General features: G+C 43.4%; 5 protein-coding genes and 2 pseudogenes across 11 annotated transcripts; 4 read left to right on the top strand and 3 right to left on the bottom strand.

Moving 5' to 3' along the window:
- The first annotated feature begins 7,474 nt into the window (after positions 1 to 7,474).
- Positions 7,475 to 7,929, top strand: LOC311610095 (coiled-coil-helix-coiled-coil-helix domain-containing protein 2-like; annotated as a pseudogene). The gene has a single exon. The product of its transcript is annotated as a coiled-coil-helix-coiled-coil-helix domain-containing protein 2-like (transcript).
- A 36,940-nt stretch (positions 7,930 to 44,869) lies between these two features.
- Positions 44,870 to 344,644, top strand: SYNE2 (spectrin repeat containing nuclear envelope protein 2). Of its 4 annotated transcripts, XM_084866236.1 has the most exons (117): positions 44,870 to 45,077; positions 58,751 to 58,898; positions 90,479 to 90,608; positions 114,348 to 114,409; positions 116,016 to 116,111; positions 116,199 to 116,276; positions 116,365 to 116,457; positions 118,812 to 118,993; positions 123,334 to 123,530; positions 127,118 to 127,218; positions 131,002 to 131,103; positions 134,648 to 134,785; positions 139,332 to 139,496; positions 140,116 to 140,228; positions 141,284 to 141,446; positions 143,279 to 143,357; positions 144,382 to 144,569; positions 146,888 to 147,052; positions 148,102 to 148,251; positions 149,595 to 149,768; positions 151,543 to 151,701; positions 152,233 to 152,406; positions 153,292 to 153,426; positions 155,606 to 155,764; positions 158,515 to 158,726; positions 158,898 to 158,988; positions 160,016 to 160,113; positions 160,337 to 160,463; positions 162,314 to 162,471; positions 163,269 to 163,419; positions 164,045 to 164,655; positions 168,676 to 168,855; positions 170,187 to 170,337; positions 176,586 to 176,744; positions 177,731 to 177,892; positions 178,458 to 178,559; positions 179,933 to 180,133; positions 180,481 to 180,652; positions 180,864 to 180,976; positions 182,610 to 182,812; positions 183,267 to 183,386; positions 183,485 to 183,767; positions 185,685 to 185,836; positions 186,748 to 187,057; positions 188,969 to 189,133; positions 190,417 to 190,758; positions 198,099 to 198,254; positions 199,095 to 199,360; positions 200,683 to 202,798; positions 206,149 to 206,471; positions 208,482 to 208,626; positions 209,419 to 209,637; positions 211,140 to 211,411; positions 213,504 to 213,672; positions 217,211 to 217,366; positions 219,761 to 219,901; positions 222,131 to 222,313; positions 223,197 to 223,334; positions 230,182 to 230,367; positions 232,350 to 232,472; positions 233,679 to 233,861; positions 236,804 to 236,935; positions 238,487 to 238,690; positions 239,500 to 239,574; positions 240,959 to 241,066; positions 243,793 to 243,909; positions 247,419 to 247,649; positions 251,112 to 251,294; positions 252,784 to 252,912; positions 254,208 to 254,329; positions 254,471 to 254,612; positions 257,432 to 257,563; positions 259,834 to 260,022; positions 260,146 to 260,355; positions 261,473 to 261,574; positions 262,733 to 262,852; positions 263,017 to 263,217; positions 265,035 to 265,208; positions 266,486 to 266,617; positions 270,074 to 270,270; positions 271,199 to 271,331; positions 272,950 to 273,132; positions 273,545 to 273,691; positions 275,821 to 275,997; positions 277,388 to 277,543; positions 279,365 to 279,517; positions 281,234 to 281,404; positions 281,882 to 282,012; positions 283,020 to 283,224; positions 284,319 to 284,498; positions 285,482 to 285,610; positions 287,203 to 287,357; positions 287,473 to 287,617; positions 289,531 to 289,625; positions 290,845 to 291,079; positions 292,976 to 293,170; positions 296,132 to 296,257; positions 303,379 to 303,534; positions 305,594 to 305,752; positions 307,077 to 307,243; positions 320,917 to 321,079; positions 324,374 to 324,561; positions 325,461 to 325,611; positions 326,181 to 326,363; positions 330,305 to 330,442; positions 331,701 to 331,895; positions 333,484 to 333,766; positions 334,290 to 334,358; positions 335,192 to 335,331; positions 337,473 to 337,581; positions 338,289 to 338,491; positions 339,399 to 339,581; positions 340,716 to 340,844; positions 341,870 to 342,061; positions 342,810 to 342,896; positions 343,342 to 343,391; positions 343,639 to 344,644. In XM_084866236.1, exons 3-117 carry the CDS (start codon positions 90,530 to 90,532, stop codon positions 343,859 to 343,861), a joined length of 20,775 nt encoding a protein of 6,924 aa, XP_084722362.1. In that variant the 5' UTR covers positions 44,870 to 45,077; positions 58,751 to 58,898; positions 90,479 to 90,529; the 3' UTR covers positions 343,862 to 344,644. The 4 variants fall into 4 exon arrangements, with proteins under 4 accessions (XP_084722362.1, XP_084722361.1, XP_084722364.1 ...); XM_084866235.1 differs by lacking the exon at positions 58,751 to 58,898; XM_084866238.1 differs by lacking the exons at positions 58,751 to 58,898; positions 243,793 to 243,909.
- On the bottom strand, positions 344,500 to 390,365 carry ESR2 (estrogen receptor 2). The gene is made up of 12 exons (XM_084866785.1): positions 390,326 to 390,365; positions 390,061 to 390,212; positions 386,722 to 386,805; positions 385,926 to 386,237; positions 374,932 to 375,385; positions 374,318 to 374,490; positions 371,231 to 371,347; positions 367,636 to 367,932; positions 364,102 to 364,240; positions 361,164 to 361,297; positions 353,380 to 353,560; positions 344,500 to 351,995 (listed from the first exon to the last, which is right to left on the bottom strand). Exons 5-12 carry the CDS (start codon positions 375,348 to 375,350, stop codon positions 351,812 to 351,814), a joined length of 1,644 nt encoding a protein of 547 aa, XP_084722911.1. The 5' UTR covers positions 375,351 to 375,385; positions 385,926 to 386,237; positions 386,722 to 386,805; positions 390,061 to 390,212; positions 390,326 to 390,365; the 3' UTR covers positions 344,500 to 351,811.
- Positions 390,366 to 396,772: 6,407 nt separating this feature from the next.
- Positions 396,773 to 421,686, bottom strand: LOC311613279 (uncharacterized protein). The gene is made up of 8 exons (XM_084866979.1): positions 421,615 to 421,686; positions 419,624 to 419,752; positions 414,944 to 415,200; positions 408,066 to 408,201; positions 404,472 to 404,660; positions 400,661 to 400,888; positions 399,145 to 399,363; positions 396,773 to 397,079 (listed from the first exon to the last, which is right to left on the bottom strand). The coding sequence occupies exons 2-8, from the start codon at positions 419,714 to 419,716 to the stop codon at positions 396,918 to 396,920; spliced, it is 1,284 nt and encodes a 427-aa protein (XP_084723105.1). The 5' UTR covers positions 419,717 to 419,752; positions 421,615 to 421,686; the 3' UTR covers positions 396,773 to 396,917.
- A 4,118-nt stretch (positions 421,687 to 425,804) lies between these two features.
- MTHFD1 (methylenetetrahydrofolate dehydrogenase, cyclohydrolase and formyltetrahydrofolate synthetase 1) lies at positions 425,805 to 478,922 on the top strand. Its single transcript, XM_084866436.1, has 28 exons — positions 425,805 to 425,964; positions 434,847 to 434,931; positions 442,635 to 442,694; positions 443,110 to 443,163; positions 444,245 to 444,381; positions 444,502 to 444,602; positions 446,238 to 446,374; positions 447,211 to 447,322; positions 451,908 to 452,035; positions 452,492 to 452,589; positions 452,767 to 452,940; positions 453,577 to 453,713; positions 455,247 to 455,293; positions 455,906 to 456,013; positions 456,150 to 456,224; positions 459,351 to 459,453; positions 461,768 to 461,844; positions 462,430 to 462,570; positions 464,079 to 464,147; positions 464,405 to 464,516; positions 464,632 to 464,771; positions 467,360 to 467,401; positions 469,691 to 469,791; positions 470,617 to 470,794; positions 473,402 to 473,509; positions 474,052 to 474,204; positions 477,288 to 477,381; positions 478,639 to 478,922. Exons 1-27 carry the CDS (start codon positions 425,924 to 425,926, stop codon positions 477,375 to 477,377), a joined length of 2,808 nt encoding a protein of 935 aa, XP_084722562.1. The 5' UTR covers positions 425,805 to 425,923; the 3' UTR covers positions 477,378 to 477,381; positions 478,639 to 478,922.
- Positions 478,923 to 484,464: 5,542 nt separating this feature from the next.
- AKAP5 (A-kinase anchoring protein 5) lies at positions 484,465 to 494,854 on the top strand. Of its 2 annotated transcripts, XM_084889283.1 has the most exons (3): positions 484,510 to 484,588; positions 487,655 to 487,743; positions 488,933 to 494,854. In XM_084889283.1, the coding sequence occupies exon 3, from the start codon at positions 489,189 to 489,191 to the stop codon at positions 490,461 to 490,463; it is 1,275 nt and encodes a 424-aa protein (XP_084745409.1). In that variant the 5' UTR covers positions 484,510 to 484,588; positions 487,655 to 487,743; positions 488,933 to 489,188; the 3' UTR covers positions 490,464 to 494,854. The 2 variants fall into 2 exon arrangements, with proteins under 2 accessions (XP_084745408.1, XP_084745409.1); XM_084889282.1 differs by lacking the exon at positions 487,655 to 487,743 and having other exon boundaries at positions 484,465 to 484,588.
- Positions 487,602 to 488,396, bottom strand: LOC311611764 (AN1-type zinc finger protein 5-like; annotated as a pseudogene). The gene has a single exon. The product of its transcript is annotated as an AN1-type zinc finger protein 5-like (transcript).
- Positions 494,855 to 500,203: the final 5,349 nt, after the last annotated feature.

The raw sequence follows: 500,203 nt of genomic DNA, 5'->3' as shown, positions 1-500,203 counted from the left end.
ATTTCTTTTTTATATATATATATTTTATTGATTTTTTTTTTTTTTTTTTTTTTTTTTTTACAGAGAGGAAGGGAGAAGGATAGAGAGTTAGAAACATCGATGAGAGAGAAACATCGATCAGCTACCTCCTGCACACCTCCTACTGGGGATGTGCCCGCAACCAAGGTACATGCCCTTGACTGGAATCGAACCTGGGAACTTTCAGTCTGCAGGCCGACGCTCTATCCACTGAGCCAAACCGGTTAGGGCTATTTTTTTTTTTTTTTAACAAATCTTTATTGTTCAGATTATTATAATTGTTTCTCTTCCCTCCCCCCCATTGGGCCTCTCTGCCTGGATCCCACCCCACCCTCTGCCCTTACCTGCCCCCCAATGTCCTCATCCACAGGTGTACGGTTTTTGTCTAGTCTCTTCCTGAACCTCCACACCCTTTTCCCCCTGAGAATTGTCAGTCCACTCCCTTTCTTTCTTTCTTTCTTTTTTTTTTTTTTAAATATATTTTATTGATTTTTTACAGAGAGGAAGGGAAAGAGATAGAGAGCTAGAAACATCCATGAGAGGGAAACATCGACCAGCTGCCTCTTGCACACCCCCTACTGGGGATGTGCCCGCAACCAATGTACATGCCCTTGACCAGAATCGAACCTGGGACCTTTCAGTCCGCAGACCAACGCTCTACCACTGAGCCAAACCGGTTTCGGCAGTCCACTCCCTTTCTATGCTCCTGATTCTGTTATATTCACCAGTTTATTCTGTTCATCAGATTTTTTTATTCACTTGATTTTTAGATTCACTTGATAGATATGTATTTGTTGTTCATAATTTTTACCTTTACATTTTTCTTCTTCCTCTTCTTAAAGAATACCTTTCAGCATTTCATATAATACTGGTTTGGCAGTGATGAACTCCTTTAGCTTTTTTTTTATCTGTGAAGCTCTTTATCTGACCTTCAATTCTGAATGATAGCTTTGCTGGGTAAAGTAATCTTGGTTGTTGGTTCTTGCTATTCATCACTCTGAATATTTTTTGCCACTCGCTTCTGGTCTGCATAGTTTCTGTTGAGAAATCAGTTGACAGTCGATGGATACTTCCACTCAACCAGCCTTCCTGTGGTTTTGGATGATGTCTTTTAGTTTTAGTTTTGAAGTGGTTGTGTAAGGCAGCCAGTTCAGGTGTTTACCTATGCCGCCATCTTGGTTTCTCCCTCCACTGATTTTTTTTACCCTGTAATCTTTCTTAAATTCCCTCCTTCATTTCAAATGCATAAAATAAGCTGCAAAACTGTTATCCTCTGGAGTATTTGAGGTCTTGCTCCCTGGCATTGTCATCAGTTTGGCTAAAATAAGCTCTTATAAACATTCTCTATATTTATGTTTGAATGGTCCACAGATTATCTTTAAATCTAGGTTAAATGAATAATCAACTGCACTTCATTTTTTAGACTTTTAGTCAAAATTATTTAGGAGAAATAAAATAAGCTGCGTTAACTTTTAATCTGTCTGTCCACTGGTATGTAATGAAATAAGCAAGATCTTACTAAATCCCACATTTGTTGATCATCCACTTGGCTGCATTAACATAGTTCCCCTTTTATTTTTTATTTTTTTATTATTATTTTTTTTAATATGTATTTTATTGATTTTTCACAGAGAGGAAGAGAGAGGGACAGAGAGCCAGAAACATCATTGAGAGAGAATCATCTATCAGCTGCCTCCCGCACACCCTCCACCGGGGATGTGCCCGCAACCAAGGCACATGCCCTTGACCGGAATCAAACCTGGGACCCTTCAGTCTGCAGGCCGACGCTCTATCCACTGAGCCAAACCGGTCTCGGCTGTAGTTCCCCTTTTAAAGATTTATTGAGGAGACTCAAGCTCAGGCTCGGTGTTACCTGCCCTGATGGCTGAGTCACAGCTTCTTTCCCACTGTGATCTGCAGAGGAAGGACTCACCCCTCCCTCACTACAGCCAATCGCCAACCCCAACCTCACTCACTTCCTTCTAATACCTCAACATGACCTGGCTGAGAAAGGAAGTAGATCAAAGGGCATTGTCCCTGTCTTCCCAGAGAAGTTTTCTTTACAGAGGAAAAGGTTTTACAGACTAAAAAGCTTAAAGAACGTTGTCCCTCCAATGTCTTTCCTTTCTAGAGAATAGTACATCTAGAAGAGAATAATTAAAAGAGCTTATCATTCATCTGTGGGATATAAAACTGAAACGCATGAACTCAAACAGCAGCATGGTAAGGGGGAATGAGAGGAATGAAAGGGGTCCTAATATAAGGTGTCAGGAGAAGATTGGACTTTGGGAGGTGGGCACATGGGTGCAATATACAGATCTTGTAACATAGAGACCCACACCTGAAACCTGTATGTTCATGTTGACCAATGTTACCCCAGTCAATTTAATAAATAAATATTTTAAAAGTAAGAATAATAAAAATAACTTGACTTAAAAAAAGAAAGTCATAATGAAATGCAGAGTCTAATTTACAGATCGAAAAAAGGCAGAGACATTCTATTCAGCTTGCACAATTGTTTTTAAAAATTTTAAGTTGAGCCGAAACCAGTTTGGCTCAGTGGTAGAGCATCAGTCTGCGGACTGAAAGGTCCCAGGTTCGATTCCGGTCAAGGGCATGCACATTGGTTGCGGGCACATCCCAGGTAGGGGGTGTGCAAGAGGCAGCTGGTCAATGTTTCTCTCTCATCAACATTTCTAGCTCTCTATCCCTCTCTCCTCCTCTCTGTGAAAAATCAATAAAATATATTTTAAAAAATTTTAAGTTGACATTAAACATGGAGCATTTCATTAAAGAAATCTAAATTCTAGCTTATAAATTGGGATGCTCTGGCCACCCTGGGCCATTGTTCCTGCATGGCAACCTTTTGCTGGAGCAGGCCCTTTCCAGGTCTCTTCGTCCAGCTTTACCAAGTTCAAATGCTCCAGCCAGAGCCATAGATGCCACTTGCTGGCCTCTTCTTTCTTCTCTCATTGGAGACTGCCTAAGGATTTGCACTGGCTCTTACCCCCGTATTCTCTCCTTTCCTGTTGAATCAGCTTCTGTATCACTTGGAGTTTTCTTGTTAAGTCAGTAGTTGCATCAGTGAAACCCCAGCTCAGAAATTCTAGTACACATTCCCATGATACATCACCTCAAATTCTTTGTGAAAGAAGGGATATTTGAAAGTAATTGGTGATTACATGCACAAACGCACCTTTGCCTACAACTACGTAAGCAAATTCTATAAGTGAATCTGCATTGACTTGAAATAAAATTAGACTGTAAAGCCAAAACAATTTTAAAAACTAGAGTAAAAGACAAATACCTAGTAATAAATGTTAACTAGTTGAGGTTAATTCCTCATGTGGTAAGCTTACTTTCAGTCCTTATAGCACTTACCTAGTTACAACTTGCTTGATGCCTTGTACTCCTGCTAGACCTCAAGCTCTTGATGGCAGGGATTCAGTCCATCTTTTATATTGCTGTATTCCAAAGCGGATTTGATAAATCGATGAAAAAATGTCAAGAAATGTTTAAGCAAAGCTGTAGTCATCAAACCTAAAATAATGTTTCAGATTCCTAGCAACAGGACTGAGGGAGAAGCAGCCAACCGACTTGGCTTGTGGCCTGTGCATATTCCAGGATTTTCCCTGTTCCAGAGTCAGTGTGGGAAAACAAACAAGTAGACACTGTACCTTCACTAGGCTTCTCTACGTTCCTAGTTGTCAGGGCCTGTGGGGGAGAGTCCAGAGTTCATGCCCCTGCCCTCGGTTTCAGCACAGGACCGGTCTCTTCAGGAACACAGTCATGGAAGTGCTGGTGTTCAGATGGGAACCTGGTTGAGGAAAAACAAAACACATATCTCGTTACTTGCAATGAGGGCTTAGGAGGCGGCAGAATCTCCTTACTAGTCCAGGCCAACAAGATGAGAACAGGACACACTTAATTTGTAGGAAGTGACTAGGCTAATGCACTGAACTTTCCACGTTCAGAATTAGTCCCGCAGTCTAGGGAAGAGCAAGACTGTGAAGGCTGGAGAACACTCTAGGAATAGAGCAGCGACTTTCAACATTTTTCATTTCGTGGCACACAAACTAATTACTAAAATTCTGTGGCACCTCAAAAAAAAAGTATTATTTTTTTTCTGATCTGACAAAGAATAGGAATAAATTTGATTGAGTTACAAATAATAATAACAGTAGTAGTAATTACCTACCCTTTTTGCTCCAAAGTGACTTAAAAAAAAATTTGGTGCCTAGACTTGTATATAAGGATTTCTGGTACCAAGAATTAACCAATCAGCCAGGCCAGCATAGCTCAGTGGTTGAGCCTCAACCCATGAACCTGGAGGTCACGGTTTGATTCCTGATCAGGGCACATGCCTGTGTTGTGATGGATCGCCAGTAGGGGGCATGCAGGAGGCAGCCGATCAATGATTCTCTCTCATCATTGATGTTTCCCTCCCCCTCCCCCTCCCCCTCTCCCTCCCCCTCCCTCTCCGAAATCAATAAAAATATATTTTTAAAAAGAATTAACCAATCAGATGTAACCTTATTATACAAAGTGACCAATAAGATGCCACTCTATTATATGACCTATTTCAAAGTGGATTTATGATTCAGAGAGGACATTCACACCAGACAGCTGTTGATCTGTTGAAAATTGCCAGAGTAGATTCAGGAGGGCCATTAAAAATCCTACTGGGCTGAAACCAGATTGGCTCAGTGGATAGAGCGTCCCCCTGCAGACTGAAGGGTCCCAGGTTCGACTCTGGTCAAGGGCATGTACCTTGGTTGTGGGCACATCCATGTTTCTAGCTTTCTATCTCCCTCCCTTCCTCTCTGTAAAAAAATCAATAAAATATATATTTTTTAAAATCCTATTGGGCAATCTTCTCTGAGTTTTAAGCTTATGAAACCAGACCATCAGTGGGTCAGGGCTGTCTGTCACTTCTTAAGCCCATTAAGCAGATGCAGGGTTGAGTCATATATGAGTGTTTATTGCAATAATGCTGATAGAATGGGAGAGCAGCAGGTCATCACAAAAATCTGTTCTACCCTTCCCCATAAGTCAGCTGTTTATATTGGGTAAAAGGACAAAGATTACGTGGAAAAGTAGGAATTACAGACATGGGGAAGTAGGCAAGATGCAATGGGGTATGGCTGCTGGGTATGTATGGCAGGCTGGCAGGCTGGGGGTATGTATGGCAAAGGTGAGTGCTTCTGGGACAAGACTGTTTCAGCTACAAGGTTGTTAAACTTTCTGTGATGATAAGCAGTTCTTGGAAAAGGAGGATGGACTACATTCCAATGTTAACCCCCATGTCCTGGGGCATACAACGCTCAGCCAGGTTAGAATGTGCTTTTTCTGGAGAGAATCCAAGATGGCTGCCCAGGTAAACACCTAGCCGCAGCTGCACACAACAATTTCAATAAAATACAACTAAAATATAAAATGGACACTACCCAGAACTACAGGAAAGTCGACTGACTGGAAATTCTACAACGAGAAGCAAGGAGAAAACCAGAAGGAAGAGCGGAGGAGCTGTAAAAGCCAAAGGTATGGAGCCACGTGGCGTGCGGAGAGGGCGGAGCCGGAGAGGAGGGAGGCCGAGTGCCTGGCTGGCGTTCCCTAGCGGGAAGGAAATAAACGCTCTGACTGTGCTGGGCCCCAGTTCCGACTGCTCTGAACCCCAGTTCTAGGCCAGACCCCAGGTACCCAGGCTCACACAGAGGGAGCTGGGCTGTAAGGCGGAACCCTGGGGGAGCGGCGAAAGGAGGTCCTGGAGGCGCGCACACTGCGCGTAGAGAAGGGACGGTTGACTGTGCCGCGGGATTGCCCTGGTGGGAATGAGACAGGGGCTCCGGACTGCTTTGAACGTCACCTCCAACTCCACTTCCAACTGAACTGAACCCCAGTTCCGGGCTCATTGGGGGAGAGCCTACTCTTTGGTAGCAGGCAAAAATCGAGGGCACCTTTCTCTCAGAGGCGCTGGCAGCGAGTACTAAAGGACCCTGGGGATTACTGAGACCGCATAGGGCAAGGCTGTAGGCTCCACCCTGAAACCCCGCCCCATCTGTAGCTGCAAAATGCGACAACGAAATAGATCACAAACGAAAGAAATGGAGGACAAAAAGCGACTGGATATAGAGTTCAAATCTACGCTTATAAGGTTTTTCAAGAATTTCCTAGAAAAGATCGATAAGACCTATGAAGATATGAAAAGAGATCTACTAGAATTAATAAGGAATCAACAAGAAATGATAAGGGATCAACAAGAAATGATAAGGTATCAACAAGAAATAAAAATACATTGTCCGAAATAAAAAATATTATACAGAGTCCTAAAAACAGAATGGAAGATCGCAAGAATCAAGTCAAAGAGTTGGAACATAAAGAGCCAGAAGACACTCCTCCGCAGAAGCTAGAAGGCAAGAGAATCCAGAAAATTGAAGATAATGTAATAGAAACCTCTGGGACAACTTCAAGCGAACCAACATCAGAATTATGGGGGTCCCAGAAGATGAGAGAGAGCAAGATATCGAAAACATACTGAAAGAAATAGTGACAGAAAACTTCCCCCACCTGGTGAAAGAATTAGACTTACAAGTCCAGGAAGCACACAGAACTCCAAACAAAAGGAATACAAAGAGGACCACACCAAGACAAATCATAATTAAAATTCCAAGAGCAAAAGACAAAGAGAGAATATTAAAAGCAGCAAGAGCAAAGAAGGTAGTTACCTATAAAGGAGCACCTATACGATTGTCAGCTGACTTCTCAACAGAAACCATGCAGGCCAGACGGGAATGACAAGAAATATTCAAGGTGATGAATAGTAAGAACCTACAGCCAAAGATAATCTATCCAGCAAAGCTATCACTCAGAATCGAAGGTCAGATAAAAAGCTTCACTAATAAAAAAAAGCTAAAGGAGTTCATCACCACCAAACCAGAATTATATGAATTGCTGAAGGGGGTTCTTTCAGAAGAGAAAGTAAACAAAGATAAAAATTATGAACAACATACATAACTATCAAGTGAATCTAAAAACCAAGGAAATTTTTTTAAAAAATCTGATGAACAATATTAACTGTTGAATATAATAGAATCAGAAGCATGGAAGGGGAGTGAACTGACGATTCTTGGGGAAAAGGGGAGAGGGGGATGTGGGAAGAGACTGAACATAAACTGTGCACCTATGGATGAGGACAATGGGGGGTGGGGAAAGGGCAGAGGGTGGGGTGGGAACCTGGTGGAGGAGAGCAATGGAGGGGGGGGGGGGGAAGGAACATTTGTAATAATATGAACAATAAAAATTTATTAAAAAAAAAAAAGAATGTGCTTTTTCTAACCAGAACAGAACAATCACGGTGAACGGGAGCACGGTTAATATTTCTTATCATTACAGTTAGTCTCCACCTTTCTATTTCTGCCCCTCACACTTGTAGATGCCAAACTGCCACCCTGTGGTGATGCCTTCTGGAACTCGAAGCTGCACCTTCCGCATGGCCCCGCTGGCCTGCCAGGCACCCCAGATGAGAGCTGCGCCCCGGCCAGCACCAGCCACTCAGATATCCCCAGCAGCTCCACCACCCGCTGCTGCCTCACCTGCTGCTGCACCCTCACCTGCTGCTGCATCCTGGCAACAGGTCTGACGGCCCAGCTGGTGTGGCTGTGGGCTCTGCTGTCAGCCACACCCGAGATCAGGCCATCTCTGGGGCTTCAGTGGAGGAAGTACTGGGAAGCCCTCAAGGCCTGACATCACGTATCAGGAGCATGAGGGAACCCAGCGGCATCAGCAGTCTGACCGGTGTCACTGTGACATGAAGCGGTTTGGGAGTGTGCCCAGGACCAGGGTGACCTTAAACTTGGTGAGGGTGTCAGTGAGGTGCTGAAACAGGGCAGGTTTGCCCGTGGATTAGCCTGACCTAAGACATGGAAAATCATCTCGTGGTGGGAGGCTGCAGACTGTCCATCCTAAAACCAAGGCCCGATTTGTCTGTACGCTCACAGAGAAGGTCTCCGTGCTGGTAAACACGGCCGTGACATAGTCAAAGCCTTGACTGGCCGCATTTTGGCACTAGGCCACAGTGGAGCTGGTTCCTCCGACCCCGTTTATATCTCTACAGCTATTCAGAGCTTAAAAACAAAAAGTCAGTAATGCTCAAACTGGTAGCTTCAAACAGCTTACCGTTACGGAAGTTCTGCTGAATGGTTTTGTGGCTACGGGGTTGTGGATGTGGTTTTAGGTCAGAGAGATCATAGGCAAGTGTGGACTCACTGGCTGTAACATTTGAAGACCAATCTTTAACATCTGTTTGGGTTGGCTTCGTTTTGTTTGTTTATTATTTGGGTGTTCTTGGACCATGAGTGACCAGAATGGAATTTGAATAAAAAAAAAGGATATATAAGAAAGAAAAAATCATCTCTCATGACCAAGTTAATTTAGTGTAAAAATATAATTGGTAGCTGAAACCAGTTTGGCTCAGTGAATAGAGCGTCGGCCTGCAGACTGAAGAGTCCCAGGTTTGATTTCCGGTCCAGGGGTATGTGCCTTGGTTGCGGTGCATCCCCAGTGGGGGGTGTGCAGGAGGCAGCTGATAGATGTATATCTCTCATTGATGTTTCTGACTCTCTCTCTTTCCCTCTTCCTCTCTGTAAAAAGATCAATAAAATATATTTAAATATATATATATGATAGTGAAAGTATAAAAGTAGCAATTAACCTTTCTCCTATCATTAATAGTTTTTGCCTCAGGATTGCAATGGAAGAGGGTATTCTTACTGTATGGAAGTTCATTGAGATGGTATTGTGTTTGAGGCAGGGCAAAAGTTTGTATGGCCTCCTTAAACCAGCTTTTGTGATGTTATTGTTTATGAATCAATTAGGATAACATGATTTTCTCCCCCCCCCCCAAAAAAAAAAATCCTGTGGGCAATAGTTATTTCATGATGTGTCTTACTGTGCCATGGTAATATGGGAAAATGAAATAAAAGTAGGGAAAGATGAGACATACTGCAAAAGTGCTTTAAAACCCTGAGATGTTGATGTGGGTAACAGAGGAAAATGCTCATAAAGTGCTGGGTACAGCTAGGCTCCCCTGCCCTTCGCCTGCTTCTGTGTGTGCTGCACCTTCGTGGACCCCCTCGGGCTCCCTCTGGTGGCACGGAATCCTCAGTGATTACTGACTGATTTCAAGAAGTTCTTATATATTCCTTCACTGAAGCTTTCAATGAAAATGGATTCTTAGCTGATCCATTTTATTTATTTATTTATTTATTTATTTATTTTTAAAATATATTTTATTAAATATATTTTATAGAGGAAGGGAGAGGGATAGAGAGCTAGAAACGTTGATGAGGGAGAAACATCGACCAGTTGCCAAGGTACATGCCCTTGACCGGAATCAAACCTGGGACTTTTCAGTTCACAGACTGACGTTCTACCACTGAGCCAAACCGGTTTCGGCAGCTGATCCATTTTAAATAATAAAATACAATGAATTAACAAAAAACAAAAAACAAAAAAAACCCGCTAAAAATAGATTCATAGAAATAGGAAATCTGATATATGGCCTGGGAAATCAATAAAGAAATACAAACTACCGATATGGCTCAGTGGTTGAGCATTGGCCCATGAATCATGAGATCCCCAATCGATTCCTGGTCAGGGCACATGCCTGGGTTGCGGGCTCAGTCCCCAGGAGGGGGCATGCAGGAGACAGCTGATCAGGGATTCTCTCTCATCATTGATGTTTCTATCTCTCCCTCTCTTTCCCTCTTTCTGAAATCAATCTGTGTGTGTGTGTGTGTGTGTGTGTGTGTGTGTGTGTGTCTATGATTTTTTTTTTTTTTTTAAGGAAGGAGAAATGCAAAGCAACCAGAAAGTGGGCAAATGATTTGGTTAGGTATTATACAGACGGGGGAGCATTATGGCCAATAAACATATGGAAATATTCCTAACTTCAGTAGTGATCAGAGAAATACAAGTTAAAACCAGTGAGTTACCATTTTATACCTACTAGACTGGCCGAAACTTAAGATTTGATCGATTTTTTTATGTTTGGTGAGAAAGTGGAGTTGCTTACTTTATAGAAAACTCTCATGTACATTTTATTTGTTTGCTTTTTTCCATCACCATTTATCCCCTCTTCTGCCTCCACCAACCCCCTACCCTCTCATACACTTAAAAAAAATTTTTTTTTTTTTAGTGGAAGGGAGGGGGACAGAGAGAAACATTGATGTGAGAGAGACACATCAATTGGTTGACTCCCACATGCACCCTAACTGGGGCCAGGGATTGAGCCTGCAACTGAGCTTGCTTGACCGAAATCAAATCTCCACAGGCAGAGGCTACAATTACTGAGCAAAACCAGCTAGGGTGCCTCATACACTCTTGATGGCACTGCAAATTTGATAATGACTTTGGGTAACAGTTTAGTATTGCCTTAAAAGTTGAAAATGCTATTTCTAATGATCTAGCAATTCCGCTCTTTGATAGTATTTACTCTTGAGAGACATTGGTGCATATACCAGTAGGCATATGCAGGAGTTTCTTCACTGCACTGTTCATAATATAAAACAAAAACAAAAACAAAACAACAAAAAACAAACACCTGGAAACATCATCAAAGGATAAAATTGTGGTATATTCAAACAGTAGACTACTATACAGTGGCGAAAAAGGAAAACTACAGCTATGAACTAGGCATGAATATGGATAAGAATCTCACAAATGCTGTTTGGGAGAAAATACTATCATAGAAAAATGCTTAGAGTCTGATTCCATTATAAAAAGGTCAAGCACAGACAATTAAAATATATCAGAAATAGATGCATAGGTAGCCAAAATATATAAAAAGCTAAAAAGCTTATTATTCCTTAAAACTGTATATACTTACTGTATTTTACTCTTTTAAAATATATTTTATTGACTTTTTTACAGAGAGGAAGGGAGAGGGATAGAGAGTTAGAAACCTCGATCAGCTGCCTCCTGCACACCCCCCACTGGGGATGTGCCCACAACCAAGGTTCATGCCCTTGACCGGAATTGAACCCGGGACCCTTCAGTCTGCAAGCCAACGCTCTATCCACTGAGCCAAACCAGCTAGGGCTGTATTTACTCTTGCATTTATTATATATTTTCACATTAATAAAGTAGAAAGAGATCATTAAAATCTATACTCTGGCACTAGTTGGTTTGGTTAAGTGGATTGAGTATCAGCCTCCAGACTGAAGGGTCCTGGATTCAATTCCTGTCAAGGGCATGTGATCAGGTTTCAGCTAGATCCCCAGTAGGGATCGTGCAGGAGATAGCTAATCAATGATTCTCTCTCATCATTGATGTTTCTATCTCTTTCTCCCTCTTTCTTCCTCTCTGAAAATCAATAAAAATATATATTTTTAAAACTACCACTACTTTAGGACAAAACTAGTGGGCTTTTTTTGTGTGTGTGTTTGTTTTTTAAAAATCTGTACTCTGTGAGAGCAGGGATTATCCCCTTGCTCTTGGTCTCTGCTTTATTTCATTATGAGACCAGCCTTCCAAACATGGCTTATATAACAGCCAGATATCTGCTCACACAGCATCAAGACTTCCTGTTCACCTCAGCATGAAGTACAATTGCTCCAGGTTATAGAGGATTCTAGGCCCTCCCCAGTCTGACCCCAGCTCACCTTTCTTGTCTCGTGTTCTACCCTCAGCATCTGCTATTGCCACACTAATATCAACACACACTCTGAGTTTTCTCACTTCTTGGTCTTTGTTTCTGCCATTGTACTAAAGTAGTTTCAATTCTAAAAACTTCTTTTTATCTCCACCAAGATACCTATCGGCAATAGCTATTTTGCATTTTAATAAGTATCTATTTTTAATATGTAGTAGAGAGCAAGATTCGTACTTAAAGTTACAGACATCAGTTTTAGATGGAAAGGGCAGACACCAACACATTGGCCTGTGATTATCTGTGGTTATACTTCTGACAGAAGAATCTTTTGTTTGAGCTGAGTGCATCTTGTTTTTGCAATATGATTATAGAACTAGAGATCCTGACCACTCATGAGGATCTTACAACTGTAGTAAGAGTATTAGTGCTTTGTATTTGCATGACACGCTGTGGGCAGCACAGCCATTCAGTTGATTATCAAGTCCTGTTAGAAAATGTCTCCCTCATTTTATAAAATTGCACCATTGGTAGGTAAGTTTAAATTATTGCATCTGTAGTAGAAATAAGACTGGCAACAATAATAATCTCCTGAACATGGAAGACTATCAAGTCCTGAGTTTTTCCTGTTACCTGAATGACTTGACTTATGGAAAAGCTTACTAATTAAAGATGGATTTACTCAACAAACAATCGCTGAACGGCTTGTCAAAATACAAGACAACATGCTCAGCACTGACAAAATGATCAATGGCGAGGGCCTAGAATCCTCTATAACCTGGAGCAATTGTACTTCATGCTGAGGTGAACAGGAAGTCTTGATGCTGTGTGAGCAGATATCTGGCGGTTATGTAAGCCATGTTTGGAAGGCTTGTCTCATAATGAAATAAAGCAGAGACCAAGAGCCAGGGGATAATCCCTGCTCTCACAGATGATGTGATGATACAGTGCTTCCAAGAAACTTACAAGGTAGAAAGGGGAAGCTACAATATTGTTAAGTCAGGTACTCTAATAGCGTTTGCATGGGGACCGAAGACTAGACATCGTGCTCTCAGTTAACACACCAACAAGGGCACCTAGTACTTTTCCTTTGCCATTAAAAGCCTTCAGAGAGCATTCAGTGAATGAGCGAGCACACCCAAGGAGGAGGGAACATTCTGACCTATATCAGGGCATTGTTTTTCATAAATAGTATCTTAGTTCACTGGAGGCTTTAAGTGAGTGTTTATTACAATATTGATTCCTCTTGAGTAAGATGATAACAAATGATTAATGAATTCCATACCACAATTAAAGTGAAAAATTCCACCTTTCTGACAAACAGGAATGTCCAGAGGATAACAATGATGAACCAGAGAAATGATTGCATAAACCCTTAGGCAGTGACCATCGTTTGCAAGTGCGTCTGATTCTAAAAACTTAGCACAGTTACACTTCTAAACTATTCTGAAAGGCCTTAGTCTTAGTGCAAAGAACAGCTGCACACACGTCTGTGAGCTTAAGTAACATTATCTTTGAATAGCACACATTTATCAACACAAATCTTTTGTCTTGATTTCTATTATAATATGAAAATGTCCCATAGTACAGACTAGTAATATTGATGGCAACATATTTAGTAATAGAGTTTTGTGCCCAGCCAGTGTGCTTAGTGGTTGAGCATCAACCTATGAACCAGGAGTTCACAGTTCCATTCCCTCCCAGAGCACCTGCCCGGGCTGCGGGCTCAATCCCCAGCAGGGGGCACGCAGGAGGCAGTGGATCAATGATTCTCATCATTGATGTTTCTATTCCCCAACCCCCTTCGTCCCTGAAATCAATAAAACAAATATATACATATATATATTAAAGAGTTTTGCATTATGGATCCTTGGATGAGTTCAAACAGAAAGAAATCTAAGGAGTATTTTGTTGATAAGTGATTTCACTTGCTATAAATATAGGCAGCACTTTCCCTAGCTGATTTGGCTCAGTGGATAGAGTGTCAGCCTGTGGACTGACAAATCCCAGGTTTGATTCCAGGACTTTGAAGGAAGTCACCCAGGAGTAGGCATCCCTATGCTTAAGATTATTATTATGTACACTTATTACTCTTTCGTGGTTAAACAAACTATAATATATGAAGTTCCTGAATTGTAGAGACTATTAGAGATTTTCTAGACTAGATTTACAAACTTTTTTTTTTCTAAGAGAACATTTATTTGGTAAATCACAGATGTGGAAGAAGTAATTCCTAGAAGAAATGGGCTTAGGAAACAAGTTATAAAGGTAAAGGAAGGGTCCTTGGAGTTTGGGAGGGAGGAAACTAATGGTTACTGTGCAAGGGGCTGGGAGGGGGAGAAAGAGAGGGAGGGGAAAGAGAAGAGGAAGAGTGAGAGAAAAGGGAAAGGAAGGGAATCAGAGGGAAGGGGAAGGGATGGAAGGAAAGGGAAGAGAAGAAAAAGGAAGAGAAGGAAAAGGAAGGGGAGGGAAGGGAAGGGGAGAGAAAGGGGAAAAGAAGGGAGGGGAGAGAACAGAAGAGAAGGGGAAGTGACGGGAGGGAGGGATGGAAAATGCAGGGGCAGGCTCCCAGGAGGAAGTGTGCCCCAACTTTATTTTTTTCAGTAGTATACTTCCTTTAAACAAAATCATGTGCAGTAGCCCAACACTGAAAACTAATAAGATAGAGCTTTTGTGGAAGGGACTGGGAAATTTTCCGTCTTATAAATGGATAGAATGAGTAATGAGGCTTTTGATGAGAAGGATGATTCATAGCTGGAACAATTTGCACTTGACTGTTGAAGGAGTATTTTGTCAAAATAAAGGGCAGTCTTGCAATTCTGTACTAGAATTGTGGGAAATAATTCATATTAACTTCCCCAGAAAGTAAATTATCACTGATGGAAATATGTCCAAGTATGGTTATTATTTTCTTCTTATAGTACGCACACCAATTAGTATACATTGCCTCAGGACCTCAAGTTTGAAAGGCTCAAAGAAAATAATTATAGTTTTTAATTATCCCTATCACTGTTCTTGTATTGGTGGAGTAGTTCTCATTGAACCAACGCTCCCAGATAACAATTTAAAACCCTGGATAACATAATAACTATTTTTACCTGAAGGCACTGGAAAGTGACCAAAAGCTGCTAGAAACTAGAGGAAAGTCGATCCTTAACAGAAAAAGAACGTAGAGCTGACCTCATTTGGCACTGGGCATGCTCCGTGGTGTGTGGTAGCCGTTGGTGCTAGCTTTGTGTCTATGGCAGCCTTCGTCCCCACCCATCGGGGTGCCAGGTCCAGGAGAGCCCTGTGTTCTGGAACCCGAGTCCCCAAGTTCGGAGCTACCTTTAAGGGAAGCCATGCAAATGATGACTAGACAAGTTTTGTTAGAAATGGAGCAGGAGGAGGAAAAGGACAGGATGGAGGTATCGGTGATGTTCCTGTCTGCAAGCGGTCTCTTCTAAGAACGCAGACTCTCCCATCCAGTCTGGGAGAAAAGCTAAGTCATTGAGCTGAAGGTATGTGTATCATATTTTTATATTAAAATGGCTTTGAACATAAGACTGAAATTGTAAAACTTCTAGAAGAAAACAGGTGGCAAGCTCCTTGGTAAAGGTCTCGGAGATGATTTTTTTAGTCTGACAACAAAAGTAGAAGCAACAAAAGCAAAACTAAATTAAGTGGGACTGCATCATACTAAGAAGCTTCTGCACAGCAAGGGAAACCAACAAAATGAAAAGATAACCTACTGAATGGGAGAAAATATTCATAAATCATATATCTGATAAAGGAATGATCTCCAGGATGTATAAAGAACTCATACAACTCAATAGCAAAACCAAAAAAAATACCCAGTGTGATTAAAAATCTGAATGGACACTTGTGCCAAGAAGACATACAGGTGGCCAATAGGGACATGGAAAAATGCTCAGCATCATCAATTACCAGGGGCATGCAGATCAGAACCATAGTGAGCTATCACCTCTCACCTGAAAAAATGGCTATTACCAAAAAGACAAGCCTTGGACAGGTAGTTCAGTTGGTTAGAGCATTAAAAATGCTGAAGTTAGGGGTTCCATCCCTTGTCAGAGCACATAAAAGAAGCAACCAATGAGTGCATAAGTAAATGGAACAACAAATCAATGTTTCTCTTTAAAAGTCAATAAATAAAAACTAAAAAAGAAATTGCCAGAGAAATTAGAAAAGATTTTAATCAAATGATGTTAAAATATAACACAAAAATTATAGAGACAGCTAAAGCAGTGTTTAGAGAGAAATTTATAACTTTAAATATTTTTATTTGAAGAAAGTTCTAAATAATGACCTAAGGTCAAACCCTAAGAAGCTAACAAAAAGAAAGTAAAAGAGATAGAGCAAGATGGCAGCATAAGTAAACACCTGAACTTGCTGCCTCACACAACAACCTCAAAACTACAACTAAAAGGCAAAAGGGATATCAAACAGAACCACAGGAAGACTGGCTGAGTGGAAATTATACAATTAGAAGGAAATAGGAAAGCACACTAAGACTTGGAGGGAGTGCAGAGGTGCAGAAGTGAAGTGCTGAGGTATGGAGGCACTCCGCGGGCGCACAGGAAGGGGCTGGCAACTGAGTACTCGGTTGTCTTTTTCAATCGGGAGGGAGATACAAGCTCATGACTGCTCTGAATTCCACTTCTGGGTGAGACTCTTGGGAACCTGACCCATACGGGGAGAAACTAGACTATCTGGCATCGGGCCAGAACACTAGGGCGGCTTTCTTTCTTTTTTATCTTTTTTTTTTATATTTTATTGATTTTTTTTTTTTTTTTTTTTTTTTTTTTTTTTTTTTTTTTACAGAGAGGAAGGGGAGGGATAGAGAGCTAGAAACATCAATGAGAGAGAAACATTGACCAGCTGCCTCCTGCACATCCCCTACTGGGGATGTGCCCACAACCAATGTACATGCCCTTGACCGGAATCGAACCTGGGACCTTTCAGTCCACAGACTGACGCTCTATCCATTGAGCCAAACCGGTTTTGGCGAGGGCGGCTTTCTTTCAGAGGTGCTTGCAGCGAACACTGTTCCTGCACAGTGCCACGGGACACAGAGACATGGGCCCTCTTTCAGGCAGGGCTGACAGTCAGCCATTGCTGTTTACTCTGCCCTGGTGATTCCCTGAGACCCCGCTCCACCCAATTTACAACCCCACCTAAGCTGTGCACAGAGGCTTTTGCATATGAATGGCTTGGCCCTTTGCAATCTGAAACTATGGTAGCTGGGTCAGAAGGCCCCAGAGCCTCCAAAAAAAGAAGACCCAAGGCTGTACAGCAGCTTGCATTGCCTCCCAGCTGGCCTCATCTGGGCACCTCCAAACCCCACACAAAGAGGAGGAATCTGCAGATCTCTCCGTAGTTCCTTCTGGGTGACCTCAGGCAGTGGCTGACTTTGCATCTCCTTGGAGATCCAAGAGCCAGTGTATCCAGTGGTCAGAGTGAGACCATCCGGATTACAACTCTTCAGATCCCTATGGGACACACTCAGGGGGCAGACTCAGGGAGTGCCAAAGCCCCACTAAAGCAAGTCTTGCCCCATAACGATGTCTCCAGCACGGAAGTTCTCACATCATAAACACAACTAATCCTCACAGCTAATTGACCTGGAGGTCAATTCCTCCCAGTGATACCAACAACAATCAAAGCTTAACTACAGGCCGAAACCGGTTTGGCTCAGTGGTAGATCGTCGGTCTGCAGACTAGAAAGGTCCCAGATTCGATTCCGGTCAAGGGCATGTACATTGGTTGCGGGCACATCCCCGGTAGGGGGTGTACAAGAGGCAGCTGGTCGATGTTTCTCTCTCATCGACGTTTCTAGCTCTCTATCTCCCTTCCTCTCTGTAAAAAATCAATAAAATATGTTTAAAAAAAAAAAAAAAAGCTTACCTACAATAAGACTGTGCACACAACCCACAAAGGGGTGCACCATGAGTGTCCACCTCAGGTAATTAGGGAGGCTGAGCCACTGGGCCCTATAGGAAACCTAGCACACAAAGCCACTCTATCAACACAGGGAAGCAGCCAAAATGTGGAGACAAAGAAACAGATAACAAATGAAAGAAATGGAGGAAAACAAACTACTGGATATTGAGTTCAAAACCATGGTTATAAGATTATTCAAGAATCTTCTAGAAACCTCTGAGAAATTTAGTGAGACCCTCAAAGATATGAAAAAGGACCAACTATAAATTAAACATACACTGACTGAAATAAAGAATAATATACAGAGATCCAACAGTAGACTACAGGATCCCAAGAATCAAGTCAAAGATTTGAAATGCGAGGATGCAAAAAAAACGCCCAACTGGACAAGCAAAAAGAAAAAGAATCCAAAAATATGAAGATAGTGTAAGGAGGCTCTGGGACAACTTCAAACATGCCAACATCCAAATTATGGGGGTGCCAGAAGAGAGAAAAATATTGAAAACCTATTTGAAGAAATAATGACAGAAAACTTCCCCTACCTGGTGAAAGTAACAGACTTACACATCATAATTAAACAAAAGAAGCCAAAGAGGACCACTCCAAGACACATCATAATTAAAATGCCAAGAGCAAAAGACAAAGAGAGAATCTTAAAAGCAGCAAGAGAAAACAGTTACCTACAAGGGAATACCTATACTACTGTCAACTGATTTCTCAACAAAAACTATGCAGGCCAGAAGGAAGTGGCAAGAAATATACAAAGTAATGAAGAGCAAGAACCAACAACCAAGATTACTCTGCCCAGCAAAGCTATCATTCAGAATTGAAGGTCAGATAAAGAACTTCACAGACAAGAAACAACTAAAGGAGTTCATTACCACCAAACCAGTATTATATGAAATGCTGAAGGGTATTCTCTAAAAAGAGGAAGAAAGCCAAGACCGGTTTAGCTCAGTGAATAGAGTGTCAGCCTGCAGACTCAAGGGTCCTGGGTTTGATTCCGGTCAAGGGCATGTACCTTGGTTGCAGGCACATCCCCAGTAGGGGGTGTGCAGGAGGCAGCTAATCAATGTTTCTCTCACATCGATGTTTCTAACTCTCTCTCTCTCTCTCTTCCTCTCTGTAAAAAATCAATAAAATATATTTTTTAAAAATAATAATAATAAAAAAAAAATAAAAAGAGGAAGAAAAAGGTGAAGATAAAAATTATGAACAATGGCCAAAACCAGTTTGGCTCAGTGGTAGAGCGTCGGTCTGTGGACTGAAAGGTCCCAGGTTCGATTCTGGTCAAGGGCATGTACATTGGTTGCGGGCGCATCCCCAGTGGGGGGTGTGCAGGAGGCAGCTGGTCGATGATGTTTCTCTTTCATCGACATTTCTAGCTCTCTATCTCTCTCCCTTCCTCTCTGTAAAAAATCAATAAAATATATTTTTTTAAAAATTATGAACAATGAAGTGACAACAAATACATATCTTCAACAAGTGAATCTGAAAATTGAGTGAAAAAATATGATGAACACAATAAACTGGTGAATATAATAGAATCAGGGGCATAGAAAGGGAGCGGACTTACAATTCTCAGGGAGAAGGGAGTGTGGGGTGTGAGGAGAGACTGGACAAAAATCGAACAGCTATAGATGAGGACAATGGGGGGAGGAGTAAGGGCATAGGGTGGAGTGGGAACCGGGTGGAGGAGAGCTATGGGGAGAAAAAAGAGGAACAACTGTAATAATCTGAACAATAAAGATTTATTTTAAAAATAACAAATAAAAGCACATCTTTTGTATTCTCGGCTTGTGTAAATAAATCAATATTTTTAGGCTAATGGAATCCAGTTTTCTCACTATTGGAGAAGGAAGTTACAAATATGGTAAGGGGGAGGGCTAGCATGAACCCTGGAGGTATTGATGTGGGATTAGAGGTATCAATGTGATTTACCATTTTTAAGAAATAGAGATAATCAATTTTCTATATATTTTATGTATATTAATGTATGGTTACATTTTCCTAGCTTTGTCTACTGAAAGGACCTAGAAACAATGACATATTACTAGCAGTACATACACCTAGTACCCAGATTTGCTTCCTTTATTTTCCTCTTGAAGTAGGGAAAGAACAAAAAAATTAGAGAAGTGCTTAAAGAATGACTAGGATGTGTCAAAGGTACAAAGGATCTAACTTGAAGGTTCTCTCACTACCCACATTTAGGACAATTTGAGCACCAAAATAAATGGTAGAAATGGAATATAATCCATTGAATAAAATAAGATTCCACACTGATATGAATGATTGGTTGTATGAATGAATGAATGAGAATGAAGGAAAAACGTTACAATTTAATATTAACTAAAAAATGTAGAGGAAATGGTAAGTTAGACACCATAGTGGATGTTAAACTAGTGGGTGAATATAGGATAGAATATTTAATGGTAGCAAAGTACTTCCCTGTCAATTACTTAATATTTGCATAGGGGAAAAATATTAACTTTACAATGAAGAAATCTGGTGGCCACTGCCTTCACCTAGTTATTCAACTTAACTAACATTAGCAATTTCGAAACTGTTTGACATTGTGTCTCCTAAATCAATCCTCTAAAAAGGATATGATATAATTTCTGTTATTCCTGCCAAAAGTGAATGATTTGAATGTAATTATGATGAAACATCAGACAAATCCAAATTAAACAACAATTTACACAATATCTGACCTGTATTCTCAACACTGAGGAGCTGTTACAGATTACAAGAGATCAATGAATCATCACAACTAAATACAATAGGAAACCCTGGAATGGGCCCTACACAAGAAAAGAGAAACAGGTATGAAGAAAATTATTGGGGCAATTGAAATTTGAATATGGACTTCAAATTATATAACAGTAGAATTTCAATGTTAAACTTTCTGATTTAGACCATTGTCACAGTTATGTAAGAGAATGTCCTTGTTCTTAGGAAATACACACAGAAGTGTTTGGGGTAAAGGGCACAATTGCCCTCTCTATACCTGCTAACAGCTTAATTTTAAATGGTTCAGATAGAAAATACAGCCCAGCTGGGTGTGGCTCAGTGGTTGAGCATCGACTCAGGAATCAAAAGGTCACCAGTTCGATTCCAGATCAGGGCATATGCCCAGGTTGCAGGCTTAATCATCATTGATGTTTCTATCTCTCTCTCCCTCCCCCTTTCTCTATGAAATCAAGAAAAAATATATATTAAAAAAATAAAATGCATATATATATATATATATATATATATATAGTGTCCCCAAAAAATGTATACACACACTTTGCATAATTACAAAGGCAGTGTTTATTAAAATACGTTTCATTTTCAAACTTGAGCTACAGCTGTTAAAGTGTGTATACATATTTTGGGACACTCTGAATATACATGCATGCATACATTCAAACAAACAAACAAACAAACAAACAAACAAATAAATATGTGTCAGAGAGATAGAGAATGATAAAGAAAAATGGAGCAAAATTGTGGAAGCCCCTTTCACGTCTCACATGATTCAGGGTTCCGGTTCAGGGTTTGGGTCCTGGAGAAGGCCGTACACAAATGAAAAGAGGCTTTGAAAAGATTTAATTTGGGAAATGGGGGCCAGGCGGTAGTCCAACTCTAGTGGGAGAACTACTACTCGCTCTGGCTTTTTTGTCCCTTTTAGATTAAAATTATAGGATACACCCATATCCCTAGGCAGGTAACTCCAATAAAAGCCAATCGATTGGTGAATTTAGGACTAACAGGTGGGGGCTGCTTCAACTACCAATATCTAGTAATTAGCTCTGACCCTTTAGAGCAGTGTTTCCCAAACTTCTCTCATGATGAGAATCACCTGGTGGAGTTGTTAAAACACAGATTCCTGAATCCCAACTAAGAAGTGCTAAACTAGGATTTTTGAGAACATATAGGTAAAATTGCATACCTAACTTAGTGCTCTGTATATAACATCTGTCTTAGAGCACTAGTTAAGTATACAAATTTACCTATATGTTCCCAAAAATCCTAGTTTAGCACTTCTTAGTTGGGATTCAGGAATCTGTGTTTTAACAACTCCACCAGGTGATTCTCATCATGAGAGAAGTTTGGGAAACACTGCTTTAGAGGAATTAAGGTTGACCAGCCCTTTGAATTCCCTGTCCACAGCTCTCTATTATTAAAACAATGATTGGCTTCCAACACAAAATATAAATAATTTGTGAGTCTGGTGGATATATGGGAATTCCTTGGACTATTCTTGCAACTTTTTTGTAAGTTTGTGAATTATATGAAAACTAGAGGCTTGGCCTGCAGGGATCAGTGGCCCTCCGCATTGCCGCAGCCCAGCCTTACCCAGCCTTACCCACCAGCTTGTCGGCCTCCAGCCCACTGTCTGCATCAATCCTGCACAGCACAAAGCGGCAGGTGGCCAGGGAGGAGTCCAAGCCTGAGCTGGGCGCTGCTCCCGCTCATCCCGCCTGCTGCCGCTGGGCCTGCAGGGGGAGTATCTGCAGGAGAGGAGGCCTCTGGCTCCAGACTGTCAGCTGAGCAGCTTTCCCACTGTGGGAGTCCACTGACCACCAGGGGGCAGCTTCTGCATTGAGAGTCTGCCCCCTGGTGGTCAGTGAGCATCATAGCTACCAGCCGGTCATCCTGTCGTCTGGTCATCCAGTCATCTGGTCTCTTAGGCTTTTAGATGATAGATGATAGATAGATAGATAGATAGATAGATAGATAGATAGATAGATAGATAGATAGTAAATAGATAGATATAGATAGTTTAAAATTTTATTTACAGCCCTGACCAGTTTGGCTCAGTGGATAGAATATTGGCCTTCAGACTGAAGGGTCCCAGGTTCAAGTCTGGTCAAGGGCATGTACCTTGGTTGCGGCTTGATCACTAGTAGTGGGCTTGCAAGAGGCATCTGACAGATGTTTCTCTCTCATCAATGTTTCTAATTCTCTGTTCCTCTCCCTTCCTCTCTGTAAAATCAATAAAATATATTTTTTTAAATGTATTTACATTACCAGCATATGTATGTATAAGTGTACGTGTGTGTGTGTGTGTGTGTGTGCGCTTATCTGCTAAATTCAATGGCTGGCTGTTATATTTGTAAGTGTAGGAAAAACATGAGCTCTTAGTATTAAGTTTGAAATGGTGATCCTCACTTTTTAAAAAATATTTTTAAAAAGATATTATTATTATTATCATTATTATTATTATTTTGCTCTAACCGGTTTGGCTCATTGGATAGAGTGTCGACATGTGGACTCAAGGGTCCCAAGTTCAATTTTGGTCAAGGGCATGTACCTTGGTTGCAGGGCACATCCCCAGTAGGGGGTGTGCAGGAGGCAGCTGATTGATGTTTCTCTCTCATGGATGTTTCTAACTCTCCCTCTCCCTTCCTCTCTGTAAAAATAAATAAATAAATAAATAAATAAATAAATAAATAAATAAATAAATAATAAAAATATATTTTTAAATATATTTTTTAAAAAAGATTTTATTTTTTTTTTAAATATATATATTTTTTTATTTCAGAGAAGAAGGAAGAGGGAAAGATAGAATCATCATGATGACAGAGAATCATTGATTGGCTGCCTCCTGCATGCCCCTGCTGTGTATGGAGCCTGCAACCTTGACCAGGATCAAACCTGGGACCCTTCATTCTGAGGGCCCAGGCTCTATCCACAGAGCTAAATTGACTAGGGCATGATCCTTATTCTTAAGAACAAACCCTCTATTTTGATAATCCCCAACATTCTCTATTCTTCAAATATGGTTGCTGTTTTGTTTGGGAATTACTGAGAAGTTGGGAAAAGATACTCTACTTTATTTCCACCCTTCATTAAAACTAGCAAGCCTCATGTCCAAGATCTACTCAGGATTAACTCTGCCTGGCCATAACTTCAACTGTTCACACAGCAATTTTATCTCTGTTGGCCATGCTACTAAGGAATTCATGTAATCCGAAAAAGGACAATGTGTGTCTGGTGTGAAAAATCTGTCTACAAAAATTTGCAAGATTCAATAGGTGGAAATGCTTTATAAAACCGAATAAATCTGAAGCATTTTTGTTTTTACCATTATCAACATCATAGATGCACCTAGCCTAAAGAATCAAGAAATTCAACAAGTTTTGTTAAGAAAAAGCAAAGCCCAGGCCTCCTTACCCGCTCTTCAGAGACAACCACTTTCATTTTTTATAGCTGATCATTTTGAGGTTTACTGTCATGTCTCTAAACAATATGCTTAATTGTTATTTCTTGATTTTTGTTTTTGTTTTGTAAGCTAGATGGGGAACTACCTCTCTTTGTTCTTCCTTCACTCACCACACAAGTATTCACCCTTCCCTTCCTGCCCTCCTCCTCTGACCCCCATCTTCCAAAAATTGTCCTATCAAATTTTTCATCAGACCAATATGAAGGGTTTACATGATACGACTCTGTAAACACTATACACCCCTGAGACAGGTAGTATACCATGATTTTTTTTTTTAATCCTGAACATGTCTTCATTTTCTCTGAAGTTAATAATTTTCAAGTGGTTTGTTTTTTCATTGGTTCTCACTAACTCAGCCTGAAACTCTCTGACAGTAGTCTGAATCTCCTTTCAAGTCGTTCTGATGCATTAAATATTCCATTGTTTTTTGGAAAAGGCTCTCTCGGTCCCTGTGACCCACTGTCCGAGCTGGTTTGTCTTTGTGCCCGGTGACAACTGTCATCCTGAACTCCCCCTTCACCATCACCCTTCCCTCTCCTGTTTCTCATGCTGCAAGTCATTTTCATATTTGGTTATTCTTTTGTTTTAGCAGACCACATGTTTCAGTAAGATCCTAAGAAGCAGGCAAAGGAGTTTTGTTTGGGTTCTGTTTTTGAGTCTTTGCATGTCTGAAAATATCTGTATTCCCTTCTTATACTTGATTTGACAGTAAGGTAGGAGTATTTACCATGTACTCAACAGTCTGCTGTGCTTCACTGGATAATCTCCTTTTTTTTTTTTTTTTCAATAATCTCCGTTAATACATGTACAATTTTTAGTCCAGTGCCTGACACATGGCACACGTGCTATACAAGTAGCTATTAGTCTCATGTAAGTTACCTCATCCCAGCCAGGCTTTGCTCCCCCTGTGATATATCCCCCCCCCCCCCAACCACCACCACCATCACTCCACAAGCCTCTGTGCAGTCAGAATCTCAGCTCTGAGATCAGACTCCATGGATTCAAATCTGCCACTTTATAGTTGTCTGCCCTTGGACAGATTTATTCAACCCTTCCTGTGAAATGAGGATAATAGTGAAATGAGGTCATGGGTCTAAAATTCTATTTGGGGCTAAAATGAGTTAATTCATGTAAATCTCTTAGAATAATGCCAGAGACATTGTAAATCCTTAGAAAGTCATAACCATTATTTTTTGAAAAGATATTTTTTTATTTCAGAAAGAAAGGGAGAGGGAGGGAGAGAGAGATAGAAATACCAATGATGAAAGAGAATCATTGATCAGCTGCCTCCTGCATGTCCCGCAATGGGGATCGAGTCCAAAACCCATGCGTGTGCCCTGACCAGGAATCAAACTATGAACTCCTGGTTCATAAATCGACCCTCAACCACTGAGCCATTCTAGCCAGGAGCCATTATTAGAACAGTGGTCGGCAAACTGCGGCTCTCGAGCCACATGTGGCTCTTTGGCCCCTTGAGTGTGGCTCATGCACAAAATACCATGGCCTGGGCGAGTCTATTTTGAAGAAGTGGTGTTAGAAGAAGTTTAACTTTAAAAAATTTGGCTCTCAAAAGGAATTTCAATCGTTGTACTGCTGATATTTGGCTCTGTTGACTAATGAGTTTGCTGACCACTGCTTTAGGTTAGTATATTAAACATAGGATTAAGAAACTCCTCTTTCTGTTTTATATATCTTACCTAGAAATTTTACTCTAATCCTTTTCTCCCATTATGGAGTCTAACCAGACTCCATCCCTGGCCTCCAAGAGAGATTATCTCACTACTAGAGGCCCGGTGCACAAAATTTGTGCAGGGGGAGGCGGATCCCCTCAGCCCAGCCTGCACCCTCTCCAATCTGGGACCCCTTGGGGGATGTTCGACTGCTGGGTTAGGCCCCACAGGATTAGGCCTAAACCAGCAGTCAGACATCCCTCTCACAATCCTGGACCACTGGCTTCTAACCGTTCACCTGCCTGCAGCCTGATCGCCCCCAACTGCGCCCCCCCCAGCCATCCTGGCTGCCCCCAGCTGCCCCTTTACCCCCCACGAACCCCCTTGCCAGCCTGGTTGCCCTACACAGTCTGTTCAGTTGTCCATTCAGTTGTTTAAGTTGCGATGATCACTTAGGTTTCTATATAGATAGATTATCTCCAAGTAACTGTAAGGGGTCTGACCAGCGCCTCCTGAAAAGCATAGCTGCTGCAAGAACACCTCATTAGAGTTCCAGTGGAGGGAAGAGAGGTGGTTGGGAACAGGTCTGTCCCCTTGCCCAGCCGGGTTCTGTGGGTGCCGGGTATTAACTAGCATCCTGCTGAACAACCCTCTGCGGGAGCCACGATCCTGTCACACAGTCACCGGGAGCCTTTTCAATGTAAGTGTGGGAAACACCACTGACCTTCACTTAGGGGCAAGACACCACTGACCTTGATTAAGGGGCAAATTTTTAATAGCATCTATTTTGTCAATGACAAATAGAAAATGTTCAGTCATCTGTTTGGTAAATTGCTGAAGTGTTTTGTCCACTGGGTGGCACTGTTGCACTTGAAAAATAAACGTGGCCTTGCACTTTTGAGAAGGTTAAATTCTTTAGTCTTGGAATGGCATATTTCTTTCTCTCCCTCCAACAGAAGACATCATCATATGTTTAGCCTCAAGATAATCTTATCTCAAGGTAAATTCTTTCAAAGGGCAGAAGGGATCTGTGAACAGAATTCAGGACTTGGCCAGAAGATCTGGAGGCATCCAAAGCCTGCTGAGGAGTGAGACCTTTGAAAGCCCAGGCTAGCAGAGGACTTTTCATTGTTCTGTTAGCCTGTTCATTTGGGGACAGGAGGTCCTTCTGGCAAGTTCTTGAACTCTTTGCAGCCTGTGTCCTCACATTTCTTTCTTTTTTTAAATATATAATTTATTAAAGAGAGGAAGAGAGAGGGATAGAGAACTAGAAACATCAATAATCATCGATCAGCTGCCTCTTGCACGCCCCCTACTGGGGATGTGCCCTCAACCAATGTACATGCCCTTGACCGGAATCGAACCTGGGACCTTTCAGTCTGCAGGCCAGTGCTCTATCCACTGAGCCAAACCGGTTTCGGCAGTGTGTCCTCACATTTCAACCCCTTTTGTGACCCACGTCCTCAAAACATAAAGTATAATCATTATTTTAATTTCAAAATTATTACACTAGCCCTAGCTAATTTGGCTCAGTGGATAGAGCGTCAGCCCATGGACTGAAGGGTCCCAGGTTCGATTCTGGTCAAGGGCACATGCCTGGGTTGCGGGCTTGATCCCCGGTTGAGGGGTGTGCAGGAGGCAGTCAATCAATGATTCTCTCATCACTGATGTTTCTCTCTCTCTCTCTCTCTCTCTCTCTCTCTCTCTCTCTCTCTCCCTGTCCCTTCCTCTTTGAAATCAATAAAAATGTTTTAATAAAAAATAAAAATTATAACACTTGCCCTAACTGGTTTGGCTCAGTGGATAGAGGGTTCACCTGCGGACTTAAGGGTCCCGGGTTCAATTTCAGTCAAAGGGCATGTACCTTGGTTGGGAGCACACCCCCAGTAGGGGGTGTGCAGGAGGCCTCTAATTAATGTTTCTCTCTCATTGATGTTTCTAACTCTCTCTCCCTCTCCCTTCCTCTCTGTAAAAAATCAATAAAACATATTTTTAAAAATTATAACACTACACATTCCTCTATTCAAGGAATTGCAACTGTAAGTTGGAATTTTTTCTTTCTTTCTTTCTTTTCTTTTCTTTTTTTTTTTTTTTGGAAGTTTTTCTTTGTTTCTCTTTCCTTGTTGTGTTTATTAACAGAATAAAAACAAAAATCCCATCAGTATATTGCTTTTGAGCCCTTAAATGTTTCCCTATCCTTGAAGTTATATTGAAATAGAGCAGATGGAAGCACAGTAGGATATGACACATATGCTACACAGAGAGAACAGTCAAAAGGCTTAATAGTGCTTTCCAAACAAATGAGAGAGAAAGGAAGGGAGAGAGGAAGGAAGGAAAGAAGGAAATAGGGACAATTTTTTTTTGTTGTTGTTCTTAATCCTCACCTGAGGATATTTTTCCATTGATTTTTAGAGAGTGGAAGGGGTGGGGGGGTAGAGACACAGAGAGAGAAACATCTGTGTGAGAGAGGTGCATTGATTGATTGTCTCCCACACGCCTGGATCAGGGCCTGGGATTAGCGTCTAGTCACTGTACATGCCCTTGACCAAAATCAAACCTGGGACCCTTCAATCCACAAGCCAACACTCTATCCATGGACCCAAGCCAGCTATGGGAGTAGTGACAATTCTTGATATGTGTTGACACCAATCGGCTCATTAAACCGTTTTGAGGAGAAAGTTAAGCTCTTGGACAAGAAGCCACTCTATGTCCCTTTAACGGTCCTTTAGTTTAAGGATGCCTCTACCGCCCAGGTGAGGTTTCAGGTAAGTTAAGAGAAAAGGGAAAGCAACTTTAGAACTTCTATCAACATTACTTTCCAGCTGCAGAAGACTGAGGAAGTAAGAAAAAGTCTACAGGGGTTCTCCATAACTGCTCTTTCATTTGCCAATATCTTTCTACCCTAAGAGTGATTAAAATGAATGAATTAAGTTAGAATTTTCAAATATGTATTTATTGTTTTCAGAAAATAAAGGAGAAGGCAGATAGAATCATGAATGATGAGAGAGATGAAACATTGATCAGCTGCCTCCTGCATACCCCCTATTTGGGATCAAACCCGCAACCCAGGCACGTGCCCTGACCAGGAATCGAACCGTGACTGCCTGGTTTATGGGTTAGTGCTTAACCACTGAGCAACACAGGCTGGGCTAAGTCAGCATTATTGAAATAAGTTTTTGTTTTTCACTAGTTCTATAATTTTTACATAGTTTTAATTAAATAATATAACTTAAAGTCAGTATTCTTAGATGAGTACCACAAAGCACTATACTTGAATACTTTATGGTCAGACTTGAGCTAAGTCTCCGTTTCATCATTGACTAGCTGTGTTATCTTAGGCACATTATTTAACACAGCTTCAAAAAATACACGAAGCAAGAGCTGACAGAAGAATTATAAAGAGATACAGATAAATCTATTAAGATAATTGAAAATTTCAACCCACATCCCACAGTAACAAATAAAATGAAAGGACAAAAAAAATTACTATCTAGAAGATTTGTACATCATTGATCAACTTGACCTATTCATCCTTTATAGAGCACCATCCCCAAACTACTGCAAAATTCAGATTCTTCTCAAGTACATAGAACATTTATATTAAAAAAAAAAAAAAAAAAAAAGACTAGATGCAGGGCCATAACGCAAATATTCACAAATTGTAAAGTATTGACTTTGTAATCCAAAATATTTTTCTGGTTACAATGAAATTAAGCCAACAATAACAGAAAGATGATTTTTAAATTCCCAAAGTTTTGGAAATTGAGCAAAGTACTTTAAAAAAAATCACAGATGAAAGAATAAAACATAGCGGAAATCTGAAAATATTTTGAATTGAATATAACAAAAATATAACGAAATTTGTGGGTTACAGCTAAAACAGTGCTTTAAGAGAAAGTAGCTTCAAGTGGAATGTTAAAATAAAAAAGGTTGAAAGTCAATTATTCAAGTCTCCATATCACTATTTTATTTAGAAAACAGCAAATTGAACCCAAAAAATGTAAAAGAAAAGTAAAAAAGTTAAGAGCAGAAGCTAATGAATTGGAAAATGACACAAAATTGAAAAAATTAATACATGTTTTTATGTAAAGCTAAATAAAATTGACAAATTCCTAGCAAGACCAATAACCCAAATGAGAAAGGCAAAAATTACCAATAGCAAAAAGTGGGCATTGCTATAAATCACATTGTCACATTTTATAGACATGAAAAAGACAATAAAACATTAGGAATAATTGCATGTCAATAAAATGTGATGTTAGATCAAAATAACAAATTAAAAACTAAACTGACACAAAAAGAATTTAAAATATGAACAGTCTTAAATATGTAAGAAAAACCAAAATTCAAATGTTAACACTCTTCCCATGCTGCTCAGAGATAAGACTGTAGGTGAAGGTGCTGTTGAGACAGCTGTTTAGACAGGCAGGCAGTCAAAGTAAGACAGGTCTGATAACAGGGCATGGGGTTTCAGTCTTTTGAACTTTGGGGTTATCTTCATAGTAAGAATTCAGCAGAACAACCCAAATCCTGGGAGAACAGAGCAAAGCCAGGCTAGCAGCTACGCTAACACTCGAATGAGAGTTCCTTCAACGCCTGTAACAAAAGAGAGATAGGGCATGGCCCTGGGGTGGGACGAGGTTTTCCATGGGGGTAAATTAGCTCTCCCCATACGATGAAGTTAAAGTCAGATGGGATGAACCACAGTTTATGGTATGTGCAGGGAGTTTCAGAAACCTTTTCTGTTTCCTTTTTAGTAATTTCAGCGGACGTGTAGTGAAGTCTAGGAGCTTCATGCATCGCGGTGATCATAATGAATGTCCCTGCAGGGAGGCAGGATCCTTGCGAAAGGCTGTTACCCTTTGTATACTTTCCAGTCTGTATCCAGATCATAAGCCATTTGCTTAACTACTTTTGATGACCATTCCAGACTCATTCTTTCTTTCTGCCCTTGGATTTGACAGTTCCAGACTACTTTCGTTTCCTAGGCCTCGGTTCCTGGTTATTTCCACACCCATAAAATGCAGGTGACCCCTACCCCTACTTCTAACCGCATCTCACAAAACCCTAACCCAGTCTAAAGCTTCAAACCCAGTTTTTGTCTGAGAAAGAATTTTGGGAATTTCAATTCTGCTTAACTTTTCCTTTTAAAAGAGTTTCTGCATCTTGCTAGGTCAGTGGTCGGCAAACTTATCAGTCAACAGAGACAAATATCAACAGTACAACGATTGAAATTTCTTTTGAGAGCCAAATTTTTTAAAGTTAAACTTCTTCTAACACCACTTCTTCAAAATAGACTCACCCAGGCCATGGTATTTTGTGGATAAGCCACACTCAAGGGGTCAAAGAGCCGCATGTGGCTCTTGAGCAGCAGTTTGCCGACCATGGTGCTAGGTCATTTACTCTCTCCCCAGGTCTTGGTCTATAGTAAGCTATTTTTTTGTTTTCCTCCTAAAACTATTAAATAGCAGATTATGTAATGAAAAGAACACTTGTACTCTGGGTTGTCTTTCTCTTTTCCTTCACAGGTATGTGTATGACACGAAACTTTTTGGATCTCAGTTTTATAATCAGTCACTTAGAGAAAAAAAATAATATCTAATTCACACAGATGTTAACATTTAAATTGTGTGTTTCCTATTCTCTGAGTGGAGGGAATGTGGCTAACGTGCTTTTTGGGTGACTGTTGTAGAACAAGCATGTCAAACTCACAGCCCACAACGAATATTTTTACGACCCAGCCAACATAACGGTATGTAAGAAACATTTAAATAAAAATTTTGTAACTTAACTTTTACAATATCCTGTTATACATACTTATTAATAGTGAACTACAACTTTCACTAATGGCTGATTATTATAATCGTGTTGCATTCATTTCCCTCACACACCTCATGCAGGGGCACCATTCCTCTCCACTGATACCGTACCAGCAGCGAATATTTTAGCAGCTGATTGCCACGTCATTAGTCTTAGACTGACTTGTTTGGTGTGTGCAACAGGAAATATTTTGCTTTCTGAGAACAAGAAAAATAGGTTTATTTGCATTACGCTTATTGTTTGTGTAGTTATTTAGCTTAACTGTATAGTTATTCACTGTCTGGTAAGTTAATGTTCAAGAAAAAATACAAATTTTTGTTAAAATATTCTATTATTTTATGTTAATAATTACTTATTTATTTCAGCCCTTTGTATTCAGCATGTCTCTATCAAAATAAACCTAAGTTTCTATGAAAATTGAAAGTTTTTTTTTTTGTGGCCCACATAAACTTAAACCTTGTTTATTTGGTCCGTGTTAGCCTTTGGCTTTGACATTCTTTTTTTTTTTTTTTTTTTTTTTTTTAATATATTTTATTGATTTTTTACAGAGAGGAAGGGAGAGAGATAGAGAGCCAGGAACATTAATGAGAGAGAAATATCAATCAGCTGCCTCTTGCACAACCCCCACCGGGGATGTGCCCGCAACCAAGGTACATGTCCTTGACCGGAATCGAACCTGGGACCTTTCAGTCCGCAGGCCGACGCTGAGCCAAACCGGTTTCGGCTGGCTTTGACATTCTTGCTACAGAAAGTAGTGTAGTAAAGTAGCTGAGAACATAGAGAGCTGCCCTGCCTAATACAGGGGCCACAACCCACATGGGGATGTTGAGCTCTTGAAATGAAGCTACAGGTGGATACATCTGAAGTATAATTGGGATATCATTTAAGTTGGAATCAGTGTGATAAGCCAGTGTAATTCATCATGTTAACAGATTAAGAAACTAAAGTTGTGTGATAATCCCTCCATATGTAAAAAACGAAAAACAAAAAAAATAAAAATCCAGCATCCATTTCAGATTAAAACGGAACTCTCAGAAATTAGGAATAAAAGAAATACTTCTTAACCAGATAAAGAGCATCTACATAAAATATACAGCTAATATACTTCACGGTGAATGGCTGAATGTTTTTTCCCAAGTACAGGAACAAGGCAAGGATAGCTACTATCACCATTTTCTTTTTTCCAACATTGCACTGAGGTTCTAGCCAGTGCAGTAAAGCAAGAAAAAAAAAAAAAAAATCCAAAAAAACTACAAATCAATATTCTTTACGGTTTTCTCCAGCATACCTTGAAGTATTTGTCTATTTTCATTAACTTTTTTCTTAACACATACTTTCCATTGACTTCAGGAAGTATAGAATGTTAGAATATAATACTCATTTTAAAAAAGAATCTTAATGACTATTAAAGTCATTGAAATATTATACATTATTTTAAAATTAACTAGAAAATAGATTTTTTGAGAAAATTTCAATATTTAAGAAACAAAATTTTCATGGGAACCATGTTCATATTTTTTATTATTCTTGTATTTCACAATGAATATCATTATTTTGATTTGTAATAGTGTATGAACAGCAAAAAGATTTATGGATAATTGTTCCAAATAAGCAAAATGGGTTAAAAAAATAAAGCTGCCATTATGATTTTCAAATTAATCAGGTGTCCAATCATAAGTATCACAGGAAGAGGGTTAAGTTCAATAAATTTACCAAGTCTATTTTACAGTGTTCAACTATAGTCATAGAAGAGAAATGGCCAGAAAAACGTCATAATAAATTAGAGCTTAGCAATTTACTTAAAAATATATACCAAAAATATTATCGGTTAGTAATAATGCATACATAGACTCCTAATTGAACAAAAGGAAAGGGGATGCCCAGGAAAAATATAGGAAATAAAACCCATTGCTATTGGAATTCAAAGTGTTTAAAAGAAATAGAATTCTAAATAGCACTCTAGAGATAATACTCTAATGCTAATTTCCACCCCACCCCCATAGTCAGGGAGAAGAAAAAAATAGTGCAAGAAGTAAGCTCAGTTATTTCACATGTAGATTTTTTTTTTTAAATATATATTTTATTGATTTTTTCAGAGAGGAGGAGAGAGGGATAGAGAGCTAGAAACGTCGATGAGAGAGAAACATCGACCAGCTGCCTCCTGCACACCCCCCACCGGGGATGTGTCCGTAACCAATGTACATGCCCTTGACCAGAATCGAACCTGGGACCTTTCAGTCCGCAGACCAACGCTCTACCACTGAGCCAAACCGGTTTCGGCTCACATGTAGATTTAAAAAATTAAAAACCCAAGTTAAATTATTTCTCCCCTCCCCCCCCTCCCCTAGCTCAAATGCAGTCCCCACTACCACAAATTAGGCAGTTGAGTTTCCCACATTTGGGGAAATCACAGGGGGAGCACATCCGGAGTGCAATGAATAAGCCTCACACTGGGAAAACCACCTTTGAGACCCTGGTATCTCCCCTGCCAGGCAAGTATGATGAAGTTCTAAGATATGACGTGGCATGAAATAGTGATGAGTCGTCGTCAAGTGTACTGTTTCATTCAGGTGAAAGTGAACAAGCAAGTTTAGGCAATGCAGACAGTGTAAAAACAAAAGGTAAACGATGTTTTATAGTTTTGTTCCATTTGTGAAAATTCATGGAACTGTGTAGTTATGGCATGATCTATATTTTTTCTGTATCTATATTATTCTTCAAGAAAAAGTTGTTACTGAATTAATCATATATACTATCTGTTCTTTGGTTAATATTAGAAAACGTTTATTAAATATATGCTCCGCCAAATACTAAAGGAGGTAGGAGACCTGTAGTCCGGTCTTCTTGTACTTTTCTCTCTCAAATGGATAACGTATGTGAAGACAGACAAGTAACAGACTGAGGCACTCAATGAGCTGACCACTGATTGACACAAGTGCTCCTTGTCTTTGCATATTATAAAACCACAGCTCACTTCTAGCAACATTTTCTTATATCATCTGCTTATCCTTTGTCCTTGAATCATTGTCCATGTATCATTTAGAGGTAGCATCTAGATTCATAATTCCCTTTCCAGATCCATCAAATGAACAATGGCATACACTGTACTTTGTACCCTTCCTTATTTCTTTAAAGCTAATGTTTCTTTAAGCCAAAGACTTCAATCTTTCACTTACTGTCTTCACAACTTTTGTAATATCATCATCATACCAACTGTTTTAAAAATAAATGTAGGTTGACCCATATTCTTTTTTATTGTAATACCTACCTAACATAGACCTAAGCATTATTATCCATAGGATTGTAGGGTTTTTTGGTTTTTTTTTTGTTTTTTTTTTAAAGGTGTGTCTGTGTGTTCTCAATTGAAATAATTATGTGAACCCTGGGGGTATGCTAACTGCACTTGACTATCCACTGTGTTAATCGAGTTAGCTTTGCTATCACCAAGTAAGAATGATAAATGTACCAACATAGAATCCTGCTCTACAGAACATAAGCTGCTTTATCTTCTTTCTCAAAGGTAGTCTTATTTTTTTGTAATCTCTTATAAGTAGACACATTCCAAGATACTTATAACAAAGAGTATTTAAAGAAGTCTTCTGAATTTCTTAATTTAACCTACTCATGTTTCAGATTAAAATATCTCTTTTAGAAAATTTATCCCTGTATTTTTTTTTGTTTGTTTGTTTAAAGTTTTTCAGATTGGCTTAGTAATCGAAATTAACTTTGATAACAGTGATGCAAGTACATTACAGTTTCTTCATTTTTATCACGTGGAAAATTGGGTCAAACATAGCACTTGTGAAGTTTAAATAATAAGTAAAGGAAAGAGTTGGAGCTGGAGAATAAATAAGGTTCTCTTTGTTCATTTACTTAACAATTGTCTACGGGTATGTAGTAACAGTCTGCCCTTTTGCTAGGTGCTGAACATGCATCAATAATAATAATAACAACAACAACAACAACAACAACAATAATAAAAAGCCCTAGCTAGTTTGGTTCAGTGGACAGAGTGTCTGCTGTGGACTCAAAGATCTCCCTGGGTTCGATTCTGGTCAAGGGCACATGCCAGAGTCTCTGAAACCTAGATGTTTATCTTCATGTCTTTAGGTTAGGCATTGGTTTCTTTTTTTCTTAAATTTAATATATTTTATTGATTTCTCACAGAGAGGAAGAGAGAGGGATAGAGAGCTAAAAACATCAATGAGAGAGAAACATCGATTAGCTGCCTCTTGCACACCCCTTATTGGGGATGTGCCCACAACCAAGGTACATGCCTTTGACCAGAATTGAACCTGAGACCTTTCAGTCTGCAGGCCAACGCTCTATTCGCTGAGCCAAACCGGTTTCGGCTAAGCATTGGTTTCTTGATATAACCCCAGAACACAGCAACAAAAAGAAAATATCTAAATTGGACTTTATAAAAATGAAAAACTTTCGTGCTTTAAAGAAAATTATCCAGAAAATGAAAAGATAATATATAGAATTAGAGAGAAAATATCTGCAAACACCTATTAAATAAGGGACTTGTATTCAGAATGATTAAAGAACTCTTACCACTCAACAATAAAAACACTAGCAACTCATTTTTGAAACGAGTACAGTATCTGAATAGAAATTCTCCTAAGATATGCAAATGCCAATAAACATTTAAAAGATGTTCAATATACAAATCAAAACCACAATAAGATACCACTTCATACACTCGAATAACCTAAGTGAAAAAGACAGACAACTAACAAGTGTTGATGAAAATAGGGAGAAATTGGAGCCCACATACAGTGCTGATGGGATGGTAAAATGGTGTTGTCTCTTTAGGAAACAATTTGGCAGTTCCTCGAAATGATTTAAACATAGAGTTACCATATAACCTACATTTTAAGACTTATCCTAGTACCTGGCTGGTGTGGCTCAGTGGCTGAGCATCGACCCATGATCCAGGAGGTCATTGTTCAATTCTGGTCAGGGCCACAATGGGGGGGGGGGGGGGTGTGGGTTCAGTCCCTAGTGAGGGGATGCAGGAGGTAGCGGTCAATAATTCTCTCTCATCATTGATGTTACTCTCTCTCTCTCTCTCTCCCTCTCCCTTCCTCTCTGAAATCAATAAAAATATATCTTAAAAAAAAAGGACTACACTAATGAAAGGTCTTGTACAATGACCTATCATGAACATTGTTTTCTTCATTTATAAAGTAAAAATGGCACCTTTTTGTTGATAAGTTATCTGTTCAAATCCAAACAATACGAACAAAACCTAATTCTTTGGTTTTCCAAAAATATAAGAAAATAAAAAGTCAAGTCACGGAGTGAGAGAAAATATTTGTAAGATAGCACTAGTACATAAATCTGATAATGGACTGTATAAAGAGCTCTGATCACAGTACAAACAATCCAATTTAAAATGGACAAAATATTTGAACAGACACTTCAAAAAAGTAGATATCACACATATTTGTACATACATTAAAAAGACTAATCAGCAAGTAAAAAATGCTCAACATCACTAATCATCAAGGAAATGTATATGTAGTTGTTGTTGCTGTTGTGGATATTTTTCCCCCATTGATATTTTTAGAGAGAGTGGAAAGGAGGGGAAGAGACACAGAGAGAGAATCATTGAGCTTGATCTCCAGGGGATGAATGCCAGAGGCAGCCGAGCAGCGATGTTGGCATTTCTTTCTCACTGATGTTTCCTATCTCTCTCTCCCTCTCCTTTCCTCTCTCTATAAAAAAATCAGTAAAGTCCAGCTGACTTGGCTCAGTGGTTAAGCGTAGATCTATGAACTAGAAGGTTGAGGTTCAATTCCTGGCCCAGGCATATACCTAGGTTTCGGGCTCAATCCCTGGTGTGGGGATTGAGGCAGGAGGCAGGGTTCAATGATTCTCTCTCATTGATGTTTTTCTCTCTATCTCTTCCTCCCTTCCTCTCTGATATCAATAAAGGGATATATATTTTTAAAATCAGTAAAAACATTTAAAAAACAACAACAGAAATTGATGAGGGCTGGATGAAAAAGGTGAAGGGATTAATTACAAATCGATAGTTACAAAATAGTCAAGGGAATGTAAAACTATAGCTTAAGGCATTTAATCAGTAATTTATCCTATCTAATAAAAGAGAAACATGCAAATTGACTGTACCTACTCTGCTATGCCCATGAGCCACACCCAACAGCCAATCAGGAGTGAGTATGCAAATTTACCCAACCAAGATGGTGGTGGCCACAAAGCTGTAGTGAGCAGGAGGCTTGGGTTTCTCCTGGCTATGGAGGAAAACAAGCTTCCCGCCTGCCCTCGCCAGTCCTAGCCTTTGCTCAAGGCTACAAAGTTTCAATTTCAGAAGATAAATAAATCCCAGATACCTGCTTCCAGCTGGCCCTGGCCTCTGCTCAAGGAGGTGCTGGGGGAAAAAAAGCAAAAAAGGACGGGCTGAGAGCTTGGATCACCAGGGGGCGTGGCCAGCCTGAAAACAGCCCTCAGCTCCTCACCCAGGCTGGCCACATTCCCATGGGGTGAGGGTCCCCACTGGGGGGTTTGACCAGCCTGAAAATGGTCCTCAGCCTCTCACCATTGCTGCTCCACACCCCAAGAGAACCCCCACCCTGATCCGGGACAACCTTCAGGGCAAATTAGCTGGCCCCCACCAGTGCACCAGGCCTCTATCTATACTATTAAAAGGGTAATATACTAATTAGACTGGAAGACCTTCCAGGAGACCTTCCGGACATTATTCTGGTCAAAGCCATGGTGGTGGGGCTGAGGTAGAGGTGGTTAGAGGCCAAGAGAGGAGGGCAGTTGTGGGTGATCAGGCCAGGATGGGATGGCAGTTTTGAGTGATCAGGCTGGTGGGGGGCGGGGCCAATTGGGGGTAAGCAGACCAGCAGGGGGACCAGTTGGAGGTGATCAGGATAGCGAGGGGGGCAGTTTGGAGTGAGCAGGCCAGCAGGGGGCAGTTGGGGACAAGCAGGCCAGTGGGGAGGGAAGGTAGGGGTGAGCACATTGGCATGGGGGGGGGTAGTTGGGGGTGACAATGAAAGCAGGGGGGCAGTAAGGGTTGACCAGGCAGGCAGGCAGGTGTGTGCTTAGGAGCCAGTGGTCTAGGATTGTGGGATGGTGCAGGCTGGACTGAGACCCCGCCCCCCCATGCATGAATTAATCAGTAGTCTATCTATATATATAAAATACCACAGTATTTTAATCCACTCATCTGCTGACGGGCACCTAGGCTGTTTCCAAATCTTAGCTATGGTGAATTGTGTTGCTATGAACCTAGGGGTGCATATATCCTTTCTGATTGGCGTTTCTAGTTTCTTGGGATATATTCCTAGAAGTGGGATTACTGGGTCAAATGGGAGTTCCATTTTCAGTTTTTTGAGGAAACTCCATATTGTTTTCTATAGTGGCTGCACCAGTCGGTATTCCCACCAGCAGTGCATGAGGGTTCCTTTTTCTCCACAACCTCTCCAGCACTTGTCATTTGTTGATGATAGCCATTCTGACTGGTGTGAGATGGTACTGCATTGTCATTTTGATTTGCATTCTTTTCACTCTTTTAATGGTGCCTTTCAAAAATACATTTTTAATTGATTTTTAGAGAGAGAGGAAGGGAGAGGTAGAGAGAGAAACATTGATCAGTTGCCTCCCAAATACACACACATCCTGACTGGTGATCAAGCATGCAACCCGGGCATGTTCCCTTGGGGGAATTGAACCAGCAACCTTCTAGTGCACAGGAGGAAGCTCAACCAACTGACCCACTCTGGCCAGGGCTGATGGTATCTCTTGATGAACAGAAGTTCTTAATTTAAATGTGTTTTCTCCCCTCTATGGTTAATGCTTTTGGTGCCTTTCTTCTTTAAGAAACCATTCCAGCACCACTACTCCCGTAAGCATGAAGCACTCAGGATGATGAGGTTCTGATCCACATCAAATGATCTTAGAAGCAGAGTCTTGGGTCTGTTGATCACAGAGACAGTTTGGGTCCAAGAAGAGGTAACACCTAGGCCTCAGTTGTGTTTCAGCTCCAGGCCCAGAAGAGCAGGAAGGCCAGGCAGGGTGACAGCGGGACCAGCCTTGGTGACTAATGAGCCCCTGTCCTGGCGCAGAGCAATCCGTGGAGACCACGACCCTGAAGGGACCCTGAAAGCTGGTGACTATTCTATTGAGATCCTCCCCTGGGACCTCCCCTAAGGTCCTCCCTTAAGATCTGCCCCTGTAGCCCTAGCTGGTTTGGCTCATTGGATAGAGTGTCAGCCTGTGGATTGGAGCATCTGGGTTCGATTCAGGTCAAGGGCACATGTCCAGGTTGTGAGCTCAATCCCCAGTGGGGGGGCATGCAAGGAGGCAGCCAATAAATGATTCTCTCTCATCATTGATGTTTCTATCTCTTTCTCCCTCTCCCTTTCTCTCTGAAACACACACACACACACACACACACACATGCACATGCACACAGACACACTCTGAGTGGCCAGATTATTATGTGTTCAGAGATCATAATAATCTGGTCACTCAGTGCATATATGTATATATACATTAGAGGCCCGGTACGTGAGTTCCTGCATGGGTGGGGTCCGGCCAGCCTGGCCAGGGGGAGGAGACATGGGCAGTTGGCTGGCCTGCCTGCTGGTTGAACTCCTGGTGGAGGGGACAATTTGCATATCAGCCTTTTATTATATAGGATATACACTGAGTGGCCAGATTATTATGTGTTCAGAGATCATAATAATCTGGCTACTCACTGTGTATATATCCCGTCCCTTTAGAGAGGAGATAAAAAATACCTCAGGACTGAGGACCCAGTCTCTCTCTCTCTCTCTCTCTCTCTTTCTCTCTTCATCAGCACTAGTTTTATGCCATTAGGTATATATTTTTACCCTAAGACCTCAATCTTCTCCTGTGTAAAATGATGTGAGTTACAGAATTTTTAAGACTACAGTACTTTAATTCACCATTTCAATAAAAGTGCTTTTGAAAATTATTACTCAACAGATAAAAAAATCCGTTGAGTCCTTATTGTCCACTAGGCTCCATGCTTACCACTTTACATTGAATCATGACTTTTAACTTTTCTTCAAACTCTAGCATGTGGGACTCTGACTCAATTGGCAGAAACTTGTTCCGTTAGTTCAGTATTTTAGGAGACAGTCTACTGCCTACATTGGCAGTGCACAAATGGGACACAACTTTCTACTTGAACCAGGACAATGGTCAGAAAGATCACATTGGTCAAGGGAGCAATTAGCCATTTATTTGTGTTGGTTTTCAGGTTGGGCAGGAAACGAGACCAGAAAGAGATAAGGAGCTCAGGCCTTTGCAGGGCGTGACTGGACTGTTGGACAAAGGAACAGAGCTGCTGTTTTCCTGGCCAGCTATTTTCATCCTTGGCTTAAACAAGTGCTCCTAATGTGGTAAAAAAAATATTGTAGCAAAAGTTTGTTCCTTGAGGCCCTCAGAGTTAGCATGCTGACAAGGAGTGTTTAGCTTTAAGCCAATCTCCTTTTTTTTTTTTTTTTTTTTTTTAAAAATCAATCTTTATTATTCATATTATTACAAAGGTTCCTCATTTCTTCCCCCCTCCACCAGGTTCCCACCCCACCCTCCGCCCCCTCCCCATCCCCCATTGTCCTCATCCATAGGTGCAGTTTATGTTCAGTCTCTTCCTCCCTCCCTTTCCCCGATAGTAAATCCCTTTTCAGGTAGTAAATCAGTTACTTAGCATTTTCTCATATCAATAATACCTCCACATGCCCAATGATACACTTCACACAAAAGACATTTCCAAATAGGTCAACCAGCCTCATCGAGGACCCACCCAAGGCACTCACAGATCAACACCCCAGAGCTATACTAACTCAACACATCCAGATCTAAGCCTTCATCACTTGATTCAGCAGATCCTCAAGTTCCCGCAAAAGTTTCCAGCCATGTCTGAGAGGCAGCTGTGGGGCAGGGGCAGGCGAGGAGCGAGCTGTTCCGGGCCTGGCTGCTCCGGGCCTGGCCTCTGTTGCTCTGGTTCATTCCACAACCAGCTGCTCCGGATCTGGTCACTGCCGCTCCCGACCTAGTTGCTCTGGACTTGGCTGCTGTTGCTCCGGGCCTGGCCGCACCAGACCCGGCTGCTCTGGGCCTGGCTGGCAGCCGCTGCTCCGGGCCTGGCCGCTCCCAGCCTGGCAGCTGCTGCTCTGGGCCTGGCTGCTCCCAGCCTGGCAACCGCTGCTTCGGGCCTGGCCGCACCAGACCCGGCTGCTCCGGGCCTGGCCGCTCCCAGCCTGGCAGCTGCTTAAGCCAATCTCCTTCTGTCTTTAGCAATAACATAGCTAATGAAATAGAGGCAAGTAGTAAGACTAGTCTCAACCTTTTTCAAATTAATAATATATCTGCCTCTTTGGGTAAAGTCACTTTGTGTTGGTCTTACCTTCACTTATTCATCCAGCCAATCATTTATTGTCTCCTATTACCATCAGGGTTGATAAGAACTTGAGAGTAGTATTGATACCACCCTTGTGTGCCTATGGCAGAGACTCAGTTATTATTATTTTTACTCATTATCACATTTTTTGATAGAATAATAGCTTGATATCGGTATGAATTCCTAATTTTCTCTTTAATTAAATGGTTTACTTAAATCTATAATTAATTAATTTGATGTTCAAATTTTTCCTGAATTTTGCCAGTTGGACACTCTTCCAATTGGCTTCAATATATTTATTAAAATTTTTTTCAAAATAATTCTTTATTATTGAAAGTATTACACATGCCTCTTTTCCCCCCCATTCACCCTCTCCAGCCTGCATACCCCTCTGCCCCAGGCCTTCAGCATCCTTATTGTCTGTGTCCGTGGGTTATGTATATATGCATACAAGGAGACTCAATTATCAATCATCTTGTATTCTTTCTTGCCAAACCTTGATGTAATCCCACAATCCTTCTCCACATGGCAAACAAGCACAAGAGTAGAATTTGCTCCGAGGATGAAATCCATTGCCCGTCTTATTTAGGCTCTCCGGAGACGAAGACGAGGAACTCACATTCTAGTGCGGGGTCAGAAATGGAATAAACAGCCCCGGAGAAACCGTGCTGTGACAGAGGAGTTGCTCCTAGCTTGAAGAGTGATGCATTTAGTTCCTTTCATGGCATGAGGGTGTCCAACGCGCCTGAGTGCCTCAGATCACATTTTTTGTCCTACCCGGTACCACGTGGCAGTCGGCATTCATGCTTCAGTCATCGCCACATAGGCCACAGCACGCTTGTGTACCAAGTCCCAGATGTGCTTTCCCTTTTATCAGTTTGCAAAATTTGTGTGTACCGCAAATGGATCTGGCAAAGTCTCTCAGATAGGCTATCGATCTTTCTTTTCTTTTTTTTTTCTTTTTTTTTAAAAATATATTTTACTGATTTTGAACAGAGAAGAAGGGAGAGTTAGAAACATCAATAAGAGAGAGAGTCATCGATCAGCTGCCTCTTGCACACCCCTTACTGGGGATATGCCCACAACCAAGGTACATGCCCTTGACCGGAATCGAACCCGGGACCCTTCAGTCCCCAAGCTGACGCTCTATCCATTGAACCAAACCGGTCTCGGCAGCTATCGATCTTTCGCTGTAAACACAGAGGCCTGATGTCAATAATAGCAAAGAGGCAGAGCATGACATCACACTATGTTACTGTTCCATGCCTGTGTCTTGGTGCATGGGAGAATGTGGGCACAGCTGGGTTCATGGGAACCCTTACTCTGCCAGCCAGGTGTGTAAGCACATGAGCCATCCATTCATGTGCTCAGGGTTGTGTTTCAAAAGAAGCAGGTGTGTCTTTGTCTGGCTTAGCATTACATTTTATTTTCATTTCAAAGTGTGGCAGATCTGTTTCAGTACTACAGCCATTAGTCTACAATAATTTACTGATTTAGAAGTAGATGTTAATTTAGTATTCAAACTAGTTGACCCCCCCATGGGGGCATCTAAAAATATTTTGAGACAGTTTATTCTGGATTCTCTTAAGTGTACTAGATTCAAAATGGAGCAATAATCCTTTTGCTTTGAGAACTTATAATATTGATACCTAGAAGGGAACAATAATTAAGGAATTATTAACATTTTCTCCATTGTTGCCATGATGATTTTGCATTAAGGAAAGCAACTGATGTAAAATGGAAATGAACAGAATGAATAGAACAGAGAGGAAAATATCAGACAATGCTTTGTAGACAGCTCCAACTGGAGCCCAATTTCACCTCACAACTGGGTTTTTTATTTGCATGCATGACATCAGGCAAAGAGGACTTTCCTATGAAAAGACATCCCAGGACCGGAAGGATCTTCCTGCTTTATTCCTTTGCTGTGACCCAGGCCATTAATAATAAATAATGCAGATGTAGGCAGGTCAAGAAGTGATATTATCAGAGTGATATTATCTTAGAATACAAAGGATGACATGCAGGCTGGTAGTGTGCTGTTTTGATAAAAGTTGAGCTATTGATCAATAACATGTGTATTTGAAATAATTTACCTGAATCATCCCTCTGTGTTTCCCACAGAGGTACACGTTTTTGAAACAATTGCCCTACATTGTGGGTACAATTTACAAGTATTTTCCCCCATTTATGTGTATTAACTGAGTTCATTATCAAAGCTCTTGTCTCCTAACGATTTAGTTCGAGTCCTAAGCACCAAGTTTAATTAGGTTATTCAAGCAAGATTCTGTACCCATACAACCTATCTGAATTTGGACTTGTAAGAATCTGATGGTGGTACACACTCAGGTGAGAAATATTTCGAAGTCACCGCTTCTTTATGTAATAGTCGTGAGTTGATACCATATCTTTCATTTAGGACCTCTCCTGCCTTAGTAATACTGTGATAGCACAACAGGCGAGTGGAGACCCATGATGCCATCCTGAGCCCAAAGGCATTGAGTAATTTGCTGGAAAACCCAACTATGTCCCTGCAGGACATATTCCCAAGGATCCAGTTTCCACTGAACTTGAGACCTGGAATTCGTAGACCTTTTCCTAAGACTGAGGCTCTTCTTACTCCTCAGCGTCCAGCCGGAGGCAGCGACCCAATCACCTACGTCGCTAACAAGCGCCGCCCCTCCCTTCCAGGTGACCCCGAAGTCTGGACCACGCTCTCAGAGGGACCGATCCAGATCTTTCCAACCATCCAAACTCCTCATTTTACAGAAAGCTCCCCAGAGGTCAATGACTTGATTAGGGGGTCTGGTGGCTAATCTGAAGAACTGCTCTTACCGCCCCCCTCCGTCCTCCACCCACCACCTTCCACCCTCCACCCTCCTCCACCCAAGACAAGGAAACTCAGAAATGTTAGCAAAGGTTCTCGTTGAAGTGAACCAGAATAAAGCTTATTACAGTGCGATTGTGGCATTCCACCCATCTCCCCACCCCACCCCACCCCACGAGTCTCCCCGGGTCCTAAACCTGCATTGTGAGTTAGCTTCTCACCATCGATGATGTTTCCAAAACATGGGAAGAAAGTTGCCAGCCCAGGCTGCTCCGCCCCGGCGCTGGCGGGCGGGCTCCGCACTGGCCGGCGCGGCGGGCGCGGGACTCGGCGGCGGGCGGGGCGGGCGCGGGGCGTGGTCTGTGGCTTCCGAGCGCCGAGGAGCGGAGCGCGCTGTGCTCGCTGCGCCCCGAGCCCGCGGCCGGACCCGAAAAGCGAGCCGGAGACCGAGCAAAAGCGGCGACCGAGGGAGCCAGGCCGGCGGGGCGCCAACCCGGGCCGGCCCCAGCCCCGCGCCTCGCAGGGCAGCAGCGGTGAGCGCGGCCGCGGGGCCCCTGCACCCCGTGGCGCCGGGGAGGGAGCGGGCTGCGGCGGGGAGGGAGGGAGGAACCTCCGCCCGAGGGAGGGAGGGAGGGGAAGGGGCGGGGGCGAGGGAAGGAAGGTCCCGGAGCCGGGGGCGGGGGCGGATGCCGGGGTCCGAGCCCGGCCGCGGGAAACTTTGCGCGGGTGCGGGGAGAGCGGGGTGCGCGGAGGGCGCCGCAAACTTGCCCGCGGGCGGGGCGCCCCGGGAGCGGAGCGGGCGCCGGCGGTCTCCCGGGCTTCTTTGTGTGTCCCCTCCCGGCCCCGGCCCGCCGGTGCGGGGGTTTGGGAAGGGGGTGCAGGGGGCGGCGCAGGGGGGCTGCGCCGGGGGCTGGCCCCCGGGTCTCCCCGCCGCTCCCGCCGGGCCCAGGCCCCCGCGCTCGGAGTCCGCCGATTGTCTCCGTCCCTCGCGTCACGCTCGGGCGGGAAAGATTTTGAACGGCGCGTGAGAGGGAGCCGAGAGCCGAGGCGCAGATTTTTGCCAAATCGTGGGCGGCGGGAGGCGCGCCCCGGGGACCCGGGAGCGGCGGGCGGGGCGCGCGGCTAGATGGGGCGCGGGGGCGCGGGGACCCGCGGCGGCCGAGCGCTCGGACGGCCGGCCGGGGCGGCTCCGGTGCTAATTCCGTTTTGATGGCTCGGGGTCTTTGTTGTCTGAAATCGCCTGGAGGGTCTGACGGCAGCACCTTCTCCTCCTTGGGTTATTTTTCTTCTCTTGGAAAAAAAGAAAAGAAAAAAGCGGGCAGGACTGCCCCAAACCACAGCAGCCCCCTCGCTGGATGGAGGGTGCGAGGTCCGGGGTAGCATCTGCCTTTGTGCGCGCCTGTTATTTCCCAAAGTTGTGGCCCGCCCCTCCCCTAGCGGCGGGGAGCGCGCTGCCAGCGGGCTCGGCGGTGCACAGGCTCCGGCAGGTCCCGGCCACACCGAGCAGGTTCCTTCTGGCCGCTCAACACGTTTGCGTCATTCTCTTCTTTTTTTAAAAAAGTTTGTTTGATTTCAGGCAGCTCTCACACGCCTTTCTAAGCGTTTCCTGAGCTCCGGAGCCCCCCTTGCAGATGCTCAGTGGTTGTGCCGGGAAAGGCAGACTGGACAGCGTTCAGGGGCGGGGATTCCCGTTGGTTCCCTCCGAGGTCGCTGCCTTTGAGTTGGTGGAAACATCAGGGGAGATCGAGTTCACGTGGATGAGATGGAACATTCGATGTGTTTGTTTTTTTTAAAACTTGAATGCATAACTCCTTGAGTTTTCTTTCTGGAAAACTCTGCTGAGACTCCCAAGGGCCTTAGTCGCACCCGCCCACCCAATCACACTTACGGTGAAGGGAACAGGTGTAACTAATCTTGATTATTATTATTTTTTTTTCCTTATAGTGAAGACTGGATAAGCCAAAATAAGTTAAAAAAAAAAAAAAGAAAAAAGAAAAAGGAAATCCTTCGTTCTTTATCCACATGTTTGAATTAAGGACCCTTGATGGGATTCAACAGAAGTCAAAACCAAACCACTTTTGAGTCCACTTGGTCTTGTGCAGTTAAGATAGTTTTATTAAAAAGCCAGGTGGGTAAGTTTACCCAGTTAAACATTTTACAAGCGCGTCACTGCATTCGTATTAATTGTGTTTGGAGGATATTGCAGTCTGTTGGGAGAACTGAGTTACAAGTTTTCAGTAGCATGGGGTGAAAGTTTAATGCAGAGCTCAGAAGTGGATTCCGTTGTGTCTTAAGAAGTAAGGGACAGGGTGGAAGCAATTGATTCATTTGTCATTACTCATAAGTTTTAAAGACAGATTTCCAATAACTTCACCACATTATTTGTTCATTTACTCAAACAAGCTTTTACCATAGGCCTTCCACTGTGCTGGACTCTGGAGTGCCAAATAATAATAATACCATTTATGGAATGCTTATTTTGTACCAGTACACACGTTACATTCATCTAATAAATATTTGTTGAGTGCCTGCAATGTAATGTGCTAGCTGCTGGAGTTAGCAGGCACAGGAGGGCTGTGGTTCCTGTGCTTCTCTAGTGGGTAGCCGGGCAGGACATTCAAAAGCATTACCACGCTAATCACAGGTTTTGGAATGTAAATCAGATCTCAATGGCTTCCTGAGTGAAAGTGGCCCCAGTGTTTACCCCATCTGGTCCTCCTCATCCCCCATCCTGACACCTTTTTAATCTCATCTGCTGCTCTTCTTACTCATACTTCACAGCCAAACTAGCTTCTTTGCTGTTTGGGGACCTTTGTTTGTTTGTTTGTTTGTTTGTTTGTTTTAAACATATTTTATTGATTTTTCACAGAGAGGAAGAGAGAGAGATAGAGAGCTAGAAACATCGATGAAAGAGAATCATCGATCAGCTGCCTCTTGCACACCCCCTACTGGGGATGTGCCCGCAACCAAGGTACATGCCCTTGTCCGGAATCGAACCCGGGACCTTTCAGTCCGCAGGCCAATGCTCTATCCATTGAGCCAAACCGGTACCGGCTCTTTGGGGACCTTTGGACTGGCTGTTTCCTCTGCCTGTAGTACCCCCTGCAAGTCCTCATCTCTGTATAGTTCTCTCTGACCCCCTTCACTTCTTCACTCAAATTTTATTGTCAGTGAGGCTTCACTAAACCCAGGATTTAAAATCACCCCTCCCCCCACACTTTTGCAGCTCCCATCCCCTGTTTCACAAGGTTTTTTTTGTTTTTTCCCCTCAGCATTTATGACCATCTCACTAATGCACTCCGTAATTTACTCCTTTGTTTGTGGCCTGTGTTCCCCACTGGTGTGCCTACTCCAGCTCTGTGGGTGTATCCCTGCTGTATCCTCATTCTGGAACAGGGCCTGGTGTACAGTCCTGAAGAACTGTTGGTTGAATGAATTTTGTTTGGTGGAAAGAAGGGGGCAGTTTCTGGCAGAGTAACCAGAGGTCCCTAAGTTAGTAGTAAGAAGGCTACTCTGTGGAGGTGTGTGGCCTTCTTGGAACGGAGGAATGGTCCTTGTGGCTGAGTGTGACAGCTGGAAGGAGAGGACACGGTGAAGGCAGGATGAAGGCAGAGGGGTAATCAGGTGAAAGGTGCAGCGTCTCGTAGGTCTCGTAGGCTAGGGTTCGGATGAAGTCACGTTGAGTCCTCATACAGACCCTATTAGCGCTATGTTGTAGTTTACAAAGCTGGACATCAAGGAGATTAAGTAACTTTCTGAGGTTACACAGTAGGTGAATAGCAACAGCTTAAGCTAGGCTCTCAGACTTCAAAGCACTTACATTTGGCCACATTATGTAACATCAGCAGACACAGCCCCCGTTCTGATGGGGCTGTTTATGCTAAGCCATCGCAGAATACCTGTGGCACGCCAGAGAGATGTATTCTGGGGCAGCGGGTGGGGGAGTTATGGTATGTGGGAAGCATCTGATTCCACCTGGGAATGGGACAGGCCAAGTTGGAAAAACAAAATGATATTAATAATTGTTACTATGAGATACTTCAGATTGGCTGCATTTTCATTGAGAAGTCTTGTTAATGTTAAATGCCCAGTCTTCAAGTCTTCCCTGTGTTTATTTTTACCCCCTTGCTTGATTTCATACCTGTGTCATATGCCCCTTTTCCTCCTTTTACCAAATAAAGGATTGTGTCTGGGATGGTATAAAATCATGAATGCTTAAAGCCTGTAATCCTTCATAAATTGCAGGTTATATTCTCTCCCTCCCCCCATGATGAAAATGATCATCTTTTCTCTGACAGATAACTTAAATATCTGCATGTATTAGGTAGCGTACTATGTAACAAACAGTTTTGGGAAAGAAGTCACCGTGCAGCTCACACTTAAAGGAGTGGAGAATTATGCTCCATCCCCTTGAAGGGTGTTGCTTTTTCATCCAAGAGAGAGGAAGGGAGAGGGAAAGAGTGAGAGAAATATCCATGAGAGAGAATCATGGATAGGCTGCCTCCTGCACACCCCCTCCTGGGGATCAAGCCTGCATCCAGGACATGTGCCCTGACCAGGAATCGAACCTGGGTCCCTTAAGTCCATGGGTCGATGCTCAACCACCGAGCCACGCCGGCCGGGCTGTAATGATTATTTATATAGTCAGGTATAAATCCTGCTATTTGTATTCTGTCTTTCTCACTGTTCTCAGTTTCTTTTGCTCATATTTTTCTTTCTTCACTTGGATATATGGGATAATTTTGATCATTTAGTTTTATCTCTTTTTGGCTAATTTGGTATTCTTTATTTTGTTATTTGGTGGTTGCATTAGGGTTTTTAGCATACGTCATAGTTTACCTTCAAGTATGTTATTTCATGTACAGTATGAAAACCTTGCAATAGTATATTTTCATTTCTCTTCCTCTGACTTTTGTGCTATCGTTACACATTTTTTTTTTGTCTGTTACAAACCCCACGCTCCATTAATATTTTTTGTTTGAGCAATCATTTTTTAAGGGGAATCGAAGTAATATAATAGAGCCATATGTTTTTACCCATGCAGTTATACAGGTTGTATATAATTTAGTTTTACTGTTGTTAAATAAAAAGAACAAATAATCACATGCTGAGGTAATTGGATTCATATGTTACAAGTTAGAATACATTCTAAAGAAAAGGGAAATTCAGAAACCAGAGCCTCGTTCATCTTCTTAAATGAAATCCAGGGCGCTGTCCCTGAGGAGCTCATGGCTGTGTCAGGAAGATGGCTCAGGATCCTGGGGGGCTCGGCCGCACTCAGGCACCGGGGCGTGGGGAGCCCCGGGCAGGCGCTGCTGCTGCTTCCTGTCCTCCCTCTCAGCAGCGCGGGGAGGGGGAGGGGGAGGGGGAGGGGGAGGGGGAGGGGGAGGGGGAGGGGGAATCCTCTGCCCGCGCTGACAGTTTCCAGGCCCTGAGAAACTTTGAAAGATGACATTGAAAGCATTTCTTTCCTTTTGATAGTGTCTGAGATGAAAATCACTTGCCAAAACCGGTTTGGCTCAGTGGATAGAGCGTCGGCCTGCGGACTGAAAGGTCCCGGCTTCCATTCCAGTCAAGGGCATGTACCTTGGTTGCGGGCACATCCCCAGTAGGGGGTGTGCAAGAGGCAGCTGATCGATGATTCTCTCTCATCGATGTTTCTAACTCTATCCCTCTCCCTTCCTCTCTGTAAAAAAAATCAATAAAATATATTTAAAAAAAAATCACTCCGTGATGGCTCCGCAGGTCCAAGTAACACATTTGACAAGAGTGAGCCACAGGCTTCTGCTCGTCCCTGTTCATTGACTGAAAGCTGTGGTCTGCGATGCGGCTCTTGTCTCTCGAGAATCTGCCTTCTCCTTGTTACTCTGGTTCCTGCTGACTCTTCATCTTCCTCTAGGTACTGCCAGGGCTTGCTGCTGGTCATCAGTGAGTAGCTACTCTCCATCTGGGTGTGTAAATGTGCCTCTATCCTGAATGCTAACACAGAACATGGACCAATATTCAACTGTAAACGAGTAGAAAAACTCAGTGCACTCCACAAGTTAATTTACTTTATAGATGTTTGTGGAACCTGGGCACTTGCACATGGAAAACGTACGTCCCTTGCCTCTAGAAAGCCAGCTGTCTGGAAAGAGAAAGCCCACAAGCAGAGGATCGGGCACTCCGTATGGTAATTGGTGATCACGACAATGGAGACACGAACAGGGCGGGGAGAAAGCTTAGCGCGCTGGTTCTCAAAAAGTGCCCGCCGAGGCCCTGCAGCATCACACCGGAACCTGGAGGGTGGGGCCCAGCAGCCCGTGTTTAACAAGCTTCCCGAGTGATGCTGATGCTCACTCAAGCTGTGAAACCACCAGCACGGAGGATTAGGTCACCCCCAGCTCCTAAATGCTAAGAGTATCGGCAGGAAGTGTGCTCTGTCGTACTGTGGAACAAATTCAGAAAGAGTCTGGAGGCTTTGGCTAGAAATAAATGATAACCATTTATTCAAGGGCCTTAGGGTTTGCAAACCCTAGGAACACAACGAGGCAAAACCCCCCGATGTATTCTCAAGAAGAAAGAAAAGCTAAGCGTTCTCACAGTAAGAAAGACATCTGTGAGAAGAATCAGCTCTCTGTTCTCAGCCTCCGGATTGGTCCAGGACGGTAGCTCAGATCATCACAGGTGTGGAGCGTGATGTCAGAGGGTCCGGATACCTGGACACTCTTTCCTGAGTTTTTCCGGGGGGTAGTCAGAGGGTTATCTGGAGGTTTGGTATATATCCAGGTACTGAGGCAGGACTGGAGAGTTCAAAAGTTCAAGTTCCCAGGCTAGTTAAAGCAAGAATAGAATGCTTTCCTCACACCTCCACCTACCTGATTTTAATAATTTAGCAACTTGACTATAGTGACTCCATTTACTCCATCCCGCCGTGCTTTAAGAGCAGTGTTGGCACTAATGCAGTGTCATGTAAAACATGAATTACTATGTGGGTAAAACAGACATGGGTGAAGTTACACCTGACCCTGGAGAAATAGTAAGTTAGATTTAAAATTCTTTTATTATGAAAAATGTTAATATATTCAAAGGCAGATAGAATAGTGAAATGAACTTCTGTGTAAACATTACCTAGTATTAATAATGATCAAATCCTGCTGATTTGGTTTTACCTATACCCTCACCTATCCCTGCATGCTGGATTATTATTTTTTTAATTAAAAATATTTTTATTGATTTCAGAGAGGCAGAGAGAGCTAGAAACATCAGTGATGGGAGAGAATCATTGATTGGCTGCTTCCTGCACACCCCCCACTGGGGATCGAGCCTGCAACCTGGGCATGCACCCTTGACTGGAATCGAACCCCGGATCCTTCATTCTGCAGGCCTACGCTGTATCCATTTAGCCAAACCAGCTAGGGCTGCATGCTGGATTATTCTAAAGCAAATTTCATACATCATATAATTTCATTAATAATTAGATTTTAAATTGAGCTATTAAGGTGCTAAAGATGAATTTGAAACTGAATCACATAGCTTTTTTTATTGCTCATAACAAATTATAAAGCTTAGCTGGAGTTTGTTTACACAAAAAGATGAGTGAAACAAAACAGTAAAATTCATTAAAAATAAATATACTGGTTATAACAGTGAAAATACTTTATCAAAACATTTTATGTACCATCATCACGATAGCAATAGACACATTATACTTATAGATAATATTCTAGGCTAGAAAGAAAGAATATACACCCATACACTGCCAAAATTGGAATACTATGCCGGAAGGAGAAACTTAAATTAGAAAGGCAAGTTTTTGGGAAGGGAGATGTTATAAGAAGTTTGTGCAGTTTCTGGGCAAATTTTAATGCATTAAAAATGTACATTATAATAATACATTACCAATTCTCATTCATTTCAGCAATTATGTTGCCTCATTTGGAAAGGAAAGGTATTTAACATGTAGGGAGGAACAATACATCTTTAAAAAAAAAATCTCAGCATTCTGCACAGTCTTTTCATCAAGATTAGAGATGGCCTGTTTCATTAGGACTCCGGCTGTCGGAGAGTTCATCATGTTTGGAGGAAGGGGCAGAGCTAATTTACACAGACACGTCTTCTCCCATGCTGTCTTTGGAGAACACGTTAGGAGAGCCTGAGAAAAACTGGTGGTGGTACGACTAAAATGTTCACTTTCGGCTGTGACTGTCTGACCCATTAATTAATAGGTCATACCACAGGTGTTAGATAATTTCCATTTTAAAAACGCTGATTACTTAGAAGTAATTTTTACCTTAAGTGAAAATTGCAACAAGAGAAGTAAAGCTGAGCCCTGACTGGCTTGGCTCAACTGTTTGGAGAGTTGTCCTGTCTACCGAAAGGTCATAGGTTCAGTTCCTGGTCAAGGCAATTGCCAGGTTTTGGGTTTCCTCACCAGTCAGGGAGCGTATGGGAGCAAACTTGATGTTTCTCTCTCACATTGATGTTTCTCTCTCTCCTCCTCCCTCCCTCCTTCCTTCTCTCCTCCTCACTCTCTCCCTAAGAAAAATAGGTGTACATGAAGCTTCAAATGTTAACAAATATTTTTTTAAACTATATTTTTGTTTTTTTTTACGGAGAGGAAGAGAGAGGGATAGAGGGTTAGAGACATCAGTGAGAGAGAATCATCAATCAGCTGCCTCTTGCACACCCCCCACGGGGATGTGCCTGCAACCAAGGTACATGCCCTTGACCGGAATCGAACCTGGGACCTTTCAGTCCGCAGGCCGAGGCTCTATCCACTGAGCCAAACCGGTTTCGGCGTTAACAAATATTTTTAAAAATAAGTAAAGTGAAATAAGTTAGACAGAGAAAGATAAATACCCTATAATTTCACTTATATGTGGAATCTAAAAAACAAAATAAAGTAGAAGACACTCATAGATGGAGCTAACAAACTGATGGTGGCCAGATGGGAGGGGGGGAGGCTGGGTGAAAAGGTGATGGGATTAAGAAGTACAAATTGGCAGTTACTAAAACAGGCCCGGGGATGTGAAGTACAGCGTAGGGACTACAGTCAGTAATACTGTAATAACCATGTATGGTGCCAGGTGGGTACTAGACTTACGGGGGAGGGGCACGCCACTTCATAATTTATCTAAATGTCTAACCACTGTGCTGTATACCTGAAACTAATATAATATTGCATCTCAGCTGTAGTTGAAAATTAAAAATAAATAAAGCTGTTCAAGACTGTTCCACATGCCTCCAAAAGAAATAATTAAACAACCCCCAGCTCAAATGCATCTAAGCTCTTAGTACTGTGATAGTATATGATGAGATTGTTTGACAGGATAATGCATGCTAGAGCTTTTAGTTCTAAAATTGGAGCTAGCTATTCAGAATAAATTTTTTTTTTTTTTAAAAAGGAACGACTATCATAAATTCTGTTTATAAAAGAGTTAAGGGTGTGTTCACACTTGTATGTTAGCAGAAGGAGATTACTAGCATTCTCTTGCTTGAATAGCCTTTGTGGTCACTCATTGGATGACACTGAGTAAGAATTTTTTCTCTGTTAATGGACTTGTGTTTAAAAGAAAGCCTGTTACCTTTGTAGTCTTTGTAACTTTTTCATTATAACAAGCTGCAACTCAGTTGGGTAATGATTACTTTTATAAATAGTGTTTAGTCCATACCTGGCTTTATATCCTCCTGAGCCCAACGAAAGGAAACTCCCAAACGCTTGTAACCACAGGCTGATGATTTGATTACAAGCCTGTGTCCGTGATGGTTTCTGAGCCCCGGAAGGTGCATACGCTCCTGGCTGAGTCATCCTATTGTCTCGCAGTTGGCCATGTGTTTGCTTAGCAACCGCCGCTGATTTGAGGTTCGAGCTGGGGGAGTGTGTTTTAAAAACGATCCCACCTATTCTTTCAGGTTATGTGTGCCTGTGAAACCCTGTAAGTTTACTGCGAATGTCGTGTGTCCCACAAAAAGGGAAGATTGAATTGCAAATAGTTTTTCTTCTGATCTGTGTCTCAGTGGGCTGGGGGTGGGGTAAGGAGAAACAAAAGTGAGTCCGGGAGACTGTGAACTTGCTGGTTTATGCCCCTGGCCCAGAGCAGAGCCACATGGCCTCTCTGGCTGATGGGATAAGTATAATTTACTAGGGCCTTGGTCTTGAGTAATACTCCTGTGTGTATCACTATTAAAGGAACACGTGAATTTTGGAAATGTGTGTGTGTTGTGGAACGGTTAAGAATATAGCTTCTACTGAAACCGGTTTGGCTCGGTGGATAGGGCGTCATCCTGCGGACTGAAGATCCCGGGTTCGATTCCGATCAAGGGCATGTACCTTGGTTGCGGGCATATTCCCAGTAGGGGGTGTGCAAGAGGCAGCTGATTGATGACTCTCTCTCATCGATGTTTCTAACTCTCTATCTCTCTCCCCCTTTCTCTCTGTAAAAAATCAATAAAATATATTAAAAAAAGAAAAAATATAGCTTATTTTTTTTCTTTTAAAAAATATTTTTATTGATTTCAGAGAGGAAGGGAGAGGGAGTGAGAGAATCATTCATCGGCTGCCTCCTGCACACTCCCTACTGGGGATTGAGCCCTGCAGGTGCCCTGACCAGGACTCGAACAATGACCTCCTCCTGTCATGGGCCCGCTCTCAACCACTGACCCACTCCGGCTGGGTGCAAATAGTATTTTTATGGATGGAGAAATAGAGGCTCAGCAGGGGCCCTATATTATTTAAACATCTGCCTTAATCTCAGGGCACCTCTCCCTTTTATCTTTCTCTTCAAGCTCTTTGGAGCCAGAGGAGAGCCAGGCTAGGAAGAGGGAGTGAGCCCTGAAGGCCGAGGCCGCTCTCCGGCCGTTCCCATCAGGTGCCACACTCAGGAGGAGAGAGAATAACCTGGGACTGGGCCCTGTGAACCTGTTACCTGAGGAATGCCAGGGAGTGTCACACTGTTAATTCCCAAGTTCCAAGGTTACTTTCCGTTTAAAATACTTGAAAAGTCAAATCCTTCAAATTTTTTTTTCCCCCTCTTGCTTCTGATGAAATGGAAACATTTGGGTGGGAGTGGATTAAACCTTTCTAAGACGAGCCTTGTTTTAGTCGAACTGGAGGGGTTGAGGGAGGCAGAGTGGATAAAGCTTTTCTCCTCAATGTTACCCCTTCACTAGACGATGGGATGTGGGATCTGAGGTCAAGCTCGTGGATGCAGGTTAAAAATTAAATGTGGCAAGACTTTCAACCTTTTTAAAATTTTTTTTTATACAAGTTTATTTTTATTATTACACAGATCCAACAGCACACACATTTCAAAAGCAAAAGCCTTCTTCGTATTATTTTCACTTTCCATTTCTGCAGGCTCTGCCTGTCCCTAGAGATCATCTTTATGGAGGGCGGCATGTTTATCCTGTTTGAACACTCGGAACCCTGACAAAGCAATCATTACGCAACTGTAGTTACAATCTGTGCTTTTTCCTTTTTTACCCGGACCTTCGGTATTAGGGTACGTTATTGAGGTTTCCTAAATATGGGTTCTTCTTTTAGCCTGTGTCCCGAGTCCCGTCCACATGAAGTGGGACTTGAGTTCCCTGCTCTGGATCGCCTTTCCAATCAGTGACAGAGCTGGGGTTAGCGTTTGGATACCTGAGCTGCTTGCCTGTTGCTGAACCAGTTCTGGTGGTTAATTTATTACACAGGTTTGCCAGTTAACTGCCCCTGCAACACTGGGCAGGAAGCGCGTTTCATCTGATGTTCTATGGAGCGTTTACGTTAACATAGGCCCGTTTTGGTTTAGTCAGAATATTAATCTGTTAACCACTTCCTGTGTGGACTGATCATGTGATAATGTAAAATTTCTCTAGAGTCCTGGGCTGTGTGAGGAAATTAGATCGATCTTGCCTGTTAGGAAGTTTCTTTTAAGGATGTGGGATATGGAGCCCACATAACTTCTGTTCAAGCAGTTCTTTTATTTTTTTTAAAAAAAATATATATTTTATTGATTTTTTTTACAGAGAGGAAGGGAGATGGATAGAGAGTTAGAAACATTGATCAGCTGCCTCCTGCACACCCCCTACTGGAGATGTGCCCGCAGCCAAGGTACATGCCCTTGACCGGAATCGAATTTGGGACTCTTCAGTCCACAGGCTGATGCTCTGTCCACTGAGCCACACTGGTCAGGGCTGTTCAAGCACTTCTTGCCAGTAACTTACAGTTTGGCCTTGGGCATGTTACTTACCTTCTCTGTTTCCCTACGTGGGGTAGCGAGTGTCCGTCTTGTGGACTTGTGAGCATGAAAGAGATGGTGCATGCAAAATGCCTGGCACAAATGAGGTACTCAACAAACATTAACTCTTCTTGCTCCTGTCTTATCATTGTTATCAAACAGAGAACCAACAGATTTAGTCACCTATGGAAGGAGAACTTACCTGTTCTTACTGCCAAGCTAACGGAGGATATGTCAGGGATATTTCACTTTTATTGCACTGAAGGAATGTGCAAATATTGAGATAACGCTCTCTAATCAGGTACAAATCTCAGCACTGGACCGAGTCAGTCGGCTTCGTCACTAAGTAATTTGGAGGCCCTTCAGCGAAAGGATTACACAGAGATTTTGTTTGCCTCAGTGGTCCTGCTTCTTGAGACCCGTCCGTGGTTCTGGTTTTGCTTCTCCTCGGGAAAATGTTGTGGCCTCCGGAAGATGTTTCTCGGGGAATGTTGAATGTTCACGAATGGGGAGGAATCAGTTTAGGTGGTGTTTCTTTTTTGAGGGTTTTATGTTCATGTGTTTTGGGGACTGGGATATTTCCGGGGGGAAGGGCTTTGAGAGAAGCAAAAAATATTTCTTAGAAATCTCAAAGCTGTAGTCTGAAATCCCATGGAAAGAAAACTGGAGAATTTTGTATCCTGAGTTACTGGAGGTTGTGGGTCAGAAGGATTATCTGTGTTTTGGGAAGTTTATCTTTACAGGAAGGTACATAATTTCTAAGCATGTTAATGAACTAGAAAATATATTAAGGCAAAAGTAATTTCATAAGTAGATAAAAATAGTTTTAAAAAAACCGAAAACCCCAGACAGATTTCGAATGGAGTCACTGTACATGTTGCAACAGCAGAGATAGCTGAGTATACACAGAAGTGCGTTCTGTTCTTTGCCTGGGATGATGTTATCTCGTGTCAGACCTTAAAATGCTGCTCATGGAAATGGCAAATATGTATCTTTAGGGAGGACTCAGAAACCAATCATTCTGGTTGTCTCTCTTCAGGTGAGAAATGTCTGCCGCGTTTAGGAAGGAAATGGGAGCTGCTCTGCAAGCTCTCTAGCAAGCCACAGGGAAGCCCAGGGTGATTTCACAGAGCCCTGGTTTCAGAAATCAAATCTGTGTTTCAGAGACACCGCTCTTTCCACAGCCTGACTCGGCAACCTTTGAACAGCCGAGTGCCTGCTAGAGTCGGAGGGCTGGCTGGTTCCCTAAAAAAGAAAAAAACAGCTTCCTCATTGCATCACAGTTACTTTCTCTCCCTCTCATCTGCTTTCCCACTCACCAGCCAGCACGCTAAGATTGAATGATTAGGTAAGATTGGGCGTCAAGCATTCAGTTAGAACTCCCCATTTATCAGTACAGCTGTACACGGGTGGATGGCTCTTTGGAAGTCAAGAGTGAAAGAGAAACACAAACTCAAAAAGGACAGAAAAGCACTGTAATCTGGGAAGATTTGAATTTTGAAAGAATTCTTTTAGAGCAAATCCCTTAAAATTTCTACTATGAAAATAATAATCAGAAGTGATTAGAGGAAGTGTCATTTATTTTTTTATTTTACTTTAATTTGTGCTTTTGTTTTAATTTTTAAAGCTTAGTTTTCAAATACAATATTACCTATATTAGCATTAGCTTTAGGTGTACAACTTAGAGATTAGACATTTATATACCTTATCAGGTGATCACCATGAATGTAGCACCCATCTGACACCATACATAGTTATTGCAATGTTATTTTTTATTTTAAATCACTGCACTTTTAAAAACTAAATTTGTTTAGACCTCTATGGATTAAAGTCTACCATGACTTAGCGAGCGATCTAATGTTTTTTTTTGTTTGTTTGCTTTGTGCTCTGTGCAAGTAAGTCTTGGTCAATAATTAAATGAAGTTGGATTGTAGGGAATAGAGCAGCACACTTTTTTTTAGAAAATTTTATTTATTTATTTTTTATTTATTTTTTATTTTGAGAGAGTGAGGAAGGGAGAGGGATTTATTGGCTGCCTTCTGCACGCCCCTACTAAGGATCGAGCCCCCAGCCCAGGCCTAACCTCTTGGTTCGTGGGTGGACGCTCAGTCACTGAGGCCCACTGGCCAGGCTGGAGCAGCACTCTTTAAGGTGAGTTCTTGAGGGTGTAATCAATAATGGTCATTCACAGGAGGGATAAAAAATGGAACAAGTACAGTATCATAGGTAAGATCCCCGTTATAAACTCTAATTCTGGATGTATCCCAGGTGGTTTTATGCTCTTGAATAAATCACTAATGTTCATGGTCTCAGTTTCCCCACTGGAGGAATACCGTGATTAGATGAACTAACTTATAAGCACAACTGCATACAAGTATGCATTGTCTTGGGTCAGTTAAACTGCCCCCCTTTTACTGGTATCCATTGGTTCTCCTCTTAAACCTAGCCAGCTCACTCTCACTGGTCTGCCATCCTCACCAGGGACAGCAAACCTAGCCAGCCCACTCTCACAGATCTGCCATCCTCACCAAGGACAGCAAAGGGGAGAGAGTGGCAGGATCACTTAGAGTCGTGCTTGTGCTCTCCACAGTGAGTCGGTAAGCCTGGGCCCATGGATGCTTTATACCTTGGACAGTGACAGTGACAGTAGCGACGGGTTGCTATTCGAGTCCAGGGTTCAGCACCCATCCTGTTGAGTTCAGTTCAGAATTATAGGACTGAAGGATGCCCATTCCTCTTCCTTCACAGAAGAGGAATCAGGATCCAGGGGTGGCGAGGTCCCACAGCTAACTGGCAGAACCGGGAGTAAAACTGCCAACTCCAGATTGCTGGCTCAGCGCTCTTGGGGCTGTGTGTAAGCGAGATATGTAAATGGTTGAGAGTTATCTCAGACCTGTGGGAAAGTGTGTCATCATACAGTAAGCATTTATGTGTTTAGCATCTTGCTTAAGAAACAGAATATTTATAGCAAGGTGTGACCCTCTCTTCCGCCTCAGAGGTAGCTCAATCGGTGTTTATCATTCTCAGGCATTTCTTTACAATTTTGTGGAGTCTGAATTGGTTAAGGGCGGTTTTCAGAGTCTTGAACAACGGATAGTGCCTGGGCACTACCACACAGAATGGATGCTGACCATGACCAATGCATCCAGCCAGGCCATGGTGCGCTGGCAGGGGATCAGGCCCATCGGGGTCCCTAAGCACTATTTTTAAGATTGTGTATAATTCACATCATTCAGTATGCATTCTTCTGCAAGCTGCTACTCCCTTCAACTTTATATTTGTGAGATGCGTCCATATCGGTCACATATAACACTGATTATTCATTTGCTTTGTTTAATATTCTATTGTGTGACTATGCCACAGTTTATCCATTCACTTATTTTTGGATATTTAGTTTTAGTTTTTTTTAAAATACATATTTTTATTGATTGCAGAGAGGAAGGGAGAGAGAGAGACAGACACAACAATGATGAGAATCATTGATTGGCTGCCTCCTGCACGCCCCCTACTGGCGATTGAGCCCGCAACCTGGGCTTGTGCCCTTGACTGGAGTCAATTCGAGGACCCTACAGTCTGCAGGCCAATGCTCTATCCACTGAGCCAAACCAGCTAGGGCGGATATTTAGTTATTTTTTATGTCCTCTTCTAGGACTCGCCTGTTCATTTCTTTTGCTTATTTCCCTATCAGAATGTTAGTCTTTTCTTTATTGACTTTTACATATATTATTTCTGTATTTTCTTAGAAACTATCCTATCTAATAAAATAGTAATTTGCAAATTGACCATCACTCCAACACACAACATGGCTGCCTCCATGTGGTCAAAGATCCTGCCCCCATGTGGACACAAGATTGCTGTCACAAGATGACCAGTAGGGGAGGGCAGTTGGGAGGGACCAGGCCTGCAAGGGAGGGCAGTTGGGGGTGATCAAGCCTGCAGGAGAGGGCAGTTAGGGATGACCAGGGTGGCAGAGGAGGGAAGTTGGGGGTGACTGGGACTGCAGGGGAGGGTAGTTGTGGGGGACCAGGCCTGCAGGGGAAGGTAGTTAGGGTCAAAGAGGCTGGCAGGGGAGCAGTTAGACATCAATCAGGCTGGCAGAGGAATGGTTAGGAGGTGATCAGGCTGGCAGGCAGAAGTGGTTAGGGGCAATCAGGAAGGCAGGCAGGCGAGCAGTTGGGAGCCAGCAGTCCTGGATTGTGAGAGGGATCCCAGATTGGAGAGGGTACAGGCTGGACTGAGGGACACCCCCCCCCCCCCCCATGAATTTCATGCACCGGGCCTCTCGTTGTTTAATAAACAAATATTAATATTTGCACTTAAGAAGCCACATAAAACCTATTGTAGCCCAATCAGTGTGGTTCAGTGGTTGGGCATTGACCTATAAACAGGAGGTCACAGTTTGATTTCTAGTTAAGGTACATGCCCGGGTTTCAGGCTCAGTCCCCAAAAGGGAGTGTGTAGGAGGCAGCCGATCAATGATTTTCTCTCATCATTAATGTTTCCCTTTCTCTCTCCCTCTTCCTTCCTTGCTGAAATTAATAATATATATATATATATATACATATATATATATATATATATATATATATATATACATATATATATTTTTTTAAAAAATACTATCATAGCTTGACCTTTCCAATGTTATTGGAGCTACCTCCATCTATTCATATTTGAAAAGAGAATTTCAGCATCCTGTAATCAGATGGGTGTGAAGCACACCAGTGGGATTGTCTGAGTGTTAATAGGCCTGTCACTGTAGATATGGATGGATTTAAGATGCACATGGGTCTCTCCATTCTCCATTATAAAGATGGGTTTAATTTTCTTGTATTTCCATGATTACGCAGGTGAAGGGGGATTGACTTCATTGTGCTCTAAGATGTGGGAGGAAAGCCTGTATGGGAAATCATAACCTTCTCTTTCTCCCCCTCCCCTCCTCCCCCGTCACTAAATGAAGCTGGACGATGGGCGGCCCCTGGCTTCCTCAGGGAGCCACTGGGCCACGGGATGTCACAGAAACGACACAGTGAAGGGGAGGACTCGGGCCATGGCTCAGGAAGTCCCTCTCCAGAACTCTGTTTATTAAACTGTCTGTATCTGTGTGTGCACGGTTTGGCGCTCTCCCCCCTTTTCCTCCAGTGAGCAGTGACCTGACCGAGATAGTGCTGGGCTCTTTGTTCCTTTGTTGGCTACTTGTATCTCTTTCTGGCAGGTTATTGTTTCAGGGGCCTTAAGCACCAGGATTAGGACAGTTAAATCTTTCCTGGGCTGGGAAAGTGTAATCTTCCTATTCACTCTGCTTTCCTGGTTTACTTCCTTCCCTGCCGGCCTGGCTTCTTTTTACTTACAGATCGCTTGCACCTCTTGGATAGCCATCCTTCAGAGCATCCAGCGTTTTGTTCCGTGTAGTTGTTTAAACCCTTTTTGTTGTTGTAAAAATGCTTTAGCTCTAGGGGTGGCCTTTTCCTGAGCGTCTCTTCCAGCTCCCCCTCCCATCCCCCCATGAGTAGAACTGATCCCACAATGGCGGGTAGATCACCCCCAACCCTGCCCTCCACCCTTCCAGGCCTCACCCCCACCTCCCCGCGCGGTAGGCCCTTTTGCTGTTGTTAGCGAACAAAGTACTGTAAGTGGCTGGATATTGCGGGTGGAGGCCAGGCCAGGGGGCTCCTGGCAGAATGTTTGTAACCTGTCTGAGCTCTCCTCTCTTGCAAATTGCTGTTTACCTAGTCTGTTCTGTCTTGGGAATAATTAGAACTTTCAAGTTAAGATGGTTGTCCAAAAAGGAAAGATGTTTATTTTTAGAGGCAGAAAATATTTTGAGCCCGTCTGCCATAACTGCTTTTTCTTTTTTAAGAAACAAAAACGATGGACTTTAATCTCCAAGCGAAAACAAACATCGTCCTGGAAGAATTAGCAACATGTTAGCGTTTTGAAAACAAGCTGATTTTTTATTTTGGCTTTCTGTATTTGCTGAGTCACAATTCACATTACCACAGTGGTTCTGAAATTCTCCTTTTCCTTGCATGTCTTGGCGTGGGAAATTGATTTAGTGACATAGGAGATAAAAAATGCCAAAGGGGAAAAGTGTCTAAAGAAATTTTGTCAGTGCAAAGGGCATGAGTTAACACACTAGCAGACAGTCCTTAGAGATAGCTCATCCAAATGAAATTACTTCTTTATTGATGGAGTTTAGGGAGATCAAGGAGGGGGGGTGAGGGGTGAGAGAGGAGCAACAACTATTTGTGGTTCATTGGTTGATTTATGCATTCATTGGTTGATTCTTTTTTTTTTTTTTTTTTTTTTTTTTTCCTCCATTGATTGATTCTTGCATGGGCCCTGACCAGGGTTCCAACCAGCAACCTTGGTGTATCAGGACAACTCTAACCCAGTGGTCAGCAAACCGCGGCTTGTGAGCCACATGCAGCTCTTTGGCCCCTTAAGTACGGCTCTTCCACAAAACACCACGGCCTGGGCAAGTCTGTTTTGAAAAAGTGGCATTAAAAGAAGCTTAAGTTTAAAAAATTTGGCTCTCAAAATAAATTCCAATAGTTGTACTGTTGGTATTTGGCTCTGTTGACTGATAAGTTTGCTGACCACTGCTCAACCCACTGAGCGTAGCCAGGGCTCATCCAAACTATCTTTGATCTTCATAATCAATCACAGGAATGAAGAGAATCTTTTCAATTGGGGTGGTGAACACACAATGAAGAGTACAGGTGACATATCGTAGAACTGTGTGCCTGAAGCCTATGTGATTTTGTTAATCTGTGTTATCTCAATAAATTCAGTAGGAAGAAAAAAGGAATCCTTTAAAGTTTTTGGTTTTGAAAAAAATCCTCATTTCATTTTTTGGGGGGTAGAGTTTTCACTTTATGAGGACGCAGCTAGCTATCAGACAAGGGCCAGTGACACTGACCTTCCCACAGGCTCTCTGTGAGCAGGACCCCACGCCCTCCCCAGATGCAGAAGTCTATTTGAAGGCCCGCAGGAACCACCACAGCCACGGAGGGCCGCCTTCCAGCCCCGGCCTTCCTCCTGCTGGTGGGGAGCGGAGCGCGGGGCGGGGAGGAGCAGTGATGTCACTGGCCCGCCGCTCAAGCTGCCGCCTGCTTTTGTGGAGTCGCAGACCCTGAGGGACGTGGCACAATGGGGTTGGTGAAGTGAAAGTCCTCTGATTTAGATAAACGGAATAGAAAGAAAATGGGGTTAGGAAATGCACACAGCACCCAGAGCATGGGGAAAACCCTCATATCTGAATAACGAGTAAACCCCCCCCCTGCCCCTGGGTTTGTTTGTTTGTTTGTTTGCTTTTTGGCACGAATCTTTAAGCAGGTGCATTTGAGGAACTACCGGTGTGTTACGGGGTGATGCTTGGCTGCTGAGGTAGAAGTGCAGGCATGTGGCCCCTCCAGGACCCGAGACCTCAGGGCGAGGCCAGCGGGCCACTGGGAAAGTATTTCAGGGGACTCCTCTGCTGGCCTCGCCGGTGCCCCAGGAGGATCCTGGCACTTCCCTAAACGACGGTGGACTGGAGGGTCTGACCTTTCCCCCCCCCTCCTAAGCCAGTTCCACAGATTTGCTTTGGGTTGACCTTAGACATCGAAAACGCCTCATTTTTTTTGAGTGTTCCGTCTTTCTTTTCTCAAATAGGATTTCATAAGGGGGCTCACATGTAGGGGCCTGGATTCCCTAAATATTCCCAGTGCGGATGCCTCTTGGGTAGCTCCTGAGCCGGTAAGGCCTGATCTCATTGAAATCTCGGGGGTGTTTCCAGTGTTTCCTTGATGGGCTGGAGTCCACATGGGGCCCCGCAGGCCCTGATGCTCCTGTGGGGCACCGTCCAATGGGAGCTCTCCCCCCCCACCCCCACCCCGTGCTGCTGCAGGTGCCCAGTGGTGCAGCAGCCCCGGCTTGGGTACTGATTCCAGGGCGCCAGGAAGCTGTGTCTCCTTGTGAGCGCCACCGCAGCCTGCTGTTTTCTTGGTTCCTGTCCAGTGTGCGCTGGGCTGTGCTTCATGAAGCTACAGGTGTGGACTGGGTGGCCGTGGATGGAGCTGACCGCTGACAGCTTATATAACCGCAGTAGTGGATACCATTATATGTTCATTATTTCTTAATTTAAGAAACCCACAACATATATCCCTTTGATTGCTTTGGTAATAACGATCTCTGGTGGTCAGAGGAACGTAGATAATACGGTGAGCGGCCTGTTGAAGGCCTCCCAGGGAGGCCGTGAAAGCAAAGGGGATCAGACCCACGGCCCCTGGGTGCCCAGTCTGTTACTCAGCCCAGTGAACCTGTTACCGAGGATTAACTCCACTCAGAGCCAGAAATAGACCAGTGGAGACCTAAATCGGTTTTGATCGTTGGTCTCTGAGGAGGAGAGGATGAAGGCCACATTAATTTGCTGGGCTATTGATTTTCCCTCAGGGGAAGAGAAGACAAAACCAAAACCGTCAGCCACGGAAACAGCGCGGTAAATTATGTCTGAGTTTGGAAAACGTCCAGTCCTATAAATAGATTGTGGGAAGCCCTCGGGGGGGAGAGAAAAGGTGCCCGGTGGCTGTTTCGATATATAAAAGCAGAGGCCCCAAGCAACTTGAAGAGAAACATGGAAGGTTTAGAACTTTAGTCCAAATGGGGACTATGATTCATGACAGAATTATGGCCTTTTGTTGCCACTCACAGCCAAGGATTGGTAAGCCAGTAGGTCAGAAGTTCGGCAGGAGGATTTGGGAGAAGGATTTGGACAAGCTGGTTTCTGAGCGTTCCCTTTTTTTTTTTTTCTCCCGAGAGGTGGTTGGTTTGGTTACCCACCTTCGTACTTTGCCTTAATAGAGATTGAGGAAACCATGGAATTAGGAAGAACTCGCTCTGCATTTCGCTGTTGTGATCGGAGTAGAATTACAGAATGCTTCGGAAGATCTACACTGATATAAACTCACAGCTCTGATTTTCTGGGCTAATCATAATGGTATTATTAACAGCCAGTGTCTGGAGTTTGATCCTTACCAATGATGTTTGGGATTAAACATCATTGGTAAGTATTATTTTATTTTATTATTTATTTTATTTTATTATTATTATTTAAAAAATATTTTTATTGCTGAAACTAGTTTGATTCAATGGATAGAGTGCCAGCCTTTGGACTGAAAGGCCCCAGGTTCGATTCTGGTCAAGGGCATATACCTTGGTTGCGGGCACATCCCCAATAGGGGATGTGCAAGAGGCAGCTGATCGATGTTTCTCTCTCATCGATGTTTCTAACTCTCCCTCTTCCTTCCTCTCTGTAAAAAAAAAAAAAAAAAAAATCAATAAAATATATTAAAAAATATTCTTATTGATTTCAGAGAGGGAGGGAGAGGGAGAGAGAAATAGAAACATCAATGATGAGAGAGAATCATGGATCAGCTGCCTCCTACATGCCCCAGGCGGGAGATCAAGCCCGCAACCCAGCCATGTGCCCTGACCAGGAATCGGACCATGACCTCCTGGTTCATAGGTTGATGCTCAACTAGTAAGCCACTCTGCTAGGCTTATTTTTATTTTTTAAAATATATTTTTATTGATTTCAGAGGAGAAGGGAAGAGGGAGAGAGAGATAGAAACATCAGTGAGGAGAGAGAATCACGGATCGGCTGCCTCTTGCACACCCCTCACTGGGGGATCAATTCTGCAACTCAGGCATGTGCCCTTGATGGGGATCGAACCCAGGACCCTTCAGTCTGCAAGCCGACACTCATCCACTGAGCCAAACCGGTAAAGGCAAAGAGGCATATTTTACGTTTCACAATGAGTGTGCCTGTGTTTTCCTTTGTGTGTGTTCCTTTGCTTTCTTAGCCTCTGTGTCCGCCTCTTTCCCTGTGTTTCCCCAGCCATGCCACTTGGTGACTGTCTCGAGGCGTGGCATTCAGCGCTGTGCGGGATGGGCCATGGGATTGGCACCCACGGTCTTCCTTGGAGGAGGAGTGGGTGGGTGAATTTGAAATGGCACATGTGGGAACATGAATGTGACTCTACCCTGTGGGGCCTGCATGTCTAGAGCTCACTGGTCTGTACCTGGTGCACCCCCACACTACCCGAGGGCCTGAACCCCAGGACCAGCTCTGCCGTGGGGCAGTGCACAGCCGTGTGGTGAGAGTGGGAGGTAAGGGGTGGGAAGATTGGCTGGTCGTCTAGACAAGTCTGTTAACATCACCATGTTTAGAGCTACACTGGAAACAAGATAGTGATTGGCTGACACCGATTCCTCCTGGGTTTCTGGCCTTTCCGTTTCCGCTGTGGAAGACCCTTCTTAAAGCAGCAATCAAGAAAATGTATGGCCGAAACCGGTTTGGCTCAGTGGATAGAGCATCGGCCTGCGGACTGAAAGGTCCCAGGTTCAATTCTGGTCAAGGGCATGTGCATTGGTTGTGGGCACATCCCAAGTAGGGGGTGTGCAGGAGGCAGCTGATTGATGATTCTCTTTCATCTAGCTCTCTACCCCTCTCCCTTCCTCTCTGTAAAAAAAAATTAATAATAATAATAATAATATATATATATATATTCTTTTAAATTATTATTATTTTTTTTTTAAAAAGAAGAAAATGTAGGCACAGCCCTTAAGTATCTGACCCAACCTGTTGAAAAACGCAGTTGGCTTCCTCTTCTCACTTGGTTCTTTTCCCATGTGAAGGACCCCAAATCCTGGAGGAACCTCCTTTTACGTTAGGGACAGAGGAACCGAGGGATGTGAGAATCGCAATTGCAGGTGGTAAAGGAGCCCCTGCATTTTGGGGATAATAAACCAAGGGGGAAAAGCCTCTGGTCTGTAGCTCGGGTTGTGCGGCACGGAGGATTCCGTTGCATCAGGAGGAATGGCCGTCCCCGATTTCAGACCAGGGATCTAGAGAGCCTTCCCCCAGAACCTCTGTGCCTTGTGCTTACAGAGAAGCAGGGACATTAGAGAAACAATGACCTTGCCTTCCACCAGGGGAAGGAATGTATGTAGGAGAAGCCTGTTCTGTACCCAAATGGTGCTTAGGAGTGTAAGCCTCATAAATCAAGATTATACTGGGAAAAACTGAGTTAGATTAATTTGTCCCAATAACAAAAGATACGGAGAAGCCTCCCTTCATTCCGGTTTTATCAGAAGATTAATTTAAACATCTTTTGTTGCAACTGCGTCTCCCCTGTCGGGCAGGGAAAGGAGACCCCACACTTCAGAGTCCCAGAGATCCAGGCCACACATCTGGGTGAGGAGGCCGCAGAGGGGCCTCCACCCCTCGAATCCTGACGGTTCCCAGAGCCCGTGGGCTTTCCTTTCTTCCCAGAAAGACTCCCCAGGGGGGCTGGTGTGTTCTAGACAGGAAGCGGGGAAGGCGGAAAAGCCAATCTGACAGATGGTTGATTGTGCGCAGAGAGAAAAGGGAGAGTGATAATATATAACTCGACTAAGCAACGAGGGCGTCCAAAGTTCACCTCCCAAGGTCTGAGGCAGAGGAGGAAAGCTAAATGTATTCAGATAAATGAACAACAGAAGACCACAATGTTTCTGTGTTGTCCCTTTAGGACTCCACAGATAACTCGTTTTGCAGATATCGTAAGCTGAAGTTTATTATGCATAAAGAGCGCAGGGGGATTCGACAGGCTAGGGGAGGTGGTTGTGAGAATTCTTAGGGTCGGGAGTACCAATCAGTGGATGACATCCTGGGGTATTGGAAAGACTTAGGTTTGTTACTGGTATTTTTATTAATTACAAATCACATTCCTAAAGGAGTATTTTCTTTTCTGATTATTATATTTTTAGGTAACAGTTTCTACAGTGTATGTATTTTATTTCAGTTGATGGAAGGAATGTGGCAAAGGTTGACATTAAGTGGTTTTTAAAAAATAGTGTGGTTTACATATTGTTCATTTAGAAGATGAGGTAGTGATAATCCTTAAAGGTTTTGAATGAAAATTCCTTTAAGTTACACCACTCTAACACAGCCATTTTCAACTGGGGTGCCACAAAAATTTTTTTAAAACATGCCGCATCTGACTATTTAGTTAGGAGCTCTGACCTCATTATAAAAAAAAAAAAATGACAGTCAACACACTAATAGCCGTCTGGTATGAGTGAATCAAAATTTTATATATATATATATATATATATATATATATATATATATATTTTTTTTAATATATTTTATTGATTTTTTTAACAGAGAGGAAGGGAGAGAGATAGAGAGCTAGAAACACCGCCGATGAGAGAGAAACATCGGCCAGCTGCCTCCTGCACACCCCCTACTGGGGATGTGCCCGCAACCAATGTACATGCCCTTGACTGGAATCGAACCTGGGACCTTTCAGTCCTCAGACCGAGGCTCTACCACTGAGCCAAACTGGCTTTGGCAAAATTATATATTTTCTTCATCAGATCAGCAAAAACATATTTTTTTTGCATGCCGCAGTAATTAGTTGATGTGTGCCATGAGATGAAAAAGGTTGAAAATCGCTGCTCTAACACAATTTTTATTTTTGCACTTTACCCTTGAATCTTTGTGCGTATGTGTACGTATTGATGTGGTTACACTCCTATTCAACATAAACATTTGTATTCTGTTTATTTTAGTATTTTCTTATTTAAAACTTTTCATAAACTTTATGATGATTGGTTTCGTTTTGATTAAAAACTTTTTTTTTTTTACACTGTTGTACCAGATTTTGCAAAGCATTCCAGTATATGCAAAATGTATACTCACTTTAACAGTTGATAGCTCAACTTTGAAAATGAAATGTATTTTAATAAGCTCTGCCTTAATAGTTACTCAGAGTGTGTATATACATTTTTTGGGGGACACCCTGTATACCTTTTTGATTCTAGCAAAATACTTTTTGGGATAAATTCCCCGGAGGGAGATTACCAGAGCAAATTATATGTGCATTTTTATGATACAAGTTACATATCACCATACTGTTTCCAAAATGGTGATTGTCTAGATAGTGTAGAGGTATACCAGTTTCTTTCTTCCTTTTAAAAGTTTATTTTAAAGTACTGTACTCCTGTGACTACACAATTTTCATTTGGTACAAAGACGATGCCACTGGAAACTGTAGCAGACTTCTAACCTGCCCGCCAGACAAATTACTATTGAATTGTGGAGACCATTTAGCCATATGTGAATTTTATTTTCCTTTAAGAAAATACCTGAGAAGAAGAGATTAAAGTGTAAGCATTTCATTGGAGGCACATAATAAAGCCTGCTGTCCGGTTGCAGTTTATAGTTTATAGTTCCCTGATCATGTTTGTATTGATTATTTCATTTGAGGCTTTGGCAAGCGCTGTGAGCAGGGGGAGCAGAGGGAGTGGAGCTCAGGGAGTGGCAGGGCCTGCTCGTGCTCCTGGGATGGCCGTGGCAGAGCCAAGGCCAGAGGCGTTTCTTTGAGCATCCCGAGCAGCGTCAGCCTGAATGATGTACTCCTTCGGATGAACCGAGTGAGGCGCTAGATGAAGTTTTATACACGGTCTTAATTAGAGAGGAGTACATAATTAATATTAAAAATGATGACTTTAAGTCACCAAAGCACACAAATCCAGGTGTTTTGTGGGTCAACGTGTTTCCATCACTCCTGATTAAAAACAAAGGTTGATGCTATTAAAAGAGTAAATTATAGCATTCCTTGAAAAGTTTACTTATCCTGTTTTATTTGGGGATTATATGAAATGGGGGTTGAGACTGTGGATGCAGGCGTGAGACGGATGCAGCTCTGAGACCCAGCTCCCGGGCTGAACTGCTTGCATACAGTGCTCTCCTTACCCCGCCCCAGCCTTGGTTTCATCTGTAATCTGGTGAGAATAGTGTTCCTGTCAGAGATGTTTTCTGAGGCAAAGTGCTTAGTGCATAGTAAGCACTCTATTTTGTCCTGAGTTAGTTGTTACATATTGGTAAATATGCTTCAGTTTTTCTTTATTTACTTACTGTAGGCCCAGTGCATAAATTTGTGCACCAGTGGGGTCCCTCAGCCTGGCCTGCGGGATTGGGCCAAAACCAGCTCTCCGACATCCCCCCAGGAGTCCCTGATTGTGAGAGGGTGCAGGCCAGGCCGAGGGACCTCACCAGTGCACAATCGGGGCCGGGGAGTGATGCGGAAGGTTGGCCAGCCAGAGAGGGACTGCAGGAGGGTTCCATGGTGTAGCCCATCTCACTCAGTCCCACTGGGCTGGACCCTAGCAGCAAGCTAACCCACCAGTTGGAGCATCTGCCCCCTGGTGATCATTGCTTGTCATAGCGACTGGTTGACTGGTTGACAGTCTGCCCCCTGGTGGTCAGTGCATGTCATACCAAGCAGTTGCATATCATTAACATATTACGCTTTGATTGGTTGAATGACCAACCGGACGATTGAATGACGGGACAACCAGACACTTAGCATATTAGTCTTTTATTATATACTAGGGACCCAGTGCATGACATTTGTGCACTGGAGCGTTGGGGTCCCTCAGTTAGGCTGCATCCTCTCACAGTCTAGAACCCCTAGGCTTAGGCCTAAGCTGGCAGTCAGAGATCCCCTGAGGGATCCTTAGCTCTGCCATGGAGGCGGGAGAAGCTCCAGACCCAGTAACTCCTCTTGTCCTGAAGTGAAGCCACCTTTCTGTTTTGAATCCATGCGCTATGGGGTGTTGAGGTAGAGCTGTGTGTTATGCAGTTAGCTATGTGTCCATTCGAGATAGTCAGCTTATGTAGTTTGAACACTTATTGGAAGCTGAGGGATGAGTTCCCAGAATAAGCAAGTTGAATGGATGCTAATTTTCCTAGTTATGTTCTGACCATCCCCCACTTCTGTGCCTACCTGGGTCCCTGTTGGTTTATGGTTAAATGGCTGAGCCCCACAGCCACCTGTGTTGTGCTAGCATGGACATGTTTCACAGGACAAAACTAGCCTTAACACGCCCACTGCCTCTATCTTGAACAGGACTCCAAATGCACTGCTGGGCTCACCGCACTCAAAGGCATGTGAACAGGCAGACACACGAACTCATCACCTCTGTCTAATGCCCTTGGCTAAGGGAGGGGCTGTGACTAACTCACAGAAGGAATGTGTGTGCTTGGGTAATTGAGAGCTGGTGGTGTGTGTGTGTGTGTGTGTGTACTTTGGCTTCATGATGTTCAGATAAGGATTTATTTTTTATTTTCATAAGATTAATTCTGTGAGGCAGTGTGGAATGCATGCTTTCTTTCTTCCTTTTATAAAAAAGAAAATCATAGACTTTGATTTCAGGAGGTAGATAGGATAGAGGTGATTTTAAGAATTCCCAGTGCGTTGTGACATATGGGGCCAGATGCGTACTGGGAATATGGTAAAGAATGTGGTTGTCTAACTACTATGCTGTACACCTGGAACTAATCCAAAATAGTATTTAATGTAAACTATAATAAAAAATTAGTAAAAAAAATAATACATTGTATGATTATTAGATGTGAAGTCAATTATTAAGTGCATAGTTTCCCTATTGAGTGTATATCAATTTTACATTTTGTCAATAGGTATCTAAGTTGTTTGACAGAATATCTTGTACTTATTGAGGTAGTTTGTGTGTTGTGTTTTTTAAATGGTATGGGCTATTCTCTCATTATTAAAGAATTTACAAAGAAAATCCTGACTGCACGGAAATAATCATTTAGAAAAAAAAAATGAAAATAATGTTTCAATAATAAAGATACTTTATCCTCTAGTTTTCATATTGTCAGAGAATGTTGTATAACAAGAGTGTGACATACAGACATTTAAAGTCATACTTTGAGCTTTTCTGGTAGAAGGCAGATTCGATCTGGCCAGATAGCCTCCATGGAAGAGGACACAGCTGATTGTCCTCCTGGAGGGTTCCGAGGTCAACTCCCAGCCAGCCTGGTGATTGATCATAACTCAGAATAGCTCAGTAACTGGCCTGGGAGATACATAACTTCTAGAACAGCAAGGACCTGTTTTTTCTTCATTCCTGATGTTTGAAATAATGCTTAGAAAGTCATAAGAGGGTTGGGTTTGGCATTTTTGTGGACTGTGAGCCCTGTTTTTGATAGCAACATAAAACCACAGATTTATTTGGCCAGAAGGCTCTTAGAGAACGTCTAGCTCCATCCTTATGTTAGGGTTTAGATATGTGAAATGCATTCTCTATGCGTGGACCTGAACAAGGACAGGAACTCAGATCTACTAAACCACTAGACCAGGAGTGATCTGTGACATGACATTGCCTCCTCACAAGGCCATTCAGCTTCCCAGACTAGACTTAGTGCAGCTTGGGTAACCCAGGCCTGCGTGGGAGGCACTGGCGGTGCTTGATAGCCAGTGAGCAGCTGATGTGTGCTGGTCCTTGCTTCCCTCACCGTGGGCAGAGATGTTGAGGTGAGATTCGGTTATTTTCCAGCTCAGATGAGTCTTTTTTTCTTTTCTTTTTTTAAAAATTTATTTATTTTTATTGATTTTGAAGAGAGGAAGGGAGAGAGATGGAAAATCAGTGATGAGAGCAAATCATTGATTGGCTGCCTCCTGCATGCCCCCTACTGGGGTACGAGCCCAAAACCCGGGCATATGCCCTTGGCCAAAATTGAACCCAGGACTTTTTAGTCCATAGGCCGATGCTCTATCCTCTGAGCCAAGACTGGCTAGGGCTGGATTCTTTTTTTATATAAAAAATATTTTTATAGATTTCAGAGAGAAAGGAAGAGAGAGAGATAGAAACATGAATGATGAGAGAGACCTATTGATCAGCTGCCTCCTGCATACTCCACATTGGGGATGGAGCTCACAACCCAGGCATGTGCCCTGACCAGGAATTGAACCCTGATTTTCTGATTCATAGGTCAACGCTCAACCACTGAGCCATATCAGCCAGGCGAGCCTGGATTCTTGTTACTGCTGTTCATTCACTATTCCTGTTCTTCTAGAAATTAGTCTCATATAACTTTATTATTTGATTTAATCTACACAGAACAGACCTGAAGCACAGAGGTAACAATGGCCATCAATAAAATAAAGTGAGGGACTACTACTATGTCTCCTTCTTGTTTTGGAGACCATTATTTCCAGGATTGATTATCTTGCTGACCACCCTGCATGGCCCCTGAAGTAGACAAGCTGTATGTACATGAATATTCTTTGGATAAATTACTGACTAATGATACATGAACGAAGGCTAAACAATAACAGGACACCTTCCCCCCCTGTTTTTGAGGGGTTTCTTTTCTTTTTGGATAAATTTTGGGAGAGACCAATTCAAATTTTTATGATTATCAACCTATAGTACAGATATTAAAATGTAGTTTATGGAGACTAATAACAAGGAAATGCTGATGCTTAATATTTATCAGAATAAAAAATTATTTGTGGCATAATTACAACTCTACAAATAAAATAAAAAAACTATGTTAGAGGTAAACAATAGTCTAAAAATTCACCATAGTGGTAATATTAGGAATGATGATATTTGGATGGTGGGCCATTGGGTAGCTTTTATTAATTTTTTAAGATTTCTGTAACATTAAAAATTACTTTAATAAACATTATTTTAAAGTGCAAACGCCTCTTAAAGGAAAGTGAAATGTATATTCCTTCTATAGAAAAATACATTTGAACTATAGTTCAGTCTTTTATCTTTACAGGAAGGGAACTTTGATTTAAAGGATTTTTTTTTCTCCCTTTAAAAATACCTAGATCTGTTATGGGTGGAGGTCTGATGTGGTGGTGGCTTGGAGGAACAAACTTATTTTTGCATTTACTCATGGTTTACCATTTGACAAGATCTGCTTGTCCTGGGAAGCCTTCTCATTCATCAGTTTACGTTTGCTAGATTTTACCTGCTTTAGCAGGAAACCTTTGAGGATAGGAAATTAAAAATCAGTCCTTTCCATTTATGCCTGTTATGACAAGCTTTGCCTTCTCAGATTCCCCCGGTAGTTAGTGGTGTTGTTTAAGCTTCCCAAGCACTCTTCTGCCTCTGGAAAGCCTTTCCTACTTTCTCATCACTAGAGGCCCGGTGCACAAAATTCGTGCACATTAGGGTCCCTAGGCCTGGCCAACAGTCAGGGCTGATCAGGCTCCCTGCCTCCCTGCCTCCTCCTTCCCTTGCTCCTTCAGCGCCCCACCACAGCCGCTGGTCACCCGCCATGTTTCATGCTGCCCCCTGGTGGTCAGTGCATGTCACAGTGAGTGATTGAACTCCTGGTCTCCCGGTCGAAATCCTGAGGGGACACTTTGCATATCCCCAGTGCTGGTACATTGCCTGGCAAGTAGTAAACACTCAACCAATATTTGTTAAGTGAATGAATGAATATGGTGTCATCTAGGACTTTCAACTCTCTTTGAATTTGGTTCCTGTTTTACATTTAAGACTGAATATTCGAATAAAACGGGGGCAGAAAGCTTCATAATTAAGCAAGAAACTTAGCAATCACGTACATGTGATTGAGGACTATGGTCATTATAGGACAAAATGGACTCTTATCTGGAAAAGGTTGCTTTTGCAGTTTTCCTCTGTACGTGAGCACAGTTAAAGAGAAAGGGTGCCTGGCCAAGCAGCAGCTGGTGCCTCCGTTGATAAAGGCATGTGTAATTTGGGCCGATTATAGGAGTGCAGGCCAAATGAAAAAGCAGATCACGCTGCCTTTGCCCATTTTTAATGGTAAATTAAGTTGAGTGTGAAAGCATTTCTGCAGCTGCCATTGAAATTGGCAAATATTATTCCAAAAGAATAGCACATTTCAGAAATAAAGTTCTTATCTTAACAGCCAACATGTTTTTTTTGGCTGTTGTATTTGTTGGCAGACATTTCAAAATACAGAAATATTTCTTTTTAAATATCTTGGAGAAACCAGTGTTTGGAATTTTAACAAATCCTCCATCAATGGGGAAATGCTACCCAACAAGAAACATGTGTAGAAATGCTTGCACCGTTATGTTACTTGAAACACTTGACAGAATCGCTGTTATAATCACAGCGAGATTCTGCAAATATTTTCCAAACATTTCAGTCATTTCCATTCTAAGAATGTTGCCCATGTTCATGCAACTGTTTTGACCACAGCTTAGTATGTTCAGCTTTGTAAGTTTAACAGAATTTCTCCATCTCTTCAGTCCCCTTCCTGCTCACCCCCCAGAATAGTCTAGGACCAAAGTTTCTCTGAGACCTTGGAAACCCAAGAAAAAAAGCAGTACAAGTAGAAACAGGCATTTTTATCTTAAATATATACAGGAAGACAGTTTGAGGGCAACTTAGTCTCCTATGGCCAAGAATACTGGCCATTGGAGAGGAAGAAAATCTTACCAAAAATGGAAGAAAAGGGAACAATTCAAGTGGAGATATATAACGGAGATGCCCACTTTAAAAAAAAACAAACCCTGTGCTTGAGAAGGCCTGAATTTCAAAATTGTTTTTATTTGTGTGTGTATATAAAAAGGTCCTTAAAAAGTATACTTTCTGAGTTTTGGCTTGTTTGCTTGTTTATTCACTTAAGTGTTTAAACTTGTTCATTTCCTACTTTATTCACAAAAGATTTAATATGACCACAACAAATATGTATAAGGCCAGATATTATATGTCAACTAGTAGCCCTGCGCACGAATCTGTGCGCCAGTAGCTCTTTGCGGGGCCTGGCTGCCCCGTGCCTGCTGCCCAAAGGCTCTCCGCGGCCCAGAGGCCCATCGTGGTTGCCAGGCTGCTCACGCTTCCCACTCTCAGCGGCCGCCCCCCAGGGACTGGGGGGTTTTGGTGGGGCAGAGAGGACTGGCACCACCATCTTTGTGACGGAGTGATGGTTAATTTGCACATCACCCTTTTATTAGATAGAATAAGAAGTAAAAAAACAAAAACAAAACAAGACAAAAGCCAGGAAAAACAAACCTAACGAGGACCTAAATAACTGCTACAATTTGACCTCAAAGTTAGCTCTGTATTTCTACACAGGCAAAGCGAAAGATGAAAATTAATTATGTGGCTTTTATTTACAGAAAGAAAACAACAACAACAAAAATAATAGCAAAAACCCATTCCGTTTTCCCAAGGAAATGAACTATTTCCTAGCACTAAATTCTAAAAAAATAAAATAACAAAATAACCAGGGAGCTACCTTCAAGAGGGGAGCTGAGAGTTGTAGAATGTGTCCTCAACAACATTGCTTGTTTTTTCATATATTTATTCACTCTTTTCACCTTTCCTCAAGCATTTAGTATGTACTTACCATGTGCCATACACTCTGCTGGATGATAAGGATACCACGATAAGACATAGTCAGAGTTCTCTGTCTGGAATCTGAAGATCCAGAGCCAAGGGATCCGCTCCAAAGGGACAGGTGGCCTTCGTGGGGGGTGGAGGGGGTTCTAAGGGATGGCTTTCTCCATATTTGCTGGCATTTCAAGTTGGCATTCAGGACCTACAGCCTCTAAGTGGATTCCAGGATGTATTCCGTGTATTCCAGTGTGAACTTTCAGGAAGGAGCTGACAGGTTCCTGGGGGAGGTGAGTCAGGGCCCCTAGTCACCTTGGCTGGGGCACGGGGCTCAGGTTATATATGGAGTGGGGGCCAGAGGTAAGGGATCGGTTAGTCACATGGCTGCTACTTTGGGGAAGAAGGCCAATTTGCTGAATGGCAAGCTGACTTAGTTATTCTGTTTATTTCTGGGAAAGTTTAGCACTTTGTCTAAGATACAAGGATCATAACAGCTGTTGGAAGATGTGTGTGATTTTAGGGTGGCTTCTTTTCGCTTTAGTGTGCTGGCATTTTATGGACTATTCAATTTGTAGTTGCCTTGCTGTAATGGGAGGGGGGCCGGGCAGAGAGAGAGAAAAACACCCGCAGAGCCTGGACTGTGAATCTACAAGAGAGGAGTTTGAGGGGCGAGGGGTGGGGACACAGGGAAGAGGCAGAGGCAGAATATATTCACGAGTTGAGTAATCATTAAAATGTATAATCTTCTTAATTTTTCATTCTTAAATCTTTATTGTTGAAAGTATTTCAGATAGCCTCCTATCTCCCCATTGACTCCTTCTAGCCCCTGCCCCTCCCCCCTCCAAATTAATATTCTTGAGTGCAAAGAATTCTTAGGCATGTATTTTCTTTTTTTTAAAATCCTCACTCAAGGATATTTTCTCATTGGTTTTTACAGAGAGTGGAAGTGAGAGGGAAATATCAATGTGATAGAAACACATCGATTGGTTGCCTCCTGCACAAGCCCTGACCAGGGCCTGGGCCGGGGAGGAGCCTGCAACTGAGGTACCTGCCCTTGACCAGAATCGAACCTGGGACCCTTTGGTCCATAGGCCGATGCTTTATCTACTGAGCCAAACTGGCTAGGGCAAGAATGTATTTAAAAAATATATGTATATTTTTATTGATTTCAGAGAAGAAGGGAGAGGGGGTGAGAGAGGAGAATCATAGATTGATTGTCTCCTGCACATCCCACACTGTGGATCCAGCCTGCAGCCTGGGCATGTGCCCTGACCGGGAAACTAACCACGACCTTTTGGTTCATAGGCCCATGCTCAATCACTGAGCCATGCTGGCCGGGCAGGAATCTGTTTTTCTTATGAATAATAATTAGGAAATTTATTATGCTTGTCAGTACTTCCTCACTCTCCCTCTCACTGTTCCACACCCCACTAGAGGCATTGCTAATCCACTGCTTCATGGCAAGACTCCATGGATGCAAGTTCCTTCTGGGAATTAGGCTGCAGGTGACATGCATTTAGTACCAGAAGTTGGGACAAGGGCAAACAGAAGCTGGCAGAAGTGATAGAGTTGGTTGTAAAGTTATACTTTTTTAAAAATAACTTTTTTAAAAATACCTATTTTTATTGATTTCAGAAAGGAAGGGAGAGGGTGAGATAGAAACATCAATGATGAGAGAATCATTGACCTACTGTCTCCTGCACGCCCCCTACTGGGAATGGAACCCACAATCTGGGCATGTGCCCTTGACTGGAATCGAACCAGGAACCCTTCAGTCTGCAGGCCGACGCTCTATCCATTGATCCAAACCAGCTAGTACTAAACTTATTCTTCATGTTTTTGGGGAGCCTCCTCATGCCGTGTACAAATTGGGTCTCTTCCTGGAGCTTAGAACTGGAATCTAGATGTCTTCAGGTGACTTGGCACTGAGAACTATTTTTAAAAATCTCATTTACTGAAAGTACATCAACTTTCATTTTCCAATAGTAAGTTTTTCTTTCTCACCAATGAGCAATTTGCATTTGAATCTCATTTTGCAATTTTCAACATGTTACAATGTTATCTCATCTTGCTCATTCAGAATGTCTGAGTTAATTTAAGTCACTTATTTGCACTTTTTCATATTCCTGAGAAAGTTTGTAGTAGTTTACAGAGAAACATAAAATTTAATAGCATAAAAAAATAGATGAGGCCCGGCCAATGTGGCTCAGTGGTTGAGTGTTGACCCATGAACCAAGAAATTCTGGTTCGATTCCCAGTCAGGGCACATGCCCTGGTTGCTGGCTTGGTCCCTAGCAAGGGGCTTGCAGGATGCATCCGATCCATGATATTTCTCTCTCATTGAAGTTTCTGTCTCTCTACCCCCCTCCCTTCCTCTCTCTCTAAAAATCAATAAAAACATTAAAAAAAAAAACCACACAAAAAAACAGACAAGGACATTGCAGTGAAGGAAAAATAAAGCTCGATGAATACACCCACTAGGAAAGCAACTTGTTTCCCATAAAGTCATTTGTAGTTGCTAGAGCGGGTCTAAAGCCAAAAAAAGGAGAGGGAAAGTTGGTTTATAAAAATAACGTGGTCATTAGGTGAAAAGGAGAAAGCTCAGGTCACAGTGTTTCTTGGTGGTGAGACAGAATTGTCCACAGTGTGTGCTCTTCAGAGGAGCACCGTGGCTTGTGCTCTGTGCCCCTGAGCTCCCTGGAAGAAGTACCTGGGAGACCGCTTCCTAGAATAACCTGCTCGGTGAGGCCCACGGGATTATACCAGGATGCATTTGAATAAGAGCCGTTGCTGAGGGCATAGCGCAGTGCAGTGCAGGGTCACAGCTCCCCGCAGGCTGGACAGGACCCAAAGGCAACATCCAGGAACCGGTGGACTCAGCCTCAGGCGTTTCTCTGTGAATATCATTCCTTGCGATCCAGTGTTTTTAAGTGTGCAGAAGAGGTAGATGCTTTGCCAGGAACCTGAACGGCTACGAGTTGGCTGAGAGGAAATCATTATCCCCGTTTCACAGATGAAGAAATAAGACCTTGGCCAAGCTGATGATTATCCAAGGCGGGGGGGCCGCAGGGGGGGGCGGGGGTCTGTCAGTGGTGGAGCTGGGACCAAAGCCAGTTCTTCTGACTGAGCCATTTCATCTCTTTCCTCTAATTGAAGTAGAATTCTGTTGCAGTTTTAAAGTGTGAAAAACGAATATTTTAAACATCCGTAATGTACTTCCTACTTAGATGTTAAATTCTTAGAAGAAAGAAAACATTCACTATTGAGCTGAAGTCTCATTCCCTCTGGACTTGGTGGGTTCCATTCCCGAGTGCATTTCTGGTGTGTGTGTGTGTGTGTGTGTGTGTGTGTGTGTGTGTGTTTACCACATAGGCATGTTTGAGTTTAAAATTATCATAAAGCACATACATGATGTCATAGTATAGCAGTACTTTTGCACAACCTCCCACCACCCACCTTATAGTTCTGATATATAACCTTGCAGGTACTAGTTATTCATTCATTTTAGCTGTGGAATAGGCTTTCCTTGAATGAATCAACCACCCACAGTTTATCCTTTCTTCTGCCAAAGGGATTAGAATATTTCCACTTTTTTTTTATGTTATAAACAGTACTGGTGTGAACATTCTTGAACATGTCGCCTTGTGTTCATGTGCAATTTTAGGGCATTTTTTTTTAATTGGCAGAATTTTATCAACTCACCAACAGTTGCTGATCCTCCCTGAGTATCCTTCGGATGCCGAGCCTCCTGGGAGAACTTTGTATTACCCAGAATGCTGACAGGGCCCCTTTGTAGCTAGTGCTGCAGGGCCTCAGTATGCCTTTACTACCCCCCCCCCCCCCCCCCCCCCCCCCGTATGTCTTTCTAGTTAGTTGGTTCAGGTTCTTACCGTTCAAAGTACTGTTAATTTCTTCAGGGAGCTCCCCCTGCTCCCAAGAGATGACCTCACCTTTTATTTTCCTGAGAAAAATGAGGTTATCTAATGAGACCTCCCTAAATTCTCTCTCCCAAACTTCTCAGCATTTCCCACTCAGAAGAACTGTGTTTTGCAGACCACAGATTCTCTATGGAATGAATGGAGGTATACATTTTTTAAAAGTTTCTCAGGCCCCAGGTGGAACTGTGTTATCGGGCGCTGCAGCATCTTCAAAATCACGGATGGAAATACCCTTCTTCTAGCTTACTTCCTGTTCTCGTTGTCCTGCTGTGTGTTTTTAAGTATTTTTATTGACTTCAGAGAGGAAGGGAAACATCAATGATGAGAGAGAATCACCGATAGGCTGCCTCCTGCATGCCCCACCCTGGGGATTGAGCCTGCAACCCTGACTGGGAATTGAACCGTGACGTCCTGGGTTCATAGGTCGATGCTCAGCCACTGAGCTGTGCCAGCTGGGCGTTGTAATGGCTCACCAGACGTCAGTCTGTGTGTGCCATTCTTCTGTGTCTTCACCCCTTCCTGTCTCCACAGCCTCTCTTCCCACTTCATCCCGTCTCCAGTTCCCACTTCAGACGTCTCTCCCACAGCCCAATTTTTCCCTGCTCTGATCTGCTGCATGGCAGCCAACCCGGGAATTTTTAAACACTCTCCTGGGTTCAATATCCAGTCTCTGGTTTGTTTGTTTTTTCATATTTAATTTAGTTTTCTATTTTTTTTCTTTTAAAAAAATATTTATTGATTTCAGAGAGGAAGGAGGAAGGAGAGAGAGAGATACAAACATCAGTGACGGGAGGGAATCATTAATCGACTGCCTCCTGCACGCCCCACACCTGGGGTTGAGCCCGCAACTCAGGCATGTGCCCTGATTAGGAATTAACCTGTGACCTCCTGGTTCATAGGTCAACACTCAACCACCGAGCCACAATGGCTGGGCTAGTTTTCTATTTTCTTTCCTCTTCCTCATTTTGCTTCCTTATTTTATTGGGGTAACTCTTCCAGTAGTTTCCTGAGAGCGAGTGCATGGGACATAACTCTTTTGAAGCCTTGTATGTCAGGAAATGACTTTTATTCTACCCTAACACTTGGTTATTTACTTTAGCTAGGTATGGATGATAGGTTGAAAATAATTTTATATCTAATTTTAAAAAAATAGTAAAATATACATACCAAAATTTACCAATTTAACCATTTTTAAAGGTTCAGCTTGCTGTATCAAATCAGTCAGGAAACCTGTTGGCACCATCTTTAGAATATTTTCAGAATCTGACCAGTGTTCACTACTTCTGCTTATACAGCCCTAGTCCCTGTCATCATCATCTGGATTTCTGTAAGAACTTCTTCCTCCCAGCGTTTTACTATGAAAATTCTCAATTATTCAACAGAGTTGAAATAATGTTACACAAGTACTCATAGTCTTTTATTTTTTGAATATATTTTATTTTTTTATAGGGAGGAAGGGAGAAGGAGAGAGAGAGTTAGAAATATCGATGAGAAGCATCAATCAGCTGCCTTCCGCATACTCCCTACTGGGTATGTGCCCACAACCAAGGTACATGCCCTTGATCGGTATGGACCCTGGGACCCTTCAGTCCGCAGACCGACGCTCTGTCCACTGAGCCAAACCGGTTAGGGCAAGTACTCATATTCTTAACACCTAGATTCCAGCTTTAATATTTTACCGTACTTGCTTTCTCATTTATTTATTATCCAGCCCATGTCCATTATTCTGTAATTACCTCCTAACTAGTCTCCTTGCTTCATTCCTTGTCCCATCCATTCTTTGTTTTCAACACCTATTTTGAGGGTGATCATTTTTGAAACATAAGTCAAATTATATCTCCCTTCCCTGAAAACTCGGATAGGACTACTTGTTTCACTTCTACTAAGTCTGTAGTCTTTATGACCCTAAAAGGGAAAATTGCCTTGGTAACATTCGTATTCCTGTGGAATTGTGAATTCACACCGAGTTTCTGTGTTGTGGTATGTTGTTTGCATCATTGGGATGAATCTGACTTGTCTTTTGGAGGAAATAAACTGTACTGCTTGCTTAGGAGGTCTGTGGCTAAACTCTTGAAGCATTTGTTTCTGCTGAGGTAGTTCCTTGCATTTTGCTCTCCATTTGGGCTTGTGTATGGCCATGGGTATTTATAAATGACACTAAGTCTGATTTCATGAGGGCTTTCTAAAATTAATTCTGTCCACTAGAATATGAGTTTTTGCTTTGATATTATTAAAAATCAAATGAGTAAAGAAAAAGCTAGTGAAGTATGTTAGTAGCATGCAGAACAAAAACTTTAAAATATCTATATATATAAAAGTCGAAGTGACTGTTATGACCAACCGAAATGACCAGTCGACCAGTTGCTATGATGCACACGGACCACCAGGCCGCAGACGCTCAACACAGGAGCTGCCCTCTGGTGGTCATTGCGCTCCCACAGAGGGAGTGCTGCTCAGCCAGAAGCTGGGCTCATGGCTGATGAGTGCAGCTGCAGCGGTAGCAGTGGGAGCCTCTCCCGACTCCATAGCAGTGTTACTGAGAGGTGGTGGCATGCACAGCTGGCCAGGATGAGTGTGAGTGGTGCTGGCTCAGCTGCTTTGTGCACTGCTACATACTTCAGGGGATGTCCGACTGCTGGTTTAGGCCCAATCCTTGGGGTCCTGAGGCGTCCTGATTTGTGAGAGTATGAAGGCCAGGCTGAGGGAGTCCCCCCCACCCCCTCCCTGTGCACGAATCTATGCACTGGGCTTCTAATATCTCTATAAAACTACTCTCATTATACATTGTCATTGAAGGTATAAGTGGAAGAACTGTTGATTCTGTATGTAACTGATACTGTGAAACACTTTATGGGTTTAAAATCAAGGTCATTTTATGGTGTCACTTCTAAAAAAATCAGTTGTTATTAATTTTTCTTTTGCTTCCTACATTTGACAATTTCTCAAGGTTTCTCTTTTGTGTTTGTTCTGAGTTCTTTCTTTCATCTTTGGAGGCTCTCCATAGTGTCTAACAATCTTTGGCTGTCCACTCATATTTAAGAGTGAGGAATGGAAAAGCCTTAGTGGAATTTCACAGTAGGGTAGTATAATAGGGAACTAGCCTTGCTATTGAGGAACCTAGATATCAGTATTTGGAGGACTTTTCTAGGATGTCGTCTGCTTTCTCCTGAAGGAAAAAACAACAACTGATCCTCTGAAATCTGGCCTGTGGGCGGAGCTAGGGGAGGAGAGTAGGTCTGGTTGCCAGTGCTCTTGGAGTAGGTGGAGTAGGTGAGGGCTGGGGTCCTACTGTTGTTCCTGCGGAGACTTGTCTAAAATCTTGCTCTCAGCGCTTCATCTTCAGCACACTCTGTTCCATTTGTTTTTGGACCCATGTCTCATCCTCTGCTTCTGCAGTATCTCCTGCTTCCATGTCCCAACTATCTCAGGGTTTCTTCAAAGGAAGGAGTGGGGAGGCTGTAGTTAATTGAAATCTTTGGTAGCAATTTTGGAACAAAGTAATGGAGTCAGGGGGAGAGGTGATAACAAAAGAAATAAAGAGCTATATATGGGGGGAAATCCCCAAACCATTGTTCATAAACTTATCATGTAAAGGTGTCATTAAGCTTTTTAGAAGACTGGTGACATGGTGGTGACAAGGGCAGGGGACTTTTGCTGGGAGAATTGTGAACTGTAGAATATTTAAGTGCGGAGCAAGGGCAGAATTTCTAGGTTAAAATGTGCTGATGGAAATTAAAAAAATACAAGCTTTATAGACTTACACGGATTTGACACCCACTTTTGTAGCATTGGAAATTTTCATCTTTAAGTTTTTTTACTCTTCATTTTACAATTGTGGTGAGCTTTCAGTTTTACTGCTGATGAAGAAATAGGATAAATAATCCTGACAAGTTATTTCCTAGATGATAATAAATGCTACTTATATACTGTAACACATCTCTCCGAGAAAGTACTCAGCACATGTTAATTGTTACCACAGTGTTTTAGTTTCATGTGCTTTAAAAAAATATATATCTTTGTTGTTGAAAATATTAAAGATGACCCCCTTTTATCCCCATTGACCACTTCCTTGCCTGTCTTCCCCCACCCTAGGCCTTTCCATACAATTGTCTGTGTCCATGGGTTATGCATATATGCATATAAAATCTTTGGTTAATCTCTCTCTACTCACCCACCTCCCGCTTCATGCGCTTTTTTGTTGAATTTCAACCATCACCCTGTAAGTATTATCATTCCCATTCTACTGCAGTGGACACTGCAGCTCAGAACATTTAGGACTTGGTCAAGGCCAACAGAAGGCTCTTTTAGGGAAGTGGCTACATTCGCTCAGAAAGCCTTTATCAAGGTCGGAGTGGGCGGCTTAGCGGCACTGTTGGCATTGGCTGTGAGTGACACTGCCTCGTTGTGAGGGAGCAAGCACAGCGCGTCTGTATCCAGAGAATTGCTACATGTTTGTTTTCCAAAGTGCAGGGAGTAGATAGGATTGATGGTTCTGGCATTTGGTGGTGGTGGTCCTTAGAGAAATAAAACGCCTGAAAGGAGACAATGGAGTAGACTTTAAAAGCCACCCGGTCTGGGAATTTGTACCAATTGCTTCTGGTTAAATGATGATGAAAAAGGAGTAGTAACGGAGTTAGGAAAAGTTAATGGGAAAAAGATGAAGAAACTTACTGTGAACGTGGCACCGACTTGCTTCTGTGAGCTTGTGAGCAGATCAGTGTTAATAATCGTCCGTTGCTTGGAATAGCTTTATAACTCAACCGGCAGAAGGGAGGTCCTTCAGATTTCCTGGGAGGACCATAAATAACACAGTGCAGCGGAACTGTAGGGGGGAGGGGAGAATGAGGGAGGCCCCCAGGGGAAAAGCTACCATTGAAATTACTCTGTTCAAGAATAACCTGCCTGTACTCACTGTATCCCGCTGTGCTACACCTTCTGACCGGCCTTTGAAGATAAGATAGGTGGCCCTTTCTCTCTGTTGATTTTTTTTCTGTTATTGGACTGGTAGGGCTCACTAGCAAATTATTCAATAATGAGAAAAATAAGAGACTTGATGTGCTACCAATGACTTCTAGGAGTCTTTACCAGAAATTTTTGACAACCTCGGAATTTTCTAATATTTTATTTGGTCAAGAGAGAATTTTTCTTCTTATGAAGATACAGATAGAATGGGTTCCATAGCATATTGGTTAGAGAACTGACCTTGAACCCAAATAATACCTTAGTCCCCATTTTGTTGTCACTATATTAGATAAAGGCAAAAACATTTTTCTTATTACAGCAGAAATATGCATCCATCTGAAAAATTTTAAATGTAGATAAGCAAAATCATGAAAATGAAAACCACCCATAATTCCATTCTCTAGAGGTAATCTTATTTTGAGTTGAAAAATTCTAATCATAATAATTCAAAGTAAATGGCAAGATTTCTCTAAAAAAGGGGAAATTCTGTAATGTTTTGAGGTTTTAGAGATACCAGAGGCATATTAAGATGTATTGCATAAGCAAACCACTGTTCTTTCAAAATAGCTTATGCCATTTGTAAATATGTGTATGTTAGTTCCCAGGGATTTGGAAAAAGTGTAATTCCCCAGATTTCACTTGATCTTAGAATCTTTTTTTTTTTTTTTATAATATATTTTATTGACTTTTTACAGAGAGGAAGGGAGAGGGATAGAGAGTTAGAAACATCGATGAGAGAGAAACATCGACCAGCTACCTCCGGCACCCCCCCTACTGGGGATGTGCCCACAACCAAGGTACATGCCCTTGACCGGAATCGAACCTGGGATCCTTCAGTCCACAGGCCGACACTTTAGCCACTGAGCCAAACCAGTTTTGTCAGGTCTTAGAATCTTTAATGCCGCTTCATTCACTCTTTACCCAGTCTTTAGTTATATGCCTGAAGATGGTCTATTATTCAACTTTAAGCATAGTCTCACTTATTTCCGTTCTAAAAATAAATATCTTTTGTTACATAATTGTGTGTACCTTTTATTTGAAAAAGAAGAATAAAGCTGGGATGTAGGGCTCTTCTGTGCTGTGATTCCACCCGAGAAAGCAGCTCTTGTGCTCGGGATACAAATGGTAGGATGGCCTCAGAGATTTTGGTTGTTAAACCTTTTGGTTTTGGCCAAGCCCTCTTTCTGCCTTCTGTTTTCATACTCTTTCTAGCTTCTCAATTCAGATCCTGGGCAAATCTCTCAAATTCTTCTCTACTCTGTTTTAATTTTTCATGGGGCCCTACTTGGTAAGTAAATTCCTCTCTAGAGATTACTCCCCCAAAACAGTTGTGTTGGAAGTGTCGTCATAAGTTGCCTTCTCTAGTGTGTTTTGATAAATAATTGTACCGAGAAAGTATTTGGGTCAGTAATCTAACACTTCCAATTGTTCATTCAGTCTTCAAAGTTAGATTTGAAGAACATTTGGTGGACATTTTTTTAGAATCCCTAGGATATTCTTTCATATATATATATATATATATATATATATATATTTTTTTTTTTTTTTTTTTTTAATTGATTTTCCACAGAGAGAAAGGGAGAAGGATAGAGAGCTAGAAATTTCAATGAGAGAGAAACATTGACCAGCTGCCTCCTGCACACCCCCCACTGCCCGCAACCAATGTACATGCCCTTGACCGGAATTGAACCTGGGACCCTTCAGTCCGCAGACCGACGCTCTATCCACTGAGCCAAACTGGTTTCGGCTAGGACATTCTTTAGTAAATAAAAAGTTATTGTATTTGTTGACTTGTTCGCTAATAAATTTTCATTGTTAAAGACAGAAAACTCTCAAATAGTTTTAAGGTCTAAACTTTTTTTTTTCTGCTTTAATATATAATACTAGAGGCCCGTTGCACAAAGAGATTCATGCAATAGGCCTCCCTTCCCTTGGTTTCCCGAACTGGTTTTCCTCCAGCACCTGGGACCCAGGCCTTCCCTCTGGTCAGAGTCTGCCTTCTTCGTCTTTGCTGCAGACTCCAGCTGGAGCCTGCCATCTTTGTCTTCGTTGCAAACTCTGGAATCTGCAGTCTTATCTTCACTGCAGCACCTCTGCTCCTGTAGATCCCTTTCCCCCCTTCCCTCCCTCTCATAGTAGGTGCCCTATTCGGCCTGGCCACACAGCCTGGAGCAGCTGGGTGGCCAGCATCTTTGGCCTTCTAATTTGCATACTAACTCTGATTGGCTGTGGACATACCGGAGGTGTGGTCAATTTACATGTTTGTCTATTATTAGGTAAGATAGTGAATCTCACATACCATTCTTGCACAGGAATATATCTTGATTTTCTGGTTATCAATTTATTGTTTATTGTTCTGTTTTTAATAGAAATACATTTGTTGCCTTGTCTTTGATGAATACCGAATGGCAGTGAGTGGCTTTTAGGGATATGCTTATTAGATTAAAAATATCTGAATAATGCTAATGGGACTCTTTGGGGTGAAATGCTGATTTATAATAAATGCACTCCTGACAGTCACATCTATTTCCAGCATCAAGTGATGGGTACTCCTCCTTTGCTTCTATAGTAACTTCTATACACATTTCTGAGATGTTTTCACTCTTCATTCATTTGTCATTCGCAGACGATTGAATTCCTTGAAAGCAGGGTCTAGCACATGTAAAATGCTTGTTAAGTAAGTGAAGGACAAATGAGTAAATGAAATCTGACAGAGTTGTAGCTGGCTTTATGAGGTACCAACCTCTATTGGTCAAGAGCATGAAGTCTTGAACCAAAACCTCCTGGGTTCCAATATTAGCTCATCACTGATTAGCTCTGTGTCCTCAGACAACTGAGTGTGACATTTGTGCCTCTCCTTTTTGTGTTTTCGTTAAGGTGACCAGACGTCCCGCTTTTGGCGGACAGTCCTGATTTTTAAAATCGGGACTTTTTAAAGACGCTACGGGACAGATTGTTGAAAATCGGGACTGTCCCGCCAAAAGCAGGACGTCTGGTCACCTTAGTTTTCATACATGGGAATACTTACAGTCCTTAACTCGTAGAGTTATTATAAAGATTACATGAGATTCTGTTTGCAAAGTACTTAGAACAGTGACTGTACACAGTAAGTGCTATGAAAGTTTGCTACTTTTTTGTTCTTGGTGATTATCATCCTTTTTTGTTCTTGGTGATTAGCGCTGGTGTGGAGAAGGGGGTGCCCACAGGAAGTTCACGCTGGAATTCAGTTTTTCTGCCGGCGTGATGAAGACGTGCTTTGTCCTACTTTGCATTGGGAAGCCCGTGGTGTGGGAAGGGGGAGTGGAGGGCCTCCGTACATCAGCATTTGAGGACATTTGTGCCTTTATCAGTCTTCAGGCGGCACACAGGCTCACTGGAACGAACAAGCGGCTTTTATTTTGGATAGAATCTTATCAACTTAGCATCGTAACACTGTTACCTCAGGCGGGCCCTGACTCCTTTAAATCCAGGGGCTAAAACAATTAATTATTAATTCATAAACAGTTCATTTGGTAGGTAAAAATCTTTAACAAGAGTGATCTGTGGGAGAGATAATAAAAAGGTTTGGAATGCTAAACAGAGTGGGGCAGACAGAATTGAAAAGGCTTTTCAAGTCAGGGTACCATTAACTAATTGTTAAATGATTTTTATTCTTTGTGTTTTTAAAAAGTGGCCTATTGGATATTTAATATGATTGTATCTAGCTGTTGGCCTCAGCTTTATATATTTCTAGTCTCCCCCCTCCCAACATTTTATCATGAAGAATTTCCAATATATAACAAAGTAAAAAAAATTTACAATGAGCACCTATATACTCAACATGTGGATTCTACCATTAATGTTTTGCTCTATTTGCTTGACCACATATCTGTACATTTATCCAACCCTCCATTCTCTAACACATTTTATGCTTTTATATGTTTGGTTAGCTTTGTTTTGGTAGGAAAGTCTGGATGGGAGAAGTCAACATTTTATTCCTAGACCCCAGGACGCTAGTAGTGGCAAAAAGGTATATGAAGCAATACTATTAAAGGGTCCTTACTGGAAGGATTCTTTAAGAGTCAAAGTGGAGATACAGAAAGAAGACATGTGTAGGTGGGAAAATAATTCAATCTAATAGGTAACCTAACCAAAACATTCTTTTTGATACAGTCTTTTTTTTTTTAGTTTCACTTTGTAAGCTATGCAGGGTCAGCTCTCACTGTTTCCAGTAAATGGCAACATTTATGGAGAAGAGAAGAAATTAAAGTTTTCACGAACATTCTTGCAGGGCGAAGGCTGACAAAATACAACAAAAACTCCCAAGACACCCACGTGTGTCCCACTTCGCTTCCTCTAGACCAGATATGGGGTTGAGCTGCGTGGCTTTTCTTTCCACCACGAGTTCTGAATCCACAATGCTGGCTGGGCTCTCCTGGAGTTCTGCCAGCAGCTCCAGAAAAGCATGCATAGGTCACAGGGCAAAATCTTGATTATGATTCAGAAAAGAAGGCGTCGCCGCTGTGCCCCGCGTGAGCTGAGGAAGCGGTCGCCAGAAGGCGGCCTCTTGGGGAGGCAGTTTTTGGTTTCTGTTGTTCTCTGGTGTTTATGGGAAACGCAGAGCTGCAGCTGCTAATGAGCGCGCACCCCTTGTACTTTTAGTTCCCGTCTTCCCCTGAGATGGACATGGTCTAATCTCCGCCGGGTCGAAGGATGGCATCCGGTCCTGTGCCTCCCGCCGAGGATGAGCAGGTTTCCTGGGGCATCGATGATCTCCACATCTCACTGCAAGGTAATTAAGATTGTGTGTGTGTGTGTTTGTGTGTGTTTGTGTGTGTGTCCCGCCAGCTGTGGAAACCATGCCCTCACCATCTCTCCACAGATCACATCGCTTTCTGCCTCTCTTACACACTTTTCCAACTGTAGGACCTTTCCGTAGGCTGCCTAAATGGTTTACTGCTCGCTCAGCTCACTAGGAAGTAAGGAATACTTGGAAAGAATTTGGTATCTTAGTTCTTCACTCTGGGTGTATGAATATTCTTTCTGTTTTTCTGTTGTCTTTGCAGTAAAAATTAAATGGTTGCCACAGTTTGCTTGGCATTGTGCACACTTGTTTTTGCATCTTTGCACACAGCCTCTGTTATTTATTTGTCTATTTATTCACTCATTCATTATTTAAAACATTTTTTTTTTCAATTATAGTTTACATTCGCTGTTATTATATGAGTTTCAGGTGTACAGCATAGCAGTTAGACAACCATATACTTGACAAAGTGTTCCCCCACTACTTTCAGTACCCACCTGACACCACACATAATTATTACAATATTATTGACCATATTCCCTATGCTGTACTTTACATCCACTTGACTATCTTGTAAGTACCTATCTGTAGCTCTCAGTCCCTTTACCGTTTTCACCCAGTCCCCCCAACCCCTCTGTGCATAGCCTCTTTTAAATGTACATCCTGTTTTGCACCAACAGAAAGGAATAGTAGTAATACAAATGAATGATGATGTTTCAGTCAGGTGAACCTTAAGTGCTTCTCCTGGAGTCCGGCAATATTTGTTTTGTATTTTGAAAATTCATTAGCCGCTAGACTTTCCACCTTAGATGATAAAGCAAATCTTGGAGCTGAGTAGTTAGCTAGTGTAGAAGAAATAAGGCTTTGGCAAGTTTTTGCAAATATTTATGTAGCAATATCTTTTAACACAATTTTTAGGTTATGGCTAGTGCAGCACTCTTGGCATGTTACTTAGAAGCCACTCTGATTTATTTCTTACTGGTATTTATTTATTAATTTTTAATTGAGGCATACTTGACATACAATGTTGTATTAGTTTCAGGTGTATAATATAGTGATTTGATATTTGAATATATTATGAAATGATCACCACAGTAAGTCTAGTTAATATACACTGCCACACATAGTTGCAGAATTTTTTTTTCATGTGATGAGAACTTTTAAGATCTACTCTTTTATAGCAACTTTCAAATATGCAATACAGTTAACTACAGTTCCCATGCTGTACATTACATTTATTTGAGACATTTATGATAAGATCCCAAAATGACTTTCTGATATTTTATTTTTAATTACAGGTGTGTTTGAATGATTATATTCTTGACTTTGGGGTCAATAGCTATTACAATAGGCTATATCTATTTGTATCAGACTTTAAAAAATAATTATCATGTCATTTTTATAGACTAAGGAAAGTGTAATATGTGAAAGGTAGTGCTTCAGGTAAGAATTTAAAAAATTCTAAGTAAGTCCATTTATTATAGTGTCATAATATTTGTGAGTAGCTGTAATCAAATTTTCATTTAACGAGAAAAAAAAATCAATGTTCTTGTTTTTCTCTGAAGTTTTAGTAGCATGCAAGTAGTGAGCATAAACCTAAACTGTACCAGAAAGGCAATGCAACGGTAAATAGGTACATCTAATTTCTAATGCTGGCTCTGCCACTTGCTAGTTCTGTGAACTTGCATAAGCGATTTTATCTGTCTTGCTTCAGTTTCCTCATACTTGAAATGTGGGTGATAACAGCTATATGGCAGCTGTGTTTTGAAGATGAACAATAATGCATGCGAAGGGCCTGGGCAGTGCCTGGCACAGAGTAGGAGCTCAATACACCGCTGAGATTTTCGCTGCCTCCTCTGCTCTCCCATAGCCCCTATTTTAGGACTTACTGTGTTATAATTATTTAAATATATATTTACAGTCAAAATCTTTGCCTCTAAGGATTTCTTATCCAGGAGCACATAACCTAGAGTAGAAACTGCTTGGTTGAGAGGAAAAAGTTATAAAAGAGAAATCTGTTTTTTAAAAATATATATATTTTTATTGATTTCAGAGAGGAAGGGAGAGTGAGATAGAGATGGAAACATCAATTAAGAGAGAATCATCGATCCGCTACCTCGCGCACACCCCCCATTAGGGATTGAGCCCACACCAGGGCATGTGCCCTTGACTGGAATTGAAGCCGGGACTCTTCAGTCCACAGGCAGAAGCTCTGTCCTCTGAGCCAAACCCACCAGGGCAGAGAAATCTGTTTTTTATCGTTTTGTTTTGTTTTGCTTTGACATTTCTATTCAGTGGCTTCCCATCACATGGGGGGTAAAGTCTAGACTTCCTGGTGTAAAAAAGCTCCCAGCCTCTTTGATGGGGAAGGTGCTTGCCTTTCTCTCTGCCCTCATCTCCTCCTCACCCCTCATCACTGCTCCAGCCTCGCAGCTCCCTAAGGGGCCAGACTCCCCCTGCCCGTGTGCTTGGCTCAGGTTGTCCCACTGCAGCTCCTCTGCCTCCGCTTCCCACTGGACAAAGTGCAGCTCTTCTATTCCTCCTCTGCCCCTTACCCATCCCACAGTCAGCCAGACTCAGCTCCTCCTGGGCCTTAGGCTCCCTTCTGCTGAGCTCTGCGCCGCCTCCTCTCTTCTCCCATAGCACCTATTCTAGCACCTATAGTGTTATTGTATTTAGTGTTTCTTTCCCACTGCAGAGTGCCTTTCCAGACTTCTATGTACGTACTCTAGCCCTCTTACATACAGTATCTCACTTGATCCTCACAACCACATTATGAGGTGGGTATTTTAAAAAAACTAGGGGCCTGGTGCCCTCTCGCAATCTGGGACCCCTCGAGGGATGTCGGAGTGCCAGTTTAGGCCCAATCCCTGCAGGCCAGGCAGAGGGACCCCACCCGTGTGCACTGGGCCTCTAGTATGCATGTAAGATCTTTGGTTAATCTCTTCCTGCCCTTCTCCCTTCCTCCTCCCCCTTCCCTCTGAGATTCATTAGTTTGTTCCATGTTTCCATGCCTGTGCATTGAGCGTCTGCCCCCTGGTGGTCATAGCTACTAGTTGAATGGTTGGACAGTTGCTTAGGCTTTTATATATATAGCTTATAAATTGATGTTTAAAGAGGGAAGAAGGCAGAGGGGGAAAGAGAAGGAGAAACATCAATGAGAGAACAACATCTATCTACTGCTTCCTGCACACTCCCCACTGGGGATTGAGTCTGCATGGGCGCTTGACTGGGAATTGAACCAGTAATCTTTTGATACACTGGACAGTGCACAACCAACTTAGCCACACTGGCCAGAGCAGTAGGTGGATTTTTTTTTTAATCTTTAAGGCACAGTGAAAGAAGCCGTCGCTCAGGAAGATGGAATTACTTTCCCAGAGTCACAGCTAGAGAGAAACAGAGCTGGGTTTTCTTTCCACTGCACCACACCTCCTCTGACACATTTCAAGGAACAATTTGAAAGAGGGATTTTCCCTAACAACTTTCTCTGGAAAATTCACTCCAATAGCCTTACTCCAGTTAATTCATAGCAAATTTTCATAGTCAAAGTATAGATGGGCATTTTCAAGTAATATTAATGATCTCAGGTCCAAGTAGTTCAAAATAATTAGCAAACTGCTAAGGAATGAGGAGTTTCTCATACTGTGATTTGTATTACACAAAGTTATACAGTCTGCTTTGCAATAGGAGATGAGTTTGGGATGTTTGCAATGGAAAGGTGATGTACATTCACTGCCAATGGGAAGGGTTTTCCTTCAGGTTGTATTTATTTCAAGGACCGTGGTGCTGGGTGCATTGCTCTGTGGGGAGAGGTGGAGAACTAATGCTATGACGTGGTGAAGTTGACACTGGCAGGTACCCTTTGGGATATCAATCAAGAAGTTCTCAGGACTATACAATGAAATCTTAACTGGGAGACAAATAGACTTCCTTAAGTTCTATTATATATTATTGTCAGCAGATTTATAATGATTCCTTTCAACCCCCCAAAAGAAGGAAATCTTACCTTCTTGACAGCATGGATGGACCTGGGGAGCATTATGCTAAGTGAAATAAGGCAGTCAGAGAAAGATAGATCCTGTATGGCTGTATGATTTCACTCATATGTGAAATCTAATAATGAACAAAAATAACAAACAAGCCGAAACCGGTTTGGCTCAGTGGATAGAGCGTCAGTCTGCGAACTGAAGGGTCTCAGGTTCGATTCCGGTCAAGGGCATGTGCCTTGGTTGCGGGCACATCCCCAGTGGGGGGTGTGCAGGAAGCAGCTGATCGATGATTCTCTCTCATCGATGTTTCTGACTTTCTATCCTTCTCTCTTCTTCTCTGTAAAAAATCAATAAAAAATATAAAAAAATAACAAACAAATAAAATAGGAACACACTGATAGATACAGAGAACAGACAGCTGTTAAAAGAGAGGGGGGTTGGGGTTGTAGGTGAAAAAGGTGAAGGGATTAAGCAAAAAAAAGAAAACCACACCTTCTACTCATAGACTCAGACAACAGCATGGTGATTACCAGAGGGGGGAGAGGAGAAGGGGAGCCAGAAGAGGGTAAAGGGGAGATAAATAATGATGGAAGTAGACTTGGGGTGGTGAACATACAATATAATATACAAATGGTATATCATAGAATTGTGCACCTGAAACCTATATAATCTTATTAACAAATTTCACCCCAATAAATTCGATTTTAAAGGAGAAATAAAAAGCATTTGGCTTTGTTTACTGTGTAATCAGAGTTGCATTTAACAAAACTCGCCTATGCTTAATGATCCTTGGAGTAATATGAGAATAGAGATTTTAGGTAATATGAGAGGCCAAGGATCATTGCTCATAAGAAAGGTTTGCTTTCCCCCTCATTTTAGAATATATTTTTAGAGGCAGATACAGGCCTATTTAATTTATAATGCCTACTTTATTTTAGCCAAAACTTATCCAAGGTGAGATAATTATGGCCATACCCTGACTTGGAATAACATGCTCAAGAAAAGATTAAGATGATTGCATTGAAATGTGGTGATTCATTGCTGATATGCTGTGAAAACACATCCCATGGTGCTGGGCCTACTCAGGCCTAAGGAATCAGGAAGTGCTTTGCTGAAATTCATAGAGCGAGACAATAAACAAGTGACTTCACCTTTCTTTTTGCTCATCTTTTGTGTGATCTTGGGAGAATGTCTTCGTGAAGGGACTTATGAGGGCCCATTTTGTAGGAAGATATTTGTGTTCTCTCAGTCTTGTGAGGAGAACAGCCTTGAAATGGTTGGGTTGTTGGGAAAAGAAAGAAATGGCATTTGTGAATTTGAGCAGATAATGTAAAAATAGAATTTAGTATATTTTGTACTACTGTGGATGGTCCATCTATTATTTTTCTAAAATATGTGTGTTTTTTTTAAATTTTTTTATTGACTTTAGAGAGAGGGAGGGAGAGGAAGAGAGGGATAGACACATCAGTGATGCCAGAGAATCATTGATTAGGGGCCTCCTGCACACCCCCTCCTGGGGATTGAGCCCATCACCTGGGCATGTGCCCTGACCAGGAATTGAACCGTGACTTTCTGGTTCATGGGTGGATGCTTAACCACTGAGCTCCACCAGCTGGGCTGGCTGGTCCATATTTTCAATAAATTTGATATATGAAAGTTCAAGCTATTAAAATGATTGGTTGTCTTTAAAAGTTATTTGCTTTACCAAGATATCTATTACAGAATTTTAAAAAATCTTTCCATTGAATTTCTTACCTGGCATAATAATAATAGGTGCTTTCTTCTCTTTTATCCTAAGAAAAATAGTAAATGCATATTTCATCTGAAATAACATTTCTGCTAAGGTCTTCAGGTGGGGAAGGTATGTTCAGGGAACAATCCTTTGAAATATTGGGTTGATATGATTATGAAAATAGTAAGGGGACAAGATGGATAAGTATCACAGAATTTTCAAGTTGAAAGGGACTTTCTTTACCACCAGTTTAATGGGAGACCAGTATAGGAATCCTTCAGAACTATTTTTCAGATTAAAATCCTTAAGGGAATTGAAATCAAACACATGAAGTTAGGGGATTTTGCTTTTAGGTAGTAGGTAGCTATTGGGTCTTGAAGATGAGAGTATAATGCATGGTTAGAGGTCGGGGTTGTGTGTTAAGGAGATTAATCCAGTTTTAAGGTAAGATTTACCTTAAAGGAAGACTTGAAAAGGCTAAGATAACGGATTTGGAGAAACTAGTATGAAAGCTTTGCAGATATTTGTATGTGGGACCATATTATTCTGGATTAGAGTTAGAGCAGTGAGAAAGTATGGGACAGATAAGAAAACCTTAAGGTGAAAGACTCAATAGGACTTTGCAACTATTGAATATGGTAATAGGATAGAGCCGTGGTCGGCAAACTGCGGCTTGCGAGCCACATTCAGCTCTTTGGCCCCTTGAGTGTGGCTCTTCCACAAAACACCACGGCCTGGGTGGGTCTATTTTGAAAAAAGTGGTGTTAGAAGAAGTTGAAGTTTAAAAAATTTGGCTCTCAAAAGAAATTTCAATCGTTGTACTGTTGATATTTGGCTCTGTTGACTAATGAGTTTGCCAACCACTGGGGTAGAGCAGCTCTAAGATTTAGTAGTCAAAGTGCTTAGGATACTGGTGGTAGCATATATAATGTCCAAATTATTAGCTGTCTTTTTTTTTTTTAATATATTTTATTGATTTTGTACAGAGAGGAAGGGAGAGATAGAGAGTTAGAAACATCGATGAGAGAGAGTCATCGATCAGCTGCCTCTTGCACACCCCCCACTGGGGATATGCCCCCAACCAAGGTACATGCCCTTGACCGGAATCGAACCCGGGACCCTTCAGTCCCCAAGCTGACGCTCTATCCATTGAGCCAAACCGGTCTCGGCATTAGCTGCCTTTTTATTAAGTGTGTTTTCACTTAGCTTTTTACTAGCATCAAAGAATAATGCCAATTAAACTTGGCCAACAATCCAGACGGAACACCCACAGCTCTCAGTGCAATGCATAGGGCCACAGCTGCCTTTGTAGACCAGCCCTTAAACATCTCTCAGGAGTGACAAAGAACAATGTTTCTCTCTCTCTTTCTCTCCCTTCCTCTTTCTCTGAAATCAATAAAAGAATGTCCTTGGATGAGGATTAAAAAAAAAAAAGAAAAAAAAAAAGAGCCGGGCCCTTGCTCGTTGACCTTCACTGATATGTCTTGGAAGTGGAATAGTTTGCTCCACTCTGATCTTAGGCTTGTTGCTGAAGGCTCCTAGTTCCCTTGTTATAGCTGGTGACCTTCCAAAAAGGAGTGCACTCTCCTTGCCCTAGCCCAGTGGTCGACAAACCGTAGCTCGCGAGGCACATGCACCTTGCTAGCCGAGCCGCGGTTTGCTGCTCTGTTGACTAAAGAGTTAGCCAACTACTGCCCTGGCCGGTTTGACTCAGTGGATGGAGCGTCAGCCTGCAGACCCAAGGGTTTGATTCTGGTCAATGGCACATGCCTGGGTTGCGGGCTCGATTTCAGTGTGGAGCATGTAGAAGGCAGCCAACTAATGATTCTCTCTCATCATTGATGTTTCTCTCTCTCTCCCTCTCCCTTCCTCTCTGAAATCGATAAAAATATTTTTTTTTTTAAAAAAGGACTGCACTCTCCTTGAATAGTTTACCAAACTTAGACTCAACATTTTTTTTAGACTCAAAGTTACAGATGAATATACAAGTATAGTTCCAGCTTTCTTTGTCAGTAGGTCTTACTTTGTTCTAATGGTTTAAGCCCACATCCTATTTGTTATAATGGCTTGCCATAGAAATAGGATTTTATTTAACAAAAAGGCATTTCAACGCTTTCTATGAATCAGATACAATTACTGGTGCCATGAATACCAAGATGTAATGTGATTTTTACTGAGTGCCTACTAATTGCTAGGAAATGGGTATGCGTCAGTGCATAAGCAGACAGAGACTCCTTCCAAAGCTTACTGGGAGATGAGTAAGCAAGCAAATAAATAAAATAATTACTAACTGTGATAAAAAGGAAATAAATCAATTGTTGAGTTAAGAGAATGACGGAATGTTTTAGACAAGGTAGACTGGAAGACCTCTGATGGTATCCTCATCTTCTCTCACCTTGATAACTACAATTACTAAAACAGCCTTTGACTAAAGCTGGCTGCTTGCTTGTGCCAGTCATTGGCACTTGCTTTGAGAGTGTTCTTGCCTCAGCTAATCATATGATTAGCTCCCTCTTCTCCTTCATGGCGGTACTTAAACGTCACCCTCTCATAAAGGCCTCCAATAGCTATCCTAACTAAAACATCCTTTTTTTAAAAAACATATATTTTTATTGATTTTTTACAGATAGGAAGGGAGAGAGATAGAGAGCTAGAAACGTTGATGAGAGAGAAACACCTACCAGCTGCCTCCTGCACACCCCCTTCCAGGGATGTGTGTGCCCGCAACCAACGTACATGCCCCTGACTGGAATCGAACCTGGGACCCTTCAGTCCGCAGACCGACGCTCTACCACTGAGCCAAACCGGTTTCGGCTAAAACATCCTTTTTTTTCTGCACAATGGAGCTGCCCATAAGCTTTATCACATGTCATAACACAATGGATTGAATGTAGAAGCAGATGTGGGAATCCGGTTACCTTTTATTAAACCAGACATTAAAGAGATTGTACAATAATGTCACTCTCCTCATTAAGTTATTTTTAAAATTGTCTTTCATAAAAATATTATACATGTTAACATGAAATGAGATTATTCTCATTTTATAAATGAGAATAAATCCATATTTTTAATTTCTTGGTTTTAATTTCCAATGCAGTAAATATCTACAGATATAACCCATATAAACAAAAGCTCTTCATGTGCCTCAATAAATTTTAAGTGTATAAAGGTTTCTTGGAATAAAAAAAAGAAAAGAATAATGCCATTAAATATTAGTTTACATCGATGTGCTTAAGATAAATTGTTGTAGATAAAAGATACTATTTACCAAGAAAGTCGTAAGAATGTCCTACGTCATGGAAAGAATAAAGGCATGATACAGGTGGAGGGCCCACGTGAAAGTCACATTCATAATAATTGATCATCATAATAAGTTATATTCACTGATTGGTTGGCTCATCTTGTGATATTTTAAATAGTGCAACGGACATTTTGAACTTTTTTGGACATTTTATATATTTCAGATTTAAGTTATTTCCTTTTCACAGGTAAACATTTGGCTATAAATTTGTTGGCAACTAAAGGACACAATAAATTCACACAGCAGAGGCAAGTCAGTTTGTTTTAAAAACTGAGGTAGGCCAGTGCTTTAGAAAAACAGCGTCTAAGTATTGAATGTTACCATTCGTTAGGCACAGCCTAGGAAGGTGTGTGGATCCTGTTACCTCTGCCTCCACACGCGGGGTCCACTTTCACGCAGCCCTGCCAGGAGGCTGGCGAATGGGCTCCTGCCTGCACAGACCTGCACGGAGCTGTGCTCCGCCCAGCCACTGTGTCATCTCCAACAATGCTCGTATGTTTTATTTAGTGCTGTTGTCGTCTAGATGACATATTTTAAAAGATTAAAAAACCCTCCTCTGTCTCCTGGGTGGATGTCATTACTGAGAAGGGCTCTGTAGTGAAATGCGAGTCTCTGTGGTTAGGTTATTACACTATTTAAATTTATTCATTATTCATAGCCATCCCTCTGAAGGAAGGCTTTCAATTTATATATTATTTTTAGTTACATTAGCAATTGTTTGTGTTCAGTGGGTTAGATTACAAACATCATAACGCAATGCCGTGTTTAATTTTATTCAGTTATTCAGTATGTGCTGTGAGCTGGATGTTAAGGGCACAATAAGGAATAGGTTGAGCATCTTCAAGAAGCCTGTAGTCCAGCCGGAACTGGTTTGGCTCAATGGATAAAGCGTCGGACTGTGGACTGAAGGGTCCTGGGTTCGATTCCGATCAAGGGCACGTACCTCGGTTGCAGCCTCGATGCCTGCCTCTGGTCGGGGTGCATGTGGGAGGCAACTGATTGATATATCTCTCTCACATCGATGTTTCTCTCTATCCCTCCCTTCCACTCTCTCTAAAAATCAGTGGAAAAAAATATATTTGGGTGAGGAGTAACAACAACAAAAAGAGTTGTTGGCTGTACTTTGGATGTTGTGTGAAAGCAAGAAAACGACCTGGGATGCAAACGTAATAATTCTTGTGAAACACATTGATGTTTTTTTTTTTAACTATTCAGGGTCATCATATTCCTTATTTTTGGTATCCAATGTCCAAATCAAAATATGACTGAAATGTATTTTTTTTTTTTAATATATTTTATTGATTTTGTACAATGAAGAAGGGAGAGAGATAGAGAGTCAGAAACATCGATGAGAGAGAGTCATCGATCAGCTGCCTCTTGCACACCCCCTACTGGGGATATGCCCACAACCAAGGTACATGCCCTTGACCGGAATCGAACCCGGGACCTTTCAGTCCCCAAGCCGACGCTCTATCCATTGAGCCAAACCGGTCCTGGCTGAAATGTATTTTTATATTCCAATTTGAGGGGGATGAAGGATAATTATGTATCTATATAACACATTATTTGCAAGGCGAGTTATATATTCTTTTCAACGTAAAAATCCCAAACATTTTGGTAAGAACTTTCTGGAGTTCTTCTTCTTGCTGAACTCCCTGTAATTGTTCCTTAACCTTGAGTGTTTGCTCTTGTTTGGACATCATCTGCTTTAACAGGCACTCTGCGTTCCTCCCGGGGTCCCTGAGCAGGACACTCCTGTATCTTTATTGCCATTGAACTTTCAGACAGATGTTAGGCTTTCAGTAAACACCTGTATAATGAACAAATCAGTGGCCATTCCAATTTTAAAAGATATAGAAAGTGCCCAAATGCGAAGAACTGTTCGATGTTCAGGAAAATTAGTCAGAATGGAAGCAGATTTCTTTCAACTTAGGCCAGTGAGGTGTGCATGTGATGTTTGGGAGCTGAGTAGTGCATTAGTATCATGTTCCTGAGGAAATTCTGTTTGCCTTACTGCCAGAAGCTAATTCCAGCATGTCATAAATGCAAGAAGTTCCATCAACCTTTTGATGAAATTTCTTGCGTTTATGACATGCTGGAATTAGCTGGAACTTGGGGATTCAGCAGGGCTGAATACATATTACCTGCTGCTGGAATGGCTAAGGGCATTTTCCCACTCTTAAAGGTTTGTACATATTATTGCCTGTTGCCAGACAGCTGAGGGCATTTTAATCTACAATACATGTTACTGCCTCCTGCTGGCCAAACACCTGAACAGCAGAAGGCAGTTCCCCAAAAAACAATGCCTACTGTATACTAAACCTTAATCTTTGATATGTATATCTGCTTTGCCTTAGGACAATTTGTGTTAATAAAGAGCAAGAAGTCCAGAGATTCAGAGAACTTGGTTCCTATAGCTAAGCTCCTCTGGCTCCCCCATGGATTACAAATTTATATTATATTTCTAGTCTATTAATTTATGCCACAGCATCTTCTCCAGATTCCTGAACCCTTCCAGATGCCGAGAAACACCCACCAGCATTACCGTATGACAGTGAGTGAGCGAAACCATGTAAAGTCTGAGAAAGAGGATCAGGATTAATAAAAGGCTTCTGGGTGGAATTTCTACCCTTTTGCAGCCAATTCTTAGTTTGGAATTTTGACGGAAATGATGAATGAAGAGTAAGGAAAGGACTTGTTTTAGCAGGCAGTATTTTGGTTTCCTTAACCAATTTAGATTGCTTAGTTATCTATAATAATAAAAGCATAATATGCTAATTAGACTGGATGACCTGCCTGATGAAGTAGCAGTGACAGGGGCCGAGCCCCTTGCACAAATTTCATGCATCGGGCCTCTAGTTATGAATAACAGCAAATCATCTCTGGTTTTTTTTTTTTCTTTCTTTTTTTCCTTCTTTTCTTTTTGGCTAATTAGGAGATTATTTCACCCAGAGAAAAAAAGTTGTAGTCCTTCACTGGCTATCCATGCTGTCCTGTACCAACACAAAAGCTTTTAGGAAGTTCCTGATACCACAGTAGCAATTAATGTATTCGCTTGTGTTTTCTTGGAAGATTATTTGCCTTGATATTGTGAAGCTTTATAATGTCACAAATAAATAAAATCAGAGCTTGATTGATTGAAAAATAAAATCAGAGCTCTTTGAACAGTGGTGTGTGCACTGTATAGTTTTTTCAGGGAAATTTTTTTTTTCTTCTTAGGTTGTACATGTAGCTTTAGCTTCATGGGAATTCTCACTTCTGTATTTTTTTTTTTTCTTCTTTTTTCCCACAAGCAATGGGGATAAGCTTAGTTTATTCTGGGTCAGTTACATTTTGAAAACTAGGGCAAGATAAACCCAGGGTCATGTAGAGTCCTGGTAAAGTAGGTTAACAAAGATCTCATTCATTCCTTATAGAAATCAGAATCCTTTTTAATTAGTCCCTTGGGAGATAGGAGATTTTTCTCAGCTTTTGTGTATGCATGCGTGTTGAGAAGGGATGTAATTGTTCAAAGCTTGAAGTAGTATATTAGGAAAAATAAAACTCAAAATAACTTCCCCTTAAAAGGGGAAAAAAAGTCAGTATAATAGATTAACTTATACACATTTGGTGGGCTTAGTGTGTGATTTACTAGTACATTCTAAATATTGGAGGTCATTATAAATGCTTCTTCCAGAGATTACTTTCCTCATCTGATTTCAACATTAGGGGATTACAATTTCTCTGAATGGCTTCGGTTTTCTAAAGCATTCAGGGAAATTTTAGTAAAAGATAAACTGCACTTGTTCTTAATATGAGAACTGGAGTTTATCATCACCCGGTATTTTAAAGTCACTTAGAAGCAGTACGTAAAAGAACATGAATGATTTATCGGAGATGAAATGTTCCAAGCTCTAGATGTGTGTATCATTGTTGGAGAGACCTGGCATTCTGGGCGGTGATCTCTCCTGTCACTGTGGTCTGTGCAGGGATGCATGGTGACTGAGCACAGGCAGCAAACGGCAGGAGAGGAGCCACACACACTCCTCGTGGGCGGAGCTGCGCTCCCTGGTCACGCCTGGGTCTTCTCAGTCCTCACTGCAGAGGGGCCGCCAATGACAGCCGCAGCGAAAGGTTACGAGAGGAAGGGTACCTGGCTCAAACACAGAACAGAAAGTCCTCCTCCAGTACGAGTAACATTTAGGATCTTTCCAGAACATTGACACGGTTGGCTTTGTCTTCAGTTAAGTGGGAACCAGTTCTGTTGTGTGTCTCTGTCTGAATGTTCTTGGCACAACTTCCGAGGGGTCTGATATCTTCAAAACAAAACATTTCTAATTCATACTGCTTCATCACAGAGTTTGGTTTGCATGAGTACAGTTCATGGATTCATGCAGGCAACATGTGTTTCTGAGGCCCTACCCTGTATCGAGCATTATTTTAGATTAAGAGATACTGAGGCTAGCAACCCCAGTAAGCTTCTTATATCCATGGTGCTTGCATTTTAAAAAATATATATTTTATTGATTTTTTACAGAGAGGAAGGGAGAGAGATAGAGAGTTAGAAACGTCGATGAGAGAGAAACATCGACCAGCCGCCTCCTGCACATTCCCTACTGGGGATGTGCCCGCAACCAATGTACATGCCCTTAACCGGAATCGAACCTGGGAACTTTCAGTCCGCAGACCGACGCTCTACCACTGAGCCAAACCAGTTTTGGCCAATGTGCTTGCATTTAAGTTAAAGAGACAAAGAATAAATTATCAAAAAAAAAAAAAATCAGCGCATGGTAAACTATATAGAGGTTTAAAAATGGATTGTTGTGGTGGTGTCTGTAGATTGGGTGGTCAGAGATGGCCTCTCTGAGGAGCAACATTTAAGGAACCTTAGCAAAGGAGCTGCCTTGCAAAGACCAAGAGAAGAGCATTCCAGTCTGAGGTCATAGCTCAAGGCAGAGCTCAAAGACAGAAACAAACTTGGTGAATTCATGAAACAAAGGAAGCCTGGTGGCTGGATTGCAGTGGGCGAGGGGCGGCAGGGGCAGGGCATGATCTGGGCAAGGCAAGGCAGGGCTGGATCAGGCAGGGATTCGTTAGCTCGAAGCTAAGGCATGTGGATGGGAACCACTGGCAGATATCAATCAGAGGAATAACATGATTTGATTTATGTTTTCCAAAGATCACTCTGGTTGCTGGGTGGTGAGGGAATCATCTGGGAGCAAGAGTGAAGTCAGAAAGCCAGGAAAAATGCATTTATTATAGTCTAGGTTTGATATCTCATGGTGATTTGGACCATTATGGTAGCTATGGGATAAGAGCTACGGATTAAAAAAAAATTTTGTGAACACTGGGGATGTTCATAAATCAAGAATAATTTCTAAATTTTGCCTTGAGTAACTGAGTAGTTGAGCAAAGAAGTCTGATAGATAAAAAAAAGTTTGGGAAAAATCAGGAGTTTATATTGCCATGATTGAGGTGAAATGCTTATTTGTTAATCCAAATGGAGACGTCAGGTATACAGTTGGATGTCAGGATCCAGAGTTCTAGGAAGAGGTATAGATTGGGGATTCATCAGCATATGGCTGGTATGTTTAAATTTAAGGCCATAGGCTGGATGAGATCACCTATAGAGTGTGCACCTTTGGGGTCTTTCTGTGTTTAGAGGTCAAGCATAAAATGAGGAGCAAGCAGAGGACATTGAGGAGGAGCCAGGGACAAAGAAGGAAAACCAGATGAGCAGGATGGCATGGGAACCTCTTGATGAAAGTGTTTGAAGAAGGTGGTATGGTCAACTGTGTTGAATAGGGAGAAGTGCTCCATGGATTGGCTCATAGAGTTAGTTGGTGGCCCTGATACCGTTAGCCAGACTCCCGTAGTAGAGATAGTGGCCTATGTGGATGGGTTGAGGAGAGAATGGGAGGTGAGGAAGTGGAGGCACTGGCTCAATCAACGATTTTAAGAAACATACAGACTAATACAATATCATACGATGTGTGCTTCAGGAGAGAGGAGACATGGCACTATAAAAGATCAGAGTAGGGGTACCTCACCCAGACTTGGAGATCAAGGAAGGCTTCCCAGAGGAAGTGATTTCTAAGCTAAGACCTAAAGTTTGTTAGCAGATGAGCAAGGTGAGGCTGGAAGAGTGCTCTGGGTAGAGGTAATAGAATAGTTCAGATGAAGCCGAGGAAGTTGAACATGGCATATTCAAGGAAGTGGATGGCCAGTGGGACCGAGGATTAGAGTATGAAGAATGTTAAGAGATGAGGCTGTAAAGGCTCATGCAAATACAGCAGTAGGCTAAAATAGGTTTACACTAGTGATAGGGAATCAGTTTATTCTTGCATTACTATTTATTAAGTATTGAATTATGTATTTGTATTATACCTGTAAATCTACTTTTGCCCACACCTGCATATGGGGGCTTGAAATTTTTCCCAAGGCCGAGGAGAAGCAACGGAAGGATTCTGAAGAGAGCCATGTTCAGAACTGGTTTTAGAAGTCCCACAGGCTGCTGTGTGGGGTGTGGCCTTATGGGAGTGAGAGTGAAGACAGAAAGACTAAAGTCTGTTACAGTGGTTCATCTGAGAGATAATGGTGTCAGTGGGAATGGAGAGATATCTAAAAGGTACAATTCTCAGGACTTCAAACAATTATTGTTTTAGTTTATTTCCAGCTTTATTGAGGTAGTTATCAGGGCTGTTTGACCAACTGGGCTTGGCATAGTGAGGGAGAGGGAAGCATTCAGGGTGACTCACTCAGGTTTGCTCTTGAGCAAATGCATGGATGGTGGAACTATTCACTGAAAATAAATGCAAATGTAAGAGAACAACTTCGGTTGGGAAAGAGCTGGTTAGGGATGATGACTCAGTTCTGGAAATGTTGAATGTGAAGTGTGTGTGGAATAACTAAGTGAAGATACCCTGAAGGTATTGGGATATATGGACATGAAGCCCAGGAGAAACTATCACCTGGGCTGAAGGTAAAGATTTAAAATATAAATGGAATTCATTAAAATATAAATGGTAATTTATTCCCTTGGAATAGATGAAAATACCTGGAAAAAGAGAAGAGCCTTGATAGAACGCTGGAGAGACAGAAAAAAACAAAAAAAACAGGTCAGAGCAGAACCTGAGGAGGGGTGTGCAGACAGATAGGAAAAGGCCAGGGGAGTGTGGTGTCATGGAATTCAAAGAAGGAAAGCTCGGTGAGCAGTCTTAGAAGGTTTAAGATACCCAGTGAGTCCTGAGAAGTACCCATGGGGTTTACTATGGGAGTATTGTAGGTGACCTGGGTGATTAATTACTAAGTAGAGCGGCTTGGGTGGAAGTCAAGCTTTTAGTGGGTTGAGAAGTGAGGGGTAGGTAAGGAAGTAAGGACAGCCAGTGTAGACAATTGTTTCAAGAAGTTTGGGTTTGAAGGGGAGGAGAGAGATAGGGTGCCCGCTGGAGGGGCCATGGATCTGACATTTCAGCTGTTGTTATTGTTTTTTTTTAATATTTCAGAGAGGAAGGGAGTGGGAGGGAGAAATAGAAACATCCGTGATGAGAGAGAATCTTTGATTAGCTGCTTCCTGCACGCCCCCTACTGGGGATTGAGCCCGCAGCCAGGCTTGTGCCCTTGACTGGAATCGAACCTGGGACCCTTCAATCTGCAGGCTGGTGCTCTATCCACTGAGCCAAAGCAGCTCAGCTGTTTTTTGGTGTTCTTTTTTTAATTGAAATAAGAACAACATAGATTTTGATATTAGGTACATATGGATTTGAATTTCTCCTCTGCCAGATGGGAGATCTGGAGTACAGTGGTTGTGACATAGTAGGCTTTCAATAAATGTTTATTGAGAGAGTCAACAAAACTCATTCATCCTCAGGGAGCTACAACTTTGTCATTTATAAAATGCTCACCTGACTACTTCATTGAAAGGCATTAATGAAATAGAATCATTATTATTTTTTTTACCTCTGAGTTCCCATTTATTCCCGGACTAGTCTTGTTTCAATAAGCTTCTGAGCCCCTCTAAGTGTGTCTTAGGATACCCACATGTAATAGATATATATGAATATTTGAGTTCATTATTTCATTACTATTTTTGTCAGGCCTTTCCTTGTGTTGTCTCAAGAAGAAGTGATTGGGCTGTGATTACAAGTCTAGGACTCTTACTCTGCACGCCAGCAAAGTACTCAGGGGCATTCAATGCGGTGTTCTGGGTCCCAACTCCCAGAGATTCTGATTCGGGAGTTCACAAAGTTTAGTTTGAGAAATACCTCTTTAAAGTTATCGGGCTGATGTGTGTGTGTTAAAAGAAATGTAGTTGTTTTAGTTTACGCATTCCACAGCTACTTATTGAGCAACTCCGATGAGTCAGAAGAAGGTGAGAAAACGGAGAGACACATAGCACCCTATATTCCAGGCATTTTTATCTGTCTTGTGAGCTCATTTTCATGCGCTAGAAATACAAGATCTGCTTACTCAGAGAGCCAGGAGATATGCCGGCCAGTGAGGTGGAAACAAAAGCCTCAGTGTGAAAATCTCAGGTGTTCGCACAAGGGTGTGGTGCACTCGTGTGGCAACACGAAGAGGCTGGAGTCACCGGCTAAGGCCCAGAGTGGAAACCATTTGGTGTATGTTATGTATTTTCCTAACAAACCAAGCACTCAAAGCTCTACATTGATTAGGGGAAAATAGCAACCAAGTCCCACACCCTCCCCTCCCGGACGTTTAACCATTCATTCAACAGATATTGTCTGAACGTGTACAACACGAAATGCACAGTGGTAGTTGCTGCAGGCAGTATGAGAAACAACATCGGACTTGGCTCTTGTTCTCATGGAGCCTCTTGCTAATGGGGAGACAGGTTAAGCAGAGAATCTCACAGATAATAGTTAATTTTTTGGGGGGGGGTAGGGGGGTAAGTGCTTTGTTGATACAATTTGAGATGTAATTTATAAATCATACAATTCATCCATTTGAAGTGTATAGAATTCAGTAGTTTTTAGAATATTTATAGAGTTGTGCAACCATCACACTTAATTATGGGTCATTTTTATCACCCCCTAAAGAAAGCCCATGCACTTTATTTTTTATTTTATTTATTTACTTAAAATATATTTTATTGATTTTTTACCGAGAGGAAGGGAGAGGAATAGAGTTAGAAATATCGATCAGCTGCCTCCTGCACACCCCCTACTGGGGATGTGCCCACAACCAAGATACATGTCCTTGACCGGAATCGAACCTGGGTCCCTTCAGTCCACAGGCCAACGCTCTATCCACTGAGCCAAACTGGTGGTGGTGTGGAATCCTTGAGATGGAACCATCAGAGAGGATGGTTTAGGGAGTGGTAGGGAAGTAGAGTTTGATTTTAGCCCTGGAATGCTGAGTTTGGCAATATGGATTCTCTGGGGGAAATATGTAAAATAAAAGGATTTAGAGGTTACGTACTGAGTTTTTCAAATTATTGTAGCTAGGAGTTTCCTTCTAAAATCACTTTTCTGGTTCAGTAAACTGGATCTCAGTCTTGGTATAACAGTATTTATTTTTCTTTCTTGCTTGTTTGCTCAGGGTTGGTTGCAAAAAGTTGTATCATAAATTGTCCCCCCTGCTTTCTCAGTTAGTTAATAGTCTCCTGTAGTTAAATAACAGGCATTTTCCTGTTTATTCTTCAAATATTTTAGGCGTGTGTATGTGTGTGCGCGTGTGCATGATTTCATTCCCTTATTTTGTTTTTTCATTTATTTCTGATCATCTCCATGAGAAACAATAAAAGAGGTGACCTTTTTACTTTAGTTCCCTTTCTTCTTTAGCCTCTTTGGGATGGCTGTTAAGATTAACTTTTAATTTCTCTTACTGTTTGAAAGAATGTTTTATAAGCATTATGTATTATTTTCTAATAATAATAATCCTATATAATAAAGAGGTAATATGAAAATTGACCCTCACTCCGTCATGCCATCACAAGATGTCTGCACCCACAGCGGAGGCGGGGTTCCCGTAACAAGCCATAATGAGCGATCAGCAGGGACCTGAGGCTGCATGGCGCCAGGCTGGGGCTGGGGACCCGAGGCTGTGTCCTGTGCCCAGTTGGTCGTGACGGGGAACCTGAGGTTCCCCACCCCCACCCTGGGGCCGGCCTGGGGACCTCAGGCCACGCCCCCACCCTGACACCAGGCCAGGGGACCTGAGGCTGTGCCCTCCGCCCAGAGGGGCTTTACAGAGGATGGGGCTGGCCGGGTCTGGCTCTTGCAGGATTTTGAGGCGCATGCGGGTGGGCTGGGACTTGACCCTGGGTTCTGCGGCGTGCCCCAGACTCTGACAGGAGGAAGATTTTCATATACATTTTACTAGTTTTCTTTCATCTCTGACACTTCTATTATAGAGAAAGGGCAAAAAGCAATATTAAAATATTTTCTCTAATTAATTCCCTTTTAATGTGCACTAATTTTGTACACCGGCCCACTAGTCTATATATATATATAAAAGCCTAAGCGACTGTTAGGACCGGTCGCTATGACGACGCACTGACCAACATAGGGAAGATGCTCAATGCAGGAGCTGCCCTCTGGTGGTCAGTGCTCTCCCTCAGCCAACCTCCTGTGGCCAGCCAACCTCCTGTGGTCCCTTCCCCTGGCTGGCCGGCCCTGATTGGCCCCAGTCGGCCCTATCGCCAGCGGGGTCACGGGACCTCACCTGTGGGCCTCTAGTAATAGATAAAAATCCAGCAAAGTATTGTGGGAAGTCAGAGCCAGAAGAGATTATTTCTACTTCACTTGAAAGGGGCCATTTGAACAGGATATGTCTTATTTTGACAAAATTGATTGCCCACCAAGTGCACTCTGCTGGGGTGCATGTGGATGCAGAGGGAAATGGGAGGATTGGCCATTCCAGAGGCTTCGTAACACGGCAATGCAGAAAAAAGGGAAGCTTACTTGGGGCATTGTAGTGTTACTGATGGTAGGGTTCTTGGATTCCCCAAAAATAGAAATCAAGAAGAAACCCCAGAGACATTTCCAGATTGTATTCAGTTCGTGCTGGAGCACTAGGGAGGCGGCACAGAGGAAAGGAAGGTCCTGAACTGGCTGGGGCAGGCTCTGCTGGACTGCTTTTGTACGTTGGAGACAAAGCGCTTGCGTGAAAAGGCCAGTTTATTAAAAGGTGGGCTTGCAAGATTTTCCAACTTTAGGGTCTGGGTGACTTCCTGAGGACGAAAAGGGACCACATACTCAGCCTGACAAGCTCAAGGAGACCTATGTGGTGGCCTTACAAACCCAGAGACGTAAAATAACCACAAAGGAGAGTCCGAAATTAACGCTTTTAAACTAGTCATGTCCTAGGCCGGTATCTTCTCTGACAAAGATCAATCTTTATCTTAACTGGGCCTGTCTATTGCCTTTTTACATCTACGTTAACATATCTTTGGAATGTCAAAGTAATATTCTTTTTACTGGACCCCTCAAAGCGTAGACACCACTCTACAGAGACCACAAACCCTTAAGTATTACTGAAGCCTGGTATACAAAATTCATGCATGGGGGGAAGGAGGTATCCCTCAGCCCAGCCTGCACCCTCTCCAATCCGGGACCTCTCAGGGGGTGTCCAACTCCCTGGGACTGAGCCTAAACCAGCAGTCAGACATCCCTCTTATAATCTGTGACCACTGGCTCCTATCTGCTCACCTGACTGCCTGACTGATTGCCCCTAACCACTCTGCCTGCCTGCCTGATTGCCCTTAACCACTCTCCTTTGCCGGCCTGATCCCCCCTAACTGCTCTTCATGCTTGTCTGATTTCCCCTAACTGCCTCTGCCTGGGCCCCACCACCGTGGCTTTGTCTGGAAGACATCCAGTCTATCTGGTCTAATTAGCGTATTACCCTTTTATTAGTATAGATATTGATGTATATAAAAGAAGTATGTATGTCTGTCATTTTACTTTTTTATTCTACCCCAGAGGTTTCCACTTTCTCCTGCCTCCCTAACCTGTCACCATTGGATTTCATAAATCCCATTTACATCTCCTCTTTTGGTTGCAATGTTAAAGTAAGGTGCAAAACTGCCATTCCCGGAGCATTATCTCAGTCTGCTGAGATTTTGCTTCCCAGTGGTTGTTGACAGGTGGCTCAAATAAACTGACAAAAATTCTTCACAGGTTAGAATGTTTCTTAAGTTGACATTCCTTTCCCAGCTGTGTGGCCTGGAGACTATGTTCATGCCTGGCTGGGAGGGAGGGGGAGGGGCGGGAGAGAAGACGGCAGCCCTCACCCTGGGAAGGTCAGCAGCTTACGAAGGCAGTTAGAAGGGGGATAGACTCCGCTACCTCTGCGTTTCAAGCAGAGGGGTGGGGACATTTCTGTGGCCCAGTGTTGCTATGTTTATCTTGTGTCCTTGGGGCCTTGGGCCCAGGTCCCTGTGCTGCCTCAGGAGGCATTCTAGTTTGGCTAGAGAAATATGATATGGATAGGGGTAGAGAAGTCATGGGAGAGGAGTCATAAAAAAGTAGGTTGGAGTCAAATTACGAATGACCTAGAATGTGAGGCTAAGAAGTAATAACTTACTCAGTAAGAATTAGGAAGTGATCACAGACTTTAATGAGAGGGAAAGGTCAAAGGCGTAAACGTGGGCCAGGTGCAGTGCACCTGTTATCCATGACCCAAAAGTGGGAAGGGAAGAAGAGAAATTCCTGGGTGGAAGGAGGTTGGAAAGCTTCTTCGGGAACCCTATGCAGCAGAGAACGTTCTTGGAGAAGCCGCATCATAGTAACACATGGTTCCGTGTTTAAGTGTCAACGTGAACTAGTGAGTCTCATGCCTGGGGAACTGCCTGTGAAAGCTTGCTGCCAGGGAGGACGACTGGTGTCAACATTTCAGATGTGCTGCTGTGAACCTGGGCCTTTCTGAGACCCAGTAGCCATGGTAGTTTTATAATGAGCTTCCTAATGAATTTAAAGTTCACACTTTTTAATGACACTTAACTCCGCGTTTTCACTTAAGTTCCCTTCCAGCTAACACTAGGAGTTGCCAGCTCACAAAAGGCAGATTGAATAAGAACAGTCAGGGATTAACTATTTTTATGGTAATGGCACATAGAGAAAATCTTTGCCTTCCATGCCTCATTTCTCAAATTCAGCCAGCTATTTTCTAAGAATGATTATAAAGGATACTTAGATGGGCCCAAGTAAAATTTACTGAGTATATTTCCCTATATTATATGTATTTTACATTTGTCTAAAAATGAGAATATAGAATATCTCATTCTCTATTTCTTGGCATTTTAAGAGACTCATCCTTATAATAGATTTCCTTCCCTCCCCTCCTCCCTCCCTCCCTCCCTTCCTCCATCCCTTCCTTTCTTCCTTTTTCTGCCCCTAACAACTGCTGACTAAAAGGTTCTATACTTTGCACACCATTTTGAGAAGAGTTTTATTATTTTATTAGAAAGTAACCCTGGAAATTTAAAAATAAAATCCAACCCTCTCACTTAAATTAAGATGCTTTAAAGTCTGTGGCTCTCAACTAGTCCCCCCCCACATCCAATGGATCAGACTTTGAAAAAGAACAAAAGGTTACTTATCGTGCCATAGGGCGAGCTATTTGGCTGTGGTTCTTGCTGGATTAATGCTGTTTTTCGGGGATAAGCTAGTATGAAAACGAGAGAAGTGCGTCAAGGGCTAAATGAAGTGGCACATTCGGGGCCATTTAATTGAGCTGCTACAAAGGTGTTTAATTGTACCCAGGACATCTTTGTTTGCCATTCGCAAAGGGCCCTTGTTGCATTGGAAGGGTTCTCATTTCCAGGATGACGAGGTGTTAAGTTTGGACAATGAGTTAGTTAAAAGCCCCAGGTTTCCTTTCTAAATCCTTTCCTGAAGGTTTCCTTAGTGCTCTTTCCTTTGCTGACTGGAAAGCACTGGGAGCGGATCCGCTTAGTGTTTCCCCCCCTTGTTTCTATTAGATTTTAATCAAATTAGGGCAGGAACAACTTAAATTTCCATTGGAAAAGTTTTTATTTATTATTTAAAAAATGTTTTTATTGATTTCAGAGAGGATGGGAGAGGGAGAGAAAGATTGAAACATCAGGGATGAGAGGAAATCATTGATCAGCTATCTCCTGCACTCCTCGCATGGGAATCAAGCCCACAACCTGGGCATGTGCCCTTGAGTGGAATTGAACCCACAGGCTGACACTCTATACCCTGAGCCAAACCAGCTAGTGCTAACATTTTGAATTATAGGACAAAATTGTGGTATTTGTAATTCTTTTTGTTAAGTGAATTTTATATAGAACAGAAATAACTCTGAAAAGCTTAAACTTATCCAGTTGGGCTTGTCAGTACTGACTTCAGTCCAGCTAACCAGTATTGAGCAGCCTACAATGTGTAAGTCACTGGGCTGTAATCTAAACTGGTAATATAGAAACAATGAAATGGGTTTAGAAAGAAAAAAAAAGATCCGATGAGGCAAAGTACAGTTTTAATGTCTAATCAGTCACTATGCTTACTAAACTGCAGACACCCTACCATTCCATTTTACTCAGGTTCTCTTCTGTCCTCAACCTGAAGTCTCATCAGATTAAAAAATGATTGAGAATTCCAATTAGCATCCTACCAACGATCTCAGTCTGTGATTACCGTGTTGGTGTTAGATGGAGAGCGGTAAGGGAAAATGAAGCTCTGACATGTTCACATGGTTTCTGGGCTTCTTGTTGGATAACTGCTGTTGTCTTTTTGAAACAGCTGAGCAGGAAGACACTCAGAAGAGGACCTTCACCTGCTGGATAAACTCGCAGTTGGCAAAGGTGAGGGAAAAAAGAGCAATTCAGCTCTACATTTATGTAAGTTCCTTCCCCTACTCCGTCAGTTTGGGTCCCAAAAATGGCATTGGTGGCATGTAAAAGGCTGAAAGACGGTGTTGAATGTCACCTTGGTCTTGTTTTCACATATGTGTTATTCTTTCCTAACACCCAAAAGGGGGCCACTTTCGTTAAGAACATGGGAGAAGGTGCTATAAAAATATTTAAAGCAACAACCAATCTGTTATCAAATGAAATGAAAATAATTGTGATTCATATAAGTTGAGTGCTATAACTGTCCTACATTATTCAAATGTACTGATGCTCCTTGACTTAGGGGGTTTGGTCCCAACAAACCCATTATCATTTGAAAATATTGTGTCAAAAATTAATACACACCTACCCTACCAACCATCATAGCCTGCCTAGCCCACTTTATTATCTATCTATTTATTTCTCACATGAAGATATTGATTTTAGAGACAGGAAGTTGGGGGGAGGGAGAAAGGAACATTGATGTGAGAGAGAAATACTGGTTGGTTATCTCCCTTACATGACCCAGCCAGCAATCAAACCCACAACCTTGGTAATTGCCTTGACCGGGAATTGAACCCACCTCCTTTCAGGGTAAGGGATGATGCTCCAAGCAACTGAGCCACACTGGCCAGGGCGCCCAGCCCACTTTAAATGTGCTTAGAATACTTACATCCACCTTCAGTTGGGCAGAATCACCTAACACAAGGAATGCACTGTGGAGTGTCAGTTGTTTACCTTCCTGATCGCATAGCTGGCTGGGAGCTATGGCTCTCTGCCGCTGTCCAGCATATCACCGCGCATATGGCTAGTTGGGAAAAGATAAAAATTCTTAATGTGACATGTGGTTTCTACTGAACGTGTCTCACTTTTGCAGCACTGTAAAGTCGAAAATCGAACTTGCACCATCGTAAGTTGGGGACTATCTGTACTGACGACTCATCACACTTCAGTGATTTTTCGCAACGTCCCCAGGAGTTAGTGTTATTCCAGTTTGCAGAGCCAGGGAACGATGGTACAGAGAACGAAGGTCCCAGAGCTTCAAGTGATGGTGCTGGGAACACAAATGCCAGGCAGAGTGGGCCAGAGGCCTTGATCTTAATCGCTGGGCTATTCTGTCTCTCAGAGATGCCAAGCGCCTGGAATAGCCTACAAACAGAAACGCATGAGTCTCTTCTCACAGGCTGCCCGTCCCCACACAATGCTCCTCATTCTAAAAAGGGTGAATTCATACATAGGTTACTCTGGAAATGTAATCTGCTTCCCAAGTGAGTGAGTCACCATTGGCCTACCCTAAATGTCTTGAATGCCACCTCTACACACAGGTGTTAAGCACTCAGTGAAGGCTGAAAGAGTGTTTGTGACTGGTAATGTGTCACGAGATAAACTCGAGTTCCCTGCTTTTCTCATCATGTTTTGATAGGGAACTTCATGTGTTCCCTGTCATTCTGTTGATTAGGAAGAATATCACTACCCATCCCTAACGTTTGCAAAGACACGGTGCATATTTATGAGATGCTTACAGGTACTGTGCTTTTGGACCGATGTGTGAGATGATTTTTCTTATTACCTTTTGCAGCACAGTCCTCCCTCAGTTATATCAGACCTATTCACAGATATCCAAAGGGGGCATGTCCTCCTGGACCTCTTAGAAGTACTCTCAGGAGAGCAGTTGGTAAGTTCTTAAAGTGACATTAAGTAACTTTTGTTGACTTTTAAGATAAACCATTCCTAAGTAATATATTTTGCTTGAATTTCATAGCCTCGAGATAAAGGATCTAATACATTCCAGTGTAGACTCAATATAGAACATGCCTTGAAATTCCTAAAAAGCCGATCGGTGAGTATGAATTTCACTTGGAGAATCATTGGAGAGGTTAATGCTGTGGAACATTTTCTCCTTTCCATCTGCCTTTTTTCTTTTCCAGATTAAGCTCATCAATATTCACGTTGCCGATATCATAGAGGGAAACCCATCCATTATTCTTGGCCTGATTTGGATAATAATACTGCACTTTCATGTAAGTAGTTCGACGATACAAAAATTATTCCTGTTCTAATCAACACGGTATGAAATCCGTGTAATGCAATGAGTGTCGCCTGATGCCAGGTTCAGTCCTGAGCTTCCTCCAGAACTAGGACACCCTGGAAACCCTGCCAGGTGGGAAACAGATAGCAGCCCTGTTGCCATTTACGTTCTTTCTCAGTGGAAAATTGAAAGCTGCGTTATCGATGAGATCAGCACCAGTCTGAATAGAACCTGTCGTGGTAAATTATTGCTCATTATCCTTTATTTCCTTTCGTGGGAAAGAGAGTAGAAAGCTCCTGGAGCAAATGCTTGAAAACGAACCCAGTAACCTTTGTAAAATCTCCCTGATTTTGAAGACTCTTGTCCAGACTAATAATCCTGCGACATCCAGTGCGGTGGCAAGACGAACTCATCCATTTGTTTCATTCTACAAATGCTAGTATTTTTGAGGACCAACTATGTGCTAGTTTTTGTGTGGAAACACCAAGAAAATAACAGTGAATAAGACAGTGAGAGGCCTGGCTTTCTGACACTTCCTCTTTTAGGTTTGGGGCTCTGAATTAGTGCAGGTTTTCTGCAGCTATCTAGAAAGTTCCATGATTACTTTAACAATAACTTAACATTTTTGTTGTGGGCAGCAAATGCTTATTTTATAAGATAACATGACTTGTATAACATTTAAAACATGTAAAATGAGACTAGCATTTCTGGATACCTACTTTTGTAGTTATAGAATAATATGCATGAGGATGATGAAAAGTAAATTTAGGATTGTGGTTTTCTCCCTCTTGGAAATGAAATTGGAGAGGGAAAGTCAAAAGGCTTAAAGTGTAGCTGTGTTGTATTTCTTAAAAAAATGTGAGACAAATATGATAAAATGTTAAAATTTGATAATTCACAATTATATTATTTTTCATACTTTCCACCATACTTGAAATATAATTTTAAATGCCAGTATAGGTAATAAAAAGAAAATAAAGTATCTTTAATTCTACTACTCATAAATAACCTCTCTAAGTAATTTATTGTACAGTCTTCATGATATATGCAGCAATAATTAATATATATTCATATATGTATAGGGTATGCCAATAATGTATATATACTTTAACAGCTGATAGCTCAATTTTGAAAATGAAGTCTATCTTAAAAAACACTGCCTTTATAATTACTCAAAGTGTGTGTATACATTTTTTGGGACACCCAACAAATCTTTAAAAAATAGGATCACACTCTTCATATTTTCCAACCTGTTCTAATTAACATCCTTCTGAACTTACATATTTCTTAATGGAAGCATTGTATTCTATTTTAAAGTACTGCATGTCATTAATGGGCAGTCAGAATGCTCCTATTTTTGTGTGTGGTTGTAAGCAATTCCAAAAAGACAACCCTTACGATAAAACTTTTGCATACAATCTTATTAATGATTTCCATGGCCAAATCCCTAGAAGTGGAATTGCTGGGCAATCAGGTTTGCAAAACGAACGCAGCTTTAACTTCATATAAAGGGAAGTGTACTAACTGATTCCTCTTGCCTACACTAGATCCTCTTTTGTGTGCGACTTCTTTCACTTGACATCTTGGCCGTGAGATTCATGCTTTTGAAGCATGTACTGTTGATGGACATATCTTTTGTTGCCAGTTTTTAGCTGTTATGAATGAAGCTGTAGGGACACTCTTGCATATGCCCTTTAGTGGTACAGGCCCTCGTTTCTGTTGCATATGCTATTCCAGGAATGGAGCCCTGGACCCCAGGGCAAGTAATCTTTAGCTTTAGTAGATGCTGCCAAATCGTTTTTTCAAACTTCTTCTCATTTATACAGTCGCCATAATCCTAATACTTGGGATTAAATTTTTATTTTATCTGTGGTGTTGTGTGTAATGATTTAGAGAGTGTTAAAACATATCCTGGATACAAATCCTTGTTGTGTATATATAAGCTGCAAATCTATGACTCTGTGACTTGCCTTTTTAATCTTTCAATGAACATTCATAATTTCAATGTAGTTCAAATTTATCAACATTTTTTCTTTCTTTCTTTTTTTTTTTTGGTGATTGGTGTTTTTTTAAAAAAAAAAATATATATATATATATTTTTATTGATTTCAGAGAGGAAGGGAGAGGGAGAGACAGAAACATGTGAGTTCAATGATAAGAGACAGAAACTGGGGATCGAGCCCACAACCCAGGCATGTGCCCTGACTGGGAATTGAATCGTGACCTCCTGGTTCCTAGGTCTACACTCAACCACTGAGCCACACCAGCTGGGCGTGGCTGAAGGTTTGCCTCAGTGCTGCTAGCTTATGCTCCTGTGTATGTTAACTATCATGATGTCTTCCTTAGATTGCGGAACTTGCTCAGACTCTTTCTTGCAATCCCAATCAACCTTCCCTGGATGATGTGAGTGTGGCTGAGCCATCTCCTACCTCAAGTTCTCCTGCGAAGAAATGTTCCAAAGCCCAAAAAAGGTGGCAGATGTCTGCAAAGAAAGCCCTTCTCTTGTGGGCTCAGGAGCAGTGTGCCACGTAAGTAGTTTGCTGTGGCCTGAGGAGCCAGACAGGACAGCTGTACCCACCAACACAGAGTTGCTGACCTGTAGGTTTGAAATTCAGGCCAACTGGGTGTAGCACCACCGAACGCTTCCCTCTCATAACACCACCCCTTTCCTCTCATTGTGTCTACTCCAAATGTGGAAGTCCGGGAGCTCAGCCAGCCCTGGTTTTGAAGACCAGAAGGTGGTATCGTCTGTGTAACTTACCTCACTCCCATCCACACGCATAGGTGGCCTCATGGTGCAGTATCCTTGTCTTTGGGCACAAAATCCCCCTGTGCATTGGGAAGGTGAACTTAAAACTCAAAAAGTTTTGCCGCAGTAAGAGCTCTTTAAAAGTCAAGACTATGTCTTAATTGATTGTGCTTCCTTAGAACTTCACATAATGTGAGTACATGGTAATGCTCCATAAATGTGCACTGAGTGGAAGAACGAACAAATCCCATCTAATAAAGAGGTAATATGCAAATTGACCATCACTCCAACACACAAGATGGCCACCTCCATTTGGAGGGTCTCCTAACGGGACAGGGCCAATGAGGAAGGTGCTTCTCCTCCATGTCCCTGGCGTGTATGTTTTTAAAAAGTAGGGATGATGAAGGGAAGTTAGTGCTCATAATAATTTTGTTGTTGTTGTGTTTACATACGAAGAAAATTGTTGTTTTTTTTAAAATATATTTTATTGATTTTACACAGAGAGGAATTGAGAGGGATAGAGAGTTAGCAACATCGATGAGAGAGAAACATCGACCAGCTGCCTCCTGCACACCCCCCACTGGGGATGTGCCCGCAACCAATGTACATGCCCTTGACCAGAATCAAACCCGGGACCCTTCAGTCCCCAGGCTGACGCTCTTCCACTGAGTCAAACCGGCCTTGGCCGAAGAAAATTGTTTTTTGCTTCTGGGAGACATTTGCTTTTTCATTTTAACCAGCTGCTGGGATGGAGTCAGAGAGAAATGAGGAATTAGGATGCAGAACTCACCAGGAGAAGAGCTGGGAGTTCAAAGGTGTTCCTTGTCACATCGTAGCATTGTCTGCATAAAGAGAGGCACGGGTGTGTTGCTAATAAGCCCTTTCAGAGAATGCGGGCTTCTGAGCCACTCCTTCCTGCTGCAGACGAAGATGTTAATTTCTGCCTTCAGCTTTACCTCTGTTCTGTAAGGGGCCCAAGCATGCATATCTTATGGGTTATAAATATTAATCAAACTTCTTCTTGAACCTCCTAGAGACCAATTTACTTCCATTTTCTAAAAATTTTTAAATACAAAATATAGTATGTGGGGAAAGAAAGCATTACTGCATTATACTCAGCTTTGTTTCATTTATGGATAAATAAGCTTTAAGCCCTTTCAGAGTTCATGAATTTTACCACAGTTTATCTTTCCCCGTGCCCTCCCTTATTTTTCAACTATAGAATTCATGCTAAAGTTATTAAGATGTGGTAATTAATTCTTAAGTAATTCATCAGGAGTTTATCCTACTTTTGGCCATCCCTAGTGGTATTATTAGCTAACGTTTATTTCAGTGTTCTGGGATTCTGTAGGGCTTGCATGTATGACTGTGCTGCAAGAAACATGTATAATATCTGCCTACTTCCGAAGATCACTCGGGCCCCCATTGGAGACTTCTAAATGAACCCAATCATGTCCGTCACCGTGGAGCCTGATCCCTGCCCTCGCTAAGACCTCGCAGCAGTGTGTTCTTTGTGGCATTGGTTTCTGCTCCTCCGTGCAGAGCTTACCCCGTAGCCTGGTGCTTTATTAAGCACAGTGCCTGCCGGGCAGCACAGAGCTGGTTCTGGCACCTCATCTCCCTGAAGGTGGCCTGGGCCTGCCCTCAGCCCCGGCTCCTGTCTCTTTAGCTGTTAATTCAGTTCAGTCTCTAAGCACACACTCTGAAGCCGTATACCTGGGTTTGAGTGATGGCTCCCAGCACTTCTGACTGGTGGCCGGAGACACTTTGTGTTTGAGTTTCCTCCCTCATAAATGCGGGCAATACTAACTCACTTCATAGGGTTATTAAGTGTATTATAATAATTCTTTTTTTTAAAAGCATCTGGAACAATTTCTGGACGCAGCGGGGACCACATAGGCATTTGTTAAAGAAAATAATCACTGACTACTACCGTGTTTCCCCGAAAATAAGACATCCTCCGAAAATAAGACCTAGCGCATGAAAAGATAAGACATCCCCTGAAAATAAGACCTAGCGCAATTTTGGGAGAAAAAAATTAATATAAGACACTGTCTTATTTTCGGGGAAACAGGGTATGTAGTTTCATGTTCATAAGTTAGGCTTTGTTTTCTAAGGAAAGCCCAGGCCATCTGAAGCAGACTGTTTCTTGAGTAGCTTTTACGATTTGATTTATACCTTGAATTAGTCCATTGAATTTCCTTGTGTCTTTTTATAGGATATTAAAGGAAACTATAGTTGTTCTTGGAATTTTCTCTATACTTTGTAGGCAACTATACGCCTTTATAATGTCTTCATCTTTTGTCAAATACTGAATAACGGTTTCCTTGTCAGATACACATTAGTGACTGATAGAGTGATTTGAAAAAAAAAAAAAAATATATATATATATATATATATATATATATATATATATATATATATATTTAAAAAGTATCTTTCTGTACCAGCTACTGTTTGTGGGGTGACTCTATCATGATGGACATAAAAGACAAGCTCTTGCTCTCAAGGGGCTTGTACCCTAGTGGGGGGATCAGGTGAATAGATATAATTACAGCTGGCTCTAAGGTTGGGAAGGACTTACGATGACTGGGAGGGTCACGGGTAGGAAGAGGGTCGCAGGTATCTTAGGTGGGTGTAGAGCTTTTCTGAGGAGGAGACCTTTGACCCGGGCTTGCAGGAGAAGGCTGCCCAGCAGCAGGACTAGAAAAAGACATGATTGTGGCGATGTAAAGCACAGCATAGGAAGTGTAGTCAGTAACACGGTAATACCTGTGCATGGTGCCAGGTGGGTACTGGAAACATAGAGGGGAACACTTGGTGAAGTATCCGATGGTCTAAGCACTGTTCTGTGCCCATGAAAGTAATACAACATAATATTGAATGTAAACTGTAATTGAGGAAAATTTAAAAAAAATATTTATCAGGTGTCACCCCCCCTTCCTCTAAAAAAGTAGAAGAATGTGACTATAGAGAAGCAGGATGAGGCCAGTGTGACTGCAATATTGCAAGGGAGGAGAGATAAAGCGGAGAGAATTAAGCAGGGGCAAAGTCTTGTCTTTGTGGGCCAGAGTGAGAAATGTTATTTTAAATACACTAACAAGCTACAGAAGTTGTTTTCCCCCCAAAAAAAATGTGTTATTGTGATAAAGTGTATATAATATAGTCTTTACCATTTTAAGGACGTAGTTTAATGGCATTAAGTTCATTCATATTGTTGTGCAACTAAGACCACTATCCAGCTCCAAACTTCTTTCCTCTTGCTAGACTAAAGCTCTGTGGTCTTTGAACAACGTCCCCATTTTCCCTCCCCACAACCCCGGCAGCCAGTGGTCTTACTTTCCTCATCCATAATTTCACCATTCTAGATGCCTTAAATGAATAGAATCACAGAGTGTTTGACCTTTTGTGACTGGCTTATTTCACTCAGAAAAACATTTCCAAAGTCCGTTCATGCTGTAGCATGCGCCAGAAAGTCCTTCCTTGTTAGGGCTGAATAACATCCCATTGCATGTAGACTCCACATGGTGCTCAGCCCTTCTTCACCTGTGTTGACCAGTTTGACGTAGAGGAGTGACAAGGTCTCTGTGTCCGATGAGCTGCTGGCTAGTATTGGTCTGGCACAGTATTTCGTTTACTTTGTTACAATGAGAGACACAATTTTCCCCTAGTGAAAGGAACTTAACTGTATGCAGAGATTCTGAGTCAGTCTCGAGCCAGCAGATTGTTGAATGAGGAACATTTAACTGAGTGAGTTTCATTGTCGCGTGAAGGCTTTGGGAGACACACATTTCAGGCCCACCCAGAGCTGGTTCCGAGGTCTGGGGCGGGGCCTGAGAATTAGCATTTCTAGCACTGGCAGCCTGGGTGCTGCTGCTGCTGCTGCTGCTGGTCCAGGGGCCACACTTCGAGAACCAATGATCTGTAGTCATGAGCCTCATCACACTTGGCATTTTACGTTAATTTGACCACAAGATTAAAATAAAATATTTTTCCCAGGATGATTTATGATTAATTTGAGTCACTCAAATTTGTTTTTAATTACTGTTGAAGAGAGAGGGGTGCTTTGACATATTCTTTTCAATAGTATATGTCATGTTTCTTGTCCTTCTGTGGTAGGTCTGAGTCTGTCAGTGTGACGGACTTTAAGTCAAGCTGGAGAAACGGGATGGCGTTTTTGGCCGTCATTCATGCCTTGCGACCAGACCTCATTGACATGACGAGTGTGAAGCAGAGATCCAACAAGGACAATCTGAGAGAGGCCTTCAGAATTGCAGAACGAGAATTAAAAATCCCCCAGTTATTGGAACCAGAAGGTAAAGACGCTCCTTTCTTTTTAAAACCATGTCCAGTGTGACGTTGATTTGAAAGTGCTGATAGCTGTATATAAGCAAACAGAATAGCATTATCTTAAACTCTTCATTAAATTCCATGAAACTAACAATTTCTACCAGTTAGTTAACCTCAGTTACTCTTTGCTTCCTCTCTTCCTGTACGGTACTCTTTTTTTTTTTTTTTTTTAATATATTTTATTGACTTTCCACAGAGAGAGAGAAAGAGGGATAGAGAGTTAGAAACATTGATGAGAGAGAATCATCGATCAGCTGCCTCTTGCACACCCCCCACCGGGGATGTGCCTGCAACTAAGGTACATGCCCCTGACTGGAATCGGACCCGGGACCCTTCAGTCTGCAGGCCGACGCTCTATCCACTGAGCCAAACCGGTTTTGGCTGTCCGGCACTCCTTACAGGGAAGTCTCCGTGTGCAGCTCACGCTTGGGACAGTTATGTTCACCTTCCCTGAGGACAGGTTACCTGCTTGAGTTATTTGGAATTCTCCTGCACAGGAGGTGTGTCTCTTCTCCATTTGTTTACTTAAACAACCCTTTATTTATGTCAGTATGGACTCATAGATATTTTGGGGTTGTATTCAATACCACTTTATTGGTCAAATTAATTTTTTTTTTTTTTTTTTTTAAAGCTCAAAGTTTTGGCCAGTGAGAGCTCTTGCAGTTGGCTGCTGTACTCTTTTGACAAATCTCCATCAACGTGTCATTTGCTTGTTTGTTCTGGGGCACATCCTCACTTTTTGACAAAGTCCTGGGGCCATTTCTCCAATGAGCCCTGGTTCCTTTTACTGGAGAATGGTGCCATACGTGCTCATTGTTATGGGCACTTAGCCTGTTTGGACTGAATTTGTTTTCAGGAGTTGAATTAGGTGACAATGATTCCATTCTTCTTTTTATCAGGTTTGTCATTAGTCTGGTTCCATATTGCTTGTTATTAATTCTTTTTATGTTAACTTTTCTTCTCAATTCTTTTCTTTGCTTTCTTTTCCCCCCATTCTTTGTCTTTTCTCTTTCCTTTTTGGCTTTTCATTATCCTTTAATTTTTTCCATACTTTGTTCTATGCCCTATTTCTTATTACTGTATTTTTTAATGCTTCTTGCATATTTAAAATTTTTTATTGAATTTCCTGGGGTGACATCCTATATAATAAAAGCCTAATATGCTAAGTGTCTGACCATTCATTGGACCAGTCACTATGATGCACACTGACCACCAGGGAGCAGATGCTCCAACTGGTAAGTTAGCTTGATGCTGGGGTCTGGCCCATCAGGACTGGGCCAGACGGGCTGGACACACCCTGGAGTCCTCCCATGGCTCCTCCTCAGCCCTGATCGTGCATTGGTGGAGTCCCTCAGCCTGGCCTTACCCTCTCGCAATCCATAGGCTATGCCAAGGGACCCCACTGTGCACCAGGCCTCTAGTTGGCTAATAAAATAATGTTGGTTTCAGGTATACAATTCTATAATACATCATCTGTATATTCTTTTTTTTTTTTTTTTTAATATATTTTATTGATTTTTGTCAGAGAGGAAGGGAGAGAAATAGTTAGAAACATCGATGAGAGAGAGTCACAGATCAGCTGCCTCTTACACACTCCCCATTGGGGATATGCCCACAACCAAGGTACATGCCCTTGACCGGAATCGAACCCAGGGCCCTTCAGTCCCCAAGCCGACGCTCTATCCATTGAGCCAAACCGGTCCCGGCTAGGATGTATTTTTAACGGGGAAACCGTATTGGGTTTTGGAATATTCACGAAAGAAAGGTGCGTTCTCGGGGGAAATTTAGTCTATGCCTTCATGGAGTCGCAGAGCTCAAGGCCCCATCATCTGTATATTCTATTGCGTGTTCAATACCCAAAGTCGTGTACTTTGATTCTCCAGATATATATTATTAAGTATAAAATACTTTGTTGTTAAAATAACTAGACAACCAATGGAATAGATTATATAATAAAGGCAAATTTCCACTCTATGAATGATTGCCCATAATTCATTTTAAGTGTCTCAAATAATAGATCACAAATGTGAAATACATCATGATTATTTATGCAAACCAAATGCCATAGTCATATTTGGATAAGGGAATTATCTTTTGACATAATTTTTTAAAGTGTTTAATCATTATGCTTAGCTTTTTCCAATGAGAAGTTTAAAAAAAAAATCCTAGTTAAGCCAGTATCATTATTTTATGTATCTCTTTATTATATTTACATTTTTTTTCATTAAAAGATAGAATAGCTTAACTCGTAGGGACTCTTCCTTTTATTAAACCCCACCCACAGTGTTATTGATACCTTTATGTGCCTACTGCCTTGAATTTTATTATTTGTGTATAAATTAGATTTGCTTTCTGCTTTACTTGCTTAGAGCACTGGTCGGGTCCATGCATAGTATGTAGTGCTCCCAACCATAAGCTCCTTGAGGGGAAGATTTCTTAAGGCATCTAGAGCTACTCAGCTGTCTATCATCTGCTCGATGGATGATTAAAGGGATGAAACATGAGGTCCCTAAGCTGAACAGTAGTTCCTCTTTGTGACTTGCATTTGTTGGATATCTGTAAATATTTTTTGAATTAAGTTTAACTGCATTAATAAACAGAAGATTTCCTTTTCCATAATTTTCATTGGTTGTTTTGGGAACATCCCAAAATTACAATATTTTGTTTGACATATTGTAATCCCTTTTCTGTGATTTTGTGATCTACCTAATTTATTATATGTCTGGAAAACTTCTACAGTTAAGGAATTTATAGTATTTTTATAAACTTTGTTTAATTCAGCATTTTCTAAATTTATTTAATCATGAACTTTGTCAATGAAGCACAAAACTTGGCCATAGAAGGCTCTCAGTGAATATATTAATTCTGTGAATGAATGAATAATAACTTGTGGATATCTTTTTTAAAAATATGTCTTTATTGATTATAGAGAGTGGAAGGGAGAGGGAGTGAGGGATAGAAGCATCAATTATTAGAGAGAATCATTGATCAGCTGCATCCTTCACATTCCTTATTGGGGATTGAGCCTGCAACTCGGGCATGTGCCCTGACCGGGAATCGATCTGCAAGCTCCTGATTCACGGGTCAATGCTCAGTCAGTGAGCCACACCAGCCAGGCTCTTGGGGATGTTTTCAACACATCTTTCATACAACATGTACTTTTGGGAAATACGTGCTGAGACCAGTGTGCCAGGAAAGGATTCCAGTTGCTTTATGTTTCCACACTCCCAGTGGAGTTTCTGTACTGTGTCCCTGGGAAGTGGAAGGCTCTCTTTTCTCCTTCCCACCCTCCCTCACTACTTACGCTCTCATCCGTTCAACACGCATCGTAGTAATTGAGGCGGTGTGTGTACTGCTGCCAGGAGTCAGCTGAGCTCTGTTTGGCTCTAGACTAAGTCCATAGCCACCGCTGTCTTGGAGCAAGGGCGAGAGCTGACATGGCTGGTTGACTACGTTGGTCCATTTCAAGGCTGTTGATGGCATAGCCTGTTCTTGAGTATTAATAAGGGTGAACGACATCTATCGCTGAGTGACAGTGTGGCGTATCTTGCAGATGTGGATGTTGTCGATCCGGATGAAAAGTCAATCATGACCTATGTGGCGCAATTTCTCCAGTATTCAAAGGATGCACCTGGGACTGCAGAGAAAGCTCAGGTATGTCCTTATAAGTACAAATCAAGCTCATTTTTTGTCATTCCCTATTAATGGTTTAATTTTTAAAATTGAGGTAAAGTTTGCACATAGAACTTAAATGTGCAGTTTTGAGTTTTGACAAATCTATATACCTACGTAAACCATACTCCAACCATAATGTAACACATTTCTGCTACCCAGCATGCTCCATTGTGTCTCTTTCCTGTCTGTAGTCCACACCCCAGGCAGCCAGTATTCCAATTTCTTTCACGGTAGATGATTTTTGCCAGTTTCCCCCCCCACTCATATATGGAATTGAATGAACAAACTGTACAATAAGCTATGTAGAGACAGACTCAGACAGAGCATGAAGACAGATCTGAGGTAGGGTCGGGTAGAGGGATTGAGCAAAAAAGAGAGAACTCGCCGAAACCGGATTGGCTCAGTGGATAGAGTGTCTGCCTGCAGACTGAAAGGTCCCAGGTTCGATTCCGGTCAAGGGCATGTACCTTGGTTGCGGGCACATCCCGGTGGGAGTTGTGCAAGAGGCAGCTGATCAATGTTTCTCTCTCATCAGTATTTCTGGCTCTCTATCTCTCTCCCTTCCTCTCTGTAAAAAATCAATAAAATATATTAAAAAAAAAAAAAAAAGAGAGAGAGAGAGAACTCATGGACATGGACAACAGTGTGGTGATTTTGGGGGAGGAGGGTGTGGGTGGAGGTGGAAGAGGGCATAGAGGGGATAAATGGTGATAAAATAAAAGAGTTTATTTGAGCCAGACTAATGACATATATCAGGAAGTAAGTTCTCAAATGCTCTTACCTTTTTTTTAGTTAAAAGTAGTAATTTATTAAATGGTGATGAATTTCCTAAAATAGCTTTAGATCTAAAGTTAGCAGGCTTTTAAAAAATTCTAGCACTATCAAATTTTTGTCTGTTGTAATTTTTAAGTTTTATTGAGATACAATTTACATATCATAAAATTAAACCATGTAAAGTTTATAATTCAGTGATTTTTAGTTTATTGACATAGTTGTACAACCCTCATCATAGTCCAATTTTACAATATTTATTTATTTTTCTTTTTTAATCCTTACCTAAGGATATTTTTTTCATTGATTTCTCGAGAGAGGAAAGGGGAAGGGGAGGGAGAGAAACATCAATATGAGAGAGACACATTAATTGGTTGCCTCCCACATATGTCTCTACTAGGGCTTGGGAACCTGTAACCGAGGTACATGCCCTTGCCTGGGATAGAACCCGCGACCCTTCGGTCTGTGGGCCAACATTTTAAGGACTGAGCAGGGCCATGTTTCTATTGTACCTGTTTTTTATTTTTATAAAAATGGAATTATATAATTCATAAAAATGGAAGCATTGCATTCTACTCTTAATCCTTGCTTGCTGAGTTAGTGTTGAATTGCAGCTAGATTGCCATTCAATTATTCACTTTTTTCCTTTGACTTTTTAAACTAAATGTTGTGGGTGAGATTTCATAAAAATCACTGAGCTGAAAATATATTCTTATTCTGCGTCTATGAAGATAAACAAGTGTTGTGAATTTAGTAAATGTTTGAATATTATGCTATTTTAAAAAAACTACTTTCTCAGTAGTTTACAAGTCGTTTACAAGTAGTCACATTATTGCTTTTTATTTGACAAATTTAGGCCTACGTTTTTCCAACTGTTATGTTGAGGCACCAAGCCGGCTTGTTGCTGATTCTGGAAGAGAGACTCAAGCTGAGACTCGGGTTTATAATACAGTTCACTTATTTCTGGCCTGCTGAGAAGCTATCCTTTTCTAATTAATTTTCATATTAAAAAAATAAAATTAAAACTTCAATCACCCATGACATTTGATGCAAAAATATACAGAAAGTACTCTCTTTTTTTTTTTAACTTCATATAGAAAATACTCTTAATAGGAAACACAAGCAAATGGAAGTTAAAGGAGAGAATGGAAATAAGATGTAACCTCTTTTTTTTCCCCTTTTTTATTTTTTTATTTTTTATTAAGGTATTATATGTGTACATATGTTACCATTGCCTCCTCCCCCACTCCCATACATGCCCTCCCTCCCCAGAGTTTTTCGTCCATTGGTTTTGCTTATATGCATGCATACAAGTCCTTCTTTTGCTTTATCCCTCTTATAGTAAAATTTGCTTCCAAAGTAGACAAGTTTACCAGCTAAACAAGAATCTGAGGAAAAATAATTGTTTCTCACTTCCTTAGGACAGCAAATCCAAGTCCTTTAGCAGTGTTATTTTTAGGATCTTTAACATAGTCAAGGCATTTTTGATGTCCGTGTGTTTGATGGAGGTGGGCATCTCTGGAATTAACCCATATTTAGATGTATTGTGTCAGGGCACAAAAAATACTTTTCCTCCCACCTTCTAATTTCTTCTGGCTGGGCTCCTGCTCACATAGCCTGCTACAGATTAACAGGAGAAAATGTCCAACGTGTATTGCCGATGTGCATGTGGCGGTGCCATAAGACTATGAGGCCCAAAGCTGCCCTGGACAGCTGAGGATTTTTTTTCCATTCTGGACAAAGGAGAGGGAGGCAGGGGTCTGGGATTTTGAAGGCAACTTATGGGTTGATGTAAAAGAGCAAACATGTGGTAAACAAATTCTTGCTGGGCCACCCAGGAGCCATGGGATCCAGAGTGGATGGAGTCTAGCAAACAGGCTCTGCTAGATTTTTCCTGTCAGCAGCGGCGTTATATTATTGTTACCAGAGAATCGACCCCCTCCTCCCTGTTGTTCGTGGGAGCGAGGTGCTTGTGATGGCTTCAGAAAACGAGTTTTCTGAGATTCACATGGGAGATGAGATGTGGGAAAAGGCTTTGTTTGTTTGCAGTTACGTTTCTCGGCTTCCAAAGTCCCCCGCCCTTTAAGCCAGTGCAGCTGGGGTTCCCGTAAAGCCAAGAGCACGGCCAGTGTGCGAAGTGTCCACTCCGTGGTGCGGCCACGCATGGTTCACCCTTCACGCTAATTACAGCCCCTTAGCCCATTAGTGGAATGTCTCCTGGGGGCGCAGGGGAGCACGTTTCTGGGCAACACCGGTCAGGAGCCCAGGGCGTGAGAGAGAGAGTGCTCCTTGGTTTCAAAGTTTAAATATTTAGGTTTCACGTCCTGGCAGTGGCAATGGCTGTTCTGGCTGCCGTCACTTTCAGGTGTGACTGACAGGCACTCAGACCTCACTGGCAGGTGTCTGTCTGGTCTTCGCTCTCCTCCTTTCAACACGAAGGTAGTGCTTCCTTCCTTTAAACAATTATTTTTTTTCTATCTGTATTCCTTTAGGCAAGTAAGGGGGCAGTCGAAGGTTCTTTCTGAATCTTGTTCCCTAATAACCAGCTTAAAGTCGTTATGCCATAAGGCACAGTTTTGGGTGGGAAAACTGTGGTTTCCCTCAATTGGAAGCCAGTATTCTGAAATGCCTGCTTTAAGCAAGTAACTTAGAATTCTGTTCTCTAAACTCAAAGAACAATGGAAGTGGGTATGCAAAAAAAAAAAAAAAAAAAAAGTGGGCCGGCTTGCCCTGTGGTTTTTTTTGTTTTTTTGTGTGTGTGTGTGTGTGTGTGTTTGTTTGTTTTTAGCATATCGTCTTCAGATGCTAGTTTCAATCCCTTTTAAAATGTAAGGTGTTACGTTAACAAGCAACACTGCTCTTTGGCACAATGAGACACCGGTGTGTCATGACTACATTGTTCCACTCATATTTGAAGTTGTTAATTTTATTGTTAGAAAAATCAAGTGTATTTAGGATGGAGTTTTACATGCATGCATGTGTGAATTTCAGGGGACTGTGGAAGATGTGATGGCCTGGTTAACTCAACAAGAGAAAAAACTACAGAAGATGATAAAGGACTCAGAAAAGGAGACCTACTGTAAAAAGTATGAAGTAAGTATTATATGACTTCTTTTAAAAAAAAATTTGATTAATTCATTTTATTTTCATCAGAAGGTAGGACTATGACTAATGCTAAGCATGACTTTAAAGGGTAATTGATTTGCAGTTTACACTGTTGGAAGAGTGGAATATTTTCAGAAAAAGCCTTTTAGAATTAATTATTTAAATAAGTTAACAACTTAAAAAAAATTTTTTTTATTGTTTAAAGTATTACATATAGTAGTACTTATATCTCCTTCCCCCCCCATTGACCTTCCCTGTAAGTTAACAACTTTTAAGACTGAATTCTAAGACTTGCAAATTTTAATGTGCATATTAATCACCTGAGGGATCTTGTTAAAATGCAGATTCAATTTTAGTAGATCTTGCGCTGGGCCTGAGATTTGCATTTCCAAGGAGCTCCAAGGTCCAGCTGTTGCTGCTGTTGGTGGTTCTATCCTTTGAGTAGCAGGGTTTTAGAGCAAGCATGTCAAACTCACTGCCTGAGGGCCGCATGTGGCCCACAGTGAATATTTTTGCGGCACAGCCAATATAATGCTATGTAAGAAATGCTTTAATAAAAATTTCATAACTTAATTTTTACAATATCTTATTATACAGGCCATAATTTTTACAATATCTTGTTATACAGGCCATATATATGGCCTGTATAACAAGATTTTGTAAAAATTAAGTTATGAAATATATATATGGCTGTCAGTCCGACTGGTAGCTATAACACACACTGACCACCAGGGGGCAGACGCTCAATGCAGGAGCTGCCCTGATGTGCACTGGTCATTTAACAATAAATGGCATCATGGACCTGGTGCCGACAAACCAACCCTCGCTTCCTCCAAGTGGGACACAGGCCCCACTACCACAGAGCAATACCCCACCAAATCGCAGCCAATGCTGTCAGGACTCTAAGGTGCAAAATGAGGCCCACAGCCCAGCCCAATCCAGAAATGGTGGCTATGGCTATGAGCACCGGGTAATGACATCATGTAGCTACACCCAGTTTCCTCTTCCTAGCAACTAGCCTCCTTGGAGCTTCTTCAGTCCAGGAACCCAACTTGCTTTATAACCAGATGCAAACATTTTCCAGTTTAACCAAACGTTTGTGAGGTGTTTTCCCCTGTCTCATCCCATTTGATTCTCACAGAAGTCCTGGAGTAGGTAGATAGGAGACTCAGTAGAACCCTATTTTTTTCATTAGCAAGACACGAATAGTGTTATTAAAATATTTCTTCTAATTCCCTTTCAATGTGACACTGGCTATTAATAATGCACTATAGCAGTCGCTAATGACTGATTACTATAATCGTGTTGCATTCATTTCCCTTAAGCACCTTACGCACAGGCGCACCATTTCTCTCCACTAATACTAGCAGCAAGTATTTCAGCGGCCGATGGCCACGTCATTAGTCTTGGACTGACTTGTTAGGTGTGGGCAACAGGAAATATTTCGCTTTTGTGAGCATGCATATGGGCCTGGCCAGTGGCCATGGGCAACGGGGGGGGGGGGGGGGGGGTTTGAGGGCATATGTAGGGAGGGGTTTGGGATGGGATTGGGGGGATGAGGACAATTATGTGATACCATAATCAATAAAAAAAAAAAGGAAAAAAAATAGGTTTATTTGCGTTACGCTTATTAATTTGTGCAGTTATTCAGTGTCTGGTAAGTTAATGTTCAAGAAAATATATTAATCTTTATTAAAACATTCTATTATTTTATGTTAACGATTACTCATTTATTTCATCCCTTTGTATTCAGCATGTCTATCGAAGTATAAATCTGCATTTTTATGAAAATTGAAGCTTTTGTTCTTTTGAGGCCCACATAAACTTAAACTTTATGTGGCCCACGTTAGCCTTTGATTTGACATGCTTGCTTTAGAGCAAAGATGGGCAAACTGTGGTCTGCGGGTCCCACCGCCTGTTTCTGTAAATATAGTGTTTTTGGAATATCGCCATGCCCCACTGAAGGATTGTCTGTGGCTGCTTTCACACTACAACCCCAGAGTAGAATAGTAGCTTCTGAGACCATTAGTCCATAAAGCCCACAGTAAAAGTTTTATGATTCCTGGCCTAGAGTAGACCATAATTTCAGAGTGAGTATTGAATGAAAGAAAAATCAGGAAATTGGGAACGGGACCATCCCAGAATTACTAACTGGAGCCAAAGTCAAAGGTCCGCAGTCCTGTTTCTTAGAATCCACTGTCCATGTAACTCTGTCCCCCCTGACTCCCCATCCCCAATGAGGTGGAGATGCTCTCCTGTCCCTGCACCGCGCCTGGCAGCCCTGGGCTCCATGTCCCTGTCTGTCAGTGAGGAAGTTGGATGAACCCAGCCTTTCCCACAGTAACATTCAGTGGATTGTGTGGCTTGCCCACCACACAATCCTCTCTGGTTTGGAGCCATCGGGGAGGGAAGGGATCAGATATTCTCACTTTCCTTCCATCTCAACTGTGTAGACTTCTGTGCCTCTTCCTCTGGCCTGCTCCATTTTTCATTGACCAGATGCTCAGCGCGCATTGAAGTGCTTTGCTCTTACATATGTTTTTGATTTAGTAATGTGCCACCAATTCAGGTGGGTTTTTTTTTGTTTGTTTGTTGTTGTTTTTTTTTTAACTAAAAGACTTTATAAAGTTAATAATTATCAGAAAGAATTCAAATAGTTATCCGTCAGTTTGCTCGTCAAATTTCATTAAAAATGCAACCAATAATGATGGATAATGTTTTAAAATGAAATTCTATGGAATTGATGACTCTTGTACACCAGTATTTCATACAAGTATGAATCAAGAAAAATGTTATTTACTAACATTTTGAGATTAGAGACAACATATTTTCTAAAGTCTGTATAAAATGACTTGAGAAAAATTGACTCAAGCTTAGTTAATCAAAGACTCCTCAAAAACCATTTAAAGATATGTTTTTATTGATTTGAGAGAGAGAGAAAGAAAGGGAGAGGGAGAGAGAGAGGAAAACATTGATGAGAGAGAAACATCGATTGGCTGCTTCTTGCATGTCCCCGACTGGGGACTGAGCCTGCAATCTAGGCATGTGTCCTGACCAGGAGTGGAACCAGTGACCTCCTGGTGAATGGGATGATGTTCATCCAACTGAGCAACACCAACCAGGGCTTAAAACCCATTTATACATGATGACTGCTGTCTTATAATTCTCACTTTCTCTCATTGTTACTTTGTTGTGAACACATATTTGGGAAGGACAAACAAACCCACATTTCCTATGTGCCAGCCTGACTTGTCCTCTAGAACTGAGGGTCCTTGCTTCTCGGTTCTAGTACAAATCCAACAGCCCTGACTTGAGACCAGTCAGTGGCCTAGGTCACTCTGGCGCCACCTGCCTTATCCGGGGGTACTGAGGAAAGACACTGGACCAGCGAGAGGACCCTGAATGGAGGGAATTTTACCTTATCTAAGTAAAAACTTAAATATAACCTATAGCGATGGCCCTTTCAATTGCAGTTGATGTTTTGTAAACTGACTTAAACATTTCAGTCTTTAAAATATTCTTCTAATTGTAGAGTCTGCTGTCCTTTTTGGAGTCCTTCAGTGAAGGAAAAAAACCCGTTTTGGACATCCTGTCGATGAAGGGGAATCTGGATGAGCTGAATGAAGATCATAAACAGTTGAGAAAAGCCTGGGATGGCCTCAACTACCAGGTTGCTATCCTTTATAATAAAGGGCTAATAAGCAAATTGTCCTTTTGACCAGGAGTTCAACTGAGAGTTTGACCAGGGGGTGGGGCTGGCCTGCCAACTGCCCACAGCTCCCTTCCCCCGTCAGTCCCACCCCCTTTAGGCTCCCATCCCTGATAGGTGCGGGGCGGCTGGCCAACTGCTCATGACCCCTCCCCCGGGGCCAGCCTGGCCTGATGGGCCCAGATTGGGGCAGGCCACTGGTGCACGAATTTGTGCAACTGGGCCTCTAATGTTATGTCAATTAGAAGAACATTTTCATTGGGAAACTTTGTTGGAAGAGAGCTTCAGATTTCCATGAGGAATTCTATTAAATACGGGATAGATACTTCAGCAGAAAGTTGGGAAAGTGCTCTTAATGTTTTCTCCATGGTCTCATTTGGGTAGAGGTGATATTTAAATAGGAATTTATAATATTCCACTTAGAAAAAAAATCGCATGCTTATCAAGTTCTTATGTTTGCCATCAATTGTTGGCTTGCCAAGGTAGATTATTCATATTCTGATTCACTTGCAGCTTCCTCTCTACCATGGACCAGTGTCATGTGTCACTATCAATAGGAGCTCAGAAGGGGTTGGGACAAACCCAGAGAGAATGTGTAAGGATGAATGTGTGCATGTGTGGCTGAATATTTCTGTGTGATTTCAATCTGTATTATGGCCCAGGATATGGCGTATATTGGTGCACATATTATTTGCACTAGAAATGGTCATGCATTTTGTAAGTGATTAGATATAGTGTTCAATAAATATAAATTAAAGTGGTTGATAGTGTTTAGATTATCTGTGTCTTGACTGACATTTTGTCAGTTCTATCAGCTGAATCCTTCCTTTAATTCTGTTAAATTTTGCTTCATATATTTTACACTTTGTCATCAGGTGTATACATTTATAATTATTATATCTTCCTGATGAATTGACATTTTTACCATTATGAGATATTCCTTTTTATCTCTGGCAGTATTGTTTTTCTTGTTGTCTACTTAATCTAACATCAGTACAATCATTCCAGTCTTCTCTTGCTGATTGCTTCATTGATTTTCAACCTAGTTGAGTCTTTATATTCAAACTAGAGGCCTGGTGCATGAATTCATGCATGGGTTGGATCTAGTGGGCCCACCCCAATGGGGGCTGATCGGGGCTGGGCTGGTGGGGGGGAACGGGCTGCGGGAGGTTGGCTGGCCAGCCCCACCCCTCATGAGGACAGGGGCGGGCACGATTGGGGGCCAGGCCGGCCAGGGGGAGGAGTCACAGGAAGTTGGGTGGGTGGTCAGGGCCCACATGGGCCAATTGGCCACTGCAGTGTCATAGTGACCAGTCATTCCAGTCATTCAGTTGTTCCAGTCGTGTGGCTTTTATTTATATAGATTGCATCTCATATAGGCAACATATAGCCGGATCTTGCTTTCTATTCACTCTGACAATCTCTGCCTTTTAATTGAAATGTTTAGTCATGTAATTATTGATATGGTCCAATGTAGGTAACCATTTTACTCATTTTTTGTGTGTTTATTTCCTCTCTTATTTGCATTTCTATTCTTTTTCTTCCTGTCTCATTTTAGATTGCTGTCTCATTTTAGATTGTTAATATTTTTAGAATTCCATTTTAATTTGTTTATTGGCTTTTTGGCTCTTTATCTTTCTATTATATTTTTAGTGGCATTACAATATGCATTAAAAAATTTTACTGTCTATTTAAATAACTTGTAAGTTATTGTATAACTTTTTAAAACGTAGCAACTTGCAATTAAATTAATTCATTTATCTTTCATATTTTATGCTATAGTTGCTTTGTATATAAGTATGTATACATGATACAGACATAAGTTTTAAAGTCCCCAAGACCATGTTATATATTTTTGCTCAAAACAGTCATATATTAAAGAAAGTGAGAAATAAAATTAGTCTTTTATATTTATCTAGATATTTACTATTTGTCTAGATTTCTTCATTTCTTCCTAGAGATTTGAGTTTCCATCTGAACTTATTTTCTTTCAGCCTGAAAAACTTCCTTTAACTTATAATGCAGGCCTGTGGGCGACATTGCTCTTACTTTTCTTTGATATCTAAATATCTTTATGTGGCCTTCATTTTCTCTCTCTCTCTTTTTTTTTAATATCTTTATTACAGTATAATTAATGTACCATAGAACTCACTTAGTTTAAATGGAGAATTAAATGATTTTTAGTGAATCTGCAGAGTTGTAACACAGATAGCATGACCTGCAAGTCCAAACGCTCTTGAGCCCGGGAAAAGTTTACGGATCCCTCTCAGGGCTCTTGGCCATCAGCAGTGGCAGCCTGTTTTAGAGTGCGTTGTTCACACCGTTTATGAAGAGTGTCAGATATTGTTCTGGCGGCTTAAAAAGCCACCTTGTCCGAGCACCTACGTTCAGAGAGGCAGCGCAGCTCCTGAAATCTTCCCCCCAGCGGCTGTGCTCGTTGGTCCCTGGCTCTGACGGTGAGCCCTGTGAAGGGCAGGGATTCTCTGTTCCAAATCCTCGCAGAACAGACATTGTCCGTCCAGTTCAGGCTGCCCCAGGCCACAGAGACCCAGCCTGATTTTCTGAATTTGATTTGGAAAAATTGCCCAAAATAATGATAAAAAAACATAGAAAGAACTATTTTGCAAGGTTGGGTGCTGCAAATTAATGGTATGTAGAAAATTCATCCCTTCGGTAGAATGACGATCATTTTCTTGGTGTGGGAAAAGGAGGCGTATTAATTTTAATGTTGCCAGGTGTATCGAAGAAAATACCATCTAGTTTCTGGTTCAGCTGTTTGAGAACACAGATATCTCAAAGCTTCCTAGTAAATGGTTTCATTTTAAGCCCGCTGTGAAGAATAGCAACGCTATGTTATTTTGACCTGACACAAGATCTTATAGAAATTTTCAGCCAAATGCAAAATTCCCAACTGGGAGAAAGAAAGGGCGGAGCCATGTTATCTATGTCAAGTGAGAAAGGAGTGGGTTGAAAGGCAAACATCTTTCCTCTCCTGACTACTTCATGTAGAGCAGCCCTGAGTCAGAAAGCACACATGGGGTTTTATTCCAAAACATGCAGCCCTCTTTTCATTGTAAAAAGAATAACAGCTGGCTTAGAGGTATTATCTGTAGCCTCTCTTTAACTCAGTCATATATCAGTTTTCTACTTTATTTTTTTGGCTAATGTACAAAAATTCAGATATAATAAAAATACATCTAATTTGCTTATATTAAAAACTTGTCACAATGGAACTTCTTTTCATTGTTTTTCTAATCGAAGGCTTGGTGATATACCATTAGTGATTTAAGATTATGGACTTGTCTTTTGCCATACGCCCTTTGAGAAAATAAACTTGCAAGATAATTAAAGCAAAACAAAGTACTGCCTGGTATTACTTATATGTGGTATCTAAAAACAATGTCAACCTCAGAAACAGAGGAGAAAAGTGATTGCCAGGGACGGGGAGGGGGGAAATAGGGAGAGGCTGGTAAAAAAGTACAAACTTTCAGCTATAAAGTCTGATGGTTGTGTCTAGCTGCTGCCCGTACTCTTTGGTGTGTGATCACATGTCCCCTGTCCGCTTCAGAAGACTTCTGTATCTTTAGCCCCAATGCTTACACAATAGATTATTCCTGTTTGTTCTGTGAATGAATGAATGAATGAGTGAATGAGTGAATGTGTGAATGAGTGAGGATGTGAGTTTCCATGGTACTTAGAAGGGGGAAGGGGCAGCAAGAAACAGCGAGAGCTGGGAGTGCAGTCAGTGTTTGGGGAAATCCGTAGTTGGCAGCTGTGTGTGTGCACGTAGGGACTGGTGGGAAGGCTGAGGAAGAAGGTCGCCTGCATGGTGGGGGTTTCAGTGAAGGATGGATACTCAGGAGGTGTATGGAGATATTTGGAGTGAATATACAACTAGGGCACATGCGGAAAATGTAATCTATTAATCTGTTGGCGAGGTGTAGTTGTAATGTCAGAGAACACAGGGCATACAGCATTTGAATCTATGTACCCATGCTTGAGAGGTGCTTTAAATGTTGCTAATTTCCCTCTCACCACTGATTATGGATTTATCAAGACATTTGTTTTTATTCTTTTTTTTAAAAATATATTTTTATTGATTTTGTACAGAGAGGAAGGGAGAGAGATAGAGAGTTAGAAACATCGATGAGAGAGAGTCATCGATCAGCTGCCTCTTGCACACCCCCTACTGGGGATATGTCCGAAACCAAGGTACATGCCCTTGACCGGAATTGAACCCTGGACCCTTCAGTCCCCAAGCCGACGCTCAATCCATTGAGCCAAACCGGTCTCGGCTGTTTTTATTCTTGTGTCTCTTCTCCTGTAGTTGTTAAATTATCTCCTTGATCAGCAGTGATCTTAGAACTAGGAAGTATCTATTGATAAATATTTCCTTAACTAACGGAGAAAGGTTAAAGGATTAAACCTAATATGTGTGAAGAAATAAATAGAAGAATGTCTGCTGAAGAACATGTCCCCCCCCCCCCCCTTTTTTTTTCCCCTTCAGATTAACACGTGGAAAACAAAGCTGAATGACGACCTGCCTTCTCCCCTCCACCAAATCGAAGCCTGGCTCCGGGAGGTAGAGGGGCTCACAGAAGCTGAGCTGCCCACCTCCCACGATTACTATGAAGCCATCGCGCTAATGGAAGAGAAAATGGCTCTATTCAAGGTTGGAAAAGAAAAAAAAAAAAAAAGAAGCATTGAAACATCTATCCTTTGTTAAGACTTCTCTTGAGGGAGACTTTGTCCCATGAGAAGGGAAGGGAATGCAGTGGATATGTTAGGGTAGCTTAGGATTAGTCCCTCGGGGAGAGACGGGGTCTGAAAGGTTCCTTCGTGTCCTTCATGAACGTTGTGCCAGTTTAAGGTGGAAACAATGACAATAGAACCAGCACGTTCTAAACCTTCCGCACGTCCGACAGAAAAGGAGGAGAAGCTGGTTTAAAATGTGGGAGGTTGGGTTCTCACTAAGAAGTCATGAAGACTTTGGTAGATGAAATTAATAGCATTGCAGCGAGGGATGGAAAATATACCCGAAAACAGAAGATTTTAATAATGCTTTTGGCCAAAGAAACTACAGTCTGCCTCTCTTGTAAAACTCATCTAGTTTAAGACATTTTCTGAAAATATTTATTCAGAAAATTTTAGTATTAAAAAAAAAGAAAGCACTTGTAAGTTAAAAAAAAAAAAAAGATGAAATTCATGGGGAGAGCAAATGAGATGAGTGAGCCCTCAATTACAATGTCTGACAATAAACCTAGTTCCTCTCATGCTAAATGTCTTTGCAGAGTCTGATGGATAAATGCGACGGTCACTCCAACACTCTCCTGGCATTTGAAAATAGAGACGAGAAGCAAATGCCGTTGGTGCCAGCTTACACATTGGAGGAAATGAAAAGACGGTCTGTAGCACCTCTCAGCTGCCAAACCATCCATGTCTGAGCACTAGATTGTGCAATAGGGACCCGAAAAGATGTGTAGATAAATTCCTGACAAGTATTCTTTAAGTCTTGATAACAGTATCTTGCTGTTTGATGTAATAGTAACACACTATCAGGCTCACAAACGTTCTCTTTCTATCGGATGGTAGGATGTGGTGGTAGAAAAGTTCTGCGCTTGCAGTCAGAAACTGTGCTCTGTATCTTGCTTTTGGCCAAGTTGCTCTGTCTTTCTGAGTACGCGTGCACATTTGTAAATATAGGTTAATGTTGGGCACTGTGTTCCTGCCTCACAGGGTGTGAAATAAGAGGAGGTCCATCGGGTACTACAAATATAAAGATTATTTAACTGATGGTGCTCCACATCACCTTCTCTTTTCTCATTATTATTTATTTATTAATTTTTAAAATTGCTTTCAGAGAGGAAGAGAGCAAGAGAGAGAAACATCAATGATGAGAGAGAATCATTGATTGGCTGCCTCCTGCACGCCCCACACTGGGTTCGAGCCCGTACCCCAGGCATGAACCCTGACTGGGAATTGAAGTTGAACCAGGACCCCCTGGTTCCTAGGTCCATGCCCAGCTACTGAGCCATGGGCCGGGCTCGTTTCTCGTTATTTATAAGCAACCTGTTAGAATGATAATAAGAAGGTATTTGCCTTACTAATGAAAGCTGTTTCTCATATGTCAGTGTTGAAATCATAGTAGTTGCATTATGTTATGCAGAAGTTTTCAAAATTAGTAAAATATTCTGGATATTGACGTTTTATTATAGAATTTCTCAACAGAGTTATAATTTCTTGAGAAAATGTTCCGTTACATGTTTTCACCTTAAAAATAATTGCCATATATCTAGCCACAATGTTTGTTTTCCTTTGCTTAAAAAAGCTTTGAGGATACATCTGAGTACCATGTGTTTAAAAGAAAAAAGGGAGAGCCCCACTGTTTTTAAAATGCCACCTATCTCACATTTGGCCCATAATATTAAGTTGAATTCTAAAACCGGCACTGTTTTTCAGAATCAACAATATTTCGGGGAAAAAATTCATTCCACTTCTAGAATTTCATTACTATAAGTGCTCAGTCCTCGGTTTGCTGGATGAAGTGAAATCAAAATTGAAGGCTTGGAACATCAAGTATGGGAGCAGAGAGTCGGTGGAATTGCTGCTGGAAGACTGGCAGGTGAGCCGTTTGTTTCATGTCTTAGAAACTGTTCTCCGTATCTGGGTGCTGGGTTTGCATTTTTCTTTGGCACAATTTCCCTTCATCTTTTCAGGTTTCCAGATGGGTTTTTTGGTAACTTCCATTAGCTTACATGTTGCCTGGAGTAAAGAATTGCAGGTAGTTCAATAACAGACATCAGGAAAGAGAAAGAAAAAACAGTATTGTTTACTATAACGGGAGATTGAGTTAACCTGTTAACATAACAGAGAAAGTTTCAATGTTATTTCCATTAAAAAACTCTATTTTCACTTGACATCTTTTTTTCCCACCCAGATAAATGGTTTTGTCCAAAAATTAAATTTTTTCTTAGAACATTTTAATCTTAGCTTGTCATGTATTTTGTGTGTTTGTTTTTAGTTTTTTAGTTTTTATTTTTTCTGTTTTGCTCAATTTAGCCTTTTGGTTTTAAGGATGGGAAAAACAGCACATTTTGCACTGAGGCTTTTTGTGGGGAGAGGGCTTAGATCTTGAAATTGATAGGAAAAAGTATAGCAAACGACTTAAATATAAGTGTGGTCATTAGTAAATTACAACTAAAGCATCCTAGGAATGTCATTTCTACAGTTAGTTCAGTGGTTCTCAACCTTTCTAATGCTGTGACCCTTTAATACAGTTCCTCATGTTGTGGTGACCCTCAACCATAAAATTTTTTCCTTGCTACTTTATAACTATAATTTTGCTACTGTTATGAATCATAATGTAAATATCTTGTTTTCCGATGGTCTTAGGTGACCCTGCTAGTGGTTCTCAACCTGAGAACTGCTGCTGTAGAGCCTAAGACCCTCGGAAAACACAGAGATTTACATTACGATTCATAACAGTAGCAAAATTACAGTTATGAAGTAGCAATGAAAATAATTTTGTGGTTGGGGGTCACCCCAACATGAGGAACTGTATTAAAGGGTCACAGCATTAGAAAGGTTGATAACCACTGAGTTATTCCTTGTCATCATACTTGCTGTTTCTCTCTTTTTGGAATGAGGGGCAAAAGAATAATCCAAGATTGTAAATTTTAATTACAAAAACTGAAGAACATGAATATATATATATATATATATATATATATATATATATGTGTGTGTGTGTGTGTGTGTGTGTGTGTGTGTGTGTATGATTTAAACACTGTACATTCTCAAATAGAAAGTAGCATTCTAAATTAGACTAGACTTTGAATATTTTATTTCTTTCATTATTTTCCCATTTAAGTAATCATATAATCAATATATGGTAAGTGTACAAAGATACCAATTATTGATTGATGGCATTTTTCCATAGCATACTTTGCTTGTATAGGACACATAATAATTTAGTTAATTGTAATTTCTCAAATGTTTCTTCACGATGGATGGTATCTTTTTATAACATACTATAAATTTATCTAATAAAATTACTCAATATTAAAAAATACACGAAATAAGAGAAACCGATACAGATTATGCAATATTAGTAAATATGTCGGGTAGGAGGCTTTGAGATTGCTGTAAATACTTCACATGCCTTTTCCCACCAGAGTAGACCATTGTGGAACCATAGCACCACATTGAGATAAACTTTCTAGGTTTCATACCTACATAATGTTCATACCCATACTTATAGTTCCTAGACCATAGTTTTCTCTCTTTATGAACTGCTCTTCTTCTTTCCTACCCAAATATGTAGTTTAAAGCCTTAAAGAAATTTTGGTGCCTAAATGTTTCTTCAATGTTTATATGTTTATGTCTGGATTTCTTTGCACATTTAAAAAAGTTTAAACTGTTGATATGTTTTTTTTCCCATCTTCCTTCTCCTAGAAATTCATTGAAGAAAGAGGCTTCCTAGCTCAACTTGAATCTTCTTTTCAGAAATGTGAAGAAATTCATAAGAATTTGGGTAAAGTTATACAGTTACTTTTTGATGAAATAGTCACTTTAAAATAGCATTTTTTAAGCTCTTTAACTTTCTTTATACCTTAACTAGAGGTCCGGTGCACTGATTCGTACATTGGTGGGGTCCCTCGGCCTGGCCTGTGGGGATCAGGCGAAACTGGCTCTCCGACATCCCCTGAGGGGGTCCCAGATTGCGAAAGGGTTATTGTTGGATGACACACGCCGGAATTGGGTTCCTCCCCTGCTGTTCCCCGTTGTGTCACCCAAGAACCGCAGCTGCCAAGTCACCGCAGCTCGCCAGCTTCTGCGTTGAGTGTCTGCCCCTGGTGGTCAGTGCATGTCATAGCTACTGGCTGGCCAGTCAAACTGTTGGCCAATCGGCTGGTCGCTTAGGCTTTTATATATGTAGATTTCATTTTTTTATTAATTGATTTTTAGATAGAGAGGAAGGGAGAGAGAGAAACACCTATGTGAGAAACATTGATCAGTTGCCTCTTGTGCATGCCCCTGACCCAGGAGCGAACCCACAACCTGGGTATGTGTCCTGACTGGGAATCAAACCTAAAACCTTTTGGTGTAAGGAATGATACTCCAACCGAGTCACCTGGCCAGGGATACCTTAATGTTTTACATGCATGTTTCCTTTGGAAAATTCTGGCATTTACTTTTAATATTGTCAGAGTACATATTTATTTTGCCACTGTAAATATGCAAATATTTTTCTTTTATTCTTTTTTTAAAAAATATATATTTTATTGATTTTGTACAGAGAGAAAGGGAGAGAGAGAGTTAGAAACATCGATGAGAGAGAGTCATCGATCAGCTGCCTCTTGCACACCCCCTACTGGGGATATGCCCGCAACCAAGGTACATGCCCTTGACCGGAATCAAACCCGGGACCCTTCAGTCCCCAAGCTGACGCTCTATCCATTGAGCCAAACCGGTTTCGGCGCAAATATTTTTCTTCACAGTGTTTTCTTAATAAAAACTGCTCTCTAAAATAACTCTTTGTTTGGGTAACATTATAGGTGGAGAATACCAGAATGTTAGTGAACAATATACGATGATGGAACATAATATTTCTGTGTGTCAAAAAAGTATAGATAATGTGAAGTCCACTCTGCAGAAAGTTCTAGAATGCTGGACTACTTACACGGAAAAGCTCTGCTTCCTAAAGGCTTGTTTTGAGGAGACAAAGAAGGAACAAATTACAGAGGTATTTGCAGTCTAATGGCATCTGCTCAATTGTACTTTTTTGTTTTGTTTGGAGACCCTCCTTTTCAGTCCAAAAACTAGATGCCAAGGAAGAATAAGCACAACTGTTGGAAAATTCTCCAAGGTTCGGAAAGAGTTCAGTTTCTCCTAATGAAACCGCCAAAGACGTTTTTTCTCCTCATTATAGGTTTTACACACACACACACACACACACACACACACACACACACACCCAGAGCTTTATTGAGGCATAAGTTACATACACAGTATAGTTTTCAAAAGATTGGTTACTACTTTTTTCTCTTATTTAAAAAAAATATATATTTTACTGATTTTTCACACAGAGGAAGGGAGAGGGATAGAATGTTAGAAACATCGATGAAAGAGAAACATCAGCTGCCTCCTGCACACCCCCCACTGGGGATGTGCCCGCAACCAAGGTACATGCCCCTGACTGGAATCAAACCTGGGACCTTTCAGTCCACAGGCCGACACTATCCACTGAGCCAAACCAGTTAGGGCTTTTTTTTTTTTTTTCCTTCTTTTTAAAGAAAATGAAAGACTTAGAGTAGTGGATAGCAAATAGACATATTTAAAATAAATTGATGCTTTAAAAAGTTTAATTTTTCACTTGAAACAAAACAGTGTGCAAATAGAACACATGAAACATGAGAACATACCGGTTCTATTTAAATACGTATGTCGTACAGGGTTTGGCAAATAGAAGGCACAATAAATATTTGCTTAATGATTGACAAAAAAGTTTAATTTTTCAATTCAATACTTTTATTTTCTTTTTATTAAATGTATTGGGGTGTCACTGGTTCTCCAAATTAAACAGGTTTCAGGTGCACAAGTCCACAGCACATCTGTACACTGTACTGTGTGTTCACCCCAAGTCAAGTCTCTGTTCATCACCATTCAACCCCCGACACCCTTCTCCCCTTCCCCCTAGCAGTCACCACGGTTGTCCATGTCCATGAATTTTCTTCCTTTTTCTTTTTGGCTCAATTCCTTTAGCCCCTCCATTCAATTCTTGTGAGCTCTAAACCCTTTCTGAGTTTCTAGGGGAGGGAAATCAAAGTACCTTAGATTCTGTGGAGAGGTGTGGAAGACCTTTCAGTGTAATTGATTATTGTTTCATTTGCTATTGATGTAGTAATTAGTTTTATGATTCTTCTCTGAAGTAGTATTGGTTTTCCTCTGTTTCAAATGGATATAGCGAGCCTCTCAGACTAAACATTTTTGGTAGAAACTAAAATTACTCAACAGAAAAGAGGCTGTTACATGAAGGAAAATGTGTGTGTGTGTGTATATATATGTGTATGTGTGTGTGTATGTGTGTGTGTATGTGTAATGTGTATGTGTATGTGTGTATGTGTGTATATGTGTATGTGTGTGTATGTGTATGTGTGTGTATGTGTGTGTGAGTGTGTGTATGTGTGTGTATGTGCGTGTGAGTGTGTGTATGTGTATGTGTGTATGTGTGTGTATGTGTGTGTGTATGTGTGTGGGTGTGTGTGTGTGGGGGGGTGTGTGTATGTGTGTGTGTGGGTGTGTGTGTGGGTGTGTATGTGTGTGTATGTGTGTGTGTGTGTGTGTATGTGTGTGTATGTGTATGTATGTGTGTGTGTGTGTGTGTGTGAGCACAAAGAGTATTTGAGGGGGTTAGTGAGGCATTCCTTCTCCCTGCCTCCTCTATTGAGATTAGAAAAGCGTATCTTTGCCTTTCAACAGTTGTGTTTTTAAAGTTCTTTTATTAAAATTAGAAAAATAACACTAAGTCTTGCAGTTCCCAAACTCTGTACTAAGGTGCCCTGAGCTGCCAAAGAGATCTCATTAAATTAAAGGGAAATTTTTAAAATTTAAAGGTAATTTAAATTTTGAGGGAGATACAAAGACTTGTCTGTTACACAATGCAAATTACCACTAAGCTTTTTGGACCTGACTACTTAAAAAGGAGAGCTTTTAGATTATTTTTTGAGTTCTTGGAAATGTTACTGAGACATTACAGTGCCACAACTGAAAAAGTTTGAGAACCTTTGCTCTGAGCTCATCAGCCACTTAGAAAGGTGGGAGGTCAGATGCTTCCTGAGAGTCCAGGGCCAGGAGCGGTGTCAGGCAGCTGCCGCCTGCCGGTCAGCGCTCAGGGATGAGGAGCTAGATCAGCACGGACAGGAGCAGCCGCTAAAGGGAGGGTCCGAATCTCTGCAAAAGCCTCACGTTTGCTTGCAGTCAACCTGGGTAAAGACCCGTTCACAGATCATAGAAAGACTAATACTTTGCCGTTAAAATATCACGTTGCTTATGTTTACATAGGTTCCTTCTGAGACACTGTCCCAGTGGAATCTTGAACACACCACGTTAAACGAAGTGGGCAATTTCTTAATTCAAGTCAGCAATGATGCATTTGGATCATCTGTTTCTAAAGAACTGAGAAGGCTGAATAAGAGATGGAGAAAGTTTGTTTCAAAAACTCCGCTCGTAAGTTTTGGGGGATTTTTTTGGTAACAGCTTCCTTGAGAGAAACGTCACATACCATACAACCCATTCCTGTGCATAATCGTGGTTTTTAGTATGGTCAGAGCTGTGCAGCCATCAGCAGAATCAGAACGATTTCATCATCTCATGAAGGAACTCTGTACCCATTAGCAGTCACTCCCGCTTTCTCCCACCCTCAGCCTTAGGCAAGCGAGAAATCACTTTATGTCTGCATGGATTAGCCTATTTTGGATATTTCACATTAAGTGGGATCATATAATATATAGTCCTTTGTTTCTTTTCTTTTTTTAGTGTAATGTTTTCAAGGTTCAAACATGTTGTAGCATATATTAGTTCTTTATTCCTTTTTATTGACAAATAATAATAGTCTATGCAGTGTTTTCCACACTTTTGACATATGGGTACCCCTTCTATAATTTTGGTAACGCTGAGTACCCCTCGTACTCATGAGAACGTAGAATTAGGCTCAGCTAAGCACGGTGCAGTGCATATCCCCACCAAACTCCGGTGCAACGCGTACCCCCACCAAACTCTTCCTGTACCCCTGGGGGTATGTGTACCACACTTTGGGAAACACTGCTCTATAGTATGGCTAGATCACATTTTATTTACTCATTGGTTGGTTGATTTGGCTCCTTTCCACCCTTTTGACTATTATGAATAATGTTGCTGTGAGCATTCATGTACACGTTTTTGTGTGAATATATAACATACAACTCTCTAGTGAATTTCTTTCCCATTAAAGAATGATGTTTTTTGCCTGCTAGATTTCAAGCTCCTGAGAACATACACTGGGCTTTCTTTATCTCTGTATTTGGTATAGCGCTTAATAGAAGCAAACCTTATCTAATTTTCGAGTTTAAATTATTAAATTATTCTTTTTCTTATTAACAATTTGAGATTGAGGTGCTTTATGGGAAATGCTCCTATTTTAAAATGTATTGAATATATTATGTCCATTTATTATTGGTAATAATATACCTTAGCACAAAAATATAAGCATCAAGTGTTATGACATTCATTTTTCCTAGGAAATGAAACTGCCACTTATAAAAAAGCAGGAACAGCCTGTTCTTGGTAATTCCGAAAATATGCTGCCATCTAAAGAAGAAAAACCAGCTGTTGACTCTTCAACCGATACTCCATTAGGACTTCCTGAAAGTCACGATCAGAATATAAAGGTGAAGCAGTCCCACTTGATAACATTTGTATACAGAAATAATTTTGTTTCTGCACCATTTTTCTTTGGAAAAACCCATATTGTTGGAACAGTGGTATGATTTTGCGATAATATTTAAAATGTGATCATGTTCCAGTAAAATGCTTACGTGGCTCCTTTCCTGAAGTGTTCTCCGGAGTCAGTGCTGTGTCTCTCCCTCAGGAGGAGGAGCTTCCCAGACATGCCAGCAGCCAGACTGCTTGCTGAGTGCGGAGAGGGAGCTGGTATTTCCTCCCTTTACTTCTGACCGGTGCTGAGACACTGTCCAGCTTTAGGCCAGCCTCCAGCCTGTGTTTGCTTCCTTTCCGTAAAATGGGGAGAACTGTAGTCTTTGTTTGTAGCTTTGTTGGGTAATTAAGAGGATGCTTATAGATAAGAATATCTTATCTATAAAGGGACAAAAAATAAAAATCATACAGGTGTCATACCTGTGGTTTTGGAAATGTGCCTTCTGCAGAATGACTTACACAGTTTTACTTAAGAATGTAATAATGAACTGGCTTTGGGATGGACTGCTTATTAGACTAATCAGATAAAATCTTGAAAGATCTGAATTTGTGCAAGATGCTTTTAGACTAGAAGAATATAAAATAGTATATTCTTCTAATACATTTAAAATATGATCTGGTAAAAAGAACAACTTTAAGAATGAATATGTCATATAAAACTAGTAACATCAACCCATAGAATATTGAGAGATTATTCATGGAAAAAGCTTAATTTTGTTGAAATTTGATTCTGTCTCTTCTTGAGGGTGTTTTGAAACTACTGTTGCTAACAACCGTATTTAATTAAATTGTATACGAGGTTTAGAAATGTTTTTATAGAATCAGTACCCTAATTTTCTAAGATTTTTATCTTCTTATATGTAAAACGAAGACCGTAGTCGTTAGGTGATATGAATTATATTATCATTAGGAAAATATATGTGGCCCTGGCCAGGTAGTTCAGTTGCTCAGAGCATCATTCTGATATGCAAAAGTTGTGGGTTCAATCAGGGCACTTACAATAATCAACCAATGGATGCATAAATAAGTGAAATAACAAATTTAAGTTTCTCTCTCCTCTCTCTCTCTCTCTCTCTCTCTCTCAAATCAGTAAGGAAAAACTTTAAAAAAGAAAATATATGTGAGTAATATTTAAAGTGATATATATTATCATAAAATGTTGTTATTGTCCAAAACTAATAAATATGCTGAATTAGCACCCTTTGGGGGAAGAAAAAAGAGATAACTTTTTAAAATTGGAAATTATTTTATGATGTAAACATTGTCATTTTTTTAGTGATAATTTTGAATGTTGTAGGCTGGGGAAGAACATGAAAAAGAAAATGAAGAATTCACAGGGCAACTAAAAGTGGCTGAAGAGGTCGAAAAGCTCATTGGAGAAGTAGAAATCTGGGAGGCGAAAACCAAGTCTGTTTCGGATCTTCTGAGACATAAAGATGATGTAGATACTTCAATAGAAGAATCTTTGCAGGTATGAGGGTAAAAGCATTAAAAGGACAGCTTTCATGGTTGTAGACTGAAGTATTAAGATAACAAGTTTGAGAGTAAAGAGTAATATGACTGTTTGAATTTTCTTAGTTGGGAGTTTTTTAAATAGCATGGATTCTCATTCCTGAATCATTTGCTGTGATTTTGCTTGAAGACAGAGGATAGACTGGAAGGCCATTAATAATACCTTATGTGAGTCTAAGTTCCTGAGTTAATTTTCCCAGCTACATGCTGGAGGTTAAAATATTTTCTTCTATGAGAGGGCGATGAAGAAGATAAGTGAGTTCAGTCTCACATAGCTCAGTGCAGCGTGAACATAGAGATTATGACAGTCTGTGCTTTGAAAGCTCATTCATCGAGTAAGCCACTTACCCTCCTTGACACAGGGAGGGTGACGGATGTTGTTAAAACTCCGTTCTGTCTTCATTCTCAGGCAGTCGACTCATTGAAAAGCAATGAGGCAAGATTGCGTTTTAATACCATTCAGTTCTCTTGGGAATGAAGTTACAATTGTGGTTTTTACTGAGTTCCAAGCTCAGCTATAAAAATCTATGGAGCATGTCATAAATTGCAACAAGATGGAAAGTTCCCGGAATAAAGGAATACTTATGTGATTCTTTCAAATCTACATTTCTGAAATGGTGTATAGATAGCATTTTGTGTTTCCGTTGTGTATAAGAATGGTACTTTTTATTGCTTTGAAAATATTATTTAAAGTTACCCGTGCCATCTGCCAGTGCTTTCTACTTTTTTTTTTTTAACATATTTATTTGCTTCATCTGGAATTTAAGTAAAAGAAATGAGTAAGAAATGAGAAATTCAATATTTTAAAATATTAAAAAAAAAATAACAGTGAACATACAAACATGCTAGAATATAATTCTATAAGAAGGAATTAAGTAGATAGTTATTGGATCAAGATATATTGTAAAGTAGTTTTGATATCTATAATAATAAAAGCCTAAATGACCATCACAACCGCAGGGGGTCAGTGAGGGGTGGCCAAACGACTGAGCAGCAGGCTGTGTGGGTCGGCAGGGGGGGTAGTAAGGGGCAGTGAGGTCAGTGGGGAGGTAGTATTTAGGGGCAACCAGGCTGGCGGGGGGCCAATTGGGGGTGACTAGGCCGCGGTGGGGGGCAGTTGGGGGTGACCAGGCCAGCAAGAGGGTCAGTTAGGGACAATCAGGCAGGCAGGCAGGCAGGTGAGCAGTTAGGAGCCAGTGGTCCCGGATTGTGAGAGGGATGTCTGACTGCTGGTTTAGGCCTGATCCTGCAGTAGGACATCCCCTGAGGGGTCCTGGATTGGAGAGGGTGCAGGCTGGGCTGAGGGGATCCCTCCCCATGCACAAATTATGTGCACTGGGTCTCTAGTGTTATATAAAGCATGGTTCTAAAAAGATTATTTTCTAATAGTCACTTTCTCCAGTAACATTTATTGGATTCCCTTGTGACTGATTTGGCTTCGAGCAACTTAATTTTAAGGTTTATTACTACTCTCTCAACTTATTTTTCTCTTTACTGACATATTACTTGAAGTGCTTAGTATATAAAGACTCTATAAAAGACTATGTTGCTCAGAATTTGACTGTATAAATATAAAACTTAAAATGAAATTTTAAAATAGCATCCTTTAGAATATAAGTTTGTCTCATTTTGCATTAATAATTAACCTTTTATGATTTCTGATGAGATTTAATGTAATGTTTAATATGTAATCAGAATGTTTATTATGATCTCACTTTAATTTGTTTTAATAGCATCTTATTGCCAAAGGCTCTATGTATGAGGAGCTTGTGTCTAGAATGGAAGACACTTTACAAATGGATGTGCAAAGTATTTCAAGCCAGGAGTCCCTCGAACATGTTCTCACCGCTGGACTTCAGGCGAAGATTCAAGAAGCTAAAGAGAAAGTCCAGGTCTCTCTTCCATGTTCCTTATTCATGAATTTAGTCTTTAAACCAAGTGGTCAACGGGAGGATGGGGGAGTGGGGGCGGGGATTGCCCTGTAGTTTGGAAATGTTTTGTAAAATATAACTTTTGCTATTATTTATTTATTTATTTATTTTGGTTAATCCTCACCCGAGCATATTTTTCCATTGATTTTTAGAGAGAGTGGAAGTGAAGGGAAGAGACAGAGAAACATCGATGTGAGAGAGACACATTGATTGGTTGCCTCCTGAACAAGCCCTGACCAGGGCCAGGATCGAGCCTGCAACCAAGATATGGGCCCTTGACCAAGAATTGAACCTGGGACCCTTTAGTCTATCCACTGAACAAACTATCATTTCTTTGTAATTTAGAGCATATTAGAAAATATGATATAATAAATTAGATACTCTTATGTCTAACAGGAAAATCGGAGTGGCAACACAAAGAAATTACTTATTAATTTGTTAATTTTCTAAGAAGAAGCCAGGCTAAGTGTTGAGAATTTTTTTTCTTCACAGATCAACATGGTAAAATTAGGCGCGATGTTGAAGAACTCAGCTGATGCCTCACCAGACCTGAGTGCCAGGATGAAGGTGGAAGAATCCCTGAAGGAACTGGAATCATACATTACAAGGGCTGAGCAGTTACTTGGCCAAAGAGAGAGCCGGAGTGGACTGATTTCAAAATACAAGGTGGGACCCTTTCAACTGTCAAATGTTGGGAATCTATTATTAACCAACTATCTCATTTGAAATCAAGATGGTTCCATCATATGATTATACACAAAGTTATTGTACCTTTAAAATTTTTTCAAGTTTTATATAATAATTCTCTAGAGACTCTTAAAAATTTTAATGAAGATTTTTAAAAATTCAATATACTATTGTAGACCTGTCAAATATGTAATTATTTATTTATTTAAAGTATGTTTTTATTGCCTTAGCTGATTTGGCTCAGTGGATAAAGCATCAGCCTGGGGACTGAAGGGTCCCAGGTTCGATTCTGGTCAAGGGCACATGCCCAGGTTGTGGGCTCAATCCATTGTGGGGGGCATGCAGGTAGCAGCCGATCCATGATTCTCTCTCATCATTGATGTTTCTATCTCTCTCTTCCTGCCCCTTCCCCTCTGAAATCAATAAAAAAATATTTTTATTAAGAGAGAGAGAGAGAAAGGGAGGGAGAGGAAGCGAAGAAAAGATAGATTGGTTGCCCCCTGCATGTCCCTTAATGGGAATCCAGTCTGCAGTCTGGGCTTGTGCCTGACTGGGAATCTAACCGGTGACTTCTTGGTGTGTGGGAGGGCACTCCAACCAACTGAGCCACACCGGCCAGGCTCTAATTACATTTAAATAAGAAATATTTTGCAATTTATTTCAAAAGAATTCAAGAGATGCAAAAGGGCTATCAAGCCTCAAATTACTAAGAGAAGTCTCCTTTAAGTCTTTAAATAGTCTTCATAGAGTGCTTTTCTTAGCTCCACCTGTGAAAGATCTATCAAAATTAGCTTTGAGGACTTGGCAATGGGATGAGGCTTTCATATTCTTACTTGCATCTTTTTTTTTTTTTTTCTTTAATAGGAAGCACTATTAATTTTCAATACTAAAAGTCTGGCCAAGTATTTGAAAGCTGTGGAAGAACTGAAAAATAATGTCACTGAGGACCTAAAGCTGTCTTTGGAAGAAAAGAGTAGCGATGTCTGTGCCAAGTGGGAGGTAAGAACATGCTTATGTATCTAGGGCTTATGCAGGGGTCTTCAAACTACGGCCCGCGGGCCACATGCGGCCCGCAGAGGAGTCTGATCCGGCCCGCCAGGTTTTTTGGGCAGTGAGCGCAGCCGAGGTGTTACAGTAGGAATTAGTAGTTCATATAGTCCGGCCCTCCAGCTCTCTGAGGGACCGTGATCTGGCCCCCACTTTAAAAAGTTTGAGGACCCCTGTACTAATGCATCTGACCATGGACCTCTCTGTCATCAGAGTCATTCTTCGTATATGTATATGTATATGTATATGTATATGTATATGTATATGTATGTATATATGTATGTGTATATGTATGTGTGTGTGTGTGTGTGTGTGTGTGTGTGTGTGTGTGTGTGTAGACAGAGACTTCAGAGAGGAAGAGAGAGAGAGAGAAACATCAATGAGAGAGAATCATTCATTGGCTGCCTCCTGCACGCCACACTCACGGGATGAAACCTGCAGCCCAGGCATGTGCCCTGACTAAGAACCGAACCATGACCTCTAGGTTCATAAGTCGACACTCAACCCCTGAACTCTGCTGGCCAGGCTCAGAGTCATTCTTGATTATTTCCCCCGTTTACCCGAAATCACAGAGGGCTGATCCCTCAGGCTGCAGTCTCAGGTCGTGTAGCAGCTAACTCCTCTCTGTGTTCAGCCAATGATAGCACTGAGATAAAGAACATTATAACCCGATGATACAGAGCAGAGGAGCATAGAACAGACTGTCAAATTACAGCGAGAAGGCTAGGGAGAGGGGAGGGAGGTAAGAGATCAACCGAAGGAGTTGTCTGCATGCATATAAGCATAACCTATGGACACAAGACACTAGGGCGTGAGGGCATGTATAGGAGTGGGGTGGAGGGGCAATGGGGAGATATGGACACATGTAATACCTTAATCAATAAAAAATTAAAAAAAAAGAACATCTATGGTATGTATCCTCAGAATAAAAGAAAAGGATCCTGAAAAATAAAGGAGATTGGAGAGGGGAAGAAGCAGAGTCCAAAGGCCTTCATGTCCTTTCTTTCTTGCCAGTGTCTCTCGCCGTGTCTCCCCCTGGCCGTAGGTTCCATGGTGCTGGCCTCTGCGTGGGGACCTTCTCAGGCTTCCAGCCGGGTGGTGGTGGCAGCCTTCTGCTGCTGCTAATCTCTGGACTGCTTTCCTGTCCCCTCTTTGGCTTTCATCTCTTGTGTAATCAATCCCGAGCATGTAATTTCCTCTGAGTTTAATGTTTAGTGTTTTCTGGTTTCCTGGTTGGATCCTGGCTGAGACAGCATGTTGACACACATACCCAGAGTTTCAGTGAAACAGGTACGTGTGTCAGTCAATATGCTTTGGTGGCAGACAGTCTTGGACCAGCAGCTATGATCCCGGGAAGTTGCTCAACTTCTAGGAGCGGCACTGATAAAACGGGAACAGCCCCTCCCGCTTGGCGTGATTGCTGTGAGGATTTATGGGATGTACCTACCACAGAGATTGTGTTCAGTAAATGATCCTTAGTGTCAAATATGGTTTTTGTGTATGTGTGCATGTATGCATGAATATATGGAGAGAGGGAGAGAATCAAGTAATATAATTGAATGTCTACTGTTAAAGATCCTCTTAAAACATGTTAAAGTAAACCTTATTTTAGAACAATTTTATATTTACAGAATTATTGCAAAGATAATATAAAGAGTTTCGGTATACCCCAGGCACAGTTTTCCCTGTTATTCACACCTTATATTAATAGAGTACCGTTGTCACAATTAACTGGCTAATATTGGTACCTTATTATAACCAAGTTTGCATTTTAATTTTATTTCCACAGTTTTCCCTAATGTGCTTTTTAGTCTGTTCCAGAATCGCATTCAGGATGCCCATGATAGTACCTTGTTGTTTCTGCATAGGCTCTGATGTATGTTTCATGAATATTTTCTCCCAGTCAGCAGCTTGTCTTTTAATTCTCTCAACAGTGTCTTTCCCAAATAAAACACAGTTTTAGTTCTTAGAAAGGAAAAAGAATATGTTTATGGATCCTCCTCCAAGACACAAGGCCGAATGAGAGTTTCATAAGCTCTTTTTCTGTCATTGTTAATAAAAGTATTTTTTTTTAATAAAAACCTTTTCAATAGATTTGGTTCCCATGGTTAATATGTGTGTTTGTTTTCAGTCTCTTCATCATGAACTGTCCTTGTATATTCAACAACTAAAAATAGACCTTGAAAAAGGAAAAATTAGTGACACTATTTCCAGACTTGAAAAGCAAATAAATAAAGAAAAGAAACTGATTCGCCGAGGAAGGACCAAGGGGCTCATGAAGGAGCATGAGGTAAACCACCTGCTTTCCATTTCCATTTTGCCCTCCTTTTGAGGTTTTCCTTAAAGGGCTGTGGATGTCGTTGGCCTGGGATTAAATCTCCTCTCAGCATGACTTTGTCTGTCTCGCTCCCTGGGGATCATCCCTGCAGTTCAAGCTCTCACTGGAGCCGGTGGTTCTTGCTTTTTCGAAGTGAGAACAATTCAGTGTTGAGTTAATCGTTCCTGACTTCCCTCGCATGTTTCAGGGGCCCCGGTCCTTCAGAGTCTGGTTACAAACTGTTGCTGATGTACCCACAGTTGCTTTTGTGGGGACACGATATCCTCAAAGTGCAGCTTTAGAGAAAAATCTGAAATCAGGATGTAAACCAACTGGGGCAAATCTCATGGTCTCCCTTTGGTCCCCATCCTGTGTGGCTGCGTCCATGTATTTGACAGTACTGGCCCCTCTTTTCACTTTTTAAAAAAACTTTCTCCTGCTGTGGCTCTCTTAACGGCAATTCCTCTTGACTTTTCTTCTTTCTTTCTTTTTTTTCTTTTTCTTTTTTTTTTTTTCCCTGTGGGAGGGCTTCTTTTTAGTATACTTCACACATTTCCCTTTTTTGTTGTGCCGTCTTCATGTTTTAGCTTTGAGAGTCTCTGCTTTTGGCAAGTTTCACATGATTGTTCTAGGCCAGAGGTAGGGAGCGTCTGGCCCTTGGGTCGTATAAGGCCCTTGAAATCATTTGGCCTGACCCTGCCAAGGCATTAGGGGTGAGTTAATTAAATGTTTGACCCAATATAGCAGGCCAGTTTTTTAAAAAAATATATATTTTATTGATTTTTTACAGAGAGGAAGGGAGAGAGATAGAGAGCTAGAAACGTCGATGAGAGAGAAACATTGACCAGCTGCCTCTTGCACACCCCCACCGGGGATATGCCCGCAACCAACGTACATGCCCCTGACAGGAATCAAACCCGGGACCTTTTAGTCCGCAGACCGACGCTCTACCACTGAGCCAAACCGGTTTCGGCACAGGCCAGTTTTTAAGTTGATAATTGTGTGTGGCCTGTGAATGATGCCATAAATATCCAAACGGCCCTTGGCAGTAAAAAGGTTCCTCACTCTGCTCTGGGCAATTTCATGCACTGGGGGTTTTAGGTGCCTCTCTACAGTGATGGCGCCTGGATCATTACCTCCCACCGAGTCTTTCCCCTGAGCTCCGGGATCTGTTTTTAAGACAAACATCACCAGTGTTCGTCAGAGCCTCACCGTCAGCACGTCCAGCATGAACCAGTGACAGCTCCTCGGAGACGTTTCTGACTCGGATGGACCCTGGTTTGGGAGGGCTTTGCTGTCTCAGAGTCTCCTCCCTCTCCTTCCCCTCCCTGCCCACACAGCCTTGGCGCAGTCAGCTGCCAGGGCCCATCTGTTTCTCTGCAAAACAGCTGCGTTTCCATCCTTCCCGTCGGCGTTGCCTGGCTTTTTTCCTTGGCATGGTGCGGGATGCATCGTCTTCCATGCCCATCACCAAGAGACCCCTGGGAACCACAGGTCTTGGGTCACCGACTCACCATCACTCCCAGGACATCTCCAGCCTCCCTAGGAGGCCATTCAAGTCCTTCACCGTCTGGCCCCAGGACACACTTCAACCTCTCTCTTTCTGTGCTGTGCCCTCCACACACTGGACTGCTGTCCTTTCAGAACATCTGGAGCCTCTCTCCCTTGGCTGCTGCTGCTGGGCACGCCCCCTCTCCCCCTTGACCTGCTGGTCTCCTCAGTCTTTCTGCATGAAGCTTGGGCGGTTCCCTCACGTGACTCCTAAGGCAGGCGGTGGGTCTGTCCTGTCACTCGCCACATTATAGGCTCATTATTTGTGTGACTGCTACAGGGGAGGCACACGTTTCCCTCAGCCCCCTTGGGGTCCCTGGCTGGGTCTGAAAATTACACTGACAAAGATTCACAAGAGAAAGGGGCACACATTTTATTGATTTTTAACATGCACGTGGGAGCCTTTGACAAGAGGTTGAAGACTCCGTAAAAGTGAGCAGAGCAGGAAGTTAAGATAACAAAGCAACCCATTTGTGAAGAATTGACAAGGCAAAAGCGTGTGGGCTGGGGTGGTCCATGGCGAAGAGGTAACACAGGGAGGGAGGATCAAGGTTCGTTTAGCAAGGTTTGTTTGCAGGCTCCTCTGGTGCAGGTCCGGGCTGAGAAGTGTTTATCTCCAGTAAAAGGAGACTATTTCCTATCTTTAGGCAGAAAACAGGGAGCTTTTCCTGTGTTTACGGCTTCTTTTTTGTTTTTAAATATGTTTTTATTGATTTTTGAGTAAAGTCAATAAAGGGGAAGGGAAAGGGAGACGGAGAGAAAGACCTATCGGTTGCCTCTCGTATGCACCCAACAGGGGATCAGACACTCAATCTGGACATGTGCCTTGACCGGGAATCGAACCAGTGACCTTTCTCAGTGCACGGGACCATGCTCAACCAATTGAGCCATACCAGCCAGGGCTGCTTACTGCTTCTTCATTTCCATGTCAAAGGGGCATATTTGGGGGTGACATATTATGGTTTCCACATTACTGGGCCGCGGCAGGTCCCTGTAGGGCTGACTGCCTCATCGGTGTTTCTCCGTGCCCGTCACCACCCCAGGCACATGGCGGACAGGCTGACAAAAGATTGCTATTGTTGAAGTCACACACATCTGTTAGTGTCTAATCCTCACGGGCTAATTATGTAAACTCATCTGAAACGCATTTCCTGCTTCATTCCCTCCGTTAGGCCTGCTTTTCCGAGGAAGGCAGCCTGCACCAGCTTGATCGCCACATGCAGGCCGTGCGGGAGCTGTGTGAGGAGCTGACTTCCCAGAGGGGTCAACAGGACCTGAGGAGGGCGCTCCAAGAGTATGAGCAGAAGATAGAGAGACTTCGGAAGTGTGCTTCGGAGATCCACGCGACCCTGCAGCCCCCCGTGGGAGGCACGTCGAAAAACAAGTTAGTGCTTCACAATAGCTACGCGTGAGGGGGGGTGGGGGCGCGGAGAGGAGAGAAAGCCTCTTGCAAAATGGTCTAGCATTGAATATGATTAAGATGTTAAGTTTAGTCCTCTTTTCAGGCTTCATGACTCTCCCTCTATTTCAATATGCCATTTTGATTCCTTCCCAGGGGGACCGAGAACACATCTGAGAACGGAGGAAGGAATGACCACAGTGAGGTGCCATCTGCAAACTCAGACACTCAGCCATCAGCCGAGAAGGTGATACATGTGGATAATGTCTTTTACAAGTAAACTCAATGAAGAAGGCCAAGTGCATAATACTCCACTTCTCGTTAATGAAGTGATTGGTGTTAATGACCTGAGAGTCCCCTTCAGCTGAGAAGCCCCACTGAAGTCATGCAAGGAAGATTGCTTTTCAGAGAATTAGAATGGGCTTAATTCTCCGCTGAGGGAACAAACAGTTTTTTAAAAAGAGACTTTTAAAAAATATACTATATATTTTTTATTGATTTTTTTTTTACAGAGAGGAAGGGAGAAGGATAAAGTTAGAAACATTGATGAGAGAGAAACATTGATCAGCTGCCTCCTGCAAACCTTCCACTTGAGATGTGCCCGCAATCAGGGTACATTGCCTTGACCGGAATCAAACCTGGGACCCTTCAGTCTGCAGGCTGATGCTCCATCCACTGAGCCAAACTGGTCAGGGCAGAAAGAGACCATTTTGACCATTATTGACTGTGCACATGATCAGGGAGGGTAGAAGAGGTTAAGTTTAATCTGTACAGATGTCTCGGCATCATTAAGATGAGCTAGTTCATTTCTCATTTGTCTTTTTCTCATTATAATGTCTTTTACTTCCCTTGGGAACTGAATTTTCATTTAGAATCCTAAGTAAATGGGCATGCACTGTATCTCATAGCCCTGAAGGCCAGTGAGTGGTGTGGGACAGAGCAAAGTGTGTTAGTTTTCAGAGGTCAGCTCCTGCATGCGAGGCTTCTGTCTGCAGCTGACCATCCCTATGTGGTCACAGTCAGCCAGAGCATGTAGGGGCCAGGAGAGCTCCTTTATACCAAGTAGAAGGTGAGACTCGGTGCAATAAATCTCCTTTATCCCATGGGAGGGCCGTTCTCTGAGCTGAGAAAACTCAGATAAATTGTAGTATCTTCTGGTATGCTGTGTACTTTATACAGTCAATAATATGCCTTTGTGTCAAAAAGTGTTTCTCTCTTCTAGACAATTAAGTATCTTGAATATATTATGTTGACTATTTTGCATATTTATGTAGGCAGTGGGATCGATGAAGAATTTGAGCCTGGCATCAGAGTTGAAGGCTGAACAGGAAGAAAAGGATCACAATGCATCTATAAGTAGCTTACGAGACAGGTAAACTCTTTTAAACAACTGGAAAGTCCACCAAAAATATTTCATCAATGCAAACATAGTATGTTTTAATAATTCCTTATTATGCTTGGGTCAGAATTTTTGCATGTGGTCCAGTAACTTCAACAGAAATTCCTGGGATTTCCTCATGCATAATTGATAGTAATCGAAAAACTTTTTTGTCTTATTTTTATAATTAAGTTATGTCACCTTTAATTTTCCCCAGGTATGATACAGACACAGGAACCCTTGAACTACACCTGCAAAACAACAAAGTCAGGATTACTTCTGATTTCCCTAGCGACAGGGAATGGAGTAGTGCTTGTCTCCAGGATAAACTGGAAGATCTACAGGTGATTATTAAAAATATTATGAATTTATCTTTTGTTAGAAAATAATACCACCATGAACATAGATGTCACCATTTTTGTGGAGTTATTTCCATATGCCAGTTATTTCCAAGAACTTGCTTGGATTGCATGTCTAATGTCATCAGATTCCAGAAAGTGATTTGCATCCAAGTATCAAACCCAGGAAAGACTTTGGCTCAGGGTCCTAATTTATCGCCCTCATTTATTGGTACTCTTGATATTGTGGCTTGCAGAGTTTTTTTGTTGTGCTTGGGATGGGAATGAAGGCTTCAGATAAATTGGTCAAAACAATGTAGTCGGAGGCAATTTTAACCAAAACTGATTGCTTCAAGGTTGCTCTAAATTTTAGAGTCTAAAATGAACAATACATGGAAAACCAGTGACTCTAAATACTTCTCAGTTGTTCATTGTCTTACCCAAGCTGTCACAATGTCTGTCTGATGTTGGACAGTAAGGAAGGGACAGGCAGTGGAGGGAGTTTTCACTCCTAAGTGCTGGGTGGTCTTCCTGGAGACCATCAGAGGAAGTACCATGTTTCCCCGAAAATAAGACATCCTCCGAAAATAAGACCTAGCGCATGGAAAGATAAGACATCTCCTGAAAATAAGACCTAGCACAACTTTGGGAGAAAAAATTAATATAAGACACTGTCTTATTTTATTCCACAGCTCCAGAAACAGCTGGTGGTAGGCACATCAATTGTAAGCTCTACCAATAAATATCTTCCTTAATTTGAAGATGATCTGTGCATGGCAATGCGACACTTGTAAACTTGGAAATGCATTAGAGTAAACCCTTACAGAAAACCCATCAGGTAGAGAAAGGGCCATGTGTGGTACCATATTTTCTCATTTCTTCCTCCAACTGGCCCCTCTCTATTTTCCATCTGAATAAGCAAAATTCATATGGTAAAATCTCACTTGTTCACATGATGGATTTAGCATGTTTTCAACGCAATTAAGGAACTGTCTTGAGACCTTACTCCAGGGACTGAATAATGAGTTGGTTAGAATAGCAATACTAATTCTTGGGGAAAGTGAAGAGCAAATTATACTGGTGAGTAAGCAGTAAAATTTTGTAGTAATGCCTTTTTTTTAAAAAGAATCAATGGAAGGCACTGAAAGGGTATAGAATTTTTAGGTATTTAATTATAAATCAAATTAATTTCTTTATTCACTTCTCATTTGCTATAAATGGTTTTGGTTCACTCATATTTTCTTTTAGTTTAGGGAGAAAGAGATTTATTCTCTCTAGAGGAAATAGAAAGTCTGTTCTTACAACTCTGTCTTTCTGAATTGTTTTCTGTGTACCCAACTTAGGGGAAGAGGGTTTGGATCTGGGTGAAAGCCATATTGTTGACTCCCTTGACTTCATTGAAAGGGTCCTCTGATAGCATAGTTAATATCATTGTTCCCCGACAGATCCTTTACTTGTAGATGGTTGGAAAAAATATATTTTCTTAATCCTCACCCGAGGATATTTTTTTACACTGATTTTTAGAGAGAGTGGAAGGGCAGGAGGAAGGAGAGAGAGAAATCCACGTGACAGAGACACATCTATTGGTTGCCTCTGGCATTTGTTCCGACTGGGGCCAGGGATTGAACCTGCGACGAAGATACATGCCCTTGGCCAGGAATCAAACCCTCGACCCTTTGGTCCGTGAGTTGGTGCCCTAAACACTGAGAAAACTGGCCAGCGCAGAAAATATTGTTTTAATGTATTTTCATGGAAAACTTTGTGCCCACAGTTTGTGGCTGTCTCATTTTATAAGAACAGAATAATTGTGCCTGTTAACCCATAAGCTGATAAATAAGTTTATGTGTTTCATCCAGTTCTTAAAAAATGAAACTGATGCTTGCTGGAAAGAGTTTGAAATCACGTCATTGCAGTTAGAAGAGCTTGAGAGTGACACAAAGAAGCCTTTTATAATTAAAACAAGAGACAAATTAAAGAAGAAAGAAAGAGAGTTCCAGATGACTCTTACTACCAGGTATGATTCTGAGGTCTAATACTAATGAATTTAGTAAACTTGTAAATGCCATTTTAAGCTAGGCTAGTATTGCACTAGTATGTTATTTTACTTAGCTGTCACAACACCCTAAGAGAGGCTGCCTTTATGATTGCCATGTTACTGATGAGCAAACTGGTAGGGAGGTTAAATAGCCTAACCAACCCACTCTGCTGGCCAGAGCCTCCGGTGGAACTTAAAGTCTGTTGAGTTCTAACGATCATGCTCCTCCCACCCTCCGCCCTGCGCATGAGTTTGGCCATGCTGCATAACCTCTCTGGGCCTTGATTTCCTTATTTCTAAAACGAGAGTGCCGCCATTAGCCTTACACATAGGATGTGTTTCCCCATTACATATCCCTGTTTTACCTTGGAGGAAACTGAGGCCAAGAATCTACGTTAACTACCCAGTTTATTATTAGTAGAGCCTGTTCTTGGAACTCTAGTGTGTTTCCATGAGTAACATAATTATTATTCATAATGAGGTTTCTTTGTCATCAAGGCAGCGTTAAATGGCATTCAGTAATTTGTATTTTACAGTTTTTCGTTTAGCGTGGTGTGTCCATTAGCTGGTAAGAACACTTGTATAGGAAACGACTCATTCTTTGGCACTTTTGGATCGCTGGGTTTGTGTTTTGATGCGATGATCTGTGCCTATCATGGCATGTATTGTTATTGGACAGTTACTTCCTGTTCTTGGTTGAGACGTGGCATCAGTGTATTTCATACGGTATCTTTAGTCTCTGTCTCCCCCTCACACCTGGTTCCTTCTGCTCCCAGAATGGAGTCTCTGGAGACGGCGCTGCAGCTCGTGGTGCCCGTGGAGAAGGCATCGCTCCTTCTCTGTGGCTCAGACCTGCTCCTCCTGCATGACGTGGCCGTTGCAGACTTTCGCTTCACCGATGCCGGTGGCATTTATCAAAACCTGAAGGTACACACCGGTTCTCACAGGACAGTCATAGAATAATCGGTTCCTCGGAGATTTGCTTATGCATGTTTATGCATCAATAATATGTATTTAGAATATAAGCTATGACAGAAAAATCTTTAAAAACTTATACTTGTTATTTATTTTTCAACTCTTTAATTCCTTTCAAATTTGGAAGTACTATGGAGTAACAAGATATTTTCTTTGAATTCAAAACGAAGGATTCCTTATGAATGCCCTCTCCAGTGACTGAAACCTTAAGTATCATGCTAGACTCATATGCATATATCAGCATATCCCACAGTTTACTTATTCCAGATCCCATCATCAATACAAAATAGAGAGGTTTTGACTTCAGATTATAAATAGATGTCTCAACAGATTATTGTCATTGAAGCAATATATATATATATTGCTTTTGGGGATAGAAACATCAGGAAGGGTATCAGATGGTAAAGCCTCTGGGCCATTTGGTCATTTGTAAAAAATGTTGAAACTGTCAGCCATGGTTAAACTGAGAAGCAGTTTTCTAGATTAAACCTAGTTACGTAATTTGAGGTCGGTTTCTTCCCTGTAGCCGTTCTTTTTTCTGCCTCAGCCTTTTCACCTCTTCTTACCTTAATTCTAGGATATCCAAGATTCCATAGCAAAACAGATAGACATTTGTAACAATTTGGAGCAGTTGGGCAACACTGCATTAAAGGACTTACACCCGCTTGACTTACGTGCAACACAGACCATCATCCTGAAACACAGATCGCAGCTCGAGGAGACGAACCACAGGATCCAGAGGAGCAGAGATGCCCTCCGGGCCTTGGAGGACTTTTTGGCTTCTCTGAAAACAGCTGCGCTCCCCGGTGGGCTGGCCACAGACCCTTCGGCCTCAGGTGCACAGGCGGCACCAGAAGGTACTTCGACAGTAAAAAATAAAGAGGGAGACATTTATCTGATGAAAGAGAAGGCCAAGCATCTGGATAAACGTTTGAAGATGCTTGATATAAGCTTTAAAGATGCTGAACGGGGGGAAGACACGTCCTGTGAGAAACTGCTCAGTGCTCTGGCCATCCCCTTAGTTGAGACCTGTGGCTCTGACGGACAGGAGGAACTCACAGAAGAAAACAAGTTGCTAGACACTTGTATTTTCAAAAATAACGAACTCCTGAGAAGTATCCTTGAGGTGCAGAATCAAATCAGTAAAATTGGTCTTAAGGATCCGACAGTACCAGCTGTCAAACAACGGTAAGTGTTGTTGCCATCAGTTTCTCCCCAAGGTGACACTTTTCCATATTTTCAAATAACTATTAGGTGAAACGAATACTCCTTGCTCAGCATTCTTTTCTGTAGACCTTTCCAGGCAAACTTCCTGTTGACATTGTGTCCTTACAAAGTGTTCCGTAATTCTTTTCTTTGTGAAAATTTCATTCTCACGGACAGAGGAGTGGTGAACTAAGATGTGGATAAAGTACACATGTTGCTGCAGAGTCGCTCTAGTGCAGTGTATTCACTGTGTTCTCTCGATGGGGGAAGACTGGGACTCTACACATTTGGTCATAAAGAAAGAAGTAGTTGCCCTGACCAGTTTGGCTCAGTGGATAGAGTGTTCACCTGTGGACTCAAGGGACCCAGGTTCGATTCTGGTCAAGGGCATGTGCCTTGGTTGCAGGCACATACCCAGTGGGGAGTGTGCCAGCGGCGGCTGATCGATGTTTCTCTCCCATCGATGTTTCTGATGCTCTGTCTCTCTCCTTTCCTCTCTGTAAAAAATCAATAAAATAAATTAACCTTTGCACTCCGCTGTCCCCTCTCAGGGGACATCGGAATTCTAGCATATCACTCGGATGTCCCCTCTCAGGGGACATTGCAGTTTATTAGTGATTACGGGGAATTGAGTTATTTCAACGCACGTTTCCGCTGCAAAGTAGCGTCGAGTAGCTGGTAGCCAGTGTCCAGAATGGTTCGGAGTGCAAAGGGTTAAGAAAAAGAAAGAAGTAGTAGCCGATGCACATGCCACACCTTGTCCCTACTTCTTCCTTGATTATTTGGCTTCATGCTTCCTCCCACCAGGATTAGGGTGGGGACTGAGTGCGAGGGCATGGGGTTGAGGTAAGCTATGGTTAGTGTTGTTCTGGAGACTGAGCAGAATTGGGGTAAACGAGGTTGGCAGCTTTCAATATGAGAGCTATTTTAGTTCTGCCATTCAGATTCGGCCTCCCTGTACTGATACCAACAATGTTAGGAAGAGGCACTTTTGCGAAGCTCCCCTCCCCTTAGTAAATCTCTCCCACGTTCTGTCTCCTCAGTCCATCTCTAGTCCTGCAGGTTCAGTGCTCCCTGAGGTCTTTAGCTGACCAAGCTCTTTCCTCTGAATGTCCCTGTGACCGCAGTCTCAATGAATCTTCCGTTCCTATAGTGCCCCAGTTCCTAATGAGGTGTAAAACGAAATACTTAATTATTGATTCATTATTAATATATTTTTATTGTAAATTTAGAAAGAATATAAGTACATAAACATTAATTTTTAAATGAAAATTACACATTTATAAATAATAAATTGCTTTCATTTTATATAGCCCCTATAGAGCTCATTTATCTATTTTATTTTTAATCCTTGCCCTAAGACATGCCTTTATTGATTTTAGGGAAATAGGAAGCAAGTTGATGAGAGAGAGAGAGAGAGAGAGAGAGAGAGAGAGAGAGAGGAACATCGATTGGTTGCATCCTGCATATCTGACTGGGAATCAAACTCTCAACCTGGGTATGTGCCCTGACTGGGAACCAAACCGAGATCCACTGAGCCACACTGGCCAGGGTGCTCATAGAGCTTATTATCTAGAAGGAGGAGTGAGATATCAGTATATTGATGCTGAGATAAGCTGTGGAGAAAAATTAAGCAAAGAAGGACTAGAGGGTTGCAATTCAACTAACGTCATTAATGATGTTTTACTAGAAAGTGACCTTTGAGTAAGTAACATGGGATGAGAGCTAGCTAAGTGACTTACCTGAGGGAAGAACCTTCTAGAGGGAGGGAGCAGTGGGTACAAAGTCCAGATATGAGAGTAGGCCTGGCATGTCTGAGGAGAGGCTCGGAGGTGAGGTCAGCAGTGCAGTGCAGAGATTTGAAAGGGTGTCAGGGAGATACTTGATGGGATGTGGCTTAACTCATGAAAAGTCTGTGATTACTTTGCCTTTTTCTTTTAAAGTCTGTGTGTGTGTGTGTGTGTGTGTGTGTGTGTGTTTATTGATTTCAGAAAGAGGTAAGGGAGAGAGAGAAAGAGAAACATCAATGGCATGAGAAAATAATTGATTGGCTGCCTCCTACTGAGGATCGAGTCCACAACCAGGCATGTACCCTGACCAGGAGCAACCGTGACCTCCTACTCAATCACTGAGCCATACCAGCCGGGCTTGGCTTTTTCTTTGAGTCACACTGAGAAATCATTGGAGGGTGCTGAGCAGAGGGAAATGAATTGTTGTTGTTGTAACTGATTCTCTCTGGCTGGTGTGTTTAGTATAAACTAGAAGTTAAGGGAAGACACAGGAAGTCCAGTTTGATTTGGTTCAGTAATCCATCCAGGTGAGGTGGACCAGTGGTGAAATGATGAAAAGTTTTAAGATTTCTGGATATTTCTTGAAGGTAGAGTCTACACAGTTTGTTGACACACCGAACATGGGGTGTAAAAGAAAGATTGAGGGTACCATTAACTGAAGTGACCAAGATTGAAATTGTCAGGTAGTGAATGAAAGATCAGGTGTGCTCAGTTTTAGACATGATAGGTTCAAAATACTTGTTTGACTTTCACGTATGGATATCAGTAAGACTCTTGAAAATAGATGGCATCAGGAGTTGGGAGAGAGGTCAGGGTTACAGGTATGCAATTGAGAGTGACTAGCATTTTGGAATGCTATTTTTAAAGCCATGAGTAGCAGAGTGAGTTGTTAGGGGTGGGAAACCTTTTTCCTGCCAAGGGCCGTTTGGATATTTATAACATCATTTGTGGGCCATACAAATTTATCAACTTAAAAATTGAGTTATATTTGTTCAAGCATTTAATGAACTCACCCCTGATGCCTTGGCAGGGCCAGACCAAGTGATACCGAGGGCCTTCGATGGCCTGCGAGCTGGACACTTCCCACCCTTGATTTATTTTTTTTTAAATTTTTTTTAATATATTTTTTATTGATTTTATACAGAGAGGAAGGGAGAGAGATAGAGAGTTAGAAACATCGATGAGAGAGAGTCATCGATCAGCTGCCTCTTGCACACCCCCCACTGGGGATCTGCCTGCAACCAAGTTACATGCCCTTGACCGGAATCGAACCTGGGACCCTTCAGTCCCCAAGCCGACGCTCTATCCACTGAGCCAAACCGGTCCCGGCTGATTTAAATAGACAAGAGGAGAGGTCAGTGTTTTACATTGGGGGCGGGGGCCATGGGCAATGAGGAGGAACAAGGCAGAGATGCTGAGGCGTGGTCAGTGGCGTGGAAGGAAAAATCAAGAGAGGCCTGGGAGCCACGTGAGGACTTTCAGGGACGAGGATGTAAGCACCTGTGCCAGATGCTGCTGACGAGTGAGGGCCGGTGGGGATTTGAGGGGAGCATGAGTTCAGGTGGATCCTGGGGGTCTCGTCGTGCTGTTTTGGGAGGAGCTGTGGGGAGTGAAAGCCTTATGGGAGTGGACGCGAGAGAAACTGGAAAAGAGCAAGCAGAGACAGTGAATGTCTGATAAAAACCATTTAGACCCTGGTGAGTGGCATTAATTGCTCCAGGATCAGCTTGCAGCTTAATACCCTTAACTCAAATGACTCTTTTTTCTTGATAGGGGAGAGCTTGTTGTACACAGGGTGGACATACAAGTTTTCCCTTCCTCCTCGAACCCTCCACCCCCTTCCTTAGCAGCCTTGTAGTGCTTTACTGTTTATCGCTTCTCTCTTCACCAGGCTCTTTCCCACTCATTTTGCACATCTACTCTTTCTCTTTTTCCTCACATGCATATACACACCCTTTGTAAGTGTGTTCATCACAGAAAAATGTTCCTGTTTTTGGTTTTCTATATTTATTTTAATAAAACCCCATATTAGCATAGTGGGAATGCAGAGAGCCTCCTGAACTCTGCAATAGCAATTTTTAATGTGTCATTTTTGTCTTCATAAACCTCCGGAGGACAAATTAAAGGTGGTGTGCTCCCCCTATTACCCTCATTTGTATCCTGTCAAATGGGCTGATGATTGGCTATCAATCTCTTCTCTTTCATAATCAAGAAAAAAGGCGTTAATCAGACTGGATAAGGTCCTAGATGACTATGAAAAAGAGAAGAAACACTTGCAGGAAATGGCGAGTTCTCTCCCACCATTCAAAGACGGCAGAGAAAAAGCTCTGAAGCAGCAGTGCCGGAACACAGCGCTCCTGTGGGAGAGCACCAAAGGCTCCGTCACCGAGAGGTAAGGACAGCACCCTCCCGCCTCTGCGGGTGCTCTGCGGCACCGTTAAAACACGTCCCCGGCGCCCCGCGCAGGGCACACAGCGGAGGGCACACAGGCGTTCCGCGCTGGACGCTCACTGGGCCGATGTCTGGGCAGCTCTGGAATCACAGATTGTGGCTTGAATGAATTGAGCAGGCTATCTAAGGAAGGCTAACAAACACACAGTCTATTCATTACCCTCCCCTCCCCTGAATTTGTTTTCTGTTGCTGCTGTAACCGGTTATATCGGATTTAGTGGCTGAAGCATGTCACGAGCTTTTATTACATTCTGGAGGTCAGAAACCCCCAAATCAAGCTTTGTTTCTTTTGGAAACTTCAGGAGTGAATCCTTATAATGACTAATATGGTCATTATATTTTATTATTAAAATATTATTATTATTATTATTATTGTCTTTTGGAGGCTTCCTCCTATAATCCTTATTTCCATCTTTAAAGCCAGCAGCTTAGCATCTTCTAATCTTGGTCTCTCTCTCTCCTTCTCCCTCTCCTCGGCCCTCCCTCATCTCAGTGGAAAAGATATCCTTGGATGAGAATGGAAAAAAATAGCTATTGCTGCTGTCATTCCCTGGGTGGCTCGGCTCTCTGCTGACTCCCCTTAACTCTGCTCTCAGTGGTCCTTTCACCACCGGACTCCAGTCGAGTACACTTTCTATGCTTTCCTTCCGGGACTGAGTGTGTAGTAGTCAAGATGACGCCTCTCCGTGGTACTGGATCTCGTCTATCCTTCAGTTTTACAGAGGAAGGGATTGAGGTTCTGAGATCTAAAGTTACTTACTACCTAAGGTCATACATCTAATTAGTTCCCAGCATAACGAGAAACCAGGTGTCCTAACTGCTGCGTTATCTGTACCACACTTTTTAAAATGGGCTAAATCTGGAACGAGTTAAGTAGACATAAACAACCTGTGCCTTGCTGAATCAGTATTGAAATCTCCAAGAATAATTCTAGGGAGGCACAGTTTCTCAAGATGATTTTTCTTTTAAGGATGAAATTGAGATGCCAATTCCTCAAGGAATTTAGGTTTCTTCTTGAAGTAACCTAAATTTACATCTAGGGTCTTTTTCATATCGATCGGGTGAAAATACGAGTCCATGGCTGTTCTTACCGTCCTCTTGTATGGCACATATGTGCTGTCATTTTTGGTTCAATTGGTAAAGCTATTATAAACCATGTCAAGAAGAAAAATCCTTCTGTAACTTATTGGTCATTATAAGGATAGTGAAAGAGAGAGAACAGTCTTGTTATTTTCAGATGCTCAGCTGTTTTGCATTTTCCCTTTTTGATAGCCTTGACCAGTGTGAACGCGTCTTGGAGCTCTTAAAACAATATCAGAATTTTAAAAGCGTCCTGACAACTTTGATTCAAAAAGAAGAGAATGTCATCTCCCTCCAGGCTTCATACATGGGGAAGGACAACCTGCGGAAAAGGATAGCAGAGGTGAGTCCAAGCGCCTAATGAAAACCCGTGGCCTTGCTCACCAGCCTGGCAATAAAGAGGACAATTATAAACGGAGTCTTTTTCAAAACTTGGTTTTAAAGAAGTTACTAGTGACTGTTTTTTTAATTTATATTTTATTGATTTTTTTACAGAGAGGAAGGGAGAGGGATAGAGAGTTAGAAACATCGATGAGAGAGAAACATCGATCAGCTGCCTCCTGCACCCAACCCCCCCCACCCCCACTGGGGATGTGCCCACAGCCAAGATACATGCCCTTGATTGGAATTGAACCTGGGACCCTTTAGTCCACAGGCCGACGCTCTATCCACTGAGCCAAACTAGTTAGACCTAGTGACTGTTTTGTTTGTTTGTTTGTTTGTTGTTTTTACCAAATAGCTAAGAATTTATTGAGTATGTCAGCAGAGTTAAAAAAAAAAAAAATCACCCCCAGGTTGAGGCTGGGCCGCCTCTGTCTGGGTTCGGCGCTGGCAGTGTGGCAGTGTTGGAGTCTGGGGGGTGGTAACAGTCCGAGTGTGCACTGACCTGTCTCAAGCAACCTGACACTTCATTGCCGTTTTGAGAGAATGACGACAGTGGGCCAATCCCCTGAGGTTAGTGGTCAGAGGGGAAAGTTACCTTTTTACTTACTTGCTTTCAGCAAAGGTGCGATTGCTGTGCCTGTGTTCATAGCCTCTCCAAGCACAACTTCCTGTTCTAAGGAGAATGAACGTTTTTGGACACTAGGTGTCATTCTCTTCTATGGTTTTATGTGGTATCCGTCAGAGTGGCAGAAAGGGAGGCAGCGATTACACCATCCCATTTGCTTATTCACCAGCACGTTGCTTTTCCTGCTGGCTTGTGAGCACGATGCTAACGTGCGGTCAGAGAGTCAAAAGCACGTGCTGCTCGGTCCAGCTGGTTGTTAGAAAGCAGTGTTGTTAAACCTTCCCCCTTGCTGAGAGCAACCTCAGTAGAAGCTTACATGGACAATTTATTCTTTTTAAAAAATATATATATTTTATTGATTTTTTACAGAGAGGAAGGGAGATGGATAGAGAGCTAGAAACATCGATGAGAGAGAAACATCGACCAGCTGCCTCTTGCACACCCCCTACCGGGGATGTGCCCGCAACCAACGTACATGCCCCTGACTGGAATCGAACCTGGGACCTTTCAGTCCGCAGACCGACGCTCGACCACTGAGCCAAACCGGTTTCGGCCGATTTATTCTTTATCTGGAACCCCTGTCCCTGAAGCTGCGGTGGCGCTTGGGGTGCAGGCACATGGCCAGGACCAGGGCGGAGGAGTAGCTCCTGTCAGGGACCCACTTTCTCAGACTCAGTTTCTTGAGGCTGACCAGTCAGAAAGGGGCTTGTTTAGATGGAAACCAGTTGTCCAGTGGTGACTGTGTGACTGGTTTTCCATGAGGGAGGCCTCCAACACCATGCCTGGATAGTTAGTTGGAGTTTCTCGGTAGCAACCTGTCCGGCAGAGCAGCTTCTGGGTGTGGTGGTCTCGGAGTCTAGGAGGCTCCTGTCCTCATCCCCCAAGGTGCTGTGGTTCCCTCGGTTCTCAGAGAATCCGGCACCATCAGCCATGCAAGGTCCCCTCACCCGTGTGTTCCAGTTCACGTAACGACTCTTCTGTGTGCCCCTGACAACAGTTTCCTGTTGGGCGCTCTTATTTTAGACTCAAGGTCTCGGCCTTAGTCACTGTCTTGTCCCCTAAGTCCCTGTCTTGTATACTGACCAGACATATCTAGCCTCTCTTGCTTGCAGCTGTTCTTGGTTTGTGCTAATCCTCCTCAGTCCTCGCGTCCTACCTTTGTCCTGTTACGTTGGGTCCTGTTACCTGCAAAAAAGCTCTGTCTATCCTATTTGGTGAGATAGCATCGGTAGAGTACCTAGCAGTGTGCCTGGGACTGAACCTCTTAATGGCGTCAGTCATGATGCCCACTGTGTGTGTGGTTGTGGGGGAAGAAAAAAACTCCTTTCTCTCCTCAAGTTTCTTTTTCGGCTGGTCTAATAGTCGAACCGACAGGAGACACATGAGCAAGAGAAAAGAACAAATGTAATACATCTGTTTGGGAACCCGGCCTACATGAGAGAGTCAGCGACCCCATATGCACCAGAGGTTCAGAGACAAGAAGGGAACTGGGTGTATAGGACATTCACAGCTAGGGGTGGGGTGAGGTGCCTTGGGGGCCTCAAAGGGCATTGCAGGGTGATACGCAGAGCAGATGTTCAGTAACCAGAAGTTTACCCTGCCCTATAGATAGGTCAAAAGAGGTTGTCTCTGATCATCTCTTTTTATGGGCCTAATGCAAGTCCATGTAGGTAGCTATGGGAGGGACAGGAGTTTTTCTTGAGTCTCTCTGCTGAAGTTGACTTTAGCTCAAATACTCTATGGGCCACAGAGGCACATCTTGGGGTAACTTGGCCTTTGGCCTATCTGCAGCTCTAAATGTTCTCGTTTCTCAGTTGCGTGAACATTCTTCCCGAACCCATAACTGTGTAACCAACCCTGTAATTTCCACCAGGAAAAATTCCTTCTGTCACCTTCAGGCAGGTGGCCCCTCTCCTGAATGACTCTCAGTGGGAATCTAAGTCCAGGTATGGGCCCTTCTGCCATCCTTAGTGCCTCTATGGCTGTTGTCTCGGTCTGTTTGGGCTGCTGTCACAAAAATACCACAGTTGGGGTGGCTTAGAGACAACGGAAATTTATTTCTTACAGTTTTGGAGACAGTTCTCACAGTCTATGACATTTTGCTGTTGACCCCCTTCCCCAAATCTGTGTTCTTACATGCAAAGTATATTCATTTCATCCCATCAGCCCACATAGTCTTAATTTGCTCCAGCATCAACTCTGAAATCTAAGTCCAAAGTCTCATCTGCATATCATCTAAATCAGATGTGGGTGAGACGCAAGGCACGTTTCATCCTGAGGGAAATTTTTTCTAGCAGCTAACCCATGAACCAAACAAATTATATACTTTCAAAATGCAGTGGTGGGACAGGTAGCTATATCCATTCCAAAAGGGAGACATGGGAAAGAAGAAAGAAGTAAGACGAAAACCTAATAAGGCAAACAACATTAAACCGTAAGGCTTGAGAGTAATCCCCTTGGCGGGTCTGGTGTGGCCAGGCCCGGAGCAGTAGCTGCCAGGCTGGGAGCGGCCAGGCCCGGAGCAGCCGGGTCTGGTGCGGCCAGGCCCGGAGCAGCGGCTGACAGGCTGGGAGCGGCCAGGCCCGGAGCGGCCGGGCCCAGAGCAGCCGGGCCCAGAGCAGCTGGGTCAGGTGCGGCCAGGCCCGGAGCAGCAGCAGCCAAGTCCAGAGCAACTAGGTTGGGAGCAGCAGTGACCAGACCCGGAGCAGCTGGTTGTGGAACGAACCAGAGCAACAGAGGCCAGGCCTGGAGCAGCAAGGCCCAGAACAGCTCGTTCCTCGCCTGCCCCTGCCCCACAACTGCCTCTCAGACATGGCTGGAAACTTTTGTGGGAACTTGAGGGTCTGCTGAATCAAGTGATGAAGGCTTAGATCTGGATGTGTTGAGTTAGTATAGGGCTGTGGTGTTGATCTGTGAGTGCCTTGGGTGGGGCCTGGATGAGGCTGGTTGACCTATTTGGAAATGTCTTTTGTGTGAAGTGTATCATTGGGCATGTGGAACTATTATTGATATGAGAAAATGCTAAGTAACTGATTTACTATCTGAAAAGGGATTTACTATCGGGGAAAGGGAGGGAGGAAGAGACTGAACATAAACTGCACCTATGGATGAGGACAATGGGGGATGGGGAGGGGGCGGAGGGTGGGGTGGGAACCTGGTGGAGGGGGGAAGAAATGAGGAACCTTTGTAATAATATGAACAATAAAGATTGATTTAAAAAAAGAAAGAAAAAAAAAGAGAGTAATCCCCTTGGGCCTGCTGCTCTGCCTTTAAGCCCACTGGATGGCCACATCAGCCCCCGGACGGCCCTCCCTTCCCCACTGGCTCTCCACAGGAGCCTCTGCAGCTCTCCTGGGCTGGGATCCTACACCTTCAGCGCCCCTGGCCTGAGGTCACACACTTGTGGCTGCCTTTCCTTCACACGGTGGCCAGGATAACTCTCCGAGTGTCTTTTATTAGGGTACTAATCCTCTTCGTGAGAACGCCACCCTCATGGCCTAATTACTTCCAAAGGCTTCATCTCCTAAGACTATTACATTGGGGATTAGAATAAGAGCTTTTTAGAGTTTCTTATTAAATAACATAAAAACTATATGGCTAATTAATGAACGGTAGAATTATTACTTAAGCCCAGATCTGTTTGACTGCAAAGACGTGTTTCAATCATCCCAATAGTGTCTTTCCCGAAAACGTATTTGAAGTATGTGTATGACAGAAGTAAAAATTGGTTAACTTTGCTTCATCTGTACCCCTTCTCAACTGTAATGGTTAGCTCACAAAAGGTTGTTTTAAAATTAATAAAATAACTAATTTTTAAATATCAAAGTCCAGGCATTAAAAAAATTTGTTATGTTGAGAATCTTACATCTAACATGGTGTCTAGCATACGGGCACTTTGTATATTTGCTGAAATAATGTATTATTTTGTGTGGAAGACATAGAAGTTCTGGTACACTGGTGTTTAGTTTTGTTCTCAGACACGTTTTCAAATGACCGGATAAAAGCAAATTGTAGTGCTGCTGATCATTAACACAACTTTCGGTCAGTTTTGTGATGACCTGGGTACTGTCTTCAGAAACAATCCGTTTCTGTGGCATGCATTGTCATGATGCTCAGTGGCTGAAAATGATACCACTGAGAACTTTTGTCCTCCGAAGCTATAGAAACCTGGATGTTTATCTAGGTCGTGGTACCAAGTTTCTACTCTCTTTAATGAAAGAGTGTGAGAGTAAGACTAGCAAGCTAAACTGTCAGGGGACTATTAAAGTTTGGGAAATGTCAGAGGGGACCTAGCTTTCTTTCTCTCCCCCTTCCATTCATCACAGAACAAAACCTGCAGTTCCTGTCAATGCAAAAGTACCCTCTCCTGCTGTCTTTTCTCTTCACCTGCTTGTGTCAATTTAACAACAAAATTCTCTGAATGCGATGAAAATTAGGATGAGTATATCCATCCTAATTTAACACATGTAATATACTTTACATGTGTTTTTATTGATGTTTTGAAAGAGAGAGGATGGGAGAGGGGGAAAGAGAGAGAGAAACATCAACATGAGGAAGAGACACATTGATGGTTGCCTCTGATATGCACCACCACCAGGCATCAAACCCACAACCTGGGCATGTGCCCTGACCAGGAATTGAACTGGCGACCTTTTGATTTATGGGATGATGCTGAACCAACTGAGCCACATTGGCCAGGGAAATAGATATATATGTGTGTGTATATATGTGTGTGTGTGTGTGTGTGTGTGTGTGTGTGTGTTTTGATTTAACTGAACAAACCTTCAGTTAAGGCAGGGAGCGTGCCACCAGGTTTTTCCTTAGGAGCTGATGTCCACAGCCACCCTTCCTTCTTAAACTCACCACTTCCCAGTCTCCTTAAATTAGTTTTGTGTATGATGTGCAGGGGTTTTAATTGTACTTAATGGGAAGAATAGGGAAAAGTTTGTCTACTCCATATTCCCAGAAATGGAAGTCTTTCTAGGGTGTGTACTTTTTAGATTTTTGTTCATGAGAAATCTGTTTCTCAATTTTATCTACCGTAATTATTAAAAATGTTGGTGTAAGATTCGTAAATTGAGTGAAACAGTAAGAATACATTAATCAACACTCAAATTTCATTTTAAAGATCATCGCCTTTTCATAAAAAAGTGTCTCAGCTTCTGTGTTAGAAATGATGTTGGAGTTAGAATCATAAAAGATTAAACTGGAAGTCATATTAAAGATCTTTTAGAGTTCTGTGTGTTTTATTCAGATGAGAACATTTTTTCTTCAACCATATGAAGATTCCTCTATTGGAGGAATCTATACCCAATTTTCTATACCATTGCATGGATATGCTTCTTTTTTGGTAGAATATAATTTCTCATAGACAAAAAAACACACACACATGATTTTAGATCATATTCCATCATGCAGAGTAGGAAGAAAGTTGGGTGTAGAATTATTGTTAAATCAGATGGTTAGGATTGTAAACACTTTTCATTGAGAAAGTGGGACAATAAAAACCAATAATGAAATCACGTTTCTTACCAGTTCATCTGTGTCAGTAGATCAAAACATGTTTTATAAATTTTTTACAGATTGAAATTGTCAAAGAAGAATTTAATGAACATTCAGAAGTTGTTGACAAGATTAACCAGATCTGCAAAAATCTACAATTTCATCTAAATAAAATGAGAACCTTTGAAGAGCCTCCTTTTGAAAAAGAGGCTAACGTTATTGTGGACAGGTGGCTTGATGTAAGTGATAATTTAATTGACTAGAAATTCTGTTCTGTAGCAATTATATTGACCTTTTCTGTTGTATCTTTTAGTGTGTTTGATCTGATTACAAAATTCAAAAATACTCATGGTAAAAATGCCCAAATAATTCCTAAGTTTGTGACTTAGGAATTATTAATATCTTAACATCCAGAGTTTTTGGCAGTGCTAACAAATGGGTCTATAAGTTAGTGTCTACAGGTGGTCCTCGGGTTATGTTGGACTCTACAAATGTCGTTTTGTGGTTACATTGCCATCTCCCATTTATTAAAAAAAAAAAAAAAAAGTCCGTCATTTTGACATATGTACATATGTGCCTTATGTTTTTAATTATTTGCCACAAATAAAGGTCAGAAATTTTTACCTTTCTTTTAAGTTTTTTTTTTACTGTTTCACTTGATTACTGCTGTGCCTGTGCTCCATGTGAGCGACGTAGGTGCTTATGTAGGTGGGTTCCGACTTACGGCAAAAATTGCGTTAGCACCGTAGGAATGGATATCTGACGTACCCCGAGGACCTAGTATAAAAATCCAAGCTCAACTTATTTAAAATAAACTTGTTATTATGTTCCTCGTTCATGAAAGATATTGATGTTCAACTATGTATTTATTTAACACATTTTTAGTTGAAAACTAATGATATCTTTTACGAATTACAAATTAAGAATTTGTGTTATATTTTTATCTGGGTTTTTAAAAGCAACTTTTATTTATTATGGTTTAGAAATTGGGAAGAGTATTGCTTTCGTTGCGTATAACCTGCAGCACATCAGCTAAGAGATTTTTTTTTGTAGAAAAGAGAAGTACATGATATGTTAAAGCTATTTTTTTTTGTTGACTACTAAAGCAAAATAGCCAGTAAAGGTAAACTAAATTTTTATTTAAAAATAGTGTTTGACTGAAACAATGGTTTTCATACTTTTTCCTACTAAATGTGTTATTTCTATACGTTAATAATTAATGTAGATAAATGAGAAGACAGAAGACTACTATGAAAATCTGGGTCGAGCTCTTGCTTTATGGGACAAACTTTTTAGCTTAAAAGATGTCATTGATGAGTGGACTGAAAAGGTTCTTCGGAAAATGGAATTACATCAGCTCACCGAAGTGGAAAGAGATATGCTGACGGTAATTGAAAAGAGAAAGAACACGGCTGCTCTTATTTTTTTTTTAACACGGTTGACATTTTAATAATGAGTTTGCTTTCTTTAAGCTGGGTAGAAAAGTCACAAAGAAATCTTTTATTTCTTTAATTATTTCTTGAGTGGGACCTTAACTGTGTTGTTTCCTTTATGATATCTGGGAAGATGTTAGCAAATAATATTCATCTGGGGTTCACAGATTCCTGGATGAAATGAACTTACATGGGAGAAATTGACCTTCCATGGGAAACATTCATTTATTTTCATGAATGTCTAACTAAAATGTAATATTTGCTCCAATTGTAAGTATAGTCAAAACATAGTAGGATGAACTTGCATGTGACATTGTTATTAACAAAATCATACATATTTTAATTATCTTCCATTATCTCATCCATGAAGGCGCTTGGGTTTGTAACTCCCAGGACTCTGTCAAAAACCAAGTGACTAGGGGCAATCCAGTACATTTTCTGTGTATTAACAAGAGCAGTCATGGTGCCAGAAAATAAGGTGTACAATAAAAATATTTTTATTGCAATTATGTGTTTTAGGCAGAGTTACAAGTCCACGAACAGAAGCCTTCAGAATTTTCTAAAAGAGTGGCTAAAATACAGTTTCTGCTTCAAAGCAGTGAAATACCTCTGGAATTGCAGGTAAGGGATTTTTATTTAAAAGTCGCAATGAGGGTACTCTAAAGCGATGTTCATACACCAGAGTTCGAATCTTAAACCTAAAATAAAGTTAGGGTCATTATTTAATTCACCTTTGTTTGATTCCTCTATTAAATCGAACCAAATTTTTAATGGTCAGCCTAGTTTACCTTTGTTCTACCAATAATATTGTAGGTTACATTCTTTATTTTTTATTTTTTATTGATTATGATCTCACATAATTGTCCTTATTCCCCCATTTCCATCCCAAACCCCTCCCTAGATATGCCCCCCCCCCAACCCCCATTGTCCATGGCCATTGGCTAGGCCCATATGTATGCACACAAGTCCTTTGGTTGATCTCTTCCCCTTACCCCATCCACCCTTACTTTCCCTCTGAGGTTTGAGAGTCTGATCGCTGGTTCTCTTATCCTTATTTCACAGGCCTCTTGTGTAGAGGGAGAGGTATCATGGCGTGTCTCTGTCAAGTAACAGGGGTTTCCTCAGGAGTTGTCATGGATGCAGGAAGGAAAATAGGCTCCAGTGACTAAGTTTCTAGAAGGAGAATCAGGGGTTTTGCCTCAAGTGTGAATTCTGTTGTGCAGAGACTTGTTGCGGTTTTCTGTAGATCGAAGTGCACGGTGGCGGAGTGGGTGAGCATGAGTCACACTTTCTGGGTGAGGTCCAGGTGCCACCACTCATTAGCCGTCAGATCTTGAGCAACCAACCTACTTTGCCTTCTCACGCCTGTATTTTTGTGCGTGCGTGCGTTTCGTGTTTACCACGATGCTGTGTACACAATGAATACTCAACAGATGCTGGCTATGTAATTTTTACTATATGTTTTTACATGTTTTTTCAAAAGAAATAATCCCTTAGTTGATAGGCTAGATAAAACTGGTTTGGGGGGAAGGATTCACACCGGTCTCATAAAAAGTCAGAAATTCAAGTTCAGTTCTCATAATAATCTTTTCTTTATAACAGGGGTGGGGAACCTCTCTCTGCCAAGGGCCATTTGGGTATTTATAACATCATTCACTTAATATAATCCACGTATGTAAATTTGTATTGCTTTGAAGCAAACTCCTAGGTTTATTGAATTTCGAGTCACGCCCGCGGTTGCCTTGGCAGGGCCGGACCAAATGATTTTCTGGGCTTTAAAAGGCCCACAGGCCGGATGTCCCCCGCTCCTGCTCTAAAGGCGCCATTCGAACGGTCCTATCAGTGATGGAGAACAAGGGAGAATTATAAGGAGAGAAGAGTTTATTCCACAGCGAAATGAAGCAATCTCAGCTCGCTTCCTAGCAGTGTGCTTTGTCTTAAAATCTAGTTCAGTTAAAATCTGTAACCGTACTTCCTGTGTTTCATGATTTCAGGTCATGGAGTCTTCTATTTTGAACAAGATCGAACATGTGAAAATGCTCTTAGCAGGAGAATCCAGCTCCTCTGCCCTCAGTGGGAACACAGCTGAGCTAAGGGAGGACCTCGACCAGGCCAAGACCCAGATCGGGATGACCGAGTCCCTCTTGAAAGCCCTGTCTCCATCCGACAGCTTGGAGATCTTTACGAAACTGGAGGTACCTCCTTCCCAGCTGCTTCCCTTCTGCAGCTCAGATTTACCTTCACACTTTTTTCTGACAGTCTGGCCTCTCGAGGTTAATAAAAATAGTTAATAAAAAATGCAAGCTTGGGGGAAAATCTCAGAAAAACAATTTGTGTATATTTGGCATTTTCACTTTTGACTTGCTCTGTGGACAGTAATTATTTGATATTAAATTGCAGTGCTTTTATACATTTACGGGCTAAGAGAAAGCAGATCCACTCAATAGAAAATTACCTATTTCTATAAAAACAAATGGAGATTTAACATGTGTTGTGACTAAGGCCATTTTAAGACTTAAGAGTTGTTTGTTTGTGTACGTAGGAGATACAACAGCAAATTCTGCAGCAAAAGCAAAGCATGGTATCACTTGAGAATCAAATAGGTTGCCTGACTCCTGAACTCTCGGAATTAAAAAAGCAATATGAAAGTGTCAGTGACTTATTTAATACCAAAAAAAGTGTTTTGCAAGATCACTTCTCTATGTTATTGAATGGTGAGTGCAATGTCTCCTCTACTGTGTTTCTGAGAATCTTGAAGTGTGAACAAGTACTGTGAACACAAAGACTAATCTAAGCTTCCCTTAGCGATGGTTGCACAGATTATATTTAAAGAAAAGTTAAATCTTTTTGGGGGAAGCACACATTAATCTATGCATATCATAAATAACATTCATTTTTTTCAAGTGCCAATTTCCCCCCCTGCAGATCAATGCAAGAATTTTAATGACTGGTTCAGCAACATTAAAATGAATCTCGAAGAGTGTTTTGAATCATCAGACACAAAAAAGAGTATGGAACAAAAGCGACAAAAGCTTTCTGTAAGTCATATACATTTCAATCAAAATTCATTAAAGGTAAAATACTAGAGGCATAGAACTGTATTTAAGTAGATAGGACAATAATTACTTTGATTTATTAATTTGCTTAATAGAGATAATATTTCCAAATAACCTGGCTTTCCCCAAATATTTTGAAACTGTTTACTGGGTAATGGTGCAAGTGGTTGGAACAAGTTCTGTTTTCACATCTATTCTAAGATGCTGTGTACTAAGAGTTTGCTGGTGAACTCAGTTGTGTTAAAGTCATATTTGATAAAAAGTAAAAAAATTATCTCATTTGGATTTTGACATTCCTTTACTTTCCTGAAAGAGATTTCTTCATTTTTTAAGTTTTTCTAAACATATATTTCTTTTAAAAATTGCAGTTGAACTTTAATACACTGCTGGGAAGGGTATAGTGGAGGGTGGCCTGAAATGAATGGCAGAGTGCCTGCACGTTTGAAATGCGGGTGGCACCCTTAACTCTGACCACCTCGGGGAAATCATCTAGTGCTTCAGTTTGTTTTTTTGTTTTGTTTTGTTTTGTTTTTTTGTTTGTTTTTAAATATATCTTATCGATTTTGTACAGAGTGGAAGGGAGAGAGATAGAGAGTTAGAAACATCGATGTGGGAGAGTCATCGATCAGCTGCCTCTTGCACACCCCCCACTGGGGATATGCCCGCAATCAAGGTACATGCCCTTGACCGGAATCGAACCCGGGGCCCTTCAGTCCCCAAGCCGATGCTCTATCCATTGAGCCAAACCGGTCCCGGCTAGTGCTTTAGTTTTGAGAATAGCCCAGCCAGTGTTGCTCAGTGGTTGAGTGTCAACCTATGAACCAGGAAGTCAAAGTTCAATTCCTGGTCAGGGCACATGCCCGGGCTTTGGGCTCTATCCCCAATGTGGGGCTTGCAGGAGGTGGTTGATCAATGATTCTATCGCATCATTGATGTTTCTATCCCCCCCCTCCCTTCCTCTCTGAAATCAGTAAAAAATGTAGAAAACAAACAAAAAGAGAATAAGCCGTACTCTCATCTTATTGATGGCATTTCATGTTCCCTGACCTGTTGATTTGATACCGTTCTTCACTGCCTCTCTTCTATTTTTTTCCTTTCTATTTTTTTTTTTTTTTTTTTTTTTTAGTTTAAAGTCCTGACTTTGCTTTTGCCTTTAACTTCACCCATTGTGTGAGACTTAGCAAACTTTTTAGCACAAACATTGAAATAAAATTCTCATTCGGACAAAGTTAAATAGAAAAAAAAGCCTGTGTGGTTTTACATATTGGTTACCAGAAAGAGATGAGTATTTGGGAGACGCTAGTACAGCCAAGCAAGAAAAATGCAGCCTTTCCTGTCTCAACTCCTACTGACCTTCACAGCGGCACCTCGTTGTTCTGCTTGACTCCATCACCAGGAAGTCAGCTGTATGCACACGTCGTAGGACTCATAGAATTCGTCTTTCAGTCATTTGCCATTGACGTTAGTTGTTTCTCCACAGGCCTTCCTTTGGATAGGATGTCAAGAAGGTGGCTGTGCATGTCCTGGCTTGGAAAGTGCCGTGGGGATGGCAGAGACCATCCTTAGGCTTGCCAGCAGGACATAATTGACTTTGTGTCTTTTTTTTTTTTAATAGGATTTCTTGACTCTTGAAGGACGAGGCAGTCAAGTACAGCAGGTGGAAACGGTAGTGAATCGTGTGAGGAAGCATCTGCCCAAAGCACGTGTTAAGGAGCTCAACAGTTGGATTATACACCAAGAAATCGACTTAGAAAAAATGGAGTCCGTATGCCAGGTGCGAGCAAAGGAGCTCGATGACTGCTTGCAGCAGCTGCTGAGGTAGGAAATAGAGGTGACGCCTAAACAGCATGTTCTCTATGGCACCTGTGTATGTACTCTGCCTCCGTACAGCTAGCATTGGGATATACAGTACACACAGATTTCGCAAACAAAATGCGTGCTTTCAAATCTAAGTTTGGCTCTAGGAAAATGGAAGTTTAGAGAATTCTTCAAGTTATTTAATATGGCAAAGGTTTAGGGGAGAGTCTGAAAATCTTTTCTGTTTGTTTCCTGTTCTTTAGGATACATTTGTGTGGTGGCTCACTGCCTTATAGAATCACATTGTAATACAGGCTGTTACTATTCAGATTTTAATATTACAGATTAAATCTTCTCCAAAGAATAACAAAACATATACTGAAACCTGGATGGATCCCAAGATTCCTGTCAACCTTCTCTTCAGAGAAGCATTGGTTTGCTTATTTTATTTCTAACACATGTCATGTTCATTTAGACTCCAGGAAGACCACAGAGACCTGAGTAACTGGCTAACTAATCAAGAAGAGAAATGGAAAGAAATGGAGCAATCAGGAGAGAAAACGGAATTGTTTTGCCAAGCTCTAGCTAGAAAGAGGTATAACTGATCTTACATAAAATATATTTCCTGGGGATATGGTTTCTTACATGGTGTTGTGGCTCCTATAAACTTTCAGTAACATTTGGAATTTACAGAGAACAATTTGAAACTGTGGCCCAGCTGAGCAACTCTCTGAAGGAATGTGGGCTTACTGAAGAAGAAGAAATAATACTGGAATCAACACATTTGATTGATAGATACCAGGCATTATTGAGACAAATCGAGGAAGAGGATAAGCTACCTCCTGCCGAGGACCAGAGCTTTAATGATCTTGCACAAGATGTAATTCATTGGATAACAGGGATTAAAGAGTCCCTTATGGTTTTGAATTCATCTGAAGGCCAAATGCCACTTGAGGAAACAATCCAAAAAATAAAGGTATACCCGTGGAAACTAAATTTCAGGGGGCAGAGTGAACTCTGATTTTGAAAAGATTTAGAGGCAAATGGCCAAGATTTGTTTCTTTTCTCTTTTCTTTTTTAAATATATTTCACTGGGTTTTTACAGAGAGGAAGGGAGAGGGAAAGAGAGCTAGAAACATCGGTGAAAAAGAAACACCAATCAGCTGCCTCCTGCACACCCCCTATTGGGAATGTGCCCAAAACCAGGGTACATGCCCTTGACTGGAATCGAACCCGGAACTCTTGAGCCCGCAGGCCGATGCTCCACCCACTGAGCCAAACCTGCCAGGGCCAAGATTTGTGTCTTAATGGAAGGGAGAATTGCTGTGGAGGTTGAAGACAGTCAGGTGACGGACCTTACAACAGAGAAGGGCTGTGGTGGGCCGGAAATTATTTTAATGCAGAGGGAAGAGAGAAAGTGAGTTTCTCTTTGGGAGGACAGTGCCCAAGTATTGTCCATCTTCACTGTGCAGAGGAGTTGACATGGAGACAGTGGCTGGAGCTGTGGCAGGTGGGAGTTTGCCGGCTATAAAAGGACACGTCAGTACAGCAGGGGTGCCAGCAGTATCCAGGACAGGGCTGGAGAGGAACTCCTTCAGAGTAGATGTGTATAGGTCTTAAAGGTTATTAGATCCTGAGCGGGTTGTGGAGGGCAAGAAATCTCACTCTCCCTTCAGCTCACTTTTTATTTAAAAAAAAAAATACTTTGTTTATTTCAGAGAGGAAGGGAGAGGGCAAAAGAGATAGAAACATCAGTGATAAGAGAGGATCATTGATCGGCTGCCTCCTGCACGCCTCCCTCCTGGGGACTGAGCTTGAAACCTGCGCATGTGCCCTGACTGGGAATTGAAGTTGAACCGTGGCCTCCTGGTTCATAGGTTGATGCTCAACCATTGAGCCACGCCTGCTGGGCCAGTTCCCTTTTTATCTAAGGGAGACTCAGTAAATATTGCTAGTTTAAAATGCAGGAGACAGAAGCATGTGTGCTTAAAAGAAACTCTGGAGAATTGAAATCATGTTAAGCAGAGCAAGGTTAGAGGAAGGAGTGGTTAACAATAGCTATAAGGGTTGGCGAGACTTAATGAAGTAATTGGAATCTTTTGGGATTATATCTAAAAAGTTTTCCAGAGAACATGAATCTGGAGTAGTTTCAAGGGAAGAACTCCATAGCTCCGAGCAAAGTAGGGAAAGAGAAGAGCAGGGAATGGGAATGAGTTATGCAATGGAGAGACAGGAGGGACACTGCATTGTCCTGTGGGAAGCCATGTCTCATCCAGGGTGTATAAAAATGTCTCATTCAGCCGAAACCAGTTTGGCTCAGTGGATAGAGCGTCGGTCTGCGGACTGAAAGGTCCCAGGTTCGATTCCGGTCAAGGGCATATACATTGGTTGCGGGCACATCCCCAGTAGGGAGTGTGTAGGAGCAGCTGATCGATGTTTCTCTCTCATCGATGTTTCTAACTCTCTATCCCTCTCCCTTCCTCTCTGTAAAAAAAAATAAATAAACAAAATATCTATATTTTTAAAAATGTCTCATGCAGGTGTTACCTACCTCTCCACCTATAAGTAATGGAGCAAACAGGAAGGTGGATTTTCAGGGTTTGGATTTTTGTTTTGTCTTTTTGCATATAACTTATTTAAAGGCAATTGAAAATCAAGAGGAAGTTGGGAATGCAATCAGATCAACCTGACAGATGTCTATGGAGAGCTCGTCCTTTTTTACGTGAAGGAGTTCTTTGTCTTCTGGGCATATATAGAAACGAAAGGCTAATTTTGAAATCTAACCTGCAGTTAGAATATAATTTCAATGTAATTTTTATAAAGAAAAAGATATCCTCTATACTGTCCTTAAGTAATACGAATGGGAATATAAAGTCTTTTTAATTTAATTCAGGAAATCATTTTGCTGAAGCCTGAAGGGGACGCCAAAATACAGAGGGTCAGGAGTCAGGCCGCCAACAGCCAGGCTCCGCTGGATGCAGAGACGGTGGCCGATATCGACAGCCAATGGGTCAGCACCCTCCAGCTAGCCAACACGTATCTAAGGTAAAGGACAGGCCTTCACCCCTCCCGTGGTGTTTGGTTGCACAGCGAAGCCATAACAAGTATGTTTTGTCTGCTTCCTGGATTTGGATGTGGTATGTGTTGGAGAGAGAGTCAGTAGGTCAGGGACAACCACAATGTGAGAGGCGGAAACGAAGAGCAGTGGTTCTGTGGATCAGACAGGAAGCACACTGTCACAGCGCTGCGGCAGTGTTTGCTTCAGCTGCTGGGGTTCTTGGCAACAAATGATCATTACCTGTCATTATACTTTTAAATCCACTTCTGCCCTGAAATTCCCTCCCGCCAGACAACCTCAGTGTCTGCATGGTATTACGGTAGAAAAATCAATGCTTTTAAACATGTCTTCTGAGAGATTCTTACATGTGCAGATATTGGTAAAGGTCTGAAGTCTTTGGAAATTCTAGTAATTCTGGTGGAAACTCTTAATTCAGATCACATCTTAAATGATAATGTTTGATGGAAATGTGAATTTTGTATTTTTCAAAGAGACAATCAGATCAAAGCTAAATTCAGTATATAGAAAGAATAAACTAGTTGTTGGCCAATATACTGGATGCTTATTTGTTTTACCGATATGAGAAAGAAAACCATAGGGTAATAGAGTTATATTTCAACATAATAAAAAGAAATAGTTTGAAATCTAAATTATGAAGTGTTTGTTCTCAAGTTATGTAACAAAAAACAGTTTTTCATTAATACTGCAAGTAATTCCTGAGCTAACTTTAGTGCTATTTACATAGTTACACTGACAAAAAAAAGTCTGTAGGAATAATGCATGTTAGTGTTATTTTAATGTTTTCATTATAATGTGTATTGCATTATATTGTAATATGCAAAATGCCGTTGCATTTGCTAAGTGTCATTTCCTTTGTAAAACACTTTTAAAACTGTAGCCATCAAGAAAAGCTTCTGCTGGAAGGAGAGAAGTATTTGGAAAGCAAGGAGGACCTGAGGTTAGTGCTCACAGAACTGAAGAAGAAACAGGAGGTGGGCTTCGCTCTGCAGCATGGTTTGCAGGAGAAGAGAGCTCAGCTAAAAAATTACAAGAAATTCCTCCAGAAAGCACAAGATTTGACATCCTTGCTGAAGGAGCTGAAATCTCAAGGAAACTACCTCTTAGAATGCACTAAAAATCCCAACTTCAGTGAAGAGTCTTGGCTGGAAATAAAGCATCTACACGAAAGTCTTCTTCAACAACTACAGGTGAAGCGGGGGAAATGAAATTTTAAAGGACTGTTGTAATTATGTAAGATTTGTATACAGAACCTTGTTTTTGTTGTTGTTGTTCTTTTGGTAAGCCAAAAACTTTAAAAAAAATACATTTTAGGGAAAGAGAGAGAGAGAGAGAGAGAGACTCTGAGAGAGAGAGAGACTCTGAGAGAGAGAGAGAGGGGAACATGGATTTGCTGTTCCATTTATTTGTGCATGCATTGGTTGACCAGAGATCAAACCTGAGAGAGAGAGAGAGAGAGAGAGAGAGAGAGAGAGAGAGAGAGAGAGAGAGACTCTGAGAGAGAGAGAGAGGGGAACATGGATTTGCTGTTCCATTTATTTGTGCATGCATTGGTTGACCAGAGATCAAACCTGCAACCTTGGCATATCAGAATGATGTTTTAAGCAACTGAGCCACCTGGCCAGGCCTCCGAAAGTTTTTGAAATTTAATTTGTCACTTTTAGGTAAAAATGTTAATTCCTCAAGGAAGAAGGAATCAAACCAGTCAGTTTTGCTAGAAGAATCCATCATGTGTTTATTGATGATGACGTTATTTCTCTCATTGAAATTCTCCTCTTCAGGAATAGGAAGAGTTAAGATTTTTTAGGCATCACTATGTAGGTAGTTGTGTCAGTTATTTACATGTCATCCATCCATCCATCCATCCATCCATCATTTATCATAATAGCTTGTGTTTATTATTCTATATAAACCATCTTATCAGTGTCCTTCCCTCGTGTTTTTCTTTTTCTACATGATCTGCAGTTAAGAGGTAAAATGTCAGCTTGCCATGAGGGAGTGTATTCTCTTAAGAGAATCCTATAAATAAAAGCCTAATATGCAAATTGATCAAATGCTGGAACCACCAGGTCGCTATGATGTGCACTGACCACCAGGGGGTAGATGCTCTATGCAGGAGCTGCCCACAGGCCCCAGGCCAGCCAAGGCGGGTGCCAGCAGGAGCTCCCTCCCCCCGCCTCCCATCATACTGCTGGTTGTCCTGCAGACGGAGGTGACCAGCAGTGGTAGTAGGTGAGGTGAGGGGGGGGGGAGGAGAGAAATGGGCAGGGCTGGCAAGTAGGTGGTGCCAAGCCGGCTAAGGCGGGTGCCAGCTAGGCCCCCTGATTGCCCTGCCTGTCACCCCACAGATCAGCTCTGATTGCTGGCCAGATCTAGGGACCCTACCCATGCACAATTTCATGCACCGGGCCTCTAGTGCTTTATAATTCTTTGCACATTGAAAACCAGCTTCCATGTAGGAATTACCTGGCAAAGAAATCCTGTTTATACAACTAGAGGTGTTGTGCAGGGGTTGAAGATATATCTGCTTGACTGTAAGTGGCTTAGCTTAATGGTTGCTACTTTTCTGATTAGTTGTGGTCACTTTATTTTCTTATTCCAGGAGGAGAACCTGGAGGTGGTTTTGCACTTGAGTTAGGATTACTTTTTTCTAACAGTTCTGGAGTTTGAATCTTATAAAGGGAACCAAGGGTTAGGATGATCTCAGATAGTCTCATTTGCAAGTGTGGGTGCTTGGTTTTGGTAAGAAGGATAATTAAGGGAGCTGCTTTATTATGGATGTTTGTGATTTGATGATATAATTTGTAGGCATTTCATTTTGTGAACCTCTTGACAAATTAGTTGTCTTCAGGAATAAAATGAAGGCAAAGAAGCATGGGGGGAAAAAGTGATTTCAAAAAGGGTCACTTTGGGGGAAGAAGGGAGGTTTTACAGTGAAATTTCTCAAACACTAAACTCTAAAAGAACTCTGGGCAATTATGGCCATATTCCTGTTTCAAGTTGAAACCTTATAAAACAAGTATTTGTGAGCAATTTTTTTTTTATCTGAGTGAGAACTCAGAGAGAAATAACTCATAAATTGTCAATGGTTTTGTTTTTAGGATTCCGTGCAAAAATTGGAAGGTCACGTTCAGGAACACCACACATATCAGGTTTGCATAACAGACCTGAATACCGAATTGGACAACATGTCCAAAGAATGTGTTAGCTTTTCTGACAAGCCTGTGGAGCCAAGAGAAGCTGAGGAAAAACTGCGGGAACTGCAGGTATTAAACAATGTCCAGACATGATAGATACTTAAAAAACTCAATTTGAATGACAACTTTACTAATCAATGTCTTTGGTTTGAAATTCAAGGGCTATTCAGATGACTATGAAGTATAGTTCTGACCAGCCATTATTCCCAGCCAATGGGAATGTTCTTATGTGGTAAATAAATCCACTTACAATCTGTGTTACTAACGGTCCCTGCTCGGGACCCTCGGGGATGATTCCACCCATGACCAGTCTGTAGCTTATGGAGAATTTTATGTCTGGGCTATCGCTACACTTTGCCACTCCCCTGTCGCCCCCATTCTTGCTGCTTTACAACAGGTCCTCATCTCACAGGTCTCTTCCTTAGACGTCTGAATGGGCTCCCTGCCCGCATGGTACCCTCTCGAAGCTACCTTCTCCAATCTCTCTAAAATGCAAATCTGGAACTCCTCCTTAGAATGTTAGAATGTCTCAGTGGCCTGTACATATTTGTTAACATAGATCTTTTCGCATTCTATTACAATTGTCTATTTACATCTGTGTCTCTCTGACGGGACTATAGGAACATGAAGGGACTGGATTTTACTCATCCATGTAACTTCAGAACCTACCATATACTTGTTGTTAGTTGAATGAATGAACGTTTTTTTGGTTATCTATTAAGTAGTGACTAATAAATCCTACGTTGTTCACCTAGGAACTTATGCCTTATTCTGTTTCAGTGGAACATCACTACCAGATATAGAACCTCAAATGACTTTTGAGTCCAGTGTTCTCAAACTAGCCCCCTTCACTCATGCATACATTTACTAAATGTTGATTGAGCTCCTGCTATGTCTAAGATGTTGTACTAGGAAGGTTGATTTAATAAGCTTTGCTCTGAATGTTAAATATTAATACTCGATTCACGTGGGGACCTTCTAAATAATTTTTTCAATGTTTTGCAAATAGTAGATAGTTATTATTTAGTGTTTTGATCATGTCAAAGGGCTGTATCTTGAACTAAGTATATGCTCAACAAATATGTATTGACTGCCTCTGATATTCTAGGGACTGTGTTGCGAAAATTTGTTATGTCTTACTCAATTTTAGTTACATATAAAATGTGTTAGGGAATTTGATCTAGGATGCTACCTTGGTTTAAACTGTACCCAAAGTTTCTTCTTTGTGACATGAGTTGGGTTTTTTATACTTCCCACTAGTGAAACAGAATACGCTGTGATTTACAAAAGTCAATGAACTCTTGTGACAATTGAGCAGACACTTCTTGTGACAGTCTCTTCTCCACTCACAGGAACTAGAGAATAGACTCCATTTACAAGATGGCCCATTAGAGAAGATTTTAGGCTTAGCAAAATCCATCGAGCAAAATACATCTTCAGCGGGACAGAAGATTATTAAAGAGGACATAAAATCACTTAAGTGTAAACAAAAAGATTTGGAACGCAGGCTTGAGTCTACTAAGCAGGAGATGGAAAATTATCTCAACAGCGTCCTCAAATCAAAATGCTCCGCGGGAAAGAAAGAGAAGTTTCCTCTGCCAGGCAGAGAGAAGCAGGTCACGTCTGACGCGCACGAGTCCACTCAGGGCTCAGCTGCAGTGGAAAAGTTGGAGGAAGACTTGGAAACAAACAAGGTAAGTGCTTGTGATTGCATCTCCGCGCCATCGCGTCCGAGGATGAAGAGGTGTGGGATTTGGAAAGAGGGTCGTGCATCAAGCCTTCTGATTTCATAATTAAGCCCTCCTCCGCGTGCTGCCCACTCGTAACGAGAGCCCTTGGGAAGCTGTCCAAGGTTTCGGTGGCGAAATAGGACTGTTGCAGTCCGTTAAAATGTTAGTCATCAATTTAGGTTTATTATTCTCTCTGGTGTGTAATCAGATATGGTTCCTTGGGGTCAAGAGCACAAAGGCAAATTAGAAAAGGCAAATGAAAAGAAAATGTGCTTTACCCGTTTTCTTAGGGGGGAAAAAGAGTCCTATTTTTTTCCTTTTTTGGTTGATTTTCTAGTGAAATCAGAGACTGTTTGAAAAGCTGGATCCCTTTCTTTTTCTTCTTACATTAACCCTTTCCTGCAAATGCGTTTTTAAATGTTGTCAGATCATTCGGTGTGAGCGTGAACGTGAGTGTGGCAACATCCAGGCTCCTAATTTTCCCCGGGGAGAAGAAAGAAGAATGCTGTTTTGTTTTCGTTCTAAAAAAATACAACAAATGGGTACATTTTCCTGTGGCTCTTAAAGTGCTTTCACATCAGTTAAAAGATTAAAATGGGAAAGGCCCAAACAGCCGCCTAGGAACCTGTGTGAAAGGGTCTCCCCGGGAGGCGGATGTCGCGGTCCGGGTCCAGGGGGACACGCAGAGGTTAGCGTTCAGGTGAGAGCGCTCAGCACCAGGACTGAAGAGAACGCGCACTCCTGTGGCCTCCCTAGGACAGAGGTGCCTGGCGGGTTAGAGGAACCGAGAGGGTTTTTTTAAGAAATGTCCACAGCAAGGTTAAATGGCAACAGAACGTCTCTTTGGCCACCGGAAGACTTTCAAATGCCAGTGTTAGTGCTAAGGAAGTATGTCTTCAAGGATTCAGGGCCCTGTAGGTGAGACTCTTGATGTTGTATCTGTAAAAGGAACTCTTAGCAGAATTTAAACAGCAGTAATTAAGTTTAAAAAAAAAAGGAAAAATACTGAGGACTTTCTATCCAAGTACATGATGTTGCTAACGGGAGTTGTTTAATAACCTTAAAATTAGCTTCTCAGGCCCATTTGGGCTCTGCACTCCAAAAATTCAATAGGATATACTGAAACCTAAAGAAAGGTCATAATCCAACAATGATTTTTATTTTTTTAAATATATTTTTATTTAAACCTCCTCTGTTCTCTTTAAACGCAACCAAACCCCATTCCCAGCATTCCTGGCAGATGCCTGGTCAATGACAGATAGAGTGACAGATCCTCAGTTTCTTCCCACTCTTCTTTACAGCCCACAGATTGTTAATCTTGACAGTCAAAGACTGACTGACATTATCTTTTTATTTTTCATTAACATGACTCCATCTATACATCCTTTAAGTTAACATTGAACAGTCAGTGAGGTTCTGTGGCGAGCCAAAATAGACATGTTCTTTATTCTCAGAGGGCTTCTGGTCTAGAGGAGGAGACATACATTAGTCAACTAATTAACTAATGAGAGGCTAATTACAGGAACTGAAGAAGGAGCACGGTTCCATGACCGTCTCTAGTAAACGAGTCAAACCTGAACTGCTGCTAGAGAGAGTTTTCTCTAAGGAAACAGCGTTTGAACTGAGACCCGAGTTAACCGAGCTCAGGGCTGGGCGTGGGCCATTCTTGATAGAAAAGGTAGAATTTGCTCTTGTTGTGGGAGAGAGCATGAGCAGCCAGAAACGGAAGGAAGGCCACTGCATGGAAGGTGGAGGGCTGCTGGAGGCCTGAGAGTAGGCAAGGCTGGCTGAGTCCTGAGTGCCTGACAGGGCACATGGACATTTTAGACATTGTGATTATGCTGAGATAAAGAGGCAGCCTCTCAGACTGTGGTGATCGGCCTTTCGGTGTTGTCTCTAATGGTGATGATGTATGCTTGTGCTTAGAATTGGTTTTCGCTGCTTTCTGTTGAAATGCTGTAAAGAATGAAGAAAAACATCCTGGAGAGCTTGTATGACACTGTCCCACTGTTGGCTGGCAGGCTACAAGTGATAGCTTTGGGCTTATCACTGTCACAGAGTTAGTATAGCCGTGGGACCACTGCTCCGAATGGGAAAAGGGAGAGTGAAGCTGCTTGGACTTAGCTCTTTTGGAAGCTGATACGTTTGCTAAGCCAGAGACAGTGCTCAATTGTTTAAAACTCAGTATTTTACCTATTAAAGTAAAAACGTTTCCTTTGTGACTTAATGGATATAAAGATGAAATGTCATGGTCCTGTCCTTAAGGAGAGTTGATGATATTCGTCTCACCTCCTTTTCTTTCCCAGACAAGCCAAACTCTAAGGAAAGCTAGGTGGATGCAAAATTTAAACATAGTTGGCTATATAACTCAACCAGTCTTTTGCTAGAATGGTAATTTTCCACTCTACGTTTATTATTAACTTTGAAAATTCCGTTTACGATCAGAGGATCAATATGTACATTTATTGCATAATTTAAAAGTTAGATTTTATCTTAAGTGTATGCTAATCGTAGTTCTATTTAAAGAAGAAACATTCCAGGAGCATTGGGAAGGGAAAGAATCAGCGGCCCAGGACTCAGAGTTCATGAGGGCTCATGAGCGGCCACTCTCGGGGGTGGATCCTCCACTGGGCACCTTTTGAGAACTATTCCCCCTGGGAGAAAGGTGGACTAGAAAATCTCTAACCAGAGATTAGAGAAAGGTGGGCGAGAGAAAGGGCTAGGACTGGCTTATTCTGGCTGCAGATGGGAGGAAAGGGTCTCTCATGAGAAATCCAAACTAAATGCTTATCTCAAATGGGTTTAGAATCCAAATCTATGATACTTGCATTGTGGAGCAGTTCAAGTCAAGAAATAAAATGAAAATTAGTCAGTCTGTCTGTTTATCTATCTATCTATCTGTCTGCAGTAGGCCCTCGGGTTATGTCAGAGACCCATTCCTACAGTGCGATGTAACATGATCTTTGCCATAAGTCAGAACCCACCTACATAAGCGCCTAAGTCATTCACATGGAGCACACACACAGCAGTAATGAAGTGAAACAGTAAAAAAACTTAAAAGAAAGATAACAATTCCTGACCTTGTGGTGAATAAATAATAAAAAACATAAAGCACATATGTACATACATTGAAATGATGGAACTTTTCTTTCTTTTTTTTAATAAATGGGAGATGGTGAAGTAACCAAGAAACGACATATTAATACATGAGTCTGATGTAACCTGAGGACTGCGTGTATCTATCTATCTTCCTATCTATCTATGTATCTGTGTATCTAACTATCTCCATTCCTCTACAGGGTACTTGGAAGAAGCAAACACAAATCCACACTAAGGGGTCACTTTTACCAATCAGGCCAAAGGGATTCCCACAGTAGAGTAAAAAAAAAAATTCTGATAAATATTCATTAGTATCAGTCAATCAATTCATAACACAAATTGCTACTACAGAGAAGAGTCCGCATCACTTCAAAGGAGAGGAAATAAAACCTTAAGAAAGTGAGATAATGTAGCAGTCTAGAAGATATTATGCAATAATATGTCTTGAAAGATAAATGATATAAAAGAAGGATTTGAAATCATAAGGAAAGAATAAAATACTTTGAGAAAAAAAGGAAGATTTGAAAAAGAACCATATGAAATTTCAATAAATTTTAAAAAGCCATTGAAATTCATATTATTATGGCCAGGTTAACAGCAAACTTGACATAACTTGAAGCTAGAATATGTGATGGAGAAATTACCCATAGTCTAACATGGAGTTTAAAGAGATGGAGAATAGGAAAGAGATTTTAAGAGACCCAGAGTCTGTACTGAGATGGTCTAACACAATTCTGATATGAGTTGTAGGAGGAGAGAATGGAGCCAGAGCAAGGCTGGGAAATTTTCCAGAATCAAGGGGAAATATGAATCCTCAGATTCAGGAATTAGAGACTTGAACAGGCTAAATAAAAATAAATTATTGTAGCTAAATAGTAAACCACCAAACCTTAAAAGTAGCATCTCAGAGGCAACCAGGTGGTGGGAGAACCCAGTTATGTTGACAATAGATTTCTCAACACTGAAAGCCAGAAGACAATGTAATAGCATTTTTGTGTGGCTGGAAGAAAAATAGTTATCAGTTGACACTTTGACATCCAGCTCAGCCCTCATTGTAGAGTGAGTAAAATACTTACATTTTCACATAAATACTATCGCATAAATACTGACTGATGAATAAATCACGTTCATGTAAACAGCAGAATAGTACATAAGGCTAAAATGATTGTACTAGGTTTATATATGTCAATTTAGATAAACCTCAAAACATATTTCTGAGTGGGAAATTAAACACCATAAAATGGTCCATACATGATTCCACTTTTATAAGAATTAAAAATACATAAAACAATATTGTATAAATACTAATATATGTATTGAAAGTATAAAAACTTAGGCTAAGCGAAATAAGCTAATCAGAGAGAGATAAATATCACATGATCTTATGTATATGTAGAAGCTAAGGAACAAAATAAAAATAAAATAGAACCAGGGGCATAGAAATATGGAACAGATGGACACATCTCAGAGGGAGAGAGGAGAAGGGAGTGGGAAGAGATTAACCCAAGAATTTGTATGCATACCCATGGACAGACAGTAGTGTGGAGAGAGGCAAGGTGTGGGGGTGGTGATGATGGGGGGGGCGGGGAGGGACATCTATAATACTCTCAACAATAAAGATTTTTTTAAAAATGTGTGGACTTTAGTAGTTCTGGGGGAGAAGAGATGAACCAAGAATGGAGATTGGGCTTGAAGTCTTATTTTTAACACGGGAAATTATATCACATATTTGTGTTGTGGGTAATGCATACCTGTTACATTTAGTTCTTTTAAGTATGTTTGAAATAGCTTATAACTCACAGTGAAATATTTCAAGTAAGCCCGCAAAATCAAAGGAGAACCTCGCCGAGGGTGATGAGCCAAGGTAACTGGTAGGAAAGAACCTTTCCAGGAGCCAATCACGACCTTGACTTCGTGTTCCAGCCTCTCTGGCGCAGCAAAGGAATGTTACCTTTTACGTTTGAAATGATCCTTTAAGGGACTCTGTTGGTTTCCAAGTGGAAACAAGGCTTTGGGGCTTGGTAAACAAATTCTTGTTTTGGAGTAACGTCGGGTTTTTCAGAATGCTCTCTCTGACCACTAAGGACAGATTACCAATGACATGTTACAAGTGTTACTAGTTCTCATCACTCGTCCACCAGGTAAGAGAGACCAAGGTCTGTTAATTCTCAGTAGATCATTAGAAGTCAAGTTTCCTGAGAGTCTAAGGCAGGGGTCTTCAAACTACGGCCCACGGGCCACATGCGGCCCACAGAGGAGTCTGATCCGGCCCGCCAGGTTTTTTGGGCAGTGAGCGCAGCCGAGGTGTTACAATAGGAATTAGTAGTTCATATAGTCCGGCCCTCCAGCTCTCTGAGGGACCGTGATCTGGCCCCCACTTTAAAAAGTTTGAGGACCCCTGGTCTAGGGCTACGCCTTTAGCTCTTGTTCACCTGTGGAGTGTGGGGATACTCTTTCTAGTAGCCATCAGGTGGGAAAGAGGCAAGCGTCTGTCCACCTCCTAGACTGTGGCTTGTGGCAAAGAGCTCCATTGGCCAATGAAGCTTGGTGGGAGGCGACTCCCCTTTCCTCCCACAGCTCCCCAGGTCTTTCCCCCTGAGATAGGCCACAAGGAATGGTTGAACTGGAGGAAATTGCCAAGGTCATTTTTATCATTTGAAGCCGCTTTAAAGAAGTGACTTGTGCTAAGTGGTAACTAAGTACTTCAAAACAAGTAACACTGGTCAGGGGAGTTTTTTTCTTTTTTAACCAGTTAGTATTGGTGACACTCCAGACGGTATCTGTTTTATTTAAACAAACTTTGCATGTTAGAATAGTTTTCACATTGACAGGAAAGTTGCAAAGATAGTACAGAAAGTTTCCAGGTGTTAACATCTTCCACTGCTACGTAGGTAGTGTTTCTAAGACAACACATTCGGCTTTGTTTGATAGACTTGAAACCTCAAGTATTTTACTGACATGAAAGTATATAGCAGAATTAAGTGGTATTTCATTTATCAAGTAACCTGAAAATAGCAACTAACACCTTAGCAAAATGATGGAAATCTTTAAAATTACCGTCATATGGTGCCTACTATATGTAAGTGCTCAACGAATATTTGTTGGAAGAATGAATAAATGAATGCAGATGCCCCTTTACCCTATTGAGAATCTTAAGTTCTTAGAGATTTCAGAAAAGATTAAATTACTACATATATAGTGTGTGTGTGTGTGTGTGTGTGTGTGTGTGTGTGTGTGTGTCGTGTTCTGCCTTACGTGGGCTGTGAAATTCTTCTGTTTTTGATATAAGGCATAATTCATTCATTCTTAATATCATGAAGTCTTGGTGTTTCCTCTGTTTATTCAGTTATTACTTTAAACTATCAATAGGTAACATTGAGCCGAAACCGGTTTGACTCAATGGATAGAGCATCGGCTTGGGGACTGAAGGGTCCCGGGTTCGATTCCAGTCAAGGGCATGTACCTTGGTTGCGGGCATATCCCCAGTAGGGTGTGTGCAAGAGGCGGCTGATCGATGACTCTCTCTCGTCGATGTTTCTAACTATCTCTCTCCCTTCCTCTCTGTACAAAATCAATAAAATATATTTTAAAAAAAAATAGGTAACATTGAATGCCTATTATTTGCCCCACCCTCCACATCCTTTTGAATATTAAGTATAAACTTTGGAACTTTTTTTCCTTTTTCTATATCTGTTTTCTTTCTTTGACTATCTAGAGTAGGGGTGTCGAACTCAATCAGAAAAGGGGCCAAAATCTAAAATCCAGCCTAAATCGCGGGCCGAATGGTTTACTGAACAGTCATAAACTGACAATGTCATAAACTGACAGCGGAGTGCAGTGATGACAGCGCGGTGCGGGCCACATTGCAAGGCCTGGCAGGCTGGATTTGGCCCACGGGCCTTGTGTTTGACATATGTGATCTAGAGTATACCTCTGTATACAATGGAGCATTGCTAAATCCCATACTGTTTTGTCAAAAAAGTTTAATTTTTCTCAGGATACTGATATCAGCATTAAATATTGCATGAAAAAATTATCTTGGATAGTACTCAAGTATACTTTTGTAAGAAGTCTTTGAGTTAAAACAAAAAGGAATAAAAACTCTTTGAGTTAACGGAAGAAACTGCCATGCTTTCATCAAGAAAAAGAAAAGTTATTTATTTGGAAGGTAGACTGCTCAGCAATTAATCTTTTTATGTTTTCAGAATTCAGCTATGGAGATGCTTTTGTCAAAACAACTTTCTCTCGATGTTCAAGAAAGCATGAAAAACACTGAAGATGAGCAGAAAGTCAATGAGCTGCAAAATCAACCTTTAGAATTAGATGTCGTGTTAAGAAATGAACAATTAAAAGAGATAGAGGTACGGGAACAAGAAAAACACTGACAACATGATTGCATTATTTATCCAGTGCAATACAATATATTGTAATTACTAAAAACTTGCTTGCACGGAGTGAAAAGTCTTATTTAACCTTTGCCTGATGATCAATTTGGTAACTCTATAATTATGTACTAATCAGTAAGTTTTATAAATCTTCCCATTTAAAAAGTGGGAGAGTTTAATGAACATTCGTGTTCATTCTGTTTCACAAAGTTCCTAAAAACTTACTTATGCAGTAACAAAATGCAGAGATTCTGACTTGCTATCATTCCTTTTCTTAGTCTTATGTATTCTTCAGATTTTGGCAAATTCCTTTTATTTTTCTAATTATCAACATTATGGGGTACTGCTTCTTTGTTTTTACAGCTCTGTTTACAAAATTTTTTATATGTATTTATGTACTAATAGCTACATAAAATAATCTAATAGGGCAATACATAGCCATGTTTTTTAAAAACGACCCCTACAATTTTAACCAAGTTTCTATAATAGAAAACATGTATCTAAGACAAGAGAAGGGATAATGCATGTAAATAATAAGATGAATCTGCATTTCAACACTGCAGAATCTTTTAACACAATGGGGTGATCTAATTGCTATTAAATGCTAGACCCATGGTGAATTTGAGTCTAGATTTTAGCGTAATTCAAGAGAAAAAGCCCTTTTAAACATCAGGACTTAACTTTCTCCATGTACAAATGAAACCTTTAGGACATTTTGGGATAGAGTGCGTTATTGGAAGGAAAGAGAATAGAAAAGAAAATGAATGAGTGAATAGGCGAGTGTGTACTTACTGATTTCCTTGACTTGTTTTTTAGGAATTCTATGCCCAATTGGAAGCAAAGAAAGCAGCCATTGAACCCCTGGAACAAACGGAATATCTCAGCACAACAGAAACCGGTGCCTTGGCTCTCCACAGTCCAAGGAACTCAGCGCAGCACTTGGACAGTCTGCTTCAGGCACTTACTGCTTTGAAGAAAAACAAAGAACGCCAATGTTGTCTTCTTAAAGATTTTCAGGAACACCTTGCCGCAATCGAATCCTCGCTGAAAGTCTTGTTGACAGAGAAGGAAAGTCTAAAAGTGTAAGAATTTAAGACTTGAGTTCATTTTATTCAAACACAGGTTCTATTACCCTGAACAGGCCCCCAGGTGGTTTTTGTTTCTTTGCTTGTTTTTAATTTTTTGTTAACATATCCTCACAGGATATATTTTTTCCATTGCTTTTTTAGAGAGAATGGAAAGAAGTGGAGAGCAGGGAGAGGGGAAAGAGAGACAAACATTGATGTGAGAGAGACACACCAATTGGTTGCCTCCTTTATATCCCTATTGGGATGCGGGATTGAACCTGCAACCAAGGTGCGTGTCCTTAACTGAGACTTGAACCCACGACCCTTTGGTACATGGGCTGATGCACCAACCACTGACCCACGCCAGTCAGCTCAGGCCCAAGGTTTTAAGACTTTATACTATAAAGAATATGATTTTAATACTACGTGTGGAAATTCATTCCATATGGAAGCTATTGAAGAAAACTTTGTTGGTTTCATGCAAAACAAAAGTATATTAAGGATATTAATTTTTTAATTAAATTACATTAACTTTATAAGTTAATTTGTTTAACATGGAATTCACACTGAAAATACCTGCAAAATATGTTTAAAGTTCTGTGGAATTCAGTATTTTAAAAAAAAAATTTTAATTGATTTTAGAGAGGAAGGTAGATGGAGAGATGGAAACATCGATGATGAGAGAGAATCATTAATTGGCTGCCTCCTGCACACCCCCCACTAGTGATCAAGCCAGCAAGGCATGTGCCCTGATGGGAATTGAAGCGTGACCTCCTGGTACATAGGTTGATGCTTAACTGCTGAGCCATGCTGGTCGGCTCAGTATTCTTTTGGTCAAGAATTTATTCTAATCTGTGGGGGTGAAAACAATGTGTTAATTATTTAGTATCAGCGTAATTGGTGTAAATTGTTTGGAACATATTTAATATATATGTATTGTACTGGTTTCTTTTAAAACAAAATGCATTTCTTTTGGCTTTGAAAATGATGGTAAATGGTACTAGATCTAGTCTTAATGTGTAAACAGTTTTTTCATTATTAAAACGTACTCTGTGCAAGGACTTTACAGAGTACTTTTATATGCATTGTTCCCTTCACTCTTCACTCTTCTCCTGTGGTTCTACAACTTTATGATGCTCATTTTGTAAACGAGCCATCACAGACTAATTGAAAGCCAAGTTTCTGATTTTACTCTAAAGACAGAGTGCTCTTCTAGACAACCTAATCTTTTCTCCTGTGAGTTCAAGACAGAACTGATTTCTTTAGATGGCATCTAACCTCAGGTTGATTTATAAGAAATGTTAACAAGCTCCATTTTTCTTTTCTTTTTTTTCTAGGGGATCACTGGACAGTGCAACCTATGTGGCCAAAATTCAGAGATTGCTGGCATCAATAGAAAAAGAGAAAGATTCCTTAAGCAAGTTGAAAATTGAATGGGAAACTATATCAGACTCGCTGAGTGACATGGACAAGAAGCTGTTGGAAAGCCAGGTCAGGCAGCTTGAACAGGGGTGGAAACAAGCAGAACAGCTGGTCCACAGGAAGTATTCTCAGCACGCACTGGAGCAGGAGGAGCTGGCATCTCTCATGGCTGAGATCCGAGAGCTGGGCCTCTCTCTGCAGCAGCAGCACCAGCGCCTCCGGTTGAGGCTGGGCTCCCTGGAAGGACAGGAAGGACAGGAAGGAAGGAGCACCGGCACGGTTGCCTTGGTTACTGACCTCCAGGCTGTCAAGCATAGGTTTTCTGTTCTCAAGGCGAGAGCTGAACTTCAGATGAAGAGGATTTGGGGGGGAAAAGAAAAGAAGGTTCTGGAAGATGCGATCAATAATTTGCAGACGCAATTGGAAGCATCGGAGCCATTACACATGGAGGTGGACAGCGAGATCAAGAAGAGTGAGCTAAGGAGCAAGGTGAAGGAGACCACCTTGTGGGTGAAGAACCAGTTAGGAGAGCTCGATGTCCCCATTTCCCTCCTACCGGACGGCATCCTTTCCCAGATCCGAAAGTGCAAAGTGAGGCACGACGGCATCCTGGGTCAGCAGCGGGCACTGGAGGCGCTGGCTGAGGAAGCGGGGGAGAGCATCCCTGACCTGCCCGCGCCCGAGCGCGAGGACCTGCATCACCTCCTCCGGGACCTGCAGGGTCAGTGCCAGGCGCTCGTTTTGAAATCCACCCAAAGGTCGCAGCTGTTGGAACGTAAACTGGAAGAAAGAAGCACGTTTGTTGCAGAAATAGGGAAAGTCCAGCTCTCGCTCCAAGGAAACGAAGCACGGATCCTTCCCCAGGTGGGAGCAGCCTCCACGGACGCCGACCTGCAGGACCAGCGAGCGGTGCTGACGGCGTCTCGGGAGGAACTGCAAGAAATCGCGGGTGGACTCTCCGCGCATCTTCAGGAGCTCCCGGGCCTCTGTAAGGACCTCAGTGTGTTCGAAAGACTGTTTCTGGACGACCAGTTGAAAAGCCTGGAGACCAGAGCCAGCAGGACACAGAGATTCGTTCAGCAGAAATGCAATGAGGTTGAGCACAAGATACGGTTTTCCAGAGAATTCCACGAGCAGACATCTGCGCTTCAGAAGGAGCTTGATGGCATACACCACGAGCTGCTCCTGAGTCAGGAAGGGGATGGGGGTGTGGAAGGGGAGCTCCGGGGCCTCCAGGGGCGCCTCCGGGGCCTTCGGTCCGGCCTCCGACAAGCACTGAGACTCAGAGACGCGTTTGACTCCCTGGGGCTCCACTGGGATGGCTCCCAGCTTGACACGCTGCGGTCCCAAGTGTTTGAAAAGGAGAGAGAACTCGAAGGAAAGATGAGGCAGTTGGACACATTTGTGGCAGAATGTGGCAAATATCAAGCATCGCTAAGTAAATTGAGGGCGATGGATTTGCAGAATAGGAAAAGGGCCGAAGCGCTACTAACAACCCCTCCTGCTTCTCCAGAACGCCGTCTGGTCGGCACTGGTGCTCGGATGCTGAGTCAGAGAATCGGGAGAGCCATCTGCTTGTATCAAGGGATCGCAAAGGAGTTAAGGGAAAATAAGGCCTTTGATGACTCCTTCAAAGAGAAAGAGCTGCTCCACACAAAGCTGTATTTAGAGGAAAATGCTACGTTGCTTCAGGCTCTCCAAAGTATAATACTAGAGTCCCACCCGAAAGAAATGGATGAGGAGAGTTTTCAGGAGAAACTAGAAAATTCCCTCCATGTTTTAAACCAGATAAAATCGCAGTTGCAGCACCCTTTACTTGTAAATTTGAAAATGGAACATATTCAAAAGGAAATGGATAATTGTGAAGCGTTTCGAGAACAAGTTCAGGCAGAAATGTGTGGCATTCAAGGTGTAACTGTCACTGAGAAGGAAAGAGAGGAAACACCTTCTGAAGCTCACAATGTGGAGACAAAATTACGTGACATTGAGGAGCTGCGCGGTCAGCTTAATGCGAGCATTGATATGCGCACGGTAAGTTTCTTTAAAATTGGGTAGTTAATGCATCCATCTTTATTTCATGATTTGATGTTTTGCTCTTTAGTTGATATCTGCACTTCTCAAGAAGTTAGAAAATGTACAGGCAAATCCTCCACAGGAGAAGGGCCATTTGCTAAGAGCCAGTTTGTAACCCCGACTCCTCCTACATCTAAATACAATGCCTTATCATTTGGAAAAGTCAAGTTTGACACCTTTATTTCTACTGCCTAACAACCTGTGCTGCTCAGAACAAAGTTTTTTGTTTGTGTTCTGGAACTGATAGGGCCAGGTGGGAGAAATATGGTGTGGAGGAAAAACACACAAATAATAACAACATTTACTTAGAACGTGCAATGTACTGAACATTTACCTTTAATCATCACAGCAACTCTGTGAAGTGGGCCCTATTATTGACCCCATTTAAAAATCAGGAGACTGAACTTCAGAAACATCAGGACTTTTCTCAGGGCCTTAGAACAGAACCAGGAATCAGCGTGAGATCTGTCTGGGTTTAAGGCTTACGTGCCTAATCTGCCCACAGTGTCTGATTTTATAAATCAAGTTTCATTGGAACATAGCACTGCCCCATTTCTTTATGGATTGTCTGTGGCTAATTCTCTGCTACAACCAAAGGACTGAGTAGCTGTATAGTCCATACCAGAAGCCTGATGCATGAAATTCATGCAAGAGTAGGCCTTCCTCCCGCAACTGCTGGCACCGGCTTCCCTCTGGCACCCAGGACCAGGCTTCCCTCTTAGCCCCACCTTATGAGGAAGGTCATCCGGTCTAATTAGCATATTACACTCTTATTATTATAGACTAAAGGCCCAGTATATGAAATTCGTGCATGGACGCGGGGGGGTGGGGGAGGGTGTACCCCAGCCCAGCCTGCACCCCCACCAATCTGGGACCCCTCGGGGGATGTCTGACTGCCTCTTGCAATCCAGGACTGCTAGCTCCGAACCGCTCGCCTGCCTGCCTGATCACCCCTAACTGCTCCCCTGCTGGCCTGATCATCCCTAACCACCTCTGCCTCGACCCACACCTAAGACCCAGGATTCCCTCCTCTGGCTGGTTGCATGCACCTAGGCTTCCCTCCCTCTGACCAGCTGCAGGCACCCAGGACCCAGGCTGGCTTTGTTCAGGCTCCCACAGCCTCAGGAGACCATGGGCAGGTGGCTTTGCTTAGGCTGCAGCTGCAGGCGCCTGGGATTGTGGGGCATGTGGCTTGTCCCTCTCTGGGCCGCAGCTGCAGGTGCTGATGCCTGGGACCACAGGGACCATTAGGTGTGTGGCTTGTCAATATCCCGGGGCACAGGTGCAGGCACAGCCGCTGGCTCCTGGGACTGCAGGGCAGGCAGCTTATCTCTCTCCAAGGCTGCAGCCTGGCTGGTCCCCATTCCTCTCTTGAGAGCTCATTTGTGCCTGGCTGGTCCCATTCCTCTCTCGCGAGCTCATTTGTGCCTGGTGGGCCCCCTTCCTCTCTCCCCAGTATTGAGTGACTGAGCAGTACAGTGTGATAGCATGAGGATATGACTGACATGAGAGTGTGATGACCATTTGCATTTTAGCTCTTTATTATATAAATTTGTGCAAGAATGGGCCTGTCTTCCCCTGGCTGCCGGCACTGCCTTTTCGCTCAGGCCCGGAGCCACCTTTACGCCTTCCCATGCTGCCTAGAGGCCAGGAGTGGCTTGGGTGGTATGGAATGCCCCCGGCCACTCAGTACCTGTGTATGCAAATTAACCCGCCATCTTTGTTGGGTTAATTTGCATATTTACTCCTGATTGGCTGGTGGGCGTCATGAAGGTCTGGTCAATTTGTATTTTACTCTTTTATTAGTGTAGATGACTGGCAAAGCCTCATATATTTAGTCCAACCCTTTGCATGAAAAGTTTGCTGACCTCTGTTGCAGAGTGACTCCACCATACCCCCTCCTTTCCTGCATTAATAGTGTAGATGGCTTAGGCATCATTGGAACAAATTGTGCTTAATATAATACCTTTTACTGTGTTTTCAGAATTATCACATTAAATTTATAGAATATGGAACTTAACCTAATTTTTTAATTCAAATAGTTATTAGGTAATATATTGGCACTACTTTGATAAATATAAGTTCTTTAAAAATGAAAAGTCATATTATGATCCCAAATATGTCCTTTAAATTGGTACTTAACAAATGTAGAGCAAATTGAGAGTATTTTTCTACTTAATGTTTTTATTGAGGTATAATTGACATGTATTAGTTTTGTGTATACAACATATTCTGTATTTGTACATATTGTTAACAGTCTAGTTAACAGCTATCACCACAGTTACATTTTTTTCTTGTGATGAGAATTTATAAGTTCTACTCTCTTAGCAATTTCAAATATGCAACATAATATTGGTAACTAGAGTGGCTATGCTATACATTACATCCCACAACTTATCTTATAACTGGAAGTTTATAGCTTTTGACCCCTGCTTCACTCATTTCAACCCCCATGCCTCTGACCACCACAAGTCTGTCTCTGTACCCTCTCCACTTGATTTAAAACATTTTCCAGAAACAAGGTACATGAATCCCCCAAATCATAAAATTAGTGCTGGACTGGAAGAGACCTTTAAAGTTATTTATTTCAACTATTTTTTGTTTTAATGAGAAGACACTAAGTGAGATTCTAAAAACTAAAGTTAGTGGCATAACTATTAATTTAAAAACACAAGAGGTCTGGGGTTCTTTGTTTACTTTCTTTTCATCTATTTTTTTCACAAGTATTGATTAAGATTCAATACATTAAGTATATTCCATTGGTTAATTCATGTCTAATGTAAGAACAGGAACATATATTATTAGACGATTCATGAGATTTATTTTTGAATTTAGATTCGGTTTTCTTAGCAAACTGGAAACAGTGTTATAAACGCTAGAGGCCCAATGCACAAAATTTGTGCACAGAGCAGTGGCAGGGGGAGGGAGGACATCCCTCAGCCTGGCCTGTGCCCTCGCGCAGTCTAAGAGCTCTCAGGGAATGTCTGACTGCCACAGAGGCGGGCTTCTGGCTGAGCGGCACTGCCCCTGTGAGAACGCACTGACCACCAGGGGACAGCTCCTGCATCGAGCATCTGCCCCCTGGTGGTCAGCACACATCATAGTGACCAGTTGTTCCACTGTTCGGCCAATTTGCATATTAGACTTTTATTATATAGGATTTTTAAATACTTGTCAAACTAAAAGTTTGAGATGCTAACTCCTATAAGACCTAAGGGTACATATTATGGATGCACCACAGAAAGTCAATGACAAAGGTCCCAGATGTCTGGCAGTTTTGTCATAGCATTTAATCTCCTTTTCACCAGGATGTCTTAAATGATGCTCATGAAAACATGACCCGCTATAACGAGGCAGTCTCCAGGGCGATGGGGGTGGTTGCTGCCCTTGAAGCCTTTGTTGCAACCCATAGAGTAGACCTGGATCATCCAGAAGAATCGCTGGAGATGCCTCGTGGGAAACAGGAGGAACTGGAATCCACAATAACAGACATCCAGAGCCTCAGTGAGAAACTGGGGGCCATCTCCAGCCCTGACGCCCAAGGACAACTTCAGTGCACTTTGCAGGAATTGGTTTCTAAGAACTCAGCCCTGAGGGAGGCAGTCAAAGTAAAAGAAGCGGAAATAGAAAGGTGGGTACTTCTTTGCAATGCTTTAAGAACATAAAGTGTAGGTTTCTTTACAATTAACATGTACGCAGAAATAATTTGGAAAATATGGAGAAGTTAAAAAATACTTTCTAAAGAAAATCAAATATTTTACTGTATTTTATATTTAATATTGAGTACATACAACGGAATGTTTATAAAAGTGGATATGGTATAAAGAATAATTGATAAAGCAAACAGCCTTGTACCCAGAGGTTCAAAGATAATCATCATGAGTTTTTAATTGTCTTGCGTGCTCCTTCCCTCTCCTCTCAGAAGTAACAGAAGTAATCTTTATCCTAAATATCTTATCATTTCTTTGCCCTTTAAAATGCTTTTACTATGTGTTTGTATTCCATTTTCATGCATGTGTATTCTTCTGTGACTTCAAAATCATCAGTGTTATCCTAAAGTTTATTCACATTCTTGTCTGTAGTAAAATTCAGTCATCCAGCTGTGATAAACATTCGGGTTGTTTCTAGTTTTTTTCATTCACAAAAGTTCTACCAGGAACATTTTTAAATGCAAGATCTCCCTGTGGGTTGTGATTGCCGGGTTGCACATTTTACATTTTAATTCCATATGATTTAATTCTTTTTGTTTAGTTTATCTACTAGCACACCTGTGTTACAATTTTCCCATATCCTTGCCAACACTTGAGGTTGTGGGATTTAAATTTTGCCATTCTGAGAGAATCCAAGATGGCTGCACAGGTAAACACCTAGCCGCAGCCGCACACAACAATTTCAATAAAATACACCTAAAATATAAAATGGACATTACCCAGAACGACATGAAAGTCGACTGACTGGAAATTGTAAATTTTGCCATTCTGATGGGTGAGAAGTGATATTTTATTGTGGTGCTAGTTTGCATCTCTATTATTGCTAATGAAGTGGAGCCTCTTTTTAAAAAAAATATTTCTTGGCTACTTATGTTTCCTCTTCTGAGAAATACTTAATTCAAGCCTTCACCCAATTTTTATAAGGTTGTCCATCTTCTTATTGATTTATAGGGATTTATTCTATAGTTTGGAGGTTGGGCTTTGGTGGTGGTATGTATTACAAATGTCTTTATAGGCTTTGTCCTCTGTCCTCAGGAGAAGGTCAGTAAAACTAACCTCCAGCAAATACCCTCCAAGTGAAAACAGCCCTACAGATTAGCTTTAATTCTCTATATTTTCACTTGTACTTAGTGAGGAGCCTCTAAATATTTCTTAATTCCTTGCTAGTTTATTATTGTGTTTTAAGAATTAAAAAAAAAAAATACCTGATACTTGAATTTTTAATTGTCTTCCATGGGGAATGTAGGCTGTATCTATTTTGTATACATAATCTTATTCACAGTGTGTTTTTTTTAATATATCACAGCATTATGCTGTATAAAAAATATGCTGCCTTTTACTTTATAACATGAGCTCTTTTTTTTATTGTAACAAAAGCTCTGTAAAAGTAATTAGAATTTCTACATAATATTTTATAAAACAGATTGTTGTCATTTACTCAGCTTTATCTTTTGTTACATATAGCGTGTGTTTCAATTTTGCCATTTTAGTAAATAGTCTGATGAGTAAAAATATTTTACTGTGCAAAAAGTAAGTTCAGGATACATTTCTTATACTGTATTGGGATTAATTCCTTAAAATAAATTGCAAAAGTAAAATTAATGGTCAAAAGATATGAACATTTTAAAGACTAAATGGTTTTTCTATAAGGTTTTCAAGTTACACTTCATTAGCAGTGCTAAAAAATACAGTTTTCCAACTTGGGTGTTTTGAGATCAGCTTTACCTGCCTGTTAAAGTTTCCACTTTTAACAGTCTTACGCAGGTCCCTGTGAGGAGAAGGTAGTCGATGAAAATCTGTTGAAATCCCCTGAATAACAAAAAAGAGAATTACATTCTGCTTATTTATTATGTGTTCCCATTTACCCTGGGATGTTCAGAATATATGGCACTAGATAAAATGTAATATCACTTCGCCCCCTAACCCCCTAGGTGTCTCGAGAATTACAAACGCTACGGGAACCTTAAAGAGAAGATTGGCGCTGACCTCAGCCGAATGGAAACAGCTCTTGCGCAGTCCATGGCCCCGCTGCCGGTGTCCTACAAAGAAGCTTTAGAGCGCTTGGAACAGAGCAAGGTAACGGGGTTTGCAAATCTCCAGGAAGACGGGGCGCAAAAGAGCGGCAGGAAGCTGGTGGGGGCAGCAGGGAACGTGGCTCTATTACGCCCCACAGCAAGCTTCAGCCTGACTTGTACCAAACACGAGAAAATTCTTCCAACCAAAAGCCAAAGGGGAAAATGAAGCACCGGTTCTGAGACTTAATCCGTGGTTGGGTTCCCAGGACAGTCCTCTCCTGAGAGGCATACTGTCCTTACTGCTCACCTTTTCTAGCGCTTGACCCTTCGTAATGTTTTGTAGGGCCTCTCTGGACAGATGACATAGGATTTAATGCAGTTGTCCTGAGTGTGAACTTCTGGTTACTTCTTAATATGCTATCCTCAGCAGTTTCCGTTTTTGCTTACTGTCATCTGTTAGAGTCTGTGGTATTATGTTATTAGGATTTAGTTGAGAACATTCTGAATAGTCTGGCTTACTATCCATCCCAAAACAAAACACAAAAACAAAACACCGAACTAAAGCCTTGGTGGTTGATACAGTGTACTGTGCACATTAACTTCCTAGTAAGAGACTTACAGTATAATAACAGAGGGAACTTTTAGGATCTTTAACCTTTAAACGTATATCTTACTTGCACGTAATGCAGAGGTAATTCTCATCTGTCTCAAATTGGCTTTCAAAAGGATTAAAAAATTGATCACAGAATACTTGTGGATGATGTAAAGTCATTTCCTGTTCAAGATGTTTTAAAGTTCGTGATGTTCAGAAAGATCAATAGACGTTATATTCTTACCCCTTTTCTTTCCTAAGGCCTTGGTGTCAAATCTCATATCAATTAAAGAAGAGTTTATGAAACTACGACAGATCCTCAGACACCTGAGACCCACACTCACAGACGATGACGGCATAGGTTTGCTCAGAATCGTGCTGGCTCTGTGGGAGAAATGGCTGCGTTTGCTGGAAGTTGCTAAAGAATGGGAGATGTGGTGTGAAGAACTGAAGCAGGAGTGGAAATTTGTCAATGAAGAAGTGAGTGCTTCATTTTCTCTTTTTGTTAATCCTTACCTGAGGCATTTTTTTCATTGATCTGTGAGAGAGACACATCGATTGGTTGCCTCCGCATGTGCCCCGACCGGCCACCAGGGTATGTGCCCTTGACCGTGAATGGAACCCGAGACCCTTTGGGTTGTGGCCGAGGGGTTAACCACTGGGCATCGCTGGCCAGGGCAGTGCTTCATTTTTAATAGTCAAACCATACAGTATTCCTTACCAGCATCTTTAAATTGCTTTATTATTTTCATTTTGTTTTTATATACAGTAGGTCCTCAGCCTCTGTCATTTGTTTTTATCACATATGTGTAATGCATAAATGTTTATTGAGGTCGCATCCTACTAAAATAATCTCCAAGAAATGATTCAAAATTTTTTTGTAATAGTGGAGTGTAGTTGTTATCAGATGGTGTTTAGAAATAAGTGACTACTTGTCCATTCGAGCTTTAAGATCTTTAACGTGAAGATGAATTAAGCCCTCTTAAAAGTAACTGTCTCAACCTGGCACTAAAGGTTAGAGTTAGGTATTATTCATAATAACCAACTACTTTGGGAATTAACTACAATTGTTGACTAAGTATGGGCCTAAAATGTCTGATATTCTTTCTGAAAACCATCTCAAAGTAACTTCCTTAATATCTGTCAGTCACACATGTTAATTTAACTATGGTTCAGGAATTACACATTACATATATTTAGAAAGAAATTTTAAAATAGTATAATATCTTAGGGTACTCTTTAATTCTTTAATTTTTCCAAAGGACCAAGTATAAATAAGGTACAAATCAATCACTGGAAGGTCTTGTGACAACTTAAAATCTTTCAGTGCCTCAGTTTCTCTATCAATAAAATGGGAATCAGTCCTGAGTGCAATGCAAGGATTCGGTGACATCATGTGTGAACTCCCTTCTCAGCATTGCACACAGCCTACTGGAGTAATTCAATAAACAGTGTCATTATGAATGGGAATGAGGCTAGCATGTCTGCATGTGTTCTACCTCTAATGAAGTACTGATTGGTATATTTCTCTCCTAAGTAAATTCAGCAGGAATTTTGACATGAATAAGAGAGAAGAACTTTCATTTAATATTTTGATTTGTTCCGGTTGTTGCCTAGCTTCAGACTTAGTGGGTGCAGTTTGGTGGAGCTCCTTCTGACCACCTCATGGGCGTCTAAGGAGAAACCATGGCTTTCTGCCACTGAAATCTGCAGGAGAAATTATTTATGAGAATACTCAACAGCGTCTCCTTCAGCTCCGAACGGCAGCGCTTCACTTTCATCGCACATCTTCAGGATCAGTAGCTGGGAACTGTGGGGTTCTGGCAGTGCAGGGACAATATTCCCTGTAAACAGACAAATGGCACTTTGAAGCAGGATACGGCATTAGGAGCCCTCTGAGAGCCTATGTTCTGTTTCCAGTCCTGCCGTGGTAAGACTGTATTTTACTAATTTCAGTCCTCTCTTTTTGTTTGTGGAATCAGGTTGAACGAGAAGCAATTATTTTAGATAATCTTCAGGAAGAACTCCCCGAAATCTCCAGAACGAAAGAGGCAGCCTCCACGGCGGAGCTCTCCGAGCTGCTGGAGGGCCTGCGCCAGTACGAGGAGACCGCAGAGAAGCAGCAGCTGCTCCTGCTGCTGCTGCTCCAGCGCTGCCACAGCGCCCAGCGCGCCCCCGCCGCCCGGAGCGCGGGCACCGCGGAGCCCGCCCCCGCTGGCCGGGAGATCGCCGCCATGCAGGAGCGATGCAATAAGTGAGTTTATGAACCAGTGTTACAGAGGCATGTTTGACAGCTCAGGTTTAAAGTTTAGAAAACACTAACGTTCAAAAATAAAACTACAAGAGGCCCGGTGGGGTCCCTCGGCCTAACCTTTGCCTGGTTGCAATCTGGGACCCCTCGTGGGATGTCAGACTGCTGGTTTCAGCCTGATCCTCCCACAGGCCTCTAGTCTATACTAATGATAATAATATGCTAATTAGACTGGAGACCTTCCAGGCAGAGGTGGTTAGGGGTGATCAGGCCAGGAGGGGAGGGCAGTTGGGGGTGATCAGGCCGGGAGAGGCAGTTGGGAGTGAGCAAGGGGGGGGGGGGGGGCATCAGTTGGGGGCGAGCAGGCCGGCGGGAGGGGCATTAGGTGGCAAGTAGGCTGGCAGGCAGAGTGGTTAGGAGCCAACAGGCAGTCAGGCAAGTGAGCGGTTAGGAGCCAGGGGTCCCAGATTGGAAAGGGTGCAGGCCGGGCTGAGGGACTCCCCACCCCCTGTGCACAAATTTCGTGCTCCTGGCCACTAGTATGCATATAAGATCTTTGGTTAATCTCTTCCCACCTTCCCCTCTACCCCCTTCCCTTTGAGCTTCATCAGTCTGTTCCATGTTTCCATGCCTGTGCATTGAGCATCTGCCCCCTGATGGTCAGTGTATGTCATAGCAGCTGGTCTAATAGTCGCTTAGGTTTTTATACATATAGATAGATTATAGGATAATGACAAGTGATATGACAGAATTGAGTCAACACAGATAAGTATAGGAAGGGATAGAAAAGATCATAACGATAAAACAAGCACGTGTTCTTCATCTTGGACTGAGGTCAAATAACACTTTGTTTTGTTTTTCAGTTGGCTGTTTATCTAAGTTAGTAGTCTGTATATTTATTATAGAAAGATTAGAGAATGTGGGGCATTACAAAGATTAATGTAAACCTCACCTTTAATTTTACCACTCAGCAACAACCACTGCCAATCACTTCTTTCTCATCATTTTTTAAAACTATGATTATGCTTTCAAACAAATTGCAAACATATTACTATATTGTTTTTTATCCTGCAGAATCATTTATCAGCATACCATGTTTATTTGAGTATGCCATTAATGCTGTCTAAAACATAGTTCTAAAATCTCTCATCATGTGGATATGCCATAATTTATTTAACAAGCCCCCTAATAGAGAAACTTTAAATTATATGCAATTTATTTTACTTTCATAAAACCACTGTGGTGAATAGTTTTATGCCACAATCTCTGTCTGCATCTGTAATTCATTCATTAAGGAAGATGCTGAGAAGCAGAGTCAGTGAGTGAGAGGATACAGTACATTTACAGCTGGAGACACTTGCCAAATAGCTCTCAGGAAAGATTTTACCCACCTCAGCGCCTCTACTGCAATTCTGGTTACATTCACAGCTAGTGGGGCAGCTGAGATATAAAGGCCAGTGGGATTGTCTGTCCCGCAGAACCTACCCATGTCTCCATTCTCACCTCTGAGTCATGGAGAAAAACAAGCTAGTGATGGCAAGTGTTATGTCAAGTTGAAAAGAAGGTATTATATTTTGGGATTAAAGTTTTGGAGCGGGTTTTGATTGATACATGAATCAGAATTTGATATATGTTTGTGTATATCTACCTAATAAAAGAGTAACATGCTTATTGACCTTACCTTGGCGAGGCCCACCAGCCAATCAGGAGTGAGTACACAAATTAACCCAACAAAGATGGCTGGTTAATTTGCTTATGCAGGTACTGAGCGGCCGGGGGCGGGGAGGGACACAGGTGTTCCCACCGCCCCAGCCGCTCTGGGCCTCTGCGCAGGTGGGAAGGCAGAAAGGCTGCTCCGGCCAGAACAAAGGCGGTGCCGGCAGCCAGGGGAAGGAAGGCCCATTCTTACACAAATCTTCATGCATCGGGCCTCTCGTAGTATATAAATCATGGAAACTAGCACTTTTCTCTCTCTCTCTCTCAAAAAAAAAATATATTTTGTGAGCTATGCAGATATCGTGTTAATTGTTGAAATAAAACTATTTCACAGATGAACAGGATAGAGGTACAATTTTATTTTGATGCTATATTTTAGGCTTTTCCAGAAAGCTCAAAAGAATAAGGAATTGGTACAGAACGAAATCCAAGAGAGACATTCCTTCACAAAAGAATTAATTACGTTGAAGAATTTATTTCACCAGACCACATCTTCTCTGGAAAATCTGGGATTACAAGACCACCCAGAAAGGACAGAGCAGTTTGAGGTAAGTCAGAAATGAACTTGTCAATGTGGTGGGTACAGGTTTGCAGTCTTGAATCCAGAGTCCTTGGGACAGAGGTAACTCAGTGACTAGAGTGGAGGGAGCAGTCCAGGAGAGAGGAAAGCACATGAAAAGGTCCCGTGGCACGGTGTGGGCAGAGTCAGTGTGCTTGGAGAGCAGAGGGTTAAGACCAGGTTGGGAAGTAGGCCAGTTTGGACCAAGCAGCCCTTTTTCAACCATTTTTTAAGTGTGTTTGTTGAACAAGGACCCCCAACCACTCCTGAGTAGCATGTTGGACAACTCTCATTTGTAAGATGTAATAGCATCTGATAGGGTGGAATTGTTTTTATTTACAACGCTTCTGACAGTAAATGTGTGGTACCCTGGCCCCTTCCCACCCCAGCCTATTCTGCAACTCCCTATACACGAGCTGGGTGTCCTAATATTCAGTCAGTTCTAACCCTAACTGCCAGGAGTTAGCACAGGTTAATTCACACACTGAATGACAAGTCCCAGGTCTCTGACTGGCAGGTTGTATATCCCCTCCTACATCCTATATCCTTTCCAGGTTCAATAATTTGTTAGAGTATCTCACAGAAGTCAGGGAAACATTGCCCTAGCCCAGCGATTGGCAAATTGCGGCCCACGAGCCGCGGTTTGCCGCTCTGTTGACGAATGAGTTTGCCGACCACTGTGATAGGGGCTTAATCACAAGGAACAACAACAGCCTGTAATTATTGGAATCGAGAGTCTAGGTCAGTGGTCGGCAAACTCATTCGTCAACAGAGCAGCAAACCGCAGCTCGTGAGCCGCATGTGGCTCTTGAGCTGCAGTTTGTAGATCACTGCTCTAGACGGTTTGGCTCAGTGGATAAAGGGTTGCCCTGCAGACTGAAAGGTCCCGGGTTCGATTTCGGTTAAGGGCACATGCCCAAGTTATATGCTTGATCCTCAGTAGGGGGTGTGCCAGGTAGCAGCCAATCAATGATGTTTCTGTCTCTCTCTCCTTCTCCTTTTTTCTCTGAAATCAATGAAAATATATATTTTTTAAAAAGTCAGGGAGACACTTTACTTACTATTACCGATTTATTGTGAAGGACACAACTTGGGAACAGCCAAAGGGAAGAGGTGCAGAGGGCCAGGTATGGGGGGAGGGGTATGGAGCCCCCACGCCCTCACTGGGTGTGCCTCTGTCCGAGCACCTCGATGTGGTCATCAGCTCCAGTGGGCGTCCGTTACGTATGCATGATTGGTATGGAGGGTCCGTTACGTAGGCGTGATTGGTTCAATCATTGATCGTTGGTGACTAGCTCAACCTCTGGCCCCTCCCCTTCCCAAGGGAAGCAGAAATTTCATTCCAGCTGTTACCAACTACAGGGGTTCGTTCTCCTGCCTGCACCAAAGCCAACCAAATGCCAACAGGAGCGTGTAGCAAAGCAAGTAAAGGTTCATTAGTTAAAGAAATGGCGCCAAACCCGGGGTCCCAGGTGAGCATGGCACTGAGCTGAGGGCTTCAGGGATGGGCTGTGTAGGGAAGACCATTCATCGTGGTGGTGAGGGAGCTGGGCTCCTGTTTAGGTCCTGGTTTTGTTGATTGGTCAACAAGGGTAGGGAGAAGTTGACTGTGGCGTCCGGTCCTGCCGTCAGCCATGGCATTGCTCTGTCTGGTGTTGAGAGGGGATGGTTGGGGGAGTCGTTCCGCTTTTCTAGGTCTAGAACTGAAACACCACTGAGGCCCGGCTGCCGTCTCCAGTTTGGCTGAAGTGCTGTCTCTGTGGCCAACAGACCCAGGCCTTTGTTCCTAAGGTGACTTGATGCCCACCAGAACCTCGGTGTCCCGAGGGCTTAATGATTCAGGCGCTAGGGAGAGGGGCCTGCGTGAGCCCAGTTGGAACCAGAAGAGGAGGAGGAGAAGCGGACAGATGAAAGAAATGAAGTTTCTGTGGGGCCACAAGTGTTGGTTCCTCTGACAACCAGCCCCTATCATGTAGCTGCTAGTATCTAGGGGCACCAAAGGAGGCATCTCATTTGCATAAACTCAGGTGTGGGTTGAAACATAAATAACAACAGCCAAAACCGGTTTGGCTCAGTGGATAGAGCATCGGCCTGCAGACTGAAAGGTCCCAGGTTCGATTCCGGGCAAGGGCATGTACCTTGGTTGCGGGCACATCCCCAATAGGGGGTGTGCAAGAGACAGCTGGTCGATGTTTCTCTCTCATCGACGTTTCTAACTCTCTATCCCTCTCAATTCTTCTCTATGTAAAATCAATGAAATATATTAAAAAAAAAAAAAAAAAAAAAAGGAAAGAAAGAAACATAAATAACAACAGATGCTTCTCTCACCACATTTAGGAAATTTCAAGAAGCCTTGTCAGAAGCCAGTGATGAAAACCAAATGTATATATTGCATACACCTCGGAGTCATTTAGGGACTCAATTCTGATGATCTCTTATTCCGGTCCAGTGATAACAGGCAAAAATGACATTCGGGAGTTTATTCAAAAATCGCACACTGTTGTTAATCGGAGTTGGTTATCAGTGTTGTAAAGGGAAGCTTTCTCCCTCCGATGGGCAGTTCTGCATGCAGACATGTGCTACTAGGCCTAGCTAAAACAGGGGGCCACTGTACCTCCATCCCCGCCTCTGCCTGCCTGGCCTTCCCTCTAGCCTTCCCTCTCTAGATGCATTCTCCGCTGAGGACAGAGAAGGAAAACAGTGACGCATGGCGGAGTCACTCAAAATCGGACTCACTCTTCCGTGCAGCGACTCTGTCCATTAGCACAAATAACGCTGCTAAACGGCTCCCTCTCCAAACAAAGCCCGCCCCCAAAAGAGGAGTCAGGGAGTGTTTTTCCACTTGATCTTTGGGAAACTCTCCCAAACAAATGCGTTTCTCCTTTATAATTAGTGCAGGAGGACGCAGATCAGATTTTGTTTCTAGGCCACAGCCAATGGGCCGTTTGTTCAGGTTTCTTTTTATCTCCTGAAACCCGCATTCTTCGCGTGGAACTAGAACCCTCCTCTCTGAAAGAAGCGGAGCTCTGCGGGGCTTGTCTCATTACATGAAAGCAGACACTTCTTGGGCTTTTAGTGGCCTTGAGTCATTGTGATGATAATGTAGGAAGAAGCAGAAATGGCAACAAGTTATTAGCAAAACAACCAAAAAAAAAGAGAGAGAGAGAAAGAGAGAGAAACTTCTTTGAAACTTTTTGCTACTTGCAGCTTTTTAGATCAAGGCTGCCACTGCGATCCCGTTAAATCCGAGAGGTCCTTTAGACGCGGGAGCTGTTGTAATGTCTCCTCGGGACAATGGTTTTGACACCGGGACGCGATATCAAGTTTAATGCTTACAAATTAGAAAGCATCATCTGACCAACAGGAGTATCTCCCAGGCTTAATCGGCTTGTACCCATAGCGAGGTTTTTGTCATGCAAAATGCGCTCATTGAAATCATAGGGATGCGCTGCAAAGCCGCTTTTATTTTGAGAGGCAAACGCCTCCCCAGGCCTGTGAGTACTGAAACTTTCTCGCGATGTTTTTAGGAGCTCCAAAGCACCTTTGAGAAAGGGAAGCTAGCCTTGGAGAATATTATGGAAAAGCTCCGAATCAAGTATTCCGAAATGTACACCATAGTTCCCGCAGAGGTTGACGCACAGGTGGAAGAATGCAGAAAAGCGCTGGAGGACCTGGAGGAGAAGGTAATCATAACGATTGTACCAATGTTGTTGTTTATGGTGTTGAATGAATAGGAAGGAGAGATGCCACTTAGTATTATATTTTCCTTTGCCTTGATTTCAGCTATACTTGTTGTTACAGAGTTTGGTTAAGTGACAGTTTTGTGAATCGAATACTAAGATGAAATCGCTCTAAAGAAGTGACATAAAAAAACCTCCACAGAATTAGGTAATCTGTTGATGTGTAGCTGTCAAGATGCTTCGTTTTTCTTCTCTTGTATTTAAAAATAGGTATGGGTTATCTTTCACTTGTCTTTTAAAAAAAAAAAAAAAAAAACCTGGACAATCGGTTTAAAATTACAGACATGAGAAATATGTTGTTTTAAAACGTATTCCCTGTATATTTTTAAATAAGCAACCAAGGGCAGTAAGGATACACATTTCACATGACACTAGGCATAGCACTTCGCACACAGTGTCTTCCTAACGATGGTGCTCACACAGTCCTCATACATTGTACCTGGGCGCCTCTTTCCACCCGAGAGTGAAGGAATGGGTACTGTTTCATAGTCCAGGCATAGGAATCCAGCAAGGCCATGTTATAGAATCCTAAAAAGGCAGGTCGAATCCTGCAGAACTAAATTCTGTTCTATTTGGCATCCACAGAAGGATTTTTGTATTGCTTTTTAGAGCCAAGAACACTTGTAACTTAGTTAATTAAATAGACCTTAAGTGCACACAAAATAAGATTTCAAACTTAGTTGACTTCTAACACAGATTTCTTGGGGAAATCCGACCTCTGTAAAAATCATGTAAACTCCTAATGTATAGGTACAAGAAATCTTGTTGCCTTCACATGCAATAGTATCTGTTATGAGGTACTTTCCCAAGAATCATGTGCTATTGATTTTATTTTAAGAGAATACAGGATGTTTTGAGAGAAAACTAGATTGGTTCTTGTGACTACCTCCTGTGAAATATCCCTAACCAAGTGAAGGAATGAACCAAATCTGTCTTGATTTTTAACGTTGAACAGTCCCACGGTAGCTTGTGTGTGTGTGGCAAACACAGCAGGTTTTTATGGTGTGATGTGGATGAAGGATCCAGGCTGCAGATGCCGGGCCATTCTGTGACGTTCTGACGGCAATGTCCTTTTCCTAAATCTCCGTCTCTCCTAATACTCCTAAAGGATGGTCATTACTGCCCAGGGAATAACTGCCCTACGTATCAGAAAACTTCATGGTATGGGCATTCGTTCCATAACAATAAAAAGTTATACAGTGACGAAAAACCCAGCGCAGGATTCATTTTCTCCCCTCTAAAATTCCTGACTGGGCTGTATGGTCCGTGAAATAAGTTATCTTACCAAAGAATCAACAGCTTGATGTTGTGCAAAGAGCCTGGACTACAGAGTCCGGCAATCCGAGGCGTCTAGGGACAAGTTCAGCTTCTTCTTTGATATCTGAACTTAATTTAAACAAGTCACCCAGCCTGAGTGTAGCTTCTGCGTCTGTATACTATTTTTACTGGGATGTTCTAGTCTCGGTGGTGGTGCAGATACAGCGGTGTTTAAAAGAGTTAAAGGACTGCGTACAAGCATAAATTATTACTTACTTATTGAGTGGCTGCTGGAAGAAAACCTTATCAACATAGCCTAAAAATTAAGCAGGCACATGAACTAATCAGGTTTTTTAAAAAATGACACATTCAGCATTCATTTATTACCTTTCCTAGTCCAGGTTACATTCTTAAGAAAACCATGCAGGTAGAAAATTACACCATTCAGTTAGAGTTCTGAGTCCCGTGAAAACAGTCTGGAAATGCTCACACAGAGGATACTAAGCTTTGTGCATCCTCAAGGTGGTTTTACCCTCAAGACTGTGAAGACAGGAATTACATTTTGAAAGTCAGCTTGAGAATAAGTTTGATTTTATGGAAAACAGTTCTGGGCAGAGGATTTTCTCATAAAACGGAGAGAGACTGTATAATAAATGATTTATCTCTGAGGAATTCTTTCATTATCATTTGCTCCACTGGGGTATGTGTCAAACAGTCCACTCAGTAGTTTTGGCCAACATCACACATAGCTGTAAGTTATTCTGTGGATTACATTCAACAAATTTGTATTTGTGATTCCTTTCTCTCTCTCTCTCTCTCTCTCTCTCTCTCTCTCTCTCTCGGTTGGATTTAACAGATCGGGTGGGCACAGCTGCCATTTCCTCATCTGCTAATGTGCCCTCTCATTAACGCATTAGCCAGTATGATTTGGCATTTTCCCCAGAACTGTTAAAAGATTTTTTTTTTTATAAGTAAAGGCATATAACAGTGTGGCTAACCCTTTTATCATTTGAACCTGGGAATAGAGTGCAGAAAACAGTTTCTAACTAAACCAAATGTGCCTGTCTCCCACCGTCACAGATTAGCAACGAAGTCTTGAAAAGTTCACCATCATACGCAATGAGTAGAAAAATAGATGAAATTAACGAGGGACTTCACAAGGTTGAAAAGATGTTGCAGCAGAAAAGCAAAAGTATTGAGAAAGCTCAAGAAATTCAAAAGGTAACATTCTCCTTTAACTTCCTCCAGCATTTGGTGTTGCCCCTGTTCATCAGCACGGGGTGTGCTTTTGGGATTAATCTGACCTACAGAGATCCTAACCCAGATCCAAAGGGCGGCCTCATCCTGAGAAAAGCGTGGTGGGGAAGAATTGTTATCAGTTTTTTCATGGTGGGAATATAACAACCCCCTGAGAGCCTGTGATTGCGAACTGGCCTTTTCACAAGTAAAGGAGAGTCAGGATCTTATCTTGGTTAGACTGATATAAAAATCTTATCCTATCTAATAAAAGAATAACACGCAAATTAACCATCACTCCGTTACACCCACAAGTCATGCCCACCAGCCAATCAGGAGTGAGTATGCAAATTAACCCAACCAAGATGGCTGCAGCCATGGAGCAAGTGAATGGCTTGGGTTTCCCCAGCAATGGAGGAAGCCAAGCTATCCACACACCCTGGCAGGCCCAGGCGTCCACTCAAGGCTACAAAGTTTCAATTATAGAAGATAAATCTCATATACCAGGGCCTCTGTTTGGGTCTCCATGGGGCGTGGCTGGCCTGCAAACCATCATAGGCCCCTCGCCCAGGCTGCCCCCCGGCCCCAAGGGAACCTCCATCTTGATCTGGGACACCCTTCAGGGAAACCCAGTGGGCCCCCACCTGTGCACCAGACCTCTATCCTATCTAATAAAAGAATAATATGCAGATTGACTGTCATTCCAACCCACAAGATGGCTGCCCCCATGTGGACACAAGATGGTCACCACAAGATGGCCAGCAGGGGAGGGCAGTAGGGGGCGATCAAGCCTGCAGGGAAGGGCAGTTAGGGGCAAACAGGCTGGCAGGGGAGCAGTTAGCCATCAATCAGGCTGGCAGGGGAGTGGCTAGGGGGTGATCAGGCTGGAAGGCAGAAGCAGTTAAGGGCGACCAGGAAGGCAGGCAGGCAAGCAGTTGGGAGCCAGCAGTCCTGGATTATGAGAGGGATGATCCTACCGGGATTGGCCCTAAATGGGTAGTTGGACATCCCTCGAGGTATCCTAGATTGGAGAGGGTGCAGGCTAGGCTGAGGGACGGACACACACCCCCGTGCATGAACTTCGTGCACTGGGCCTCTAGTAAATACATTAAATATATAAAACAAAGGCTAACGTGTTCCTATGTTGGAGCATTTCTTAGAGTTTTTGGTTTTCTAAAGTGAAATATTACTGGAGGATAAAATATGGAACATTTATGACACTTACTTGGTAGGCAAATAATAATGCAATAACCATAAAAATATTTCAGTAGGATTTGAATAGTTTTAGCAGCTTTTCTTTAGACTGCAAGGGGAAACAAGAAAATAGAAATTCCAATTTTATTTTCCCTGTAAACAGTCTTAGGAAATAAAGTCTTAGATAAAACTGTACGGTAACATCATAGATCCCCTCTAAACTCCCAAGCAAACCTGCATATAGAGAGCATTCTTATTCCAATCTACATTTTAAGGAAACTTTCTAATATAAATGGAGACTTTTAAAAATAGGCCCGAATATGGCTCGCCATTGGACAAAATCTTGGACTCTTAGTAAACAGAGGAATCTCATTGAAGCAATTCGATTTCCTCATTTCTAGAAATTGTGTTCTAAAGCAAACATTAAGTGAGAATTAAATATAGTACCTTTGAGACATCCTCTGGCCAGACAGGTCCAGGTTGGAATTGAACCTATCCGCTTCTTGAGCCCAACGTGGTTGCTGCCCATCCCTGAAGGTAGAATTTGCAGTGACTGCATTCATCCTGAGTTCAAACCGGCACTTCCTTTCTAGTAGTTTTATTTTTTGTACTTAATACAAATTGTCTTCTAGAAAGTACACGTGTGTCCCCGTCTAAAGAGGTTTAAATATTAACTGAAGCCCTTTACAAACATAATGTTAACTCTTCCCTCTTGAAAGATGAGGGTTGTGTTGACCTTGTTTGGTGTCATTCATCTCCGGACGAGTCCCCAGGTCTTCCCGCTCCCTCACCGCTCATTGTCCTGAAGTGAATGCTGTTGGGGCTCAGGCACCTCAGGAAGAGCGTTTTGTTTTGTTTTTTCAGTTTAGGTCATGCATGATGGCCGGGTATACGTGAGTAACTGTGCCTGCGGGATTGTTCTGGTGGCATTTATAAGTGCCAGCAGAGTGGGAACACTAGGAAGGCACCCGGTGAGCCTTGATGCCTGCATTCAGATGGCCTCGTGCTTTCCCTCCACAGGAAATGTGGGATGAGCTAGACCTCTGGCATTCCGAGCTCAACGAGCTGGACGCGGAGGTGCACGACATCGTGGAGCAGGACCCGGGGCAGGCTCAGGAGTGGATGGACCGCCTGGTGGTGCCTTTCCAGCAGTACCAGCAGGTGTCCCAGAGAGCGGAGGCCAGAACCTCGCAGCTGAACAAGGTGCGGCGGGAACGGGCTGGCTGCACAGAGCAGGCGGTGGTGTCGGATTGGTTGTAAGACAACACGAAAGTCAGCTTCCCTCACAGCCACACGACAGGTTCAGGTGGGCACCGGGGGCACAGGTTTCGCTGCTGGCACAGGCGGGACGTCTAACTGGGCAGGCAGAGGAAGTATCCAGAAGTTGGATCCCAGCATTTCTGGCGGCTGGCGGAGGAGCCAGCAACAAGAAAAAACGTCATTCAGAACAGAACCCTTCTCTTTCCCCTCTAAGCAGGGTCGTGGGTGGGCGACCAGTGCCTGTGATGTAACAAGTATGATGCATGGTCCTAGTCTCATAGGTACCGGGCTATTATAGGACAAGGCCCAGGACAAGAGGGCAAAATATAAGTCTGATTTCCAGACTGAACTAATTGTGGGAACCAGACTAAGGCTAACGGAAAACCCTTGCTGAGGCCCGGAGCTTTGGGGTAGAACGTAAGTCCTTTCCAGCTACGGTCAGGATCCGTCTTAAAAGTTGGAAGGGTTGGAACTGGAGGGGGTGGGCCTACAACTAAAAGCCACAAATTCTTCATTCAAGAATCAGGCCAGCCCGTGTGGCTCAGTGGTTGAGTGTCGACCTATGTATGAACCAGGAGGTCACAGTTTAATTCCTGGTCCGCATGCCGGGGTCTGCGGACTCGATCCCCAGTAGGGGGTGTGCATGTGGCAGCCCATCAATAAATCTCTCTCATCCTTGATGTTTCTATCTCTTCCTTCCTCTCCCTTCATCTCTCTGAAATCAATTTAAAAAAACACACAACAACAACATTAAAAGAAAAAGAATCATTCAACTCAGGTAGCGAGCATCAGTCAGACTGAGCTTGGCACCACCTCTCTTTCACAGGCCACCGTGAAGATGGAGGAATATCATGACCTTTTGAAAAGCACCGAGGCCTGGATAGAAAACAACCGTCGTTTGCTGGCTAACCCTGCTGACTATGACTCTTCAAAGACACTGAGTCACCACGCCAGCACCCTTCAGGTAATGTTCCTCCGTGTTTCCTGGGTGCATAGAACGTCCAGAATGATCAGTGGCTCTGCTAACCGTCATGCTGCTTCTGCCCCCACTGCCCCCACCCGCCTTTTCTCCGAAAACCACTTTCTCTTCATCCACACCAGAAGGCAGAAGGGAGTTTGGAAGACTGGCAGGCCCTAGACAGGGCTTTTGGAGACCAGGGTCTTGTTCTTTCTGTCCTGGTAACTACCACGTGACTTTGTGGGTAATTTATCGTCTCCTCCATGGGCCTTGCTTCCTCCGACTGTGAAGACTGTTGTTCTGCATGATGATGGTTTTGGTTGGCAGAATCCTGCCGTGGCTCCCGATAGTCTTGTCCCCTGGTGGACATGACCGTATAAAACCTGCCTCTTGAGTGTGGGCAGGAATATGAGTATGTGGTGAGGTGGCCACTCCCTCGAATAGGTTACATTATCATATTACTAAGGTAATGGGACACTTACTCTCACGCGTACATGATTAATCATGGTTATATGGCCATTAGACTCCCTGGTCGCAGAATGGAGAGAGATTCTCCTGCTGGCTTGAGGAAGTAAGCTGCCTTATGATGAGGGCTGTGGCTTAGGATTCCAGAGCAGCCTCTAGCAGCTGAGAGAGTGACCCCTGGTCAACAGCCAGCAAGATAATTGGGATCTCGGCCCTACTCCGGAGTTCTGCCCGCAGCCTGGACGAACTTGGAGGAGAAACACGTGCTCCAGATGGCACCTCCATTGCAGCCTCGTAACCTCCTGAGCAGAACACCAACCCAATCTGGTTCTGGACTCTTGAGCCATGGAACCTGCAAGATGATAAATTTGTTTAATTTTGAGGCTGCCGAGTGTGTGGTAATTAGTTACACAGCATTAACCAACATGTCCCTTATTCCCACTAATTCTAGCATGCCGTGGTTCCAGATTTCCTGTCCTTCCAGGTGCTACGCAGGGGCCCCGTCTCCTTGCTGGCTTACAGAGACAACACAAGTGGAAGTATTTTTCTATTCGGGGCAGGGGCTGTGAGATCTTCCAGCTGCCAAGAATTGACTTCAGTTTGATTATGAAGGCACTAGTGGCTTGGTACATGAAATTCGTGCATGGGTGGGGTCCCTAGACCTAGCCAGTGATCAGGACCAATCAGGACCTTCTAGCTGCTGGCAGGGGCCTTCCTTTCAGCTGCCAGCCAGGGCCTTCTTTCATTCTGGGCCGCGCCCTGGTGGTCAGTGCCCATCATAGCGAGTGATCAAACTCCCAGTCTCTTGGTGGAACCCCAGAGGGGACACTTTGCATATTAGCCACACACACACACACACACACACACACACACACACACACAGTAGAGGCCCGGTGCACGAATTTGTGCATGGGTGGGGTCCTTCCACCTGGCCGGTGATCAGGGCCCATCGGGGCTGTGGGAGGTTGGCTGTAGGAGCTCACTGATTACCAGGGTGTGGCTCCTGCATTAAGCATCTGCCGCCTGGTGGTCAGTGCACATCATAGCGACCAGTTGTTCGGTCACTTAGGTTTTATGTGTGTGTGTGTGTGTGTGTGTATATAAAGGCCCAGTTCACAAACTTCATGCACAGATGAGGTCCCTACAACTGGCCAGTGATTAGGGCCCATTCGGGCCTTCCAGCTGCCAGCTTCCAGAGGGGCCTTTCTTCATTCTGCACCATCCCCCTAGTGGTCAGCACACGTCATAGTGAGTGATCAAACTCCTGGTCTCGCGGTTGAACTGAGGGGAGCACTCTGCATATTGGCCTTTTATATATATAAAGATAGATATTTCACTTCTCTCATACTAATTAGCCATGAGTAAGACTCTCTCAGGAAAAAAATTATTGTATAACTTTTAGAGTAATCAGACCTCAAAGTTGATCCTACTCCTGTTTGTACCTGTAGGATAGATAGCACCTGTGTTCCTAAGAGAACAACTGCCTTCAGACCTCCCTGGTGTTTCAGATATGTTGGCATGTTTTACCACTAAGTACTCCTAAGGGAATAACTACAGAGATGCTACATTTTCACCCATGTTCTTCTTTTCTTCCCCTTGCCTGTGATTTCTGCCTCCACATCCCCCTTTATTTTAAATCACCTGTGTTTTTCAACGTATTAAGGAGGTTGCAAAGACAAAAGAGAGAAATGATGCCTTTTCCCTCAAATGTTTATTGTAAGTTTAAAAATAAAGCAATACAAAAGTGAACTCAGGCCGAAGCATTTGGGCTTTGCTGCTTCCTACTGACACAAATGTAAAAGTGTGCAAGCATCTCTCATTTGCTGGCCTTTGTGAGCTAGAGCTGAGAGAACTCTAGTTTATGAGCTTAGAAGTAGGGAGAAGGAGAGATGAAGGCTGATTTCCCACAGAATGTAGCCGAATTAATCCCCCAACGGAAAATAAGTCGCAAATAACTACTCACGTGTGAAAACCACATGTTATCCCTGTTTTGAAAATAGTTGTTGTTCTTTTTGGGTACACTTTTGCATTTTTCTAGCATTTCCGGGAATAATTTTTAAAATGACTCTTAACGGTATCAAAACTCTCAACTGAGCTTTAAAAGTCTGTTTCTATTGCACTCTAACTTTCTAGGCGGGGTGTATTTGTTAAGATGGGTTTTTATAACCTAAAGATACTGTATATAGCCAAAGACTGCTGTTGTAATGAAGAATCAGAGGAACATAAATTTCATTGTAAAAATGGGAAAACAACTTTTTTTTTTTTAAATCAACTAAGTTAAGGTATAATTTAGATTTAGTAAGATACACCTATTTTAATTCTCAGCTAGATGAATTTTTTAGATGCGTTTTGATGAAGGCATGCAGTTATATAACCACCACTACCACCAATGCCAGACCCTCCCGTCACCTGGAGAAGTTTCCTCATGCACCCCCGCAGGCGGTCCTCTCCCCCACCTTCAGCCTGCGTCACCGCTTACTCGTTGCCTCCTGTTACTGTAGTTTTGCCTTTTGTACAACATCCTGTAAATAGAATCATACAGTATGTAGAATTTTGTACCTGACTTCTTAGACTTAGCATAATGTTTTTGAGGCTCATGCAGTTTGTTAGATTTATAGGTCGTTTATTCTTTTTTTTTTTAATTTTTTTGTTTACCTATTTTTGTTGATTTCAGAGAGGAAGGGAGAGAGAGAGAGAGAAACATCAATCAATGATGAGTGATAATCATTGATTGGCTGCCTTCTGCACACTCCACACTGGAGATCCATGTGCCCTTGACGGGTATCGAACCTGGGACCCTTCAGTCTGCAGGTTGATGCTTTATCCACTGGCTAGAGTGGTCCTTTATTCTTTTGATTGCTGAACAGTATTCCAGTAATGGGAAAATAGGCCATGTCTTTATCCCTTCACCAGGTAATGGACGTTTGAGTTGTTTCATGTCTTGGTGCATGTGTTCGATATCTGTTGACGTGTAGCACATTACTCCAGAAGTTAGCGGCTTAAAACAACAAGCACTCAGTATCTCACAGTTAATGTGGGTCAGGAATCCAGGCATGGCTTCCCCGAGTGCCTCTGGCTCAACGTCTCTCAGGAGAAGCAGCCCAGGTGTTGGCCATGGCTGTGGGCTGGCCAGAAGGCTCACTTTGGTTAGGGAGGGGGCAGGATTCACATCTAAGTTCATACATAGGCCTCCTCAGACCCACTTCCATGCACAGCCGTGCGGGCCTCCCCACAAGGCTGCCTCACCTCATGGCAGCTGACTTAGCAACCTTAAAGAGAGTGAGAGGGAGCTCCTAAGACAGAAACAGCCTTTCTAGACTCTAATCTTGGAAACAACACCACCTCCTTGCTTCTGCTGTGTTTTATTAGAAGTAAATCAACGCCCTAGCCGACTTGGCTCAGTGGATAGAGCATCAGCCTGCGAACTGAAGGGTCCCAGGTTTGATTCCAGCCAAGGGCACATGTCGTGGTTGTGGGCACAATCCCCAGTAGGGGGCATGCAGGAGGCAACCTATCAAATGATTCTCTCTCATCATTGATGTTTTATCTCTCTCCTTCTCTCTTCCTCTCTGAAATCAATAAAGAAAAAAATTTATTGATTTCAGAGAGGAAGTTATCTGAAAGACAATATGGAGAGAATGAAAAGAATCACTGAGCCCAGTGTTGATAAGAGCATGAATACCAGGAAGTGATCACTGAGGGCCAACTTAGAAGCTTCCTACCTCAGGCCTTTCTGCGCACAGATGCTGTGAACGTTCATATTTAAATCTTTGTGTGGACATATGCTTTTGTGTCATTTCATTTGATAAATACCAAGGAGTATAATTGCTGGTTTTTGTGGTAAATATCTAACTTGATAAGAAACTGCCTAATGGTTTTCCAAAATGGCTGTAGCATCTTTCATTCCCACTGGCAATGTGAGTTCTAATTGCTCCATATTCTGGTTTGCATTTGATAGTATCTGTCTTTTAAATTCTAGCCTTTCTGGTGACATAGTGGTATCTCATTGTGATTTAAATGGCATTTCTCTAATGACTAATGATTTATGTATTTGAGAGTTTCTCCATGTGTGTGTTTGTTTGTTTTTTTTTTAACATTTTTACACTTCTTTTTTGAAGTGTTATTTCAATTTTTTTATTGCCCATTTTTAAATTTTTTCTGTCATTTTACTATTGAGTTGTTAGACTTATTTATAAAATATTCTAGAAACCAGTCCTTTAATAGATAAGTGATTTTAAAATATTTTCTCCCAGTTGGTGACTTTTCTTTTCATTCTCTCCACATAGTCTTTCAGATAACAAATGTTATTAATTTGATGAAATCCAATTTGTCAGTATTTTTCTTTTATGGATTATTCTTTTGTGTTATGTTTAAGAAATCTCACCCAAGGTCACAAGGATTTCTTTCTATCTTCTAGAAATTTAATGGTTTAACATACTTTAGATCCATGATCAAGTTAATGTTTGTACATGGTATAAGGCAAGAATTGATGTTCATTTTTTTCTAGTCGGATATCCAGTTATTCTAGCACCATTTGTTGAAGAGAGCACCATTTAATTACTTTGATGCCTGTTGAAAATCAGTTGACCTCATGTATGTGGGTTTATTTCTGGGCTCTCATGTTTTATTGATCTATGTGTCTATTCTTTCACCAAGGAGATAGTTTTGATTGCTATAGCTTTACAGTAAGTCTTGAAATCAGGTAGGGTACATTCTACAACTTAGTTATTTTTCAAATTTGTTTTTGGTTTTTGCATTTTTATTTAAATCTTAGAATCAGCTTGTTGATATCTACAAGGTCTGTTGGAATTTTTAGTGTGATTGCATTTATTCTGTAAATCAATTTGGCTAGAATTGACCTCTTAATGATATTGACTGTGCTAATCCAAGAACATAAAATATCTTTTTATTTACTTTTATCTCTTTAAAATTTCTCTCAGTGGTATTTGGTAGTCTTCATGTACAGGTCTTGCTTATAAATTGTTAAATTTATCCCTAAGTAGTTTATGGGGTTTTTTTTGTTTGTTTTTTTAATATATCTTATTGATTTTTTTACAAAGAGGAGGGGAGATAGATAGAGTTAGAAACATCGATGAGAGAGAAACCTGGGACCCTTCAGTACACAGGCCAACGCTCTATCCACCAAGCCAAATGGGCTAGGGCTAGTTTATGTTTTTTTGATGCTTTTCTAAATAGTATTATTGGTATAAAGCATTGGGGTTTTCAGTTTTGTTGTGTTTTTTTTTTAATGTTCTCCTCCTAGGATTTTAAATAAGGCCAATAAAGCATTCTTCGTAAGTTGATTACATTTAGAGGCTTATAATTGGAATTCTAGTATAAGTAAATGTTCTTTCCCATATCAGTTATTTTTTAATGGAATTACCTAAAGACTACGTTAGCAGATTGAACATTTCCAGTAGGTGGCTGAGATATTTTGAAATCCTTAAGTTTGAAAGTTGAGCCTTTATAATCATTAAAAGACAGAACATTATAAGGAGGAATGTCCAAGAAGTTCTATAAATGGGTGTTTTTTCACTCCTGTTTGATTATATCGCATAGAGGTCTCTTAGCATCAAGTTGTTCAGGTCAGCACATGCTCTGGGGATGCCTGAGGGAGCCGCGGCACCTGTGGTGAGGCCTGAGGTCACTGGCACTGGGCAGGGCTGGCAGACCCAGGAACGCCGTTTCCCCTCACCCCACTCGGTTATTCCTCTCAAACCCACCTTCCCAGAATTAGCAGTCCCACCCATGGGGAAGAGCCTGAAAGGCTTTATTAGCCCCAGTTCCACATTCCAGAGAGATGGCCTACAGGGCGTTTTCCTGGTCCTCATGATGAAGGATGGCTGGAGAGAAGGGTTATGTGGTGCAAAGTGGCCTCCGCTGTCAGCCTGGTTGGCAGACACTCAAAAGGCCGTCGGCAGTGAAGTTCAGTGTATTACTGCGAAACTGAAAATGACCAGGAGTTTCTAATGTGGAGGCAAATGAGCCTTCGATCTCGGATTTAAATTGTAATCAACTTTCAGTGTCTTTTTTGTTATTATCATCACATAATTGGTATCACATAGTTGTCCTCATCCCCCTATTCCCATTCCAAACCCCTCCCCATATATGTCCCCAACCCCCTGTTGTCCATAGCCACTGGTTAGGCTTATATGCATGCACACAAGTCCTTTGGTTGATCTCTCTCCATTACCCCTCTCCCCCACCCCCCAACCTTCCCTCTGAGGTTTGAGAGTCTGATCGCTGCTTCTCTTTCTCTGGCTTGACTCAGTTTTGGTTCTTACAAGGGTATTTCTTGGATCACATGATCTCACACATCTAGAGGAAATAATGAACAACAATAGTGTCTTAATGTTTCCCCCACCCCCGTTTGTTTCTCATTATGTAGATGGCTTTGGAAGATTCGGAACAGAAGCACAATCTTTTGCATTCCATTTTCACGGATCTAGAAGACCTGTCAGTGATTTTTGAAACCGATGACTTAGCACAGTCCATACAAGAGTTAAGCCGTCAGGTGGCAGCTTTACAGCAAAACATCATGGAGAGCCTGCCCCAGATCCAGCGAATGGCCTATGTGAGTTGGCACTCTGGAGATGTGATTTCTTATTTTTAATGTATGTTTCATTGAGTAAATTAGAGTTACTCTGCTAATCATCCACTAATTATAGGGAGGCACGTTGATCTGGTACTGTTTATCTTTCATGTGTGTTCTTATTTCTTAAATTATATTTCATTTGACTTTGCAACCTCTAGTGCAACTACAACAAAAAGTCATATCCACCTTCTGAGTCCAGAACCGGACTGCTTAAAGGGAAGAATCCTGATCAAATAAGCCCAGTGTTTTCTCTTTCTCTAAGAGGAGATATGGTTGAGGTAAAAGATTAGCAAAGAGGTTATTAAAACCGATAACCTCACAAATCTTCACCAATAGCAAATATTTATTGAGGGACTGCTATATGCCAGCCACAGGATTTTTAAATAACTTTATTTATTTTAGCTTGAGACATAATGCGGTGTTTACTTAAGGATTAATTACCATAGCAAAAGCAGGAACAGTCAGTCTTAGTTATTTATCTTTTGTTTCTCAATTACATTCCCTACACGACACTTAGGTAACCTCATGGAATAATAACATTAAATATTCTTAGTGATGCATATTCCAAAGGTTTTAAATGCTTCTACAAATTTTTATGGGAATTATCCTAAAATATTCAATACATTCTATACTTTTACATACCTTTTTCAATATAAGGTGCAGATAATAATTTCAATATGATTTAACTTTTCCTTATAATTTGGAAATATTACTATAAAGTTACTATACTTACTGCTTTACTCGTTTATAGTTGTGTTTTGTCCTATACTGAATGGCTCCAAACTGCTATATTTTGTCTATTTCTGTGTAGCTGTTTCTGTCCCCTTCACTATTAGCTTAACTTTTTAATTGCTTTGGTGTGTCAGCCTTGAGATCTGGTGGAAAGATCTGAAGGCCCTCTTACAGTGGGAGTGGACTTCAAAATGTGGGCTTTGTCTTATAGCACAAATCTCAGCATTTTCACTTTAAAATGCTTGGCCAAGTTCTAGAGGTCGACGTTGATAAGAGAATAACCCCCGGACAAATGACCTATTGTTTAAATTAATGGGAGTAAGTTTTAAAGTAGTCAGGGACTCTGACTGGCAAGGGCTCATTCGGGGATTGGCAGGAAAGCCCTGTCCCTTTTCCAGCTCCTTGTGTGTTCCGTTCCCAAGGGTGACTTTATCGTTTTACGTTAAGTGGTGGGAATGTATAAAATGCTAGGCCCACTTGAATTCGAGTGTTTAAACACATTCCAAAGATAAACCTAAAGAGATTATAGATCATGGGGGATTTGCTTAAAACTTAATTCAAATATACACTACAGACGGTCCCCAATTTACAATCATTTCACGTGAGATTTTTTATTTTGCGATGGTGTGAAAGGGATACACATTCAACAGAAACCATACTTCAGGTTTTGAATTTTGATCTTTTCCCAGCTAGCAACATGCAGTAAGATACTCTCTTGTGATGCTGAGCAGTGGCAGTGACCGCCCCACCCCTCCCAGATAGTTTTCCTACAGTGTTAGATATTTTGCCCAACTGTAGGCTCATGTAGGTATGCTGAGCATATTTAAGGCTCAGTCTGCTCTGACGTTTAGTAGGTTAGGTGTATTAAATGCATCTTTGACTTAACCACATTTTCAATTTACAATGGGTTTATAAAAGCACAACCTCATCATAAGTCAAGAAGCATCTGCACTTTTGCTCCCACAGTATAAGTAATTGAAAACTGGCTTTATGAGTTCAACGGTGTGTAAGCATTGCTTTGTAGTGTAGTATGCTATTAGTAGAATAACATTTTTTATTGAAAACACTCAGCATTATCTGAGTAGCATCTATTTAGTTTTTAAGAGCTATTTAGTGGCAAACGTATTTTGGTTAAATATGGAAAGAAAATGAATGGCAATAAATTGTGTTGTATAGATGATTAACCTACAGCATATACTGCATGAGTGTTTTTGTTTCTGAAACTCTAGGATGTGGTTGCTATTGAAACTGAGTTAAAATCAATGGAGAAAAGAGTTTCAAAAATCAAAGCTATTCTGTTATCAAAAGAAATATTTGATTTTTCACCAGAAGAACATCTCAAGCATGGGGAGGTAAGCATGGATCCTTATTTAAAGTATTTTCTCATACCACTTACAATGTTTATTTTTAGATAGTATGTAATAAAAAGTATGTAGTCTTGCTACAGTAATAGCACAGTAACTTTGCAAGAGATACTATGAATGACTATAAAAATTGTGTCTTAAATCATATAGTACTACCTATATGAAGATACTTTTCCTATAGGTTATTTTTTTCATTTCATTGCTTCTAAAAACTTCAAAGTTTGGAAATTTTGAAGGAAACCCTCGTTGTTTAATAGTCCAAGTAGCTTGAGACTCTAAGTCTGGAGAGCTGAGTTTCAGCCCCAACTATGCTCCTTTCTGGCTCTGTGACTCCGAGCTGTGAGTTAGCATTTCTTGGATTGTCTTTCATATCTGCACTCTGGCATTGCAGCTATTGCATTGGGCAGTTCCAATGTACATAGAGCCCCGAGCACTAACCAGCCCACAGATGGTGATTCGCCCAGTGGTTAGGAGCATGTGCCTGAGGTCAGGCGGACTGGGTTCTCATCCCAGCCCTGCTCTTGGCAATCTGACCGCAGCTCCAGTCTTCCAACTTCTGTGACCCAGTTTCTTCACCTGTGAAATGGCAGGTCTGATACCTGCCTCCCAGGGCAGATATGAGGACCCAATGAAAGGATCCCTAGGCAGTACTTTGCAAAGTGAACAATCTCCTCTCATGAATTGATTATGTATATCCACGTTTCTGTGGGTCCGGTGTCATTAAAGCAAAGTAATTACACCTTTGGGACATATCACTTTTGACAGGACAGTGCTGCTCATTCATAAGCATTTTTGGGGAACTCACTCTGTGGGGAGGCCCATGCTAGGTGCGGCTCCTGTGACAGCGCGTACGTGCAGTACCTGCTGCTGCACAGCTCACCGCCCGGAGACAATTCACAAAGCACAACAACAGTTCTACAGGGGGTGTCTGGGGAGCGGGGAGAGAAGGAAGGAAAGGGTTGTCCATGTGCATAATTCAGAGCCAGGAGGTGACTCTTGCCTCAGGCATTCTTTCCTAAGAACTTTAACTACTAGTTCACAAGTGGTATTGTAACCCTTTTGAATGTGAGCTAAGGAAATGTTTTAAAAATCAGACCTATAGAGAATAAATTATACACTATTATAATTTTGAGTAATTAGACTTTGCGTTGGCCTCATTTTCACTTGTGAACCATGTTATCTGATATCACTAAGGTCATACTTGAAAATATACACCCTATGAAGAAAACCATTGCTGAAATAATGTCTTACCAAGTGAAACTGAGGCTGCCCCAGGCGAGAATGAAACCCCTGCCTGTATTTCAGCGAACAAATCAGCTTTTACAAGACATAAAGCTGTTGGAAAATGTGACTCAGGAGCAAAATGAGCTGTTAAAGGTGAGTAGTTAATGAGGACAGCCAGCTTATCGGACGAGCATATTCAGCAGAAACTGGTTTTGTGTTCAGTTTCAGTGGTTGGGGAGGTCAAATTCCCATGACAGGAAGGTGCTGCCTGGGTTAATTCTCTTGGGCCTCCTCCTGTGCTATTACCCATTTGATGTACGCGTGTGTATCTTCTTGCTCATATGGGGCCAAGGTCATTTTCTCAGTTCTTACTCTTATTCTGGTTGAAGACATTAAAGCATAGTTATGGTCTATTTAATTCCATCCTCCAGTTATTGAAGGCCTACGTGGATAAAATGCCATGGGAAGACACTCCAACTTGAGCAGAGCACTTGCAATCTCATGAGGCCGACAGACTCATGCGGGAGTCATCCTCATAATACTCTCCTCTCATCATAGTCACTTTCCTCTTCATTGCCTGTTTTATTCTCAAGCATTCGATGCAGCTTATGTTCATCTGTAAGGAGAGTAGTGTTAGAAGGTAGACGACTCGCTCAAAGAACACCAAGTTCTTTTGTGTTGGGATTCGTTTGTGCACAAATGGGGACAAGCATTTGAGTTTCTAGATTCCAGCCTCTTCCTTCTAAGGGATGACCTCTTCTAGTCTCTCCCCAGAGGTTCCTTCTCCCCCGCCCCCTTACATTTGGTTTGCGTCCCAGTCTCATCGGGCATCATCATTAGATAGAAATTGCATTTCTATTCAACAGCCACTCTCACAAGAACAGAAAGTTGCTAAAGAGCCTTAAATTAAAGATCCCCTTATCCTGCGTTTCCTGATTGTGGATGAGTCAGGGGCAGGAGGAGAGGTTTATTTTCCCTTTCCCCCAACTACCGCCTGATTGTAAGAAGAAACCTGCTGTGTTCTGCCTCCCTCTTCACTTTCATTCACATTTAGGTGGCCCCTCTGTGTTCCCCTAAGGTTTTCAGGGTACTGTCATTTCTAGATGGAGGCTTAACTCCTCTAGTCTCTCTGGCCTGGCCACTGATCTCCTGACCTTATTTCCTACCACCCCCAGGGAGAAGAAGCTCTGGCAGTCAGTGTACTATTTTTTTTTTTTTTTAATCCTCCCTGAGGATATGCTTACTGGTTTGAGAGAGAGAAGGGAAAAAAAAAAAAAAAAAAAAAAAAAAAAGGCAATGAGAGAGAGAAACATTGATCAGTTGCCTCATCTATGCTCCCTGGCTGGGAGGATAGAATCTACAATCTGCGGATATGCCCTAAATGTGAATCAAACCACAACCTTGGGACAAACGCTCCCATCAACCAAGACTCGTGGCCAGGATTCAATGTACTGTTTTTTAACAATATAAATAGAAGAAACCAGAACAGCATAGAAGATTTTTAAATGTTTTTATTTATTGCTTTTGAGAGAGAGACAGAAATATCAGTGTGTTATTCCACTTATTTATACATTCGTTTGTTGCTTCTTGTATGTGCCCTTACCGGGGATTGAACCTGCAGCCGTGGCGTATCGGGACGTCACTCTAACCAACATAGCCACCCGGACAGGAGATATATAAAATTTGATCTATTATTACTTTCAATTTTATGTGCTTCCTGGTCAGTAAAAGAAAATTATGGCCCTCGCTAGGCCCAAAAGTGGCTTCTTCAAAAGGTGAAAGAGAGGGAGATAGAAGACAACATTATTTTTTTGTGTCAAATTAGGGATCAGACTGTGCTGATAAAATTTTCCACCTTCCTGTGTTGGTGGAAATCAGATGTCATCTCATGATTCAAAGCTCAGTAAGCCTGTGAGACTGAAAAGCATTAGAATACGGTCCATTTATTTTAATTCCTGCTCTAGATATTGGAAGAGCCCTCGTTGTGGAAAACGAGACAAATCGCTTTCGGGCGAGTAATGGGATGTTGCTCATTAGAGAGGGCTGGGGAACAGGTGTGTGCAGCGAGCATAGTTATTCATTTCCAGCCGGCAGCTACATGTATGGTTAAATATTAAAGAAAATACAAGGAAGAATTCTGTGTGGGCCCGAAACTTTGTAGTTTAAAAGACGTGTTGCTTCATTGTGAAACTTGCCGAGGAAATCCTGGACTTGCTTTTGAAGTCCATTTCTTCCCTTCATCATACGTTGATCACATTATTTATGATCAGCTTCAGGCTCTGCTGCCCCCTTAACACCAGATTCCGAGTATTGTTCTGGTTAGTTTTGCTTTATTCTGCCAACTCACAGACGGCTCTCGAACCTTCAACCATTTGCTCATAAAATGTGCCTTACTGATCCCAGTGGACACCCGGTGAGGGTGTGGCTGGAATGGGAATTTTTTCATCTCTCGCATTACACGCCCTTTCTGCTCTGACTCAGTAGATTTGTGTGAAAGCCTCACATGAAAAGCGAATTTAAACGGCATATGCAACTATCAGTAATTTTGTAAAACGCAGCAAATTTCTATTAGCCTGCCATAAAATGCTTTCCAGAATAATCCCAGCGGACCGGAAATACTTAAGAGCAAGGCTGTGTCTTCTTAGGTCTGTACTCCAAGCAGTGCCCAGGTGCCCACAACTGTAGAGCATGAAGGTCATGTGCCAGCTTCGCCAATGTTGTCCTCTATATTTAGGCTACCATTTCTTTCCTTTTTTAAAATATATTGTTATTGATTTCATAAAGGAAGGGAAAGAGGGATAGACACATCAGTAACGAGAGAGAATCATTGATTGGCTGCTTTCTGCACGCCCCACATTGGGGATTGAGCTCACCACCCGGGCATGTACCCTGACCAGGAATCGAACCATGACCTCCATGTTCAATCACTGAGCCACACCGGCTGGGCAAGACTACTATTTCCTATTGAAATCTGTCTGGGTGCATATTTGCTGTAATTGGTTGGAACTTGTGATGGGACTGGATATTGGAAGCGGACCATTGATCTGTTCCTTAGATGTGACAAAGGTTCTTCTTTTGGGGATTTATTTTTATAGATAGCCATAAAACAGACTAATGAATGTGATGAGGAGATGGACCACTTGAAGGAGATCTTAAATGATTATTCAGCTGAGCTCTCCCCTGAAGATATGTCACCGGACCGGGCTGCCCATCTGCCACAGGTACAGGTATGTTTCTTCCATTTGCTCAGCCGTTGGTGCCTAGAAGCCTCTGTGACAGTACAGTCTTTCTCCTACGATTCTCTTCCGATTGAAGGTGTTTTAGGAGTGTGTTTGCTTTCCATTCCTATTTTATAAAATAGGTGAAAAATCATTATCCAGTGTCCCGGTCCTCAGCTCGCTGCAAAGTGACCTGAATTCGCTCGGATACCGAAGAAGCTCATGTAACACAGGATGTTTGGACAACCCGACTTTCTGGCTAGCTTTCTAGGGTAGGGGTCACGTGGTCTGGGCTGACCTTTAGAGGTCAAGACCAGGTCGCTGCTGTAATGAAGAGCTCCATATCCTAAGCAGCATTTCCTTATGCTGTAACTGCCAGTGTCAGGGGGACCCAGTGACGGGGGTTTGCGTGGTGACCCTCTACGATAAGGGTTTTTCCGTTTTAGTTTTTCGAATCAGAACTTCTATAAAGAAAAAAAGCCTGATTGTATGGCAAGGATTGTAGAGAGCTGCTTTTTTCCTGCCATCAAGTCCGGGCAGTTGCTGTCGTATCCAAAGCCAGGTTGCACCACTTGCCAGCCACGGGACCTAGGATACGGTCCTTAACCTCACGGCTGGACCAGAGGAATCCAAGGTGACACAGCTGTTAAGCAATGAACTCAGTAAGGCAGACCCAATGTAACAAAGACTCCATATTATAAAAATGTCACATTTCCCTTCACATTCAAAAACTCGAGGCGCATTCCCCCCCACCCCCCCCAAAAAAAGAGAGAATCACCTATCATTCCCATAGTGTGTTGTACTTCGTGGTACCTTTATTTATTTATTCCCATTTGGTAGGAAGCTTTGGCCGTGAGGAAAAAGGAAGTAGATTCAGGAACACTAAAGAAGGCTTCAAAGGCCATAGGAGAAGTGTGAGATTCCTAACCTTGTTTTCTCTCTGTGGTTGCCAAACGTTAGTCTGCTCACGGGTCTCCTGAGTGCTTGGGAAAGGGCAGGTTCCTGGGCCCTGACTCTGTGGATTGTGGCCAGTCAGTCCTGTGGCCACTGAGCCCTGGCTTCCAACCATGATTACACATCACAGTCACCCATGGAGCTTGTCACACATTTCTGAGCCTCCAGAGACCGACGGACAAGGTCTAAGGTGAGGCTAGTCCAGTGATCGGCAAACTCATTAGTCAGCAGAGCCAAATATCAACAGTACAACAGTTGAAATTTCTTTTGAGAGCCAAATTTTTTAAACTCAAACTTCTTCTAACGCCACTTCTTCAAAATACTCAGGCCGTGGTATTTTGTGGAAGAGCCACACTCAAGGGGCCAAAGAGCTGCATGTGGCTCGCAAGCCGCAGTTTGCTGACCACGGGGCTAGGGCATTCTAAAAGCCTTCCCAGGCCGTTGGGAAGCGCAGCCAGGATGCTGCACTAGACTGTCCCGGAGAGCAGCTCCTGGCTCTGCAAACCAGCGGCCCAGGCAAATCTCCATCCCTCTCCCCGGGGAAGCCCGCTCCTGCGGCACACCCAGGCCTCCGACATCCTCAGGCAGTGCCCTCTCTCTGCACAGGGAGAAGTCGAAGGCATTGAAAAGCAGATCCTGAGTCTGAGCCAGAAAAAAGAAGACCTGCTGGTGGACTTAAAGGCCTCCGTACTGAACCTTCACCGGCACTTACAGCAGGAACAGCAGGAATTAGAGAAAGACAAGGAAACGCTGTCCGCAGGAGCATCGGAAGACGACGGCCCGGCCGAGAGGGACGTGTCTGAGCGGAAGGTGGGTGTGACTGTCATGGATGCGGGGCCCACGTTCCCTGAGAGCGTCACATGGGCAGTCGTTTTCACCTGGAACACCTGTGGCGTCTGGGTCTATGGCCAACAGGAAAGGCATTGGAGAAAGTGGAGCTACTGCCCTGAGGTTGTTCCCCAGTGAACCTGTCTTCAGGGGGCGTCTGTTCTGGGCTCCACAGAATGCTTATGCCCGAGTTCCTGACAGTGCTGCTGCTAGAGTTTCACAGGCAGGGGGTGGGAGCCACTCTTCGAAAATCTTCTTACTAAACAGCCCATTGCAGACTCCAAAATGAGACCAGCACCTCCCCATCCCACCCTGAGTCCAGGTCAGGTAAGCACAATTTTTTAAAATATATTTTATTGATTAGAGGAAGGGAGAGAGAGAGAGAGCTAGAAACATCGATGAGAGAGAAACATCAACCAGCCACCTCCTGCACTCCCCCCACCGGGAATGAGCCCACAACCAATATACGAGCCCTCAGCCGGAATCGAACCTGGGACCCTTCAGTCCGCAGGCCAACGCTCTGTCCACCGAGCCAAACCGGTTTTGGCAGGGAAGCACATTTTTTAATTGTTTGGTGAGGAGCCAGTGAGGACGAGGCCAATGAGAAGGAGATGAGATTTGACTGAGGCAGGGTGTGGGTCTGGAGTTGCCAGACCCAGGGGGCTACGTGTGTAGGTGGGCATGTTGGATAAAGAGAATGAAAAGGGAGCTCCGTAGACACGCAGCCAGCGGGGTCCCGGCGGGGTTGAATGAACTCGGCCACAAGTGTCGGTGCCCTTCCTGCCTTTCAGCTGAGCCGGAGAGCCTCCCTGCCGTTCCTGCCAGCTGTCAAGGAAGAGGCGGAAGAGAGCTCCCTGAAGAGTGAGGTAAGGACGGTGATTCTATCCTCAAGTTTTGTGAGAACCGAGATCTCCAGAAGGTCAGTGGGAAGATCTCAAAATGAAAGGGGACACAAAGATTTTTTAAACTAATGTCCGTATTTTAGAAGGGGGGTTGAAGTCATTCTCTTCTGTTATTAACGTTGTTTAAGTGCCTCTTACACCGCTTCCCGCCAGCGGGGGATACATGCAATTCAGACGCTCTTGGTGGCAGAAGGGAGATGAAGTTCTTTGTCGTATCCTGACTCCTGGGCACTTGCTCTGACGTGTGGAGAGGGTGCTGTTTGGTTGCTACTCCTGCTGTGCTTTTCAGAACTTTAGTTTTTCACACTTGAATTCCTTTTGTCGTCTGAAACAGCATCGCAAAGGACAGGAAGAGATGTGTTAGCAACTGATACAAACCCTTATGGTTGCATTTGAACTGGTTGGATGAGACAGTTCCAGTTGTCTTTCCTGATTCCGATTTTTATGTCATACCTTAAAAACTGAAGTTATAATGGCTCTTGTGCCAAAAGAAAAAAAAATTACATTTTTTGTCTCACTTGTAGCGACCAGTCGTTTCACTGCTCATTTTATAGATGGTGAAATAGCTCCATTGTCACACAGAATAACCTGTTGTCCTGTAGCACCGTTAGGACTCGGTGGAGCTGAATGCAGGTGTACTCTGCTCGGACCATCAGACAGACTCAGAATAAAGGGGTACAGGGGCCAAGAAAAGCGTGCATGTCATCTGACTCTCATTTGCAACCTGTGTTTGCTTTGAGCAAGTATGTTTATTACATTCACCTTTTGTGTCTGATGACAGCAGCGAAAATTCACGTTCATCAGGCCGTTGTATTGAAATTAGCCTTTAAGGTTACATTTAACAAAGTGAATTAAATTCCTAAAGCAACTTTTTTTCTTTTTTTAATCCTCACCGAAGGATATGTTTTTATTGATGTTTTTAGAGAGGAAGGAAGAGAGACAGAAAGAGAAACATCGATGTGCAAGAGAAACATCGATCCGTTGCCTCCCACATGCACTAAGACCAGGGATGGAATTCGCAATCTAGATCAGTGCCCTGGCCAGGAATTGAACCCACAACCTTTTGGTTCACAGGACGACACTCCATCCAACTGAGCCACCCGGTCAGGGCTGACTCCCAATTCCTTAGAGTATTTTTTAGGCTTCAGGAAGAGCCACCCCATTTGGAGTCATATGACTTAGTGAGCCAGAAAAAGAGATGAAAAACTAGGGGGCGAGGTGGACTTAAGGCTGCAGTTACACTGCCTGGCCAGCGATGTTTTGTGTAAAAGGGAGGAGATAAGGGGGATGCTGGTTGTAATGGTTAGGAAATCGCTTCCCTCTGCTGATGAGTTGGTTACTGTGTTAGAGCGGAGATAACGCGAAGCCATCGTCTGGGTCTTGGTCTCTCCTCTGGAAGCACGACAAGGAGAGGGAGGAAGATGCAGCATCCTCGTCCGCTGGCACGATCATTCAGGTAATGGCGGGCCTGGCACACGATGGCGGGAGGGCGCAGGGCTGGGAAGGGGAGGAAGTCTAGGGAAAGAGCTGCCTGTCACCATCACCTCTTTGCACAAACGCAAAGGCCACCAAGTCCTTGCTTATCATCGCATTTCTACTTTAACCTCAGTGTTGAAAGAAGAGTATTTTTCTGAGGAAAACTCAGTATGTGGCAATCCAAACTGGCAAAACGGAAATCTCAAAGGAGCACCTGAGACGTTCACCCTAGTGTTTCAGAGTGTTTAACACACCTCTCTTTGGGCAGTAGCTGGGGGAGGGGGTCTCTGCCTAATGCTTGAACAAAGCGGTGTATGAGATAAATGAACGAAGTGAGTATTTTTGTTCCTAATGACCTTCCAAATCTTCTCCAATCTCTCAAAACACAAGGCGAATGCCCTCCCTTTAGAAAATCACAAGCTGACGTAAGCACAGTGCTTTTCCCTTGTTCCTGAAACGTGCCTTCATCCTTAAGATCCATACACCTGCCCGCCCCTGCCTCCTGCCCAGGGCTGACACCCCTCCTCGCCCCCCCCCCCCCCAGGTCCAGCCAGTGCTTTCATTCCATTGGCCTCGGGCTCTCCTTGTACTGCATCTCTAGTCTCTGCCTTTATTTTTATTTTTATTTTTTTAAATATATTTTATTGATTTTTTCACAGAGAGGAAGGGAGAAAGATATAGAGCTAGAAACGTCGATGAGAGAGAAACATCGACCAGCTGCCTCTTGCACACCCCCTACTGGGGATGTGCCCACAACCAAGGTACATGCCCTTGACCGGAATCAAACCTGGGACCTTTCAGTCCGCAGACAGATGCTCTACCGCTGAGCCAAACCGGTTTCGGCTCTGCCTTTGTTTTTGCCGCCATCATATTCCAGGCAGTTATTACTTGGGGAGTAACCTTCTCCTTGGGCGACAGCCTCGTCATTTTTCCTAATGCGTCCCATACAGTACTGATGGCTTTTCATAAAGCCATTAACCACCTGCAGTAAACTGTCAGGACTCTGATTATCTCCTGAATAAAACGCAAACTCCTTAGCCTGGCACTCCAGACTTTCCACGATCCCGACATACCTTTCAAATTTTACCTTTAGTTAAAAGTTAAACCAAAGCCAGCGACACCAAGCTTTACCTGTAGCTCTTGGCTCATATCTTTTTAATGGCAGTGCTGTTTTTAGTACAAGGAACTGAAAAGTGATGTTTTTGTTGGATGCTTTATATATGTGTCATTGTTTAATCCCCACAAGCATGAGTGAGGTAGACTATATTCCCATTTTTAAAATAAAGTAAATGAGACTCCGTGCCCAGGTTAACTTGTCCAAGATCATACAACTTATAAGTAGAGCAACCAAGGTTGGTTGATGACAATACCCATACTCTTTCCACCACATTATGTTAGTTATTTATGTAGGTGACATTTTCCCACTTTTCAACCTTGGTTAACCTACTAAGTGAAAGTGCTGGATTCGTTTAAAATGTGATACACATTATCAGACTTCCTTCTAGAAGGACTATATCAATTTTATTCCTACCCAGAGTGCTCAGAAGTGCCTATTTCCTGTCCCCAGGCTGATACTGAATTTTCTTTTCTCTTTTTTTTTTTTTAATCCTCACTCAAAGATATTTTTCCATTGATTTTTTTTTTTTTTTTTTTTTTTTTTTTTTTTTTTTTTTTTTAGAGAGAGGGGAAGGGAGGGGAAGAGGCAGAGTGAGAACATTTGTGTGAGAGAAATACACTGATTGACTGCCTCCCATACGTGCCCCAACCAGGGCCAGGGATTGAGCCTACAACCGAAGTATGTGCCCTTGACCGGAATGGTACCTGGGACCCTGGGACCCTTCAGTCCTCGGGCCAACACTGTATCCACTGAGCCAGACTAGCTAGGGTGATATTGAATACTTTTAATCTTAGCCAAACTTTGCTAGTAGTTTAAATTAAATTTATATTCTAGGAGCGTTTGAATATCTCTTTAGGGGCTCATGGGCTTTTGTGTTATTTTGTGAATTGTTTATTCGTGGCACTTGACTGGTTTTCTATGGAGGGGCTGATGTTTTCATTATTAATTTATCAGAGTTAGTAATATTTTAAGGATATTAGCACTTTATAAGTTGTTACCCAGTCTGTTATTTCTCTTTAAGCATAGATTGTGTTTCACATTATTTTTGTTAATACTAACATTCTTTTCCTTTATTGTCAAGCTTTCAAAGTCCTTCCCTACTCTTACATTAGAAAAAGATCCACTCATATTCTCTTCAAAAATTTTTATGGTATAACATTTATATTAAATATTAGAATTCATTGTTCAGGGTGAGACAGAATCTAGTTAATATTTTTCATGAAATGCCTGGGTAGTTCTTCCCAAGTTTAGAAATGCATCTTTTCTCTCACTAGTTGAAATGTGGCCTTTATCATATAATCTCCTTTCATTTCAATGCTTATAATAATCCACTGAAGTGCATGATTCTCCAGATTCCATATGTGCTCCTCTTAAACCAGAGAGCTTTGCAGAGTTGAGGTCTTTCCAATAAAGACAAACCGGAGGAAGGTGATTGTTTTCCTAATGAACAAGCTTTTCTCCCGAATGCACCTGACTTCTCCGGACAGTTCTGCAAGCGGGCGATTTGTCAAATGAGCAGGTGCGGGAAGAGTGGCTTGCATGGCCACAGAGCAGGACCTTCTCCGGACCTCTGATGCTTCTCTCCACAGGAGGCAGCTGGGAAAATCAGCACGTGTGATAGTTCCGAGGGACACGTTCTTGCAACAGGCTCACTCAGCCCTGGGCTAGGCCCAGCGTTTTCCCCGGGCCCCGACCAAACGGAAGGGGTAAGTCCCTGTTGGTCACAAGCCAACTAACTGCTCAGGTAGCCGCGCACCCAGAGGTGACAGGCTTCCTGTGTTTGGCGTTACTCTCCGTGTGTGTGGTCACGCCGGAGAACCGGAAGGTTTGCCATCAGGTGTTCACACAGGAAGTGAGCATGACCCTGGCTCGCCCTTCATCAGGGTGAACTCGCGTCTCCATGAACAACCACGTCTTTCTGCTGTAGACGCTCCTTATGGGGGCCCTGAAAGTGGACGAGAGCTATTATTGATTAACAACGGCCATTACATGAGAGGCATTTATATTTGCTGATTAATCCTCAGATTAAAAGGTAGATTAATATCTACCATAAGTTTACAAATGAGGAAATCAAAATTCAGGAATTATAAGTACGTCTGGGAGGTGGGGAATAAGGAATCAAACCTGGAATATTCCAATTGGCTTTCCTAATTTGAATATTTAGGACTGACAGGCATGAAACCAAGGTAAGGTTGGTCTCACTAAATAAAACGCCACCTCCCTGCCCCAGCGGCGTGTCCAGTGTCTGTACAAGCGCAGGTATTGTGCTTTAGTCAGGCAATTTTGCATTTTTTTAAAGAGAGTATGTGTCTGTTTGTGTGTGTGTGGAATGGAGAAACATGCATTTTTTTTAGAGTTGACTGTAAAGTAGTAAGTAGAAATTTAAAGGGTTGGCACTTGGGCATGAAATATGCATAGCTGCAGCCAAAAAAATGAGCTTATATTTTAACCGAATGCTATTGCTTGGATTAGTGATGTGTTGACGCGGAAATCAAGCGGTATGACCTTCCCTGAGAGGCTGACTTGGATACCAGAGGGTGGGCTAAATTATGTCAGGAATGTGGCCGTGTAGCCTCTAAGGCATAATGAAAGCTGGGACTGAATCCTGGTTCCACTTACCAGCGGGGTGACCGTCGGCCGTTCTGTGACCCCTCGAGGCCTCAGTTTCCTCCTCTGTGCATTGGGAGTCATTGGGCTTGTGGTGTGCATCACACGGAGCACAGCCGCCTGGCTCATCATAAGCCAATGAAGGATCCGATATTAATTCATGCACAGCTATGCTACAGAGATGATGTGGCTCTATCACAGGAAATACTTGTGATAGTACTTTTTAGTCCCCCCAAGATGTATAACCATAAAGCATTCATTTAAATCTCTGCTTTCAGCGGTTGGGGCTATCCTTTCGCAGGGGTGCTGCTGATGTGGAGCAGGAATGCTATTGTGGGAAATAACTGTGGGATCAGACTTAAAAGATCAGCCGAAACCGGTTTGGCTCAGTGGATAGAGCATCGGTCTGCGGACTGAAGGGTCCCAGGTTTGATTCCGGTCAAGGGCATGTACCTTGGTTGCAGGCACATCCCCAGTAGGAGGTGTGCAGGAGGCAGCTGGTGGATGTTTCTCTCTCATCGATGTTTCTAGCTCTCTATCCTTTTCCCTTCCTCTCGGTAAAAAACCAATAAAATATGTTTTTAAAAAAGATCACAGAGCTGTGTGACCTTGGGCAAGCACCTCACCTCTGGGCCTGAGCTGCTCAGAAGCAACGTGCTGCAGTAGGAGGTGTGTGAACTGACTACACGTTAAATGCACTTGCGCTTCTTTGACTTTAAAAAGAGGTGGATGAGCTGAGTGCCGGCAGGTCTCCCAGGGCACCGTCGGCTGTTGAAGTTCTGTGGCTGCAAATGTTCTTTTTCTCTTCCATTGCCTTTGTATTTCTTTTTTTCAGGTTCAAGTAACTAGCAAATAAAGCCCAGATTAGTTATCGAGTTTCCTGTTTCCTCATGAATTCAGTGAATTAGTGAGAAAGCAAAGAAACCAAATCTTGTCTTTTTAAAAATGTATGTGGCATATGATGGGTGCTCAAATAATATTTTTAAATAAATAAGGAAGGCCCATTTGTTACACAATATTAATAGAATGTTAATATTAGCAGATTGTTATCTCAGGTAACAAAAAAAGGATCCCAAAATCTTTGCCAATAAGACAAAAGCAATATCTAAATGCTAGAAAACTAGAAGATGACTAGAAATGGATATCTGGCAGTAAAATCACACTACTGTTGCTTTAAAAAAAAAATGAGAATTTAAAAAGAAATTTAAAACCAGCCAAGCCATGAATGGAACTGACTGTATATGAACTGCAGAGAAGACAAGGGAGCGCTTCTAAATTAAGAAGGTGATTCTTGGCTCTGGCCACTGTTGTGTTGAGTGGTTAGAGCATCAGCCCGCACACTGAAGGGTCGCAGGTTCAATTCCCGGCCAAGGGCATATACTTGGGTTGTAGGTTTGCTCTCTGGCTCTCTATGTGAGAGGCAACAAATTGCTGTGCCTCTCTCACATCAATGCCTCTCTTCTCTCTCTCCCTCTCTCTCTCTCTCTCTCCCCCACACCCCTCCCTTCAACTCTCTCTAAAAATCATTGGGAAAAAATACCTTCGGGTGAGGATTAAAAAAAACACCAAAACTTTGTATTTCATCCTATACATAATAAGATACGTATTGATCCATCATTTTGTGGAACAAAACACAAATCCTTAGTCCTACAGAAATTTTTCTAGAAGGGTTAATATACTCTTTGACTATTCTGGAAAGGGGATGTGGGAAGCAACGTATCAGATCATCTCTTACCTCCAAATGGAAAATATCTGTGGTAGAATTATTAGAATATTTTCATCTGTTATCTAGAAATTTTCCTACTGGATCAATAAGCAACCTTGTTGTTTCCATATGAGAAAAACACATCACACTTTTTTTATGCTCTACTCTCAGCATGTGGTCCTTAACTCCATACTATTGGAGCATCCGGAAGGTGAAAGTTAGTGTTAGGAATTCTCTCTGGAGAGCAGGGGGAAAGTTTCCAGATTACCTCACTGGAGCTCATGACTAGACGCAAGCTACAAGTATAGATGAGTAACAGCATGTATGTCGGGGGAGAGGGAAAGCTAACATCCTGTATAATCTAGTGAACTAGTGAACTATCTGAGGAGATGTTAAGAGTGTGTGTATGTGTGTGTGTGTGTTTCCCTGTTCCCCGCCGGTGTGTACAGATCTCCTTGTTGTTTGAACAGAGCGCACAGCAATGCAAGGATTGCTCAATCACTGTGTGCCACGCGTCTGTAAACACCGGCCAGCTTGTTTCAGCACACACCCACACGCACGCTCTCTCACGACACTCACCTGTCTCCCGGGGCCCGTGTTGCATGCCCTGGGAGCCTGTTTGCGTCCTCTGTGTCCGGGAACGCTGTACCTGTGTACCTGCCGATTGGTTGCTTGGAGACCTGGGCGCCAGGTCACGTGATAGTTGCTATGAGTGTGGAGGTGCAGTTTTCTTTCTTCTGCTCTTGTGTGTGCGTGTGTGTGTGTGTGTGTGTGTGTGTGTGTGTGTGTGTGTTTCCTCTTAACTGGAGAAATGCTGCGAGTCCACAGGTCTTTGCAAGCCCAAGTCTGAAAACTTTGGACTCCTGGCTTTTCACTGCTGGATTATCTGTGGCTTTATCTTAGGGTGCCACACCTCCGATCAAGGCTGCAGCCCTGGGCTTTTCCGTCGAGCAAGGCGCTTCTCACTCCCCGGCGGAGAACCTTAGACCCGAGCCTGCGGAAGTCCTCCATGCCTGCAAGACCCAGGTGGCCGAGCTGGAGCTATGGCTGCACCAAGCCAGTGTGGCGTTCGAGCCGGAAACCTTAAACGCAGACGTGCAGCAGGTGGTGGAGCAGCAGCTGGTAGGGTGCCAGGTAAGGCTGATGGGTTGGAGTTCAGGGCTTGCCTCCTCACCAGTCACCTAGTGTCTTTGCCAGTTTCTCTTAAAGCGACGGCGTGTTTCTTCCTGTGACTCCGACCACTGCATTTCTTTTGGCCTCAACTTTCTGTTCTCAGGGGGCGGGTCACCGTTTGAAATGATTCACGTAAAGATCACGTTTGGGGAGACGGTGGTAGTGGAGGAGAGCGCAGGATCTAGAGTCCATGTTTTTTTTGAGGAAGTGAACGTGATACCTCGTTTTCTTCAGAATCAGGTTATCTCTTAGGACAGGGGTCCTCAAACTTTTTAAAGTGGGGGCCAGATCACGGTCCCTCAGAGAGCTGGAGGGCCGGACTATATGAACTACTAATTCCTACTGTAACACCTCGGCTGCGCTCACTGCCCAAAAAACCTGGCGGGCCGGATCAGACTCTTCTGCGGGCCGCATGTGGCCCTCGGGCCGTAGTTTGAAGACCCCTGTCTTAGGACATTGCCAGGATTCAATGAGATCAGGTGTAAAATCCAGGCTCTGGAGTGTCAAGGAGATAAAAGAGTGTTTCATAAATGCCGTCATTTTTTTATTCGGATTAGTAAAGTTCTTTGAAATTTCACTCATCGGAAACGAAACTGAAAATCCTGATTCTCAAGGTTGCAGACCCGGCATCCCAGGGCTTTGCTGCCCTTCGTGGTGACCCCTCCTGCGGCTCCCTGGGAGGGGCGGGGTCATACACATGCTTGCCTGGAGCCGCTTGAGTAACCTGTGCAGGCTCAGCCTACACGTGGGGGATCCCTGACTGTAACCCTCCCGGGAGGGACTACGATGATGGTTTCGCAGCAGCATAACTGAGTGCGCCTCCCCCCGTGGTGCCGAGACCAGCTTTGGACCCACATCTCCGTCTGATTGGCTCATTTGTATCCTCTCAGAGGACCCCCGTATCACCTCGGGTACCCCACCCCAGGTCCAAGTCGGACACGCCTCTCCTTTCATTCAGGCCCACAGTCGTACAATATCCAGTGCCTGCCTAGCGGGCCCCCCGCTCCCCGCCCCCCGGCAGGCAGACTGACCCCCTTCCCTGGACAGCTAAGCACCTGTGACCCTAAAAGTCAGCTCTGAGGGGTGGGCTCACTCAGATACTTCCCTGCCTAGCTGACGAGGCAGGGAAGTCTGACTTGATCTCAGCCAAAAGTCCAGAAGCCATGGAGCCCCGGAGTCTGGAAAAGATAGTGCTGCAGCCCAGAACAGCGCTGTGGCCTTTCAAATGCTGAGTACCAGCCCCTGGAGGCCATCCAGGGCCAATTTGCCAATTGATTGTCCTGCTGCCTGGGTGGAGCCCACCCCGATCCCTTGATCATCACCCAATTCCCTGCTTGGACCACTGGTGGGTTCAAGGATTTGGGGGCTGCTCAAGGAAAAGACACCACCACCAGGTGGCGCTAGTACACAAGGAGCTTTATTTGGGCAGGATCTTGGTGGACTGGAAGTCCCCCAAGGCAGGAGGCCTAGAGGCATGGGGTGGGGTGGGGCCACCACACGGAAGGGGAAGAGGACCTGGGAACTCCCGGTGGATGGGAACCCAGAGGAGTCCTCTGTGTCTAGGTAATGTCTGCGAACCCTGAGGGGCAGCAGGGGCTCCCGAGTCTGTCTTAATCATGGCTGGCCGGTGTGGGCTCCAGTTTTGAGTTTGGGGCCAGCGGGATTTGAGCGAAGGGTCCTGGCCTGCTGTGAATAATGAAACCTAGGGGCCACCTTTGGCTTATCTACATACCATGGCCCATATGGTTTAATATTGCAGCATAAAAAGCCTCTCAGTGGTCTGTGAAAACGCTAAGTTCTCCGTGGGAAAATGTCCGAAGGACAAGTGCAAACCGATCAGTCGGGTGGAAAATTATATTCGGTAATTTGAGAAGAAATGTTCAGCCTTGATTATTTAAAACATGTGAATCAAAACAGCTATGGTCTTGTTCCCATATTACTTTAGCAAAAATTATATCATCCCAGAAAACCCGGGAGAAATGGCTCCGCTGACGTCTGATAATTTTGTTTGTTGGTTCAGTGTTTGGGGAGGGTCAGCTGTCAGCGTAAATAATGCTCATCCTCTTTGACATAGTATTTTTTGGCCATGACTTTGTGTTTACCCTCTGACAATAACCCCCCCAAAAAGGATAAAAATGTTTCCGACAATATTAATTACAAAAGTGAAGAACTGGATCTAGCTAAAAAGCTTATCAGTATTCCCGTTGGTAAGTGAATCATAGGTCATGAACATATTAAAACGTATATATCCAGTAGCTAAGTGGGAAAACAAAGCACGAAATTCTAGTACACTTTGTTTACAGCCACTCGAACATCTATGAGTTCCTATTATCTCAGCTTAGAAGAGTCTCCGCAGGCTACAAGGAGTTTGCTTGCATGGAGGAGTTACAAGGCGTACTATTTGGAAAAAAAAAAAAAAAAAATTTTTTTTTTTGGCTGGTTTTTCCTTATGTTTCTCTCAAAGATCTGACCTCGTTCTTAGTCACGCACTGAGTTTTCGAACAGGTGGTCACAGGGCTGGGCTGGGGGTCCGAATGCGCCTGCCGCCTGTGTGCCCAGCCAGTTGGCATGGCTGTTTGGGCTCCTGAGCCCAGAGCAGGGCAGCCTGGATCTGTCCAAGAGGAACACAGTGACGGGGTCACTGGGAGACTTGCTTCATCCAGCGGAGTTATTTTTAGGCCCATGTGTAAGTTGGCCAGTTCTATCAATGACTTAGTGTTTTAGGTTTCCTCGTGGCCTTCTTCTGGTATTTTGGAAACTTATTTGGCTTGAGAAAGAAAAGGAAAAAGAGCAAGGGCAAGAATTTTCAAAGAGTTTCTTGGAATTCTTTTTTTTTATTTGTTATTACTACTTAACACTTGCATTGCAACAGAAAAAGCTTAGAAAGATGGGGGGAAAATAGTAGTCTTCACAGACTGTGTATCCAGCACTGGCCAGAGTGCATGGATTTAACTCTTTAATTCATCACAGTGACCCCAGGAGGAAAGTTCTGTTAATAATCCCACTTTACAGATGCGTAGAGGCACACGCATGCAAAGTGAGGTGCCTTGAGTTTACCCAGCTACCAAGTGGCAGGGCTGGGATATGAACCCAGGTAGTCTAGTTCCATTATCTGTGTTCTTAACCACTGTGCTATGCTGGATACATTCGGCTGTGTTTTCTAAAGTGATTATAGAGTTACTTACTTTAGAGAAGGACAGCTGCCATTTGGGTTGGTTTGGTTGCATCTCTGTTGAAAAACACTGGCATTATGTGCAAGTCTGTCTCTCCCCTGCCCCCCACACACACCCAAGGTCCCTTCCAACCTGTGTTTCTGTCACTTCTTATATATTTTTAAGGAGAGAACGTGAATCAAACTTATATTGAGATATAACACCGATTCAAGACCAAAACTGTGATTCATTCGATGGTTTTCTTTCCCAGACGATGCTCACAGAGATTGAGCACAAGGTGGCCTCTCTGCTGGACCTCTGCAGAGACCAGGGCTTGGCAGACAGCGGAGCCGTTCACCAGGAGGCCGAGGCACTGGCCTTGAAGCTGAAGACTGTGAAGTGCAATTTGGAAAAAGTCCAGCTGATGCTTCAGGAGAAATACAGCGAAGACCAGGTAAGATGTGGCTGTGCATAGACAGGTGTGCGGATGTGTGGTTTCGGTAGACCCATCAGGAAGGAACTCTGGGTGGAGATGCTGAAGGAACCACAGAGACATCACCACAAGGAAGAAAGGTTTGCGCCTCTTCACACTTTAAGGACAGGGGCACTGCCTGTTGTTATTGGTTTCATTTTGCTGTGCAGCTTTCCTATCGAGGTGGTTAGTGATGGCATTGGTTTGGTTTGGGTTGGTTTGATTGGGTTGATCTTGCTGGCAATGAGGTCTGGTGTAAGCCTTCTTCATAAAAGAAGGACGCATTTCAAAGAAATTTTGTGACTCCAATGGACTGGAAAACAACATTTTTACAGATAAGATTAAAATTTGACATCAGAAACACTAACTCGTTTCTAGGGTACTTTTGTTATTCATTTACAAATATTCACATGTACTGATCATAGTATCATAATAGAGTGTTCTTGTGACTTAAGAGTGTTCTGTGTTTATAAATGCAAATATACAACATAGGATAGGATCTTATTATATAAGATTTGCATTTCTACTTATGAGATGGTTCTTACTTGGAGGACTTTTATTGACAGAAATAAGGTGAGCTGCAGGTAGACAAGGCATATATTTATCCTAATATATTCCTTTAAAAAAAAATTGCCCTAGCTGGTTTGGCTCAGTGGATAGAGAGCATCAGACTGGACTGAAGGGTCCCAGGTTCAGTTCCTGTCAAGGGCACTTGCCTGGGTTTGGGCTTGGTCCCCAGTTGGGGCATGCAAGAGGCAGCCAGTCAGTGATTCTCTCTCATCATTGATGTTTCTATTTCTCTCTCCCTCTCCCTTCCTCTCTGAAATCAATAAAATAAATTTAAAAAATAAATGAATAATCTACTTTTGTTATAGACTTAGGGACATTTTTATTTATAAAATAATACTATTTCTCTTTTTGATTTCTTTATTTTACTTTCTTTTTTAAGGAAAAAAATAGATCTAACTTTTATTTTATCTATTATTTATTAATTCTTTATTGTTGAAGAATATGTCCCCCTTTTCCTCTCATTGTCCTCTCTCAGCCCACCCCCACCCCCAGCCCAGGCCTTCACCCCCTGTTGCCTGTGTCCATTGGTTATGCTTATATGCCTACAAGTTCTTTGGTTGATCGCTTACCTCCACCCCCATCCCCATATCCTCCCCTGCCTTCCCTCAGAGGCTTGACGCTCCGTTCAGTGTGTCTATGTCTCTGGATCTATTTGTGTCCTGGCTTTTAGTAATTGATTAGATGAAGGAAGTTGAAGAAATGATAAGATGGCCTCTCCATCCATTGTAGTGGTTTTTGAGGTTGTTAGGAAATACGTACATTAAGTCCTAGAATATAATTATAGTAAATAACAGAATGCAGTCATTAACTTCATATGTTTCTACTATGTAGTCTCATTATCTGAATTGAAATTAAGTGGGTTCTCTTTTTAAGTAGTCTGCCATTATGAAATCTTTTGCAGCCTTCCACCATTCTAGAGAAACCTTCAGAGCATCAAAAAGTTCTCCAACCAGATAATCTTTCTGAACTTGAATCTGTTGTCATGGAAAGGCCGCAATTTGCCAGACAAAAAGATTTCCAGCAGCAGGAGGTAATAAGAATATTATATGGAATTTCCCCTTGAACTATATCCTGAACTGCCTGTGGAGCATTTTCCTGGTTGACTGAGTGGAATGTGTGGTGTGCGGTGCTCCTGTGTGTGCAGCAACTCTGAGTTGTTCTTTTTAACATGTTTTACTTTTGAGAGAGAGAAACACTGGATTTGTTCCACTTATGCCGGGATATTTCTCGGCATCTAGAAGGGTTCAGGAATCTGGAGAAGGGGCTGCGTGTAAATTAATAAAGAGACTAGAAATATAAATTTGGAATACATGGGGGAGCCAGAGGAGACTTAGCTATCTATAGTCGCTAAGTTTCCCTAGTCTTTGGACCCCTAGCTTTTTATTAACACAAATTGCCCTAAGGCAAAACAGATATACATATCAAAGGCAAGGTTTGGTATCCAGTAGGCATTGTCAGGTTAGAGGAACTGCCTTCAGCTCTTCCAGTAGCAGGCAGTAATATATGCAAATCTTTAGGTTTGGGCAATGCTTTCAGCCATTCCAAAAGGCAATAATAAGATTCAGCCCTGCTGCATATAGAAGACCATCAACCTTTCGAGAACTTCTTGCATGTATTATGACATGCTGGAATTAGCTTCTACCATGTTTCCCCGAAAATAAGACATCCTCCGAAAATAATACCTAGCGCATGGAAAGATAAGACATCCCCTGAAAATAAGACCTAGCGCAACTTTGGGAGAAAAAATTAATATAAGACACTGTCTTATTTTCGGGGAAACAGAGTAGCACACTTACTTATGCATTCATACGTTGGTTGCTTCTTGTATGTGCCCTGACCGGGGATCCAACCTGCAACCCTGGCCACATCAGGACGATGCTATAAGCAACTGAGCTCTCCGGCCAGGCAGCAGCTCAGGGTTTTGAGCTGTACTGTGGCATCAGCTGTGCTTTCATCCTCCGCAGCCGGGGACACTCTAGTGTGGGTACTTTATTAACTTGTAGCTCGTATCCAAGTAAGTGTGTATCTTCAGGATGAACTTACCTGTCCCTGCAACACCTCTTTCCCGGTTTTAAAATGTGTCGGGGTATTTTTGGTGACGTTCCGTATGTGCTATCTATGTAAACAACGCTTGGCTGTTGTGCAAACTATCTTTGTAGGCTTTTTGAAACGTGAACGTCGATGAGCATAAGCAAGAAAAAAAGAAAAATCGTAAACAATGATTTAGGAAGTGGCTCAAAATCAGAAGAGCTGAGCAGAAGAAACCCGTGTCTAGTCATTGACAACCCTGATTGATTGGACCATTTGAATCTCGTTCAATTATAGGTGCTGGAGTTGAAACCGGTGGAACAGAAAGATTTGGTCAAATTCATAGAATTGAATGCTAAGAAAACGTGGCCCGAGGATTGCCAGCGTGATAAAGATACAACTCAGAAACCACCTGTGAGGTAAGACGTTTTTTATGACTCGGGGATCCAGTAGTTGGGTGGTTGGGAGAATGACGAGTTTTATTCTTATAAAACGTTGTTTGGAGGTAATAAAACTTCTGTAGGTTGATCGCTCTTTGCCCCTTTTGTTTTTCTTGAAAGCGGTGAGGCGTCTAGCCCTGAAGAGGATGCTCCCGGCTCGGTCTTGTCACCCCGGGACCGAAATGGGGCTAAGTGGCGATATCTGCATCAGGAGCTCTCGTCAGAACTACGGCCGCCTGTGCCCCCGCTCGTGGAGCCTCAGGTCAGTGTGTTTCTGCGCACAGCGAGTGCGCATGCTGTCTGAGAGCGCCCACCAGGCACTCAGTGCGCGCACGGGCGTGTTCTGCGTCGTGTTCAGGTTCCTTTCAGGGACCAAGGATGCCAAGTGGGTGTTTCCCTTGTCTGGCCCCTTCCCACCCTCCTGGGAATCGGCCTTAAGCGTCCCTCACATCCCCCCTCTCCCCCTGCCCTCGGTGCTTCTGTAGCCCCTGGGCTTCCCTGATGACAGGTCTCACTGTACCGGGGCCTGTTCACTGTCGGTGTTCCCCATTAGATGGTGGGAGAAGAAGCTCCGTGTCACCTGGCTCACATCTGAATGCCCGGCCATGCAAACCTGGAACATCACAACATCTCGGTCTATTCACCGAGCGGCCAGATTATCATGATCTCAGAACGCATAATCATCTGGCCACTCAGTGCAGAAATAAGGTTTTTCCACGTCTAAGAACTGCATTGTGCGTAGTTAGAAAGAAGCAGAGGACTTACTAGCCAGAAGCTGGGGCCCACAATCTCCTGGTGCCTTGACATATCAAGATTTGCAAGCTTTCCCTTATTCATAAGTACACTGAGTGGCCAGATTATTATCCGTTCAGAGATCATCCTGAACTGACCACTCAGTTCATGTTGAAAGGATAAAGTGTGTACAAAAAGGGCCCACATACTAACCCTGACAAGCTCCGGGGAGGCCAGCACGGAGGGCCCTACAAACTCAGAGATCAAAGGTAACTATTTAAGGTGAGCATACAAATTCCTAACTCACAGCAGATCATGGCGGGCAGTCGTGTCCTAGGCCTGTAGCTTCCTTGACAAAAGTCCATCTTTACCTGAAGTGAGCTGTTCGTGTCTTTTTGCATCTAAGATAGCATACCTTTGGGACCTCAGTCTCATTTTCCAGACCCCGCGGAGCACGGCCTTCCCCCAGGGCACCAGACCCAGGAGCCCTCGCTGTTGTCTCGTTCCCCCCATACCATCTCCACGTGCTGGACATGTTCACTGTTAGCTCTCCTTCACCCAGCAAGGCAAAAGAAAGGTGTTCTCCCTGTTCTACTCTTTATGCAGGCTCAGCGATGTCCCCATTTGCTTTCTCTGGCTTCCCTCAGCTACACCAATGAATTTCACATAACCCACCCCTTACATCTCCTCCTGAATTCTCATGTGAAAGATAAGCTGTGAAACTGCGGTTCTCTGGAGCATTTTCTCAATCTAGTGAGATTTGGCCTCCCGATAATTGTCAGTTTGGCTCAAATAAACTCATAAATTTTTCTGCAGGTTTCTTGTATCTACAAAAGGAGTGAATAATATATGTAGGAAATCCTTTTTTTTTTTTTTTTTTTTAAAGAGAAGATACATTCATTTCTTTTAAAAAATGAATGAGTATCATTCATTCATCAAAAGATTATCCGGACTCTGCAGTGTGCTGGCGCCGGTGCCAACGATACCTGTCAGTTGGTATTGCCTCCAACACACCTTTGCCATTACTGGTTTTATTCCTCCTGTGCCAAGTGCTGCTGGGTTTCTCTCCAACGGGGTTCCCATGAGCAGGATCGGAACTGGTGCTCACAGGAGGCAAGCTTCTGCCTTCTGCATCGCACTCCACTGCCTGGGCCACGGACACCGTGACTTCCCAGTTCCCCGCCTGCTGGGCACGGGCAGTTCTCTTCTGCAGAGAACCTCATTTGACCAACTGAAGTCGAATCCAACTGATGGGTGGGCTTTAGTTGTGTTTTCTCCTGTGAGACACACGGGGACAGGAATATCACTCTCTTCCCGAGACCAGAACTCCATGGGCAGCCTTGCCTCAAACAGGGCCCTGTCACCCACCCTGTTTCTTCTTAGGCCAGTTCTCCCATTTGAGAAGGACATTGACTCTGAATCACTCACCCTTTTGAAGTCAAAGCTCATTTTCTTTTCTTTTTTTCTTTTTCTTTTAAATATATTTTATTGATTTTACACAGAGAGGAATTGAGAGGGACAGAGAGTCAGAAACGTCGATGAGAGAGAAACACCGACCAGCTGCCTCTTGCACATCCCCAACTGGGGATGTGCCCACAGCCAAGGTACATGCCCCTGACCGGAATCAAACCCAGGACCTTTCAGTCCGCAGGCCGATGCTCTATCCATTGAGCCAAACTGGTCCCGGCGACACAGCTCATTTTCATTACTTATCTAGCTTTTCTTTTTTTTAAAATATATTTTGTTGATTATTTACAGAGAGGAAAGGAGAGGGATAGAGAGTTAAAAACATTGATGAGAGAGAATCATAGACCAGCTGCCTCCTGCACACCCCCAACTGGGATGTGCCCGCAACCCAATGTTCATGCCCTTGACCAGAATCGAATCTGGAACTTTTCAGTCTGCAGACCGACACTCTGTCCACTGAGCCAAACTGGTTTCGGCTTATCTAGCTTTTCAATAACAAAGTCAAGATGTGGATCTGTCCCAGAGGTGACTATTTTATTCTAAGAGTTGTCTGTATTCCAGGAGTTTACTGATAAATGGGAAGAGAAGCAACTACCCTGGTAACAGGTAGCATTGCTAGTAAATTGAAAGATTGGGGGTTTTACTCTATTTTTCAAATTGTGGTTTGTTTTCCTGTCTAAATGGACTCTCAAGTGTCTAAGTAAAGCCTGTCATGACTTTTCACAACTATCCCAAAATATTTAAAATTTAATTATTTTTTCTTACAAACCAAGAAGGTAACTTGGAAGATAGCATACTAATGCTAAGGCATTTTTGCTGTTTTACCTGAACATCAGCAAGATCTCAAATGGTCTCTAATGGCATTTCCCCTTTGAAAAATAGGTTTCCACAGACATGAGTATTCTACTCAGTGTGAGTGTGTACAGCTTTCGATACCCGACAGCTGAGGAACTGAAGGCCTATACCACCCAGCTTGAAGACCTGCGTCAGGAAGCAAACAGCCTTCAGACACAGGTAGGAGCTGCGTGTTACAAGTGATATTGTAAACCGGTCCTATTTCCCATGTAAACAAATAACGGGACACATAATGGAAGGGGTGTTAGAATTGCAGAGAGAATTTGTCTCTCCTGCCCACTTGGATAAATTTAGTGGTGGTTGCCTTGAGCACACCAAGTGCAGAGGCTTCCGAACCTGAGCCGGGCATCAGCAGGTCCCAGGATTGTGATTGATTCGTACTGTCTGTGTGGGGCTCTGGGTGAGGAGGGGGAGAGGGAGGACTGGCAAGGTTTCCAGCCTTGAGGAAGCTTAATGCTGGGTAAAGTAGATATCCGCCAGAGAAGATGGTAGGAAACAGAGCCCAGATTGGGGTGGTTACTAGCTTCAGCGTGCTTCTAAATCACTTGTAATGGTCAAAAACTCAAGGTGATCTTCGGCAAAGAAAAAGAGGTGGTAGCAGCAGCTTGTGCTGAAACAGACCTATGGCTCTTAAACTCACGAGGGCATGATTGCACAACATTAGAGGGCCCCCTCCCAGGAATTAATACATCTAATGGTGGCCTTAATTCTTATAGTCAGCCCATAAATGACATTCCTAACTCCCCTGTTTCACAGACCATCTGTCTCTCTTTTTAAAAAATGTATTTTTATTGATTTCAGAGAGGAAGGGAGGAGAGAGAGAGAGAAACATCAATGATGAGAGTGAATCATCAATCGGCTGCTTTCTACACACCCCCTATTAGGGATTGAACCCAGAACCTGGGCCTGTGCCCTGACTGGGAATCGAACCGTGACCTCCTGGTTCATAGGTTGATGCTCAACCACTGAGCCATACCAGCTGGGCCATCTCTCTTTTTTTAGTTGAGATATAATCCTATATAATAAAAGGATAATATGCAAATTGACCCTAATGTCAGAATGACCAGGAACAACCAGTCGCTATGACATGCACTGACCACTAGGGGGCAGATGCTCAATGCAGGAACTGCCCCCTGGTGATCAGTGCACTCCCACAGAGGGAGCTCCACTCAGCCACAAGCCTGGCTCACAGCGGCGAGCTCAGTGGCAGTGGTAGGAGCCTCTCCCTTCTTGGCAGCACTAAGAATGTCCAATTGATGGCTTAGGCCCAATCCCCCAGGGAGCGGGCCTAAGCCATCAGTCAGACATCCCTCGAGGGCTCCCAGACTGTGCAAGGGTGCAGACCAGGCTGAGGGACCCCTCCTCCTCACCCCCAAGTGCACAAATTTTCATGCACCGGCCCTCTAGTTGACATATAATGTTACATTAGTTTCAGGTGTACAATATAAGGATTCACTATTTGTATATATTTCAAAATGCTGACCACAATAAGTCTAATCAGCATCCACCACCACACATTTTTTACACATTTTTTTCCTTGTGATGAGAACTTTTAAGATCTACTTCTTAGTAATTTGCAAATATGTAATATAGCATTGTTTGCAGTCACCATGCTGTACCATCCTTATCTTTAAGATACCATACCTCTTTCTAATCAGCCCCTTCAATTTTCCTGACTTCTTTTCCTTCCCCATGCCATATTTGATTTCTCTTACCTGCTTTCTCCTACATTAAAATGTGGGGGGTGGGAGCAGGGGGAAAAGGGTAATATGATTTCTCTGGGACCAAGTCCTTCATCTTGTGATTGACCTTTTAATTCCATTCAATAGTCAACTGCCTGCCTAACATTTAATTTCTTAACCTTGGTTCTCTCAGAGTTAACACCTTCATTTTATTTATTTACTAGAGGCCCGGTGCACAAATTCATGCACGGGTGGGGTTCCTCAGACTGGCTGGCAATTGGGGCAATCAGGGCCACCTCACCCAGTCTCTATCGGACCGATCGATCGGGGCTGGCCGGCTGCTTGGGGAGGGACCAATGGGAGGTTGGCCAGTGAGGGGAAGGTTGGCCGGCCAGGGGGTGGGGTAGGGGCCAATCGAGGCTGGCCATCTGGGTGAGGAAAGGGACCTTGGGAGGTCGGGTCAGCCTGCCACAGGAGGTTGGCTGTAGGAGTGCACTGACCATAAGGTCAGTGCATTGAGCATCTTCCCCCTAGTGGTCAGTGTGAGTCATAGCAACTGGTTGACCTGTCATTCGGTTGTAATGTTCGCTTAGGCATATATATATATATATATATATATATATATATATATATTCTATTACCTCATTCACATAAACCATAAGCTATAACAGGAACCAGGGGGAAAGTAGGCAGAGGAAGGCAAGAATCCTCCTGAGTTTTATTTTTTCTTTTCTCCTCTTGATTCAGGAAAGTGTGACAGAAGAAACCTTCATACATTTGAATAAGCAGCTATTCGAACTCTTTCTGGCCCTCAGTCAGTGCCTGGGCAGCGTGGAGGAGTTGCTGCAGACGCCTGGGCTGCTGCAGACACCTGGGCTGCTGCAGACATTTGGGCTCTGCAGAGAGGATGCTGGTGCCCCGCGGGTGTTCTACGAGGTAGGACACCTCCAGAAGCCCGGGGGCCGGCCATTGCCGCCGTCAGCCCAGAGGTAAGCCAGAGCCGCAGCCCCTTGCTCTCGGAGCTCACTCCCTGTGCCTTCCTGCCTCTCCACTTTGCAGACACTGGCTCTCGAGCTGAAAAAACTGTACTTGGCTCTGAGTGACAAGAAGAAGGATCTTTTGAAAGCTATGACTTGGCCCGGCAGGACCACCAACTTGTTCCCTGACTGTTTTGAAAAGCTGCAGGTTTACCTGGAGCATACGCAGGCTGCTGCTGCGTCCAGGAGCAAGTCCCTGAAAGCCGGCCTCGACCATAATCGCAGTTACCAGGTACGGGTCTCGTGTCTCGGCGCTCGGCCCGCGTCAGCACTGTTTTAGGTCACAGCACGGACCCCTCACTCCATTAATTCCTAGTCCCGGTGGCGGTTGTGAATAGGAATTGCTCAGGAAAGAGGCAAGGCTGTCTTTCTATGAAGTCTTTTAGTTCTGCTGCTCATGGTTGGAGACCATTCAAAAGCCAGGACTTCCCAGAGTCTTGGGTATGACTTTGCGTTGAGCTAACATGCCGTTTCTTTCCTGTATTGCACTCGGCCACTCTCAGTGAGGGTCGTGTGGAAGGACTCCTCAGTAAGAGGGAGCCAAGAAGGTTTCTGAGTAAAGAAATGACAGTTCATGTATGTTTCAGGTAGACTGACCTGGCAGTTGTCTAATGTGGATTAAAGGAGAGATTTGAGGCAGGTTAGGAAGTTACTGAATTTGTCTAATGAAAAAACAAAAAAACCACACACCACCACCATAAAATCAACCCTGAATCTGATAAAAACCTCTAGAATTTAAGTAAAAGACACAAGGGAAGAACATGTTAGATGTCACCGTGAGTGCAGTAGGCCAAGTCCAGACATTGGGAAGCTGCACAGAAAAATAAAACCCAAGACACAGGAGGGAGAGCCTGCCAGTCAGCACACTCGAGACACCTGTAGTCCATCGCAGCCTATTGGGCCTCATTTAGATCCCAATTCAAAAACACGAAACAAAAGTGATAGGCAGTTAGAGAAATGTGAACCCTGTCTAAACTGTTAATAACACTGAGGAAGTATTATTATTATTATTGATTTGTGGGATTTTTAAAAGGAGGAACCTTTATCTTTTAGAGGTACATACTGGCACATCTGGTAAAATACTATGATATCTGGGATCTGCTTCACAATAACGTGAGGGGAGGGGTTAGGTAGAGTCAAGAGAGCACCAGAGACGTAGACACAGAGGAGAGAGGACCAGCCAGTTGTTGACATGGGACCATGGTGATGCAGGGAGCTCTCTATTTTGGTATATGTTTGAAATTTCTGATGGCACAAAACTCAAAGGACAGCTACATTTTTTTTTAAAAAAGATATTGAAAGGCCTGAGTGAAATTCTCACTGTTTCTTGCACTTATCTTTTTGTACAGAATGAAATAAAGCGATTATACGATCAACTGATTAAGAATAAAACATCTTTGCAGCAGTCCTTGAATGCAAGTAGCGGCCAGAGTATTGATGAACAGCTTCAGGTAATCAAGGCAAAATCATTCCGACGGACCCCACCTCGGGCCAGAGGGTCTGGTGTCTGAGCTGTGCTCTGAGCCACTTCCCTCTGTGCGCCGTGGCCAGGCTTGTGTAAATAAAAACAAAAATCCTTATGCATACCTTTGGAAGCATCTCGTAATAGTCCTTTAGCCCGGTGGTAGGCAAACCGCAGCTCGTGAACCACATGCGGCTCTTTGGCCCCTCGAGTGTGGCTCTTCCACAAAATACCACGTGTGGGCGCACACATGTACAGTGCGATTGAAACTTCGTGGCCCATGCGCAGAAGTCGGTTTTCGGCCTGGGCGAGTCTACTTTGAAGAAATGGTTCTAACACTGAGCCACACTCAAGGGGCCAAAGAGCCGCGTGTGGCTTGCGAGTCGTGGTTTGCCGACCACTGCTTTAGAGAGTGTAAATCAAAACAGACCATTGTCACCTGTCAGCTGGGCCAAATGTTAAGTGTGTGCAATATTGGGGAATGCGCCCTCCCCCGTTGGTAGGAGTGCTGACTGGCACCAGTTGGCTGTTCTGCATTGGAATTTTCAGTGTAAATGCCCTTCCACCAGAAGCAGTTCCGTCCCACTCATTTACTCAGCCAGTGTTCACCAAGTGCCTCCTGTGTGCAGGCACCACTCCGGGTGCCGGGATGCGTCTATCTGAAGGAAATAAGAGGGTAAAGGTCAAGGTGTGTAACTACTCAAGGACGGACCAAGCAGCACTGCCTGAGTCCAAACCTCTATGTAGCCCGGGAGTCCGCTCAGAGCAGACCATGCAGACTTACAAAGGCAAAAAGCACACGTGCCTGTTTGAAAGGAGCCAGACACGTCTGCACTGATCTGGGGACACGCTGAGGATCTGGGAAGGGAGCTGTGCAAATGGCAGGACAGGATGACGTGTGCAACTGGGTGCGCTTCAGGACGGGCACGTGGACACACACACACACACACACACACACACGTGCGTGCGTTAGAAGCACACTGAGCTGCGGATCTTCGAGGGGAGCGGGAGGGGAGGGAGGGAAAGTGGGACTGCCACTTTCCCTTCACTCCTTACTGTTGAATTTTTAAATAAATGCGTGCGCTTCTCTAACTTATTCTAAATGTTTTCTTTTTTTTTTTTTTTTTTTTTTGCCTTATCTCTCTAGAAAGCGGATGCCCACACAGCAGAGCTGCGGAACTCTGAGAGCCGAGTAGCAAAACTGAGGGCCGAGGGAGAGAGGCTTCCGCTCCCCCATGCTCTCCTCCAGGATGTGTACAAACTAGAGGTGTGTGCGAGCAGAAAGCATCCACGCGGTGAATTACTAGGGTTATTTATAGGGATTGTTTATACGGTTTTTCCCCTCCCACCAAGGGAGTTCAGGTGTGTCCCTCCTTCGGTTATTTTCTTGGTTGGATGAAAACGATGGGCACCCCTGCTCTTCCCTTTCAGGACGTGCTCGACAGCATGTGGGCGATGCTGAGAGCCAGGTACTCGGAACTCGGCAGCCCTCGCGTCACGGAGAGCCAGCAGGCCGCTCTGCTGCGAGGCTTGGAGGAGCTGGTGACCGTCGGGAAGGAAAAGCTTGCCCGTGACCACTTACGGCAAACCAGAAGTAAAGGTGCCCTGCAGGCTCAGATACAGGATCACAAGGTAAGGCTCACAGTCGGAGCACCGTCCCATAGGTGCGGTTTTTCTGCGTGGGAATCCAGAGCACCCCTTTCTTCCTTGGGGAAATGCATATCATCCCTTCGTTCCCTTGATGAGCGCCCCTCAGAATGCTCGTTGTGTCCCAGGGGCCCTGCTGACCTCGCAGCACCCGATGTGAATGAAGCAGGTGCAGCTCCTGGCGTTGGTGGAGCTTTCCAGGGATGGAGAAGACATTGAGGAGCCATTCAGACAGATTTAAAGTCAAAATTGGGATCCACGCGTTGAGAGCATTTAATAGAGGAAATTTAACTCAGGAGATTAGACAAGGCTTCCTGGGAACTGAAATCTAAGTAAACCTTATTTAAATATATAAATGTATATCTAGCGTAATATTACAGCAAACCAGTGATTATCAGCCAGTGGTGAGACCTGCCGTAGGTGACTGTTTAGTCCGGGGCACTGACCTCTTTTCCCTTGGATTGTGATTGTCAAATGACAAATGACAACAGCCAACACAATAGCTGTCTGGTGTGAGCGAATCAAAATTATATCTTTTTTTTTTTGTCAGACTGGCAAAAAACATATTTTTTGGCATGCTGCAGAATTTTAGCAATAGTCTATATGTGCAATGAGTTGAAAATCACTGCAATGCACGCATTCGTTTTCCATTCATTTCATTAAATAAAACCTCACCAACCAAAAACATGCAGTGACTTAAATATTGGTAACAAAAACTGTGTAAGACGTGGTTCCTACCTTCAACAAGCTTAAGTCGAGGCCTTTGATAAGTAGATCTTAGTCTAAGAAAGTCAAAGGTAAAGATGTATGAAGGACGGAAGGGAAGGAGAAAAGAGTATCAGTTGCTGGGCCCTGTGCCAGCTGCTTTATGGGCCCCCCTGTATCCTTCCCAAGGAATGGGAGGAGGGGTTCACATCGAGCTTCCTCCAGATGATGAGAGGACAGCCGATGCAGCTGGAGAGGGACCACGTGAAGGGACGCTTCCCCTTTAAAGGCTCTTAAAGTGCCATCCTGGGAGCTGTTAGGTACCACTAGCCCCAAAGACCCCGTCAACAAACTCCCTTTTCTTGCCATCTTACTGAGTAGAAGTGAAGAGTCAAGTTTAGGAACCCCAGCTGTTGACTGTGTGGGCTCCCTGAGCTAACGCAGCTATCCATACAACTTAACTGTCTTGAAATGAATCAGCCACATTATCACCTGCCTTCTTGTAAAGTTTCTTAAACCTTAGGATAACTGATTTAGGAAAATCTGGCTGGAAATTGAAATTAACTAATTGATAATGTTTGGCCATTAACATGGACTGTTTTGTGGAAAATATTACTAGAGTGATTTTTTTTTCCTTATGATTTGTTAAAATGACATTAATGTTCAAAAACTAAGGGATACACAGTCAGTTTCCTTTTTGTTTTCTTGTGCGTTTTCGTCTACATGGCTGACCTGGGATTGCGGGTTAAAAAAGCAAATGTAACAGTATATGATGTGGGTCAGTGGTTAGAGCATCAGCCAGCGAACTTTTGGGTTTGAGGGTTCAATTCCTGGTCAAGGGAATGTACTGGGTTGCAGGTTGAATCCCTGGCCCTGGTCGGGATGCATGTGGTAATTGATGTGTGTCTCTCACAAAGATGTCTCTCTCTCCTCTCTCCCTCCTCCCCTTCCCTTCCCTTCCACTCTCTCTAAAGAAAAATCAATGGAAAAAATATCTTTGGGTGAGGATTAACAATAGCAACAAAAAAGTTAAAGTAACTTGCTTTGTAAGCTTTCACGTTGCAGAAGTAAATATTAAAACCTTCCTCATTTTGCAGCTTTTTTTCCAGAAGCTTGTTGCTGACATGCTGTTAATCCAAACATACTCCAACAAAATGCTTCCTTCTTTACTGCAAAAGAAAGAGGCATCTTGGGCAGAACAAGTAAAAGAAGTTAAATTGCTAGAAGAAAAGGCATGCCAGTGTGGGATAAAGCAGCAGAGTCTGTTGCAGGTATTTGGGTTACATACATTTTGTACTTGAAAAGCTGGGAATTCCGCATTGTCAGCCACCTCCTCCAGTGAAGCAAATGTCATTAGGCAGTGATTAAATGGGAATTAATAATGAGGAGTTAGTTCTGGCGATGACTCCCTGGATGCAATATTAGCTGAAGCTTCTTAGGTGTAAATCGGGGACAGCTCGGCATCTGTGGGCCGTCTGGGTCTGTGTGGAGGAAATAAACAAAACTGAGAGCACGTTGAGATCTTGAAGGAGACCATTTGGATGAAATAGTCACTGGTTCAGAAACTGTACTTCCTGAACCAGGTGTTCCTTCTGTCGCTGAAGTGGACTCCTGACAATCTTGTCCCAGTTCCGAGAAAGAAAGAAAAAAAAGCTTGTATAAAGCGTTCTCTCAGTTTTAAGATTTTGCCCTGTCACTTTTTAAATGCCGTGGATTTAAAATGTCAGCACCTGAAGAAAATGAACAAAAAGCAAGGCATTATTCCACTGAATCAATGTGGTGGGATATGGCGTTACATCTAGATATTGATAAGTAAAATTTTCTAATGAGTGTGTCCGATGGATATTTATAGTAATCTTTCATCGTATCAAAAAGAAGACTTCATAGGGGTGCCCCTCCTAGCCAGGTGACCCCTATCTCAATAGATAGGAAATTAGCAAGGTGGCTCTTTTTCCAACAGACACTATTTAGTGACACTATTAAGCGTGCATATGTGGGCTCTATAGCATGTGGGGACCCTAGAAGTGGGCTCCTGTGGAAACGGAGCCAGGACGAGGCGAGATGTAGGCGAAGGTGAGACTATTCCCCTGATGCAGGGTCAGCCCACCCCTCAGTGAAATCGGGCCTTGGCCCCGGAAGGGTAATGTCCGGGGTCAGGGGCTGGGGGCCGGGAGGAAGGAAGGAAGCAGCCCCACAGGAGCTTCTGCACAGAAGCTTGGAAAGATAGCTCTTCGCCTTTGCACATGAGAGAGCGGCTCTCACAAGGCCTCCAGGGAGGGGATGCTGAGACCGCTGGGACGCAGTCATTTCCGTTCCCGCTCCATTCGATGAGACCAGCGTAATGCCGACCGGATGTTACAGCCCTCCCCGCACAGGGGAGGGCATTCCTTCCCATCGGACACCGAGCTTCCGCCCGAGGGGGTTCCCTCAGAAACCCCTAGAATCCGTGCTCTCACTTTGTCCGTTTTTATTTTTTTATGATTCGTTTTGTCATTGTCTGGGACCCAGTAAACATGCTCCTGTTGGTTGGATGTTCTTGATTCTCTAGAAGTGGGAAGAATTTGATGAGAACTATGCCTCTCTTGAGAAGGACCTGGAAATCCTGGCATCCTCCTTGCCCTCCGTGAGCTTGGTGGAGGAGACGGAGGACCGATTAGGGGAAAGGATCGCATTGTACCAGGTATGCTGCTGCCGTTGAAGCTGTCAGAGGCATGGCCGATCGCACTTTGTATGTGTGGGAGAGAGGGTTTTTTAAATTTTATTTTACTAAATGGCTTGATTTTTGCGGGTGAGTGGATTGAATTGGAATGACGTGCTGTTCATCACACAAATCCCCGTCAGACACATTCGGGGAAACTGTAGATTGGATCGAGAGCTCCTCAGCATCACCGCATGTTTGGCTTGGGGTCCAGGACCTCGGTCTGCGTCCTGGCTCTCCCTCCCGTTCCCTGTTGTCACTTCCCCCGTCCCGGCCTCAGTTCCTTTATCTGTAGAACAGACAATCCTGCTGGTTCTACCTGTCCAGAGAGGCGGATGTTAGTGGTTATGGAACGCAACTGACATATGGGAAGAACTTTGTAAACCAGGAGCCTCTAAATATATATTTAGGTTTTTAAAAGTATATATTTTTTATTGATTTTTTACAGAGAGGAAGAGAGAGGGATAAAGAGTTAGAAACATTGATGAGAGAGAAACATCGATCAGCTGCCTCGTGCACACCCCCTACTACTGGAGATGTGCCCGCAACCAAGGTAGATGCCCTTGACCGGAATCGAACCTGGGACCTTTCAGTCCGCAGGCCGACGCTCTATCCACTGAGCCAAACTGGTTTTGGCAACATATACTTAGTTTCATTTCTACAGGGAAGCTCTGAGAGGACCTTGCTTGTGATCCAGACAATAACTTGCCACCTGCCACAAGCATCATTAAAAGACTTCACACTGTAAACACTTTCTCGTGTAACATTTAGTGCTATTATCAAAGCCTGTGTGTCTCGGATTTCGAGGCCACAGGAATGATAAAGCCTTAGAGTGACTTTCAAGTGGCACTGAGAATATGGCCAACGAGATAAAAATCTTCTCACGTTTTAACTTCAGAATATGAGTGATGAGAATCTGAGGTGTGCAGCCAGAGGGAGTTGTCCCATATCAGCTTTAAAACTTCAAAAGCAGGCTCGTTGCCTGAATAGGCTGGATGCAGAGTGAGAGCCTGGAATCCCCGGCCATTCCTCAGAGGCACTCAGGCTCCCACAGGCAACGTTTTCCAGAGGTTGGAACACTGTGGCCATGATGTCTAGGCCAGTGGTCTGCAAACTCATTAGTCAACAGAGCCAAATATCAACAGTACAATGATTGAAATTTCTTTTGAGAGCCCAATTTTGTAAGCTTAAGCTATATACGTAGGTACATTGCTATTAACTTAATTAGGGTACTCCTAAGCTGGCCTTTGCTAAAAACTGAAGGGGCCGAAGAGCCACATGTGGCTCGCGAGCTGCAGTTTTCCAACCCCTGGTCTAGATACCCAGGAAGCTGCAGTCACCCTCTCTGCCGTCTTACTTTACAGAGCCTGACTCTAAGGCCATTCTCGGTCCTCTGGGTTAGAAAATGCTGTTTGAATGCTTTGTTAGGTACTAAAAGGTACCTCCTGAACAGCTAAGAGAATGAAGCTGAAAACAGCATGTTAAACCTCGTTATATTAGAAACAGTTCATTTTAGCCAAACTAGCATAAGCCTGATCATTTCCCCAAAAGGGACTCTATCCCGTCACACATCACCTGGGATTCTACTGAAAATGAAATCCTGTTCTAAGACATTTAAGTGGATTCGCCAGCTAACAGAAGTCAGATATCCTGTAAAACCACCTCTCTGCTAGATTTTGGAGGGCCTCAGTCTCGTGCATCATGGAGAGGTTTGTGTCCTGATTGATACAATCATCCGTAGGTCAGTTGCGTGACCTCCAGAGTCAAAACAAACCTGTGTTCAGCTGCTGGCTCGGAGCCTCGTGGACCGAGTGGCCAGGGCAGTCTGACTCCATGTATGAAATGGGGAAATGAAAACTTCTCCAAACCGTGGCCGGTGTTGCTAAGTGGTTAGAGCTGCAGCCCATGCACTGCAGGGGCAAGGGCAGGTACCTGGGTTGTAATTCACGCCCCACCCCCTGTTGTGTGGCGTGTGGGAAGGCAACCAATCTGTGTGTGTCTCTCACGGTGAAAACAAAAACAAAAAACCTTGCGTGAGGATTAACAACAACAACAAAAAGCTTCTCAGAGATGCTCTAAAATAGTGAGTGTCTCACACGGAAGGCTTGGAAAATGAGAACCTTTTTTTAAAAAACTAATGTTGGACAGTTTGTTCTAGCCCACAGGCTAAGGTAGCAGGAGAGGGTCACAAATGGCAGTGATGCAAAGGACACTGGAAGTAGAATTTTTGGCTTTTAAAGAGGCTTAAGGAAATTGGAAAGTGGCCAAAGTTCTATTTTGATCGTAATTTATTTCTAAAGATGAAACTTAAATAGAGTAAGTGTCGGTAGTGGAACCAAACCGGGGAGGAGAATTGCCTCACACAAGAGTTCTTCAGGGCGTCACTGTGTTCGCCGTTTTGAAGAATTTTATTTTCCTTTTCGTGAAGTTTTATTGATGATGTGCCGTCTGCTTTAATTTATTCTGCTGAATTCCTTATCCTTTCTCCCTACTGAGTCCTTACATTGAGAAGACTCTGGAAATGAATTTTGTCCTGCTATTCAGGGCTAGAGGGTAATAAAGAAATGTTTTCTTCTTGAGCCCCTTCGTATCTAGGTTGCCATATAAAATGCTTATGGGGCCAGGCAGGAGGACAGAAAGAAGGCATGCTGAGTGTCTGCGTGGGGAGGAGGAGAGGGGGGCGGCAGGAACTGGGTAAGGGAAGCAGAGGGAGCAGGCCTTCGACGGGAGGCTGACTGCTGGGTTTCAGCCCATCCCTGCCCCACAAGAATGCAGACCCGAGGACCTACATCTTCCAGTTTGCCCAGAGTCCCAGGAAATCCTCATTCTCTGTAAAATTTCCCGATTTTTTAAATAACCTTTGGGTCACACACTCCTGTCTGCAAGCTGCGTGTGCCCCCGAGGCTGCCAGCTTTTTGGGTTTTATTTTTAAATATATTTTATTGATTTTTTTACAGAGAGGAAGGGAGAGGGATAGAGTGTTAGAAACATCCATCAGAGAGAAACATCAATCAGCTGCCTCCTGCACACCCCCTACTGGGGATGTGCCCACAACCAAGGTACATGCCCTTGATTGGAATCGAACCTGGGACCCTTCAGTCTGCAGGTCAAGGCTCTGTCCACTGAGTCACACTGGTCAGGGCAGCATTTTTGTTTTTAGGTGGATGTGTGGATTTTTGTTTTCTGTTCACACGTCTATGTCTATAGATTTAATCTGTGCAGTAGAAATACATGATTAGAAACTAGTGTTGGGAAAAGTGATCAATAAACCATTCGTCCTGTTTGTCCAGCCAGACTAGACCGCAGGAGTCTGGGGGGTTAGGAAAGGGGTCGTGTTTCTTCCGTAGACTCTCCTGCAGGCCTTCTATGAAATGTTTGGGAACAGGTAGGTTGGCTTCATTCCGAAGTCATCCATTTCTGTGACTTGACTTTCACTAGCAAATAAAGAGAAACGTCGATGAGAAGCATGCCCGGCTCTACCAGACTCTGAGTGACGGCAAGCAGCTGGTGGCCTCCGTGAGCTGTCCTGAGTTGGAGGGCCAGATCGCTAAGCTAGAGGAGCAGTGGCTGTCCCTGAACAAAAAGATCAACCATGAACTCCACAGACTGCAAACGCTCCTCAAGCATCTGCTCAGGTACCTTTTCTTAGTACTTCATCAGCATCAAGGTCTGCAGAGCCGGAAGGCCCGGGGCTCCCGCAGTCCCCGGTGTTCACACACGGTCCCCCACGAGGTTTCTCTTCACAGTCCGAGGCGGCAGGTCCCCCTGCTGGGCTGTGTGGGGTCTAGAGTCTCCGGTACTGGTTTGCTAGACTCAGGATGATGTATGATCAGTCCTGAGGAAGATCGGATTCATAAGATAATGCATGTTACCTCTGAGCCATGAGATTGAGCTTTCTTCTTCCAAAAGTTTTAGTAAAGTAATAATTATAGCTAACAGGATAATTTGGGGAAGTGTTTGGAGTTCTTGAAAGACATTTTTTTTCCCCTCAGTTGAAATCATCTTGGACCCGTTGAGGAAAGTAGGAAACGTAGAACGTTTCAGCCTCATTCTCACCCCTGCTTCTTGGGGAACTGTCTTAACCTAAAGGTGGGAAGTTACAAGAAGTGCAGCATTTTGTTTGGGTGTTTGCATCACAGCAGCTAACTGTGTTGGCAGCTGGCCAGCCGCACTTTGCTGATTGTTGCATAACTTATACAAATGCCGGTTGTATTTTTTTATTATGAACACGTCTGTTAGAGGACATTTGATGAATAAGAATAATCTCCGTCCTTACCCAGGGGGTTTATTTTTGTGTAGCTGTGATAAGAAATTTAAGGTAGAATGTTTAAGGCTTTAAAATGCCTCTTTCTTCTTGATGAGTCATAATGGAGAGAGTCACAGACACACCAGGAGCGTCGGATTTGGGATAAAACAGGATATATTCCTTATAAACGCGATGGTTTTCTGAACAGTGGGGCTGATGCACACAGGAACATGTACAGTAAAGTAAGAAGGGACTGTGCGGGGGGTGCACGTCACCCACAGAAGGCGTTTCTAATGCCGTCACTTGGCTCTTATTAGCTACAACAGAGACGCAGACCAGCTAGCCAAGTGGCTGGAATCTTCTCAGCAAACTCTCAACTACTGGAAGGAACAGTCCCTCAACGTGTCTCAGGACCTGGATACGATCAGAAGCAACATAGCCAGTTTCTTTGTAAGTTGTCATAGAATGTGCCTGGGTGATACACGGTCGGAAATCAATATCCGGGGGACATGTCCGGGGCTGCTGCAATACCGTCTCCGTCACCTGTGGGGGAGGAATCGGGCGGGCTGAGAGCAGCTGCATTCCCCAGACTGAGAACTGATGGTTTATGCTGTTTATTGGTGCACTTAGTATTTCTTTAATGGGCCCTATGAAATATATACACATTTAAAACTTGCTCTGACATGGGGCACGTTTTACAAATGCAGAAAATAACTCTCCTGACCCCACTCCTGCAAAAACCTCACAAGGTTAGGAAGTCATGAGTATTAAAGTTAATAAGCACATGGTTTTTAATCAGATAGAACTGATACTGCTTCTAAAATGTTGTTATTCTAGCCCTGGCCGGGTAGCTCAGTTGGGTAGAGCATCAGCCTGCTGCACCAAAGGTTTTGGGTTCAGTCCCTGGTCAGGGAACATATAAGAGTCAGCCAATGAATACATAAATAAGTGGGACAACAAACCAATGTTTTCCTCCCACCCCCTTTCTCTCTCTCTCTCCCTCCTCTCCTCTGTCCCCCTCCTTTCCTCACTCTCTCAAATCAACAAAGTTTTTTAAATGTTATTGTTTCGAGATTTTTCTTAAAGGAAAATATTACTTTTGCAATATAAATTACATTTTTGAAACCTTTTAATTTTTTCTCTTTCCATTTTTCATATTTTGTAGCTATGATTATTTACTTTGGTATTGAAATGTAGATTTTTAAAAATATATATATAGAGAGAAACATTGTTCATCTGCCTCCTGCACACCCCCTACTGGGGTTATGTCTGCAAGCAAGGTACGTGCCCTTGACTGGAATCGAACCTGGGACCCTTCAGTCCGCAGGCCAATGCTCTATCCACTGAGCCAAACCAGTCAGGACAAAACATAGATACTTTTAAATATACTTTTAGTAAACCTATAAGTGCACAGGAAAAATTTCAAATATATTAAAAATTTGTTGCATTTAGTTTATATTTATATGAACTTTGTGTTGTGTTCCACACTTTTTTTTCTTTAAAATATTTTTATTGATTTCAGAGAGGAAGGGAGAGGGAGAGAGATAGAAACATCAGTGATGAGAGAGAATCATGGATCAGCTGCCTCCTGCCCAACCCACACTGAGGATTGGGCCCGCAACCCAGGCATGTGCCCTGACGGGAAAATGAACCATGACCGGGTTCATAGGTCGGTGCTCAACCACTGAGCCAACCAGCTAAGTGCACACTTCCTTTTTTTAACATTGAAATAATGATTTGTCTGTCTTTTAAAATGTGAATCCCCTAGATTGTAAGCCACTCAAGGGGCAAGAATTCACTTTTTTTTTTTTTTTCGCTCCCCTCCATATAGCTAACGCCTGGAACAGTGTCTGACTCTCAGTAGGAAAAGTGTGTTTGTTTGTGACATACCTGTGTGTGAGCGTGCGCCTATACACATACGTACCTATCGCATCCACATACAAGTATTCACTCTCTGAATTGAATTCAGCTATGTGGTTTTGGTCTCTCACCAGTTTTTCCGGCTCTTAGCTGTTCTGTCCTCTCGGGAGCATGTTTAAAGCTCCTCCGTTTTCAAACGGTCTTCTAGGCGTTTTCGAAGGAGCTGGACGAGAAGTCCTCCCTGAAGACGGCGGTGATCAGCACGGGGAACCAGCTCCTGCACCTGAAGGAGGCGGACGCGGCGGCGCTGAGGGCCGCCCTGGCGCAGTGCGAGCAGCGGTGGACGGCGCTCATCACGCAGCTGCCGGGCGTGCAGGAGAAGCTGCACCAGGTACAGCTCACGCCGCCTTCGAATCGGCGCCCACTTGTCAGCTGGCAGCTATTTTGAAATGATTCCTTGGACTCGATAATTGTCATTGACACTCCCTATTTTTCTCTGGCACCGCTGAATAGAGGTCTTAATGACTAGACTCCCCCCCACTGGGATCTTTCCGGAGAGAGAAGTCAGGCTTAATTACTTTATTTCCCCCATTTATCGGCACCGCTGCGGTGGTGTATGCGAAGGTCGCGGGCATTGTGCGGGGGTCGTTTATTCTGAGCGTGGGCGTGGGGTTTGTTTTTGTGAGGAGCCTGCGTGATGAGGCAGCGGGACCTTTTATCGAGCCCTGGATCATCCCCAGCGATGCCCCGATGCGTTTTTGTTCACGGTGGGTAATTACATGGAAATCGTTTTGTCCTCGCAGCTTCAGATGGAGAAGCTGCCATCGCGGGAAGCCATCACCGAGATGATCAGCTGGATGAACGACGTGGAACAGCAAACGGCGGGCAGGGACGCGCGGCCTTCGCTGAGTTCCGCGTCTCAAGTTAGAAGCCGTCTTCAGAAGTACAAGGTAATGATGCAGAAAGGGCAGGGGCCTTCCCGCTAAGCAGAAAGGCGAGGCCGTCGGGGAGGAAACACTGAAAAAAGACACGTGTGGGGTAGGATGGAGAAGAACTAACGCTGGGGGTGGGCGGTGGGCGGGGGGGGGGGGGGGTGATTCTCAAGAGAGAGAACTTGTTCTTATTCTGCTTAAATTCCTGCAGTGGCTCTCACCGCAGCTTTTTCTTTTTAATCCTCACCTGAGGATATTTTTTCCATTGATTTTTTTAGGCAGAGTGAAAGGGAGGGAAGGAGGGGGGAGAGAGAGAGAGAGAGAGAGAGAGAGAGAGAGAGAGAGAGAGAGAGAAACATCGATGTGAGAGACCCATTGATTGGTTGCCTTCTGTATGCGCCCTGATGGGGGTCGGGAATCAAACCCGTAACCCAGGCACGTGCCCTTGACTGAGAATCAAACACGAGACCCTTTGGTGCTCGGCTGACACTCGAACCTCTGCGAAGTGTCAGGGCCACAGTAACCAACCTTTTAACGGATTCTGGTCGCTTGTCACCTCTCCAGCCTCCTCTCTTCATTCTCCCACGAAAACCCTGGGCTCTGCCTGGACCCCATGATTTGTGCTCCCTCCGCTGTCCTGGTGAGCTCTCTCCCATGCTTTTGGACTTTCCGCCAGGAATCCCAGTGCCCCGCACTTACCTGGAGAAACCCTCCTGGCCATCCTTCGAGGGGCAGCTCAAGAACCTTCTCATTTGGAAATCTACCCCTGTCTCTATGGCGCCATCAATAGTTCCTGCCACACAGTATTAGAGTTATGAGCTTGGTTGCCTTGACTTAGCGTTTGAGAGCAGAAGCTGTCCTTCAGCTCCCTGAAATAGCACGTCTAGCCCCATCCCTGGCAGCCGGTTGGTTTTGAGTACATGTTCTTTGAATAAAAAAGTAAATTGATACAGGAACATCAACATAAGGAAAAGTTGATATCCTACAAATAGGCTTGAACATGGCTTTCTCCGTGATCTTTTTTAATATATTTTATTGATTTTTTTTTTTTTTTTTTTACAGAGAGGAAGGGAGAGGAATAGATAGTTAGAAACATTGATGAGAGAGAAACATCGATCAGCTGCCTCCTTGCATACCTCCTACTGGGGATGTGCCTGCAACCAAGACACATGCCCTTGACCGGAATCGAACCCGGGACCCTTCAGTCCGCAGACTGACGCTCTATCCACTGAGCCAAACCGGTTTCGGCAGTGATCTTTGATTTCAGTAATATTGAACAAGCCCCACACAGACATTTCCTGTGTGCCAGGCATCGTGTTCACCCCTGGAAGCTCAGGGATGACGGCCTTGGTCCCTGCTTTCAAACACTTCACAGGCGGAAGACGAATGGCTTAATCACAAAGCAGGATGTTAGCAAGCATTTTATTTTCATATTCTATCACAAATGCGACTTGAGTGAGAGGTGGAATCTTTAGAGGGTCCTCATGGGTGTATTCTCTCAAACTTTAGTAACCTGGCATGGACCACCTGGTTTTCCCCTCAGGATGTCTCCAAAGGAGATGCTAGAACCTGCCAGAATAAACCCAACAAGTTGCAGGCTTGACAGAAATGGGGTTGGCCCTACGTGGGGTTGGGCTTGCCGTACACTGGGTGGCTGAGCTGTCCCCGGAGGAGGAGAAGCTGCCTACATTCCTAAGGTTCCTGGGTGCCTACATTTCTAAGGTTCCTGGGAGTCTGACCTTCGGACTTCCCCTCCTGTCGCTTCCGCGAGCCGGCAGGTTGGCTCTGAATCCCAGGGCAATGCTCAGGTAGCCTCTCAGGCACCCTTCGCCAATCCCTGGGTCCTGGTGTTGGTTCAGATGATGTGGCCACCATGCCTGATGCTGCCGGTGACATGTCAGTCTGTTTCAAAGAGGTCAGTCAGTCTGTTCCAAGAATGTGGAATTTCCGAAAAAGACTGTCCACTCAAATAAAGCTGGCCGCGGGTGGGGTAGGAGAAGGTAAACCATAGCTCCTGACAGGTGCCCCTTGATTGATGGACGAGAGCTTGGCACCCCCTAGAATGCAGTGGAGGGGAACTTCGGTTCATCTAACCTACTCTTTTTCAGGCTTTGGTGGCTTAATTTTGTTTGTTCCTTTTGTTGTAGGAGTTTCGAATGGAAATGGACCATAAGCAATGGATAGTTGACTTCGTTAACCAGTCATTACTTCAGCTAAGCACCTGCGATGTGGAGAGTAAGCGCTACGAGAGAACGGAATTCGCAGAGCACCTGGGAGAGATGAACCGCCAGTGGCAGCGGGTACACGGGACACTGAACAGAAAGGTGTGCTCACGTGTCACAGTCTGATGTGGGATTTGGCCTCTGCAAAATACCACGTTCGGAAAGATTTTAAAAGATGTTCATATAGTTAATTTACAGTGTCGCCTGATAATCATCTCATTGATAACCCTTAAAAACCCTGTGTGTTAGCATTCTCCGTAGGAGAGTATGAAGTAGCTTTTCCGTTTCTTTAGAGATTTCTTAGTGGGAAATTGAGTTAGGCAAGTGAAGAGGAGAAATTTTTATTGAAGAAAATGTCGTATTCTGTGAGGCTACTGACTGGTCAGAGATTTTGAAATTTTCTGTGAAAGGAGATGTTCAAAAGTGGCAAAGTATTTGGAAAAGATTATAAAACGGAAGAAAAATGTGTGTGACATTTTTGTAGATTTTTATTCTATGACTCTGAAAAAGTGAAGAGAACTTATTCCTGGAAAATATTTAATCTGTATGTAATTAATAGGGTCAGTATTGATTTCTTTATTGTGGAGGAATGCACACAAATGGATTTATACAATTAAAATTCAAGTATGTGAGTGAACAAAGAACATGAACAGGCAGTTCACAAAAGATAAAACTATAGTTAGCAAATGAATATGTAAATATTACAACTTCAGTTAGACATTTAAAATAAACATTAGTATAACATGATACACTTATTAAGTTGAGAAAAATTAAATAAGCTTAGGGCTTTTATCTTTATCGCTTTCATACATTTCAGATAATGGCTTAAATCCCTTTTGGAATGCATTCAGAAAATTTCAAGAATCATAATAATCATCTATCTTATTGCTTTACCCATCAATCCACCTCTTACATGTTTATCATAAGTAAATAGTCCTTCAAAAGGGAAAAGATAAGCTCACAAAGTATTAAATTCACAATTATTATTACTGGTGAAAGTAGAATGCCTTAATTTTCCAAGTACAGAGGAATAATTAGTCAAATTATACTGTGTCCATTCAATGAAATATTGGGCAGCCTTTTAAATTAATAAAGGCATATGTCATGACAAGCAAGTGCCCATGAAATATTGTAAAGCGAATACAAAACTTTTCATATAAATACACATATGTAAATATATAATACTGTATATGTACATATATAATATTGAGTGTCAGCAACATGATTTTAATTTTGTTTAGATATTATGGAACTCCAAAACAGCCAACTTTCTTAGCATGTTAGGTTTCATTTCAAATGTTAGATTTTTTTTTAAGGGGATTTTAATTCTATTTCCTGATTTACAGATTATTATTTAAAAAGTTATTGGGAAATCTTATACTTACTAGAAATCTTAGAAGAAAATATATCACCCTATTTAAAACATATCATGACATTTATTTTTTAGAGCATATGGTTTAAGATATGAAATTCTTTCATTCCTAACTTGTAGATACAACATTTAGAACAGCTTTTGGAAAGTATTAGTGAGAATGAAAACAAAATACAGAATTTGAACAACTGGATGGAGGTGCAAGAGGAGCGACTGAAAACTTTGCAGAAACCGGAAAGTGTGGTCTCGGTGCAGAAGACGCTCCTGGATTGTCAGGTGAGGGCCACACGGCACCTGTTGGCACGGGCCAGGTCTCTAGTCCACTAGTAGGGCCAGCCATGGTTTCTCGGGACTCTCCTCCAACTCCCTGTGTTCACTTTTTTATGTCAAAGAGATAATTATCCAGGGTGTGGTGTGGTTTTTTTAATATATATATTTTTTGAATTTTTTAAGAGAGGGTGGGAGAGATAGAAAGTTTTGTTTTGTTAATCCTTACTTGATATTTTTCATTGAGATTTTTTTTTAAGAAAGTGGAAGGAAGAGGGAGAGAGGGATGGGGAGAGGGAGGTGTAGGGGGGGAGAGAGAGAAATGAGAGAGAGAGAGAGAGAGAGAGAGAGAGAGAGAGAGAGAGAGAGAGACATCAATGTGAGAGACACATTGATTGGTTGCCTCACATATGCACCTTGACCCGAGTGGGCCAGAGATTGAGCCTGCAGCTGAGGTATGTGCCCTTGACCAGAATCAAACCCAGGACCCTTCAGTTCACAGCAGACACTCTGTCCACTGAGCCAAACCAGAAAGGGTAGTGGTGGGTTTTTTAATGGTAAACAGAACCAAGTATTTACCTAGTTACTGTTATTCGTTGGGAAGGGGGATACATTTTTTTAAAAAGTCTTTATTGTTGGAAGTATTACATATGTCCCCTTTTTTCCTCCCATTGGCCCTATCTAACCCCCCCTCCCCCCCTCCCCAGGCCTTTACCACACTATTATCTGTATCCATGGGTTAGGCATACATATTCATACAAGTTCTTTGGTTGATAACAATACGTAGTTATTGTTATTCTTAAGAGGTTTGAATATTACTCCTAAGGAAAAAATGTTCAAAAGCAATTTTGAATGTGATGTTTTCCATTTGTTATGTCTTTTTAAAAATGCACCAAATATTCCCAGAATGACTCTGGAGTTTCACCGACTTTGAGTATTTTATCCTGTTTCTTCGGAGGAAAGGACTCTCTTTTACCTGCTGTGCAACGTGTTCTAACAGGGCTGCTTGTCCCTGGGAACCGCTGCCCGAATCCCATTTGAGATGAGGTGGTGCCCTGTTTGTTGAGTTGCCCTGCGCCAGGTCACTTCATCTTGGAGGTGCCCTCACCCAGGTGTAGATTAATCCTCTATAGGCACTGCCCGATGGTGCTCAGCTGTCCCTGTGGCTGCCCACGCCTGCCCCTGCTGCCAGCAACCCAACCACTGCTCGCCCAGCCCCAGTTCTGCTTAGGAGGTTACAGAGCAATACGGGCCCCGATGTGTGAGCAGTGACACCACGCACGATAAGAAAGCTTTTCAAACCCTCCTTTCTAATGAGCCACTTCCACGTTAGAGTTTTTGCAGCCACCTCAGACCCCACATACCTCCTGGCTGGAAGCCTCTAGTCCACAGCTCAGTGCCACACACCCCAGAGGCCACTGGGCTTCACTCGGGTTCTAAGCTACATACAACAGGGGACAGCATCCCTGTTTTCCAGGCGGGAAAGTGCCGACCTGGGAGTTTGATGACTTAAACGCCTGGTCCGCCAGCCAGGACAGGGGACATTGTAACGTACCACGATGAGAAAGACTCGTTGCCTGGACTCCTCTCAAATCTAGATTCCTCCAATAACAGGAATTATTGTAAAAGCTCATATTGTAATCACGTAAATTTATACTGTAATTCTTCGTTATGAAAACTGAAGAGTGTTATGGTGAATGTCGTTGGTGTAGTGTTAATTAATTATATATGCTCACGTCATTTTTACTTGAGAAAACAAACTCCGGTCTCTTGCACCTTATTGTTCTGTGATGGTGTCTGTATGGAAACGGGTTTTCTTTTGCCCGCCAGGATATAGAAAACCAGCTTGCAATGAAAGCCAAAGCGCTGGATGAGTTGAGGCAAAGCTGCCTGACTTCGGAGAGCGGGACAGTGCCCCTGTTAGAAGACATGGCAGCCAGAATCGACGCGTTGTTTCAAAAGAGGAGCAGGGTGATCAGCCAGGTACTAGAATTCATTTGAAGGGCGCTATTTCTCTTCACATATCCGTCTCTTATCCTTTGTTGTTGTTGCTGTTGTTATTTAATTGTGGAGACTTGCTCCAGACCAAAAGCTGAAAACTTGCTGAGAAAAAAATTACTGAAATGAAGTAAAGAAAAGCATTTCAGATCCACCCCCCCCCCCTTTTTTTTCCCTCTTTGCACTGGATAATTAGAGGCAAAACCACCAATTCCAACATCAGGGCAATCTAGAAGTCTACTTGGTTATCTTTGTTTTGTCTCAGGTGCTCACAGACAAAAACGTCTTCATCCCCCAAACCACACAGAGCATCTGGCAGTGTGTCCTGCCAGAGACATGGGAGCAGCTGCGAAGCCGCAGCTCAGATCCCCCGCAGCCAGGGAGGTGCCGCAGGGAGAGACCGGTCCTGTCCGGAGCATTCTCTCTTAAGCTAGAAGCACGGTCAGCACAGGGAGAGCCACAGGTGGGGAGACACAGGGCATGTGGGGCAGAGAGAGAAGGGAGGAACAGTGAGACATCCAGTCATTCTACGAAAGGCATGTCAGAGTCTGCATTTACCCCTTCCCGGAGGAGAGCGCCAAAAGAGAAAGGACAGGCACCTCTAGATCTTGCCATCTTGACGTTCCCCCACAAATGGAGGAGAAGAGAGTAAATACTAACCAGTTACAAGGTGTCCATATTTCCCAGATAGTCCAAACGGATTATGTATCAATTACTAAAGTCTGCATTTAACCATTTGTCCCAAGAGGGAGTTAGGAATAACCTGTGTGAATAGAGCATTGGCCTGAGGACTGAAGGGAGAGGGGGAGAGAGAATCATTGATCGGCTGCCTCCTGCGTGCCCCCTCCTGGGAACTGAGCCCACAACCCTGGCATGTGCCCTTTACAAAAATCGATTCCGGGACTCTTCAGTCCTCAGGCCCATGCTCTATTCACTGAGCCAAATCAGCTAGAGCTAAAGCCATTGTCTTTAAATAATACAAAGGACAAAGACCTAAATCATCCATCTATTATAGAAGCTCTCCAGAGTCAATATAGCCTAGTGTTGAAGAGCAAGAGCTTTGCATTCTCTGTCCGAATAAAGATCTTGGCCGCACCATTATCTCTCCTAGTGACCTCCAGCAGGCACGTACCCTCTCTAAGCGTCAGTTTTCTAGTCGATAAAACGGGGACGATCTTTTTTCTGCCTTCGTAGGGACGCCTTTGCAGCACTCAGTGAGTGCTGTTCTGCTGGCTGTTCCACTTCGTGCTTCAGTGTAATGATTTTGCTCAGCGGTTTTCTTATCCTCTCCCTCAGACCACATGTGGCATTTCTGCTTTGTGAAGCTATCATTATAATTCTGAGGGGTTACCCTCAAGAGCACCAAAAATTACGCCAACTTTTTATGTGGAAGCCAGTACACTCACAGATACTGATTCCTCCCTGTGTTCTTTCCCGGGGCTGTCCCTCCCTCGGCTGAACGCTCTCCATGCTGATCCTTCTGATCTTTTCCATTCGCCTGTTCTCAAACGTAGCTGTCTCTGATAGTTTTTGTTCACTGATCTACCCTTCCCACCTCCAGTTAGTCACCGAAGCTCCTCCAATACTTTCAGATTGAAATGCCTATGTGGTGGGTAGAGTCCTTAGGAAGAAGAAGAAAAAAAAAGATGGTAGAGCCTCTTCCAAATGAATTGCTAAATATGCTTCCCCTTTTTCATGTAGGTCAATGAGCTCAAGACCTCCTTGCAGCCCATCCTACAGGAGTGGAAGATCTACAATAAACTCTCTGATGACGTGAATACGATGACTGTGCGATTCGGGTACTGCATGGAGCACAGCAAGCCTGTGGTCCTGTCGTTGGAAGCCCTGAAGTGCCAGGTGCAGAACCTCCAGGTAAGCTCACCAGGTCTTGCACAGCCCTTTATTGGCAGGTAATCTCCAGTGGAAGCCAGCACAGTCATGGACACAATTGCATGTGTGCTCTCAACAGAGGAGCACAAAACAGTATTTTAAGCACCAGCATCAGAAGTATAGCTTGAAATTCCAGAATGAATCATGGGGGCCAAAGGAGTGAAACTTTGTCGACGTTCACATCGAATCTTTCTTCATTTTTAATGTTCATGTTATTTTGCAACGTAAAGGTTTTGGGCCTGGGTGGGTTTCCTTTTTAAGTACACTTTAAAAGTTTTTGTCTCAAATAAAAGGATACGTTCTCTGTTGTTTTCTTACGCACAGTTTTAATAATTTGCCCCAGTCCTATCAAGGTTTGTGTTCTTATTTCTGTGACACAGAGAAGGTGTTAAAAGCTGCTGCCTTCTATGGAATTGGCCAGGCCACTCAGAAACTGACACTCGTGCTCTGTTCTCTTAGTCTCTTCAGGACGAAGCTGAGAGCAGTGAAGAGTGTTGGCAAAGACTCCAGGAAGTTATTGGAAAACTCAAAGGTCACTGCCCTTCAGTTGCTGAAATACTCGAGGAGAAACGCCAACATACTCACACCAGGTACTTACTGCATTAAGATACAACCTGAACAATGAATCAGTTATCTTAATGACCTGTGTTGAGTGAAGTGTTAAGGGCATTGGACAGTCTAGTCTTAGTTATCTGCGATGATTGGTTTCATACTCTTCTGGCCCCTACTGTTTTGAAGGATCTAATTCATGTCTGATTTCCCATGTCTCGAAGGCTATTACCCACCCTGTTCAAAAGTTTGGTATAATCAATTTGTAACTACCATGATGACAGCCCCAGAGTAGAAGGCTGTTATTTGCCAGAATACATGCCCAGTGTAATCCTCAGAAACACCAACGACCCAGGCAGAAGAGACGGGCCAGATGGGAGGTCTTTGCCACAGGAAACGTTAGATGATGGAAGAAAGGGGATGTTAGAATACCTTCAGGAAATGATTTATGGGCTCAGAAAGGATTCTTGGTGAAGCCTGTGTAGCAGGAAGCTCCTTAAGAGGTGTGGCCCTAGTTATTGCAAGTCTTTCGTTTTATTGAATGCGATATGGAAGCTGGCTGAAGCTGCGTTAGTGATGGAAGAGAAAGGTAAGCTGCAGCAGTCTGCACAGAGAATGAGAGCCGTTTCCTTCACTCCCAGTGTTACGGTAGGAATGTGTGTGGCTTTTGCAATTGGAGAATAAATTTGTCATAAACACAGTTTAAACAGGCTTCCTTAAAAACCCAACTCTATAAATAGGAGTCCTTCCTACATGAAGCGGTTTCAGCAGGCGCAGTCAGTACTCTCTCCACATCTGCCTAAGGGACACCCACACTACAATAGGTAGTCCTTGCCAATCACAAATTTTGTCATTTTTGTTAAGAATTATAAAGTCAGTTAAATATTCCAGTTTGGACTTCTGTTTATATATTGATGGTGCAATTAATTAAAAAAAAAAAAAAAGGCATTTAACAGTGTGGTCTTAACGACCCGGGAGAGGGTGTGCGCTGAGCTTTTGCTGCGAGGGAAAGGATGGGATCGGGGACCTGTTCCTGTTGCCCTGGCAGGTGGGCCCAGGTGAACCACGACATCACGGAGCAGTTGCAGGCGGCCCAGGGCCTGCTGCAGCTCTGGGAGGCCTACACCAGTGCTCATGCCGAGGCTGCGACGAGGCTGGCCCAGCAGGAGGCCAAGTACCACCAGCTTGCAAACATCAACATGTCTGGAAACAACCTGGCAGAGATCCTGACCCCGGCCCTGCGGGACATCAAGGTGGGTGCAAAGCCCACTGGGGGAGCCAAAGGGGGAGACCCAGGGGCTGGACCGAGCACAAGGACAGAGGAGTGCATGAGCAGGCGGTGTGGGACACGGTGAGACTGGGTGGAGTGTGTGGGGCTCGGGGGCCAGGTCTGGGCAGCAGGCAGCAGGGAGCTGGGTCGGGGCACCTGACACCACCTCATTCCAAGTCTCCCCTGTCACTCTAGCAGGTAAATCTCTAAAGCCAACGCCTCACGCAAAGTCTCAAATAAAGCAAAAGTATCTCAACTGAATAGGATTGTCTAAGAATAATAGATGTCCAATCTCTTGCTTTAAAAATAATCGTGGAAAAAAACGATAATTATGGACTCGCCTCCATGTTGCTATGGCTTTTCTGTAGTAACAGTGATATGTAGCCTATGTGTAAGAGCTCTATAATGTCCTCTGTGGCTTTATCCTGTTATGTTGATAAAGGCCCAGAAAGTGATGACTTTCAAGCTTTAAACTGGGTGACCAGCTGCCTTCTGTATCTCCTAATCAAAAAGTATTAACCAACTTAATGGATGACAGGAATCCAACAGATGTGATCTGTATTTCTGATCAGCATCTACCTGACCTGTTCTTTAAGAAAAAAAGCACCAAAAGACACATCCACACACACAGTATTTCCAGAGGAACCTTAAAATCGGCGTGGTTAATGAGACTCTACAGTCTCTGCAAATAAATGCATTTATGTCACAAAGTCTCAGAGGTCAGGATTGCATTGATCCTTAAAATGCCATCAAAGCAGATTCCTAAAACGTTCGACGATTAATGACGGAGCACACAGGACTCACCCAGGGGATCTACAGTTTCTAAACACGAGAAGCCCCAGCCCTATTGGTCAGTGGTCAGTTTTCTCCCCGAACCCGCCGCTTTCAGAGCAGCACCAGTGACGTGCATCATGTAAGCACAGCTTAGCCTTTTCAGCTCTTTCAGGTAAACAGGACAAAGCCAGGCCCACAATGTCAGGGCAGCAAGTCTCCCAGATGTTGGTGGAGGCAGAGGGAGTGGGGGATTCTTGCCCCGAAAGGAGGAGGAGATGTTTGGGGATCCCGTTTCTCCTCCAGGAACTGAAACATGACGTGCAGAAGACGAGAGAAGCCTTTGTCCACCATTCCGCTCTCCTGGACCGCCTCCCACCGCCCGCGGAGTGCGACACCCACGTGCTCCTCTCTGGCCAACGGCACTCCCTCCAGAGGGCTTCGTCCTTGGAAAAGATGCTGCTTGTGAAAGAAAATGAGTTTGAGGTGCCTCTTCTTTTGTCATTCAAGTTGTAGTCTGTGGGCCTCTGCCCGTTGCCCTTAATTCCTTATGTCCTATGAAGAGATAGTAATCCATGCTCATTAGGGCAACTACAGAGTAAAGCTGCCCCGGAAAGCCATATCTGCCATTTGACATGATTGTTCAAGTAGGTGATTTTTTCCATCACATGGGAGTGGGCAGGTCTTAAGCACCCATTTCTTCTTTGTTGAATGTTAGTTTAAGAAGTCCTATATTTTATACACTGTTCAGATCTCAACAGTTCTTTGGACCTCCAAGTGGGGTAATGGAGCCATAGGCCATTTGTTGGATTCCGTATCCACATTTTTTTTTTTTAATCCTCACCCAAGAATATTTTTCCATTGATTTTTTTTTTTTTTTAGAGAGAGGGAATGACAGAGAGAAATATCCATGTGAGAGAAACACATTGATTGGTTGCCTCCTGCACCAGGGCCCGGGCCGGGGAAGATCTTGCAACTAAGGTATGTGCCCTTGACCAGAATCAAACCCGGAACCTACCCAGGACCCTCCGGTCTGCAGGCCAACGCTCTATCCACTGAGCCAAACTGGCTAGGGCTGCATTCACTTTTTGAAGAACTTTTTGTGCTCGCACTGTTAAAAAGCTGCACAGAAGGCCATGGAATTCCAGTGTCACATCTCAATAGCAGCAGGGAGAAAAATATTAAACTAGCAGGACTGAAGGAGCAGAGTACGCTCTGATCTTCCTCTGCATGGTCCCTCAAGCAGGTGAGCCATCCATCCCTGGAGGCTCAGTGCTTTGCCAAAGGCACCAAGGGGAAATCAGGAGCCTTCTGAATATTCAAGACAGCATGCAATGCAGGAGGGGCGGGGGTGGGGGGGTGAGGGAGGGGCTGAAAACAATTTGAACTTTCATCAGCTCCCAAGGCTGTGCTTAGTTCTATTCTATTATATATGCAGGTGTCTCTAATGAAAATTTTTCTTGTCCTAGTTTGTTCTATCACAGTTTAAGGATTTTGAGGACCGGTTGGAAACTTTGAAAAGCCGTATTACACATGAAGAAGAGAATTTGGATAAACTCTACCAAGAGGAAAAAGAAGAAAATCCCGACTCATTCCTGGTATTGCCAATATTTATCATCTCTAAGTGCTTAGACTCAGCATCAGATAAAACATAAGCTAATTACGGTCACACCATAAAATCTGTTTGTATCCTAACTCTTACGCACGGCCATCTACATGTCATTCATTCTTGCCCTATTTTCCCTAACTTCTAGGAAAGTATGACAGCCTACGGATCTGTATTAGTAATATGCCACAGAAATTTTAGTAGATTTTTAACTTTTGATGTCTTTACTGATTAGCTTTCGTTAACTAGAATAATCTATGAATTGGCTATGGTGATTAAATTTTTCCCATTAGTTAAAGATCAAAAGTAAAATACCCTGTTAAGTTTAATGTTTTGGGTTTTTTTTTTTTAATTTATTAGCTTAGTTAACATAAATGAATGGGAGATTTAAAGAATACTGGAACCTGTGTACTCCTCAGTACCAATCCAATAACCTGGATCGGGAGTCGGGAACCCATGGCACACGCTCATTCCCTTCCGTTTATGTGTTGCTCATTGGCGTTTTCATGCTATGGGGCAGAGGTGAATACAACCAATAAAGGCTACGATGTTTATGATCTAGCCGTGCACAGAGGAAGCTGGCTGCCACTGACCTGGACTGTCACAGCCGAGTTCTGTAGTACAGACAGCATGGGTGTTGTAAAGGATGGTTGTTTTATATATTTTTCTGTGCCGTGCCAGCACAGCCAGCTGTTTGGCGAGCCTAATGGAGGCTGGTGAAGGATGTAGAAAAGACAGACAAAGAGAATAAGCTGGGTCTAGGTGGATCTCTTATGCCTGGCTAAGGCCACCGAGAAAGATTCAGACAGCAAGCCCAGTCTTTCTTTTATAGCCAGAGGTAAACAAGGTAGTGGTCGCCGTAGTTACAGTGTGCTTGTGAGTTTCACTTTGTTTGGCAGCACTTCCTGCACCTCCCACGGCCCATTAGCTGCCTAGATAGGATCTAGGGAGACTCTAAGGTCAAGCTTAATTATGCTAAGAGGGCTGTGCCCTCTACGCTGGGACTTGTTTGTGGCTTTGCCAGCAGGTCAGTCTGAGGCTTAACCTTATAGCCGCTCCCTACATTCCACCTAGAGGCTGTCCGTGGGATATCATTTTAAAAATAAAATTTGAGTTTGAATTCTTATTTCACATTCTACCAAAATGCAGATGTGTAAGTGCTTTACTAGGGTTATTTTAAGGATTGCGTTTTCATGCGACTTGTAGGTAAACTGCATGGTCTGTGGAAGGTCAAGTCGTTGGCAGACCAAATGGGGTTTGAAGGTCCAGAATGGGCTCCTTTTAAATAAAATAAAAATGAAAAGGCTTACTTTCACCTTCCTCAAAAACAAAATCGGAGCCCACTTTCTCTTTCCTGGGCTGTTCACGTTCCGGCTGTGTGTGCAGCGGGTTGTTCTAGAAAAGCCACGGGATTGAGAGGCCTGGGTTCAGGGCTTGTCCTAACACCAACTAGTGACTTGACTGTGGGCGGGTCAATGACCCACGGAGGCCCCAGTTTTCCCTCCTCTTTCAGATAAGGAGGGTCCACAGCATCTCTGCGGCCTCGTTGCCCGCACATCTGGAATTGGTGTTCTTCTTTAACAGAATCACGTGCTCGCCCTGGCAGCCCACTCGCCTGACGCGGAGCACCTGAACGAAGTGAGCCTCAGGCTCCCGCTCAGCGACGTGGCTGACAAGACGCTGAAGAACATGAACCGGCAGTGGAACCAGGCCACGGCCACGGCGCTGGAGCGCTACAGGTCAGAACAGCCCGCTCCTCCGCTCCCTTCCCGCTCTGGCGAAACGAACAGCTTGAGCTCAGCGATGTCCTTGTCACATGGCTCAGTTTTATTTGTCTTTTAAACCTGTCTATAGTAAGCTTCAGGGGATCGGATTGCACCAACAGTTTCTCTCCTGCTGTGAGAAGTGGGTCCGCCTCTTGGAGAGGATAGAAGAGACGCTCAAGATGAGCATTGCTGACAGCCTTCCCGCCCTCCTGGAGCAGCAGAAGGCATATGAGGTAACCTGTGCCCCTCACCCCAGGGCAGGGGGGCAGGGAAAGATGGATTTATTTATTTTTGCTAATCCTCATTAACAAAAATATCCAAGGATATTTTTCCATTAAATGTTTTGTTTTTTTAAATATATTTTTTTATTGATTTTTTACAGAGAGGAAGGGAGAGGGATAGAGAGCTAGAAACATCGATGAGAGAGAAACATCGACCAGCTGCCTCTTGCACACCCCCTACCGGGGATGTGCCCGCAACCAAGGTACATGCCCTTGACCGGAATCGAACCTGGGACCTTTCAGTCCGCAGACCGACGCTCTACCACTGAGCCAAACCGGTTTCAGCATCCATTAAATGTTTTAGAGAGAGGCCGAAACCTGTTTGGCTCAATGGATAGAGCGTCGGCTTGGGGACTGAGGGGTCCCGGGTTCGATTCCGGTCGGGGGCATATCCCCAGTGGGGGGTGTGCAAGAGGCAGCTGGTCGATGACTCTCTCTCATCGATGTTTCTAACTCTCTCTCTCTCCTTTCCTCTCTGTAAATAAATCAATAAAATATATATATTTTTTAAATGTTTTAGAGAGAGGAGCAGGGAGGGGGAGAAACAGAAAGAAAGAAACATGGATATGAGATAGACTAGTTGCGTCCCACACACACAGATCAAGCCTGCAGCCAAGATGCATGTCCTTGACCGGAATCGAACCAGGACCCTTCGGTCCTTGGGCCAGTGCTCTATCCACTGAGCCAAACGGGCTAGGGCAGGGAAAGATGAGTTTAGGTGAAATACAGAGTACCTGTCAGTGTATGTCGAAGCCAATCCTGTTGTCAGTTGATCACGTGCAAAAAGTCCTACACGTTTCACAGTTTTCAGCATTTTGTTTTATTACTGTTTTATTAACGACAGAACGCCTAGGTTTTCTGCTGTAAGTGGAATCTTCTAGCACCACTTTGCTTCCACAGAATGCAAACATAATGCCACTTTACCAAGAGCCTGTTGAAATGCTTCAGCTCATCTCTGCAGTCTCACCGAGTAATTCTCTAAAATAGGGAAGAACTTGACATAATTGCAGTTGCCTCGTTAATAATTTCAGAGGAGCTTTCCCACGCTTGTGCTGATGTTTCTTTGGAAATATTATTGGTGGTTATCAGTTGATCCCGCCCTTTACAGTGGGCATGATTAGTTCACCGCAACTTTCTTTTTTTTTTTTTTCTTTTTTTTTTTAAATATATTTTATTGATTTTGTACAGAGAGTAAGGGAGAGAGATAGAGAGTTAGAAACATCGATGAGAGAGAGAGTCATCGATCAGCTGCCTCTTGCACACCCCCCACTGGGGATATGCCCGCAACCAAGGTACATGCCCTTGACCGGAATCGAACCCGGGACCCTTCAGTCCCCAAGCCAACGCTCTATCCACTGAGCCAAACCGGTCTCGGCAGTTCACCTCAACTTTCTAACATAACCGATTTGGCTGCATTGTCACGTTGTCGTCCAATGAAAATGAAGTCCTTCCAGCCCAAAAGCTGAGTGGCCTTGAATAAATTACTGAACTTCATGCCTTAGCTTCCCCCTCTTCGATGGACATTACAATCGTACTTAAATCCGAAGTTTGAGGAATAAGTAAGGTACGGTAATACATGTTTTACACAGTGTCTAGCAAATAGCAGTCTGACCAGTAAACGGGCATCAGCCATAGTGATTGTTGCATCTTTTCCTTCTAAGATTACATTTGTAGGTGCTGTTGATGTGATGGTTGGGCTTTTTTTTTTTTTTTTTTTTTTTTTTTTTTGCAGTTAGACTCAAATAATTTGAAAACTGATCACTTCAGGTGTCCTCCGTGAGCTTAGATTTTAATAGGAAATATAAGGTCCAGGTTCATGAAATGAATTCTACAAGCTGATATTTTGTATTTTAATTCACATGCAGATGTTGGAAGCTGAAGTTTCTGTGAACCAGACAATTGCTGATTGCTATGTCACCCAGTCCTTACAACTCTTAGGCACAACGGAAATAGAGGAGAGGTGAGTTGTCTAGGGTGGGTGTGTGTGTATGTGTGGGCGTGTGAAAGAGAGAGAGAGAAACAGAAAGAGAGAGAGAGAGAGGCAGTGCAGTCAGAGCAGGCCTTCCACCACGTGAATCTTGACCCCATCCGCACCCTGTGGCCATGTCACTTGAGGGGCCACCGTGGGGCAGTCTTGGGACAGTGTTAGGATAGGGTCTTGCTGTGGCCATAAAACCATGGTGGCACACTCCCTGCGGTAGGTGAGTGGGGAAAGCAGAACAGACCCCCTCGCCAAGTACAGTTTACTGACTTTTTTACCTCAAAAGATTCTCTGCAGAATGTTTTCCTCTCTACCTTCAGCCTCGTGATGTTTTGCTATTTCAAGAATAATTCTGAAAGTGCTGTTCCTAGCAAGTATCTTGTCACGGCTGTGAGAGACGGAGTTCTCTCTGTGCTGTGTTCATGGGGCTGGGGCCGCTGGGCAGTGCCACTCAGGCTGAGCAGAGCCCCTTGGGCCATCCTGGCGACAGCAGCTGAACCTGCCGCACAGCAGGTACCCGTGGCACACAGCCCAGAGGCGCCCTGGCCTGTTGCATACTTCTCCAGTGTCCTGGCAGCGATGGTTTTCCCTCCCCAGCTTTCAGCATAACTAAGGAATTATAGCCCATTTCTTCCCCGCTCGGAAGTAATGAAGCCAGTTCCAGGATCATCAGCTGGTTTGGGTTTGATCAGTACGGCAAAGCCTGGCTTTCCACATAACAAATAAAAGACCCCGTTTTTCACGTGAAGGGTGTCGCTTGTCTGGAAAGGAACTGACTGAGTAGCTGCAGGAAGCATTTTTTTTTTTTATTGCTGAAATTGCATAAAGCATACCCCTCAGGTGACAGATATCATTACCAGATACCCAGCTTGCTCGTCTCTTTCCCACCGATCCGGTGGGTAGATTTCCGTGCAGCCCTTGGCCTAATGGCGGTTAAAACAGCCCCCGTTTAAGGAGTGGTTGGTGTGTGTGTAACGTACCCGGGTCCTGTGCAAACACCTTCCGCTAAAAACCGCTGCCAACCACGCGCTGCCCCTGCTCCACGTTCCCCGCCACGTTTGAGTGGAGTGGCGCTCAGTTCTTGAGAAGCTTGTTATCTGTGTGTATATTGTGCCCATCAGTAGCAGATCTGAGTTTCTAGGATGCTGTGAGAGTCATTTTTCTACCTGTTCACGTCCGGATCCCCTGTGTTCCCCAGACCGGCGTTTGTGTCCAAGCTCGCGGCGCTGAGAGCCCGGTGGCAGCACGCGGCGCAGGGCGTGCGGGAGAGGAAGCGCGCGGTGGCCGCGCGGGTGAGGCAGTGGCGGAGCTTCTCCACCCCCGAGGGGGACCTGCTCCGCTTCCTGGCCGCCACCGGCCAGCTGCTGTCTGCACTCCGGAGCCAGGACGGCCACGGTCTCTTCCAGACCAGAAGTCTGATCCATGAGCTGAAGGTACTCCGGGCTGCAGCAGTGTGGGGACCAAGGGGGGCCGTTCCGTGGCAGACATGCATCCCTCCAGGTTATAGGTTTTCGACGAGGTCATGGTGCAGGTGTGCTCCCTGCAATGGGAGGCCAGAGCCCTAGGGTCCCTAGCCTTGCGGGGTCAGAAACCCAGTCTCCTCCATTCACCCGGAAGCAGTGAGGCCCTCCTGGGCTGTGGGGGTAGGGGAGGCGTGGAGATGGGTGGGTCGGGTGGGAGAAGTTGGGGCGACAGACGCACCCCACCCAAGCCTTTAAAGTGCTAATGCGATATAAACTGGCCACCCGTGTGGCCATTGGCAGTGGGACTCCTGCTCACTGGTGAAGGGCTAATCCATGTAGGCTACGAAGTCTTCCATCGGAAAGGGGCTCGACGAGCAGAAGGCTGGAGTAATGAGTTGGCCGTTCCCGGGCACTTACGTTCCCTAGAGCTCGAGAACCACTCTCTCGGGATGAGCTGAGCGAAGTGCCAGCCTCCTGAAGCCCTGGGCTTCCCTCTTCCCTCCCCATGGTCAGCTGTTGAGCGCCTGCTCCGTGCCCGTCACCGCCGAGTGCTGAAGTACGGCGGGCATGAGGAGAGGACCCCATGCTCGCGGGGGCAGTCGGACACATGCATAGATGAGGAAATATCGGATTGCAATGAGGCGTTGGTACTTCATTCAGCCGGAGCCAGTGATGGCGGGGCTGGGTGTCTCCTTCAGAGTGGGTGATCTCTGGGAATGCGACATCTCTGGAGCCTGAGTGATGAGAAGGAGCCAGCCGGGCAGAGTCTGGGGAATGAGCCTTTCAGACAGACGGGATGGCTGTCCCAGTCCCCCACACTGGGAACAAGCTCATCAAGGCAGAGGAACAGAAAGAAGGTGGTGTGAGGAGAGCCCAGCTGGCGGGGCTGCGATGCAGGAAATTAGTTCGAGGCGCAGGCAGGGAGGAATGTCTTGCAGGCAAGGCATGGCAGCTGGATCGTGGCCACGGTGTAAGAGGAGACCGCTGAAGAGTGTCAGTTGGAAGAGAGGGCAGCATGATTCTGTTTGTATCTTTTAAAGATCCTCTGGCCGCTCTGAGGAGAATGCATTGTGGAGCAGCCAGAGGAGAAGCAGGAACACGGTATATTTTCTCTCTCCTGCTGCATAGCAACCATCACTGATGCTTATCTCCCACAGTTCCGGGGGCTGGCAGGGCTCAGCATGGCGATTCTTACGTAGGGTCTCGGGCAGTTTTGGTCAGATGATGGCTCAGGCTGGACTCACCTGGCGACTCGCTCGCTCTCGTGTCTGGCACTGAAGCTGGAAAGACTCGCACAGCTAGGAACTGGGACTGCTGGGCATCATTCCCTGTGGTCACTCCCCATGGAAGCTCTGGCAGCCAGATTTCCTACATGGCAGCTCATGGCTGCAAAGGCTCATGTACCAAGAGAGAAATCCAGGGAGAGAAGCTCTGTGCCTTTTAGACCTCGCCTTGGAAGTCACGTGTCACATCCACCATCTTCTTTAGCCATCACACGTGCCCACACGGGGTCAAGAGGAGGGGACAGAGGCACCGTCACTTGATGGGCAGTGACAGGTTCTGGAAGAGCACGCAGGGCAGGGAATATTGCTGTGGCCATTTTGTGTAAAATATTCTGCCAGATCCAGACAGGCTATTTCAGTGGTCTCAGAGAATTGTTAGGGTGAATCAGACAAGAGTGATCACCGTGAAGATAAAAAAGAATGTTTGTGGGTAGCCTTTACAAGACTAACTAATGGTTCAGCTGACTCTAGGTTCCTGGTGTGAGCATCATGGTGAATAGTCGGGAAGACTGGAGGAGGAGGAGCAGGTCTTTTCATCAGTTAAATTTGAGATGGCTTAGACAAGTCACTTTTCTTTTTTTAGAATAAAGAAATTCATTTTGAAAGATGGCAAACCACCTATGAACTAACCTTGGAAGCTGGGGAGAAGTTGCTGAGCACAACTAACCTGGAAAGTAAGGAGTCTGTTAACAAGAGAATCGGTCAACTTCAGGAGAACTGGAAGGACACAAAGACCCAAGTGGAAGAGATGATTAAACACTTCCAGAGCATCATAGAGGTAAACACGTCTCTTACTTTCCCACTCGTGACCCTCAAATGCAGTACCTAGAATGTTTGTTGACTGTGTGACAATGGGAATGCTTATGGGATGATATTGTAAGTTTTCCAAAGGTCCTACTATCCCACATGTGTCAAACACAAGGCCCGCGGGCCAAATCCAGCCCGCCAGGCCTTGCAATGTGGCCCGCACCGCGCTGTCATCACTGCACTCCGCTGTCAGTTTATGACATTGTCAGTTTATGACTGTTCAGTAAACCATTCGGCCCGCGATTTAGGCTGGATTTTAGATTTTGGCCCCTTCTCTGATTGAGTTCGACACCCCTATACTATCCCATGAATCATGCCAGTTACTTAATGTCGAATAATAATATTAGCATTTTTAAAAACTCAATATTAAATATGTAAATACTTGAGGTTCTATTTTATATTTGCTTTTATGAAACAGAGAACTTTTTTTTAATCCTCGCCCAAGGATATGTTTATTAATTTTAGAGAGAAACATTCATGTGAGAGAGAAATATCGGTCAGTTGCCTCCCATACACACAACCTGGGTATATGCCCAACCAGGAATCAAACCCACATTTTTTTGGTGTACAGATGACACGCCAACCTACTGAGCCACCCAACTGAGCCACCCGGCCAAGACAAAACAGAGAACTTATTAATATTCAGTGGAAGTTCCACATACAAAGTTAATGTTCTACATATGGTCTATCCTTGGGTATAGTGTGTGAAAATAAACACAGTGATACTTCATCTTTCTGTTATCATCAGAAATGCATTTTTGTATATAAGCAAATTTCACAGATAATTTAAGATTATATCTTTAAGAACTGAAAGGTTCCTTTGTCATTATTAGGAAAACCATTTTGTTGTGCTAAAATACCAAGTTTTTCTCAAGGACTCTGAGCTGCTTTGAACCTAGGCCCTACACTATGTGCTTTTTGAGGTCTTGTGTGGTTTTTATGGTTTTCCTCTTGCTACATACAATATGAAGCTATCTGTTTTTTACTTTTTGTTTCTCTGAGCGTACCTACTCCTTATAAGCCCACTCTCCTCTTTACACTATTTTAGAATAAAGAAATTCATTTTGAAAGATGGCAAACCACCTATGAAGTAAACTTGGAAGCTGAGGAAAAGTTGCTGAGCAACTTTTATATTGTGTGTGTGTGTCCAAACCAGATAACCAAGCTTATCAGAAATGGTTTTATTGAAAGAAGAGCAAATATGTCCCGCGTTGGGGCCTGAGTATCTCTCCTGTGAACAAAGTGTCTGCCTTTTCTTTGGTATATGGACTGCAAAATTCATTAACTAGAAACATGTGCTGAGCTCTGGCCATGTTTGTAAAGTATGTGGCCTTTGCAGTTACCGGGTTGGTGGGGAAGAAGAGTTTCGTTTCTCGCTTTGCTCTCTTGGTTGTGTTCCAGAGACTTGATGTTGCTGGACCAGTGGCCACCTCTTACGTGTATGGTCGCCATAGAATGGGGCCAACCCAAGTATGTTTGGGTGGCAATTGTACTGAGGATTAACATAGTGTGTGAGTTTGTTTGTCTGCCGTTAGTAACCTCAGCAGTAGAAATTTACCCCAGTGAATCACTTGTAAGCACCCTGAACTTGAAAATGCAGGCAACTATTTGCTCAGTAACGTAAGGTTAAAAGAAAGGGAGATGGTGCGAAAGAATGGCACAGGATGTGGGGGGCACCTGCAGCCTTAGGGAACCTCTTGACGAAGCTGCTTCTACCCTCATCTCCTTGGCCAGTCAGTTTTCTCTGAGCCTCCATTTTCACAAATTTCCCCCCCTCCCCATTAATCTTCATCTGAGGATATTTTCCCATTGATTTTTAGAGAGAGTGCAGGGAGGGGAAGAGACAGAGAGAGAAACATTGATGTGAGAGAGACTCATTAATTGATAGCCTCCTGTACATGCCCAGCCTGGGTCGGGGATCAAGCCTGCAGTCTAGTTGCATGCCTCTGATCAGAATCAAACCCGGGACCCTTCAGTCCTCAGGCCAAAGCTCTATCCACTGAGCCAAACTGGCTAGGGCAGTTTTCACATTTTAAATGTGCTAATACTAATACTTGTGCTGTCTCCTAAGGTTATTACAATTACAGTAAGACAGTGAATTTGAAATTACTTTAGAAACGGTAAAGTGCTTTAAGCAGCAGGTGGCTGTCGGTGCATGGGTGAGAGATGGAGAGCGAGTGAAGCTTGACTGCGAAAGGGCCACCCAAGCCAAACTACTTCTAGAAAAGAGAGAGCAGAGGAGTGGCGTTAGGAAAGAAGACAAGAAAAGTGGTCGAGTGCTTTTGGTTTTATGATGCTATTGTAGCACATGCCCGAGTCTGTAAATACTAAAGATTAGTTCTTATGGCAGCCTTTTAAATGTGAACTGTTCCAATATCAAAATAGAAATAATATGACATATACCAGGTTTATGGGGAAGGAGGAAGAAATACAGTTGACAACATGGGTTTGAACTGCACAGGTTCACTCTTTTTCTTTTTTTCAATAAATGTAGAAGACCTTAGAGTCCTTGGGTTTTGCATCTGTGGATTCAACCAACTGCAGATTGAAAACTACAGTATTTTCAATCTTCAGTTGGGAATCTGTGGATACCAAGTGTCAACCTAAGTCACATGGGGATTTTCAATTCCTCCCTAACCATCCCCCCACCCCGAGTCATTCAAGAGTCTGCTATATTTTGAAGCAAAAACCAACCAACCTAATGGTTGAAATGAACCACACGTGAAGCTGCCAAGAGGTGTTGGACCAGAGGGGTATCCCGTTGATCGGCTCTATTAGACCACAGTTTGTTCAAGAAAGGAACTGGGTTTCTGTGTGATTTACGAAATCGCGTTAGGCAGAGCACTTCCATGGATTAAGTGAGTTGTTCTGGTTCTGTAATTTATTCTTAAATAGCAAAGTACTGACCAGTTTTAACACTGTTTTCAAATAGACCTGGGACCAGTGTGAAAAGAAAATCAAGGAGCTGAAAAGCCGGCTGCACGTTTTAAAGGCACAAAGCCAAGATCCTCTTCCAGAACCTCACGAGGACCTCCAGAAAGAGAAAGAGCTGATGAAGGTACTGGAAGCCGAGGTCGTGTGCGCGATGGCTCTCAGCTGTTTCTCCAGAATTGCAGTGTTTGTTTGCCTTTTCGTTTCTGTGTGGGAACCAAGTTTCCATGTTGAGTTGGAAAACATTTTTCCTATCTTTTAGCCAACAAAGCATCCTGGTCTCAGAAGGAGTTAGAACCCTTGGTTTTTGAGACCCAGGTGTGAAAATGAGAGCCGTGGGGGTCCTCGGGGACCCCTTGCTGGCTGGCTCGCTGAGATGTAAGGTGTGGCCTCAGAGGCAACATGGAAAGCTGTTCCCTTACCAAATGGCCTTGTCCTTGAAATAAGAGTAAACTATGACTAAAAAATTCATTTTTTTAAAAAGCCAGTGGGTTGAGTGTTTTGCTAGGTTATAACATTCTTATAAAACCTTTCGAACTGTATTCTGCCTAATTAATATCACACTAGCAAAAATTTCCGCATATTTTAGGCCTTTGCAGACAGGAATTTGCATCCGTAAAATTTCCAGGTCAGGAATTCCATGGTCTCTTCCCTCTTTGCAGGTTGGATGTTTAAAAGAGATCAAAAGCCTTTTGGAATGCAATTTGTCTTGTTTTTATTGTTTGTTTTCTTCAGTGACTTCAATCAAATTGAAATAATTAGGAAGAAATGAGTAGTCTTATATGTCAGCTGTGCTAGAAATCAGGGTGTTTTTCCCCCCCTTCATTTTAATATACTGACATGCAAAATATTTTTAACCTAACAAATGATATGACAAACTGCCAGGAAACCATCACTCAGCTGAAAAGTAAAACATCACAAATACAGTTGTGTAGTGTTCAGGATGATTGTCAAAGTACGTTCCCTCCCCAGAAGTGTTTACAACCCTGAATTTGTTCTTTTGTCATGCTTATGCACTTCTTTATCATTTTACCGTGTGTCCATAGTTCTCAATGAAATATAGGATATTACTTTTGTTTTTAAACTTTACATGAACAGTACCATATTATATAACACATATAGTGTAACCTTTTCCCCTCATCATGATTTTGACAACTCATTCATTCTCACTGCTGTGTTGATGCATTATATCAATAGAAAACAATTTATTCTCTCTCCCATCACTTGATATTATCAATTTTTTAAAAAACTTTTGATAGTCTGATAGGGGTGAGATGGTATCTCTTTGTAGTTTAATTATTAGTAAGGTCAACATTTCTTTCATGTTGATCACCTTTTCAAATTTGCCTTCTATGAATTGCCTGTTTATATCCTTGACTTATTTTTCTATTGGGCTATTTTCTTATTGATTTGAAGTAGCTACTTATTTATTTTAGATAATTCTCCTCTGTTGATTAGACATTTGCAATGTCTGTTGAGTATAGACATTGCAAATGTCTTCTCCCATCCAAGAACTTCTTTTTCTACTTTTTCTTGGGGTCACTGGCTGGGCAGGGTATTTTTGTCATTTTAATATAGATGAATTTATCAATATCTTCATTTTCTGTTTCTCTTGAGACATCTTCATACTAAAGTTATAAAGATAAACTCCTACATTTTCTCCAGGAAGTTTCATGTTTTGCTCTTTATCTTATATCTTTATTCATTGGAGAATTGATTCTTTTTTAATCCCTCACCCAAAGATATGTTTTCATTACTTTTAGAGAGAGAAAAATAGAGAAACACAATGTGAAAGAAAAACATTGATCAGTTGCCTCCCATATGAGTCTCGACTTGGGATTGAACCTGCAACCTTTTGGTATATAAGACGATGCTCCAACCGGCTGAACCAGCCAGCCAGGGCTGAAGAATTGATGTTTGAGTAATTTCTGAGTTAAAGGCTCGATTTTTTTATTCATATGGATAGTCAGTTGTCCTGATGCCTGTTTATTCAATAGTACAATGTCAAATATCATGTTTCCATATACCCAAAACTTCTTTCTTGATTCTCGATCCCATTGGTCTGCTTACCTTAGATTTTAAATCAGGTCTTTATTTCAGGCGTGATATGTACCCAGACCTTGTTCTCCCATCTTAGTATGGATGACCTTGGGTCTTTGATTTTCCACAACTTTTAGAAGTATTTTGTGTAGTATTGAATGTGTAGGTTAATTTGGGAAAAATTAACATCTTTTTGACATTGAGTACTCCTGTTCCTGAATGTGGCATATTTCTCCTGTTAGTTGTTCAATAATGTTTTACAACTTTCTTTACATAGGATTGTGCGTCTTTTGTTAGATTTATTTCTTGGTGTGTTATTTTTGAAGCTATTGAAAATTCTGCCTTTTTCTTTTTCTTTTCTTTTTTAATAAATATTTATTGTTCAGATTATTACAGGTGTTTCTCTCCCCCCCCCCCATAGCTCCCCTCCACCTGATTCCCCACCCCACCCCATGCCCTTACCCCTGCCACTGTCTTCATCCATAGGTGTAAGATTTTTGTCCAATCTTTTCCTGCACCCCTCAAACCCCCTTCCCCCTGAGAATTGTCAGTCCACTCCCTTTCTATGTCCCTGATTCTATTATATTCACCAGTCCATTCTGTTCTTCAGATTTTTTATTCACTTGATTTTTAGATTCATTTATTGGTAGGAATGTATTTGATGTCTTTTTCTTGTTCATAATTTTTACTTTACCTTTTTCTTCTTCTTCCTCTTCTTAAAGAATACCCTTCAGCATTTCATGTAATCCTGGTTTGGTGGTGATGAACTCCTTTAGCTTTTTCTTGTCTTTGAAGCTCTTTATCTGATCTTCAATTCTGAATGATAGCTTTGCTGGGTAGAGTAATCTTGGTTGTAGGTTCTTGCTATTCATCACTTTGAATATTTCTTGCCACTGCCTTCTGGCCTGCATAGTTTCTGTGAGAAATCAGCTGACTGTCGTATGGGTACTCCCTTGTAGATAACTAACTTTTTCTCTTGCTGCTTTCAAAATTCTCTCTTTGTCTTTTGCCCTTGGCATTTTAATTATGATGTGTCTTGGTTTGGTCCTCTTTGGATTCCTCTTGTTTGGGGTTCTGTCCACTTCCTGAACTTGTAAGTCTATTTCTTTCATCAGGTGAGGGAAGATTTCTGTCATTATTTCTTCCATTAGCTCTTCAATATTCTGCGCTCTCTTCTTCTGGCACCCCAAAAATTTGGATGTTGGTATGCTTAAAGCCGTCCCAGAGGCTCCTTACACTATCCTCACACTTTTGGATTCTTCTTTCTTTCTGCCTCTCTGGTTGGGTGTTTTTTGTTTCCTCGTATTCCAGATCTTTGGATTGACTCTTGGGGTACATTGATCTATAGTTGAGTTTCTGTATATTCTTTATTTCAGACAGTGTATGCTTAATTTCTGACTGGTCCTTTTCCTTTTTCTTTTCCTTTTTTTGGCATTCTCATTAAGGTCCTTGAAGGTTTCACTAAGCTTCTTGGAGGTCTCATCAAGTTTCTCAGTGGTTTTTAGAATATTCTTGAGTAACTTTATAAATGTGGTTCTGAACTCTGTGTTGTCCAGTAGTTTACTTTCCTCCATCTCTCCCATTCGTGATGTGCTTCTGTGTCTGCAAATTTTAGCTGCCTCCCTGTGTTGATGGAGTGGCTTTGTGTGGTAGGTGACCTACAGGGGCCAGTAGCTCAGCTTCCCCAATCACCCAAGGTGGTTGCCCCTTGTACACCCCTTTGTGGGCTGAGTTCAAAATCTTTGTGTAGTTTAGCCTTGATTACTGTTGGTACACTGGGAGGAATTGACCTCCAGGCCAATTGGCTGTGAGGACCTGCTGTGTCTATAATGGAAGAACTGCTGCGCTGGAGACACGCTTATGGTGCAGGCCTTGTTTCAGTGGAGCTTTGGTGCTCACTGAGTCCGCCTCTCGAATATGTCACTCATGGATGTGAGGAGTTGAAATCTGGTGTCTCACACTGACCACTAGGTACACTGACTTCTGGATCTCCAATGGGGTGCAGTTCAGCTACTGTCTGAGGCCACCCTGCAGGAGCTACAGTGAGAACCACAGTCCTCTCCTCCCTGCTTGGAGCTTGGAGTCTTTGGAGCTGTCTGCACTGGGTTGCAAGTTTTCTAGGTTAAACTGCAATAAAGAAGGCCGTTCATATGCAAAAGCCGCTGCTTGGAGCTTGGGTGTGTTTGTAGATTGTGCGGGGCGGAGTCTCGGGGCATCACTAGGCTAGAGCATGTCAAACAGTGATGGCTGCCAGTCAGCCGTCTCTGCCTCTCTGATCGCATCCCCACATCTCACGCCTCAACACAGCAAACAATTATTCTTGTGCACAGCTCTGCAAGCAAGCCACCCTCACTTTCCAACAGACAGTTCAGCTTCTCCCCAGAAACTGGATTTCAGAGAGATCGGGAGTTTGTCTATCTTTGGGTTGAAGAAAGCAACGCCTGTGGCCAGCCGGGGTCCACCACCAGCCCATATCACTCCTTACCCCAGTTTTTCAACGCTTGTGTTTTGAATGCTCTTTTCTCTTTTCGTCTAGTTGTAGAACTTCCACTCAGCCAGCTTTCCTGTGGTTTAGGGTGATAGACATTTTGTCTTTTAGTTGTAGTTTTAAAATTGTTGTGCATGGCAGCAATTTGGATGTTTACCTACGCCGCCATCTTGGATCTTTTCTGCCTTTTTCTGGTTATATTTTCTGTTTATCACTGATGCCTAGAAATGTGACTAACTTTATATATTGATATTATATTCAGCCATCTTGCTAAACTCTTTTTGCTAATTCTAGTAATTTATCTACATATTCTTTTGGATGTCTATGTCAACAATCACCATTTGTGGGAAAATGACCCCTTTTTGTTTCTTCCTTTTGATTATAATTTTTTTCTGTCCTTTCTACACTGGTCACTGCTTCCAGAACTATGCTGAGTGGAAATATTAATGGCTGGCTCCTTCCTGTTAATCCTGATATTTTTCAAAGAATTATTCTGACATTTCACCCTTAACCCTGATGTTTGCTGGTGTTGTGTTAGGTTCTGAAGGTTCCTACCTTTTCCTAATTTTCAAGTTTTTATCATCTTTAGGTTTAGATCTACACTTCAGGCCTAATGAGAGGGTGTGGAGTCACTCTCGAGTTGATACACAGAATTTCCAGTGCAGAATGCAAACTATAAACGCATAAGAGGACATGACATTCCCAAGTATCATACTTCTCAGTTTCCACCAGATCCTTTAAGCTTCCACGGTTTCCACATCCTCTCTCTCCGGGGAAGAATCCAGGAGAGAGGCCAAGACCATGCATTTCATTCAATCCATGCCCATATTCCAAAGGATCCTACGTAACCTGAAGCCTGTCTAGGGCAGTGTTTACCATCCTGAATCACCTGGGGAGATACATCAGCCCCTGGACCAGTCTGGGCTGTACTTTCCTCCTAGTACCGTGGTCGGCAAACTGTGGCTCACAAGCCACATGCGGCTCTTTGGCCCCTTGAGTGTGACTCTTCCACAAAATTCCATGGCCTGGGCGAGTCTGTTTTGAAGAAGTGGCATTAGAAGAAGTTAAAGTTTAAAAAATTTGGCTCCCAAAAGAAATTTCAATCATTGTACTGTTGATATTTGGCTCGATGAACTAATGAGTTTGCCGATCACTGTCCTAATGAGTTTGCCTCCCTAATACACAGGCATCTGAGTCAGCACCTCTGAGCAGGGAGACCCTGCATGAAGCTCAGTGGTCTTTGGGGTTCCTGTAGTTAGGTCAGTGGGTGATGTACCTCCACTTACACTTTATATTATGTAGCTCATGAAAACTGTTCTGCTACCGTGTCTGCTCTCACCCACTTTACTGGAATTGTGAGGCTAAAAGTAGGTAACAAAAATTTTATGTAATAATTTCTGATAAAGATGGTATTTCCTAGTCCCCATGCAACCTTTAAAAAAGAATTCTCCAGACCATTTTATTAAACGTAAATTATTGGCAACAACTTGTGAGATCATACCAGTGTAGAAATTAGAGCCCTGGAAATCAGTCAGAATTCACACATTTTTACTGTTGCCACTGTCAGCGACCTGTCTATAGTCGCTCTTCCACTTTCCTATAGATAGGGCTGAATGGAGACCCTTACAGTGTGCCGAAGTAAGAAACATTGTAAGCACAGTAAAAATGGCTCTTGAATTAGTGATCTTCTCATTGTACTACAGCTCTTACAGAGTTACTTGGAAGTGCTCACAAAACAGTAACAGATCATGCTATTTTTCTTTTAAAAGACACGTGCCTAGCTGCTTTGGCTCAGTGGATAGAGTGTCAGCCTGCAGACTGAAGAGTCCCAGGTTTGATTCCATTCAAGGGCCTGTTGCTGGGCTAGGTCCCCAGGGTGGGGTGTGCAGGAGGCAGCCTATCAATGATTCTCTCTCATCTTTGATGTTTCTATCTAAAATCAATAAAAATGTATTTTTTTAAAAAAGACGTGTAAATGTTCTAGCTATTTCTTTTTATCTCCCCTGTTGTGAAAGTAATTGTGTTGATTATGTCCTAGAATTAAAAAGGTTTAAATTTGACCAATTTATTTGAAAAAAAAAAAATGTTTACAGGGCCACAGGAAATTTTCTGCTAACACCAATCTCTGCCAATTACTTACTAACAATTTATTTTTTTTCTTTCATTATAGTTAACTTCCTTTTTGAAAGTTAAACAAAATAATTCCCTTTGAACAGAAGCTGTTATTATATGATTGCCAAGGTGGCAACAGTACATTGCTTGGGTGTTTTTAAGAATAGGAAATCAACTTTCTAATTTCGGTGGCATAGTTTCAGAATTAGAAGTGTGTGTGTGTGTGTGTGTGTGTGTGTGAGAGAGAGAGAGAGAGAGAGAGAGAGAGAGAGAGAGAGAGAGAGAGAGATTGTTGCTTTCCTCCAAATAAAGGTAAAAACCGACATGACTTTAAAGTAGAATTAACTCTATAAAAGCCTGAACTACCTGAGAATATGAAAATAGGGATAGAAAGGAGTTTTCTTTTGAGAGAAAAGTGGTGAAGAGCTGGCCAGCCACCCCTGCAGAAGCTGGCCCTGGGCTGTTTCTCGTTCGGGAGGTCCCGCCCCCTTCCGGGTGTCCCCTCCCCCAGAGCCCAATCAAAGGATTAGCTGCAGGTTTGGAAACAACAGCAGTTGGAGTGAAGGTTTGTTGTTGTTTCTCTCTCCCTGTCCTTGTGTCTCCCGCAGGAGCTGGAGAAGTCTTTGGCTAACTGGGCGCAGAACTTGAAAGAACTTCAGACTATGAGAACCGACCTGAGCCAGCACATGCTGGTGGAGGACGCGATGGTGCTGCAGGAGCAGATAGAGCTTTTGCACAGACAATGGGAGGACCTCTGCCTCAGAGTAAGTCGGGTCACGGCAGGGCACGGCTGTTCTGCCGGTGCCTGGAACGTCTCCGAGGGCCAGGGTGGAGAGGAGCCTCGTTTCATTGACCGGAGGCCCTTCCAGCTGGAGCCCAGGCCGCTGTTCCCTCCGCGGGCAGCGGCTGGGTGTAGCAGACCTGCCCCCTGCCCCTTTGTTTCCCGGCGCTGCGCTCCGTGAGGGGACTGGGTGCGGGGACTGGGTACGTTTGTAAGGAGCCTCCTGGAGACCCAGGTGAGACGTGGGAGGGGCTGCAGTTCTGCGTGTGCTCTGTCATGTGCAGATGAGGAGGCTGATCCGTGGGTTCGCGTCAGGACCCAGAGCAGAGGCGGCAGCATCTCTCCTGGGCTGAGTTCTGGGCTGAGGCCACTTAGAGCCCCACAGGGGCCGCCTCTTACCCCGAACCCCGCATTCACGCGCAGTCGGTGTTTCTGTCAAGTTTTTAAAACTCTGAAAGAAACGATCTGCTGCTGCCCCTAGTTCCTCAGTGGCTCACTAGGGGTTCACCTCCCGTTAAGAACGGGATTGTGGCAGGGTATCCGACAGCGTGTGCGACGGGATCCAGACGGCATTAAAGGGTCCCAGCAGATCTTTGCTTTACAAACGTGTCGTTCTAAGAAAAGTAAACTCCCAGATCTCATTTTTTGTGAATTAGGAGATATATCTTTAGGAGTTGAAATTCAGACACTCTTGAGTGCATGTTCATAAAGTTAAAAGCATTTTTCTTTCTTGATTGTAGTGCTTAATATTCACAATGAGTACGTACCCTACTTTTAAGTGTCCTTTTAGAATTTTCATTCAGATGTTACAGAAGAGAAAATATTTAGGAAATATGGAAAGCATCCTGCAAGTGAAGCAGCGGAGACAGGGGTCCAGATGTTCCTCGTTATGAAGCTGCCGACGGGACGCTGTGACAAAGGCCAGGGCCTTTTCAGACTGAGATCAATAGGTGCCCCGAGGAGCGGGAACACAGAACTTGGTTTTGGGGGGATAGTTCTTTGGGCCTTTTTAACACATTTGGTTGTAGGGGGGAGGGTGCAAATATTAGGCACTTTGGCCTCCAGTCTGGAAAGAGCAGAGGTGTTCTCTGCATAGTAAGAAACTCTGGGAGTTCCGCCTTCCTTTCCCCATCTGCAGAGTGGGGTGTTAAAACTTTCCCAGAAGAACTCTTTAGCGATTGCCCCTTTTAACTCTACGCTTAAAAAGATCTGTAATACTTGAGAGGATTTTTTTACCTAGAGAAAGGCACGTTTCATTCTTTGGACTCACATTGATTGAAGTCATATATTCGAACCCTGGGAGGAGGAAGACCCTTTGCTGGTGGCAGCCCAGTGGCCTGGGCCTCAGGCAGTACTGGGCTTCCGGGGGCTTAGATCAGTATTCCATCCCATTTCCGTGGTTCCTATCCGGAGTGGTAGGGCATTGTGGGAAGGTGAATTCAATGAGTGGTGTGCATTGTTGTTTTTTCATCTTATTTTGCTTTGTTTTGAAATACACTAGAATGTTTAAATGACTTGAATTTTCATGGCCCATTTGCATTTACAAATGTTAGATTTATCATTGAAGTTGTATTATGCTTTCTTAAGTAAATAGGCAGGACATTGTTCTTAAGTAGGTAAAAAGACAATATTTATTTTTTTAAAAGGAAAGGATTTGGGTCCTAAAGTTATAAGTTAGCATGCAGCAAGCATTCAGCGAACGTATATTAGGAAGAACAGGAACAGAAGAAATGTAGGTATTGCTTAAGTTGTTCCCTTAACCTTTCCTGTTTCTCATTTTTAATATAACCTGAATGAAATATTGGATAAAATTGAACCCTTTTGGTCAGGTACAATCATCATTGCTTTTTTTTATGAAGTTTATCAAAGGAGTAAGCAAATTCTGTTGTTAAGCCCTCGGAGCTTAGGAGGCAGAAACACAGTAATTTAAGTCGATAGGGTCCTGATGGAAATGAATGAAATCCATCGTCCTTGGGGGGGACGGAAGGGGAGCACTTTCCTTCCTGCCTGTGCTCAGCTGCCAACTGCATTTTCCTTTCCAGGTGGCTGTTCGCAAACAGGAGATCGAGGACAGACTCAACTCCTGGGTTGTGTTCAATGAGAAAAACAAAGAGCTGTGTGCCTGGCTGGTGCAGATGGAGAACAGGGTCCTGCAGACCGCGGACGTTAGTATCGAGGAAATGATCGAAAAGCTACAGAAGGTGAGCGGCAGGGCCCAGGTGGGTGCCGTGACCCCTCCCGCGGGCCCTCCTCCCGCCTCCCGCCCCCTGGCTCACAGAGCTGTGCTATTGGCATGTTTCCAGTAGCATTTTAGAAATGCGAAGGGACTTCTCACTCTTTCTGTTCCTTCCCAGAGAAGAACGGTAAGTGGGGATTCCAGAGAGATGGGAAGTGTGGGGCCCCTCCAGAGGGCTGGGTGCTGTAGATTGAGGGAAGTTCCTCTCTCTCCGGAAGGAAGTCCGGCCAGGAAAGGGCTTTTCTAACCCCCTTCTTTCCCCTCCCTCCATCCCCCGGCCTGCCCACATCTCCTTAAGCATCTGTTTACACTCCGAGTGAGTTAAGGCTTTTCTAGTTATTATTATAGAGCGCCCCCCCCCCACCCCCTTGCCAAAGGGGAGAGGCCAGTAATGGGGCTCATAATTTTGAAGATGACTCATACCCACAGGAAAAGGTAGAAACATTCTTGCCACTCAGGAGAACGCCTACTCCATTGGGCTAACGCAGTGTTTCCCGACCTTCTCTCATGATGAGAATCACCTGGTGGAGTTGTTAAAACACAGATTCCTGAATCCCAACTAAGAAGTGCTAAACTAGAATTTTTGGGAACATATAGGTAAAATTGTATACTTAACTAGTGCTCTAAGACAGATTTTATATACAGAGCACTAAGTTAGGTATGCAATTTTACCTATATGTTCCCAAAAATTCTAGTTTAGCACTTCTTAGTTGGGATTCAGGAATCTGTGTTTTAACAACTCCACCAGGTGATTCTCATCATGAGAGAAGGTTGGGAAACACTGGGCTAACGTACTTAGACTCAGGTGTCCTCGCTCCCGAGAAGGTGCGATTAGGAGAACTCTGGGAGGGGAGCCAGGGCTGTGGAATTAACCACGGCCTTACATAGCACACGTGTGCTGAGTGGGCACCGCTTGGCTCCCTGGCTGCTCCCTGAAGAGTTGTATTAACAGGTCTGAGAAATTTCTTTTATATATATATATACAGAGAGGAAGGGAGAGGGATAGAGAGCTAGAAACATGGATGAGAGAGAATCATCGACCAGCTGCCTCCTGCACACCCCCTACTGGGGATGTGCCCGCAAGCAATGTACATGCCCTTGACCGGAATCGAACCCGGGACCCCTCAGTCCGCAGACCGACGCTCTATCCACTGAGCCAAACCAGTTTCGGCCTGAGAAATTCCTTAATTAAAAAGTTTTTTTTTTTTAAGAGGCGATTGTGTGTGCATCGCCTGGCCAAGAAGTGGGTTGGGGCGGTCGTTGACGCTTTGCTTTGCGGCCGTTGCCAGGACTGCATGGAGGAGATAAACCTGTTCAGCGAGAACAAGCTACAGCTGAAGCACATGGGTGACCAGCTGATCAAGGCCAGCAGCCAGGCCAGAGCGGCCGAGGTGGATGACAAGCTCAGTAAAGTCAACGACCGCTGGCAGCACCTGTTCGACGTCATCGGGTCCAGGTAAGGAGCTCGGGATGATTCCTGCTCGCCCAGCGCCGTGGCTGCTCTGCGACCGAGGCAGCGAGCCCGCCCTCCCGAGGTAACCCAGCGGCTCACCGATGCTCAGACGGAGGCAGCGGTGGGTAAGAATGAAAGGAATTCATTTCCACAATGTAGAGAGAGATTCTGGTATATCCAACTTTCATCGTGTGGTTTGTTTTTTTTCTTTACCTTGAAACACCACATGAATTCGTTAGGTTTAAAGGAGAGTTAGAAAGACTTCCTTTGAAAAGAGATCCTCGGGGAGGTATTGTTTAGAAATTGTAACTGTGCTTCAGGACCTGGAGTCCCCAGGTGAGATCGCCCGCCGGTTCCCGCCTGCGGGTGGCACAGGAGAGGGGGTCCGGGCGCAGGCCTGGTTTCTGGGTGCCGGTCTGGGTTTCCCCAGCTCCCCCCGCCGCAGGGGCTTGGCACGCTCCAGGTGGAGTGCCGGGTGTGCCAGGTGCCGGTGGGCATCTGGTGCTGAGGTGGGGACGTGGGAGGCTTAGCCTGGCTGCACATCAAAGCTCTGGTCCCCGGAGCAACCTTATCGGAAACAAGACTGATCATCTCATCTCCTCGCACAGGGGTGCTGATAGGGATAACGCTGCTAAAGCACTTTCTGTTTTCAGATTCTCTTTCCAAAGACAGGCCCCAATTAAAATGCTTTTGTTTTGTTTTGTTTTGTTTTGTTTTGTTTTGTTAATTGCAACCTGAACACCAAAACCAGTGCCTGGGCTTCGGGCCCACGCGTATGACTTGGTGTTTCGCCGGTCTGTTGTGTTCTGAACACAGGTGTGTGTGTGTGATATACCGGAGAACCTGCAGGGTAATGGGAGTACTGGGGTGTGAGTGAGGAAAACAAGATCCTCTTGATAATTTGGCATTTCCTTCGCCTCGACGTTGGCTATAAACCTGCAGCAAAGGCACCAGGCTGCGTGCCTGGAGGACTACAGACAGGAAGCGAGATGAGTCAGTTACGCTGATGGGAGCGACATCTGAGTGGCTGGACAGCCAAGTGGTTTGAGGGCTCCGATCTCATCTTCCCCGAGAGGGCCGGGTTCGGAAGAGCCTCACAGAGGAGTGGCGTTCCCAGGGCTTGGGGTCCCTGAGTGTTACTGATGGCAGAGCCCGCCCACAGACGGGTGTTGTGAGCACAAAGGTACGGGGTGGAGAGAGTGCAGGTCCCTCAGGAAGCGACTAGGGGCTCTGTGGCGTGGGAGATGACGCTACAAAGCTAGGTCAGGGCCGAGTCCGGGAAGACCTTACATCTCAACTTCAGACGTGGTGAGTCATTCATGGACTCTTAGCAATGGAGGGTCTGCCGAAGGCAAGTATTGGGGTGACTTAGCTGGCAGCCTACGCTGGGCCGAATCCAACTTCTCTGGATTGCCAGTTTAAAAAAAAAAAAAAAAAAAAAAAAGACTACGGAAATCCGTGGCGGTGACCAGGTAGGGATGAAGAGCACAGGTTTTGAGCCCGTGCTGACTTCGTCACTTAGGTGAGCTCATCTTCCTAAGCCTCGGCTTCCAAATCTGCGTCACGTGCTTGACAGCACTGCTCACATCCGAGACCACCGTGAGCACAGGGATGCATCCTGTGTCTGGCACGGGGCCAGCCGGGAGCCGGCGTTCAGTGAGTGCTTCTCCCTGAGGAGACAGACTGCGGAGCGTGTTTGTGGAGCAGAAGAGGGCTCCCGCGGTGATGCCTCATTGGGAGAGAGAGAGGCCTGTCCTCCGGGAGGCCAACGCCTTGGACTCTCATCTCCAGCACTTAGAGCAGCGCTTCCAGTGTTGGTTGAAATGAATGAACATTTCAGGGCATAAGAGTAAGACCATTTCTGTTGGGTAAACCATGTGCAGTGTATCTTCGCTGGCATTGCCTCTATATCCTAAGCTGTCCTGGGCACCTGGCACCAGAGGAGGGTATGGTGGCATCGCACCTGGTCACGGCCTGTGCTCCCTGAAGACCAGAGAGACAGTCCATTCTCGATCGTTCATGTTTTGGTTACGTCACTCCAGAGTGTAATAGGCCATTTGTTTTTGTTTTTGTTTTTGTTTTCCTCTCTGCTCTGGTTGCCTGTCTGCAGCCAGTTCCTTGGTGAGCAAGAAAAAAAAAACAGCAGGTGGAATTTCAGTGGAAGGAGCAATTGGCAAAATAAGGAGCTGAAACAATGGCAAATATATTGCCTGCCAGCTGGGTTCTTAACAGTGTGCTTTTTGTGCATGATTTCACTTAATTTTCATTGTGATTCTGAAAGGTAGCTGCCATTCCCCAATTTTACAGATGACAACACAGGCACTGAAGTTAAACCTGCCCGCGGTTGTGTTGTCTTCCTGTTACCCTAGACTAGGGGTGTCGAACTCAATCAGAGAAGGGGCCAAAATCTAAAATCCAGCCTAAATCGCGGGCTGAATGGTTTACTGAACAGTCATAAACTGACAATGTCATAAACTGACAGTGGAGTGCAGTGATGACAGCGCGGTGCGGGCCACATTGCAAGGCCTGGCAGGCTGGATTTGGCCCGCGGGCCGTGTGTTTGACACATGTGCCCTAGACCCTTCTGGTGTGTGACACTGAAAGGAACCAGTCCCTGCCGAAACCAGTTTGGCTCAGTGGATAGAGTGCCGGCCTGCGGACTGAAGGGTCCCAGTTCTATTCCGGTCAAGGGCATGTACCTTGGTTGCGGGCACATCCCCAGTAGGGGGTGTGCAAGAGGCAGCTGATCGATGACTCTCTCTCATCGATGTTTCTAATTCTCCATCCCTCCCTCTTCCTCTCTGTAAAAAAAATCAAAATATATATATTTTTTTTAAAAAAAAAAAAAAAGAAAGAAAGAAAGGAACCCAGTCCCTTCAGGATTAAGGAACTCACGTTCCCTAAAGCCAAGGCCAGGCTGAGAGGCTGGGAAACCCTTAGTTGAGCTCGCCCTCCAGGTGAGTCTGGATTGAGGCAGCAAGCTCGGACCTGCCTTCAGTCGGCCTCACACAGAGTCAGCTCCCTGTCTGGTCTCTGACGCTGATCCTGTCGTCACCGGGAGGTGGGGAGGTGGGGGAGCACCGGCTGCAGAATTTAGATTTGAACAGGGCCAACCGGACCGGCCATCCTGCAGGAAGCACTCGTTTGGCAGAGAATTCTGGACACTTGACTCTTTCGGTCCTTCTCGTGGTGCTCTGTGGATTCTCTCCTGTGGCAGGGACAACACTGCTCGTTAAAAATGGTAAGAGTTGGCCCTCGCTGGTTTGGCTCAGTGGATAGAGCATCAGCCTGCAGACTCAAAGGGTCCCAGGTTCAATTCCGGTCAAGGGCATGTACCTTGGTTGCAGGCACATCACCAGTAGGGGGTGTGCAGGAGGCAGCTGATCGATGTTTCTAACTCTCTCCCTCTCCCTTCCTCTCTGTAAAAAAAAAAATCAATAAAATATATTTAAATTTTTTTTTGGAAAAAAAAATGGTAAGAGTTGGCCCTGGTTCGTTTGGCTCAGTGGATAGAGCATCGGCCTGCGGGTCCAGGGTTCCATTCCAGTCAAGGGCACATGCCTGGGTTATGGGCTCGATCCCTAGTAGTGGATGAGAAGGAGGCAGCTGATCAATAATTCTCTATCATCATTGATGTTTCTCCCTCTCCTTTCCTCTCTAAAATCAATTAAAACATTCTCTCAAATAGTAAGAATTGGAGGGAGACCCTATACCGGTGCCCAGCCCCATGACTTCAGGACTTTAACTACAAGCCGTTAACGTCCAAGTTACAAACGGCATTCACAAGTCCGAGGCCTCCGAAGTCAGGCCTCCTTCACTGACGAGGAAAAAGAGAAAAAACAGCCTGTTCTTTCCGGTTCGTTCTCAGCACAGAGGAGGTGAATTACAGGGTCACTCACACGCACACTGCACTTGTGGTCCTTTCAGACTTCGGGGTGAGCAGGAGGAGAAACCGGTGTTGCTTACTGTGAAGTGCCAGGCTCCTCGTACATGTATTATTTCACTTCATTCTGGCAGCAGCCCTGCGCGGTCAGTGCCTCCGCTGTCCCAGGGGGCGCTGCGGCCCAGGGGGGATGCCCCTGGCCGGCCCGTCAGTGCTGCGCAGGGCGCGGGGCGGGGGCAGCCAGGGCACCGTCCGCCCGCTGCACCCCGCACCGGAGGGCACCTGGCTCCTTGAGACCTCGGGGCTTAAAGGTCGCTTCTCAGGATTTTTCTAAAGCTGAGAGCTCAATGCAGAATTTGCCGTTCATGGCAGAGCCGGGGCTCTCAAACGTAAAGGTGCATCGGCATCCCTGGAGGCTCACGCAAACATGGGGTGCTGCACCCCGCCCCCAGAGCTTCTGACCCTGTAGGTCCTAGGGGGGCTGAGACTCTGCGGTTCTAACTGGTGCCCGGGGGCTGCCAGTGGTGCTGGTCCGGGGAACACAGAGCGAGCAGCAGGGGCGGGCGCGGGGCTGCGCCGAGTCAGAATCCTGGGCCCGCCCCCCTGTCAAGTCTGTTAACAGCCTGAGTGCCTCGGTTTCCCTGTTGATAAACCACATGCAAGATCCTGGTTAAGAAAGCACCAGGACAGCCCTAACGGGTCTGGCTCAGTGGATAGAGTGTCAGCCTGCAGACTCAAAAAAAAAAAAGCCCTAACCAGTTTGGCTCAGCGGATAGAGCAACAGCCTGTGGATTCAAGGGTCCCAGGTTCGATTCCAGTCAAGGGCATGTACCTTGGTTGCGGGCATATCCCCAGTAGGGAATGTGCAGGAGGCAGCTGATCTGTGTTCCTAACTCTCTCTCCCTCTCCCTTCCTCTCTGTAAAAAATCAATAAAATATTTTTTTTTAAAAAAGAAAGAAAAAGTACCAGGACAACCATGGGTTCCCCCCCCATGCGGGTGCTGGAGCCTCTGGCGAGGTCAGTGTGGCAGCACAGGGCAGGGCACAAGGCGGTTTACAGCTGTTCGTAGGGGAAATGCTGCAGTAATAGATAAGTAAAAATAAGGAATAAACTCTGTTTCCTGTGCTCAGTACTGTAAGCCTACTCTCCCTGCCCCCGCCCCCATATATTATAGATAAAGGCGGGGGAGGAGGCTTGGATCCAAACAACTGCTGTTCCTCTGCTTAGAGAGGGTTCTTCAGCTTTGTGGAACCCTAAGGCCAAGAAGCTGGAGGACACGTCTCCTGAAATGGCCAGTCACCCGAGGGGCGGAGGGAGCCTGCGCTGAGGGCCTTGCTGAGGCAGCGTGGGTTGTGTGCGGGCGTTAAAGCTCAGAGCGGCTCCGTCACAGCCGCTGCAGGAGCACGGAGACCCTCCAGCCCGGGGGCAGCGCCGAACATCGGGGACATCTGACCTTCCATGAATCACCCTATTAGTCTCACCCTCAGGAAGGCCACTTGAGGCACCAGATACACTTTGGTGCATGGTGTGATTCTTCTGAAGCTGAAACTGATTTTTTTTTTAATGTATTTTATTTCATTTTTACAGAGAGGGAGGGAGAGGGTTAGAGAATTAGAAACATCGATGAAAGGGAAACATCCATCAGCTGCCTCTTGTACATCTACTGGGGTGTACCTGCAACCAAGGTGCATGCCCTTGACCGGAATCGAACCTGGGACCTTTCAGTCCGCAGGCGGACGCTCTATCCACGGAGCCGAACCGGTTAGGGCTGAGACTGACTGGATGACATGAAATGTCAGTGATATACCACCCTGCTGCTGGGACGGGTTCCAGGAAGAGTTAAACTTCTTTAAACTGTAGCGGAGTTAGCGCCTCCTCTTCCCCGCGTTCCCTTCGGTGACATTTTTGAGCAGCGGCCCAGCTAACCCTCGGTCAGGAGAGACGGAGACGGCCCAGAGGCTGCTTTCCGGAGCCAGCAGGGCGCACCGTCCCCTGCCGTGGAGGAAGCCGGCTTACCTGGAAATGGAGCAGGTTAGGCACAGGGAGCTGGAAGGCGGACAGAAAGACGTGAAGTTGGCCAGAGTCAGCCCACAGTCCAGAGCGCCGAAGACGGGCCCCGGCCATTGTCCATTGTCCCTGCCGTGGGGCCGATGCCAGAGGAAGACTCAGTCCGCACGCACTCACCGCTGTCTGCCTGGACGTCAGCCTCCCGGGAGCTGGACGTCTTAGAAACCCATCTACTCCGCTTCCCAGAACCGCCTCGCCAGTCCCCAACCGAAGCCTTCGCCGTCCTGTGAGGCAGGGTGCCGTGCCTTCGGAGGCCTGTGCTGCTGGTTCTTGGTGGAGCCTCTTCTGACAAGGGGGCAATGGGGGGCAGGGGGCGGGGGGCTGTTTGTAAGGACTTCCCAGCGGCCTCAGGATGATCCAGTCAAAGCTGCGGTGCCGAGAGCTGACGAGACAGCCAGGCGCAGACGGAACCAGGGTGTGTGCATTGGTTACCTGTCGGCGTTGGCATCATGGGTGATTTTAATTTTCTTTTTGCAGATCTCAATTTCCTAAATGTTCGTTATGGGAAAAGGGGACTTGGGACCTTTTTCTTTCCTTAAAAAAAAAAAAATGTTGTAAGTGTTCTTACCTTTTTCCTAATTTCTCCTTGATGGCAGTGTCCGTAAGAGACTTGGCATCCGGCCAAAACCGGTTTGGCTCAGTAGATAGAGCATCAGCCTGTGGACTGAAAGGTCCCGGGTTCGAGTCCGGTCAAGGGCATGTACCTTGGTTGCGGGCACATCCCCATTTGGGGGTGTGCAAGAGGCAGCTGGTTGATGATTCTCTCTCATCGATGTTTCTAACTCTCTATCCCTCTCTCTTCCTCTCTGTAAAAAAATCAATAAAATATATTTTAAAAAATAATAATAATAGAGAGAGAGAGAGAGAGAGAGACTTGGCATCCTGGAGCCAAGGTGGGATGGCAGGGCTTACACGTACCATATGGCTCCTTCCTGTTTAGACTCGGTAGCTCTCTCGCTACCAAAACGCCTGTGAAAAAACTTGTTAGCAAAGCATCATTTTCGCATCTGACCTGCCAGTGTAAGCAGCCCACCTGTTTTGCAGGAGCAGCAATTAAAACGTCGTCATTTAAAGCCAGCAGTGATTGCCATGGCAACTGTGTGTGAAGATTGCTTTTTCATTTCTTGCAAAATGGGCGGGGAGGTGTGTGTCCTTTTACACTGGTGAAGATTGTTGTTGTTCTCTCTCTCTGTGTTTTCTCAAGGCTACTCTGGAAGACCAAACAATGCTGCTAGTCATCCCCGGGGCCTTCTCTGGCCCTCGCTGGGTGCGTGACCAGGGGTGGGAGCGTGGGTTGAGAGATTTCAGCACCGGCAGAGCTAGATGCGAGGTCAGCCTCCTGCCTGCCCCTTTCCTCCCGCCGCCCCCTCCTTCCACCTCTGGAGCAGTGGGCGGCCGTCCCAGTCTCCGCAGAAACGCCGCCTGCGGGTTGGGGGGCTTCCCGCGGAGGCAGCAGCCGCCATCCCCTGGGTCAGTGGCCAGACAGTGGCCTGTGTCCAGCATCGGCAGGCCCAGGGCTGAGCCGTGCGGGGTCGTACCCAGCAGGCCCCAGAGGCAGCCACACATGCGGGCACACGTCCGAGAGATGCTTCATTTGTTTTCAAATCTGCACTCCCTCATGTCACCAATGTAGCATGTAGTAACAACCAAATGCCGGGCTTCAGGAGACATGATTGATGTAGTTGAGTCTCGAAGAAGGCTGGGACTGAGCATGAAAGGGGCTGGACCCAAACCCGGGAGCCCCTGTAAGCAGAGCCCTCGGGTGCATAGAGAACCACCGCTGGAGGAGGAGGAGGAGCTTGTAGAAACCCTCAGAGGAGCCAGCAGGGGAAATGGCAGGATTTCTTCCTCTGCAAACTCCTCAACTCCACTTGTGCTACAAGAAATCACTTTTTCTGCAAAACTCAGAGAAATGGACTGCATGGCCTCTGCCCCTCCTAAGCCAGGATGTCCAGAGCGTAAAAAAAAAAAAAAAAAAGCAGGGCAGCCCGGCTGGTGTGGCTCAGCGGTTGAGTATCAACCACTTTGATTCCTGGTCAGGGCACGTGCCCGGGTTGCAGGTTTGATCCCCAATGTAGGGTGTGCAGGAAGCAGCCCATCAATGGTTCTCGCTCATTGATGTTTCTCTCTCTCTCTCTCTCCCCCTCTCCCTTCCTCTCTGAAATAAATACAGATTTTTTTAAAGGGCAGAAGCACCCCTGTCCCCAGGGAAATTTCTTCCTTAGGAGGAGGGAGGAAGATGTCCCTGTTATACTCAGGGGCTTCCGCTTTCACCATTTCTTGTCAACCTGAAACAGGGAGATCGAATTTGAGGAGAACAGAAATCCTCCTGCCCGCGCTCCAATCTAAAATGTTTCTTCTCTCGGTGTATAGCAGCACTTCCTAAATAACCCACCGCCAAGATAACAGTGCGACTCTTCCCCAGCATGGACACCCTGCAGCATCAGCACAAAGACTGAGAGTGTGTGTGTGTGTGTGTGTGTGTGTGTGTGTGTGTGTGAAGGGCCGCAGATATTCGTGTAAGGGAAGGGAGAAAGCTGAGATGAAGCATTGCAGTGAGCCGAGAAGCCGGTCTCATCCTTTCCTGAGGGCACAGCTTTGAGGCAGCGAGGGGCGGGCGGGCTGCGGGTGGAGGATACTGAACCAGTGAATGGGGCGGCCTGGGGCCGGGCCGGGGGAGGGGCTGCCGTGCGCCGGGAGGTGGAGGTGCGGCCGGGAGCGTGGAGCCCTCGCTAAGCATCGGGAATGCTTTTTTTCCTCATCCACAGTAAGTGCCGTTTCAGTCATCCGCTCTGCCTGTGGCCCGGGGGGGGCTGCCGCCTCTGTCCTGCTCTTTCGCTGCTGCCTCGTTTTGATGACAATGGAAATTACCGAGGAGAGGAGATGGTGGCCGCCGCGGAGGGTGTGTGTGCCAGCCATCGGGGGATGGGTGCTTTCCCTGTGTCAGCATGCGTGTGTGCCGGCAGCCAGCCTCTGACAGGCGGGGGAGGGATGGGACTGCGCGGTGTGCAAAATGGAAGTCCTCCAGCGACCGGCGCTTCAAAGAGGCAATTAGCTCAAACGCCTGGCCGTGTCCGGGCCCCTGGCCGGGCTTCGGGACCCGGGAACAACTGATTGTCTTGCGAGGAAGACGCTTCGTCACTGGAAACGATGCAGTTGTTCAGAATTAGCGCAGGGTCCTGAGCAGCGCACAGCTGCCCACCGGCCTCAGAGTCTGTTTATTTCTAGACCCAGCCAGCGCCTTCAGCCATCTCAGTTTTCCTGTGTTGTATTTTAAGTCTGTTTCCTTAGTATATATTTTAAGGGAAGCTGCCCACACTGGCAATGGGATTGTATTAACTGACACTGCTCTGGGGGCTTATAATTTAACGGTAGACCCGTTAGCATGTAAGAGAATAGGACCAAAATGTGAATGATTTCTTGTTCATGAATTTAAGGTTTAAATCCTCCATCATCGCATCGTAAGGCGTGGGCTTGATACATAGCATCAACCTGGCCTGGTTTTGTTTGTGTTGGAGGGAGGGCAGGGTACTTAAGGGTTATGTTCTGATCCATGGCTAGTTGAGATAAAAGGAAAACTGCTCACCTTGATGACTTTCTGCCTTTCTACCCACCATCCCTGCAGAGCTGCTTATGTGCAGCGGCTAAGGCAAAATTCTTACCCTGTTTGGTTTCCTATAAGAATCTTTATTCAGGTCTTGCATCAGGCCACATAGGTGAAGCACTTCCCCTTTGCCCCTAAATACTTGGCTTTTTCATCCACTGAACTGGAATTCAGCTCAGAAAGCCATGCCTACTTTTTTTCTGGAGAAATAGAATTTGATGAAATACAGACGTGAGCAGCGTTAGCCTAGCGCACCTGGGTGAACCGTGGCAGGTGCGCAGGTGCAAGCTACCTGGGTGGCCTCGGTGGCTGATGAAATGCAGTTTTGAGGGTGGCTTCCCTATGCCCACCGTCTGGTTTCTGAATGGCTTTCCTTGTGGCTCAGTATTAACTCGAGTTAAACTTATTCAAGAGCAATAATCACGAGGCCTGACGGGGAAGTCGGGGGCCTGGGGTGGCGAAGGACCGGCTTCCTGGCCTGGGAAAGGTGATAATTGGGTCTCCGTGTCTGCAGAAGGGAAGGATACGGTCTCAGCAGCACCTGTGCCGGCTCCTGGAGCAAGTGGCGACTTCGTATCTGAGGAGCAACGTTTATCTCTGTCACGTGTCTTTGGACACAGAAACGTGTTCGGTCCTGACCAGATGAATGTTTTGTAGCTTCTTGGTGACCTTCCTTCCTTTCCCTCCCACCTTCCCTTCCTGGCCTAAGGATGCGTGTGGTCCGTGTGCTTGTCTCTTCTGCCCTTGGCCTGCCCAAAATGGAGCCAAGGTTTAGGGGCGTGTGTGACGCCCGGTGTGGCTGCAAATTGTTTTGTGGCCTGATTTGCTCGGAGGTGCATCTACAACATGGCCACCTGGCTTACGGAAAAAAAAAAATTTTTTTTAATATATTTTATTGATTTTTTACAGAGAGGAAGAGAGAGGGATAGAGTTAGAAACATCAATGAGAAAGAATCATCGATCAGCTGCCTCTTGCACACCTCCTACTGGGGATGTGCCCGCAACCAAGGTACATGCCCTTGACCGGAATCAAACCTGGGACCTTTCAGTCCACAGGCTGATGCTCTATCCACTGAGCCAAACCGGTTTCGGCGGGAAAATAAAACTTATTTGAAGGTAGGAGTGAACGTGGTTTACTCAGGAGAGAGGGATTGAGCATCTCCTGTCTTGTATGAGGATGGCTCCCTTCCATCTTGAGCCCTTCGGGAAGAAGACGTGTTTTCGGTGATCTGTGCAGCCTCGGGATCTGCACGTGACCCCAAGGCAAAGCGAGCGGTTAAGTGTTTGTTGAAAGGAAACCATGGAGAATCTTACACGGGGACCCAACATTCAGCGCTCGGTGGACTGCCTTCCTCTCCCCTTCCCCACTTCATCCTGGAGCCAGGAGTCTAGGCTCATCATGTTCGCCAACAGGACCCAAAACCATCTGGTACCCCCAGCACGTGCACATGAGCACACGCAGGTTTATCCACGGTGCCCCGAGGAAGGTGCTTAGGAACGCAGCAGTGGGGCTGCCGCTCTGGGAGGAGGGGCAGGAGAGCTGTGCAGAGGCTGCTGGGCCTGAGCTGCTCTCTGGGGGAAAGTTCTCGGGGCTGGGCTGCTCCTCCAGACAGAGCCTTCCAAGGAGGTCACGACCCCCTGCACACTGTGTGGGAGACTCCTTGTCCTATGGGCCCGGGAGTCCGGCAGCTCTGCCTTGTATGAGATGTTCTTTCTGGACCCAGGGCCCTCGGGGTGACAAGGCATTGGGGTGAGGAGGGTGTACCTCTGAAGCCACAAGAACAAAGGAGGGGTCTAGGTTACACCTGCATCCAGGTCTGGCCCCTGCATTCCGTTACTTCCTTTTTAATAAATCACCTGTGGCTTCGAAGGGAACTCCTCCTGGTGTTTCCAATTAGAATGTAATTTGGAAAGCATATCCCCTTGAAAGTCACTATGACCATAGCTTCTGGGAATGTGTCTCTCTGGCACTGTGTCAAATGCCTTTTGTGTATTTATATCTCATTCAGCCTCCTCGGCCACCAGGGAAGGGAGGTGCTGACTCCTGCTGACACTGTCCTATAGATGAGGTTAAACAGAGCCAGGGTTCAAACTCAGACCTGGCCCAAGACTCCACAGCCTGCTTCTAAGCCTGCCTATCTCATAGCAGTGTTGAGAATGAAATATTTATGAATGGACTTTGTGAGGTCCAATGCTGTATAAATGAGGCATCATCATAGCATCATGTAATCCGTTAGCAATAAGAAGAGCTGGTATCCTGGTGAGCACTTACTCTATACCAAAGGCTTTCCATGAGTCCTTATTTGTCTCACCACCACCTTTGGATGACTTTGCAGATAACAGGAAACCAGGAGTCAGGAAAGTTGGGTACCTTGCAGAGGAGCACAGTTCATGGGTGATATAGTGGGACTTAGAGAACAAAGTCTGGCCACCTCCAGAATTCTGGCCATGATTTCACCTGGATGTTACCACCTCCCTGAAGCTTGAGGGGCCTCAGAGACCTACTAGAAATCAGGGGGTTTGAGGTGAAAGGATTTTCCCTAAATCATAAAACTAGCAGGTAAAAGAGCTGGAGCAAGAAGTCCTAGGGTTGAGTGGGTCAGTTGTGGGATACAAAAATAAATATGCACGTGCACACACGCCACTCTGTGGTCTACTTAAATAGCTTGTGGTGGAAGTCTTGTACACGTTCATTCATTCAACAAGGGCTTGGTGACACCTCCTGCCCCCCAGGCGTTTGGGAGGTGCTGAGCGTGCAGAGGGAGCCGTGTGGTGGTGTGCAGTGACGAGGGTGCATGCACAACACAAGGCAGGAGGGCCCAGTGCTCCAAGCACATGGGCAAAGGGCAGTGGCAGGAGGGAGAAGGGAGGAGGGCCGCTTTGCCCAGTGTGGGGTGGGAGGCAGAGGACGCTGGCCGCTGGAGGACCTGAAGAGTCGGGAGATTAACTGGTTGTCAGGTAGGGCGAGGACTGACGGGGTTTGGGCGGGGATCAGACTGGCCGTCTCTAACGTATGTATGTATGTATGTATGTATGTATGTATGTATGTATACATACTTCGGCTGCAGGGCCGAAGGTGGGGAGGAAGGCGAGGGGTGTGGGAGGAAGCTGCTCGCAGGCGGGCAAGGAAGAGGTGACGGTGGTGCTGGCTGTGAGTGAGGGCCGGTGCCCCAACTCCTGTTCCTGGTGCCATGGGGTGGGGTTCTGACAGCACCTCGAGCAACAGTGTTGATAAGTAGGACGGTCCCATTGCAGCCATTACTTCAAGTCCCTGGGTTTCACTACAAATCCCTCAGGTCTCCAGAAAAAGCCCTCCCTCCCTCCCTCCTTTAGGACTCCGTGAGAGTGGTCAGTGGAAACATTTTATTTCAGGATCTGTATTGGGACTGTTTTCCCTCAGCAGCTGTCATTTCCCGAGTCAGGCGGATTGGGGAGGTGGATGAGATTAGAGCTGTGCTCAGAAACCATCCTTTTACCCCTCCCTCCTCCTCCCCACTGTGGCTGGCACAGTTGCCCCATATAGGCTGGTTCTGTGTACACACCCCACCCCTCAGACTAGACGTGGGGGGAGGGAGGGGTTGGTACATGTTCTGTGCTTGCTCAAGAGGGGAGTCCCAGGGGAGGCACCATGGGCCAGGTACCACCGAGTGAACCAGGCGTGTGGCTCTTCAGCCCGTCAGGGTGCTTTTATTCACTGGCTGCTGCAGTCTCTGGGTGCCCAAGACAGAGCGGGGAGAGGTCAGGTGAGGCCGTGGAACCTAGAGAGAAAGACGGGCTGGGTCCCGGGAACCCCGCTCTGGGGATGATGGGACTTCGTCTTTGCTTGGGAGGATTAACTCCGAGTGCACTTGGAAATCAGCAGCAGCAGCCATTCCGTCAAGTGTCACCTGCCCTGTGAGAACCCTCTGGTGAGAGTCGTTCTCACTGTAAAGTCAGTGACCCGTGTAGGTTCGCTGGTTAAGGAACCACAGATGTCTCCCTTCCCCCACGGACCCCTCCTCCCGCCACCCCCTCCGTCCGTCCGCCTATCCCACCCCCGACCCCCTATGGGAGCGTTCTCACCGCCGCACGCTGCACTCCGTGTTCCACCTCTGTCCTCTCCTTCCCGCCCGCGCGTTTAGGGTGAAGAAGCTGAAGGAGACGCTTGCTTTCATCCAGCAGCTGGACAAGAACATGAGCAACCTGCGCACCTGGCTGGCGCGCATCGAGTCCGAGCTCTCGAAGCCCGTGGTGTACGCCGTCTGTGACGACCAGGAGATACAGAAGCGGCTGGCCGAGCAGCAGGTGGGCCGGGAGGGGCGGGCTCTGGCCAGAGGGCGGGCGGGCCTTTCTGTCTGCAGGCCGCTTGAGCTCTGTCCACTGAGCCAAACCGGTCAGGGCTGGAAACTGCTTTCTTTACGTTACCCTCGCCCTTTCCAGCTCCCGGGGCTCTCCCGCATCTCGTGGCTCACGGCCCCTTCCTCTGTCTTCATAGTCACTGCTCCCTCTGACTCTGCCTCCCTCTCCCACTTTTAAGGACCGTGGGGCCCCCCCAGATAATTTAGGGTCATCTTCCTATGGTAATGTCAGTTGAATAGCAACCTGAATTCTCCATTGCCACGGACAGTAACGTATTCACAGGTTTCTGGGGATGAGGGCATGGGCACCTTGGGGTATGGAGGCGGGAGGATACTCCGTCTACCACACATGTCCTGTGTGTGTTTTTAATTTACCGTATGTTTATTCTTCTAAGACCAGGCCTTCAATGCTCCATCAAACACACTACAAACGTGTCACACACAAAAATTATGCGTGGGCCATTTCTAAAAACCTTCCTTAGGTTTCTGCCACTAATTAAGTGTAATAAATTGCTTGATTGCCTCCAGAAGTAAAGCCTGAACACTCGGGACCAGGCCCTCAGCCCACAGGGGTTCAGGGACATGGTGTCCGTGCATTCTCACTGGATGCCCTTGGGCTCCGGGGTGGCCGGGGTCAGACCTTCTGAGTCCCTTCTGTTTCCCTTCTTGTGGGTAGAATTACTTTAGGTGACGGAGGTTGTGTTGTAGTGAAGGTGCGACCTTTGACACCTTTAAGTGAGAACCACTTGTATTGAGCCTTCAGGATCCCTCCCCTTTCTTTGTTGTTCGCTGATTCCCATGGGGTGCCAGATGGTGGCTTGCTGGGAATTGTTGGTCCCGCCATTCTGTAATTACCAACAGCTTCGTCCCCCATGGCCAGCCCAGCTTCCTGCCACCCCCTAAACCACTCCCCAGGACCACCCTGATGGCCGGACTTGCCCGCCACCCCCACTCCCCCCCGGGGAGACCTTCTGAGACCACCTCAGGGGCCCTCCCTTGGGGTTTTCTGGCTGCTCGGCCCGGCTTTCTTCTCGCCCCGTATCTTACTGTTCAGTCCCTTTTGTGCACGCTCTTCCTGCTGCCTTGCCCGGCTCTAGTTTCATGGCCCCCGTCTCCCCGCCCTGCCCCCCTCCCCGCTTCAGTGCTCTGTCTCCTGCTCTGGAGCAGAAACACGAACCGGCAGGAGCCCTTTCCAGAGCTGCTGGCAACGTCTTCCGCGTTGTTTGGTGCCGTTTCTTAGGTCCAGCTCTTCGGATTACCTTGGAACAGTTTCCTAAGTCTCATTGTGCAAACTGCCCGAGTGGGTACCTGTGGCAGGATTATTATTTTTTTAATATATTTTTTTCTTGATTTTTTTACAGAGAGGAGGGAGAGAGATAGAGAGCTAGAAACATTGATGAGAGAGAAACATCGATCAGCTGCCTCCTGCACACCCTCTACTGGGGATGTGCCCGCAACCAAGGTACATGCCCTTGACCGGAATCGAACCTGGGACCTTTCAGTCCACAGGCTGACACTACCACTGAGCCAAACCGGTTTGGCCGTGGTAGGATTATTGTCAGTGTTCCTCATTCGGCACCAGGGTTAGGATTCCTTATTTATTATTTCACACAGTGAAAGAGATTTTTCTCCGTGTGGGGAAGCCTGGGGCAGTGTTGAGAACCAGTGAGACTGTGTCACCCTCTCACACCGATCCCGGGGACTCCCACCGCTCAGCCGCCCGGCCCCTCCGTGGCATGCAGGCTGGCTGCCGGGCAACACTCTCTGACTACACTTTGAGGCGCTCATTTTTAATCAGTTAGGACCCGTGTTGAACCCGCTTGATTTAAAATAAATTTGAGTTACCTTCTTATTCTTTCCTATCCACTTGAACATAGAATGACCCACAGTGAGCATTTACTAGAATAAAATTAAGAAAACTTCAGTCCTGCCTATGAACACAGCAGTAGTAACTCCACAGTTACACACATGGAGGTCACCTGGCGTGAACCCCCCTCGGCGGCCCCGCAGACGGGCCGGCACTGTTTATGAATAATCCTTCCTGGAAGCTGAGCTTGGTGGAGTCCAGGGAACTTTCGCACCCGTAGTGGCAGCGGCGTATTTAGCCTTGTCTCTGCTGATTCGCAGTGTGGTTGGGTAGTGTGTGTCTCACGTCACCCATCACAGAACCTGGATCTCAGAAGCCTAACTCGCCCAGAATCGCAAAACCGACAGCTCCTTCTCCTCCCCTCTCCTCCCTTCCCCCCATGCTGTGCAGAGGGAAATATTCTGAGTACCACCTGAAAATACCATGCTCTTTTTTTTTATATATATAGATATTGGCGGTGGTTGTTTTTTACTTTAGAGAGGAAGGAAGGGGGAGAGGAGGAGGAGGAGAGAAACATAGATCAGTTGCCTCCCACATACACCCTGACTGGGGCTTGAACCCACAACCCGGGTATGTGCCCTGACCTGGACTTGGACCTTCAACCTTTTGGTGTATATGACTGAGCCAGCCGGCCAGGGCCATGTTTATTCTTAAACAGGGTTTCTCCTTTTTCCTACAATCATGTATTTTCTCTTTCATGAACGTTCCTCCCAAATTAGGGATATGCGTCGCTATCACCATCACAGGACAAGACTCACAGCCCCTGTCCCCTCCCCGAGCTGGGCTGGACCCCGTCAGTGGGTGGGGGCGCTCTGTATCCCCGAGTCCTCCCTGGGGCTGGGGCGCCCCGGGCTGGGCTCCGGGAGGCTGTGCGCTGGGCGCTGCCTGCACAGCCTGCTGTGTGAGAAGGTGACAAAGGTCTTAGATTTAAGAGCTCTGAACAGAAAAGGTGAGGCGTTGGTGTTGCTGGCGTGTTGGGTCCTGCTGGAAAGATTCGGTTTTCTATGAATGGCCTCCCAAAGTCAGGTCTGCATTGGAGGCCGTTGGAGTCGGTGGCCTGGAGTAGACCCCACACCTCCCCAAGGCTGTGGGGTGGCAGGCCCTGAGGGCAGGCTCCCCTGCTCTCCACCCCTCACGGGGTCCATCCAACGGGTCCACCCCAGTGTGGCCAGCGATGGGTCTCCTGTCAGGGGCTATGGCATGGGGGATGCGCAGAGACGCGAGACCCAGCCTGGGCTGCTGCTGCCTCCGAGGTGGAGATGCACCCAGGGCTGTGCCCCCGGGGCCGGGAGGTGGGGAGCACGGGGGACCCTTGGGTGCCGACCCTCCCGCCGCCACCCTCTCAGGGTGCCTCTCGCTCTCCTGTGACCGCAGGACCTTCAGCGGGACATCGAGCAGCACAGCGCGGGCGTGGAGTCCGTGTTCAGCATCTGCGATGTCCTGCTGCACGACTCGGACGCCTGCGCCAACGAGACGGAGTGCGACTCCATCCAGCAGACCACCCGCAGCCTGGACCGGCGCTGGAGGAACATATGCGCCATGTCCATGGAGCGGCGCATGAAGTGAGCGCGGAGCTGCCCCCGGAAAAAAATGGGGGGGGGGGCAGAGGAGGGGTTCAGCCGAAGTCAGTGCACCCTCCTGAACTAAAAGCAACTGTTTTCCGATCCCTTCCGAGGCTGTTGGCAGAGAAGGCTCAGGAGGTGTAGGTTAAGGTGACCAGATGTCCCTCTTTTGGCGGGACAGTCCCGCGTCCCGAGGCATTTTTAAAAAGTCCCTGTTTTGGGGAAAAATCGGGACTTTTTTAAAACACCGTGGGACAAATTGTTAAAAAGTGGGACCTCTGGTCACCTTAGTGTAGGTGCTTTTATTTTATATTTTATTTTTTAATATATTTTTTTGATTTTTTACAGAGAGGAAAGGAGAGAGAGAACTATTGATTTTTTACAGAGAGGAAGGGAGAGAGATAGAGAGCTAGAAACGTCGATGAGAGAGAAACATCAACCAGCTGCCTCTTGCACACCCTCTACTGGGGATGTGCCTGCAACCAACGTACATGCCCTTGACCGGAATCGAACCCGGGACCCTTCAGTCCGCAGACCGACGCTCCACCGCTGAGCCAAACCGGTCTCGGCAGTGCAGGTGCTTTTGGAAAAGGCATTCAGGGGAAACATGACGGGGTCACGCCTCTCCAGCTCTCGGCGCCGTGGGTGTGCGTGGCCGGCCGACCCCCGCATGCAGCCCTGTCCCGTTGTCAGCTTCTCAGGCAGGGGCTTTGGGGCTGACACTGCCGGGAGGGAGGTGTCCTGACCCAGAGCTACGGGCCTGGGTACCTCCTGGAAGGCACAGCGGGGTCCCTGCACCGAGGAGAGCCGGTGCAGGGGGAGGTGGGGGGGAACCAGTCAAGAGAGAGTTCGAGCTCGGGGAATGGGCGGCTTGCACTGAGTGGCCTCCTTGCCGCCAGGATCGAGGAGACCTGGCGCCTGTGGCAGAAGTTTTTAGACGATTACTCGCGCTTCGAGGACTGGCTCACGTCCGCCGAGAGGACGGCGGCCTCCCCGAACTCCTCCGAGGTGCTCTACACGGCCGCCAAGGAGGAGCTGAAGCGGTTCGAGGTGAGACCCTCTCCAGCCCTGTCCTAGGGACACGCCGGCGGCAGGCTCGGGCCCCACCGCTGCCCAGGCCCCGGCACAGCCTGCCACCCACTGCACGCAGCGGGCCCAGCGCCTGTCCTTCAGCGAGGGGCAGGGGAGCAGGCAGGGTGCCCCCCATGCCATCTCAGTGTGGGGGTGACCCGCCTGCAGCAGGAGGTCTGGCTAGGGGCAGGGAGCAGGCAGGGCGAGCCCCCCCCCAATGCCATCTTAGTGTGGGGTGACTCGCCTGCAGCAGGAGGTCTGGCTAGGGGCAGGGGAGCAGGCAGGGTGCCCCCCATGCCATCTCAGTGTGGGGGTGACCTGCTTGCAGCAGGAGGTCTGGATAGGGGCAGGGAGCAGGCAGGGCGAGCCCCCCCCCCCCCAATGCCATCTTAGTGTGGGGTGACCCGCTTGCAGCAGGAGGTGGGGTGTGGCAGGGGAACAGGCAGGGCAACCCCCCCCCATGCCATCTCAGTGTGGGGGTGACCCGCCTGCAGCAGGAGGTGGGGGTGTGGCGGGGCCCCGCCCTGACGCCGCTCTGTGTGCCGCAGGCCTTCCAGCGGCAGGTGCACGAGAGGCTCACGCAGCTGGAGCTGGTCAACAAGCAGTACCGGCGGCTGGCCCGCGAGAACCGCACGGACACGGCCAGCCGGCTGAAGCAGATGGTCCACGAGGGCAACCAGCGCTGGGACGGGCTCCAGCGGCGGGTCACGGCCATCCTGCGGAGGCTCCGGGTACCTCCTCAGCCCGGGGTGCCGGGGAGGGGCCTCGGCTGTCTGACCTTCTTCCCTTTGGTTCAAGCCAAACCTGCCAGCTTTTTTTTTTAATCTGTAAAAATAATTTTGCCTCTTTATTTTTCATATCAAGTATTGTGTTTCCTTCTGTTTTCTTTTTTCCCTCCCTCTCTTGTTCTTAATCTTTATTGTTGAGATTATCACAGATGTCTGTTTTTTTCCTCCCCTTTGCCTCCCCTCCATCTGTTCCTACCCCACCCCAGGCCTTCGCCACCCAATTGTCTGTGTCCATAGGTAGTGCATATATGCATACCCTGTTTCCCTGAAAATAAGACAGTGTCTTATATTAATTTTTTCTCCCAAAGTTGCGCTAGGTCTTATTTTCAGAGGATGTCTTATCTTTCCATGCGCTAGGTCTTATTTTCTGAGGATGTCTTATTTTCAGGGAAACACGGGTAGAAGATCTTTGGTTAATCTCTTCCTGCCTTCCCACCCCCCTTCCCTCTGAGAATCATCAGTCTGTTCCATTTCCATGCCCCTGATTCTATTTTATTCACCAGTTTATTCTGTTCATTGGATTTCTTATTCGTTTATTTTGATTATTAAATTCAGTTGTTGATAGGTATGTATTTGTTGCCATTTTGTTGTTCATATATTTTATCTTTCTCTTTTTCTTCTTCTTTCTCTTCTTAACAAATACCCTTCAACATTTCATATAATACTGGTTTGGTGGTGATGAACTCCTTTAGCTTTTTCTTGTCTGTGAAGTTCTTTATCTGACCTTCAATTCTGAATGATAGCTTTGCTGGGTAGAGTAATCTTGGTTGTAGGTCCTTGCTATTCATCACTTTGAATATTACTTGCCACTCCCTTCTGGCCCGCATAATTTCTGTTGAGAAATCAGCTGACAGTTGTATGGGCATTCCCTTGTAGGTAACTGCCTTTTTCTTGCTTTTAATATTCTCTTTGTTTTTTGCTCTTGTCATTTTAATTATGATGTGTCTTGATGTGGTCCTCTTTGGGTTCCTCTTGTTTGGGACTCTCTGTGCTTCCTGTTCTTGTAAGTCTATTTCTTTCACCAGGTAGGGAACATTTTTTGTCATTATTTCTTCAAATAGGTTTTCAATATCTTGCTCTCTCTCCTTTGCTTCTAGCACCCCCATTATGTGAATGTTGGTATGCTTGAAATTGTCCCAGAGGCTCCTTACACTATCTTTATATTTTTGGATTTTTTTTTTTTCTCTTCTGGTTGGGTGTTTTTTGCTTCCTCATATTTCAAATCATTGATTTGATTCTCAGAATCCTTCACTGTTGAATCCCTATATATTATTTATTTCAATCTTTAATTTCTAACTCGTCCTTTTCCATTTTGGGGGAGGTTTCTAGAAGATTCTTGAATAATCTTAGAACAATGGTTTTGAACTCTATATCCAGTAGGTTTTCTTTCTTCCATTTCTTTCATTTGTGACATGTTTCTTTGTCTCTGCATTTTGGCTGCTTCCATGTGTTTGTTTCTATGTATTGAGTAGAGCTGACATGTCTCCTTGAGTTGGTAGAGTGGTATTGTGTAGTACATGTCCTATATGACCCAGTAGCTCAGCCTCCCCAGTCACCTGAGCTGGGAGCTTAGGTGTATCTCCAGATGTGCACCCCTTTGTGGGCTGTGATCACAGTCTTGTATAGTTGAGACTTGATTCCTGTTAGCATCACTGGGAGGAATTGACCTCCAGACTAATTGGCTGTGAGGACCAGCTGTGACTACAGTGGGAGAGCTGCTGTGCAGGAGACGTATCTATGAAATAGGACTTGCTTCATTGGGGCTTTGGTGCTCACTGGGTCTGCCCCTTGAGTGTGTTGCTTATGGGTGTGTAGAGTTGAAATCTGGTATGGTCTGACACTGACCACTGGGTACACCAGCTCTTGGCTCCCCAGGGAGGTGGAAAGTCAGCCACTGCCTGGGGCCACCCAGCAGGAGCTATAGAGAGATCTGCAGATTCCTCCTCTTTGTATTGGGTTTAGAAGTGCCCAGGCAACGCCCATCTATGTAGCAAGGCAGGCTGGTGTCGGGTCTTGATAGATGTGGGGCTCCCTGACCCAGCTGCAGCTTATTTGAGAGATTTTAACCTGAGCAAGGACAGGCCATTCATATACAAAAGCTGCTGCACACAGCTTGGGTGGGGTTATAATTGGATGAGGCAGGGTCTCAGAGAATCACCAGGGCAGAGCAAACAGAAATGGCTGCCAGTCCACCATGCAACAGGGGAGATCCCAGCATAGGAATCCATCTGGGAGAAATCTGCCCCCTGAGTCCCTGCCCTGATGCCAGACAATCTAGTTCCTCCTGATATGTGTGTGTGTTCCCCAAAGCCTCACCCTGGTGCTGGAGCTGAGGAAGCAGGACCTTGTAAGTTCAGTTTGTGATGCCAACCTTTTAAGAGGAACAACTGGGTCTCTTGCAGCCTCTGTGTCACTGAGCCCCAATCTGCACTGGTTTTTACAGGACATTGGGACTTCTTTTCCCAGCTCTGGGACATTGGGGTGGGGGCTCCTCCTGGTGGCCTCCACAGAGACAATCTCCCTCCCCATTAAAAAAGCAGCCCATGTGGGTGCCAGACCAGCCTGTTCCGTGCCTCCTACCCGTCTCGGTGTGCTTTCTTCTTCTCTAGTTGTAGGACTTCCATTCAGCTTTCCAGTGGTTCTGGATGATGGTGGCTCTGTGTTTTAGTTGTAATTTTGATGTGGTTGTGGGAGGCAGAGAGTACAGGAGTTTAACTACGCTGCCATCTTCCTTTTCCCCTTACCTGCCAGCTTTTTTTTTTAAGGACTGGCTTCTTGGGCAGAGCTCATTTATGTGATGTGTGTGACACACATCTCTCTCTTTGCTGTCTGTGACCCATGACAGTCACACTACCTCGCAGGCTGTGCAGTGCAGGCACTGCTGTCACTGGGGCTGGACCTCAGCCTGGATTTGGCTGAGCTGCCCTTCTGCCCGCCTTTGTGTCCCGATGGTCCTGGCACCGTGAAGGACATGGCAGTCCCCTCTGCACTTTGCAGGCTGGGACAGCGATTCTCTGAATTCCAGGGCACGCTGCCCAACCTCGGACGTTGCATTTGATTTTTTTTTTTAATGTAAACATTCACCTCAGATTTCTATAATTTAGAAAACATGCTGTCAGTCAGCCTTTGTGCATCGGGTGTAAACTAGCAGGACCTGTGTGTGCCGCATCTGCAGGCAGGCGTTTTAATTCCTGCCTCTTTCTCAGGGCGGAGTTCTCTGGAAGCCATTCGACAGAAATGAGCCTTTGGGCTTCCGGCTTTCTTTTAACCCTCTCAGGCTAGCTTTTCAGAGAACCCCCTTGCATTAATTTATCTCCTGCTGACTTGACTGTGACCATCTAAACCTCATTTGGCACTGAATGCAGTGCTGGTCTGGGACTCTGTCTAGGACATGGTAACCTGAGAGGCACCCCTCATTGGAGGTGATGGGAGCGCATCCAGAATTACATCAGGGAAGGCACACGGGGCTGGTCTCAGCTCAACCCTGAGAGCAGTAATTTTCCAGTGTAAGCTACTAACTCCTCTGTCAGGCAAAAGCTTCCACAGTCGGCTGATGGGTAAAAGTGGTGCCAGGCGTGGACTTTGAGGGGGTTGCTCAGTGGACAGGTTGGAAAAATCCCGACCTAGACTCAAGAGTCAGGGAGTTTTAAATGCTGAGAGGACCTTAGAGACCACAGCCAGCATCCCCAGACCTCGCTTGCCAGGGAAGACTTGGAGACATGGGGGAGCTTGGTTGAAGTATCACTGGCCCGAGTGCCTGTGGGCCCAGTCCCTGGAGACGGGCTTCTGAGTCCAGGCACCCTCTCCCTTCGGCTAGAACCCTGCTGTGGGCCTCCATTCTCGGGTGCCATCGGCACACACGTGATTGTCTCCCCCTTTTGCAGCATTTCACCAACCAGAGGGAGGAGTTTGAGGGCACGAGGGAGAGCATCCTGGTGTGGCTGACCGAGATGGACCTGCAGCTGACCAACGTGGAGCACTTCTCCGAGAGCGACGCCGACGACAAGATGCGCCAGCTCAACGTAAGCCTTCCGCCCTCGGCGCCTCTCAGAGGAACGCAGCCGCCTGCGCAGAGGCCAGCGGCCAAGGGCAGGCTTCCCCCGATACCCTGGGGGCAGACTCCGGAGCTGGCAGAGCTGGCAGAGCTGCCGGCTGCCCCGCCTGCACCCTCCGCCTGCACTCGGGGCGCTCGCCTGCAAGGACACTGTTCCCTGCAGCCCGGGGAGCGGCCGAGTGAGGCCCCTTTTTCTCTCCGTCTTTTATAATCATCCAGGGAGAGAACACTCTTTAGATCCAAACAGGAGGCGCGAGATGCTGTTTCTCCAGATGTGCAGTGTAACGGGAACAGCTGTATCAGGGAGGGGCCGAGAAGAGATGCCATCTCCTCTCCACTGGCACCAATATTCCGTATCACACCTGAACCTCACATCACTCCCTCCCGGGCTGGGTTTCACAAGAAGTTGAGAATGGAACCTCTCATCCCTGGTAGAAGGGCACTAATGATCTTATTTTTTTGATTTTTTTACGGAGAGGAAGAGAGGGATAGAAACATCAATGAGAGAGAATCATCGATCAGCTGCCTCTTACACGCCCCCTACATGCCTTTGACCGCAATCAAACCCAGGACCTTTCAGTCCTCAGGCCGACGCTCTATCCACTGAGCCAAACCGGTTTCGGCTAATGGTCATTCTTATTGTGTCCGCTGAAGCAAATGCCCGTTGGTCGCTTACTGTGGGGAATTTTCTTTTTCCGCCGAGTGTCACAGTCAATAACAGTGCATGGCCGGCCATCCGTGTCGGACTTTTAGAATCCTTTTCATTGGAAAGGTCAGTGCCCAGAGAAGGGGGGAAAAAATACTTAGTTGTTTTAAATCAGGGGTCTTCAAACTACGGCCCGCGGGCCACATGCGGCCCTCAGAGGAGTCCGATCCGGCCCGCCAGGTTTTTTGGGCAGTGAGCGCAGCCGAGGTGTTACAGTAGGAATTAGTAGTTCATATAGTCCGGCCCTCCAGCTCTCTGAGGGACCGTGATCTGGCCCCCACTTTAAAAAGTTTGAGGACCCCTGTTTTAAATTATTAAATCTTGGTCACCTTGTTAAAAACTGATGACGTTAAGAAAAAAAAAAAACACACAGAGAGAGATAAAGCTAGAGTACTAGGTGGAGGCACAAAATCATCATGGCATTTCGATGCCTTTCCGGTGGCTTGTGATAAGAAACAGACGTTGTCAGAATCCTCGGAGAAATCCCTTTCTCTGAAGTCCTGTCTCGTGTTCCTCACAGGGTTTCCAACGGGAAATTACATTGAACACCAACAAGATCGACCAGCTCATCGTCTTCGGGGAGCAGCTGATCCAGAAGAGCGAGCCCCTGGATGCAGTGCTGATCGAGGACGAGCTGGAGGAGCTGCACCGCTACTGCCAGGAGGTGTTCGGCCGGGTGGCCCGCTTCCACCAGCGGCTGACCTCCCGCGGCCCGGTGAGGGCGCCCTCAGGGGCTTCTGGGCCGCTCCGGCGGGGGTTCGACCAGACTGGTCGTGGGAAAATCTCATTTCCACTCTTGTTAATAGAGAGGCACAGGCCAAGACCGGTTTGGCTCAATGGATAGAGCGTCAGCTTGGGGACTGAAGGGACCCGGGTTCGATTCCGGTCAAGGACATGTACCTTAGTTGCGGGCATATCCCCAGTAGGGGGTGTGCAAGAGGCAGCTGATCGATGACTCTCTCTCATCGATGTTTCTAACTCTCTATCTCTCTCCCTTCCTCTCTGTACAAAATCAATAAAATATATTTTTTTAAAAATAGAGAGGCACAGGTACCTAGAGGCTCCCATCTCCCAAAGGATAGGAGGGCACTTCTGCCAAGCCCTGCCCCTTCGACACACTCCCATGTGCTCCTAGGATATTTTTATAACTGCTCTGCTTTTGCTCACAGTGCGAACGTGGGGCTGTAGTGGCCTTTTCCTCTGTGCCAATGTCTGGGAGCTCTTAATATTTGTGCCTTTCTGGTGCCTCCTTCTCACCGTTGAAGTGCCGAGATCACCAGCTTTCGGAAGCAACTGTGATGATTCCCTTGACAGAAGGGTCTTAGGAGAAATTCAGGTGGCGTCGGGCCATTCCCCAGAGTTCACTGCCTTTGTGTGCCTGAAGCTTTGATGATGACCTTCAACCAACACAACTCGCTACCTTTTCTTTTTTTGTCAACTGTCCAACTTCAAACATAATTTCTTCATCACATGCAGCCTCAAAAATAACCTACGTTATTCTCTTTTTCTTTTCAGGACAGTTTTTTTATTGCCTAAGTAGGTAGGGTATTTGGAGCATTATACAGATTGTTTCATTACTCTCATTTTCAAAGGTAGCAATTGATAGTCATTTTCCTTAGAGTCATGATAACACAGGGAGAATACAATTCTGTATTCTGAACAGTAAGATTGGGGATAAAAAGAAAGAACCTGATACGTGTGGTCCTTGAACATGTGAATCTTATTCAGAACACGAATTGCCTTAAAAAATTTCTTTTACTTTTTATTTTTTTTTAAATATATTTTATTGATTTTTCACAGAGAGGAAGAGAGAGGGATAAAGAGTTAGAAACATCGATGAGAGAGAATCATCGATCAGCTGCCTCTTGCACACCCCCTACTGGGGATGTGCCCGCAACCAAGGTACATGCCCTTGACCGGAATCGAACCCGGGACCTTTCAATCCGCAGGCGGACGCTCTATCCATTGAGCCAAACCGGTCCCGGCAAAAAAAATTTCTTTTACTTTTTAATTTTCTGACTTTTGTAGGAACCTGCCTTATAATGAAACTTTGGCCTCCCTTTCTTTTTTAGATAAAGTTGTTGGGAGTAGATTATCAAATTTAAGATTTTTCCCGGGAAAGAAAATGGGAGTTTTGGCAAATAACAATTGCACCAGATGTAGAGTCTAAATTGGAATGACCAGGGCCTGGGAGCTGACGGCCATTTTCAGGAACTGCTGGCCTGGCCCACTCCCAACGCTCCTCAGAAACCGGAGTCGCCTGTGACTTGGTTAATTCTTAAAACCGGATCCTCCCATCTTAGGGCTTGGAAGATGAAAAGGAAGCCTCTGAGAACGAGACAGACATGGAAGACCCCAGGGAGATCCCGGCTGACTCTTGGCGTAAGAGGAGGGAGATGGAGGAGCCCTCGTCCCCTCAGGCCCTTTGCCAGCTGGTGCCCCCGGGCCCGGGGCCCGAGCGGTCCGGCTGCGAGACCCCCGTCAGCGTGGACTCCATCCCCCTGGAGTGGGACCACACAGGGGACGTGGGGGGCTCCTCCTCGCACGAGGACGACGAGGAGGGCCCGTTCTACAGTGCCCTGTCAGGTAAGCGGCCTGGGTGTCAGGGACCTTCAGAGTGATCACATGGTTTTTTTAACGCCTCACAACACAGCCGACTCTGAATGACCAGGGGTCCAGCTACGGCTGCCCCAGACTTCCTGTGGCTTCCTGCGTTCTGCCCTGCCCACTTCCGACTCGCCTGAGAGCTAACTCACTCCTATGGTAGAGGGGATCAGAGGGGGGGAAAAACACGGGAATTCGCGTGGGGCCACTAAGGCTATTCACGGATGGCCCTGGCTCCTCAGTGAACTTTTCTGGCCGTTTTTTTTTTTTCTTTTGGCCAGTTTCTCAGAGTGCCCACAGAGAGTTTTCATTCTTTCTCTGCACCGCCCTTCCCCCACCACTGTTGGGAGTTGGCTGAAAAAATCCTTCTGGGTTTTTTGAAAGCTTCCTAATAAAACAGGAAAGGGGTAGTTACCTTCCTCCTTCCAGCTCACAATGTTTCTGCTGTTTTAATCTGATACTGGGGCATTCCTGCAGTGAGGAAAATGACATTGTTCTTTTTCAGATGTAGAAATCCCTGAAAATCCTGAGGCATATCTTAAAATGACCACAAAAACTTTGAAAGCGTCTTCTGGTAGGCCCCTGCCCGTGCATGTGTCTCAACATGGCAGCACCCTCGGCGCACACCGCATCCTAAACCTCGCTCCCACGTCGTGTCTGAGCTCTGCCTTCGTGGACACCATGGCCTGGCGCCATGGTGTATTCACGCTGCCGTACTCACACGTCCCAGCTCCTCCCACACCCCGGCCAGGCCGGAGCAGTCCCCGCCACCCCTCTCCCCGCCAGGCCTGCGCAGAAGGGAATTCTTCCTGGTGCCTTCTTAAGTTTTTACCTTCCTGCCGTCTAACTCCAGTCCCTTGGCATGGGCCAAGCTTTCTTCATGGTGGCTTGGTTTGGAACTATTTCCCTGCTTCCGGTGACTTCCTGGGAAGAGGGTGGGTGAGTGCAGGTGAGGGTAGAGGTGCTGTTGCAGAAAAAACCTTCCTTTCCTCAACTTGTAGCTCTAATCTTCATTCCCTGCCCCGCCCCGCCTGCAGTACTGGGCACAGCCACCAGGGACCCTCTAGTCCCCTCCATCCCCCCTCCCTCCGGAAAGGCCTCCAGTCCTCATGGCCCCAGACCCAGCTCCGAAACACCACTCATCCCGCAGCAGATCATGTGTTCGTTGTGCTCCATGGTGAACCCATCTAGTGAAGGCCCGGTGTTGCTCAGCTGCATGACTCATTTCATTCCCTTCGGGGACATACTGACATTTTGCAAACGTGCATGCTTTGCAAGGAGAGCTGCAGAACTCATGTTCCACCGTAACCTGATGCCATGTTGCCGTGACCTTTTTGTGTAACTAAACGTGAACCCTTTGTGTAACTAAACAGAGAATGGACTGTCACTTGCTGTTTTTTGTTTCAGGTAAATCCATTTCTGAGGACCACGCATGGCACGTTCCCGACAGTCCTTCCAGCCCCAAGCATCGCTACAAACAAAGGGGAGGCGATAGGAATGGACAGCCCATCCCCTCCGATTCCAGCACCCCTTATAAACCAGCTTACGTAAGTCGTTTTTTGTTTTTGTTTTTATTGAATTCATTGGAGGACATCAGTTAATAACATTATGTCTCAGGCGTACAATTCTCTAATACATCATCTGTGCATTGTATTGTGCATTCATCAGCCCAAGTCAAGTCTCCTTCCATCACCATCTATCCCCCTTCATTCTCTTCTACTTTCCCCCGCCTCCTTTCCCACAAGTTCTGCTTAATCCCTTTACCTTTTTCACCCTGCCCCCCAACCCCGTCCCTTCTGACAGCTGTCAGTCTGGTCTCTGTACCTGTGGGCCTGCTTCTGTGTTGTTTGTTAGTTTACTTTGGTCATTAGAGTCTACATGTAAGTGAAATCATATGGGACTTGTCTATTTCTGACTGGCTTATTTCACCCAGGTGCAGGAGTAAATAGTTAAATTTTTTCAAGAGAGGGACTTCGGCGCCTACTCTGTGTGTGCTCACGCCCCAGGAACATTTTGAGTTGGTTTTCCCACGGTGACAGTATCTCTGCCAAGCTGTCCGCACTTCATTAGAACCCTGGCAGAACTGACCCGAGTTAAAAATAGGTTTCTGGCCGATTGAGGAAGGACTGGCAGGGACGTGCTCTGAGTAGCCCTCAGAAATGGATTTACCTGTGTGTGTGTGTGTGTGTGTGGACGTGGTGTAACAGTGATTATTACTATTGACTCTGTCATCCATGCAAATAATGGAGAAGCAAAGGGCAGACTTTCCTGAGCTCCCAGGCCTTTGTTATGGTTCCCTTTTGACCACACGGCACACCCTGTTCAAAAGTTACAACTTCACATCCGTACGATTTGGCCTTGTACTGTGGTGGACGTGGGCTTGATTCCTAACTCTGCCATTAAATTGCTCTGGTTCCGTAAGCCCTTGACCTGCCTCTGTGAGCCTTCACATACCTTATACAATTGTTGTTGTCAGGATTGGGTGGATGCAGTTATGAAGAAAGTGGCCCACAGGAGTGGTCACCGTCATTATTATTATTCCTGCTATACACTACTGCGTATATGCGTCATTATTGTTATTTATAACAGTGCTGTTCCTTCTTACATTTCCCTCTGGGAACATGAGTCTTGGCACCACTCCCCCCCCCACCCCACCCCCCCGGCTACGCGGCTGTTGGGAGACAGCCAGCCCAAGATTTAACGTTGGCCCCAGCTCATCCTCAGTGCAGAGAATTAGCAATGAGTGAGGTGCATGTTCAGTGTTATCTCTCAGAAAAACCAGAAGCAGTGTCAGCTCACAGGACAAGTCCTCAGCGTGCCTCGGTGTCTAGGAGTGAAGAGAGCTCGATAATTAGATTTTTGGCTGCCCGTGGTCAGACCGGAGTCATTCGACAGTGGCTGCCCAGACCCAATTCAGGAACTCTGGCTCGGCAAGCAGTTGTCATTGTAGCCTAGCTCTCTGCAGAATCAGAGCTCACAGTCTAGGGGAGAGACTCCAGCACCTCACCTTTGCTTTACACCCATAGTCCCAGTGACTATGCTCGTGTCCCTAACCTGGCCAGTTTCAACAGCTCACCTTTTTTTTTTGGTGTCTGAAACCAGAAATCTGAAGGTTTTTTATACTTCCGCTCCACACAAACAGGCAATATGGACTCAATCCAAAGTCCGTGGCTTTTCTAAAAAAGGCTGCATTTATTTTTGGAAAGGCCTGAGATAACAGGCCCGTCAGCTCTGTGAGGACAGAAGAGCAGCAAAGAGTAAATGCTTGGTAATGAACTGCCCAGGCCGCAGGTCCGATTTCTGGAGACAGGCATGCCACCAGCTCTGCAGGGTGACCGAGAGGGAGGACTAGAAGTTTGTAAAACACTGCACACAGATGAACAGGTGCTGAGCTCGATGGTGGTTTTAACTCTTTGCACGGCTCCTTTGGGCAGAGTGTGAGGAAGCCTCACATGAGGTCGGTCCCTGGTTCCCAGTGCGGACCCCCCACTGCGTCCCCCTCCCCGGGCCATCAGCTGGGCTTGCTCATCAGTGCTACCCACACCCCGAAGCTCTTGTATTTCCAGGAGGTTCCTTCTGGAAGGAAAGGGCTCCCATATCCTCACCTTATGCCTGTTAACATGAACCAAGGTACTCTCAGCCTTACATGGGTAGATGATAACATAAAGTTTGCTCCCTCTACTCAAAGCTGCTGGTGTCTCCGGAAACCGATGGTGGCAAGGAAGACCCGAGCGTCCTGAATGGCAGCCCCCAGCAGGAGGACGAGGGGCTGGCTCCCCTCAGCGGGCAGCAGCCAGGTACCGTCAAAGCGGGTGGTGGCGAAGAGGGTTCGAGTCTGCATTGGGGGTTAGTCGGGGATGTCAGTCATGGCTCCACAGAGTATTAATTAGGAGTTGCCCAGCTATGTAACTCAGCAGAACTGCTACCCTCCCCACACCTGCCAAGCTGTTTCAGAATCAGCGGACTTGCATTTATGAACACATTCCTTGACTATCCAAGACTATTCTGTAAATATGGACAAAACGAGCCTCCATGATGAAGTGTGTGTTTTAGTGGCTTCCGTTGTATGCGAAGAGCAGACACTGGAAGATTTTTTTCAATGAGTTCTGTCAGGTGTCTCCTCACGAGACCAGTTCAATGATTATAAAAATAATTACTCAACCGAGGCTAAAGTCAAGCTGATAGCCCTGACCCAGTCATCACAGACCAAAGGAGAAAGGGCCGTAACAACAGCACGAACTGAAAGGCTGAACTTGGGACCAGACCACATCCTGGCCACACGCGGGGTCTCCTGCCCAGCGCGCTGCCTCCCGGGCCTCGGTGGGAGTGTGGCAGCCGTGGCCTCGGCCAGAGCCAGGGAACCGTGCCCTTCCACACTCCGGGGCAAGGAGGGACTCCCAGTGCTGAGCCTCCGCAGAGCGTCCCCTACAGGTCTTACCCCTCTGGCCCTGAGTCAGCTGGAGGCAGAGAATCCTGGTTGCCTAGTTGCTGCTTTTTATTCCAGGTGCCTTTGACAGATGGGAGCCGATTCAAGCACAGGAACTTCAGAGGAAACTCCTAATGAAACAAGACTTGCAGCAGCTGAACGCTGATGTCAACGACACCATCACCAGGCTGAAAAACACCGAAGCGGAGCTGGAAACACTAAAGATGGCCACGCCTCCCTCTGACGTCCAGGAACTGGGGCTCAGGGTGAAGAGGCTGAAGGTGAGGGGGAGGGAAGCAGGATGCAGAGTGTGACTGCCAGTGCTGGCTGTGCTGGCCGAACAGACCAAGTCCGCTGGGGGGGTGCTGGCCGTCCTCTCTTCCATTTGTAGCTGGCAGGGACGTAGATGCAGATCTTTGTCTTCATTCAGAAGAGCATCAGATGGACCCAAAGCCCAGGGCAGGTGTTGCTCAGATGCCCGGGGCTGGGAAGTCCGACTTCGGAGGCACCTACCGGCTCTTGCAGAGGTGCTAGTGGCCACTGAGGCAGCTTGAAAACACCCGTCCAGCCTGTGTGCGGTCCAGGCTGGTAGTGGAGCGCTGGGCGGGGGGAGGACCAGCCCACCTGCTGCTGAATTCGGCGGCCTGACCTGGTTACTCTACTCCACAGTTAGGATTTGTCAGCCACACACTCAGTCATCCCCCTACTGGAAGGCTGGCCAGGGACCAGGGAGGGGCATGAGCCTGTGCTCCTAAGAGGACCCAGGGCAGGGGGCAGGCAGCCTTCGTGTTTGTGCTGTTGTTTCATTGTGCATTGATGTGTCAGGCGTGAGCTTTCGTCCTCAGGAAGAGCACTCTGTGTCACCAAGTGTGCTTTCTCTGGCAGACTTTTCACATCTGCTCCAGCAGGGGTAAGCCAGCCAGAGCTCAGCGGGCCCGGCTCAGCTGGCCTCTGGGTGAGTTGGCCGGCCAGGAGACAGGCTCTGCCCTCTGCCCAGCGGCCAAGTGCGCTGGCCTTGTAAGGCAGCTTCTTCACCTGACGCTTTCCAGCCAGTCACAGGCGAGGCCGCCCTGTTTGTGTGGCCTCGGCTCGGGGGAGCGTTTGGAAGATCTGCTCCCACGGAGGTTCTAGGTGAACCCCACACCGCTCTCTCCAGAGTGTCTCACCCAGCCTTTCCCTCTGCGGTAGGAGATACTCAACGCCTTGGACACCTACAGGGACAAGAGCAGCAGGGAGCTCCCTCAGACGGGGAGCGGCGTGTCCAAGGAGCTCCATGAGAGCCTGGGCCAGCTGCGGCTGCACTGGGACGCGGCGTGGGCTGCGGTGGAGAGCTGGAGAGAGGGCTTGCGGCAGTCGCTCATGCAGTGCCAGGTACGCCACCACAGCTGGAGCCCAAGGCCCAGGCCCGGGCACGGCCAGGCCCACGTGGGCGGGAGGGGCGGATATTTTTATCGTCAGGCTGCTGTGGCCCAGCCAAATGTGTCTTGTGTTAGGAAACATGTGCTTTACCGTTTGTTTCTGAAGAGGCCCACCTGCTGTCTCACAGCCTGACGCTTGCCCTGGGTCTCCTGCTCTGCTGCCCAGGCCACTCATCATGCGAGGGTTTCAGCAAGCATCCCAGGGGTCAGAAATGCCACTCCAACATTGCCCATCTCTATCCTTTTGCCAAGAAGGCTCGATAGCAGTGGGATGAAGGCTCCTGGCTCTGGAACAACGAGCAGTTTAACCTGCTCCACAGCCTTAGGAGCTGTGTAACGTTGAGCAGATCGTTGAAGCTTCTGGACCTCAGTTTTCTTATCTGAAAAACTTGAGGCCCGGTGCACAAAATTCATGCACAGGTAGGGTCTCTAGGCCTGGCCAGCAGTCAAGTCCAATCAGCGCCTTCTGGCTACTGGCTGGGGCCCTTTCCCAGCTGCTGGCTGCTGGCCAGGGCCTCCCTTCGTTCCACACCGCCCCCTAGTGGCCCGCACACATCATAGCGAGCAATCGAACTCCCAGTCGAACTCCCAAGGGGACACTTTTATATAGAGAGATGGGAATAACCTTAGTGCCTCCCTCATACGATTCTTCCTAGGACAGTATGCTTGTAGTCTTAGCCCAGCACCCAACACGTTAAATGCTCAGACCATGTTACCTCTAACCCCATCGTAGGGAGCCTGAGCCATCACTAAGCCCACATGCAGCCCTGTCCTTGGGTTATCATACATCAGGGGTGACCATTCATCCTAAGGAATAGCACTTCTGTGTAACTAAGTGTACTTGAGCCACTGGACCCAGCACATCTGTGGGGTCTTCCTCTGGTGCAGCAGGTGGGGCATTCCGCGTCAGCCCTTTTCACTGGCAGATTCCCTCCTGCCTCCTGGAGCTGTGGCCACTGTTCTCTCCCCCCGTCCCTTTCCTTGTTTTGGGCCTTTTATCCACTGGATAGGACAGGAAGAGCAGATGACTCTGATGGACTAGACTTTGTTTTATGAATGGCCAATGCTGGATGTGTTGTTCTTTAAGGACTTCCACCAGCTGAGTCAGAGTCTGCTCCTGTGGTTGGAGAGTGCCGAGAGCCGGAGGCAGCAGGCTCATGTCACTGACCCAAAGGCAGACCCCCGGGCTCTCCTGGGGCGCCGGGCAGAACTCCTGGTAAGTCTTCCCCTGGGCGGCTCTGCACCTGCTGGCCAGTCAGGAGTCCTCCCTGGGTAGCCTCACCTAGAGTTTCTGGGAACGGCAGTGCCGGTGGGTGTCCGTGCATCCGAGTTCTGAAGCAGGATGACCTGCAGGGATGAAGAGCAGGGCCCAGAGCAGGAAGTCTTCAAGGCTAAGTTGTTGGGGACAAGGGTGTTAGCAACATCCTGAGACACGTAAGGCCACTTGAAGCATTTTTCTCCCGTGTGAATGCGGCTCATTTGGGGGGAAGTCGGATGCACATGGTCCACATGTACGAGTTGCCTTTATCCGTTATAGCAAAGTCTTACTTCGTGAAGGTCACTTGTGTTTCCACGTATTTATCTCATGAACGTGTTAACATGAGACCTCGTTTGCACTCAAGTTGACGTTTTCATCCACATCTTTATATGCGGTTTAGTTTTAAATATTTAACATTCAATCACAATGCTGGTCATTGTTTAAAACCTCTGTAAAGCAGTGCTCTGCAGGACCGCTGTGTCCCACTGGACTTCCTGTGGTGATGGACTGTTCTGTCTGCTCTCTGCCCAGTGTGGCAGCCACTGAGCCCCTGAAATGTGGCTGTTGGGACTGGAAATGAACTTTTCATTTTAACTAATTTAAACAACAGTCACATGTTGTCTAGTGGCTACCGTATTGGACAGCGAGAGAGCCACATAACCACCCTCAACAATACAAGCGAATTTGCCGGCTGCCTCTGTATTTCTAAATAGTACGCTTACGCTGCCTTTTCTCAATTCACTGGACTTTCCTTTGCCCTCTGCCATTAGTGGATAGGGGCCCTGTCTTTCCTCACTTCTCCCTCTGACTCCTGCAGCAACACAGTTGGCTCCAGAACAAGAAGGAATAAAAAGGGGCAGGGTGCAGCCAGCTTGCTCTCCGAGGGACCCTGGGCTTGTGGACATGGGGAGGAGCGGGAGGTTCGGGAGTGGAGCACCAGCTCCCCTTTGCATAAACCCTGTTTCACACTTGTCTGTCCTTAGCAACTGGAAAAGGAGCTAAAGGAACGTCAACCCCAAGTGAACTCGCTGCAAGAGATTTCAGACAGCCTCCTCATTAAGGGGCCCGGAGAAGACTACATTGAGGCCAAAGAGAAGGTGCACGTCGTTGAGAAGAAGCTCAGAGGGTTACTGGAGCAAGTGTCCCATGACCTAATGTCCTTGCAGGGAAGCCAGGTGAGTCCCCGGGAGGCTTTCAAATAAAAAGATGTCATAACAAATGCAAGCGGGAAGGCCACTAGCTCACCGTGGGTGTGCCATCTCGAGTCATACCCCTCTCTAGCCGTGTGGCCGGAAAACATTACATAAGCTCTGGAAGCTGTTTTATCGTTTGTAGCGTAGGAGGGATATACCGTAAGAAGAGTGCCTTCCTATCAGCAGGGCTGGGCTAATCAACACAATTCCAGTGCTTCCATCATTTCTGCCTTGCCTTCATGTTGAAGACGCGAGCCTTCACTTTTCTCACGCACCACACTCCATCCCGCTCACTCTCCTCTGACCACGTTCTCATTTGTCTGCTTCCTGGCCTTTAAAATGTGTTCCAGCTCAGAACAAATGAACACCCAAACCGCGGCCCCTCCATTCCAGAGTTCACATTTCCTCCCGTGCAGCAGGACCACGTGGTCTCGCTGACACATGGTCCCGGCAGCACTTGCGCACGCTCGCTGTCAGCTCCTCTTCTGTCCCTCTTGCTCCTGCTGACCTCAGCCTCCCCCCACATGTGCTGCGGTTTTTAATGCAAGAAGTTGGCCTTGTTTACATACATTCCCTTTTTGAAAAAGCCCCTCTTCCGGGAAGATCTGAGCTGGGAGGGGTGAGGGGGGTGGTGTGATGAAGACTCTGCATGAAGCACGTTTTTGTGCTGTGGAGACTATTCAGAACCTGTTTCCCTGAATTGAATGGACTCGTGGGGTATCGATTGCAGATCCCAGACCCGTCTCTGCCCGGCCCGGATGAGGTGGATGCTGGAGACAAGACTCCAGCCGTGTACGTGCCAGCCTCCCCAGCAAAGGTGAGAGCCTTCCACTGTGAGAACCACACTGTCAGTTCCCAAAGCCACTGAGAGGACAGGAATGGGGGACTCCGTGGCCCCCCTAGAGCACGCATGGCGCCATAAACTGCTCCGGCCTGCTGCTTGATGGGGAAGGGCCTCTCTGGTTCCTCTGGCACGGTGCCAGGTTGTGAAAGAGGGGAGCCTCGACAAACCCAATTACTACCGTGTTTCCCTGAAAATAAGATATCCTCTGAAAATAAGACCTAGCACAACTTTGAGATAAAAAATTAATATTAAAACACTGTCTTATTTTCGGGGAAACAGGGTACTTACCTCGTAGAGCTTCGTATCAAACGAATTCTCTAGTCGCCAAAGCTTGTCAGGGAGCCCACCTAAGGAAGGATGTTTCCTTGTCGACAAAACTGAAAATGTTCAAGTCACTAACTGGATTGTTTTCATCCAGGAGACCGGAGCAAAGAGAACTACCAAAGGCAAGAACAGGACAGACAACAGGTAACGGCCCTGAACGCCCCTGTTCACCCACCAGGCTCACCGAGGCCACAAGGTCTTTGTAAAAACCGGTGTTCTTTCACCTGGAAAGGGCGCGGCTTCCCTTCCAAACCATTTAGCCCATCCTTTGGTCCCATTTTAACCTCAGGTCCTGGGGGCCTTACTTACATGAGCAGGGAGGGGGTCAGGACCCGAGAGTGGGTTTTGCCTCCGAGCCTCCTGCTGAGCTCTCCGCCCTCTCTGTTGCCAGGGTGCCGGGCCCCGCGGAGCCCGGCCGCTCGCTGCCGCAGCGCTCCTTCCTGTGCCGGGTGTTCCGGGCCGCGCTGCCCCTGCAGCTGCTGCTGCTCCTGCTGCTGCTCCTGGCCTGCCGGCTGCCCTCCTCCAAGGAGGACTACAGCTGCACGCAGGCCAACAACTTCGCCAGGTCCTTTTACCCCATGCTGAGGTACACCAACGGGCCACCCCCCACATAGAGGCTCGGCCTGCAGCGGCGCCACCACCAGCCTGTGTCCTCGGGAGCCCAGCTCGTGGCCCCAGGCCAACCTGTGAGTGACTGAGCGGCGGCCCCGCCCGCCCAGGGACCTGCTGCGGACGCCTCCCTGCGGGCTCGGCCAGAGAGGACCGGTTTGGGGAATCTCTGGGGACCGCAGTTTCCCGAGGAGCCAAGCACTTTGTGAATTCTGACTTATTTGTCAACATTATTAAAATGTAGCTGATATGGTCAGGTAAACAGTCGTGTTCATCACGTAGCGTATGTTCTAGAAACAAGCAAGCAGATTCTGCCTTAGAAATGGTTTCGGAAACTCACGTGCACCCTTGGCTGACTGAGCAAAACAATCCCGTTTTAAAATGTTTAGAATTAATTTTACTCCAATCAGCTAACAATTCTGAGCTACAGGTTATAAACCAAAATGTTCTGTTCAGTGCTTAGGTCTGCCTCTTTTATATTGCTTTAAATTTTTTAAAGAAATTATATTGCATGGATGTGTTGTGCATATTTTTTAACAATGCTGCATCTGTATGAATGTAAACTTTGATTTTTTTAAGAAAATCAGATTTTAGCTTTGGACTAATGTACAGTAAATGCCAAAATACATACTTGATAGGGGCATTTTTATAAGTTAATTTTATAAGACTTTTCACATTCAAAGCGCTGCTTCAGGTTTTGACTGTTTGGCTACAGGGGGGTTGGTACAGATACCTGAAGCTGTTTGTCGTATGTACAATGTTTCTCATTAAAACAAAAAATAGCCATACTCTTGTTGTGCTGGATTATGTTACAAAGCAGCTAAATAGTATGTGTAATCTCCCCAGAGAACAAAAATTATTTTTAAACTATTTAGAGGGATTTGTTGGTTTTAGTTCTGAGATATGCTTTATATTCTATTTATTTAACTTTGTACAGAATAATATGCGATCTAGAGACCTACCCCTTTATATGAGGCAGTTGCTCAGTGTGTGACCCTGTAGAGCTGTAGGGAAGCATAATCTCACCCAGATTTTCTATTCCCAGCTCTCTCCAAAGCGAATAGTGTTTAGCAAACGTCATAGGCAAAGCCACCTGCTACCGCTGTTTTCCACCTAAATAAAAAGAGGGTGGTTAGAAGTTTCTGAGCCAGTTCCTTTTAGCCACTCCTAACCTGCTCCTTGGGAGACACCACTGACTCAGCAGCAACCTCCGTCCGCTCTCTCCTCCCAGAACACAAACCTCCCGGGAAGCCGCGGAGGCCCACTTCTGTGGATCAGACACCCCCAGGACGTGGCAGGTCCCGAGCAGCTTACAGAAAGGCATCGTCCGAGGGACATGGAGGGGAAGTAACTTCAGGGTCTTTTAATTCTTTAAAATAACTCACCTCTCTGACCAAAGGAGGTGGCCACTCTGGAGACCTTTGCTGCCCCTAAGGAGGGACTCTGGTGAGTCCAAGTGGAAAAGGAAGTGTTGCTTGCATTTTAAAGCCTAATTATGCACACCAAGTCTCAGGATAAACCCTCACCCAGGGAAGCCTTTCTATGTGTAACTCAGTGTAGCCCCAAAGGCTTGTTAAACCTCATCTGCTTTACACTGTCCTAAGGTTTAGCGTTCCCCGCCACAAAGGAATGCTATCATTAAGATAACTTCAGCATAAATGAATTATTTTTTCCCTATCCCTAAAGTGGGGTTTAAACTAAGTGACTCAGATGAGATAATTACGGAAAAATCTATCCAAATTTATATATTTATATTTGTGGGCTGTATTTTACTTGAGCACACAGCACCTGTGGTCATAAATCACGTGTGAGATTAGCTAACCATTAAATTGCTACCGTCTAAAAAACGTTCAACAGTGTAAGTCAGAGATTCTTAACTCCTGAAATTGTACACAAGCATCTGTGTTTATGTACCTTTTCTAGGAAGAGTATAAATGGTTTTCATCAAATTCTTTAAAGGCTCTGCAAACCTAAAATAGAATTCAGAAGAGAATGGGAACGCTGCTTAGCCTAATCCCTGAAAACCCTTATGCTCAACTCCCAACAAATACAGTTTTAAAGCCAAAATTATGAAAAAACATTTTATTTAGCTTATGTGACATTAAACTTCTTTCTGCAACAGTGCCATAGACAGTCAAGGGACACAGCAAAGAAAAAGCAGTACCTGGAGGAGCAGAAAGCAGATCTCAAAATCTTCTTTCACACAACAGCAAACATTTGTAAAAAGGCCCAAATTTAAAAGCCCGCTAATGGTACAAAGCATTCACCTGAAAAAAATGACAAATGATAGCCAACAGTCTCAGGTACACAGGGCCCCTAAGAGGTGACAGGACTGAGCAGCAGCGGCAGACCCCGCGCAGAGGCGCTGTATTGTGCCGGCATCGCAAGCCATCAAGGAAACCCACATCACATAGCAGTGCCTGGCCCACAAATGAATGGGAGCCTCCACTCCAAAGCAAGAAAAAGGGTTCTAAGGTCACATATCACAAAGAACACATATCTTTAGAGCTGTCACTACAGCCCAAATTCCAGAAGCGTGGAGAGCTACAAAGAAGAAGCATGTATTTCACACTACAGGAACCCAAACTCCACAGGGAAGCATCAGTGCCTAGAAGATGTGAGAATTTTACATGCATAAGCTGGTAAACTTCCAAGAAACTGTACCTGGGGAAAGCAGTAACATAAAAGGAGGTGAGGGCAGTACTACCTACTAGCTGATGAGCCCCAGATGGGAGGACCAGAATAACAAAATGAATCTTATTTTTTCCACCTGTCATTCTGGCCCTAGCCAGTTTGACTCAGTGGACAGAGTATCGGCCTGCAGATTGAAGGGTCTCAGGTTTGATTCCCAGTCAGGGCACATGCCTGAATTGTGGGCATGAGACAACTGGTCAATAGTTATCATTAATTTTTTTATCCCTCCCCTTTTCTCTCTGAAATAAATTAAAAAAAAAAAAAAGTGCTCTTCTGTAAAAGTTCGTAGAATCTAAAGGCAATTGTAACTTAGCCGTGTCTCCCTTACACACTTAGACTTCAGAATCAAGTCCTGTAGCAGGGACCATGCTAACCAGAAGATGAAATCCAACCTAAGCTTTGCCAGATGTTGGTTTATTGACCTTGAGCAGGTCAGTTTACCCCCTCTGGGCTTTAATTTACAATGTATAAATTTACAATGCGGAACTTGATATCTATAGGGGTGTTCCAGAAATTGGGACCACCTCGCTACAAGCAGGCCCCACCCAAACCAGAGAGGCCATGACTGTCAGATCGCTTTTAATGAGTGGATTCTGCAGTCTAAATATATTCTTCCTTAGTTTTCCTTTTAACTAGTTAAATTGCATGGCCTGCATTCAGTTCTGTCACTTATTCCCTGAGTGACATTGAGCAAGTTTGCTTATTCTCTCCGGCTTCCACGGCCAAAAAGAGAGGACAATGGCAATTGCTATGAGGATTAACTGGATGGATGAGGCACTGAGAACTATGTCTGGCACCCAGTAAGTGTTGCTCATATATAATATTTTAAGGTACTAAATGATGTATCTTTACAATTTCCTTCACATAACCTTTACTATGTTTTTAAAAGATTTTTAGTGCTTAGAGAAATGCATCAAATATTATTTTTAAAAATGTTTTGTTTCAAAACAGACCTAGAAATGCAAGGTTTACCTTGACAAGGTGTCAACATATGCAAGTCCCTTAACAAATTTAAATACAACCAAACTCACATGCTAGAAAATGGCTTATATCTATGAATAGGTAATACTAGAGGCCCAGTGCACAAAATTCATACATTGGGGTGGGCGGTGTCCTGAAGCCCAGCCTGCATCCTTTCCAATCTGGGATATCCCTCTCCCAATCCAGGACTGCTGGCACCCAACCACTCACCTGCCTAATTGCCCCTACCCGCTTCTGCCTGCCAGCATGATCACCCCCTAACAAGTTCCCTGCTGGCCCGATTGCCCCTAACTGCCCTCCCCTGCAGGCCTGGTTGCCCCCTACTGCCTTCCCCTGTTGGCCCGGTCACTCCTAACTGCCCTCCCTTGCCAGACTGGTCGCCCCAACTGCTCTCCCTTGCCAGTCTGGTCGCCTAACTGCCCTCCCCTACAGGCCTGATCACCCACAAGTGCCCTCCCCTGCCAGCTATCTTGTGGCAGCCATCTTTGACCACATGGGGACGGCCATCTTGTATTGGAGTGATGGTCAATTGGCATTATTACCCCTTTATTAGATAGGATAGCTCTGCCAAGACTTGGAAACTGATTGTTTTTTACTGACATCTAAAATAATTGTCCTTCCAGCTGAGCAAGCAGGGAAGTAATTCAAATATAGGTGATCTCACTGCAGAGCTTTTGATTTTGAGTTTTGTTTTTTAACAGTTAGCCTCCAGACCTGTTCTTATTAGGCTGACAAATAATAATCCTCTGTTCCCACTTCAATGTTTCAGGAAAAAACTCTATAAATTATTTTAGGGTTGAATCCTTTGTAGGGAGTCCTGATGGACAACAAGCATGTGACAGGCCAGACCGAGGTGGTATGAGTTGGGAGGGAGTGCAGTTAGAGCAATGTGTGAAAACTCACAGCGCAGCCCCTGGGTGCCCACACAGTCCCCCTCAGGCACTGCCACTTCTCTCCGAGGAACCTGAGTGAACACTATCCTAATGTGCTTTGTATTGAGAATAGTCCATGGTAATTACATAATTGAAAATTGTCTATATGACTCCATATTAGACATTCATGTTTGGAAATAAGCCCAAATCTCACTCATTCCCACAAAATTGGTTTCTCGTATTAAAAGACTTAAATATCAAAACAGTGGATCACTGTTCCATCACACATTAAGGTGTAGTTGGGCCCATAGCTGGTTTTGCTCACTGGTTAGAGCATCAACTCGAGAACCAAAGGACATGTGGGAAGCAACCAACTGATGTGTCTCTCTCATGTGGATGTTTCTATCCCTCCTTCTTCCCTTGCCACTCTCTCTAGAAATCAAATATTCTCAGGTGAAGATTTTATTTTAAGTGTAGTTGGGTGGGTTTTTGTTTTTCAATACTCAATTCCTGTTGATAATTGTCAGCTCCCACTTTCGCTAGTTCACGGATAGGAAACCTTTTTTCTGGGCCATTTGGATATTTATAACATCATTTGTGGGCCATACAAAATTATCAGCTTAAAAATTAGCCAGCTATATTTGGCCAAACATTTAATTAACTCACGCCCAACGCCTTGGTAAGGCCAGACCAAACAATTTCACGGGTCTTATATGGCTCTCAAGCCAGACATTCCCCACCCCTGCCCTAGTTAATTCCTTTTAAAGACTGAACTTGAAAACACTGAAACCCTTGCATAGCTATGGGAGAATTTTAAGTTGTCCATGGACCATTTTGGGAGATGGATACCCTGCAAAAAGACATTTAAAAAGAAAGTGCTATTAAAATGAAATCTTTAAAATGGACATTGAGCCAAAACCAGTTTGGCTCAGTGGACAGAGCATTGGCCTGCGGACTGAAAGGTCCCAGGTTCGATTCTGGTGAGGGGCATGTACCTTGGTTGCGGGCACGTACCCAGTAGGGGGTGTGCAAGAGGCAGCTGATCGATGATTCTCTCATCGATGTTTCTAACTATCCCTCTCTCTTCCTCTCTGTAAAAAAAAATCAATAAAAATATATTTTAAAATAAAATAAAATGGACATTGAGGAGTTTACCCAAAACATGTAAAAATGGCATCCTGATCCTGCACACTGGTTCTTCTTAGAAATGACGGAAGGATATTTTTGGAGCAGATGGCATAGAGATTCAAAACACTTCATCTGGAAGTGGGAAAATGCCCTTGAATATTAAAACAAACAAAAAACTTTAAACTATAGACCTGTTATCTCAACAGCCTACCTGGCCCAGACCCAGCACCACGCAGGCCTCTCAGGTTGGACTAAATAACCTGTGTCCCCAGCACACGCAAGTGAGGCCTGAGCCAAGAAGTTACCAAGATGGCACATCCCCCTGAGGCGCCGAGTCCCAATGCAGTGGGAGGGGCAGCCTCCAGAAGCTTGCAGGAGTATCTGTGAACAGGAAGCCGTGGGCACTGGTGAGTCTGGATCAGCACAGGCATGGCACAGAAAGGAGACAGGAGTCCAGCCCGGGGCCTTCCTTAGGCATCAATAATCAACCTAAAGGCCTTCATTCCATTACCTCATTCTGTTTTTTGTTGTTTTGTTTTGCTTTTAACCTGTTATCTCTTTTATAAATATAATTAAGAGAATTTCATCGGCAAAGAATTGTTCAAGGCCAGGCTATTTTCTTTGCCTCCCATCCCCCTCTATTTGTCATGGGGCTTCTAAGCTACTCAGAAGTAAAATTGACCTGGACAACACTGGCTCCCTGTCCCTAAACAATCAAGCTTATTTTCTGTATTGGATCTCACTGAGGCTGTAACATTGAGTCATTAAGAATAATTTCAGACCACCTCAGAATACAGACAATGGTGTATACTCTAGATATATGCCCCAGTGTTTCTGAAACAGTTCTCAACTTTTAGTAAAGATGCACCAATATCAAAATTAAGATGTATTCAAGGTCTCACCAGCAGAAACCAACCTTTATATCACTGAATTATTCTAATGACTTAGTAAACACAGAGCATGCTAGCCACAGTAAACCTATTTCCAAAAAGAAAATGTGTTTAATCTCATATCACAAGGTAATTTTTTGAAACCACAAAAATCACACATGATTATTTAATTGCTCATTTTCAAAACATAGATGTAACTCATTTTATGTATTCACTCTGTTCCTGAAAATTGGTATGAAAATTTCCATTATTAAAAAGTAAGTTAAAATTGTAATTTGAGGTGCCTTATCATCATGTCCTATTTATGTTGTGCTTGGAATAAAAACTAATATTTTACTAAGTTTCCATTTCGCCCAGTCTACCATATAAATACTCTGATATTTCTATTTCACCCAGTCCACTGTATAAATATTCTGATAAGAAAATATTTTAAAAGAGCCCTAGGGTGTAAAGAATTCCTTCTTGCTATAATTAAGCAATTATTCTCTCCTTTGAGTTCACAAACCAGGTCTTGTTCAAATCGGCACAGTTTGACCCTGAACCTGACACACTGGTTGTTCACCCTTCCCTGGGACAGGCTGCCTGGCACACACGCAGCCCTGCCTCTGGGTGGCTGTGGCTGCCACCAATACCCACAGGATAGAACCCTATTCCTGCAAACAGCACCTTCTATGGAAGGGCAACTCCAGGGGCAGAGAGATTTAAATCTCCACAGTCCTCCATGAATGTGATCTCACATACACACGCACACATGCACACATAAGGAGCAGGCTCTCTGAATGCACATCAGGAGGGACTAAAGAGGGCAGCAAGGTCTGGGGAAGAACCTGGCTCCCATCCTAGCTGGAGCACTGGCTCCCTAGTCACAGTCCCTCTGTCCTTCAGCAGAGCAGCGCTGACATCAGTCCTCCCAGGCCTGGGAGGCAGGTGGTTTTCAGCCCTATAATCAGGTAGTCCTGAGAGAGCTTACAAAGGTCTATCCTGAAAGGCAGCTTAGTTCACACAATAAAGGTTAGTCTACTTCCTACAAATGCCACGATCTCTCAACCCTTCCAGGCCAGATTCCCACCATGCACTGCAAAACCGCCAAGATGTTCTTCCCAAAGGGGTGGGGAAAAGATGGAAAGTAAAGCAGGGACCATGCTGATATCCTATGAGGCCCAGCAAGACAAAATGCATCCCAACGCGCCCCAGGTAACAAGGAAAACTGGCTTTCCCACCCAACTCCTGGGAAGTAGGGAGGTCAGGAGAGGATGGTACAGACTGAACCCACCGTGACCGAGGAGGGAGCACACAGAAAGACGAAGCCCATCGCGATGGGGCTCACAATCGCACGAGAGCTCACGCTTCAGCCGCTACCTCTGCAGCCTGTTCACCTCAGGGCTGGGCTTCACTTAGACGGGTTCTGAGAGCCCTCTTTGCTCTTACTCTTCTCTACTGGGCTGCACTCAGACCCCGTGACCAAGGGCTTGCATCCATGAAGCGTGTGGGCATTCAGCATCTCCAGCAGCAGGTCATACACTGGCACCACGTTTTTGCATTTCATGCTGAGCAGGTGTTCCATGCCCTTGTTGCTATGGGGACAAGAAGGTATTGAGATTCTGTTCTGTGATTCAGCCCCAGGAACTCAACGTAAGTCTCACATACATTCAGACACTCTGAGCCCTCTGTTCTATGGCTCTTGCATCTGGCTCCTTCAATAATCTACACTCAAGGGCGAGGACAATGTCCTGTGACCTCTGTGTCCCACCACCCATCCACAATGGCCTGGCAGTGCCTGGTACAGCATGCAATCAATGCTCGTTATTCATGGTAGTTACACTCTATAGTCACTAGACACTGGGTTGGCGGGATGCCGAACCATTGCTCCTGAGGGAAATGCAGGATTAGGGTCCTGAGAGCCTAAGGAACACTACACGGCACTTTGGTATTATGCATGGAGGCCATTTGTGGACAATGAAATCTCCAACCACAAAAATGCAAACACATGGCACTAAATAGGCCACGTGAGGAACACTTGCTGCAGTGTGAAGAAGGCAGAGCATAACCTTGGTTGACCTCAGCTGGGAATAGAAGCACAGGCAACTCAAATGTTTTGCCATTCTGTGACTGTCCCCAAATGATCACGCAAGTGCCATGAGTAATCAATTTGGGAGGTTACAAATAAAGTTTAGCAAGTGGGCAAATTCGCAAATATAGAAACTGGGATTACGATAGACTCTATCTGTTCTGCAAATGGTTGTGAACAGAATGATCATTCAACAGAGGCAGAGGCTGTTCTCATTTCCTAACCCTTGTTAACATCCTTGAGGGGCATGTGTTCCTCCCCACAGCCCCTAGACTTTCCTCCTTATCTTCCCTCTTCCAGCCCCAGGGCAAACCACCATGGGACATCACACAGCATTACCACCGCCCTGCCTTACAAAGAACTGTGGACTCACCACTTCTCTTAGGCCTCATCCTTATGTCCTGGTGACATCGCAAGGAAAGAACAGCTCTCAGGGAGGGCTTTGTGCACTTCCCCAGATCACAGATCTCAAGAGTCCCTCTAGGAAAGCTGGGTTTAACCTCTTTAAGGAAATGACCTGGGGACTCCAGCCCTAGGTGGTGCAGGGATGGGTGGCAGTTCACTTTAAGGAAGAACCTGCCCCTTTTAGAACTCCGTAAACAAGCTAAAATCCCCAGCAACTAAGTATTAGATGAGCCACCACAGGATACCATAAAGATCCTGTAAGGAGCCACGTGACAGTCATTCGGTGCCCACTACGTGCTGACCTTTGGTTACAGGGATGTGCCCTGATGAAGAACCCCCATTCCCTTTCAGGGCTTCATCTTCCTTTAAAGGCCACAATTCTACCTTATCCACCTCAAACTTGAAAACCCAAAGCTCTTCACCCTCTGAACATGTGCCCCCTTCCCGCCATAAACCCAGGGGGAAGGGCCCCTTACGGATGGTACCTGGCGTGCCTGACGTGAGAGAGGAGCATCAGGAGGTTAGCCAGGCGGACGGACTGCTGCTGGGAAGGGATGCCGCTCTTGGCGATCACCCAGACCAGAGCATCGGTCACAGCATTCAGCAAGTGAGTCAGCTTCCGGCTGCTCTCGGCCTCCTGAGTTGCTGCAGCTAAAGGGTACATACCTAGACAAAGAATCAAGGCCATGACTCATTGCTCTGCGAAAAGGAAACAGAAGCTGTGTGCTCAGGCATTAGGCATGCCAGCCTTCTCCTGAAAGAAGGACAATGATCAAATGGGTTCTGACATCTGCATGGATAGTGGTGTCCTAAGAGCCAGCCCCATGGCTGAATGGAAAGAGTAAACCTGGCTGAATTTGGCCCAGCATTGTGGCCTTGCCTTGAAAATGTATCAAACCATTATATGGTGTTGTCATTTGCATGAACAAATCCTATATAATAAAAGCATAGTATGCAAATTGCCCCCTCACCCAGGTGTTTGTATGGGAGTTTGACCAGGGGGCAGGGCTGGCCAGGGGGAAGGGAGGGACTACCCAGACGGCAGCCGCTACGGACCCTACCAGTGCACAAATTTTGTGCACTGGGCCTCTAGTATACATATAAAGATGGTCAGAAAGTAAGAGTAAGTATACTCCTAGCCCCTGGAGAGCTCTTCATTAAGGGGAGTTTAATAAACATAGACTGCTAACCATTGCTACATAGCTTCTCCTGCCCAGCCCCTCTATGTGTGCCATGTGCAGACAGTCTCTGTGCAAGCCATCAGCATCCAACCTCTGGTGGCACCTTGCTGGGGACAGGAAGACCACCAGTCTGGAGTCAACAGACCTACTTTATGTCTGCTGTCTGTAGCTCTGACCCCAAACCAGTTTCCCAGCTCCTCCAACCTCACCTCCTCAGTGAGCAAAGCTTGCAGACACATGTCTGCTGAGGTCTCCACAACCTTCCCATCAGATGCCCTATGTTTAATTCCCCTCTGGTGTTAGGATCTGAGATACCGTGGCCTCCCAAAGGTTGCAAAATAGCAACTCAGGTAGATCTCCTTCCCTCCACTCCACCCCATCCCCAACCTCTGACTCCCTAATTCCTGGAAGCAGGAAAATAACTAGCTTTTCTTCCAGATTTTCAATTTCAAACAGATGAAACCAACAGGGGAAATGCCAACTTTTGACTGTAATGAGAATGAAGGATGGTTGGTATTCCATCACCCACCAAATCTGTTTTGGCAATTTTTGTTCTCTATTTTTATTGACATTTTCAGTCTAATTAAGGCAACTTAGTTCAATTAAGGCAAGGGACATAATGAACCACAATTATGCAAGTATAGTGCTTCACCACATCCCTGTAGCACATCCCTCCATAATGTCTCCTGATGCAGATTTAAAATATCCATTTTTTAAACTGCCTGGAACTGCTTCTCTAACCACCTGCTCACCAACCTCCTTCTCCACAGGGACTGAGTCCTCCCACTGTCCCCCACAGCACATAACCTGCCCTTCCACTGCAGAGGAAACAAGCCCCAACCTCAACCCAACGTGCCCCTTTGAATGGCCAAAATCAGATCTGCCCTCGGGGTTGAGGCCAACTGGGACAGTTCTGCAGGGCACCAGACTCTCCCTCTCTTCTCATCCTCAGCTCCCGCCACACCTCACCGTGAAACTTAATTCCATTTCCTGGAACAGGTGATGCCCTGAACATGCCCCACTTTCTGCTTAGGAGCTCTCGTACCATCCTCCTCTCTCCCTTCTCTTGTTATCTGTAGTCATTCCTCCTTCAGATCCCAGCTTGCTTGAACTTCCTTCTGGAAGCTTCCCCTGATCTGAAAGCTGGATGTCTTCATATATGCCCCACCCTTAAAGAAATTGGACATGCGCGCTTCAAGAACACAAACCCATCACCTAGTGCAATGACTGGTGTGAAAGAAATGCTCATAAATGCAAGAATTAGAATGAATCCCATAGGTTCAAATTTTTGCAAATTTTAGCCGATCACACCATAATAATTGACATGATAAATATGCATGCTAATGCACATTTTAGGTATACCATAGAAAATTAGTAATCAGGAGGAGAATCCAAGATGGCTGCTCGGGTAGGCAACTAGCCGCAGCAGCACACAACAATTTTAATAAAATACAACTAAAATATAAAATGGATATTACCCAGAACTACAGGAAAGTCGACTGACTGGAAATCCTACAACAAGAAGCAAGGAGAAAACCAGAAGGAAGCGCGGAGGAGCTGTAAAAGCCTAAGGTACGGAGACACACGGCGCGCGCGCGGAGAGGACGGAGCCGGAGAGGAGGGAGGCCGAGTGCCTGGCGGGCGTTCCCAAGCGGGAAGGAGAGAAAACTCCGACTGTGCTGGGCCCTTGACTGCTCTGAACCCCAGTTCTGGGCCAGACCCCGGGGACTCAGGCTCAGCCATAGGGAGCTGGGCTGTAAGTCGGAACCCCGGGGTAGCGGAGAAAGGAGGTCCCGGAGGCACGCACACTGCCCCCAGAGAAGGGACGGTCGGCTGTGCCGCGGGATTGCCCTGACGGGAAGGAGACTGGGGCTCCAGACTGCTCTGAACGCCACCTCCAACTCCACTTCCAACTGAACTGAACCCCAATACCGGGCTCATTGGGGGAGAGCATAGACTGTTTGGCAGCAGGCGAAAATCGAGGGCACCTTTCTCTCAGAGGCGCCGCAGCGAGCACTGAAGGACCCGCATAGGGCGGGGCTGACGGAAGCCAAAGCTGCAGGCTCCACCCTGAAATCCCGTCCCATCTGTAACTGCGAAATGCGACAACAAAATAGATCACAAACGAAAGAAATGGAGGACAAAAAGCGTCTGGATATAGAGTTCAAATCTACGCTTATAAGGTTTTTCAAGAATTTCCTAGAAAAGATGGATAAGGCCTATGAGGATATGAAAAGAGATCAACTAGAATTAATAAGGAGTCAACAAGAAATGATAAGGGATCAACAAGAAATAAAGAATACATTGTCTGAAATAAAAAATATTTTACAGAGTCCTAAAAACAGAAGGGAAGGTCGCAAGAATCAAGTCAAAGATTTGGAACATAAAGAGCCAGAAGACACTCCTCCACAGAAGCTAGAAGGCAAGAGAATCCAGAAAATTGAAGATAATGTAAGAAACCTCTGGGACAACTTCAAGCGAACCAACATCAGAATTATGGGGGTTCCAGAAGATGAGAGAGAGCAAGATATCGAAAACATACTGAAAGAAATAGTGACAGAAAACTTCCCCCACCTGGTGAAAGAATTTGACTTACAAGTCCAGGAAGTGCACAGAACTCCAAACAAAAGGAATCCAAAGAGGACCACACCGAGACACATCATTATTAAAATTCCAAGAGCAAAAGATAAAGAGAGAATATTAAAAGAAGCAAGAGCAAAGAAGGTAGTAACTTATAAAGGAGCACCTATACGATTGTCAGCTGACTTCTCAACAGAAACCATGCAGGCCAGAAGGGAATGGCAAGAAATATTCAAGGTGATGAATAGCAAGAACCTACAGCCAAAAATAAGCTACCCAGCGAAGCTATCACTCAGAATCGAAGGCCAGATAAAGAGCTTCACTAATAAAAAAAAGCTAAAGGAGTTCATCACCACCAAACCAGAATTATATGAATTGCTGAAGAGGGTTCTTTCAGAAGAGAAAGTAAACAAAGATAAAAATTATGAACAACAAATACGTAATTATCAACAAGTGAATCTAAAAACCAAGGAAATTAAAAAAATCTGATGAACAATATTAACTGTTGAATATAATAGAATCAGAGGTATGGAAGGGGAGTAGACTGACGATTCTTGGGGAAAAGGGGAGAGGGGGGCGTGGGAAGAGACTGAACATAAACTGTGCACCTATGGATGAGGACAATGGGGAGTGGGGAAAGGGCAGAGGGTGGGGTGGGAACCTGGTGGAGGAGAGCAATGGTGGGGGGGGGGGGGGAAGGAACATTTGTAATAATATGAAAAATAAAAACTTATTAAAAAAAATAATAATAAAAAAAAAGAAAATTAGTAATCAAATGAAAATATGGAAATAATAGTTTTAAAACTGACGCCAGCTTCAATGTCTGTTTCATGCATTCTGAGTTTCTAAAATGTAAGGAGAGAAAGTAGACTCTGTCCTTGCTTATGCTTTTAATTTGTTACAAATAATCCAGAAGAAAAAAGCCTCTACCTCCAGATGTCTAAAATCTAGCATAGGAAAGACCCACCTCTCCTAAGAGTGGAAACTTTCCAGTACAAACAGAATCCCACTTTCTAAGGGCTGAACAGATTAAATTCATCTCGACAACTGTTATGACTACTACCAAACAAAGAAGGAACTTTCCTAATGGAAGATTTCTTAAACTTGGATTTACCATAAACAAATGCTAGTCATTTACTGCCACGAGTGGTAATTACATCACATGCTTGCCTCACCCGCTGTAGTTCTCTCAAATGTGACAGTCTGTCAGATGCTGCGGGGATGCCGTAGCCTTAGTCTCCCATTTGCACAGATGATGCTTTTAGCTTTCACAACAACACAATATGATGTTCCACAGGCTAGAAGGACCGTAAGGAGCTTTGCCAAACAGAAGGCTTTCAAATACTGCAAAGTAGTGTAACAACAAGGAAACTGCTTTCTGAGGAGCACTTTGCTGAGCAGAAATGAGTTCTAAACAACTCCTGTAGATAAGAGAAGCCCCAGAATGTGGCAGTGGCTGTTCCTCCTGTGCCAACGTGGGACCATACTTCTTAAGCAAACCTTCCCTTTAACAAAGACAGAAGTGGCAGCACAGTCAAGTGGTATCTATAGGTGGGTTGACAGAGACCAGAAAAAGTGTGTTTTTTCCCATGATTAATTCTAAATGTCCCAGCTGGACATTTCCTATAGGCACATCAACTTAATTCCTGGTGTAAGCTGGGCCTTTGTATTGTTTTATAAAAGGTGAATGATGACAATAAATGTCAAGAAGATGCCAGAAGCCAAAGCATTTAGGAGTCTTCTTGACTTTCTCTACAGTTTTCATTTGTCCATTAATTTATCATTTCTACTCACAAACTGCTTGCTTTCCAGAACTGAGGTAGGAAGTGTACCAGGTTCAAGGGGCATGCAGATAAGACCAGGTTTACTCAAGGAGAAAACACCCAATAGTTGTCTTCAGGGCCTCTGAGCCTCACATGACTTTCAGATTCCTTCTCTACTCTTGTCTTCTCTCTTCTTCAAGACCTAACCCACCCATCCCTGTCCAGTAATCTCAACAGCATCTCGTTCAGTTTTGCCTTCAGGAACTCCTGCTTTGGCTCCAATGAACAAAATAGAAACAGGCATGGTTACATGGAACAGACTGACAGCTGTCAAAAGGGAGGGTTGTGGGACTAGATAAAAGAAGAGGAAGGGTTTAGCCAAAAGACACATATACATAACACATAGGCACAGGTAACAGTGTGGTGACAGCCAGAGGGAAAGGGGGGTAGGGGTGGAAAAAATGGGGATAAATGGGGATGAAAGAGACTTTGCTTTGGACCATGGGCGGATGATGCCCTGTGTAGATGATGTTTGTTGAGTTGTACACTTGAAACCTGTATGGTTTTGTAAACCAATTCACTCCAATAAAATCAATTAAATACATACATTCATACATATATACATATATACATACAATGAATGCATGGACCATTGAACATAAAAATAAAGTGGCATAATATGATCTCACAAATTCCTTTATTTCAAACATCAAACACTAAGCTTGGATAAAATCTAGGTAATAAAACCCCAAAGGAAAGGATCCTTAAGTTCTTAGTTGATGATTAAAACTTGGACATATATATCATTTGAGAAAGAAGAAATAATAACAAAAGGCCCAATAAGAATAAATAGCTAAGCAAAGCAATCCATACCTGGTATAGCAGGTGGACCAAGTAAATACCAGGTAGGCAGTAAACTGAACAGTATGAAAATGATATGCGAACTTAGAAAAGTGGCAAAATAACACATCTCTATTGGAGCAGTATTTATAATAGAGAGAAAAAAAGGAACTGTATACTAAGTAAAGGTTTGTCGCCAGAGAAGTGATTGAACAATTTAGACCAGCGGTTGCCAACCGGTGGTCCAATGACCTCTGGTGGTCTGTGAGGTCCAAAGGGCTGGCGACTGCTGATTTAGACAAAGCCCTCACTGGAAAGATTAACTTAGCTCTCTCTTAGTTGACATGAAGGGATTTCATAGCATTTTGACAAATAAAAAAGCAAGATATAGAGAACTATTTTATATAGTTTCACAATTTTTTTAAATGAAAAGTCTACCTTTGTATATGTAAGAAGTGAGGTATTATTTTATTTATTTTTATTTTTAATCCTCACCCAAGAATATTTTTTTCATTGATTCTAGAGAGGGAGGAAATGAGGGGGGGAAAGAACCAGAGAAACATCAATCAGCTGCCTCCTGTACACACCCCAGCTGAGTATCAAACCCTCAACCTGTGTATGTGCCCTGACTGTGAATAATACTCACAGCCCTGGACTGAGCCACACCAGCAAGGCTGTGAAGTATTATTTTAAATTATTATTAAAAAATGGGAGAAAGTACAAAGTCAATCCTATGGTTAAGATTAATTACTTGGTGTTGGGGTAGAAAAAGTCTATCGTTGTCTCTCTCCACTCTGACTGGGCACCATGTCTCGGTCTCTAGTCAGTCCTCCACGTGGAAGCCAGGGTAACCTTTCAAGAAGGCTCTGTCCATGATACTCCCATCCGAACCTCTTCCAGAGCTGCTCGATGCTCCAGGCAGCAGTCCCCAAGGCAGGCAGTGAGTCTTTAGCCCTGCCCACCTCCCTCTGCTCTGCCACTGAGTGGCCTGCAGCTGCTGGCTCGCCCAGGTCCTTTCATTCCTCCACACCTATTTCTTCCACCTGTCCATCCCTAAAGACTCATGCAATCCGCATCCCCTTCTACAGGCACTCCAGCATCTCTCGTTTTCCTGCAGTACTCTGTACACACTTTATTATAGCACTCTCTCGCTCCACCATGAGCTACCTGAAGGCAGGACTATGTTTATAACATCTTTACTGAGTGAACCAATGAATGAACAAATGAATCTGTAAAAGCAGAACTCAAAACAGAAAATACAAATGTATGTCAACAATTTACAGGGTCTGCATAAATATTGAAAAAGGCTGAATGGTAAACATTTTAAAGTTCATTTTTATTTTTTTCCAGCAAAGTGGCTTGAGCCAGTTTTTAAATTAATATTGGTAATTTGCCCAATGAACAATTTATATTCAAGTTAATTACAGTTTAAATCCCTATCAAATAAAACAGAGAAGTCAGAGAGAAAAGCCATTTCCCCCTTTTTAAATAAAATAAGAAGTTCAGCCGAAACCGGTTTGGCTCAGTGGTAGAGCGTCGGTCTGCGGACTGAAAGATCCCGGGTTCGATTCCAGTCAAGGGCATGTACCTTGGTTACAGGCACATCCCTGGTAGGGGGTGTGCAAGAGGCAGCTGGTCGATGTTTCTCTCTCATAGTGTTTCTAGCTCTCTATCTCTCTCCTTTCCTCTCTGTAAAAAATCAATAAAAATATTTTTTTTAAAAAATAAGAAGTTCAGGAAAAAAAAGAAAAGGAAAAAAAAGAAAGAAAAAAATGAATAAAAAAATAAAATAAGAAGTTCAATACTCGTTTAAAAATAGCATTCCTCACCACCACCACCCCTCCCACCCCTCCCACCCCCAATTCCCCTTCCCAATAAAACACGGCCCAGCTGTAGGTTACTCACTGGAGTTCAAGAGGATCATGGCCTTGACACAGAGATACTCGTTGTGTTGGAGTTTTAATTCACGAAACCTTGAAGTCGTTGCCAGGAGCATGTCAAAGATTTCCAGAATTCCTTCCACGCATTTCCCTTCATCCCTACAATAGTTCATTTGGAAATTTAAGAAAATCACAGCGACCAACAAAGGCAATAAGAAGTATTTTCCTTTTAATTTTAAATTTCATTTTGTTGCTGAAACCGGTTTGGCTCAGAGGATAGAGTGTCGGCCTGCAGACTGAAGGGTCCCGGGTTCGATTCAGGTCAAAGGCATGTACCTTGGTTGCAGGCACATCCCCAGTGGGGGGGGGTGCAGGAGGAAGCTAATCAATGTTTCTCTCTCATCGATGTTTGTAACTCTCTATCCCTCTCCCTTCCTCTCTGTAAAAACTCAATAAAATATATATTTTTTTTAAATTTCATTTTGTACATGCTTTAACTATAACATGGTGGCGATGAGACCAAACCCAGTGATATAAAATTATCAGAATCATCTTCTTATAAAGAGAACTGGGCATTTCCTATAAATCCCTAAATTAAACACTTGAATAAATACTATTTAGGCAAAAGCCTGCATTTGAACTACATTTTTCTTCTACCTGTTCATAAATGTTATCTTAGGAATAACATTTTTGTTGGTAATCTAAACCATTTCAGCCAACCAGTCTGTGATATGACACATTAATGAAGTGAGACATTCCATGGCCCATGAGATGGCTCTAACGTGTTCATGAGGAAGACTGACCATTACAGAAGCTAATATCCCAAGAAGAAATGACCCTTCATATGTAGGGATTAACTCTCATTTTCTGTTGGTTATTTGGAAAATAGAGGGGCAACTAAGAGACGTGTAAATGTAATTAAGAAAAGCTAGCATGACATACAAAGAAATCACAATTAGAAAAGGCAGAGAGGGAGACATAGAAATGTCTGACTTGCCAAAGATGATTTTTAAGCAACAGTTTTAGACAAACTTGGAAACATATAATCAAAATTCTTTTGAGCACTCCTTACAGAAATGATTCTTTAAGTATATATTTGAAATAAATTACTTCAACTGTATCCAGAAAATACCAGCTTCAATTAACTTCAGCCAGACACATATTATTCTGCCTCACTGCTCCCAAAAATTTTCTATCATTATTTGTCGTAAGTGTTATTGGAAGTCCTTGACAAGCAGTTAGATGATTGTGCTACAAAAGTTTCATTTGCTTCTAAAAACCTGTGGTAAACAGTAGAGGATGGCCATGGGTTTCTTTGACTTTCATTTTCAGTCTCTGAGGCAGCCCTGGGGAGAGTTGAGATCTTCAAAGAACTGGCTATTCCCCTCTTTCTTCCCCCCAACCCCAAGCCAGGCCATTTTCAGGGATGGTGGTGGTTGAGGAAGGGCCTCTGTAGAATTCAAGTAATCAGACACCAGTGGATACTGCCAAACCTGGGGAAGCCCTTCCTGGACAGTGCTATGCTAGGACAGCAGCTCACCAGGACCCTGCAATCCACAGCATTCGAAACCTCTTACCCCCAGACTCACCTACACAAAGCTACAAGCATGCAAACTGCTCACTTTGGCAAGCAAAAATGGCAACTTCTGCAACCAGCTGAGACCTCCTGAAAGTGCACTCATCCTATATAATAAAGAAGTAATATGCAAATTGACTGTCACACCCTCACAAGATGGCTGCCTACAACCAGGCCATCAGGGGGGTTAGTGAGGGACAACCAAACAACTGAACAAGCAGGCTGTGTGGGGCAACCAGGCCGGCAAGAGAATTAGTGAGGGCCAACCAAACGACTGAACAGCAGGCTGTGTGGAACGACCAGGCCAGCAGGGGGGCAGGGACGGGAGACCAGGTCGGCAGGGGGGTACAATTGGGGACGACCAGGCCGGCAGACAGGAGCAGTTGGGAGCGACCAGGCCAGTAGGGGGGCAATAAGGGGCAACTAGGCTGGCGGAGGGGGGACAATTAGGAGCAACTAGGCTAGCAGGGAGGGGACAGTTGGTGGCGACTTGGCTGGCAGTGGGGGACAGTTAGGGGTGACCAGGCCAGCAGGAGGGCAGTTAGGGGTGATCAGATCAGCAAGCAAAGACAGTGAGGGGTGATCAGGCTGGCAGGGTGGGGACAGTTAGGGGCAACCAGGTAGGCAGGCAGGTGAGCAATTAGGAACCAGCAGTCCAGAATTGTAAGAGGGACGTCCGACTGCCGGTTTAGGCCCTTGGGATTGGCCCTAAACCAGCAGTCGGACATCCCCCAAGGGGTCCCATTTTTTTCATGGTGAAGGGACTGGAATCTGAGTTGATGAAAACACCTTGGTGGCTGTGGTGACTGGCAGTGGCTGCTGGAGCAGTGGGGTGATGGGGCTGGCACCTTCCCCTGATCAACCTGGTCACCTCCCACAAAGGGAAGCCAGACTGTGGCTTAGGTCCACTCCCAATATACCAGGGGCCCGATGCACCAATTCCGTGCACCAGGCCCCTAGTATAGTATAAGCAATTAAAATGAGTTAAATAATGTTACAATGATCCTGGCAAATTGTAAGAATTTTATCACCTGTCCAGACAGCTGGCAATGTAATTGGCCCTGACAGGTAGAAAGAACAGCAAGACAACTTAAAATTATTACCTAAAAATGGAACTTTTAAGCAGAAAAATCTAAATTGATTTATATATACTTGGTGGCCACATACCCTGCAGAACATAGGCCCCTATTATGGCTGCCACACTAAGAATGAGTTATAGGACACCGAATCTTTGTACCCATTCTCTCCTTTTCTGGTTCTTGACCCAGTGAAGGAGCTCATGACATTATAATCCTCTTAACTGCCCTTCAGGTGAAAGATTTTAATTGCAGCCCCAGGACTCAATGCTTCACTCAAGGCAGAAAAGAAACAATGCACTTTTTCTCACCTGTCTAGGACAAGGTCTGGAGCAAAGATGAGCTTGCCAGGGTGGTCGATGGAGCGCCACATCAGCCCCACCATTAGCACCTCCATCCAGCAGTTCTCCAGGAGCCGCACTTGGTCGTACAGGCTGAGCTCCACAAAACCTGGGGAAAGCGAGAAGCCGTGAGACACACCTGCCCTCCTCCGTGGCTCCCTATTTCTCTAAGAACAGAGGATCAGCTTTTCAAAAGCTTTGAAAACACCAATATAAGGAAACAATCTATATTTTAAAGATGTGGTTAAATGCTGACCTAAGAAAAAAGTTTTGAACTTAAGGTGTGCAACTCACAATTTTCAGTCCAGAACCCCTTCTAGGGATACACATACTTCATTTAGAATGTATAATGGACTGTTAGCTGGGTGTATACAGCTCCCCAGACAGATGCTAGTAAAAAACAGAAAGCCGGGACCAATCTTTGTTGGTTATATCCCAATAACTGCCCTGCACTGCTGACAAAGATAACTCGGGCTACCAGCCAGAGGGGCTGCCAGTCTGGCCCAGCCCATGATTGGGGCTGGGCTGGGGGTATGAGGGGCATGCAAAGAGAGCAGGCCCAACCCTGTAGAAAGTCAAGGCTTCAACTGAAAGAATTTTTCCGAGGGCTTAAGATTTCCCTTCCAGTGTTAGAATCACTCTTCTCTGCGTAGGAGCACTGACTCTAGGCTATTCTCTGCTGAAGAGTAAATATATCAACTGAAGCAGGTCCTAACAGCCTGATAGCCTGATAGCATGCTTTAGTCAAAGTCCTAGAAAGTAAACAGGTATCTCTAGGGAGCTGAGCACTTCAAAAGTAAAGCAGAGTCACTGCTGCCTTCTCCACCAGCCATGATAAAAGGAGCCGATGGTGCCAAAACTGGTTTGGCTCAGTGGATAGAGTGGCAGCCTGTGGACTGAAGGGTCCCGGGTTCGATTCCAGTCAAGGGCAGGCACATCCCCAGTGGGATGTGTGCAGGAGGCGGCTGATCGATGTTTCTCTCTCATTGATGTTTCTAACTCTCTATGTCTCTCCCTTCCTTTCTGTAAAAAATCAATAAAATATATTAAAAAAATAAAAACAAAAAAATAAGAGTCTCATGCTCTACCGACTGAGCTAGCCGGGCACTTCCAAAAAATAAAAATAAAAAAATAAAAGGAGCTGATGGTGTAATATAAATACTACAGTCCCCAAATTGCCTTGGCGTGCAATGGGCTCCAGTTAAAAATCCCACCTCAGCTTCTCCCTAAATAATTACTTAATCTCCTTTTAAGTCTGTTTTCTTATAAACCCATCAAAGGTAGTAATGCCTGCCTCTGAGAATTTCCTACAGGTACAATCTCATCATCCTCACTTTACAGATGAGGAAGCTATGGCACAGGGAGCCCCTATGGTTCAAATCTTTGACAATTATAATGCAAATCTAAATGGAAAGATGGATATATCCTTTCCAAAGTCACATTCTAAGCTCAATTTAGGTTCCTCTGATGTGTACACATTCTGATCTCACCGACAGTTATAGACAATAAGCCTACCAAGGGAGACCAAGCTTTTTATACTTGTAGATAGTCAACAAGATCAAGGTTAGGTGATATTTTAATTTATTTTTTTATTTTTTTATTTTTTGTTTGGACAATGACTATATCAGCTGAGAGGCCGGGGGAGAGAGGGATCACATCTTCAGACTATGCCTATAAAACTTTTCAAAATACTAGGCTTGAAGAGGGTCTGATGCAGCATTAAAGTTAGGTTGTGTTATGGCACCAAGAAGCTGCACGAGTCTCAGTAATAATTAATTTCACCACTGCTCTCTACTTGGGGTTCTGAGAAATAGTGTTTGGAAAACATATAGAGCAAAAGCTAGAGGAAAGTACATCAGCATTGTCTCCTATGGGAAAGAGAAGAGAAAATAATATAATTCTGGCAAAGGTGATGCTAGACTATCAAACAGAACTGGAAACTAGGAAATCCTCAGGGAACTCAAATGCCAACAAATGATCCCAAGAGATACTATTACCCGAGGCCAGGGTCCCACAGCTCTTTACCCCCAAATGCTCTTCACCCAGCTTCTTAACACTTCCAATCTTTCCAATTCACCCAATGTGGTGGCTGCCCCCAAGACCATGGGAATTGTCCCTAGTTGCTTAGAACTTGGAGAGATCTCATTTTTAGACGTCTGTAAAGATGTGTAAGGAGAAGCCCTTTCAGAGAGTGATGGTTTGCTGCCGGTCTAGATTCATTCATTCAAGTAATAATTAGATGGTAGTTTAGTACAATGCAGTACTGCAGGTGTGTAGTACCAAAAGCCTGGGGAAGAAATCACATTTCAGGCTGCAAAATACAGGCTCTAAATGACCAGTAGTGAATCATCAAACCCATTTTTAACTTGATGGTATTTCAGGTTTACTGATGATTCACGTTATTTCAGCTGCAAATTTACTCTCTTTGTCCACATATATTTATTCATGTACATACTACTAATTCTTTCTCTACTGGAATAATAGCTTACACATTCCTACGTAGCATCTGGTAAACCTTTTACTTGCATACTGGTTACACTGCACCCACTCCACCTCACCTGCCTACACCGTCCTCTCAATGTGAGGAGTCCACAGCCAGGAGACTGGTCAGTGTGGAGCCCAGATCCCTCCCTTTTAGACCATGTGCCACGTCCCAAAGCCCTCAAGTTTCCTGCCCAAATGGCCCCAAGCCAAATTCCAGAGTCTGACTGGTCTCTGCCCTGATCTATTCTCCCAGACAAGGCATGAGAGGTGACCAAAGGCTAGTGTTCATAGGACAGGTAGACATGCAGGGTTGGGTGTGCACGTGGCTAGGTGGGATGCAGCTGGGGATGGGTAAAAAAAAGCTGAGAATAGAATAGAATAGAATAGAATAGAATAGAATAGAATAGAATAGAATAGAATAGGAATAGAAGGGGCCCTCTCTATGCAAGCCTTCCTGCTCTGCCATGTCTGGTACAGAACCCGGAGGAGCCCAAGAATTCTAAACTGGAACCTGTCACCTAGGCCAGTGTTTCCCAACCTTCTCTCATGATGAGAATCACCTGGTGGAGTTGTTAAAACACAGATTCCTGAATCCCAACTAAGAAGTGCTAAACTAGAATTTTTGAGAACATATAGGTAAAATTGCATACCTAACTTAGTGCTCTGTATATAAAATCTGTCTTAGAGCACTAGTTAAGTATACAATTTTACCTATATGTTCCCAAAAATTCTAGTTTAGCACTTCTTAGTTGGGATTCAGGAATCTGTGTTTTAACAACTCCACCAGGTGATTCTCATCATGAGAGAAGGTTGGGAAACACTGACCTAGGCCATGTTGAAGGTGTAAATGTCGAGCTAGGAAGAAAGAACCCCTTTCATTTACAGGTTATAAATCTAGCTGTCAAACTGTTAAATACAGAGGCCTCTTTTGTGGACCTCCACTTTGTACTCTTGCCCCGGAAATGTTAGGGGCAGGCCTTTCTACAAACATACAGAAAGCCAAGACCCAGAGAGCCCTACCCGGAATTTTCTTGGCCCAGCCGATCATATGCACCAGTTCCTTGTCGGCCAGCTTGGTCAGGGACATCATCATGGAGGCCTCGGTGAAGGGCGCGCTGGGGCGGCTCACCAGCACGTTGGGCGGCTCCGCCTCCAGGAGCGTGAGCACCAGCTGTTCCGGGCTCAGGGCGCTCAACAGTAGCTCCTTCACTCGGCTCACCTGTCCATTCTTCTTGGCTTTGTTCAGACAGTGCAGCTGCTCATCGGAACTCCTCGGCCTCCGCACTAGGCGGTACCCACACCTTTCCCTCCGGGAGCCTGAAGTAGAGAGCAGATAACAGTGCTTGCTTTCCCCTGCCCCTCCCCCAACCCGGCATTCAAGTTCCCCGAGTAGCCAGGGTAAAAATGAGTCAGTAACATCATTGTAAGACCTGAGTCTATTCTCAGAATGTGTCCTAAACAGAAGCCCGACTTATTTTTCTGGAGCCTGCAGGGCATGTACCAAAGATTTTTATATTTGTGACTGTATTTGCAAAATCAGTAACATGAATTTCTAGAGACAATAGCCCAGCTGATCTTAAGGTCTCCATTTCAAGGTTATCGCAGTGTTTCCCAACCTTCTCTCATGATGAGAATCACCTGGTGGAGTTGTTAAAACACAGATTCCTGAATCCCAACTAAGAAGTGCTAAACTAGAATTTTTGGGAACATATAGGTAAAATTGTATACTTAACTAGTGCTCTAAGACAGATTTTATATACAGAGCACTAAGTTAGGTATGCAATTTTACCTATATGTTCCCAAAAATTCTAGTTTAGCACTTCTTAGTTGGGATTCAGGAATCTGTGTTTTAACAACTCCACCAGGTGATTCTCATCATGAGAGAAGGTTGAGAAACACTGATCTATGTATACTAAATCCGTTTCTCTTTTAAAGAGTGATGACATATCTCAGTTTCCAAACCATGAAATTAGGAATTTTCTTCAAGCAGAAGATGGGAGAAAGTTAGAAAATGAACACTGATATTTCCAAACAATTATCAAACAGTACACTTTTATAATACACTTAAAATATTTGCATGCATGTGTTGTGTATCTATATGTATGTGTATATATTCTTTTTAGGCACACAAAAAAAGTTTATTTCAATTAATTGAAAAAAATTTGGAAAATATAGAGGAACACAAATTTTGGCATGTTCTTTTAATGCTTTTTTACTTTTCCATATTTTAATATATAAAATTATAACCATAATGTATATACTATGAAAATCATAATGTATGTCCTATTTTATAACCTGCTTTTTATAATAAAAGATAAATAATTCAAACATATATATATATATATATATATATATATATATATATATCAAAACAACAGCAACAAAACTTAGTCTACAGCCGAAACCGGTTTGGGTCAGTGGTAGAGCGTCGGCTTGGGGACTGAAAGGTCCCGGGTTCGATTCTGGTCAAGGGCATGTGCCTTGGTTGCGGGCACATCCCCAGTAGGGGGTGTGCAAGAGGCAGCTGATCGATGACTCTCTCTCATCGATGTTTCTAACTCTCTATCTCTCTCCCTTCCTCTCTGTACAAAATCAATAAAATATATTTAAAATAAAAAAAACTTAGTCTACAAATATAACACTAAAAAGTGACTGAAAGAAAAAATAGAAATTGACAAATACACTATTATAATGAAATATTTTAATATCTCTCTCAGCACTGATATATAGGAGAAAATGTTCATAAATCAGCTCAGTGAACAAAGTTCATCTATAAAACCCCATGAACATTTGCAAAAATTATCACATACTATGTCATGAATAAAATCTTAATTAAAAATGTTCTCATATAGAGCATATTCTCTAAAATATAACAAAAATAGAAATCAACAAATTCCAAACGCCTATAAATTTGAACACAAAAGTATTTATAAAGATATATTGATTACAGATCTATGTGAATTAAAGAAAGATATAAGTCAGGATGTCATTAGCATGGGTATAATTTTATATGAATTTTCCCTAAAAGAAAAAATCTAAAAGTTCAAATATGCAAAATGTCTAGTTTCTATATTACCATTATATTTGTTCACTAAATTCAATTGTCCATTTTTAAAAATATGTTCATTAGCAAGTATGAAAATATTTTAATTATTTGCTCCCAAGAAAATTTATATGATTTTCCCCTTATTCTTGGCTAGTTGTAGTAGAAGGAAGGACTCCATCCATTCAGAGATATTTGAATCAAACCTATTACTAAAAGAATTATTAAAAGCCTAAAACATTCATTTTATTAGTAATCAGATAGAGTGCTACAGACAGTTAAGATAAATTATTGCCCCCAAGTAAAATGGAACAAAGTGTTTGGTTTAAGAAAGTACCTTTCTGCCCTAACCGGTTTTGCTCTGTGGATAGAGACAAAGTTACTAAAAGATTTTCAGCCCTAGCCAGTTTGGCTCAGTGGATAGAGCGTCAGTCTGCAGACTGAAGGGTTCTGGGTTTGATTCTGCTCAGGGGCACATGCCAGGGTTGTTGGCTCAATCCCCAGTAGGGGGCATGCAGGAGGCAGCCAATCAATGATTCTCATCATTGATGTTTTTCTCTCTCTCCCTCGCCTTTTCCCTTACTCTCTGAAATCAATAAAAATAAAATTAAAAAAAATATATTTTCAGATAAGAAAAAGAGAGATTTGTTTTAAAACTTTTAAATAGTTACAAAGAAAGAAATTACACACAACCACAGGCAAAATTTTGGCTAGCGGAAGAGTAAGAAAGTCTAAGCAGAGTTGGTATGAGTACATAGAAATAAGCAAGTGTGTACAGACCAGTGAGTCAAAAGGTAGCCAGGTGGAAAGAACAGAATGTAGGCATTACTTCCAGTTGTTATACTAATGTGCTCATTTTCCTTTGTGTGTTTTTTCACTAGTTAATTAGGGAATAAAGAAATTTTCATGTATGTGCATGTATATGTGTATGTGTGTGTGTGTGTGTGTGTGTATGAAGATTAGATAGATAGATAGATAGATAGATAGATAGATATAGATATAGATATATTTACACAGGTATATGCACATATACATATCGTCATAGAACAAAATCTATGCTCTATGTACTTTCCATAGTTCTATCATATTTCTGGTTCCTATGCATTTCTTCCCCAGTTCTAGGAAGCTATCAGAGGGATACTCGTGAACCTATCTATGCCACCCAAGTAACACAAAATATTATACTTTCTTGTCAGCTTTAACGTGAGCATTTAAGAGCTTCAACCTTAGGCTTTTCAAGGCTTCAGGCAGATGGTCATCTAGCCCCTGTGTGAGCACTTCAGTGGCTCGAGTTCCCTAATTCATGTGGCAGCCTATTCTGCTGTTAGACCACTTTAATCACTGAAAGTTCTTCCCTATATTGGGCCAAAATCTGCCTCCTGTAACTTGCTCCCACTCACTCCAGCTCTGTATTCTGCAGGAACAAGGAATACATCAACGCCCCCTCCAATGTGGCAGCATACAAATACTTGAAGATAATTAACAAATCCTAAATCTTCTCTCACCCGGACCACAGGTCCTTTTAGCTCTCTGCATGTCCCACTTACAATAAAAAGGGAAATAAACACTCACCACACTTCACCATCCCGACTTCATAGCACTTCCGAAGTCGGCAGGCTTGGCAGCTTTTGCGCCGATTCTTATCTATTGTGCACTGATTTGTAGCTGGACAAATATAATCATTATGTCCTACAGCAAAGCAAAAAGATGAAGGTTATTGTTACAATATGTTCCTGGTCAGCAACACTGGTTATGCTACCCAGCTGAGAGAGAAGGGACATCTTCTTGACGACAGGCACAGGTACAAAGGCCAAGTTCGCCCTCGTCCATGCCTTGTTAGTAAAGGAAACCTAGGAATATTTTAATACCCTACTTTACTGACTAATAGGTTATTCTCTGCATGTACTTAGAATTCTCAAGAGATACATTTAGAAATATTCTCCTTTGGACAAGGAAAGTGGCACAGTCACCTGTAAATGACTTGCTCCAAATCTCAGAGCTCCTCAAATACCAGGTCACAAATTCAACTGCTTATATTCTTTAACATATATCCCCCCTTTGAGATTTAACATGATAGTTTTATGGAAATAAATAAAAGAACTAAACTAGTCAATAAGGGAATAAAGAAATTAGCAAACTTAATAAGAACAAAAAGAACTGCTATAAACAATGGTGGAAGATTAGATTATTATTCTCAATTCTTCCCTCCCTCCTTCCCTCAGCCTTGTGACCTTGTAGTGTGCTAGAGTGAGCAGAACATACTTCTTCACCAACTGATGATGGGTTTGGCCATGGGACTTGCTTTAGCCAATGGCATGTTTCTAGATGTGCTATTCCAACAAGATGGCTTAGCCTCAAGTCCCCATGAGAAAATGCCTTGGGTAGCCACTAGCCCAAGGACAATATGGAGAGAAATGGAGCAGATGTGCACTCAATCCAAGCTTTATGAAGAGAGCCAACCTAACCAACTCACAGACCTACAACTAAGAAAAGTAATGCTCATTGTGGTAAGATACTAGTTATATGGCAATCTCTGACTAAAGACAATGGTACTTCTTTTAATTCTCTTAAGAAAGAGAGAGAAAAAATTCCATTTCAGAAATTGTTTCAGATGCAACATGGAGGATGGACTAGAGGCAGCAAAATGATGGAGGCCAGGAGACCAACAAACTGATGGAGGCACAGCTATAGCTGTGCAAACCAGAGATGAGGCTCCCTAGACTGCATAATGGTACAAAGAATGAAGAGAGCTATCGGAATCTGAGAGATTTAGGGAATGTAATAGGAGAGAATAGAATTATAATTAAAAAGATGTAAAATAAAAGTGCATAGGATACTTTGGTCCCTTATTTCTTAATTGTGTTTTTCTAATAAACAATATGGCCTGAACTTCTTATATTCAAGCTTCAATAGGCTATTTCTTAATTGTGTCTTTCTAATAAACAATATGGCCTGAACTTCTTACATTCAAGCTACAATGGGCCAGAATTTCAACATGGGAAATGGATGAGTCTCAATAATAAATTAAATGGGCAAGTCATAAAAGAAACAAATCACAAGCAAAAAATAAAGGAAAAGATTCCATTTTGTAAAGTTCAAAAATAGAGAAAACGAAACTGCATTGTTTAGGGATGTATGCGTAGGTGGTAAATCCAAGGCAAGGAAGGCAGAAGTTAGGACTATCTTACCTCTATAGGAAGGGAAGGAGCTGTAACTAGAAGGACCACCCAGAGAATTCTGAAGATATCCTACTGGTATTTCATGACCTGAGCACTAGTTACACAGGAGTTCGTATTCTTTACACAGGATATAAATAAATCCTGGAATAAATACATTCCTTAACTCTATCCTCTGAGAGAGCCTGGAAGTAGGGACATCCAAGAACAATGAGCAAACTAGCACTGAGATCTTGGTTTGTAAATATCATTCTCTTTTAAGAAGAAATGGGGCTCTTTGAAGAAAGTTTATTTCAGGACTGGGGCAGAGATAGTACAAGATGAACCTGAAACAGCTTGTTGTGCTGGGAAGTAAAGAAGGGCCCAAGAATTAATGAGGGTAATATGAGGGATATTTGTAATACTTTCAACAATAAAGATTTTTTTAAGTGCCCAAGAATTATGGGTACATCACTCACACACTCACACACACACTCACACACACACACACACACACACACACGAAAAGTAAAGCAAACAAGCTCATAGACACAGACAACAGCAATGTGGTTACCAGGGGTAGGAGGAGGATAAAGAGAGTAAAGGGGGTCTAACTATATGGTGAAGGAAAGAGACTAGACTTTGGGTGGTGAGTACACAATGCAATATAAAGATAATGTATCATAGAATTGTATACTTAAAATTTATAAAATATGTTAACCAATGTCACCCCAATAAATTTAATTCAATAAAAAAAGAAAGCGACTTCAGCAAAATTTGGGCTGGCCAGGGAGGAACAGCATGGCAAGGACAGGTGAGGTGATGGCCCAACTGGCCTAGAAAGCAGGTATGCATAATTTGAAATGGATTTTAAAAAGGTGATTTAAAAAAAAAACTACTCAGCCCAACAGGAATTTAAGAGGCTGTAGGAAAATGGTATAAACCAAGACAAGGAAAACAAGACGATTATGGATGGAGGCTCCACTCGTTCAGAACAAGGCAGGCCTCTAGATCAATTCTCAAAGCCCACTGAAGTTGAATTCCTGATTTCTGACCATTTCCATAGATGTATTTATTCTCTCTTCCTCCGGAGCCAGCCCATGATCATGTCTGTTACTCATGCTAGATATTTAAAGTAAGTCAAAGGAAGAAACAATCTTTGCATTTCCTAATTGCATTGCAATTCCTAATGAACACCGTTTTTTCCCAAGCTTTAGCTTGATAAGAGTTGCAACTAGATGTCTTCTCCCAAGAAGATGGTGATGGATAATTGTAAGGCAAGACCCATTTGAGTTCTGGGGTTCTGAGGTGGAGATACACAACTTATTAAGGGCTTTAAACTTGAAACAATCCACACCACCCCCAAACACACATGAGCCTCTAAACCGCTCATCAAGTACTTTGTGTACAAGAGGCCGGTGGTGAAATTTTTGCCAGGTCATCTGCCAAACTATTTGAAAGCAAAAGTGGAAAACTCAAAAAACAACTAACAATACTCTTGTACCTTGAATGCTTCTTTTAAAAAAGGCCTTACATCCTTCACATGACCAGACTCCATAGTGATATCCTGATGCGTAGTCACTGCAGACAGCACAGACGTGGGCATCCCTCTTTGAACTTGGACTCGTAACAGGGCTGGCACAACTGCTCCCACTAACCTTCCTTTTCAATGTCTCTCTGGAGGCAAAGAAAATATTCTTGTAAAAAGCCTTAAAGGGAAAAGAGAGACTTTGTAGGAAAACACAAAAATATAGCATGCAGCATTTATCTTCTTGCTCTCCGGAGTTCATAAACACTAAATTGTGATTTCACTTACAAGATAAGGAGGATCCAAATTGAAAGTTAAGTAAAAATTTCTTTTTCAAACACAAATCACTTCATCTGAAGAAAAGTGATGTAAATGGTCATGATTGTGAGTTCTCTCCACAACACAGATCTACAAACTCAACTTTTAATGAGAACTCAAATATTAAAATGGATATTCTAAATATCATGTTCTAGATGCTCTAAGTAATCAATGTGACTAATAAAAACCTCATATAATGTATATCTTTCTTCTCACAACATGGTAAAGCAATTTGAATAATGCCCATTAACTACAGTAAAGATTAGATTTACCTGTTTAAAGGTAAGGTGTGTTCTAGTGATCTTGCTTCACACCAAGGACTCTTTTGAGGTTCTGCGTACAGAACTGAAGACTGGCAGTGGATGGCTAAGGGAGAGAGGTGTCCAGGAGTTGGCCACAACATGTTTGGGCTTGTGGTCTGTCGACCCAGTCCACCCTCCAAGTTATTGACACTGCTGGGAATACTGTAATTCATCACAGCTGGGCTGTAGAATGTCATGGCTGAGTATTCATGGTGGCTCTCTACATAGGAGGAAGGTATGTATATGGGGCTGTGCTCCAGGGGAAGGATGGATTGACTGCAGTTGTAGGAGGCAGGAGAGTTAAGGCTAGGTGGGGAGTTTTTGATATCCATGTCTTGAATAGGTAACATCTGAGAAAACTCCTTATGAGAAGAGCCACATAGGGACATTATAATGGTCTCAGTCTCATGGGCAGGTATACTGGCTGTAAAGAGAAACAAAAGACATTTCTTTGTCAGAGATACAGGCATAACTATTTAAAATCTTTAAGCATTTTTATTAAACACACACACACACTGGTATGAGCTTAGAAATACATCCTGAAAGATACACATAAAAATATTAACCTCAAAAGGATGGAAATGTGAAGCAAAGGACTCTCATTTTCCACTTCACTCACTTCTTTATTATTCTTGTTGATAACCAGAAGAATTTTTACCATGGGAATGGTAAAAATTAATTTTTTTAACTTTAAAAAAATTAAAATTCATTTAAATTATATAAAAATTACTGTGTGTGTGTGTGTGTGTGTGTGTGTGTGTGTGTGTGTTTTAACCTGGAACAAGATAAAATTGTTACAAAAAATTAATCAAGAAAAGTCAGGGAACCCCAGAATGAGCACATTAATGAGCAGGGCCAATAATAAAAAACAAGGAATCACCAGACCAATGTAACTGTCAGTTATCAGTTTATTCAACTTCTATACATGCTCCGTGACAACAATCGAGTTCCCATAGCATTTAAAATGGCCCTCTGCTAAACTTCCTCGGCAGAGGGCACTGCAGGGACACCGCAGGAGGAAGAGGGCGCTGTGATTTCTGGCCCACTCCTTATTTCCTATTTGTGTTCATGACAAAGCCCATTCCAATTATCTTTAATTGTCCCCTTCATCCGATTCCCTTTAATCACCAAGACACACTGGTTATTTCCTCCACCGTGCCTTTTCCCATGCTGTCTTTTGCCACCATCTGAGCAAGCTCTCTTAACTGAGCATCTGCAATAGGATCCTTACTCCTCATCCAAAGAGCAGCCAGATTAACATTCTTCATACCCAGCTCTGATCACCCCTAACCCCCTCTGCTTCCCACCAGCCCCTGTAGTAAGTGACGGTCTTCTAACATTCAAAGCCTTCCACTGTTGTTCCATCCTATTATTCCACTCTGATCTGCTATTTTCATACAGGAAACCTGCCTGTCCATAAGAAATATGCAAAGTCCATTGTGAAGTGGTTGGCATTGTATGCCTTAACAGTTTTTTTCATTCTTGACACTCCTATAGTTAATATACAAATTTAACCCTTTTTATCAGATTACAACTATATAGAATCCTTCTTGAAAGTGGTAGAGGCGGGGTGGAATTACAATTAGATTTTTAAACTCCTTGAAGGCACTCACTATATTTTATTCATCTTCCACCACAACTCAATAATTATGTGTTGCTAGACGCCCAGTGCACGAAATTCATGCACAGGGGCAGGAGGGTCCTTCAGCCTAGCCTGAACCCTCTCCAATCTAGGAACCCCCTCGGGAGATGTGGGATCGGTCCTAAACCGGCAGTCGGACATCCCTCTTGCAATCTAGGACCACTGGCTCCTAACCACTCACCTGCCTGCCTTTCTAATGCCCCCAACTGCCCTCCACTGCTGGCCTGGTTGTGCCCCCAACTGCCCTCCCCTGCAGGCATGGTTGTCCCAAAATGCTCTCCCCTGCCAGCCTGATCACCCCTAAACCCCCCTACCAGCCTGATCTTGCCCCTAACCCTCTGCCAGGCTGATCTTGCCTCTAACTGCTCTCCCCTGCCAGCCTGATCTCGACCCTAATTGGCTCTGCCTCAGACCCCACCACCATGGCTTTGTCTGGAAAAAAGTAGGACATCTGAAAAATGGCCAGTTGAACCAGTCTAATTAGCATATTACCCTTTTATTAGTATAGATAAGGAAAGAATGAGGAAATGTGTTAAAAATATAAGATTTCACCAAGAAAGGGTATTAATTGAAGATGGGCGGGTTTGGTACTGTGCTGAGAGAGGGGATTTGAAGGAGTCCCAAAACAAGCACCCTGCCTTCAGGGAACCCTGTGCCAGGTAAAGGAGGCAGGATGGACCAGGTAAGTGATAATGAATTAATACAAAAGGTGTTACCATTTCTAATTAACATTGATTGACCACAAGGGACAGGAAAGAGAATGGTAGCTGGAGAATGTAGGATGGAGGAAGTCTATTTTGTTTTTTAAATCTATGTGCATTTTATTAATCAGGAGTAATTTCATGTTTCAATTACTTAGATTCCCAATCAAAATATACAATCCCTGATTCCTAATAGAAAATATGCAGGATAAAACTACTGCCAAAAATTTACAAACCTTTTTTTTAAAATTGTGGTAAAAACATATAACATAAAATTTACCATCTTAACCATTTCTAAGTGTTCAATTCAGTAGTGTTAAGTACATTCATACTGTTATGCAACTAATCTCTAGAACTCTTTTCATCTTGTAAAATTAAAACTCTACACCTGTTAAACAACAGCTTCCCCATTCCTCCCTCCCCCAGCCCAGCAACCCCCTTACTTTCTGTCTCTCTGGATTTGACATATAAATGAGATAATACAGTATTTGCTTTTTTGTGACTGACTTCCTTCACTTAGCACAATGTCCTCAAGGTTCACCCATGCTGTTGAATGTTTCAGAATTTCCTTCCTTTTTATGGCTAAATTCCTTTGTATTTATGCACTACATTTTGTTTATCAATGAAAGGTTTTTAATAGATGCATAGAAATGACCTAGGTTATAGTGACCTTTCCTATAGGTTGACATAGGAAAGACCAAGGTCATTGGTAACCTTATAGATGGCAGATCCAGGACTGACAGCACTACAAAAACTTCTCTTATTTCAATCCACCTACACATACATCTGCTCACTGTACTTATGTTTTCAATATTGTATCTTGACAACTTCATTTTAGTGCATTGTTTTTGCTACATGATCTCAGCATATCTTATATAAGCAAATATTTCACCAAAAAGCATTTAAAGCACATTAACAGCACAATTTAAACCATATACAATTTTAACAGTTGAAAGCAATATATTTAAAGTAACAGGTGTATGCCAGGACCGGTTTGGCTCAGTGGATAGAGCGTCGGCCTGTGGACTGAAAGGTCCCGGGTTCGATTCTGGTCAAGGGCATGTACCTTGGTTGTGGGCACATCCCCAGTGGGGGGTGTGCAAGAGGCAGCTGGTCGATGTTTCTCTCTCATCGACGTTTCAAACTCTCTGTCCCTCTCAATTCCTCTCTGTGTAAAATCAATAAAATATATATTTAAAAATAAATAAATAAATAAATAAAGTAACAGGTGTAGCAAATTGTATATATGGATAATAAAATGAAGGTAATATTTAAAATTTTTATTTCTTAAACTATTTTTTAAAAGGTATATTAAACAGGCTGGCATACCCAATTACATAAATAAAAAGTATATCCAAAAGTTAGTGTGATCATAATTTTGAGTATACTAACTTTCTTATACAAACTACTACTCAAGGTAAACTTATATATGAATAAAGTCAACACTCTCAATAATCAAATGAAGACTAAATTATAGCCCTAATTGGTTTGGCTCAGTGGATAGAGCAACGGCCTGTGGACTGAAAGATCCCAGGTTTGATTCCGGTCACGGGCATGTACCTTGGTTTTGGGCCCATCCCCAGTAGGAGGTGTGTAAGAGGCAGCTGATCAATGTTTCTCTCTCATTGATGTTTCTAGCTCTCTATCCCTCTCCCTTCCTCTCTGTAAAAAAAAAAAAAAAAAAAAAAAAAAAAAATTAAAAAAAATATATATATATACATATATATTTTTTTAAAGACTAAATTATATTCAGGAAATTATGAAGCAGGAAAGCAGTGAATTTTAGAATAACAATTTCAACAGGAGACTTCAAATTAATACTCAATTAGCCCTGGCCTGTGGCTCAGTTGGTTGGAGCATTGTCCTATACACCAAAAAGTTGGGGTTTCAATTCCCAGTCAGAGCCCCTAATAGCACATATCTAGGTTGCAGGTTCAATCCCCAGTCAGGGCATATAAGAGGCAACTAATCAATCAATATCTCTCTCTCTCTCTCTCTCTCTCTCTCTCTCTCTCTCTCTCTTTCTCACTCTCTCAAATCAATTAACATATCCTCAGGTGAGAATTAAAGAAATTAATAATTAATGAAAAATAAATTAAACAGATTAAACAAAACAAAGAATTTGGTCAATGATAGTATTACTGAATTTGATGTTGTCTCAACTTTACATTGCCCAAAGAAACATATGGAGCATTTTAGCATAAGTATTTCAGCAAAGACAAAGACTACAAACAACTTCTATATTTTCCTTTCATGAGGCCACTTAAAACATTAAGCTTCTACTGACACAAAGTGATAAATAGTAGCATGGAAATTCACGAACTTGAAATAACACTTCCCTTTACCTAGCTGGAAAATGATCACACAATTTAAAATGAATATGACATCTCTCTCAGAAGCAGAGAATCAATCTCATCACTCATTTTCACCTATTAGTGAAATTTTCATTCTCGGCCCAGAAATGCTGAAATGACCTGTGAGACACACACCACCAAATGGTAAATGCCAAGATTCATCCGAGCAATCAATCACGTGCCACAGTGACACTGCTTAGAAAATTTGGATTTTATATAAGTACTCCAATCAACCTCTCTAGAATTTCCACACAGCCCTGTTCCATGATAATTTATCTGAGAGAACTGTTTGCTGGACAGTAATTAAAAAACTGTATGTTGTTTTTTAGCTGGACATATTTTAGATGTACCCAGATTTATGTGACAATTCAGTGGAATCTTGGGTAATTAGTAACTTGGTAGCCAGTGAAGAAAAGATTTTCTTCTTAAGCAAAGACTCAGTAAGGGGTGATGAACTGAAATCAGTGCAGTAGACCTGGGAGACAGGAGGATAGCAAAAGAGAAATCTTCCCCTCTGAAGGTCTAAACAAGTGAAAGTGAATTTTTTTAAAACCTGTGTGGTCATTTATGAGTAAGTAGTCCTAATCTAAAACAGAGATATAAACTGCCTGAAGAAAAAAACTGCCAAAAAATCAAATTTCTTCAACATTATAGGACAGGATTTCCCCCCCTCCCACTTGTTTGAACACCCAAGCATTGCCTCGGGGACTACAATACCTGGTACAACAGGGGAAATAGTCTCTAAACAGTTTCACTGTTGGGCCTGGCAGGCATGGAATTTCTCCTGGGCAACAAAGGAACAAGAACCAGAACATCCCAATTCTATGAATTAGCCATTTCTTTGCATATCAGTTTTCTTAAATTAGTCATCATAGCCTAAAATAGTTGGCCCATATCCTTTGTGACCCTGTCTTCTGTCCAGAATTCCCTCTCCACTGGCCCAGCACACACACCTGTGTTGAACCCCCTCGGGTCATAGCTGCATTCAGCGGCAAATTTTTTTGTATACATGGGATTATATATATAGTGTTCTATTCATATACTGACTGGGAAACACATTATAGCTCTTTAAATGAAATTTTTTAAAATTCCAACTACTGACAGTGATTCCTTGAAGAAAAACGCAGGCCTTTCGACAGAAAGACTAGACTGGTTTTGTCAAAGTACCTATCAAATCTAGTGAAAGACTAAAGAAGCAATCACCGCCAGGCCTGCTTTTTGGCTCAATGGACAGAGCAATATGTGGGGTCCCAGCTCTGCCTGAAAGCCAGGTGACCTCAGACGAATCATGGAAACTCCTGAACTTCCATTCCCTTGTCTTCCTCAGCAGCAACGGGACCAACTAGGGGCTGCACCTTGCCACAGTGCTTGCAGAGGAAATGAAGTGATGGATGTGAATGCATTCCAAAAGGTATAAGGGATCGTTACATATCCAAGAGGATGAAGTCAATCTACTGCCATGCCACTGGAGAGGCCTGAGTCTGAGGCAGAATGTCTAGATAGTTTAGGTTAAAATGCCTTTATGGCCACCTTGAACATTTTTGCCTCCGATTTTTCTTAACTTCTACTTTACAATCCATCACCACCAGTCCAAAAAGCTGGGCCAGTGGCAGCCTGTCAGCACTGTGTGGAGCATCAAATGCCACATTCTGCTTATGCTATATTCTCAAGCCCATCTATCACACCTGCCCAAGCATTCAGTTCAAACACCCCATATCTGTGCATCCCACAGAAGTCATAAATTCACACTCAACAAAGCAGACACTAGAAAGAGTTTCATGGAAAAGATACAAAATATTTCTTAAGTGTCAAGCATCCTTGATTTGTATATTATGGGCTTGTCTGCCAACCATGCTGAAAGTGTCTCTTTTCCAAAGCAAAATATTAATACTCTCAATCAATTTAATATTAATTAGGAAAAAAAAAACACTCCAAAATCACCATAGAACTGATTGTTAATAACTGATTCATATGCAACTCTTAAGAACATATATCTTCCAAAATGAGAAAAATATAATTCCCTTAGTAGCTCATTGGCCCTCCCTTAGTGGGATGGGAAACAGACTTTTGAACAGGGGAAGGGCTCTGGCTCGGGGTTATCACATGCTAAGACAGGAGTATCGAGAAAGAGCCCATCAATCTTCTCTCTTCAGCGATTCTTCCTGATACTTATAGTCAGAGACAATGTTCTACTCTGAGAAAACTAAACCTTAGTCAAATATTCACTTGAAGCAGGATGGGAAAGAGCTGTGGGTGAAGAAATTCAGAGGACATAACCAAAGCAGAAGCTAATCTGAAAACATCCAACTCCCCTCCCATCCTGGTGAGACAGAACGTAAAACATTCACCAACAAAAGGTTACAGTCCTGCTTTCGGAAAACAGATAATCCAGTAATCTGTCTTTCCCAGGTGACCCTCACTCTCCTGTCCATTGAAAAGCACACCCACACAAAGATTTCCTACTCTAAAGGCTCTTAATTATCAAGAGCTGTAACAGTTTCAGTTACAAATCGCAACTATCCAGTTTGCTGGTGTCTCATAAACTTGCCTCTCTGCATATCCTCGTTACTGCCTCTGTAGTTCTCTGAAAGGTATTTTAAATGCAGCTCTTGTTTTTCATAGCATAAAGGAAAAAAAAAAAAAAAGACATCATCTGACAAATCTTTATAGGGAGTTACTAGCAATAATGGGCTCCTGTTTACTAAGCTGAATAATGTATTAAACCGTAAAAAATATTAGTCTGCAAAAGATTTTGCATCTATGTCCTGCAGAAAAATATAGATTTCAAAGCATGAACACAGAAATGAAGAAATCCTGACATCTACAAGTAAATTGGACACAGACAATAGCTCCTGTAAAGGAGAGTATTTTAACTTAAGCAGGCACAATCACTCTACCTTTTATTTTAAATGTCTACAAATTTTCATTTTTCAATCACTTTGTTGTTCTTCACTATTTGATAATATCTAATTTCAGGTAACATTTAATCTCAAGTATAATAAAAGCATCTCTTAGATGCCACAACTATAAAGGAACAATATATTACATTAATATTACATAAATAATAAATAAATGTTAAATGGTTTGTATTTTAGTTTGAGATAACTAATGATATACACCATAATCAAAGACTTTAACCACAATGGAATCTAAACTTGTTAAGAATTCAATGTAGCCCTAGCCAGTTTGGCTCAGTAGATAGCGCATATCAGCCTGAGGGCTGAAAGGCCCCAAGTTCAATCCTGGTCAAGGGTACAGCCCAGGCTGTGGGCTTGATTCCCCGTGGGGTACATACAGGAGGCAGCCAATCAGATTCTCCCACATCATTGATGTTTCTATCTCTCTCTCTCTTCCTTCCTCTCTGAAATCAATAAAAATATTTTTTAAAAGAATTCAATCTATTAGCTCAATATGAAGTTAACACTTAGTCCAAGTCTCCAGTTTCCTATTTATAAAAGTTTTGTCTTTGACTCAATTTACACAGGAGTAAAACAAAATACCACAATCTGACTCACCCCCTCGCCCCCCCCCTCCCCCCACACACACACACACAAAGTGGGGAGGGAGGAAGACCATTACTTCTAAGTGAAAACATACTGAAGTGCAAAACTATGAAATCAGCGGACATCAGTGAGTTCCGGGGGCTAAGGGTGGGTGGCAAGGGTTGGTTACAAAGGCTCAGAGGCAACTTTTGGAGGATGGGGGTGATGGAACTGTTCTCTGTCTGGATGATGGAAGTGGTTATATGACTGCATGCAACTGTCAGAATTCATAGAATGGGATAGCTAGAGAGGCTAGATTTTACTGTATGTAAATTATACTGCAATAAGCCTGCCTTTTAAAAAATGATATTATGTCTAAAACAATGTGCTAGGCACTGAATTATGAAGTCTAACATTCAAATGCATACATATTCCTAAGGCTTCTAGATGTAATTACCAAAAGTTACCAGTAAATGACTCAGATTCAGCCTTCAGTATTCTATACAATTATTTTAGTATCTATTTATAGATATATAAAATGACTTAGAACATGAACTAAAATTATCACAATATGTATTTTGAATCATTACCTGTTGGATACACATTTATAGAAAATTGCAGTCTTATTCTTTAAAATGGACAGACATCAATATCTATTAAATGCTAATTTTGAGAAGTGTAAAAGGTGATTAGATTCATTGAAGCTCCTAAAAACCATTATGATATTTGTCCTAAATACGTTTTTAATTGGTTGCAGAGACTATGTGTATCTTAAATATTACAGGAAAGCTGGCTGCTTTTAAAGTACGCATTTACAGTAATTCAACAACAAAAATGCTTTAACATAAAATGGAATCCTGAAGTTTCTGCTTTACCACCTATTGATAAACAGATCCTTTCATTTTCCCTCTCCTAGAATGTATGCAGAAACATACTGATTTTCTGCAGGAAAACAGAAGTCAAAGAATGTGTGCAATATTACTTTCTACAAATGCTCTTAGCACAAGCATTTCTCTTCACATGTTCACTATTTAAACAAACATCCTTACACACACAAAGGAATATAGCCAGTGAGTTTAGAAACTTATAACAAAAGTGAAAATTCCTAATGGAATGCCCATGTAAATTCTAGAAATCTAACAAAATAAGACAAAACCCTTCTTCCAAAGATTGTATGCCACAAAGTTACCTCTTTAAAAAGCAGGTAAAATTGAATCAAATTTATTTTCCGAAGTAAAAACCCTCTCAAATCCAAAATTCTGTTTTCCACAAAAGTAGTAGTCCCTTGACTTACTTTTATACTTCCAATATGAATTAGGCACGAATAGTAACACAAAGGATTAAGAAGCAACGGTTGGGTTCTTCAGTAGATAAAACATCCCAGAATTTAACCTCCCTCAGTCAGCCCAGAAATCAAATCTACTTTCCCATAAGACAAAAAGGAATGCCAGTTAGTGCATTTAAAATACCGGTCACCTGACCGATGCAGGTAATCTTCCCAGGCCCACAAAACTCCAGCTGAAGGGCCCTGTTCAACTTTCCTGGCGCCAACAGTTCACCACTCGCGGGAAATCCACGAGAAAAGACGAATGTTTTCTTTTTTAAAAAGACATGTATTATCTGCACAATCAACCCAGAGCTTACAGGCACAAGCTAATTAAATAAGTTAACTCGCCGACGTCTGGGAAGAAATATTTAGCCAGAGCATGAAATTTCTGTTCCCAGTTTTCAAGACAGTTGGGCTGGGAAGGGAAGGTATCTTCTAATCTCAATAGTACAGGTTTCCCACTGCAGGATTTCAAGCAGAAAATCAGACATTTAAATCACACCTTCAGCGAAGGGGCACCTACCTTACTGGCCTAGCCATCTCTAAAATGCGGACACCTGCTTTCCGCGAGTAGTTCTTGTCCCCGCACCTACAGGCAGCCACCAGCTGCAGAGTGAGCGAGCGCACCTCGCGCGGTGCAGACCCCGAACCTTGGGAAGCCGGTCACAGCCCAGGGGGTCCCGCTCCCGCCGCCTCCCCTCCGCCCAGCAAGTTTCCGTAGGCGGCTCCCGCGGCAGGAGCGGGGATCGGGTATCAAAGGGTCCAGCAGCCGGAGACGCTGCTAGGAACACGAACAACCTAACCAGAGCCGCCTCCTCCTTTTAAAGACCACGGAGAGGTGGGCGGAGGGGACTCCAGGAGCCCACGTGACCGCCGAGCGGGTGGCCGGGAGATCTCCGGAGGACCCGGACTCCGCGGCTCAGGACCCACGCGCACCTGGGGAGGGGGGCGCGGGAGAAGGCTCGCGGTCACCTGCAGGGGTAGCAACGCCCAGATGGCGCCACTCGCCCTGTCTCGCATTTAGGGAGTCTGAGGCGGGGCCTGGAAAAGTACATTTCTAACCAGGTCCCGGGTGATGCTGAAACTGATGCTGCGGGTCTGGGGACCACACTTGGAGGATCTAGACCCTGACCCACGTGGCCTGGGAGGTGTAGGATTCTCCGATCTCATTAACTACGGAAGTCTGACTAAGGATCTAGTGGTTGACCCTGAGAGGCTTTGGGCTAGCCCAGCCCCCAGCAGCACGAGACGCCCCGTGCCCCTGAGAGGCAAAGCCGCTCGGCCACGGTCGGGAGGGGACGCGTGTGTGTGTGTGTGTGTGTGTGTGTGTGTGTGTGTGTGTGTGTGTGTGTGGCAGGGGGCCGGGGGGGGGGGGGGGTATGGGTTCTCAGCTCTCAGGGACTGGCTGGGGGGCCTTTCGCCTTAGATCAAAGATCCCAGGAACATCCTCAAACTCACCTCCTATCAGGAAGCGCCCGCGAATAATCTGTGCCCGCTCTGCGCCCCTCTTCTCTGGCTGCGCCCCTCTTCTCTGGCTGCGCCCCTCTTCTCTGGCTGAGCCCCTCTCCTCTGGCTGCGCCCCTCTCCTCTGGCTACGCCTCTGTCAAGCTCACTTCCAGGCGAGCGTCCCCTGGTGGCAGCTCCAGTCCCCCCAACTCTGCGCGGTTCCCAGACGCTCCTCGTCTGCTGGGCAGTCGTCCCTCCTTCCGTCCTCAGTGTGTAGGCGAGGACTGCACTATCGCTACCGAGAAACAACTGGCTTGAGCACAGCTGATGATGGCAAAAATGAAGAGGGAAGTAGCAGATGTCCCATAGGCCACCTCTAGTGAGCTTTCAGTTTCCAGGAGTGGTCCACAGGTGGTGGAAACAGGCTCCAAATGTGGAGAGCCACCCACTTTATTTTTTTTTTCAAAATACATTTTTATTGACTTTTTACAGAGAGGAAGGGTGAGGGATAGAGAGTTACAAACATCGGTAAGAGAGAAACATTGATCAGATTCCAGATTCGAACAGGGACCTTTCACTCCACAGCCTGATGCTCTATCCACTGAGGCAAGCCACCCACTTTATAAACAAGGTAACAAAAGTCTCTACTCCGCCCAACTCTGATTTTCATTAAAGCCAGGACTCCTGGACTCTCAAGTTGTAAGGCAGAGTTTCCTGATCCGTGAGGCAGATGGATTAGTTTGGACATGAAATAGAGTTAGCCGACCAGATCCACCCTGGGAAGAACTGTAGAGGACAAGATGCTTACCTTTGCCAGTCTCAGCCTCCCTGCTCCCTCTCCTGGGTGTCTCTCCAGGTACCTGGTACCCATATGCTCCTTCCTTCTTTCCACCTTAGGGAGAAAAATCTTAAATAATTGTTTAAAAGATCTTCTCCCTCTCTCTCTAAAAAAAAAGAAAAATCTATTTAAAAACCACACACACACACACACACACACACACTTAGTATTGGTGAGGATTAAAAAACAACAGCCCTGCAACAAATGGCTAGAGGAATGCAGTGCTATAGAATGGCTTTGGGTTGGCACTCTCTCTCTTCTGAGGACTACTGAGAAGATCTAGGTCCTGGAGTGCTCTTACCCACTCTAGAGTGTAACAGCACCAGGCTCGTTCTTCATATGATGTGGCTATAAATTAGTCTGTTTTAAATAAAATCTAGAGATGAAACCCTAAATTTATGGAATTAATAAAAGAGAAGGGAAAGACTTGTTGAACCTTCAATAACATCATCTTTATTTTGTGACGATGAATGAGAAAGGTGAGATTACTAAGGTGATATGTCAGGTTATCCTAGCTGCTCATAAATTAGGGTTCATAAAATAGAATTTGACATTTGAAAGTTTAATTTGGGTAGGGCTCTTCAGGATCATGTGTTTTGTGGAATTAAAAATGGACCTAATATTTATGCATCTTTACAGCCCAGGCACCACAGTAGGCGGGCTTGCACAGGTTGGTTCATTTTTATTTCATTTAATCCTCATAACTTCCCTGTATGGCTGTCCCTGCTTTATAGATAGGGAAACTGAGGCTCAGAATGATGACATTTATTTTGTAAGGTCACCGTTATGGATGTGGCAAAGTGAAAATTCTAAAAGAGTTCTTGCTTTCTCCACTGTTACCCTGTGATGCTTTTGTTATTTGTTGTGTTAAACTGAGCATGTTTGTCCTGAAGGGCCCTGGTCTTGCTGAATGAAATTGTGGGAAGCCCTTGCCTAGCCATGACCACCTGTGAGCATATTTACATAACTTTATTCTTTATTGACATATGTTTGACTGGAGCCCTTAGTAAGGTGACCAAGGGCATAAGCAGCAAGGTAGACCTAACCTGATACCTGGGCACCCAGACCACAGGACAAGGTTACTCTGACCTGCGGCTGAAATGAACCACCTGCCAGCCAGAGTGGGCAGCCAACTCCTTGTAAGTCCCCTCCTTTGCCTCAGTCCTTGGTCTCTGACATTTGCAAGCGTTCACGTAAACGCTTAGTCCTGCCTAGTGCTCCCTGAAGTTACTAAAATTCTACCCGGATCTCTTCACACCTTTGAGTTTCTAATTTTCTATCTATTTTAAACCAAACAACATGAAGAATATAAGTTCCTGTCTTCAGTTGGCTTTATCCAACTCTAATAGAAGCAATTCTCTCTTAAGCAAGAAAAGAAAATAGCCCCTGGAGGGCACTGGCATGAATGTGAACACCAGTTGAGAAAGAAAATGTTTTAAAAAACTGTTAGAAATGGTCGCAAATTGTAACATGCAATTTCACAAATGACTCAAATGCAATACTGGAAATGCAGCATCCTTACTGTTCTGGCACAGAATAAGATAATATTAATAACAGATCAGGCAGTGTAACATTCCCAGAAATTAGATCAAAAAGAAAATAGCATATAGACAGACATGGCTTACGAGGCCACAGATTCTAATCATATCGTCTGATTCCATGGAGTTTAGAATTTTAAAAAAACTGACTAAACTTTTTCTACTTCTTATAAATATATTTAACATTTTTTTTTTCAGCTTCTTTGTTCCTATCATGGAAGGTTACTATTAGAAATGTCTCTTTAGACCCAAATCAACTAACATATTATAATACGTATTGATTGCATTTAATGGTTCTTAGGAAAATACAGACCCTAGCTTTTGTGTACAGAGAGAAGGCGCTTCTTTCACATATATTTTCACTTGACCTGATGAGCTTAACCAAAGAAAGGAATGGTGTTCTACATTATTGAATCCCCTCCTTTACTGGGAATTACAGCCAGAAAATAAACTGCAAGTAGTTCAGACTGCTTCTGAGGGGTTGCCAATGATGTCCAATACACAGGCTCCCTTGCACCTTCCCCTTTTTTTCTCTTTACATCTCTGTCCAGACAGTTTTGCTCACTGATCTCTCCATAGTGCCTTACAAAGAGAACTGCCACCGTAGGAGGACATTGGTTTATAGTTAACAAAGCACTTAATTGGCTAGGTCATGATTCATTTCCATACCCGCTCTGTGACCATTTTATCCCCGTTTTACAGGTAAGGAAACGTGAGTGAGTGCTTCAGATGTACACTGAGAGGAACCCAGGTCAGGTCACCTGACTCATGTAGATCCATACGTGCCTCCTGAGAAAGATTCCTTCCCTGTGCTTCTAGGGAGCACTGGGGTCTCTAATTGCCTGCCATATTGCTACTGCTAGTATCTGTAGGTTTGACCCCATCCCTCCCTCTGCCTTTCTCACCCTATCTTGGTTTAAAATACCATTCAAGGGAGCAAATTATTGACAGCACTTTAGTTTTTTTTACCCTAAAATTATTCTCACACACACACATACACAGACACACACACAAATAATAATTTTCACGTGACATCACATTAGTTCTTCCATAGAAAACTCTCCTTTGACAACAATTCTTGCCCTCATGCATTTATCTCTTCTTGAGGGTGCCACCTTACTGCTTTACATCCCTACCTGAGACAAGAGAATAGGAAGGCGCTCACTCTCAGGTGATGACGGGGGGGGGGGGGGGGGGGGGGGGGGGGGGGCGGGGATAGCCACACTTACTCAGCAATTGCTTATAAATCCTTTCTCTGCACTGTTTCATTTCATCCTCAAAACAATCTCTCGGGGTAGGTACTATTTATGTCCTCATCACACAACTAGTTGCTCAACATCACATAGCTAGTACGTAGCAAAAGGTTCAAACCAGACCTGTTTCACCCTAAGGCCATTCTCTCTGAACTGCTGATCTCTCTAAGGCTTTATACTCTAGTTGAGGAGAAAAGACAAACGCCTAAGAAATTATCTACAAAGGTAGTGGGTTCAATCTCTGTCAGGGCACATATAAGAAGCAACCAATGGATGTGTCAATAAGTGGAGCAACAAGTCTCTCTCTAGCCTCCCTCTCCCTTCCTTTATCTCTTTTTCTAAAAGTCAGTAAATAAAAACTTTTTAAAAAGAGAAATGACTTAAATACCTGCTACAAATGATAAGTGAGAAATGAATGGTGGAGATGGGGAGGTTTGTGGACATTCAGAGGAAGAGAAGTCACTTCCCTACCGGTTTGGATTCCTTTTAGCGACTTACATTAACCCAGAGCTCCTAACCTGAGCTGACCACACTTCAGACAGGAGGGTGCTGGTCTCCCCTGGGGTCTCCTCTGAATCCGATAGTGTCCAGGCCAGCCTTGCATCCTTCCCCCAGAATCCCTCATTCTTCCACTCCGGCCTCTGGAAGCTGCATTCAGGGCACTGGACTTCTACAGATGGGACGGAGAACAGGAAAGCACCAGGCCAGAAGCACCCACGGCAGAATGGAGCCAAGGCTTGGAGTCAATGGAGCCCAGGTTGGGTTTTCAGCCCAACTACTTACCAACTATGTATCCTTGAACACTTTCCTAGCCTCTTTGATCTTCCTCTGTAGAGCAGGAAGAACATAAAAATCTAATTTATATGATGATTGTGAGAATGAAAAGAAAGGATGAGTTGTAAAATGCCTGACACCTGGTAAATTCTCAATAAAGTAGCTTAAAAACAATCCAGAAGCTCTGGCCGGTTTGGCTCAGTGTATGGAGCATCAGCCTGCAAACTGAAAGGTCCTAGATTTGATTCTGATGGAGGGCACATGCCCAGGTTGTAGGCTCAATTCCCAGTGGGGAACATGCAGGAGGCAGCCAATCAATGATTCTCTCTCACCATTGATTTCTATCTCTCTCTCCTTCTCCCTTCCTTGCTAAAATCAATAAAAATGTATATTAAAAAAAACAACAACCCAGAAGTCCTTGGAACAAAAGTCTTCACAGATGCAAGGAGGACTTGGCCTAGGAGGGCAAGGAGCAGGTTTCTTATTTAAAACTAGAGGCCCGGTGCACAAAATTTTTGCACTGTGGGGGGGGGTGGTGGTGGAGAGACTGAGGAGAGGGGTCTCTCAGCCCAGCCTGCACCCTCTCACAGTCCAAGAGCCCTCAGGGGATGTCCTACTGATGGGAGTCAGATATCCTTAGCGCTGCCACGGAGGGCTTCTGGCTCAGGGCTTCAAGCTGAGCGGCACTCCCCCCGTGGGAGCACACTGACCACCAGGAGGCAGCTCCTGAGTTGAGCATCTGCCCCCTGGTGGTCAATGCACATCATAGCAACCAGTCGTTCTGCCATTCAGCTGATTTGCATATTAGCTTTTTATTATATAGGATGTTTGGGGTTTCCTCCAAGGGTGGAGGAGGTAGTAGGGAAATTAGGCCTACCTCGAGTTAGTCCTAGAACTCTGTATACATCTCTTCAGGCAGGCCCAACTGGGAGTTAGAGAAAGACCCACTGACACATGGTCCAATTATAAGACTAATTTAGAGCAGTGTTTCCCCACATTCCTGGATAATAAGAATCACCTTGGTCACTGTTTAAAATACAGATTAAAAGGATTCTCCTCCTTAGCAGGCTCTGAGCCAGGAGCTCTGGGGTAGGTCCTAAAAATGTACGTTTTCCACAAGACACTGGGTGATTTCATGATCAGGGAAGTTTGGGAAATATTGCTTTAAGTGTTCAAAGTGCTGCCTGGTCAGGTGCGTCAGTTGGTTGGAGCATCTTCCCATTTCCACAAAAGGTTGTGGGTTCAAATCCTGCTCAGGACACATACCTTGATTGGGGTATGTATGAGAGGCAACTGATTGACTTTTCTCTCTCACATTGATGTTTCTCTCTCTCTCTAGAAATAGAGAACAGTATCCTCATAAGGGTTTAGGTACAATGAAGCCATCTTGTGGACATTCTGAAAACAGCACCCAATAATAAATTCTAGGATTCTGGAAAGAAAACTCAATAGCGCTCTCTTGTGAGCATTTTGAGAATAGCGCCCTAGAAATTTCTTCTAGCAGTCTGGATATAAAACCCAAATTACAATCATTTTTTTTTCCTTTCACCTCAGTTTGTTTATTGCCAATTGATTATCGTTTTTTTCATATTTTATTGATTTTTTTTGCCCCCTCCCTCCCTCCCACATATCCCCTCCCTCCCCAGAGTTTTATGTCCATTGGTTGTACTTATATGCATGTATACAAGTCCTTCGGTTGATCTATTGAGGGTGCTCACCCTTGCAGGGACTTGTGATAGTGCCCCTTGTGGACATTCTGAGAACAGCACCCCAATAAGGGATTAAGCACAATAGCGTCCCTTTTTTTTAATTTTTATTTTTTTATTTTTTTAATATATTTTATTGATTTTTTACAGAGAGGAAGGGAGAGGGATAGAGAGCTAGAAACGTCAATGAGAGAGAAACATCGACCAGCTGCCTCCTGCACACCCCCTGCCGGGGATGTGCCCGCAACCAATGTACATGCCCTTGGCCGGAATCAAACCTGGGACCTTTCAGTCCGCAGACTGACGCTCTACCACTGAGCCAAACCGGTTTCGGCTTAAAATTTTTATTTTGAGAGTATTACAGATGTCACCCCTCGCCCCAACACTGTCTCCTTCCACCTGGTTTTCAACCAGCCCCAGGCCTTAGGTAAGATCTTTAATCTCTTCCCGCTCCCTTGCCCCCTTCTCTCTGAGATTCCTTAGTCTGCTCCATGCTTCCATGTTTCTGATTCTATTTTATTCACGTTTATTTTGTTCTTTAGATTTCTTTATTTTTATTTTTAGATTCAGTTGTTGATAGCTATGTATTTGCTGCCATTTTATTGTTCATATATTTTATTTCTCCTCCTCCTCCTATTTTATTTTTTTAAATATATTTTATTGATTTTTTACAGAGAGGAAGGGAGAGGGATAGAGAGCTAGAAACATCGATGAGAGAGAAACATTGACCAGCTGCCTCTTACACACCCCCTACTGGGGATGTGCCCACAACCAATGCACATGACCTTGACCAGAATCGAACCTGGGACCCTTCAGTCCGCAGCCAAACCAGTTTCGGCCTCCTTCTCTTTTTTAAAGAATACCCATCAACATTTCATGTAATACTGGTTTGGTGGTGATGAATTCCTTTAGCTTTTAGTTTTTTGTTTTTTTTTACTTTTTATTTTTTTAAAATGTCTCTATTAAGGTATCACATATTTGTCCTCATCCCCCATTCCCATCCCACACCCCTCCCCACCCATGCCCCCACCCCCCTGTTGTCCTTGACCACTGGTTAGGCTCATATGTATGCACACAAGTCCTTTGGTTAATCTAGCTTTTTCTTCTTACCTTTTCTTTTATTAACAAATCTTAATTGTTCAGATTATTACAACTGTTCCTCTTTTTTTCTTCCCATAGCTCCCCTCCACCCAGTTCCCACCCCACCCCCCACTGTCCTCATCCATAGGTGTATGATTTTTGTCCAGTCTCTTCCCACACTCCCCACTCCCCTTTCCCCCTGAGAAGTGTCAGTTCACTCCCTTTCTACGCTTGTGATTCTATTATATTCACCAGCTTATTCTGTTTATCAGATTTTTATTCACTTGATTTTTAAATTCACTTGTTGATAGATATGTATTTGTTGTTCATAATTTTTATCTTTACCTTTTTCTTCTTCTTCCTGTACTTAAAGAATACCTTTCAGCATTTCATATAATACTTGGTTTGGTGGTGGTGAATTCCTTTAGCTTTTTCTTATCTGTGAAGCTCTTCATCTGCCCTTCAATTCTGAATGATAGCCATCAATTGGACCCCCTAAGGAACAGTTTATAAAAGCAATCTAGATACCTGGTCAAGTTCAAATGATCCTGAATATCTTAAGAACTACAGTGGGATGGCCACTTGTATTCTGAGCGCAGTAAGAAACTCGTCAGGTTTCTCCACCAGAGAAAGCAAATTCATTCGCTGGGAAATTTGGACTAATCTTCACCAATAGCCCAGCTACCTGGGGTCCTCCGAGTCCTGCTCCCCAATCTCCCGCGTTCTCCAGAGCGGACGCCTACGGGAGGCCTAGCCCGCCCTTCGTGTCCATTCTCTCCCCCCTCTCCTCCCCAGATCTGCGCGGGGACCTGACACCGTGGAGCCCCACTGGCAAAGCTGACGGCCCTCCCTCCGCGCTGGCCGACCCCGCGGCTGCCCCAACACGGAGGCAGGACCTAAAACAGCGGGCGGGGCTTCGCCTTGGCCCAGCCTCAGTCCCCTGAGACCTTAAAGTTGCGGGCGCCTCCCAGACCCTCCGACTCCGCTTTGGGATGGGGGCCCCAACCCGTTTGCCGGCGCCGAGGAGCGAGAACGCCAGAAGCCGACCCCACTCCACAGGCTTAACCTCGAGGGCAAGCCCGGCGCCGCACCACGCTCTCCGGCCAAGAAGCCCTGCGCCCGCAGCCCTGGGCTGGTCCGGACCCGCCTCACTGTCCGTGTGTTTCCCCGAGAGACCACCTCTTCTGCTTCGCTCCCGCCCCCGATAGGCTGGAATGGAGGCCCCACCTCCTCTTTAGCGGGTTCCCGCCCCGCACGAAGACCCGACCTGAAACGACTCCTCCCACCAGCCAGTCATCGCCGCCAGCCAGTCATGGAGCGCTACTCGGCGTCGTCTTCGCCCACTTCCGCCTCTGGAGCCGCCCGGCCACGCCCCCAGGACGGAGCCGCGCTGGCCCCGCCCGCGCAGGCGCAGCTAGGTCAGGAGCGCGCATGCGCAGGAGCGCGGACTTCCCTTCCCGGGCGGGGTGAGCGCTGGATGTGGGACGGGCTGACTCGCATGTGTGGGAGGAGTCGCGTCTACCGTTGGGCTGCGTTGACTGTGAAATCCCGAGTGGGAGTCGGGCGCAGGAAGCACCTGCACCTGTCATGCTCGAACGGCCCCTCCCTCGCTGACGTGGACACCTCCAGAAATGTAGGAATATTTATTTTGTCAGCCACAAAGTTTGTGATACTTCGTTACCGAAGGAGCAGGAAACGAATACATTGTCTGTTTTCCAAAGTAAATTTACCAAAATACACACAAATGGAGCTTTGAAAAAAGTATGCAGACTCCAGCCTCACACCACACTAACTGAACTGTAACCTCTGGATAGGCTCAGAAAAAGGAGTTAAGTTCATTAGGTGAGTCTGACACGTCCTGGAGGCTGAGAACCACTTGCCCACTAGTAAATCTAGATCCAGATCCCATCATGGAAGAACAGTGTGGCAGTGATTTGGACACAGCACTGAAAGCAGTTCTGGTAAAGATTGTTCCAGGTACCGGAAGGGTCCCTCTCCCTCCTCTGTTCAGAGCTAACATAACCAACCTTTTATTCTGCTGTGATTGAAGAATCAGTTTATACTAATACAGTTCACAAAGAACCATTAAGACTGAAGCTTCTCTCTACTTACAGAATATTTTTCTTTAATATGCTACTAAAGTGGCTCTTTCAGAAACTGCCACACCTTGGCTCCTTGACCTTCATGGAGATCTTGCTCCTAGGAGTTGGCAGGACTCCTGGTTCCTCAGAGAAGAGCAGCTCTGGAACGTGGGCGACAGTCTGCCTGGCTCATGGGATCGTGCAGTCTTTGCAATCCTTGTGCTGAGGCTGCAGCAGGCAGCTGACCCTTGGGGAGTCCTGAACAAGAAGGTAGTTGAGCAAGCTGGGCTACAGGTGGAGGTTCTGGGCAGGGTCCCCTCATGCCAACCCAATGATATTCTTGAAAGGTAAGTGAGCTTGGGATTTCTTAGTAGTGATACCACCAACTGCTGGGCCTCTACTTGATGACCAATTTAAAAGTCCTGAGAAGCCCTGTGCAGTTTCCATCACAAAACTATGTCATCAAAATGAATGAAGAGCAATCCAATGTTGAAACTGTAAACTACTTGGGGCTAATACTTGGAGTATTTTCCTGACAAATGTCAGGTATCTCTGTTTGCCTTTAAAATTTAAAATACTCCCTGGCATGCTGATCCCTGCAGTGCACCAGAGTGCCTTGGCATTCAATTTGAGCGCCATGGCTATGAGGGTTTAAAAATGAGTGATTCTCACCCAGCCTTTGTGGCTCAGTGATTGAGTGCTAACCCATGGACCAGGAGGTCACTGGTTAGATTCCTGGTGAGGACAACATGCCCAGATTGTATGCTCCATCCCCAGTAGGGAGTGTGCAGGAGGCATCCAATCAATAATTCTCTCATATCATTGTTTCTATATCCCTCTTCCTTCCTTTCCCTGAAATCAATAAAAAATACTTTTGAAAAAGAGTGATTCTCATTTTTTCTTAGAATGAGTATTCAAGATAATCATTTCTTCCAAAGTGCTACTACAGTAAGGTCCAATGTAACTGACTCCTTCCACTCTAAAGACTCCCTAAAACTAAGCCCACAGGAGATTCTTTTAAATGACCACAGCAAGCACTGAGTCTCCAGAGGCCTATCTAGATTCTGACATTCCTACAGAGGACAACTTAGATAAATCTAAAATTCCCTTGGAAGAGGAGCAATTAACTATTTTAAATAAAATAAATTAGAAATGATACTATTTAGAAAGTAGCCCATTAATTTAGAAATTGGCCTACTATTAGGCAAACACTACTAGACAATATTAAATGCTAAGAAAATAAAAAACCTAATACAGTCGATTGAACACTTACAAGAATTCTTGGTGTCTTTCCTACCCTGCAGTATTTCATACAGATTTTCACACTTAATTACCAAAGAGATAAAATAGATTCAAATTACAAAATACAACTCTACCTGGATTCATAAGTGGACATAACCAACCAATTTTTCATTCTAGAAACAGGCTGTTAACTATAGATATAAATATTCTAAACAAAAGTTCTGATTGATATCCTGCTTAAAATACAGTTAATAATAAAGATAACTGGATATTACCATAGTACAAGTAACAATCCAGACTAGACCATAAATAAATGTATAGAACACTTATGATTATGACAAAAGTTGAATGCCAAACATCAAAGGAGAGAACAGACTGAAGTAAACAATTTCCGAAGCCTTTAATTCATCATGTAGCCATACTCAAGATGTTGAAGGGAATGTCTGTATCTGCTGGGTTCTTGTTGGCAGCAATGAGAAGGCAGAGCTTTTTTTATGCCTTTTTCTGTCCAGTCTCACCATCAGAAGCAATCTTTGATTTGTTAGATGCTTCATGAGTTTGGATAATAAGTCTTAGGTGAGTAATGATTTCCTTGTCTGCTGTTTTCATGTTAAATCCCAACATCTTCATGATAGTTTCTCGAAAGTTGACTTCCTTCAAAAGAACCACCACAAAATTTGAGACATGTCATTAGTTTTGGTCACCTGCTTACTGTATATGATGAAATTGGTATGAGAAATTTAGTCTTATTTAACATTTCTTTGTGAAATATAACATTCTATATTCAAATATTTTTAACCTAGAAAAATGGTCTCCTCTGTTACAAGTAACCTTTATATAAAATTTTCTTTTAAGATTTTTTTCTTATTTTTACACTTTATAGACTAAACTTAATTTTATTGCTGCTTATGTTTCATCCGTAAGGTAACTTCTTTTTGAACTTCTGTTTTGCTATAGGGTAAGAGCAGCAAATACATATCTCTAAATACATCTCTCTCCACCCATCCTTCTAAAACTATAATGATCAACAAGGAAAGCAGATAACATCCATAAGTCATGCCTAAAAGAACTAGAGAATACCACAGACTTCAGTTTGCGGGTAAGAGAGGGAATAAATACCCTAAACCAGCAGAGGTAGCTCCAGAGTCCACGCTGGAGGAGGCATCTAGTTTCCACTGGTGACCCAGAAACAGGAGAATGCATAAATGAGGAAATACTAATATTAAGAACAAGTCTGAGCTGAAACTGGTTTGGCTCAGTGGATAGAGCGTCAGTCTGCAGACTGAAAGTTTCCCAGGTTCAATTCCAGTCAAGGGCATGTACCTTGGTTGCAGGCACATCCCCAGTGGAGGGTGTACAAGAGGCAGCTGGTCGATGTTTCTCTCTCATCGACATTTCTAACTCTCCATTCCTCTCAATCTCTGTGTAAAAATCAATAAAATTAAAAAAAAAAAGTCTGAGACCTGGTGGATCAGAACACTGGTAAGTGGGGAAGGGCAAGAAAGGGAGCTGGAAGAAAAGAAAAAAGGCAATATCACTCAGACTGTTCAGGTGATGAAAATACTCTCCCCAAAATGCCTGATATGAATTAAATATTGGATAAGGATTTGCAGACATGGGATAAAAACACCTTCCTAAATGTATTATTTCAGAATAGAAAAAATATACTATGTGTAAGATACTCTGTGGATAAAGAAGTGTTAATGGAATTCAAACAAGAATAAGACAAAATCTTCTCAGAAATGATGGCTAAACTACAGAATGCCCAAAGGAGAAGAGATTGACTGAAAATATAACAAGGGACTCTTAAAAAGAATAAAAACAATCAAGAATGTGAATAGGCACAAGTTTAAAAAGAGAAAAAGAAAATAGTATCATGCCTTGATTTTTTAAGACTCTTAAAATTAAAGTTGCATATTTCTTAAGCAACTAATATATGAAGGTATGACATATAATCCCACAATAACCTAAAATTATCAGGTTTTTAAGAATTCTTAAAATACCTGTTTTATAAATACAGTGGAAATCTCCTGAACTTCATATATATATATAAAATTGATTTTTTACAGAGAGGAAGGGAGAGGGATAAAGAGTTAGAAACATCAATAAAAGAGAAACATCGACAGCTGCCTCTTGCACACTCCCTACTGGGGATGTGCCCGAAACCAAGGTACATGCCCTTGACAGGAATCGAACGAGACCCTTCAGTTCGACACTCTATCCACTGAGCCAAATCAGTTAGGGCTCCCCTGAATTTCTATTCCATCATCTCTGCCCTCCCTGTCTTTGGTTAGTCCAAGGATGTGTGCACAAACTTAAGCTAAGATAATCATCTATCCCACCATCACCACTGTAAATTCACCAAGGATAAGCATTTGATCTGAGCCTGGCTTATAAAGACCCTTTCTTGAGATTGTCCCAGAAACTCTTCAACTATAAAACGCTGTGGTTTTCAGTCAGATAGACAAGCTGACACACAGAGCTGCCAAGAAGAGATGCTGAGGAAGGCCTTAAAGGTCTCCAGGTGCTCATCCTAGGGCCCAGGTGCATCTCTGCCCCCTTCCCCGCCCCCAGCTCTGGTTGTTTAACTCCTTTTGATTCCATAAGCCAATAAATTCCCTTTTGTCTAAGTTAGGCAGAGTCTAAGTTGAGGTGAGTGTTTATCACTTCAACTTAAAAAAATCTTAATATAGTAATGATAATTTAAAAAAACAAAAACCTCTTGTGGTCGTCCTGATACTTCTTCAAGCGTGCTCTTTGCTGTGCAGAGCTCAGGAGTGACAGCATGTAACATGTGATGGGTCCCATCTTTGTCCCATCTTGCCTCTTGCTTGGTCGGGTCTAATGTAGTTTTCAAGTTATCTGTTTTCATAGCTGCCTTCCCTTTTATTGCTTCAACTTTTATTGAAGATTGCCTGAGCTTCTGAATTGTTTTGTCCTGTGAGGGTATAAAGTTAAGGTTGGGGGAAAGGAAGATGACTGTGATTAGATCTCTTTTAAATAATAGGTAGGCATGATGAATGATAACTCATGTTTATATTCTTTCTTAAAAAGAGAGAGAGGTAGATACATGGAAAAGGAAGAAAATCCCACAACTTGCGAATTAAGAAGACATTTCTCCACCATCATACTCATCAATAACCAACAGTCACTGAACGCTTTTGTAAACTAGGCACTTGGGTTTAAAGAGGGTGAACAAGTGTTCAAGGTCCTCAAAAGTCTTATAGTGCAGCCTGTGCTAATTAAATACAGAAATAGAGACAATAAGTGGCTCTGTAGTAAGAGAAATAATGCTGATAAAAAAGTTGATCAGTAAGTATTTAGTGCATCTGTGGTTTAAGATAAAAAATGATATTTGGCCGAAACTGGTTTGGCTCAGTGGATAGAGTGTCGGCCTGCAGACTGAAAGGTCCCAGGTTCAATTCAGGTCAAGGGCATGTACCTTGGTTGCAGGCACATCCCCAGTAGAGGGTGTGCAAGAGGCAGCTGATTGATGATTCTCTCTCATCGATGTTTCTAACTCTCTGTCCCTCTCTCTTCCTCTCTGTAAAAAAATCAATAAAATATATATATTTTTAAAATGATATTTGAGCCGAAACCGGTTTGGCTCAGTGGATAGAGGGTCGGCCTGCAAACTGAAAGGTCCAGGGTTTGATTCCGGTCAAGGGCATGTACCTTGGTTGTGGGCACATCCCCAGTAGGGGGCGTGCAAGAGGCAGCTGATCAATGACTCTCTCTCATGGATGTTTCAAACTCTCTATCTCTCTCCCTTCCTCTCTGTAAAAAATCAATAAAAAAAAATTTATATATATATATATATATATATATATATATATATATATATATATATGATATTTGAAATACTACAACTGAAGCTTGAAATAGAGAAGGTCTGAAGAGGAGCCCTAAATGACGAAAACATTTATTACCTCAATAAAAAAGACAAAAGTAATTAAGACTAAAACAAAAAAGCAAGGGATCTAGAAGTTACTTTTGAGGAGTAGGGAGAGGAATGCTTAAGGGCTTTCATGGGATTGATATTAGTCTTTTTTTTTAAGATTAGTAGTAGATTTGTAGGCATCAACTTTTATTATTATGTTTTAATGTTATATATTTTGTATGCATGTAAAATAATTTTAACATTAATTTCTAAAAGTTTGATGAGAAATATGCAGCTAAAATAGTAACAATCAAAGCTTAAATACATTTTTGAAAGCCTTACTTCGTTTACTTACTTTAAGGACAGTTACTCTTGTCAGTTGGGCTTTCATATTTTTATTTAACAATTTCAACTCACTGAGCTTTTTCTGAAGTTGCTGAATTTCTTCCTCTAATCTTTGAGTTGTTGCAATCTGCAAATTCTGCTTAATACTCAGTAATGTTTTTTGTTTGTTGTCTTTCTCTGGCTGTTTAAACCTCTTGCTGTTCTCATCTATTCGGGAGTTTTTAGTCCTGGAGTTTTCCTTTGAAGAAATCAATAGTATTGAAATAAAGAAGTTGTGCTTTATGATGCTGTTCTACACTAGCAAACCAGATCTACTCTACACTGATAACCTGCAGACTAAAATATTTATGTAAGTAAATATTTTTTCACCATAAATATGCATTATTAAAATAATCCAGAAAGTAAAATATGACAATAAAAAGTGATGGCTCAGTGCTATCAAGGGTACAATTAGTAGACAATTTTATTAACATCAGGTGGTAGCAGAGCACCTCAACTTTTCTAGGAATGTATTATAGGAAAAACCCAATATTTATATAACAATTCATGCACCAAGATATTATTTACAATATTATTCATAACATGAAAAACAAAAGTGATGAATAGCAAGAACCTACAACCTAGATTACTCTACCAGCAAAGCTATCATTCAGAATTAAAGAGCAGCCGAAACAGGTTTGGCTCAGTGGATAGAGTGTTGGCCTGCGGACTGAAAGGTCCCCAGGTTCAATTCCTGTCAAGGGCATGTACCTTGGTTGCGGGCACATCCCCATTGGGGGGTGTGCAGGAGGCAGCTGATCAAGGTTTCTTTCTCAACAATGTTTCTAACTCTCCCTCTCCCTTCCTCTCTGTTAAAAAAAATCAATAAAAAAAATATATATATATATATATTTTAAAGAAAAAAAAGAATTGAAGAGCAGATAAAGAGCTTCACAGATAAGAAAAAGCTAAAGGAGTTTATCACCGCCAAACCAGTATTATATGAAATGCTGAAAGGTATTCTTTAAGAACAAGAAGAAGCCGAAACCGGTTTGGCTCAGTGGAAGAGCATTGGTCTGGAGACTGAGAGGTCCCCGGTTTGATTCCGGTCAAGGGCATGTACCTTGGTTGCGGGCACATCCCCTGTAGGGGGTGTGCAAGAGGCAGCTGATCGATGTTTCTCTCTCAGTGATGTTTCTAACTCTCTATCTCTCTCCCTTCCTCTCTGTACAAAATCAATAAAATATATTTTTTTAAAAAAAAGAGAGAACAGGAAGAAGAAGAAAAAGGTAAAGATAAAAATTATGAACAACAAATACATATCTATCAACAAGTGAATCTAAAAATCAAGTGAATAAAAAATCTGATAAACAGAATAAACTGCTAAATATAATAGAATCAGGGACATAGAAAAGGAAAGGGGTGTGGGGAGTACGGGAAGAGACTGGACAAAAATCATACACCTATGGATGAGGACAGTGGGGGGGGTGGTAAGGGCAGAGAATGGGGTGGGAACCAGGTGAATGGGGAGCTATGGGGGTGAGGGGAGAAGAGGAACAATTGTAATAATCTGAACAATATTTATTTTAAAAAATAAAATAAACATCAAAAACATAAACATATTGAAGATTTTTTAATCTATATTAGTAATAAGTATTTCAACTAGAAATGGGATAATATGCTGTTCACAATGAGCAGAAAAATCTATAAAAGAACAAATTTCACAAAGACATATGAGGGACTTACAGGAATTATATGAAGAACATTATAAAATCCTATTGGAATAGAGAAAATAAGATCTACTAAAGGGAAAGAGGTCATGTACCAAATTATCAAAAATTATCAGCCAAAACTGGTTTGGTTCAGTGCCAGCCTGTGGACTGAAGGGTCCTGGGTTCAATTCTGGTCAAGGGCACTTACCTTGGTTGCAGGCACATCCCCAGTAGGGGGTGTGCAAGAGGCAGCTGACCGATGATTATTGATGTTTCTAGCTCCTACCCCAGTGCTGGTACCTCAGGCTGCTCCCCTCGCCCCAGGCAGGGGACCACTAGTATCATAATAAAAAGCTTTTGCACAGCAAAAGAAACTATCAACAAAATAACAAGAAAACCCATTGCATGGGAGAACATATATGCCAATATTATCTCCGATACGGGTTTAATCTCCAAAGTTTATAGGGAACACATACAACTTAACAAAACAAAGATAAAAAATCCAATTAAAAATAGGTAAAGGGCCTAAATAGACAGTTTTTGAAAGAGGACGTACAGAAGGCCAAGAGACATATGAAAACATGTTCAAAGTCACTAATATCTGACAGATGCAAATCAAAATGATAATGAGGTACCATCTCACACCTATCAGAATGGTTATTATCAAGAAAGGACAAGTGCTGGTGAGATGTGAAGAAAAAGGAACCCTCATGCACTGCTGGTGGGAATGCAGACTGGTGCAACCACTGTAGAAAACAGTATGGAATTTTCTTAAAAAATAAAAATGGAACTCCCATTTGACCCAGTAATCCCACTTCTAGGAATATATCCCAAGAAACCAGAAACATCAACCAGAAAAGATATATGCACCCCTATGTTCATAGCAGCACAATTTACCATAGCTAAGATTTGGAAACAGCCTAAGTGCCCATCAGCAGATGAATGGATTAAAAACCGTGGTACAGCCACCTAATGGAATACTAGGCTGCTATAAAATATAAGGAACTCTTACAATTTGCAACAGCATTGATGGACCTGGAGAGCATTATGCTAAGTGAAATAAGCCAGCTGGAGAAAGATAAATACAACATGATCTCACTAATTTATGGGATATAGTGAACAACATACACTGATGAACAAAAAATAGATCCAGAGACAGAGAAGCATCGAACTGACTGTCAAAACTCAGAGGGAAAGCAGGGACAGGCAGGTAAAAGATCAACCAAAGGACTTGTATGCATGTATATAAGCATTACCAATGGACACAGACATTAAGTGGTTCGGGCATGTACTGGGGGATGGGAGTGGCTGGGGAGAGGACAATGGGGGGAAATATTATTGTAATAGCTATGTACAGGCCAGGGTGGGGAAGGGGGTGTACTTAAATATCAGGAGGACTGCTCTGTGAAGTATATGATTGTCTAACCACTATGCTGTACACCTGAAACTAATACAGAATAATACTGAATGTAAACTATAATTGAAAAAAAAGATGGAAAATTGTATATAATTTTCATCACAATAAAAAAAATTTAGAATCCAACCTTCAGATACTAGTCACAGAAGGAGAGAATATAAAAAAGAGTTTAAAAAATAAATAAATAAAAAGAAAAGAAATAGAGGGTGTAAAATGTTGAAATAAATGATTAAATTGACAGATGAAAGACTTAGATTAAAAAGTTCAGCCCTGCTGGTGTGGCTAAGTGGTTGAGTGTCGACCAGGAAGTTCCAGTTAGATTCCCAATCAGGGCACATGCAGGAGGCAGCCGGTCAATGATTCGCTCTCATCATTGATGTTTCTATTTCTCTCCCCCTCTTCCTTCCTCTCTGAAATCAATAAAAATATATTTTAAAAAAATAAATACATTAATAAAAGCTCTCACAATAAATATCAAATATGTATAAAATGAGAAAGAGAATATATGAAGTGAGGAGAGGTTTTTTGATAAAACCAGAAGGGTTTGTAGCAGCTTATTAAATTAAAATATTAAAAAAGTATATGTATTCAATAGTATGAACAGCTTTAAATATTAGATAATATAATATGATCATTTTCATATTATATTATCATAACAAAATATGATCATTTTCACTGTCAACAAAATGCCTTATACATCACAAAATTCTTACTTTATTCCTGCCCAAGTCTAATCTCGCTTGAAAACAGTCATTAACAGCAATTTTTCCCTCCAGACGTTTCAAAGGTCTTTTTTGTTCTCTACACTTTTTTTCAGTTTGGGATAATTCTTCCTGGTGATGTTGCAGCTGCTCCAGTCGCTTGGTGAGCATCTGAATTTCTTGCTTACAGCCTTCTGCTCCCTGTAAAGAAAAAAATAAATAAGTTAAGCTTCCTGATGGTCCATGATTTCTATTTCATTTCAATACTGTGCAAGTTCTACTGTACTGATATTGTAGCAACATTAAGTTACTACTAGTAAATAGATGCTGGTTTCAAAAATAGGAAGGTTTAACATTTTAGTTCAAGCATGTCAAACTCAAAGGCTAACACAGCCAAATAGACAAGGTTTAAGTTTATGTGGGTCACAAAAAAAACAAAAGCTTCAATTTTCACAGAAATGTAGGCTTATTTCGACAGAAAACTGCAGAATACAAAGGGCTGAGATAAATGAGTCATCGTTAACATAAAATAATATTGTAGAATATTTTAATAAAAAATAATATTTTTTCTTGAACATTAACTTACCAGACACTGAGTAACTGCATAAATTAATAAGGGTAATGCAAATAAACCTATTTTTCTTATTCTCTGAAAGCGAAATATTTTCTGTTGCACACACCAAACAAGTCAGTCCAAGACTAATGACATGGCAGTGGACTGCTAAAATATTCACTGCTGGTATTAGTGGAGAGGAATGGTGTGCCTGCGCATAAGGCGTATAAGGGAAATGAATGCAACACAATTATAGTAAAAAGTTATTAGCGAACGTTGTAGTTTGTTATTAATAATTACGTGCAACAGGATATTGTAAAAATTAAGTTACACAATTTTTATTAAAACATTTCTTACATACTGTTATATTGGCTGGGCTGCAATAATATTCATTGTGGACTGCATGCGGCCCATGGGCCAGGAGTTTGACATGCTTGTTTTAGTTAGTACTCAATAATAAACTTGTATGATGAATTTAAGAGGACAGTGTAAAGACATTTAGAACTCTATAATAAACAGGCTACTGTGTAGCAAGTTTTACTAACACATTGAATTAAAGCAATACCCATCTTCCTTTGAATTGTAGGGTGAAGAGGCGTGAAATTTTGCAAAGTGATTTGGACACAACAGGGAAATTTCATTTAAACCTGTAAGTTCAATCTCTTGATAGACTTGACCAATAAATTCAAATAACTGATTTAACTATTTATTTTACTGCACTGTCTGAACTTTGTGCTCATGATGGAAACATTATCTACATCATACCACTATTTTTAAGCTAGCATTTATTGAGCTAACACTATATTAACCGATTTAATCCTTGCAACCACTCTGAGATTGGAACTATGCCCCCCTCCCCAATCCCTTTTCACCAGCCCCCACTCCCACCAAATTTTACAAATGAAACTAAGGCAAAGAGTGGATAAGTAACTTGCCTAATAACACAGGGTTGGCAACGGTGGAGCTGGGATTCATAGAGAAGCTCACTATACTACCACATTATTGATGTTTCTATCTCCCTCTCCCTTCCACTATGAAATCAACAACAAAAAAATATATATTTTTAAAAGACAAAAAAATTAATATTACTTTAAAATACTTTGAAAGCAGTTCTAATTTTTTTAAATAAAGTTTTATTGATTTCAGAGGGGAAAGGAGAGTGAGAGCGAGATACAAACATCACTGGAGAGAATCATTGATTGGCTGCCTCCTGCACACCCCTTACTGGGGATTGAGCCTGCAACCTGAGCGTATGCCCTAACCAGGAATTGAACCATGACCTCCTGGTTCACAGGTCAACGATCAACCACTGATCCATGCCAGCCAGGCATTTCTGAAATTTTTTAATGGAATGCCTCACTTTAATAGGATTATGGGCCTTGTTTTATATTCAGATTATATAATAAAACTGTTGTAGTCTAAGAATTTCAAAATAAGCTTTTACCAGTTCTTTGACAAGTGTCTGTCTCCTATCATTCTCCAACATTCTTCTATAAGATCTTCTACCAATCCTGTTGCCATCTATGAATGACCAGATTCATTTCTTCCTTCTAAAATGAATTCATGCCATAACTTCTGACTCCAATGTTCAATGTAGATAATCCAACCAATTTAGCTTTAAAGTTCATTGCTTCTGTTTCAATAACTTTCACCTATACCTCTCTTCAATCCTTAAACCCAGATCTAAAAACCCAGACTTATCAGCAGCAAAAAGTAAAACATAATAGAATTTTAAAATTTCAATATTTTAATATCTAGTAGACACTTTCTCCCAGCTCTCTATAAACTCTGTACCCTCTAAGCTTTTCTTCAAAATCCCGGAAATCTTCAGCTTCTCCTTGCACTTTCTCTCCATACTTCAGAAAGCCTTCCAGTCAGTCACGCTGTATTGATTTCTTTTATCCTCCATAAGAAAAGTACCACAAAGCGCTCAACGTTGCCATTTATCTCCCAGAGTAACACAAAGCAATAAAAAATCCTATTTCCTCAAAGATCAATCAGGATTTTTCTGGGGCCTGGCTAGTCTGGCTCAATGGTTGAGCATCGATCTATGAACTGGGAGGTCATGGTTCTATTCCCAGTCAGTACACATGCTGGGGTTGGGGCTCAATACCCCATAGGGGGTGTGCAGGAGGCAGCCAATCAATGATTCTCTCTCATCATTGACATTTCTCTCTCTCCCTTCCTTCCTCTCTGAAATCAATAGAAATATATATATATATATATATATATATATATATATATATATATATATATATTATTGATTTTGTACAGAGAGGAATGGAGAGAGATAGAGAGTTAGAAACATCGATGAGAGAGAGTCATTGATCAGCTGCCTCTTGCACACCCCCTACTGGGGATATGCCCGCAACCAAGGTACATGCCCTTGACCAGAATCGAACCCGGGACCTTTCAGTCCCCAAGCCGACGCTCTATCCATTGAGCCAAACCGGTTTCGGCGGCTAGAAATATATTTTTTAAAAAAAGATTTTCTAGGGCTTCTTCTGGTCAGATGGCGGTATAGGTAAATGTGATACTCACTGCCTCCTGCAACCACATCAAAATTTACAACTAAAATATAGAACAATGATCATTCAGAACCACCTGTATTACATGAAATGTTAAAGTGTCTTCTTAGAAAAGAAAGATTAAAAATATGAATAAAATGGCAATAAATACATATGTATCAACAATTGAATCTAAAAAACAAAAATAAATGAACTAGCAGAACAGAAACAGACTCATAGATACAAGGGACATTTCAATGATTGCCTGATGGGAGAGGGTATGGAGGGATGGGTAAAGAGGTGAACGGATTTAGAAGTACAAATCAGTATAGTGTAGTCATGGGGGTGTAAAGTACAGCATAGGGAATATAGTCAATAATATTCTAATAACTATGTATGGAGTCAGATGGGTATGAGATTTTTCAGAATGATCACTTATTAAGTTTTATAATGTTTAATCCCTGGGTATACACCTGAAATTAATATAATATTGTAATCAAATGTAACTGAAAAAAAGTTAAAAGATCAATCAAAATTTATTCTTACCTTTATCATGAAACTACTCAAGGTATCTTCTTTTCCTTTCACATTCATGTAAGGAGTGAATCCATTAGCACCTGCTAACTTTTTCTCCAAAAGGTCTGCTTTTTGCTCTGCCCTTTCTCTTTCCATCAGATGTACTCTGTGTAAGATAACAATGTCATGAAACCAGGTCAATATTCAAACTTCAATTAAAAATAATGAAATAAGCCCTGGCTGGTGTGGCTTGGTGCTTAGAGTGTCAGCCTGGGCACCAAGGACAAGTACCTGGGTTATAGGTTTGATCTCCAGCCCCAGTTGGGGCATGTGTGGGAGACAACCAATCAATATCTCTCTCTCACATCAATGTTTCTCTCTCTACCCCTCTCCCTTTCACTCTCTCTCCATGTGCCTTTGATTGGAATCAAACCGAGACCTTTCATTTTGCAGGCCAACACTCTATCCACTGAACCAAGCCAGCTAGGGCTAAGCCTGTTTGGGAAAAAATATCCTCACTCCTTGGATATGGGTTAAAATGATACTAACAACGAAAACAAATATTCCCCATTTAAAATATAGTAAATATGTGTATTAAGTAAAAATTAACTATTTCTAATGAGAGGTGAGAAATGGAGAGAAATACAATCCAGTGTTAAATCCTGTAGTAGTTACCCTAGGGGAGGTCAATTTTGAAACCATCCTTTTCAAGGAGAAATTTGAGTATAAATATTTGCTTGCCACTACTGGTAATAGTGTGATGATCCAGAGGTTCCACATGAATATAAATACTCCTATTTTAATAACACCTGAATGGCTCTTTTACTGGGATTTGATGAGGGGAAAGGAACTAGAAATAATGATACAGCAATAGAGAACAGCATATCTAAAAACTTTATTATCAAATATGCAAACAGCTAATTATTTGTTTCTTACTTGATTACTAATTGCATTGTATTGGTAATATTTTCAATCCTAGAGCTAGGTTAAAGTTTCAATTCATCTTCCATGATTTTTATGTCCTTTTCTAAGAATTGCATCCTACAGAATTAATGAATTTGAGTTAGGTCAACAGAAATTATCTGAATAATCTAAATAAAAAGTTTAATTCAAAAATTATGTTAGAGATAGGTAGGACACACTCAATAGGTCTAATATACCTATAGGTCTAACATATTATAGCCCTACAATGAGAGTATAGACAGAATGGGATAGAAACAATATTTGAAAAAATATTCCAAGAATTTTCCAAACCTGATGAAAGACATCAATTTATAGATTCAATAAGTTCTACAAATCCTAAGCTTTGCTAAGACATATAGTCAAATTGTTATCAATTAAAAGCAGAGAAAAAGCACATATTACCTCAAAAGTACAACAATAAGATTGATGACTGAGTTTTCAACAGAAGCTATAGAAGTCAGAAGATAACCAAATGACATCTTAGAGGGCTGAAAGTAAAAATAATGAAATCCCAGAATTCTATACACAATAAAAAGAAAAAAGAAAAAAAAACACTCTTTAAAAAAAATAAAGACGAAATAAACATAATTTCAGAAGAAAAAATGGAAAAATTGTCAGAAGAACTGCATTATAAAAAACCTACAGGAAATTTCTCAGGATGAACAAAAATGATCCCTAGTGTACACAGAACTGTAGAAAAGAATATTTCTAACCAGTTTGGCTCAGTGGATAGAGTGTTGGCCTGCGAACTGAAGTGTCCCAGGTTCGATTCCAGTCAAGGACAATTATTAGGTCTAGTAATAATTAATGTCGTTTTCTAATACTTTTTAAAATCGAATTTATTTAAACAATACAACAAAATTTAATCAACAATATAGTTGCCGTTGTTTTCTACTACTTGTGCCCAATGCTCAGGAAGCATTTTAATCCCTCTGTTGTAAAATTCTTGTGATTTTGATGCAAAAAATTCGGTCAATGCATTTTTGAGGCATTCTTCATTATTAAATTTTTTTCCAAGAAGAAAGTTTTGCAAAGAACGAAACAAATGGTAATCGGAAGGGGCAATATCAGGAGAATATGCAGGTTGAGGGAGAACTTCCCATTCCAACTGGCGCAGTTTTTCAGCAGTGATTCTTGCAGCATGCGGTCATGCGTTATCGTGGTGAAGAATTACGCCCTCCCGATTAATCAGCGCGGGTTCTTTTTCTCTTAAAGCTTGGGCTAACCTTTCCAATTGGGCACTATACACTGCACTTGTAATGGTTTGGTTAGATGGTAAAAGTTCATAATGAAGAATTCCTTTAAAATTCCACCAAACACACAACATCACTTTTTTCGCATGCAAGTCAGGTTTTGGCGTGGGCTGCGGAGCCTCATTTTTGTCCAACCATTGAGGCCGCCTTTTCAAATTAACATACAGCACCCATTCTTCATCTCCGGTAACAATTTGCTCTAAAAACGGCAAACGGTTTTGACGAGAGAGGAGCGAACTGCAAACTGTGACTCTTTGATTATGGTTGTTGTCGGTCAACTCATGAGGAACCCATTTTCCAAACTTTTGGACTTTGCCAAGTGCACGCAATTGATTGGAAATTGTTTTTTGTGAACAATTTAAAGTTGTCGCAAGCTCTTGTTGGGTAATTTGAGGATTTTGCACCAAAAGAGCTTGAAGAGCTTCTTGATCAAAATTGGACACACGGCCTCGACCACTCTTGTCATCTAACGAAAAATTTCCCTCGCGAAATTTCTCAAACCAACGCTGGCATTTTCTGGCGCTAACTGCATCTTGACCAAGAGCACTACAGATGTTTTTTGCAGCCTCACTTGCTTTTCTTCCTAATTGGAACTCGTAAAGCATGCAGTGCCGAATATGCTCTTCATCCGCCATCTTCTTAGCCCTAGTTTTGCAACAAAAACCAAACTAAACACAAACTTTTTCAAGCAAAACTTGTTAGTTGCACTTCACACGTTCTGTAGATACCACGTGTTTGAAGGTTATGTCAATACAAGTCAACGCCAAGCAAGATTTTAAACGAATGTTTAAAACGACATTAATTATTACTAGACCCGATACCTTTGTTGTGGGCACATCTCCAGTAGGGGGCATGCAGGAAGCAGCTGATCAATGTTTCTCTCTCATCAGTGTTTCTAACTCTCTATCCCTCTCCTTTCTTCTTTGTAAAAAATCAATAAAATATATTTAAAAAATAATATCAGGACCCTTTATTTCACAGGCCGACACTCTACCCACTGAGCCAAACCAGCCAGGGCTAAGCCTGTATCGTTTTATTGATCAGTGTCGTCACCCTAATAAATCCAATTTTTTTTTTAAAAAAAACAACTCTTCAAATGGAAATGTTAAGAAGTAAAAAAAGCCGAAACCGGTTTGGCTCAGTGGATAGAGTGTTGGACTGCGGACTGAAAGGTCCCGGGTTCGATTCTGGTCAGGGGCATGTACACTGGTTGCAGGCACATTCCCAGTGGGGTGTGCAAGAGGAAGCTGATCGATGATTCTCTCTCGTCGATGTTTCTAACTCTTTATCCCTCTCTCTTCCTCTCTGTAAAAAATCAATAAAATATATATATTAAATTAAAAATAAAAATAGGCAAAGGAAAAAAAAATAGGCAAAGGATCTGAATAGATATTTCTACAAAGAAGATATACAGATGACCAGTAAGCACATGAAAAGATGTTCAAAGGCTTCAGTCATTATATACAGTACATGTAAGTTAAAATTACAATAAGATTCAACTTCATATCTACCAGAATGGCTATACTGTGGAAAAATTGGAATCTTCATATATTGCAGATAGTAATTTAAAATTGTGTGGCTGCCTTGGAAAAGAGCCTGGGAGTTCCTTTAAAAGTAAGTTTAAAAAGTTAAACATAGCCAAAACCTGTTTGGCTCAGTGGATAGAGCGTTGGCCTGTGGACTGAAAGGTCCCAGGTTCGATTCCGGTCAAGGGCATGTACTGTGGTTGCAGGCACATCCCCGATGGGGGGTGTGCAGGAGGCAGCTGATCGATGCTTCTCTTTCATCGATGTTTCTAACTCTCTATCCCTCTCTCTTCCTCTCTGTAAAAAAATCAATAAAATATATTTAAAAAAAAAAAGTTAAACACAGAGTTACTTTATGATCCAGCAACTGTTCTTCTAAAGCAGTGTTTCCCAAAGTGTGGTACACGTACCCCGAGGGGTACGGGAAGAGTTTGGTGGGGGTACGCGTTGCATCAGAGTTTGATGGGGATATGCACTGCACCGTGCTTAGCTGAGCCTAATTCTACATTCTCTTGAGTATGAGGGGTACTCAGCGTTACGAAAATTATAGAAGGGGTACACATAAGTCAAAAGTTTGGGTAACACTGTTCTAAGGCATATACCTAAGTGAAATGAAACATATCTATACTAATAAAAGCTTTGGTGGCCCTTGTGCCCTCACACAACCTCCTGACATCCTCACAAGATGGCCACCCCCATGTCGTCACATGATGGTTATCCCATGCCGGCATAAGAAAGCTGCCACCAGATGGCTGCCACAAGTAGGGTGCCAACAAGTTGGGTGCCATAATATGGCCTGCAAGGGAAGGCAGTTGGGGTGACCAGGATGGCAGGGGAGGGCAGTTGGGGCAACCAGGCTGGCAGGAGAGGGTAGCTGGGGGCCATCAGGCTGGCAGGGAGGGTAGTTGGGAGTAAGATAAGGCTGGAAGGGGAAGACAGCTGGGGGCAACCAGTCCTACAGGGGAGGTCAGCTGGGGGTAACCGGGCTGGCAGGAGAGGCCTGTTGGGGGTGACCGAGCCGGCGGGGGAGCAGTTAGGCATCAATCAGGCCAGCAGAGGAGCGGTTAGGGAACAATCAGGCTAGCAGGCAGAAGTGGTTAGGGGCAATCAGGCAGGTAGGCAGGCAAGCATATAGGAGCCAGCAGTCCAGATTGTGAAAGGAATGTCCCAGATTGGAGAGGGTGCAGGCTGGGTTAAGGGACATCCCCCTCATGCATAAATTTCTACTATTTGCAAGCTTATGACAAACAACTTGTGAAAACAAACTAGAAAATTCCTGGCCCTCAGAGCCCAGTGCCTCTGCCAAGTCTTCTGGGGCAAACGTGAATGCCCTGTAGTGCATCGTGGAGATGATCAACAGTGCTGCATGCAGAAAACATGCAAGCATGCCCTACCAGTCAGTTGCCTACTGGGAAGCAACATCTTTGGGGAGGCCAGATCCTGTGCTTTACTTTGAAGCTTGTAGCAAAGAAGTTTGCTGAGGACCACCTTCAGGCCAAGAGTGATGAATGACTACCTCCAAGTCTCAAGAAAAGATTTTTCTTCTAACCAAATAAGTTTTAGATATTTTATACCTTTCCTGTGGCCTGGTCCTATATCCAAAATTCTATAGAAATTGTAGAGTTTCTACTCAACTAAGGAAACTGAGTAAAGGAGTAGACTTTTAAATAATAATGGCCAGGTTTGTTTGAAATGGTTTGAACTTAAGAAAAATAAAAATCTTACCACCAAATATACCAAAATGCAGCTCCATCATAAACAAATTACTATTGTTTCTATACCTGAAATATTGTATGTGTTTTATTTATTGGATATTTACATTTTGAAAGGAAAACATTTATTAAAAAATTTATATTTGTAATTTGTTGTTCCTAAGATTTTTTTTTTTTACATGATAACACAATTTGTTCTTTTTTCACAAATTTACAATCCTTCTATATAATAAAAGCCTAATATGCTAAGTGCCCAGTCGTCTGATTGGCCTTTCAACCAATCAAAGCATAATATGCTGATGATATGCTATGATGTGTACTGATTACCAGGGGGCAGATGCTCCAACTGGTAGGTTAGCTTGCTGCTGGGGTTTGGCCAAATAGGACTGAACGAGATGGGCCAGACATGCTCTGGAGCCCTCTCATAGTCCCTCCCCAACTGGCCAACCTCCTGCGCCCCAGTAGTGGGGTCTCTAGGCCTGGCCTGTGCCCTTTCACAATCTGGGCTGAGGGGCCCTCCCCCCACCCCCCCCCAGTACAGGAATTTTGTGCACCAGGACTCAAGTATATAATAAAAGGCCAATATGCAAATCAACTGAACTGGGCTCACAGTTGGCAAGCAGGGGTGGTGGCGGGAGTATCTCCCGCCTCCAAAGCAGTGCTAAGGCCGTCCAACTGACAATTTAGGCCCCTTAACCATACATCCCTTGAGGGCTCCCAGATTGCATGTTGGGCTGAGGGACACTCCCCTGCCCCCTGAGTGCACAAATTTCATTCACCGGGCCCCTAGTTTCTAAATAAAGATAAGCCAATGTAAAATTGGGGGAAGAATAGGTTTTATAAATCAAATGATATCTTTCTTTTTCTAAATGAGAAGATTGTTTAATTTTTAACATTAGAGCTGTTTCTTGGCAAACTTGTTTGAAAAGATTAATGTGTTATAAAGCAGATTTTATCTTTGTCTTATTATTTTCCTCTACTCTATAGTTCTGGTTGTACTTTAAAAATACTTTGTTTTAGCCCTAACCAGTTTGACTCAGTGGATAGAGCATCTGCCTGGGGACTGAAGGGTCCTGGGTTCAATTCCAGTCAAGGGCACATGCCTGGGTTGTGGGCTTGGTCCCTGGTAGGGAGTGAGTGGGGCATGCAGGAGGCAGTAAATGAATAATTCTCTCTCATCATTTATGTTTCTCTCTCTCTCTCCCTCTTCCTTCCTCTCTGAAATCAATAAAAATATTTTTAAATGCGTTATTTTAGGTCTTTTTTTATAATTAATGATTTATTAAAATGTAACTGAAAAGTGATTTTTGCAGACCTTACTTTTTTTTTTTTTAATTTCACATTTTTATTTTAAATTTTCACATTTTATTTTAGGTCTTTAAAAAGATCTTTATGACTTACAGACATTGCAAATTAAAAACAAAGTAATGTTGCAGGGGGAGATAATTCCCTACCTTAGACGGTTTTCTAGCTCAATAATTCTTTTATTTAGATCCAAGTTGCCTCTTTTAAGAGTCTGATTATTGATGCTTTTCAAAGATTTATCTCTAGTTAGAGAAGCAATAAGATCCTCCAACTCCTTGATATCACTTTTCAGGGAGATTATCTGGAACGACTGTTTCGAGTTATCTTCTTTGTAACTTTCTAGCTCATTCTTCATATCTTGCAACGAACTTTCTTTTACGAGAAGTTTGTTTTGAAGATTTCTTAGCTAATGAGAAGGGGAAAGCATTATTTAAAATCATTTATAATTTTGGTTTTAGAAAATTCATGATTTTCAATCAATATAGGTATTTAAATTATATGCTATCTATAACAATAAAAGTGTAATATGCTAATTAGACTGGACAGCTGAACAACCTTCTGAACAACCTTCTGGATGTCCTTCTGGATGACCTTCCAGACGAAGCTAGGGCTGCGAGGGCTGAGCCCCTTGCACAAATTTTATGCATCAGGCCTCTAGTAATATAACAAAATACAAGCTTTCAAATCTAACAATCTATTCCAATATTAAATACATTTTTAAAATTATATCAAATTGACACATATGATTTGAATAAGTGAATTTATTCTCATCAAAATTAAAGGGGAAGCAAAACAAGAGAGCCACCACAGGCTGCTATTGGAAGAAAAAATAAAAACGATTTGAAGAATGAGGTAAGTGATTTTATTATCTTTGGGTAACATTTTAAAAATCTCTGCTCTTCTATCTGGTAAGTGAAGGAAGTTTACTAGATGAAAAAAAAATTGAGGTATTTTTAGAACTCTTCACATGCCAGATCTCAACAAATGTTGAGTTGTAACTCTATTTCTATTGAATATATCCCAACTTCTGGTAATCATAATAATTGTTAAAATCCTGTAGCGTTACCTTTATTATTTTAACCAGTTAAGTGAGGGGTTCTCTGCACTTCAGTGGTTACCATTCTCCTAAGATACTGTAAAAATAATGAATATCCCCTGGAACTGTGCAATGTAGTGATCCCATTTCCTTGTACTATGATATAAGAACTGTATTTTAAGATCTAATTTTCAGTTATGCTATTGTTAGGATACTGTTAAGATATGTTTTGTGAAAAATAAGGCAATATGAGTCTCAGACTCACACAATACTGATTTCTAGGTCTAGTTTAATTTTGTTCTAATGACCAAGCTGTCAATTAATTTTCCAGAGCACTTGCCGGTTCCTTCCTCTTTCTTCCTTCCTTCCTTTCTTTCTTTCTTTCTTTCTTTCTTTCTTTCTTTCTTTCTTTCTTTCTTTCACTTCCTCCATAGGAACAGTGATTTGCAAAATCTAAGATTTTTAAACACGGCTGCGTTATTTTTTATGTCAAAAAAACCCACAAATTTTGAATTGTTTGATTGGATTTGGACATAATGAATTGAAATATGTTCAGGACTTAGCTAAATGTATGTATCACCAAAATTGAGATATAGCCTGTTGATAGAATTATCAACAAAGTACTCATATCTATAGAAAAGAATTCTAATTTCTCAGAAAACAATCCAATTAGAAAATGGGTAAAGACTTGAAAAAAAATGTTTATCAGAAAGAATATATAGATGGCAAATCTATATATATAAAAGGCTAAGCAACCAGCTGACTGGCCTGTAGGTATGACATGCGCTGACCACCAGGGGGCAGATGCTCAACACAGGAGCTGCCCAGGGACAGCAACTCTCGCACTCTGGGACCTCTTGGGGGGATGTTGGAGAGCTGGTTTCAGCCTAATTCCTGCAGGCCCTGCAGGCCAGACCAATGTACCCAACCTGCCAGAGAGATCTCACTCACTCCACAGATGCCCTTTGAGCCACGGCTCCACTCCAGATGCAGCCAGCCAAGGAGGGACCATGGCAGGTTGGCTCCAGGGTGTGTCCGACTCATCTCACCCAGTCCTACCCTGCCAGCCACTTTCTAATTAATTTCCTTTCCTTATGCATGAATCCGTGCACTAGGCCACTAGTAAACCCATAAAAACATATACAACATCATCAGTCATTAAGGATACCCAAATTACAGCTACAATGAGATATCCCTACATGTGTATTGGAATATCTAAGCTACAAAATAGTGACAATACCAAATTCTGGAAAGGATTAGAAGAAACTGGATCACTCATACATTTCTGATAAGAATGTAAAATGGTATCATACTATGGAAAATATTTTGGTAGTCTCTTATAAAACCCAGCTATTGCACTTTAGGGATTTATTCCAGAGAAATAAAAGTTATTTTCACACAAAAACCTATATATGAAGATCCTTAGAAACTTTATCTATAATAGTAAAAACAAAAAACAAAAAACTGGAAGTAACCCAGTAGTTGTCAACAAATAAATTGTAAAACAAACTGGTGCATAAATGCCATGGACTCAGCAATACAAAGGACCAAATTATTGATACATGCAACAACTTGAATAAATCTCCAGGAAATTATGCTGAGGGGAAAAAGCCAATCCCAAAGGATTACATATATGATTCTATTTATATAACATTTTAACAACAGTTTTATTGAGATATAATTTATAAATTCACCCATTTAAACTATATAGTTACAAGGTTTTTATTATGTTCATAATTGTGCAGCATATTGAACTGTTTTTTCATTTTAAAAAAATTGAGATATGATTCACATACCATAAAAATTGACCCTTTAAAGTAGGGGTGTCAAACTCAATCAGAGAAGGGGCCAAAATCTAAAATCCAGCCTAAATCGCGGGCCGAATGGTTTACTGAACAGTCATAAACTGACAATGTCATAAACTGACAGCGGAGTGCAGTGATGACAGCGCGGTGCGGGCCACATTGCAAGGCCTGGCGGGCTGGATTTGGCCCGCGGGCCTTGTGTTTGACACATGTGCTTTAAAGCATAAAAGTCGATAGTTTTTACTGTATTCACAACCATTGTCAAGATCTAATTCCAGAACATTTTCATTACCCTCTAAAGCAGTGTTTCCCAAACTTCTCTCATGATGAGAATCACCTGGTGGAGTTGTTAAAATACAGATTCCTGAATCCCAACTAAGAAGTGCTAAACTAGAATTTTGGGGAACATATGGGTAAAATTGTATGCTTAACTTAGTGCTCTGTCTAGATTTTTTTTTTTTTTTTTTTTTTGTATGAAGAACTCTATCTTAGAACACTGCTCTAAAGAAACCCTAGACCCATTACTCCCTATTATTCTTTTCCCTCTCAGCCTCTGGCAACCACTCATCTACTCTCTCTCTCTCTCTCTCTCTCTCTCTCTCTCTGAGAATTTTCTAATTTTAGACATTTCTTTTTTTTTTTTAATATATATTTTATTGATTTTGTACAGAGAGGAAGGGAGAGAGAGTCAGAAACATCGATGAGAGAGAGTCATCGATCAGCTGCCTCTTGTACACCCCCTTCTGGGGATATGCCCGCAACCAAGGTACATGCCCTTGACCAGAATCGAACCCGGGACCTTTCAGTCCCCAAGCCGACGCTCTATCCATTGAGCCAAACCGGCCTCGACCTAATTTTAGACATTTCATGTGAATGAAATTATACAATATGTGGCTTCTTGTAATTGATTTTTACGGAGTATAATATAATATTATGTTCATCCATGTTACAGCATGAATCAATACTTCGTTACTTTTTATGCTTGATTAAATGCTATTGTATGAATATACATTTGTTTAGCCACTCATTAGTTGGTGGACATTTCAATTATGTCTAGTATGAATAATGCTACTATGAACATTTATTTACAAGTTCTTATGTGAATATGTATTTCAATTCTCTTAAGTATCTACCTATGAGTGAGATTGCTGGCTCACATGGTAACACTATATTTAGCTTTTAGAGGGTAAAACATCTGAATGATAACATTTTAGGAATGGAGGAGAGATTAGTGGTTGCCAGGGTTTGAGGGTGAGGGAAGGATAGAAAATGGCAATAGGAAGGATATTAGTGATGTTGTGCAGGAGACAGCTGATCAATGTTCTGCTCTCACATAGGTGTTTCTCTCTCTCCCCCTCTCCCTTCCCCTTTCTCTAAAAACCAATAAGAATATTAAAAAACAAAAAATAAATAAAAATGCTTAATATACATAACTTATTAGACCAATCTTAAGTGTGGCAATTTATAAGCAAATTTCTAATATCCTAGCACTTGGCAGTCAACTTAAAAACACTTAATTATGTACCATTTTCAAAGGGATTTCTCTGGCAAGAGACAAATTAATATCTAAATTAATGCTCCTCCGTGATGAGAGAATATTGAGAAAAAAGCAAAACTGAATTGAGATAATACTTTGAGCCCTTTATCAGAATGTGTTTTGCCACCTACTTTTTTTTTAAAGGAATTATTTTTATTTAATTATTATTTTTTTTAACATATTTTATTGATTTTGTACAGAGAGGGAGGGAGAGAGATAGAGAGTTAGAAACATCAATGAGAGAGAGTCATTGATCAGCTGCCTCTTGCACACCCCCTATTGGGGATATGCCCGCAACCAAGGTACATGGCCTTGACCGGAATCGAACCTGGGACCCTTCAGTCCCCAAGTCGACGCTCTATCCATTGAGCCAAACCGGTCTCGGCTTGCCACCTACTTTTACAGAGGATGTACTTTCCCACAGTGTTTTATTTTCAGATCATCCATATACCTCAGCTAAAAGATTCTTGTTTTTCACCAACAAACCAGCAAGGTCAGGATGGTCTGGGTCAGCAGTCGTTTTGTTGTATATGATTTGGTTCATGGTGGAAACTTCTTTAAGAGGTGGATCAAAACAAGCCTACACAGAGAAATAGCAAAATTAACTAAACATGTACTCTGTAGGTCAACTCACAATTTTCTAGCCTATACAAATTCAAATAAGTAGCTCTAAATAGAATACAACTTTAAAACATTCGTTTTAAGGTGTCACCCTAACAATGACAATATGTCTCAGAAAAAAAAAAAGTAACATGACCTATACTTTTATTTTGATTATTATCTCATTCACTATGTAAAAATCTTATCTCTCCTACTACATTAAAGGTACCTAAGAGAAGGATATATTTCTGATGTATCACTATCATCCCATACTAGGTGCCAAAACTACAGACTGAATAAAGAACCCAATAGGACAGAAACTCTAAATAGAAAGTTAATTTATATAGATGATAGAACTTTTCTCCCAAACTAATTTTATAAAAATATTTTTTAAATGTATAAGGAGACTAAAGCAAAATAAACATAGAAATATGGCATAATTACTCTATGACTTTAGGTTGTACATGACTATTTTTATGCACTCATAGGATTTATCAATACTTCAAATTAGAATAGTCAGCTATGCTTCATATAGCAGAAAGTAAAAGCCATAAATTTTGACCATATCAGGCACAGAGAAAATTCCAACTCCAAGATTGGTTTTTAGAAGAAACATGAATTGCCCAATATGAGTGGTTCCCTGCAGAATCTACCAGTAGAATGTTTGCATGTCAAAGAAGCTGTTGCTAGGGGAATGCATCACAGAGGTCCAAGGAGGGGAAAGGGGGATCTCTAAAAGTGGTACTACTAGTAAGACCTGTGGGTCTTTATTTTCCTAGTTACTGAAGTGAAAACACAAAGTAGTTTCATCAAACATTAGTGAACTTCAGAACTCTTAAGAAAGTGACCCCACTGAAAGTAACCATTCTGGCAAATGTGAAACTCACATTTTGGGACTTTCTTTTGATAAATTCTTGGAATAAGTCAAATTTTATATTCCAATACCTACACCTCATCAAGGAAGAAGTACTTTGAGGAGAAAAATGATGATTCCATCTACTATTCCTAAAGTAAAGATGATTTGTCTGAAATGCTGATATCTTATTCCAGGGATGTACTTTTATGCCAGAGGAAGTATATCTCTATTATATATTCTTGATATTAGAATCACTAGGATTATATTTCAAATATCACCTAAGAGTTGTTAACTTTGCCCATACACCAGATTAAAAACAAAACAAAACAAAAAAAAACTCTGCCAAAAACAGTTTGGCTCGGTGGATAGAGAGTCAGTCTGCGGACTGAAAGGTCCCAGGTTCAATTCCGGTCAAGGGCATGTACCTTGGTTGTGGGCATATCCCCAGTAGGGGCTGTGCAAGAGGCAAGCTGATCGATGACTCTCTCTCATCAATGTTTCTAACTCTCTATCCCTCTCTCTTCCTCTCTGTAAAAAATCAATAAAATATATTAAAAAAAAAAAAATCCCTCAATATATACTGATACCATGACCCTATCACATGTTCTGACTTGATTGGACTACAATGGAGCCTAAGAGTATAAATATTTTTTAAAGCTACACATGTAATTCTAATGTGACTTTAGGGTTGAAAATGACGGTTCCATTACATTCATTTATATATGATAAAAATGAAGCAAGGAGAAATTGATTTTCACGGGAATGAAAGTATGTAATGTTTATTAATTAAACCAGGAAGATAAGAAATATTTTTTCCTCTCAAACTAGCTTTTAAAATTGCACCCATGGGGAGGTGGGCAATGTAAAAATATGTACACAGATAATAATTTAATTTAAAAAAAAATTGCACCCAAAAGCAGCAGAAATGTAAGCATAAACAAAACAGGAAATTTCTTTTTTTTAAATATATTTTATTGATTTTTTACAAAGGAAGAGGGATACGTTGGTTTCAGCAACCTGTTTCAGCAAAACAGGAAATTTATTATATAGCTTACATTCTGGTGAAAAAAAGGAGAAAACAGCAAACAAGCATATAAATAAATACAATCATTTTAGATAGTAATAATTGCTGTGAATAAAATAGACTAATGTGACAATAATGAGGAGGCAACTTCTGATGATGTAATCAGATAGCCTGTTTGGAATCTATACTAATAAAAGGGTAATATACTAATTAGACCGTACATCTTCCAGATAAAGCCACGGTGGTGGGGGCAGAGGCAGAGGTGGATAGGGGCGATCAGGTTGGCAGGGGAGCGCAATAAGGAGTGATCAGGCCAACAGAGAAGGGCAGTTAGGGGTGATCAGGCTGACAGGCAGAGGTGGTTAGGATGATCAGGCAGGCAGGGGAGCAGTTGGGGCGATCAGGCAGGCAGAGGTGGTTAGGGGCATTCAGGCAGGCAGGCAGGCAAGCAGTTAAGAGCCAGCAGTCCCAGATTACTAGAGGGATGTCCCACTGCCAATTTAGGCCCACTCCCACAGTTGGTCATCGCCCGAGGGGTCCAAGATAGGAGAGGATGCAGGCCAGGCTGAGGAACCCTCCCCCCTCCCTGCATGAAATTTGTGCACCAGGCCTCTAGTATATTAATAAAAATTAAATCATACACTTCATTGGGTAACCTGCCTTTATCATTTAGCAATGTTTGAAAGCTATCTTACAGTATATCTATAGATATATATATATATATCTCTATTGTTCCTTTAACAACTGCAACCATCCTGATGGAGATTTGTTTTTTTTACTATTGATATCAAGACTGTGAGAAACACTTTTATGCACTTATCTTTGTATATATGTGTAAATATTTCTCTAGAATTAATTCCTAGAAGTGAAATTACAAGGTCAATTACAATTCAAGGGTTTGCTAGATATTATCAAATTACCTTCAAAAAGCTTGTAAAAATAGAGTTTCTGCACAAAGAATACTTTTTTGTTTGTTAATTCTCACCTGAGGACATTTTTTCCATTGCTTTTTAGAGGGAGTGAAAGAAAGGGAGGGAGGGGTAGAAAGAGAAAGAGACAGAGAGAGACAGACATTGCACAAATATACTAAAAATCACACTTAAAATCAGGGTGAATTTTATATTATGTAAATTGTACCTCAATAACACTATTTATAAAACAAAACAAACAAAAAGAGTCTCTAATTCCATATACAGGGCAAGTGTAAAATATCTTCAGAATATAGGAATAAGGAAAAAACTATCTTCCAACAAAAGCCCAGAAATTTCAAAAAAGAAACAAGTTCCATAGATGAGTTCTGCCATTACTTGAAACATGCCACCCTAAGAAATGGTTTATAAAAGCAACTAAGCCAGGTAGCTCAGTTGGTTGAAGCATCGTTCTGCGTACCAAAAGGCTACAGGTTTGATTCCCAGTCAGGGCACATACCTAGATTGCGAAAACATCTTCTTAGGTAAGGATTAAAAAATAATTAAGCCCAGCTGGTGTGGCTCTCTGGTTGAGTGTCAACCTATGAAACAGGAGGTTGTGTTTCGATTCCTGGTTAGGGCTCAATCCCCAGTGTGGGGCTTGCAAGAGGCAGCTGATCAATGATTCTCTCTCATTATTGATGTTTCTAATTCTCTGTACCTCTCCCTTTCTCTCTAAAATCAATTAAAAATAAAAATAAAACCCTGGCCGGTTTATTTTTTATTTTATTTTATTTTAAATACATTTTTATTGATTTTTTACAGAGAGGAAGGGAGAGAGATAGAGAGCCAGAAACGTCGATGAGAAACATCGACCAGTCGCCTCCTGCACCCCCCCCACCGGGGATGTGCCTGCAACCAACGTACATGCCCTTGACCGGAATTGAACCCGGGAGGTGCAGATGGATGATGATTCTCTCCTCATTGATGTTTAGCTCTCTCCCTCTCCTTTCTTCTATGAAATCTATTTTTTTTTTAATTTTTTAAGAGAGTAAATTTTAAATATCATCACCATGCACACAAAAAAGATAATTATGTGAGGGGATGGAAATCTTAGCTACCTAATTGTGGTAAGAATTTTGTAATAAATACGTGTATTAAAACCATCACGGTGTACACCTTAAACTTACATTCATGTCCATACTACCTCAAAAAGGCGGGGGGGGGGGGGGGGGGGGCAGGGGAAGGGAGGGACTTAGGAGACTGGAACTATTTATCTCTGAACTGTGTGGGATGACTGTAACCTAATTCATAGGACTCAGGACTTTGCAAAACCAGTCCTCACTAATAACCAAGCTGCCTGGGGTCCTCCAGTTCTTCTCCCTAATCTCCCCTGTTAACGACAAAAACAAAAAAACCATTGAAACCGGTAAATAATTTTAGTGAGTTTATTTGAGCCAAACTGTCGCCATATGCCGGGAAGCAGAACCTCAATAAATTGAGATAATGCTCCGAAGAATGGCGGGTTACATTTCTATTTATACGCTGCAATCAAAGGAGGGAGATAGGTGGGTTACATGAAATTTATTGGTGACAGATTAAAGAGGTGGGCTAAAGCAAAGCGATGGGAAACCCCTAGCATTGGATAAAAAGTAAAATGATGGACGTGTACTTCGGTGAATGCAGGAACAATTAACATGATAAAGTAGGAATTTGAGGCATCTGTCCTGGCGCCCACCACATTTGGTTGTGCCTCAGGGGCTCCAGAAAAAGGGAAGTTACAAGTTACCCAGACATCTCACAGATTGGTTATCTTAGGGAAAAAAAGGCAAACGGGCTCAGTAAAGATCTAAGTTGATCTTTGTCAGGGAAAAATATCGGCCTTGGACATGACTACCCACTATAAACTGTTTGTAGTTTATTTATTTATTTTTTTTTAACATTTTATTTATTTATTTATTTATTTATTTATTTATTTATATCTTATTGATTTTTTAAAGAGAAAGTGATAGGGACAGAGAGAAACATCGATAAGAGAGAACCATCAATCAGCTGCTTCCTGCACATCCCCCACCTTTCAGTCCGCAGGCCGGCGCTCTATTCACTGAACCACACCGGCTTAGGCGTGTTTGTAGTTTAAACATTTAATTTTCAAATCATCTTTTGTTGTTATTTTAAGGTCTCTGAGTTTTCAAGACTGCCACGCAGGCCTCCCATGAGCTTGTCAGGTTAGCATGTGGCTCCTTTCCTCCACACCCCTATGCCCCAGCGTGAACGCCTACAGGGAGGCGGAGCCCGCCCTGGTTGCTCACTAGGGATCTAGTTTACCTTAGGCCTCCAACCCTCTACCCCCAGATCTGCGCGGGGACCTGACACAGTGGAGCCCCCTGGCAAAGCTGATGACCAGCTCAGGCAGAGGCGCTGCGGAGCTTCCTCTTGGCCGAGCCTCAGTCACCTGAGACCTTATTATGGTAAGGTGACCAGACGGGACAATTCCGATTTTTAACAATTTGTCCCGCGGCATTTTTTTAAAAAAGTCCCGATTTTTTTGTTTGTTTGTTTGAAATAAATTTTTATTGATTTTTTACAAAGAGGAAGGGAGAGGGCTAGAGAGTTAGAAACATCAATGGGAGAGAAACATCGATCAGCTGCCTCCTGCACACCCCTACTGGGGATGTGCCCGCAACCAAGGTACATGCGTACATGCCCTTGACCGGAATCGAACCCAGGACCCTTCAGTCCGAAGACCGACGCTCTATCCACTGAGCCAAACCGGTCTCGGCAAAAGTCCCGATTTTTGTAAAGATAATAATTATGGATGCTTCACAGACCCTCCGACCCGGCCTGGGGATGGGGGCACCAGTTTGATAACGTGGTGGGGTTATCAAACCCCAGAATCCGCGCCAGAGTCCCGCCCGGGGCTTCGGACCCCAGGGACGTGGGCCCGGCCTCCGGGCGGGTCTGGGAGACCCTGCGGCTCCCGCGCCCGCGAAACCGCCGTCCCGGGAGACCGCCCCTCCGCCTCCGCACCCGATAGAGATCCCACCCCGCCTCGGCGGCTCCCGCCCCACACGAAGGCGCCGTCTGCAAAGACTCCTTCCACCGGCCACTCGTTCCTTCCCTCCGGGCATCACGGAGTTGAAACTCCCGCCGCCTTCCAGGCCCTCCCGCTCCCCATCCGCGCGCTTCCGGACTGCGCAGGCGCAGGCGCGCCCCTAAGCCCGGGAACGGGGGGGCGCAGGCGCAGAAGCAAGCTCCGCCCCGGCGGCCGCTCACCTCGTGGGCCGTGCTGTCCGCAGCGGAGAGGGGAGTCAGCCCTCGGCTTTGGCGGTGTTCGTCGTGGGCAGCGGGCTGTTAAAGGTCATGGCACCGGCGGAAATCTTGAACGGGAGCGCGGTCTCCTCGTAAGCACCTGTCGTGAGGAGGGCGCGTGGGGCTGCAGGCAAGGGTTCTGAGCAGGGTGGGCAGGTCAGCAGCAATGGACCCATTTTTTTTTTTATATTCTTTGCGGGAGGGAGACCTGGAGCGCAAAATCAGACCAGCCCGGTGCGGGGAGGAAGGACGTTGTCCTGAGCCCTTCACGTCGGAAGACTGGTCTCTTGTGGCTGAGGAAAGGCGCCCAGCTCCGGGCACAGCCTGCGTGTGCAGATGGGCTGCCTGTAAGCTGTGCCCGAGGCTACGGTGCATCTGGGACGAGCCCTCTTACCTGGCCCGCTCCCCCGCCCCGGGGCCCCCCCCCCCCCCCCCCCCCGCGCCCAAAGGTGCAGCTGCTGGCAACTTTACTTCCCGCAGCACCACAGTCAGAACTCAGATATCCAGTTTACCTCCTTCCCCTATAATTTGGAGGTAACATAGGGTCTCTTTACCCACTACACCAGAGTCGTCATTTGCTGAGGGGCTCAATTTTTAAAAATATTTTTTTAAAATTAATTTCAGAGAGGAAGGGGGAGAGAGAGAGAGAGAAACATCAATGATGAGAGAGAATCATTGATCGGCTGCCTCCTGCACCCTGAGGATGGAGCCCACAACCCAGGCGTGTACCGTGAGGGGGAATTTAACCTTGACCGCCTGGTTCATAGGTCAAGCAACTGAGCCATGCATGCCTGCCAGGCAGGGGCTTAATTTCCCCTTCAATTTAATGCACCACTGTCAGCCATCTCCGGGTTCTGGTCCTTGAGTTATAATTTAGTTTGGCTCTTGAACTTTGACAATATTCCATATTCCATTTGACTTCTTCCTGTGTTATCCCTACTGGAATACCTAGTGGCTATGATTGCCAGACTTACTCCCAGGAAGTAATACCCCTCTACTTTTTGTTTAGGAGGTGACTGGTGGGGAAAGATGAGACTAGAAGAGAGAAAGACATACAGGGTGGTGCAAAAATAGGTTTACAGTAGTTCCTATGGAAAATAATACAATAGTAATGCAAGAATAACCAGTTTGACGTAGTCACAACTGTAAACCTATTTTTGCCACATCCTCTTGCAGGTTGCTCTTTTTAAAAATATATATATTTTGTTGATTTTTTTTTTTTTTTTTTTTTTTTTTTTTTTTTTTTTTACAGAGGGGAAGAGAGAGGGATAGAGAGTTAGAAACATCGATGAGAGAGAAACAACCATCAGCTGCCTCCTGCACACCCCCTACTGGTACATGCCCTTGACCAGAACTGAATTTGGGACCCTTCAGCCAAACTGGTTAGGGCAGCAGGTTGCTCTAGAGACCTTGAACCTCACCAGTTATTTTGTAACTGCTGTAGTTGGCAACAGTAACTCCTATGAACTCCTAACTTTGTGAGTAGAGATTTTTGAGTGAATTACAGAGTCGTTGGTGGTGAAACCCACCTTGAAGCAAAGTGATTGTTTCCTGGAGAAAGAAAGTGAAGTGTAAATTAAATTGTGGTGACTCCCCCTGATGATGAGAAACCCCAGGCTTTTAGACTAGAAATCACAATACTTAGATTAGATTGCTTTTCATCATGTGGTTTGTTGAATTGCATTGTTTCTGTTCGACCTTCATTTGTTGTTTGTTTATATTCAAATCTACTCCCTTTACCAGTGACTTTTTCGTGATGAAAGCTGGAAAGACTGGTTTGTGGCGGTAATTTAGGTTTGCTTCCTGGCAGGCTGAGAATAGGTGCTCACTGGATATGTTTTGAGTGACGAGCAAATTAAGTATGTTTGTAAGCTCCATAAGGGCAAACACATGCATTGTTTTGTTTATGTCTATATCTATAAACACCTATGAACCTTCATTTAGAACAAACTAGTTTTGTGGCTTTAAGCAAATTAGCTCACCTCACCGTGCCAAAATTTCCTCAGATGTAAAGTAAACATAATATCAAGGACATTGAGGTGTTTGGAGAATTAAACAAGTTATTAACTGAAGACCATTTAGAATTGCACAAAGTAAGTGTTCAGTACACATGAGCAGTGTTAATAATTAGTAATTACATTTGACCTTGGAACACGGACTTGAACTGTGCAGGTCCACTTTCATACAGATTTTTTTTTTTAATAAAGATATAGTCAGCTATCCATATTCCCTGGGTTTCACATCCCTGAATTCAATCAACCACAGGTTGAAAACAGTATTTTCAATCTGCAGTTGGAAATCGCAGATTCGGAGGGCCAATGCATTCTTCTAGGCTATTTTATATAAGGGACTTGAGCATCCTCAGATTTTGAAAGCCTCCTGGGGAGGAAGGGGTCCTAGAACCAATTCCCCTGGGATACTGAAAGACTACTGTTTTGGGGGAATAAAAAATTATACTCAGATTTTTGACAGTGTGGGGCAGTGCTCCAAATCCTTGTGGTTCAAGTATACATGGATGACTGATTCATTATCTTTTAAATATATTTCTTTATTGATTTCAGAGAAGAATAGAGAGTAAAATCAATGATGAGAGGAAATCATTGATCAGCTGCCTCCTGCACGCCCCCTACTGGGGATGGAGCCTGAAACCCAGGCATGTGCCCTTGGCCGAAATCGACCCTTCAGTCCACAGGCTGACACTCTATCCACTGAGCCAAGCCGGCCAGAGCTCATTATCTTTTAGACAACTGCCTTAAGATCTATTTCAATGGCTCTCAACATTAGCTACACATTAAAATCGCAGGGAGCTATCTTTTTGTTAATTCTTTTTATTTAAATGTGAATATGTATTATAAGTGCACCTATCATAAGTGTGCAGCTCAATGAATTTTTCACAACTGAATTTACCTGAGTAACTAGCACCCAGATGAGAAGTTTCATTGACATTCCTCTCATTCTCATCCAGTCACCACCCCACAAAGATCATCACAAAGGTCATCTCTCAGTGCCTGAGAGAAACACCATCCTGCCTTCTAACACTGACTTTTAGTGTCACCTGCTTTTGAACTTGATATAAATGATATCATACAGGATAAAATCTTCTGTGTGGCTTCTTCTGATCAATGAGATGATTCCACATTGCATGTAGTTGTAGTTCACTTACTCTATTGTATTCTACAATATGAGTATGCCACTATTTTATTTATCCATGGACATTTGGGTTCCTGGTTTTTGGCAGATATGAACGAATAGTGCTGCTATGAGCATTCTTTTCTGTGTCTTTTGGTGGAACATAAAATACATTTCTGAAGGTTATTTATCTAAGAGTAGAATGGCAGAGTAATAGGACATATAAAGTGTGATCAGCTTTGGTACAAATTGCCAATCTTTTTCAGTGTGGTTTTACTAACTTACGCTTATAAGGAGCTTTTGAAAAAAGTATCAATGCTTGGTACTCACACCAGACTGACCTAATTGGAATTGCTATCAGTAAGCTATTGGACTCAGTATTCTAACAGTCTTTTAAAAGCTCCTGCACCTTGAAGGTTGAGAACCACTTAACAGCCTTAAGTCCAGTGCTCATCATTGAAGAACAGTATGGCAGTAATGTGGCCACAGGGATTGAAAGCGTTTTTTCTGGAGAAGACTGTTTTGGGTATTGAAAGGCTCTCCCCCAGCATGCTCAGAGTTAACATAGCTAACCTGTACAGTGCCCAGGGTTGAGCAATCAGTTAGTTCCTGCTAACACTGTTCACAAAGGATCATTGAGACTAAGGCCTCTTTGTGCTTGCAGATTTTCCTCTCACGCACTTTTAAAATGGCTCTTTCAGACAGACACTGCCACACGTTGGCACCTCGACTTCCATGGAGAGTTTGACTCTAGGAGCTGGTAGTGCTCACAGTTGCTCGCAGAGGGTGAGCTCTGCAAGGAGAGGCAGCCTGCCTGGCTCACGGGGTGGTGCAGTCCCAGCGCCTTGTGCTGCAGCTGACCCTTGGGGAAACCTGAGCAAGAATGTGGTTCTTGCCGAAACCGGTTTGGCTCAGTGGATAGAGCGTCGGCCTGAGGATTGAAAGGTCCCGGGTTCGATTCCGGGCAAGGGCATGTACTTGGTTGCGGGCACATCCCCGGTGGAGGGTGTGCAAGAGGCAGCTGGTCGGTGATTCTCTCTCATCGATGTTTCTGACTCTCTATCCCTCTCTCTTTCTCTCTGTAAAAAATCAGTAAAATATATTAAAAAAAAAAAAAAGAATCACTTGAGGATAACTCTAAGCTTCAGTGTTTGTTGACTCAGGCAGCTTCATTTTCATGTAGCTGTCTTCTCCATGTAGCTAAACATCCTTTACTGCCTTCTTTGTCTACCTGTAGCTTCTGTTGAGATGTCTTTATGTTAGGCTATATTTTAGGAATACTTTTTTCTCAGTCCTAAAGTTCCAAAATTAGAAAATGAGCCATCATCTTAGACAGAATGAATTGGATTTGTAATGGACTTTTTCAGGAACAATCGTACAAGACTTTGGGCAAAAGATAACGGTGACTGTTCAGGAGTGTGAGGGGTCCTCTGACTAGGACTCTAAGAGGTAATATGATTCCTTACAGATGTGCATCTTTGACTTCTATTCTAGGCTCTTTTGTAACTGTTTGGGAAATGTTAACTTGGAGGAAACTGAATAGTAACAGACTCTTGTCCTTACAGATTCAAACACATATTGACAGGTTGAGATAAACGATTCCCACTTTGATGTTTGCCCCTTAGAAAGAAAAGATAACGCCCCAATTGTGTTTTATGGTCCAGTAGCTGGGCTTCTCACCCTGGGGCGCTATTAACGTTTGAGCTAGATAATTCTTTGTTGCAGGAGGGGATCTCCTGTACGATGTAAGATAACTAGTTGCATCCCTGGCATCTACCCACTAGATGCCAGTAGTAACTTTGTTAAAGCTTCATCAGCGTCTGTTCAGACTAATTGGCTGTGATGACTATTTTACTACTATCTATTGTCATGGCTTGAGAAATTTTAATCGTTTACTGCTACTTTGTCTTACTACATTCGTTGACACTCGGGTATTTTCTCCAACATCAAGACTGAGATATTTCTTCCCTTAGATTTTAGAAGCTGTTGATGGAGGAGGATGGTGTAACTTTGGCATGAGTCGTTCTATTTGGGGATCAGGGATATTTCTCCAAATGCCTATTTCTGCTTCACTTTGTCCCCAGACCTTGTAGCTCATGGCCATGGTAAAAATGGGCATCGGCAACTCAAGGAAGTTTCTGTTAACTTAGGTTTCAGTGGATAGCATTTAAACTTCCTGGAAGTAATGAGCTATAAAAATTAAGGCACTTTCCACCATTTAATTCATCACCGCTCTGGGACCCTAAAGTAAAGTAAAGAGTGTTGACTTCCCTCTCCAGAGTCCTCTTTTTTCGTTTCTTAACTTCAGCCATACTTGGCACTTGGCTTTCTTTATTTCACTTTTCATTTCAGGGTTCCTCAGCTAGTGGCCTACCCAGAAAATTAGAGCAGGGAAGATATTTTTAAGGGACTTATGGAGACCCAATTGCTACTGTCTTTTTCTCACCAGAGCTGAAAACTTTCTACTTGTTGCTTTAGTGTTTGGAGCTATTCACTTATTGCTGGTTGTGGTTTATGTGTATTTTTAAAATGTCTCTTATTGCTTTTCTGATCATGTTTCATAACAAGGCCTAAATGTTAGCTTTTAAATAAATCTTTCTAGTGGGGAGAATATCCCTGCTAATACAATTTCAAAAACAATCCTGCTTTTTAAAAAACATATATTTTTATTGACTTCAGATAGGAAGGGAAAGGGACAGAGAGATACCGTGTTTCCCCAAAAATAAGACCTAGCGCAACTTTGGGAGAAAAAATTAATATAAGACACTGCCTTATTTTTGGGGAAACAGGGTAGAAACATCAGTGATGAGAAGGAACCAATCATCAACTGACTCCTGTATACCCTCCATTGGGGACTGAGCCCGCAACCCAAGCATGTGCCCTTGACCGGAATTGAATCCGGGCTCTATCCACTGAGCCAAACCAGCTAGAGCAACAATTCTGCTTCTTAGGAAGTTTCAGGAAGTCAGTGTAACTGATCTGAAGCTATAATATTTTTTAGGGGGGGGGAAATTGCAAACTGAGACCCACTTAAATGGTAGAATAGAAAATACAGAACCTTTTGTTCTTTGTTCTTAACATTCTGGACTGACACATTTCCCACTTATACCACCTTGTAGAACTGGATTCCCATTGCTTGCTCCTGCTGGGAAAAGTATTATTTTTAGTTTTCTCTAGACTTCCTTTTTCAGATCTCAGTGCTCACTTATTCTAGAATCCTTATGAGATTTGGTAAATAAATGCACCGTATCGGTATGAAATCTGCTCTGTGCCTTAAAATGTTTGTGATTGTCGGTCTTTCCAGATCATTTCACAACCCCAAAACCTCAGAGTCATCTATAGCTCTGGTCTTTTCTCTGTGCTTCATATGAATATGTCTAAAATCCAACCACTTCTTCCCAGCCTAACATTGATACCATATTCCAAGCTAGGCCTGGATTTTTGTAATTGCAATAACATCATCTTGCTGGTGTCCCTGATTCTCACCTTTCTCCCTAACGTCTGCAGAATAATTATTCATCAGCTAGAATAAGCCTTTTTTAAAATGTAAGTGCAGAGACAGTGGTGGAGGTGGGGGGAGGGAAGCCCGCTGGAAGTCTTGCAGGAATATTCCTGCAACAGGTGCCTAGTAAAATATATATATATTTTAAAAAGAGTCTGCCTCATCTGGTTACTGCTTCTTCCCCTTGGACTTCATTGTGCCACTCAGGACCCAAGGAAAGCTCATTAACTGCTTAGAGCCTCTGTCTACACTTGAGAAGGAGAATAAGAAAGTTTCTCTTCCCTTGCCCATCTCACAAGCTTATTGAGAGCCTCAGATATGTTCATCTGTTTTCACTGTTGGTTCTTGTTACTGTTTACATGGTGCTAGGAATGGTTGGGATTCTCCTCCTCCCCAAGGGGTTTATTTGGGTCAGGGAAGGGTTAAGGAGAACCAGTAGAAATGGTTGCCAGGCGCTTTGTATTAATATATAATGGTTGGAGGGAAAAGAGAGTGGAGTCTGGAAACTTGGTGCCTGGGAGGGGCCTTCTGCAGCTACCCTGGTGCCAGGTCTGATTGCCATGCAGGGGCAGCAGCTGAGGCTGGGATTGCGGGAGGTTCAGTGGCAGCCTGGGGGAAACCTGGCAGCTCCACTATTTCCTTTTTGTGTGTCACAGCAGAATTTTGTGGCCTCTGTTTGGGTCAAATCTCAGAAAAAGAAAATCCTGGGGTCTATTAAATCTTCTTTTGAACTCTATTACAATATAGGATGTTGACTTGAAAAAAGGTCACTAACCAGAAATAAAATTTTGAAGTCTTAGATATGACTTCTTGTATCATCCAATGTTAATATTTACCCGGCTAATCCAAATAATCTATTTCTTGTGATCCCTATGCCCTTTCATGCCAGTTGTTAGTAAAGTGTGGAGAATTGGAGAAGGGGGAGTGACCAAATGAGAATGAGGGAAGCGATGCTTGCAAATGTCCATGTATACAATATTTGCACACAGTGGGTCAAATATGGTTAAGATGAAGGAAAGCAAGTGAAAAACTAACCCTTTAACAGAGACAGATCTTTTTTCTTTTTTAAAAAAATATATTTTATTGTTTTTGTACAGAGAGGAAGGGAGAGAGATAGAGAGCTAGAAACATCAATGAGAGAGTCATCGATCAGCTGCCTCTTGCACACCCCCCACTGGGGGTATGCCCGCAACCAAGGTACATGCCCTTGACCGGAATCGAACCCGGGTCCCTTCAGTCCCCAAGCCGACGCTCTATCCATTAAGCCAAACCGGTTTCGGCAACAGAGACAGATCTTGTTTCATGTTCATGACTGTGTCCTAACTGGGCAAGGACTATTTAGATTATTTATGGATGTAATTGAGTGTACTTGATCTCCTCTTTGTTGTATTGTTGAGAAGTTGTATAAGCTAATTTATCATTGTTTCAGAACAGGTTATACTTTCAACCTTGTGTTAAATTCTTTTGTAAGGAAAATTCTTTGGTGAATTAGAGTAAAATTTTTAAAATTTTTTATTGAGAGAGAGGAACATTGATTTGTTGTTCCACTTATTTATGCATGCATTGGTTGAACCTTGCATGTGCCCTTGGCGTATTGGGATGATGCTCTAACCAACTGAGCTACCCAGCCAAGGCTAGAATATAATTTGTAAAGTCTGCGTTACGTGGATACCCTGTGATTATTGTACTATGGTAGGTTGAGCAGGTGTGAGCTTAAGTTTCTTCCTGCAAAATTTTTTCATATATCATTGATGACTAGAAACAATGAAGAAATATGAGGATTAGCAGCCTTCCAGAAGTGTTGGGCCAAGTTTTCATTTGTTCACTGTGTGATCTTGAATGTCATCAACTAATATGTTTTAAACTGTCCCCATACTACATGGCCCAGTCAGCATCAATACCTCAAGTTAGAAACGATCCATGTCACCCTAGCTGGTTGCTTAGTGGTTAGAGCGTCAGCAAGCAGACTGAAGGGTCCAGGTTTTGACTGCAGTCAAGTTCACATACATTGGCTTCAGGCTCGATTCCTGGCCCTGGTCGGGCCTATGCAGGAAGCAACCAACTGGTGTGTCTCTCACATCCATGTTTCTCTCTGTTTCTTTCCATCTCTTCCACTCTAAAAATCAATGGGAAAAAATATCCTCAGTTGAGGGCTAACAAAAAAAGAAGAAGAAAAGACCCATGTCTATTTGAAGCCTGGAAAATGGATGGGCAATATATAATACACATTATACCAGATAATGACTGTTCTGTTTTAATTTAAAGGATAAATACATATAGTAGTCCACATAATTTTTTGTGCTTGAAACATTGTGTTAACTCCAACCTTTCCTTTTTCCCTAGGCAAATAAGGGAGCAACTGAAGAAGCAGGTCACTCGGATGAAGGAGCAAGTCCCTGGTTTCACACCAGGCCTGGCGATACTGCAGGTATTATGGTAGTGCATGTCTACTAATACCCTCCTTACTCAGGCTCTCAGGAGCACTTAAGCCAACAAGAACTTCAGTCCCTCCCCATTTTTTATTTATTTGGGGGGGCGGGAGGGACTGGCTTCTGTGAAACCTTAGACCTTTGCAGTTTTCCTTGCAGGTTCCTCTTCAGCTCAACTTCTAAATGTTGGCATACCCTGGCCCTCTGCTTTTCTCTGTGGGCACCCTTCCCCTAGTTCAGTGTCCTTAGGATCCCTTTATGTTTTGAAAAATTGAAGACCTTTAGGAACTTTTTTTTAAAGGAGCTTTTCTTTTATATTGATTTATCCATTGATATTTACTGTATTATATAGAAATTAAAAATGAGAGGCTTAGAAAATATTTACACTTGTAAAAATGCCCCATAGGAAGATCATTATATGTTAGCATAAGTAACATTTTAATGAGAAAACTTGCAGAAAACAAAATTTAGTGAGAAGAGGGGCAGTATTTTACATTTTTGCAAAGCCTTTTACAGTCTGGCCTAATGGAAGACAGTGGAATTCCCATCGCATCTGCACTCAGTCTCTTGCTATTATATATGCTAGTGTGATTGAAATGTATGAAAAGAAAAGCTGGCCTTATACACTCATTAAAGGGAAGGCTTTTGAAAATAGTCTTTCCAGATAATTGTGAATTCACCAGGACTGAATAAGCAAAGTTTTTAAAGGTTAGTTACAATGTGTAATCTGAAACTTATCTTTGAACTTTCATACTTGGTTGCATTGAGATCTGTGTTGCAGTTTGAAAGAAAATGTACCCCATGCATAGTTTTGTTATGTCCTTCATTCCTCATTTGGAAAACAATAGTTCACCAGCTTATCAGATCTTCCAAATGTTAACAACACATTTCATGATCTGGTATAAAAAAATCATGATCATAAATATCACCAACAAACTCATCAGAAAGGACTTTTAAGTATTGAGAAGTCGTCAAGCTCACAGGAGTGGATAAAAAAATTTCGATTTTCGCTTGAAAACTCAAATTTTATCATTGGCCAACAAATATAGTTTGTTATTTTCCTTGAAGTAGCAGGCTAACTTTGTCCACTATTGAGAAAATATTGCCAAATATTCAAAGCTGAATAATACTGTCTGTCAGTTCCTCTTCCAGTTAAGATGGTGTTCCATTTAAAAATGCAGCTGGCTCAGCTTCAGTGCCTTTCCTGCCATCAGCCAGTGTACTTTGGTATGCAGTGAAGCGCGCCGAGTGCTTCCAGTTCCCTACACAGAGTATTAAAAAGGTCCGTTCTCAGGGGTCTGGGTTTAATAACACTGCTTCACCCGGGCATCTGTAAGTGGAACTGGCATCTGTTTTTCCTGAGCGTGTATGGCAGTGAAGGGTACCCTCATGGAGAGTATAGTTTGGTACCATTGTCTTGATGTCAGCAGCCGTCTTACTCATTCGCCACTACTTGTGCAGCCTCACTGTAAATGTCAATACAGTGTAGTGGAAAAAGCAAGTAACAGTGTAGTGTCGTTATGAAAATAACTTGGCACTCACCAGGTCTTCTGAAAGGGCCTTGGAATTGTCACAGGCATGTGTGGACCATTGCCGCAGGCCAGCGGTTTCCAACCCTTTTGCACCCCATGGCAAACAAATTAATTACTAAAATCCTGTGGCACGCCAAAAATTGTACTTTTTATTGACCTGACAAAAAAAGAAAAAAGATATAACTTTAACTCATTCACACCAGACAGCTATTGTTGTGTTGGCTGTTGGTTTTTGTTTGTTTTTGGCAATCTAAGAGAAAGGAGGTCAGTGCCTCTGACTAAATAGTCAGGAATTGCATGTTTTAAAAATTAACTGCGACACAGGTTGAATATCAGCTGAGGGCCAGTAACTTACACACCCTGGATCTCTTCTGAGTGCTGGACTCTGGCTGTCGGGGACATCCCTTATTTTCCTTCCTTCTCATCTTTTTTGCTTGTTTCTCATCTCTCTGAGGAATTGAGATCTGTTTCTTCCTCATCTCATCTAGAACATTTGAATACCTCAAGGCATAGCCCTCAACCACGTTTTCATCTTGTTCTTCCTCTGAGGGAGCTCACTCAGTCTCACGGTTACATGGGAGAGTACATCCTGATTTAGGCCTCTGTCCACATTGTCTTCCCTCAGCTCCAGATTCATCCAGTAGGAGGCCTTTAATACATATTTGTTACATAGACAAATGTACAAAGAATGTTTTGAAGGGTTGATTTAGGTGACAGGAAACTGATAGCTTTCATTTGAAATTCCCTTCAGAAATAGCTGCTTCCAGGTAACTCAGTTGGTTAGAGCATCGTTCTGATATGCCAAGGTTGTGGGTTTGATCCCCAGTCAGGGCACATAACAAGAATCAATCAATGAATGCATAAATAAATGGAACAACGAATTGATATCTCTCTCTCTCTCTCTCTCTCTTACTCTCTCCCCTTCCCTTTCTCTCTCTCTCTCTCAAAAATATCAGTTAAGCCCAGACAGCTTGGCTCAATGGTTGAGCATTGACCTCTGAACCAGGAGATCACAGTTGGATTCTCGGTCAAGGCACATTCCTGAGTTGCAGACTCGACCCCAGTGTGGGGCATACAGGAGGCAGCTGATCAGTGATTTTCTCTCATCATTGATGTTTCTATCTTCGTCTCCATCTTCCTTCCTCTCTGAAATAAAAATATATTTTATAAAATAAAATAAAAATATTTTTTTGAAAAACCTGCTTCATCACTTCACATTTCTCTCTGTATGTATGTCTCCACTTACATTACTTAATCCCTTGCTAAGTTTCTGTCCAATGTTCATCAAGAATTTCAGAGTGAATAGTACTTAAATATTTCCCCCATTTCTGTTAATTGTCTTAAGAGGCCTTAGCTGAGAAGAAAAACATAGAAGGCCTGTTCTGCCTGGTGTGTTCTCTCCTGTGGTGGATTTTTTTTTTTTTTTCAAATTACTAAGAATTAAAGGTATATGTTGTGGGTGTACACTCGGTACATGTGAGGGATCAGATTATTTCTTGGCTCATGCTTGTGAGTTGTTTGTTGTAGAAATGAGTAAATGTCATAAACTAGAAATCTGTTTCTTTACCCCTTTCCTTTAGCAATATTGGTTTTTTTCCCTCCTGTTTTAAAGATTGGTTTCTAAACTCATACTTTAAATTTATTGATTGCAAGTGTTTTTGTTTACACGAATAGTTTTCTACAGCTTTGTCTTCTATGTCCTCACCAGTAAAACAGTGGTAGAGTATTTTAATCTTGCACTTTAGCACCAGAGTCAGCATCTTTCCATGATGCAAGGCTTACACAAACTATGTTGTAATTGTTAACCTTAAATAGCCAATATTTCTCTAGCAAAATGGATTTATTCGAGAACAACAAACAGTTGTAATTCAGGAAATGTGGTCTAAAGGTATAAGTCCAGAAAAACAAAGGAGAGCAGAAGCTCTTTTGGGGACTTGGGAGGGGCTGCTGTAAAGGGAGAATCCACTGGAGGAGACTGGGGCCTGTGACTTTTCACTGGCTGAGCTGCGGCAGTCTCCCATTGGCTGAGCTGATAAGGCGGAAACCTTTCTTCCTGCTGAGGTAGTCAAGTGGTATCACTTCCCGTGAGAGGTGGAAGGTCCATCTCTTCCTGCTGGGGTCAGTTGAGTGCTTTAAGTGATGCGTGTGAGCGTTCTCTCTTCCAGCCTCCACTTTCAATGAGGTTTCTGTTTATTTTTACATAATCACATCTCCACCTCTCATTTTTTCCCCCATCCTGGTGACCTGGCACTACCATCTTCCCACACCTGCAAACCAGAAACCTGAGATCACCTATAGGATCTCTCTCTCCACACATCCCCTTGAGGATTATGGTGCTATTGAGCCTGCCTCTCCTAAGCTCTTGGAAGCTGTTCCTCGTTTTGATTTGTGCCGCTCCACCCCGTGGGGCCACTGCAGTCTGGCGCTTACAGGTTTTAAACGTCTGATCCAGATGGTTCCAGTCCTTTGCCGCCCTTGTCAAAATGCAAACCTGATCACTACCCATCCATCCACACCCACTCCCATCCCTCCAGAAGGAAAGACAGTACTGCTTTTATAGTGTCTGCTGACATTCAGTGATTTGTGTATATTGGCACTAGCCCTGCAGGTTGGGCACTGCCTCCTTATCGTCACAGTAAACTGATGCCAGGGATCTTGGGAAGTTTTTCTGAAGCCACGGTCTGCAAGGGACCGAGTTTGGGATGTGAACCCAGATCTATCTCCAAAAGCAATTTGCTTTCCCCCTTTGCTTTTCTAATTTCTCAGCATTGCAGTCAAGAATAGTCATGATCTGGCTGGGGTATATATACCTAAAAGTTGAAATTTTAAAAAAACGTAATGGACTGTTAACTTCCCAAATAACTGAATATTTAAATGGAATTAAGACTTGACTTTTCATTCTCAGAGATACAAAGGAGGCTGTATTTCCATTCCCTTAGCATATAAAATACTTTAATCTATAATAATAAAAGCATAATATGCTAATTAGACTGGAAGGCCAAACAACTTTCCGGGAAAAGCCTGGGCTGCAAGGGCTGAGCCCCTTGCACGAATTTCATGCGTCGGGCCTCTAGTCATTAATACTATAAAAACTGACACTTGCTTCTTACCAGGACTATTCAGAGTGCTTTGCTCATGGCAACTCATTCAGTCCTCACAAAGGACACGGACAAAACAATAAAATTAATAAACTCACCTGACCTGACTATCTCTTGAAGCAGAAAGAAAAATTAGTGAGTAGACTGGTACCCAAGTTATTTTATGTTATAAAACAGGAGCCCAAGTCCAAATGCTGTTCAGGTTGTAAAGTGTTAAAAAAAAAAAAAAAAAAGAGCAAAATGTGTGACAATACATGGCCTGAAAACCCCAAAATATATACCGTCTGGCTTCTTATAGAAACAGTTTGCAGACTCCTGTTGTTTAAAAAAAAAATGTTCCTAACTTTTTCTGTGCAAGGATTTTTTTTTTCAATAATGTAGTTCACCTCCTTTTGGAAAGAAATTAGCATTCTGTGATTTTCTTGATAAACTCTAATGGATTTAAGATTTGTTCTGGGGAACCTGTCTTCCACCCACCCACTTGATTGACAGTCACAAATCTACTGTTCTTCATAAACTTTCTTTTTGCATCAAGTCTAGGATGATTGTACAACCATTTTCCTCTGTAGAATGCCTGTCCTGAGAGTGAGTCTTTGAATTGGCTGCTAAGAGGTCTTTTGGTTTGCATTGGGATTATAATGAAACTTTGACATATGCTCATAACTGTAAGCTTTCTTTTTAAAATGAGTGGCAGTTTTGCACTAGCTTGCTTAGCTCAGTGGGTAGAGCGTCAGCATGTGGACTGAAGGATCGTGGGTTTGATTCCAGTCAAGGGCATACACCTGGGTTACAGGCTTGATCCCCAGTAGTGGTGTACAGGAGGCAGCCCATCAATAATTCTCTCTCATCAGTAAGGTTCCTCGGTCTCCCTCTCCCTTCCTCTCTGAAATCAGTAAAAATAAATTTTTAAAAATAAAATAAAATGGAGGTTTAGAAAAATTCTTTCTGAGATGTTCAGACAGAAATCAGTTCCTATAAAGGAACAACAGCAAAAGTCACTACGTCTCTGAAGGAAAATGATGTGACAGCAAATTCAGCCAAGTGGATCCTTCAAGTGCAAAGATATCAAAAGGTATTTTCAGATACAGAGAGACTCGGAGAAATGCCTACATACCTTTTATGGAGAAGTGATATAGTTGCATGTCAGCTACCTGAGAGATAAGTGAAAGTAAGTTGCAGTAGAGAGAAATTATAATTTTTAAAGGACGGGCAGAGGGTGATAAAACCATTTAAACTCAGAGGTAAGTCTAAATAATGAATTGTAGTTATAAATATTAATGAAAATTAAAAAAATACTCTGTATTTAGAAAGATCTTTCCTACTTTGATCTAAAAGTCAGTGCATTAAATCTGATAACTCAATCAATGAAGGTTGAATGCTAGGGGTAAAGAATGTATAGAAAATGGCCAAAGAAAAAATATATAAGGCACTAAAATTCTAGGGAAGCCCCCACAGGAAGCAGCTTACATTCAAATGAGCCATTAAAAAAAAAAAAAATCACATTTCCGCAACAGACTTACCTTTCAAGAGAAGAAATTCAAATTGGCATTGGCAAACAGATGTGTGCAAAGGACAGCACAGGCTAAGAGTGGGGCAATGACCTGTGAGCCTGGGGAGCTTCCCACAGTAGCATCAACATGACAGGGACTGGAAATACTCTGTTACTAAGGCCAGCTTCTTTCTCTGCGGTCGTCCTGTTAAAAGGAGCCTTGCGTTGTTACAGAGAGCCGGAGTGAACCAGGCAGTGCTCAGAGAGCTTGGAGTCACACTTTATTTACCACGATGGGCTTAGAGAAAATGAATTCAAATTCTAAGCAAAGCTACAAGTAGAATTTCCCCTTTTATTAAGGAGCCAGCCCTATGTGTGCTTAGTGGTTATCTTGCTGCTGGCCTTTAAAACAACACAGTTCTATCCAATTAAAAAATGCACCTGGCATGGCATTGAGAGTATGGGCATATCTAGTCTCTGGCCTACAAGGTCAGACAGCGAAGTGTATCTTCCTCATTATTCAAGGAGGCTAAAACAGGCTAGAAAGCAGTTATTTTTTTAGAATAAGAGGCTGTCAGAGAATTCCAAACAGTAGTTTTACAAAATCGGGGTTATCCTTCTCAGCGCTGATATTGATGGGCCTACCATTTTTCCCTCTACAATTTTGACAGAAGCCAAATTCATAGCATTTCACCCAGAGAGTCTATTTCAACCTTGAAAAGGACAACTGTCAACCACTGGAACATGTAAAAATATTTGTAAAACAAAATTTTACAGATAAGTGGTTAGAGCACATGTGTCAAACACAAGGCCCGCGGGCCAAATCCAGCCCGCCAGGCCTTGCAATGTGGCCCGCACTGCGCTGTCATCACTGCACTCCGCTGTCAGTTTATGACATTGTCAGTTTATGACTGTTCAGTAAACCATTCGGCCCGCTATTTAGGCTGGATTTTAGATTTTGGCCCCTTCTCTGATTGAGTTCGACACCCCTAGGTTAGAGTGAAAAACTATAAATATGATGGTGATAAAGTAAATAGAAGGAACATACTGAGACCTCGCACAGTGGTTCAAAGGACTTGGCTTCTTTGTCTGGGGGCCAGCAGCCTGCCCTTTGCCTTGCTCAGGTGTCTGCTCTGAGTAAGGTAGGAATAGTCCACCCTAGCTAGTTTTTCTTTGGTGTGGGCATGAGAGCTCTCCACTGCCCCTGGTGGCGAGGGAGAGGAAGCAGGTGTGCCCTCTGGGTGTTCCTGTCTCAGTTGTGTTGTTTCTCCTCCTGATGACAGTCCCCCAGCCCCATCTCTCTCAATGTCAGCAGAAATTCCTCGTTTTCGGCAGGCCTGCAGCACCTGGCCCAATTTCCAAGGTAGATCCAGGCATCCCCTGCTTTTTCTTTTCCTTTTTCAGTGGGAATCAGGTGAGCCTTGTTAGGGGAGGGGTCCCTCATCCCACCTGTGTTCACATCTCCATCCCGCCCTGACACTCTCCTGATTCTCCTGTTGAAGTTCTCTGCAACAAGTGTCATAAGCTTTTCTGTACACCTTGACTTTCCAGATCGTCTGATTTGCCTGTATTTATTATTCCAGGTTGGCAACAGAGATGATTCCAATCTTTATATAAACATGAAGCTGAAGGCTGCAGAAGAGGTAAAGCGAGAACAGCAGTGTTGTCATCCCCACCCCACCCCTGCCCACCACCCTTGCCCTCTGTGCCCCTCCCCATAAAAACGTTTTTCACCCACAGTGGACTTCCTTTTATCTATGTTGTAAGTCAGAAATGGGTGATTTAGAGCTACAGCCTCTGGTTCAGCCATGGAATGTTTTCTAATCAATGATCTGCCTACTTCCCAACGAGCAGGAACAGTGGGCACGAAATTGCTTACGTGCAGTGATGACAATTAAATAAATGATGAGCGGGTCAAAACGGTAGACCGATTTTTCAGAACGCAGGGTGAAGTGATTAAAACACCGCATGGTTTGTTTTAGTCACATCTGTAAAAGAAACGGGCCCCTGTCTCAAGTTCTCTCGCTGAACACCTGTTTTAAATGTTCATTTTTGCAGATTGGGATCAAAGCCACTCACATTAAGTTACCAAGATCGGCCACAGAAGCTGAGGTGAGTTTTAGGACCTGAGTGTTAAGAGGGCAGCTGAAGGCTTTCATCTCTGGTTTTGGTTTAATAGGACTTTAGGGACTGATATATTCAGCATACAGAAGACCTCCAGGTAATTCTTTCTTCACAGACCCTGCCTCCAGGAAATCTTTGAAAATACCTACAGAGTAAATGGTGCAGTGATAGGGTGTGAATGTTTGATACTCAGAGTGTGATTGCAGCAACATTTGTTTCCAAATCATATCTGCCGCGTTGATTAAAAAATGACCCCTTGCCTGTAGTTATATGCATCTTAAAAACCAAATGTGTATTTCATTTATATGAGGCTCAACATTAGGCAGAATACCCCAGCCGGTGTGGATCAGTGGTTGAGCATTGACCTATGAACCAGGAAGTCATGGTTTAATTCCCTGGTAAGGGCACATGCCTGGGTTCCTGGCTTGATCCCCAGTGGGGGACATGCAGGAGGCAACCGATCAATGATTCTCATCATTGATGTTTCTATTTCTCTCTTCCTCTCCCTCCCTCTCTGAAATCAATAAAAGTATTTTTATTTTTAAAGAATAGAATAAATAAATGATTACGGTAAAATCAAATGTGGTTGCTTGTAGATAGTGGGTTAACTGAAGGGGCAGGAGAGAACTCTCTGAAGTCATGGAAATGTTCTGCATCTGCAATGTCCAAAAGGGTAGCCACCAGCCCCATGTGGCCATTTAATTAAAATGAAAGAAAATTTAAAAATTCAGTTCTTCAGTTGTATTAGCCACATTTCAAGTATTCAGTAACCACTATTGTATTGTAAATTGTAAAATATAGAACATTTCTATTATCCCGGAAAACTTGATGTAGACCATGGTGACTGGGTATAATTGTTGAAGTTTGTAGTTCTTTGATGGAATTCTTACCAGAACCCTGGTGATTATATTCTGTGGTAAGGTAGAATTCTCTTACGATTCAAGAGGAGGTACATTTTGAGATGATTACAATTAAACTCTTAGGGGACAACCTTCCTTTTGACTTGGAAAGTATTTCTCCACCCTGTATTTCTATGTGACATACCAATTGTATGTGGTATTATTTTTAGGTATTAAAGTACATTACATCTTTGAATGAAGACCACACCATACATGGGTTCATAGTGCAGCTGCCTTTAGATTCAGAGAATCCCATTAACACTGAAGCAGTGGTCAATGCTATTGTTCCTGAAAAGGATGTAGATGGGTGAGTGTGGCTTAACTCTCTACATCACATTGTAGGAGTCCAAATATAAAATTATTTGCGTCTAAAGAGTAAAAACACCTAAATTCCTTTATCTCCCCTTCATTGCTTACATTGTTTTAGATTGACTAACATCAGTGCTGGAAAGCTTGCTAGAGGTGACCTAAATGACTGCTTCATCCCTTGTACACCTAAAGGATGCTTGGAACTCATCAAAGAAACAGGTAAAAACCAAAAGCAAAGCCCCATGTCTTAGAGTTTGATCCTGACATGCACAAAGAGGGGGTTCATTGTGGGCCCCACATAAATGGACTTGATTGGCACGAGGACCTATCTGCTAGGGGCTTTACCTAAGTTCTCAACAATCCTATGAAATAGGTGCTGTCATTCAAAAGCTGAGAAAACAGGCTCGGAAAGATTGAGTAATTTGTCCAAGAGGCAGCAGATCCAAGTTCAAAGCAATTAAGCCTATATGGTAGTTAAAATTAAGATAGTATGTAGGGGTGCAATGTAAAAAGTCCCCACCTCCCCAGTGGGCACCTAGACAGATGTCTGGAAACCCATCTCTGAACAATTGGCTGTATTACCTCATCACCTAATCAGCATCTCAGTATTTTTATTTCATCACAAATCCTTTAGCAGAGCTTATTTTTTAGAAGGAAGTGTGTCCTGTGTAGAGGAAGTGGATCAGAAGTTTGAAGAGGAAAATGTTGACCTATGTAAAAGAAAATTTTCTGTGGTCAGTGAGAAAAGACTCTAAGCCTTGTGACAGCTATCACTGTCCAGTCCCACAACTAAGTTTATATTAACAGCCTGTTTAGCAGTTTGTTGCAACTTGATAAAAGCAAATTCCATGAGCCACAGCAGCTACAGGCGTCCACTTCATCTAATGGCTAGTGAAGCTGCCATTAATTCAAACACTTCAGACTTTGAGGGCTTTACTTCTAGATGTTTGTGGTGTTAGGTAGAAGCTTACTTTTTTGGATAAAATTAATGTTTTGCAAGAAGCACGATTTAAGCACCAACTGCCTTAACCACTTCAGCCACAACTTAGTAGGTAACGGAGCTCAAGTGGAGTCTTCGATACTTTATTTCTGCTCTTTTTCTAGCTCATTCTCAGACTCCGTTTGGTGGCCCCAAGCAGCTCCATCCTTGTGCCTAACAGTCATGGGATTGGATCTCATTGGCTGGGGGATGAAATACAGACCACATTTCTATTAAGTAGAGTATGTCAGTCGAGAAAAGGACCTTGGTACAGTGCCAGAAGAACGGATGCTGAATAGGCAAAAGGAAAGCTTTCTACCACAGTTAAATTCCCGCTTTTCACTTTCCAGCAAATAACCCTATGGATCAGGCCCTAAGCCAAAAGAAAGCTCGACGAGGAACTGCATAAATAAGCTTACTCAAGGTGGAAAGAATCACCAATATGTATTAATCTAATTTCCCTCACTTCCCCCCACCCTATTACATGCCCCCTATTTGTCATCCCTATTTCTTCCATGGAATTGAGTCTGATGTCTTCTTCCATATGGCTGTTTATTAGCTGAATGTCACGGTTTCCTTTTATTTTTTCTTTAAGTGTAGGTTTTCTTCCCACTCTCTGGTGACTGAATGAATGTATCTTGGCTTAAGCTGCTGTCAAAAACCCACAGCAAGAAAGACACATGTACAGAATCAATTTGTAGCTAAATCCCTAGAGTTGAGAATATTATTTCCTAAGTAAGTGTGTTTTTGGAAGATTTCTTGTTGGTGCTCTAAATCTGTTTTCGTGCACTTGTTCTGAATTTTTCCACATAGGTGACACGCGAAGGAGGGCAGCCCCCCCCCAGTTCTCTGATGCACGCTGGCTTTTCTTGCAGGGATGCAGATTGCCGGAAGGCATGCTGTGGTGATCGGGCGCAGCAAAATAGTCGGTGCCCCCATGCATGACTTGCTTCTGTGGAACCACGCCACAGTGACCACCTGCCACTCCAAGACTGCCGATCTAGACAAGGAGGTAGGAGGTCCAGCGTGGAGTGGAAGGTGGTGTGTGTGTGTGTGTGTGTGTGTGTGTGGTGGCATGTTCTCACTTAATGGGAATAACTAACAGTTAAGTGCCAGAAACTATCGTGTACTTTACCTCATTATCTCATTTATCCTAACGTCTATGATTCATTTTGTATGATGAAAAAGACGAATTCACATGGAGCACTCGCCCAAGGTTACACAGGTTTTGTTTTGACTGTATTCTTTCTGTACCAGTCTCCTCTGTGGTAGATGGGGATTGGCAGAATAAGAACTGGGATTGACTCCCAAAGTGATAAGAAGGATGGCCTCAGAGATAAAGGTGCTTCGGAGGGAAATGTGTGGACAGAGGTTCTATGACATCTGTCGAAGTTTGTTCTTGACCCCTGCTTCAGATTCCTGAGCCCAGGGATTCTCATATGTACACATCCTGTTGACAGTGCATGCAGTCTCTTAAATGCTGAGAGAGCAGGAGAGGCCCAGCACCTGCTTTTATAATTGTCGCCACGCAGCATCCTGCGAGAGGTGGAAGTTCCCGCATTTCACAGGGAGCAGTCTTTTGGATGTTTTTCACTCAGGACATCATCCGAGGCCTGTGGCTCCTTTGGTTTCTTACCAAGTTCCCCACTTGGTAAAATACCTTGTGAAAGGGGAGCTTTTGGCATGTATAGGAATGAGCAAAGCGTCCAGAGCGCTGTCAGTGAGTGGCCTGCAGAAAATAGCGGATGATGGTGAAAATCTGCAGGGATGAAAGGAATGTCCTTTCCATGTCTTGATTTTTTTTATGTTTCGCTTTTAGTTTCTGAAGTCAGAATCGTCTTTCCTTAGGTAAATAAAGGTGACATCCTGGTGGTTGCGGTGGGTCAGCCTGAAATGGTGAAAGGGGAGTGGATCAAACCCGGGGCAGTAGTCATCGACTGTGGAATCAACTACATCCCCGGTGAGTGCTGCTGGGGGAGGAAGTGGGCCTGGGGAATGGCTGGGCTGAGGAAGATGTCTGGGCCATCAGGTGAAGCCTGAGTGAGAATCCCGGATCCTGTTTTAGGCTGAAGTGCTGAGGTTCGGTGTGATTGGCCTGCCCGTGGGTGCTTGCCATCGGTAGATGGGACTTCGCTACGGGCAGGCAGGCAGCCAGCTTGACGGCACAACCCGTGATTTTAGCCGCTGCTGTGCAGCTCCCGAGATGACTTTGTCCAGGGAGAGAACTGGAGAGGGACAAGAGGGGAGGTCTCCCTCTATGTACAGGTTACTCTTTCAGCAATGGGTGGATGGATTTAAAATTCAGTGTCATCTTTGCAAAGTGCTGTGAGACTTCAGGAGAGGGGCTCCTTCTGCCAGGAGTCCTCTAGCGGGCTTTCCATGAAAAAGAAGGTGTTTGACCTCCTTTTTCTAGGAAGAGAGGGTAAACCATTATAGCTACCCCCACAGCTGTACTTGGCATCCTTCTCCCTAATTCATGCCTCACCCCTGTTTTCGTTTATGTTGTCACCATTCTTCCTTCTCACGGGTCTGGAGCCTTTTCGTTTCCCTCCCAATTATTCCCCTTATTGGATTTATTTTTAAATAATAGATTTTCCCCCTCTCCCCTCTGTCCACAGAGTCACCATTGAGGGTAACCCTCTCAACTGGGTGGACTGCTGGAATTTCTTGCTGGCCTGATGCCCATTCAGACCCATCTGTGCTTTTGCCATATTCACCTTGACATGGGCCCTGAGCCTCCTCCTGTCCATGTCACCTGTCAGGCTCCTTAACCCCGTACTAGTAGCAGCCGCCTTGGCGGCCTCCTCTCACATTGCTTTGTGGAAACCTACCTTACGTTGTTGTAAACGGACCACATGCCCGTCCGCACATGCCTTGTCCTTTACTGCATCTGCAGTGGAGCAGGCTGTTCTTTCTTCCTGGAGTCTTCAGACATAAAATTTGAAAGTGCAATACCGTGTGTACCTGTATACATACCTCATAGATTCAAGAAGGAACAATCTTTAATCGAGAGACTGTTTCTCTGCAGCAGGCACCACCCCAGGCCTTCGGCTATACAAAACAGCTGTGATCTTCACTTTCAACCAACTTCCTCCCCACCTCGTCTCTGTCTGAAATGCCCCTTCTTCCTTCCAAGCCTTGCCTGATTTCCCTTCAACAAGGGATGGTGTCCTCTTTTGACAATCCTTTCTGTCCCTCCCTCCCTCCCGCATTCCCTTCCTCCTCATAAGACTTGTGCTTCTTTTATCATATGTGTCTCATATGTGGTGCCCTGTCCAGCATACACCTTCTAACTGCTTGCGCTCTATTGTGTCTGTTGAATTGTTGAAGGGAGTTATAGCAAGGATAATCATTTCTCTCCCTTGCCATCTCAAGTTTGAAATACAGACACTAAGCTGCCAGGAATATTAGTCACTGTCAAGCCTTCGCTGTTTTTAACCTGCCTCCCACTCTCTCTACCATGCTTTTAAGACAGTAGCTCATAATTGAGCACTAATTTTCTTGTAACGTAATTATCTAATGGGTGATCTAGAAAGTACTTACCTGCAACTCCTCACGTTGAGCATTTGCCACACGACATTCACACTCATTCTCTTAAAAACCTTGCATCTTCTGTGTCATATTTCTGCATTGGGCATTTTTTTTTGGGGGGGGGGGGAGAGGGAGGCGTGGGGGAGACTGGATTTGAGGGATATGAAGAAACCTCTGGGTGGGGATCTTAAGTCTTGTAGATAAGTAAGAAATTTGCAGGTAAGTATGAAACGTGATTTAAACATAAAACTTAACTTCCTGCTCACCTTTATTCCTCACGTAGATGATAAAATGTGAATAAAATCAATGCACTATCTTTACTGATCCTATAGATGAATAAATATCAGAAAGGTGGGATTTTAATGTTCCCACAAGCTGGCAGAATAATTGAGTTGCAGACCATGGGTCTTCATTTTAAAAGCACAGCCGGGCCACTTCTTGGTTCATATTTTGATTATTTAAATCATTTGTGTGGATAACATTATAAGTCACTTGCCAAATAAGAATGAATTAAGGCCCTGACCGGTTTGGGTCAGTGGATAGAGCGCCAACCTGCAGACTGAAGGGTCCCAGGTTCAATTCCAGTCAAGGGCATGTACCTTGGTTGTGGGCACATCCCCAGTAGGGGGTGTGCAAGAGACAGCAGATCTATGTTTCTAACTCTCTATCCCTCTCCCTTCCTCTCTGTAAAAAAAATAAATAAATAAAATTTTTAAAAAAAGAATGAATTAAGGTGTGTGTTCCCCCACCCTCCAAAAAAAGAGGAATATTTTTAAAGTTTAAAGTGCAGAGCAGAAAGAATTGGCCAGAGAAACACATCAAAGTGTTCTTCCTTCTTGGTTTAGTAAAGATAATTTGAGAAGGACTAGATTAATCATAGGTTTTATTTGGAGGAATTATAAAAAGAGGGAACAGATTCCCCACCCTGACCCAGTCCAATCTGAACTCACCCAGCACAGTGGCTTCTATACTGGACTCTATGATTGGAGGTCCCCAAATTAAATGTGAAGGAGTCAAGTCTCAGCTGGATCTTCAGTTGAATTTTGCACCTATAATTCCCAATGAAAGAGAAGTTCTAAGCCCTGGGTATTTAACCTTGGTTACTAAATCCATTCACTCACTTAGATTGAGAAGTGGTCGCTTTTTCCACCGACCACATCAGACTATCCATGAAATACTATACAGACATCAGAGGGCACTCAAGTTAACCCTGTTTGGTTAACTATGTAGCAAAACTGAGCTCTTCCAGCACAGCATTTGGTTGTGCAATACATGATATGTCTCCTATATATTGAGAAACATGAAGAAAGTGACTCACATTGATAACAATTAATAATAATTAATAGAAAGAGGTGTTGGGGTTTGAAGCTAACATCAGCGTTAGGCTATTGAAACCTGCACAAAGGACACAACCTTGACAGTATTTGGTTGGCCTTTTGAAACCACATTAGTGGTTATGAGAGGAAATGTTCTGCCAGAGCTGCTGCTTTATAGTCTTCTAGAAACCGTCTGAAGAGTTTTTATTTATCAGCTCCTTATAGTACATATGGAAATCTCTTATGTGGCTAAGATGGGAAGAGAAACTCTTAGGTTTGCGGAATGCTTTTTCAATTTCAAGACTATGCACATTTTTCACTTGATTCTCAGCAAGCTTGTGAAATACGTAGCATTATCCTTCCTTGCATCTTTGGACTTCTGATCAGTAAGGAGCCCACAGGGTTGAGGACTAGCAGTTAGTGGAAGAGCCGATCCCACAGCCTAGGTCATGGGATTCTGGCCTTTTGGCTGTACAGGTAAGCCCTCCAATAGTATGGTCTGTAGGTTCTTGGAAACTGTGATTTTAAGTGAAGCACTGTGGAATGAAACCAGTTTTACCATAGACTAATGGATACAAATAAGAGTTAAGTTTCTGTTGCTGATTTTTGGCCCACCTAACTTCTAAATAAAGACTGAAACACTTCTAATATTAAACATCGAGATAAATGTGAGCTATGCATACATTTAAGAAAGGCGAATGAAAACAAGAAAGATCATTCTTTTCCAGCCCACTTCTTCCAGTTCAGGGTCACGGGTGGCTGGAGCCTAAGTCATACAGCTAAGGGTGCATGGAGGGAACCAGCCCTGGACAGGACCTCTCCCATCGCTGGGCACCTCACCCTCGCTCAGTGGGGCAAGTCCTTTCCTCATTGATGTTGAATGAAATGACATTATTTGAGGACCTGCTGTTCTCTGAAGCATCCTTGCTCATTGTGGTGATCTGATCAAAAAGAGGTCGAGAAAGGGCTTCGCTCCTACCAGGTCCTTCCTGCCTGGGAGCCTCAGCGCTGGGGGGCCCGGCCCTGTCCGCCAGCCCCTCCCCAAGTCACTGCAGCCAAGTTGGGGTGCTTTCTGTATGGGAACAATGATGTATCACTGGGCTTTATTCCCTTGAATAGCTAGCTATTCTTTGCTGGAAAGAATTGTAGTTATTCTTGTATCCTTTTAAGGGAAGTGTAATTATATTTGCCTCTTGCATACATTTAAGTAGCTGCTCATCTTTGGAATTGGATGTTGAATTGTTCCTCCACCTCTTGCATGGAGCTTACAAAATGCTGACAGTTGCTGTAGAAACGGTATCTGGCAGCTGTGGCATAGTTGGAGGTTTGTGCACCCAAAAGATTCCTCTGTAGGCCTTGGCAAATTAACATTTTAAAAGGAAGGAGCTCATTATAAATTGGATAGTTGGCTCTAAGAGTAAAAAACAATTGATGTTTTATTTGTCACCTGACAGACTACAAAATGATTCTCTTGGTTCTGAAAAACCATTTATGTATCCTGTGAATTTTTGCAGGTAAAGTAAGTTTTTCCCTAGGAAATAGCAAACTCCTGCCATCCCATAGCTTTTAGGTAAAGATGGGACTGCACACCCTAAACTTTACTTTGTTTTTGGAACAAGCGGTCGTTGTTGATCACTTAATTTAGAAATTAAGGATTACGATGGTGACACTTTGCTTTGATGTTCCCCCCATGACCAGATAATACGAAGCAGAGTGGGAGAAAACTTGTGGGCGATGTGGCATTCAGTGAGGCCAAGGAGAGGGCGAGTTTCATCACTCCTGTTCCCGGCGGCGTCGGGCCCATGACAGTGGCAATGCTAATGCAGGTGCGTTTGGACAAAGGTTTCTATAATAGTTCTAGGAAACGGGTAGCATTCAAGTTACCACTCTTCTCTCCAAGTAGAAATATCATAAAACCTGCTCCGAAGCTAAGGAAGGATATGAGTCTGTGGAAGAAAAAAAAGGGGGAATGGAAGAACAGAGCAATAGAATCGGTCTTTTGAGTAGAGGAACGTAGGGAAGGCACAGTTCTTTACTGTGGGATAACTTAAGGAAAAGAAAGTGCAAACACTGACTTTGCTAAGTAGGGTTTGGCTTTCTCGCCCTTTTTAACACACACCAGCGGATTTGGAAAGAGGCAAGCAGCCCAGAATGTGAATAGACGGACCATGAAGGTGTTCATTTTGATTGCACTTGAGTTATCCAGAATTAAGAGTTGAGGTGGAAATTACCTCTCTTAGGTTCCATTTATATCTTGTTTTTTTTGTGTGTGTTTTTTTAAGAGCACAGTAGAGAGTGCAAAGCGTTTTCTGGAGAAATCTAAGTCAGGAAAATGGCTGATTGAGCATAACACGCTTAACCTCAAGACACCTGTTCCAAGGTAAAAATGAAATTTTACAGGTTTATAACTTTGTGGGTTGTTGATTTGTGGCCTTGGCTATGCGTATCTATACCCCTTCTGAAAGTGCCATCCGTGGTTGGTGTGGGTCATTAGTAGGCTGGGGTTAATTCCTTCCATGAATAAAGATGGATTGACTGTTCCTATATTTCTTTTAAGTGACATTGACATATCCCGATCCTGCAAGCCAAAGCCCATCAGTAAGCTGGCTCGAGAGATTGGTCTTTTCTCCCAGGAGGTGGAATTGTACGGTGAAACCAAGGCCAAAGTCCTGCTGTCGGTGCTGGACCGCCTGAGGCATCAGCCCGATGGCAAATACGTGGTGGTGACTGGGTGCGACTTTTATTCATTTGCCAATCAAATTTTAATGTTAATCCTGATTATTATTAGCAGGAGTTGTGTTTGCACTTAGCATGTATGTGTGGAGGTTCCTTTACTTTGGTCTTAGCATTTTCACGGGTGTTTTTATCTAACTTGGATCCTTACAGCTACCCTGTGAGGTCAGAGTAGATTATAACCTTCAGAGATGAGAAAATTTTGTTAAGTTATTCATCTAGTAAGTGAAAGAATTGGATCTTCAAACCCGGTCTTTATATGGAATTGCTTTTTCTTAACCCCAAATTCATTAATTTGTTAGCTCTGTTGAGCATTCATTTTTATTGCTTGGCTGAGTTGCATATAAAAGCTAATTTTTGAGACTTAAGTTGAGGAATTTAAATCAGAGTAGTGTCTTTCTACAAGGTAACGTGTATTTCTCCTTACAGTGAGAACAGCTAAAGCACAGCAGTGTTTGTTTAATTTAAAATTAGGGGGAAGGTACAACCAAGACTCCTAAGACCGTTTTCAGATCTTCCGTCTTATTATTCAGGTTAAGAATCGTTCCCTAGGATCTGTTAGATCTGGCTTTAGTGATTCACATCAATTTAATCCCCCTCAATGTAATTTTCCTCTTTTGCTTTCCTCTTGAAGAATCACTCCAACGCCCCTGGGAGAAGGGAAGAGCACGACCACAATCGGGCTGGTGCAAGCCCTCGGCGCCCACCTCCACCAGAACGTCTTCGCGTGTGTGCGGCAGCCCTCCCAGGGCCCCACCTTTGGGATAAAAGGTATCAGTGGGACGAGACCGTGGGTGGCCAGAGGACACCTGCCGCTCCCTCGGTCTTCTCTGGCCCCCTTGACCCATGAATGCTCAGGAGTCCTCAGCTTTTTAGACGTTAGCAATGTCTTCCTCACGCCCACCTGTCGTGCTGCTTTTGCTGAAGGCTTTCATCAGATCACCCCAGCTCCTGCTCCTGCTGTCGCTATATGACACTGCACAGGGATTCCTAGCATGAGTACTATGTAGGCAGAGGTGCTTTTGTATGACTAATAGTCAATTGTCACGGTAACAATCAAGGTAATCCGTCACCATGCTGACTTTCTAGAGACATAGACAAACCCTACAGATGTTTCACCCTATGGGGATAAGAAAAGCCTACCCTAGTTGAGTATGTGCTTTATACTACCTTTTGTGCTAAGCAGTTTATGCGTATTATTTTATTTTCTAATATAAGATAGTATTATCTCCATTTTGCAATAGCAGTAACTGGGACTTCAGAGGCAACTGGGTCAAAGACACAATTCTTAAGTACTAGAGTAGGCCCCCATGTCTATTTCGAGCTCTAAAGCAACACTATCCACAATTTTTTTTTCGTCTGATTGCATGAAAACACAATGTCAGTAATCATACTTCACCTTCAGTTTTTTATAGCTGCAGTGCTGTAGACATGTTCTTTTAATTAAAGTTATTTTTATCAATTATAATTAAATACAACCCTATTTGCTTGGAGATAGGGCATCACACATTTGCTTGTTCTAATGCTTTCACTAATGTTAATTCGGGGTACCATTTTTGCTCCTTTGCCTGTTGGTTTGTTCTGTTTCATAAATGTGCTGACTTAGCTCTGCTTTTGAGATTGTCTTAATTCTCTTACATATGAATGAGCCTTTTTCCTTGTTCTACTTACTGAACCCAATATCCTCCTTTTCCTCATATCACAAATTGCCCACTTTTCATGGCATGGTCGCTGCCTCACCAAAGAAATAAAATAAAAAAATCCATCTCAAGCTGACATTTATCTCACTGATAACTTAAAACCTGGATATTTTTTTGACTGGCCTTTGATTATTATTTCAGAGATGCCAACAAAAATCTAGCAGTTAACCCGTTTCCTAATGTGTATCTCCTACTTAGGAAGAATTGCAGTCTCTGGGTTTGGTGTGTATTTTAAATATTCCCCTTTTTAAAATGCCAGAATAATGTTTATGAAAGTGGAAAATTAAACAGGTTTGCCTTTATGTAACTGTAGGCTGGGGCTTTTAACAGATGTTAGGAATCACGGGGAACCTGTTTCTAAAGATGGTAAGTTGGAATGTATGTGTTCATATTTTTGTTAGACTCGGATTTCAGTTGAGAGGCTGTTCAGCACAAGAAAGACCCAAGTGTTTCAGCTTGTAGAAAAAAATTAAAGACACTGGTCAAATCTGTCCAAATTGTAGAAAGTAAATAAATAATATGTGTAGCAGTTGCAAAACCGATTTCATTTCCTCTGTGGAGAAACATGCCTTAACGTGAGCTTCACCCTTGACCTATCCTCTAGGTGGCGCTGCAGGAGGTGGCTACTCTCAGGTCATTCCGATGGAAGAGGTAAAGTGTTCTGGGATTTGGTTGACTCAGACCCTTTATTATGGTTTTTCCTTCTAGAAATTAAGCTTTATTGTTGAGGTCTTAGTGGACAAATGACTTATTTCTCAGCAGAGTGACAAGGAAAAAAATCTTAATTTGCAAAGTTGTGAGACAGCTTCGTTTTTTTCACAAGGACTTCAAAGTCTGGCTTTCAAGGGGAATTAATAATTTTAAGCAAGGGATCAAATGAAGCATGATATTGACAAGAACCAACATGGAGTAAATTCAGAGCAATAATTGCAGAAACAGGAACAGTGTATAGGCAGAGAGTTGGGTTGCTCCACTGTACTCCTTGCTCACTGTTTAAAGGACATGATAGTGCCGTCAGTAACTCAGTGTTGCTGTTGATTTTGGTGGAATGTGTTTGTTGTTTCTGGACATGTCTCTTAGGGAAAATCACAGTTTCTTCTGAAGACAGTAATTTATGTATTCAAGATCTGCCCGTATAGGGGGTTTGTCCACTAGCTGTGCTGGCATCATCTGTCCATTGGCTTTGACATGGGGATTGATTTGATTGGGATAGAATGGATGTTGGGAGGTTAGAAGACTGATGTGGCTTCTGCTCTTTCACAGTTTAATCTGCACCTCACTGGTGACATCCATGCCATCACTGCAGCCAATAACCTCGTTGCCGCGGCCATTGATGCCCGGATGTTCCATGAACAGACTCAGACGGACAAGGTGGGCACGGAGGCCCCTGGGCACTTTTGAAAGGGTTCAAGCACCTGAATTAATGTTGGTCCCTTTGGTGCTAGTGATACAGGAAGCACAGCAGTGAGGTTCCTTTTATTTAAAAGCCCTTTTCCTCCTCTTCCAGGCTCTCTATAATCGTTTGGTACCATCAGTAAATGGAGTGAGAAAGTTTTCTGATATCCAAATCCGAAGGTTACGGGTAAGCTTTTCCCTTTTCGTTTTTGATATACGTATGACACTGGGTAAATGATAAGAGGTAGAAATCGCCTTGGAGTGGCCTATTTTAGGTAAAGTTACCTCCATAACCATAGTCAAGATCATAATCAACATATTAGGTCTAGTAATAATTAATGTCGTTTTCTAATACTTTTTTAAATCGAATTTATTTAAACAATACAACAAAATTTAATCAACAATATAGTTGCCGTTGTTTTCTACTACTTGTGCCCAACGCTCAGGAAGCATTTTAATCCCTCTGTTGTAAAATTCTTGTGATTTTGATGCAAAAAATTCGGTCAATGCATTTTTGAGGCATTCTTCATTATTAAATTTTTTTCCAAGAAGAAAGTTTTGCAAAGAACGAAACAAATGGTAATCGGAAGGGGCAATATCAGGAGAATATGCAGGTTGAGGGAGAACTTCCCATTCCAACTGGCGCAGTTTTTCAGCAGTGATTCTTGCAGCATGCGGTCATGCGTTATCGTGGTGAAGAATTACGCCCTCCCGATTAATCAGCGCGGGTTCTTTTTCTCTTAAAGCTTGGGCTAACCTTTCCAATTGGGCACTATACACTGCACTTGTAATGGTTTGGTTAGATGGTAAAAGTTCATAATGAAGAATTCCTTTAAAATTCCACCAAACACACAACATCACTTTTTTCGCATGCAAGTCAGGTTTTGGCGTGGGCTGCGGAGCCTCATTTTTGTCCAACCATTGAGGCCGCCTTTTCAAATTAACATACAGCACCCATTCTTCATCTCCGGTAACAATTTGCTCTAAAAACGGCAAACGGTTTTGACGAGAGAGGAGCGAACTGCAAATTGTGACTCTTTGATTATGGTTGTTGTCGGTCAACTCATGAGGAACCCATTTTCCAAACTTTTGGACTTTGCCAAGTGCACGCAATTGATTGGAAATTGTTTTTTGTGAACAATTTAAAGTTGTCGCAAGCTCTTGTTGGGTAATTTGAGGATTTTGCACCAAAAGAGCTTGAAGAGCTTCTTGATCAAAATTGGACACACGGCCTCGACCACTCTTGTCATCTAACGAAAAATTTCCCTCGCGAAATTTCTCAAACCAACGCTGGCATTTTCTGGCGCTAACTGCATCTTGACCAAGAGCACTACAGATGTTTTTTGCAGCCTCACTTGCTTTTCTTCCTAATTGGAACTCGTAAAGCATGCAGTGCCGAATATGCTCTTCATCCGCCATCTTCTTAGCCCTAGTTGTGCAACAAAAACCAAACCAAACACAAACTTTTTCAAGCAAAACTTGTTAATTGCACTTCACACGTTCTGTAGATACCACGTGTTTGAAGGTTATGTCAATACAAGTCAACGCCAAGCAAGATTTTAAACGAATGTTTAAAGACGACATTAATTATTACTAGACCCGATACAAAGATTGGCAGTAGATGTTATTTCTCATTTACCTATAAGTTATAATTGGTTATCATGAAATAAATAAAGCACTGACCACCTGCCCTCAGCTACAAAGACTGACACCTCCTTTATAGCATGGCAGCATAGCGCTTCTGAAATTTGAATCTCTGTTCTTCCCAGTATCGGGACTTTAAGCATGGATGGTTTCTCTATTTGTCTTGAGTTTCTATGAAAAATAAGTAGTCATTAAATATACACTATACCAATAAATAGTCATTAAATATTCACTATACCAACCACATAGCCAGAAATCTCACTCCTAGATATTTATTCAAGAGAAATAAAAACTTGTGTTCATACAAAAACATGAATGTTTTTAGTAGCTCTATTAAAAAAAATCTCCAAAATTGAAAAAACAGCCCAAAGGTCCTTCAGTGGGTGAGTGGATAAACAAACTGGCACATCTATATATACATTGAGTGGCCAGATTATTATGATCTCTGAACATATAATAATCTGGCCACTCAGTATATATCCTATATAATAAAAGGCTAATATGCAAATTGTCCCCTTGACCAGGAGTTTACAGGCAGGCCAGCCAACTGCCCATGTCCCCTCCCCCTGGCCAAGCTGGCCAGACCCCACCCATGCAGGAATTCGTGCATCGCGCCTCTAATATATATACATACAGTATAAAAGCCTAAGTGACCACTACAACTAGATCAGTGTTTTTCAACCTTTTTTGGGCAAAGGCACACTTGTTTCATGAAAAAAATCACGAGGCACACCACCATTAGAAAATGTTAAAAAATTTAACTCTGTGCCTATATTGACTATATATAAAGTAATTCTCTTGAATAGGAATCAAATAAACACAAAGAAAGTATTTTATAATTACTTTATTATGAAATATTAAGTAAACAAAATAGTGAAAAATTATAAAATTCTTGTCTTGTCTGCACTTATGGCACACCAGGTTGAAAAACGCTGAACTAGATGACCGACCAGTAGCTATGGTGTGCACAGACCACCAGGGGGCAGTCGCTTAATGCAGGAGCTGCCCCCTGGTGGTCAGTGTGCTCCCTCAGCCAACCTCTGGTAGTCTCTTCCCCCGCAGCTGGCTGATTGGCCCAGATGGCCCGATTGGGCCCTGATAGCCGTCCAGGCCAAGGGACCCCACCTGTGCACCTAGCCTCTAGTCTTACAATAAAAGGGAATGAACCATTACATTTCTTGTATATGTTATATTCTCACTTTATTTTTAATTTTTACAACTTGATATTTTGATGCTGTAAGAATAACCCATGGAGCTCCCCATGGAAGCAGGATATTTTTCCATTGATTTTTAGAGAGAATGGAAAGGGTGTGAGGCAGAGAGACATCGGTGTGAGAGAGAGAGACATTGATTGGTTGCCTCCCGCAGGTCCTCCGACCATGATCCTGTCTGCAATCGAGATACATGCCCTTGAATGGACTTGAACCTGGGACCCTTCAGTCCTGATGCTCTGTCCACGGGGCCAAACCAGCGAGGGTCAAACATTTTAATAATATTTTGTATACATGTGACTAATAAATCAAGGCTTGGCAAAAGGGATCATATTTTTCCCTTATGAATTTAACATGGTTTCTATTTCCTAGAGAGGAAATTTTTTTAAAAAATTATTTTATTGTGCTTTTTGTTTGGTTTGTCTTACGTTATGTTTTCATTTTACTGCCTCCTTCAGAGACTAGGCATTGAAAAGACTGACCCTACCATACTGACAGATGAAGAGATAAGCAGATTTGCAAGATTGGATATTGATCCGGAAACCATAACTTGGCAAAGAGGTACAAGAGCCATATACACACCCCCGTCTGCTTTGGTTTTACTGCACACTCCATACCCTTTGTAAGGGTTGTTAAAACGTGAAGTCTGGAAGCTTGTGTATTGATATTTTTATGGTTAAGACATGACCAATGGACTAGCCTGGATATTTAGACTCCAATAAAGGGATAGGCAGTGGGTTGTAGTCTGGGTCCCCTGCATGGCCTACTGGTCCTTGCCATAAAGGTCTGGGACTTGGGCACAACAGGTTTGGCTCAGTGGACAGAGCATCTGCCTGGGACTGAAGGGTCCCAAGTTCTATTCCAGTCAGGGGCAAGTATCTTGGTAGGGGGTACATCCCCAGTGGTTGGTAGGCACGAGGCAGCTGATTGATGTTTCTCATCTATCCCACTTGTTTTCTCTTTGTGAAAAATACTTAAAAAAAAAAAAAAAAAAAAAAAAAAAAAGACATGACCAAGATGGTGACTTACTCATTTCTCTGCCCACCTCCATCCATTTCTCTCCTTATTAACTGTACTCAAACCTCCTTTTCTTGGGTAAGTTGGACGTTTTCTGGCTATTCAGTGTTGACTGGGGTAAGGGTAGTTTCAAAGAAGTTCGTGCATAAACCAAAAATAACATTTTGCAAGTTTTATTTTATGAAAAAAATTTTAGTGTCATGAAGTAGAGAAATTATGTTCAGTCACTTCTTGAATCAAGTTGCTCTTTATTCTCAGAACCCTTTTCTGGCATAAGCGACTTGATTTTCCTTGTAGCTCTCTAGCTTGCCTACTCAGTTTCACCTCATTTTATTACAATAGATTCTGTTCTAACAAAGTAGGTAGCCTTCAAGGTTCAGGCATGCAGTTTAGTGAGTGAGCTGCCTGGCATCACTGCCTTATGTTGTTTTTCTCTATGTACAACTAGCCCAGCTTCGAGTTTTATTTTGTACCAAGAGGGCATCCATCTATCCTGTATCCCCGCTGGGAAGGAATTTTCATCGTCATGCGGAATACAACTGACAGCCAATTTATTGACTGTTTTGTGATTTTCATTGGCTCAGTAACTGTTGCTAGCTAATGGCATTTTTAAGATGACTCTCAACATATAAAAACACACTGATGTTTCAATTTTTTGCTTCAATAGCTTTAGACAAATAGTATAATATTTTATGAGGAATAAGCTAAAGTTCCCTTTGAAAATTTGTGTCTCATTCACTTTTCCTTTGCTTTAATGTCAATTTATTTCAAAAGCAGACCAGGGGGAGGAAATGGATTGTACCTATTTACTGGTTATTATTTTATACAGAGAAATTAGACACAAAGAACTTGACACTATATATATATATTTTTAGAATAAGGATATGCTTTAACAACACATTATATCTTCATTTAACAAGTGTGTTGGGGGGGTGTTTGAGTGTGTGTCCCTCTGCATACTGTACAAAACTGCTCTGGATGTTTATTAGTTTTTATAGAAAATAACTTGGCATGTTATCAAGTGTCTTAAAAATGCCTCTCCTCTTTGACTCATTTAGAGTATAATTAGCGCATTGTTGTTCTTTTCTTTTCTTTTTATTGAATTTATTGGGGTGACACTGGTTAACAAAATTATACGGGTTTCAGGTACACAGTTCCACAACACATCATCTGTACACTATATTGTATGTTCACCACCCCACGTCAGGTCTCTGTTTTGTGTTTTGTTATTGTTTGACACATCATACAAAAAAAACCCCACGAAATTGGAAACACACTAAAATGTTACCAGTAATTTGTCCTGGGAGATGGAAGTAAGACTAGTTAGCTGGTTGATCTTTGTCATGTTTGGATAGATACTCTGTCATCTGAATGGAGATTCTTCTCCTCAGGAAGCTTAAGGGAAGAGCAGGTATGTTACCTAGCATGCTTCCAAAGGCATTTGCCTGGCCCTGCGTGTATGGCCCTGCGTGTTTCTCGGGATTGGTGTAAGGTCAGTGAGTCATCCGGCAGCACAGCATAGACCTTTGCCTTTTGAAAAACGGTGGGCCTGCTGGTTTTCTTGTAAGCTTGAATATGCTTTAAAACAGGTTCCAGATTTCTAGTTGTTTGAGTTATCTAGACAGAATAAAACCAAGCCAGTTCACATTGTGTTTTTTTTTAAAATAACTCCTGTACACTTAATATATATGTACATCATGTCTTAATTTGAACCCGTATTCTAGCTTTGCCATTGGTTTTAAAATCAAATGTTAATAGAGAGGCTTTAAGTTGGACTTGTTGCTCTACAATTGGCTGGTTCCTTTAACTTTGTGGTCCTTTTCCTAACACTGTCCTGTGTCTTCCCTTTCCAATGTAGTGCTGGATACCAATGATAGGTTCCTGAGGAAGATCACAGTTGGACAGTCTCCAACGGAGAAGGGTTACACACGGACGGTAACTATTTGTTCCTTTCTCAGTAAATTAGTTCCGGTGAGCCATATCCTTGTCCCTTCTCTCCTCCTCCATCCGCTCCCACCGACTGGTACTGCCGGGTGCTTTTCTGCCTGTTCCTTGTAAAATGGAAGTGAATAGGTGTGTGGGATTGAGCACTGCTGACAGCTTTTGCAGTAAATCCTATGTGTCACCTGTGTGTTCTCCCCCCGGCATTTTCTCCTGGAGGTGGAGACCCAAGTGAATGTCAGTGCACACAAGTTGATTAAAATTGTGGCCGCTTTGCAGTATGTCTCCTTGGTGTAAGAGCTTCTGTGTTGTGTTTTAGGGAAATCATACTACGAGCTGCTTTCACAGGATTGTCCTACTAGAATATTTATTTTGAAGATTTGACTAATCAAAGTCTTGGAATAATTGCAAGTTTTTTCTGTTGAGCAGAACTGTTTTCATTAAGTTCTTTCTGTGTTAACTGTTATTCTACCCATTTAAGCTTTCGTTTAAGCTGTGGACGCAAACAAGGATTACTTTTGCAATTCACTGTTGTGGTTTAACGTAGTTTTCCCTGTTGTGTCTCTTTCCTTCCAACAGACCCAGTTTGATATCTCTGTGGCCAGTGAAATCATGGCTGTCCTGGCCCTCACCAGTTCCCTGGAAGACATGAGAGAGAGACTGGGCAAAATGGTGGTGGCATCCAGCAAGAAAGGGGAGCCCATCAGCACCGAGGATCTGGTGGGTACCCCACCTTTGGGCCAGTGATGCACCTGTGTCCTTTGTCCCAGGGTCATGGCGGTTCCAAGTAACAAAAATTATGCTGCAATTAACCAATACATTTGAGATGATTTTGTTGCTGACAAGGTCATTAGGAAATTTATAAAATGTACTTCATGGTGAGTAAATACTCCCAGTAGTATGCTCCAGTTACATACCACATGTTTCAGATGGTTTGAGCAACATGTTCAGCCGGAGAGTATTCACAGAAGTGGCTATGTGGCTTCAGTTTGCAGAGGGCACCAGAGTCCGAGTGAGGCCCTTAATTGCTGAGCTTGTGATCATACTCTGGCCTCTCCCCATGACGCCTCCCTACGCAGAGGCCACTTGTCATGAGTCTGTTGGCCGTCACTGTATCCACGCTGATAAACACACTGGGAATAATTCATTACCCAGTTATCTGATGATCTTACAAGGCTAGTTCGCTACTTCAGATTTATTTCTGAACTGTCTACATGATAATATATGAGGTTAGAAATGAGATGATTTTACAGAATAAATTTCTTAAATTGACTTTAGAGAGAGGATGGAGAGAGAAACATCAATGTAAGAGAGAAACATCAATTGGTTGCCTGTTGTATGTGTCCCAACCAGGGACCGAACCTATAACCCAGGCATATGCCTTGATTAGGAATCCAAACAGGGACCCTTCAGTGCATGGCACAGTGCTCCAACGAACTGAGCCACATGGGCCAGGGCTAGATTAACTTTTTAAAGGTCTGTTTGTGTTGACATACACCAGTATGGTTGGCCTATGATTAAGCAAGCAGCATGTCAGATGAACTCATTCCAATGAACCAGATCCTCGGGAGGAAAACATTAACATCCTCTTTTTATAGTTAATATGTGTAAAAAAAAGAAAATTATTTCAATTTTTTACATCCAAAGCAGAAACTCATAAAAACTAAATATAAATGGGTTTATAGTTTTATTTTATTTTGTCTCCAGTTTTTTCAGCTGTGGATGGAGGGCTTAGAAGAGTGGCCTGGAGTTTAAGAGTTGGTGTTGAATTCCTGGGTAAATTCTTAGTTTTTGCTTTGGCTTGTGGCCACTTCTCCCCAGACACCAAAGTTACAAATAATTCAGTACCCAAAGAACTAGCATCTGCTTGTGTAAACTAGTCTAAAATGGATTCCCCTCGTCCATCAGCAACAGAGCTTGATTGACATGCTTGTTTCCAGAGTGACGCTTTTTCCAAGAATTACACGTGAATGTCATTTTTATTCTAGCTGTTCTCTCTGCTTAAAATAACTGGCAAATTCAGAGTATATCCAGAAAAAAATAAATAACTGAATAAATGAATGGTCTAGTTCAGATAGAACTACTAATTGGTCTAAGACGGCTAAAAAAGGAAGACCTACGAGTGCTGAGTTTTGGATTTAACACAGTGTTTCCCAAAGTGTGTACGCGTACCCCCAGGGGTACGGGAAGAGTTTGGTGGGGGTACACACCGTACCTTTATTTTCCAGGGGGTGAGTGGAGCGCTGGCCGTGCTCATGAAGGACGCCATCAAACCCAACCTCATGCAGACCCTGGAGGTGAGCAGAGCGGCTCAGCCTTTTGGAATCAGTTTTCTGTGTCTGCGCTTCCACAGGGGAGTCAAGACTTTCCTGCCTGCTCATCTCTCTCCATTCTTCCTCGAGGTTGCAGTTGGGACATTGCTGTCATAAAAGGGGCAGCTTCATCTTTAACTTTTTGGGATGTCTCTTTCTTTGGGATTCCAGCTAACTTTCCTTTTCGCTACGGGATCCGTTTTGAAGCAGGATTGGCAGATTCACTGTCGTGGTTTCCACAGGGCACTCCGGTGTTTGTTCATGCTGGACCGTTTGCCAACATCGCACACGGGAATTCCTCTATCATTGCAGACCGCATTGCACTCAAACTTGTGGGGCCTGAAGGATTTGTAGGTGAGTATTTTTGCATAGTCAGTGAATAGATTTTTTTGTTTTGTTTTGTTTTTTGTTTTTTTTTAGCATCAAGGGAGTTGGGATAGGATTTTTACTGTTGCTTTTCTCCTTACAGTGACGGAAGCAGGATTTGGAGCAGACATTGGAATGGAAAAGTTTTTTAACATCAAATGCCGATATTCTGGTCTCCGCCCTCACGTCGTGGTGCTTGTTGCCACTGTTAGGGCTCTTAAAATGCACGGAGGTGGCCCCACGGTGAGGATCATGAGTAGGAAGAATCCCCCCCTGGTCGGTTTTCTCAGTGGTTAGAGCATCAGCCTGCAAACTGAAGAGTCTCTGGTTCAGTTCCCAGTCAAGGGCACATACCTGAGCTGCAGGTTTGATCCCTGGCCCCAGTTGAAACTCGTGTGGGAGGCAACTAGGCAACCTCTCTCTCTCTCTCTCTCTCTCTCTCTTTCTCTTTCTGGCTCTCTTTGCCTCTCCCAATCCCCTCCCTTCTTCTCTTCCACTCTCTCTAAAAGTCAATGGAAAAAATATCCTTGAGTGAGGATTAACAACAACAACAAAAAAATAGTAGGAAGAGTTTGATTGTCAGGAATAATCTGAAGGCTGAAGGGAAGCTGCATGGCTATGTCTGTTTGTTCATTAAGCAGCTCTTATCCTCATGATTAATAGGGTGTCAAAAGCAAGGGATGTTCAGGCAGCTCTTGGCGCTAGCCTCTTATCACTTGTAGACACCACCAGCTCGCGGCATTTTCCGAGGGCTGAAATGGCGTCATGGCCTACCTTTCTGAGGAAAACATCTGATCATATCTAAATGCCTCCAAGGACATGAGCTTGCTATTCCTTCGAAAAATTCCTGTATGGTCAGACTGTTCTCTTAAAACCTCAGTCCCATTTTTCCTCCAAAGAGTGACACTGGCGGCCAACCAACGAAACGATTTAACGGAGGGGTCAGCCCTTCTGGAGAGGTGCATGCTGGACGGGACCGCCAGCATCCTGAGTGGGCGGGGGAGAGGGAGAAGGGGAGAGCTGCTCACTCGCTCGGGACTGCCCATGGGTAATGCAAACAGGTTAGGACTGGGTTATTTCAGCTCCAACCTGAACTTGGTGTTTTCTCGAGTCCCTGTTGGTTGGAAATTTCACTTTACATTCTGTTACTGTAGCACCTTTCCTCAGCGCCTGCATGTGAAGACGGGGTGCTGGTGTTCAGGAAGTCCTTGAAGAATTCAGTTCCTGTCCTAGGAGCTGGTCCTCTGACTTGGGAAAGAAGACCTCCCTCCCCCGCAGAACAAAAGCAGTGTTTCTTAGTGTAGCGGCCACTCCAGCAGTTCTCAAGCCCTTTGGTCTCAGAACTTCTTTATACCCCTAAAAGTTAATGAGGGCCTGAAGGAACTTTTATTTAGGTGGGTTATATCTATTGATACTTACTATATGGGGAATTAAAGCTGAGTTAACATAATTTTTTTTTTTTTTAATGAAAAGTTAATGTATTTTCCAAAACAAAATTCAGGCATTGTACATTTTTCAGATCTCTTCAGTATCTGGTTTTGTTGAAGGCCACCGGATTCTCTTCTTCTGCATTTGATCTTTTGTGATATCCCATGTCCCATAGTCTTTTGGAAAAGTCCATTATATACTGAGAGAGAGAGGGAGGGAAGGAGGTAGGGAGGGAGGGAGAGAGAGAGAGAGAGAGAAAGAAAAGAGTTATAATATCTTAGAATTATTGTGGAAATAGTCTTGACCTTGTAGACCCTATGGAAGGATTAGGTCTCAGGCCTCGCTGTGAGAACTGTTGCCATAACACAGCCCCCGCCTCCAGTTTTGCTTGCCCCTGAGGTACAAAGCACCCCTAACCCAGGACGCCCCTTTCTGCTAGCAGTGCAGGATGGCCTCACTCTCTTTTCCTTCTTAAGTATAACCAACATTTCTCTCTTGCACCCCTTTTCTCATCCTCACAACTTTGCACCTTCATTTCCTTTCTCCTGATCTCATGGTCTAAAACATATGCTGGCCCCTTAATCTGGGCAGCACTGAGGAGGGTTTTACACACACTCCTCTGCTAAGGAGCCAGACCTGCTCACATTAAACGAGGTAACTCAGGTCCCTGCTTCCAGCCCCACCTCTCCGTGGCCCCTGGTGGAGTTGGAGGAATGGGATCAGACCAAGCTGAAAAACCGAAGGCTTCTTAATCACTGTCCCTGGCCCACAGTGGGGTTCCTGGGTCAGCACCTTCACCCCCATGCTCATCCCTGTGGGTGCAGCAGGGCCAGGCCACCAGATGCCTCTCTAACAGTGAACTACGGCTTACGCATCCTGAGATCGTTAAGTACGCTGTGATCAAGGAAGAGAACCCGTGTGTGTGGTTTCCCTCCCGTTGGTATTGCTCCTGCATCCCAGTTCAGATCCCCAAGGGCGTGGCTTGGCTCTGCAGACCCGCTCATGGCCCCAGCACAGGGCTTACACTGACTCCCTTGGTGGCATGCCAAGGTGGCCTTTGGCGGACTGACAGCTGCCTTTTTCCCTGTACTAACCTTCACTTCCACCCCTCTGCTGTGGGCGTCACTCAGAGGTTATTGCCCCTGACTAGACTACATCCTCCTTCCCCGCTCACCCCCATAGATGCATCCTTTCCACAAGGTCCACTCTTCTCAAAGCAGCCATCTTTGTTCTGTGCTGTAGGATTGGTTATGTGTCCTAAATCCTTAGGCCAGGAAACAACCTTAAACTGTCCTATAGCCTCAAACTGCAGCTCCTGGCCTTAACACATGGCACATACCAGTTTAAGCTGATATTTAACTGTAAATAGAAAATGCCTCTGACTTTGCTTCCTTTCCTTCCAGGTTACTGCCGGACTGCCACTTCCCAAGGCTTACATAGAGGAGGTAACTCCAATCATTTCTAACTATTTGACCTAGAACGCACCACAGGCTGAATCAGCATATCTCAACCGGCTCATTTGGAGTCGAGTGGGGGTATCCCTCTGACCCAGGAATGCTCTCAGCCTGCAGGGTGCCCAAGAATTGGGTTAAATGAAGTAGGGAAGGAGTGCCTCATAAGACAGAATTGTCCCACAGAGGATACCAGTAAAACCACTGCCCTCGATCTGCAATGGTTCTCAAACTGGGAGCAGTTTTATTTCCAGGGGATATTTGACAATGTTGAGAGACATTTTTTATTATTATAACTTGTGGGGAGTGCTACTGAAATTCAGTGGGTAGAGGCCAGGGATGCTGTGAAACATCCTTCAGGGATGCACGGGGCAGCCCCGACTACAAGGAATGATTTGGCCCAAAACGTTAAGTGCTGAGGTTGAGAGATCCTGCTCTAGACGACTGGAAGTTTCTTTGTCTTCCCTGGACTGGCAGGTGGATTCCCAAATGCCATTCCAATCAGAAGCAAACACAGGGACCTTTTCAGGGATGTCTTTTCTCCTGCAGCGTCCTGGTTATTTTTCTAGGCAAAATTTCCATAAGCTGATCTGGTTTGTAGCATCCAGGAGGAGCTCAAACAATTGTGAGCTTGAACTTTTTCATATTTGTGTCATTTGTCATCAAAGAAACATCTCCAGAGTCTGTGTGTGGTGTTTGAGAGAGGCCCTCTGACGAGATGGTAAGGTCAGCCACTATCACTAATTCAAATTTTCTGCCTTTTTTGGAAACTTGAATTATCAAGCAATACAGGTCACTGTTTAGGCTCCAAATGAAGCATTTCAAAAGCAGCTAGAAAAGAATTGTCAGTGCCTTGAGTCTGCCTGTCTTCTGAGCTATGATTTGCCTTTTATGGTCATTTGTCTGACTCACACGTGGGAGTGCAATTCGCGGTTCTGGCCCTACTGCCACCCCACCGCCTTCCCTGTGTCTGATTAGAACGACTGCCCCTAACTGGCCCAGCTGGTATCTTCATTTAAGAAATTCCTCTTATTTAAAACTGTTCTCAATCAGCCTTACATATTTAATTGGTTTTCATGTGACTGGAGGTGAAGAATTAGCAGTGCTTTTTAGAATATCAAGTAATCCTAATCTTGGTTTTTAGTTATTAAAGGAGAAACACAAACCATGATTATAAGGATCTCAGATGTTTTATACTTTTACCTTACTTATTTTTTTTCCTGCTGTTTCATGGAATCCCCAAACCCAGAGCTATTACTGCTGGGTTTTGCTCATGATCCAGTGTATATTGCTTTATATATGACTATTATATATTTTTTAAATATTTAATGTATTTTTAAGCTTATGTTAGTATCATACCCTTTGTCTAAAAATTAAACAGTATAAGAATATAACATGTAACTTGAATCTTTTTAACAGTTTTCTGTATAATTCTCAACATTACAACAAACTTCATGATATATACATAAATTTTTATATTTGTACAAAAATGGAATTAAGTTCTCCATTGCTTTGCAACTTAGTACATTTTTTTTGCAACTAAATACACTTTTGACAGGTTCCGTGATTATCTCATTTCTCTTAGCTTCTCCATGACAAACATTTATTGAGTGTGTATATTATAAATCCCCTATGAAAAAAGTTTGTGTTACTTGCAGTTTTTCAGTGCTGCAGGAAACATATTTAAACGTATGTTTCCTTAGTTTCTTTCCTTTAAATTACATGTTATTTGGTTCTTATTTTCTGTTGCCCCCAGTAAAGTTTCATGGTTACATTCATTAAGGCCTCTGTGATAGCATCCCTGATTACCTCCAGTACTCGAAGCAGCTACACAATAAATGCCAGGCACTGAACTAGGCCCTATCTTGTGACGGAAGGGTCTGTGCAACACTGGGTAGAGTTAGTGCCATTATATCATAGGAGTACATGAGATCTACAAACAGGGGTTAGAAACATGATTTCTTTAAGGGCCTCTGACTCCCTTCAAACAACACGTGTGCTGTTGGGACGCGGTGTGCTGAGGGCAGACAGAGCAGCTCTCGTGCTGCCAGGACAGCCAGGGCACAGGCACCACCCCACTCCATGCTAATGCTGGGGGCTCCTCAGCGCGCACTCGCCGTGGTGGGAGGTGCATCAGCTGGCCTGCGCCCCCAGCCTGTCCCCACAGTGAGTGGCTCTGGCTTGAGGAGACACATTCCCCTTTAAGAAGAGCCTGGAGCCGTCTTTAGCTGTGCTCTCTCTGACCTCACGGACGGACCAACACCTTCACTGTTGTTCTTACAGAACCTGGAGCTGCTTGAAAAGGGCTTCAGTAACTTGAAGAAACAAATTGAAAATGCCAGGATGTTTGGCGTCCCCGTAGTGGTGGCTGTGAATGCATTCAAGTAAGTGCGGTGGCAGGGCCCGGGGACGGCGGAAACTGGTCAGAAAGCATCTCCTGGAGCTTTCAGCTCTCTTTTGATTCAGTTACTCCTCTTGGTTGTTAACGCTGTGCTTCAGGGGCCCTTAAAGGAGCCTGCGCTCTGACGGGCACCGCACACGGCCCCGTGAACCCATCACCTCGCCCACTGAGGGTTCAGGCTCAGATTTGGCTCCCATGGGTCTCCTCCTTCCCACCAGGTGAAGCGGGTAACACATAGGCCTGACGTTAAATGTTCCGTTTGGTGTCCAGAGGCCTTGTGAGCCAGCAGGAGGTCACGGCCCCGCAGAGCTGCATTATCTCTCTCAGCCCGGCGGGATGTTGTAATGACAAATAGTCAAACGTAGTGAGCTGGGAGTGTTCCTGTGAGAGAGGACTCGCGTGGGCTGTGTAAATATCTTAATGCTGCTTTTGGTCTTGTTATAACGGCCTAATCACAGCAGAATGGGAAGCAAAGTATTTTTAAAGCATGTACATATCAATTCCTATGATACACCTGGAGTGGCCTGGGTACTCCGACAGCTCAACCTCATGGCCTCCCGAATGAAATAAGTGCTGTGATCCTTCCCACTTTACCCACGTGGGATCCAGGCACATAAAGCTCAAGCGGCTGGCCGGAAGTCACCTCCGTAGTAAATCGTGGAAGCTGGGATTCAGACCCAAGCAACGTTACTTGATTAATGTCCCTTTATCAGCAGGTAATTCACTTGGGTTTTAGTGGCAAAAGCAGGAGAGATTCTGTCCTCCTTGGGCATTGTCAATGTTCTAACACGAAGTGCTGCCTTTTCAGGACAGATACAGAGACCGAGCTGGACCTCGTCAGCCGCCTCGCCAAAGAACACGGGGCTTTCGACGCCGTGAAGTGTACCCACTGGGCAGAAGGGGGCAAGGGTGCCCTAGCCCTGGCTCAGGCCGTCCAGAAAGCAGCTCAGGCACCCAGCAACTTCCGGCTCCTGTATGACCTCGAGGTGGGTTACTTGCTCTGTGCAAAAACCCAAAAAGCACAATGAGGTTTCTGTGTGGCTGCCTCTGTTCAGAGCCTGTGTTTAACAGCTTCAGCTCTGTGGGTCTGGTTCCCATGTAGATGAGTTACACAGCCTGGCGCCCTCAACTCTAGACAGCTTTCTTACCAACTCATATTGCTGCACACACACAGTCAGGGTCCAGGCGAGAAGACCTGGGAGGTTGGCTCACATCCTAGCTTTTGGAGAGGCTCACAGCACAGATTCTCTCCTGCAGGAGGAAGGGTCCTGTATTAGAGCGTAATTCACCACAGCCTTTAACCCAAGGCACCACCCACATGAGGGCAAGTTGACACGGGGCTACAGCTGGGCTCAGATAAGTTTGCCCACCGCTTCCCAGTAATTGGGGCAAGCCGCGTGTTGCTAAGCTCACTTCCTGGTACAGAGCTGCCTCGAGTTCAGAGAAGCCCTCAGGTGCAAAACCACGCACCCCAGCCGGCTTTAGCATTTTTTCCCATCAATGAGTAAACTATACGATGTCTGGCCCAAGCAGAAGCACTGCTTATTCTGTGTCCAATAAAGTGTAAAGCTAGTTCAGAGAAAGGTTGTTTATGTTAGAGAGTTGTATTTTGTTTTCCTTTCTTTGTCCATGTATTTCAGGATGTGATTGGACAGTAAGTGGTATGCCCACAACTAGGAACTTCATTAGGAACTTGGGATGGGTGTGGTAGCAAATTCTCTTAAGCATGTTCTTGGCTTGGTTTTTAAAAGATAATCATAGACTTTCAAAAATTGACATAAAAAAAAAAAAGCCATAAAAGGTTATTTCCAAAGGTAGAAGGAAGAAGCCCTATTACTCTTGAATTTTAACATTCTTTTGTTTCTCTGTGCCTCTTGCATAGATAATAATACACTGGCAGTTAATTAACACTGCCCTTTGGATGCGGACATTTTCCTATGGAGCTTTAGTTTCACAGACGGGTTTAAAAATCTATTCAACCGATGAACACACATGCAAAGCCTTTCTAGGCAGGCGTCCTCTCTAAGCCCCGTCCGCAGTGCCTGCTGTCAGGGAGCCCAGGCCTTGAAGGCGAGCAGGAGACCTGCTTCCTTATAACCCATTTCTGCTTGGAACTTTGCTCTGAAGAACAGGAGGCTGCCACTTTTTGTCTTATCCCGCATCTGCGGGTCTTAAATCACCCTTGCTTCAGAAGTTCTGAATGTGCCTTGGCACACAGAGCCCAATCATAAGACACACATGAAATTAATCTCTGTTGCATCTTTATTTATTTATTTTGAATATATTTTATTGATTTTTTTACAGAGAGGAAGAGAGGGCTAGAGAGTTAGAAACATCGATGAGAGAGAATCATCGATCAGCTGCCTCCTGCACAGCCTCCAACTGGGGATGTGCCCACAACCAAGGTACATGCCCTTGACCGGAATCGAACCTGGGACCTTTCAGTCCGCAGACCGATGCTCTATCCACTGAGCTAAACTGGTTTCGGCTATTTTTTTATTTTTTAAATAATATATTTTTTATTGATTTTTTACAGAGGAAGGGAGAGGGATGGAGAGTTAGAAACATTGATGAGAGAGAAACATCGATCAGCTGCTTCCTGCACATCCCCTACTGGGGATGTGCACGCAATCAAGGTACATGCCCCTGACTGGAATCGAACCCTGGACCCTTCAGTCCGCAGGCCGACGCTCTATCCACTAAGCCAAACTGTTTAGGGCACTGTTGCATCTTTATAAGCCATAACTGAATTACTTTATTCCTATCCGTTATGCAAAGCCCTTTCATAAATTATCACTGTTTCGTTCAAAAGGGAACTTTTTTTAATAGATTATTATTCCTTTAAAAAAAATAAAATTCACCCAATGCATTCTTTTAGCTTCAGTTGCTAGGGAGTAGAATCAGATAAATTGGCTAATTTTAGTAATTTGCTCATCCAAGTTACCTCTGAGTAGCTTTCCCTCCCAGCTCCTTTGCCGTTCGCTGTGATTCCTCCACTGGGCAGCGTGTGAGGAGCCCGGCGCCCTGTTGTGGGTAACCAGACCCCTGGCCTCCGCCCACTGCCCTCTGCTTGGTGCCACAGCGGGCATAGCCTTCCACACTGTTCCCACTTCAGATTCATCCTAGAAGTCACCAGATCGGTTTTTTAAACTATTCCAAGTACCAGCAATTATCAGTCAATATGTTATATGAAGAATAGCATCTACTTCACATATGCAAACGGGGAGTTATGTGGATGGATATCGGTTGTTTTATTTCATAAACAGTATCCCAGGTCAGCTTTGACAGGAGACTGCTTTCCAGTCACAGAACATTATTTTTCACTTACGAAGAAGACATTATTCTTGGATACTCATCAATATTGTTTGTGATGTACCCAGTGAGATCCTAAAGAGAGAGAAACTACCTCTGTGGGACATTTTCCACTTAAAATCTAGGGCTTGGCATTAAAAGAAAATATTTTAACCCAATAAACGTCAAACTACTTGCCTATCTGTATCTGAATATATGAAAACACCTGGCCCTTGTAGGAACTCTGACCTGGAATGGGACTGTGTTCCAGTGATGCTCTCCCCCTCTGTTCTGTCTATTAGCTCCCCATTGCGGATAAAATCAGGATCATCGCACAGAAGATCTATGGGGCAGATGACATTGAATTGCTCCCTGAGGCTCAGCACAAGGCAGAGGTCTACACGAAGCAGGTAGAGATGTCTTGTTCTTACTGTTTATAAAGCAGGCCTTGCAGTCAAGAATGAATCCCGGAGTTCTCCCAGCCCGCCAGGCACCCACTGCTTTCCTTCCTCTGGGCAGCAGCCCTTGTCCCTCTGAAATAGTGAGTTTACATTAGGGGAGTCAGCCCCGAGTTCTTTATTACCACAGGCGGTACATAAGTGTGTGGCAGCGCCATGAGGCATTGTGGAATGTCTCACTGAAATATTGGAAGCTGGCCTTGAGTTGTATTGGCTATATAGATGAAAATAAAATACTCACTTTTGGAGTACAATATTTTGAGTACTTACTCCCCTCACCCAACACATTTTTTTTCTCCCCACCGCCACCTCCCCCCCAGCAATTTTTTTTTTTTTTTTAACTAAACTAGAGGGCAGCGAGGTGGAGATGGATTTAAGGCGAGTTGAAATGAAATGTTCCAAATAAATTGAAGCATTCACACCAGCACGCCCAAATGCTCTTTCTCGCAGTGTCAGCTTTTCATCGCCCCGCTTCTGTCCCCTTGTCTCCGCAGGGCTTTGGGCATCTGCCTATCTGCATGGCCAAAACACACCTGTCCTTATCTCATAACCCAGAGCAAAAGGGTGTGCCTACCGGCTTCGTCCTGCCCATCCGTGACATCCGTGCCAGTGTCGGGGCTGGCTTTCTGTACCCCCTGGTCGGAACGGTGAGTGAGTGCTGCAGGCAGAGAGGGGTGCTTCTCGTCTTAAACCGGGTGTGAAGCCAGCAGGCAGATGCCAGAGGAGCAGAGTTCATTGCTGAGGAGATAGTCAGAGCCGGGCCTGTTAAGGATTAATCCTTTTGCTGTGGACCCTCTGGTGTCAGTTCAAGGATGGCGCATGAGTACTTGTGCTGAATAACAATTCTGTTTCCCAGTGGCAGTGTGACCTTGACTGAATCCAGGATGTGCCTCGTGGATGGGCTGTGATAGAGCTTGTTTATAAGCACAACTGACACTCATTGGGAGTTTAACCTTTCACAGGTTAACTGGGAGCTCCAACAGCTCTGAGGCAGGGACAGAGGCTCTGCACCGGCTGGGTCTTCTTGACAGGCCTCGAGCTTATGCCTGAAATTTGGGCAGTTCGTAGTTTTTAAGTAAAGAATTTCCTCCTTAAAATGTGAATGAACCCTGTAGATGTGAAAGGTGAGGTCACCTATTTACACTTCAAGATGAATTATCAGATGCCTTCCTGTGGGTTTTATGCATATTAAAGGAGGAAACGTGCTTAAGGGTTATGTCACAGCCTGAACTAACTTTGTCCCCGGGTTAGCACTGATCCAGTGCCCAGGTTTCCCCCTTAGATCCTGTGTTGGCAGATCGTGCTTACCTGCACACAGGATTGAAATATTAAATTTACTTCGTACACAATGAAAAGGAAATCAGCAGACCTCCTTTGTAACTATATTATTTTTTTCATACAGTGAGAAAGTGTTAGGAGGTGGCATTATAGAGTCGAAAGTATGTAACATTAAAGCCGAATTCTGTTTTGAGCTCTGCTGGTTTTGGCTGTGAGCTTGTTATTAAAGATGTGACCCTGCTCCTCTCCATTCTCAGTGTGGGTCGGGCAAGTGCCTGCACCCCAGTGCTCCCTCAGCCTCGCAGAGAGCAGGAGACTTGGCTGTGTCCTGATGTTCATATTCGTCAATCCTTGGGGTTTGTAGAAATTCCTTTTTCATAGGAATGATAACCTATTTGCCCAGCACCTTGAATATTGCAGAAACATGTCCTTTCCAGAGAAATTGTCAGTAGCCGCCGGCTGAGAGAGCAGTTTCTGCAGTCTGTATTGTTACGATGATGTGTGCGGGCAATGGGTGACTAACGGGGAAAGCAGCACTGGAAGTGGTCAGGCCAGTGAGTTTGCCTGCAGTTCAGAGAGAAACACATCCTGCCCAGCTCAAGACTGTCACCTAGAACAAGCTCTCGCATTAAAAGCCAGCTTGGACCAAGACATTTCTGCACATAACCTAAGTGGCATAAAATAGTGCTAGATGAGCACTATTTTTAACGCCTCCCAATTGCTGTTACAGCCTGAACAGGACTCACGATTTGAGTGTGCTATGTATTAATTCAAGGTGTGGTGGTTTCTTTTCAGAATTTTATGTCTAAGTTCATATAATTTTTTCATTTTTAAAAAAATATATTTTATTGATTTTTTACAGAGAGGAAGAGAGAGGGACAGAGAGTTAGAAACATCAATGAGAGAGAAACATCGACCAGCTGCCTCTTGCATACCCCCTGCTGGGGATGTGCCCACAACCAAGGTACATGCCCTTGACCGGAATCGAACCCGGGACCCTTCAGTCCGCAGGCCGACACTCTATCCACTGAGCCAAACCGATTTCGGCTAATTTTTTCATTTTTTAAATTTTCTTATTTTCCATATGACCAGTGTGTAGGGGGGCAAAATCTTCTTTGGATAAGAGTAAAAATATTGAGGATCTTTATCACTGTTTGGAGACCATCTTTAGCATCTTCTGCTCATCTATGTCTGCATCAATGGCACAAATCCTTTGTCTTTATAATGCCATCTTCAGGCTTTTCTTCCAGGTCTCAGGAGCCATCCCTCCCTTCCTCTTCTTCCCCCACACCCAGCAGTGGCTTACCTCTTACAGAATTTGAGAATAGAGACTGACACCAGATCCCTATAGTATGTTCGAGGGCAGCAGTCACCTACCTTACAGACCTCACGGACCACCAGTTGGTACCACTGTCCTGGGGAGTATTGATTGGCACTCGCATGCCAGAATTAAGTTTTCTAACGTGTAGATATTTTGTGTCACAGAAGGTGACTCATCCTATTCTGTGACATTTTTATAGTTTAAGTCATAGAAGTTCAACTTAACCTATTGCCTGTCTGGATCTTATTTGGAACCTGTGTGTATTCATTATATAGAACATTGTTATAGATAAAATATATTGAGTTTTCACTTATAAGCCTTATGAATTTGCACATAAGCATTTGTTTGTCAAAGCCACATCTTTAGAAAAGAAGCAAGTACAAATATAAGCCACAAGCATTACAGGTTCAGCCTTAAAAGGCCGATTTGAACAAGTAAGAATAGTGGTGTAGCCCAGCTGGTGTGGCTCAGCAGTTGAGCATCAACCTATGAACCAGGAGGTCACGGTACGTGGGTCATATGCCTGGGTTGCGGGCTCAATCCCCAGTGGGAGGCGTGTAGTAAGTAGGCAGCCGATCCATAATTCTCTCTCATCATTGATGTTTCTATCTCTCTCCCTCTCCCTCCTTTTTTTTTTTTTTTTTTTTTTTTTTTTTTTAAGAATAGTGGTTTTAAAACCATGTACATTATGTGGGAAAATGTCTTGGCCCAAGTTAAAGGATACCAATGTCTAATGATGTGTTGCGGTAGCAAAAATAACATGGGTATCTATGCAAATTTAATTAAAACAAAAATGCAAAAGCGGACAAGCCTGTACCCCTTTTGGTCTTGTGAATTGAGGGCGGAGGAGGTGAGTTACTGAGTCCTCCGCAGCACCTGCTACTTCCCGTTGCAACTGTCAGTGTGGGGAGGAGAGGGAGGCCTGACGTTTGGTTTGCCGAAGTATCTGAGGGTTTCTCTCTGAGGTTACACAGGAGCAGTGTCTTTATTTTTAATGTGCTAACAAGAGGAGTACCACTTTGTTGACAACTACAAAATCATATTCTATCTTTGTGCCTTGGGTTTTCTATCCGAGGGAAACACGGGGGGAAATCACCAAGTATATTTGGAATGCTGTTTCACTCCTCCTAGATGAGCACCATGCCTGGACTCCCTACCCGGCCCTGTTTCTATGACATTGATTTGGACCCTGAAACCGAGCAGGTGAACGGGCTGTTCTGAACAGGTAAGTTGTTTCTGGTGAGAGTGTTGCCATTTTCTTTACGAGGCATACATATGAATTATAGAACTCCAGCTAAAGTGATGTCACTTCAGACATTGCTCAAGGGAGATGGGGCAGTAATGAGAGTTGGCAGTAACCAATGAGTGAAGCATTTATATTTCAGCACATTTTTGGAGGAAGAGCATGGATATCACAGGCTGGCAGTGAGGGGGGAAAGCCACCGCCTCTTGAACTAAGGAGGGACTGCAGTTAGGCCCTCTCTGCTGGAGATTCTGGGCTCCATGTGGATGGGACTGGAGCAGCTGAGGTCTGTACTCTGAATAGAGCAGCTAAGAGTTGAGTAAATGTCCTCGGAAGTAGAAAAGAGAAGGAAATAACCACGTGGTTCTTTTGTCTTAAGTGAAAGGGCCCAAGTACTCATCACTTGAGTAGAAAAGAGAAGGAAATAACCATGTGAAAGGGCCCATGAGCCATCCCTAGACACATCCAGTTTAATTCGAAAAACATCAATGATGATAATCCTCCAGAGAAAGGCTTGCCTATGAAAAAGTGAGAATTAGACTGAACCAGTCTGTCTTAGCAGCAGTAAGAGGCTGTGGGCAGTGGAGGAATACTGTCCAAGTTCACAGGGAAAGACACCCTACCAAATCTATCCAGATATTTCACACACATACAAGTTCCCCACCCGTATGTCCTCTTAGGAAGGGATTTTACCTTGTACTCCAGCAAAATGAGGAATAAACCAGGAAAAAAGAAGACTTGGCTTTCAGGAAACTGAATCCTGATCTAGACAGTAATGAAATGCAAGTGACCTTGAGTTACAAGTCTAATGTGAAGCAAGAGGAGGGAGGCCTGAGAAAGACTAGGAAGAGCTAGAAAAGACAACGGTATCAAGGGCTCATGCGAACTATAGTCCTCACCTGAGCAGCCGTATGGATGGTTCCTTACCGAAACAGCTGCTGCCATAGAGGAGGGGCTGTGCCTGAGGCCGGGGACACATTCCTCAGGAGGCAGGGGTGACGTGAAAAGGTCATCCCGGCTTCTGCCTGGTCTGGCCCGGCACTGCTCACGTAGCCGTAATGGAAATGCCGTGCATTGTTTTCAGGCCTTTGGGCTGGCCCTCCAGGAGCTGCGGGTGAAGATGTTCCTGATAACAGCTTAGGTCGTGCGAGAGGGTGATGGTGTAGTGTGGAAGGGAAGAGAAAACATTTCAGCAGTTAGAGAAAATATTCCTGATTTTTTTGGGTTTTTTCCTTCCAGATTGTCCATCTTCAAGAAGCTACTTTGCAAGTTAGGCAGTGTGTGTATTCAGGCCTCCAGGCAGGAGTGTGGAGAAGCTGAGAGACGTCAGCTCCTGCCTCGAAGATCTTCTGAAAGAAATAGTGGGAGTTTCCCCCGAAGCCCTTCTTTGGTCTTAATTCCCATCATCATGTCTAAATTAACATAAAGTATGCACATTTCTATTTACTGAAATTTCACAGAATAAAAGAAAATGATTTTGCTATCTTTTTTTTAATTTAAATAAATCTTTATTGTTCAGATTATTACAATTGTTCATCTTTTCCCCCCCCCATAGCTCCCCTCCACTCGGTTCCCACCCCACCCTCTGCCCTTATCCCTCCCCCCCACTGTCCTCATCCATAGGTGTGCGATTTTTGTCCAATCTCTTCCCGCACTCCCCACATCCCTTTCCCTCCGAGAATTGTCAGTCCACTCCTTTTTTATGCCCCTGATTCTATTATACTCCCCAATTTATTCTGTTCATCAGATTTTTTTATTCACTTGATTTTTAGATTCACTTGCTGATAGATATGTATTTGTTGTTCATAATTTTTATCTTTACCTTTTTCTTCTTCCTCTTTCTAAGAACTATTTCATATAATACTGGTTTGGCGGTGGTGAACTCCTTTAGCTTTTTCTTGTCTGTGAAGCTCTTTATCTGACCTTCAATTCTGAATGATAGCTTTGCTGGGTAGAGTAATCTTGGTTGTAGGTTCTTGCTATTCATCACGTTGAATATTTCTTGCCAGTCCTATCTGTCCTGCATAGTTTCTGTTGAGAAATCAGCTGACAGTCATATAGGTGCTCCCTTGTAGCTCATTAACTTTTTCTCTTGCTGCTTTTAATATTCTCTCTTTGTCTTTTGCTCTTGGCATTTTAATTATGATGTTTTTTAAAGATTATGTCTTGATGTGGTCCTCTTTTGATTACTTTTGTTTGGGGTTCTCAGCACTTCCTGGACTTGTAAGTCTATTTTTTTCACCAGGTGGGGGAAGTTTTCTGACATTATTTCTTCAAATATGTTTTCAGTATCTTGCTCTCTCTCTTCTGGCACTCCCATAATTCGGATATTGGTATGCTTGAGGTTGTCCCAGAGGCTCCTTACACTGTCTTCATATTTTTGGATTCTTTTTGCTTTTCCAGTTGAGTGTTTTTCCTTCTTTGTATTTCAAATCTTTGACTTGAATCTTGCATTCCTCTAGTATGCTGTTGGGTCTCTGTATAATATTTTTTATTTCAGTCAGTGTATGTTTAATTTCTAGTTGGTCCTTTTTCATATCCTTGAGGGTCTGGTTAAATTCAAATGTTTCAAGTTGCTTTTTTCAATTGGTGATAAATCTTAGAGCTCTTACTTCATCAGCACTTTGAATTGCACTGCTGCTGCCCACCAGATGAACTTGCTAAGGTCATGTGACTCCAAAGCCCCTGCTCTTTACCATCATTCTGCCGTTCAGAACTCCTCCTGCCAGGTTGCCCAGAAATGGACGACCCACTTGTGGCAGCTGGAAAGCTGTGCCCCTTTCACATCTGTCCAGAAGGAAGGGACAATACAAGGTGGAAGAAATAAAGAGGTTAAGAAGGCTGCCAAACAATTATTGATGCCTTGGGTTTTATGGAATTAATTCTTTAATCTGATAAGAGTAGAGGTGTAATAAAGAGGAGGCACACAGAACAAAAAAACTGCTGGCTAATTGGAGATTTGGATTCAAAACCGACAGGAGAATTGTTGCCAGAGACGGTCCAGAGCCTTTACTTCGGGGCTGAGTCCTTCCAGATCACTGGCCCCCCTGTCCCCATTTCTACCCTTCTCCGGGCTCCTAGGAATGCCTTCCCTCCCTGTACTCGTAATATCACTGACAGATTGCAGCTTCTCTGATCTGTACCTCAGAGGCTGTTGCTATGCACTGGAGATGTATATACTCTTCATTCCAAAGAGAGACAGCGTGTATGTGCTGTCAAGTGAGGCAGACGACAACAGAATCGCTGTTGAGCTTGTGTTGGCTGGTGCAGCCCTCATGGTGCCTAGGCACAGATCCAACCAGCAGAGAGCTGGAGTCACCGGTTCACTTAGTGGGGTGCCGGGGAAGGAGGGGTGGAGGCTGATTCCCAGATCTCTGAAATGTAGGAAGTGTTACCAAAGAGTTACAGACCATTTTTGGTAGCGTCAGGCCCGGGCTGTGGGTGGATAGGAACGAGGAGGGGAGAAATGGTATGGTGAGCAGAGATCAGATAAATATGTAAGCTCTGTTTTATTGGCGCACTGTATCTGGTGATGCTAACGAGATAAGCTGTAGGTAGGATAATTTCTCATCAGAGGGGATAGATATATTTATAGCCTGTTTCTCATTATATAATGAAAAGCTACTGGGGGAATAGCTGACAATGATAAGGGGAACAGCTTCCTGTCACTTAAGTGAGTTCAGGGATGACAGATTTCTTTCGTGCGTGAGATACTGAGTGCATTTTTTTAAAAACTAAAGTACGGCATTGAATTCTTACATCACAAAGAAAAACCACAGTGCAGTATTTTATTTATAGTATAGCTGTCTGTGTGTGTGTGTGTGGTAGAGATCAGGGATGAATTATTTGTAATGGACCTTAAAGAAATCTGCCCTCTAAAATACAAAATCAAAGCCACCCTTCAGTTCCCTTTCACTAATCTTTTTTTTCTTTTAAGAAAAGCAAATGGGCCCTTGGTGGAAGCTCAGTGGTTAGAGCATCAGCCCATGGACCAAAGGGTCTTGGGTTCAACTTCCCATCAATATTTTTTTTAAATATATTTTATTGATTTTTTACAGAGAGGAGGAAAGAGGGACAGAGAGCCAGAAATGTTGATGAGAGAGAAACATCGACCAGCTGCCTCCTGCACACCCTCCACCGGGGATATGCCCGCAACCAATGTACATGCCCTTGACTGGAATCGAACCCGGGACCCCCCAGTCCGCAGACCGACACTCCACCACTGAGCCAAACCGGTTTCAGCCCCATCAATATTTTGTACCTCAGATGTGGGCTCAATCCTAGTCCTAGTTAGGGTGCATGGGAGAGGCAACTAATTGATGTGTCTCTCTCACATTGATGTTTCTCTCTCTCTTCACTCCCACACCTCCCTCCCCTCCACTCTTTCTCTAAAAAAAAAAAAATTAAATTAAATTAATTTAAAAAATATGTCCTCAGTTGAGGATTTAAAAAAGAAAGAAAAGCAAGTGGGGCCGTGGTGTGTGTGTGGGGGGGGGGGCGGGGGGGGGGGAGACTGTGTGACGGGGTAATTGGGGAAATTGGAACATCTAATACTTTTTCAAAAAATTTATAAAGATAATTTTTAAAAAAGAAAAGCAAGTGGAATAAGATTTACAAGTTATTAAGGTGGACTTTATTGTTTTAACCTGTCCCTTATTTTATTTTCAACTATTTCCTAATAACACAGCTATGCTACCCTGTCTTCAATAAATAAGCTCATCGCCGAGACCAGTTTGGCTCAGTGGATAGAGCGTCGGCCTGCGGACTGAAGGGTCCCAGGTTCAATTCCGGTCGAGGGCATGTACATTGGTTGTGGACACATCCCCAGTCGGGGTGGGCAGGAGGCAGCTGGTCGATGTTTCTCTCTCATCGATGTTTCTAACTCTATCTCTCTCAATTCCTCTCTGTAAAATCAATAAAAAAATATATTTATAAATTAAATAAATAAATAAATAAATAAGCTCATCTTATTTTTGCCTGGAGTGTTGCAAACTCCCAGATCTAGATTTGAGAAAACTTGGATCTCAGTGGGTAATAGCAACTCAATTGGTCATGCGGGTATGGGTTTCTTGGGGCTAACGTTCAAAACTGGCAGTAAGCAGGGTTAGCAGCCTCCTGAGGATATGAAGGACATATTCACAGACTGCGGTTTCCTGAGTGAACAGATAAATTGAATTCTTAATCACAACTAAACTAGATGCTTCTGGGTTTTCTTGTCTTACAATTGTCTCTTCTATGGATTTAAGATCTTGACAACTTGGATGCAGCTTTGCTATTGTGTCCTCTTAGTTCTTTCCTTAATCATGATCCTATTGAAGAAGTGGTGTGAGGACAGCTGCGGTTCAGTAGTTTTCCCTCCACAGTAACAGGTTCTTCCTCTGGATGGTGCCCCTGGGAGGGGCGGGAGGAGGAGGCAGGAAGGGAGCATCCTGCGGGATCACAGCAGGAGCTCCCAGGGATGCCCTTGTGGGTAATATTACACCCGGGGCCAGTCACCCTGAGCTCCCCTAGCAACACCTCTCCTAGGTGTTCGTGAAAACAGTGTGTTCTGTGTACAGATACAGGCTTGTGGTGCTTTTCACCACACGTGGCCAGCAGCTTGTTTAAAGATTCAGAAAACGGCCCTGGCCGGTGTGGGCCAGTTGGGAGGGAGTCCTCCCGAGCCCCAAAGGTTACTGGTTCTGTGCCTGGTCAGGGCACATGCCTGGGTTACAGGCTGGATCCTGGGGGCGGGGAGAGGGGGCATCCTCTATATTTCTTCCTCTAACTCTCTCTCCCTAAAATACATATTTAAGATTTAGAAAAATGCATGAAAATACACAACCTAGCCAGCCAGGCAGAGCCCTGGGCTCTGAAGGGACTGGAACTGTACGGAAAGCCTCTCCACCCGCCCCACCCCCACTCCGCTCAGCTGAGAGGGACAAGGTTAAACCGGCCGCTAGGAATGCCCTGAAGGGAAATATGGGTGCAAGCTACCTCAACTTATTCTTGGAAATATTCAAAGCATAAAAGACGGGCGGGGCTGGGTTCCTGTGCCCTTCTCACCTTGTGCACTGAGAGCGGTCCTCTCTCCCCAGGGCCTGGGCTTTGGCCTCTGACGGCCCGTTTGGCCAGGAGCCACGATAACGTCATTACACCCAAACCCACTCCTAGGAAAGAGTTTTATTGTTATTGTTTCGATTCGTTTATGTGATTTTTCTCTCCAAACAAACGAGATCCAAACACGCTGCACAGGTTTTTGTTTTTACTTATTGATTTGAGAGGAGAGAGAACCATCCATGTATTGTTTCACTTCGTTATGCATTCATGGGTTGCTTCCTGTCTGTGCCCTCATCTGGGACTGAACCTGTACCCTGGCCACATTGGGACGACGCTCTAACCAACTGAGCTGCTGGCCAGAGCCCACCATGCACTTTAAAAAATATATATATTTTTTTAAATTGAATTTTAGAGAGAGAAGAAGAGAAAGGGAGCAAGAAACATGGATGTGAAACATGGGTCAGCTGCCTCCTGCATGCCCCTAGGGAGCACTGAGCTCGCCACCTGGGCATGTGCCCTGACCGGGAATCAAACCGGCCACCTTTCGGTGCACGACTCGATGCCCAACCAACTCAGCCACACGGGCCAGAGCCCGCGCTGCACTTTTAAAGCCTGCTTTTACAATGCTGCATCTGCCGTGTCTTTAAACATTCGATTTGGGATGGTGTGGGGCTTCTAAGGAGAATGCCTATCATTGAAAACCAGATTTTGCTACTTTGCATTTCAGAAAATGTGGGGCTCCCTACCCGGGTCCCCTCCTGATCTTTGGCTCTCTCCACGGTCCCCCTGCCCTTGTCTGGAGGTCTGCTCCCACCTGCCGGGTAGACCTCCCGCAGGTGGCCCCGCGGACCCCCGCCCTCCCCTCTGCCCCCTTCCTCCCTGCCCTCCTCCGCCCCCCTCCCCGCCCGCCGCAGCCCCCAGCCCTGGCCCCGCCCCGCGCCGCCGCTCCGCGCGCATTGGCGCCGCCGCTGTCAGTCCGCGCCCTGGGGAGGGGGCGCCGCGGGCTGCGGTCCCTCTGCGGCGGCTGCTGCTCCGGTGCGCCCGCGGCTCCCTGGCTGCCTGGGTCTGCCTGGGTGCCCGGCCCGCCGGCGCCCGCCCTCTCCCCCGCACGGAGCGGCGGGGACCCCTGGCCTCGGACCCGGCGCCATCGGTAAGTGGAGGAGGGCGAGGAGGTGGCGGGAGGAGAAGGTGCGGGCCGGTGTCCGGTCCCCGCTGACCCTGCGGGCGGCGAGGTGGGCGGGAGGAGCCCCCGCACCCCGGATCTGCGCCCCCGCAGGCGGCCGGGGTGAGAGGCGGGAGGTCACTGGTCCGCACGGATCTCCAGCCAGCGCGACCCTCCCGGGCTGTGCCCAGCCTGCCCGCTGCCTGACAGCCCGCCCTGGACGCAGGGGTTGCGGTGGATTTTTCCTCCTTCGCCCTGTATCGGAGGGGAATGGGACTGGGGTTCCTGGTTGTGCGGAGAGCTGGAAGCTGGGTTATCTGTCGAACGCCCCCGGCACTTTCCTTTTTGAGTTTATCCCGAGCCGAGCTCCTGCCAGAAGGCTCCCCGCGCCGAACGAGGCGCCTTCCTCCGAGGGAGCTCCTTCCTCCGAGGGAGCTCCTTCCTCCGAGGGAGCTCCTTCCTCCGAGGGAGCTCCGCGGCCCGCAGCTGCCGCCGGGAGTCACCGCTTTCCCGGGGAGCGCTCGCTCTTCCCTCCGGCTGCTCGGCTTCCACGGGAAGGGGGCAGGGGTGTTCCCTGGGGCTTTAGTCTTTCGATTCTATCCGGAAATGATAACCGGTAACTGAAGGAGGAATCGCTTGCAGCCTAACATTCTGCAAAGTTTTAATGTCTACAGACTGCATGTCCCCCATTGCGGTTAGGTTTTTGTTTGGGTGTTTGTCTTGTTTCTACAGTGAGAGGGAGTCATTCACATGAGCTTCTTGAGCAGCTGTCCCTGCTAGGTTCAAATGATACATTCCCACACGTGATCTCTCATTTCAATATTTCTTTTTTTTTAATTTTTTAAAAATATATTTTATTGATTTTTTACAGAGAGAAAGGAAGAGAGATAGCTAGAAACGTCGATGAGAGAGAAACATCGATCAGCTGCCTCTTGCACACTGCCTCTTGCACACCCCCTACCGAGGATGTGCCCGCAACAGATGTACATGTCCTTGATCGGAATAGAACCTGGGACCTTTCAGTCTGCAGACTGACGCTCTCCCACTGAGCCAAACCGGTTTCGGCTCTCATTTCAATATTTCTGTTAGTTATACATCCTCTGGTTAATAGAAGTTTTCAGGAGCCAAGAACTCACAAGAGGTGAGACCACTTAAAGAAGCTCTAATCAGCTGTGGTTCTAGTACCAATAGAAGCATTCAGTGAGGAAGGACACTTTTACATGTTCCTATTTAAGCTCATTTTTGCTATCAGAGGACTGTCTTGCTGTCAGAGGCATGTAGTATGTAACACCCAACTTTAGGAAACACTTAGATCATAAACTGATTTTCAGAGTTCCAGTTCCTTATGTGGCTCACAGAAGCAAGAACTACCCAAGGGAACCTTCAACAGTGAAAGATTTGCATGAAAACAGCCCAAGGGATGAGCCCCTTTGCTTATTTCAGGACATCCATCAACTGGAATTCATGGGGTTTTTGTTAGATGATTACCCCGGACCTCTGTTTGTTGGTACCATCATACCATTCTGTGGGTTAATTTTTAAATCTATCTTTATATTTAAATCTAACTAACCAGTTTGCCAGTTGTCAAGTTTATTATTTACATTTGGCTTTTGAATTAGTTCCAGAACCAAGAAAATAAAATCTAAGAATTTCAAAAGCTTAATTTGTAAAATAGCAAGAACTCAGTCTAATCTTGATTCAATTATGAGTTGATGGGCTACATAGTCTATATATAAAAGCCTAAGCGACTGTTCAACCGGTAGCTATGATGCACTCTGACCACCAGGAGGCAGGTGCTCTGACCAGTAGGTTAGCTTGCTGCTGGGGTCGGGCTGATCAGGACTGGGCAAGATGGGCCAGACATACTCTGGAGCCCTCCCCCTGCCCTTCCCTGGCCCCGATTGTGCACTGGTGGGGTCCCTCAGCCTGGCCTGCACCCTCTCGCAATTTGGGACCCCTCAGGGGATGTTGGAGAGCCAGTTTTGGCCCAATCCTCGCAGGTCAAGCTGAGGGACCCCACCGGTGCACGAATTCCTGCACCAGGCCTCTAGTGGTTAAATAACCATTAAATATTTTAAAATTTTTTTGACTAATGAATGTAGTACAATTAGCATCTTTAAATAATTCATTTTTCTGATGAAACTCTTAAAGCCCAATTTCAGAGCATGGGTTTCAGAAACAATCTTGGGTGGAATCTGAGCTCTGTTACCTCCTAGCTGTGTAATCTCGGCCACGTTGCATAACCTCTCTAAGCCTGTTTCTTTGTAGACGGCGATACCACCACCTGCTCACTTTGTAATGTGGGGAGGATTAGAGATGTATACAAAAGTGCTTAGCACTTCCTAAGACACAGAAGTTCCTCAGTAAAGGTCAGCGATTACTATCGTTTGCTCTTACTGACCTTCAACTATGAGCTCATTATGGAAAATGTTTGAACAGCAAATACTTAGAAAAAATGTATACAACTAAATTTAAGGGTGGCGAGTCATAGCGATGTTACATTTCCCCAGAGTATGTATGAAAAGCAGCACTTCCTTGGCAGAACTTACATTTTTAGAACAGAAACCTTATGGTATAACAGAAAGAGCATTGGAGACTCAGAGTCTTCAGTGCTAACTCTGGCTATGACCTTGCCCAACTATATGGCTTTCCAGGCTAACTGTCCATTACAATGCTCAATTTCTTCAGCAGACTGGACTTGATTAATCTCAAATAAGCTCTAAAATCCTTTTCAGCTTCAGAATTCCCGATTGCATGCAATAAAAATTACACTAGCTTGCTTATCACCATCATTCTTTGTCTGTTTAACTTGCAATTCAGAGCCATAAACAAGCCATAAAGACGGCACAACTAGCCCTGGCCCGTGTGGTTCAGTTGGTTGCGCATCCACTCACGCATCAAAAGGTCACCAGCTTATTTATTTACTTTTGGAAAATGGCCATGCATCTGCTCTTTAATGTTTCCTACCATATATTAAAATAAAAACAAAGTTTCAGTCTCTTCACAAGTAGAAATTTATATTCTCTGGATTCTCTTTTCTGATTTTTGCTGCAGCTTCTGCTTTGTAATCAGATGGACAGTTGTGCTTGTCAGAGTAACGGTGGAGTCCACAAAACAAATTTCCACATCGGCAGTCAAACCCAGTAAGGCCAGCTTTCTTTCTGCACATGAAACATCTATTCTTCTTCGGTTTGGGTAACTCGGGAGCTTTTTCTTCGCTTTGAAAAGTACAGGGTTGAGAAACTGATGAACTGGGCTGAGTGACAACCGGCTCTGACACCTCTGTCTTCGGGGTAGTCATTTTGTCCTCTCTTGAAACGCTCATTTCTGTCCTTTGCTGAGTTACAGGCAAGGCAGCCGCAGGCACATTTCTTGGTTTTTCAGATGTGCTGCCAGCAGCACCTTCACAGTTGTTTAAACCAGCGTCTGCTCTTTGCACAGATGCAGAATCTGAGGTAGGGCTGTTGGAACCACTAGCTGCCCCCATTGGGCTCATTCTGCCACTATTCTGTGCCTCTGAAGATGCTCTTTGTAGCAAACAGAACACATTCCATTTGTCCTAAAATTCCCATAAAAGCCACATCCTGTACTGCAAGCATGGGCCCTGGGGTCTGGCTAGTCTCCTGAGCCGTATTTTTCTGCGGTTGCATCACGGTGCATGTCGGATATGGGTGTGAGATAGTTCGACGTTTCCCTGTGTCTCTCCTCCTCTGTTTCTCTCCAAGGTCACCAGTTTAATTCCTTGGTCAGGGCACATACCCAGGTTGCAGGTTTGAACCCCGGACAGGGTACATACAGAAGACAACCAGTTCATGTCTCTCTCCTGGATGTTTCTCATTGATCTCTCCTCCCCCTTCCTCTCTCTCTAAAATCAATAAAAATATTTTTTTAAATAATAACATCAGATTTGTAGAAACAATCCAAAAATGAAGTTTTAACAGAAACTAGAGCAAAATGTATTTACATTGAATTTTTTTTTTACAAGGTAAAAGTTAAGCCCCAGACCTGGTTGATATAGTTCAGTTGGTTGGAGCACTGTCTCATGCACCAAAGTGTCCCAGATTTGATTCCTAGTCAGGGTACATACCTGGGTTGCAGGTTCGATCCCCAGTTGGGGTGAGTATGGGTGAGTAGGAGGCAACCTATGGATTTTATCTCTGTCTAAAATCAATTTAAAAAGTTAACACCGGATTTTTATTCTCCAGTCATTTTCAGTAAGTTATAATATGGGAAGCATGCCTGGTAGAATCATACGCATTCCATGGAAATTGTCTATAGAAAACAACAGGCTGATGGTGAAATAAAATATTTTATCTTCTTTTCTCTCACCAGATTAATCTTTAACTAAAACCAAGTCTGTCAAGTAAAGGGCTTTCATGAAGAAATGAAAGAGAGAAATTACAAGTACTAGAGAAACTAAGCATTTGCCTACTGGAGAAACCACCTCAAACAACAGTGTGGACTCAGAAGAAAGGAGTGAACACACCTGGAAGAAATTCTGCTGAGTGTGACCCTTTTGCCCAGCTTCTTGTCGTAATCGGCTGCTAAGGAAGAGAGAATATCCTTTTCGAGAGAGTGTGTTGTAAAAATGGAGACCCCGGTTTCTGACATTCAAGTAGAAAGCAAGGAGGAGACGGGATCAGCAGAAGTCAGAGCTCGGGATGAGAGGCAGGAGGAAAAGGCATCGGTGCTTTGCTTCAAGAGAAGAAAGAAATCAGCCAAAGCCACGGAGCCCAAAGCCGGCCCTGGAGCCGTGGCCGCGGCCAGGGAGGGCCGTTCAGGAGCTGGAGCTTCTGAGCAGCCACAGCCCCCGGCGGGGGCCTGGGCCTCAATAAAACGTCTGGTGACGCGCAGGAAAAGGTCAGGCTCATCAAAGCTGCAGAAGCCCTCCGAGGCCAACGTGCAACCTGAAGTCAGCGCCGAGGATGCTGATCTTCCTAAGAAAAAGGCAAAATCCAGACTGAGGATTCCCTGCATAAAATTCTCAAAGGGAGAGAAAAAACATCATCATTCCGAAATCATAGAAGATGCAGACTGCAGCGTCCAAGTTCAGGGAGAGGCAGAAAGGATGGATACAAAAACCCCAACCCAATCGGATGGAGACCAGGCAACAAAGGCCCGGCTGACCCAGGAAGTGAGTGGAGCGGTCTCACAGGACGGGAGCGATGAGGTCTGCGAGTCAAATGTGAGCAACGGCGGAACTTCTCCTGGAGAGAATGTGATTTCGGTAGAACTTGGGTTAGAAAAGGGGCCTTCTGCTATTCACACAGGAACTCTAATCCTTGAACAAGACATTGAAACAACGGAGGAAAAGCCGAGTATCCAGCCCCAGCAGACAAGCCCACCGGAAACTTCAGAAACAGAACATCAGCCACCCGTGGTTTCTGATGCTCCCCGCTCACCTGCATCCCCAGATCAGCACATCGCGGAAGAAGCCAGAAACCATGTCCTGGAAAGTGAGCCAAACAGGGAAGACCAGGAAAGTGGAGAGATTGTAGCAGAGGAGATGAAGCCAAAAGATGATGCGTTGAGCCAGGAACCCAGTGTTAAAGAAACCGAGGTCAGTGCAGAGAAACCCAAACGGGAAGAAAACAAAAGAATGGAGCCCATTGCTATTATTATTACAGACACTGAGATTAGTGAATTTGATGTGAAGAAATCGAAAAATGTCCCCAAGCAATTCTTAATTTCGATTGAAAATGAGGAAGTAGGGGGTTTTGAGGGGAGAACTTCAGAACAGTATGAGACACTCTTAATGGAAACAGCCTCCTCTCTTGTCAAGCACGCTATCCAGTTGTCCATAGAACAGCTCGTTAATGAAATGGCCTCTGGGGATAACACAATCAACAGTCTGCTACAGTGACTCCATTCCCAGATCATGGGAGGGGGGAAACGTTTCACGATGAGTTATTTTACATAATCGTGGCATTTCTTATTTGTTAACCAATGAGAGATTTTCATCTGTGGAGTCTAAAGGCACAACCTCAGCCCAGAAGTGCTAAAGAATGAATCCAGTTTATGAAACTCCACCTACCACTAAAACGCAGCTACTTCTGGTTGGAGATGTCAGTGCAGACCACAATAGCCAAGTGGCATAAAAGGAGTTGCTGAGATGGCAGGTGAAGATGCATTCACCGAGCACTTACAAGATGGTATCATCTCTTTTTGGTCCTCTCATGTCACAGAGCCTGGTTTCCCTCTGATAGTTCAACTCTGTGTACAGGTTAACATGACATTCCGTTTTCAGAACCTTTTTGTTACAGTGCACATTTCTCTTGTTTAAAGTGGTGAGTAAGGTGAGCTTTTTTTTTTGGTTTGAATGTGTTACTTATAGTTGTTACACTCCTAGGCAGTAGTCTTACCTTCAAAAACATTGCATTTTCCCAATTTCAGCAGAATGTGCAGAATATGAACTTGAAACTTGGATGGTCTCTAGTCTTGCTCAAGTCCCTCACAAATCCATTCACGAATGTATCCAACAGGCAAATCCTTATCAAGTGCCACGCTGTGGGAACACAACACGGAGAGCATTCTCCCTCGCCAACTTCCTTCAGCCCCAAACAGACTTGTATAAATCCATGTCTGCAGGGGATCCTCCGCTGAGAAGGTTCAAAACAAAACAAACAAACAAAAACTAAACAACAGCAAGAGCAAACAGGAAAAGAGTGGAATGTTCCTTTCCATCCGAGAGAGAGAAACTTCCCAGGTACCAAGTCACCACAGAACAAGGATGCCTTTGCAGGCTGACTGCTCCCGAGACCTCACTCCTCAACTCTCCTCAGAAAGTCATAATCAGTAAAAATATTACTCCTAACCAAGAATGAACCAAGTACAAAGTTGAATAGAAAGTAAAACATTGCTAAAGCACAGTATATTTTAAACATCCGTATTCTTTCATTGTGCCTGTGTGTTGAGACACTAGGAAAAAACATTTCACATGGACATTGGAAATTACATTCTTCATCATTTTTTTTACAGTACAGCTAATTCCTTACAAAAAAAATGAACTTATAACAATGAGAAGGGCTTATCTGCATTTTATTCAGTTACTGAACTCATCCATCTAATCAGTGATTGCCATCCTTTTTGAAAAAAGGGTTCTATTTCAATCTTTTCTTGTGGCCATACTACTATAATGTACTTCCTTACCTCTCAGGTTGGGCTTCCGACTGTACAGTCCCCCACTGTTCAGGTTGAGTGACAGTGTTACTCTAAAAGTAGGTAAGGAAGAGCTTTCACTGGAGTTGTACAGTGTTTGCCAAAGAGCATTTGTACATTCCTGGGGGGAGCGGGGAAGGATGTACAGGAGATGATTTTAAATGATCTTGTGACTTCGTGAGTTACTTATGGATTGCATATAGGAAGTATGTGCTAATTTGTCCTGTATAATCCTCTTTCTTCCCTCCTGTAAGTACGTGTTGAGACCTCTGGCAGAGGAGCCTAATCTGCCTTTGGAACTGAACTATTATCAGTGAGATTCTTTGCTGAGAAGCATGAAGATTTTCCTACCTTCATGCTTGTAAACTTCGGGGCAACCCACCCAAATCCTTCCGTCAACAAGACGAAAAGTGGATCTTCCAAAACACATGACTCAGAACAACAATTTCTTTTACTTGTCTAACTTTAAAACATTCTTTTAAAAGATGGCTGAGTCATCCTCCCTAAACATATTTCTTTTTAGTTTACTATATGTGGTGCTAATGGATGTGGACAGCTCCCAGCAAATATCCATATAGTTAAAAGTGAACAATTTAGAAAACCTGACTGAGGTTGATACATTTTACAGTGTTTTGGAGAATCCTGCCTTCATTTACTGCAAGATGGCTCAAGCCAATACCTTGCATTGTAAGTTTTTAATCTCTCATAATTGAGCAAAAAGTACACCACTTAGTTATTGAAAATAGTTTGAAAGGTTTAGGTGTATTTATTTAGGAGTTTTAAAACTGGATACTAGGTAAATATGTGTAATGAACTTTTTGTTAAGAAATTAACCTTTTATCTAGTGCTGTGTTTCTGCCCCCACCCCCACCCCACATTGTAGTTTGATATATATATTTTTATTAGAATATTATAATAGATTGTTTTTATGACAAGTGTACTCTACCTGCACTCATTCTTTTTTTTTTTTTCCTTTAATCTATTTTTATTGATTTTAGAGAGGAAGGGAGAGGGAGAGGTAGATAGAAACATCAATGATGAGAGAGAATCATTGATCGGCTGCCTCCTGAACGCCCCCTACTGGGGATCAAGCCTGTAACCTGGCATGGTGCCCTTGGCTGGAATCGAACCTGGGACCCTTCAGTCCTAAGGCTGACGCTTTATCCACTGAGCCAAACCAGTGAGAGCTACTTGCACTCATTCTTAAGTGGCGTCTCCTCAATCTTCGCTACTGAAAATATCTGGTGAATTAATAAGTAGGATTCCAGTTTGAAAAAGAAATCAAGATATTAATTGGTTTCAACCTGATTATATCTTTCACGTGCAAAATCCTACTACAGTGAATTCTAAGGTGATCCAAATTGTTTTGTTGTTATAGAAATAATTTGGAATCAGATGACTTAGAAATCTCTCAAAACTTTTTATTATAATGGTATTTTAAGCAATTGACTGTATATGTATGGCATTAAATGAATATAAATAGGTTCTTATTCATTCACAATCCTTTAACAACAGTAACATGATCATTTAAAAGGCAATTTATAGCACATTTTCATTTAAATTTGCTGTGGTTGAAGTGTTGTCTTTAGTGAGCATTTATTAATTAGTGGGATTCAGTTTCTCTTTGAACTCAGAAGTTTTCAAGCTGGTTGGCTTACTGGATGCTTGTTAAGTTTTTAGCATCATCTTCCCCTCTTTTAAGAATCAGGTGTTTATTCAATTTGCTTTTCAACCCAAGAATATGAAACTCTCCTCTAGTTTATGTAGCATTTTTCACTTAATATTTCCTTACAGAACTTTATAGGACATAAAAATAGCATCTGGTAGCACTTAGGTAAAGGTAGCAGAAAACAAAAGAACTTCCAAACAGAAATTATGTTCCTGCCACCTCCTCCACTTCAAAGAATAACAAACACGTGGCACACATGGAGTTCTTCAGAAAAACTGCATCATTTTCTTCCAAGGTAATCTGTTTGACAGCTCGGAGTCTGTGATGATCTTAATTGGCCTTCTATTTAGCAGAGTCTTAGAAACGGATTTATTTCTGAGAGACTGTTTTTTTCACCATTATGTGTGAATAGCCTTCCCGCTAAAGACTTAACGATAGGGGTCATAACAGGGCATGCAACTCTGAGTTAACTTCATCAATTTCTAACTTCAAGTTGCCTTATTTTTTGCAGTTAAGAAATATGTTTTTCAGGGTTAATAGCAGAATTTTTTTTTAAAAAATTGTTAAACTTTAGAATCCCATTGTTTGAAAAGATCCTTTTAATGTCAACTTTACTCAGCCTTGTAAAAGTCTTTCTAATTTTATCTGACACTTAATACATCAGTTGACTTTCCTGCCCATCATTTAAGATTTAGAGTATTCTTTATAAATTCCTGTGTTTTATTGTATGACATGACATTTCTTATTTTACAGAATTCAAAATTTCAATGCATAGACTTTATGGTACATTTCTTAAAAGAATTTTTGTAGTGATCTCTATTTAGTTATAAAAATGTAACAGAAGGAAACGACATCAAATTTAGATGTCCCAATTAAATTCAACTTGATGCAACCTGTGTTGGGTATAACATACGCCAAACACTTTGATAAAGGGGACAGGCTGCCTGCCCTCCAAGAGCATTGTCAACCAAGGTAGCAGTCCATACAGCCCCTGGGACAGGAGTGAAGGCAGAGAGCCCCAGGCAATGAAGGCAGCATTACCAGTGCCTTGGAGGGGAGAACAAAGAGAAAAACAATTTTATCTGGTGTGGGAAGTGGCCATAGAAATACAGGGGCAGCTTGAAAGCATTCCGTTTCTAACTAGTTAAAGGGTATATTCCTTCTGGTTTGTGAGCAGGTGCAGAAAAATGCCTGCATAATGTTACATATTTATAGTAGTTCTTTGTCTGTAAAATGTTAAGTGGGTGAGCTGTTATAAAAAGTTCCATATTGTATTTCTCATTAAAATTAGTACTATAATTACTGTGGATCAGATGCTAATATTCAAGAAATAATCCTCTAGTAAAAAGGTTTCGACCTGAATTAATACGTGTACTGACTGTTAATATAGAATAAATGTCATAATGGCTCATGTTTATTTTACTTATTCAAATCTTTGAAGAGAAGCATGGTGTCTGACTTCCATTTCCTGAAACTGTGAGGATCAATCACACTGATGAAAATACTGAGTTTACACTACAAACAAGTTCTCTGCTGACTGAGTGTGGGACAGACATGCCTAAGAAGAGCCCACCGCCAGCAAACCTTGAATTCAGTTTCATTGACCCGATTCCATGGAAAGGGCATTCTGACTGGTGTCTCCTACGGATTTGACAGAGGTGTACTTGTTTTCCTCACCTCTTGCTATATTCACTGTTCCTACTTTATTTTAAACTACAAGTTGTTAATAATCTTTATGGCTTTCTAAATAGCTAAGCAATCTTGACACGAACATGCTTAAATTATTCAGATGATGCCTGCTAAAGCGGAGTGTTTCAAAGTCCCGAGTGCTGCCCTGGCCGGTGTTCTCGGTGGCTGGAGTGTGGGCCCGCACACAGCAGGGTCTCAGCTTCATTCCAGGTCAAGGGAATGTACGTAGGTTGCAGGTTTGATCCCTGGGTTCGTGCAGGAGGCAATTGATCTCTCTCTCTCTCTCTCTCTCTTCCCCCCCCCCCCCCCGCTCTCTCTTTCTCTCTCTCCCACCCTTCCTCCCTCTCCCTCTTTCCCACCCTCTCTAAAAATCAATGAGAAAAATATCCTTGGTTAAGGATTAACAAAAAAACAAAAGTTCTGAGTGTTTCAAGAGTTTATTAAGACACTGCTTTTATTCCCCTCATGTTGACAATCCTGTTTTTTCTTAAACACAGCCCAATAGTAATAGTTGGACTCTATGAGAGAGAGTATTTCCAATCTCTGGATCAATTTAAAGTTGATCGTGTCTTAAAAGTCCTAAAACTAAATCTTGCACCAAAGCAAAATATTTCATTAATGTACAAATACTGTACATTGGGTATTTAACATTTCACATTTTGTAGAATTTTAAATTAAATTATATTTCCTAATATAAAAGATACTCTACCTTTTGCAAAACTTGTCCTCACAGGCAATTCTAGTTTTCTTTTTAGATCTACATTTCATGCTAAGGTCTGGTGTTCTCAGCCCCTTCGTGAATATATCTACCTTTTTATTTTCTCCCTGAAGGCTTAAGATCTGCAGGGGTTACGCTCCCAAGCTTAGGAAAGAGAGTACTTATGTGTCTTTGTACATGAGCACACTACGCATGCACGGAACATCCTGAGCAAAGCTGGCCACAGGCACCATGAACAAGTAAGGAAAACCTAGGTGAGGGGCTCAAAGCCAGGAAAACTCCCAAACCGAAAACTCTCTGTAAGTGCCAGCCTATCATAACAGCAACAGGACTAATGTCCAGCAGTTTCTGCACATCTGCAAGACAAGACACATCTCCCCATGACTCATTTGGTGGCTAGACTCAAAGAGGACTTAAGGTCTTATCTTGATGACAGTGTAGTTATGGAGCAGAAATTAAACCTGTCAAATACTGCTCGCAGCCATACTTGTGGGCTAAACCCCAGGTCTTCCACTTCTGCACTCCTGGGAAATGGGTGAGTACAGGGGGCACAAAAGCAGATGCAGTCATTTATACACTTGTACTCAAACCCTTTATTCCCAAATCCCTACTTGGACATCTGTACCTGTAGGTCACAGGTCTGGTCAGTATGGCTACAGGTAGGTCTGGGCCACATCTGTGATGAGTCACCACCACAAATAATGCAGCTACAGGCAAGAAGCTCCAATCAAATATCCTCCTTTGAAAACTACAGTGAGGATATTTCATGTGGAATAGCTATTTGCAGCATACTACTAAAATCAGAATATCCACTTCTCTACACAGATCATCCAAAATCAGAGTACTTCCATTATGCTCACCAGAATGGTTAGATTTGTCCTGTACTCACACAGAACGCCATATAATTGGACCTTCAGTCAAACCCTGGGCCAATGTTCTATTCACTGAGCCAAACCAACTAGGGCCAGAGTTCTAAATTTTGACAAATGCATACAGTTGTATCATCTAGGGAGTATTTTTTCATTGTTCTTTATACCCCTGCATATTTTAATTTAATATAATTTCCTGGATGCACCAGTGAAAACTGCTCCTGCTGCAGAAATTAAAAATAAGGGCTCCTTAAATCCAGCACCTAAACCAGAATAAGGAAAGGCAGGGCTACCAAGCACAGCTGTGCAAATTCTGCACTGCCCAACTCCAGGAGAAGCATTCGTTTGGTAGTGGTGCCCCCTAGCGTTTACTCTGCATAATCGGCTTGGCCACAATGGTGGCTCTGAACACAGTCACCAGTTTGAGATCTGCAAAGCGTGTGGTGGTAAAACTGAAACAGGAGATGTTTCAAGTAAAAGAGAAGTCTTCCATTTACATGCCTTTCTTCCCATACTGTAACAGTGAGATAATAATACCTTAATTTAAAAAAAGTGAGAAAAAAAGAGGACAGGAACCACTGAGCTCATGGCATCAGACTTTGCACGTGTGAAAGAAGGGTAATGTTGGTAAATGAGAACTGGTCCAATACAGACTTCTGAGACTCATTCCACTGAAATCTTTGGTCTGCATTTTAAAAACGTTTTCTTTACCTTTGCAAATGTTATATCATTTTTCTAAAGAACTACCATAGGTTCTTTAGATTTTCCTTCCTATAAGGCACTTACTGCAAAACGCAAGTGGCCAAAAAGAATGTGATTTGGATTACCAGACCATATTGTTTCACTTCAGAAAAATGTGGCAGCGCTAAATTCATGAGATCTCGTTGTTTCTCAATATATTTTTATTTATTTCAGAGAGGGGGGGGAGAGAGAGAGAGAGACATAAAGGATGAAAGAGAATCATTTATCAGCTGCCTCCTGCGTGCCCCACACACTGGGGATGGAGTCCGAAGCCTGGGCTTGTGCCCCCGACCTGGCATCTAACTGTGACCTCCTAGTTCACATGTGTCAAACACAAGGCCCGCGGGCCAAATCCAGCCCGCCAGGCCTTGCAATGTGGCCCACACCGCGCTGTCATCACTGCACTCCACTGTCAGCTTATGACATTGTCAGTTTATGACTGTTCAGTAAACCATTCGGCCCGCGATTTAGGCTGGATTTTAGATTTTGGCCCCTTCTCTGATTGAGTTCGACACCCCTATCCTAGTTCATAGGTCGATGCTCAACCACTAAGCCAGTGGTCGGCAAACTCATTAGTCAACAGAGCCAAATATCAACAGTACAACGATTGAGATTTCTTTCCTTTTTTTTAAAAAAAAATACATTTTATTGATTTTTTTACAGAGAGGAAGAGAGAGGGTTAGAGAGCTAGAAATATCGGTGAGAGAGAAATATCGATCAGCTGCCTCCTGCTCACACCCCACCGGGGATGTGCCCGCAACCAAGGTACATGCCCTTGACTGGAATCAAACCTGGGACCCCTCAGTCTGCAAGCCAATGCTCTATCCACTGAGCCAAACCAGTTTTGACTGAAATTTCTTTTGAGAGCCAAATTTTTTATTTATTTATTTTTTTTTTAATTTTTTCTCTTTTTCCTTGTTGTTCCCATGCTTTCGGCACAGAGTCATCACATTAAGAAAAACCCTGTTCCCTAAGCTGGGGTTTACTTTTCAGATTGCACCAGCCAACAGGGAAGCGGTCAGATGCAGTGGCGGGTGGCTAAGAGAGCCACATTTTTTAAACTTAAACTTCTTCTAATGCCACTTCTTCAAAATAGATTTGCACAGGCTGTGGTATTTTGTGGAAGAGCCACACCCAAGGGACAAAGAGCCACATGGGGCTCACGAGTCACAGTTTGCCGACCACTGCACTAAGTCATGCCAGCCTAGAAATTCAGTAATAACATAGATCATGACTAGAAAAGCAAACTAAAACTCCAAGGTCGTACTCTTAAAGGCTCACAAGAATCCTCAGAAATGCTTGATATATCACAATAAATGTGATCTTTTTTAAGTTATCTGCACCTTAATCAAAAGAGTGTCAATATATTGTAGTACCTAATATAGTATGGAATTCATGACTCTGCAAGGTAAAGCAAGATCCAGGAGTAGCAAAGTATTAAAAAATGTAGCCCTGGCTGGTGTTGTTCAATGGTTAGGGTGTTGGCCAGCACATTGAAGGGTCACAGGTTTGATTCGTAGTCAAGAGCATATACCTGGGCTCCAGGTTTAATATTCACCCTGGTTGGGGATGCGGAGTGTGTGAGAGAGAAACAATTGGTGTGTCTCTATCACATGGTTTCTCTTTCTCTCTTCCCCTTCCACTCTAAAAAAAAAAAAAAAAAAAATCAATGGAAAAAAAAATATCCTTGCCCTAGCAAATTTGGCTCAATGGATAGAGCATTGGATTGTGGACTGACGGGTCCCAAGTTCCATTCCAGTCAGGGCACATGCCTGAGTTGCAGGCTCGATCCCCAGTAGGAGGCAGCTGATCAATGATTCTCATCATTGATGTTTTTCTCTCTCTTTCCTCTAGCTTCCTCTCTGGTATTAATTTTTTTAAAAAAAATTCTCAGTGAGGATTAACATAAACAAAAGTGAATTAAATAGTGGTGCCAAATTTGAACATGATATAAAATAGATTCTTGACCTCATTGGTTTGGCTCAGTGGGTAGAGCCTCAGCATGTGGACTGAAGGGCCCCGGATTTGATTCCAGTCAAGGGCACATGCCCAGATTGTGGGTTTGATCCTTAGTAGGGGGCATGCAGGAGGCAGCCAATCAATGATTCTCTCATCATTGATGTTTCTCTCTTTGTCTCTCTCTCCCCCTTCCTCTCTGAAATCAATACAAATACTTAAAAAATACATTCTTTTTTTTTTTAAGATTTTTTTTTATTGAGCCCAGCTGGTGTAGCTCAGTGGCTGAGCATTGACCCATGCACCAAGAGGTTGCCTGTTCGATTCTCAGTCAGGGCACATGCCCTTGTTGGGGCTCAAACTCTTGTGGTGGCTGTGCAAGAGGTAGCTGATCAATGTTTCTCTCATTGAAGTTTCTATCTCTCTGTGCCTTTCCTTTCCTCTCTCTTTCAAATCAATAAAATCTTTCTTAAAATGATTTTTTGTTTTAGAGAGAAGGGAGAGGGGGAGAAACATTGATGCTGGCTGCCTCCTGCTTCCCCCCTACTCCCACCGTGGGATCCAGCCCCTGCAATCTGGGCATGTGCCGTGACAGGGAATCGAACCAGCAACCTTTCAAAAGGGTGCATGGGACTATGCCCAACCAACTGAGCCACATGGGCCAGGGCTACAATAGATTCTTAAAAGGAACACTGGTGCCACATTTGGGTCAGATTAAAAATTTACACAAATTACAACCTATAATCACTTTTTAATTTCACAGAGGCCTCGATAGAGACACAACTGCTTAATTCAAACATTAC

Source organism: Pipistrellus hanaki, assembly GCF_964339955.1.
Source record: "Pipistrellus hanaki genome assembly, chromosome: 1".
Classification (NCBI taxonomy): Eukaryota; Metazoa; Chordata; class Mammalia; order Chiroptera; family Vespertilionidae; genus Pipistrellus; species Pipistrellus hanaki.
This window is presented reverse-complemented; position numbering and strand designations above follow the sequence as displayed.

Coding starts and splice junctions, on each gene's coding strand:
- SYNE2 (XM_084866235.1), top strand. CDS start 90,530: ATGGCATCCGGTCCTGTGCCTCCCGCCGAGGATGAGCAGGTTTCCTGG. Junction 168,856..170,186: donor AAAGGCTCCGTCACCGAGAG/GTAAGGACAGCA, acceptor CCTTTTTGATAG/CCTTGACCAGTGTGAACGCG. Junction 287,618..289,530: donor AGCAGCAGAAGGCATATGAG/GTAACCTGTGCC, acceptor ATTCACATGCAG/ATGTTGGAAGCTGAAGTTTC.
- ESR2 (XM_084866785.1), bottom strand. CDS start 375,350: ATGTCCCTATGTGGCTCTTCTCATAAGGAGTTTTCTCAGATGTTACCT. Junction 374,491..374,931: donor CACACCTTACCTTTAAACAG/GTAAATCTAATC, acceptor CTTTGCCTCCAG/AGAGACATTGAAAAGGAAGG. Junction 353,561..361,163: donor CATGATCCTCTTGAACTCCA/GTGAGTAACCTA, acceptor TTCTTTGTCTAG/GTATGTACCCTTTAGCTGCA.
- LOC311613279 (XM_084866979.1), bottom strand. CDS start 419,716: ATGAACCAAATCATATACAACAAAACGACTGCTGACCCAGACCATCCT. Junction 408,202..414,943: donor GAGCTAGAAAACCGTCTAAG/GTAGGGAATTAT, acceptor TATCTTACACAG/AGTACATCTGATGGAAAGAG. Junction 399,364..400,660: donor CAAGAGTAACTGTCCTTAAA/GTAAGTAAACGA, acceptor ATACCCTCACAG/GACAAAACAATTCAGAAGCT.
- MTHFD1 (XM_084866436.1), top strand. CDS start 425,924: ATGGCACCGGCGGAAATCTTGAACGGGAGCGCGGTCTCCTC. Junction 444,382..444,501: donor CCTGAAAAGGATGTAGATGG/GTGAGTGTGGCT, acceptor ACATTGTTTTAG/ATTGACTAACATCAGTGCTG. Junction 464,772..467,359: donor TGCACGGAGGTGGCCCCACG/GTGAGGATCATG, acceptor CTTTCCTTCCAG/GTTACTGCCGGACTGCCACT.
- AKAP5 (XM_084889282.1), top strand. CDS start 489,189: ATGGAGACCCCGGTTTCTGACATTCAAGTAGAAAGCAAGGAGGAGACG.